General features: G+C 46.8%; 4 protein-coding genes across 9 annotated transcripts; 2 read left to right on the top strand and 2 right to left on the bottom strand.

Moving 5' to 3' along the window:
• Positions 1 to 18,581: 18,581 nt before the first annotated feature.
• LOC119970344 (aminopeptidase O (putative)) lies at positions 18,582 to 354,123 on the bottom strand. 6 transcript variants are annotated; one of them, XM_038804803.1, is made up of 17 exons: positions 353,883 to 354,120; positions 351,043 to 352,032; positions 325,059 to 325,222; positions 296,490 to 296,646; positions 292,526 to 292,774; positions 240,346 to 240,535; positions 221,287 to 221,393; positions 204,134 to 204,236; positions 202,297 to 202,404; positions 200,236 to 200,279; positions 191,575 to 191,635; positions 180,864 to 180,926; positions 180,427 to 180,522; positions 86,505 to 86,621; positions 58,772 to 58,858; positions 27,890 to 28,049; positions 18,582 to 18,943 (listed from the first exon to the last, which is right to left on the bottom strand). In XM_038804803.1, the coding sequence occupies exons 2-16, from the start codon at positions 351,858 to 351,860 to the stop codon at positions 27,909 to 27,911; spliced, it is 2,505 nt and encodes an 834-aa protein (XP_038660731.1). In that variant the 5' UTR covers positions 351,861 to 352,032; positions 353,883 to 354,120; the 3' UTR covers positions 18,582 to 18,943; positions 27,890 to 27,908. The 6 variants fall into 6 exon arrangements, 5 of the variants coding, with proteins under 5 accessions (XP_038660731.1, XP_038660730.1, XP_038660732.1 ...); XM_038804802.1 differs by having other exon boundaries at positions 18,582 to 18,946; positions 353,883 to 354,119; XM_038804804.1 differs by lacking the exon at positions 58,772 to 58,858 and having other exon boundaries at positions 18,582 to 18,946; positions 353,883 to 354,121.
• An 83,692-nt stretch (positions 354,124 to 437,815) lies between these two features.
• Positions 437,816 to 468,524, top strand: LOC119970345 (fructose-1,6-bisphosphatase 1-like). The gene is made up of 8 exons (XM_038804808.1): positions 437,816 to 437,834; positions 438,102 to 438,295; positions 448,490 to 448,655; positions 448,807 to 448,899; positions 453,516 to 453,656; positions 458,086 to 458,223; positions 458,309 to 458,428; positions 468,064 to 468,524. The coding sequence occupies exons 2-8, from the start codon at positions 438,126 to 438,128 to the stop codon at positions 468,253 to 468,255; spliced, it is 1,020 nt and encodes a 339-aa protein (XP_038660736.1). The 5' UTR covers positions 437,816 to 437,834; positions 438,102 to 438,125; the 3' UTR covers positions 468,256 to 468,524.
• A 30,760-nt stretch (positions 468,525 to 499,284) lies between these two features.
• Positions 499,285 to 568,608, top strand: LOC119970346 (fructose-1,6-bisphosphatase isozyme 2-like). Its single transcript, XM_038804809.1, has 7 exons — positions 499,285 to 499,554; positions 502,245 to 502,407; positions 506,653 to 506,745; positions 538,119 to 538,259; positions 545,371 to 545,508; positions 565,669 to 565,788; positions 568,105 to 568,608. The coding sequence occupies exons 1-7, from the start codon at positions 499,385 to 499,387 to the stop codon at positions 568,297 to 568,299; spliced, it is 1,020 nt and encodes a 339-aa protein (XP_038660737.1). The 5' UTR covers positions 499,285 to 499,384; the 3' UTR covers positions 568,300 to 568,608.
• Positions 568,609 to 570,184: 1,576 nt separating this feature from the next.
• On the bottom strand, positions 570,185 to 573,151 carry LOC119970347 (procathepsin L-like; the record flags this gene model as incomplete). The annotated part of the gene is made up of 3 exons (XM_038804810.1): positions 570,185 to 570,839; positions 570,924 to 571,041; positions 572,839 to 573,151. Coding segments are annotated over 3 exons (531 nt in total), but the record flags the coding sequence as incomplete, so codon positions are not given.
• Positions 573,152 to 576,716: the final 3,565 nt, after the last annotated feature.

Genomic DNA, 576,716 nt, shown 5'->3' on the forward strand with positions numbered 1-576,716 from the left:
TCTGACAATTTTGCTACAGCTAACGTTAAGAGGATTAAGACAGGGACTGATGACAGCAAATGATATAAAAACTATAGCTGGACAATGTAAGGTGTGTGTAAAAAAAAAAAAAAAAAAAATTCACCCAAAGGGGATAGTGCCATAGTCAACAAGGGGTGAGATAACATAAAAGTGCTAAGATTAGCGTATATCCCAAAGGAAAAGATGAACAGCAAACAAAGACAAAAAGAAACACTTAAAAAATGAAACATAACCTTGAGGGATATTGAGATTAATACAGTTTTTACAATTATTAAGAAAAAGGTATGGGGCCCCTTTAAAATGGATGCAGATGATATTGCAAATGAGAAACTTGTTGAATAATTATTTTGTTTTGATCTCCACAGCCGAGGAAGAGGATATTACCCAGACTAATTAATACACTACAGTTAAGCAAAGCAAGAAACCAATGGCCAACTTTTAGCGGCGGTACGACCTGCACTGCTCCGGGTCCTTATCCTTTTTAAGAAAAAGGGAAATAGATGCCTACAACAAAGTAGTGGGGAAATCCCCCCCCCCCCCCCCCCCCCCCCATTATACACCCTCACCAGCATTGGCTCCAGCTCCGCCCCAGACTCAGTGCCATCCATCACCTCCCGCAGCCCAATCCGAGCATCCAGGTCCTGCACCCTCCTCTCCTCCAAATTGGGAAAATCAAACCGTCTGATCCTCCCCATGATCGGGGGCTCTGACTCATAAAGCCTCCTGTGGAAGGCCTCAAATTCCCCATTCATCCACTCCGGATCCATCACCACCTTATCCCCTCATCCCTCACTCTACCAATCACCCTAGCTGCTGCCTGCTTCCTCAACTGATGGGCCAGCATCCTGCTTGCCTTTTCCCCATATTCATACACTGCCACTCTGCAATTGCCCCATTGCCTTCCCCGTCGACACAAACCCAAACTCCATCTGGAGCCTCTGCCTCCCCTTAAATAACCCCTCCTCTGGAGCCACCGTGTACCTCCTATCCACCCTCAAGATCTCCTCGACCAGCCATGCCCTCTCTTCGGGTCGGAATCAAAATCCTCCCTCTAACCTTGGGTGCCTCCCACAATGAGGGGGCTGCAACCTCTGCCCTATCAGTCACCTCTACATAACCCTGAATGGCTGCCCTCACCCGCCAACAGTCCCATATCCAACCTCCACCGTGGCTGTTGGGCCTCTCCCTGAACCACCCGCAAATCCACCCAGTGCGGCGCGTGGTCAGAGACCCGGTACACATGTGAGAAGTACGAAAACCCCTTTACCCTCAGCCTCCCAAATCTCCACAGGTCCACCACCCCCATGCGTTCCATGAACCCTCTCTGCCACTGCCAACCTCAAAAGATTTTGGGCTAGGGCAGCACGGTGGTGCAGTAGGTTAGCCCTGCTGCCTCATGGCGCCGAGGTCCCAGGTTCGATCCCGGCTCTGGCTCACTGTCCATGGAGTTTGCACACTCTCCCTGTGTTTGCGTGGGTTTCACCCCCACAACCCAAAGATGTGCAGGATAGGTGGATTGGCCATGTTAAATTGCCCCTTAATTGGGAAAAAAAAATGAATTAGGTACTCTAAATTTATTTTTAAAAAGACTTTGGGCTTGACTGATCAAAGCTTGGGTCAAAGACCGTATTAAAATCCCCCCATAATCAACTGGTGCGTATCTAAATCCGGAATCTTCCCCAACACCCAGCTCCCCGCCCCCCCTCCCCCTCCCCCTCCGGTCAGCCATACCCCTTCCTGGGCCAGCATCCAGCCCGTGTCATGCGCCCCTCCAGGCCCATCCTTGGATGGGCGCCGCCATCTCACCCTTTCCAACTGCGTCACACCCATATCAGCAACGCACCCTTCCCTCCTCCCCTCGCCCCAAAACAAAGAACCCCCACCTCACTTCCATTAACTAGCCCTCCCAGTTAGCATGGTGGTCCCGCCAAGGCCTGCAACCTCTCCATCCCCCTCCATTCCACGCTCCCCAGCCACCAACAAATAAAGAACAAAAGACACATCATTGCTACTTCCCCATCGAAACACACCCACAATACCCAGCCAAACATTTCACCACAAACCCAAAGCTCCTCTCCAAAGTTCAGTGTCCTCACACATCTCCCAGTCCATGGTCACTCAAAGTCCACCATCTCCTCCAGCGAGTCAAAATAAAACTCCTCCTTCTGATAAGTCACCCACAGATGGACCGGGTACGTGCTCCCCCACCGGCTCCTCCAACTTCTGTATTGCCAGGCCCTGGGCCTCCAGCCTCTGCCCCACTTTCTCAATCGCCGCCCTGAGCGGCTCCACCACCTTAACCAGGTCCTCCGAGGCCTCCTTCCTCTGCTGCTGGAACTTCTTATGAGGATTCTCCATCGACCACTGGGCGGGCAACTCTGCCCCCTTGCCCTCTTCCATAATGTTAGAAATGGCCTTGGAACGCCAGCATCTGCAGGTTCACCTCCAAGTCACAAATTATCCTGATTTGGAAGTATATCGCATGTCCTTCATCGTTGTTGGGTCAACATTCTGAAACTCCTCAGCTAAAATGCAGATGGTGGCTTGTCGTCACCATCTCAAAGGCAATTAGAGATGGGCAATAAATGCAGGTGATGTCAGTGACACTCATGTCCCATGAATGAAGTTTTAAAAAATGTCCTTGCTTAAAATAAGTTGCCAGTGTGAAACATCGGTTAACCAACCATACATTGCTAGTACGTTAATTAGCCAACTATTGCACAGCCAACTCTTGGCTAATAAACACATTTGGAATAGAAAAATCATTATGAATTCAGTAATGTTTCTTTTCTTGTACAGTATTTGAGTGGTTGCCCACTTTCATTTCGTATTTTATTCAGATCTCCAGTATATATTTTTTCCTTCAATTATAACCTGAGGAAGGTTGTACACTCACGGCAGCTTAGCAGGAAAAGAACTTGGGGGTTATAGTTCATAAGTCAGTGAAGATCAATGATTGCTATCAGATGACTGCTGTAAATTTACAATCGGAAATAGAGTTTGAAGGTGCATTTTCACAACAATTAGATTCAGCACATTTATGCTGCAGCCTGACTTCCTGTACTGTGAAAAACACTTTCTAACCAAGGTTACAAAATGAGGCACTACATTTCCAGAGATACCACAGTAGTTGAGATTGTTGCTGTGAATAAAGACCATAAATTGTTTTGATTCAGTGATCTATTCCCATTGATGCAGCAGACGCTATTGTCTCTTTATTACACATTCACTTATGAATGATGTAACATTGTGTCATTTAATTATTTTAACTGTAGCATAATCCTTCCATTTTTCTACCACTCAACTAGTCCCTAGCACCCAAAGTGTTGGTTCCCAGCTGTGACAATCATCTGTCTTCTTTATTGCAACAAAAAAAGCAGTGATTAAAAGAAGCAATTAAAGATCTTTTACTCCTGAAAGCCAACCATTTGTTCCCCTGCCCAGCCAGAAACTAATCATTCATATCAACTTGCAAGTTAAACAGTAGAAAATTAACACTCTTGATTAAACATTGAACAAAGTTCAGTTTGTGAGAGCTATAAACATTCAAGTTATTTTTGATGTCTACCAGTAGCACCAGTTCAAAAACTCCAACTGTATTTAGCAACAATATAGCTACTTTCTAACTATTTTTCAGTAAGTAGTTACAAAAGCAGCCCCACCACTATTCACGTTATTTTATTTGAGGGAATAAATTGAGTTTCAATTTCAATGCCATTGACAAACAGGAAGCTCCCACTTGTGCAAAATGGTGAGAGATTGGGAACTGTTGATGTTTAAAGGGACCTTGTTCTGAGTCAGTGGAAGTTCACATGCAGACTCAGCAAGCAATTAGAAAGACAAATGGTGTGCTGGCCTTTATAGAAAGAGAATTTGAGTACAGGAGTAAAGATGTCTTGTGTGGTATAGAACCTTGGTGAGGTCACACACAAAGTATTGTGTACAGTGTCGGTCTCCTTATGGGAGGATGCACTTGCCATAGAGTCAGTACAACAAAAGTCCAGCAGACTTAGGACCACAGAACTATAAAAAAAGCTACTGTGCAGAAAGGGGCCATTCAGCCCATTGTATCTGCACTGGCCAAAAAAGAAACGAGCCACTCATTTTAATCCCATTTTCCAGCACCTGGTTCGTAGCCTTGCAGGTCACAGCACTTTAACGATCCAGGTACTTTCAGCACTTCAACCTCAACCACTAGCTTAGGCAGTAAGTTCAAGATGCCCACCACCCTTTGGGTGAAAAGGCTTTTCATGTACCTTGATTCCTCGGATGGTAGGATTGTCCTATGAGGAGAGATTGAGGTGACTGGGCATATATTCTCTAGATAATAATGAGATGATCTAATTGAAACATATAACATTTTACAGGGCTCAACAGAGTAGATGCGGGAAACATGTTTCCTCTAGCTGGGCAGGGGTCTAGACCAGGGGACGGTCTCAGAATAAGGGATAGGCCATATAGAACCGAAGTGAGGAGGAAGTTCTCTAGCCTAGAGTGCTGTGGAGCTCAGTTATTGGGGATTGATTTCTAGATATTAAAGACATCAAGAGATATGGGGATAGCGGGAAAAATTACACTGAAGTAGAGCAGTATCTTCATTTCTCTTTTGCATTGGATTATACAAAGGCCAAATATTTCAATAGTAGTACTGCAGTTTTACTGTCTTCTCCTTGAGAAGAACACAAGTGAATGGTAAAGCTACACAGCTGTGAATCACAAGCTCTCAGATGCAATCAGGTAAGAGGACACTCAGAGGTATTTTACCAAATGACAACTTCAAGTATATAGTTAAGGTAGTCTTTCCAAGTGTATTTAATGTTTTTGAAACAGCGAATACGATGTGGAACAGAAAATGTACAAAATTTCAAAACACAAAAACTAAGAATTTAGATTTTGAAAACAATTCAGTTACCTCCACTGCCATCGTCCTCATTCATCAGAGTTGTAATGTTCCAAATAAATACAAAGAGGGAAGTTTATTACATCACCACTGTAGAAACAGGGACTAGCTTAAACAAAATCTTAGCCACAGGACTCAGCATGAATCACAAATAGACCGAGGTTGATATTTTCTCTTTTCTTTCTTGTACTATGATTTCCTTCAATGCATTTAATCCTTCTGAACGGCGTAGCTTAAGGGCCCAACTCCTGTTCCTGCTGAACTGAGCCAGTATGTAATATAGTAACTGATATCAGTTCAGTAGGCACAAGAGATCAGGTCCGCATCCTGGCTGGGTTCGACAAAGAAAGATAACGGGAAACAATAACAACTGTTAGAATCGCAGTATAGCTATTGTGGGGAGAATAAAACTCCCAATTATTTTAAATTCATTTCATAGAATAGTAGAATTTACAGTGCCGAAGGAGACCATTCAGCCCATCGAGTCTGCACCGGCTCTTGGAAAGAGCACCCTACTTAAGCCCCAGGCCCCCACCCTATCTCCTTTATCCCCGTAATTCCACCTAACCTTTTTGGACACAAAGGCCAATTTAGAATGGCCTATCCACCTAACCTGCACATCTTTGGACTGTGGGAAGAAACCGGAGCACCCGGAGGAAACCCACGCACACACGGGGAGAACGTGCAGACTCCACACAGACAGTACCCCAAGCCCGGAATCGTACCTGGGACCCTGGAGTTGTGAAGCAACTGTGCTAACCATTATGCTACCATGCTGCACTCACCTTTAATCCCTTTGGCCCTGCTTTCATCTTGACTTCATACCCCAGCCAAGAAAATAGGAACAGACAGTACATACAGGGCTGTGAATGTTAGGTTACATGACGTAACAAGTAAATAAATAAATAAATGTAAATGTTGCCACAGTCCCAGAGGACCATAGGCTGCTCTCCACTTTTGAGAGAGCTGACTGGTGGTTATTTAACTTGAGGGTCACCATAACTCAGGTGAAAGGCGAGGTTGAGAAGGTGGGGCTTTATATGAATAACCTAAAGCGGGACAAGAATTGAACCCGCAGTATTGACAATGCTCCACATCACAAACCAGTTGGCCGTCCAACCAACTGAGCTAACCAAAATTTGGATTTGTGGGTTCAAATTATGAGTTAATTATCTCATTCAGTTCACCAGAGAGGAAAGTGCTACAGAATGTGAGACATACCGCTCTGATATTAACTTGGAGACATATTGAGATAGAACGTACAGCACAGGAACAGGCCCTTTGCCCCCCTGCCCCCCCCCTCCCCCCCAAAGCCTGAACCAGTCATGATACCACCCTTGTCCAAAATCCTCAGCACTTCCTTGCACCGTTTGCCTCTACACCCATCCTATTCATGTATTTGTCAAGATGCCTTTTGAATACTGTTAATGGTCCGATGTCATGTGGGAAACCTAAAGTTCAGTAGTGTTAGTGGCTTTTTAAACTTAGCTTTAGTGCTGGGTTTAGCATCTGATGCAGGGAAGTCATGAAGGACAATATCAAGGTGGAATTTGTAGAGTTGGAAACAGAAGACCAGGTGTGACAATGGATTCCAGATGGGAAACAGCTGAGCTGCTGTCCAATGACACCTCACTTTATGCGCTTCTGAAGTCATGTCTTAGTTTCAACAATGAGTGCAATGCGATATCCTTCATAATGATCAGTTGTAACATTTGCACCTCGTTAGTAATAATACCCGTTATCTCCAAAAGGATTTTCCTATGTACAATAGATGCCAGTGGATGTCATAGAGGACAATTCCTCAGAGGGACTGAATTTTTGATAGCAAACAATCACAGGACTCGAGTATCTTACCACAGAGTTGTGTTTTGACTTGGGGATTTGTGCGTCACAAGTGACCAAGACAGAGGGCCAAGGCAGAGACAAAAGTGTAGAGCCTGCATCAGAGGGCACAGCCCTCTCCACACTACTCAACTGAACAACCATACTGTACCTTGGGGGCCATGATGACTGGATTTACTTTATATTTTATTAAAGAGAAAACCCACTGATCATCAAGCTCATCTATATGTTCATGTTCCAATTTAGCATTATGAACATCAAGCTCCACTGAACTCAATTCACATTGTCTTGGTTTCAACAATGAGTGAAATGTTATCTCCTTAATAATGATCAGTTACAACACTTGCGACTCGTCATTTAATCCCATGAGTGGGAAAACAAAATTGGAAAAAGTTCACCCCCAACACCAAAGATGATCCAAGCAAGCACATCACCCAACATCTCACCTACTGTATTTATGCAGTGTTAACAGCTTCAGCCAGAAACACAGCCAGTCTCCTTCTGCAGTGAAGCAGCACACAGCCAGCAGTATGATCCAAAGGTGAATAATCCTCTATGAAAGGATAAACATGATATTTCAAATCCCACGGCATACAAGGGTATGGACCATGTGCTGGAAAATGGGATTAGAATGGTTAGGTGGTTGTTTTCAACCGGCATAGACTGTTCTGCGCTGTATGATTCTGTGGCTCTATTTAAATAAGCTATATACTGCAGATGCTGGAATTCAAAACAAGAACAGAGAATGGTGGAAAATCCCAGAAGGATCCATATGGAGACAAAACAGAGCCAACATTTTGAGTTGTCAGACTCGTCATCAGAACCTGATGTTTAAGGAACATTGGACATAGGAATTAAGAGCAGAAGGAGGAAATTCAGCCCTTCGAGCCTACTCTGCTATTCAATTAGATCATGACTGATCTCTTCCTGTCTCAAAGACATCTCCCTATCTGTTCCCCATATCCTTTTAACCCGTTTATAAAATCAGAAATATATCTACCCCCTCTTGAAATCATTTAATGATTCGGGTTCCACTGCACTATGGGGCAGCGAGTTCCACAAATTCACCACCCTCTGGGAGAAGTAATGCCTCCTCAGCTCAGTTTTAAATCTACCGCCTCTCAACCTATGTCTGTGACCTCTTGTTCAAGTTTGCCCCACAAGGGGGAACATTTGGTCTACGTTTACTTTATCAATCCCTTTTAGTATTTTATATACCTTGATCAGATCCCCTCTCATCCTTCTAAACTCTAGCAAGGATAAGCTCAAACTGTTAAATCTATCCTCATACGTCAGTCAACCCCATCATCCCTGGAAACTATCTGGTGAACCTCCTCTGAACTGCACCCAATGCCACATCCTTCCTCAAGTAAGGAGATCAAAACTGGACACAATACCGTGTCTCATAATAATGTGGTCTCACCAACACCATACAAAATTATAATACTTCTCTACTTTTATACTCCAGTCCTTTTGCAATAAACGCTAACATTCCATTTTCCTTTCTTATTACATTTTGTACCTGCACACAGACATTCTGTGATTCATGAACAAAGACACCTAGATCCCTCTGCCCAGACACACTTTGAATCTGCTTTCCATTTAGGTAATAATTTGCCTTACTATTTTTTCGGCTAAAGCGGATAACTTTGTTCTATGCTTAGGAAGTTTTATATATGTCACTTGGTACTCCCCAAGCCATCCATTTCAAATAGTTGACCCAGAGGCACAAACTAGTCCCTTCATTATTATATAGGCTGGAATTAAATCTCCCTGATGCAGGGTAAAAAGATCCAGCTCTCCAGCCTTGCTTTCTTGCAAACCAGCTAATGGTGCTCTTTTCCAGAGCCTCGATATCTCCCACCATGTGAAAGTACAAAACTGACCAACGTTTTGTACAAGGACATGATGGTATTTTGTGTTCAGATACATTCCAATTGTGCCATTTTTAAAAAAAATTTGTTCATGGGAAATGGACGTTGCAGGGTGTGCCAGCATTTATTGCACAGCCCTAACTGCCCTCAAGGGGGCAGTTAAGAGTCAAACTCTGGAATCACATGTCAGCCAGACCAGGTAAGGATGGCAGATTTCCTTCCCAAAAGGACACCAGTGAACCAGATGGTTTCAAAGTCATCATTAGGCTTTGTCATTGTTCGACTTTAATTCCAGATTTTTATTGAATTTTAATTTCACCATCTGCAGTGGCGGGCTTTGAACCTGGATCCCCAGAGCATTACTCTGGTCTCTGGTTTACTAGTCCAGTGACAATACCTCTATGCCACCACCTCCCCATATGGAAACTAGAGTTTCACAGCACTGGCCATGAACCTTCAGAAATTAATTTACTCTAATGTCGTGGTCTTTTTGTGATAACAATGATCTATGTGATGGAGTTCTTTCAGGGGGTAGCAGATGAGTGAGAGAGGTGTGGGCAGGGGGCCAGCGAATCACGCACACATGTTTTGGGGGTTGCGAAAGATTGTGAAGATTCTGGGCGGGAGTGTTTGCGGTCTTAGCCAGGATAGTGGAGGAGGAGGTGGACCCGGACCTTTTGGTGGCGATATTTTGGTTTTCAGAGAAGCCTGAGCTCATGGAGAGGAGGAAGCCTATCGCGGCCTTCGCCTCTCTGATTGCACGGCACCAAATTCTGCTGGAGTGGTGGTCGGCTTTGCCACCAGGGGGTAGCAACATGGTTGGGTGACCTGTACGACTTCCTGCGGTTAGAGAAGATAAAGTATGAGTTATGGGGCTCAGTAGAGGAGTTTGAGAAAAGGTGGAGGGTGTTGGTGACCGTGTTTCAGGAGCTATTCGTCGCAGGAGGTGCAGCCTCCGACGCCGTCGTGAAACACTCCGGGTTTCACGACGGCATCGGCCTTTGCGGAGAATTCCGCCCAGCATGTCTTGATCAGAAAACTCTTCCGTAATGATGCTACACTAATCATTCACATGAAACCTCAGCACCAAACACTTATGGATTTTCTCTCCCATGGCTGCAACTTATTTTCCCTGATTATAAGCATCAAGAAAACCATAATCATGGGACAAGATGTCACATCTCCACCTGCGATTGCACTAAACAGCCCACTTTAAGTGGTGAGTGAATTCTGCTATCTTAGGTCCAGGGTGACAGGCATTCTACCTCTTGATATAGAATGTGATATACACATAGAGAATGCAGCACTTTGGCCAGTATGGAACAACATCAAGCTGACTCTTTAAACCAAAATGCAGGCTTATGCCAATGTGTTCTCAGCACCATGTCATATGGCTGTGAAACAAGAATTACTTATAGCTATCAAGAAAGGAAACTCAACAATTTTCACCTTTGTTTTTTACGGTGCATTCGGTTTATAATAAAAACAAACAAAATGCCACTTAAAGGCAGACCTTCCAAGTATGTTGGCATGCATCAAATGGAGACAATTTATTTGGTTTTGGGCACATTAACAGGATGGAAGACAGTCACATACCTAAGCATTTTCGGTATGGCGAAATAGCCAGACGACCTGTAACAAGACCAAAGCTCCACTTCAAGGATGCTTGCAAATGTGGCATGAAGGCCTTAAACATTGATTCTCGCACCTGAGGGACTCAAGGTGACGATAGAGGAAATGGCAACATATTGTCGATCAGTGGCTACAGCAGCTTGATAGCAGACACAAAAACAGAAACCAACAATCCATAATGACATCTGCACCAGGTGAAGCTACCACATTTCCAATGGATTTGATTTGCTGAAAGTCTATCATCTTACGTTGATGGAATGATGCCAACGGCAATGATTTCCATTCAAAGGTCTTTATTTTGAGAAAACCCTGCATGGCATGGCAAAGAAAGGCTAAAAACGGAGGAGGGACAAATTAGAGTATGAGAAAAAGCTAGCTAGAAATATAGTGAACAAGTACCAAAGAAGTAACATGGATTCTCTAAAATGAGCCTGGGGAATTAATAGTAGGTGGGGTTGATATTCCTGGATTTTTGTTAGAAAGAGTATGATCTGGACCCAATTTTAATCAGGAGGGGCTAGGTTTCTCTTCCTGAACATTATTCAGTAGCGCTCCCTGGAGGTAAACATGTGTGAGGACTTAATAGACAAAACCTGGTTGTTTTGCCACCATCACAGTCTTATTATTGAAGCTCACATGTGGAGAATGACCATGCTGACAATATAGAGATGGGCTGACAATATAGAGATGGGTGACTATCAGCTTTCCACAGGGTTCTCTCTTTTCCTTTCAGAAGGGGGAGACAAAATATGCAGAAAAGCAAAGGGGAATAAAAAAAGTTTATTACCGTCTGTTTTCTTAAGACCACAGAACTTGAAAAAGTTATGCATATAAAATTATCAGGACAGAGTATTTGCTCCATACTATAATTCATGGCCGATTTCATTGACATATTCCACAATTTCTACAGCCCTGATCATCATTCCCTCTCGTTGGTGCAGAACTTAGCCACTGTGAACAAAGCAAAAATGATCACTGTTCACCAATCAGCTAAGCTCTGCACCTTACCAGAAAGGTCATATTCGATGGATGGATTAATCTGTAGGCAGACATTTTGACAAAGATATATTTCTTCCTTCTTTTGTTTGCAAACAAACACCTTTAGGTCCTGTCAGCTTTTAGTTCATGTTTCATTCACTTCCTGTGATTTCCAGAACAGCAGTCAAGGCAGTGACTATGTGGTAATCCCTGGCAATGTGATTTTTATCTTATGTCACAAATCAGTATGCCAGGAACCCACTCAGCCACAACATGAAAGGAAATTTTCAGATTCTCTCTTGGGCAACACTCCAACTTCCTCCCATGTAAGTGTATTGTACATGTACAAAGGAATCCTCTTGTAATAAAAAAAATTCATGTTTTTGGAAACCATATGCTTACAAATATATTGCATGACTTTGGAAACAGTTGATAAAACATTCGATTAACAAATAATATTCAGCTAAAATTTATCAACAGTATCAGAATAATTTTGCAAGTAATTTATTAGAATTGCAATACAGATTGCACTCAAATTTTAAACTAGGAAAGAAACCTGTTTTTGAACTGTTCAACAGATTTAGATTTAAAGCACAAACTTGAAGTTCAAAAAACATTTCAAGTTTACAAAGCAAATGTTGAATTAAAACTCTCATATTCCATGTTATAAAAGTTTATAGATACAAAAAAAACATACATCCTTAAAAAAATGATAGCAAATGCCCAATGAAAATTTCCATTTATTGCTGATCTAAAGTCAGATTCTGCAGTAAGTACAGAGAACCACTCACTTCAGACAATGAATAATTGTCTTAAATGGACGTGACTTTCTGCAGATTTGAGCACAACAGATCAAGGCCCCCCTCGTCATCTTAAAATAGCAGTTTGGAACAAATATAACAGTACAATGCAACTTCATTTTACTGCAATCCAAAAAGTAACCTTTATTGAAAGAAAATGAAAATTTAGTGTTATTGAATCCAAATGGTTACTGATATGATGTCTTAATCTACAATGAAAATGTCCTTCAATGCAGCAGTTTCCCTTAATTACAACTGCTCAACCACAAAGAGTTAATGGGCAGCTACAATCCAACAATTAGAATCAATTATATTCCATATTAAATGAACATAAAGATATATAAAATATATTTTCTAGGTTTACCATTCAGCTACTTTGAACTTCCTCGTCAGAATTTAGTTTGGAAAAGGCCTAAATTTTGGATTCTCCACTTTCACTTGAATGAAGAGCATAATCTGGAAATAAAATATTTTAAGTTGTGCTGGAAACTCAAAATGACACTAAGTAGAAAGAATAGCAAAGTAGGTTAAAAAAAAACATCATGGGACAAAATGTGACAGATAAGTTGAGAAATCTGTTAAAAAATTCAGAGATTTAGTGAGTCATTGAGGCACAAAGGAGGCTATTTGTCCCAAAGTCCATACTGGCTCTTTGTAGAGAAACCCACTGATCTCATTCCACTGCTCTATCCTCGTAGCCCTGCCAAGTGCATTTCCCTCAAGTGCCCATCCAATTTTCTTCAGAATTCATTGATTGTTTTGCCCCATACAAGGAACCAACCCCATAGGCAGAATCACAGATCATTACCACTTGCTGTTTTAAAAAAGCTCTTCCTCACATTCTCCCCCCCCCCCCCCCCCCCCCCCCCCTTTATTGCTTGCCCAAAACTTTAATCTGTGCCTCCTAATGTTTAGATGGTCAGCTAATGAGGAAATCTTTTCTAAAAACAATGTTGAAAACACAAAAAGACACTCAACTTTTGAGGTAAAAGCAATAACTTTGAGCAAACATCAAGTGATCAAGCCTTACATGATTGAACATCACGGAAAATGTCCAACCAGTTGACAATTTTAGCAGAAGAATGCAGAATTAGGGTGGCCATGAAGGGATTTAAAGATATGGATCAGGATTTTTAATGTAATGCTTGAGAGACAAGGAGCCATTGTAGGTGTGCAATGAGGACGAGGGGCTGAGGGGAGGAGAGGGCCAGCAGGAGGTAATATCATAATAATAATACTCGCTTATTGCCACAAGTAGGCTTCAATTAAGTTCCTGTGAAAAGCCCCTAGTCGCCATATTCCGGCACCTGTTCAGGGAGGCTGGTAGGGGGAGGCTGTGCAGCAAAGATTTGCATAAGTTGCAATTCATGAAAGATAGGAAGGAAACAAGAAACTATTTGCAGTAGTTGAATCGGGAGGTAACAAGGGCACATAAAAATGTATCAGCAACATAACAATAAGGTAGAAATGAAGGCAAGCAATATTGTGAAGGTACAAAGAAACAGTTTTAGCAATGGATATGATGTGGAGTTTAAAGTTCAAATAAGGGTCAAAGATATTGCCAAGATTAAAAATGGTTTTGCTCAACCTGAGTATGCACCCTGGAATGGGAAGAACAGTGGGACTAAGTGGAGCTGTGGTGGCGGACAAAGGGACAGTGGCATTAGTCTTTCTAATATTGATCTCAAGGAAGATGTGATTCATCAAGACTTTATGATGGGCATGCATATGTCAAATTTACAGATGCCAAATAATCTTAAAATGCTGCATGTTTCTGAAGTTCTGATGGAACTAGATGTGTACATTATAACTGGCAAAAATGCCTAAACAAATATCAATTAAATTCCTCGTGATCTCATGTCTCATTTACTTATGGCAGTGAATCTTTTTGGTCTTAAAGGGGCAGGCAGGTTTCCATACAGCACCAGTTTAATTATTCACTGCGAGAAACAGAATGAAAAATCTAATGGCAATGATGAGGCTTTTTATAATATCACTTGTACACTAATTTCTGAAACATTACTTGCGTAACAATATTCTAATCCGAATGATCAAGAGAGACATTTTGTTTAAACAGCTAGCGATGTTGGATTAATACTGAATTTATTTTCGTTAGTGCACAATCTTTCTTTTAAGTTTAATTTCTGTCCACTTACAGGATCAGAATTGGTACATGAATTTGATCATCGATGCCCAAAGCCTCTGCAATTGTGAATTTTGGACCACTGTTAGAAGGTAGATCATCATTGATCATCGTAGAATTTACAGTGCAGAAGGAGGCCATTCGGCCCATGGAGTCTGCACCGACTCGGGGAAAGAGCACCCCACTTAAGCCCACACCTCCACCCTATCCCCGTATACCAGTAACCCCACCTAACCCAAGGACAATTTGACATGGCCAATCCACCTAACCTGCACATCTTTGGACTGTGGGAGGAAACCGAAGCACCCGGAGGAAACCCACGCAGACACAGGGAGAACGTGCAGACTCCGCACAGACAGTGACCCAAGCCGGGAATCAAACCTGGGACCCTGGAGCTGTGAAGCAACTGTGCTAACCACTGTGCTACCGTGCCGCCCCCAGTACACAAGAGCAGCCAAGTAATAATTCACCTGGTGACTTTATCTACCCAACTGAAATTAGAGGCTCGGCATGGTGGAAGAATCAAAACTAAACCTTCCTATTTAGCCATATTTTAAATTGCATTAATGCCACTGATAAATAGCTAATATTTGGGATACTAAAGCAGGTAAACCTGCGTGGGTTTCCTTCGGGTTCTCCGGTTTCCTCCCACAGTTAGCTGGATGGCAGTGGTGATGTAGCTTTTGCTCAATCTTCCTACCTGGCAGAAGCTCTTAAGGTTATTTATCCTGACAAATAACTGCACTGAGTTGAATTCAACACGGTAGAACAGTAGACATTAAGGAAATCACAGTTCTGAATATTCTCACATACACAATTATCAAAATGAAACAATTTTGTTAAGCATGTGCAATTAAGTTGGTATCCAATTCTGCGGTCACTAACCAGAGACTGGTAAATTAGAGTGTACAGCCCTGGAAAGGCATGACACATGGACCAAGCCTAAGGAATGTACAAGCATTTTTCGAGATGTTAAGCTGCCCTTTTATTTTATGTTAAAAAGTTACCCATTCAGAGTAATTCAACATGGCATTATAAAGTTAATGAAACTCTTAAACAACATTTATGCTCTAACTGTAACATTGCTTCAAAGATAAAACACTTGTTTCAAAACATTCCATTTATAAGATTGTTATGTTTTGGAACGGTGTCTTTAATTTAGGATAAAATGAAGCAGGTCATGTAACCTATTCTGAAGTCTGCTTGACAACAGGCCTCGGTGATGTGGCTGTTAAAGATTAAAGGGGGGCACTGGTTGTTCACTAGAAAGCAGGTATAAGATATTTACACTTGGTGGGCAGCACGGTAGCACAAGTGATTAGCATTGTGGCTTCACAGCACCAGGGTCCCAGGTTCGATTCCCGACTTGGGTCACTGTCTGTGCGAGTCTGCACATTCTCCCCGTGTCTGCGTGGGTTTCCTCCGGGTACTCCGGTTTCCTCCCACAGTCCAAAGACGTGCAGGTTAGGTGGATTAAGCCATGATAAATTGCTCTTAATGACCAAAAAAGGTTAGGTGGGGTTATTGGGTTACGGGGATAGGGTGGAAGTGAGGGCAGATTCGTTCGGCCGAATGGCCTCCATCTGCACTGTAAGTTCTATGTTCTACGACAATTGTAGCAGCATCAGTGTTTACAGTGGTTAGACTGCTGGTCTCCAGGACAGCATCATAGAACCCCTACAATGCAGAAGGAGGCCATTTGGCACATCAAGTCTACACTGACCCTCCAACCTTAACTAGGACCACTCCACCACCCTTTCCCTGTAACCCCATTAACTCACCTAACCTTTGGACACAAAGGAACAATTTAGAACGGCCAATTCAATTAACCTGCATGTCTTTGGACTGTGGGAGGAAACCGGAGCACCTGGAGGAAACCCACACAGACACAGGGAGAACGTGAAAACTCGACACAGTCACCCAAGATTGGAATTGAATCCAGTCCATGGTGCTGAGGCAGCAGTGCTAAACACTGTGCCACCGTGCCTCCCTCAATTGTTAAGAATGTTGGGTTCAAATTGTTATGCTTTAAACTGCCTATTTACATCTAAAATAAAGAGACTTATGGTCTTGAGCATAACTGATCAGCATTTCTACCTGGATACAAAGCCTATGTGATTCATACTGCCACAGAGATGGGCTTTGAGGGGAAAGGGTTTATAAGATAGCCCTGAAAATTCACAGACACAGGCAGTCTGCCAGGATCTAGGAGAATGAAAGCAGCTAGAGGCCAAGTCTCTTTCGTTCACCATACAAGAATGTTGATGGAACTCACGCTCAGACTGAAAAGACCAAATTCATGCGGATTTAAGGTAGGCTGGAAGATTCACCTAGCTTGCACTAGATGGAGAATCACCAGTGAAAACCCTCACTGTGAATGACAAGTTCTGGGGGCAAAGGTTATCAGGTAGGGAATAGAAAGGTATGGAAGTAAACCCTCAAAAGCGAAGAATCACTTTGGACTGGGTCAGAGTAAATAAATGGCTACTTCAGGGACAGTGTAAAATATACCTGTGAAAGGGTTACAAAGTTGTGTTAAAAGTAGAAGGGAGGAAACTTCTGTATGTGGTTTAAAGTATAAGCAACCTACAGCAATAATTAGCCAATAGTGCTTTTTTCTTTGTTACAGTAAAAGCCTTAAAACCTGATATCTTATCATTTCATCCTTTTTGCTATTAACCTGAAGTTCAAATGTATTTTTAAAAGTTACTGATCACTACGGGATTGTAACAAACTGTAGTGTGAATCTGGAATTAGGACCCAATCTGATACTAGAACAAGGCAGAGTATCACTATGGTCAGAGGTGGGTCAGTCTGATTTTCGATTTACACTAAACCTTTATAAATTAGTGTGAAGTAAAACTATGTCACATCAACTCTACCAATGTACTATAATTGTAGCACCAGAATAACAGGTCTTTGTAAATTCCAGTCACTCTCAACATTGTAAATGTATTGGGCCATATTTTGCCACAAGAGCAATGCTGAGGCCAGCATTGTTCACCATTACAGTGGGGTAAATTGGATAGCAACCTCTTGCATTCATACATGCACAGTTAAACATGTGTATTTGCGATTAGAGATACCCTGCTCCTCCACAAGGTGCACTGTTGCAGTCCTCACCGATAGACTTGGAATGGCACCTGTGCTCACTGTTTTTTTCCCCATTTCTTATTCCCAATTCCCTACTATATAATACAATGACATAAACATTTAAATGCTGAAACTCATTGGTAACTCAGCAAAGCATTGGAATTTCTATGTATTTTGAACAGCAAATCTCAAAATCAGCAAGAAAAATGGAAAGGTGACACTATTGTTTATCTGGAACTTATGATATCTAAAACAAAATCAGCGTTTCCTGCTACCTGCCTCTCCCTCCTTTTGGATAATAATGCAGCAATTCATAAGCCTAGTAAAAAAAATGGCAGCTGTTGATTAAGATCATTTTCTTTTTGCCTACAGAAAGAGGAATCTTGACTTGCTGAAGGTCATTCACTGGTGCTTTAGCTTCACTTTCTTTTTAAAAATGTTTCCAGTTAAGGGGCAAATTAGCACAGCCAATCCACCTACCCTGCACATTTTTAGGTTGTGGGGGTGGCACCTACGCAGACATGGGAGAATGTGCAAACTCCTCATGGACAGTGACCCGGGGCCGGGATCGAACTTGGGTCCTCGGCGCCATGAGACAGCAGGGCTAACCACTGCACCACCATGCCGTCGTTTAACATCACTTTCAACTTTCCAGCTACAGGATGTGTCAGAATCTGTTAGTCATATTATTATGATCTTTATTTTTTTTAAATGGCCAATATATAGAATGGATTCAAAGTATATACGCAATCAGATTTTTAAAAATCAATACAATTACCATATACCTGATTTAGATCTAATGTAAAACATATGTACTATAAAATTTGTAGGATGAAATACTTGAGCTACAGAGCACAAATTAGGGGACTTATATTAAAATACTTAAGCGTTCAATGAAGTTCCGTATATTTTGCATACTACTAAACAATCCAGCACATTTTAGCTTTGTATTTTCAGCTGCAGCCTGTTTTATCTAAATTGGTACTGGGTTATGAATAAACAGTGACAATACAGAGATACTATCCATTCTGCATAACACATTACTCAAATTGATGGAACATACCATGGCAGCACGGTAGCATTGTGGATAGCACAATCGCTTCACAGCTCCAGGGTCCCAGGTTCAATTCCAGCTTGGGTCACTGTCTGTGCGGAGTCTGCACATCCTCGGTTTCCTCCGGGTGCTCCGGTTTCCTCCCACAGTCCAAAGATGTGCAGGTTAGGTGGATTGGCAATGATAAATTGCCCTTAGTGTCCAAAATTGCCCTTAGTGTTGGGTGGGGTTACTGGGTTATGGGGATAGGGTGGAGTTGTTGACCTTGGGTAGGGTGCTCTTTCCCAAGAGCCGGTGCAGACTCGATGGGCTGAATGGCCTCCTTCTGCACTGTAAATTCTATGATTCTATAATTTAAGTGTAGATTAGGAAATTTCAAAACTATGACTGTGAGGAAACTGCATTAACAATTCAATTTTAAATTTCTAGAAATGCACAAAATACATACAGTCCAAGAGCAGTGTCTTCAACTGCAACCCATTCGGGGGAAAAAATGAAGATCTTCTCACATTGACAGCTGTGAAGGTTTGCGATAGAAGAGAGTTCTCGCAGCAGTTGCCAGTATTTAAAGAGTCCTGCACTGATAATTTTCAGTCCTGCATAATCCTGCTTGAAAGTGTAAAGAACAGAATTATTAACTGGTTGTATTTGCATAACAAGAAGTTAGATTAGCCTTTGAAGGTAAACGATAAAGGATCATTTCTGGCACTGAGTCACAAGTAGATCACATACTTCATTGGGGTAATTGCAACAGTTTAATGGAGGAGTATACGTCGTATGATACCTTTCCCAAAAGATATCCAAGTCCATTGGTAAATCAATGTTTTGCTCATTTTTTTCAATAAAGGGGTTAAAAAATTACAAATCATTAAGAAAAAATAAAGAGCTCAAGTTTTACATACTGATTGCCTGTCTCAGCCTGTTTCATCTGCCCAAATTCATAATTGCGGGACAACACTACTGGGTGACACAGTGTTTGCACATGCAGCTTTCGCCTCTGGAATTTGTTATCTCTCCCAACCTTTTGGAATGTACCTGTTGTCAACAGGCAGTAACTTAATTATGTGAACTGCACAAATCTAACATGATACTGTACATCATCGCATTAGTGTTATTGTGTGAAGGATTTAAACTACTATCACAGTTTCTGTTCCAAGTTATAATATTTTTAAGACTGACAACTGGCAACTGGAATAAAATTTTAAGAATTTCTATAAAATTTTGATTAAATACATGATTGTAAGAGATTTTTGATGAGTACCCCATGCAAATTACATTTACGAACATACGAATTAGGAGGAGTAGGCCATTTGGCCTCTCAAACCTGCTCCACCATTCAATAAGAATGTGGTTGATCTGATCGTGGCCCAAACTCTAACCCTACCCAGATTGACTCCCTTGTTAGTCAAGAATCTAAGACTATCTACCTCTGTTGGATGCCACCAAATCATCTTCTTTCTATAATAGTCGTATGTCCTTCTCAAGGACTCCATGAATTCTAGCACAGCTCCAGACTTCCTCTCTAGGCATCTTCACTAGAACAGTGAATACAATCTTCATGTTATATTTGCCTTCCAAATATTTTTCTATCACTGGCTGAAACAAAAATGGTAGCGCTTCTCGACATGAATCTGAATTGATCTTCATGGATTTTCTCTGACGTCACCAACAAACAAATATTAACTGATCATCAATCTGATTATTGTTTATAGGACCTTACTGTGCATAAAATAACTACGGCATTGAGATAATTAGAAATTGGAACTAAACTTCAGATTAATTCATTTTAAAGTGTTTTGAGATGACCGGAGAAACCTACCTTTCTTTTCTTTGCCTCACTACTTTCTGTAATTAATTATGCAAAAGCAAATCTTAAATCTTTATAGTTAAAAAATAGTGTACGGATTTCATTAATGATCTGGAAGAAGGAACTGAGAGTATTGCTGCTATGTTTGCAGATGATACGTAGTTATGTAGAGGGACAGGTAGTATTGAGGAAGCAGGAAGGCTGCAGAAGGGCTTGGACAGGCTAGGAGAGGGGCAAAGAAGTGGCAGATGGAATACAATGTGGAAAAAGTGTGAAGTTATGCACTTTGGTTGGAAGAATAGAGGCACAGAATATTTTCTAAATGGGAAAAGGCTTCAGAAATCAGAAGCGCAAAGGGACTTAGGAGTTTAAGTTCAGGATTCTCTTAAGGTTAACGTGCAGGTTCTGTTGGTAGTTAGGAAGGCAAATGCAAATTGAAACAATTAATTGAAAATTGTCACAGGTCACAAAGCTATCATTAAATTTACAGGTCTTTAAAATGAACTTCAAGGATCTGTAAACTATTACCCCTGGTCAGGGAAACCTGAACAAGAGGAACAATCGTAAAATTAAAGCTAAGCTATTTAGGAGAGAAATCAGCAAGCGGGGTAGTGAAAATCTAGAATCCTCTCCTCTGACAGGCTGTGAATACTGGGACAGTTGTAATTCTCACCACTGAGATTGGTAGTTTGTGTAGGTAAGAGTATCAAGGGATATTGTTGGTGTGTAAATGGAGTTGAGGTACAGATTAGCTGTGATCGAAATGACTGGTGGAGCAGGCTCAAGGGGCTACATGTTCCCACTTACTGCACCTACTTCTGCAAACAGAAATTTCAGAGCAGAATACAGAATCATTTTACTGAAACCATTAAGCAAATGTTGGACTCATTTAAATTAGGAACCTCCACTTCAAAATGTTAATCCTATGTTTAAAACATATCTATTTATTTTACAAGTGCACATCTCCAGTCAGGCTTTGCAATCTTATTAGTAAACAATCTCCATCTTACAATTTGATGAACCTTCTATAAACAGAAGTGCTCCATTTACTATACACAAAAATACAGCAGAGGATACAATAAACTCCTGTTTCTTGAATTCACTTTTTCATCCGTACAAAAATAATTCTGAACCTTCTTACCAAAATGAAAACATTTGCACACTATCACTATCTGTTCAGAAAGTAATTCTGCTGTAATTCACAAGTTATAACACAATAACTACAGTAACGAAGCAGTGAGTTATTTAAAATTTCTCAACTACGTTAATCGGAGCAAGAGATTACAACTTCAATGAAGCTCCTACCAACTTACCTATCAGACAATAACCCATTGGCCTTTCTAAAATATACACACCAGAAGATTTTTCTAATCCTGTCTCTTAACAGAGTAAAATTTAAAATTATCTGTCAGGCTGATCAGATATAGACATACAGGGCCATGTCTTCTAGTCTCCAGACTATCAGAGGCCGGGCGGACAACCAAAGATGCGCTTAGAGACCCTGTGGAAGTCCTGACATGTGGACCTATGTGGAAATTGCCTGGGAGGTTTCAACTTCTAATGAGCAATTTCCCCATTTCCTGGGACCCTCCGCAAAAATCACTGACTTTGAGTTAGAGTTAGAGACTTCTGAAAGTTCCACAGTACTTTACAGATTTAAACTTAAATCCAGGAAACTATACAACTGCGCCCCCTCTCCACCAACCCCAACCCTTCCCCGACCTGACCAAACTAACCTCATGACCTGACCACCCTCACGACCTGATCACCCTCCCAATCACTCAACTACCCTCACATCCATCCCCCTCGTCCACCCAACTACCCCTTCACTGGTGCCACTCACCCACCTATCTACATCACCCACCTAACCCCCTACTCGACTTTTGAACTTACGATACAGCAGCTAGGGCCATAAAAAGGGGACAAGTCCTGAAAAAACACATTTTTGTGCATTTTGTTATCATATTAAGTGTTTTTTACACCAGAAGTTGTAGATGCACAGTCAGTGAATAATGTTATTATACAAGAAAAAAACTGCCCACTCAGCTCAAAGCTCATTGAAGCATCATGATTACAACCAAGGCCTCACTATCATTTCTAAAGCTCAAAGTAGGAATATGCTTCACATATCCGACAAATATTTCCTTACTTCCCCATTAATCAACATAGGCTTAACATCACCCACATTGGCATCAAAGTCCCGGTGATTCCGTTGAGACAAGTCCTACAGTGAAATCTAGCGAAAGTTGTCGAGGACTGTTGGAGGGAAGTCACGGAAAAAGTGGTGATCCAAACCTGCCAGGACACAGGAATACTATCAGCAGTGCATTGGCCTTGTTACTACCAATGCCAAGAAGAGCAACTCATAGGGCCTAGAGGACGAATACAGTCCCTGTTGAACAAGAAAGACCCAGGATCTATTCTAGCTGTACAAATTGTCAGGCCGTCTACAGAGTGCAAAGGACCTTCGAAACTCTGGACGCAGCCAGACACTAGCAGTGAATTTAATGTGTTGAAGATCTGGTTTTCACTTCATTAGGATGGTGTGGGAAAACTGGATCGCGTGGGGTAATGTCTATTTAATTGTTATTGTATATTCTCTTTTTGCACTATGTTAATGTTCACTCTAGTTTGTTTTGTTATTCTGGTTACTAGTTTTATTATGAAAAATTCTGCAAAACCTTAATAAAAATACTTTTTTTTAAAAATCTGGTCTTCACACGCCTCGTGTGATACCAGGCCTCGGCGGCCTTAAAGCCAGTGGAATGCCAAACTTCAGAAGTTCGACACAACTTTATAGCCTCCAAGAGTGGGAAAAGCACAAAAGAATCGCTTGAGAAAAACGTCAGGAGTGCGATCCATCATCAATCACACAAGAAAATGCCTCCAAAAAATCAGATGGGGGGATTAACCGAAATTAAGAAAGGGATGCTGACTGTGTAGATGATTTTTCTACAGAATTTCTTCTTCAACTGGGTCCCAAGGGACTCCAATGGTTGATGAACTGGTGTATTAATACCATGGAATTTGGATGCATCCCAAAAGTATGGGCAGGAGGCAAAAGCCATTTCTATACTCAAGCCAAACCAACAACTTCAGAAGTTAAGATTCAGCCAGGATTACTTGGCTACAGACCTCCTTACCTTGGTCCAAATACAGACAAAAAGAGCCCAATTCCAGAGCTGATGCAAAAGTGACTGCACTTGATATTAAGACAGCATTTGATCCAGTGTAGGAACAAAGAAACCGGAGAAAAACAGAATTCTAGTCTATCACAAGCAGTGACATGAAAGATCCAATATTTTCCAAAGCAAAAGCAATACAGAAGAGCACAATCCAAAATGGTTTAGACTATAATCCCATATGTTGGCCTTTCACTTGTCAAAGTTTCTTGTTCCACTCAAAAGTCAATGACTTTTAAGCGGAACAAAGCAACCACAAAGAGAATACTAGTTTTTGCTGTAGAAGGGCAATTAGGCAAAGAGAAGGAAAAAGTTGAAAGTAGATGTATTTGATCTGTCACACTGGGAAAGCAGCTAAATGAAAACTCAGGAATTATCTAGAAACTGGCAAGTTTGCAACATGTTCTACCACTGACTGATCGCTTTCTATTTAAAGAGCAAACTTTTTTTGCTTGACAGATTTTTCTGAAATGATCTCAAACGTTAAAACACAATTTTATGAAACTGTGAAGTTGCATTGAAGACATTATTTTCTAAAGACAACTGAAAGAAGGGTTGCCATTCTAAGTGTGCTGTGCAAAAATATTTCAGCAAGGCATTTCTCCTCATTTATTAGTATTTAACAGCATGGAGGCAATGGTCTTGAATTAATTTTCATCAGAAACAAAAAAAATATTAGAACCTTTCCCTGCCCGATACATGGACACTAGGTTACCCGTCTGGGTTTGGGCTCAATGAAAGGCGACAACACCAACTGAAATGGCATAGTTCAATTTGAGTTTTTCAAAATGTGATTAAGGGGTAATCATACGGATTTGATAGAAGATTGGCTGAAGTGGAACAGAAGCAGAGAGTTGGCATAAATGGATCTTTTTTCAGGTTAGCAAGATGTAATGAGTGGTGTGCCACAGGGATCAGTACTGGACCTCAACTATTTACAATTTATATCAATGACTTGGATGAAGGGATGGTTGTCAAATTTTCTGTTGATACAAAGATAGGTAGGAAAGTATGTTGTGAAGAGGACATAAGGGGGTGGCACGGTAACACAGAGCGTAGCACTGTTGCCTCACAGCACCAGGGACCCGGGTTCAAGTCCGGCCTTGTGTGGAGTTTGCACGTTCTCTCAATATTTGCATGGGTTTCCTCCAGGTGCTCTGGTTTCTTCCTACAATCCTGGTCAGTTGGATTGGTCGTGGTAAATTGCCCCTTAGTGTCTGGGGATGTGTAGGTTACATCAAGGGGTTATTGGGATAGGGCAAGATTGTGGATTTGGGTGGGGTGCTCTTTCAGAGGGTGGGGCAGACTAGGTGGGCCAAATGGCCGTCTTTGGCATTGTAGGTACTCTATGAAGCTACAAAAAAAATAGATAGGCTAAGTGAGTGTGCATGTCTGGCAAATGGCATATCATGTGGGAATATGTAGGAATTTGACTTATCCATTTTGACAGGAAGAAGAGGAGCGTTTTATCTAAATGGTAAGAGATTACAGAGCTCGGAGATGTAGAGGGATCTGGGTGGCTTAGCAACAGGCTAGAATTAAGTACAGTAATTAGGAAAGCTAATAGAATGTTATCACCTATTGTGAGGGGAATTGATTTCAACTGTGGGGAGGTTTCGCTTCAGTTATAAAGAGCACATCAATACTGCATACAGTATTGTTCACCTTGTTTAAGAAAGGATATAAATGCATTGGAAGCAGTTCAGAGAAGGTTTACCAGATGAATACCTAGAATGTGTGGGTTGTCTTATGAGGAAAGGTCAGACAGGCTAGGCTTGTAACTGCTAGATTTTCAAAGAGTGAGTGATGACTTGATTGCAACATAGAAGATCCTGAGGGACCTTTACTGGGTAGATGTGGAGAGTGTTTTCTCTTGTGGGAGAATCGAGAACTAGGGGACTAGGTTTCAAAATAAGGGTTTGTCCATTTTAAATGGAGGTGAGGCAAAAAAAATTATCTCAGAGAGTCGTGTGTCTTTGGAACTCTTCCTGAGAAAGGAGGTGGAAGTAGAGTCTGCGAATATTTTTAAGGCAGAGGTTGATAGATTCTTGATAAGCAAAGCAGTAGTGGGTCATCGATCGTAGATGGAATGCAAATTTGGGGTTACGAACAGATCAGCTATGATCTTATTAAATAGCGGAGCAGCCTCAAGGAGCTGAATGACCAACTCCGTGTTTGGATGTACATTTATGACAAAGTAATTTTTCAGTGCAGTTTGCTCATTTTCAATCTATTACATTATTGCAGTCCCGGGTCAGACCCGAACAGAGGTTAGGATTCTGGACCAATATTTTAAATTTATTTTAAGACTGTGCAGAAAGAATGATTCGCTCCAGGAGTGATCTTATGCAAAAATAGGGCTTTAGTATTCCTAAAACAAAACTTTATTATGAATACAATATTACACTTTTTTAAAAACATATTTTTATTCGCCTACTTTTTCACATTTTCTCCCAAATTTGCACCCACCAACAATAAACAATAAGCAGTAATGAATATATTGTCAATCCTCATATCAACAACAACAATCCCATCCTCCCACCACCCCCCAAGCAACTGCCCGCATGTTAACACAAACAAATGACAAAAAGGAATCAGGAATCACCCATAGGGGCAGCACAGTGGTGCAGTGGGTTAGCCCTGCTGTCTCACGGCGCCGAGGTCCCAGGTTCGATCACGGCTCTGGGTCACTGACCGTGTGGAGTTTGCACATTCTCCCCGTGTTTGTGTGGGTTTCACCCCCACAACCCAAAAGATGTGCAGGCTAAGTGGATTGGCCATGCTAAATTGCCCCTTAATTGGAAAAAATGAATTGGGTACTCTAAATTTATAAAAAAGGAATCACCCATAGAATCAGGAATCACCATTAACACATACAGTCCTCCTCCACCAATCCTCCCAAATTCCCACCCCCAACTAATGTTCAATGTTATCCAATTCTTGAAAATGCATAATGAATAACGCCCATGAATTGCAGAACCCCGCCATCCTTCCCCTCAGTTCAAACTTAACCTTCTCAAGAGTCAAGAATTCCAACAGGTCCCCCCGCCACACCAGGACACAGGGTGGAGAGGCTGCTCTCCATCCCAACAGGATCGAGCGATCAACGAGGCGAAGGCTACAACATCTGCCTCCGCACCCGTTTCCAACACCGGCTGGTCCAACACCCTGAATATGGCCTCCTGAGGGCCCGGGTCCAGTTTCACGTGCACCACTTTAGAGATTACCCTAAAAACCCCCTTCTAGTAATCCTCCAGCTTTGGACAGGACCAAAATTTATGAATGTGGTTTGCGGTCACCCCCCCCTCGCAACGTTCACACACATATTTTACCTCCTCAAAGAATCGGCTCATCTTCGTGAGGTGTGCTCTGTATACCACCTTCAGCTGTATCAGCTACAACCTCGTGCATGAGGTGGAGGTGTTCACTCTCCGGAGCACCTCACACCAGAACCCCTCCTCCAGACCCTCACAACTCTTCCTCCCATCTTGCTTTGATCTCTTCCAGTGATGCCTTTTCCTCTTCCAAACCACCGACACTACCCCATTCTCTAGTCCCCCTGTCGTCAGCACCTCCTCCAGCAATGGAGGCCTACTCCACTGGGAAGTTCTGTAGCTCCTTCCTGGCAAAATCTCGACCCTGCATGTATCTAAACATTTCCCCCTGTTCCAGCCCATACTTTGCTACAATATTAAACTTTAAACTTCACACCTGAAAAGAACATCTTATAATTACCCCTTAACACAACTGTACAATTTCGCATTAAACAGTAAGAAAAGAAACATACAGCTCTTAATCCAGCTTAAAATCACCAGGGCATAGAGTAATACATGTGGTACAGAACAGATTCTGTCTCTGGTTAGACCCCCTTCAGACTCTGGCTGAATATCTTCAAATAGCTGCTTCAACTGGGTTGTTTCAGTCTCTTCCTCGTCTCCAGACAAGACTGCTCTGCTTTTAAAATACTCTTTTTTTCCCTATCCCACTGGGAAAGAAAACTGCCTTTATCTGTGGTCTAAAAACACAAGGGTTGCCAGATCACTTCCAAAAGCCTTGCCCCCCCCAAAACTCTGACTCTTTCCACACTTCTTTAAATGTCTCTCTGCATTCCTTGGCTCCACTCAGTAATGACTTCATCTCCCCAAACTCTGCAGGCTGCAGAAGCACGTTAACGCCCCAGGGACCTCCCCAGTCAAACCACAATCCATTAGCCTAGACTGATAAAAACATTCCTGTGTCAATTTCATTTACTGGCTACTAACACCAGCCAGGCTGTGCAAACAGAATTCTTTTTAAAAACAAACACTTTCTAACTCATGCTTTTAACACTTAAATTGTCCAATACATTTATAATCCAATTTTCCTAAAATGTTCCATAATGTCACTTCATTTTGGTTTGAAAAAGACATTGAAATGACAAATGCTATCAATTCAATTCCAGATGATTTACAGTAAAATGACAAATTATAGATCCTTAATTCTGTACAATAGAACTAGCATATTTCCTTTACCTTTAAATCTCTCCAAACAAAAGAATAATTTAGATTGCCTTTGTAAAGTTACCTGTTTGGTTTTCACTTGGCTAGAGTATCATTTCAGCCACCACCTTCTGTAAGGATGGGTCCATCTCTTCTTGAAGCTTGGTGAAGCACCTGTGAACCAGCTGTTGCTGCTTAGCATCTTCATTAACCATCAACTCTCCATAGAGATAGACTCCCATTGCCTAACATAAATAAAATGTAGCTTTACAAAAGTAACCTCCATACTTATGTATAATTTTCCAGAAATTAAATCACAAATCTCTGGCTTTATAAAAAATGTTCTCTCTTTTGCTTACAATTTAAGCACAGTTTCTTTTAAAATTAGCATTGGTTAGCTGTGTTATCTGTGTAATTACTGATTTAGTATAGTACTGGACATGTCTGAACTCTTGCACTAAGAGTTCTGTTTTCCTTTTGATGCCCAGAATGATTAAAATCACATTGCACAACTCTTTCAAGAGTTTTTGATCTGATATAAAACACAGACATGTTTTCAGTACGATTTCCTTCACTCATTGCTGATTAAAGCTTTAGGAATGCAGTGGTATAGTTTCCTTTTTGGAACTGGACATTAAAACTGTCAAAAGCCAACATATCAAATAAACTCTTTGATTTATTGCTACTTTTTTTTTGCAAATTCAGAATTGACAAAATGAAACTTACACAAAAGGTCTACAGATTCTTATACTTTTAACCTTTAAACCCAGGAACACTGAATTATTTAATCACAGGTCACATTGAAATATTTAAACCAGAAATAAACATACAGCTACCTATACAACAACTTGTATACATGTGTCCATGCACATTTCCATTTATCACTTACCGCAAACTTGTTTGTCATATCTTTCTGTCACAATCAAATTTTTTTGGTAATTGTTTTCTGCCTTATTTTTCTATTGATTGTATCTACCTCGGATTAGGTCCTACATACTTTGCCCGTAGTGTCCTAATAAAAAGTAAGGTTAAGGGGGGTTGTTGGGTTACGGGTATAGGGTGGATACGTAGGTTTGAGTGGGGTGATCATGGCTCGGCACAACATTGAGGGCCGAAGGGCCTGTTCTGTGCTGTACTGTTCTATGTTCTGTTCTATATGCAGCCTTGAAGCTGTTATGTATCTTGTAGACTTAGACTTGCCAGGTGTAGCCTGGGTGTCATTGTAGTGTCATACTTCAGACAACTTTTAATTACTTTTTCCTATTTGTTTACATGCTCTTCCTGCAATTTGCATCAATTTATGGGCCTCTGCCTTTCTCCTCCCTTAGCCACTGTTCCTAAACATTTCCCAACCATTCTAGGTCCCCCTCTTTTTTTCAAAAATAAACATTTTATTGAGGTATTTTTGGTATTGTAAGAACAAAATAAACAATGTACATGAAACTATAAACATAGTGCAAAAGCCATCTCCTTTCCTTACAGGTCCCACCTTTATTAACCTCCTACTCTAAGCTAAACTAACACCCTCCCCCCTTCTGCTGACGATTAATTTTCCGCGAAGAAGTCGATGAACGGTTGCCATCTCCGGGTGAACCCTATCAGTGACCCTCTCAAAGTGAACTTGATTTTCTCCAAGCAGAGAAAGCTAGCCATGTCCGATAGCCAGGTCTCCGACTTCGGGGGCTTTGAGTCCCTCCAAGCTAATAGTATCCGTCTCCGGGCTACCAGGGAAGCAAAGGCCAGAACGTCTGCCTCTTTCTCCTCCTGGATTCCCGGGTCTTCCGACACCCTGAAAATCGCCATCTCTGGACTCAGTGCCACCCTTGTTTTTAACACAGTGGACATGACATCTGCAAACCCCTGCCAAAATCCCCCAAGCTTCGGACATGTCCAGAACATGTGAACAAGGTTCGCTGGTCCTCCCGCACATTTTGCAAATCTGTCTTCCACCCCAAAGAATCTGCTCATCCGGGCCACTGTCACGTGAGTCCGATGAACGACCTTGAATTGTATCAGGCTGAGCCTGGCACATGTTGCGGACAAGTTGAATCTACTCAACACGTCCGCCGATAGACCATCCTCTATCTCTCCTCCCAGCTCCTCCTCCCACTTGCGCTTCAGCTCCTCGGTCTGCATCTCCTCTGACCCCATAAGTTCCTTGTAAATGTCACAGATGCTCCCTTCTCCTACCCACCCTCTGGAAACTACCCTGTCCTGAATCCCCCTTAGCAGTAGGAGCGGGAAGGTTGACACCTGTTTACGTAGGAAGTCCCGCACCTGCAGATACCTAAATTTGTTTCCCCTCTAGGTCCCCCTCTTACAGGTCTTTCTCCACAATGTCTCAGCTGCATACATGGCCCATTTCAAGCCCTGTTATCCCTATACCTCTCAAGTGCCCTACCCCACCATCCATCCAAGGTCTTCTCCTGCAAACCTGTCTCTTTTTATTAAGAGAAGCTGTTGAATGCAGCACAGGGACAGGAGGGTAGAGTAAAGAGTTATCAGGAACACCAGATAATGATGTAACTATGATGCAATGTCACAAACATACCAGTTAGGAGGAGTAGACCCCTCGAGTCTGCTCCGCCATGCAACAAGACTATTGCCGATCTAATTTTTACCTCAACTTCACATTCCTGCCTACCTTTTTTAAAAAATAATTTTTATTGAAAAATTTTGTATTTATATAACAACGAACCGCAATAAAATACCAACAATAACAATAATGATAGCTGTCATAAACATTCGCCCATCCTCAATGAACAACAAAACATATTAACAACTTAAATTAACACAATGTTAAGTTACATAACCATAGAAAATTAGAAATAATAATAAAGAACACCCCTCTCCTCTCTCCCTCCCCCCTCTCCCTCCCCCCCCCTCCCCCCCGCTACTAAGGACACAAAGGCCAGGACACCGGCCTCTTTCGCCTCCTGCACTCCCGGCTCTGCCGCAACTCCAAAAATCGCGAGTCCCCACCCTGGTTTGACCCTGGATCCAACCGTCCCCGCCACCCCCTTCCAGAATTCTTCCAGTGCCGGGCATGCCCAAAACATATGGGCATGATTCGCTGGACTCCCCAAACACCTGGTGCACCTGTCCTCACCCCCAAAGAACCTACTCATCCTAGTCCCGGACATGTGGGCCCGGTGCAGCACCTTGAATTGGATGAGACTAAGCCTCGCACATGAAGAGGAAGAGTTGACTCTCTCCAAGACATCCGCCCAAGTCCCGTCCTCTATCTGCTCCCCTAGTTCCCCCTCCCATTTAGCCTTCAGCTCCTCCACTAACGACTCCTCCACCTCCTGCATTACCTTATAAATGTCAGACACCTTCCCCTCTCCGACCCACATCCCCGAAAGCACTCTGTCCATCGCCCCCCGCGAGGGCAGCAAAGGGAATTCCTCTACCTGTCGCCTAGCAAACGCCTTTACCTGCAAGTTTCTGAACATGTTCCCTTGGTGGAGCCCAAATTTATCTTCCAGTTCCCCCAGGCCCACAAACCTCCCGCCAATAAACAGGTCCCTCAGTTTACTGATGCCCACCCTATGCCACCCCCTAAATCCCCCATCAGTGTTCCCCGGGATGAACCGATGATTTCCACCTAATGGAGCCTCCATCGAGCCCCCTGTTTCCCCCCTATGCCGTCTCCACTGTCCCCAGATTCTGAGGGTCGCCGCCACCACCGGGCTCGTGATATACCTCTTAGGAGAGAGCGGCAACGGCGCCGTTACCAAGGCACCCAGGCTCTTACCTCTGCAAGACGCCATTTCCATTCTTTTCCACGCCACGCCCCCCCCCCCCCCCCCCCCCTCCATCACCCATTTACACACCATTGACATATTGGCCGCCCAATAGTACCCCAAAAGGTTGGGCAGCGCCAGCCCGCCTCTATCCCTCCCTCGCTCCAGGAAAACCCTCTTCACTCTTGGAGTCCCATGTGCCCACACAAAGCTCAAAATACTGCTAGTCACCCTCCTAAAGAAGGCCCTGGGGATGAAGATGGGCAGGCACTGAAAGAGGAACAAGAACCTCGGAAGCACCGTCATTTTGACGGACTGCACCCTCCCCGCCAACCACAATGGCAGCATGTCCCACCTCTTGAACTCCTCCTCCATCTGATCCACAAGCCTGGTGAAATTATGCTTGTGAAGAGTCCTACTACAGTCCCTGGCCACCTGCACCCCCAAGTACCTAAAACTCTCCCCTGCCCTCCTAAGCGGGAGCCTACCAATTCCCTCCTCCTGGTCCCCAGGGTGCACCACAAACACCTCACTCTTGCCTAGATTTAGTTTATAGCCTGAAAAAGTCCCAAACTCACCTAGCAGCTCCATCACCCCCGGCATCCCTCCCACCGGGTCCGCCACATACAGTAGCAGGTCTTCGGCATACAACAACACCCTATGTTCCTTCCCACCCCAAACCCCTCCATCTCCCTGAATCCCTCAAAGCCATCGCCAACGGCTCGATTGCCAATGCAAACAACAAGGGTGACAGGGGGCAACCCTGCCTGGTCCCTCGGTAAAGCCGCAAGTACTCCGAGCTCCTCCCATCCGTGGCCACACACGCCATCGGGGCCTCATATAGCAGCCTCACCCATCTAATAAACCCTTCACCAAATCCAAACCTCCCATAAGTACCCCCACTCCACTCTATCGAAGGCCTTCTCTGCATCCAGCGCCACCACTATCTCAGCCTCCCCCTCAATCGCCGGCATCATGATGACATTCAACAACCTCCGCACATTCGTGTTCAGCTGCCTTCCCTTAACAAAACCTGTCTGGTCCTCGTGTACAACCCCTGGCACACAGTCCTCTATCCTGGTGGCCAGGATCTTTGCCAGCACCTTGGCATCCACATTAAGGAGAGATATGGGCCTGTATGAACCACACTGCTGGGGGTCCTTGTCCCTCTTGAAGATTAAAGACTAGGTCCACAAACTTTTTATAAAACTCCACCGGGAACCCATCCGGCCCCGGCGCCTTCCCTGACTGCATCTGCCCGATCCCCTTAACCAGCTCAATCGGCGCCCCCAACCCCTCCACCTGCTCCTCCTGCACCTTCGGGAAAGATAGCCCGTCGAGAAACCTCTCCATTCCCCTCCTCTCCACCGTTGGCTCCGACCGGTACAGTTCCCCGTAAAAGTCCTTGAAGACCTCATTCACCTCTACCCCCTTCCGCACCACATTCCCACTCTTATCTCTCACTCCAGCAATTTCCCTAGCCGCATCCCGCTTGCGGAACTGATGAGCCAGCATCCTACTCGCCTTTTCACCATGTTCATACACTGCCCCTTGTGCCTTCCTCCACTGTGCCTCCGCCTTTCTAGTGGTCAGCAAATCAAATTTAGCCTGTAGGCTGAGCCTCTCCCCCAACAATCCCTCCTCTGGTGCCTCCGCGTACCTCCTATCTACCTCCAGCATCTTCCCCACCAGTCCTTCCCTCTCACTCCTCTCCCTGTGTGCCCGGATGGATATCAGCTCCCCACGAATCACTGCCTTCAAGGCTTCCCAGACCATCCCCACCCGGACCTCCCCCGTATCATTCACATCGAGGTACCCCTCAATACTTGCCAGGACCCTCCTGCACACCTCCTCCTCCGCCAACAACCCCACATTCAACCGCCACAACGGGCGCTGGTCCCGCACCTCCCCCATCTCCAACTCCATCCAATGCGGAGCGTGGTCGGAGATTGCAATGGCCGAATATTCGGCCTCCTCCACTCTCGGAATCAGTCCCCTACTCACCACGAAGAAGTCAATCCGGAATAAACCCTATGTACATGGGAGAAGAAAGTGTACTCCCGTGCCCTCGGCCTCACAAACCTCCATGGGTCCACCCCTCCCATCTGGTCCATAAACCCTCTCAGTACCTTGGCCGCCGCCGGCCTCCTACCCGTCCTTGAACTGGACCGATCCAGTGAAGGATCCAACACCGTATTGAAGTCCCCCCCCCCCACCATAATCAGATCTCCCGCCTCTAGATCCGGGACCCGTCCCAGCATACGCCTCATAAAGCGCGCATCATCACAATTTGGGGCATACACACTAGCAAGTACCACCTTCTCTCCCTGTAGCCTGCCCCTAACCATAACATACCTACCCCCCTTATCCGCCACCACCTCAGATGCCTCAAACGACACATTTTTCCCCACCAGAATCGCCACTCCCCGGTTCTTCACATCCAAACCCGAGTGGAAAACCTGCCCCACCCACCCCTTCCTCAGACGGACCTGGTCCGCCACCTTCAGGTGGGTCTCCTGAAGCATTACCACATCTGCCTTTAGCCCCCTCAGATGAGCAAGTACCCTAGACCGCTTCACCGGCCCATTCAATCCTCTCGCATTCCAGGTGACCAACCGGATCAGAGGGCGTCCCCCCCCCCCCCCCCCCCCCCCCCCCCCCGTCGACTAGCCATAGCCCGTCGACTGCCCGCCCCAGGCCAGCACCCCCTGCCCGACCCAGTCCCCACAGCGACAACACCTCACCTCTGTCCCCCCGTCCCACACCAGCTCCTTGCTGACCCTGCCAGCAGCAACCCGGTATTCCCCTTCCCCCCCCCCCCCCCCCCCCTCCCTCCCCACCCAGGCTAGGAACCGTACTAGCCGCGAACCGTCCTCCATTGTACTTCCGTGGGTCAGCTAACTTCTGCTGACCCCGGAAACTCCCGCCAAAAACCCGACCCCTCCCAAAGTGGGATCATCCCCCATCCTGTCCCTCCTCAAGGCACCGCTCCAGCGCGGGGAGGAACCAGTTAAGGCCCCGCCCCCCCGTCATCATCTCCACCCCCCAGCCCTGCAACGCGGGAAACCAGAGGAAAGCCCGCGCTTTCGCACTGCCCCACCACACCCTTCTGACGCAGCTCCCAAATACCAGCCCCACTCCATACCCCAACCCTATACAGAATACAACAAACCACCCCCAAGATACAAAACCCAACCAATGCCCCCCAACAAAAAACAGAATAACACCCCAATAAATAACCATATCAAAATTACAGAAGTACAGAAAAAAAAACACAGCAGCAGCAGAAACCAGCAATAAAGCAGTACAACCGACCCCGCAACCCCCAACCCCTAGTTCGAGTCCAGCTTCTCCGTCCGCACGAAGGCCCACGCCTCCTCCAGGGAATCAAAATAATAATGCCGATCCAAATAAGTTACCCACAAGCATGCAGGCTGCAACAGTCCAAACTTTATCTCCTTCTTATAGAGCACCTCCTTTGTCCGATTAAACCTGGACCACCGCTTAGCCACCTCCGCACTCCAATCCTGGTAGATCCGTACTACCCCATTCTCCCAATTGCTGCTCTTCACCTTCTTGGCCCAGCGCAGCACACATTCCCAATCACTGAACCGGTGGAACCTCACCAGCACTGCACGCGGGGGTTCGTTCTCCTTAGGCCTCCTGGCCAGTACTCTGTGGGCTCCCTCCAGCTCCAGGGGCAGGGAGAAAGAACCTGCCCCCACTAACGAGTTCAGCATCATGGCCACGTAGGTTGTCAGATCCGACCCCTCCAGCCTCTCCGCAAGGCCCAAGATCCTCAAATTCGTCCGCCTCATGCGGTGATCAAGCTCCTCGAAGCGGTCTTGCCACTTCTTGTGGAGTGCCTCGTGCCCCTCCACCTTACTCACGAGGACCACGGCCAGCGCCGGCCCTAGGGTTGCTGGCGCCCCGGGCAAGCTGAACTTCGGCGCCCTTGGGGGGGGGGGCGGACCCGAGGGGGGGGCGGACCCGAGGGGGGGGCGGGCCCGAGGGGGGGGCGGGCCCGAGGGGGGGCGGACCCGAGGGGGGGGCGGACCCGCGGGGGGGGGGGGGCGGACCGAGCGGGGGGGGAGGGGGGGGGCCGCCCTGGGGGGGGGGGCGGGGCCGCCCTGGGGGAGGGCGGCCGCCGCGCATGCGCTGGTTGGCACCAGCCCAACTGCGCATGCGCGGGACCCGAGTCTGGCGCCCCCTAGCACATGGCGCCCCGGGCGACTGCCCGAGTTGCCGGTGCCTTGAGCCGGCCCTGACCACGGCCTCCTCCTCTCGTTCAGTGGCCTGCGCCTGCAACGCCTGGATGGCAGCACCCTGGATCGTCTGAATCTCCGAGAGCTTTTTATTCATTTCCTGCAGAGAGCTCAGCACCTCAGCCTTAAAGTCTGCAAAACAGCGCAGGAGAGCAGCTTGCTGCTCCTGGGCCCACAGCCTCCACTCCTCTGGTGCTCCGCCGGCCGCCATCTTGGAATCCTGCCCCTATTTTTTCTGGGGAGCTGCTGCCGTTTTTTCCTCCTTTCCACTCAGAGTTCGAGTCATGAAATGTGGAGAAAGTCGATCAGCACACCTTCTCCCACTGGAAGACGTCGAAAAAAATTCCGTTTTGGGCTCTAAAAAGAGCCGAAAAGTCCGTTTTAGAATCGGGAGCTCCCAAATGTGCGGCTTCCTACGTCATCGCCGCCACCGGAAGTCCATTCCTGCCTACCCTGATAACATTTTACCCCTTGCTCATCTGGAATATATCTACTTGTGCCTTAAAGAAATTCCTGTAGAGCACTGAGATGTATGTAGGTCTGTAAATAAACAAGAATGGTTTTTTAAAAAACAACCAATGGTCGCATTCTTAGGGTAACAGGCAAATCCTAAAGAAACCTCATTTAGACACTGAACCCAAGATGAAACAAAGTGCCCCACCCATTATCCTTTTTTATTGGATTACTTTTTGCCGGTCACAGCATAATATTAGATGTTTCCCCAAGTTACACAAATATATGTTATACAAGATTTTCTTAACATCCAAGATTTATTTTCTGTTGTGGCAATGTGTGATAAACTCCAAAAAGACAAATAGTTTTGTGATTGGCCGCTGGGACTTACTATTTTTACCTAATTGGTGGACAGGAACATGGAAGTAAAATGGCAATAGTATTAAATAATTACTTTATCTCAATATTTACTTCACATTTTTTAAAAACACCAAACAATTATTCCAGTTCCTTATCTCAGAACCCTACCTCGATCTTTATAGTTGATCATGTTTTCAATTTGGGCTCTGCCAGGGCCAATCAGCTCCTGACCTCATTACATATTTGGTCCAAACATTAACAAAAGAGCTGCACTCAAGAGAAGAGGTGCAAACGACAGCCTCTGACATCAAGATAGCATTTGTGGCATCAAGGAACCCCAGCAAAACGGGAGTCAAGGGGAATCGGGGTGAAAAATCTCCACTAGTTGGAATCATATCAAGCGCAAGGGATGATGGTTGTGGTTGCTGGAAGTCAATTAACTCAGTCTCAGAACATCACAACATAGTTCCCCATGATCGTGTCCTTGGCCCAACCACCTTACATTGCTTTATTAATGACCTTCCTTCCATCACAAGATCATACAAATGGGGATATTCACAACCTTAAATATTTAGCCCACTCTGCATCTGCTCAACTCCTGTGCCTTCTGTTATTATCTATCCAAGGTTTTATATACAAGTTTTACCTCTGTGTTTGAGTTCTATCCTTCATGCAATAAACCCCAGCATTCGTTTACTTTTTAAGGCCTTCTTACCCTGCTTTGCTACTTTTTTTAGTTTATGCATCTGCATCCCTGGATCCCTCCACTTTATTCTAGACACATATTTTACAAGGGTTGTGTGGCCTCCTTGTTCTTTCCACCAACATGGATCACCTCACAATTTATGTTTAAGCTTATTTGCACACTCTGAAAATGTATTATGTCTTTGTTTTTTCACAGTCTCGTAGTAACTGCACTCCTGATTTTGAACTTGTAATTATGAATCCATGGCCAAAATTGCTTATGCAAATAGTGAACAGTGATCCCAGCACTGATCGATGTGAAATACCATATTACTTTGCCTTTTTTTGCAGTTCATATTTGCCATTCAGGGCGCAATTTAACAGACACATTTCTAAGTGTCATTTGTGGCATGGGCAGCACGGTGGCGCAGTGGTTAGCACTGCTGCCTCACGGCGCCGAGGACCAGGGTTCGATCCCGGCCCAGGGTCAGTGTGGAGGTTGCACATTCTCCCCATGTCTGCGTGGGTCTCACCCCCACAACCCCTCTTGAGGAAGCAAGAGGGGTGCAGGATTTGGGCAAGCTAGCAGAATGGGCAATGAAGTCGCAAATGAAATACAATGTGGAAAAGTGCGAGGTTATGCACTTTGGAAGGAGGAATTTAGGCATTGACTATTTTCTAAATGTGGAAATGCTTTGGAAATCAGAAGCACAAAGGGACTTGTGAGTCCTTGTTCGTGATTCTCTTAAGGTTAATGTGCATGTTCAGTTGCCAATTAAGAAGGCAAATGCAATGTTAGCATTCATGTCGAGAGGGCTACAATACAAGACCAGGGATGAACGTCTGAGGCTATATAAGGCTCTGGTCAGACCCGATTTGGAGTATTGTGAGCACTTTTGGGCCCCATATCTAAGAAAGGATGTGCTGACCTTGGAAAAGGTATAAAGAAGGTTCACAAGAATAATCCCTAGAATGAAGAATTTCTCATATGAGGAACGATTGAGAACTCTGGGTCTGTACTCGTTGGAGTTCAGAAGGATGAAGGAGGATCTTATTGAAACTTACAGGATACTGCGAGGCCTGGATAGAGTGGACGTGGAGAGGATGTTTCCACCTGTAGGGAAAACTAGAACCAGAGGACACCATCTCAGACTAAAGGGACGATCCTTTAAAACAGATGAGGAGGAATTTCTTCAGTCAGAGGGTAGTGAATCTGTGGAACTCTTTACTGTAGAAGACTGTGGAGGCCAAATCACTGAGTATCTTTAAGACAGAGAAAGATAGGTTCTTGATTAATAAGGGGATCAGGGATTATGGGGAGAAGGCAGGAGAATGGGGATGAGAGAATATCAGCCATGATTGAATGGAGGAGCAGACACGTTGGGACGAGCGGCCTAATTCTGCTCCTATGTCTTACGGTCTAACCCAAAGATGTGCAGAGTAGATGGACTGGCCATGCTAAATTGCCCCTTAATTGGACAAAAATAATTGGGTACTCTAAATTAATTTTTTTTAGAAGTCATTTGTGATGGGCTTTGCTGGGAGTTGCTCACCGGCTCTGCCGGCAAGTTCCACACTGCTATCGAACGACATTTAGGGCATGATTTAATAGCCGCGATGTGCTTAAACAAGGGCACGACAATGCAATCAGATCGCAGGAGAGGCCAAAAACAAGAACCGTGCCAGGCACCTAATCGGTTTGCGATCTAACTGGCCCTCTCCCGTTGGCAAAATAAGGAACCCGTCGTAGTGTGGCGAGACATCAATAATCACCACTTCTGGCCAATCCCCATACAATTAAGGAGAGCGACTCCCGATGTAACGGCCTTCAGTGATCTAACTGCCTCCCCATCAAGTGATCATGTGGGTGCCGATTAATACACCTTCTTAAAAACGTTAAGCTGGCGGAAGGGCTGCTGTGGGGAATCGAGCAGCTTAGTAGCCATCTTCGCTCCTGAGCAATGACCCTGGGAGCACTGTGCTTGATACCTAGGTGCTTGGAGGGGGGATGGAGGAGCCTTCAGGATACCGGTCTCAGTCGGGGTGGCCTGCCATCAGTGGTGATGGTGAGGGGTGGGGGGAGATGGATGTCCTAGCATCCGCACTACGGGCCACCATGCCAGCCCCAGATCGTGTGTTCCCGTTCCGTGGGCAACCCCAAACATTGCCTGTCTGCCCCACTGACCACCCATAACTTCCACTGACTGGGGTTGCCCCGAGCTGCATGGCTGAACGCTATCACTAATTGGGAATTGGCAATCATAGTTAAGTGAGCAGTTCACAGACCCCAAGTGGCTTCCTGCAGGTAGGCTTGCTATGTAGCATGTGGGAGTCATTGCCTAGCGTCCCAATCAGACCATGCTGCCTGGACTCTGTGCCTGAATACTGCAGGAGGCAACACCATGAAAGCAGCAGCCAAAATAGATAGATAGAGAAATACAGCACAGAACAGGCCCTTCGGCCCACGATGTTGCGCCGAACTTTTGTCCTAGGTTAATCATAGAATTTTGGACAATTTTTCATGGCCAATCCACCCAACCTGCACATCTTTGGACTGTGGGAGGAAACCGGAGTACCCGGAGGAAACCCACTCAGTCACGGGGAGGATGTGCAGACTCCACACAGACAGCGACCCAAGTCGAAATCGAACTTGGGACCCTGGAGCTGTGAAGCAATTGTGCTATCCACAATGCTACCGTGCTGCCCTTAAGAAGTTAACCTACACTCCATTATTCTACCCTAATCCATGTACCTATCCAATAGCCGCTTGAAGATCCCTAACGTTTCCGACTCAACTACTTCCACAGGCAGTGCATTCCATGCCCCCACTACTCTCTGGGTAAAGAACCTACCTCTGACATCCCCTCTATATCTTCCACCATTTATCTTAAATTTATGTCCCCTTGTAATGGTGTGTTCCACCCGGGGAAAAAGTCTCTGACTGTCTACTCTATCTATTCCCCTGATCATCTTATAAACCTCTATCACGTCGCCCCTCATCCTTCTCCGTTCTAATGAGAAAAGGCCTAGCACCCTCAACCTTTCCTCGTATGACCTACTCTCCATTCCAGGCAACATCCTGGTAAATCTCCTTTACACCTTTTCCAAAGCTTCCACATCCTTCCTAAAATGAGGTGACCAGAACTGCACACAGTACTCCAAATGTGGCCTGACCAAGGTTTTGTACAGCTGCATCATCACCTCACGGCTCTTAAATTCAATCCCACTGCTAATGAACGCTAGCACACCATAGGCCTTCTTCACAGCTCTATCCACTTGAGTGGCAACTTTCAAAGATCTATGAACATAGACCCCAAGATCTCTCTGCTCCTCCACATTGCCAAGAACCCTACCATTAACCCTGTATTCCGCATTCAGATTTGTCCTTCCAAAATGGACAACCTCACACTTGTCAAGGTTAAACTCCATCTGCCACTTCTCAGCCCAGCTCTGCATTCTATCTATGTCTCTTTGAACCGACAACAGCCCTCCTCACTATCCACAACTCCACCAATCTTCGTAACATCTGCAAATTTACTGACCCACCCTTCAACTCCCTCATCCAAGTCGTTAATGAAAATCACAAACAGCAGAGGACCCAGAACTGATCCCTGCAGTACGCCACTGATAACTGGGCTCCAGGCTGAATATTTGCCATCCACCACCACTCTCTGTCTTCTATCGGTTAGCCAGTTTGTTATCCAACTGGCCAAATTTCCCACTATCCCATGCCTCCTTACTTTCTGCATAAGCCTACCATGGGGAACCTTATCATATGCCTTACTAAAATCCATGTACACTACATCCACTGCTTTACCTTCATCCACATGCTTGGTCACCTCCTCAAAGAAGTCAATAAGACTTGTAAGGCAAGACCTACCCCTCACAAATCCGTGCTGACTATCCCTAATCAAGCAATGCCTTACCAGATGCTCAGAAATCCTATCCCTCAGTGCCCTTTCCATTACTTTGCCTACCACTGAAGTAAGACTAACTGGCCTGTAATTACCAGGGTTATCCCTATTCCCTTTTTTGAACAGGGGCACGACATTCGCCACTCTCCAATCCTCTGGTACCACCCCTGTTGACAGCGAGGACGAAAAGATCATTGCCAACGGCTCTGCAATTTCATTTCTTGCTTCCCATAGAATCCTTGGATATATTCCGTCAGGCCCGGGGGACTTGTCTATCCTCAAGTTTTTCAAAACGCGCAACACATCTTCCTTCCTGACAAGTATCTCCTCAAGCTTATCAGTCTGCTTCACGCTGTCCTCTCCAACAATATGGCCCCTCTCATTTGTAAATACTGAAGAAAAATACTTGTTCAAGACCTCTCCTATCTCTTCAGATTCAATACACAATCTCCCTCTACTGTCCTTAATCGCACCTACCCCGGCTCTAGTCATTCTCATATTTCTCACATATGTGTAAAAGGCCTTGGGGTTTTCCTTGATCCTACCCGCCAAAGATTTTTCATGCCCTCTCTTAGCTCTCCTAATCCCTTTCTTCAGTTCCCTCCTGGCTATCTTGTATCCCTCCAGCGCCCTGTCTGAACCTTGTTTCTTCAGCCTTACATAAGTCTCCTTCTTCCTCTTAACAAGACATTCAACCTCCCTTGTCAACCATGGTTCCCTCACTCGACCATCTCTTCCCTGCCTGACAGGGACATACATATCAAAGACACGCAGTACCTGTTCCTTGAACAAGTTCCACATTTCACTTGTGTCCTTCCCTGAAAGCCTATGTTCCCAACTTCTGCACTTCAATTCTTGTCTGACAGCATCGTATTTACCCTTCCCCCAATTATAAACCTTGCCCTGTTGCACGCACCTATCCCTCTCCATAACTAAAGTGAAAGTCACAGAATTGTGGTCACTACCTCCAAAATGCTCCCCCACTAACAAATCTATCACCTGCCCTGGTTCATTACCAAGTACTAAATCCAATATGGCCTCCTCTCTGGTCGGACAATCTACATACTGTGTTAGAAAAGCTTCCTGGACACATTGCACAAACACTACCCCATCTAAACTATTTGATCTAAAGAGTTTCCACTCAATGTTTGGGAAGTTGAAGTCACCCATGACTACTACCCTGTGACTTCTGCACCTTTCCAAAATCTGTTTCCCAATCTGTTCCTCCACATCTCTGCTGCTATTGGGGGGCCTATAGAAAACTCCCAACAAGGTGACTCTCCTTTCCTATTTCTGACTTCAACCTATATTACCTCAGTAGGCAGATCCCCCTCGAACTGTCTTTCTGCAGCTGTTATACTATCTCTAATTAACAATGCCACCCCCCCACCTCTTTTACCATCCTCCCTAATCTTGTTGAAACATCTATAACCAGGGACCTCCAACAACCATTTCTGCCCCTCTTCTATCCAAGTTTCCGTGATGGCCACCACATCGTAGTCCCAATTACCGATCCATGCCTTAAGTTCACCCACCTTATTCCTGATGCTTCTTGCATTAAAGTATACACATTTCAACCCATCTCCTTGCCTGCAAGTACTCTCCTTTGTCATTGTTACCTTCCCCACTGCATCACTACGTGCTTTGGCGTCCTGACTATCGTCTTCCTTAGTTGCTGGACTACAGATCCGGTTCCCATTCCCCTGCCAAATTAGTTTAAACCCTCCCGAAGACTACTAGAAAACCTCCCCCCAATCCGAACACATAGGGGCTGAGCCCCAGCACCGGGGACATTTCAGCGACCAGAGGGAGGGTTTGCACACCAGGGAGGGGACTAGCGCCCGGTCCAGGTAACATTACGTGTGGGTGTCTGGGGTACAGGGTCTTGGGTTTGGTGACCAGGGCCCTCACTGCGGTCGGGGGCACATGGACAAAGCTTGTCGGATGGCAGGGAATGTGTGTCTGTTGAGGGGGGTGTGGAGGGGAAGACAGCACAGGGGGAATGCAGGGTCCTGGGGTGGAAACACCGCTGGTTGCCTGCTTCACACCCTCTCCAAATTCTTACAAATATTACATGGAATGGATGATATCTTGGAGCTCATGGAAATTGCCCTTGTGGTGCTGCTGCAGGCCAGGCAGCCAAACTGCCGAAGAAGGCGGCGAGAAGGCAGCGGCAAGAATATCGACAGAGGCTTGAGGCAGCGGCCCATGTGCAGGGCCCTGCCCCACAACCCGAGGTCCCTGCTGCCCATGAGGCCAAGGTGGGATTCAGAGGGGGAGACCGGCGATGGCCCAAGGTGTACAGGTGTCGTTGGTCTTCCGAGCAATTGACAGACAAAGTATGCCACAGGAGGATCCGCCTCAACAGGAAAAGGTGCAGCACCTATCCTCGCGGATTGGCATCATGTGGAGCAGGAGGATACCTGCTCCTGGTAGCCGTAAAGGCCACTGCAGCCCTGAACATCTACGTCACAGGATCATTCCAGGGCTCGAACGGAGACTTGTGTGACATCTCACAAGCTACAGCTCCCAAGTGCATTAGTGAGGTCATGGATGCTCTGTTTGCCCTGGCAGTGGCCCATATAAACTTTGACATAGGCAGGGCCCAACAGGATATCTGGGCAGCAGGGTTATCCGCTTTCTCCGGGAGGTCCCAGGTCCAGGGCCATCTGGGAGTGCCCTACATCAACAGGACGGCGTTCCACTCCCTTAACATCCAGCTTGTGTGCGACGGCCACATGAAGATCATGCACATGTGTGCATGCTTCCCAGGGTGTGTGCACAACAGCTACATCCTGGGGTAGTCGGACATCCCTGGTCTCTTCGAGGACCATCCCAGAATGGCTGGTGGCTCTTGAGGGATAGGGAGTACCCACTGAGGACCTAGCTAACGAGGCCATTGTTAATGCGAGACCCGATGCAATGAGGCCCATGTGCCCAAATGGGCTGTCATTGAGCAGTGTATCGGACTCAAGAGGATGCTTCAACCACACTGGTGGCGCAATGCAGCACACCTCCTAGAGGGATGCCCATTTTATGGTGGTCTGCTGTGCACTCCATAACCTGGCACAGCAGTGGGACGATGTGCTGGAGGTGGAGGAACATGTGGCCACTTCTGAGGAGCAGAACGACGAGGAGGAGGTGCCATACCATAAGGTGTTGGAGGACGAGCCCGGGGAGGACCTGCAGAGCCTGTTGGAAGATGGAAGACAAGCGACAAGGGTCCGACAAGCCCAGAGGTCCTTATCCTTGCCTGCTTCACATAGGACATGGCCGCGCGTCTGTCATTCCCCCTTTCCTCCCCTCTTTCCCCTCCCCAGCCCCTCGTCCCCACACCCTTGAGCCTTCCCCCTCCCCTGAGCCTTTCCCCTCCCCCATTCTGGTCCACCCTCCCAGGATCTCCCAGGATTAGTGTAACATCACTCCAGGTCAATGGCACTGTGTCGGGGCATTCAGAGCATCGCTGTCGAGAGCAGAGGGGTGATTAGAACCTGTTGAGAGCTGAACACAGGTGCTCCTCAATTTTTGCTATAGTCTGACTCCTGCCTATGTGCTGAGTGCTCGCTCATACCTGTCACCTGCGCGTGATGTTCCTGGGTGTAGGGGAGAAGAGACATCCAGGACTTCCCCGAAGCAAGTGTCAGGGGTATCATATGTCTTGTGTGCAACGCATTGAAATGTTGTACATATCTGTCCCCAACGGTGGTGCCATCCCACCTTCGCCAGCCCTCCCAACTCCCCCCCCCCCCCCCCCCCCCATGCCATTGTGATCCTCAACCTGCTTAGCCTTCCGTGCTCTACCGCTGCATCTCGGTGGTGTCCCCTGGATGCACATTAGAGGTGGAGGCAGCCTGCTGCCTATCGCGTCCCATGGCCTTTGATACAACTGGTGGGCATCCTCTGGGGCCGGAAGAAACTGGTCAACCTGCCGCCGGCATAAGCCTTGCGTGCCACCCCGTTCCGGCTGCTGACTATGAGACGCACAGTCATCAGGTGGGGTGGGTCTCAGGTGAGCTGATGGCCACCATCGTCACTCCAGTTCACCTCAGGGAGGAGGGCAGCTGGATCCAGCCCCTGCGTCACCGGGCTCTGCCAGCCCTGGTGGTTCCCCAATGTCTGCACACGCTGTTGATGCCTTCTGCAGTGCTCCTCAGTGCGACATGCTCTGGCGTGCCCACCTATGTGCACCTGAGACTGGGACACCACCCCCAACGACCGAGTCATGCTCTGGGAGGATTCTTCATAGCCACCTGACACTGGAACATGCTCCTCAGAAACTCATCAAGGTTCACCTGCGACTGGGACATGCTATCGAGGCCCTCAGCCATGGCCATCACAGACTGAGCCATGTTTTGGATACCTCCACTCATGGTGCTGACGTTGTGCGCTAGGCTCTCCACTGCGGCCGCCACCGTAGCTCAGTTAGCCTAGGTGCCACGCATTGCCAGTGCCATCTCCTGCACCCGTAGCCTCTGGGACTCCTCCAATCGGCTATGGACCTGCTGGAGTGTCGCTAAATCCTCCTCTGAATCTCATGGCCGCACCCTAGAATCTGCATCAGCTCCAGGTAAACCTGGTCCAGAGGCACAGCTTCTGACTGGGGACTCAGTTGGGTCCTGGGATCCAGCAGGGACCTGGGATGCAGCAGATCTCCGACTGCTGTCTTGCATGGGTGTTCCTGCCTCTACCTGATATGCATCAGCAACTGTGTGGTGCTCACCAGAATGTGCCCCAGAAGCCTGTCCACTGCTGCTGCCCACCAAGGTGTGTCTCTCTGTGCTGATGGAGGGTGGGGATGACAGCTGTGCACAAATGCGGTGGTCTCAGGGATGCTGTTCCTCTTAGTGGCACTCCTCAAGCTGATGGCCGCTGCCACTTCCTCCCAGGGGCACTGGCTGTCCTGTGGCTGAACCTTCGATACCGCCGGGGGATCAGAACGTCCTGCCTGATTTAGAGGCGGGGCTGGACACCATCGGATGAGGGTCATGTGGGAGAATGGACATGTGGTCAGTGGGAGGGATATGTCAATGTGTATGGCATTAACAAGTCACATGTAACAGGTCATCTTGGTGGGGACCGGTGGAACCTCACCTCTGCGTCATAAGCCAACCTCTAAGTCGGGGACAGATCTGTCCTCGGCCACCTCCATGGCTTCCAGGGCCCATTCCTCAAGGGGGTAAGGACTGTGATGTCCAGCACCCCGCTGCCTTCTGTTGTGGGCCAACTTCTCTGGGGAAACAGAGTTGGCATCATGGGCTGTTCGCATTGTTTACCACAGCGGTGGGGAAAATTGGGCGGGTGGGGAGTATTGGGGGGGCGCAGCTTGAGCGACACTGCTGAACGTGGTGGGTTAGGGTACAGAATGGTGCGAGGCGGGGCGGTGCCAGACGAATGCTCTTTTGGGGGGCAGTCGTAAGTGACTGGGGCAGTGCCAGGGGGCCGGTGCAAACCCACCCATGTGGCCCGGTGGAGGTCGTTGATCTTCTTATGGCACGGGGTGCTGTTCCTCCTCGTGACGCTCTTTAAGCTGACGGCTGCTGCTACTTCCTCCCAGGCGGCACTGGCTACCCTGTGACTGAACCTTCGCTACCGTCGGGGGAACAGCACATCCTGTCAGATTTTGACCACGTCCAACAGTCTGGCCAGGTCGACATCCCCAAATAATGGGGCTGGTTTCCCTAGTGGCATGGCTGTGAGCTGTGTGAGGTTGGCTGTGCAGGTTCGGTTTTCGTGCTGCTCTCCTTTGTTAGTGGGGGGCTAGTGAGCGCGGTCCCGGCGAATCAGCCGGCGGGACAGACATTTGCAGTGTGAATCCTGTGGGGCCTCATTAATTGGGGCTTCCAATTAACTTTTTGTAGTGGTGATGGCCTCGCCAGGCTGAGCGCCAGGAAGCTCGTGACAGTTTCCGCTCACTACCACACTTAGGAAATTTTCCATTAAATTGCACCCTTCGTGGGTGGCCAGTTGTGGGCCCTGGGGAGTTTCTCACCAGTTTGGCCCACACTTAGAACTGCAGAGATGAACTTAAGAGACCAGGCCGCCATTTTGAAAGGGTGCCTGATCTCTAAATGAGGTTGTGGCTCCCCCACATCCCCATCCATGGATAATGGCACTCCCCCACACACATGGGCATTACCCCACATGCCTTCAAGTGAGGACAACCCGCTATGAAATCCCTGGGGACCTCCGACACCACCTTACAGGTAATCCGCTTCCAAGCCCCCCACCCGCCACCACCCAACCTCATACCATCGCGGCACCCTCCTTTCATGGGCATGGTCCACCTCGGGCTCTGATCCTTGGCAGTGCCACCCTGGCACTCTTGTATTTCCACCCTGCCAGTATTCCTGCCAGCCTGGCAGTGCCACATGGGCTTTATGTAGGGAAAAGTGTGTTGTTCCCAGTGAGCCCTCACGGATAGGGAAGAGGTCTGGAGAAATTGCCGTTTCAGCTGGCGAAGTCGAGCTTCAGGGATTGGGAATACAGGTGGCCCACAACTGGGCATTGTTGCCCAAGTTGAATTTGGCCAGTCTGGTAGAAGGAATGAAGGGAAATTGGATTTGTTTATTGGCATGTGTACCGAGGTACAGTGAAAAGTGTTTTTCTGCGAGCAGCTGAACAGATCATTAAGCACATGGGAAGAAAAGAAAATACATAATAGGGAAACAGAAGATAGACAATGTAACTACACAAACACCAGCATTGGATGAAGCATAAAGGGTGTAGTGTCAATGAGGTCAGTTCATAAGAGGGTAATTTAGGAGTCTGGTAACAGCTTTTGAGTCTGCTCGTGCGTGTTCTCAGACTTCTGTATCTCCTGCCCGATGGAAGAGGTTGGAAGAGTGAGTAAGCCGGGTGGGAGGAGTCTTTGATTATGCTGCCTGCTTTCCCCAGGCAGCGGGAGGTGTAGATGGAGTCAATGGATGGGAGGAAGGTTCGTGTGATGGACTGGGCGGTGTTCACGACTCTCTGAAGTTTCTTGCGGTCCTGGGCCGAGCAGTTGCCATACCAGGCTGTGATGCAGCCAGATAGGATGCTTTCTATGGTGCATCTGTAAAAGTTCATAAAGGTTAATGTGGGCATGCCAAATTTCCTTAGTTTCCTGAGGAAGTATAGGCGTTGTTGTGCTTTCTTGGTGGTAGCATCGACGTAGGTGGACCAGGACAGATTTTTGGAGATGTGCACCCCTAGGAATTTGAAACTGCTAACCATCTCCACCTCAGCCCCGTTGATGCTGACAGGGGTGTGCACAGTACTTTGCTTCCTGAAGTCAATGACCAGTTCTTTAGTTTTGCTGACATTGAGGGAGAGATTGTTGTCGCTGCACCACTCCACTAGGTTCTCAATCTCCCTCCTGCATTCTGACAAGTCGTTATTCGAGATCCGGCCCACTATGGCTGCATCGTCATCTTTGATATAGAACATAGAACGATACAGCGCAGTACAGGCCCTTCGGCCCACGATGTTGCACCGACATGGGAAGTCAAAAACTAAAGGCCATCTAACCTACACTATGCCATTATCATCCATATGCTTATCCAATAAACTTTTAAATACCCTCAATGTTGGCGAGTTCACTAGTGTTGCAGGTAGGGCATTTCACGGCCTCACCACTCTTTGCGTAAAAAACCCACCTCTGACCTCTGTCCTATATCTATTACCCATCAATTTATGGCTATGACCCCTCGTGCTAGCCACCTCCATCCGCAGGAGAAGGCTCTCACTGTCCACCCTATCTAACCCTCTGATCATTTTGTATGCCTCTATTAAGTCACCTCTTAACCTTCTTCTCTCTAACGAAAACAACCTCAAGTCCATCAGCCTTTCCTCATAAGATTTTTCCTCCATACCAGGCAACATCCTGGTAAATCTCCTCTGCACCCGTTCCAAAGCTTCCACGTCCTTCCTATAATGAGGCGACCAGAACTGTACGCAATACTCCAAATGCGGCCATACCAGAGTTTTGTACAGCTGCAACATGACCTCATGGCTCCGGAACTCAATCCCTCTACCAATAAAGGCCAACACACCATAGGCCTTCTTCACAACCTTATCAACCTGGGTGGAAACTTTCAGGGATCTATGTACATGGACACCGAGATCCCTCTGCTCATCCACACTACCAAGAATTTTACCATTAGCCAAATATTCCGCATTCCTGTTATTCTTTCCAAAGTGAATCACCTCACACTTCTCTACATTAAACTCCATTTGCCACCTCTCAGCCCAGCTTTGCAGCTTATCTATGTCCCTCTGTAACCTGCAACATCCTTCCACACTGTCTACAACTCCACCGACTTTAGTGTCGTCTGCAAATTTACTCACCCAACCTTCTGTGCCCTCCTCTAGGTCATTTATAAAAATGACAAACAGCAACGGCCCCAGAACAGATCCTTGTGGTACGCCACTCGTAACTGAACCCCATTCTGAACATTTGCCATCAACCACCACTCTCTGTCTTCTTTCAACTAGCCAATTTCTGATCCACATCTCTAAATCACCCTCAATCCCCAGCCTCCGTATTTTCTGCAATAGCCGACCGTGGGGAACCTTATCAAACGCTTTACTGAAATCCATATACACCACATCAACTGCTCTACCCTCGTCTACCTGTTCAGTCACCTTCTCAAAGAACTCGATAAGGTTTGTGAGGCATGACCTACCCTTCACAAAACCATGCTGACTATCCCTAATCATATTATTCCTATCTAGATGATTATAAATCGTATCTCTTATAATCCTCTCCAAGACTTTACCCACAACAGACGTGAGGCTCACCGGCCTTTAGTTACCGGAGTTATCGCTACTCCCCTTCTTTAACAAAGGGACCACATTTGCTACCCTCCAGTCCTCTGGCACTATTCCTGTAGCCAATGATGACATAAAAATCAAAGCCAAAGGCTCAGCAATCTCTTCCCTGGCTTCCCAGAGAATCCTAGGATAAATCCCATCAGGCCCCGGGGACTTATCTATTTTCACCTTGTCCAGAATTGCCAACACTTCTTCCCTACGCACCTCAATGCCATCTATTCTAATAGCCTGGGTCTCAGCATTCTCCTCCACAACATTATCTTTTTCCTGAGTGAATACTGACGAAAAGTATTCATTTAGTATCTCGCTTATCTCCTCAGCCTCCACACACAACTTCCCACCACTGTCCTTGACTGGCCCTACTCTTACCCTAGTCATTCTTTTATTCCTGACATACCTATAGAAAGCTTTTGGGTTTTCCTTGATCCTACCTGCCAAAGACTTCTCATGTCCCCTCCTTGCTCGTCTCAGCTCTCTCTTTAGATCCTTCCTCGCTTCCTTGTAACTATCAAGCGCCCCAACTGAAACTTCACGCCTCATCTTCACATAGGCCTCCTTCTTCCTCTTAACAAGAGATTCCACTTCTTTGGTAAACCACGGTTCCCTCGCTCGACCCCTTCCTCCCTGCCTGACTGGTATGTACTTATCAAGAACATGCAATAGCTGTTCCTTGAACAAACTCCACATATCCAATGTGCCCAACCCTTGCAGCCTACTTCTCCAACCTACACATCCTAAGTCATGTCTAATGGCATCATAATTGCCCTTCCCCCAGCTATAACTCTTGCCCTGCGGGGTATACTTATCCCTTTCCATCACTAACGTAAAGGTCACCGAATTGTGGTCACTGTTTCCAAAGTGCTCACCTACCTCCAGATCTAACACCTGGCCTGGTTCATTACCCAAAACCAAATCCAATGTGGCCTCGCCTCTTGTTGGCCTGTCAACATATTGTGTCAGGAAACCCTCCTGCACACATTGTACAAAGAACGACCCATCTAATGTACTCGAACTATATCTTTTCCAGTCAATATTTGGAAAGTTAAAGTCTCCCATAACAACTACCCTGTTACTTTCACTCTTTTCCAGAATCATCTTCGCCATCCTTTCCTCTACATCCCTAGAACTATTAGGTGGCCTATAGAAAACTCCCAACAGGGTGACCTCTCCTTTCCTGTTTCTAACCTCAGCCCATACTACCATACTATGAGCTTGACTGGGATTATGGTGTTGAAGGCAGATCTGCAGTCAATAAATAGGAGTCTGATGTAGGAGTCCTTGTTGTCGAGATGCTCTAGGGATGAGTGTAGGGCCAGGGAAATGGCGTCTGCTGTGGGCCGGTTGCGACGGTATGCAAACTGCAGTGGATCAAGGCTCTCTGGGAGCATGGAGATGCTGCGCTTTATGATCAACCTCTCGAAGCACTTCATTACGACTGAAGTCAGGGCCATCGGACGGTAGTCATTGAGGCATGTTGCCTGGTTCTTCTTTGGCACCGGTATGATGGTGGTCTTCTTGAAGAAGGTGAGTACCTCGGAGTGGAATAGGGACAGGTTAAAGATGTCTGCAGGCTCTGAGTGCATGACCAGGGATCCTGTCCGGTTTGAAGAGGTGGGATGCTCTGTCGCTACCGTTGGCAGGGCAGGTTCATACTGTGAAAATGACGGTCCTCCCAAAATTCTTATCTTCCAGAGGCTCCCGGTCTTTTTACCCAAATCCTTCTTTGGGAAGATTAATAAGCTGATTTCAGCCTTTGTTTGGGCAGTCAAGCCACCTCGATCACTGTTTGGAGAGCCTTTTTGCACAGGGATTGGCAATCAAGGGGGTTAGCATTGCCGAATTTGATGAACTACTACTGGGCGGAAAATGTTGAGAAGGTTCAGATATGGAACAAGGAGGAAGGTTCGGTGTGGGGGCAGAAAGAAGAAGCTTCCTGTATCGGGTCATGCTTGAGGGTATTGGTGACACCTCCTCTTCCGTTCTCTCCGGCCAGGTACTCCATGAGTCCGGTGTTGGTAGCCTCGGTAAGAGTCTGAAACCAGTTTAGGCAACGTTTTAAGCTACAGGCAATGTTGTTCAGGCTGCTGATATGTGAGAACCACAGATTTATGCCGGCGGGATTGGACTCAACATACAGGGTCTGGGAAGGGGAAGCGGGAGAGAGGTTTAGGGATTTGTTTGTGGTGGGTAGATTTGTGGGGTTGGAAATATTTCAGCTCCCAGGTGGGAATTGGATTCAGATATTTACAGTTTAGGAAGTTTATGCAGAAGCAGCTGGCTCCGTTTCCTCAGTTGCCACACCCCTCATTGATGGACAAGGTAGTGTCTGAGGATGAGTTGGGAGAGGGGACGATTTTGGATATCTATGAGCAATTGATGAAGAGGGAGGGGGCCTTGCTGGAGGAAGAGTTGCGTGGTGCATTTGAAGTGGGGTCTGGACTGAGGCTTTTGTAGCCACCGAAGCTGGCCACTTCCCGACATAAAATGGAACATTGAGTTGCATGCAGGGAAAATTGGACAATGACAGAGAGGCAAGCAGGTTGCAGAACCTCTCTGTGGATTCTGTCTGTGAAGAAACCAGACAGCACAGAAACTAACAAGCTGCGCATATTAATTGAGCGATTCCCGGTGATTCCCAGGCACAATGGACACAACAATTAGAAGAGATTGAAACATTCTATAGCAGGTCAGACATCCCAGCACCAGTGGAGTCTGAAACAAAAGGACACGAATAAGGTGGAAAGAACCCACCCAGCGATCGAGGAACAGCCCCATTATTGGGGAAATTCAAATCAATCGATTGGGAAGAGACCCAATCGATTGCAAGTTTATAGAGGGACGGCCAGTTGGGCGCGAAACCCAAAACATTATAAGACAGAGACCCCGACCCCAGCTCTCTCTCTTAGCCAGACTCTCTTAGCCAGCCCTCCGCTCTATTAGCCGGCCCTCCCAGCAGAACACCTTTGCAGCAGCTCTCCAGGAATGTGAACGTGAGAGGCCTGGCCAATTGCTACACCGACAAGTGTCATACAATGCACGCTACGAGAGTAGACATTCCTGACCCCTTTAGTCCACACCAACTGGAAGCCTGCGGATCCAGGACAAAGCAAGAGGCCATTGTTCCCTGATCCGGCAGTTCCCTTATTTCAGATAAGTATTGGCCTAAGTAGTGGTAGGAACAGTTTAGTCTTAGTTTATATGCATGAGTAGCAAATAACTGTGTAATAATAAACGTGTCTTGTTTGAACTTACTAACTGGTGTATTGAGTCATTGATCTGAACTTGAACTTGAATCTTGTGGCAGTATCATAAGGATACCTGGCGACTCTAGAGCTAAGGAATAAAACAGAGCCAATTGAGTGTAAAGCACACTCACCCAGAACGAGCAAAACTTTACGTAAGTGTCGTATTCAATATTTTCCCCGCTTCGGGACTGTGATAGAGAAATTCAAACAGCATCCATTAAATGGTGAGCTCAGACAATGGACTACATTTTGTAGCTCGGATCAATACTGAATTGTGCAAAGCCCTTGTAATTAAACAGCAACTGCACTGCGCGTATCACCCACAGGCAGTAGGAATTCTGGAAAGATCCAACGGGACTTTAAAAGAAAAATTATCTAAATTAACTGAAGAAACTGGGTTAAATTGGCTAAAAGTATACCCTTGGCACTGTTTCACATGCGAGTGACTCCCCATTCACGGACCGGACTGTCAGCTGCAGAGATAGTCTATGGTCGGCCAATGAGGACTCCCTGGGATGCCCATGAAAAACCCCTAGAGGGAGTAGACCTCCATGTGATGGGGGAACAAATGCAGAACTATTTGAAGCAATTAACACTTCCTTTGAAGTTTCTTCACTCACAGGTAAAACAGGCACATCTCCCAGTAATGACAGGGACAGCCGTCCCTCGATATCCAGTGATCAAACCCGGAGACCACGTGTTGGTGAAAAACTGGGACAGAAAGAAACTAGAACAACGCTGAAGCGGACCCTTCCTCGTACTACTGACGACGCCAACTTCGGTCAAACTTGAAGGACGTGCCAGTTGGATACATCTATCCGATTGCAAGAAGATAGTCTCCAACCCAGACGAGAACACAGGATGAAGATCTTCAGTATAATTTTTGGACTTTCTGGACTACTTAGACTAATGGCCACTCAGTAGTAAAAAAAACGAACTAAATGAGACCTGCCTTCCAATACCTATTTACATATGTCATATCTTTACCCTGAAAAATTGAATATTAGTAAGTGTTGGGTTTGTACCCACAACCCCGTCCATTCGAGGGAAGGAATATCTCTCCAATCCCTCCCCTTTCATACCGCAGAGACAGTTGAATGGATTTTACGACAAAATCAAACAGGGATCAGGGGAGATAGGGGGAATATGAAAATATGGAGATCTGCTGGCTATGACATGACTAAATTTTCAGCTTCATATCAACCTACCTATAATCATGCCCTGACTCCACCCTCCCTCACTGTCCACTCGTATAATGTTCAAGGTTCCATATGTTTTAATAAATCAGGGAAAGGAAAGTTAATGGGGCAAAGTAGGTGCAACCTACCAATACAATCCCCTGGATGACATCAGCTGATGATTTTGCGGCCTACAATGGAACCAATTTTATATGCGGCACTAAAGCATATCCGTGGCTCCCCATTGATTGGACAGGATCCTGCTTTTTGGGATATGTCGTACCCCAAATGCGTCACCTACCCACCCTTATGCACTCCCCCTCGCGAGCAAAAAGAACAATTTCTAAAATGGAACGGGCAAGGCATCCAACAAACTGATCTACATGGCCTCAGCATTGGAACATCTGGCAAACGTAACGGCAACAGAAGCCAGGGACACTGGACAGGCACTGGCCGAGGTCTCAGCTGAGCTAGTGGCTGTCCGGACCGTGGCATTACAAAATCGACTGTCTTTGGATTATCTGTTAGCCTCGCAGGGAGGAACGTGCGCTATCGTAGGCCAAGAGTGCTGTACTTACATTCCAGATGGCTCTGAAAATATCACTAACCTGGCCGACCATATTAAGAAACAGGCTGCTCAAATTCAAGAAATTGGCAGTGAATTTCACGACTATAACCCGCCGGGTTGGCTAGGGTGGTTGGGTCATGGATTATTTGATTGGATCTTTAAGGCCTTTATTCTACTACTACTAATGCTACTAGGGATAGGATTGCTTGCCTGCTTGTGTAAATGCATTTTCAAACGAATCATGGATATACCTATTTAGCTAGTTGTCATGATATGACAAAAGGGGGGAGTGCGGTATTGTGTGAAGCAAATAATGGCATGATGGGAAAACTAGTCAAGTCTTCTTGGTACAATTGAATTTAAACTGATTTCACATAACCTAAGGCACAGATACAAAATACACAGATACAAACAGCCAAGGTCAACTTGACCTGAGAACTGGGTGACTCTGTGTATTTTGTATCTGTGCCTTAGGTTATGTGAAATCAGTTTAAATTCAATTGTACCAAGAAGACTTGACTAGTTTTCCCATCATGCCATTATCTGCTTCACACAATACCGCATAGGATAAACTCTATCTCCTCGTGTGCGAGACCGCATGAGTGGGTTCTTTCCAATGGTAGAGAACAGATGCGACTGGTGTTCAAGGGGGCCGGCCAACCACATACACATGCGCTGGTCCTGTCAGAAATTGGGGAAGTTCTGGGAGTCGTTTTTCAAGATAATGTGAGAGATTTTAGGGGCAAGGGTGTCTCCAGGTCTGTGGATGGTTATATTTGGGATATCGAATAAGCCAGGAGTACAGGAGGGGAGAAAGGCTGGTGTATTGGCCTCTGCCTCCCTGATAGCTCGGAGGAGGATTTTGCTAGGGTGGAAGGCTCCGGAGCCGCCAAATGTGAAATCGTGGGTGGGAGATCTGCTGGGAGTTCCTGCATCTGGAGAAAATTAAGTATGCCATTAGGGGGTCGGAGAAGGGGTTCAACTTGAGGTGGAGGCTGTTTATCTCCTTCTTCAATGATTGGTAGTCATCAGCAAATAGAGTGGGGGTACAGGTGGGATGGGGCTTGAAAAAAATAAAACGGGCACACAGGGTGGGTTGTTTATTATGAAAATTGTATAAAGTTGATTGAGTGTTGTGTACATTGTAAAATGGAAAATGTCCTGAATAAAAATATAATTTTAAAAAGGCTAATGGAATGTTATTTTTTGTTATGAGAGGAATTGAACATAAAAGCAAGGATGCTATGCTTCAGTTACAGGGCATTGGTGAGGCTACATCACGAATGTCGCGTGCAGTTTTAGTCTCCTCTGTGTATGGAAGCATGTAAATGAAGTAGAGTTGTTCAAGGAGGTTTAACGCGATTAATACCTGGAATAATTGGGTTGTCCTATGAAGATAAATTGGAAAGGTTGGGCTTGTTTCCACAAAAGTTAGAAGAGTGAGGGATGACTTGATTGAAATCTGTAAGATCCTGAATGATGAAGTGGAAAAGGTGGCCCCCCTTGTGGGCGAGTCCAGACTAGGGGGCACTGTTTTAAAATTAGGGGTCACCCTTATAGGACAGAGATTAGGAGAATTTGTTTCTCAGAGGGACGTATGGCTCCAGACTCACAGCAATGCGGCTCAGTCTTAAATGCTCTCGCAAGTCACACAGTTGTATCAAACGGCTGTGCTACTGGATTAGTGATCTGGAGACATGGGTTCATATGCCACCATGACAGCTGGGCAGTTAGATTAATTTTGAAAAATGAAATAAATAATTAACTATTGAACTGAATATAAAACCATGTGATTCAACGACTTTCTTTAGAGACTCAAATCTGCCATCCTTACTCAGCCTGGGTTGTATCTGCAATTCCACACCAACAGAAAATGTAATTCACCCCCAACTACCTTATGTAAATGGCATATCAAGCCACTCAGTTATATAGAAGATGATATCTCACTACCACCTTCTCAAGGACAATTAGGGACAAGCTTGTAAACGTCACCATCCCATGTCTGAACAAATAAAAATGGTGCAACCTAGATAGAAGTAAATTAATATCACTTATATGTGAGGACAGCCTTTATAATACCAAAAGATATCCAAACAAACAAAATAAAAAATACTGCAGATGTTGGAAAACTGAAACAAAAAACAGAAAATGTTGAAAACTTTCAGTAGGTCATGCGGTATCTGTGGTGAGAATAGGAAAGTGAGTGTTTTAGATGCAGGTCCTTCTTCAAAGAGGATCTGCTCCCACAAAGTTAAATGGTCTATTGTTTCTCTATAAATGCTGATATGCTGTGTTTTCCAGTATTTTCTGTTTTAGCATTGAAGAGCTGCTGTCAAGTACATTAATGGAATTCAAAAAGGTAACCTATTGTTTGGCACTGTGGTCAAAGAAAATATACCTTTTTTAGTGCGCCCATCAACCTTCAACGGTACAAAGTGTAGCAATTGATCTAATAATCCCATCGTGGTTCCAAACTTACTGTGAAGTTTAAATGTGGGAAATAAACTCCTTATTGTGTTATATTCAAATATGGTTTAATAACAACAACTTCCATTTATCTACTTCTTTTTATATAACAAAATGGGCCAAATCTCCTCCACGGAATCAAACATAATTTGATACTGAAGGCGCAAAGATAATATCAGGACAAAAGGTCAAAAACTGGCTTGGAGGTAGGTTTTAAGGAGCAACTTAAAGGAGGAGAAGAAGCAGACTGGTTTAGAGAGGGAATTCCAAGACTAAGGTTGCGGCAGCTGAAGACATCACCAATGGTAGAACCATTAAAATCATGCATACGTGAGACTTCAGAATTAGTGGGTTGTGGGGCTGAGTAAGGTGTACTTTTAGGCAAGTAGAGGTCAATGGGCAGCACGGTAGCATAGTGGTTAGCACAATTGCTTCACAGCTCCAGGGTCCCAGGTTCGATTCCCGGTTTGGGTCACTGTCTGTGTGGAGTCTGCACGTTCTCCCCGTGTGTGCGTGGGTTTCCTCAGGGGGCTCCGATTTCCTCCCACAGTCCAAAGATGTGCAGGTTAGGTGGATTGGCCATGCTAAATTGCCATTAGTGTCCAAAGATTGCCCTTAGTATTGGGTGGGGTTGCTGGATTATGGGGAAAGGGTGGAGGTGTGGGCTTGGATAGGGTGCTCTTTCCAAGAGCCGGTGCAGACTCGATGTGTCGAATGGCCTCTTCTGCACTGTAAATTCTATGATTCTATGAACCATTCCAACATGGGTCCCATCTCCAAATGGACATCGTGTATTGAAAGAGGACGAAAACTGGTAAACAAAATCCTCCGAGTTTACAAGATGACACTGACTGGTTAGAATAGGGTACATTAGTTACCTTTAAGAAAAGGTCAAATTACAATCTGAAAAACAAATGTTAAAAGGAGAAATAGAAAATGGACAGGAAGATAAAATGGAAGAAATGGAAGACAGGATGAACAGAATTGGTCACTGTTTTTAAATTTGATTGTTTTCCAAATGTAATATAGTAGTAGGTAACAAATATAGTTATAAAGATAGCCTTGACATCCAATTATCTTTAATGCAGCATTGATTGTGCTTGTTTGAGTACCGTAGTATGTGAGGTGGAAAAGCTTTGAAAACAAAATCCCAGAGGGAGGGCTACATCCTTAAAACTGCTGGCTGTTTTATGAAATTAATAATTCAGCAAGATATTTATCTTCTAGAAGATTTATTTTTTCAGGATTTCTTATTTAAAGACATATTCAAACAGTACCTGATCCTGTTCCAAAAAAATTATTAAGTCCCCGTATGCCACTGTGTGTTTATGTTTAATGACCAGCTCACACCAGCGATGGCGCACCTGTAAAATATTCCAAGATTTTATATAACTTAGGTGAGGCTCAAAGATTTATAAAAAAACATACATAATTAGTATTTTACAAGCCACAAGTTGACATTTGACTTCAGAGTTAAAAGCAATGGTCACACAACACTTGACTACAAGATGTTCATTTCAGCCTCAATTTTATCCTTTGCTAAAATTCTGAACAGGTTTTACGACTGAACAGAAGTTTTGCATTGCTGTTGTTCAGCATTGCTACATTATTTTGTACTGCACTGCAGATATAGACAACTAGCGAATACTCATTAGCTCCTTTAGAAAAGAAAATTTTGGAAAAGCAAGCAGCTCACAACTGGCAAGAAGTTAAATATCTGCACTAAAGTAGCCAGAGTCCGATTATTAAAGACTTCACTGAAGACTGTGTTCATTTAACAAATTGTTGCAATATGTTTATACATAATCAGCAAATAATCTGTTTCAGCTATCCAACACTCCAGTCATAGATTTTGAACTTAACTTACATGTGTTCCTATATTAGATTATTTTAGCTACCGTTTAATTGGATTCCAGTCAATGGGAAAGATTTTATAAATCAAAAATTACAGAGAAAAAGCCTAATATTTAGTGTCTTTTTTTCAAGATTATCTTTTTTAAACAGTCTAATTTTTATTTCCCATTGGACTTCCAGTGGTGACATGTAGGTCTGTTGGTTGGCTCCCGCCAGAGTTCTCGTATTTGGCACTTTCCACCCAGTTTTGGGGGGAACCTTCATGTGAACTGTCTCAGATAAAGTCGTGGGTATTAGAGAATGTCAAAATCCCAACGAACTATAGCACAAAAAGGAGTGAGTGCTTGTCCGCCAGCGGGTCCGAGCATGGTGCGGAGTTCTGTGGGAGGAAAGATGGCGGGAGCCATCTGCACCCATTACGGTGAATACTCTGGCCGAGGTATTATCGGTGGAGTTTGAGCGGCAGTTTGTTAAGCATTTTGAGCGGCACGGGAAGGAGATAATGGGAACTCTCAATCATTTGTGGAAGATGCGCTGTCCCTGAGATGTCGGATACGGTGAGGGAGCATAGTGAGGTGTTGAAAGGGGTGGAGGAGGCACTGTTGCGGCATAGCGACCAGTTTGCCTTGCTGAAAGAGGAGCTGTTGAAGGTGGAGGACAGTAGTAAAGGGCTGAGAGCCAAGGTGGAAGACCTGGAGAACAGGTCACGGCAGCAGAATCTTCTGACATTGGGGCTGCCTGAGGGCCCAAGGCCGACGGAATACTTTTCAGGGATGTTCGCGAAACTGCTGGGGGAGGTGGACAATGCCTCCTCCTTTGGGATGGATCGGGCTCATCGGTCACTCCGGCCAAAGCTAAGGACAAATAATCCACCAAGAGCTGGGATTATCAGGAGAAGGTCTTGTGATTGGCCAAGCAGAATCGGGAGATGAGGTGGGAAGGCAGTGGTATTCGAACACGCACTTACAGATTTTAAAACAGCTTCTTCCTTGCTGTTACCAGACTCCTGAATGGCCCTCCTAAGAACTAAACTGATCTCCTACGCATCTTTGTCACTGTTATAGCACTGTACTCCAAATGCTTCACCCAATGTCGATGTATTTACATTGTGTATTGATCTTATGGCCTATGTTTTTCATGTATGGAACGATCTGCCTCGACTGTATGCAGAACAATAACTTTCACTGTACCTCGGTACATGTGACAGTAAATCTAAATCTTTAAATATACTAGGACGCCACAGTGGAGCTGACGAGAAGGCTTGTGGCCTTTAACAGAGTGAAGGCAGCGCTTTACAAGAGTGGTGTGTGGTTCAGGATGGTCTACCTGGCGAAGCTGAAGGTTACGCACAACTTCAAGGACCATTTCTTTGAAACGGCAGAGGAGGTGAAGGCATTCGTGAAGGCTGAAGGACTAAACTGTGTTGGAATCTGATCTCTTATCTTATGGTTGTGAGGGGATGGTTTGGGGAGAGTGGGGCAATGTGTTGGGTTTTTCCCTTTTGTTTTGTGTTGAACATGTTTGGGTGTCTAGAGTTGAATTCGGGGTGGGGGGGGGGATCTGTTGGCTTTTGTTTTAGGTTTGTGGGGGGAGAGGGCTCTGGCAGGGGCCACCTTGCGAACAAACTTGAGTTGACTTGTGAACGGGAGCGAGGTGGGGGAAGGGACTGCGGCCAGCCGAGCCTATGTGGACAGGTTTCGACTAGCCTAGGAAGTGTGACTTGTGGGGGGGGGGGGGTATATCCTGCGGGTTGGTCATGGCTGATAGGAGGAAGGGGGAGTGAGAGACACCCAGTCCAAATTGTAATGTGTGGGAGTTGAATGGACCGGTGAAGCAGGCGAGTGTCTTTTCGCATTTGAGAACCGATGTGGTGCTGCCGCAGGAGACCCATCAGAGGTTGAAAGACTAGATAAGGCTTCGGAAGAGTTGAGTAAGCCAGGTGTTTCACTTGGGCTTCTGTGGTGGTGGCCGCACTGAAGATATGGAGACAATTTCGGCAGCATTTTAAGGCAGCATTCTTCACTTAGGGGCAGGGTTGAAGTTGATGGCGATCTGAGAGAATCAGTTGTTTGAGCCGGCGAGATTGAATGCAAGGTGCTGGGAGGAGAGTGGGGGGGGGGGGGGGGGGGGGGGGGGCATTTTTGGGTGGATGGTGAGCCTAAGAAGGTGGCAGGGGGACAAGTATATCCTGCGGGTTGGTCATGGCTGATAGGAGGAAGGGGGAGTGAGAGACACCCAGTCCAAATTGTAATGTGTGGGAGTTGAATGGACCGGTGAAGCAGGCGAGTGTCTTTTCGCATTTGAGAGTTTGAGAACCGATGTGGTGCTGCCGCAGGAGACCCATCAGAGGTTGAAAGACTAGATAAGGCTTCGGAAGAGTTGAGTAAGCCAGGTGTTTCACTTGGGCTTCTGTGGTGGTGGCCGCACTGAAGATATGGAGACAATTTCGGCAGCATTTTAAGGCAGCATTCTTCACTTAGGGGCAGGGTTGAAGTTGATGGCGATCTGAGAGAATCAGTTGTTTGAGCCGGCGAGATTGAATGCAAGGTGCTGGGAGGAGAGTGGGGGGGGGGGGGGGGGGGGGGGGGGGGGGGGGGGTGGAAATTTAGAACTATTTCTGGAAGGACAGTTTGAGAGCTTGGAGGAGTAGTTTGGGATTCCACAGAAGGAAGCCTTTAGGTGTCTGCAGGTATGGGATTTTGCAAGGAAGGTTTACGCAACGTTTTCGGTGGCACCGCCTTATGTATTGTTGGAGGGGGTGTTGTCAGTGATGGGATGGGGGGGGGGGGGGGGTCATTTCACCGATTTATAGGAAGGTTCTGGAGGTGGGTATGATGTCTTTGGAGGGGTTAAGGCAAAGTGGGAGAAGGAGCTGGGGGTGACGCTGGAGAAGGGGTTGTGCTTTGAGGTGGACGCCTCAACCTCGTGGGCAGGATTGGGTTAATACAATTAAAGGTGGTGCATTGGGCACACCTAACGAGGTCAAGGTTGAGCCAGCTCTTTGAGGGGGTGGAGGACCCTTGCGAGCGGTGTGGAAGGGGCCCGGCCAACCATGCACATATATTCTGGTCTTTCCGAACTTGAAGCTTTGGGGTACTTTCTTCAGCACCACCTCGGCGATCTTCATAGAATTTACAGAGCAGAAGGAGGCCATTTGGCCCATTGGGTCTGCACTGGCCCTTGGAAAGAGCACCCTACCCATGCCTCCACCATATCCCCGTAACCCAGTAACACCACCAAACCCTTTGGACACTAAGGGGCAATTTAGCATGGCCAATCCACCTCACCTGCACATCTTTGGACAGTGGGAGGAACCGGAGCACCAGGAGGAAATCCACGCACATACGGGGCAAACTCCACACAGTCACCTGAGGCCAGAATTGAACCTGGGACCCTGGAGCTATGAGGTAGCAGTACGAACCACTGTGCCACCATTCCACCCCTTGCATTTGGACTTGGAGCCCAGTACCGTAGGGGCCTTACTTGGGGTGTTGTACCTTCTGGAGCTGCAGATGGGGGTGGGGGTGGATGTATTAGCCTTCGAATCGCTGATTGTTCGCAGGTGGAGGTCAGCTTCTGTCGGGTGGCGGTCAGCTTCTCCACCCTGAGCCTCAGTGTGGCTGGGGGACCTGATGGATATCCTGCATCTTGAGAAGCTTATGTTCACCTTGAGGGGGGCTTTTGAGGGGTTCTATAAGAGATGGAGTCTGTTTATTCTTCACTTTAAAGAGTTGGTCACCATCAGCTGCTAAAGGGGGTTCGGGGGTTTATTTTTCCTATCATACATGTATTTGTTGGTGGTGGTGGGGGAGGGGGTTCTATTATCTTTTCTACTTTGTGTTTTTTGTTTTATGTATAAAATGTTAAAAACCGAATGAGAATATATTTTTAAAAAATAATTAGCTCCCTCTTTTCTCATTTTCTTAAATTATTTTTCCAAGCCAGAGAATAGAAGGTTTTACAAGTTGAATTTTAAACTTGTACCAGCCAGTTACAGACTGAGATAAGTATGCCATTTAGTTACATCCTCACTTTCACCTGGGTTGCTTCGGTCTTTATTAAAACAAATCACACTCTCTCACCCTGACCATTATCCCAGGGCCATCCGAGAATAGCAAAGATACTCTCTGGCTTATCTTCTCCACTACAAACTGTCTCCTTAAACGTCACTCCCAAACCTCCTCCACATACAATAAATCCACGAGTTTCATTGTCACCAAAATTGGGATTATTCATTTAACTGTCTCTTCTGCTTCTATCCATTCCCCTAGTCCACCTAGTTAAACTTCCCCTGAGGCAGACAAGGCAAAGGAAATTAAACATCTCACTGACATGAATAATATCCATGGGTTCTTCACTACCAAGAAGACTATTTAAGCCCAAGTACTCAATGACCAGCTTCTCCAAGGATGAGGAAGATCAGATCAAGTAAAGGGAAGTTGTCAATGTCTGTTGGAAAGATCATTTTGAAGCAGATCAAGGAAAGGGAAGCTGTCAATGTCTGTTGGAAGAATCATTTTGAAGCAGATCAAGGAAAGGGAAGCTGTCAATGTGTTGCAAGGATCATTTTGAAGAGCTTTTCAATCAAGAATCAATTGTTTACCAAGTGTTTTTGACTCCAGTCCATAACACCCAGTTAGAAATGAGCTTGGAACTCCGCCAACACCTATGGAGGTGATAAAAACCATCATCAAATGAAGAACAAAGCAGCAGGAAGTAATGGAATTCCTGCTGAAATCGTAAGTACAGAGGAGAGGAACTAACGTTACAGTTCCATACCCTTATCACACAGGTCTGGAATGATTTAAGGCTACTTGATTGTGGCAATCACAAGAAAGCAGGTAAATCCAATTGTGGAATTTACAGAGGCATCTCCCTGCTTTCCACCACAGCAAAAATCATGACAAGAACCCTTCTGTATCAACTTCTTACACTTGCTTATCTCCCTGAATCTCAATGTTGGTTTATCCCATCAAGATGCACTGCCGACATGCTATTTACCGCTCTTTGACTACAAGTGTTGCAAAGAACATCAATCATGAGACTCGCCTCCTGCTCCCTCAAACCTATTTCTTCTAAAGCGTTGACCACTCAACTTTCCCTTCTGACCCCCATTTAATGGTTCCCATCAGATATTGTCCATCCCCCCTTCATCTCAGTCATCATCAAGCCTCTCTTCAAAAAAAACCCAAGACCACCTCCCCACTCCACCATCTTTCTTAACCATCATCCCATCTCCAACCTCCCTTTCCTTTCCAAAGTCTTTGAATGAGTATCACCTTCCAAACCCATACCTATCTTTCCTGGAACTCCATGTTGAATCCCTCCCTTGCCACATGATAGACAACACCCGTTGACAGATTTGTGGAATTAATAAGGCTCAAGTTATCAAACTCTGGTGTAAATAAACTTAATGGTGAAAAGTCTTTATTTCTATGTATTATTGGGATAATTCATAAATTTTGAGATTATGTTGTTATAAAGTTTTAATGCTGGCATCCCTTTAAGTGTCAAATACTGTGATATAGCTTTCAGAAAAAAATAGGGTCAGAACCAAGTGTTCTAGTTTTTCCTGGCAAAAGTGGGCAGCACGATAGAATAGTGGTTAGCACAGTTGCTTCACAGCTCCAGGGTCCCAGATTCGATTCCTGGCTTGGGTCACTGTCTGTGTGGAGACTGCACGTTCTCCCCGTGTGTGCGTGGGTTTCCTCTGGGTGCTCCGGTTTTCTCCCACAGTCCAAAGATGTGCGGGTTAGGTGGATTGGCCATGCTAAATTGCCCTTAGTGTCCAAAAAGGGTGGAGGGGTGGGCTTGGGTAGGATGCTCTTTCCAAGGGCTGGTGCAGATTCGATGGGCCGAAAGGCCTCTTTCATCACTGTAAATTCTATGAAAGGAAAGTTATAGCGAGCAGTTAAAAAAGACCAATGTCACAAAGCTGATTGGCTCAATTTGTTGTGCAGAAGCACTCCTTTAAACCTACTTCTTCAACCAAGCTTTTTATCATTTGTCCTAATATACTTTGTGCCCTGATGCCAATATTGTTTGACAGTGCTCCTATGAAATGCTTTGGGACATTTTACTACTTTAAGGGCACTGTTTTAAGCTGCTGTTGCCGATTATAAAAATTGTCTGAATTTGGGCCGTGAGTGTTAAACCAGTCAGCTCAGGTGACCACTCAAAGTGATTTAATCTGGAGTTGATAATCCAAGTGGAATAGATAATCCCATTGTTGATGGGTCCATGTATCCCTCACCTCTGTGCTTGGTGACCTACAGTGATTTCTGGTCCATTGGTCAACAGTTACAAATGTTTAATTAGAAGTTGTTAGTTGTGTTGACAGTGGTATCTGCAAAAATCCAGTATTAGGACCAATGGTAATTGTTTTATGAGAAAGTGAATAGTCTTTGTTAGGAAGCTGCTTTCAGCTTCAGGGAGACAGTGTGTTGAACTTGTGTTTCGTGCCATGCCTCGACTAATGGAATGTTAGGTATCAATCTTTGTTCAATAAACTTTGATAGTTAGCATTTTAAATTAGTGATTGCCTTTTTGCCAATAAGATTATTCCTCAACAAGAATTTGTTTTCTCTGGAGTTTTGTAAAGAATCCAAATCCCAATACACAGTGCCAAAGCAGTTCTTATCAAAATCACAAGTGAAATATATGTGACTTTGACAAAGGTAAACTAACCCTCCTCATCCTTCAGAACCACGTTTTCATATTTTGACACGGATGATCGATCCATCCTCCTCCTGACAGCTCTCCTCCATCATCCAGCTGAGTAGGACTGCCCTTGACTGGTTATATTTTTATCTATCCAATCATAACCAGAAATGATCTGCAGTGGCTTCTCTTCCCGCCCCCACTTGGTAATCACTAGCGTTCCACCAAGGACCTATCCTGCTGCTTGTCCCTTAATTTGTACCAAGTCCCATTCACCTGTCACCTCTTGTATATGTTGACCCACACCAATTTAAATTAACATTTAAATATGCCGGGACAGTTTGAAGCCCGATTCTCTCACCCGCCAGCACAACATGAAGCCAGCGCGAATCACTACTGGTCTCAGCCACCGAGATGACCACTCCGGGGTGCTCTGAGGACATTGTAGCCTCCTGGTGGTTGGGGACAAGGCAAAGCAGAATCAACCTGCCAGGTGCCGGAGCAGTGTCGTGTAGTGACTGCCAAGGAGCAGAACCCACAAAGGAGGGGAGCCTGGAAGGAGGATAGGCTGGACAGGGGTGCGGTTTGAAAGGGGGAGGAGCCGGAAGCGGCCATGAAGTGGGGAGGCATGGGTGGGGGAGGGCATGGGTGAGGGAGGCATAAACGAACACTATAAGTGAGGTGAACTCGTGATTTGGGGGGGGGCCCAGGAGATACATTTGGAAGGCCCCGATGCCAGCGGTCCTGGGGGGTGATGCCAGTGAGGGTGGTTTTGGGAGGGGGGGGGGGGGGGGGGGGGCGATGCCAGTGAGGATGGTGGTGCGGGGCGGAATGGGGGACACTGAAGCCCTGATTTGCAGGGGGTGGGGGGGGGGGGGGGGTCCTTTACTGTCACTTTGAGATTGGAGTGCCCTTTAAACATAGCACATAGCATCTCGATCTCTGTAAAGCCGGGCTTGCCAGTGTTTCGGTCCCATCCCTCTCAGTGCCGGTGCAAAGCTATTCCCTCCTCAAAAATAGTTTCTGATTGTGGGTGGATTGCAATCTGGATCACACCCATCCAACCGGCGGGAATCATACCGCTTTTCAAACTGGAGACCATACTTTGGGAAAATTGCACTCAAAGTTTTAATTTGTTCAAAGAATGGGTAACCAATGCTGTTATATGGTCAACTAGCTAACGGGTATACTCTTAAGAGTAATCTCACCAATTTGCAGTGATCTCAGGCGCTGATCTCAACCATAAATTAATATTCTGCAAATTAATTAATGTTGAATTGAAGTGCTACACTTGACTGCCTCCACAAACAAGTTACTCAGTTTGCAAGGAACTGTTTAATAATCATGTCATCCAAATTGCTGGCAAAGTCAATATTTATGTATATTAATTGTAGCTTTTTCTGTTTTTAAGTTTAAATAGATATAATTATACGATTCACTGATACATGGTTTTTTTTGTCTGACATTTTTTGATGATCTGGCAAGAAAAAATTAATTTGTTCTTGTGGTTAATCCTAATTGTGGGTTGGTTAGTGAAATTCATGTTTAATCTGAATAATGTAAGATAGTTTGGTGAGCCAAACCTAGACAGTCACTTCAAGGCACAAGCTGGGTGCTAAATCCAGATATAAAAACAGAAAATGCTGGATAAACTCAGCAGATCTAGCAGCATTTGTTGGGGAGGCAGTGGCATAGTGGTACTGTCACCGGACTAGTAATTCAGAGACCTAGGGTAATGCTTTGGGGTCCTGGGTTCAAATCCCACCATGGCAGATGGTGGAAATTGAATCCAATAAATATCTGGAATTAAAAGTTGACCATGAAACCATTGCCAATTGTTGTAAAAAAAAACAGCTGTCTCACGAATGTCTTTCAGGAAAGCAAATCTGCCATCCTTACCCGGTCTGGCCTACATGTGACTCCAGACGCATACAATCGCAATGTGGTTGACTCTTAACTGCCCCCCACTGAAATGGTCCAGCAAGCCACTCAGTTCAAGGGAAATTAGGGATGGCCAACAAATGCTGGCCCAGCCAGCGATGCCCGCATTCCAAGAATGAATTTTTAAAAAGTTACAACTTTTTGAGTCCATACGTCTTCTTTAGAGCTACATTAGGGTCAGAAAATATCCATTAAGATATGGAAATATCCATATCAATTTTAAGCTAACAGATTGATAATACTAGATTAATACTAGATTATAAGGTACAAAAGGCAGGACTTTGATCACACATAAAATACTGCAGTTAGTTTTGGTCACCAAAGCATAAACAACATTATCTAATTTCTCTTTATTTTCCCAACAAATTATATTTATAAAACAACTTAACACAGAAAAGAGCAATGGGACTAATTCCAAAGTGTATAATGAATTAGCTCTGATAAAAGATTACAGGCTGAACTTTAAGGGGAGACCTCTATCAAGAATGTAAAATTGTATCAGTGATGTAAATGTAGGCCATTACTTCAAGTGCACCCAGAAAATAGGCCTAGGAGGCATCTACAAATATGTAGATATGTAAAAAGAAACTTGAAACTTCAGGACAAACTAATATATGTTTGATAAAGTCCATCAAGAAAGGCAACAGATCCAAAAATGTTGTGCTTATTTAAAACACAATTAGATGGTATGGAGGGAGAACTGATATATAAAGGGGAGAACAGACCAGCCTTCTCATATCTCTAACCTTCTGTATAGCACATTTGAAGTTTATTGACATTAAATCATCATGTACCACCTTATTAACCAACAGGCAACAATATTTCATAGATAAATAACAGAAAACTCAGCCAATGATGGAAATCAAAACAATGAAACTACAATTACACACAATAAGTTGATCGGCAGAAAAATGGTCTTTGAATATGTATTTTCCCCTTCCTTTTTTGTATTAATTTTTATTCTCTTCCCAAAATCTGTACTGAGAGCAACAGAAAATGTCACATCTCGGGAGGCAGTCGAAAGCTGAAGAGCTCAACATTTACTTTGAGCTTTTCACCGCCACTTTCTCAAGTACAATTAGGGATGGGCAATAAATGCTGGCATTGCCAGTTTCACATGCATGAATAAAAAAAACTTTTTCAATATATCCACGTGCAGGCTGCTGGCACTCAGCTTGCAGCAGGGTGTTTGTGAAAAACTCATCAGACTGAGTGAACTGAATGGTTGATCAAAAGGATTATTTTAGAATTTTGAGGCAAGGGGAATTGGGGGGGCCACTGGTGGGGAAGTTGTTGAAAAGGCTGCAAGTCAGAACGTGAAGCAAGACGGGAATTAATATTGATAAACATGCATATTATATGAATAGTGTTGAAATAGATAAAGGTGAAGCTGAAGCAGACCTAAGATTCTGACTAGACTTGATGCTAAACATGAACAGCAACAATCAACAAACCCAAAAGAATGTAAAGGTACATATAGAGGTAGGTGCTGATGTAAATGCAGAAAAATCTTAATTTGTTATGAAATGCAAGTATACAAATTCATTAGGTTCAAATCTTTTCGTTCTGAGATATTTGATTTTCCTCAGTGAATTGATGTATCTAAATGTCCTGAATATCTAATTTAATTATAATCTGAAGATTAATGGTCTTTGATCCAGTATTTTAAAGAAAGTTTGTAAGCATAGCATAGATCAAATTAAATTCAGTAAAATTACTGTAGGTGGGATTTGTAAACTTTCCTAGGATGGCATTTTTGTGAAGATAGGACAAATTTGGTCCACCTTCTGTAATGTGCACAAATGTGGCCCGTGTATAGAATACAACGTTAGATAATTAAACTAAAAGTTCTTGTAAAAACTTGACTCTTTAAAATATTTTGGATGCTCTTCGAACATTAGAACTGGAAATTGCAGATGAGATCAACGGATAGAATATCATGGAAACGTTACCACGATTTGCCAAAATGTACTAGGGCCTGATATTCTCAACTAAGTATCAATTAACTGCCTCAACTGAAAAAAATACCCTTCCTCTGTCAAAATAATAAAAGATGTTGCTCAAGTCCCCAAAGACTTCTGCAACCTGTCAGTTCCAAATGATCCAGATTGCTCAACTGGTTTAAGTGCAAAAACAATTCCCCTCCATGTCCTCACTCCATTACTCTTGGGTGTAACCCTGACAGAAAATTTGATAAGCAGAAGGAATACCAATTACAATTTTGGCATGGAAGCAGGAGTATGTGGTTCAGCTCTGTGAGCCTGTTCGACTATTCGATTAGATCAGAGCTGATCTGTACCTCAGCTCCATCTGCAAATCTTTGATCAATATACGTTGATACCCTTACCTAATAAAAATCTGTTGACTCTTGAGAATTCCAATTGACCAAGTATCCACAATGCTTTGGGAGATTTCTAGATTCCTACTACCCAATGTGTGAAAAGCTGCTCATGATTTCATTCCTGGGTTACCGAGCCCTTATTTGAAGATGGCACCCTCTTATTCTGGATTACCCATGAAATTAAATATATTCTAAGAGTATGTGGAAGGAGGGAAACTCCTGCAGAAGGATAAATACAAGACCTGAACTACATTTGAATATTGCAGTTCCTATCATTTCCTCTATTTCCATTCCCAAAAGGTACGATACTGTAGTTGTTGTTGCTGGGCAGTAATCCAGTGGCTTTGAATACAAATTCGGGCAGCACGGTAGCATTGTGGTTAGCACAATTGCTTCACAGCTCCAGGGTCCCAGGTTCGATTCCCGGCTTGGGTCACTGTCTGTGCGGAGTCTGCATGTTCTCCCCGTGTGTGCGTGGGTTTCTTCCGGGTGCTCCGGTTTCCTCCCACAGTCCAAAGATGTGCAGGTTAGGTGGATTGGCCATGCTAAATTGCCCTTAGTGTCCAAAATTGCCCTTAGTGTTGATGGAGTAGCAACCCACTCAATCGTATCAAAAGGGTTATAAATGTCATCCTTACATCCCAAGAATGAAAAAGAGAATGGGTGGAATTCTCTGTCGGCGACCGGACATTCCCACCCCATGGACCTTTACATGATCCCCGTTCCGCCAGTGGCGATCTTGCGGTGGGCATGGCCGAAGAGTCCAGCCCAATGTCTTTCAGAACTAGCTTATTTCCAAATTTGCTGACAATATCTGTTAAGAGTGGCCTGGAATTTCATACGTGGGCCCTCATCTAGCCATCGGATTGAAATCCGGCAAAGGAACCTGGAAATGCAAGTGGTAGGATCCCAAGGGAGATTTTTGAGGAGGCGACCATTAAAGAAATTGCCTCTGGGAGTACAATCCAATTAAGAAACGTGGTCAGGCTCCACAGCCAGGAGTCAATTGTGCAGCCAAGTGCTCCAGCACCCACCAGAAGAGGTGGGCGCTGCCGATGTAAATGGGAGAACAAGAAAGCGTCAGAAGATGGAGACAACCTCTAAGGACTTTAGGAAGTTTAAAAATGAAAGTGGCCACAGCTGCCAGACCACCTTTGCGGAGGGGAAACTCCTCCATAGGACACTGTGGCTGCAGCTGTGTCCCCAGTTGTGGCTTTGAGGCGGAGGTGGGGTTGATGCCAAAAGGAAGCATTGCTGGCCACAAGAAATATTATAAAACCCACTGCACTTGAAAACCCATCAACAAGGTTTGCGTGAGATGCGTCACTGAACACAATCAATTTTATATTCTTTGCAGCATCCGAAGTTGGAAACTTGAGTACATGTTTCATCACCTTTAATTTTTTTTTAATGTCTCGTTCTGCCATATGATACCCTGAACCTTGGGATGCATCATTATAGTAATCAGTTCAAGATCATCAAACCTTGCATTCCCGCCCACCCCGGTTTGAGTGCTCAGCAAGTTTAATTGCCCAACCAGACTTTCCAGCTGCTCCGTCTCATCCTTGGAAGCATCTTTTTGCAAAGACCAAGCCCGACTGACTGCAATAGTGATAACAGTTTCTCAATGCGATTGCTGGTGCAAAGTTACCTCAGATCGAAACTGTTTAATTTCTAATCCAATATATTTAGCGGTCTCATTAGCCTGACTCCAAATCTTAAAGTCAGTCCAAATCCCATCTGTAACTCTGTTTTGAAACTCACTAGTTCCACCCCATAGGATGTTGTCAATGTGCATCAAGATGCCTGCCAATTTCTTGCTATGGTACCAGTAAGGTATGGCAGAACCTGAGACAACCCAACTTTAACAACACTGACCAAACTGAAAAGTACCACACTCTAGAAGCACAGTTTAAACCATACACACTATTCAACTTCCAAAGTTTTCTCCCCATCTCTTGCGCCTCCTAATAAGGTTGGAGAAACACTTTCTTCTGGAGGTGATGCCTCTGCAGAAATGCAGCTTTTATATCGATCAACTTACATTCCCATGAAAATGTTGCCAAAAGGGCCAAGAAAAATTTCCAAATTACCTTCCAGCTGTGGGTGAGTCCACACTGATTTGTTTATCAGCTACACATTCTTCAAATCCCTATGTCGTCTAGTCACACTGCAACCCCTACTTTCCTGCTTCAGTCTATCTTGGCTCCTACTGTCAGATCCTTTACTTTCCCCGTCAGAGGCCCTATCCACCATGCATGAGCAAACATTTCCTCACCCGGGATTCAGCACTTGACTCATTGCTGTAACTAGGGTTATGCTTCCTTATTTTCTAATCTCGTACTCCACTTTCCTAGTCCATGGCCTTCATTGCTTGCCCATCATCCTGGACATTCAGCCAATTCTTAGATTTTCCAGTAGATTTTCCAGGCGATCCCAGGATTGTTGCATCACTCCAGTAATCTGATCCTTCTGGAACCCACTTTGGGCAGCTCACCTGTTGGCAAAACAGCCCCCTCCTGTATATCGCAGTCATATTTTCTACTGGCATCTGACTCCAGATCCATTATATCTTGCCTCTCTGGCTTTGCCACAAAAAATATGAGAATGTGATTCACATGGTCCTTCACCATCTTCTTTCACATTGTCAATATTCACAAATTTATAATTCATTCCAATAACATGTGAAGAATAAGAGTTTTATTGTTTGGTTCATACGTTGAATAATCACAATTTTCCCTTCATACTCTATAACTTTCCCTCGGACTTTCTATTCCCTGTACCCCTCTTTCTTGTAACAAACCTGAACTAAATTCTACCGGAGACGGTTTTATGAGGTATCGCAATGCTCTCCTAATTCTTTCTGAAACCTCCACTTTGATAAAAGATTTCCTGCCTGCATGCAAGGCATTCAAGTGAGCAAAAAACAAGGCTAATGGTAGTTCCTTCAAGAGCAGATTATTACCATACCAGACCAGACCCTAGCAGTTGCTAGGATCCCGGACAGAAACCCATATATTTTATTTTAAGACTGTGAGGACAGGATACTTCGCTCCAGGAGCGACTCCATGCACAAATAGGGATATGGTATATTAAAACAAACTTTATTAGTAACAAAGGAGTAAACTAACTTTATCATATAAGAAATAGCTTTCGATTACCAGTTACACAATGCTGAAACACTTTAACTCCTGACTGCTTTCTTTTTATCTACAATCAAGAAAAACCCATCTCAGATTAAACCCAACTTTTAAATACAGTTAGCAAACCCAGGGATATTTGCTGTATAGAGATGTCTTGAAAAAGCTGCTCCGAGACAGACAGATCATTCAGGAAACAGTCTGCAGATTCTTGCCTGTGTCAAACTACTATTTAACTTCCCAGTGTTGAGAAAATAATTCCTATTCTGTTCACAAGTTCTCAACTGAAAAACTCAACATCTGACTGCTTCAGTCCCTGGCTCCTCCCATTAACTACATCATATCGATCCCACTAACTAGGTTATGACCATCTTACTAATGCTAAACACAATGTTTCTAGTTATCTACTCCCCAGGGAACCCACTATCTATAAACAAAATTACATAACCCTATTCATGTAAACAATACACATGGTTGGAATGAATTATGATCTTTTTTTTTTACAATGCCTTGATTATCTCTTCAGTAGCTCCAGTATCTGTTTGTCTTTTAAACCAGGATTTTCAAAAACATTATTGCAGCAGTCACATACATACCCTATCCCAGGCTTATAACCATTACTGCACCAGCTACATATAATGCAATATATATATCTCAAATTCCTACATTCATCACAAGGCGAAAGTTCCAACAGTACTGAAGGCTTCCATATACTAACTGGTACAGACTATTTCCCTTCATTATCAGTCAGGAATTTCATTGGTGTGCCTAATCTGGTACCCAGCCATTTCTCCGTGACCTTATCAATAACGGTCTATTTGTCGTTACATTTATTACCCGAGATATGCTCTATCCAATCGCCATATCTACCAAGTGTAGCAAAAAAAAACCCTGATCTTTGTCCCATACCTTTAAGTCCATTCCCACTACATCATTAAATTCCCTAACCAGTGGCAGACTCACCTGTTCCCGTAGCTGCCCCCCACCGAACAGGCGGCGGAATGTGGTGACTAGGGGCTTTTCGCAGTAACTTCATTGAAGCCTACTTGAAAGTGAAATGAAACGAAAATCGCTTATTGTCACGAGTAGGCTTCAATGAAGTTACTGTGAAAAGCCCCTAGTCGCCACATTCCGGCACCTGTCCGGGGAGGCTGATACGGGAATCGAACCGTGCTGCTGTCCTGCTTGGTCTTCTTTAAAAGCCAGCGATTTAGCCCAGTGAGCTAAATCATTTTCATAACTTGAGCATAACTTGCGACAATAGCAATTATTATTATTACTACAGTAGGTGATTTCGCAATAAGACTTATGTCCTTTATTAACCATGTCAATCCCATAATAGAGCTTTCAAAATTTGTGACACTGATGGGTAATTTGTCCATGCAACTTCCAAATAATCTTCTTGTCCACCAAACTTTGATCTCCACAAGTTAACAAGACTGCTTGAACTCTTTGACGAAAAATACCTGCCTTCCTTAATGGCAGGCAGTAATGACCTGACTGAGTAACATGTAGATCCACAGCTTTTCAGAACATGGATCGGTCAACACAATTTCTTCACCTGCATCATTCCCGGCATCGCAATTATCGGTTTTCATGTGTTATTTCAAAAACACAATACTTTCATTGTGATAATTCATTGTGTGGTAGTGTTGGTAAATGTGTACGCCCCAAATTGGGATGATGCTGGTTTCATGAGGGGTATGTTGGGCCGCATTCCTGGCCTGGAGGTGGAGGGCTTGATCATGGGGGGGGGACTTCAATACGGTGCTGTATCCCCTACTGGATCGTTCTAGTTCAAGGACAGGCACGAGGCCGGCGGCGGCCAAGGTGTTGAGAGGGTTTATGGACCAGATGGGAGGAGTGGATCCCTGGAGGTTTGGGAGTCCGAGGGCTCGAGGGGACTCTTTTTTCTCCCATGTGCACAGGGTTTATTCCCGCACTGATTTCTTTGTTTTGAGTAGGGGACTGGTCCCGAGGGTGGAGGAGGCCGAGTATTCGGCTATTACAATTTCGGACCATGCTCCGCATTGGGTGGATCTGGAGATGGGGGAGGTGCGGGACCAGCGCCCGCTTTGGCGTCTGGACGTGGGGTTGTTGGCTGATGAGGAGGTGTGTAGGAGGGTTCGGAGATGTATCGAGAGCTACCTCGAGGTCAATGATACCGGGGAGGTCCAGGTGGGGATGGTGTGGGAGGCTCTGAAGGCAGTGATTAGGGGAGAGCTGATCTCCATCTGAGCCCATAGGGAGAGGGGGGAGAGGGAGAGACTGGTAGGGGAGCTGTTGAGTGTGGATAGGAGGTACGCGGAGGCCCCGGAGGAGGGATTGCCGGGGGAGCGGCGTAGCTTGCAGGCCAAGTTTGATTTATTGACCACCAGAAAGGCGGAGACACAGTGGAGGAAGGCGCAGGGAGCAGTCTATGAGTATGGAGAGAAGGCGAGCAGGATGCTGGCGCATTCGTAAGCGGGACGCGGCTAGGGAGATTGGTGTAGTGAAGGATAGGGGTGGGAATGTGGTGCGGCAGTGGGCAGAGGTCAATGAGGTCTTTAGGGACTTTGCTAGGGAACTGTACCGGTCGGAGCCGCCGGCGGTGGGAGGGGGAATGGAGAGTTTTTTGGACAGGCTCCGATTTCCAAGGGTGCAGGAGGAGCAGGTGGAGGGACTGGGGGCGCCGATCGAGTTGGAGGAGCTGGTCAGTGGGATTGGCCACATGCAGTAGGGGAAGGCGCCAGGACCGGATGGGTTCCCGGTTGAATTTTATAATACGCGGACCTGCTGGGCTCCCTGTTGGTTAGGACCTTCAACGAGGCATGGGAGGGGGGTGTTTTGCCCCCGACGATGTCTTGGGCGCTAATTTCCCTGATCCTGAAGCGTGATAAGGACCCCTTGCAGTGCGGATCATACAGGCCAATTTCACTGCTGAATGTAGACACCAAGTTGCTGGCGAAGATCTTGGCCACTAGAATAGAGGACTGGGTGCCGGGGGTGGTACATGAAGATCAGACGGGTTTTGTGAAGGGGAGGCAGCTGAACACTAATGTGCGAAGGCTGCTAAATGTGATAATGATGCCGGCAGCAGGAGGCAGAGATTGTGGTGGCATTGGATGCGGAGAAGGCCTTTGACAGGGTTGAGTGGGGGTACTTGTGGGAGGTGTTGGAGAGGTTCGGGTTTGGGGTGGGGTTTATTAAATGGGTGAGGTTGCTGTATGAGGCCCCGATGGCGAGTGTAGTGACAAATGGGAGGAGGTCCGAGTACTTCAGGCTCCACCGTGGGACGAGGCAGGGGTGCCCCCTGTCCCCCTTGCTTTTTGCGTTGGCAATTGAGCCTCTTGCCATGGCTCTCAGAGAGTCGAGGAGGTGGAGGGGTTTGGTGCGAGGTGGGGAGGAGCACCGAGTGTCGCTGTATGCAGACGACTTGCTGCTGTATGTAGCAGACCTGGTGGTGATGGAGATTCTTGCTGCGTTCGGGAGTTTTTCGGGATATAAATTGAACCTGGGCAAGAGTGAGCTGTTTGTCGTACACCCGGGATATCAGGAGGAGGGGATTGGTAGGCTCCCGCTAAAGAGGGCAGTGAGGAGTTTTAGGTACCTGGGGGTTCAGGTGGCTAGGGGCTGGGGGACTCTGCACAAGCTCAATTTTACTAGGTTGGTGGAGCAGATGGAGGAGGAATTTAAAAGGTAGGACATGCTGCCGTTGTCGTTGGCGGGTAGAGTACAGTCCGTTAAAATGACGGTGCTCCCGAGGTTTTTGTTTTTGTTTCAGTGCCTCCCCATTTTCGTTCCGAGGGCCTTTTTTAGGAGGGTGAACAGCAGCATTCTGGGATTTGTTTGGGCGCACGGGACTCCGAGGGTAAGGAGGGTCTTTTTGGAGCAGGGCAGGGATAGAGGGGGGCTGGCTCTGCCCAACCTCTCTGGGTACTATTGGGCGGCTAACGTCTCGATGGTACGTAAGTGGGTAATGGATGGGGAGGGCGCACCATGGAAACGGATGGAGATGGCGTCCTGTGGAGGCACGAGCCTGAAGGCACTGGTAATGGCGCCGCTGCCGCTCCCTCCAACGAGGTACACTACGAGCCCGGTGGTGGCGGCTACCCTCAAAATATGGGGGCAGTGGAGGCGACACAGGGGGGCAGTGGGGGGCTTGGTGGAGGCCCCGCTGGGGGGAACCACCGGTTTGTCCCAGGGAACATGGATGGCGGGTTCCTGGGGTGGCACAGGGCGGGCATTAGGAAGTTGGGAGACCTGTTTATTGACGGAAGGTTCGCGAGCCTCGGTAAACTGGAGGAGAAGTTTGAGCTCCCCCCGGGGAATATGTTCAGGTACCTCCAGGTAAAGGCGTTTGCTAGGCGACAGGTGGAGGGGTTCCCTTTGCTGCCCCCGTGGGGGGTAAGGGATAGGGTGCTTTCGGGGGTGTGGGTCGGGGATGGGAAGGTGTCTGACATCTACCAGGTAATGCAGGAGGTGGGGGAGGCGTCGGTAGAGGAGCTGAAGGCTAAGTGGGAGGTGGAGCTGGGGGAGCAGATTGAGGAGGGGACATGGGCCCTGGAGAGGGTGAACTCCTCCTCTTCATGTGCGAGGCTTAGTCTCATCCAGTTCAAGGTGCTGCACCGGGCCCACATGTCCGGATCTAGGATGAGCAGGTTCTTTGGGGGCGAAGACAGGTGCGTCAGGTGTTCAGGGAGTTCAGCGAACCATGCCCAGGGCCGGCTCAAGGTACCGGCAACTCGGGCAGTCGCCCGGGGCGCCATGTGCTAGGGGGCGCCATCAAGGAGTGCGTGACCGGCGTCAGAGACCCGGCGCCGCGTAAAAGACTCGGGTCCCGCACATGCGCAGTTGGGCCGGTGCCAACCAGCGCATGCGCGGTGGCCGCCCTACCCGGGCCGCCCCGCACAAACATGGCGGATGGATCCAGGCTCGCCGGTGGAAGAAAGGAGGCCTGCCGACAGAGAGACCGGCCCGCCGATCGGTGGGTCCCGATCATGTACCAGGTCACTCTGCCCCCACCCCCCCCCCCCCCGGGTCCCCGCCCCCCGCCGGGGACTCGCGATATTTGGGGTTGGGGTGGAGCCGGGAATGCAGGAGGCGAAAGAGGCCGATGTCTTGGCCTTTGCGTCCCTAGTAGCCAGGCGGGGGATCTTGCTGCAGTGGAAAGATGCAAGACCTCAGAGCGTGGAGACCTGGATTAATGACATGGCGGGATTCATTCAGCTGGAGAGGGTCAAATTCGCCCTGAGGGGGTCGGTACAAGGGTTCTTTAGGAGGTGGCAGCCTTTCCTCGACTTTCTGGCTCAACAATAAGGTACTAGGTCAGCAGCAGCAACCCGGGGGGGATAGTGTTTAAGTTAATTTGCTTATTGTTAATTTATTTTGTTGTTTATTGGGTTTGGGGGGGGGGGGGTTGGGTTGGTATATGCGTTGTTACGGGTGCCGGGGGGTGTTTATTATTATTGTTCTGTTGATATATATTTTTCAAAAAATTCCAATAAGAATTATTTTTAATAAAAGATAATTCATTGTGTAACAATACTCAGAATCACACCAACAACATCAATTAACCATTCCCTGTGTGTTTCTCGGATTCAAGTGCACAGTCGCCATCCCAGACCTGCTTTTTGTCTTGGCTCTCAAATTGGCTAAAAGTGTGACCATCTTCAGACTACCTATCAGCAATTCCGTCATTGTACTGTAATTGGAGTTTAATATTTTGGATTATCTCTTAATTCGGCCACCATGGAAACCTCCACCTTTGTTTGATCTCGAGAGTCACCTGTATTGATAGGAAAGAAGCTGAAAAGGACTGTGTTCACAAAACCGTTTTTTAGGGAAGCAACCATTTGGTCCAGGAGAGTGTCTTTCCCATGGAATTGAAATCTTGTCAATATGAATAATGCATGCACAATGGAGTAACTTAAAGGGCAACAGAGACTCCAGGATCTCACGGTTAAACTTTTTCAGCCTCTTATATCATTTACCCAAGTTAATTTTACATTCCTCCATGGACTGTTTCCTTAAATCTTATCAAAGGTTGACCATGCTTCATATGCTTTCAAGAAATCATCCTTGTAAAACTTATGCAAAAACTGTAATAGAAGGATTAATCCATTTTCGGTATCCAAGTCATCTACATCCAGTTCTGAAAATTCTTTACTCCTAATCTTACTTTTTGTTGGTAATTACAAAGCCTAAACCAAGCCTAGTTTCTTTTGGGGCAACAAAATAACTCGCTTATACATCTCAACTTAATTTTCCTTTGCTGATACGGTTCCGCCTCCAAAGACAAATATCGGTGGATAGTCAAAGCCTGAGATCTTGCATCCTGCTTCCGACAGCGTGAGTATTCGTCATTTCAGAAGATAGAGACAAAAGCTTCTTATTCAACAACCAATGTTCATCCTCTGTTACCATGTTAATTCCAAAAATTATAAGTTAAGGAAGAATGAGTTTGAAGCTAGCCTGTACCTTAAAACAGGCTGGTTTCCAAGACAGCAAAGTAAACTCACAGACTATACCAGTTCATCCCAGGCACCCAGGATGAACTGGTTTATATACTCTTGCGATAATTCCCCAATCCTTTTCCAACTGGGGACAGCTGTACTTATTAATTACCAACATAAAGTATGTATTCTATTGCAGCACTACTTCAATATTAACACACACTCGTTGCTAAATATAGTTGTTATATCCAAATATAATATATCCAAATATAGTCAGGATTCACCTGAGGAAGGAGCAGTGCTCTGAAAGCTAGTGTTTGAAACAAACCGGTTGGACTTTAACCTGGTGGTGTTGTAAGACTTCTTACTGTGCTCACCCCAGTCCAACGCTGGCATCTCCACATCATAGTTGAGGAGGATAGTGTACTTCTAAAAGTTACAAAGGAATTATTCGTAAATCACGTGATTGACTTGTCTCGGTGCAGATCTGGTGAAGAAGGAGTTTCTTCCATTTGAAGTAAATCTAGGTGAATTCAATAACCAAAGTTGCGTATCAAAGTCATTGCAGGAATCCCTCACAGGTGGATTTTGCATCAGGTCATCAAGTTAGTTGCTCACAGTCTCATTACTAGGGGGTCAGTTTTCAGTACTTGAAAAAGAACAGGCTTGGAGATCTTAAAATGTTGCAGTCTTCAGACTTAAGGCATAGATGTTGCTGTCATTGCTGCTGCTTCTGTTTTTTTGCTGTGTTGTCTGCAGTCTACCTTTTGTTGCACTTGGAGTAAGTAAAACTAATTGTCTGATGACTGTTTTTTAACAGGTGACCAAATGATCAATACTTTTATTGTCTACCCATAATGGTTTACAGTTCAAAGCCACTGCTACAAAATATGAGATGGATGGCAGCCATTCATGCCTACTTATGATTTAATGGATTGCTCCACAGGTCTCTCCGTTAAGTGTCAAGTTCAGAGACAGTGAGTTGAGAAGTCCAATTAAGATAGGCACCCTATACCAGATGAACTGGTATAGTCAGTGAGTTTACTTTGCTGTCTTGGAAACCAGCCTGTTTTAAAGGTACAGGCTAGCTTCAAACTCATTCTTCCTTAACTTATAATTTTTGGAATTAACATGGTAACAGAGGATGAACATTGGTTGTTGAATAAGAAGCTTTTGTCTCTATCTTCTGAATTATGAATTTTAGTTAAGTCCACAAACATGGGGGAGAGAGGGGCAATGGAGGGGTACACAGGGGTATCCCCGAAAGGGATAGAGCGGGGGGGGGGGGCACCCGGGGGGCGAGAGACCAGGGAGGGGAAACGCAGGGACGAAGGGACAAAAGAGGCCAGTAAGGGAATAGGGCCACAAAGTGCCACAGACAAGGGCTCGAAACAGGGAACTGCTGCAAGCACCCACCCAGTACGGTCTGTGGGTGAAGGGGCCCCCCGGAGTGCAGGGGACTACCCGCGTGGCGGACACAAAGTGGACGGCCATGGCGGGTGTCCCCGGGACAAGGGGGAACCCCGGAGCGCAGGGACCCGACCGCATGGGGAGAGCAGTGATAGTGGACATCCTGGACGGCCCCCTAACATAGGGAAACCCCAGAGGGCAGGGGCGCGACAACCGGACAAATATGGTTAACCCCACAGGAGCAAGGGGGCAGAAGCCCCCCACCAGAATAGTCACCTGGAACGTAAGGGGACTTAACGGCCCAGTGAAGAGATCTAGAGTCCTCACCCACCTTAGAAACATGAGGGCCGACATAGTCTTCCTCCAAGAGACGCACTTGAGGGAGCAGGACCAACTGCGGGTAAGAAAGGGCTGGGTGGGACAAACCTATCATTCCTGTTATGGGGCAAGGGCCAGGGGGGTGGCGATCCTGATTCGCAAGAGGACAATGTTTAGGGCGACAAAGACGGTTACGGACCCAGGGGGACGGTATGTCATGGTCAGCGGGGCCCTGGATGGGGCGCCGGTAGTTCTAGTTAACGTGTACGCGCCCAACTGGGACGACACGAGCTTCATCCAAAAGACCATGGCAGAAATCCCGGACATAGCGACGCACCGACTAATCATGGGGGGGGACTTCAACTGTGTACAGGACCCAACGACGGACAGATCAAACCCCAGAACGGGGAAAACCTCAAACATGGCAAGGGAACTCAGCCACTATATGGAGCAGATGGGAGCAGTAGACCCCTGGAGATTCGCCCACCCGGGGGAGAAAGAATTCTCTTTCTTCTCCCCAGTACACAACGTGTACACCAGAATTGACTTCTTTGTGGTGGGGAAAACGGTGCTTCCAGAGATAGACAAGGTGGAATACTCCGCAATTGTGATATCAGACCACGCTCCACACTACATGGATGTGCGGCTAGAGACGGGAAGGGCCCAGCGCCCCAAATGGAGGTTGGACGGTGCCTTACTAGCTGACAAGGCCTTCAGCGAAAGGATAGCGCAGGCCATAGCGGAGTACACTGAGATCAACCAAAACGGGGAGGTCTCACCCTCCACGTTCTGGGAAGCGCTTAAGGCCGTACTAAGAGGGGAAATCATAGCCTACAAAGCGCAAAGAGATAGGGAGGAAAGGGTGGCTAGGCAGAAGCTGGTCGACTCCATACTGGAGGTAGACCATAAATACTCCGAGGCCCCGACTGTAGAACTCCTGGCGGAGAGAAAAGAATTACAAAGGAACTTTGACCTGCTCTCCACCAGGAAAGCAGTACACCAACTCCGCCAGGCACGCGGGGCCCTATACGAACACGGAGACAAAGCCAGCCGCCTGTTGGCCCACCAGCTGAGAAAGCAGGCAGCCAGCAGAGAAATTGCGCAAATCAGAGATACCAGAGGCACGTTGGAAACAGAACCAGAGAAGATTAACAAAACCTTCAAGGCCTTCTACCAAGAGCTGTACACCTCAGAGCCCCCAACGGGGAAGGCTGGGATGAACCGGTTTCTTGACGGACTGAACATACCAGTTGTGGGAGAGGGCAGAAAACGGGATCTGGAAGCACCACTAGCACTGGGAGAGATCATGGAGAGCATTAGCTCCATGCAGGCGGGGAAGGCGCCGGGACCGGACGGATTCCCGGCGGACTTCTACAAAAAATTTGCGACAGCGCTGGCCCCGCACATGCGGGAGATGTTCACAGACTCGCTAGCTAGGGGCACGTTGCCACCCACGTTAGCACAGGCCTCAATCTCGCTGATACCTAAGAAAGACAAAGACCCAACGGAATGTGGGTCATACAGACCCATATCTCTGCTGAATGCAGACGCCAAAATACTGGCCAAAATCCTAGCCAAAAGGCTAGAAGACTGTGTACCTGAGGTGGTCACAGAGGACCAGACGGGCTTTGTCAAAGGTAGACAGCTGACCGCGAACATCAGGCGCCTGCTGAACGTGATAATGACCCCCTCCGGGGAGAGAACACAAGAGGTGATCGTCTCCCTGGACGCAGAAAAGGCCTTCGACAGAGTCGAATGGATATACCTCATAGAGGTACTGGAGCGGTTCGGGCTTGGAACAGGGTTCACAGCTTGGGTAAAGCTCCTGTACAACGCTCCCATGGCGAGTGTACAGACCAACAATACCAACTCCCAATACTTCCAGCTGCACAGGGGCACCAGACAAGGATGCCCACTGTCCCCGCTGCTGTTCGCACTAGCAATCGAACCGCTAGCAATCGCGCTCAGGGCAGCAAAAAATTGGAGGGGGATCCGAAGGGGAGGTAGAGAGCACAGAGTCTCACTCTATGCGGATGATCTGCTCCTCTATATCTCGGACCCACAAAGCAGCATGGACGGAATCATCGCGCTCCTGAAAGAGTTTGGAGCCTTCTCGGGCTACAAACTCAACATGAGCAAAAGTGAGATCTTCCCATTACACCCGCAAGGGGGGGGGGGGGCAGCACTAAAGGGGCTGCCGTTCAAACAAGCCCGACATAAATTCCGCTACCTGGGGATCCAAATAGCCCATGACTGGAAAGGGATCCACAAATGGAACCTCACCAGCCTGACGGAGGAAGTTAAAAAGGACCTGCAAAGATGGAACACACTCCCGCTCTCCCTCGCGGGGAGAGTTCAGACGATCAAAATGAACGTACTGCCCAGGTTCCTCTTCCTGTTTAGATCCATTCCGATCTACATCCCCAAGGCCTTTTTCAAAGCGCTGGACAAACTCATCATGGCGTTCGTATGGGGGGGTAAAAATGCTAGGATCCCAAAGAAGGTCTTACAAAAAACAAAAACCAGGGGAGGGTTAGCCCTCCCGAATCTACAATTCTACCACTGGGCAGCAACAGCCGAGCGAGTAAGGGGATGGATCCAGGAGCCAGAAGCTGAGTGGGTGCGTGCGGAGGAGGCCTCCTGCATGGGAACCTCCCTCCGGGCCCTCGCCACGGCAGCACTCCCATCCCCACCCAAAAAACACTCCAGCAGCCCAGTGGTGACAGCCACCCTCCAATCCTGGAACCAACTGCGGCAGCAACTTGGCCTGACCAAAATGTCGAACAGGGCTCCCATCTGCAACAACCATAGGTTCAAACCAGCACTGACCGACGCCACCTTCAAAAGGTGGAGGCAGGACGGGGGGACACTGACAGTCAGGGACCTATACACGGACGACAGGATCGCAACACTGGACGAACTGACAGAGAAATTTCAGCTAGCTGGGGGGAACGAGCTACGGTACCTGCAGCTCAAAAACTTCCTACGAAAGGAGACAAGGACGTACCCACAACCGCCACGACAGACACTACTGGAAGACCTACTGGACGCAAGTATCCTAGAGAAAGGGAACTGTAGTGACATGTATGACCGACTGGTAGATAGGGACGACACCGTACTGGACGCAACAAGGAGGAAATGGGAGGACGACCTGGGGATGGAGATCGGGTGGGGACTCTGGAGCGAAGCACTGCATAGGGTCAACTCCACCTCCACGTGCGCAAGGCTCAGCCTGACGCAACTAAAAGTGGTACATAGAGCCCACTTAACAAGAACCCGTATGAGTAGGTTCTTCCCGGAGGTGGAAGACAGATGTGAACGGTGCCAAAGAGGCCCGGCCAACCACGCCCACATGTTCTGGTCCTGCCCCAGACTCGTGGAGTACTGGACAGCCTTCTTCGAGGTAATGTCCAAAGTGGTGGGAGTGAGGGTGGAGCCATGCCCGATAGTGGCGGTCTTCGGGGTTTCAGAACAGCCAGATCTATTCCTGGGGAGGAGGGCGGATGCCCTTGCCTTTGCCTCCCTGATCGCCCGCCGTAGAATCCTGTTTGGCTGGCGGTCAGCAGCACCGCCCAGAGCTGCGGACTGGCTGTCCGACCTCTCGGAATCTCTCCAAATGGAGAAAATCAAATTTGCCATCCGAGGGTCGGACGACGGCTTCCACAGAACGTGGGAGCCATTCATGCAACTGTTCCGGGACCTATTTGTGGCCAATGTACAAGAGGAAGAATAGTCGGGGGAAGGTAGCGGGAGGGGGGGGGGGGGGCTACAGGTTCGTTACGGGGGTTCGATGGCTAGCTAAGGCCCAAAACCAAGCTAAATAAACATGTTGAGGGGGGGAGGGGGGGGGGGGGGCGCAGTTACTACTACGAAGATGCTTACCTGTAAATATGTATGTTAATTTTTGCGTGTTTGTTTTTGTTTGTTTTTTTTTCTCTCTCCTAACAATTTGTAATTTGTTCAATATAAAATACGAAAACTGAATAAAAACATTTATAAAAAAAAAGTCCACAAACAATAGGAGGTGTGAATTCCACAAACGATTTCATATTCGGGGCTGGTTTAGCACGGGGCTAAATAGCTGGCTTTTAAAGCAGACCAAGGCAGGCCAACAGCACAGGTTCAATTCCCGTACCAGTCTCCCCGAACATGCGCCGGTATGTGGCGACTAGGGGCTTTTCACAGTAACTTAATTTGAAGCCTACATGTGACAATAAGCAATTTTCATTTCATTTCATTTAATCTTGGTATGTGCATTGAAAGGAGGCATTTTACCCATGGTCATTTTAATCTAAAATTTCCGGAAACTTGAGATATTTCTGAGTCAATGCAGAAATTGCAAAAGTAACTTGACCCTCAGCAATCATCTTATCAACCTTTAATGTCCATTTATACAAAGAAAAGGCAGTTTCAGAAAATTATATACTGAACACCATCCATGTTTAAAGTAACAAATATGTACGCCTTTACTGGGCATTATAATTTAGTAATCAATAACTGATCTGATCTGCTTTTGAAAAAAAATGGGTTTTATTCCCCAAATGAAAGATAACACAGTGAACTACCTGCACACTGAAAACAAGGTTGCTGCATGAACATTTGTAAATGGTTTTAAGTGGACCATAACTCATGAAGCACCACTAGAAACATAAGTTTTCAAACTATATCAAATAAAGCTTTTGCACAAGTCAGATAGAAATTTATTTCCCCCGCCAACAAAATTGTGGACTTCAAACTTTCTTCTCCATTAGGTTAAAAAAACAGGAGAGTTGATTACTTGCAGTGCATTTTGATTGTTCTGGCTTAAATGAATATATAGCTGCTGTTTTAAGCATTCTAACTGCATATTTTCCCTCTGGCATAGTTTATCAAGTGTTGACAAAACAGTTCAGTGGACCAGCAAATGAATTACCTCTGCATCCTGCTCCCTGAGGCAATAATGCTTCTGTAACCACTGTAGTGTTCGGGAAGACAAGGACTTCACTGCAAACAGCAATTCCAGGAGCAAAACCAACTGGTCTGGCAGGAGCTGAAATTAGTAAAGTACAATGAGAGAACAGCTATTTCTAAAGAAAAGGGCAATGTCTGTTCACATATGATGTATAAATATGATGTGCATTGTAATTTCTAAGTAATATAAAACAAACATACCGTTCAGCCATTTATATTTTACAAATTTCACATTTCAAATTTACTATAAGTAAACTTTAAATTTGTTTCTGATGAGCATTTCCATTTCTGTGTCCAATATATACATTGAATTTCGATGCAAATATGTCCTCAGAAATAATAGTTTCATTGCGAAAATCTAACTTTTCGTTGCAAGATTCCTTGCATATACAGCAAAATTATTTTTCAACAACACCCTGTTACATTGCCTTCATCCCAATTCAAGGCACATTTGTTTATACCATAATCTAAAGACAGGAACAGGTGCCCTTGGTACAGCTACAAAGTGCTAGCTTTGCACGCTACACTCAACATAATGTACCCAGGAACAGGCCAACTATGAAGCAGTACTTTTTTTGTGTACCTATATATGGGGATTCAGCATCACTTATGCTAGTGCTGTTGCCAGAGGTATTATTTAACATGACTGACACAGTTATCCTTTTAAGGTACTTCAAAGAGGAACCACCACTCTAAACTTAACCCGTCCTCCTGCACACCAGCAACTCACCAGTAAATCCCACACTATCGTTTCAATCCTAATGGGGAAAGGATACTCCGCAAGTTGTAACTGGACTCGCTTTTTATTGCTCGTCTTTTATTATGGTGCATAGCAATAAAATTTGCAGACTCAACATTCCAAATTCTAAAGAATCTACTTTCCAGACATTTTTCCATCACTTCACATTTCACTGTACATGAAATGAAAATGAAATGAAAATCGCTTATTGTCACAAGAAGGCTTCAAATGAAGTTACTGTGAAAAGCCTCTAGTTGCCACATTAGGCGCCTGTTCGGGGAGGGAATTGAAATGCGCTGCTGGCCTGCCTTGGTCTGCTTTAAAAGCCAGCTCTTTAGCCCTGTGCTAAACCAGCCCCTCATGGTACTCTTCCACACGGGTTGCTTAATAGGTTTTTCTCGTACACAGTCCAGACACAAAATAAATTAGATCATTAATAAATCTTTGTAAAGTTGTTTGTGTGTGTGTTGTGAAGGTTGTGGTCAAGGTTGATTGTGCATACTTGCACTCATCTTGCAATGAGGTTTTAAAGAGTACGAGCATTCAATTTCCAAAACCTATATGTGTTACAACAGAAGCACTGAATGTTCACATGACCTGCACCAACTTGTGACGAATTCCCTTATCTCAATACCAGTAGGAAAATGTTAAGAGGAAGAGTAAAAAAATACAATCTCATTTTTTGAAAAAATATGCATTATGCCACTGAAAATGATCCCATCTAATAGACAGAATTATCTGAAATATTACACTGTTATTCATTTATTGTTTACATGGAGGCAACATTACCAACCCATAACAAACTAACAAGTAGAAAAGAAGAGTAGAAGAGGTGTCAGAATTTGCACTTGCACTGAGCAAACAAAAATTCCAAATAATTATAACTTTCTCCCTCGGCAAAGTAGTTGGTAAATACATACATAAATTTTAATTTCACATGAATTTCACTAACTTCTCATCAGAAGCTATTTCCTAAGCCAAGTGTAAGAAACATGTATAGATTCCAAAAGTAAATATAAATTTACTCCAATTCCAAGTAACATAAAATATTTATGAATAATTGCAGCAATAAATGTTTAAATTAAGCCTCCCCTTTCATACCTCAGAAACTTCTCAGAAATTAGCTCACAATTAAAATATCAATTTTATTCCCTGGCTGAGCAGTGCAAAATATTTAGTACATTTCTGAAATCAACAACTGGCTTCTACAACAAATATTTGCCAATGCAGTTACAGATATCAACGGTAAACCTGATTCAACCCTGGGACACCATTTTTCCTTCCAATCATCCTTGTTCCATATTAACACAAAAGCTATAACAAGGAAAACAAGAATGCTTAAAAGCTTATGTTTGAACCAACTCTATCCCCAACTCTTCCTGCATCCCCCCCCCCCCCCCCCCCCCCCCCGCCCCGAGCCCGACCCATCTCTTCCTTTTTTGGTTACCATGTCACTTTATCCTCTGTAAAGCTGCCATCCAACAAAGCATCTGCCATTGAAACAGAATTATATTTTTTTTTGGAAGCGAAGGCTCAGAAGATCAAAATATTGAGGTGAGCTTGGAGACTCTTGTCATTTTGTCCAATGGGTCCAACTCAAATGTAATACAAGGAAATAAATTGTATTAAGTGGATTTACTAATATGTTCAGCAAATTAACTGGGGGAATGGGGTTTGTTCCAATACAAAGCGTAGATTTATGTTCTAAACACATAATTAAAATTGTGAATGCAACAAAACTATAATAAAGGCAAAATACTGCAGATTATGGAAACCTGAAATAAAAACACAAAAGGCGAGATAAACTCAGCAGGTCTGGCAGCATTTGTGGAGGGAGAAACAGAGTTAACATTTCAAGTCCGTTTGACTCTTCTTTAGAGCTGACCTATCCCTGACCTTCTATTGTGCTCCACCCCCTCCACACCCGTCTCCAACTATATAATCCATCACATTTCTACCACTCTTCAGATTTAATGAAGTCATGCGGTGTCAAAATGTTAACTTTGTTTCTCTCTCCACAGTTGCCACCAAGCCTGCTGAGCTAATCCAGCACTTCGTTTTACAACAAAACTATATTTTTCTTTGATAGGTGGCAGTTTAAATGCTAACATTGCCATTTTTCAAGGTAAGTGAAATTCAGATACTATTTTTGAGAAACAAATAACGTTGTTCAAAGCACCATACAAGGCAACATGGTTCTATCACCAGAATTCAAATTCACTGACTTTGAATCAGTTGAAGAAATTCACAGCTGTCATTAACTGGTATATTTTCTTCCAGGAATTAAGATAAGTTAGAAAAAAATTGTGGCTGCAAGTAAAAAACAGGTAAACTGTTTACTAATCTCCAATTTTTCTTTAATATTACCAACTGGGAAAATAGCAACCTCATTTGATTTAAAAAAGTAAAAAACAGCTGGTGAATGAATGAAAATTAAATACATTCATGAATTTAGCTATTTCCACATTGAAAACTCTATCAGTGCAAGTATAGGTACAGTACTTCAAATCTGGCAGCCTTGAGTTCCTTCGAAACTCATCTCCAAACTCCGTGGCCTGGGCCTTGCCTCCTCCCTCTGTGACTGGATCCTGAACTTCCTAACCCACAGGCCACAATCAGGAAGGATATGCAACAACACCTCCTCCACGATGATCCTCAACACCAGTGCCCCACAAGGCTGTGTCCTCAGCCCCCTACTATATTCCTTAAAAACCTATGACTGTGCGGTTAAATTCACCTCCAACTCGATTTTCAAATTTGCTGATGACACCACAGTAGTGGGTCGGATGTCAAACAATGACAAGACAGAGTACAGGAATGAGATAGAGAATCTGGTGAACTGGTGCAACAATAATAATCTCTCCCTCAATGTCAACAAAACAAAGGAGATTGTCATTGACTTCAGGAAGCATAGAGGAAAACATGCCCCTGTCTACATCAATGGGAATGAAGTAGAAAGGGTTGAGAGATTTAAGTTTTTAGGTGTACAGATCACCAACAACCTGTCCTGGTCCCCCAATGCCAACACTATAGTTAAGAAAGCCCACCAACGACTCTACTTTCTCAGAAGACTAAGGAAATTTGGCATGTCAGCTACGGCCCTCATCAATTTTTACAGATGCACCATAAAAAGCATTCTTTCTGGTTGTATCCAGCTTGGTATGGTTCCTGCTCTGCCCAAGACCGCAGGAAACTATAAAAGGTCGTGAATGTAGCCCAGTCCATCAAGCAAACCAGCCTCCCATCCATTGACTCTGGCCAAAATTCCAGCGCTCCCTCAGAAAGGCAGCCAGCATAATAAGGACCCCACACACCACGGACGGACTCTCTTCCACCTTCTTCCGTTAGGAAAAAGATACAAAAATTTGAGGTCACATACCAACCGACTCAAGAACAGCTTCTTCCCTGCTGCCATCAGACTTTTGAATGGACCAACCTCGTATTAGATTGATCTTTTCTCTACATGTAACTATGACTGTAACATTACATTCTTTAGTCTCTCCTTCCTTCCCTATGTACGGTATGCGCTGTCTGCACAGCATGCAAGAAACAATACTTTGCACTGTATACTAATACATGTGACAATATTAAATCAAGTCAAAAAAGGAAGTGCTTATCTGTGTGACTGGAGGGAAACAATGGGGTACAGAAGAGGTAACTTCAAAGTGGAGAGATAGGGCAATTGACACATATATGCTAAAAGCCGAATCCGCAGAGTGGATAACATCAAAGGGAACAAATGATATACAGTAGTCCCCCGTTATACCGCGGGTGTTGGGGTCCAAGACAGCCACCCGCATTGCATCCGAGCCGCGGATAGCCTACGAAAATTTTGAAAGAGCAACACATGGCCAGATAATGTTCTGCTGCGGGAAAGAATAATTACAAGTGAACCTATCAGGGTAGTTTCAGGTATTGTGGATGTAATAGCCTTACAATGTAAGAATGGAAGGGCGTTTTAAATAAAAAGCATCAAAGTTCTTTCAAGTTTTAAATTTATTAAAAAATACCACTCAAAAATATATACAATAATACATAAAATAGCACTTACAAGCATATTTTAAAAATCATTTAAATCACATGAAAAAGTCTGTGAGTTTCTTCTGGCACATCCCCTTCCTCATCTTGACTTGTGCTTGCCTCTGGAGGTTCTTCAGATGTAGTATGTATATGGGGTCGAAGTCCTGTTGCTCTGTGTATTCTATGAGCCACTCCAGGTGGCTGATGGCATCCGAGTGGCAGATGGTAACTGCACCTATCACATGTCTTTTCTGGAACCGATGGAGCCAACCCTTGCTGGCTATGAAATTGGTGTCCTCTGGGTGGAGCTGGTGATGGAACTTCTCAGCCTGAGTCCTGATGATAGGTCCAGATAGGGGGGTGCCACCAGACTGTTCCTGGACAAACCAGGCGAACACAGCCTTCTCCAAGTTAATGTCACTAGCGGTCCTTGCCTTTTTCCTGGCAAGCCCTTCACTCTCAGAAACTGTCTCAACATAAGTTCTCAAACTCTCCTCATCTTTCTCCCACCCACGGAGGGTTGACTCTGGCACACCAGTCTCTCTGGATAATTTTGCCTTTGTTTCGCCGTTTCTAATACGGTCTATCAAATACGGTCTTTACTGTGTAAGACTTGTGCTTAGGCATTTTGTATTTATACGCTTTAATTACAAATCATCGCGGCTATTTATCGCGGCTAATCATCGCGGCTAATCGGAATGACAAACAAGTTCACCGGCTTAAAAAGGTGTTGTTTCAAAAAGAGTGAAAAAAGTTGGGGTCCATAAGCACCCCCGCCGTATTTCGCGAACCGCGGTATTGCGGGGCGCGGTATAACGGGGGACTACTGTATTCGAAACGAAAGGGAAAATGCTGGAAAATCTCAGCAAGTCTGGCAGCATCCGTAGGGAGAGAAAAGAGCTAACGTTTAGAGTCCGATGACTCTTTGTCAAAGTTAACAAATAGAGAGAGTGAGAATGAAAGATGAGTCATAGCCACAGAAACCCAGGGAAACCGGGTGCTAATGGTCACAGATACCAAGGGGAAAGAGTGCTAATGGCAGTCCCCAGAGAGGACAAAAGATGTGAAAGGTCAAACAGCAGGGAAACTAACATCAGAGGATGAACTGTAGGTGTGGGGGGAGGGGAAGGGGGAAGCAAAGAGGAGAAAGGTGCAGGAAAAGTGCAGGAAAGAAAGAAATGGTAAAAGACAGTTAAAATGAAATGAAAACAAATGGGTCGAGGTGGGGCTGATCATCTGAAGTTGTTGAATTCGATGCTCAGGCAGGAAGGCTGTAGTGTGCCTAACCGGAAGATGAGGTGTTGCTCCTCCAGTTTGCGTTGCACTTCACTGGAACATTGCAGCAGGCCAAGAACAGACATATGGGCATGGGAGCAGGGTCTTTTGTTAAAATGGCAAGCAACAGGAAGGTCAGGATCCTGAATGCGCACAGACCGAAGATGCTCAGCAAAGCGATCACCCAGTCTGCGTTTGGTCTCTCCGATATAGAGGAGACCACTATAGAGGAGAATAAATGATATATTCGTACCACAATGACTGAGAAAAGGGCTCAGTTAGAATCACAGTCACACCCAACTGCAGAAACAGTCTCAAAAAGTAGCAATGTTGCCTTTTCTTAAACTGAAGACAGTCTCCAAAATGTGGCCACATGATCTATGTTGGATGTTGTTTATACTATATTATGGATTTGGCTCATAAGAGTTATATATTGGATGCTGTTTGGGAACAAAGGGTCATCACAGAGTTCAGGGAACACAGGTACTTGGGAACAAAGGGATAAATGAATCTTCCTGCTTGGGTCACTGTCTGTGCGGAATCTGCACGTTCTCCCCGTGTCTCTGTGTGGGTTTCCTCTGGATGCTCTGGTTTCCTCCCACAAGTCCCAAAAGACGTGCTTTGTTAGGTGAATTGGACATTCTGAATTCTCCCTGTGTACCCGAATAGGCGCCGGAGTGTGGCGACTCGGGGCTTTTCACAGTAACTTCATTGCAGTGCTAATGTAAGCCTACTTGTGACACTAATAAAGATTTTTTTTTTAAATCAATACGTGTGTTTGTAGTCACCAGTGTAATTAAGTGTTGTAGGGTATTATAGTCCTTCTTGTGTGTGTTTTCTCTTTTAAGTTAATAAAGTTTCTTTATTAATTGTTCATACAATGACTGGACTATTCCTATCAGGCTCACATATTTTTCTCAAATTATACAAAATTGAAAATATACATCACTTAGAAACGGTGTTCCAAGTTACCCTTCTGGGTTTTGGGATACTCTCACATTTAACATGGGGTGGGGGTCCAGAGTCACTTGGAGCACAGGATAGAACAGTGCACAAAGCCAGTGTGGAGCCACTCAGCACCAATGTAGTGCCTAGTCGAATTATTGAGGTGAGTTTTCTTTTAGAAATTTTACTCATTTAAATTGATGTATGGAATATTAAGAAAGAGTCTGGTTTTCTGACAACTCAAATTTTTGGACAGCTGGGTTGTAGAAACTGTACCTGCAGTAAACAGGAAAGGATTTTCCACTAATAAACTAACCTGGAGATCATGGGCTGGATTTTTAATGCCCACTGGGAGCAAGCGTGGAGGCGGGCATGTGCAGAAATTCAGGCCAGGGCCATTTTCTCAAAGATACGAAATGGGGTGGCAGGTCTACCTGCTTGTAAGTGGTGGGTAACCAATTAAGGTGTTTAAAGGTCCATTAAGGCCTATTGACAAAAGCCGACTAGAATTTTCCAGTTAGCCTCCCCAGGGTATTGGGAACAAGGACAGCGGTCAGGAGAACTCGGAGCCTGGTATTTCCGGCAGGCTTTTTGTTCCTCTTCCAACTTATCTGATTTCAACTGCAGCCACAGGCCACCCTATCTTCCACAATCCTGGAGCAGCAGCTGCTGAGTACTTTTTTGTTTAAAAGTTTAAAGATTTGGAGGGGGATCATTTCTCCATCTTGAAGTGCTTCTCTCTCACTTGAAGAGGCAGCCTGCTGCTGCTTCCTCGAAGCTGGAGAGCTACCGACAGGCCCTCCAGCTTCATGAGTCCATCTGCTGTTGTGAGCTTGCACCCTCACTACTAATTGGCTATTGGGGAAAAAGCTAAGGACCGCCCAAAAGAACACGGAACCCCCAAAGGATAAAAAGAGACACTGCCATGTGTTCAGTCTCTTTTGGTCCCGGCACCGGCACTCTCTTGGCCCGGACTACGCCTAATTGCAGAACCACGACCAGAAGCAAGTTCAAGACCAACGATCGCTACCAGACAGATGAGCCCAGCAGAAACAAAGTCACTTCTCCAGACCCAGCCACGCAAGATCCGAACAAAGACCTTGCTCCTCTGCATAAAGTCAGGTGCCTGAAGTTAAGTACAGGTTGTTGTAGTGTTAGGTGTAATTTAGCTTGTAGTGTTTTGTGTTGCATGTCGAAGTAATTCTTGTGTGTACATAAATTATCATTGAACTTGAACTAACTAACTGGTTCTTGGGTCTTTGATCAATATCCGGTTAAACCTTATGGTGGTATCATCTGATACCTGGCGACTCTGAAAGCAATATCATCATTAATAACTGTCATATCAGTGTCCAGTTAAAAAGAGCAACATTATTAGTGTCTCCGGTGCAAATTGGCAACAACATGGTAGCTCAATTTGCTGCTGACACCAAAATAGATAGAAAAGCAAGTTATCAAGAGGGAGTAGAGAGTCTACAAATGAAATAGACAGGTTAAGTGAGATGGCAAAAAAATGGCAGATGAATATAATGTGGGAAAATGTGAACTTGTCCACTTTGGTAGAAAAAAACAGAAAAGCAGCATATTTAAATGGGGAGAGATTGCAGAACTCAAGTGGTACAGAAGGATCTGGGTGTCCTAATGCATAAATCACAAAACCGTTAGTCCACAGGTACAAGTGATTATGAAGGCAAATTGAATGTTGCCATTTATTACAAGGGGAATGGAATATAAAAGTAGGGCGGTTTTACTGCAGCTATACAGTGTCTTGGTGACACTGCATTTGGAATACTGTAACCATTTAGCCTCCTCATCTGAAAAAAGGGATAACTGTATTAGATGTAGCACAAGGACATTCACTTGACTCATTTCTGGGAAGAAGGGCTTATCTTTTCAGAAAGATTGAGCAGTTGGGCCTATATGCTTGCAGTTTGGATGGATGAGAGATGATTTTATTGAAATATACAAGATCCTGCGAGGATTTGATAGGCTAGATACCATGAGAAATTTTACATTTGTCGGAGAGATCAGAGCGAAGGAACAAAGTTTAAGAATAAGAAGTTTACCATTTAAAATGGAGATTCGAAGAATTTCAACGGGTCGTTGCTTTTTGGAGTATGTTTTCACTCCCAGAAAGCAGTGGAGGCTGGGTCACTGAATTTATTCAAGGTCACGTTTGACAGATTTTCGATAAACAAGGGAGTCATGGGTTATTGGTGGGGGTGCAGATAGCAGAGTGGATTTGAGACGACAAACAGATCAGCCATGGTCTTATTGAATGGCAGAGCAGGCTTGAAGGGATAATAGCCTATTCCCGCTCCTAGTCTTATGTTCCCACATACCCATCCACTTTCTTACTCGCTATACTCCCAAGTCAATTCACTATTTCTCCTTCATGTGGATTACCCACTGAAATTGGTCTGATCGCACAGTTTATGAAACTACCTAATTGTTTCACCTCAGAACCGAACTGCAAAATGGTTGCCACCTCTCATAAAATTTACAATGTCAAGACTTTTGTGTTTGGAAGATTCATCATTATAATATAAAAGTGCCTGCAAAACATAATTCTAGTTTGCAGCTCTGGATGCTTTTGAATTGGCAGAAGCAGGTTTGGCAGGCCAAATGGCCTACTCCTACTGACAAAATGTATAGACTATACTGGTAACCACTAAAGTACTAATATGAGAGGTGTAGCTATTTCAGCCCTAAACAAGAAAATTGTGATTTCTAATTCTATTAGAAACATACTACTGAACATCCCCATTCAATATCATCCCTCAAATAAACATTCCCAGTAACAACCAAAGCCATTCCTTGGCCATGCCATCTATCATGACCTCAATATTGCGTCAGTCTTGATCACAAAAGAGGCGATCCCTGACCACCTCTTGCCATTGGTGATTTGCCCTTACTTCTACCGTTAATTCCCTCACAATATCCCTTTTTGTTTCTTTAAGTAAAGGGCCAAAACTCAAATGTACCTACTACAATAACTGGTCCAGTTATTCTTCATCAAACTGCCTTTACCATGGAAAGCACTATCATGCTTTTTCAGCCAATTCATCTTACCACTCCAGGCAGGCAGCACGGTAGCACAGTGGTTAGCACCGTTACTTCAGAGCGCCAGGGTCCCAGGTTCGATTCCTGGCCTGGGTCACTATCTGTGCGGAGTCTGCACGTTCTCCCCTTGTCTGCGTAGGTTTCCTCCGAGTGCTCTGGTTTCCTCCCACAAGTCCCGAAAGATGTGCTGTTAGGTGAATTGGACATTCTGAATTCTCCCTCTGTGTACCCGAGCAGTTGCCAGAGTATGGCAACTACGGGTTTTTCACAGTAACTTCATTGCAGTGTTAATGTAAGCTTACTTGTGACATTAATAAAGATTATTATTATACTTGACCACTGTAATATCCCAAATTTGGTCTTTGGCTACACGAAGCGTAGCGTCCTTTTCAGGAGACAATATGTTACCTAAATGTGGCCCTTTTGAGAAATCTTAAAGGTTCTTACTTGGGGAATTGATGTACCCTTTGCAGCCACAAATTTAACATTTTCAAGACATACGTATGTTATCCTTTTAGCTAGTTCTGTGGCATTCTAGAACTAGTTCAGAAATGTATTTATCCCTCTAGGGATTAATACAGCCAGTAGACAAATTATGATTCCTCTGTTGGATTTATTTAACTCTGATGCTACTTTCTCTCCATTTACTAATATTTTTCTTTAGAATATTTAGAAATGTTATTTTATTCAACATGACCTACTTATGGGCGGCATGGTAGCACAGTGGTTAGCACTGTTGCTTCACAGCGCAAGGAACCCGGTTTCAATTTTCGACTTGGGTCACTGGCTGTGCGGAGTCTGTATGTTCTCCCCGCCTCTGCATGGGTTTCTTTCTGGTGCTCCGGTTTCCTCCCATAAGTCCCGAAAGACGTGCTTGTTAGGTGAATTGGACATTCTGAATTCTCCCTCAATGTACCCAAACAGGCGTTGTAGTGTGGTGACTGGGGGATTTTCACAGTAATTTCATTGCAGTGTTAATGTCAGCCTACTTGTGACACAAATGAAGATAATATTATTAATGTTCTCACGTATTTGGAAAATGACAAAAGAACCATTTTCTTCTTTCAGTAGCGATTTCTCTTCAATTACCTTGATGCATATGGATAAAATGACAGTTATAGATGAATTACACACCTGCAAAAATTAGGGAAACCCTAGGGAGCAACTACTGCTTATTAAATAAATAAATCAAGGTCTTTCTTATAGACTATGAAAAACTATATTCCTTAAACATCCATCGACAAAAGCTATTTGTATGAAATCAAAATATACCAGCTGTTTGTATACATTAAGATTCCCAAGACGTTTATTATATAAGTGACACATGTTTGAAGACTAATAATTATAGAGCACCAACAATTCCTGGCAGAAAGTTGCTTTTCACAGCTTCGTTTCTAGCTATACATTCCATTTAAATAACAAACCATTTTGTCACACCACTCAGGCTCAGTTCTGGACATGTGCTGCATTAGTCAGGGTATGCAAATTTTATTTTGTGTTTAACTTGTACCACAATTGAACCAAGATTGGTTAAGGCTAGAAAATGAGAGTTCTATGTTTTCCTCAGCCAATGTAAATGAGCAGAAACACTAGTTTAATTTAAAAACAAAAAATTACTGGACAATCACAGGAGGTCTGACAGCATCTGTGAAGAGAGAAGGAAGCCAACGTTTTGAGTCTGGATGACTCTTTGTCAAAGTCATCCAGACTCAAAACGTTAGTTTCCTTCCACAGGCACGGTCTTCACCACCTGTACAATCTGCTCAACTCTGTCTGGAACTAATACACTCATCAATGTTATCTTACATTAACAGAAATAGCTGCAACAACTTATTCTCAGTTTCTGGATTTGGATTCTGCCTTCCTCCAACTTGTCAGTTCTGCAACACTGGACTCAACAACTGCTACTGACCAGATTGGACTGATCTGTGTCCTTATATATCTTTAAACCAGGGTCAGTTTGCTCAGAAGGTTTGGTTTCCAAAGCTCAGTTCTGAAGAATATTAGATTCAAAACATTAACTCTGTTTCTCTTGCTGAACCGCTGGGTTTTTCCAACATTTTATGTTTGGTTTTGTTCCCTTTGAAACTGGGCCAAATACATTTTGATATTTACCTGTTCTGTTTCCCTTTCCAGTTCCGTTTCTGTTTTAATTGGTGTCGGACTCAAAAAATACAAATTAAATTTTAAGTAATTTGCTCTCACTCTTACATTTTCTGTACGTCATCGGGTCTACCTTGGGTGGTGTCAGTCTAAGATGAAGAAGATTGGCTTGTAGTTCAGGGTTCATTCATCCCTAATTTGCCTATCAAAGCACTATTTCTCATCAGACATGCTTTCCTCCAAACTGCAATTCCTTGCCAGCCAGAGTTGGAGGCATGCCTTACGAACCAAACCGAACACTGAGTAGTACCCTTTGCATTAGAAAAATTGAACTTAAACATTCTTACTTGTAAGATAGTCTTTCAGCAAATTCAATGATTAAATTAATCTCAGAAGTTCATCATAGAAAGATTATCATGATTTTAAATGGCCTGCATCATTGGAAGATAGACATTGGGATTTTGGCCTGCAGGATGAAGCCACGGCAGACATATAAAAAAAAATAGAAGGTGGAGTTGATCAAAGAGATTATACATATTAAATATGTGCCTCTTGGAGTCAAAGGTGAAAATCGAACAAATCACAATGGTTATGATGATGGCACAGGTAACTTTCTAAAACTTAGTCAACATTTCAAAAATGTTTTGAACTTTTGAAAAACGTTTGAAGACTATAAGAACTATAACCACATGACAATTGTAAAATATAGCAAAAACATTAAACCCAGACTTTATCCATTAATATAGAATGATTGCTGAGAACAATAAGAAAAGCGGCCCAGTTTAGAGTGAAGTTTCATATATAGCAAAGGTACATGACCACACGAATAAAATAGCATCGCATTGAAAAGAACATTTTTGAGGCAATGTTGTTTCTTGTTCTATTTTTTCCCCTATGGATGATGGTGGTCCAAGATTGAGTAGAGATTAAGACAAGTATGGAAAACTACCAGGATCTTACGCAAACTGAATATCAAAGTTATCAAGGAAGTCTGGATTTAGATTTAAAATAATCTCACTCAAAAATATACAAGCAAGTCTATCCAAACTGATTATTTAGCAAGCATACATTCCACTGAAAATGAATCAATATTCAGATGCATTAAACCATCATAACTATGGTGCCAGTAAAGTGCTAATCAACTCCCTGTGCACTCACAATACATCCTTTAGTCAGATTACATTTTTAATCAATATACATGTCAACTGCCCAACTAATACATTTAAACAAAAAATGATGTTTGTGTTTATGACAGCTTCAGTAAATAGAGAGCCTAATAAAACAAACACTGTTCTGATAACATATCTTTCTCTAGATTCCCAAAAACAGCAGGCATTAAGATACTTCTTAAAGTTCCCTTTAAATAAATTGCAATGTCTCGATAAAATGTTTGCATAGTTTGCATCAACAAATATTTAATTTTTACTTAAATATATGTTTGCATTCCATGGATTAATGATTCCTAAAATGAAATTGCTGGTAATTTCAATACCAGCAATGCTTCAAAATTGTTACGATTCAAAACATTAAAGAAAATAAAGGGACAGCATTAACGAGCAGCTACTCGACAATGCATTTAGAGGAAAGCTCCATTACCTCCTTGATAAATGCAACGTAATTCAGTCACGCCCTGTTTTATACAACGTACAAATTTGACATCAAGACAACAAAGTTTCATATCCAAAAATTTCAAATATTTATTCTGTTCAAAGAATGGTAATAAATAGAATGATCTTTACAGTGCTTTGTTCTTACTCACCATTGAAAATTCAGATTAATAGCTTTTACTAATGAAATGATTGCCAGGAGAAAAAAAACACAGCCTGCTCCAAACTTCAAAGAACATTCAAATAAGATTACCTCTGATTATGATACAATGAAGCTATATCTAAAACATCAACTGCATAATGGAAGAACTGATGAGTTAAATTACACTCCAGTCCTGGGGCTGTGCATAGCACTGTGATGCATAAAACTCTCCTTCAGTTCTCACACATTTGAAGCTTCACTGCAGCTGCTACAAGGACAGGCTTGAGCAATCATGACTTTAATATCCTGAAACAAGAACAGTGTAAGACTATTCATCAATTCTAACATCAGATTTATCACAGCAAACCAGATCGACTGTTTACACCGACAAATGTTACTTAAGGAGTTGGCTACTGACCTTTTTCTGCCAGAAAACATGATAGATATGCATTTGAGCATCTCTAACTGCACCATCAGTACTGCACCTAAAATCAAGAGACAAATCACTGAACTACGGTAGTACAGCTGGTATGCCGAACATCCAGTTTGCTTGAACCCACGCTTCAATGAAGGCATTGAAAGCCATCTCTGAACAGAAATATGTTTAAACTGGTGCAGTAGGAACTGACTGACTACAGGGCAATTTCTATTATTACTCCACTATCACACTGGGATCTCTGCCTAAATGATGCATACTTCCTCCCTGATGACATTTCCTTTTATCCTCACGGTTTAAAATCAGATCAATGGTGGGAATATATACAATGTCATTCCAAATTACAACTTTATCCGTTCTTTCTCATGCACAAAATGGGACTCTTTTCAAAACAATCAAATCCTTTTCATATGAATAGATCATTCTGAATTACGTGCAATAGTTGAAATTGTATGTATTACATGTTAATAAAGTTATTAAATAATCGAATCTTGATACGGAGGCTGAAGCTGGCAGCACTTCAATACAATATAAGCAGAAACTGAAAAAGTAATCTGACCTTTTCAAATTGCAGAAGTCATTGAAATGATATCCCACAATGCAATTCAACATTTTGCTGGCAAAATGTCACTCACAAAGCTACAATATTTCCTTTCATCTGCTATTCATAAGATTGTTGCTTTAGCAAACTAGAACCCTTTACTCAACAGACAGTCTTAGTTGTGCATGCTTCTGGGTCATAAGCTTTCTTTAAAACACATAAGAAAGCATCATCATGATTCAACTGAACAGATTTATGGATCTTACCATTTTTTTCAACTGATTTCTAAAAGGAAAGGAATTTCAAGCTGTGAACTTGCTCAATGGTCAACTTCACTCTATATATTTATCATGTTTGGAACAAAATCAAGTCTTTTATATTTTTTTCAACAAAAATGATTTACACATTAATTTGATGAAATATGTAAAATGCTTACAAATATGTTTGTAAATGGCTGCTTCTAAAATATTTTCTGCACTTTTTACTTTGTCGCCATGGCAGATTAGGAAACTCCTGTGACAATTCTATCCCTTATCTGATGTTTAAATAATTAAATGAATTTACAAACATACTACACCAAGAAAATACATTTATTTATTCATTCACTATTCAGATATAGACATTGTTAGAAAGGTTGGCCTTCTTTACTGCATGGTGATGATACACCAACAATATTGTTAGATATGGAGCTCCAAGATTCTAACTCAATGTCTATGAAGCAATAGCAATATAAGACCAAGTCAGGAAGTTGGGTGAGGAAAGGGAACATGCCTCTACATGGAGGTCATGGGTTTGGATGTGCTGTCAAAGAACTCTTGAAGTAATACTGCATTGTATCCTGTACATTGCAACAATGGTCAACCAAGGTGGAGAAAGTGGATGGGATACCAAACATGCAAACTAAAGGAATGGTCAGTGTTTCAGCTGGTGCTTGTATGGCGAGTTGCTAGGAAAACATGCAAGATCAAGCTCTGGTGTATTCAATGATTCAATTCAATTATTTAGCTAAATTTTAAATAATTTGAAGACAATCTAGATTATTTTTCGTCATAGCCTTCTTCACTCCTGTGGAAATAGTCTCATATCTCAAGTTTATCGTCTCTGATAACAGACTGGTGGATTTACATTACAAACTCTCTATGGATTTAATGTCATTTTTATAATGGGGCACTCAAAACTGCTTTGCTCCAGTGCAATTTAATTAGACAATTGAATCTAGAAACTAATCACAAGCAGGAATTCTGGCCATTTGGTTGCAGAATAACCTGTGGAAACTGATTAGCCTACAAACTAGGAGCAAAGAAAAAATAGTTAAACTGCTAGCTGCTACGGGAGCAGTTGAAACTCAGGGGCTGAATTGCCCATGTAGGAAAGAAGTACTACTGCCAGGCTCAAAAGTGGGAGCAGAAGCCATTCCAATGGGTGGCACAGCCCAGAGGTGACATCTTACAGGTGACAGAGAATTAAGAGGCCAGTGCCAGGATGGCCACCCAATTGAGGTAAGCAGCCTGCTTCCCAAAGTTGCTGGCCCTATCACTGTTACAGGTGTCCAGTGCTGAGACAGCATGAAGGAGAAGTGGGCGCCTCAATGCAAAGACACCCTCGAAGAGTAAAGTTTCCTTTAACATTGCCTGGTCAGGCATGTCTTAGTGATCAGTGGGGAAGGCTCACTGTTTCATTTGTGGTGCCAGGGCCAAGGGTGTGATCTCTTCCCACCATTCTACGCCATGGAGTGGCTATAAAGGATTCACTTTTCCCTCCCACCAGACTCTGGAACTAGAGCAAGGGATGAAAACTGTGCCCATCCATCCTTAATGTTCTAATGCCCAATATTGCAGACCATGCCAAGATTCTATAAATTTGAGATACAACACATATAAAGGAGATTTTAGACTGTGATCATTTTAACATTTCTTCCATCATGACACTGCATCTTCTGAAATTAAAAAACATCAAAACAATAGTTGCTGCTGGAGCACATTTCTGAGAAGTTGCCATATATTATTTTCTACCATTTCTAACTTTATTATGGCTGCAAAATTATAAACCAGCTGTCCAACATGTTTATGACAAGGGAGAACAATTTAGCAGTGTCAACAATGAAAGGTGGTGGGTGCCTGGAATGTGCTGCCAGAGGATGTGGTGGAAGCAGGCACATTAGCAACATTTCAGACGCATCTGGATGGAGACATGAATAGGGAGGAAATAGAGGGATACGGACCAAGGAAGGGCAGAAAGTTTTTTTTAAAGTCAGGGCATCATGATTGCCACAGGTTTGGAGGGCCGAAGGGCCTGTTCCTGTGCTGTACTTTTCTTTGTTCTTTGAGATTAATAGATGCAGATAAAAACTCAAGAACACATCCACAGTCCATATGTGTTAACAAAGGGATTGGGAGAAAGGAGCTCCTTTTACAGCCAATGAAGTGCTTTTTCAGATGTAGTCACTGTTGAAGCAAAACAGAGCAACCCAATGTACGCACAGTAAGTGCCCATAAACAGCAATGAGATATGTAACAAGATAATCTGTCTGTTTTAGTTCTTTAGCTGAAGACTAAATATTGGGCAGGTCATCAAACTCTAGTTTGAACAGTGCCATAGCATCCTTTACTAGAGTTGCCAACTCTGGCTGGGCATATACCGAGAGGTGTCATAAAACCATAGAACCCCTGCAGAATGTTTGAGGTGAGGGACGCCGTCAGTGTCCCTGCTGATTTCATCTGTGGGAAGTGCATCTAACTCCAGCTCCTCAAAAACCGTGTTAGGGAACTGGAGCTGGATGAACTTCGGATCATTCGGGAGGCAGAGGTGGTCATAGATAGAAGCTTCAGGGAGGTAGTTACGCCAAAGAATAAAGATAGATGGGTGACGGTGAGAGGGGCTGGGGGGGGGAAGCAGTCAGTGCAGGGATCCCCTGTGGTCGTTCCCCTTAGTAACAGGTATACCGCTTTGGATACTGTTGGGGGGGGGGGGGGGGGAGGAGGAACGACTTACCAGGGTTCAGCCATGGGGTACAGGTCTCTGGCACAGAGTCTGTCCCTGTTGCTCAGAAGGGAAGGTGGGAGAGGAAAAGAACATTAGTCATTGGAGACTCCATAGTTAGGGGGATAGATAGGAGATTCTGTGGGAACAAGAGAGACTCGCGGTTGGTGTGTTGCCTCCCAGGTGCCAGGGTCCGCGATATCTCGGATCGTGTTTTCAGGATCCTTAAGGGAGAGGGGGAGCAGCCCCAAGTCGTGGTCCACATAGGTACCAACGACATAGGTAGAATAAGGGATAGGGATGTAAGGTAGGAATTCAGGGAGCAAGGGTGGAAACTTAGATCCAGGACAAACAGAGTTATTATCTCTGGGTTGCTACCCGTGCCACGTGCTAGCGAGTCGAGGAATAGGGAGAGAGAGCAGTTGAATACGTGGCTGCAGGGATGGTGCAGGAGGGAGGGTTTCAGATTCCTGGATAATTGGGGCTCATTCTGGGGTAGGTGGGACCTTTACAAATGGGATGGTCTACACCTGGACCAGAGGAGTGCTAATATCCGGGGGGGATAAGTTTGCTAATGCTCTTCGGGAGGGTTTAAACTAGTTCAGCAGGGGATTGGGAACCTGAATTGTAGCTCCAGTACACAAGAGGTTGAGAGTAGTGAGGTCATGAGTAAGGTTTCAAAGCTGCAGGAGTGTACCGGCAGGAAGGAAGGTGGTTTAAAGTGCGTCTACTTCAATGTCAGGAGCATCCGGAATAAGGTGGTTGAGCTTGCGGCATGGGTTGGTACCTGGGACTTCGACGTTGTGGCCATTTCGGAGACATGGATAGAGCAGGGAGAGGAATGGTTGTTGCAGGTGGCGGGGTATAGATATTTCAGTAAGCTCAGGGAAGGTGGTAGGAGAGGGGGACGGGTGGCATTGTTAGTCAAGGACAGTATTACGGTGGCTGAAAGGACGTTTGATGAGGACTCGACTACTGAGGTAGTATGGGCTGAGTTTAGAAACAGGAAAGGAGAGGTCACCCTGTAAGGGGCTTTCTATAGGCCTCCGAAAAGTTCCAGAGATGTAGAGGATAGGATTGCAAAGATGATTCTGGATAGGAGCGAAAGTAACAGGGTAGTTGTTATGGGGGACTTTAACTTTCCAAATATTGACTGGAAAAGCTATAGATCGAGTACTTTAGATGGGTCCATTTTTGTCCAATGTGTGCAGGAGGGTTTCCTGATGCAGTATCTAGATAGGCCAACGAAGGCGAGGCCATATTGGATTTGGTACTGGGTAATGAACCAAGACAGGTGTTAGATTTGGAGGTAGGTGAACACTTTGGTGATAGTGACCACAAATCGATTACGTTTACTTTAGTGATGGAAAGGGATAGGTATATAGTGCAATGCAAGAGTCATATCTGGGGGAAAGGCAATTATGATGCGCTGAGGCAAGACTTAAGATGCATCGGCTGGGGAGGAAAACTGCAGGGGATGGGCACAATGGAAATGTGGAGCATGTTCAAGGAACAGCTACTGCGTGTCCTTGAGAAGTATGTACCTGTCAGGCAGGGAAGAAGTGGTTGAGCGAGCGAACCATGGTTTACTAAACATAGAACATAGAACAGTACAGCACAGAACAGGCCCTTCGGCCCTCGATATTGTGCCGAGCAATGATCACCCTACTCAAACCCACGTATCCACCCTATACCCGTAACCCAACAACCCCCCCCCCCCCCCCAACCTTACTTTTTAGGACACTACGGGCAATTTAGCATGGCCAATCCACCTAACCCGCACATCTTTGGACTGTGGGAGGAAACCGGAGCACCCGGAGGAAACCCACGCACACAAGGGGAGGACGTGCAGACTCCGCACAGACAGTGACCCAGCCGGGAATCGAACCTGGGACCCTGGAGCAGTTGAAATACTTGTCAAGAGGAAGAAGGAGGCTTATGTAATGATGCGATGTGATGGTTCAGTTAGGGCGCTTGAGAGTTACAAGTTAGCTAGGAAGGATCTAAAGAGAGAGCTAAGAAGATCCAGGAGGGGACATGAGAAGTCTTTGGCAGGTAGGATCAAGGATAACCCTAAAGCTTTCTATAGATATGTCAGGAATAAAAGAATGACTAGGGTAAGAGTAGGGCCAGTCAAGGACAGTAGTGGGAAGTTGTGCATGGCCTCCGAGGAGATAGGAGAGGTGCTAAATGAGTATTTTTCGTCCGTATTCACACAGGGAAAAGACAATGTTGTCGAGGAGAATACTGAGATACAGGCTACCAGACTAGAAGGGCTTGAGGTACATAAGGAGGAGGTGTTAGCAATTCTGGAAAGTATTAAAATAGATAAGTCCCCTGGGCCAGATGGGATTTATCCTAAGATTCTCAGGGAAGCTAGGCAGGAGATTGCTAAGCCTTTGGCTTTGATCTTTAAGTCATCCTTGTCTTCAGGAATAGTGCCAGAAGACTGGAGGATAGCAAATGTTGTCCCCTTGTTCAAGAAGGGGAATAGAGACAATGCCGGTAACTATATACCAGTGAGCCTTACTTCTGTTGTGGGCAAAGTCTTGGAAACGTTTAGAAGAGATAGGATGTATAATCATCTGGAAAGGAATAATTTGCTTAGAGATAGTCAACATGGTTTTGTGAAGGGTAGGTCGTGCCTCACAAACCTTATTGAGTTCTTTAAGAAGGTGACCAAACAGGTGGAGTGTAAAGCAGTTGATATAGTGTATATGGATTTCAGTAAAGCGTTTGATAAGATTCCCCACGGTAGGCTATTGCAGAAAATACGGAGGCATGGGATTCAGGGTGATTTAGCAGTTTGGATAAGAAATTGGCTAGCTGGAAGACAAAGAGTGGTGGTTGATGGGAAATGTTCAGACTGGTGTCCAGTTACTAGTGGTGTACCACAAGGATCTGTTTTGGGGCCATTGCTTTTTGTTATTTTTATAAATGACCTGGAGGAGGGCGTAGAAGGATGGGTGAATAAATTTGCAGATGACACTAAAGTCGGTGGAGTTGTGGACAGTTTAGAAGGATGTTACAAGTTACAGAGGGACATAGATAAGCTGCAGAGCTGGGCTGACAGGTGGCAAATGGAGTTTAATGCAGAAAAGTGTGAGGTGATTCATTTTGGAAGGAATAACAGGAAGACGGAGTACTGGACTAATGGTAAGATTCTTGGTCGTGTGGATGAGCAGAGAGATCTCGGTGTCCATATACATAGATCCCTGAAAGTTGCCACCCAGGTTGAAAGGGTGGTTAAGAAGGCTTACGGTGTGTTAGCTTTTATTGGTAGAGGAATTGAGCTTCGGAGCCATGAGGTCATGTTGCAGTTGTACATAACTCTGGTGCGGCCGTATTTGGGTTATTGTGTGCAGTTCTGGTCGCCGCATTATAGGAAGGATGTGGAAGCATTGGAAAGGGTGCAGAGGAGATTTATCAGGATGTTGCCTGGTATGGAGGGAAGATCTTATGAGGAAAGGCTGAGGGACTTGAGGCTGTTTTGGTTAGAGAGAAGAAGGTTAAGAGGTGACTTAACTGAGGCATACAAGATGATCAGAGGATTAGATAGGGTGGACAGTGAGAGCCTTTTTCCTCTGATGGTGATGTCTAGAACGAGGGGACATAGCTTTAAATTGAGGGGAGATAGATATAGGACAGATGTCAGAGGCAGATTCTTTATTCAGAGAGTAGTAACTGCGTGGAATGCCCTGCCTGCAACAGTAGTGGACTCGCCAACACTAAACGCATTCAAATGGTCATTGGATAGGCATATGGACGATAAGGGAATAGTGTAGATGGGCTTTAGAGGGGTTTCACAGGTCAGCGCAACATCGAGGGCCGAAGGGCCTGTACTGCGCTGTAATGTTCTATAGCAAAGTTATGATGCAGAAAGAGGCCATTCAGCTCATTTTGTGCTGGTCAAAAAAAAAAGAGGAAATAAAAGGAGTCACTAATTTCAATACCACTCTACCAAATCTGATCTGCAACCTGGCAGGTTATAGCACTTCAGATGCAAATCACATGACCTCCTATAAATATAACCTCTTCTCAAGACTCTTGCTATTGATTACCCAGCATGCCAATCATCACAAGAGCTTTTCTTCCCAAGCTACTTCAATGTGAAGAGGATAGGTTGGCTTTGACTTTTCAAGATCTTGTCACCCTAAACCTTGGCCAAAAGCTCTGAGCAGTAGGCAGCATTATCTCAACTCTGAATCGAAATGATGTCAGCCAGGTTGAGAGCAATGGAGCCCAGGCTGTCCCACTGCCCAAGGCCCAGGCACTCTCTATATTTCAAGCTGAGCTCCAGGTCTGCTTCACACCCCACCCAGGAATGGGTAACCTTTCAGCTAGAACTAACCCCACAATGTCCCCTACCTACATTCCCTTTGTTGCAGAAGTGTTGCTGCTAGCAAGGAGACCTAAATCAACTCCCAGGTTCCAGAGAGAACAGTGGCCTCAACCCGGCTCTGGAGACCATCACCTTTACCAGTAGGAGAACCAGAGCTCCGCAAACGTCCAACTGTCATCAGCACACCCTGGAAATCAAAAGTTCCAGCTGTCTGTCAACTCCATCCCCTCTATATCTATTAACATTTTGCCTATCCTATTAACCTCTCCTGGATTACTTTCAATAATGACTGGAAATAGATGCAGATTCCCATAGATTCCGAGCCAATCCTGGAAGGTGGACAACCCTATCCTTTACATCAACCTGGGCAGTTTTCATCAGAAAGATAATACCTCCAACAGTGCAACGCTTCTCCAGTAGTGCAGTGAAGTGTTAGCCTAGATTTTTGTTACCAACTGAACCATGCATTCCAGTTTATTCTCTAATCGTTGGTACAGTATCAACATTATGGATTTCAGAATTTCATACTGCATTTACATTGTCAATTTATTTCTGATAGCAAATAGCAATTTCCCCATTGGCAACAAGTCATCAGTCTAAATAAACTGGCACTGCATGTGATGCATACATTAAAAGAGAGAGCTTCAGCTATGGCCTCTAGCATCACCACCACATCTGGTGGCAAACACAAGAGGGGTTTTGATCAGAGGCAATATTTTACAATCAACAGCAGCTCAAGAAGCCAAACTTTCCTGCTGTCTGTGTCAATGCGTGCCACAAAGGTAATTACATACGATGGCTCTAAAATAACTGCAGTTGTGCACGAACTGATTACTTTAAATTGCAACCAGCTGTTGTAAAGCTAGCACCAAAATATAAACATGACAATGTTAATCACACTAGAAACAGAATGTTTAAGATGTTAATGAGGGAAAAAGACGACCCTGAAGCCGGAAGTACGAGATTTTGTGTTCATCCTTCACAATTGTGCCCCACTTTCTCAGGCTTGCCAAGCATTGGCTGCATGCCACAACCATTTAAATTATCAGGCTGCATGAATTTGCATGCTGCCTGCTTCGGACGCAGTGGGTATGGGTTAATACTACATCACAAGCCCTGTACCCATTTTCAGAAGCTTTCACATTTTCTGGACCTATAATTTGTTTTACCGAAATGATCTGTTTGAAAATAGCAGAGAAAATACACAAAACCTCACTTGAAATGTTACTTGAAACTAGCACAATCAACCTGGCATATAAGACAACCCAATTTTTTCAGCACCAAATGCGTGTTTAAACCTAGACTTGGTTCATAGGTCGCCTCACCGTTTCCTGCTAATAAAATTCCTCAATCTATCTGGGTTATACCAGTTTTGAAAGCATCAATTTTTTAAAATGTTGAAATGGAGTATGAAATATGAATTGAATCATACCATGAGGAACCATCATGGAATTCTATAGTTCGATGATTTACAATTTTAAAAGAAATCATTTATTGAAGCCATGTTGAGTGTTTACAACAAAATCTGTTAAATTTTTCATCCTGGTTATTGACATTTTTCTTACATGGACAAAGCTCCATGGGTGGTGTGTGCACATTTTATCATATTGGCTCTGGGTGTTGCCATAACCTTCTGCAGTTTTATGGGCATCTTGTTATTCACTGTAACTTGAGGCAGGTTCATCGATGGACAGTAACAGCACCTCAAAGGCAAATGGAGTTGGAAAAGAGTTGGATTGTTAATAAATGAACGTTCACTATTTCAATTGATTTGAAAGCAGGAACAGGAGTTTTTTTTTAGAACTATATGTGCATCAATTAGTCAAATACAGATCGACAGTCCCTGATGCTTTTATATTTGTAGATTACAATAGAGGCGGAGGGAAAAGCTTGAATTTTGCCCTGAATTTAAAATATGTTCAGTGCATCTCTTTTCTTTTGCTGGGTGCAGCTAGACAGGCAAAAAGTGATTTATTTCAGCACAAATGTCTATTGCAAGGCACCAGAACAAACTGGATTTATCAAATTAAATATTCCTCCTCACCAAAAACAGTGGAGTTTGGCATTGCCACCTTCCCCCGTAAGTGGTATGCAGGTTTTTAGTCCCTCCCAATGGAGGCGAGCCTGAGTATTTACTTTCTCATTTGCTGCTTGACTTAATACACTTATACATGTATAATCCGATGCTCATTTTTGTGAGGATTTTTGAAGCTACAACGGTTGATCGATCTGCTGCGATCTACAATGTATAATTTTCTAAATAATCCATTACACAAGTGCCATTAATTGAAAAATCACTTAATACTGCATTAATAATCTCATGTTTTTTGATCTATTCCTTGTTGAAAATGCTTTCTTCAAGTACTGATTTAAAGTGGGTCAGAAGTTGTGGACATGGATGGATACATTAGGCATTGTACAAATTACAACAAGAATTTCTACACCTAAACAAGTCAGTGGCCGGCTGACACACTAGAAATGAGTTGAATAGAAAATTTGATCGTGCGTTAAAGGGTCAGCGATCAATCTCAAATATTGTAATCTCCTGTCAGTTTTATGAAAGACATTTACAGTGGAATATCCTTCACATACACAATAGTATGTACCAATTTTCTAAATTTAAAATAACTCCGTCACTCACATTTCACCTGCATCAGATATCAACCGTATAGCAGGCTACTTGGGATAACTGAAAAGCCACTTTTATTTGTAATGCAGAACGAATATGAAAACTACCTAACCATTTACCGAAATATCTACACCACATTCTCAGCAGATCCTAAAACTTATTTTTAAATAATTCTGAAAACATAGGTTATGTTTCAGTAACAGAGGTGATTGTTTAGTGCCTTTTTTGTTCCAAATAGATTCATATTTGCCAAAAGTAAACAGTGTATTAAGTCACTTCATACATCTGATTATGTAACTGCACCAACATAGAATCATGGAAACTTACAGCACAGAAGGACATTTAGTCCAATGTGCTCTTTGAAAGATCTGCTATGCTCAGTCTGTAAGGATACTTTCCTTATCCTAAAGTAGTTGTCAAACTTCCTTTTAAAGTTATTAATGGAATCTGCTTCCAACATTCCAGCACCCGACAACTCTCTGAATTTAAAACTGTCTAATTTCTCCTTTTTTAAAAAATCTGTTTACTTTTTAAATTTGTTCTTGGGATGTGGGCGTCGCTAGCTGGGTCAGTATTTGGAGTCCATCCCTAAATGCCTTTGAACTGAGTGGCTTGCTCAGCCATTTCAGAGGGGCAGTTAAGAGTCAACCACATTGCTGTGTGGGTCGGGGGTCACATGGCCAGCCCGGGTAAGGACAGCAGATTTAGTTCCCTGAAGGACATTAGTGAACCAGGTGCGTTTTTACGATAATCGGCAATGGTTTCATGGTCAGATTTTCTTTTTATTGAATTCAAATTTCACCATCTGCCATGGTGGGATTCAAACCTGGGACCACAGAACATTACCCTGGGTTACTAGTCCAGTGAAAATACCACGACGCCACCGCCTCCCCCAATGAACTGTGGACTGGAAAAGCCAGCATTTGATGCCCATCCCTAATTGCCCTTGAACTGAGTGGCTTTCGAGCCATTTCAGAGGGCATTTAAGAGTCAACCAGATTGTAGTCGGTTTGGAGTCACATGTAGGCCTGACCAGGTAAGGTCAGCAGATTTCCTTCACCTCTAAAGAACATTAGGGAACCAGATGGGTATGACAACAATCGACAATGGTTTCATGGGCAGCATGAGACTTATAATTGCAGATTTTTACTGAATTCGAATTCCACCATCTGTCATGGTCCTCAGAGCATCACCCTGAGTCTCTGGATTACTAGTCCAGTGGCGACACCACTGCCTCTAACTCCTTTGCCAATGATTTTGAATCTCTGATCTCTAGCGATTGATCCATCCTGGAGGGAACAGTGTTTCTCGGTCTGCTCTATCAAACCTCTCATTGTCCTGAAAACGTGTATAGGTCGCCTCTTAACCATCTCAATTCCAAAACAGCACATCCTAAGTTTTCCAATCTCTATTCATACCTGACGTTCGTCACTCCAGTAAAGCTCCTCATACAATTTGTATTTTGCTTGAAGTGTGGTGTTCCAAATTGTCCACAACATTTCGGCTGAAACCAAATCAGTGATTCTGAAGTTCTGGCATGGTCGCTTTATATTCCCCTGCTGCATTTACAAGCCCAGGTAACTTGAATGCTATTTTAACCATCTAATCAATGTGTCCACCTTTAAGGATTTGTATATCTTGACACCAAGATAACCCTGCTCATTAACACTTTCAAAGTCATTCCATTTATAACATACAGGCCGCAATCTACCAGCTGTGTCATGCCCGACTCAGGATGCGACGAGGCCAGTAAATCACACGAGAGGCCTCTCGTGAAATTTTCCAGCCTCATCACACAATCCCACGAGGTGTCGCAATCTGAATCACACCCACCTAAATTTGCATATTCAAGTGTGCAGTCAGGCTCACTTGAATATGCTCTCACCGGAATTACCCAAGGTGCGGGATCTAACCTCTGCGTCTCGGAGACCCCGAGCGAGCGCCGTTTAGCACTGGTCTCCACCAATGTGGGCCAGGCGTACCAGCACTTGGGAGGGGGGGTTTCCCAGGCAATTGGGAGCCCTGGGTGATCGGGCTCTGGGCAGGCTGGTACCCTGGCAACCCGATGCCACCCAGGCACTGCCAGCCTGGGCATCATGAAAGTGCACGTTGGTGCCACCCTGGTAGCCTGGCAATGCCAAGGTGCCCTGGTATTATTTTACCCACACCACTGATTGGGTCTGTGGGTTCCCTGCCCTTATGAGGTGGGGTGTAGGGGGCTCAATGTTTTCCTTATAGGCGAGTTGGGGGGGGGGGGGGGGGGGGGGGGGGGGGGGGGGGGGGGGGGGGGGGGGTCCAGAGGCTGCAGTGGGTGGCCTAGAGTTTGGGGCGCCAGCGCAGGAAATGCGATTAAGTGTGGCATTAGCGAGAAACACCCAGATAAAACATGCTCGACACGGGACTCTTTCATTTGCATTTAATTGCACCCATTGTCTTTGCACATTAGGCAAAACACTTTCACAGATTTTCTTAACAGTTAGTGTGTACAGTGGCATAATGGGTAATGTTATTCTAACTTTTAAACTCAAATAGAGTTGAGCACAATAAGCATAACATTTTGGTTCTTTCTTACTTGTACTTTCTTATTTATCAAGTTCCCCTTCCTTCATTCTCTTTCAAAATGGATTTTCTGTCAGACACAGCAGATTGCCCAAATCAGTGCTCTGAGTAAACAAAAAAACTAATAAAATATGATGAACAGCATCTCCCTTACTTCTGCTGTGGAATTGTCGTTTTTGAGGCAGTTGAATAGGAAGATGGGATGCGGATAAAAATGTATGAATGCTTTCAAACCATAAAACAAAACACTTTTCCAATGCTAACAATTCCCAACTTTGGACTTTAACATTACAAAATAAGGCAGGCTTTGGTCACACAACATACAGATTGTACATTATTTTATCTAGAAAATAAAGGCTTGATTTTGATAACATCTTTCACAACCTCACTGTCACAAAACACTTGTAAGCCAATGCGAGTATTTTGAAATGTAGTCACCAATTTTCTATAAAATTTTGGCAGCACATTTACACACAGCAAGATCCCACAAAAGTAAGGAGATAATTACCAGATAATCTGTTATTTATTTATTTATTGAGTACACCCAATTAAGTTTTTCCAATTAAGGGGCAATTTAGCGTGCTCAACCCACCTAGCTTGCACATCTTTGGGTTGTGGGGGCGAAACTCACGCAAATACGAGTAGAATGTGCAAACTCCATACGGACAGTGACCCAGAGTCGGGATTGAACCTGGGACCTCGGCGTCGTGAAGCTACAGGGCTAACCCACTTGCTGCCCTATAATCTGTTATAATGGAATTGTTTGAGGGATAAATATTGGCCAGGCTACTGGCTCTGCTTTTTGAAATAGCGCCACGGCATCTTTAACATTAGCCTGAGAGGACAGACAACTCGGTTTAATGTTTCATCCAAAAGAGGGCACTTCTGAGCGTGTAGCACTTCTCCATTGTTGCACGAGAATGCCATCCTCTGTTATGTGCTCAAGACAATGAGAGTTCTGACTCAAAGGCACAAATGCCTCTGGCAAATCCAGCAAGAGCCAAAGTCAAAGCTCCTCTCTCACCCAATACGCATAGGGATTAGTTTTAAAATTGGCAACAATCAAATTCAAACATTGTTCGAAAGTAATTCTCTGCATAGTTTAATATGAATGCTAATTTTCAGTTCAAGAAATAAATGACAGGAACAGATATTTATCCAAGGCGACTACAACAAGCTTAGGACACAAATATTAGCTGTAGAGCCCTGTTTAATAGATCAAACCGTCTACGTACAAATCTGCAATAGAAGAAAAAAGCTGCCAAGATGGGCCAGCAACTGGAAAGATGACTCCCGAGCTGAAGTTTAAATGAAAAAAGTGTGAACATGTGAATTTCTGGACATGATATACTTCAGAATTTCATGTCCTGACAGGACCAAATTTTATATTCATAAATTAATAAAATGGTAAAGAATGTATTATTCAGAAGATAGGAAAGTTGCTTGAAATCAATTAACGAGAAGCTACTGATGAGGATCTGACAACCAAGGAAAATCTATAAATAAGAGGTGCTGAAGCTCCCAAAGATTTGTGAAATTGGCTTGAGCCCCCATCCTGAATTCCCTAATCCTGAGTATTTTCCAAAGTGATGTTGCCCTTCCATGGATTACCATTCACCACATTCTAACTTCCTCTACTCCCAGCCATTGACTTACACAAAATCACTCCCACCCTCTTGAAGTTCCCCTTGGCCAGCTACATTGATTGCTCTCTCATCCCTCCCCAAGTCTTTTACAATAATCCCAAAAGACGTGGGGCGGGATTCTGTGATCCTGAGGATAAGTGTTGACGCCGTCGGAAACACCGTCGTGTTTCTCGGCGGCGTAAACATGGCCTCAGGATCAACAATTCTGGCCCCTACAGGGGACCAGCACGGCACTGGAGTGGTTCACGCCGCTGCAGATCCCGGTGGCAAATGGGCACCGCGGGATCCGCGCATGCACAGTGGCACCGGCACCAACGTGCACATGCGCAGTGGCACTGGCGCCAACGCGCACATGCGCAGTGGCTTCCTTCAACACGCCGGACTACAGGGGCCGGTGTGGAAGAAAGGAGGCCTCCATCCAGAGAGGCCGGCCCGCCGATTGGTGGGCCCCGATCGTGGGCCAGGCCACATCGGAGCCCCCCCCCGGGGTCGGGCGCCCCCGATCCTTCCACGCCGAGTTCCCACCGGCTGAGAGCAGGTGTGGACAGCACCGACGGGACTCGGCGTTTTTACGACGGCCGCTGGGCCCATCTCGGGCCGAGAATCGGCCGGCCGGCCGCGTAGAGTGGCCCCCAACCGGCGCTGCACCAACCACGCCATCGTCAATCCTCCGCTCTGCGGAGAATCGCGTGCCGGCGTCAGGGCAATTTGGCGCAATTCACACCAGTCGCGTGGATTCTCCGGCCAGGCCCCAGGCTGAGAGAATCCCGTCCGCGATGTTAGGTAATTTAGACATTCTGAATTCTCTCTCTCTGTGTACCTGAACAGGCGCCAGAATGTGGCGACTAGGGGCTTTTCACAGTAACTACATTGCAGTGTTAATGTAAGCCTACTTGTGACAATAAAGATTATTATTAGTAGTAGTATTTTTTAAATCCAGGATTTCAATTTTTTTTCCACCAAAGACTTTCACAAAATCAAAACTTCTCATTCTGGAAAAAGCTGCACAATACTGTCCATGTGAAAAAACAAGCCTATTTTTTTTTTTGAAAAAGGAATATAAATACAAATGCTGGCATGAATCTAGCCTTCAGACTTGTTTATAGTCATAGAATATGAAAGTCTAATTGGGAACTGCTTTCACCGGAGTTGAAAAGGCAAGTTTATATCTGACGGGTTCAATATTATCAGAGGAATAAACGCTCAATTTTCTTGAAATCTGTCAGTTAAAATTTCAGCATCTATCCTTGAAGAAAAACATCTTCTTAACTACCTTTCTTGTTCCATGACAAGGTCTTTATTTAGGATTCAGGTTTCATAGCAACATTATAACTGCTCTTACCATGAGATTGTGTTTGTGCAGTGGCACACCCACTGAGTTAGACTGTGTAGAAACTCTAGAGGGCATAAACAATTGTAATCTTCATCATCTATAGAATCAACACTGATGTAGTCTTTTAATTGTTTCTAAAGATTTTTCATTCAAAACTGGTGAATCTTGGTTTTTAGCATAAAAATTCACTTTCAAATATTAGGCTGTATCAAATAATCATCCTCACTATTTTCCATACTTAATCAAATCCATCACCTAACCCACCCTCCCATAAATTTCACCTTTTCATCACAGAAACAATCTCTCAATGCAGGGTAACTTTGTTGTTGCTTTCCTCTTTACATTTCTCTATTTTTGTTCTCCATCAATCCTCCCAAATGGTTGGCAACCACACATGCATCATGTGCTCTTCTTCTATATGCACCAGGTGCCTCCATGAGCACCAGGCACTACCCAGCAAATTACCCCACCAATGAACATGTCCCTTAACTGATCAATCAAAACAGTCCAGGCAGACAAAAACTGATTATTATTTTGGATGCATATTGAAATGGGTGTTTATAAATGGGTGTTTATAAATGGGTGTGTATATAAATATCTGTAGCGAGAGTACCTTTAAGAAATGGGTGTTTACCACTGGTGATGTCAGAGAGTGGGTGGAGCTGGGCTGTCTGTCAGCTTTTTACTTTCATTTTTGAGCAGGCTGCAGGGTGTGTTTTAGTTTCGTTTTCAGTGTTGGAGCTGAAGCCAGACCAAGCAGGTGTGCTGCTGTTCTCTCTGCCATCAAAAGACTATCTCTTGATCATTTGGTGAATTCAGAATTATAAATGTTTTCAGTAGTGACTTTAACCTGATGTGCTTCTGATAAAGGTTTTATTTTTAAGTTGTATGGATGTTAAAAAGGAAAGCTTAAATGATAACTTAGTATTGTACTCTTTGGGGTTGTATTTGAATTGATGGTTGCTAAGATGTTCACTGTATGTTTTAAAAAGGTTAACAGAGTTCATAGAATAAACATTGTTTTGCTTTAAAAAATACTTTTCCATTTCTGCTGTACCACACCTGTAGAGTAGGCTGTGTGCTCCCCATACCACAATCTATTAAAAGTTGTGGGTCAGATGAACTCCATGATACACTTTGGGGTTCTCTAAACCTGGCCCAGAACAATATAAATGAACATAATAACCAAGACCACTGATTCACAGAGAACAGAGTTGCAAAATTCAATCTTCAAAACACCAAACAAATTACCAGAATGTCATATGAGAAAATTGGAATTCAACTTGCCTTAAAGCAGTGGTACTGATAATACATTGCGCAATAAATGGTATAGAATGATTTTTGTTATAAAACAGGAAATTCTTCAACTTGGAAGAGATTATCACTGAGATATTATACCATCTTCAAGTGTCCAGCACGCACTTTGTTTGTCACATTTACAATTTTATCATGCCACAAGTGTTATGCTTTGTTTTAGCTTTGTTTTAATTCTTTTACAGGATATGAGCATTGTAAGGCCAGCATTTGTTGCTCTTCCCCAATTGCCCTTGAAAAGATGATGGTGAGCCGACTGAACTGATGCAGTCCAAATGATGTAGTACACTTTCAGCGCTATTAGAAAGGGAGTTCCTTCGCTATCAGTCATAGATCATAGAATTTACATTGCAGGAGGCCATTTGGCCCATCAAGTCTGCACCGGCCCATGGAAAGATCACGCTGCCTTAGCCCACACCTCCACCCTATCCCTGTAACCCAGTAACCCCATCTAACCTTTTTGGACACTAAGGGCAATTTAGCATGACCAATCCACCTAACCTGCACATCTTTGGACTGTGGGAGGAAATCGCAGCACCCAGAGAAAACCCACGCAGACATGGGGAGAACATGCAGACTCCACAGAGTGGGACCCTGGGACCTGGGACCCTGGAGCTGTGAAGCAACTGTGCTAACCACTGTGCTACCGTGCCGCCCAATGTTTCTCAATGCTAAGCAATACTGTTACTTCTTCAGCTCAATTCTTTTTGGTGGCATTGAAATAGAATTTACATTCATATACTTAATTTCTATACCTTCCAAGTTAGCTTTTCTTTCAACATTTTAATTTAATTTATTTTGAGGTGAAAGTGACTGCCCTTGACATCAAGACAACGTTTGACCGCGTATGGTGTTAAGGAGCAGAGTTGAAGTCAATGGTAATCTGGGGAAAACACTCCACTGGTTAGAGTCAGACGTAGCACAAAGGAAGACAGTTGTAGTTGTCGGAGGTCAATTATCTCTGTTGCAAAATATTGCTGGAGGAGCTTGCCAGCGTAAAGTGCTTGGTCCAATGATCTTCATCTGGTTTGGTAATGATCTTCCCCATATCAGAAGGTTAGAAGTGGGGATGTTTGCTGACAATTGCAAAATATTCAGTGCCATTCAACTCCTCAGGTACTGAAGCAATCCATGTCCATAGGCAGCAGGACCTGAGCTAATATCCAGGCTTGGGTTGATACGTGGCAAGTAACATTTGTGTCACACAATTGCCAGGCAATTACCACGTCTAATGCAAGTGTAGCACAGTGGTTAGCACTGGTCCCAAGTTTAATTCCCGGCTTGGGTCACTGTCTGTGAGGAGTCTGCACGTTCTCCCTGTGTCTGCGTGGGTTTCCTCCAGTTTCCTCCCACAGCCCAAAGACGCGCAGGTTAGATGGATTGCTCATGCTAAATTGCCTTGGTGTCCAAGGTGGGGTTCCTGGGATTGGTGTGGGCTCAGGTAGGGTGCACTTTCCAAGGGGCGGTGCAGGCTCAATGGGCCAAATGATCTCCTTCTGCACTGTAAATTCTATGATAAAAAAGAGAATCTAATAATCACCCTTGGTATTCAACAGCATTACCATTGCAAAACTTCCTCTATCAGCATCCTGGGGGAGACATTGACCAAGAGTTGAACTGGACCAGAGATATATACACGGTGGCTACATAAGCAGGTCAGGGGCAGGGAATTCTGTGGTGAGTAACTCGCCTCCTATCTCCCAAAAGCCTTTTCACCACCTATAAAACTCAAATGAGGATTATGATGGACTACTCTCCACTTGCTTGGGTGAGTGCAACTCCAACCACACAAGAAGCTTGACATCATCCAGGACAAAACAGCCCACTTGAGTGACACCCCATCCACCAGCTTAAAAATTCACTCCCTCCACCACCAATGCACAACAGCGGTGTGCACCATGCACAAGATGCACTGCAACAACTTGCCAAGCCTCCTTTGACAGTACCTTCCATGCCGAAGACATTTACAACCCAGAGGGGCAAGGGTAGCAGACGCACAGGAACACCATGCCTCCACCAATACCACCTTCTCCAGGGCAATTAGGGATGGGCCCAAATGGTGGCTTTGCCAATGATGCTCACATACAGTTCCCTTGTTGTTGCTTCCATAGTGTTCTTACATTCCTAGGTATTACTCTTCTCTGGGCATGTTTTCAGAGAGATTCTTGCATCTTGCCACCTTTCCTCCACATTGGCAATATTCACCTGCCAATCACCCATTCACTTGGGCGTGTTTGCCCTCGGGCTGTTCAACTGCTCTTGCTCTCTGATAAACCCGGTCCTGTTTGGGTACAACTTTGAGATGCATCGTTCAGGAAATAGTGCTTGGAAACATGTTAAGAGAGAGCATGTGTTCTGACATAATAAACACTTTAAAAGCAAATTGTGTCCTGTTTTAAAAATGTTTTGCCACAGTGGTGCAAAGGGAATAGGGATGGTCAGATGAGGCTTGGTGCAATGAGAGTTGAATAGGCCATTGAAAGGTTGAAGCACATGGAGAGGGAACAGACATAATAGGAGGGTGAAAGTAGATAGAGCTGGGGCATCTGGCTTGCGGTCCTCAGGGAATTAGTATGCAACTAGAATTGAGACATATGGGGTGAACAGGAGAGAGAATAAGGGAGTGAAAGGAGATGAGATGTTCTATATCTTAGATTAGGATAAGTGGTCGGCATAACATCGTGGGCTGAAGGGTCTGAAATGTGCTGTACTGTTCTATGAGAGGATAGGGAATGAGGAATAACAAAAAGAGGAAGGGTTAGCATAACTACTGAGTGAGAGGCTGATGCAATGAAGAGGTAGTGGAAAGCCAAATTAGTAAAGAATGCAGGGGATAATGAGAGGTAAGTAGCAGCTGACAAGGGCTGCAAGCTGCGTTTTTCTGCGACCATCACTACAAAATTCAGTCTGCAGTCCTTGGCAGCTACTTTGCCTGCCACCCCACGCAACGCCTCCCACTCAGAACTAAACAGTGAGAGTGTGTGCGACAAAGTGAAGAAAAGCAGAAAAGAGATACAACACAAGCCTGACTGCCTTGTGGGAGAGACTGTGTGCTCCAAATCCGAAGGTAGGACACCAGGAGATACTTACAAATTGAATTAGAAACCAATTCCTGAAGGTAGGTCAATGAAACAGTTTTGTAGTCATTTTACAGAGGACAGGTGTAGGAAGAAGCAGATTGAAACCCATGAAACTCAGCACAGGATCATGAACATAGAGCTCAAAAGCCTTAAATGTCACTTATGCTAGTCAGCAGAGCAGCTAATGTCTTCACCCGTCAATCCTCACAAAGCTAATCCACAAAAATACGAACTGCTTCCAATATTATGAGGATGCTCTATTTATTCACATTCACTTATTTTTGCATGGTGTTTATTTACCTACCTGCAATGCAATTAAGGAATCAAAAGACAGTTCATCATCTAAGGAGGCCTTTTTTATGTTACCTCCCTCATTTCCATACAAAGCATTTCCACTCCTTTGTGGCAATACCATGGGAAACCGGATAATATGCATTGAAGATTTTATCTTGACTTAGAATTTCAGAAACCCGTACAATATTAGCAAAGTATATTAAAAAAAAGCAAGTTCTGCTGCACAGCTTATCAAAAATCTTCCCAAAATAATTAACTCAATAGTTAACGGAGCATGCCATCAAATGAGTGATTAATTTAGTAACTGCATAAATATTTGTGATCTGGTGACAAAAGATTACAATTTTAATTGGTTATTAATTTTTGCAACTTCCAATATACAAGTTAACAGATTACCAAGACATAGCACAGTGGAGCTCCAGTTGCATATCAAAAACATATTGTTGGACCCGAGTGCTATTTCTGAACAAAGTCAAGGGAAAGGAAGATGAGTAAACCAAATTTTTTTAAAAAACATACTACATGCTGACTTCATGGATCAAAAATGCTACTGCTTTCACAGAGCTTGGGGTGAATTTTATGGACCCTCGTTGGTGTATTTGAAGGCGTAATAGGAAGGGGTATCATAAATAGATTGGGGGGCTAGCCCACTGGGGGGAGGGGGAGTAGAGGGGAGGGGGAGGGGGTGTGGAGGGGAGGGGGTGTGGAGGGGAGGGGGAGGGGGTGTGGAGGGGAGGGGGAGGGGAGGGGGTGTGGAGGGGAGGGGGAGGGGGTGTGGAGGGGAGGGGGAGGGGTGTGGAGGGGAGGGGGGGAGGGGTGTGGAGGGGAGGGGGAGGGGAGGGATGGGTACCACCTTTTTTGGGACGGTCCCCTGTGTCCATCGGGGGCAGCCCCCAAAACAGTACAGCCCCCTTTATCCATTCCCTCTGAGGTCTAATTCCCCACTCTCATCAACCCTCTTCCCCTTGGTATGGGCCAGGGTTTAGAAAACACCAAAGTATATTAAACCTATAACTGTTTATTGATTTGGGTTACGATGAGCACAAGAACCTTCCTTTCAGGTGTCATTCAACAGAGCTCTTAGGTGCTTTTAATCAAAAACAAGCTTTATTCTAAGAATTCAGCTAACATTTTTATAAACAGACACAGTAAAATTTTTCATCAACTGTAAACATAAAGACCCCACACAGCTACAGTAATCTATGTATAACCCTTAATGAATTCCCCCTTAACTGTTCCAATTCAATACAAAATCCAAGTAAAAGCAGAAACCCCTTTTAACGGTGTGGCCCAGTACACGGTACTCTTACTGGTATAAGATTTGTTAGTGATACTCTGTTCCCCCTTCTAAACAGCAGGTTTGAATTCCTTCCAGAAAGCCATTATCTATTTTAAATTATCAAATCGTCTGGAAACAGCTTTTAAGATGAAAATAAACACTTCTTTCAACCTGTGAGTTCAAAACCAGTCCAAAATAAAACCGGTGAAAGCCACAAACCAGCACCAAACTCAAAGCAAAAGTAAAACTCAGATCCACAGCCCAGCTCCATCCATACAGTGACATCACTGAAGCCATGTGATAAGACAAAAACATTTCTTGAAGGGACACTCCCATGACACCCTTCTCACTGGGGTCTAGCAGGCAGGTACCACCAAACATTCCCGACTCACCTGAAGTTGTGGATGCATTGCTCCTCTAATTCCTGGTCTGCTTGTATTCCCAGCAGTGACTTATTTCTGGTGCTGATGAGATTATAGAGTTACCAACCAATCAGAAATGCTGATACAGAACAATTCCAGCTACTGCCACCCCATAATATCACTGTCGCACAGCTGGGTTTCTGGTCGGCATTGTGCCAACAGATTTTGAGGTCATGTGGTGTGGGCAATCTTTCCCCACGTGAAATCCACCTCCACGTTATCTTATAGGTCCACTCTCAAACTCAGACACCTGCTTGCAGCACATATAAAATGTTTGTGTGTGAACTTCATACATTATCATGCAATTGAATAGCACTTATCAAAAAAAATAACAAATCCCCAGTGGACTGCACTGGTCAATGTCAAAATATAAAGATGATCAGTGAGATATTGGGGACAATAAACCTTAGGCTGGTACCTAATATGATATGCATCAGATGCTGGCTCGATGTACTATAAGAAAAGGTGATTCCAGATCTTTCATATGGCAAATATGCACAACACACTCTATTGTGCATGTATGTTGGAAGTGTGAGCAAAAGTACACATGTGGCTCATTCAGGTCACACGTGATACATTGCATTATAAGTAAGCCCCAAATTTAAAAAAGTGCCTGAACAGCACTTCAGGAGCTAATGACAATTTGAGGCCTGAGGTAAGGGGTGTGGAAATATTCACGCCAGACGACCCACAGGGTCACATAATATCACAATGGTTTTCAGCCAAATCAAAGTAAAAGACCAGGGACAACTGCAGCAGAAAAATAAAATTAAAACACTTTGATATTTAGACTCTCAAGCCCTGAGTCACTCTCAGGCTACCCGTTATGAGTGCCACTAAAATATTTAAATAAGCTGATGACACATTCATTCATTCAGGTACAATTGCCATTTCACAGCCAGGATTATCTTGGTTCTCTCAGTGGAAAAGAACAATTGCATCAAGCAATGAAATTATACGTTCGTACACAATACACTGTGCTATTTAAAGGTGTACATATACATAATAGTGTTTGAAAAAGGCACTGCATATTTCATGCACACTATTAGTGTGCTTTATAGACAGGTACAGGATTATAGAAAGGCGTCTCTGAAAACTGTTGCCACTGCGTTGAAGTGGAGTGAAATTTTCCGAGGAAACAGAGATTTCCACAACAGTCTTAACATATCATAAATTAAATAATACAATGTCAGCTTTCACATCCTATCTGTTAAAATTAGAATTATACCCATCTGTAATAACCTCTGTATACTGCACCTCCTAATAGTAAAGAATTTATTTCCAAGCTGAAAATTAAAGCAGGTACAATCTGAAGGATGAATCTTTAAGTCAAGTCTTTCAATCAAGCATGCTGCCATTGATATTCTAGCAGAGTCCAATACCAGCATTAGTCATAGTTCCACATCTTTGAGACATTACCTAAATTTTAGTAGGGATTTTGCAACTTTTAAAAAAAATGAACACGAATAAAAAGTACCAGAGTTCTCCCACAACATGATGTTCACAATATAAAATTAATAATCTTTATTGTCACAAGTAGGCTTCCATTAACACTGCAATGAAGTTACTGTGAAAAACCCCATGTCGTCACATTCCGGCGTCTGTTCGGGTACACTGAAGGAGAATTCAGAATGTCCCAATTACCTAACAGCACGTCTTTCGGGACTTACGGGAGGAAACTGTAGCATCTGGAGGAAACCCACGCAGACATGGGAAGAACATGCAGACTCTGCAAAGACAGTGACCCAAGCCGGGAATTGAACATGGTACCCTGGCGTTGTGAAGCAATAGTGTAACCACTGTGCTATTAGTTAACATACTACAGGATTGCAACCAAGTTTAAACACAAAGCACTCATCCGCTCATAAAATAGAAGTACCAGGCATATAATTATGGCAATGCACACTGCTGCACAAGTTAGAGCATGAGGCATCAAGTGTTGTCACTTAAGTCAATGTCTATGAGAATGTGTGTGGAAGAAAAATCAGGTCAGTTCCTTTACAGACATGCACACTGGCCTGTTGTATTTTTGATATTCAGTGCAGCCTTGTGATCCATTGCACCTGGATACAGAGCCAAGAAAATTCCCCCTGTAAAATGCAACAGCTGAACGCTTTTTACCAGAATACTATTATGATCTTTTAAACCACATAAAAGAACACACATCTGACCATAATTTGAAGCTTTAAAAAAATAATTCACCAGATGTATTATCACTGGCAAGACCAGCATTTATTGCCTACCATTAGTTGCCTTTGAGGGGGGTGCAGCTTTCCTGAAACGCTGGAGTTGATGTGATAATATCAGTGCTTAGGGAATGAGTTCCAGGATTTTGACCCAGTGACAGAGAAGAAATGGCAATATATTTCCAAGTGATGATGGTATGAGACTTGGAGAAGAACTTGGAGGCGATGCTGTTCCCATGTATCTGCTGCATTTGTTCTTTAATGTGGAGATGCCGGCGTTGGACTGGGGTGAGCACAGTAAGAAGTCTTACAACACCAGGTTAAAGTCCAACAGGTTTGTTTCAAACACGAGCTTTCGGAGCACGGCTCCTTCTTCAGGTGAATGGAAAGGCTTGTTCCAGAAATGTTTATATAGACACAGTCAGAGATGCCCCGGAATGCGAGCACCTGCAGGCAATCAAATCATCAAAGATGCAGAGAGAGAGGTAACTCCAGGTTAAAGAGGTGTGAATTGTCCCAAGCCAGTTCAGTCGGTAGGCCTCTGCAAGTCCAGGCTTGTTGGTGGGGGCCGAATGTAATGCGACATGAATCCCAGATCCCGGTTGAGTCCGCATTCATGCGTGCGGAACTTAGCTATAAGTTTTTGCTCAGCAATTTTGCGTTGTCGCGTCTCCTGAAGGCCTCCTTGTAGAGTGCTGACCCGGAGATCAGAGGCTGAATGTCCTTGACTGCTGAAGTGTTCCCCAACTGGAAGGGAACAGTCCTGCCTGTTGATAGTCGCACGATGCCCGTTTATTCGTTGTCGCAGTGTCTGCATGGTCTCGCCAATGTACCACGCTTCGGGACATCCTTTCCTGCAGCGTATGAGGTAGACTACATTGGTCGAGTCGCACGAGTATGCGCCGCGTACCTGGTGGGTGGTGTTTCCACGTGTAATGGTGGTGTCCATGTCGATGATCTGGCATGTCTTGCAGAGATTACCCTGGCAGGGTTTTGTGGTGTTGTGGTTGCTGTTCTGAAGGCTGGGTAATTTGCTGCAAACAATGGTTTGTTTGAGGTTGCGCGGTTGTTTGAAGGCCAGTAGTGGGGGGGTGGGGATGACCTTGGCAAGATGTCCATCCTCGCTGATGATGTGTTGGAGGCTGCGAAGAAGATGTCGTAGTTTCTCCGCCCCAGGAAAGTACTGGACGACGAAGGGTACTCTGTCAGTGGTGTCCCGTGTTTGTCTTCTGAGGAGGTCGGTGCGGTTTTTTGCAGTGGCGCGGTGGAACTGTCGATCAATGAGTCGAGCGCCATATCCCGTTCGTACGAGGGCATCTTTCAGCATCTGTAGGTGTCTGTTGCGCTCCTCCTTGTCTGAGCAGATCCTGTGTATACGGAGGGCTTGTCCATAGGGGATGGCTTCTTTAATGTGTTTCGGGTGAAAGCTGGAGAAGTGGAGCATCGTGAGATTATCTGTGGGCTTGCGGTAAAGCGAGGTGCTGAGGTGACCGTCCTTGATGGAGACGAGTGTGTCCAAGAATGGAACTGAATTTGGAGAATAGTCCATGGTGAGTTTGATGGTGGGATGGAACTTATTGATGTCATCGTGTAGTCGTTTCAGTGATGTCTCGCCGTGGGTCCAAAGGAAAAAAATGTCATCGATGTATCTGGTGTATAGCATCGGTTGAAAGTCCTGTGTGGTGAGGAAGTCCTGTTCAAACTTGTGCATGAAGATGTTGGCATATTGAGGTGCAAATTTGGTCCCCATGGCTGTTCCGTGCGTCTGGATGAAGAATTTGTTGTCGAAGGTGAAGACGTTGTGGTCTAGAATGAAACGGATGAGTTGCAGAATTGCGTCTGGAGATTGGCAGTTGTCGGTGTTGAGGACTGAGGCTGTTGCAGCAATGCCGTCGTCATGGGGGATGCTGGTGTAGAGTGCCGAGACATCCATTGTGACGAGGAATGTTCCTGGTTCAACTGGTCCATGGGTGCTGAGTTTCTGTAGGAAGTCCGTCGTGTCACGACAGAAGCTGGGTGTACCTTGTACGAGCCACTTTGGTATGCGAGTAAAACATTGACATTTATGGTGCAACCTGTGGGGTAGTGGGGCTAAAGAAACAGCTCATTCCTCCCATCATGGTCATAACAAGAATATGACTGGAATGACTTTGGTTGAGGTTCAGTGAGTTCAGACACTGTCTCAGTTTGAACCAGACTTTTTGCAACTTTTGTACGATACTTAACTTTGAGCTGACTTTCTGGCCCTATATGTTCTCCATCACAAAAGCTGCTTAGTTCCACATCAGTAAATTCACTTGCTTGCACCGTTACATCATCCCACACGTCGTCATTCATGTCACTACCAACTGCAGACCCCACAACACGCTCAAGTCAGCCTCTCATCTTCTGCCTTCTGCAGGCTTTACTTTATCAAAAAGCTGTTGTCTGTGTCCTATACTGCACTTAACCCGCCCACTCATCATCATTGTACTTTGGTTTCCAATTCCCCCCAACATCCGGTGGGGGTGTAATACAGCTTCAGCAGAATGATACCAGGGTTAAACAGTTAAGAGGATATGCTGAAAGGCTTCCATTTCCTGGAGTCTATTGAATTAAATTGTTCAAGATGATCAAAGGAGTTGATGGGCGAGAGAGAAACTACTTCCTTTGGTGGGTAATCTAGGTCACAAGGTCATAATCTGAAATTTTTTATTCATTCAAGGAATGTGGACTTTGCTGGCTAGGCCATTCCTAATTGCCCTTGAGAAGGTGGCGGTGAGTTTCTTTTTGAACCACTGCAGTCTATGTGGAATAGGTATATCCAGTGCTGTTAGGGAGGGAATTCCAGAATTTTGACCTAATGACAGTGAAGGAACAGGAATATATTTCCAAATCAGGATGACGAGTGGCTTGGAGGGGAACTTCCAGGTAGTAGTGTTCCCAGGTATCTGATGCTTAGAGCTAAACTGTTCAGGGCTGATGTCAAGAAGGAGCTTATCATACGAAAGGCAATAGGAATGTGGAAAGCTCTCCCTCAAAATCAAATAAAAAATTCAAAACCGAGATTGATGGATTTTTGTAAGGTAACAGATATGGTAGGTAAATGGGGTGCAGGTCATCCATGATCTAATTTAATAGCAGAGCACAGCATTCAGCAAGGGGCTGAATAGTCTACTCTAGTTTCTATATTTCATATTTAAAATTGTGATGCAAGTATTTATATCCCTTGATATATTTATATCCCTTGAAATATTTATATCACCACGCCCCATCTTTTTAAACTTCTCTGGCATTCCAACCCAATCTCTCCAGTTTTGATTCCAGGCTGGTATTCATCCACCTAATTCACCAGTGCGCTGGTGTCTCTGTCCCTTAAGCTGCCCAGGCCTATGTTCTGGATTTCCTTTCCAAGCACCTCTGCGTTTTCTCCATCCTTTCCTTCTTCAAAACCCATTTCATTGAATAATTATTTTCAAATCCCGCTAAAAGACATCGTCATTTTAGTCATTAAATGAAATGTACACCCACAACTGTAACATTTACTCAGGGACATCCATAAATTAAAAAGCAATTGCATTTTCTAATACCTTTCACTGACCTTAAATTTACCTTCATCCGTATCTTAGTGAAGTACTCCACCCAACCCCTTTATGTGTATGTTTAAAAATACAAACACATACATAATTAATTATATTTGCATTGTAAAATAGATATACAATAATTTACCTCCAATATTCTGCAGCTATTGGAAATTATATTCATTAAAAGATAATCTATTGTTCAGAATATAATCTCAGTGCATGCAATCCAAAAAATGTAAATTATGGTTCACAGTGTGTAATTTAAAAATGCGCCTGCGGATTTTCCAACAACACGAGATGGCCACAATGGGAAACCCAATTGGCCGGCTGCCGGAACGGAGGATCCGTAAATGGGGGGGGGGGCAGATAACGGGGCTGGCGGGGCAGAGTATTTTGCCCCTAATATCTCAGTTTCCCCTGTACTGTTGAAAACAGCACCTTTCATTGTATGAAGGTACTGATAACTGAAAAGGCAGGAATAGCAGTGTGCCAATTATGTTTATTATAGAGATACTTCAAATTAAAACACTGGTACAATGTTAGAATGGCGAGGATAATAATTAAAGTTGATAGCCCTGTAGAGTAAACTTCTACTTGAAGATCAACCCAAAATGATGAAAATCAAACTCATTTTAAAAAAGTAGTAATTATGGGAATAACGAGAATACTGTTAATTCTCCAGCAGATACCCAACCAGCTAACATCCAGTAGAATTCCTATAAATGATCCCTCTGGTTGTTGATATTGCAAGTATCTGTGTATCAATGCAGCTAAAAGTTAACTGCTTTGAGGACTAAACTACATTCCACCTACATTTATTCTGTTAAATCACCATATCTGAGACCATTACTAAGATGGAGATGAAAGTCTTTGTTCTATTAGAATGACAAATGAAGTCTGTAACAACTATATTTATTCGATGCACAAAAAATGTTAACATCAATTCCATGGAAAGTAACCTAAAAAGCTGCATTTAATGATTTGTCCATATTTAAACATTTCTGTCTCTTGGCCTTACACAAATGATATGTATATTTTAGTTTATGATTGCTTTACTTCTGATTTTTTTTCTCTCAAAACATGAGATGGCAACTCACACCACAGTCATGCAGTCACAAGTTGCAAAGTGTTAGCTGTAACTGAAGTTGGTACTTTCTGAAAATAATAGTAACACAGGGGCCTTTATTCTGACTATTTTGCCATAAGAAATCTCATGCATTCATTTTTTTAAAAACTCCTGGAAATAAATGACTGCTGCACAAACTTCAAAACAGTTCTAATTACTGTTTAAAAGAATGCAAGGCACATCCAGCTGCCAGCCACAAATTCTAATAACCATTAAGCTTTTAGGAGACAGGTGTTGGCACTGTTTTCAACAAGTCACTGGCAAGAATTTCTTTCTGCAGCTGGTCTAAATAAATCATGCTGTGCATTTACAAATTTTCAGCACAACAAAGTTATTTAAAATGAGCTCTCTGTTTCCTTGAGAGTTCAGCATTTTTATCCAGTCACCAACAAACCAGGAAGGTGCCACTTTCCATCCATATTCTATATTGAGTAATATAATCTCCACTGGAACTGCTGGAATAATATAAATGCCTACGGCCCTCTTACATTCACAAAATTGATTATTGCACACACTTTGATCATGAGCCAAATGCTCCCAATGGAAATGTTAATGAAGACAGCGAGTTAAGATTTGGTAATGGTCCCTGCAGCCAAACAGCTTGTCAACATTTGCTGTCAAGTTCATAAAAGCGAAACATGTTAAGGGCTCATCACCTTGAGAATTGGGTGGGAGGGTAAAAGGAAAGCTTGAAAACTCCACATAAACTGAAACATTCTTCCTTATTTATTAAAAAAATCTAATTAAAATATGATTATCATGCAAATTACATCATCAAACAATATTTTACAGTCCCACAATGCAAAGTTAAATTCAGTAAAGCTTGTAACCTGTGGTCTAGCAGTGGGAAAGCAATGACCATGAAAGCTGCCAGGTCGTTAGAAGAACCTATTGTAACCTGCACGGAGGTCACGGGGTGTGGACAATCACGCTCCCCGTGACCTCGGCAAAATATGACCTTCCCTGTTAAAGGGGCAGGGCTTCCCCTTAAACAAGATCAGCCTGACCGGTATAAAAATACCTGCCTGGATGTGGGCCGGGGCGGGAGTATCCTTCAGGGAGTGGAGGTCACTTAAAGCTTCTGTTTTGCCTCCAAACATTTGTTCTTTGTCGTCACTCTGCTCAGATCCAACAGAACCCAAGTGTTTCAGTAGTACCATAAAAAAGGGAACCTGACACACACCACACCCAGTCCCACGCCACCAAGGGAATTTTCTGCCCCCATTTTTGGCAGGCAGGAATGTCAGAGGGGGCGGAGAATCAAGGAGGAGGCCCAAAATGGCTTTCACGCTGGCGGATTTGCCCATTCGATTGTCTCCATGCCCCACCAGTGGGATAACGGGGTTCATGCCATGCAGTGATGGGAAGCCCATAATAATACATTTAAATCTCGAATGGGCAGGACCTGGTGGTAGTGGTAAGGGGGAATGGGGTGAGAGGTCCCTGTTCAGAATTGTGAGGTGGAACATGTGAGGGTTGGGGGGACCGGTGAAGACAGCGAGAGTTTTCTTGCACTTGAAGAGCTTAAAAGCTAATGAGGTGACGCTACAGGAGACCCATCCGAGGGCGATGGGCCAGATGAGGCTCAGGAAGGGGTGGGTGAGTCAGGTTTGATAGTAGGGCACGGGGGGTTGGCAACTTTGGTGGGCAAGCGGTTGAGTTCCAGATGTAGATGGTGGGGCAAGTCGGGGGAGTAGGTACATGATTGTAACGGGTGTGTTGGAGGGAAGGTTGGTGGTGTTGATTAGCATATATGCCCCCAATTGGGATGGGTGTGGGGTTCGTGAAGAAAAGCTGGCTACCATTCCGAATCTGGATACCCATGAGCTGATTTTGGGGGGTGGACTGGAATAGTGTTGGAACCAAGGATGGACAGGTCCCAGCTGCGCTCGCTGACCCCAGCAGGGAGGAAGCAGATGTTGGTGGGGTTTATGAGGGAGATGGGGGTGGGGAGCTGACCGGTGGAGATTCTTTGCACCTGAGGGATCGGGAGTATCTTTTTTTAGCTGGTGCATAAGATGTTCTCGAGGATTGATTTCTTTGTGATGGGAAAGGGCTGTTAGCAGGGGCTAAGAAGGCAGAGTATTCGGAAATTGTGATTTAGGATACTTCATATTGGATGGTATGGTCCTGGAGAAGGGGTTAGCTCAGAAGCCAGGGTGGAGGCTGGATGTGGGATTGTAGCAGAGTTTCTGTGTGAGAATGGGAAGGGTGATAATAATAAGTGTCCGAAGGTTGGTGAAGTGGAAAGGGTGGGGGAAGAGAAGTCGGTGGGGGTCGAAGAAGTGAAGGTGGTGATTCGGATGAAGCAGACAGGGAAGGCGGTGGGGCCGGAAGGTTTCCTGGTAGAAATCTATTAGATATTTAAGGCTAAGCAGCCGCCGTAGTTGGTGGAAATGTTCGAGGATGCGATTATCAGGGGGGTTTTGCAGAAAATAATGGGACAGGCTTCCATTTTGTTACTGCTAAAAGGATAAGGACCCGTTTGAGTTTAGGTTGTACAGGCCCATATCTCCACTGAATGTAGATGCTAAAATATTGGCAAGGGTGCTGGCTCTTAAGGCTGCAGGTGTGCCTACCAAGTGTGATTGGGGGGGGATCAGATGAGGTTCGTTAAGGGCAGACAGCTGTCGTCAAATGTGCAGCAGCTGAACGTGATGTTTTCCCCGACAGAAGGGAGTTGGAGATGGTGATGGCATTAGATGGGGAGAAGACGTTTGATCGGGTGGAGTCTAGCTATCTGATGACAGTGTTGGAGAAGTTTGGGATTGGGCCTACGTTTGTGGCATGGGTGAAATTGCTGTATAAGGATCCAGTGGATTGTGTGAGGACGAATGACATGATATCAATGTATTTTATGTTGCATCAGGGAACAAGGCAGGGATGCCCCGGGGGAGAGCCTCCAGGGACAGGGCTTGGGGTAGGGCATTTGACATACCAAGTGGCAGCTTCTCATTTTATGTATCTGGGGGTGCAGGTGGCCCAAGATTGGGCAGGTCTTCGGCAAGGTGGAGAGGGTGAAAGCGGATTTTTGAGGTCGGATAGTCCCCCCCCCCCCCCCCCCCCCCCCGTCGTTAGCAGGTCAGGTGCAGGCAGTTAAGATGAACATTTTGCCACGGTTTTTGTTTTAATTCCAGTTTCTGCTGGTCTTTTTGTCCAAGGCATTGTTCAAGGGGGCGGATAGGTTGGTTTCTTTGTTCGTTTGGGCTGGGAAGGTGGCCAGGATAAGGAAGGAGGTACTTCAGATGGACAGCAACAGAGGGTGTTAGACCTCCCAAATCTGTATTATGTATCTCATGTATTTGTGACTGGGCGGTGAATGCGGAGAAGGTGCAGGGTTGGAATAGGGAGGTGAAGGTTTTGTGGCTAAGGGTGGAGGTAGGCTCGAGAAGGGGGTCGGGGTTGCGGGCGCTGGAGATGGCGTCGCTCCCATTGGCTCCAGGGAAGTATTCGGGAAGTGCTGTGGTGGTGGCCACATTGAAGATTTGGAGATAATTTCGGCAGCACTTTAGGTTGTGAGTGGGGTCGAGGCTGATGCCGATCAGGGGGATTCACGATGTCAAGCCGGGAGGGTGGTTGCGAGATTCCAGGGATGGGAGGATGTTTCAGGGAGCTGAAGGATCTATTTCTGGGAGGGCGGTTTGTGAGCTTGGAGGAGTTGAATGAGAAGTTTGGACTGGCGCCGGAGAAGAGCCTTCGGTATATGCAGGTGCGGGACTTTGCAAAGGTCTTTCCAACCTTTCCGATAGTGCCCGCTTCTTCATTGTTAGAGGAGGTGCTGTCAGTGGGGGGCTGAAAGGGGGTGGTCGTCTCGGCGATTTATGGGAGGATGCTGTAGGAGGATAAGGTGACCATGAGGATTAAGGCCAAGTGGGAAGAGGAGTAGGGGATGGTATTAGAGGAGGGATTGGGTATGAGGTGATGCAGGGGGTGAATACCTCAACCTTGTGTGCAAGGTTGGGGTTGATGCAACTGAAGGGGATGCAGAGGATGCATCGGACAAAGTCAAGGATGAGCTGCTTGTTTGAGGGGAGGAATCTGTGAGCAGTATAGGAGGGGCCCTGCTCACCTTGTACATATTTTCTGGTCTTGCCCAAGCTGAAAAAGTTTTAGATGTCATTTTTTTAGCACCATGTCGGTGGTCTTTCGTGTAGATATGGAGCCCGGTCCCCTGGGATCCATGTTCGATGTGTCGGACTTGCCGGAGTTGCAGATGAGTGCGGGGGCAGATGCTTTCGCCTTTGTCTCGCTGATTGCTCACAGGAGGGTCCTGTTAGGGGGGAGGTCAGCTCCTCCACCCTGTGCCTCGGCAAGGCTGGGAGACCTAATGGAGTTCTTACCTCAAGAGTTGGGGTTTGTTTATTTTGCATTTTGGAGAGCTGGTTATCGTTGACAGTTAAAGGGGAGGCGGGGTCTTCTTGAGTTGGGGGTTGATGTACCATCAATTGGACACGAGTCGAGATGAAGATCCAAACATTAGGCTTTAATCGACTAGTTGTGTGCCCGGCAGTCGACTTACAGAGAAAGGCCGACTGCCGGGTCCTACGGGTTCTTATACCCCGCCTCCCGACCAATCGGTGAGCAGTCACGTGACTAGTCTCAACCAACCAGCTGAGAGGCACATGACCGGCCTGAGCCAATGGGCAGCGAGTGTTCTGCACCAATGGCAGATAGGTACCGTAAACCTCCCAAATATCACCACATTCACTCCTTGTGGAGAAAGAAGCCCGGGGGGGGGGGGGGCTGTAGGACTGTGATATGACTAGAGCTTGTGAGGTGTACCAAGGTAATTGGTGGCTGCCCACTGGCTCGCGACGATTGTGCAAAACAATGAACAGTATACAAGTAAAATGAGAGAAAAAAATATGCAACATGTACACTGGAACTCTGAATGACACGAGGAGTCCGATAGAAGTCCAGTGGAAACATCAGATTGACACGATCAGTCTGTTGGGCGCCCTTGATGTTCTGCTGGACCGTCGCAGCGGTGCCTGTGACGTCGGGCCGGTGGCCGTCCGTGACTTCGGGAGCGGCGGTTGTGATCCTGTGTCCGTACCCCTGGTCGGTGCCAGTGAAACTCTGGCTGGGGGAGTGGGTTCCTGTGCGCTGGGTTGCGGGGGCGCCGGGGGAATAGGGACTGGGAGGAGGGTGTTGGTGTGGGAGGTTGAGGCCGCACGCCGGCGGGTGCCATATCTCAAAGGGAGACCGCGTCCTGCCGACCGTCGGGATACTCCACATACGCGTACTGCGGGTTAGCGTGGAGTAACTGGACTCGTTCAACCAACGGGTCAGACTTGTGCACCCGCACATGCTTCCGGAGCAGGATGGGCCAGGGGGCGGCCAGCCAGGTTGGCAGTGGGGATCCTGCGGACAACTTCCTGGGGAAAACAAGACAACGTTTGTGAAGTGTTTGGTTTGTGGTAGTGCAGAGGAGAGACCGAATTGAATGGAGGGGGTTTGGGCTGACTTCTTGCCAGTGGGCGATAAGGAGATCTCTGGACCGTAGGGCCAGTAGGACGGTCTTCCAGACTGTGCCATTCTGCCGCTCGACCTGCCCGTTACCCCGAGGGTTAGAACTGGTCGCCCTGCTAGAGGCGATGCCCCTGCTGAGCAGGAATTGATGCAGTTCGTCGCTCATAAAAGAGGACCCCCGGTCGCTGTGGATGTACGCGGGGTAACCGAACAAGGAGGACCTTGATGACGGTTGTTGTGGTCACGTCAGGGCAAGGGATGGCAAAAGGGAAGCGGGAGTACTCATCAATCATGCTTAAGTAGTAAGTGTTGCGATTGTTGGAGGGGAGGGGACCCTTGAAGTCCATACTAAGGCGTTCAAAAGGGCGAGATGCCTTTACTAAATGCGCTTGCTTGGGGCGGTAAAAGTGAGGTTTGCACTCTGCGCAAATGTGGCAGTCTGTGGTCACGGTCCTGACCTCCTCGATGGAGTAGGGCAGGTTGCAGGTCTTGATAAAGAGGTAGAGGCGGGTATCCCCTCGATGGCAGAGGTCCGCATGGAGGGCGGAGGCGGTCAATCTGCGCGCTGACGCAGGTACCGCGGGACAGGGCATCAGGAGGCTCGTTGAGCTTCCCAGGACGATACAAGATATCTTAGTTGTACGTGGACAACTCAATCCGCCACCGCAGTATCTTGTCGTTCTTGATCTTGCCCCTCTGTGCATTATCAAACATAAAGGCCACTGGCCGCTGGTCTGTGAGGAGGGTGAACCTTCTGCCGGCCAGATAGTGCCTCCAGTATCGCACAGCTTCAACTATGGCCTGTGCCTCCTTTTCCACCGAGGAATGGTGGAGTTCGGAAGCGTGGAGGGTCCGGGAGCAGAAGGCCACGGGTCTGCCCGCTTGGTTCAGGGTGGCCGCCAGAGCTACATCAGACGCGTCGCTCTTGACCTGGAATGGGAGGGACTCATCGATAGCATGCATTGTGGCCTTTGCGATATCTGCTTTCATGCAGCTAAAGGCCTGGCGGGCCTCCATCGACAGTGGAAAAGTATTTGATTGGATGAGGGGGCAGGCTTTGTCACCGTAATTCGGGACCCACTGGGCGTAATAGGAAAAGAAGCCCAGACAGTGTTTGAGGGATTTGAGGGAGTTGGGGAGAGGGAGTTCCATCAGGGGGCGCATGCGTTCGGGATCGGGGCCTATCACTCCGTTACGCACTACGTAGCCGAGGATGGCTAGACGGTCGGTGCTAAACACGCACTTATCCTTATTGTAAGTGAGGTTAAGGAGTTTTGCGGTACGGAGGAATTTTTGGAGGTTGGTGTCGTGACCCTGCTGGTCGTGGCCGCAGATGTTGACATTATCAAGATACGTAAATGTCGCCCGTAAGTCGTATTGGTCAACTATTCGGTCCATCTCCCGTTGGAAGACCGAGACTCCATTTGTGACACCGAATGGAACCCTAAGAAAATGATAGAGGCGCCCATCTGCCTCGAACGCGGGGTACTTGCGGTCACTCGCGCGGTTGGGAAGCTGGTGATAGGTGGACTTAAGATCCACCGTGGAGAAGACTTTGTACTTCGCGATCCTGTTAACCAGGTCGGAGATACGGGGCAGAGGATACGCGTCCAGCTGCGTAAACCTGTTGATGGTCTGACTGTAGTCAATGACCATTCGGTTTTTCTCCCCAGTCCGAACTACCAGCACTTGGGCTCGCCAGGGACTGTTGCTGGCCTCGATGACTCCTTCCTTCAATAGCCTCTGGACCTCGGACCTGATGAAGGTCCGGTCCTGGGCACTGTATCGTCTGCTCCTAGAACATAGAACAGTACAGCACAGAACAGGCCCTTCGGCCCTCGATGTTGTGCCGAGCCATGATCACCCTACTCAAACCCACGTATCCACCCTATACCCATAACCCAACAACCCCCCCCCCCCCAACCTTACTTTTTTTTAGGACACTACGGGCAATTTAGCATGGCCAATCCACCTAACCCGCACATCTTTGGACTGTGGGAGGAAACCGGAGCATCCGGAGGAAACCCACGCACACACGGGGAGGACGTGCAGACTCCGCACAGACAGTGACCCAGCCGGGAATCGAACCTGGGACCCTGGAGCTGTGAAGCATTTATGCTAACCACCATGCTACCGTGCTGCCCCTAGTGGCGACTGGTTTGCAATCCGGGGTGAGGTTCGCAAATAAGGAAGGGGGGTCCACTTTGAGGGATGCGAGGCTGCAGACAGTAACGGGGGGAATAGGGCCTCCAAATCTCTGACTATCCTGACTTGAAACTATGTTGTTGTTCCTGCATTGTCATTCGGTCAACAACCTGAAACTCCCTTCCAAACAACACTGAGTACGTACACAGATGATCTACAGTGGTTCAGAAAGCAAATCTTCATCACTTTCTTAACGGCAATTAGGAATGGGCAGCAAATGCTGCCGTTCAAATCAAATTAATTAGATGTGCAACATCTTGTGAATATGATTCTGCCATCTATAAATAGAAGTTCTTACTTCCTGATCAAGCATTAACAACTTGGATCACATATAATTTTTCATAGATTTCAACGTATGGAGACCAACAGGATGAAAGGTTTATGATTGAATAAAGGAACAAGAAAGAAACTGACAAACAGATCTTAAAATTTCTCCTTAGGAATGGTTTTCGGGGGGCACGGTGGAGCTGTGGTTAGCACTGCTGTCTCATGGCGCCGAGGACCCGGGTTCGATCCCAGCCCCAGATTGCTGTCCGTATGGAGTTTACACATTCTCCCCGTGTCTGTGTGGGTCTCACCCCACAACCCAAAGATGTGCAGGGTCGGTAGATTGACAATTCTAAATTGTCCCTTAATTGAAAAAAAATAATTGGGTACTCTAAATTTATAAACAAAAGGAATGGTCTTCATCATTCTTTGATTGTAGTTAAAATTCCACAAACAAACAGGTCATTGTCCAAACAGAGAAAAGAAAATTGTAATTTTTAAAGTTTTGTGCCAAATGGTAGCCATTTAGAAACCGGAAAAAGCTTGCCCAGAACTGTCAGCTCGATGTTAGCAAAATTAACCCCACCACTTTGTCTGCTCCCTAAACACAGGCATCTTCCTCTGCTTCAAATGTTCTCCCAAATATCCTTTAAAGGGTGCTGTGGTCTCTGCCTCAACCACTACGAATAACATTTTCCCTATTCCTTCTATTTTTTTATACATATAAATATAATATACATACATGCACATATATATGTATAATATTTATAGATAACATACATGTATGTGCATTCATGTTGTTCTTTGAAAGGATTCAGCAACACAGAGCAATCAAAGTTGAAAGCATGCTTTGTGTAATTTCAGACATATCACGTATGGAATGCAGCGAAGAAGCATTGTATACAATGATCAACCTAGGTCTGTAACTTTATTTTTCAATGTCTAATACAAATGAAATAATTACACTAAAGTAATACAGTTTAGTGTTGAAACAACCTTGGAACAATTCATCCAGTGCAAGAAATCAAGACAGTATTAACAAACAGAAAATATGCAATGGCAGGTTAACATTTTAGTGCTGTAATTTCCACAATTTAATGGCAATTTCCATGGTAAATATTTGATATGGTCATACTCCAGTTTAGGCAAATGGCAACGTATCTCACGGACCTCTCACTATGGATGAAGTACAATTACCTTGAAAACTAATGTAAAAGCAAGCAGTGCAACATATCTAAAAATCAAAACAAATATAGCCCAACTGTTCAATGGGACTGAGGATCAAAACCAAACTTGAGTTTACTACAGTGAAACTGATGACTCTCCCACCTGTATTTGGAAAGGTAAGCAGCCTAACTTGCACTGTTCCGGTCAGAACCTAAATTTACCATTTTCTGGAATTCTGTATATGACGGTGCATTCACCACTCCTGGTTCGTAATTTGAAAAGGTAAATCAGCTGCAGGAAAATATATGAACAGCTGCAGTACAAGGAAGATAGTGTAGCACTTCTCATCTGAGCATATTAAAAGCATCTTGGTGTACAAAACATTTTACCGTCTCAGATTAATGACCATGCTTGAAAGTTAACTGTTTCTCTCTCCGCAGATGCTGCCAGACCTGCTTTGTATTTACAGGATGTTCTGTTTTTATTTTGGACTTCTTGCATCAGCAGTATTTTGTTTCTGTATTTTAACTTGTTATTTTTCAAAACATAAGCCATACTGATTGTTCATGTATTGAATTTCCTACCTTAGTCCAGTGACAGATGGAAATCACTGTCACATGCACGTTGAATAAGTTAAATAATAAATAAATAGTTGTCTGGACGGGTAAAGTGTCTCAAACGTTTAAACAACAGATGAAGCTAGCCGTTACATGCTGCTACTATGAGCAGCACATGAGTGGTGTTTTCCACTAACAGGGTGCTGCTGTTAAGCCAAAAGGACATTCTGTCCAATACCCAAATGAGAACTGTGGAAAATGAATTTCAGTGCTGGGTGCGATGCCAGCCATACATCCCAATGGCCGGTGGGGCACATCAAACAGCACATCCACTTGGCTGTTTGTAATAGGCAGAGTTCTGACTGTACTCAACCATCATGCGTTTGCAAAACGTCTTGATCAGAGCCGACTTGTCAGCCAATTGGCACCTCTTTTCTCATGCAGTTTGATCATTTGTAGTACAGAACTTGAGCATTGCTTAAAAAAAAAGTTGTCAAAGCTTTTTGTCTTGCACTCATCAAGACAATTCGCAAGAATACCAAAGGTAAAGGGAACCATTTATACTTCATGAGAGTGCTGATTATTTGGTAAGTGGACTATTGGTATAGTAGAGCTGCTGCCATGGAGAATGCAGTTAACTTATGGCTGACAGTTGACTGCCAAGCTTTGATTAAATTTAACCCAGGCAGGTTAACTCTGATTGGTTAAAGCATTGCCCTGGGGAACGAACCAGAGAATGGCTGTCATCTATTATGTTTAATTGAAACCGGCACATTGAGTGCAAATGTTCTTCCTGTCTACAAAAAACAGGGCCCTGTGTATAGAGTCTAACACACGTAACTACGCTACACTGCACAGGGACATGTTGCTTGATATGATGTGCCAGTCTTTGGGATATACAGCCTACATACATAGCATCACACTGGCACTGAAATTCATATATCACATTACTCATTTGTGTGAGAGGCAGAAGATCCTTTTGACTTGACAGCAGTATCCTTTTAGTGGCAAACATCCTTTTAGTGACAAACATCACTCATACTGCTATTGCTTAGTAGCAGTGTGAAACAGCTAGCTTCACCTGTTGCTCAAGTGTTTCAGATTACATACCCTTCCAGGATAATCGGAGGTAGACTGGGCACATTTCAAGTGATGACTTTGGGCCCATTCATGGGATCGTGAGATAAAAAGCGACCATTGATCTGATCAGGGCAGCCATTATCACACAGGATGGCTTTGATGTTGTGATTAATGTTACAAAATTGTGTTTAAATTGTATTTTATATCTATTGCAGTAATAGTATTAAAATCCTGGATCAAGGTATTTATGTGTTACAGTAATATTATTAAAGAGCCGAGATTATTGTATCCAAAACAGTATGTCTGTTAAAGCTGCAATTAAGGTGCCATAAGAGTGAAGTAATCATTCATTCTAACCACTTACTTGGTTACAGATAAAGGGCTAATGGAAGAATGATTATATTTTGGATGGTTCCCTAAGGGTATAGATAATTTGAAGGATTATGTTTAATCCTAGCTAAGCAGGCCATGTAGCATTTTACTTGGATACAGATGATGTAATTAATGGAAGGAGCCAGGTCTGATTGTAGTTTACAGTTTTGCCAAATGCTGTTACGTTGAGCAGAAGGGTATGACAACACAGAAGTGTACAGGATCTGCTCTTGAAAGGGTCTCTCTCCAAAAGGTTTACACAGATAAGCAAGTAAACCTGTTCCATTAACATTATTTATAAGTGTCATTTGAACTGTATTGGGTTGCTTGGTTGGAAAATTTATAGTGAAGGTGTAGGCCACAAGTTAAGTTTTTCCTTTTACTTAAGAACTATTTACCTGTGAATTGTAGAATTTCAAGGTTTCAATTAAGCTATTTGTGTGATGTTAATGTGGTTAATACTGTGTTAAAAATAATATTTGATTTAACCTAAAAGTTCCCTAAATCACTCCTGGGGTGAAGTATCCTTTCCTCATAGTTTTACAAACTGCAAATTATTGGGATTCCTTATCCCGAATCCTAACATAAATTGGGGTCTAGTCCGGTATACTAACAACGTGTCATATTTCAGCATCAAGCTTGTATGGTGAGAAAATGGCTTGTGCCTTATTTATGAGGTTGCTGATAAGGCCAATCTTATAATTCATGGAATTATACGAATAATAATGCATATATAGACCAGTGAAGGTAGGCTTGCAGTAGAGGTAGTAGAGAATCCCCTGGCAGGTTTCTCAACTAACACATCAAGGAAAGGGAGCTTATTTGACTGATCCACTTAAAAGTGAATTTGAGCAATGAATGGAGCATATTAAGGTGTATAAGGAAATTCTTCCATGAGCTGCAGATTCAAATATAGCAAATGCATCATCTACGTATAGGAAGTATGCAAAGGATAGGAGGTAGTGTATCATTCCATCAAATAAATTTGTGTCTTGGAACCCAACAAAGATATTTGTGAGAGCTGGGGCTAGAGGGGATTCCCTGGCAATATCATCTATTTGGGCACACATGGTGACGTTAAAACTGAATTCAACTGTGTGAGTTGCTGAGTTCTTAAGTTCAATGAATACTGATTCACATAATGGCAGCAGATCTAGATGACCATGATATAGCAACGTTAGATGAACACATAGACATGGCATCGCTATTGAAATGCAAGTTGGCCATCTATTTGGCCAATTCATGTTATGTAGAACTGGTCATAGATAAGATAAGCATAAAGGGATATCTGGTTCATTCCCCTGGGCAATGCCTTGACCAATCAGAGCCAACATGCCTGATTTCAACGTAATCAAAGCTTATCAGTTAATTGTCAGTCATCAGTTAACTGGTACATTCTACATGGCAACACGTCTACCAACCAGAGTCCATTTACCAACTATTCAGCTCTTCTCAAAAAGTACAAATTGTTGTTCCCTTTACATTTGGTATTCTAGTGAATTGTCCTGATGAACAAGATGAAAAGCTTCAACAACATGGGTCTTTTTTCAGCATTATGCAGTTAAATCATCGTGTTCTTTGAAATCTGGCATTCATGTGACTATCCTGATGAATGCAAGATGAGAAGCTTCAACACCATGTCTCTTTTTTTTTAGTAAGAGTAAATGCTAAAAAGCGAAGAAGTCAAAAGTTGTGGCACTGCAGAGATGTGTTCAATATAGGCTACCAATGGAAAACCATTTCCATTTGGTGCAAATGTTCTTTTCCATAATGATTATAATAGACAGAAGAAATTCTCTCTAAAATAAAGCCAACCAAATAAAGGAGCTCTTTTATCCAGAATAACAGCATCATTTGTTAGGGTTTGTGTCACCACCACACCAATCTGCACCACTAACTCAATGATTTCCTGTTGAGACCTTTAATAAACTTCAAGAACTGTGATTGTTATCTGCAGTGCACCAAGTCATCCAACTTTTCAAGTTATTTATCTGGACATAGAGATTCTAACATAGAGGGGTGATATGGCATATTTCATCCATAAAAAAGCAACTACTCCATTCAGCTGATCCCATTCAGACATGGTGCAACTCTACATGCGCATCATAAAACCACCCTCACCCCGTTGCTATGTAATCTCCTGGGAGAGGCAAAAATACAGAAAAGTAGCAATGGACCAATTTCTGGAAAATAAATCTTGGAAATTTCTCTCCAAACTCCAGATGATACTTAAGCAAGTTCTAGAGATTGCTGTAATAATGGGTAATGTTAGCCACTTCTAAACTCAGACAACTTCTAGAACTCCACATGTCTTCTACTCAATGGAGTCATAGAATCATAGACTCAACATAGAACTCCTACAGTGCAGAAAGAGGCCTTTTGGCTCATCGAGTCTGCACCAACCTTTAGAGCAGCCTACTAAGGCCCACTCCCCTGACCTATCCCTGTAACCCCACCTAACCTACACATCCTACACTAACAGGTAATTTTTAGCATGACCAATCCACCTAACCTGCACATCTTTGGAATTCACCCAGCTCCCTTTGCAAGGCCTGTAGTTAATTCTGACCAACGAGTCTCTCTGAAAGTTCATAGATCCTGGAAACTTAAGTCTATGCTTTTGTTTTCAAATTGTGTACTTCTATATTGCCCTTTCTTCATCTAGCTACAATAGCCCAATAATCTACTCTCTTAAAAACATCAATTATATCCTCTCCCTATAAAGTCTACATTTAGATTGTGGAAAAACAACCCTGTACCCAGACTCTGTCCATAGCCATGTCCTAAATGTTGTTCAGTGTATCAATATTTTGTACCATTTGAAACACGAGGAATTGGGAGCAGTATTCACATTTGGACTATACCCGTATTTTATAAAAGGTAGCACTATATTTTGATCTTGTATTTTATTGCTGTAGCTGTATTTCCTTACATTCTACTTACCAACTCTACAGCATTGACACACTGGTCATGGCCATTTAGTATACCAAAAATCATTCGAATGTTTGAAAAGTCCATCAAACCTGTCCTAAACAGTCATGATGTAACTAAGCATGATAACCAGATTACCCTTCACTTATAGTTTTAATAGTAATAATCATTTGTAGTAAAGAACTTGAATATTGCTGAAAAAATACGTTTTGTCAAAGATTTTCATCTTGCAATCATCAGGGCAATCACAAGAATACCAATGTCAGGGAAACAACAACTACCGACAACTCATAGTATAAAGTTGCTGTTGACATTGGTATTCTTGTGATTTGCCTGATGTGTGCAAGATGAAAAGCTTCAACAAAATGTCTTTTTTCAGCAATACTGAAGTTGTAATATTCCTGGAGAGGCTAAAAAAAATAAAAAACACATCAATTTTTATAGAATTTACAGTGCAGGAGACGGCCATTCGGCCCACTGAGTATGCACCGGCCCTTGGAAAGAGCACCCTACTTAAGCCCACACATCCACCCTATCCCCGTACCCCGGTAACCCCACCTAATCTTTTGGACACTAAGGGCAATTTAGCATGGCCAATCCACCCAACCTACACATCTTTGGACTGTGGGAGGAAAGCCATGCAGACACAGGGAAAAAGTACAAACTCAACACAGACAGTCACCAGAGGCCGTAATTGAACCCGGGACCCTGGAGCCATGAGGCAGCAGTGCTAACCACCCGTGCCGCCCGTTTAATCAATTTCAATGAATGGAAGATAAATTTCTCTCCTCTCCAGAAGGTGCTCGGAAAGAGTTGTAAAATACGGCAATAACCAACAGGTACAAACAAAATGTCTTAACCTACCTTTTGTACACAGTGATACTGGCTACTGCAAGAACCCATCCAATCAGCAAACCTACACATCACGAGCTAACTTGTTACAAGAGTCAATAACCTTCTGCATTAAAGGAAAACCTCCAAACATCCAACTTAATCCCAAGTTTGCACAGCTTTTATAAATGATATTTCCAAAAATATTTATTTCAAATAGTCAAATTGTCCACACCAACATAATCTATTACTTTCATAATTTAATCGAACACTTCAATTTAACTCCCCAAAGCTTATGATTTTCTACAATAAGAATACCTATTCCTGAGACTAAAGGCTTTTAAACTGGACACCATTCCAGGAGCCCTCCTTTGAATCATATCCAAAGCCTCTGTATCATCCACCGCACTAGGGAACCAAAACAAACATGGTGCCCCATATAAGGCCTCACTAAAGTCTTTTTGAATGGCACTAACATTCTTTTAGTTTAGTCTGGATTTGTTCTTATTATATACTCTAAACCTCTATTAATAATCTTCTAATTAGCCTCATGGCACTAGTTGTGTACATTCAGGGACTCGTACTGTCATAGCCAGACACATTTACCTCTAAAGAGACATCAATTCTGAAGCAAATATTGCAAATACGTTTTTAGCATTAGCTTTGCCCACATGTAGCACTACATTTATCTACATTAAATTATATCTGCCAGGTGTCGGTTCATCATACCTGGATCAAATTGTATCCTTTCTTCTCTTCTTAAGCTGCAAATATTAGAACAGAGCTTCAGACCGTCATGAACTTGTAGACAGTAACACAAGGCATCATCAGCTAAATGATTAATATACAGTATGAAAAGCAGCAGTTCCAACTGCAGAACCCCAGTGGTAACCAGCTTTCACTTCTATTAATAGCATCAATTAATTCCCTCTGCCTGCACGAACAAACCAATCCCTATCCAATACAGGATCACGCTCTTCTATCCCACAGGACTCTGTCCTATAAAGTATCCTAATTGTACTGCCCTTGTCAAAAGCTTTCTGAGTGCCCAAGTACCTTCATCTATTAACCTATTTGTCACCTTGAGACTTGATTTTCTTTACGAGAAGCCATGTTGGAGACTTGATTTTCTTTACTAGAAGTCATGTTGCGAGTCACAATTCCAGGCGTCATCCACAGTATTTCTAACGATCCCTTCCAGCAACTTTCCAACAATTGAAGTTAAGCTAACAGTTCTACTTAAAGGCAACTTGTAGAATTTGATGTCGCTGTCCGAGCCATCTGTTTATGCCACTGAAATCCACATGGTGAAGGTGTTATTGTTAGGCAGTGTTTCAGGACACCGATGGAATGGCAATATTTTCCCAAATCAGAATGGTGTATGAGTTGGAGGGGAACTTAAGAGGTGGTGGTGTTCCAATGAACCTGCTTACCTTGTCCTTCTATGTATCAACGGTTGCAGATTAGGAAAGTGCAATCAAAGAAACCTCAGCAAGTTGCTGCAGTGTATCTCAATAGTGACACTGCACCCGCGGTGCTCCAGTGGTAAAGTGAATGATGTGACTGCCGATCAAGTGAACTACTACGTCCTGGATGATGTCAGGATTTTTGAGTATTGCTGCAGGTGCACCCATGCAGCTAAGTGAAAAGTATTACTGTCAGGACACCCTGGGTTAGTGCGCGGTCCTTTCCAGCCCCACTTGACCCAGAGTTGCAACACAAGTGAAATTAGATGTTATTTTAAAATACCTGAGGTTCTTGGCTATGCTCAATAAACTGCAGTCACCAGATTTGCAACCTAACACAAGTAACCTTTTATTATGTACAGTGCTTTAATTAAACTGACAGAAAAATGTAATTGACTATCTAATACCCTTTTCCCAACACCCCCCTTTCAAACTCTATCTCTCTCTATACACATACACACAAGCAACACAGAAGGGGAAAAAGTGATTAAGAGGTAAGGAAAATATTAATAAAAATATACGGATAAATGATCTTAGATGCACTAGAATGGCTTCCAGTTAATGTCTTTCTGGAGTTAAAGTTTTTATGTCATTACTTCTTCCTTCTAGGCTGGAGATGGTTCTCTCTGGCAAAGTTATCTACTTTCTCAGAGAGGGAGACGGTCCTTTTCACTTCCAAGGTCTAAACGTCTGCCCAGTTCTCTCACAAGGTATCACGCAGGAACCAATCACTGACTGTCGTCAGGCAGAACACTGTCCCTGACCAACCCACAGGTTGCCAGCCAACCACTTGAACCAACTTCCTCCAAAGCTGGTTCCTAAGATTCCCTCAGCGCCAACGAGTCGGTTTCTCCTCTCCAAAATACAAAACCTAGGAACACTATGTTCTGACAAGCAGGGGGCTTCAGCTTGAGTGCTCCGCTTATAGGTACATTCTGAATATGGGTGCACAGACCAAAAATAATTTAAAAAATTAAAAGAGAACGAAGGAAATAAATAGGAAGAACCCTTACATATTACACTCCTGATTTGTATCTATAGGTGTTGGGAGAGGTTTTGGGATGTGAAGTGAGTCGCTTGCTGCAGAATACTCAGCCTCCAACCTCCTCTAGTAACCATGGCATTTGCAAGGCTGGTAGGTGTAGCTTCCTGCTTCTGACTTGCTGTCCTCTTGAAAGTCTCCTTCCAATTTATGAGAACAATCCATTCTCCAATGAGTTTTAAAATATATACTGGGACTTATCTGAAACATTCCCCCATTTTGAGCACTCTTGGATGAATGTCATCAAGCTCAGAAGCCCTATCAAATTTGAAACTCCATATTCTTGCTTTGATATTCACCATTTTAGCATTACCAATATATAATTTAGTTGGCCTATCCTCTACACTGGATGATTAATCAGTAGGTCAATGAATACTAATGAAATTCAAATCCCCATAATAAAAATTTTAACCTTTGTAATTTGTGCCAAAGTCTCCTTGTTCGCGAAAGGCTCCTTGTTCTAGAGGACAATAGCAGATGCCAGAGTTTATTTTGGAACTTCTGGCTTGAACTAACAATAGCAATCCCACTCTTACTCTTTAGAGGCTAACCTCATATTGTATACACATGCCTGAAATGAATGACCCAAATGTATCACACAGCATTTATCAACATTGAGGCATGTGCCATACAGTCCCTAATTTATCTGAATTAATCTACAATCTATTTATTTCATGTGTAGTCCTAACTCATATTTGTAACATCAGCAAATCTATGAATTGTACTACTAATGCCATCATAAAAAGAATTGCTAGAGATAGAGAAAAGCCATGATTGAATGGTGGAGCAGACTCGATGGGCCGAGTGGCCTAACTCTGCTCCTATGACTTATGGAAATCCATCAGCAACTACTTCAATGCAGGGTTGCCCACCATTAACAAATACGTTCTGATCATTTGAATGATAAAATTGCAAATCAAATTGTGACATTGTGATGGAGGCAGAACAGAGAGTGACGTAGCTATGGAGACAGGACGGAGAGCAGCATAGTTGTGGAGGCAGGACGGAGAGTAGCGTAGCTGTGGAGGCAGATCGGAGAGCAGCGTAGCTGTGGAGGCAGGACGGAGAGTAGCGTAGCTGTGGAGGCAGGACGGAGAGTAGCGTAGCTGTGGAGGCAGATCGGAGAGCAGCGTAGCTGTGGAGGCAGGACGGAGAGCAGCGTAGCTGTGGAGGCAGGACGGAGAGTAGCGTAGCTGTGGAGGCAGATCGGAGAGCAGCGTAGCTGTGGAGGCAGGACGGAGAGCAGCGTAGCTGTGGAGGCAGGACGGAGAGCAGCGTAGCTGTGGAGGCAGGACGGAGAGCAGCTTGGCTGTGGAGACAGGACGGAGAGCAGCGTAGCTGTGGAGGCAGGACGGAGAGCAGCGTAGCTGTGGAGGCAGGACGGAGAGCAGCGTAGCTGTGGAGGCAGGACGGAGAGCAGCGTAGCTATGGAGGCAGGACGGAGAGCAGCGTAGCTGTAGAGGCAGGACGGAGAGCAGCGTAGCTGTGGAGGCAGGACGGAGAGCAGCGTAGCTATGGAGGCAGGACGGAGAGCAGCGTAGCTGTGGAGGCAGGACGGAGAGCAGCGTAGCTATGGAGGCAGGACGGAGAGCAGCGTAGCTGTAGAGGCAGGACGGAGAGCAGCGTAGCTGTGGAGGCAGGACGGAGAGCAGCGTAGCTGTAGAGGCAGGACGGAGAGCAGCGTAGTTGTGGAGGCAGGACGGAGAGCAGCGTAGCTGTGGAGGCAGGACGGAGAGCAGCATAGTTGTGGAGGCGGGATGGGGAGCAGCTTAGCTGTGGAGGCAGGACGGAGAGCAGCGTAGCTGTGGAGGCAGGACGGAGAGCAGCGTAGCTGTGGAGGCGGGATGGAGAGCAGCTTAGCTGTGGAGGCAGGACGGAGAGCAGCATAGCTGTGGAGGCACGACGGAGAGCAGCTTAGCTGTGGCGATAGGACAGAGAGCAGTGTGAGGAGTACGGAGAGCGGCATCACTGGAGGCAGGATGGAGAGCGGTGTAGCTGTAGAGGCAGAACGGAGAGCAGCGTAGCTGTGGAGGTAGGATGGAGAGTGGCATAGCTGTGGAGGCAGGACAGAGAGCAGCGTGCAGAGCAACGTAGCTGTGGAGGGAGGACGGAGAGAAGCGTACTGTGGAGGCAGGATGGAGAGTGGCGTAGCTGTGGAGACAGGACGGAGAGCAGCATAGCTGTGGAGGTAGGATGGAGAGCCGTGTAGCTTTGGAGGCAAGATGGAGAGCAGCGTACTGTGGAGGCAGGATGGAGAGTGGCGTAGCTGTGGAGACAGGACGGAGAGCAGCGTACTGTGGAGGTTGGATGGGGAGCCGTGTAGCTTTGGAGGCAAGATAGAGAGCAGCGTACTGTGGAGGCAGGACAGAGAGCAGCGTACTGTGGAGGCAGGATAGAGAGCAGCATTGCAGTGCTGGCACACTCTGTTGCAGTGGAGGTAGGGTCAGAGAGCATTGTGGAGGAGGCAGTGTGGAGAGCAACATCAGGTGGTGGCAGGACAGAGAGCACGCTGCAGTACAGGCAGGACGGAGAGCATGGCTCGATAGAGGTAGGATGGAAAACAAAGTCACGGTACCGGCAAGTTGGAGAGCAAACGTCAGGAGGCAAAGGCAACAAAGGGGGGCAGTGGGAAGAGAGGAACTGAGTGTGACAGTGTAAGAGCTGCAAGAAAGTGTGTGTGAATGGGCAAGCCGAAGAAAAGCAAGTCTGTGGCAAAACCTTCAAAGTGAAACAGTCAATGTTAAATCGATATACTGACACTACTTTATTAACGATATTAAACTGAAACAGCATTAAGTGAGCATTTTATCAAATGTTTTTTTCGGGGGAAATTCAGGTGGACAATACTACTTTCTCAGTGCACCTTATTCAAGCCCTCCTGAAATCTAGCCCTAACAATTAATTTATCTGCAGCAGTGATTTCGCTAGTCAAGTTAAATTTGATAATGCTATGATTGCTATCACCAGAGTATTCTCCAACATGGAGTTTTAACTCCACTTCCAGATCTTTGCTCAGATGAAGTCTAGTAACCTATTTCCCTTAGTATTCTCTCCAGCATGCTTTTCCAAAAACATTATTCAACAATATCAGCTCTGCCCCCTTCAATACTTGCTCTCTCTATCTAATAAATTAAGTAATTAAGATTCGCCATTGTACATACACTATCACACAATGCAACCCTCTTCATGTCTGAACAAAATATCTTGCCCTGATCACCCCCTGATGTGCAGGTGGATGATCCAACTAGGGCCAGCTATTTGACCAATGCAACTAAATTGCTTCATCTTTTCCCTGCAGACAAGTATCATCTCTCTCGGTAACAATTAAATCCTCCTTACCAAATAGAGCTACATTCTACTCTGTCCTTTCGTATCTTTCTGTATTCTGGAAACTTTTAATTAAAAAGTAATAATTTTTATTTCACAACTTCTTGATCAAAGTTAGCAATGCAAGAATTCTTAAAACTATTCAAGCGGAAGGGAGATTTTGTTGTGGCAAACTTTGTGCCAGCATGAGAACATTTATTAAATATAAGCAGTGACCAGATGTGTGTCCTAAAGTAGCTGGAGGGAATGTGTGCAAAGCTTCTCCTTCATTTAGGACACTTTAGAAGTTCAGCTGCTGCAGATTCAGCAAGGAGGGTAGTCATCCTTGAAACAGAAGGACAAATGCTTCAATGTCCTTATTTTAGGTCAAATGACAATAATTCAAAAACAGGACCTTGGAATGTTTTTAGCACTTAGTGTCTTTTGCTTTCATATTGGAGCTGAGGTTCTGTGGCTTAATCCAGAGAATACCATGAAAATCACAGATCCTCATCTCTATGCTTCTGACATGATACAAAAGGTAATTATAGTAATGATGTCCCTTTGCACAATTTTTGTGAATGTTCTCTGTTTCACCTGAAGCTCTCCTCTGACAACTTGAAACTGTATCTTTTGTTGTCCACCAAGATATGACAATTTAATATGTAGATATTCCTAATTAAATTTGCACTCATAATGAGACATGTAGTTCAACCTGATCCAGTGTACTTTTGGAAATCCCAGTCTTAGACCATCTTCCAGAGAGAATGGCTTACCTGGCTCTATGTTAGAGTCCACAGAGCACCATACTGCCAAAGAGGTGGTACCGTATTCCAGGGGTGAAAGCCAAGTGACCTCGTAATTCAATCCCAGCTGAAAGTCTTCTTTCTCTCTGGAGCTGTGTGTCAACACAGAGGCAATGGCAGAATCTTCAGCACTTCTGAAGCTGCAGCGTACTGTAAAGCAATCTTGTCTCATAATTAATTGTCTACAGGAAATCTGGCCCATAACAGAAGAAGGTGCTGTCTTGTCTCCATATCCTTAGCAACTCTTACAGCAACTGTAACCAATCACTGTTTTGTCGATGTTCCATTTTTGTCAATGTTCCCTGTTGATTATTCTTGTGCCTACTATGTACGTACTATGTACGTTCCTCGGCCACAGAAAAATACTTTTCACTGTACTTCGGTACATGTGACAATAAATCAAATCAAAATCTTTCCATTGCCCAGAGTGGACTAGTCTCAGAGAGAAATGTGGCTCTCTTCACATCGCCTACAGAAAGTATCAGGGAATCATCTCTTCTTTTTCTGGTTCACATGAATTTTGTTGTTTTTATTCTTCGTAGTTTGCATTAATTGAAATCTCAAATCTTCAGCTGTTTCTGTAGTGTAGTGGTGAAAGGTCCCCTGTTCGTAACCGGGCAGAAACATCAAATGCTTCTCATTAGGGCAGCACGGTAGCACAGTTCCTAGCACTGCTGCTTCACAGTGCCAGGGTCCCAGGTTCGATTCTCGGCTTGGGTCACTGTCTGTGTGGAGTCTGCTCGTTCTCCCAGTGTCTACGAGGGATTCCTCCGGGTGCTCCGTTTCCTCCCACAAATGCCGAAAGATGTGCTGTTAGGTAATTTGGGCATTCTGAATTCTCCCTCTGTGTATCCAAACAGGCACCGGAGTGTGGCAACCAGGAGATTTCCACAGTAACTTCACTGCAGTGTTAATGTAAGCCTACTTGCGACAATAAAGATTATCAATACCATTTCAGTCTTCCATACAGTAGTGAATAAGATGCCTGGAGTTCAAAATTGTTCCTCTTCTGAAAGTCTTTCCCGGTGTGCATCAAGGGAGCAACAAGTTCCTCACAATCCTAAATTCTCTCTTTAAGTCCCAGAGTCCAACGGTTGATGCTTTTCAGTATTCTCTCTTGGATCAGTCTTCTGTTGAATAAGACTCATTGCCCATGCAGTTCAGTTCTCCTGAAAGCTAATCTCTGCTTATCAGCAGTACTGCCAAATTACTTTCCCATTCTGTTGATGATGTTCTCCACAGCAAAGAAGAAGTCACTCATGTCTCCAAGATGTCTTCGCTAAGAGCCGAGAATACTGTGGGAGACTGAATCCTTCAGGACTGTGACGTGGGGAGGGGCAAGAGCAGGAACTGGAATTGGGTAGAAGCTGTAGTTGTAAAAAGGGAGTTACAGAAATACTATGCAAATAGCTAAAGAAATAGCTTCATATGGTTGTTAAAATGTAGATAGTATTCTTGGAGGGCGGTGCAGTACAAAGGATTAACAGATGGGATGTGCTAATGAATGGTGTAGATGATGTATCACTGGCATTAGTCAGTCACGTGTTAAGACAAGACAAGACGACAGTCAGAAAGTGAGAGAGAGAGAGAGAGAGTGAGAGAGATTGGAACAACATGCTCAGGAAGAACATGTCTGCTCCAACACAACTTCCATGCACTCGCAGGAGGTGTAACACTAGCCTGTAACAATGGCACTGTAGTTTCTCCACCATTGTGATACTGTACAAGTATATTTTAATTTGGCAGTATTGTAAAACTGCAGAAGGGTATGGTCCTTTGAATATGTCTTACTTTCAACTCTATTCCCTGAATAAACTTGGTGGAATTGTATTTCAGAGGTGGAAGTATTGCATTGCATCCTATGGCATGTTTATGCTGCAACTCGACAGCGATAAAGCAATTTACTGCACACCACTTTCCATGCCAGTACAAATCTAGCGACTAAATACTCCTCCCAAGTGAAGCAGTACTTCCACTACTTTCAATTTAGTCTATTGTATCCACTGTTCACAACGTGCTCCCCTCTACAATGTCCTAGTGAAGGTCAATGCAAGCTGCAGTAACAGCACCTCATCTTCCAATTAGGACCTTTTCTGGACCCAATATTGAGTACAAAAACTCCAGACCATGAACTCTGTCCAAATTTAGAATTGTGTTTCCGCAAGTGCAAGTCTGTATCTTACTCCTGTGTTTAGGTTTCAGACAGCACTGCCCCTTTCCCTGCTACTAACATATTCTACAATTTTGCTTTCAGACAGTGCTGACCTTTATTCTGCTACTAACACTTACTGTGGACTAAAACATTAGCCCTTAATGCTATCATTACCACTCCCTTCGTCTTGTGTTCCATGACATTTTTGTTGCTTAATCTCGCTTGTCCAGTAACCTATTCCTGACATTCTATTTTGTTCCACCTGCCCCAGTGGAGGGGGTCGTTTTTTAGCATCGCTAGACTGCAGATAGTGAGTGGAGGTAGGGGTCCGCCGAAGCTGAGTGTGAGGCTTTTGAGGTTAGACTGGAAGTCGAGTCCCAGTAAGAGTAGGGCGCAGAGTTCGGGGAATACGTACAGCTGGAAGTTCGGGTAGCTGGCGCCCTGAATCGTTAGGGTTGCGACGGTGCGCCCTTGGATGTGAACAGAGCGTGAGCCCGAGGCGAGGGAGAGAGTTTGCTGTGCAGGGAAGATAGGGAGCGAACAGCGTCTTACCAGTTCTGGGTGTACGAAGCTCTCGGTACTCCTGGAGTCGAAGAGGCACGGTGTCCTGTACCCGTTGATTTTAACGGTCATCATAGAGTTCCGGAGGTGTTTCGGACGTGACTGGTCCAACGTGACCGCGCTGAGTTGCGGGTAGTCGGCGGCTCGATCAGCTGTACTGGAGTGTCCCCATGACGACTGTCTGCTGAGGTCGTAGCCTTCGAGATGAGTTTCAGAGGTTGAAGAGGATGGAGCCCAAGATGGCCGCCCCCGTGGATCGCACGTGGCGGATGGCGAGGAAGATGGTGTCCAAGATGGCGGCCTCCATGAGTCGCACGTGGCCGGCCGCGTGGAGGAGGGTTGCCAAGATGGCGGCCCCCATGAGTCGCACATGTCGGGTGGGGGCGGAGTCGGCATACAGGCTGCAGCATTACGGGGCCTGCGGGCCTGTGAGCTTGGGAAGCGAGTGCTCTGGGCTGCGGGAGAGTTTGGAGTAGGAGTTTTCTTCGCTAGGCATACCCGGGCATAGTGTTCTTTGCGACCACAGCGTTGCGGGCTGGGCAGTGCTGCAGTGGGTGCTGGGGCTGCCCACAAAAATGGCACGCTGGTGCTGCATAGTGGGTGGGTGGCCGCGCGGCGCAGGCCTGGGGCAGTCGCTGATCGGGGGCCCATGATGGGGTCACTTGGTCCGCGGGGAACGAGGTGAGGCTGCGGAACGAGAGCTCCATAGTTGTAGCTAACTCTACAGTGTCTTCCAAATTCTGGGCCCCTTTCTCAAGCAACCGTTGGCGCACATAGTTGGACCTGAGCCCTGCCACGTATACATCACGGACAGCGAGTTCCATATGTTGAGCGGCTGTTACAGCCTGATAATTGCAGTCCCGAGCTAGGGGTTTTAAATCGCACAAAAAGTCTTCCAGCGACTCCACGGGCGCTGGCGGCAGGTTGTAAAAATGTGGCGCACGTAGATCTCGTTGATGGGCCGCACGTACATTCGGTCGAGCATGGCCAGAGCCTCCGTATACGAGGTAGTAGTTAAGTTGTGTAGAGGTACGATGGCTCACCCTTGCGTGCAGTAGGCTGAGTTTCTGCTCCTCCGTAGTTTCTGAAGTGCTTGATTCAGCCAGGTAGGCCTTGAAACATCTGAGCCAGTGTAGAAAGATTTATTTCGCCTCTGCAGCCTGCGGGTCGAGTTCTAGTCAGTCAGGTTTGAGGGCTGATTCCATAGTAGTTTTCTTCAAGTTTTCTAAGACTATTAAATTGATGAGACCATCAATTCACAAGACATGCGATTGGAAGTGAACAGTGGTTTTAATAGTCTTACAACTGAGCCTGCCTGCGACGAGATGAACTGAGAGCAGGCTTACGACTGCAGTGCTTTATACTTCCGGTTAGTGGGAGGAGCCATGGGCGGAGCCAAAGGTGGAGTCCAGTAAAAACTCCTCATCTCCCCCTATGGGCAGAGCCGCGCAACAGCTCGTATACTTAGCCCACGAGGACACAATACATGTAATACAACACAGTGTGAATTACTAGGTATACAATTCACCACAACTGGGCCATTCAGACATCGAATATTCCAAGTTACAAAACAAAGTGGAGGTCCCCCACTGCCTCTCACACCAGATTTAGCCATTTCCAAGGAGGATTACCAAGCATGGAATCCCGGAAAGATAAAGTAAGGAGACCCAACCAAGATGGCCACCAAGCCAAATCATACGTCGCGACAGAAAAGGATTCAGACATCGCCAGCCAACATTAAAACGCTTCTCCCCCCTTTCCCTCCCTACCCCAAAAACGTCCCTTATTAACACTAACAAACAATACCAAGTCTCTAAATAACAAAACCCTACTAAATGTACAGTCTAAGCTCATCTCATCAGTCTAAGTTTAACTTGAATAGTGATATCTACAGCAACAGCTGAGAACAAGTCATGGAAGCACTTTCTTCATAATTACAGAGCATCTCCTCCTTTGAGCTCTGGAACAAACTCCAACCAGTCTCACCGTTGCCTATCCTATGCGCATACGTTTCCTGAACTGTCTCATGGAGTTAATGCATGTGTACGCAATCAAGAACTTACGGATACAATGAAAGTAAATACAGATGGAAGCATGAAATTCAGAGCTACGCTAAAGTACCTGTGAAACGTGATGATCATTTGGAAAGCAATCAACTATCTATGACATACAGCCATTTGGTGTGAATATCACAAAAGGATCAATGATTACTGCTGGTTCACAACTCATCACACAAAGCACATAATTCTTCAAAGCATTGAAAAATCCATTTGTAAGTATTGAATTTGATTCCAACATTGACACCTCAAATGAAGAACTAGAGTTACATGAGACTAACTTGTTGATAGAGAATGTCCTATTCATGAGAGAAAATGTCCAGCATATTTTAGTGACCATGTTACAGAGTGAACTATTTTCACTAGGAATGGATGGGACTCCACAGGTTTAAAATCTAGTGACAGTGATCACCATTTCTTCAATTTTTAGTCCTTGATCAGCCTCCCCAGTGGAAGTGAGCAACATGCTGGAGCTGTTTTGAGTCACTGATAGGAATCGACTATTTCCTGATAGATCTGATCGGTAAAAGAAGGCTATTTAGTGTAAATATTAAGCCCCAGTTTTAATACCCATTTTAAATTGAGGATTTCAGCACTCATAACCTCAGGTCATGATAAAACACACAGCTTCCACAGAGACACAAAAAGCCTGACACATACATAAACTAATTGGAGATTAAAACAACATTTTTTCTAAGCAAAGATGAAAAAGCTATTGTTCTAACAAACATATTTTCAAAGGCAGTTTGACATTAAGAAATGAGCTGTACCAGTTATCAGATCAAGGACGAAGCAGGCACCATAGCAACATGAAGGCACTATTGTTGATAATGTGGATAAAGCGAAGTCAGCAGAAAACCAGTAGAAACTAGTCTTGATAATAGCACAGAATCGCATTCCATAACATACACAAATATTCAAAAATGATAATAGTCTTGATACTATTGAAACTATGATACTACTGATACTATGATACTAGTCTTGATATTAGCACAGAATCGCATTCCATAACATACACAAATATTCAAACGTGAAATATTCAGAAGTTATGTTGCACATTAAGGTTTGACAGCTAACCGTCGAATCAAGTACATTTGATTCCAACCCAAACCAATTAGGACGACATAAGTTACTTCTCTGGATAGATGGCTCAAGACAGATAAGATTTCCTATAAACATAATGGTCCGTACGGCCATTTTATTCTGGGATCATCCTATACTTTGACCTAACTATTCGCTATCTCTATTTTTCATATTTTCACTTTTCCACTCTAACTCCTGAAGTAAATGCAAGCTGTTTTGCCATAAGCAAGAAACGATTTCTGTATTAGTTTGAAAGTTAAATTGTTTATAAGTCACTTCTCTTTCAAGTCCTTTTGCTAGCTGGACTTTATTGAGAATAGATTTAAGTTTCTCCTAATTGTAATCAAACAGAGGCAATAAAGATTCTTGTTTGCATCCAAGAAGTTTAACTCAAATTTCTACTAAGTTTTAGTGTCGCAAGACCTCACTAGTTCCGCATGGTAGATCTCATCAGTTACGTTTTGTAATTAGCATCTTCTTATTCCTTACAATAACAAATATCAAATAATAAGACTAACACAGAGCTGGAAAACAACACAATCCGTATTTTTCATTTAAAATTTAGAAGGCAATTGCATTAGTTGGACAATTGGATGTTTTTTAAAAGTCACAAGTTTACATCGGACTATCGATGCTCGTTTGGCTTGTCTCGGAAATTACATATAGCTGATCAATACAGCTCTTGAACTACATTTTAATTGTTGGGGGAAAAACTGGTTTAAAGTCAAAGGCCTGGTGGTTTACTGGAAATAATAATTTTTATTATTGTCACAAGTAGACTTGCATTAACACTGCAATGAAGTTACTGTGAAAAGTCCCTAGTCGCCACATTCCGGATATCCTGTTCGGATACACAGAGGGAGAATTCAGAATGTCCAATTCACCCAACAAGCACATCTTTCGGGACTTGTGGGAGGAAAACAAAGCACTCCGAGGAAACCCACGCAGACACAGGGAGAATGTGCCACGGTAGCACCTGACAAAGGAGCTTTAAGTGTTGTACTTATTGTTTTTGAATTCAGATTGGGGAATAGGCGGAAAAGGAAGGCTGCCCTAACTCATGCTCTCCCACGCTTGCCTGAAATTCTATGTGCTGTTATCAACATGGAGCCGGAGAATCCTCACCCGAGTATAAATTGTCTACAATTGGAAACCTGCTGAGAGAAGAAGAATTGATCTACCTCTATATTCTCCCAAATGTCGAAGATCTGTTGGTGAAAACCTCCAGACGTCCACTGGGACCAACTCTTCACATGAGGGAGCTCCAGACTGACGGCATCGAAACTCTGCAAACTGTATCCTTTAAGTTATTAAAGCCTATCCTCCAAAACCCATATCTGCAGAGGCCCTTTGTTTGTGTGTGCCTGTGCACGCGTGCATACGCTCTGGCGGTTCATTTGAAAAGGGGTAAATATTTATACTATTAGAGTACAATTGTGTTTACATCAGTTCTTGCAGCTTCTTTTAAAAAGGCTTCTTTTGAATTTATTGAAAGATGTCTAGTTAAAGTCTCTTTTATTATGGGTTAAACAGTATCAATTGTAAATAATTGGCCATTTTGGTGCGTGAATGAAACTTTTAAATTAATGGTGTAACCTGTGGAATAGTAGGGCTAAATAAATTGTGCACTCCTGCCGCCCCAGTCATCAGAATTTCTGTATTTCAGGAAATTATCAGCTAGTGCTGGTTTGTGAGATAAAGCTTTTTATTCCAAGCAAAAAAGCACAATGCGCTGAGGCTACACTTTCCCCCCACCACCCCAGTCAAATCGCAACACATTAAGGAGGAATCATATTGAACAAAATTAGACTGGGGAGAGAGTAAAGAAAGGAGCTGCCATAATTCATACAACTAGTGACTTGGAGTTGTGTGGAGGGCACTGTGAGGCAGCGGCAGCAGACGGAGACAATTGTTCATGAAATGGTTTCAATATAGTATTTCCACCTGTTTGCTCTCTTAATCCCACCCTGAGAGTAAGGGGAGAGGAGGAGAAAGGGACTCCTCTTAGGCCAGTTGGAATCACATGACAGAACATCTGGGAGGACTTGCATCTTCCCCGTCACCCATTTTACCCAATCTTCACCCGAGACCTTGAATAAAATTTAGAAAGCAGCCCCCTTTCCGCAGTCCTCCTCCACCCTCTTATTTAAAATGCAGCAAATGCCTTTTGGCAATATCACAGATTCAGTTTTTTGCTTTATAGAGAGTCAGCAAGGACTCAATGGGCCAACTGCTCTCCTTCTACACCGTAATGATTCACTGACTTTATTACTTTTGCATGCAGTGTAGCCATATGCTTTAGCAGCTTTAATACAGTAACTTGTGTCTTGGGCACTAAAGCGGCACTACAATCAGAAAAATGATGTGATGGTTAGGATAGGAATTGGAAAAATGTCTAACTGTAGATGGTTCTGATCTGAGGCTGAGCTTATAAGAACATAAGAACATAAGAACTAGGAGCAGGAGTAGGCCATCTGGCCCCTCGAGCCTGCTCCGCCATTCAATTAGATCATGGCTGATCTTTTGTGGACTCAGCTCCACTTTCCGGCCCGAACACCATAACCCTTAATCCCTTTATTCTTCAAAAAACTATCTATCTTTACCTTAAAAACATGTAATCAAGGAGCCTCAACTGCTTCACTGGGCAAGGAATTCCATAGATTCACAACCCTTTGGGTGAAGAAGTTCCTGCTCAACTCAGTCCTAAATCTACTTCCCCTTATTTTGAGGCTATGTCCCCCAGTTCTGCTGTCACCCGCCAGTGGAAACAACCTGCCCGCATCTATCCTATCTATTCCCTTCATAATTTTAAATGTTTCTATAAGATCCCCCCTCATCCTTCTAAATTCCAACGAGTACAGTCCCAGTCTACTCAACCTCCCCTCATAATCCAACCCCTTCAGCTCTGGGATTAACCTAGTGAATCTCCTCTGCACACCCTCCAGCGCCAGTACGTCCTTTCTCAAGTAAGGAGACCAAAACTGAACACAATACTCCAGGTGTGGCCGCACTAACACCTTATACAATTGCAACATAACCTCCCTAGTCTTAAACTCCATCCCTCTAGCTTGAGGTGTACTGGTGGAGCAAAGTAGAATAATCTTTACTCTGCACCTAACCATCAATTTCCTGAATAATAAATGCTTGCACCTTGGTGTATACATACCCAATATCAGAGAAAAAACTCTTGTTAATTGATTGGAGGAATGCCAGGAATATAATTGCTTTTTACTGTTACTTCTCCGCAGATGATCTTTGAGCAACCTACTCAAAATTTAACAATGCAGAATAAATATTAGATACATTGGCATACTCTATTTCAAAGCTGGTAGTTTATTTAATATTTAGTTGTTCATCTGCTCTCCATTAACTTCCAAGAACATTTCAAATTCTACGCACCAGAGGGGTGAAACACTCAGTTAAAGTAGTCTTCATTTGATTTCTGTGGCACTGTAAATTAGTCTAACCTTCTAATTTGTGTTGCAAAAACAATTTCATATCATAATAAAAACAAATGCAAAAGTGAAAATCTTAGTTATATTTCTTAACAATTTGCAAATAAAGCTTTACACTGAAAGCAGTACAGAAAACAAACCTCAATGAGATGATACCTGGAGGACTGTACACAATTTTGGTCATCTTACCCAAGAAAAGACATAGCTGCCTTAGAGGAAGTGTAACAAAGGATCACTGACTGGATCTTAGGTTGAGGGAGGTATCCTTTAAAAGTGCTACCTTTAAATACAAAATCCAAGTAACTAACACTGCAAAGATAAAAATCATACTTGGACGGATGTGTTTGCACATGATTTTAGTGAGACCATTAACTTTGGTGAGGAATAATAGGTGTGTTTTGTTGTAAATGTGGATTTTCTCAGACTAGTTTAAATTGAAGTTGAGATGTTCACAGATTTCGACCACTAAACCACACATCTATTACTTCTTATTCTCTTAAAGGAACTATTAATGGGTTCATTATTTAGCTAATAAGTAATGAAGTGAAATTTTAGATGAAAATTCATCAAAGCTGCTCCTAAGTGCTGTTTACATTAACCATTAATTATTGTCTGCTTGACACCAGAAAAATCCAAAAGCTACTTCATATGTTAATTTGATTGCCAAGAAACTACACATTTAAGATATGCCTGGGTGGATAATTCAGGCATCCTACCAGATTATATCTGCAAGGTTTTTGATAACTGTATTTCATTCTGTTTTAGAGCAACTGCCTAATACACCGCCTGAAATAATAGCTTTTTAGGTAAAATTACTAAAAGTCAGGAAGGAAAACCAAAGACTGACTGAGGGTACCCCCCAGAGTCCAGAATAATCATACTGCAGAAGGAGATACATGTTTTGAGTCTGAATTAGACTGCAAACTCAATAAAATGTATTTTTATTTTATATTGGTGTTATTCATTGACAAATATAAGGAATGCAGACTTCCGGTGGTGGGGGGTATGCTGGGAAGTCGCACATCAGGTCCCTCTCCTCCCCTGAACCTGAAAAATAGGCTCTTTTCGCCCGGAAAAGCCCATTGGCACTATAAAAAAACATCCCCGCACCACTACCAACTAGATGACGAGAGGATAATGCCAAATAGCAGTCATTCCAGAGGACATGTGGAAATCAGGAACGGAAAAAGCCTGGACAAACTAACGACTGAGCCTGCCGACGCATGAGGCAGAAAAACCCGGGACTCGCCAGGGCGAGAAGGACCGGCCCGCGACACAAGAAGCCCCTCCCCCCACACACCAGGGGATGGTTGGAGGATGTTTCTCTCAAGAGAATTCAGAGAATATCAAGACACAAAATCAGGCATCCGAGCTGTGGATAATTGCCGAAGCTCTGCCGACCATGCAGGTGGCCCTAGATAAGGCGGAGAGACAACTGGAAGCCCAGGAGAATACAATCAAAGAACTGGAAAAAGCTGCAACAGATCAGGGTTACCAGATTGTTGGCCTGGAGAGAGGTGGGAAGGCTGGTCGTGATGCAGGGGAATTTGAAGGGGAAAATCGACGACCAGAAGAACCGGTCGAGGCGTCAAAACCAATGGACCGTGTGCCTGCCGGAGGGGATCAAAGGTAGGAACCCCAAGGACTATGTGGCCCAAATGCTGGGTAACCGATGTCAAGGAATAGATTCCCCAACTCACTAGATATCGATAGAGCACACCAGTTGCTTTGCCCAAAGCTCAAAGCCGGGGAACAGCCAAGGGTGATAATTGCCAAAATGCACCAGTACCAGGACCAGGATGAATCCTGCGCTGGGCGAGGAAAACTGAAAACTGTAACTAGGAAGGCCACCGGATTCGGATACATCAAGACATTGGAGCTGACCTAGCCAAGTGCCGGGCAGAATTTAATAAGGCAAAGGCGTTAAATTTGGGGTGCTGTTCCCAGCCAAGCTCTCGGCCATGTTCCACAGCAGGGAGCACTTCTTTACAGCCTCTTGGATGCGGAAAAGTTCATCTCGGAAAACGGAAACAGCAGCAGGGGCAGCGATGAAGAGCTCATAGGAAGAGACTCTTATCGTCTATTATCTACTTTCTGAATTGCCATCTGTGAACCACCATGTCAATCACTTTGCGCGGGATTATACTGCCTCATGCTGGGGATGAGGGAGGAAAGAGAGGAAGGTAGGAACGAGGGCAGCAAAGCGTAGAAGAGGATGAGGGGGATGGCAGACAAGCTCAGAAAAAAGGGCGAAGGCAGGATGCACAACTAGCCCCGGCAGGGCCACCACACTAGCGGGGTAGCTAGCACCAGGAAGGAGAGAGACCACAGGGCTTCTCCCGCAAGAGGGGCTAGTAGACATCGGTAACAGAGGGACCGGGGGGGGGGGGGGGGAGGTCGACGAAAACACCACAAGGGAAATACGGGTAGGAAAGGAGTAAGGGCATCAGGCTGGCTCCAACAGGCCCCACGTGGCGGCTTGGAACAAAATGGTGTTGCAAGCAACATCTTTTGGAGGGTTCCTGAACAAAGGGAAACACCGGAATGCAGAGGCTCACTCACATGGCAAACTCACAGTCGGCATCCATGTTGGGTGACCCCTGGACAAGGGGAAACCCCGGAGCGCAGGGACCCAACCTCATGGGGAGAACAGCGACCATGACCATCTTGGACGGCCCCCTAACAAACAGAAACCCCAGAGTGCAGGGGCGCATCCTCCGACACCGGCAGTAGGTGTACGTGTATGCTCCCAACTTGGACGACAAGGAATTTATAAAGAAGACCATGGCGGAAATCCCCGACATAGACACACACCTACTGATCATGGTGGGAGACTATAACTGTGTACAGGACACACTGACAGACAGATCGAATCTCAAAACAAGGAAGCCCTCCAACATGGCGAAATAACTCAGCACATTCATGAAACAGATGGGGGCAGTAGACCAATGGCAGTTCACCCATCCAGGGAAGAAGGAGTTCTCCTTCCCTTCTTCTCCCAAGTCCACAAGGTATATTCCACGTATCGACTTCTTTGTACTGCGGAAATCGGTGCTTCCAGTGCTAATAAGAGCGGAATATTCTGCGATCGTAATCTCCGACCACGCTCCACACCACACGAACGTGAGGTTGGAGTCAGGCCATGCCCAACGCTGCCCTCCAGGCTGATAAGGCTTTCTGTGAGAAAATATTACAGGCCATACATGAGTATATTACCAAAAACCAGAATGAATAGGTCGCACCCTCCACGTTCTGGGAGGCGCTGAAGGCTGTGATCAGAGGAGAAATTATGAATAAAGCACGGTGCAATAGGGAAGAGAGGTACTGGAAGTAGACCGACGATACTCCGAGGCCCTGACCACAGAGCACCTGGCGGAAAGGAAAAAGCTACAGATGGACTTGGACCTGCTCACCATGAGGAAAGCAGTGCATCAACTCAGCCAGGCACGGGGGGCCCTGTGCGAGCACGGAGACGAAGCCAGCCGCCTACTGGCTCACCAGCTGAGAAAGAAGGCTGCCACGAGGGAAATAGCCCAGATTAGGGACAGCAAAGGCAACTTAGTAGCAGAGCCGGAAAAGGTCAACGAGGCATTAAAGACCTTCGACCAAGGGTTGGACACCACGAAGCCCCGAGCAGGGGACTTGAGGATGAAGCAGTTCCTCGATGGACTGGAAATGCCACTCGTGGTGGAGGATAGGAGATGGCGACTGGAAGCACTGCTAGAACTTGGAGAAGTCATGGAGAGTATTAGTTCCATGCAGGCGGGGAGCGCTGGGACCAGATGGTTTCTCGCTGACTGCTAAAAAGATTCACAATGGCACTGGCCCCGCATCTGCGGGAGATGTTCACAGATTCACTGGTGAGGGGCACCCTGCCGCCTACACTAGCACAAGCCTTAATCCCGCTGATACCTAAAAAAGACAAGGACCCAACAGAACGCAGTCCCGACAGACCCATTTCACTGCTAAACACAGACGCGAAAATACTGACCAAGATCCTAGCCAAGAGCCTGGAGGACTGAGTACCAGAGCTGGCAGCAGAAGACCAGTCAGACTTTGTCAAGGGTAGACAGTTGACATTGAATATCAGCCCCCTGCTGAATGTGATCATGACCCCATCTGGGGAGAGAACACCAGACATGATCATCTCCCTGGACATAGAAAAGGCCTCATTAGAGATACTGGAGCAGTTCAGGCTTGGAACAGGGTTCACTGACCGGGTGAAACCCTGTACAATGCTCCCACAGCGAGTGTACGGACAAATACCAACAGTCTCAACTACTTCCAGCTGCATAGAGGCACGAGGCAGGGATGCCCATTATCCCCATTGCTGTTTGCCCTAGCGATCAAACCACTGCTGATCGTGCTTAGGGCGGCAAAGAATTGGAAGGGGATCTGGAGAGGAGATAGAGAGCACAGAATCTCGCTCTATGCGGATGACCTACTCCTCTTCATCTCGGACCTGCGAAGCAGCATGGAAGCAATCATGGCACTCTTGAAAGAGTTCAGAGCCCGGAACACCCCGACGGGGCCGGAGGGGATGAGGCACTTCTTGGAGGGGCTGAATTTTCCAACAGTGGACGGGGAGCGGGTAGAAGGGCTGGGGGCCCCAATTGGGCTGGAAGATATAGTGGAGGGCTTGAAGGCCATGCAGGCGGGTAAGGCCCTGGATCCGGACGGGTACCCAGTGGAGTGTTATAAAATGTTCTCTGGGATATTGGGGCTGGTGTTGTTGAGGATGTTCAATGAGGCAAGGGAAAGAGGGGTGCTGCCCCCGACTATGTCACAGGCAACGATTTTGCTGATTCTTAAGCGGGACAAGAAACCGGAGCTGTGTGGGTCCAACAGGCCGATCTCCCTGTTGAACGTGGATGCCAAGTTGCTGGCCAAAATCTTGAGGATTGCATTCCGGATGTTTTTGGGGAGGACCAGGCTTGGTTTGTTAAGGGTAGGCAGTTGGTGGCCAATGTAAGGCTGTTAAATGTGATCATGATGTCCCCGGAAGATAGGGAGGTGAAGGTAGTGATCGCAATGGATGCAGAAAAGGCTTTTGATCGGGTAGAATGGGATTATCTGTGGGAAGTACTTGGACGGGCCGAATTCGGGCGGGGCTTTATTGCCTGTGTCAGGTTACTGTATCAGGCTCCAGTGGCAAGCGTACGGACGAATAGGGCAACTTCGGACTATTTTAGACTGCACCAGGGGACGAGATAGGGATGCTCCCTCTCCCCATTGTTCTTTGCGCTGGCTATAGAGTCGTTGGCAATTGCTCTGAGAGACTCGAGGGGCTGGAAGGGGACTGGTCCGGGGGTGGGGTAGAGCACAGGTTTTCTCTATATGCGGATGATCTGTTTCTGTACGTTTCAGACCCAGTAGAGGGGATGGAAGAAATTATGAAGATTTTTGGGGAATTCGGCCGGTTTTCGATATTAGCTAAATATGGAAAAGAGTGAGATGTTTGTGGTTCAGGCTAGGGGACAGGAGGGGCGTCTGGGAGAGCTGCCATTTAGGTCAGTATGGGGTAGTTTTAGGTACCTGGCATCCAAGTGGCGTGGGAATAGGACCGACTGCATAAATTGAATCTGGCCAAATAAAAGACGATTTTTGGAGATGGGACGCGCTTCCATTGTCTCTGGTCGGAAGGGTCCAGACGGTGAAAATGACGGTCGCCCCGAGATTCCTATTTGTATTTCAGTGTCTCCCCCATCTTTATTCTGCGGTACTTTTTTAAGCGGGTCAACAGAGTGATCACGGGCTTCGTCTGGGCGGGCAAGACCCCATGGGTAAGGAAGGTAATGCTTGAGCGGAGTCGGGGAGAGGACGGGCTGGCGCTGCCAAATTTTAGCAATTATTACTGGGTGGCTAACATAGCCATGATCAGCATGGGTACGTATGGAGGCAGCTTCTTGTAAGGGCACCAGTTTTGGGGCATTGGTAACTGTGCCTCTGCTGTTCCCGCCGGCGCGGTACTCCACCAGCCCTCTAGTGGTGGCGGTCCTGAGAGTTTGGGGCCAGTGGAGGCGGCATGTGGTATCAGTAGGAGCATCGGTCTGGGCCCCAATTTGTGATAATCACCAGTTTACCCCGGGGAGTATGGATGGGGGGGTTCTGGTTATGACGGAGAGCCGGGATTGAGGATGGGCGATGTGTTCATAGAGGGGAGCTTTCAGAACATGAGGGCTTTGGAGGAAAAGTTTGGGTTTGCGAGGGAAACGAATTCAGGTATCTGCATGTGCGACACTTCCTTCGTGAAGAGGTGTCAACCTTCCCGCTCCTACCGCTGAGGGGGATTCAGGACAGGGTAGTTTCCAGGGGGTGGGTAGGGGAGGGAAGCGTCTCGGACATCTATAAAGGAGCTTATGGGGTCAGAGGAGACGCAGACCGAGGAGCTGATGCGCAAGTGGGAGGAGGAGCTGGGAGGTGAGATAGAGGATGGTCTATGGGCAGACGCATTGAGTAGAGTCAACGCGTCTGCAACATGTGCCAGGCTCAGCCTGATATAATTTAAGGTTGTTCACCGAGCTCACATGACAGTGGCCCGGATGAGCAGATTCTTTGGGGTGGAGGACTGGTGCACAAAATGCGCGGGAAGACCAGAGAACCATGTCCATATGTTTGGGACATGTCCAAAGCTTAGGGGATTTTGGCTGGGGTTTGCGGATGCAATGTCCAAGGTTTTAAAAAGAAGGGTGGCGCTGAGTCTAGAGGTGGCTAATTTCAGGGTGTCGGAAGATCCGGGAATCCAAGAGGAGAAAGAGGCAGATGCTCTGGCCTTTGCTTCCCTGGTAGCCCGGAGACGGATACTATTGTCATGGAGGGAATCAAAGCCCCTGAAGTTGGAGACCTGGCTATCGGACATAGCTAGCTTTCTCAGTATGGAGAAAATTAAGTTCGCCGTGAGAGGTTCACTGTTGGGGTTCACCCGGAAGTGGCAACCGTTCGTCGACTTCTTTGCGGAAAAATAATCGTTAGCTGACCGGTTGGGGGGGGGGGGGGGGGGGGAGCAGTTTAGGTTAGAGTGGGGGGATAATAAGGATTGGACATGTATGAGAGGTAAACGGCTTTTGCACTATGTTTATAGTTTCATGGATATTATTTATTTTGTTGTTACTATACCAAAAATATCTCAATAAAATGTTTATTAAAAAAAAAATTAAGAACTCAGAGCATTCTCGGACTACAAACGTAATCTGAGCAAAAGCGAGATCTTCCCGATGAACCCGCAAGAGGGAGGGGCAGAGCTGAAGGGCTTGCCATTTAAACAAGCCCAACACAATTTCCGCTACCTGGGGATCCAAATCGCTCATGACTGGTCAGGCATTCGCAAATGAAACCTGACCAGACTGATGGAAGAAGAAAAAAAGTACCTGCAAAGATGGAACACACTCCCACTCTCCCTGGGAGAGTGCAGACGACCAAGAAGGAACCTAGTCAAGAGCCCAGGTTCCTCTTCCTGTTTAAATCCATACCGATCTACAACCACCACAACAATCAGTGCTAGAGAACCTACTGGATATGGACATCCTAGATAAAGAGAACTGTGGTGAAATGTATGGGCGACTACTAACGAGGGCGAACAGTCAACTGGACCAGACAAGGAAGAAGTGGGAGGAGGATTTGGGGTATGAAATAGGGTGAGGACTCTGGAGCAAAGCACTGCACAGGGTCAACACCACTCCCACATGCGCAAAGCTAAGCCTAATAATGCAGCTAAAAGTGGCACATGGAGCACACATCACCAGAACCCGAATGAGCAGGTTCTTCCCAGAGGTGGAGGAAAAATGTGAACGCTACCAAGGAGGCCCAGCCAACACACCAACATGTTCTGGTCTTGCCCCAGACTTGCCGGTTTTTGGACAGCCTTCTTTGAGGCAATGTCCAAGGTGGTGGGGATTAAAGTCTTTGGGTCTCAGAACAGCAAAATCTATTCATGGAGAGGAGGGCCGATGCTCTTGCCTTTGCCTCCCTAAATGCCTGCCGGAGAATCCTGCTCAGCTGGCAGTCAGCAGCACCCCCCAAATCTGCAGACTGGCTGTCCGACCTATCGGAATTTCTTCAAATGGAGAAAATCAAATTTGGCATCCGAGGGTCGGAGGAGGGCTTCCACAAAACTTGGGAGCCGTTCACTCGGCTGTTCCAAGACCTGTTCGTAGCTAACAGCCAATAAGCCAAAGAACAGGAGGGTAGTCACGATAAAGCAAGCAGGAAGGGCAGCGGGGACAGGGAGACATGGAACTCAACCATGAACACAAAAAGAAACATGAGACACAGCATCACACCAACGTAACTGGAGCAGGGTACAAGAACCAATGAGGGAAGTAGGCATGCTAGACAGCCCGGGGTGGGGGAAGAAGGAATGTGGGAAGGGGAACAGGGGAACCAGCCCGAATCGTAAAACTACTGGAGAACGACAAAACAGGAAACCCTAACCATTATTGTAAATAATGCAAGACGACTGATGTAAATTATAGAAACAGACCAATGTGTAAATATTTTACTTTATCTTATTCTTGTTTTGTACACTACAAAAATCTCAATAAAAACATTTATTTTTAAAAATAAGGAATGCGTAAATTCAACTTGTTACTTTACAACGTCAGCTGATAAACATTAGCCTTATCTAGTAGTCATCCACACAATGATACATTAATGTTTATGTTAAACTGAACCCACCTAATATGTGATACTGTACTGTAATTCTAAATGAAGTAGATTTTGTCAATACAATTCCAAAACCAGTTATTAGCTATTTGCGACGTTTACATGGGCAATCAGGCTATCTGTAACTGACTTGCTGAAATTGAAATTTCTTCACATTGTTTCATTTCATCTTTCTTGGCGTTTGGATATCTGGTGGTGATTTCTTACGTTCCAGTCAGACTTAAAAAACATATCCCACGCTATAAATGTTTAATTTGATGGAATAATAATAATCTTATTATTCTGTAAAATAATATAGAAGTAATTGCCTTAATTCAGGAGGTTATGACTTTTATCCATGTAGACACACAAAACCTGGAACTGGCTCCAACAAACTCATCACACATCAATAATTCATTCTAAATTACTGAGCCCAGACTAGTAAAACAGTTTTACGATGATTGCCAAGATCTGTACTTTCAAAGGTAAGCTGTAAATCGTGAAATTTCTTGTCTTAACTTGCATTTTTATAGAGGGTTGTTTTTTGTCCCAAAACACAATACCAAAGATCCTTGTTCAGATTGCACACACATGACAAATGGTACTGGAATTCTAGAGAGTGCTTGTGCATTAAAACTGAAAGTAAACCCTTTTCCCCTTATGAGCAGAATTCAATTCACAGGTGTGAAAATTAATCATCAAGTGGATATTAACAAGTTGACACATTCAGGTCCAATTTGAATCCAAAGTCCATTCACCTATGCAGAGTTAAAATTGGGCCCAATGTTTACAAAGTGGCCTGGACATAATGACCAAGTGATTTCTCCCAGTTGCGCCTAAAGCTATAAGTAAAACTTAGAGAAGTTCATTTGAGTGTTAATAATGATTATCACCAAAAAACAGTAGTGTACAAAACATCAAACTGATTCATACAAATATATGCGCCCATATGTTAACCAATTCTTTTCCCAAGAGGGACTTGTGCTTTAAAATATTTTGTTCATCCAGCTCTACAGAAAGAAACAGCAGTTGGTCGAAAATTATCTATAATTATCTACATATTAAATGGAAATATCAAACTGGTAGGCACAGAGACAGAAGTACCCAAGTTATCCATTATCTCTTGATTTCTCAGCTCATTGAGAAGCTTGATAGGGAAACAAAATTTTCAGGCAATGAAAACCTAAAATCTCTCCAAAATACTTGTACTGATGCACCTCAGATAAATTAAACAAACAGGACTGGAGGCACACTGGCAAACAAATAGAAAAACTGAAGTAAATATGCCTTTTTGACGGAAGAAACAGAGGGCATTATTTCTACCATGGAATAGATAGATCTGGTTAGGGTGACAAGTTAAAATGTATTAAATCTCAGGGCTGACACAGTCTACCTTCAGCCCACTCACTTCCAGAATGAGTGTAGACGACACAAAGGACATACAACAACCGTGTGCCACAGGTAGCTAAAATATTATAATGAGACAGTATGGCTCAGATTTTATCTGGATTCCACCTTTAACAGAAACTTGCTGGGTTTCCTCAAGAAATCCAGAACCTAACGGGAAGCAAGGACTGCTGCATGGGACGGCTAAGTTCTTTACTGGCACTTCTTGTGGATTAAGAGGACTGCTTCCCCCAGCAAATCTGTAAATCTCCCCTACAACAGCCCAACCGATCCTCCCTTCCTTTTGAATTCAGATCTCTCTTTTCAATCTCGAGGTAATTTCTCCACCCAAAACACTGAGCCCCTGGCAATTTTTAACAACGGTCGCAGTAAATCTACCTGCCCCAGGCTGAGGCCTCTCCTGCGGTATTCTCTGCCTGACCATCAGGCACTTCCACACAGGCAATTTGTTAAAAAGGAATGCATGCTGTGGAGTTAACACACCACGGCGTTTAGAAAACTTAGACTTCCAGATTTCCCGTCAAGAGGTCCATACCCCTGCTTAGAAACCCTGCCGCAGTAATTATCAGGCCATAGTTCTAGGGTTTAATTCAACTAGAAATAAAGGTATTCTCAAGTGATTAGGGCAAAAAGGCTCACGTAAAATGACAAGTTATAAAATATTCATCCTTTTAATTATGTGGAAATTTCTCCAAAACTCAGCTATGCCTATCCTAATTCACACCAAGCCCCATTTATCAATGATCCCTATGCGACAACACTTTCATTTTAAATTTCTCACACTTCTTTTCAAATTCCTGCTTTGCCTCACTCCTCCTATCACTAACTTTCCCCAGCCCTAGGATCTTCTGAGATGTCTGTGCTCCTCCAAATCTGGTCTCTCGTGCATCCCTGGTTTTAGTAATTCCACCGATGGTGGCTGTGCCTGCAGATGCCAGTTCCTCGAAGTTCTGGAATGCCTTCCCTAAACCTTTTTACCTCGCTATCTTCCTCTGAGAGGTTCCTTAAACAATTCCTTCACTCAGGTTTTGGTCATGTGTCTTAATAACCTATGTACTTGGTATAAAAATCTGTTTGATAACGTTCCTGTAAAGCACCTTGGGATGCCTCACTACATTAAACATAGCATATAACAAGAACTTATATTTATGTAACACCTCTAATGGAATAAAGCTTTCTAAGGCACTGCACAGGAGCAATAAAAGACAAAATATGACACCGTGCCACATAAGATATCAAAAGTATGATCAAAGATGTAAGTGTTAAGAAGTGTTTTGAGGGCGGCACGGTGGTTAGCACTGCTGCCTACGGCGCGGAGGACTCTGGTTCGAATCCCAGCCCTGGGTCATTGTCCGTGTGGAGTTTGCACATTTTCCCATGTCTGCGTGGGTTTCACCCCCACAACCCAAGGATGTGCCGGGTAGGTGGATTGGGAACGCTAAATTGCCCCTGAATTAGAAATAAATAATTGGGTACTCTAAAAATTTATGGGGGGAAATAAATAAATAAATAACAAGAAGTGTTTTTTTGAAAGAAAGCAAGTACAGGGGCAGAAAGGGAAACCGCTGCATGTGACATTAAATAGATAAGAATTGAACCAGGCGAGGGCAGTCTCACCAGCTGGAAGACAGTGGATAAGAAACTTTCACAGTTTCTAGTGGTAGATTTCTGAACATTCGGCGGATGCTTTTTCTCCCCCAGCTAGTATCACTAGCACAGTGGTTAGTACTGCTGCCGCACAGTGCCAGGGACCCGAGTTCAATTTAGGCCTCTGGTGACTGTGTGGAGTTTGCACTTTCTCCCTATGTCTGTGAGGGTTTCCTCCGGGTGCTCTGGTTTCCTCCCACAGTCCAAAGATGTGCACGTTAGGTGGATTGGCCGTGCTAAATTGTCCCTCAGTGTCCAAAGATGTGTAGGTTAGGTTATGGGGTTGCACGAATAGGATGGAGGAGTGGCCCTCGGTGGGATGCTCTTTTGGAGGGTCGGTGCAGAGTCGATGGGCCAAATGGCCTCCTTCTGCACTGTAGGGATTCTATGATCTCTCCCTGAGATACCCAAACGCACTATTACTTCAACTGCAGAGCAAACACATGCAATCCCTAAATTCAGACCCCCAGCAACCTTGCAGTATTTCTTATCAGACACCTTAGAACTCCATCTTCCCTCTCTGAAATATACACTTTGAAGTTTATTTCTGCCTTTCCTTGTGTATCACTGGACCCTTCTCGTGAAGGAGCAGATTTTTTTTCTACTGTGTTTGTGTTCCCAAAATCACTAAACTACTAACCCCTTTGAAAACCATCAAGGTTTGTAAAACCTCATTTATTTTGCACATGTACAAACAAATACAGAAAACCTAACCTTTTTGTTAGGAGGCTTCCCAAGCTCACAAAACAAAACTAAATTAAACTGAAATCATGTTCCACCTTCTTAATGCACAAATATACATATAGAAACATAGAAACAGGCCCTTCGAGCCTGCTCCACCATTTATTATGATCATGGCTGATCATCAAGTTCAATAACCTGATCCCGCCTTCCCCACCATATCCCTTGATCCCTTTAGCCCCATGAGCTATATCGAATTCCATCTTGAAATTACACAATGTTTTGGCCTCATCTACTTTGTGTGGTAGCGAATTCCACAGATTCTCCACTCTCTGGGTGAAGAAATTTCTCCTCACCTCAGTCCTAAAAGGTTCACCCCTTATCCTCAAACTATGATCCCTAGCTCTGGATTCCCCCATTATCGGGAACATTCTTTCTGAATCTACCCTGTCTAATCCTGTTAGAATTTTGTAAGTTTCTATCAGATCCCCCTCACTCTCTAAACCCCAATGAATATACTCCTAACTGATTTAGTCTCTCCGCTCATGGCCCTCCATAGCAAGAACATCCTTCCTCAGATATGGACACCAAAATGGCACGCAATCCTCCAGATGTGGCCTCACCAATGGCCTGTAAAATTGCAGTAAGTCATATGCTTTAATCCTCTCACAATGAAGGCCAACATATCATTTGCCTTCTTTACTGCCTGCTGTACCGGAGCAACAGATGCACGAGCACTGGTCTTGCTAAGTATCTACCTCTCTCAATTTACACCCATTCAAATAATAATCTGCCTTCCTATTTTTGTTACTGAAATAGATAACCTCACATTTATCCACATTATACTTCATCTGCCATGCAAGCACAGTGGTTAGCACTGTTGCTTCACAGGTTTGATTCCCAGCTTAGGTCACTGTCTGTGCAGAGTCTGCATATTCTCCCCGTGGCTGCGTGGGTTTCCTCTGAGTGCTCTGGTTTCCTCCCACAAATCCCAAAGGATGTACTTATTAGATGAATTGGACATTCTGAATTCTCCCTCAGTGTACCCGAACAGGCGCCAAAGTGTGGCAACTAGCGGATTTTCACAGTTACTTCACTGCAGTGTTAATGTAAGCCTACTTGTGACAACAATAGATTACTATTATGTGCCTACACTCAGCCTGTCCAAATCCCACTGAAGCATCTCTGCCTCCTCCTCACAGTTTACCCTCCCACTCAACTTTGTATCATCTGAAAATTTGAAGATAATACATTTAGTTTCCTCGTCCAAATCATTAATATAAAATGTGAATCGTTGGCGTTCTAGGACAGATCCCCCACTGGTCACTGCCTGCCAATCAGAAAAATACCCATTTAATCCAACAATTTGCTTCCTGTCTGCAAACCAGCTTTATATCCATCTCAAAACCGAACCTGTAATCCCATGAGCTTTAACTTTACATATTAATCTGCTGTGTGAGACCTTGGCGAAAGCCTTCTTAAAGTCTAAATAAACCACATGCTCCGGTTCTCCCTGGTCAACTCTGCTAGTTACATCTTCAAAGAATTCTAGATTTGTCAAGCATGATTTTCCTTTCGTAAATCCATGCTGACTTTGTCTGATTACACCACTGCCTTCCAAATGCTGTGCTATGAAATCCTTAACTCCAGCAACTTCCCTTTTTGAATAGCAGGGTTACATTCACCACCCTCCAATCTATAGGAGCCATTCCAGAGTCCAAAGAATTTTGGAAAATTGCTACCAATGAATCTACTATTTCTACAGCCACTTCCTTAAATACTCTGGGGTAAAGATTATCAGACACTGGAGATTCGTCCACCTCCAATCTCATCAATTTCCGCAGAACCATTTATTTACTAATACAAATTTTCTTCAACTCCTCACTAAAACTATGTATCAGAACTTCTGGTACATTATTTAGGTCTTCCTTTGTGAAGTTAGCACAAAAGTACGAATTTAGTTCCTCAGCCATTTCTTCTTTGATGCCTGTTATGAATTCCCCCGTTTCTGACTGTAAACATTAGTTTTTATTAACCTTTTTCTCTTTACATACCGACAGAAACTTTCACAATCAGTTTTTATATCCCCCGCTAGTAGTTATACATTATTCCTAACACTATTCTAATGATATCTGCTGTGCAACTGCTTGCACTCTGAATCAAATCCTTAACAAAGACATTACTAAGTTGACAAACGAGAGTCATGAATCTGTGAAGACAGCATAGACAGTATTCAAAGGGCCTTAAGTGGTATTCGTCTCTCCCGGTAACGAGTTTCGAACGATGGTTTAGATAAAAGTGTTTATAGCTTACGGAGGATAACAGATTATAGATGATCGGGAAGGTCACACAGGAATACAGGCACGGAAGTTCATGATGGCAGACAGCCAAATACACAGAAGGCAGAATCAAAGAACAACAAAGGTATAATTGACCAGTCCCCGAGAAGGAAGGAAGGCAGTTACCCTCTAACAGTCTCAGAAAGTGGACAGGCCAGTTTCTAACCACCAAGCCTGAAGGTTTACAGCAAACACGCTTTTACTTCTGACAGCCAAGGCAGTGCAGAAAACCTCTGTAACTGCAGTTTTAAAATATCTTCCCTGGACCAGGAACAGATGGTTCCCAGATTTGAGTATCATCCCTGCATTGTGCGGTAACTAAAGCTGGTTATTCAATTTGGATGTTGTTTGAAGAACATGGGAAGTCGTACAGAGTTCAGGTATCATGGATATATTTTTTAACCCGGGGTATGTTCTGTAGAAACTGTGTGTGTCTAATAATCCATACATATTAACTGCACGAGAGCAGAGTAGTCAGGTTTATGTGTATTTGTCTTTTCTTTTCTTTAATGGGCTGGATTTTCCAGTTCCCCAGCCACGTGTTTCTCGACGGTGCGTCGTTCGTTGGCAGTGGGAAGCTATCTTCCCGCCACTTGTCAATAGATTTCCCATTGAAGCCACCACACGCTGCCAGGAAACCCACAGGCGGAGGTGCACTGACAGCAAGAAAAGAGAATCCCACCCAACAGAGAATTCCAGCCAATAAATAGTCTTGAATAACTGTTACCTGACAACTCGGCTATTTAGTCTCCTCGCACAAACAAACTAAAACAATACACCCCCGTGAATAAGTGTTCCCAGTTAGGATACCCTCCAAAATAACATAAGCTTGCTTTGTGACATAACAGCACATGGTGTTTCACATTGACCCCTTCAAAAACCACATCCAGCAAATTCCACCTCCGCATTGCCAGTGCCAAAAAGAATTCCATACCTACATGGATGGCCAGAGACTAAAGCATGATCCCAATCCAACATACTTGGGAATGACTCTAGATAGGACTCTATCATTCCAAGAACAATTGAAGAAAATCGTCAAAACCAAGTTTGCTGACGATACGGTCATAATGGGCCGGATCTCGAATAACGACGAGTCAGAATACAGAAGGGAGATAGAGAACCTAGTGGAGTGGTGCAGTGACAACAATCTCTCCCTCAATGCCAGCAAAACTAAAGAGCTGGTCATTGACTTCAGGAAGCAAGTACTGTACACACCCCTGTCAGCAACAACGGTGCCGAGGTGGAGATGGTTAGCTGTTTCAAATTCCTTGGGGTACACATCACCAAAAATCTGTCCTGGCCCAACAATGTCAACGCTACCACAACTCTTCACAACTTTTCTCAGATTGTATCAAATTGCAAAAAAATACTCGTAGGATCCAGCATTCCAAGTTCCCCTTCTGGAATTGACCATTAGATCCATACACTTAGCACAGGGCTAAAGAGCTGGCTTTGAAAGCAGATCGAGGCAGGCCAGCAGCACGGTTCAATTCCCGTACCAGCCTCCCCAAACAGACGCCGGACTGTGGCGACTAGGGGCTTTTCACAGTAACTTTATTTGAAGCCTTGTGACAATAAGCGATTTTCATTTCATTTCATTTTCATTTGTTAAATTTTGTATGACTGATACACAGCTATCGCAAAAATAGATTAAGTTATAAAAATAACAAGAAAATCTGTTTCCTAGCATTCAGTTCCTTATGGGCATGGACCCACCCACAATGGAGCCCTAATTTCTCACCATCACTGATTGAGAGCATAAGGTTTACCAATATGGGAAGAAGGAGGGGATAAAATGACACTGGCCCAGTAGTAAAAACTCTTCCAGGGGCTTGGAGTCCAGGAAAGCTGCTGCGGAAGAGTAGGAGTAGCTTTGCTTAGCCAGCAATGTTATGCTTTACCTAGGCATGCGCGACACCGACAATAGTTCCATTCCCTAGCACTGACTGCCTTCAATATGCATATTATCAAAACTAAATATTTAAAAATAAAATTACTATTAATTCAAGTTGAAACCAAAATATCATAGGCAATGAGCCTATTTATTAAAAGAAATCTAGTAACAGTTCATACTCCAAGCGTTGGTGACATTTTCATAGCAGTACTAATGCAGAATTCTGAATGCTACTCCGATTATTCTCAAGCTGGAAAAGTCAGAGTTGCGTGTACAGATATTTAATCACAAATGGTATACAGTTTACCACCTAATGATCACCAGTGCAATTTTAAACAACTTTCATATATTTAGGGTATTGAATAAAACAAAGCATCACCAAGTGCCTCTCAAAGGAATTGTATAAACAAAATATGACATCAGGTCACATAATGAGCAATTTTGGAAGGTGATCAAAAGGGTGGTAAAATAGGTAGATTTTAAGGAGCATCTTAAGGGCAAACAGTGAGGTAGAGAGGCAGAGAGTTTTAGAGAGGGAATTCCTGGGCATAGGACCTAAGCAGCTGAAGTTACAGTCATCATGGTGGAAGGATTAAAATCCCTTATACTCAAAAAGCTAGATTTAGAGGAGCTCATACTTAGTAGAGGCCATAGAGGAACAAGAGAGCAGGGATGGGAATTTTAAAATCGAGCCATTGCTTACGCAAGAACCAGTCAAGGTCAGCAAACATGGGGGTGATGGGTAAACAGGATTTTTGCAAGTTAGACTAGAGGCAGCAAAGTTTTGGATCACCTCAAATTACCAAAGGTGCGATGGAGTGAACACTGAAGACAATGGTTTCAGTCTTCCCAACACAACTGAAGAAATTTCTACTCATCCAGTACTTATGTCAGATAAGCAGTACGACAATTTAGTGGAGGGATTGAGATAGTGGTACGGTAGAGGTGACTGTCGTGAAAATGCGTGTTTTTGGATGATGTTATGGCGGTTGAAAAGACCGATCAGATAGTTTATTTCAGTCATTAAAAAGTAAATGACAGTGGTGCAACTTTTTTTTAAACTTTAAGTATGTACTTTATTAGCAGGCTGTTAAACCAGATGCTTTCATTTTGCAGTCGATGAGTGAGTCCATTATTTCCAAGTGGTCTTGCTCTTTGTGCACTTGCTTGTTGTACACAATATGAGTGGCACTTCTTTAAAATTCATTCTTCAGAAATGAATGTTAGGGCAGGCCAGCCTTTATTACCTTATCCCTTGTTGTCCTGATTTGGCGATAGCCGGCATTTTTCTCAAGAACATCTTGAAACAGCTCCCGCATTTGCCTTAAACCACTTTTAGCTACTTAGCTCACTATTTTGATTTAACTAAATTTATTTCTAGGTTTACTATTTCTAAACCAGTAACTAGCATATATATGCCTGTCATCATGCCTCCAATTAGTTACATCATTCACAGTTGAAGAATCCCATTTTTTCCAGTCCTATAATTCAGTCCCCTGGCACAAGGAATGATCCATGTGGCCCTTTCCTACACCATCTCCATGGCCTGAGTACCTATTTGTTTCTTGGGACCACAGGAGCTACAGTACTCAGGTTGAGATCTGACCAAAGGACTGCAATATAGCTCAGTGCTCTAATTACTTTGTTAAATGCCACTTGATCACCAAAGATTCAACACCAAGCTGACCAATCATCATTACTGGAAAATGCATCTGTACCTATATTGGATGAAAACAAGATTAAGCCTTGTTACAATGGCTTTCTGTGGTCAAACAGCCTCACACCACTCATTGCCTAGATTTAGAAATTAAGAGTAGCCACTTGGGAGAAAGACACCAAAACTGATGGGAACTACGAAACCTTATCTAAAGATAAGGAAATAAATAGTGCAGAATAATTGTAGGAAAATACTGCATTGATTTAAAAATGGGTATGATTAGACATTAACTCCACAGCATATTTTAAATCTGTCTCTTTGCCTTTAGTTCCCTTTTATGGTGAACAAACATTTAATTGGAACTGCTTATTTCCCGAAATGCCATAGTCCCATAAAAAAGTATATATCAGACAAGTTTACCGAACAAATTATAAGCAACAATTTACTAGCTACTGTTGGCCACATGGAAACTCAGATGAAAGAAACTCCAGGACTGTTTCCCTCATGCCTGTAACTTGTTCTCCCTGACAATGAGCATCTAGAAAACCATAAATATTAGACAAGAGTGTCATGTGTGTGTCTGGTCACACTAAACAAAAGGACAAGATCCTGAATGCAGCAGTCCTCTCAAGCATATTGACACACAACAAGCAGAATCAGCTTTGTTGGCTTGTGCATGTTCACAGGATTGAAGATGGTCACATACCCAAGGATCTTATGTGTGGCAAGGTAGCTAGAGGCAGAGGATCAGTGCGACACCCACAACTCGGTTTCAAAAATGTTTGCACACATGACCCAAACATCGATTCTCACATTTTGAAGATACTAGCAGAAGAAAGTGGTGACATCATCATACGACACTGTGATGGTCACTGGTTGCAGTATCTTGACAATAGGCACCAACACCGAAAACAATAGCCCACAACATCATATGTATGAATCTGTCTCTCACGGTTTGGTCTCTTCAGCCATCAGCAAAAGTACCTCATCTTACACAGCTGAAAAAGATCCACTGACAAAGTACAAGCTACAATCGCATTTTAAAATTCCTGTTATCTTATGCTTTGCTCCCACCTTCAAGCACATTTTCAGCCTACGAAAAATCCTTTGGAAATAAGCATGAGTGTTTAAACAGAAGTTATGAAGGAAGCTTAAGAATATTTTCCAGTAAGCTTTGCATACATACTTCTTTGAAAGTCACCACGTCCTTACAGCTGCGCTTCCTTTTACAGGTGCGTGTGCGTTTTCGGTTCTTTTTATTGAACTCGACCCATTTGACGACCTAATGTTAATAATCGTAGTTACTGAAGTAAAACAACACACTTTATCGCATACATATTTTACTATTAAGGCAATATGTTCTTCAGGCTTCCCATGATACTAAATATTCATAACTAATAATTTTAAGACCATGTGAAATGAACTTAGTCCAAAAGTGCAGAATAGCAACTTGTCGAGTGTGTGTCGCATTTCCCCTCGTTATTAGCATCTTCCGAAGCGTTGGTGTATTTTTAAAATAAAAATAGGAGCTAAAACACGGTGTTTGAGATGCATTAAAAGAACTTGTCAAATCTCCAAGTTACAATTTGACAGCCACTCGCGCGGAACATCACCATCCCTCACCTCATCCTGCACTTCACGAACCAGTCGATTCTCTGTCCATTTCAGAGTGCCATCCAAAAGGGGCTAAAAAAGGGTGAAAAATAAATCTGGAATTTCACATTTTCAAACTTCAAGGAACAGGAATTTTAGTTTAGGTCAAAATTTAATCTGCTCACGTCCCTTTTTGATTGCGTTCCACAGGCAGCGAGTACCAGAACCGGTTTGTAACAGCGCCATCATCTTGCTCTGCCCATCATGTTGCTCTCAGTCTTCACAACCACCTTCTTCTCTCTCCCTCTCCCCTCCAGCCCACACCCAACTAGCTCCCTCCCCTTCCCCTCCCAAGGCAAATTACCGAGGAACCAACTCGGGGTCGCCTCCAACTGGAACATCGGGAGGTTTACAGCAGCTGCCGTAGCTAATGATGACCATGTTTTTTTCTCTCTCTCTCTACCCCCCCCCCCCCCCCCCCCCCCCCTCTTTAATAAAAGTTCACATTGTTGCTTCCTTCCCATCAGTGGCTGGCGGCTTCTTCCTGGACAGGATGTGTACGGACTAGTGCTGCACGTGGCCGCTGCCCGTGCCGCTCGCGCTCTGTGCGGGGGCGCGAGGGCTCTCCTCCCGCTGACACAACGTTCCAGCCGTGCGAGCGGGAGCAGCGCTCATCCCACTGCCAGTCCCCGGGCCACTGTCTAACTCCCTCGGAGCCTACTGGAGGCGGAGTTCCAAACGCCCATTCAAAAATAAAGCAGAGTCGCTCGGGTGGGGACGAAATTACAGCTTCTTACCACCCCCGCCCACCGTTGTTTCGTGTGGCACCGCCCCGTGTGTAGGTGGGCGGTGAGTGGGAGCTGGAATGTTGAACTTGATCCAACATTGATCATTCAGCCAGCAAAAGCCTCATTGTCCTTCGGATACCAAACATAACTTACGTACTGCCCCAGCTAACCGCTGTCAGGCTACACAATAACAGAACACTTGTATTCAGCGCTGCCAACATGGCAAGTTAACACAAATACATTAAATACTTTTCCGACTTTGCATTCAAGCGACGAAGGTTAATATTCAATAAAGCGTCCAAACACACTGTGCCCACTGAAACGCTAAAAAAAAGCATTCTACTCACTTTAATATACCATTTTGGTTCCGATTAATTTCGCCCTGATCGCATACTTTACTGTGAAATTCCGTAGCTTTATGTATATCACCCGTGCTAATCTCTTTGATGAAATATGTTAATAGCTGCTACGTGAAAGTTAAATCAATATATAAACAATATGTATATTTATTAACAATAGAGTAAATTGAATCTAATTTATTGTGCTGCAGTTTCTCCAACAACAGATTTTGGCAGGGAATTCCAGAGCTTGGCAGTTGAAAGCACACGGGCCAACAGTATTTAAAGTTTGCAGTTATCCTGAACAGCCAGACTATCTAGAATAATCTGTTATAAAATCAAAGTAAATGCACTTTACCACTCAGTTCATTCCATTTTTTTTGCACTATATTGTATTATGCATATTTGAAATCAAGTCTATCTACAACAATCCTTCCCTGCCCATGGGCAAAGTTTTACGGCCCTGTCGTGGCAGGCGTGAGGATGGAAAAAGTGGCAGGCCGCATAAAAGTCCATTGACTTCAGTGGGCCCAAATAATTCCACCAACAGAAGGGGCCATGAAATTTCACCCCATGATTCTCTGAGCCATGAGAATCAGACCTGCACAAATTATGCTTTGGCACAACTGGTAGATATTGAGAGCTGAACTGTATTGTGTCTCACGATGGGCTATAACTTCCTTGGGAATGGCAATCAGCATCGGGCTGTCACTCCGTATCCACTTACCAGATCCAGATTTTGTCTATCACACTGAAAATAACATGCCAGTGAGAAGGTAAATGTTCATGGTATAAGGGTCCTTCCTGTTGATTCCCTTACTTCCCCTTTATTTTGTGCCATTATCATTTTGATCCATGGATGTTTAATGGGCATGTATCTTTAAGTCAAGCAGCAGAGAGAATGAGGAATTGAAGAAGTTTCAACATAGTATATGGTGCTAGATTTTGAGCAGCAAAACTCCGACTTTGTGGCACCCAAGAGATGAGGTCAGATTTGATTAGATTGGTTGTTTGCCCAAAAACAGGTGGTGATTGGATTCTGCCTGAGTGGGGTGATTCCAGAAACCTAAGGAAAGCAGAGTTGGGTCCCTGGACACTCATGGGAAGTGACCTGCTCTCTTTCTCTCTCTGTTTCTCTCTTGGATTTTTTCCAGAAAAGCTGCTGTGTTCCTGAAACTGCAGAGACCTGAATGAACCTACAGTGAAACCATTACAGACTGGAAAACAGAAATCTCAACCTAAAAGCCTAGTTTGAAGGAAAGTGTGTTAGAAACAACTATCTGAAATAAAGACTCTCAGCTTTTACTTATCATTATTTTACCCCCTCTTCCCTCTGTACTTGTGTGCCTTGTGTGTGTAGAAGGTGGGGTGACTTTAAGTGCGGGGGGGGGGGTTAACAATTAGATAACAGTTCACCTGTTTTATTGCTGCATATTTAGTTATTGTTATTAATTAACTTAATTATGTTTAAATTTACAAACCTGTTGACTATAATTATTGGGCAAAGACTTTGGGTATTTTTCTAAGAATTATTGGTTAATCCAATTGTATCGTACCCAGGTGAATGGGAAGCTTGAATTGACTGCACCCTAGTCTAGGATGTCATATCAAAGGTAAGTGGATGGGATTTTGGAGGTTGGTGGGGGAGATGTCCATCTGTGATACGTGTGGGTCGGGTTTGGGTAGGGAACACTGTGGAGGGGGGCGTGGGGGGTGGGTGGGAGTGTTGCTGGGGGCGGTGAAGGGGATGCTTGGGGCGGGGTGGCTGGTGGGGAGTCGTCTGTAGGGCCGCGAGTGTGGCGGGAGTCCCATGTGGGTCTGAATATATAAAATAGTTACACAGAAGTTAGAAGTGGTTTTATTTCTTCTAAAATTTTCTGAGTAACTATTAGCATAACCCTGGCAGAGCTAACCAAAGGTAATGATTTAAATAATTTTGTCGGATGGTTCCCAGCACAGTGCAATTGTTCAAGACGTTAGCACTTCTGGACAATTGTGGTGCAAATGCTTATTTGGGAACTTCTGAGAGAATTCCCCAGCACATCTTTGGCGTACCCCCCCAAAATCTAACACTGGGAAGACGGGATGTTACTATGTTTTATGAATGCTGCATCACAGAGTAATTGGATGTGCAGCTTCACACAATGTGAGCTCCTGATTTGAATTAGGGGGTTGCTAAGTAAAAGTCAGATAAACAGAACTGCTATAGTTCTGTTCAATAATTCTATTTTAATAGTCATTTAATTTACTGGACAGAAGCTGGGATACAGTAATCATAGCATTTTCTGCCTTTTTTAAAAAAGGACTGCAATAAAGGAACAACAGCATCAAATATAACTTGGTGAACATCGGATAGACAGTGAAGCCTGGAGGCACCAATTTCTAGCAAGGACTAGAAATAAATGAGAAGTAGGGCTAAGCAGACACCAGTTGAATTATCAGTAGCAATGCACTAACAATATCACATTGCATGGGACAATAAAAACACTCCACTCATCCTGCTTCATTTTATATCAGCTGGGTTAAACTACAGAACAAATGCTCATTGGTGTTCACGGTAATTTTTCTCTTCTTACCAACACCACTAACAATTTGAGGAATACTGACAGAGGCATTGATCTCGTTGTGTTACAGGGCTAATTTTGAACATAACCGTCCTTTATTAGGCACTAAGTCATGGATAGCGAGGTTTTCTTTCATCCACAGCTATGTATTTAATCACAATATTCTGCTTTGAACATATTGTTATTGGAATAAACAGACTATATTACACTATGTTCTGGAGTTCCAAATAAAGGAAACTATTTTGATAAATGCTGCCAACAGAACAGGCCACACTACTATCTATGGACTGTTCAATGGAAAATACCAATTTCTCAACAAATGTAAAGCCCAAAAAAGTGTGAAATCAATATGCCTGTGTGTACCAGATGCAATGGTAATTGCATCTATTACTTCAGTTTCAATAGAGCTGGTTGTAAGTCTCAGGCCAACAGGATTCCATTGAATGAATAAGATGCAACACAACATTATGCTTTTGGCTTGTGAAAGATAACTAACAAGATATTAATCTTTTCTTAAATCAGATGGTCAGCAAACATCAGGATCAACATGGCCAAATGAGATGAAGTCTCAAAGCATGCCCCAAACAAATCTAGCAAAAGTCAGTATGCGCTGTCTCAATGCATATTTTTCAACAACATATGTCTTGAGAAATGTCTGGTTGTGCAATCTGACAGTGAATCGCTTCACGCCTCTTGATCCTTATCATATAGAAAAGCTGTATGGTTATGAAGCCCAGATAAGAATTATATTACATTGCGCCATGAAGATTATTAAGCCAAGATGGTTGCTAGATTAATGTAAACTAGTCATCTATATAAGAGTTTGTTAGTTCGTTAGAACCACCCGTGGCATGGGTAACCTTCAAAGTTTTTACGTTTTAACTTTCTTACTTTTATTTGCATCTTTTCTTTCCTCCTATTCCACTGTCTTTCTTTCTTTCTGTTTCTAATATGAGGAATTCACCTCATTTCTTTCTCTGTCGCATGCAATATCTAGAGATCTTAATGTAGTGCCTTAGTCAGATCTTGAGTACTGCATCCAGTTCTGCTTACTAAGATAAAATGAAGGTACTCATGCACTGAGTGCATTTAAGCACAGAACAGCCACAAGGCTGATATTTAGTAGCAACGGTCTGAGTTATCAGTAAATGCTGGTGAAATTTAAACTTTTCAGCTTTGAAAGGAGGCACCTGGGTAATGCCCTTAAAGAACTTTATTAAACAAAATGGAAAACGTAATCCAGAAAATTCTTTGACTTTAAATTGTGAAATTCATTCAATAAACCATACATCCTAGCTAATGAAAGGAAAATGTGGGATGGATAATCAGAAAACTTTCCATGACACAAAGAATGACCAACACATGCAATGTTCCCCTAGATACAGTAATGGAGATAAAAACCCTAATCATTTAACAACCACTTGGAAGTTGTAATGGTGCACTGAGAATTATCCTAGAATAGATAAACTAAGATCAGTCAGAATGCCTTCCTCGCCTGTAATTGTGGGATGGCAATAGAGATGCCACAAAACTGAGGAGAAAATTGACTTCTATTTCCACTTGTGATTATCATCCAATATAACTAACACAGATGGACAACAGGATGCAAGAATAGGATTTGGCTTGGTAGAATTGAGGGAATAAAGCTCTCCAGATCATCCTTCCCATACTTTACAGTACTGTTATACAATCAACAAATTCCAACATCCTCACTGAAGTCAATTCCTCCAGCATTGCAACCACGATCATTCAAATTCAGCTCCATTGACCTGGACACTGCATCTGTAGGTTGTCATGTGAGAATACCTTTAAGAAATGGGTGTTTTTTATAGAATAGCAGTAGTGGGTGTCCCTTTCAGAAATGGTGTTTATTACTGCAGTGATGTCAGAGTGTGGGTTGAGCTGGGCTGTCTGTCAACTTTTAGTTTCACTTTGGGCTTGCAGCTACAGGGTGTGTTTAGTTTTGGAGAAGCTGCGATCATAGCAGGATGTGTATGAATCTCTGCAAGTTTATGGATGTCCATTTGGTGATTTCAACTGTTCTCAGTAGTGAAATTAAACCTGATGTCTTTCTGTACAAAGGGTTCTTTTTGTCTTTTGGATGTTAAAAGGAAAGTTTAAGGATTACTTAAGAGTGCTATATTCTTTGGAGGTTGTATTTAAATTGATGGTTGCTAAGATGTTCACGGTATGTTTTAAAAAGGTTAACTGAGTTCATAGAATAAACATTGTTTTGCTTTAAAAAATACTTTTAGATTTCTGCTGTACCACATCTGTAGAGTGGGCTATATGCTCCCCATAACCACAATCTATTAAAAGTTGTGGGTCAGGTGAACTCCATGATACACTTTGGGGTACTCTAAACCTTGGTCCATAACAAGGCCAAGTAATCAATTTCCGAAGCAGATCCTCTTTTTACTTTAGGATGGTACCCGCTCTCAAGGAGGACTGTGAAAACCTTTTAAGGCCACTCTGAAGGCTTTATTGAAAAGCGAAAAAATGTACATTTGTACATGGGAGGAGCTTGCCACAAACGGTGTGCCATGAGGCAATGCTTCCTCCAGAAAGCCTCAAAACAGTTGTAAACTGATTGCATAGACTCTGCTGAGGAGTAGCAACAGAAGTGGAAGGGGAGACAGAGAACCTTGGCTTAAGAACCCCCCTTTCCCAGGGCAACTCTTAATAATAATATTTATTAGTGTCACAAGTGGGCATACAATAACACTGCAATGAAGTTACTGTGAAAATCCTTAGTCGCCACACTACGGTGCCTGTTCGGGTACACTGAGGGAGAATTCAGAATGTCCAATTCACCTAACAAGCACTTCTTTTGGGACTTGTGGGAGGAAACCGGAGCACCTAGAGGAAAACCACACAAACACTGGAAGATCATGCAGACTCCGCACAGACAGTGACCCAAGCCAGGAATCGAACCCGGGTCCCTGGCACTACAGTGCTAACCACTGTTCTGCCATGCCACCCTTGTCCTCTCTGGGCAAAGACCTGCGGTTCCACGATTGGCTTGCTGAGTAATCCGAGGAGACACAAATCATGAAGTCTGTCAGACACCATTCTTGTTTCGAGAGATTGATGACAGCGCTGATAATCTTGTATGCGGTAGGGGTGTACCTTTGATTGCTTTCATCCCTTAATTCTTCAAAATTGCACTACTGTGAGGAGATAATTTGCTGAGGATAAGGGTTACTTCGCAATTTATTTTCAACCTTGCTGACTTCTGCTGAAATATGTTTCAGGGTTGTTTGTCAGTAATTCAATTAGCCATTATATCATATGGGGCTCTTGGATTAGGAATAGGAAAGCATTTCTTCACAACTGAGCACCCTCTCCAGGATGCACTCTTCATCCCACATGGGGAAAGAGCTAGAAAAGTTGCCCTAAAAATAGTTTGTTCCATCGCTGGCTGGAAAAACGCTCATTTACCTGCAGCCCGAAAATCAAAGTTAAACTCAATTTTGGAACCTGGGATATATGAACCCTCATGGATAACAAGCAAAACAATTGACCGGATTGGAGAACTGCCTTTGTTGTCCATGAACTCAGGCACTCCAACATTGATGTCGCTGCCCTGCAAAAGACCCGAAGAGCATGCAAAGGGCAGCTGAAGGAATCTGGTGGTGGTTACACCTTCTCCTGGAGATGAAAGCCCTAGGATCAGCCCAGGACACATGGAATTGGATTTGCCTTCACGAACAAACTCATCCACCGACTCTCAGAGCTCTCTGTCGGCATCAATGACCGTCTCATGACTCTCCATCTACAACTTGTCAAGAACCAGCTGGTAATGGTCATGAGTGCCGATGCCCTAATCCCTGATGCCAATGAGGGGCTATTTAGCACAGGGCTAAATCGCTGGCTTTGAAAGCAGACCAAGCAGCCAGCAGCAAGGTTCGATTCCTGTAACAGCCTCCCCGAACAGGCGCCGGAATGTGGCGACTAGGGGCTTTTCACAGTAACTTCATTTGAAGCCTACTCGTGACAATAAGCAATTTTCATTTCATTTCATTCATGATGAGCGCAAAGAAAGCTTCTGCTCCACCCTGGACACCATACCCTCCGTAAGAAGTCCTACAACATCAGGTTAAGGTCCAACAGGTTTGTTTCAAATCACTAGCTTTCAGAGCACTGCTCCTTTCTCAGGTGAAGGAGCAGTGCTCCGAAAGCTAGTGATCGAAACAAACCTGTTGGACTTTAATCTGGCGTTTGTTGTAAGACTTCTTACTGTGCTCACCCCAGTCCAATGCCCGCATCTCCACATCACGGCTACCATACTCTCCAACATTTTTAAAGATGATCAGATCATCCTCCTTGGGGACTCTAATGCCAGGGTTGGAATGGACTATCAACTCTGGGAAGGAGCCAAATTGACTTCCGGTGGCAGCCATGGAGTGAGTGGTCGCACACAGGGCAGCTCCGGCTCAAAGGTATTGATTTGAGCTCTTTTTACCCGAAAGCGGGGTAACTGCGACAGGAAAGTGTAGCTGAAGGTGTGAAGGAGAAGTACCCCGAGCAGTGGCATGTCTGCTGGTTACCAGACCCGACAGAAAAGGTTAAAACCCTGGCCAAGGAACTGGAGGAGACCTGTGGCGCAGTAGCAATTGGGAAGATGGTGGAGGGGGAGAAGGGTTTTGCAAGTTGGAAAACCCCAGATGGAACAGTTGATGCCGTTTATTAGAGAGATGTTCCACCAGCAGTGAAAGGAGATGCATGCGGATCAGTCGAAGGCCATCGAGGAAGCGGTAGCACCCTTGAAAGGATTGATGGAGAGAGTCGAGAAGTGTCTGGAGGCACGGGGGTCGCAGATCCGGGAGATGGAGAAGGTGATGTCCGATCATAGTGATCGGGTGGTGGTGTTGGAGGCACAGTCATCGGGTGATGGCGTTGGAGGCTGAGTTCCTGGGGGACCATTACAAGTCGCTAAGGGCAAAGATAGAGTAGGACAACCGATCCAGAAGGCAGAACCTGCGTATCATTGGCTTACCTGAAGTGTGGAAGGCACGAGTTCCATGAGATACGTCTCAAGTATGCTGGCGGGGCCAGTGACGGAGGGGGTATTGGACAGGACCGTGGAGCTGGATACCACGCAATGGTTCCTGGCAGAAACCGAAAGCGGAGGAGCTGCCATAGGCGATATTGTGAGGGTCCATAGATTTGTAGAGAAGGAGAAGATCATGAGGTGGGCCAGGGAGAAGAGGAACTGTGAATGGGAGAGGAATAGGGTCCGAATCCATCAGGACATTGGAGCAGAGCTGACGTAAGGCACGCCGGGTTCAACAATACCAAAGATAGATCTGATTTGGGGTATTGTACCCAACAAAACTGAGGGTGGCTTTTGAAGGCCAGAAGTACTATTTGGAAACCTCAGAGAAGGCCAATGACTTCATCAAGACCATAAACAGGGACGAACTGAACGTTGATGGGAGATGGAGGAGCATGATGAGAGCATGACAAGAGATGGGAAGATGTGGTTATTGTGGAGGGTGGGGGAGCGTTTTCTCGGGTGGGGTAATTTTGCCATTGTGATTGTTTGTTCAGGGGCAAATGCCCCCAAACCCTCCCGCCACTTGAATGAAACACATCTGATTGCTGTGATTGTCGGGCAAGGAAAAATAAACACTGCTCAAGATTTCCACTTTGAATTCTCACAAAATCAATATTGCAGGAAACTGAATAAATCAACCATGTTTTTGAAATGCACTGTTTAATCTCTTTTTTCTGTCAGATTTTGCTCAAATTTAATCGCAAATTGCATTTTACTTTCAAAGATTAAAAGGTGTTTTGCTCAATCTAAAATAATAACATTAAAAACCCCAAGATAATTGTCATCACGAAATAGGCACATTCTACACTTGCATTCAATCCTTCCTGGTTTAGCTCACTGAGCTAAATCGCTGGCTTTTAAAGCAGACGAGCAGGCCAGCAGCACGGTTCGATTCCCGTACCAGCCTCCCCGGACAGGCGCCGGAATGTGGCGACTAGGGGCATTTCACAGTAACTTCATTGAAGCCTACTCGTGACAATAAGCGATTTTCATTTTTTTTTTCATTTCCTTTTCTGGTTGTTTTTCCACAGTATTATTACTGAACGCTATTGAACAGAATTACACAGAATACATAGCATATAAAATGACTATTCGGCCAACTGGACCATGCCAGTTTTTAAACCAAGAGTAAGCCCACTCGAACTACCTCTTCTTAGCCCACCTCATTTCCATTGTTTCCCTTCTCCTTCAGATAGGCATCAAGCCTATCTGCCTCAGCTACTGGCAGCAAGCTCCACATTCTCATCACTTCCTATGTGAAGAGATTCCTCCTTTGTTATTTATTTATGTTAGTGGTTATTTTATATTTATACTCCCCTGTTCTGGTCTCAGGTACAAGTTGACATAGTTTCCCCCATATCCAACCTGCCAAACTCCTTCATTATTTTAAAGACCTCCATGAAATGAAATGAAAAAATGAAAATCGCTTATTGTCACGAGTAGGCTTCAATGAAGTTACTGTGAAAAGCCCCTAGTCGCCACATTCCGGCGCCTGTCCGGGGAGGCTGGTACGGGAATCGAACCGTGCTGCTGGCCCGCTTGGTCTGCTTTAAAAGCCAGCAATTTAGCCAAGTGAGCTAAACCAGCCCCTAAACCATCAGGCGTCCTCTAAAGTTTTTTCCCCCAAAGGGTTTCATCCTCTTCCCTTTTTCCTAATGCTTGCAATCTCTCTAGTCTGGTAACATTTTAATAACCTTTCCTGCACTGCTTCAATACTTTTTGTGGTCTATGAAATTTACCATTGCCTTTCACCTTTTCCGTAATTATTCATTAATTTGTATAACAGATAGATTTCTTTTGTAAAGTCCTTAATAAATACTAAATTAACTTGTATGTTGCTTTTGAATTTTCATTCCACAGAATATATTTTCAATTAATTGATTTGCACTCAATCTTTGGTAAATGCCAAAATAGAATAGGTATAAACACAGCATTTATCAATCTAAATACAAGCAGTTTGGTTACTACTAATCGGTACAAAACAGAAATTACCTTTGGTATTCCTGCTACATCCAGCCAGTTTTGATAAATAGCTTCCATGGACAGTCCTGGACTATGGTGAATGAAGCAAAAGGAGAAATCTTAGTAAAATGTCAACTGATATGAATTTTTTTTAAAGAGTGGGAGAAATTCCTGAATTTTTACTGGGGAACTTGCTTGATCAGTGATTTTCAGCCCAATGTGGAAGGAAGCTGTGCTGGATCCAGTTCTGGGGAATGGGTGGCCAAGTGGAACATTTTCCAGTTCTGAAGAAGAGTTTTTCCTGCACTTTCTGTTTATATTTATGTTTCCGGGGGAACATTTGGGAAACAGTTATCACAATATTACATTTAGAATGTGTCTAGAACAGGATTTTTAAAAAAATCAAATGTGAAAGTACAGAACTGGAGATGGGGGAACTTATTGATTTGAAAGAGTACCTCGCCTGGTGGACTGGCATCAGAGATGGCAGATAAAACTGTAAAGGAGCAATGCAAGGTCTTCTAAACAATACCAGTTCAGGTACAGACTAGTCATATTCCCACAATGGGTAAAAGAATGGCATCCAAAACCTGCGCTCTCTGGATGATTAAGATATAGAGCTGGATTTACCAACCACCCCGCCGTGTGCTTTATGGCGGGGAGACGGCCCGCCAGCGGGATCCAACGGTCCCGCAGTTGTTAACAGGATTTCCTGTAGACAGTACCCCTTGTCACCGGGAAATCCATGCACAAATGTGGGCGGAATTTCCCGCCGGCATGAACAGCCGGTAAATCACACCCATAGGTGTTGTAAGACTTCTTACTTTAAAAAATAAAGCAGTTATATGATAAATGTCAGGTTCATAATTCTGCAGAGAACATTGTCAGCTTTCACAGCGCAGCTCCTTCCTCAGGTGAATTTGAAACAAACTGGTTGGACTTTAACCTTGTGTTATAAGACTTCTTACTATAAAAGGGTAGCAAGAGAAAAGGTGGGCCCAAAAGGGAGACCTTCTTGTCGATGCAGAAGCCATGGGTGAGGTATTAAATGTGTATTCTGTATTTGTCTACCCAAAGAAGGGGACTCCTGTGATGTCACAGTAATAGAGCTAGTAGAGAAATTGGATAGGATAAAAATAAAGAGGAACTTAAAAATTTGGCAACACTCAAAATAGAAAAGTCATAGGGCAGCACGGTGGCCTAGTGGTTAGCACAACCGCCTCACGGCGCTGAGGTCCCAGGTTCGATCCCGGCTCTGGGTCACTGTCCGTGTGGAGTTTGCACATTCTCCCCGTGTCTGCGTGGGTTTCGCCCCCACAACCCAAAAATGTGCAGAGTAGGTGGATTGGCCACGCTAAATTGCCCCTTAATTGGAAAAAATAATTGGGTAATCTAAATTTATTTAAAAAAAATAGAAAAGTCACCTGATCTTGATGGGATGCATTCCAATAGGAAGCAAGGGTGGAAATTGCAGAGGACTTGGCCATAATCTTCCAATCCTTCTTAACTATGACAGTGATGCCAGAAAACTATTATTGTGTTGTTGGGTTGGAGTTGTTTCAATAAATTATTTGAGACTGTTAGCTCCAAAATACTCTCAACTTATTGTAACTTATTTCCAGTTATGAGATCAGCCTAATCTAACTCTGAACATGTTTACTTTCCTCAAGTCCCAGATCACATGAGTGTATGTCACTTCTTTCCATGGCATTGATCGGGTGGTAAATAAGTGGTAAATAGTGAGTGAGATAGCCTTTGATTAATGGAGGATATAGACAGGCTGGTCAGATGGGCTGATAAGTGGCAAATAGAATTCAATCCCGATAAGTATGAGGTGATGCACTTGGGCAGGACAAAGAAGGCAAGGGAATATATGATAAACGGCAGGACCCTGGGAAGCACCGAGGATCAGAGGGACCTTGGTGTGCATGTACATTGGTCCCTTAAGATAGTAGAGCAGGTGGATACAGTGGTTAAGAAGGCATTTCGTATAATTGCCTTTAAGGTAAGGGCAGGAGGTTCAGAGGGCATGTGAGGAATAAAATTTTACCCAGAGGGGGGTGAGAGTTTGGCTGCCTGAAAGGGTGGTGGAGGCAGAGATCCTCATAGCATTTAAGAAGTATTTAGATATGCACTTGCAATTCCAAATGCTGGAAAATGGGATTAGAATAGTTAGGTGGTTGTTTTTGGTTGGCACAGATGCAATAGACCTAAGGGCCTTTTCTGTGCTGTATGACTATGACATCACAGACTGCTAAAGGTAACCCTTAGTGGGACCTGGTCTAACATGCTCCATGACGCTACAAGGACAGAAGGATTTCAAATGTTACACCCCCATTCAAAAAAAAAAGGGAACGATAAATCCAACAACTGCTGGCTACTCAGCCAAACATCATTGTTGGGAAATTTTGAGGGACAACAATCTCGGGAAAATAAATTGCTACTTGGTTAAATATGGGTTAATAAACAAAAGTCATATTTGTTAAAGACAAATCATATTAGATTAACATGATTGAGTATTTTGATGAAATTATGGAATGGGTGATTAGAGTATTGTTGTGAATATGCTGTTTGAATATGTTATTGATAATTTATATCAACAAACTTGAAAGCAAAATTGAAGCCCATGAGGTTTAAAGGAACAGTGGTTGCATGTATTCAAAATGTGCTAAGGGACAGAAAACAAAGAGAGGTGGTGAATGGTTACTCATCAGTGTAGAGAGAAATATACAGTTCCGTCCCTCAGAGATTAATATTGGGACCATTTCATTGGCCCCCGAAAATGTACAGCGATGCGGCTACTCTAAAAGATCCAGTTCAAGCGATTCACAAGTGGGTCCTTTTAAAATATTAAGTGTGTGCGACTGGACTTCCGGTAGCGGCATGTAGGGAGAGGTCTTGAATGAGATAGATCCCGACAGGGTTCCTGATTTTCAGCCTTTTTTGTCCTGTTTCTGGGGTTATTTTTTTTTTCAAAATTCCTATCTACTAGATAACATAAGATTCCCACATTAAAAAGATGTCAAGAATGGCCAGGGGAAAGAAACCTACAAATAGAACTTCGGCGACGGATTCGGCGACTTCACAAAGCTCCTCAGTGGAGCACACAGAGCTTCTGTGACTCCAACCACTCCGATTACAGCCAACATGCTTGCTGGTGTACGAGCGACGGAATTCAAGTAACAGTTCGGGAAGCAGTGGAGAGTTGTGTGGGGATCTTCGGAAGTCGATCGAGGTGGCTGTGGGTCCCATAAGGTTGAAGCTGGAGAAAGCCTCCAAGAAGGTAAAGGAGCATGGTACAGTGCTGAAGGGCATGGAAACAGCTTTGTCACAGCATGACACGAAAATTGCCTCGTCGGAGGCTCAGATCTCTCTGGTGGCCGACAAGACTAAGATGCTGAGGGCTAAGGTTGACAATCTCGAAAACCGCTCAAGGACGCAGTACCTCAGAATCGTGGGGTTGACAAAGTGGGTGGAAGGCCCGACTTCCACTGCGTACTTTTCGAAGATGTTTGGGAAGATGATGGGGAGGGTGTACTCATGTCCAAGGCCAAAGCCACCCTCTATAAGCTTGGAGTTCAGTTTGGGGTGGAGTACCCGGTGAGGCTTCAAGTAACTTACATATCGAAGGACTATTATTTTGATGCACGGAGGAGGCGGATGCCTTTGTTAAAAAACATGGGCTTGGTTTGAGTTAACCGAGTGTTTTTGTGAGTTTTTTTTTATTGTAGAGGGTGGAGAGGTATTGGGATGTCTTGTTCATATGTGTAGGTATTTCTTTGTTCTTGGGTGGGATGATTTTTCACATCTTGGATGTTGGTGGGGGGGGGGGGTTAATGTTACGAGGGGTGTTGTTTCAGGAAATATATGGCTCCGAGTGGGAATATGATTTTCGAGGGGTTTTGTTTTGCTCTGTATCCTTGGAGCGGGCAGCAGTTTTTTCCCTTGTATTTACCCTGGTCGAGGGCTGTCTTGCTATCAGCAAAGTCAGCTAGTCAACGGGAGAAAGGTGGGGGGAGTAACTATTATAGTTTAGTGTTTTTCTATTATTGGGGATATTGGAAGAGTATCGTTCGTTTTCATGATACCGACATAAATATCTGGGAGGGGTATTGGTTGAGGTGGGGAGGTTTACTAATGGTGACCAGAAATTTTTCTTTGTTTTGTCTTGCTGGTGGATTTGGCGGCCATCAGTCTGGCGCTTGGACAGGTCTGCCCAATGTCCTGATAGATCTGGATCTTGTGACCTTCCCAGCTGCAGTTTTTGGACTGGCCCAACACCGGATTCTTTCCCGGTCCGAGTACCGGTGCATCTTTGCAATTATCGCCCTCAGCTTTTCCCTGTCAATTTCTGGTGGGTTGGGGAATTCGTCCCTTCCCACCAGGTTACTCAGCTCAGCATTTGCGCCACATAATCTGTGGGGTTACTACCTTTGATCCCCTCCGGTATACCCACGATCCACAGATTGTGGCACCTCGACTGGTTCGCCTGATCCTGAACCTTTCCTCTCATGTTGCCTTGTGTCACTACCAGCCTTGCCACCTCCTTTCCAGAGCGTCGATCCGATCACTCTGGTCAGTTGCAGCCCTCTCCAGATCTTTAATTCTTGCCTCCTGAGCCTCCAGTCGCTTTTCGGCTTTGTCCGCCTGCATGTTCACCAGAGCTTCGGCCACCGCGCCCTTCCTCTCGGTGTCCCCTCAACTCTCTTGAGAGGAACATCCTCCATCCATCCCCTGGTGTGGGGGGCTTCTCGTGCGGCGGGTCGGTTCCTCTCGCTCTGGTGAAATACGGGTTTCTTCACACTCCTGGTCTCCACACATCCTCTGGACTGGCTGCTGTTTGGCATCCTTACTTCTTTTTTTGTTTCGTTAGTGGTGTGGGGTTGATTTGCTTCGTTTGCAGCCGTTTTTCAGGCAAAAAGTGCCTATTTTTTGAGGTTCGCGAGAGGAGAGCCACCTGGTGTGCGACTTCTCAGCACATCACGGTCACCGGAAGATGGGTTGTGGGATTCTACCTGAGATGGGAGGCATTCATTTTCCTTTTTAAAGGTTAGTTACCGTCAGATATTGGGGAGGGAGGCTGCGGGGTTAGTTTAAGGTTGGGAGGGTGGATTTTTGGATATGATTTATACTGTTGGTGGTGTTTCTTTTTTTTTCAAATTCCAATTAAGGGGCAATTTAGCTTGGCCTACCCTGCACAGCTTTGGGTTGTGAGGTTGAGACCCACGCAAACATGGGGAGAATGTGCAAACTCCACACAGACAGTGACCCAGGGCCGGAATTGAACCCGGGTCCTCGGCGTCGTGAGGCAGCAGTACTGACCACTGCACCACCGTGCCGCCCATAACATACTTTTGTATATGGTTATATAGCTATCCTTAAAAATGAAAAATCTTCAATAATTCTTATTTAAAAGCGTGTGTGCCATACAAAAAAAGAGAAAGGGACAGGTGCCATGCACTTAAACAAACCATTTGTGCTCTTGAAGTAAAATCGAAGGTGCATTGGACCACAGTTCTATATATTATATATATATAAAAATGGCCTAGGTTTGGGAATACATGATGAAATTTCAAAGTTAGCAAATGCCATATAACTCAGAAATATAGTAGTCAATGAGACGGATAATAACAGACTTAAAGAAGACACAGACTGTGGAATATGCCAATGAAATTTAAGACAGAGAGGGGTGGCACGGTGTGTAGCACTGCTGCCTCATGGCACCGAGGACCCTGGTTTGATCCCGGACCCGGGTCACTGTCCGTGTGGAGTTTTCACATTCTTCCAGTGTTTGCGTGGGTCTCACCCCCACAACCCAAAGATGGCCACGCTAAATTTCTTTTCTGAATGGAAGGCTGTGACTAGCAGCATTCCACAGGAATCCGGGGCGAAATTCTCCGACCCCACGCAGGGTCGGAGAATAGGCGGGAAGCGGCGTTATTTCCGCTCCCGCAGGTTTTTCAATTCTCCCGCCGGTCATAAACCGGCGTTGTGCAAATCCCGCCGGCAGCCTGTGAAAACAGCTGGCGCCAGCGGGATTTCATTTTTTAAAAACTTACCTCAAATCTCCGGCCCGGATGGGCCGAAGTCCCGCCGCTGGGAGGCCTTCTCCCGCCGCCGAGGTTTAAACCACCTCTGGAACGGCAGGCTCAGCGGCGCGAGCGGGCCCCCGGGGTCCTGGGGGGGCGGAGGGGCGATCGGACCCGGGGGGGTGCCCCCACGGAGGCCTGGCCCGCGATCGGGGACCCCGCTCACTCTGCGGGGCAGTGCCGTGGGGGCACTCTTTCTCCTTCCGCTCCGCCACGGCCTCCGCCATGGCGGACGCGGAGGAGAACCCCGCATCGCGCATGCGCCGGCAGTGACGTCAGCGGCAGCTGGCCGCTGACGTCACTGCCGGCGCATGCGCCGACCGCCGAAAGCCTTTCGGCCAGCCCCGCTTCCGACGGCGCCGGGTGTTTGCGCCAGTGTTCTGGTGCAAACTGCTCCGGCGCGGGGCTGGCCCCCAAAGGTGGGGAGAATTCCCCACCTTTGGGGAGGCGCGACCCCTGAGTGGTTGGCACCAGTCCCCTACGCCGGCACCCTCCGTCACGCCGGGTAAGGGAGAATCCAGCCCCAGTTCTGGGGCCTATGTTCTTCGCAATGTATATAAAAGATTTGGAAGAAAATGTAGCTGGTCTGATTAGCAAGTTTGCAGACGACACAAAAATTGGTGGAGTTGTGGATAGTGATGAGGATTGGCAGAGGGTACAGCACGATATAAACTGGTTGGAGTCTTGGGTGGACAAGTGTGAGGTAATGCACTTTGGGACGTCCAATGCATGTAGGAATTACACAATAAATGGTACAACTCTTGCGCATACTGACAGGCAGAGAGATCTCGGCATGCATGTGCACCGATCACTGAAAGTGGCAAAGCATGTGCATAAGGTGGTCAAGAAGGCATGTGGCATGCTGGCCTTCATCGGTCGGAGCATTGAATATAAAAACTGGCAAGTTATGTTGCAGCTGTACAGGATCTTAGTTAGGCCTCATTTGGAATATTGTGTACAATTCTGGCTGCCACTCTACCAGAAGGATGTGGATGCTTTGGAGAGGAGTCAGAAGCGGTTTACTAGGATGTTGCCTGGTATGGAGGGCATTAGCTATGAGGAGAGGTTAGATAAACTCGATCTGTTCTCACTGGAACAACAGAGGTTGAGAGGTGACAGAGGTCTACACGATTATGAGTGGCATGGACAGAGTGGATAGTCAGATGCTCTCTCCTAGGGTAGGAGAGTCAAGTACTAGGGGACATAGGTTTCAAGTGCGTGGGGAAAAGATTAGAACAGATGTGCGAGGCAAGGTTTTTACACAGAGGGTGGTATATATACGGAACGCACTGCCTGGGGAGGTGGTGTGAGCAGATACGATAATGGCATTTAATGGACATCTAGACAAATATATGAATAAGGTTGGAATGGAAGGATACGGACTATGTAAGTATAGATGGTTTTAGTTTAGGCAGGTACCATGATCGGCGCAGGCTTGGAGGGCCGAAGGACCTGTTCCTGTCTGTATTGTTCTTTGTTAATTGGAAAAAATAAATAATTGGGTACTCTAAATTTAAAACAAGAAGAAAATAAATTTAGTGCAGAGAAATGTAAAGTGGTTACTTCCGGTAGGAAGGAGATGAAGCAATATAAACTAAATAGTACAATATAAAGTGGGTGCAGAAAGAGAGAGACCTTAATCTATGTACACATGTCTTTGAAAGTGACAGGAAGGCTGTTCAAAGGCACACACAGGACTTTTAGCTTTATAAATGAAGGCAGAGTATACAAAAGCAAGAAATTTGAAAGAACCTGTATAAAACACTGTTCAGCCTGTAGTATTGTGGCCAATTCGAGGAAATTAGGAAGGGACAACTGGAGTATTGTGGCCAATTCTAGGAAAGACAGAGGTTTAAAGTGTGTGGGGGAAAGTTTAGAACAGATGTGCGAGGCAAGTTTTTTTACACAGAAGGTGGTAAATATATGGAACGTGCTGCCTGGGGAGGTGGTGGGAGCAGGTACGAAAGTTTATCTAATCTCGGAGAGGGTAAAGGGGAGATTTACTGGAACGGTATCAGTGCTCAAAGATTTGTTATGAGGGCAGATTCGAGAAACTGGGGTTTTGATAGAATAAACATCGAGAAACAATATCCAACAACAGAAGGACTGGTAACCAAAGGACTCAGATCTAAAAGTTAATTGGTAAAATAAACTAAGGCAACATGAGAAGATGTTTTACACTGCAAATTATGATGATCTGAAACTCACTGCCAGCAAGGTCCTGGAAAAACTCAACGTTCAAAAGGAAATTAGATACATGCTTGAAGGGAAAAATTGCAGGGCTATAGGGAGTAGTAGCAGAGAGAGACTAATTAGATTATTTCTTTCAAATCGCTGGGAGAGGACATGCAGCCTCCTTCTGTGCTGTATCATTCTATGGATTTATGGCAATATAAATAAATCAAAACAAGTATCACCAAAATTATTTTATCATTAGAGAAGATTAATTTGTTTGCTAAACAATAAGCGAACATTAACAAAAAGGCATTACAATGATTGTACAGACATCTTTCTTTCATTTATGTATGATTTTGCCCCTTCCCAACACCCTGCCTGAACCCCATGTTTTTACTGTGCAAAGAAAAGTATTTTTTTTACATACCTTTTTAGTTCTGAAAAATGTTCCATAAACATGTACAGAAAATCCTAATTTTGAAATAATAACAACTGTGACAAACAGGAATTACAATCCAACAACTCATACTACAAGGAAACAAACTACTTTTTAAAATTAATATTAACATGTTTAGATACGTGTTCATAAGAACATAAGAACTAGGAGCAGGAGTAGGCCATCTGGCCCCTCGAGCCTGCTCCACCATTCAATGAGATCATGGCTGATCTTTTGTGGACTCAGCTCCACTTTCCGGCCCGAACACCATAACCCTTAATCCCTTTATTCTTCAAAAAACTATTTACCTTTACCTTAAAAACATTTAATGAAGGAGCCTCAACTGCTTCACTGGGCAAGGAATTCCATAGATTCACAATCCTTTGGGTGAAGAAGTTCCTCCTAAACTCAGTCCTAAATCTACTTCCCCTTATTTTGAGGCTATGTCCCCTAGTTCTGCTGTCACCCGCCAGTGGAAACAACCTGCCCGCATCTATCCTATCTATTCCCTTCATAATTTTAAATGTTTCTATAAGATCCCCCCTCATCCTTCCAAATTCCAACAAGTACAGTCCCAGTCTACTCAACCTCTCCTCAAAATCCAACCCCTTCAGCTCTGGGATTAACCTAGTGAATCTCCTCTGCACACCCTCCAGTGCCAGCAGGTCCTTTCTCAAGTAAGGAGACCAAAACTGAACACAATACTCCAGGTGTGGCCTCACTAACACCTTATACAATTGCAACATAACCTCCCTAGTCTTAAACTCCATCCCTCTAGCAATAAAGGACAAAATTCCATTTGCCTTCTTAATCACCTGTTGCACCTGTAAACCAACTTTCTGTGACTCATGCACTAGCACACCCAGGTGTCTCTGCACAGCGGTATGCTTTAATATTTTATCGTTTAGATAATAATCCCGTTTGCTGTCATTCCTACCAAAATGGATAACCTCACATTTGCCAACATTGTATTCCATCTGCCAGACCCTAGCCCATTCACTTAACCTATCCAAATCCCTCTGCAGACTTCCAGTATCCTCTGCACTTTTCGCTTTACCACTCATCTTAGTGTCATCTGCAAACTTGAACACATTGCCCTTGGTCCCCAACTCCAAATCATCTATTTAAATTGTGAACAATTGTGGGCCCAACACGGATCCCTGATGGACACCACTAGCTACTGATTGCCAACCAGAGAAACCCACATTAATCCCCACTCTTTGCTTTCTATTAATTAACCAATCCTCTATCCATGCTACTACTTTACCCTTAATGCCATGCATCTTTATCTTATGCAGCAACCTTTTGTGTCGCACCTTGTCAAACGCTTTCTGGAAATCCAGATATACCACATCCATTGGCTCCCCGTTATTTACTGCACTGGTAATGTCCTCAAAAAATTCCACTAAATTAGTTAGGCACGACCTGCCCTTTATGAACCCATGCTGCGTCTGCCCAATGGGACAATTTCTATTCAGATGCCTCGCTAATTCTTCCTTGATAGATTCCAGCATCTTCCCTACTACCAAAGTTAAGCTCACTGGCCTATAATTTCCTGCTCTCTGCCTACCTCCTTTTTGGACTTCACACTTCATATGAGCACTGAAGTATTTGATGTACTAATAACGGATGGCTTACTCCTGCTCCTATATGATGTTATGATGTGGAGATGCCGATGTTGGACTTGGGTGGGCACAGTAAGAAGTCTTACAACACCAGGTTAAAGTCCAACAGGTTTGTTTGGAATCACTAGCTTTCGGAGCATAGCTCCTTCCTCAGGTGAGTGTATGGTTTTATGCTCTTTGTGTATGAAAGAAAAAGAGGTAAGGCTCTCCACCCAACACCACAGAGTTCTCAATGTTGATTAAAGCATCATGAAAAATAGATTAAGAACAGGCTGGACACTTTTCTATGGGTAAAACACAAAAGCTATTTGTGTTTATTTATGTTATTTATGTGCTTTAGGGATTAGTCACTGCAGGTCTCCCGCTTACAGTATTGGACTGCAACAAAGGACATCTATAAACAAAGAATTCTCACAAAATAACACACCTGAGAAAGTATCAGTTGTCCATGAAATCTCTCCACAAATAGCCTGAAAAACTTCAGAAATGGTTTTTGTCCAACTCTGTTCTCAAGATAATGAAGCAAAAAATAACCCTGTGAACAAAAATGATCAGAAGATGAAATAAAATCTTAGTCGTGACATCTAGAAGAACAAAGAACAAAGAAAATTACAGCACAGGAACAGGCCCTTCGGCCCTCCCAGCCTGCGCCGATCCAGACCCTTTATCTAAATCTGTCGCCTATTTTCCAAGGATCTACTTCCCTCTGTTCCCCGCCCGTTCATATATCTGTCTAGATGCATCTTAAATTATGCTATCGTACCCGCCTCTACCACCTCCGCTGGAAAAGCATTCCAGGCACCCACCACCCTCTGCGTAAAAAACTTTCCACGCACATCTCCCTTAAACTTTCCCCCTCTCACCTTGAAATCATGACCCCTTGTAATTGACACCCCCACTCTTGGAAAAAACTTGTTGCTATCCACCCTGTCCATACCTCTCAATTTTGTAGACTCAATTTTGTAGATCTAAATAAAAGGTAATAACTACATTACATGCAGCATATATATAAAAATATATATATATATCTATTACAAAAGTATTAGATAAAATTTCAACACATCAAACAGAGTTCCTACTATGGTTTTAATTCTTACTATCTTCCCATATATAGTTCCACTCAAAGGACTGAACAATTATTTTTTTCTTTTGGCAACTGTTTAAAAATATAATTAGCACTTACTTAGCATTGTGCCTTTGATGCAACAAACAAACCTTGCATCTGCTCTAATCCAGTTTATTTCTCCCGAGTCCTGATACTATTAAATTTATAAATTCTACATTTCACTAAATCCAGCATTTAGAAGCTACAACTTGTGAGAAAATTCACAACAGAAATCATTCTGAGGAACATCTAAGGATTTACCAAGAGCCTTTACAGTGCCACGTGACAACTATCAAATAACGCTGTGCTACATACATGCTGAAGTAATGTAATTAGTTCAATGGATATGCTGATGCAAATACGGGGTTTAATAAAAGCGGAGTTCTTCAAGTGGCACAAAATAATAAATCAGATGCCAGATTCATTGATGAGAACCAATTAGACTATAATATTTCAGTTTAATAATGGCAGCCCCTTCTTACAATAAAAAAGTCCACGAAGTAGCAAATAGACAGGTCAGAATGATAAGCAAATGCAACAAAATATTGATCAAAGATGACAGAATTGTGCCAAACGCTTCAGTGATATGTGAACGGGCATTAATTTCTGCTTGCTAATAATTAGATCAAAATTTTTCTCAGGCTGAAATGCAACAGAACACGTACTCAAATAGAAGGCAAAACAATTGTAGGTTCATTCCAAAATACCTAATGTATGAGCAGCATAAACACATGTGTGATGGTTATAAAAGGAGGGTGCTAAAATAGTCATGATTTCCACTTCCATTTAGCTCTCAAGCTTGATCTACTGTTCCATAGGATTTTGGCCGATCTGCACTTCAATTCCGCCTAGTGTAATTTTGCCATATCCCTTGATACCCTCGTATAACAAAGTCCATCGATAGTAATCTTGAAAATTTCAATTGATCCAACAACCACAGCCTTTTGGGGGCCCGAGTTTGACAATCCAATAAGTTCAGAAGTGAATTTACATGATTGTCCGGACAGAAAGACCTTCATGTGATTGTCTCCATTTTGATCCTTACCCAAAGGATGAACACTGGTGTGAGTTATTGCAATCAATGCCAATTGAATATATCAAAGTCAGCACCTTTAGGATCGTTGGGCAGAATTATATTGATAGAAAATAAAGTTCTTACCTTTAGATAATGGACTTGCATAAAGATCTTTCCTGGATTTAGACCATGTTTGACATTTGTTGCCCCAGAGTCACTCACTTCACCTGTACTCTGTTTGTTAGGCCTGCAAAATTAAAGCAGACCCACAAAAAGATCACAAAATATAGTAAGCTATCAATGCACTATCAGAAATCTACAAGCCGTCAGAAAGTTTTCATGTGTTCACAGTGATTTTGGGAGCTTCAGGAGGTAGATTCTCCTGAACTCCAGAAGAAAATAGTCATAGAGTCATAGAATTTACAATGCAGAAGGAGGCCATTCGGCCCATCGAGTCTGCACCGGCTCTTGGAAAGAGCACCCTACCCAAGGTCAACACCTCCACCCTATCCCCATAGCCCAGTAACCCCACCCAACACTAAGGGCAATTTTGGACACTAAGGGCAATTTATCATGGCCAATCCACCTAACCTGCACATCTTTGGACAAGCAACAAATAACTAGACGCTAATGTAAAGCTATAGCAGCTTTCTGGGATGACCGCATTAGAATCATGGAATAGTACAGCACAAGAGGCTATCATTCAGCCCATCGATTCTGTGTTAGTTCTTATAAGGAAAAATCCAGTTAGGCCCACTCCCATGCTCTTTCCCCAAGTTCCTGCAATTTGTTTATTAATCAAGTGTATATCCAATTCCCTTTTGAAGGCTGCCATTGAATCTGTATCCACCATCCTACCAGGCAATGCATTCAAAACCCAAATTGCATTCAGCATGAAAAAGATTTTCATGTTGCCTCTTTTGGCGATCACTTTAAATCTATGCCCTCTGGAAATCGACTCTACTATTGGAAACTTGCTCTTCATTTACTCTCTCCAAACTATTCATGACTTTACACATCTCCTGTCAAATCTCCTCTGAGCTTTCTCTGTTCCAAGGAGAAGAAATGCAGCTTCTCCATTCTATCCGAGTAACTGCAATCTCTGAACCCTGGGACCATTCTCAAGTGTCTTCTGGAGTCACTCCTTAGCCATCCTGACGTTCGGTGCTCAAAACTGGGCACAATACGCCAGTTGTGGCCAAACTAACATTTTATATAAATTTAGCACAACTTGCTGTTTTTTGTAACCTGAGCTATCAACCACCTTTCTCTCTCCTAAGGAGGAATAATGGAATTCTAGCCAGAAACTGATTATTAAGCCTCAATAATCTATTAATGGGCCATGTTACATGACCCAAGTCTCTAGCCTTCTGCTAACTTTTAACAGTACACCTTCGGCCTCACGGGCAGCCTGCTGCATAACATCCAACTGGTGAAGCTCTCTCCCCTACCCCTCTTCCCCAAGAAGCAGAACTCCAGGCAGAACAACAGCCTGCTCCTCAAAACGTCATCTCCTCTGGAAGATTTTCCCCCACTGCCTGCAGAACTAACCCAGTCTTTGTGTACCTACTTCATTTTGAAATATCACGCCAACTGTGAAGCAAACTCTACAATTCTAGTCTTCAGCCAAATGAACTTGAGCTGCTATGTGAAAGAATTGGTCTCTGACTCTGTAAGACATGTGAACTGATATTCATTTCTGTGGTTCTTGTACTGTTACACCACATTGTTGTGAAACTCTCTTTGCTATCCCTACCTTTCTGTGAGTATGTGCAGTGGAGTGGGAAGTTAGGAGTATCTCACCAGGTTTTGAATGTGACAACAGCTGACCTTCCGTTAACCATAATACAAGTTTATTGGATCATACAGGTAGAGGGCTTGGGAAAATACACCACTGCATACTTCTTTTAAAAATTCAGATTTCTGGTGGCGGGTATATGCTGGGTGGGCGCATGAAAGGTGGCTCTCCTCCTAAGAACCCAAAATTAGGTTCTTTTACTGAAAATAGCCCACTAAAACGCAAAAAGTATCCCCTCACCGTACCTAACAACGACACAATTGAGACGATGTCGAGCAACAGTAGCTACAGAGGACACAAAGAAAGAAAAAACAGCAGAAGCCAGGAGACACAAGCAGTTGAGACGACGGATGCATGAGGTGACAAAGTGCCAACTGCACGAGAACGAGGGAGACCGGCAAATCGCACATAGGGCTCCCCTTTACCACAGGGTGGATGGAAAAAGTTCCTCACTAGAGAGCTAAGGGAGCTCACGGAGGAAATCAAGACCAACATTAAGGCAGTGATCAAGGTGGCAGTCACGGAGCTCTGGCCACCATTAAAATGGTCATGGACAAGGCAGAGAGACAACTGGAGGCCCAGGGGAACACCCATCAAAGAATTGGAAAAAGCCTCAATGGATCGGAGTAACTGGATCGCTGCCCTAGAGACAGAGATAGCGAGGTTGGTGATGACGCAGGGAAGTCTAAAGAGGAAAATAGTGGATCAGGAGAACAGTGCCAGAACTTAAGGATAGTGGGCCTGCCGGAGGGAACCAAAGCAGGGACCACACGGATTATGTGGCCAAAATGTTTGAAGTTAAAACTCACCACTATTCTTAGAATTCCCCCTATACCAAAAAAAAAGGTTGATATTCTAAATGGTGAACAGGGATTCTCACTCCCTGACTCCAATGCAGGCTTCTGTGGGTGCTATTCAGGTCAAACTATCTTTTCAAGTTATCCCCCGGTATAACCCATACCTTCACCGAAGAATTTTACCTACTTACCCCTTAATAGCATTGATGTCCTGGGTCCTGCGTTATTAAGGAAGTGAAGTAAGCTAATAACCACTTTTTCAGGTTAAGTTAAGTTATTTTATTATTATAATTTTTTTCTTTTAAAAGCTGCAAACACTTTCTTTACAGAAAGGTAAAAAGATCTTGCTTCTGGATGCTGCTGCTGGATGCTTCAAGCCCACCTTGGCAATCAATCTTCTTAAAATCTGGTCTTCTTGAGTTGTATTCGCTGGTGAACTCGGTTGCTGTGTCCTGTTCTTCCCATGCACCGAGCTGTGAGAGCTGGCTCTGCTAGCTATTCTAAGGTGACTCTGACTCCTGTTTAAATTCTAGTCTTCCTTAGATGTATAACTGTTTAAACTCGGCTGCTTGCCTTGTCTTTCCCATGACCAAGCTCTCTCTCTCTCTGAGTTCTCCTCCCCTTCTCTCCTGTTGCTGGTTTCCTCTGTCCTCTGTCCTTGTTGCTGCTGCTCCCTGGGTTTATATTCTCTTTCTGAGAGTTATTAAGTTTTAACGACTTTATTGTAAATGGGCTTGTTTCACTTTGATAGTTTAAAAGTATCTTTGATGTAAACATCTTACTACAACTAATTATTCATTTTGGGCATATCGTCTCCTCTCAGATCTGATTAAAAAATGCTTTGGTTTCAATAGTTAACTTTTATTTCTGTGATTTCGAATCGTTTAATTTTCCAATTGTCCCCAGCTCATAACTTTGCCTTTGATTTTGACTTAAATGATGTTTCTCGTAGACAGGTCGTCTCCAATTTTCTTTTAATTGACTTGATGGTCATAGAATTTTACACTTTAAAATTGACACCAAATTCGACTGGGTATCTTCCATCCTTTCCAGCTGTTTACTAAGAGAGTTTATTTCAATTAAGGTGTGAAACTTTGCTTTTAGCTGTATGCTAAAATTTAACTTGGTTATGACTTGAAAGACTTGCCTGTTTTAAACATTCGTCACTTAATGCAACTGAAACTCTCATCCATGCTTTTTCAGATGCTTCCTGAGATAGTTACATTCCATGAAGGTGTGAGCCATTGTTTTAGCTTACCACATGAAACCTATGTGTTTGCTAAGCCTGTTTGTGAGCAAGAATCTGCATTTTACAACCCTGCTCTTTGCAGCTGCTATTAACCTTTTGTGGGATCTTTCTCTGTACCCTCTCAAACCAGATATTGCCAGACTTCCATGTTTCAAATGACACATTTTTCTGTATTTTCAAGAACACCCTGTCTTGACATTTGAAACATAACTATATAATTTGGTTAATTGTCCCCCCATCCAATTGTACTAACATATATCCCCGATCTTTGTCATTTGTATGCATGTGTTGGAATTTCAAATTGTGCACCAAAATCAACACGTAAATGCATCCATATCTCAGACCAGTGTCGATAAGAGTCTTTTCTTTTCCTCAAGTCCAATTACCGTGAACCATAGCCGTTGTTGCTCAGGAAGGTAACATAATCGCTTTCCGTGTGTTCCACTACCTCCAAAGCATTTTACTTCCTTGGGATAGCAGCACCGTAGAAGTTTCCTCATGTCCCTTAGAAACAGCACACAACTCAGTCCATCAGTAACCACAAAGGTCTTTTGTCCATCACTGGCTGTTACGTGTCTCATTCTTCCGTCATCCAAATTGCTTTTCCATTTCTGATTGGAATGGTAAATTATGATATCATGTACCACCCATTGATTCCCTTGTTTCATTAATTTAAAAGGTTCAATTGATCCTGCTTGTATTCCTAACTTCCCCATTAATGTCTAACCTTGTCGTGAACCATGTATGTCTGCCAACCCCTGGTTTACATGAGAGAATATCTTTCTGACAAATTTCCTTCAAATCCCTTTCATCTGTCATCGTTTCCCTTACAACATGAAAGTGTATATTTTCCATTACAGCATTTGTAAAACCACATTGAACTGTCACTTTTCCAAATAAATTCTCCCTATTGTTAAATACATAGTAAAAAAAATTTCAAGAACATGTTGGAAACCTGGTGGGAAGGGACAGCTTCCCCAAAGCACCAGAAATAGACAGAGCCCACCGGTCAGTCAGGCCGAAACCCAAGGCCGGAGAACAGCTGAAGGCAATTATCGTCAAAATGCACTGGTACCAGGACGAGGAAAGAATCCTGCGCTGGGCCAGGCAAACAAACACCTGCAACTGGGAAGGACACCAGATCAGGATTTATCAGGGCATTGGGGCAGACCTGGCCACGCATCGGGAAGGGGGTCAATAGAGTGAAGGCAGCTCTGTACGAGAGCAAAAGTTTGGGATGCTGTACCCGACCAAACTTTGGGTCACGTTCCAGGGCAGGGAGCACTTTATCACAACCTCTGCGGACACGGACAAATTCATCCAGGAGAACGAGCTGGGGAAAACAGCAAATGAGACAGGGGTGAAAAGGTCACCCGAAGGGACTTAAATGATCTGAGAAAAACTTTGAACGGGACTGTATTGCATCGCTCTGAATCTGCAGCCAAAACGTAGGAAAGAAGGGGCAAGGGCAGCAAAGCACAGAAGAGGGTGAAGGGGATGAAAAGAGGGGAAACCATAGAGTGGGAAAAGACTAGGCTAGTAACCAACCTCAGGAGCGGGGCCACCTGACTAGCGGGAAAGCTAGCGCCAGGAGGTACAAGTGAGGGGGGGGGGGGGGGGCACTACGCATCTCCCGCAGAGAAGGGAACGCCTGCCGACGGGTTGAGGTGCACACCACCAGCGGGGGGATAGCTAGGGTGTAAATGGGGGAGAGGAAGTATGGAGATGGGACAACAATTAGACGGGGGGGTGTGGGGGGGGGGGGGGGGGGGGAGGAGAGAAGACAGATTGGAAAACAGAATCATAAAGGAAACAAAGGGACAAGGAGGGGAAAGGCTCTAGGCTGGTTACAACAGGCCACACGAGGCGACATGGAACAAAATGGCACCTCAAGCAGCCACTTGGGAAGGTCCCCAAACAATAGGAATCCCCGGAGTGTAGGAGCTCACCCGCACGGCCTACACACAGTAGGGAAACCCCGGAGCACAGTTTCATGGAGAATACGGTGACTGCAGCCATCCAGGATTGGCCCCCTACCAAAGGGAAACCGTGGAGTGCAGGGGCGAATCCACAAGGTAAACATGATTGATCCTGCAAGGAGGGGGGGGGGACAACAGCACTCATACTTCCTCAGGAAACTAAGGAAATTCGACATGTCCACATTGACTCTTACAAAATTTTGGAGAAGCACGATAGAAAGCATCATATCTGGCTGCATCACATTTTGGTATGGCAACTGCTCAGCCCAAGACCATAAAAAAAACTAGAGTCACAAACACAGCCTAATACATCATGTAAACCCGCCTCCCATCCATTGACCCTGTCTATATCTCCCACTGCCTCAGCAAAGCAGGCAGCATAATCAAAGTCCCCTCCCATCCGGGGTACTCTTTCTTCCAACCTCTTCAATAGGTTCAAAAACAATTTCTTCGGGGCAGCACGGTGGCGCAGTGATTAGCACTGCTGCCTCATGGTGCCGAGGTCCCAGGTTCGATCCTGGCTCTGGGTCACTGTCCATGTGGAGTTTGCACATTCTCCCCGTGTTTGCGTGGGTTTCGTCCCCACAACCCAGAGATGTGCAGGCTGGGTGGATTTGACACACTAAATTGCCCCTTAAATGGAAAAAATGAATTGGGTACTCTAAATTTATTTTTTTTTTTAAAGAAAAAAAAACTTCTTCCCTGCTGACCAGACTCCTGAATGGCCCTCTCATGGACTGAACTGATCTTTCCACGCATCTTCTCTACCATGTAGAACTACACTCCGTGTGCTTCATCCTATGTCTATGTATTTACATTGTGTATCTATCGTATGTCCGATATTTTTCATGTATAGTACGATCTGACTGGACTATACGCAGAACAATACTTTTCACTGTACCTTGCTACACGTGACAATAAATCTAAAAATCTTAAATTTAAACTAATTGCCCACGACTGCACACAGATCCACAAATGGAACCTGACTAGTGGTGGAGGAGGAAATGAAGGATCTGCAGAGGTGGAACACACTCCCACTATCCCTGATGGGGAGGGTACAGACGATCAAGATGAACATACTGCCCAGGTTCCTGTTTCTGTTCAGATCCATATCTATCTACATCCCCAGGGCCTTTTTTACCACAGTAGACAAAATTACTCCCATCCCGCCAGCCAAGCACTCTACAAGCCCAGTAGCAGCAACCACACTCCAGTCATGGAACCAGCTAAGGCAGCACTTCGGCCTGACCGAATAGTCAACCATGGCCCCCATCTGCAACAATCACAGGTTCACGCCAGCCACAATGGATACCACATTTAAGAGGTGGAGGCAGGATGGGGCGGGGGGGGGGGGGGGGGGGGGGGGGGTCATTAACAGTTAGGACTTATACACATTCGACAGGCTAGCGACATTAGAGGAACTGACGGAAAAGTTGCAACTGCCCAATGGGAACAAACTACGGCATTTACAAATAAAAAACTTCCTCCGCAAGGATCAACAAAATACCCACGGACACCAAGACACTCAATGATAGAGGAACTGCTGGACGCTGGCGACTTAGGTGATGGGAACTGCAGGACATGTATGGACGACTGTTAGAAGAGGCACGTTCTCCGCTAGACAAGACACTGGAAAAATGGGAGGAAGAACTAGGGATATAAATAGAGTGGGGACTCCGGAGTGAAACAGTGAACAGGGCAAACTCCACCTCCACATGCACAAGGCTAAGCCTAATGTAGTTGAAAGTGGTACACAGAGTGCACCTTATCAGAACCTGAATAAGCAGGTTCTTCTCAGAGGTGGAGGACAAATGTGGCCTGCCAGAGAGGCATGGCCAACCACATCCACGTGTACTGGGAATGTCCCAGATTTGCAGAATTCTGTACAGCCTTCTCTGAGCCAATGTCCACGGTTGTGGAGGTGACAGTGGAGTCAAGCCCAAAAGTAGCAGTCTGTGGGGTATCAGACCAACCAGAAATATTCATGGGGAGGGGGGCCGACACACTTGCCTTTGCCTCTAATCACCTGCCAAAGAATGCTGCTCGGTTAGCAAACAGCAGTACTAAACAGCATACCCAAAGCTGCAAACTGGCTGTCCGACTTGTCGGAATTTCTCCAATTAGAAAAAAATCACATTCACCATCCGGAAGTTGGGAGATAGGTCTTATGATGGGTTCCACAAGACGTAGAAGCCATTCACCAACTTGTTCCAGGACCTGATTGTAGTCAACAGCGAATAGAGAGGGGTTTGGGGTGTTTTGCGGGGGGGGGGGGGGGGGGGGGGGGGGGGGGGGGGAGAGAGAGAGAACAGACGAGCCATGGCTGGCAAAAAGGAAGAGGGGCTGGAGGGAGATTTTTTTAAAAACCACAATCAGACTGGGAGATGAAAGGGGCACAGAAGCAAGGGAATAAACCCAAGGGCAAAAGGAAGATTAGTGGGCATAATAACAAATGATAAAGCACAAGCCAGGGCCAGCAACAGGCAACGCAGCAGAGGCTGACTGGCCAAATAAAGCACGCAGCTACCAAAGAAACACGAAGTAGGCAACTGTAAATATGAACAGTGAACCTAGTCTGTTCATACTCGGGTGACCTTGTTTGATTTTCTTCTTTTTCTCGCTTTATTATTATTGTTAAATCTCTTTGTTTTCTTGTAACATGTATCTCTTTTGGTTTTTTTCCCCTTCTTGTATAAAATAGAACCACACCCAGATTACTTTCTGTAAAATACTACTCACAGGTACGACACCTGTAACTTAACATTCAATCTTGAAATACGTAATATAAAACAAACTGTCAAATATATAATGTGAAAATCCAATAAAAACATTTTTTTTAAACAATTCAAAACACCTGCTTATGGACAGGTGGCGAGAGTAAATAAGTAGATTGTCTGCCTCTCTCCATTATTATCAATGGATTCCTCATTCTTCCGGTCAAAATGTATCAACTCAAACCTTTGTGTTGAATTTCACCTGTCATGTGTCCACCTGTTCTAGCAGCTAGTTTACATCTTCTTGAATTCTTTTATTATCATCCTCCGTGTTGACTCCACTTCCAACTTTTCTGTCAACTGCAAATTCCAAAATTGTACCCCCAACAGCCATTCACAACTCTTTCTAGTCCTTAGCCTAAGCTACTACTTCCACTTTTGGGCCAGGATATTCAATTTTGCTAACCAGTCTAATAAGGTGGGACTCCACCAAGCACCTTTTGAAAGTCCATGTACACAACATCAACTAAATTGCCCTCATGCACCCTCTCGGTTACCTCATCAAAAAACATAATCAAGTTAATTAAACATGATTAACTCATGATGGCTCGCCTGAAGTAGTCCATTCCTGTCCAAGTGTCTGATTTTTCTCCGCATTATTGTTTCCAAAAGCTTTTCCCATCAACAATGTTAAATGGACTAATTTGTCAGGATTATCCTTCTCCGCTTTGTGATCCTCCAGATCTTTGGCATCACTTTTTATCTGAAGATTGGGAACTTGTAGCCAGCACCTCCGCTACCCTTTGACCCATACTTCTCTCAGCAACCCAGGATACAGCTGTAATAAGTCCACGGAAGCAGAAGTCCCGTCACCAGATGTCCTTTTATTTACAAACCCACAGCTGAACAACCATGACCATTCAGTCTGCTGTCTACACCGGGAGTGCAGAGGGTCTGACACTCCCTGCTATATATACACAGAAAGGGATTCCCTGATTGGGCCACTAATCAGTAAACTTGTATTCTAATTGGCCAATCTCAAAGGCCTGGCCTAAGTCATTACACCCCTCCCCCGCAAAGTCCGAGGAGCCCCCATGGTCCTCGTGACTCATGGGTCTCCTGCTTCGTTTTTGCGGTGGGTGTGATTCCTCCACTTCGGCCTCCAATGTAGGGGGGGTAATAATTGCTGGGCACCCGTCTTTTCTGATGGGAGCACCTGAAGGGCGGTTTGCCCCTTTCCTCCGGCGGCAGGTGTACAGCTGCGGCATCATCCACGGTGTCTATATCCGAGTCCGATGTCCTCACCAGTGGTGTCGGAGGGGCAAGAATAGTTTGTCGGGGAGGACTCTCGACGGTCCTTGGTATGCGTCAGCTCCGGAGGAGGAAACAGATCAGAGGCCCGCACCTGGTCCAGGTGTTTCTTTATTACATGTTTTCCCACACGCATCTCATACGACACAGGTCCTATCCTGGCCATGACTGTTCCTGCTACCCACGTGGGGCCATTCGCATAATTTCTGACCCATACATTTTCAGCCATGTTGAACTGCCTTTCTCAGCATTGGGCCTCTTGGTGTAGCTCTATTCTGCCACCTAAATTCGGAAATAGTAAACTCACCGGGTTCGGAGTCGTCTGCCCATGAGGTGCTCCGCCGGTGCTATTCCCGTTGTGGCATGTGGGGTTGTTCTGTAGTCAAATAGCCAGAGCCAGCACGACAGTTTGGTGTCCAATGAAGCTGCTAACTGTTTCTTCAACCTGCCTTTTAATGTCTGAATGGCTCTCTCCGCCAAACCATTCGATGCCGGGTGGTATGGTGCCATCCTTATGTGCCGAATGCCATTCGACTTCATAAATTTTGTGAAGTCCTGGCTGGTGAAAACCAATCCATTATCCGAAACTAACACCTCCGGGATACCATGAGTTGCGAACGAGGTGCGGAGATTTTCAATGGTAGTTGTTGAATTTGCAGAGTTCATTTTGTAGACGTCCAGCCATTTGGAATGGGCGTCTATTATTATAAAAAACATTGAACCCATAAACGGGCCTGCAAAATCAACATGAAATCGCGACCATGGTCTCCCTGGCCATTCCCATGGGTGCAGCGGGGCTGCCGGTGGCACCTTCTGCCCTTGTTGGTATTCTTGACCAATGCCGCTATCTGTGTCCAGGCCCGGCCACCAAACATAGCTCCTGACCAGCATCTTCATTTTTGAGACTCCAGGATGCCCATGATGTAGTTCAGCCAGTTAGGCTCGACGGCCTTGACTTGGAACTTTAACTCGAGCCCCCCATAGCAGGATCCCGTCTTCCACGGTGATCTGCTCTCTTCTGCTCCAGTAAGAGTGGAATTCCGCTTGGACTGGTCTTTCCATCTCCCCCGTTTTGCCCTGTGTGCCAAAACTGCACCAATGCCATATGGAGACGCGTCGCACATGAGCACCAACTCTTTCCTGGGTCGTAGTGTGCCAAAGACATTCTCTGAGAAAAGCTGTTCTTTAATCTTCTTGAAAGCCCTGTCTTAGCGGGTGGACCACTCCCAGGCTTGCCCCTTTTTTAGTAATTGGTGTAGGGGGTCCAAGATGGAAGCTCTGTTTCTGTATGAACTTCCCATAATATGTCACCAGTCCTAAAACAGACCTTAACTCCTGGATTGTGGTGGGGGCCGGGGCATCTTTAATCGCCCTCACCCGATCCTCCAAAGGGTGTAGTCTTGATTTGTCAACCTTGTATCCCAGATAGGTTACTTGAGGTGCTAGGAAAACACATTTTTCTCTCTTTAGACGCATGCCTGCTGCTGAAAACCTCCTAAGAACTTCCTCTAGGTTTTGCAGGTGTTCTGCCTTTGTTTTTCCTGTAATGAGGACATCGTCCAGTCAAATAGCGACTTGTGGTAGCCCTTGCAATATATTCTCCATTGTCCTCTGAAATATCACACAAGCTGACGATACCCCAAAGGGTAATCTTGAATACTGAAAAAGGCCCTTCAAGGTGTTTATCGTTGAGAATTTTTGGGATTCTTCGTCCAGCTTCAGCTAGATATGCGTGACTCATATCCAGCTTTGAGACTAGGAGTCCTCCAGCCAGCTTTGCATACAAATCCTCAATCCGGGGAATTGGGTATTTGTCCAGTTGTGAGTAGCGATTAATCGTTTGTTTGAAATCTCCACAAAGGCGGGTCCAGCCGTCCGACTTAAGGATAGGCACCACGGATGCCGTCCACTCTGCAAACTGGACCGGTTTTATTCTTCCCTCATGCTCTAAATGATTTATTTCCATATCGACTTTCTGCCTCAATGCGAAGAGTACTGGTCGGGCCTTGTAGAATTTTGGGACTGCCTCTGGATCTACATGCAATGTTGCCTTTGCTCCCTTTATTGTTCCGGGCCCTTCTCGGAAAACCTCTGGGTATTTGCACAGGAGTTCGCTCAGGCGGCCATTTTCCAGCTGGAAAATGTTTACCCAATCCAGCTGGATCTCTTTTAGCCAGTTTCATCCCAATAAGCTTGACCCCACACCTTTCACTATCATTAAAGGCAGCCTAACCAGTTGCTCTCCAGAAGCCACAGTTACATGCGTTGTGCCCAACACTCCCGGTGTTGCCCTCAGTTTTGCCAAGGTCCTAGTTAAGAATAAGGGTTGGAGTCCAGTGCGAATTTTATTGAATACTGTTTCCCCTCTCACTGATATGGCTGCTCCAGTGTCGACTTCCATCAGTGTGGGATGTCCATTCAACCTTATGGATAATTTAATGGGTTTTGATTTCACCATCGTTACACAATTTAGTTGTTCCTCGTCGGATAGGTGGGGCTTCTAGGGTATGCATTCTCCTGTGCCCCGGCCTACGTGACCTTCTCCAAGATTTTGGTTTTGGGCTTCTATTTCTCCTTTCTGGCTCCAATCTCTCTCTGACAACAACTACAATATTTTGCTGGGCGAAAGGCTACAGGGCTGCCGTCTGTCTGGACCTAATTTTCCCTTGCTTGGAAAGGCTTCTGCGAGTGGGCCTGGTTAATTTAGTATCCAAGTCATTCCTGAGGGTGGCTATGCAGTTGCCTATCCCCCAGCGGTAGTCTCTTAACTCAGTTTCACTGGTATGGGCGTCTATCTCCATCGGAGTACCCGGTAACTCATGAGCTCCGTTTGCCGTTTCTTCTAAGGACAAAGCCAGCTGCAATGTTTGTTTGCAATCCAGCTCAGCCTCTGCTAACAGACGTTTCTGTATTGCTAAATTATTTATTCCACATTGTAGCCACTGTAGCCACCTAAAATGGACACTGAACTAAACAAAATGGAGAATTGCTAAGACTGCAGGGAAAAACAGTTTAGCCAAGGCAGCAGCCTGCAAACACTCATTAGCATTTTGCAAGCAGCAAAACTAGTTTCTGGCCAGGTGGAAGATCTCAAACCAAAGGTGATAATGGCAGAACGCTTTACATACTAATGAGGCAGTCCAGATCTAGGCACACACAATGGCAACATTTGGGTTTGAATAAGATACTTTAAGTGGATGTCCAGACAGAGCGGCACCAGAAGTATCCACTATAGAAACCGCCCCCGCCATTAAGAGAGACCCTCACATTGGAGGAATTCAAAAGATATCGATTGGGAGCGATCCAATCGATACCTGAAGGTAAAGCCCGCCCAGGAAAAGGCAAGGACATTGGGGACCCCTATAAAAGATAGACCCCCACCCATGGTCCTGTCTGTTGTTTCGTGCTCCGGCTTTGACCAAGAACTTCGAATTGTATCCTGACTCCAGCCGTTGAGCACCAGCCGCCGAACCGTAAGTGCCAATACGACGCTCGCTACGCGAACCAGGCCCTCTAGACCCCCAGTGACCAGCACGCTTTCTGAAGGTTGCAGACCAAGACCGAAACGAAGGCCTCGCTCCCTGACCTTGCCTGTTCCTGTTTAGTTAAGTATTCTGATTGCTTAGTTTAGTCATAGCTTAGTCCCTTAGCGTGTGCATGCGTATTTATTATAATTGTATAATAAATATTGATCGTTTGGAACTTACTAATCGGTGTATCGTTTTATTACTTTGAACCTGACCTTGGAATATTTGTGAGGTGTCTATACGGCATCTGGCGACTCCTGAGCTGAAAATACATACACAGAGCCTAGTAGTGTTAAGCACACGGCCTTTAAACGGAGGCGTGTTAATACACTCCAATAAACGCGTTTTACACCCATAGCAAAACGTGCAACAACATACCAAACGGTCTCGGAGGATCTCATTTAGCACCAGGCCAAATTCGCAAGCCTCTACTAATCGCCTTAATCGTGATAAAAAGTTTGTAACTGACTCTCCAGTGTCTCGGAATGCTGAGTAAAACCGGAACCTTCGCAGGATCAGAGGTGGCTTAGGGTCATAGCACTCTTTTATTACGTCCGTCAATTCCTGGAAAGTTTTCGTGTCTGGTGCCTCAGGAAAAGTGAGACTGCACATAATGGCAAAGGCTGCTGGCCCACATGCGGTCAGCAGAATGACCCGTTGCTTTTCATCCGGAATTATATTGTTTGCTCTAAAGAAGTACTTTATCCGCTCCACATATTGGGCCCAGTCTTCCACTGCAGGGTCAAAAGAGTCCAATTTTCCCAATAAAGGCATTTTGCCTGTCAGTAGCTTACTCTCAATATGGAGCAGCTGCTGACGAGCAGGTTTCTTCGGGTCGTTCCGTTTCCCTCGTCGACACTGTAATAAGTCCACAGAGGCAGAAGTCCCGTCACCAGAATTCCTTTTATTTACAAACCCAACAGCTGAACAACCATAGCCATTCAGTCTGCTGTCTACACCGGGAGTGCAGAGGATCTGACACTCCCTGTTATATACACAGAATACACTTATTCTAATTGGCCAATCTCAAAGGCCTGGCCTAAGTCATTACGTGATTCACCTGAGGAAGAAGCAGTGCTCTGAAAGCTAGTGTTTGAAACAAACATGTTGGACTTTAACCTGGTGTTGTAAGACTTCTTACTAAGTCATTACAACAGCCCATCCTGGCTTAGTGATTCATCTGCTTTAATTACTGCCAGCGTTTCTAGAGCCCCTTCTTTTTTTAAATCGTATCCAGTATCCCGGTAACCTCCTCATTTACCATAATTTTAGCACGGTACTCTTCCACCGTAAACACCAGTGCAAAGTACTCATTCAGTATTTCAGCCATGCCTTCTTTTTACACCAATAGACTCCATTTTGCTCCCCAATCAGTCTCATCATTCTTCTGACAACCCTTTTACTGTTAATATGTCGATGGAAACATTCGGTTCCCTTCTGTGTTAGCCATCAACTTATTCACCTACTGTCTCTTCAGCCTTAGTTTCTTTTCCATTTCCTCCTATATTGTTTTATATACAGTTTGATTCTCCCTTATATTATCGAGTTTATATCAGTTACATATCCCTCCTTCTGCTTCACCTTACTCCTTTATCATACAAGGATGTCAAGCTGCATTGTCTTTACTTTCCCTCGTCTTCTGGGAATTTACCTAGGCTGTACCCAAAACATCTCCTTTTTAAAGGGTGCACGTTATGCCATTATTTTGGCATGGAGACCTTTGACTCCAATATACCTGGGTCAGATCCCTCCTCAATTTGCTGAAACCAGCCTTCTTCCAATTAAGTATTTTTCCTCTAGATTGCTCCCTGACCTTCTCCATGACTAATCTAAACTTTATGATACGCTGATCGTTATTGCCAAGGTGCTTGACTGTCATATTTTCCACATTGCCTACTTCATTCCTCAGAACCTAATCCAGCAATGCCTACTTCCTCATTGAACAGGACACATTGATCAAGAAAATTCTCCTGAACACACTTCAGAGATTCCTCTGTCTCTGCACTTGACACAATCACTCAATGTCGCGACAGTTAAAGTTTCTTATTACTGTATCACTATTCTATGGTTCTTGCACCTTCAGTAGTTTCTTTCAAATCTGCTCCTCTATCTTCTCCCACTATTCCACAGCCTTTAAACTATACTAAATAGTATAATAGCTCCTTTATTACTTCTCATCTCCAACCAAATAGATTTTGTTTCTGATCCACCAAGGATATTTTTTCTTTCTGGCACTGCAATAATTTCATGCATCATGACACTGCTACCCTCATCCTTTTGTCCTTTCCCAGCTTTGCCGAATACCTTGCACCCCAGGAATTTGAAGCAATCAACCTCCCCTCTCCAAAAACCAAGGTCTGAGCTATCACTACTACATCATATTCCCACATGACTATTTGCACCTTCAGCTCAACAACTTTATTAACCACACTGTGTGCATTTATACACATAGAAACATAGAAAATTGAAGCAGGAGGAGGCCATTCAACCCTTTGAGCCCACTCCACCATTGATTACGCTCATGAATGATCATCAAGTTCAATACCCTGATCCAGCCTTCCACCCATATCCCTTCATCCCTTTAGCCCCAAGAGCTATATCTAATTCCTTCTTGAAATTACACGTTTTGGCCTCACTACTTTCTGTGGTAGCAAATTCCGCAGATTCACCACACTCTGGATGAAGAAATTTCTCCTTATCTTTACCCCTTATCCTCAAACTATGGCCTCTAGCTCTGGACTTCTCCACCATTGAGAACATTCTTTCTGAATCTACCCTGTCTAATCCTGTTAGAATTTTGTAAGTTTCTATGAGATCCCCTCTCATTCGTCTAAACTCCAATGAATATAATCCTAACCATTTTAGTCTCCTCATATGACAGTCCCGCCATCCCGGAATCAGCCTGGTAAACCTTTGCTGCACTCACTCCATTGCAAGAACCAAAACTACACACAATCCAGGTGTAGCCTCACCAATGCCCTATACCATTCCAGTAAAACATCTCTAATTCCTATACTCAAATACTCTTGTTATGAAGGCCAACATATCATTTGCCTTCTTTCCTGCCTGCTGTACCTGCACGTTTACTTTCAGCGACTGATGCACGAGGACACCAACGTCTCGCTGAGTATCCACCTCTCTTAATTTTCACCCATTCAAATAATAATCTGCCTTCCTATTTTTGCTACAGAAGCGGATAACCTCACACTTATCCACATTCTACTGCACCTGCCATGCATATGCCCACTCACTCAGCCCTTCCAAATCCCACAGATACTGAAAATGAGGTGATGATGCAGGACTGTAAGGAGAGCATGCAACAGTGGGTTTAAGTTTGGATTGATTTAGCAAAGAACTGGCATGGACACAATGGTCTGAATGACTTCCTTGTATTGTAAATACTCTACACTCCTATGGACAATTAAACATTTCACGAAACAGTGATGGGGGCGGGGGGTGGAATTAAAATGGACTTATCGTGCAAAAAGGCAAAATTGTTCAAGCAAGAAAGACATAAACTTTAGCAACCAAATGCAACTAAAAGTTGACAATATATGCTCTGAGTTTCCTTAGGGCTTAAACCTTAGAGCAAGAGTTTTTTTTAAAATTTGGGTTGCAAAGAGAGTTGGACCCAACCAAACTGGAAAGCACATACTCCAGGAACATGTGTATAAATGGAGCAGACACTTATTCATCCAGTTCCTGAAAAAAGTTCAACTTAAAATTGAAAATGATACATTTCATAATAGGCACCTAAATAATGACGGCACACTTGAAATCAGTTTAGTTCAAATGTCTGCGGAGGCCTCAGTCTGTCGGATTTAATTGGATGCTTTCCATTGTTATTTTATAAATTAAAATCATTTTCAAAGACAGCAAAATGCCCGACTATTTGACACCATCACTGACATGATGTGCTCACCTCAACACTTGCAATTCTTCTTCAGAGTTCTGAAGTTCGTCTTGAAGCCTTCGCCATCGCAACAGGGACCTTAGTTGCTGCTGCTCTTTAGCTGCTTCCTCTGAGAGCTAGAAAAATACATTTCAGTGAACATGTGCTTTCTAACTCAAAGCAGAAGAATACATTATTACCGCATCAAAATTCAAAATAAATGAAATATTCAACATTCTTTTCAACATTAAACCTGTTATATAGGCCACATTTTGAAAAATACTCAAACCTGCTCTGGCCTTACCTCCTTCTATTAACCTTAAACTGGTAAAATTCGTAGAAAACATTCCTTCCATCATTACTGCTATTATAAAGTTTTGCTTTCATGCCAAAATTTATTTACGAAATTTGTATCCGTAAAAGTTATGCAGATGTATTCAGATGTCAAAATATATGAAAATTGAATTAATTGCTCTTTTGGGACCTGCTATATTTAGAGATAGCTATACAAAGCAAGGACAAGGTTTCAGACTTTCAACATGGCATTGATAGAACCAACAGCAAGCAGATTTTGTAAACCACAACCTCCTTCAACTTTTGAATCCAACCCTAACTTGACTCCGGTGAGAAATCCCAAACCCAACTCTGATTGGCAGTCCTGATCCAACCTGACTCACTTTGAAACTGAAATGCTTCAGGTATGTAATTACCTACCTGCTCCACATGCACTATCACTGTTGGATCCACTTGCACAGATGAATAAGTTAGGGCAATTTATGCAAATATTGCAACTTCTACTTTATTAATGTATTAGTGAGAAACAAAAATTCCAACAAAATATAGAAAGCTTCCACCTCTTCAAGACTAGTGAATACCGACATGTCAGCCATCAGCTGCTAATCATTTCAATCCTGAGCATAAAAATGCTTGAAACTTGGAACAGACTATGATTATCACAGTAATTGGTTTTATATAGTATAGTAATTTTCTGTCAAGTTCAACAAGGTACAAAGAAATTCCGTTTCTCTTCTGCTTATTCATTCTCTTTGAGTGACATCTGCTCTGTGCTTTATATTCCACTTTCTCTCTTTCATGTCACAGACGATTCCCACTATAATGTTGATACCTTTCTGTTTATGTCTGAGTACTTTTCTCACTCTATTTCTAACACAATTTGTAAAACTTGTTCCCCATCTCGTCTCCTTTCTGTATGGCTCTCCACATCTTTGTCTGGCTGCCACACACATTCCTTCATGAATATACTTAATAGGGTAAATTCTAAGAGGCCCCAGGAAACCAGAGGTTATAAAATCAGACATGCGATTGTTGCATGCCTGATTTTACAAGGTGCAATTTAGCAGTGAATAATAATGTCCAAATCCCGCAGCCCAGCTCTAAATAATAAAATAGAGTAGCTAAAGTTAGCCCTGCGGATTTAGCACCTCAAAAAGCGCGAGCTTCAGTCATCACAACTAGGGCGTGGAAGTCCCTGGTGCTCACCTGCTGAAATAGGGAAGAAAGGTGTTTGGGTGGGAGGTTGCTTGTTGCAGTTTGCTCCGTAAACTCAAGTGGTTTTGTTGGGTAGTTTTTTTTTTGCACTTTGTTTTTTATTCCTAACAAGACTTTTTTCATTATTCTTCACTACTGCTGGTTTTGACTGTTACACCTTATGAAGGAATAAGGAAGAGCTTTTCTTTGGGGCTCCATTCAGATAAGAAAGAGGGATTTGTGGGGGACAAACATATCCAGGTAACACATTCCTGGAGATATTTTGGCCAAGACCTCTACTTGGACATGTCAGAGAGTGTTTACTGCCTCCAGTTTAAAAGATAGGATCCCACAAAGCTGTGCAATCACCCTCTCACATTTCGTTTAGGTGGCTGCTAACACGTACCAGGTCAGAGCTGGATGAGGTAGTCACAGCGTGAGCACTCAGTTCAAGGGAGCAAGAATGGAACAAGAAGCCATGACATAGTCTATGTATGGCTAGGACGGATTGTGTGCATAAGTAGCCTGTTAAAGTATTATACTGTTGCATAATAACTGCTGTAAATTTTAATCCAGGGTTTTTTTTTAAGTGGAAGTCTGACTTCTGGTGGCAGCATGTAGAGGGGAAGTCGCATGTTGGGTGGCTCCTGCTCGAGGCGTGTTTTTAGGAGTCCAGTCCTGGGGGCAATTTGTGAATGACTGGGTGTAGGAAGGTATAAAGAAGGCAAAGAATGTCAAAGAGTCAAAGGAAAACAGCCCGTGAAGGAAAGAGGGAGTTAGGGTTCACCGTTGAGTGAGAGGGCCAGCCCAAGAGCTGGCAAGATGGCGGAGGCAGTGCTGCTGGGTGGGGCCACACTGCTTACAGCAGAGAAGATGACTGCGGTGATGTCCTTGGAGTTGGAGAAGCAATTGGCGAAGCATATGGAGGTTCTGAGAAAGGAGATGGCGGTGGCATTGAAGACGTTGGTAGAGGAGGCAATTGCCCCGGTGAGGGTGGCTGTGGTGAAGACATCAGCCCAGGTGAGGGAGCAGGGTGAGAAGATGAAGGGAGTTGACAAGGCCATGTCGCAGCACAGCGATCAGCTCACCTCGATGGGGAATGAGCTGCAGAGGGTAGTTGAGGCCAACAACGGGCTGCAAGCTAAGTTGGATGACTTGAAGAGCCGCTCGAGTTGGCAATATCTGAAGATTGTGGGCCTGCCCGAGGGGGTGGAGGGCTCGAGCACAACGGAATACTTTGCCAAGATGTTGGTGGAACTGTTGGGGGGGGCGGAACCCTCTCGTATGAACTGGACCAGGCTCATTGGTTGCTGAGGCATAAGCCGAAGTTGAACGAGCCGCCAAGGGCAGTCGTCATCTGTTTTCACAGGTACTAGACGAAGGACAAGCTCTTGAACTGGGCAAAGCAGAAGTGGGAGTTGCAGTGGGCTGGTGCGGGTGTTCGCATTTACTATGATTTGGTATTGGAACTGGCACGGTGGCGAGCGACTTTTGGCTGAGCGAAAACGGCATTGTACAACTGTGGGGTGTGGTTTGGAGTGGTGTATCCAGCAAAGCTGAGGGGGAACTCCAACTCCAGAGACTTCTATTTTGAGACGGTGGAGGCATTTTTGAAGACAGAAGCTTGGGGCAGAAGCGAAGAATGGGACTGAAGAGGTGTTGTGAACTGCGGAAGGGGAGTTGGGACAGTGTATATATGCAGTTTTGAGTCATGTTTTTACTTCATGCTGTTATAGAGGTTAAGTATTTTATTGTTGTTCTTTGTAGCGACATTTTTTTCTGGGATGTGCATGTTTGATTGTTTTTCCTGGGACTGGGCAGGAGGGGAGGGAAGGCCTGGGCAGGGGCCTCACACTAGCCAGCTTTAGTTGGTTAGTGAACGGAGATGTGGTGGGGGGAGGGGCTGCGAACATTGGAGCCTGACGAGCAGCTTTCAATGGACCTAAGAGGTGTGAAGTTGGGGGGGGGGGGGGAATCGATACTGGGTGAGGCTTTTTCGAAGGGACGTGTGGGGGGGGTGGGGGGATTCTGAGAAGGGGGGATGGGGTTCGATGTTAACAATGTATAGGGGAGGGCAGCACGGTGGTGCAGTGGGTTAGCACTGCGGCCTCACGGCGCTGAGGTCCCAGGTTCGATCCCGGCTCTGGGTCACTGTCCGTGTGGAGTTTGCACATTCTCCCCGTGTTGGCGTGGGTTTCGCCCCCACGACCCAAAAATGTGCAGGCTAGGTGGATTGGCCACTCCAAATTGCCCCTTAATTGGAAAAATGATTGGGTACACCAAATTTTTTTTTTAAAACAATGTCTAGGGGTAGGTCAGGCCCAGTTAGACCATAAGACATAGGAGCAGAATTAGGCCACTTGGCCCGCCATTCAATCATAGCTGATATTTTTCTCATCCCCATTCTCCTACCTTCTCCCCATAACCCCTGATCCCCTTATTAATCAAGAACCTATCTATCGCTGTCTTAAAGACACTCAGTGATTTGGCCTCCACAGCTTTATGCGGCAAAGAGTTCCACAGATTCACCACCCTCTGGCTGAAGAAATTCCTCATCATCTCTGTTTTAAAGTATCGTCCATTTAGTCTGAGATTGTGTCCTCTGCTTCTAGTTCTTCGTACAAACAGAAACATCCTCTCAACGTCCACTCGATCCAGGCCTCGCAGTATCATGTAAGTTTCAATAAGATTCCCCCTTATCTTTCTGAACTCCAACGAGTACAGACCCACAGTCCTCAACCGTTCCTCATACGACAAGCTCTTCATTCCAGGAATCATTCTTTTGAACCTCCTCTGGACCCTTTCGAAGGCCAGCACATCCTTCCTTAGATACGGGGCACAAAACTGAAAATGAAAATCTGCTCACAATACTCCAAATGGAGTCTGACCAGAGCCATATGTACCCTCAGTGGATATATATATATATATATCTCTGGTCTTGTATTCCCAACAGCCGACTGAACCTGAACCTTAACCTTAAGAGAATCGTGAACAAGGACTCCCAAGTCCCTTGTGCTTCTGATTTCCAAAGCATCTCCCCATTTAGAAAATAGTCTATTGCCTCTATTTCTCCTTCCAAAGTGCATAACCTCACACTTTCCCACATTCCATTCCATCTGCCACTTCTTTGTCCACTCTCCTAGCCTGTCCAAGTCCTTCCACAGCCCGCCTGCTTCCTCAATACTACCTGTCCCTCTACAGATCTTTGTATCATCTGCAAACTTAGCAACAATGCCTTCAGTTCCTTCTTCCAGATCATTAATGTATATTGTGAAAAGTTGTGGTCCCAGCACCGACCCCTGTGGCACGCCAGTTAGGATAGTTACGTGGAGCGTGTGGGGGTTGGGAGGCCCAGTGTAGAGGTCAAGGGTGCTCGTGCACCTGAAAAGTTTGAAGGCTGATGTGGCGATGCTGCTGGAAACCCACTTGAGGGTGAAGGATCACGTGAGGCTTAGGAAGGGCTGGGTTAGTCAGGTGTTTCACTTGGGTTTTGATGGCAGGGTGCAGGGGGTTGCGGTCCTGGTAAGTAAAAGAGTGAGGTTCAAAATGGAGAAAGTGGTGGCGGATCAGGGAGGTAGGTATGTGATAGTGACAGTGGCATTGGAGGGGAGGTTGGTGGCTCTGATAAGCATGTATGGTCCAACTGGGGTGATGTAGGGTTTGTAAAGGTTTGTGGGGCCATCCCCGACTTGGATTCACATGAATTGATCGTGGGTGGAAACTGGAACATGGGGCAGGAGCAAGACTGGACAGGTCGCGTCCGCATACCCAGTCCAGGGGGAGAGGGGGGGCACGGCGAAGGCGTTGGCTGGACTTATGATGGAAATGGGAGGAGTGGACCTGTGGAGGTTTTTGCACCCGGGGGAGCGGGAATATTCGATTTTTCCTTCGGTTCATAAGGCCTATTCGCAGATATATATTTTTGTGGTGGGGAAGTGCTGTTGGCCGGGATCAAGGGATCTGAGTTTTCAGCAATTGCAATATCGGATCATGGGCTGCATTGCGTAGATATGGTGCTGGAGAAGGGGGCAGTGCAGAGGCCGGGGTGGAGATTAGATGTGGGGCTGTTGGGGAACCGAGAGTTTTGTGATAAGATTGGGAAAGTGATTGAGGAATACGTGAGGTTTAATTGTACAGGGGAGGTTTCGCAGGCAGTGGTATGGGAAGCTTTGAAGGTGGTGATGAGGGGGGAGGTGGTAACTTGTAAGGCAAAAGTGGACAAGGAGGAGAGGGTGGAGCGCCAAAGGTTAATAGATGAGCTATTGGAGGTAGACAGGAGGTATGCAGAGGATGTAGATCCAACACTGTTGGAAAAGAGGAAGGAGTTGCAGGTGAGCTTTGATCGCTGTCTACAAGGAAGGTGGTGTGCCAGTTGAGGCGGGTGAGGAGAGCAATCTAAGAGTATGGGGAGAAGGCAGCGCACATAAAAGATGCGACTGGGAGAATACAGTCAGGGAAGGTAGCAGGGCCAGATCGGTTTCCAGTGGTGTATTACAAGAAATTTAAAGATAGGTTGGTGCCGCTGATGGTGGGGATATTTGAGGAGGCGACAGGGAAGGGGGTGTTGCCACAGACTTTGGGGCAGACATCGATCTCCTTGTTGCTCTAGAAGGATAAGGATCCGACAGACTGTGGGTCGTTTAGGCTTATATCACTCTTGAATGTGGATGCAAAGGTGTTGGCGAAGGTATTGGCGAGTAGGTTGGAGGAGTGCCTGACGAGGGGAAGATCAGACTGTGTTTGTGAAAGGGAGGCAGCTCTTTTCGAACATTAGGAGGGTATTGAATGTAGTTATGGCACCGCCGGAGGGGAGGGCGACAGAGGCAGTGGTGACATTGAACATCGAAAAGGCGTTTGACCGGGTAGAATGGGAATATTTGATGGCGGTTTTGGAGCAGTTTGGGATTGGGCCTCAACTTGTAGAGTGGGTAAGATTACTATACAGGGAGCCGAGGGCGAGTGCCGGCACGAATAGTATGAATTTGGGGTATTTTGCTCTGCACTGAGGGACCAGGCAGGGTGTCCTATGTCCCCCCTGTTGTTGCGCTTGCGATTGAGCCTTTGGCGTTGAGGGGTTCAGGGATGTGGAGGGAGGGTGGTGCATAGGGTGTCTTTGTACATAAGACGATTTGCTATTGCATGTGTCATAGTCGAGTCGTCAAGGGGTGATATACTGGAGCTGCTTCAAGTGTTTGGGTCTTTTTTGAGATGTTAGCTAAATTTGGACAAACGCGAATATTTTGTGGTGTCCCAACCGGAGGTGAGAGGGAGGAAGTGGAAAAGCTGATTACCGTTTATTGGTGGGTGTGGGGGGGGGGGGGGGGGGGGGGGGGGCTAGGATTAGGAAGGTGCTGTTGCAGACAGCACAGCAGTCAGGGAGTTGGGTCTCCCGACTTTACTGTATTATTACTGGGCAGCGAATGCTGAGAACTGTGGGAAGAAACCAGAGCACCCGGAGGAAACCCATGCAGGCACTGGGAGAAAGTGCAAACTCTGCACAGACAGTGACCCAAGCCGGGAATTGAACCCGAGACCCTGGAGCTGTGAATCAACTATGCTAACCACTGTGCTACCGAGCTGCCCACGGTTAGAGGGGGGGGGACTCCCAGTGGGTTAGAATGAAGGAGAGTCTGTGCAGGGGGTCGGGGTTGCAGGCATTGGCAACAGCACCACTCCCGATGGCCCCGGGGAAATATTCGGGTAGTCCGGTGGTGGCGGCGGCGTTGAAGATCTGGAGGCAGTTGCACCAGCACTTTAAGCTGGGGGTGGGATCAAGGGAAATGCCGATTCAGGGGAACCATCGGTTTGAGCCAGGGAAGTGGGATAGGAGTCTTCGGAGATGGGAGGAGAGGGGAGTTAGGGTATTAAAGGATTTGTTTCTGGGGAGCCGGTTTGCGAGGCGGGAGGAGCTGGGAGAGAAATATGGGTTGGGGTAGGGGGAGATGTTTAGATATATGCAGGTCCAATATTTTGTTAGGAAGGAGGTACAGAGCTTTCCAGTGGCGCCGACCCCCACGCTGTTGGAAGAGGTACTGACAACAGGGGGAATGGAGAAGGGGGTGGTGTCGGGGATTTATGGGGTGATTCTGGGGGAGGATAAGGTATCAATGGAGAGGATTAAGGCGAAGTGGGAGGAAGAGTGGGGGAGGGTATGGAGGAGGCGTTTCCGAGTTTCTCTGTCTGTTAGCTTTGACAAAGAGTCATCGGACTCGAAACGTTAGCTCTTTTCGCTCCCTACAGATGCTGCCAGGCTTGCTGAGATTTTCCAGCATTTTCTCTTTTGTTTCAGATTCCAGCACCTGCAATAATTTGCTTGTATGGAGGAGGGGTTGTGGTGTGAGGAGGGGTTGTGGTGTGAGGTGCTCCGGAGGGTGAATGCCTCAACTTCGTGCGCGAGGTTGGGGCTGATACAGCTGAAGGTGGGGTATAGGGCGCACCTCACAAAAGGAGAGGATGAGCCGACTCTTTGAGGGGGTAGATCAGGTATTGTCAAACTCGGGGCGCAACCCGCCGGTGGGTCGCGGGCGGGTGTCGGGAGGGTCGCGGAGCAGTCTGTCGCGGCGCTCCCGATCGTGCAAATCTGCGCGCAACAGCCAGATGTTAATAACACCGGCTGCAAGCAGCCTTCAAAATGCCCACGATCATGTAAAAAAAACTGCGGCCGCACTGTGCATGTGTGCCAGATCATCGGCGCGCATGCGCAAAACTATGCGCTTGCGCGCCGACGATCGGGCACACATGCGCAGTGCGGTCACTTTTTTTTTAAAACAGTCGCAGCTTTTTGTTTTACAAGTTCGGGGGGGTTTTATGCATTTATTTTCTTCATTTACTTAATTCATTTTATTTATATTTATTTTTTACAAGTTGTATTTGATGATATTTTACAGGAAAAAATGCAGAACTTTGGACAGATGAAGACTCCATACTTTCTGACACCGGAAGGCTTCATCTTAATCCAACAGGTTCCATTGGAGTAGTGTGTGCGAGGGCCAAAGGGACCCAAAATCATTTCCTCCATTTTTGTCAGCAGCAAACAAGGCAAGAGAAAATGGTGGGTCGCGAAGGTCGGCCTGCGAGGGTCGCGAAGGTCGGCCTGCGTGGGTCGCGAAGATCGGCCGGGTTGGGTCCCGAAGGTTGGCCAGTTGGTAAAAATGGGTCCCCGTTAAAAAAAGTTTGAAGAACACTGGGGTAGATGATGTTTGTGAACGTTGTGGGGAGGGGACCCGCAAATCACATTCATATGTTTTGCCCTGTCCAAAACTGGAGGGGTATTGGAGGGAGGTCTTCAGGGTACCAGGTCCCCTAGGAACCATATTCAGGGTGTCGGATCAGCCGTGGTTGGAAGCGGGAGCGGAGGCAGATGTCTTAGCCTTCGCCTTGCTGATCGCCCAAGGCAGGTCCTGTTGGGATGGAGGTCAGCTTCTCTGCACTGTGCCTCGGCGTGGCGGGGGGATCTGCTGGAGTTCTTAACATTCGAGAAAGTGAAGTTTGAGCTGATGGAAAGGATAGAAGGGTTATAGAAGGACAGGGGGGAGTGGGTTTTGGAATGTATAGGTTATTGCCGATTATGTAATAGTTCATGGTGGATTCCTGATTCTTTTTCCTTTGTGTTTTGTATTTAAAAAGTTGGGGGCTGTTTAGGGGTGGGTGGGATAAAGAGATTGTTGGCCAGGGGATTGCCATTGTATTTGTTGTTGTTGATTATTTGTTGATGGGTGTAAATTTGATGCAAATGTGAAAAAGGAGAATAGAAATATTTTTTTTAAAGGCGTAGCGGTCTAACTCATGTATTAAAAGTCTGGAGACAGAGTGGAAGGTAAGTCAAAGCCTGAGAAAACTAGGCCATAATTATTACTCAAAGACCTCTCTGTAATCTCATTTCCTGTTTATTTCAAGGTCTGGTTTTAAATTAAGAGCCTAATAAATTACTGGAGAGGTTGATTTGCAACCTGTATTTCGATTAATTTGTGTCTTCGATACTGCTGTGTGCCAGCTTTGCCTCAGCAATGACACTTTCACCTTTGAATCAGAAGGTCATGTGTTCAAGACCAAATCTAGAGATTTGAGCACATAATCTAGACATTCCTGAAGCAATGCTGTACAATTGAGAGTGCTGTCCTGATGAAATGTTGAAGCAAGGTCCCAATTACTGTCTCAGACAGACATGAAAGATCCAACAAAAAAGAGCAGAGATGTTCTCATGGTGTCCTGGCCAACATTTACTCCTCGGTCAGCAAGTAAAATAGATTACCTAGTCATGTATTTCATTGCTATTTGATAATCTAGTCACGTATGTTGTTGTTATTTGTGCGATCTTGTACATGCAAGTTGGCTTCTGCGTTTCTTGCATTACAACAAACGGTACAGTTCAAAAATACTTTGTTGAGTATATGACTTTGTTAACTCTAGACTTGACTATTCCAATGCATTCCTGGTCAGTCTCCCGTTTCTACCCTCTGCATCCCCGTCCAAAACTCTGCTGTCAGTGTCCTAAATTGCACCAATTCCTATTCACCCATCACCCTTGTGTCCACTGGCCTACATTGGCTCCCAGCTAAGCAACATCTTCATTTAAAAAATAGTTTCCTTGTTTTCAAATTCATTTACGGGATTTGGGCATCGCTGGCTAAGCCAGCATTTATTTCCCATCCCTAGTTGCCCTTCAGAAGGTGGTGATGAGTTGCCTTCTTGAACCGCTGCAGTCTTTGAGGTATAGGTACATCCACTGTGCTGTTAGGGAGGGAGTTCCAGGATGTTGCCCCAGCGACAGTGAAGGAACAGCGATATATTTCCAAGTCAAGGTGGTGAGTGACTAGGAGGGGAACCTTCAGGTGGTGGGGTTCCCAGGTATATGCTGCCCTTGTCTTCCTAGATGGTACTGGTCATGGGTTTGGAAGGTGTTGTCTCAGGAACTTTGGTGAGTTAGTGCAGTGCATTTTGTAGATGGTACACACGGCTGCCACTGTTCCGTCGGTGGTGGAGGGTTTGAATGCTTGTGGAAGGGTAAGGAATCAAGCAGGCTGCTTTGTCCTGGATGGTGTTGAGCTTCTTCAGTGTTGTTGGAGCTGCACTCATCTTGGCAAGTGGAGAGCATTCCATTATACTCCTGACTTGTGCCTTGTGGATGGTGGACAGGGTTTGTGGGGTCAGGAGGTGAGTTACTCACCGTAGGATTCCTAGCCTTTGACCTGCCCTGGTAGCCACAGTATTAATGTGGCTAGTCCAGTTCAGTTTCTGATCAATGGTAACCCCCAGGATGTTGATTGCAGGGGGTTCAGCGATGGTACTGCTATTGAATGTCAAGGAGCAGTGGCTATATCCTCTCTTGTAGAAGATGGTCATTGCCTGGCACTTGTGTGGCGCAAATGTAACTTGCCACTTGTCAGCCCAAGCCTGGATATCATTCAGGTCTTGCTGCATTTGGACAAAAACTGTTTTATTATCTGAGGAGTCACGAATGGTTTTGAATATTGTGCAATCATCCACAAACATCCCGACTTCTGACATTATGATGGAAGGGAGTTCGTTGATGAAGTAACTGAAGATGGTTGACACTACCCTGAGGAACTCCTGCAGTAATGTCCTGAAGTTGAGATGATTGACCTCCAACCACCACCATCATCAGCTGATGGTGGCCGGTACATGGTAATCAGCAGGAGGTTTCCTTGCCCATGTTTAACCTGAAGCCATGAGACTTCATGGGATCCAGAGTCGATGTTGAGGACTCCCAGGGCAACTCCCTCCTGACTGTATACTACTGTGCCGCCACCTCTGCTGGGTCTGTCCTGCCAGTGAGATAGGACACACCCAGGAATGGTGATAGTGGTGTCTGGGACATTGTCTGTAATGTATGATTCTGTTAGTATGATTATGTCAGTCTGTGTGACAGTCTATGAGACAGCTCTCCCAACTTTGGCACAAGTCCCCAGATGTTAGTAAGGAGGACTTTGCAAAGTCAGCAGGGCTGGGTTTGCCGTTGTGGTTTCTGGTGTCTGGCTTGATGCCAGGTGGTCCGTCCGGTTTCATTCCTTTTTGGTGCTTTCATAGTGGCTGAATACAACTGAGTGGCTTGCTAGGCCATTTAAGAGTCAATCACATTGCTGTAGGTCTGGAGTCACACGTAGGCTAGACCAGGTAAGGATGGCAGATTTCCTTCCCGAAAGGACATTAGTGAACCAGATGGGTTTTTACAACACTCGACAATGGTTTCATGGCCATCTTTTAATTCCAGAGACTTTTAATTCCAGATATTTTATTGAGTTTAAATTCCATCACCTGCCCTGGTGGGTTTCAAACCTGGGTGCCCAGATCATTATCCTGGGTCTCTGGATTACTAGTCCAGCGACAATACCACTATGCCACCACTTCCCCTCAAGGATTGGGCCCCTCCCATAGAGTTAAAAATTGCACAATCACTCCTCATCCATCCTGGTCAGGTTTGGATCCCATCCTTGGGACTGTGGTACTGAATCCTTCTCTGATGTGCTCTGTGCCTGACTGCCCATCAATCAGGCTGACTTCTGGGCGGGAACCTCTCAATGACAAAAGCTACACACTGTGTGCAACATGCGTCAAAATGTAAAAACCTTCTCCCCAACCTTTATTTCTCTTTCTGTACCTAATGTGACAATGAATTCACTCATTCTAATTCACTCTCCAATACGCTGTCCTTCTGTCTATTTTTGCTTGCTTAAATCCCATTGGTTAAGGAGACACACTGTTGGTCCCATCATTCACTGCAGACCCTGGTGCCTGTTGTACTCACTGCAGAATTAGAAACTTACATTTTCAGCAACAAAATTTGACACATAAATTGAGCCCAATGTTCATGAAAATGTTTAACTAAGGGCAGGTTGCTTCAGAAATTCAAGCCCATCAGACTTGAAAGCTACACTGTTTCAAATAAGAGCATACAGAGGTAATAAATATATGTTAATATGCAACAAACAGAAGACAACAAAGGACATTAGAATTACACAGCAGATTGGAAAGCCTGCTCATCTACATTTACCTTGAATAGCTGCACCCACCCAGATAAGTAGACAATATTCAACCATACACCTAATTTATGCTTTGTCGGTGTTAGGTGGTTAAATGTGAGGTTATTCACTTCGGTAGAAAAAATAGGAAGGCAGATTATTATTTGACTTGGTGCAAATTGAGAGAGGTGGATACTCAGTGGGATCTGGGTGTCCTCGTGCATCAGTCGCTAAAGGTAAGCGTGCAAGAAAGAAGGCAAATGGTATGTTGGCCTTCATAATGAGAGGATTTGAGTATAGGAATAGGGATGTTTTACTCCAATTCTATGGGGCATTGGTGAGGCCACGCCTGGAGTATTGTGTGCAGTTTTGGTGTCCTTATCTGAGGAAGGATGTTCTTGCTGTGGAGGAAGTGCAGCAAAGGTTCACCAAGCTGATTCCTGTGATAGTGGGGCGGTCATAAGAGGAGAGACAAAGTTGGTTAGGATTATATTCATTGGAGTTTAGAAGGGTGAGGGGTGGGGTGGGGGGCACAGTGGGCAGTGGTTGGCACTGCTGCCTCACGGTGCCGAGGACCCATATTTGATCCCGGCCCCGGGACACTGTCCGTGTGGAGTTTGCACATTCGCTCCGTGTCTGCATGGGTCCCACCCAAAAAGATGTGCAGGGTAAGATGTGATGGCCATGCTAAATTGCCCCTTAATTGAAAAAAAAAAGAATTGGGTGCTCTAAATTTATTTCAGAAGTGAGAGGGGTTCTCATAGAAACTTATAAAATTCTAACAGGATTAGACAGGGTGGATTCGGAAAGAATGTTCCCAATGATGGGAGAGTCCAGAACTAGGGGTCATAGTTTGAGGATCAGGGGCAATTTTTTAGGACTGAGGTGAGGAGAAATTTCTTCACCCAGTGATTGGTGAATTTGTGGAATTCGCTACTGCAGAAAGTAGTTGAGGTCAAAACGTTATGTAATTTCAAAAAGGAGTTAAGAGGCTCAAGGGATATGGTAGGGGGGGGGGGGGTGGAAGGCGGGATCAGGGTATTGAACTTGGATGATCAGCCATGATCTTAATAAATGCGGATTAGGCTTGAAGGGCCGAATAGCCTCCTCCTGCTCCTATTTTCTATATATGTTAGAGAGGCTTTAGGATGAAGTGAGCCACAGGCCACAAATGGGGGCTGTTCTGGGGGCCTTTCAGCTGTTCTCGTAGACCCAGCATTTATGTGACTGATCCAAATCAATTTTGGATTAATCGGCTCACTCGGAATGTTGGTGTTGCGGATTTCAACAAATGGAATTCCATTGACTAACATGGGGAGTTGGTTTGTCTTTCTCTCGTTAAAGATGTAAATTGCTTGGCACTTGTGTGGCATGAATGTTACTTACCATTTGGCAACCCAAGCTATTTCTGCTGCATCGTTTGAAGAACAGTGAAAGAAGCTGAACATTGAAGTAATTGGAGAACAGCCCCATTTCAAACCCTGTGATGAAAGGAAGGTCAGTGATCAAGGAGCTGAAGATGGTTGGGCTCAGAATGCTACCCTGAGAGGGCAGCACGGTGGCACAGTGGGTTAACCCTGCTGCCTCACGGCGCCGAGGTCCCAGGTTCGATCCCAGCTCTGGGTCACTGTCTGTGTGGAGTTTGCACATTCTCCCCATGTTTGCATGGGTTTCGCACCCAAAGATGTGCAGGCTAGGTGGATTGGCCATGCTAAATTGAATGAAATGAAAATCGCTTATTGTCACAAGTAGGCTTCAAATGAAGTGACTGTGAAAAGCCCCTAGTCGCCACATTCCGGCACCTGTTCAGGGAGGCTGGTACGGGAATTGAACTGTGCTGCTGGACTGCCTTGGTCTGCTTTCAAAGCAAGCTCTTTAGCCCTGTGCTAAACCTGCCCCTTAATTGGAAAAAATGAAATGGGCACTCTAAATTTAAAACACCAACAAGGCCAACCATGCCAAGCGGCAGCAATTCCAGAGGTTGAAAGACAGCAGAGGCAACAAACGTTGGGGTAGGAAAGAGGGGACGACGAGCACGAGAAACAATGGTGCCCCAACTACACCGGAGCGAAGCAACCCGCCAGGCCATACGCAGCACTCCCTCCTCTGACCAGCAATGGAGGGAATTCCTCACTCAGGAGCTCCAAGAACTTAAGGAGGCCATTATGGTTGACATGAGGGCAACAGTGAAGGTGGCTGTGGCGAGGGCACTGATCACCCTACAGGTGGCCCTAGAAAAGGAGGAGAGGCAGCTGGCGACACAGGACGCCACAAGCTAGGATCTAGAGAAGCCTCGACTATCAGAGCGACTGGATCAACGCTTCAGAAACAGAAGTAGCAAGGTTGGCAGGACAAAGGACACTAAAGCAGAAGGTCAAGGACCAGGAAAATCGGTCACAACGCCAGAACCTCTGCAGAGTGGGCCTACTGAGGGGACCGACGGCAAGAGCCCCACGGTGTATGTGGCCCAAATGCTGGGTAACCTGGTGTGTCGAGTCAGCTTCCCAAAACCCCCAGAAATAGCCAACCGAGGGTCAACATTGCAAAACTACACCAGCACCAGGACCAGGAAAAAATCATAAACTGGGCCAGGCAGACAAAACCCTGCAACCGGGAGAGACACCCAATCCGAGTGTACCAAGACATTGGGACAGACCTGGTCAAGTGCCGGGCAGAGTTCAATGGGGCCAAGGCAGCCCTTTATAAGAACAGTATAAAATTTGGAATGCTAAACCCAGCCAAGCTCTGGGTGACCTTCGAGGGCAGGGACACGATTTCACTACACCGGCGGATGCAGGCGAATTTGTCCATAAACAAATACGAAAGGTGCCAGAGAGGCCCGGCCTACCACACCCACATGAAAGCTAAGGATCTGCAACTTCATACTAACAAGCATGACACCCAGGGCTGCTTCAGAGCCAGCAAGGCAATACATTGACCCAATATCCTAGGCCTCAAACCAGTGCGGAGGAAGGACAGATCCATCTTAAGAGACAGAGAAAACATTGTCATTCGACAGAAAGAACACTTCAAGGAACATTTACAATCATAAATGAGGACCTGTTTGAGGAAATCCCCCAACTCCACATCAAAGATGATCTTGGACTTCCAACAAGCATGGACGAAGCCAAAGCTGCCATTAAACACAGAAAGAATGGAAAAGCTGCAGCAGTGTATGGGATCCAGTGAGATTTTTAAACTTGAGGGAGAACACCTGCCATCTCCATCTGCTGTTGCTAAAAATCTGGGACAGCAAAAAAGTTCGTACCAGCCTCAGGGATGCTGTCATCACCACCATCTTCAAGAAAGAGACAAAGCAGACTATGAGAACTATCGCGAATCACCCTACTCTCCATCGCCAGGAAAATCATAGGCCAAATCCTCACTAGCCGCCTTCATACAGTATCTGAAGAAATCCTTCCAGAAATCCAGTGTGGTTTCCGACCAAACCGTTGAATAATGGAAATGATTTTCACTGCTCGGCAACTTCAGAAGAAATGCCAGGAGCAACATCAACCACTCTACATGGCCTTCATTGATCTGACCTTCGAGGTCAAGACTGAAGTCAAGCAGGGATATGTCACCCTTTTCTCAATCTTCATCGCCACTGTCATTCACCTTGTCAAGAGCAAGCTTCCCAGTGGAGTAGATATCGTCTACAGGATGGGCGGAAATCATTTCAACCTCAACCAGTTGTAATCCAGGAAGAAAACAATCCTAACACCATTGTGGAGCTTCAGTATACGGATGGCATCGCCATCTCCACTCTCTCAGAACAGAATCTCATGCTTGACACTTTCACGGAAACATACCAAAGAATCAGTCTCAGCCTCAAGAAGACTTAAGTCCTTTATCAACCTGCCTCAGGGCAAGATTCGGTCTCTCACTCCATCACGATCAACGGAGAACCCCTCCCCCAACTGGAGAGCCAACTCTCCTCTACGCCTGACATTGTTCCAACATCGTATCCAATCTGCAAGCACCGCCTTCGGGCGCCCAAGGGCGAGAGTCTTTGATGACTACAACATCTGTGCTGAGATCAAGGCAGTTGTACTTCCAACTCTTCGATATGGTTCAGAAACTTGGACTACGTACATATACCACCTCAAGGCCTTGCAAAAGTACCATCAACGCTGTATGAGACAAATTCTGTGCATCAGCTAGGAGGGCAGGAGTGCTAACACAGTGTCCCTGAAGGAGCCAAGAGAGCCAGCAACGAGGCCATGATCATCCAAAACATGCAAGTTGCTAATGATCTGGAATGCACTGCCTGAAAAGATGGGGGAAGCAGATTGAATAATAACTTTCAACAGGATATTAGATTAGTTGAAGGGGATAAATTTATAGGGCACTGGGACAAAGGCAGGAAAATGGAAATCATTGGTTCTTTCAAAGAGCCGGCATGACTAACAATGAGGCGAGTGTTCTCCTTCTGTGCTGTATGATTCTAAGATGCACGAATACAATAAGAGGATAGTTTTCTGGAAAATATTTCAATTTCCACCCTCTCCATCCCATGGTTGTCTTGTGAAAGTTATGACTGTCTTGTGTAAGTTATAAGTTTGCAGTTATAGTGCTTTTTTCACCCTGAGGAAGTCAAAAAGTGTCTCCCAACCAATTAATAATTTTTGAAATACAGTTACTGTTGTCATTGTAGGCAAACACAACACCCAATTTGCACACAGCGAGGCTCCATAAATGGCAAATGGAATGTCTGACCAGTTAATCAGTTTTTAATCTCTTGATTAGTGAAAGAATGTTGTCCATGACACCATGATTAAACTTTGCTTTTCTTCAAATAGCTCCATAAACCTTTCACACTCCCCTGAATAAGCACAAGGGCATCCACTTAATATTTCATCCAAACAGTGACACTTTTGACAATGTAACTGCAGCTCAGTGCAACATTAGTATGAGTCAAGATTGTGTGCTCAAATTCTGCAATGCTATAAATCAGAGGCAAGATTGGTACCAACTCAGTCAACCTTAAAATTAGCCATTAAAACTAAAAAACTTCCATTTATATGTTTCTCGCCACCCCACAATATCGCAAAGTACTTTAAAGACAGAAAAGTACTTTTGAAGTGCAGAAAAATTGTGACTTTAGAAACATGGCAGCTAATCCTATGTACGGTAAGCTCCTACAAACGGCAATGTGATAATGATCAGATAATTTGTTTTTGTGGTATTGACTGAAGGTTAATATTGGCCTGGACATCGGGAATAACTCCCCTGCTCTTCAATATAGTGCAATGACACTTTATGTCCACCTTAGAAAGCAAACAGGACCTTGGTTTAATATCTGAAAAGTAGCATCTTTGACAGAGCAGCACTCCTTCAATTCTGCACCATGTGCAATGTCTGCCTAAATTTCAATTAGTGCTCCTAGGTCATGAGGCTTCCTGCTAGCAGCACGATTGGAAAATTACCGTTTATATCACTTTGCTGAAAATATTATAAACAAAGAAGCAATCAAAACTCACACTAAGAGCTTGGGAGAGAAGATTTCCTTTGTGCAATGTTGAATAAAATCTTGCACTTTTAATAACTTAATATCACAAAACACCTGGAGAACATCATTTCCATCTGGGGTTGATAAAATTGTAGAATTGCTCTGCTTCAAGCTCCCCTTCAGTTTCCCGCACAACAGACACTGAGGTTCAGGATTTTGTAAGCACCCAGATCTTGACCTGGACCATGGTGCATTTCAAGCCTCTGACTCCAAAAAGAAATTGGGTAAAGAGTCTACTGAATAAAAAATATATTTTGAGTTGAAAGGACATTAGAAGGTCCATGAAAAAGCATACTACGATAGGGCAGACCTAAAGTAGAAAAGGACTCAGAAAATGCAATCTCTCAACTCTTTGGGCAGCACAAGTGGATAGCACAGTGGTTTCACAGCGCCAGGGTCCCATGTTTGATTCCCCGCTGGGTCACTGTCTGTGCGGAGTCTGCACATTCGCCCCGTGTCTGCGTGGGTTTCCTCTGTGTGCTCCAGTTTCCTCCCACAGTCCAAAGATGTGCAAGTTAGGTGGATTGGCCATGATAAATTGCCCTTGGTGACCAAAAAGGTTAGGAGGGGTCATTGGGTTGCAGGGATAGGGTGGAAGTGAGGGCTTAAGTGGGTCGGTGCAGACTCGATGAGCCAAATGGCCTCCTTCTGCACTGTATGTTCTATGTACTATGTTCTTGTGGAATAGGCCGTCCCAGACGTTTCTGCATACAAAAACACGTTGGGAATAGGGGGAAGTAAATTTCAAGGTGTCTCTCAATTTCAAGGATAACACCATTGTTATGTTTTGTTTTCCTTCACAATCTCGGTCACACGTATAAACAGAAAATCAAACAAACAGATACATAAACAAGTGATTATGCTACTGGATTGACAACCCAGAGTTAACACACATTTGACATTAGGCACAGCATTGGCATCAGGACCCAGTAATCTCAGATACAGAGCAATATATTTGCCTGAAACTTCCTTCTGCAGCTCTTTCAGCAGAAGAACGAATTAATTAATTTTAAATACACTTCTTATCACCACAATAATAAAATCAATTTCAGAAAAACACACAAAGCACTGTATAGGAGTCTGCCAACACAGGAAAAAATAAAAATGTACCTTTTGTGCATTTTCCCAAAACACATCCTCCAAATAAGTAGCAAAGCCTTCACTTATCCACTCTTCAGTCCAATCACGAGCGCCAATAGCCAATCCAAACCAGGCATGAGCTATTTCATGACACAATCGTACTCCACAGAGATGGTTTTTTCCGGACAATACAGACTGCGATAGGAAGATGATGTGTGGACTTAAAGAAAAAAAAGTGCAATTAAAAACCTGTTACATGAAATCTGTTATTTCTATATATATATAATATATATGTATATATATACATATATAATGTACTAGCTTTTCCTCTGAAATATCAATATTGTACTGCATAAAATAGTAATTTGAGGACTACATCATGCAAAGTTGCACCTCAAAATAGCTCATTGATAAACCAGCAGTAAACTCAATTGAGTGAGGGAAGATTACTGTTTTTAATATTTTTTACCCAATAATACAAAAGACAGGACTGCTCTTATCAATTGAAATTCAACCCCACTCTAGTCTATCATGTGATACACAATCAGGCACTGAAACCTTCTCACAATGATTAGGTGAGCAAGTATTTCACTCGGGATTGGATTGTAAAACAAAGGGGTTGGCGATTTTGACCAATAAGCGGGTTGCGTTTTAAGTGGGAAGTTTGGTGGCAGATTCTGGGGGAAGGTAAGTTATGGTGAGTGGTAAATTGGAGTGGATGCCGGTGGTATTAGTGAACATCTATGCCCCAAACTGGAACAACGCCGAATTTATAAGGCGGGTGCTGGGAAGGATCCCCAAGCTGGACTCACATCGGTTAATTATTGGGGGGGGGGGGGGCATTAATACGCTTCTAGATCTGAGACTGGACCAGTTGAGCTCGAGGTCGGGCAGGGTGTCGGCGATAGCAAAGGAGCTAAGGTGGTTCATGGAGCACATAGAGTGGGTGGATCCGTGGAGATTTGAGAGACTGCGGATGAAAGAATTTTCATTCTTCTCCTCCTGTGCACAAGGTGTAAGACGTTACTGGCGGGGGTGGTGGATGTTGAGTACTTGGCAATAGTGGTGTCGGACCATGCCCGCACTGGGTGGACCTGCTGGTGAGCAAAGGGGGCCCAGGGCCTGCAATGAACGCCGGACTTGAGGCTGCTGGCGGAGGAAGAGGTGTGTGAGCGGTTGAGGAAGGCCATCTGGGGATATGTGGAGGTTAATGATCCAGGGGCGGTCTCGGCAGGTACGGTAATGGGAAGCACTAAAGGCAGTGGTGGTGGGGGGAAGGGGGGGGGGGGGGGGGGAATCGCAGCCCCCAGCCGGGATGGAGGGCTTTTTGGAGAGTTTAAAGTTCCCGAAGGTGGATGAGGAATTGGTGGAGGGTGTGGAGGCCCCAAATGGGCTGGTAGAAGTGATAGAGGAGCTGAAGGCGATACAATAGGGCAAGGCCCCAGGATCAGACGTGTACCCGGTGGAATTTTGCAAGAAGTTCTCGAGGGTATTGGGACCGCTGCTGGTAAGGGCTTTTAACGAGGGAAGGGAGCTGGGAGTGCTCCCCCTGACGCTGTTGCAGGCTTCAATCACCCTCATTTTAAAGCGGGAAAAAGACCCAGAACAATGTGGGTCATGTAGATCGATTTCCCTGCTAAATGTAGATGCCAAACTATTGGCTAAGATCTTGGCCTTGAGAGTAGAGGATTGTGTGCCACGGTGATAGCGAAGAACCAGACGGGGTTCGTGAAGGGGAGGCATCTGGCAGCCGACATCAGGAGGTTACTTAATGTAATCATGATGCCTCCGGAGGTAGAAGTGTTGATTGCCATGGATACAAAGACCTTTGATCGGGTGGAATGGGAATATATATGGGAGGTCCAGGGGCGGTTTGGGTTTGGGCAGGGTTTTGTGGACTGGGTCCGGTTGTTATATCAGACACCGGTTGAGAGTGTGCGGACAAATCGGGTGAGTTCAGACTATTTTAGGCTGCACCGGGGGACAAGGCAGGGGTGCTCACTTTCCCCACTGCTGTTTGCCCTGGCTTTAGAGGCGTGGGCAATGGCACTGAGAACAGCGGGGATCTGGCAGGGGATAGTGTGGGGGGGCGGAGCACAGGGTCTCATTACACACAATTGATTTACTTCTATACATTTCAGACCTGCTGGGGGAGATTGGAGGAATAATGGGGATTTTAGAGGAATTTGGGCCGTTTCCGGGGTATAGATTGAATGTGGGCAAGAGCGAGGTCTTTGCAATTCAGGCGAGGAGAAAGGAGAATAGATTGGGGGAGATGCCGCTCAAGATAGTAGGGGGGAGGGGGGGCTTTCATTATTGGGATATCCAGGTGGCGCAGCAGTGAGAGCAGCTGCACAAGTTGAATCTGGGTAGGTTGGTAGAATGGATGAGGGGAGGACTTGCAGAGGTGGGATGTGCTCCCGCTGTCAATGGCGGGGAGGGTGCAGACAGTGAAGATGACAGTCCTCCCGATGTTCCTGTTCGTCTTTCAGAGCGTTCCAATTTTTATCCGCAAGGCGTTCTTTAAAAAAGTAAATGCGCCGATCTCGGATTTGTTTGGGCGGGTAAAACCCATGAGTGAAGAAGGTGCTGCTGGAGCGGGGCGTGGGGCCCTTCCAAATTTTATAAATTATTATTGGGCGGCAAATATAGCAATGGTCAGGAAGTGGGTAGTGGGGGAGGGGTCAGTTTGGGAGTAGATTGAGGCGGCCTCATATAACAAAGAAACAGAATTATATCATGCTAAAACCTAATGTGGATCATAAACGCAATTTATATTTTACAAGATAAGAATCTATTCTACCATATGATTTTATGCCAAACAAACTCCCAATGCACTGAAACATATGGTTAATACATTTTCTTGTTGACTATCTCCTAATTATTAGTTCCCTCATGTCATCACGAGGTACACTGTGCACTTGTATCCAGAAAGAATAATTTCTGCTAGAAATATGCCAGCTTTTCAAGGTCAAATGAAGTATAGAGTGACCTTGGGTACAAAACTAAGTTATCAAAAGTTTTATGTAAAGAAACTGAGTGAAACAAAAAGTTTCACTCACATTTTATAGCCCACAACTCGGGGCATGCCCGGAGTCAGAGAGAATAACCACAGGAATCCAACAAGTAAATAGGATTCCAGACATATGACAGGATGTGTATACATACCCTTGGGTCAATTTACTAGGTTAAAAGCTCAGAATAATACATTAGAACGACAATATCACATGTACCTTTACAATGTGTCTTATATATCTCAATGTAATCAATTCCTATTAAGCAAGTAAGCTGTCTCTATTTGCTGATCAAATATCTGCACTTTTAAAAATTTGCATAATTTTTCCCAGATTGACAGTGGTATTTAAGGATAAATGAAAAACCTATTTCAATCTATTAATTCTTTTTCAGCACATTTCAGGTTTATATACATGTGCTAACATATATAGGACAATAATATAGAAATAACTCTGTTGTTCACTGAAGCAGAATTCAAACCATGGGGCGGACTCTTTCAAAGAAAATGGCAAGTGACAGGTTCTGACTGAAATCCGGGGGTGTGTGTTTCTCTCCAGTAATGCAGCCGAGTTTCTGATCAGGTCCTCTGGCATTCAGTCCAAAGAAACAGGGACTCTGGCTGGGCCTGATAGAATTGGGGCTCCATTTAAAAGGGCGCCATGATTTGCGAAAAAATTAAACTCCTTCCCAGCCCTCCATGGGGGAACCCTATCTTCCACAAGTTTCAGGGTGACCCCCCTCCCCTCTCCTCCCCACCACAGAGATATCGGGGCACTCTTCCCCCCCCCCCCCCCCCCCCCCCCCCCCCCAGGGAAACACCCAACCCTCAACGGAGATGGGTTAACCTCCTGACTGTGTCCGTCTCAGTGCCCATGCAGGGGGTACTGCCAGGGGCCCAGCTTCAGCCCTCATCCCCAGAGCCTTCAGGCACCTCTGCACCCTGGCGTGGTCATCATAGCTGATTTTCACTTTCAAAAACCAGTAGTGATTCGTGCCAGCATGGTATCATGTCACTGGAGAGGGCATTCTATGGGGCCCGAAGCTCCAGCATAAAGCCATTTAATTACAATCAAATTGATTTCAATTCATGCAAATCAGGTTCACATCCTTTCTGGTGTGAACCTGATCATGTCATCAGTCAGGGACGGGGAAGATCTCAAACCAAGATCTTGCAAATCCGGTTATGGCACTCTCGCAAGAACCAGAAGCCATAAAAAGATTTGCGCCCATGGATAACGGATCCACAAAACCACGCCGTGGTCTCAGAGAACAAACATAAGAAATAGGTGCTGGAGTTGGCCATATGGCCCCTCACATCTGCTTTGTCATTCATAGTTAAACTTCTACATCAACTCCACTTACCACACAACCTCCACCACCTCAACCCAATATCCACCACACCCGAATTACTGTATCTTTTGATTCATTTACTGCCCAAAATTCTGTCAATCTCAATATTATATTTACTCATTTTCTGAACAATTACAGTCCTCCAGAGTAGAAAATTCCAAAGATTCACAAACTCTGGATAAAGAAACTTCACATCTCAGTCTGAAATGGCTGACCACTATCTTAAGACTATCCCTGGTTTTAGCCAGAGAAAAATGCCTGTCAGCACCTACCCCTGTCAAGTCCTCTTAGAAACGTTACAAATTTCAATGAGATTATCTCTCTTTCTTCTGAACTCCAGAGAGCACAGGCCTACTCTACTCCATCTCTCCTCAAAGGACACCTCTGATCCTGAGCATAAATCTGGCGAACATGTTTTGTAGCCTCTTTAAGACAAAGTTACAATTAGGTGAGATGGGGATAGCTCAATTGATTGGACTTAAAGCATTTCCATTGGAACTTGATGAGCCCCTCTCAGCTGTGGTCAAACTGTCCAATGGTTCATCTCCACCAGTTAAAACGGTGGAGTTTCACGACAGCGTCAACAGGCCTCCAGGTGGAACTATTCAAGGCCCACAAGGGGCCAGCACATGCAGAACGTGACGCCTCCAAGGAGCCGCGGCTGCTCATAACCATTCTTCCCCCTCACACACAGTGTCGCAGGCCAGAAGAGCAGCTCCGCAATTTAGGGACGGCGAGTTGGAGACCCTCCTTGACTCCATGGGGGAGAGGAGGCTCAAAGTATACCCCAGGCAGGGGCGGAGGTCGGCAGGCTCCGTTGTTCGGCGTGCCTGAGCGGAGGTCGCAGCAGCCGTCAGCGACGGCGGGGCGGGGGCCCGGACTACAGACCAGTGCCGAAAGAAGCTGCACGACCTGCTCAGGGCAGCCAGGGTGAGTACCCAGCACTCTGCCCCTGGCACCAAGCACCCTATCCCCCACACAGATGTGACCCAGAACCCTCCCCCACACCAATCTACATGGCTGCACCCACCCATGCAATGGCCGTGTACCTGGTGCACTAATGCCATCAGAGACCCAACACCTGGGCTGCATGTGTCGGACCATCTAACACAGTTGCTAATTGTGTTTGTCCCCCAACCCCAAGAAAGTTCCGTGCATAACCGCCGGGAACGGGAGAAGATCGAAGGAGCACCACCAGAACTGTGTCATCTCACCATGCCCGAGCAGAGGGCACTGGACATTGTTGGCTGGCCAGAGGAGGGGAGGTCACTGATGCAGAGGTCGGAGGCGAGTCACCAAGTGAGACCCTCCTGCCTGCACGCAGCTCCTCACGACAAATGTGACTGCTTCTCCAACAGCCTCCACCATCTCAGAGACTATCATCTCGGTTGGGCTCTTTTGTGAAGAGCCTTCTCGGACACTAACTGGCGCACACCACACAGCCGCTCTGGTACAGCAGGTGGAGGTAGGATCAGCTGAGGGGCCTGACGGTTGGAGGGCAGCCCGGCCCAGACAGGTCCCGGGTTCCTGGAATATTCACTCCCACCCATAGTTCAGGTACAGTCAGAGACCCAAGGACTAGAGGAGGGGATGATAGACGGCTTCCAGCACCTGCAGACGCAGGTGGAGGAGTCCAATTGCCTGCAGGAGTGAGGTGTGGTGCTGGTCATGTGTGCCACCCAGGCCGAAATCGTACGGTTGGCGTCCGCGGTGGAGGCAATGGGGGCGACGGTGTCGGTCATGGGTCAGGTTATGCAAGGCCTGGGGCTATCTGTGCAGACGGCGACCGTGGCCCAGGACAGAGCTGCCTACTCACAGGCAGCCATGTGCCAGAGCCAGCTGCAGATTGCAGCAATGCTCCTCAGTGTGGCCCAGTCTCAGCAGGCCATGGCTCAGAGCATCAGTGCCAGTCCAGGTGCTGACCGGCGTCGCACAGACCCAGAGGGAGGTGGCACAGTACCAGACAGGGATCAGCCACTCCATGGCCACAAGCGTTGAGACCTGGTTGATATCAGAGCGGGCATCCAGGACTGGCAGCACAGGGAGGCCTTGGGGGATGGCTCCACTCGCACCCCTGTCCCATGGAGAAGCCTGGGGGCCATCGGGCACCCCGAGGGAGGAGGTGGTAATGGAGCCCGTGCCGGAGACTCTTGGAGGGGAGGTGCCGGAACAGCGCAGCACCTCATGCCATTTCCCCCCCCCCCCCAACCCGGGTGCATCTGGTGGGCACGGGCAGAACAGAGCGGCACCATGCCAGCCGGGACGCCCGAGTCTCAGCAGTCCACCTCCACTCCTCCTGGGGAACCACCTAGGCATAGTGTTAAGGCCCATAAGGGCAGAAAGTTAGACACCAGTTAAGTGGGCATGGGTGCAGGGTATAGTTTAGCTAAAGGGGCTTGGGAACAGACTGTATATGCTGGGAGGAAGCAGTCAGTATATACCGGTATATACAGTCTGTGCCCAAGCTACCACTGTGCTCTCTCTGATGGGTGCGAGGGTGGGGTGGTAAGTGATGGCCACTGTGGATGAGGGATGGTGGACGAGTGAGGCTCAGTGGGTGGACCGTGTCTCTCCCCCCCCCCCCCCCCCCACCCCCCCACCCCCAGCAACTCGACAGGACCGTGTGATGGACTGACCAGCCCGCATGCAATGATCACACATCATTGTGATGTGGTAGCAGCGAGAGCAGTAACCAGGGGTCTGTCGGGGAGGTAAGTTTCCCGCTTTAAAACTTTTTTTTGTTTCAGAGCAGCAGGAAACCGGAAGTCGGCCGTGGGGATTTCTGGGAAGGTGTGTAGTACCTGTATACAGGTTGGGTGGTTGCTAAACCCGAGACACTACACTTGTAGTGTCCCCCACCCTTCCACCTCCTCTAACCTAAGGGGTTGAGTGAATATCAGGTATGCTCTTTCTTTCTTTTTCTTGTTTTATCGAGAGGGGATGGCTGGGAAAGCACTGCAATGTTCCTCCTGCAGAATGTTTGAGGTGAGGAACGCCGTCAGTGTCCCTGCTGATTTCATCTGTGGGAAGTGCACCCATCTCTAGCTCGTCAGAAACCGTGTTAGGGAACTGGAGCTGGAGTTGGATGAACTTCGGATCATTCGGGAGGCAGAGGTGGTCATAGATAGAAGCTTCAGAGATGTAGTTACTCCGAAGAATGAAGATAGATGGGTGACGGTGAGAGGTGCTGGGAGGAAGCAGTCAGTACAGGGATCCCCAGTGGTCGTTCCCCTTAGTAACAAGTATACCGCTTAGGATACTGGTGGGGGGGGGGGGACAACTTACCAGGGGTCAGCCATGGGGTACAGGTCTCTGGCACAGAGTCTGTCCCTGTTGCTCAGAAGAGAAAGGGGGGAAGAGGAGTAGAGCATTAGTAATTGGAGACTCCATAGTTAGGGGGATAGATATGAGATTCTGTGGGAACGAGAGAGACTCGCGGTTGGTGTGTTGCCTCCCAGGTGCCAGGGTCCGCGATGTCGCGGATCGTGTTTTCGGGATCCTTAAGGGGGAGGGGGAGCAGCCCCAAGTCATGATCCACATCGGCACCAACGATATAGGTAGGAAAAGGGATAGGGATGTAAGGCAGGAATTCAGGGAGCTAGGGTGGAAACTTAAGAGCTAGAACAGTGTTATTATCTCTGGGTTGTTACCCGTGCCACGTGCTAGCGAGACGAGGAAAAGAGAGAGCAGTTGAACACGTGGCTGCAGGGATGGTGCAGGAGAGAGTATTTCAGATACCTGGATAATTGGGGCTCATCCCCTCATTTAAACTAATTCAGCAGGGGGATGGGAACCTAAATTGTAGTCCCAGTGTACAGGATGTTGAGAGTAGTGAGGTCAGGGATAGGGTTAAAAGTTCGAAAGAGGGCACCGGCAAGCAGGACGCTGGTTTGAAGTGTGTCTACTTCAACGCCAGGAGCATCCGGAATAAGGTGGGTGAGCTTGTAGCATGGGTTGGTACCTGGGATCTCGATGTTGTGGCGATTTCGGAGACATGGGTAGAGCAGGGACAGGAATGGTTGTTGCAGGTTCCAGGATTTAGATGTTTCTGTAAGAACAGAGAAGATGGTAAAAGAGGGGGGGGGTGTGGCATTGTTAATCAAGGAAAGTATTACGGCGGTAGAAAGGACGCTTGAGGACTCGTCTACTGAGGCAGTATGGGCCGAGGTTAGGAACAGTAGAGGAGAGGTCACCCTGTTGGGAGTTGTCTATAGACCACCGAATAGTCCCAGAGATGTCGAGGAAAGGATTGCAAAGATGATTCTTGACAGGAGCGAGAGTAACAGGGTAGTTGTTATGGGGGACTTTAACTTTCCAAATATTGACTGGAAATACTATAGTTCGAGTACTATAGATGGGTCAGTTTTTGTGCAGTGTGTGCAGGAGGGTTTTCTGACACAGTATGTAGACAGACCAACAAGGGGCGAGGCCACATTGCATTTGGTACTGGGTAATGAACCCGGCCAGGTGTTAGATTTAGATGTAGGTGAGCACTTTGGTGATAGTGATCACAACTCGGTTATGTTTACTTTAGCAATGGGCAGGGATAGGTATATACCGCAAGGCAAGAATTATAGCTGGGGGAAAGGCAATTATGATGCTATTCGGCAAGATTTAGGAGGTATAGGATGGGGAAGGAAACTGCAGGGGATGGGTACAATCGAAATGTGGAGCTTTTTCAAGGAACAGCTACTGCGTGTCCTTGATAAGTATGTACCTGTCAGGCAGGGAGGAAGTTGTCGAGCAAGGGAGCCGTGGTTTACTAAGGAAGTTGAAGCACTTGTCAAGAGGAAGAAGAAGGCTTATGTTAGGATGAGACATGAAGGCTCAGTTAGGGCACTTGAGAGTTACAAGTTAGCCAGGAAGGACCTAAAGGGAGAGTTAAGAAGAGCGAGGAGAGGACACGAAAAGTCGTTGGCGGATAGGATCAAGGAAAACCCTAAGGCTTTCTATAGGTATATCAGGAAAAAAAGAATGACTCGAGTAAGATTAGGGTCAATCAAGGATAGTAGTGGAAAGTTGTGTGTGGAATCAGAGGAGATAGGGGAAGCATTAAATGGATATTTTTCGTCAGTGTTTACACTGGAGAAAGACAATGTTGTCGAGGAGAACACTCAGGTTCAGTCAACCAGGCTAGATGGAATTGAGGTTCAAAAGGAGGAGGTGTTAGCAATTTTAGAAAATGTCAAAATAGTTAAGTCCCCTGGGCCAGATGGGATTTATCCTAGGATTCTCTGGGAAGCCAGGGAGGAGATTGCAGAGCCTTTGTCCTTGATATTTATGTCGTCTTTGTCGACAGGAATAATGCCGGAAGACTGGAGGATAGCAAATGTTGTCCCCTTGTTCAAGAAGGGGAGTAGAGACAACCCTGGTAATTATAGACCTGTGAGCCTTACTTCGGTTGTGGGTAAAATGTTGGAAAAGGTTATAAGAGATAGGGTTTATAATCATCTTGAAAAGAAGAAGTTGATTAGCGATACTCAACACGGTTTTGTGAAGGGTAGGTCATGTCTCACAAACCTTATTGAGTTTTTTGAGAAGGTGACCAAACAGGTAGATCAGGGTAAAGCTGTTGATGTGGTGTATATGGATTTCAGTAAGGCGTTTGATAAGGTTCCCCACGGTAGGCTATTGCAGAAAATAAGGAAGTATGGAATTGAAGGTGATTTAGCGGTTTGGATCAGTAATTGGCTAGCTGAAAGAAGACAGAGGGTGGTGGTTGATGGCAAATGTTCATCCTGGAGTTCAGTTACTAGTGGTGTACCGCAAGGATCTGTTTTGGGGCCACTGCTGTTTGTCATTTTTATAAATGACCTGGAAGAGGGTGTAGAAGGATGGGTTAGTAAATTTGCAGATGACACGAAGGTCGGTGGAGTTGTGGATAGTGCTGAAGGATGTTATAGGATACAGAGGGACATAGATAAGCTGCAGAGCTGGGCTGAGAGGTGGCAGATGGAGTTTAATGCGGAAAAGTGTGAGGTGGTTCACTTTGGAAGGAGTAACAGGAATGCAGAGTACTGGGCTAATGGCAAGATTCTTGGTAGTGTAAATGAACAGAGAGATCTCGGCATCCAGGTACATAAATCCTTGAAAGTTGCCACCCAGGTTAATAGGGCTGTTAAGAAGGCATATGGTGTGCTAGCCTTTATAAGCAGGGGGATTGAGTTTCGGAACCACAGGGTCATGCTGCAGCTGTAAATAACTCTGGTGCGGCCACACCTGGAGTACTGCGTGCAGTTCTGGTCACCACATTATAGGAAGGATGTGGAAGCTTTGGAAAGGGTTCAGAGGAGATTTACTAGGATGTTGCCTGGTATGGAGGGAAGGTCTTACGAGGAAAGGCTCAGGGAATTGAGGTTGTTTTTGTTAGAGAGGAGAAGGCTGAGAGGTGACTTAATAGAGACATATAAGATAGTCAGAGGGTTAGATAGGGTGGACAGTGAGAGTCTTTTTCCTCGGATGGTGATGACCAACACGAGGGGACATAGCTTTAAATTGAGGGGTGAGAGATATAGGACAGATGTCAGAGGCAGTTTCTTTACTCAGAGAGTAGTAGGGGTGTGGAACGCCCTGCCTGCAACAGTAGTAGACTCGCCAACTTTAAGGGCATTTAAGTGGTCACTGGATAGACATATGGATGAAAATGGAATAGTGTAGGTCAGATAGGCTTCAGATGGTTTCACAGGTCGGCGCAACATCGAGGGCCAAAGGGCCCGTACTGCGCTGTAGTGTTCTATGTTCTATGTTCTATTCTGAGGTAGGTGGGACCTCTACAAACAGGATGGTCTACACCTGGACCAGAGGGGTACCAATATCCTGGGGGGGGGGGGGGGGGGGGGGGGGGGGGGGAAATTTACTCATGCTCTTCGGGAGGGTTTAAACTAATTCAGCAGGGGGTTGGGAACCTGAATTGTAGCTCCAGTATTCAGGAGGTTGAGAGTAAGGTCATGAGTAAGGGTTCAAGGTTGGAGGAGTGTACCGGCAGGCAGGAAGGTGGTTTGAAGTGTGTCTACTTCAACGCCAGGAGCATCCGGAATAAGGTGGGTGAACTTGCAGCATGGGTTGGTACCTGGCACTTCGATGTTGCGGCCATTTCGGAGACATGGATAGAGCAGGGACATGAATGGTTGTTGCAGATTCCAGGGTTTAGATATTTCACAAGCTTAGGGAAGTTGGCAAAAAAGGGGGAGAGGTGGCATTGTTAGTCAAGGACAGTATTACGGTGGCAGAGAGGACGCTTGGTGAGGACTCGTCTACTGAGGTAGTATGGACTGAGATTACAAACAGGAAAGGAGAGGTCAACCTGTTGGGAGTTTTCTACAGGCCTCCGAAAAGTTCCAGAGACGTGGAGGAAAGGTAACCCTAACCCTAACCCAAATTTAAGGGCATTTAAGTGGTCACTGGATAGACATATGGATGAAAATGGAATAGCGTAGGTCAGATAGGCTTCAGATGGTTTCACGGGTCGGCGCAACATCGAGGGCCGAAGGGCCCGTACTGCGCTGTAATGTTCTATGATTCTGGATAGGAGCGAAAGTAACAGGGTAGTTGTTATGGGGGACTTTAACTTTCCAAATATTGACTGGAAACGCTATAGATAGAGTACTTTAGATGGGTCTGTTTTTGTCCAATGTGTGCAGGAGGGTTTCCTGACACAGTATGTAGATAGGCCAACAAAAGGCGAGGCCACATTGGATTTGGTACTGGTAAATGAACTAGGACAGGTGCTAGATTTGGAGGTAGGTGAGCACTTTGGTGATAGTGAGCACAATTCAGTTACGTTTACTTTAGTGATGGAAAGGGATAGGTATATACCGCAGGGCAAGAGTTATAGCTGGGGGAAAGGCAATTATGATGCAATGAGGCAAAACTTAGGATGCATAGGATGGGGAAGGAAACTGCAGGGGATGGGCACAATTAAAATATGGAGCTCGTTCAAGGAACAGCTACTGCGTGTCCTTGATAAGTATGTACCTGTCAGGCAGGGAGGAAGTGGTCAAGCGAGGGAACCGTGGTTTACTAAAGTAGTTGAATCGCTTGTCAAGAGGAAGAAGGAGGCTTTATATAAAGATGAGACATGAAGGTTCAGTTAGGGTGCTCGAGAGTTACAAGTTAGCTAGGAAGGACCTAAAGAGAGAGCTAAGAAGAGCCAGGAGGGGACATGAAAAGTCTTTGGCAGGTAGGATCAAGGATAACTCTAAAGCGTTCTATAGGTATGTCAGGAATAAAAGAATGGCCAGGGTAAGAGTAGGGCCAGTCAAGAACAGTAGTGGGAAGTTGTGCGTGGAGTCCGAGGAGATAGGAGAGGTGCTAAATGAATATTTTTCATCAGTATTCACGCAGGAAAAAGACAATGTTGTCGAGGAGAATACTGAGATACAGGCTACTAGACTAGTAGGGCTTGAGGTTCATAAGGAGGAGGTGTTAGCAAAGTGTGAAAATAGATGTCCCCTGGGCCGGATGGGATTTATCCTAGGATTCTCTGGGAAGCTAGGGAGGAGATTGCTGAGCCTTTGGCTTTGATCTTTATGTTGTCATTGTCTACAGGAATAATGCCAGAAGACTGGAGGATAGCAAATGTTGTCCCCTTGTTCAAGAAGGGGAGTAGAGACAACCCCGGTAACTATAGACCAGTGAGCCTTACTTCTGTTGTGGGAAAAGTCTTGGAAAGGTTTATAAGAGATAGGATTTATAATTATCCAGAAATAATTTGATTAGGGATAGTCAACACGGTTTTGTTAAGGGTAAGTCATGCCTCACAAACCTTATTGAGTTCTTTGAGAAGGTGACCAAACAGCTGGATGAGGGTAAAGCAGTTGATGTGGTGTATATGGATTTCAGTAAAGTGTTTGATAAGGTTCCCCACGGTAGGCTATTGCAGAAAATACGGAGGCATGGGATTCAGGGTGATTTAGCAGTTTGGATCAGAAATTGGCTCACTGTAAGACGACAGAGGGTGGTGGTTGATGGGAAATGTTCAGCCTGGAGTTCAGTTACTAGTGGTGTACCACAAAGATCTGTTTTGGGGCCACTGCTTTTTGTCATTTTTATAAGTGACCTGGAGGAGGGCACAGAAGGATGGGTGAGTAAATTTGCAGATGGCACTAAAGTCGGTGGAGTTGTGGACACTGCGGAAGGATGTTGCAGGTTACAGAGGGACATAGATAAGCTGCAGAGCTGGGCTGAGAGGTGGCAAATGGAGTTTAATGCAGAAAAGTGAGGTGATTCATTTTGGAAGGAGTAACAGGAAGACAGAGTACTGGGCTAATGGTAAGATTCTTGATAGTGTGGATGAACAGAGAGATCTTAGTGTCCATGTAGTACAAGAACAAAGAACAAAGAAAAGTACAGCACAGGAACAGGCCCTTCGACCCTTCAAGCCCGTGCCGACCATGCTGCCTGACTAAACTACAATCTTCTACACTTTCTGGGTCCGTATCCCTCTATTCCCATCCTATTCATGTATTTATCAAGATGCCCCTTAAATGTCACTATCGTCCCCGCTTCCACCACCTCCTCTGGCAGCGAGTTCCAGGCACCCACTACCCTCTGTGTAAACTTGCCTCGTACATCTACTCTAAACCTTGCCCCTTGCACCTTAAACCTATGCCCCCTAGTAATTGACTCCTCTACCCTGGGGAAAAGCCTCTGACAATCCACTCTGTCTCTGCCCCTCATAATTTTGTAGACCTCTATCAGGTCACCCCTCAACCTCCGTCGTTCCAGTCAGAACAAACCAAGTTTATTCAACCTCTCCACATAGCTAATGCCCTCCATACCAGGCAACATCCTTGTAAATCTCTTCTGCACCCTCTCTAAATCCTCCACATCCTTCTGGTAGTGTGGCGACCAGAATTGAACACTATATTGAACACCAAAGATGTGCGGGATAGGTGGATTGGCCATGCTAAATTGCCCGTAGTGTCCTAATTAAAGTAAGGTTAAGGGGGGGGTTGTTGGGTTACGGGTATGGGGTGGATGCGTGGGTTTGAGTAGGGTGATCATGGCTCGGCACAACATTGAGGGCCGAAGGGCCTGTTCTGTGCTGTACTGTTCTATGTTCTATGTTCTATGTGGCCTAACTAAGGTTCTATACAGCTGCAACATGACTTGCCAATTCTTGTACTCAATGCCCCGGCAATGAAGGCAAGTATGCCTATGCCTTCTTGACTACCTTCTCCACCTGTGTTGCCCCTTTCAGTGACCTGCGGACCTGTACACCTAGATCTCTCTGACATTCAATACTCTTGAGGGTTCTACCATTCACTGTATATTCCCTATCTGCATTAGACCTTCCAAAATGCATTACCTCACATTTGTCCGGATTAAACTCCATCTGCCATCTCTCCGCCCAAGTCTCCAAAGGATCTAAATGCTGCTGTATCCTCTGACAGCCCTCATCGCTATCCGCAATTCCACCAACCTTTGTGTCGTACATAGATCCCTGAAAGTTGCACCCAGGTTGATAGGGTTGTTACGAAGGCGTACGGTGTGTTAGCTTTTATTGGTAGAGGGATTGAGTTTTGGAGCCATGAGGTCATGTTGCAGCTGTACAAAACTCTGGTGCGGCCGCATTTGGAGTATTGTGTGCAGTTCTTGTCGCCGCATTATAGGAAGGATGTGGAAACATTGGAACGGGTGCAGAGGAGATTTACCAGGATGTTGCCTGATATGAAGGGAAGATCTTATGAGGGAAGGCTGAGGGACTTAAGGCTGTTTTCGTTAGAGAGAAGGTTAAGATGTGACTTAATTGAGGCATACAAGATGATCAGAGGATTAGATAGGATGGACAAGGGGACATACCTTTAAATTGAGGGGAGATAGATATAGGACAGATGTCAGAGGTAGGTTCTTTACTCAGAGAGTAGTTAGGGCGTGGAATGCCCGGCCTGCAACAGTAGTGGACTTGCCAACATTAAGGGCATTTAAATGGTCATTGGATAAACATATGGATGATAAGGGACTAGTGTGGATGGGCTTTAGAGTGGTTTCACAGGTCGGCGCAACATCGAGGGCCAAAGGGCCTGTACTGCGCTGTAATGTTCTATGTACTGTGGGCATGAGTCAGACAAATGATGTGGAGCACGGAGCTCATCGCAGAGTGGGCTGTCATCATCCTCCCATGGACCAGACCCGCTGTCACTGGCAACCCAGTGCCCCCAGCTTATTGTACCTCAGGTGTGTATATATAACAGAGGGGTGGTGTGCATGCGTGTGGTCCGGTGATGGGGGAGGTGAGGATGCTCGGTGGTGGGGGAGGGGAGTGTGTTCGGTGGTAGGGGAGGTGAGTGTATTCGGTGGTGGAGGAGGCGAGTGTGCTCGGTGGTGGGTGAGGTGAGTGTACTCAGTGGTGTGGGGGGAGAGGGTTTTCAGTATTGTATTCAGTATTCGGTATTGTGATATCCAATCCCCCTACCCAGCAACCCACCACTCCCCGTCCAGTTGGTGAAACGTGCGTCGATCAAAGCGTCCCGTGCTCGCTGGCCCTACCTACGGCGTAGCGCAACCTCCCGGGAATGGCCAGCCCCCACGTCCTGCCCATTGTCCCTCTCCCCCTCATCCTCCTCATCTGACGAGGCCTGCCGTCGCCCCTCATCCTCCTCCAGCACATCACCCCTCTGCTGCGCGATATTGTGGAGGATGCAACAGACCACAAATATGTGGCCGACCCTCCTTGACTCGTACTGGAAGGCCCCTCCAGAACGGTCCAGGCACCTGAAGCGCATCTTCAGCACCCCAAAGCACCTCTCCACCACAATCCTGGTCGCACAATCGACCTCATTGTAGCATTTCTCCACGTTGCTCTGTGTCCTCCATACAGGCGTCATCAGCCACGACCGCAACGGGTAACCCCTGTCGCCCAGCAACAAGCCCCGCAGCCAAAACAAAAGAGTCATACACACTGCCCGAGTGCCGGGTGCAGACATGCAGGATCCTCATCTGCTGGTCACAGTCCACCTGAACGTTCATGGAGTGATACCCCTTCCTGTTCGTGAACATTGGCATTTCATCCGCTGGTGGCCGCAGGGCGACATGCACCCCTGGACCCAGGACCTCCCAGCGACGGTAATGAACCCCGCTGCCCGGGCATACTAGTGGGCACGGTCCACTGGGTACTAGATGCACAGATCCGCATGGACATACAGTATGTCAGTGACGGCACAGATGCACCTGTGCGACGATGCCTGGGAGACTGGGCAACTTGAACGACCCTGTGGCGTAGAACTTCAACACTACCATCACCTTGAAGGCCACCGGTAGCGAGTGTCCTCCTCCAGTGCCACGCGGTGCCAGGTGTGCCATCATGTGACAGATGTGTCCCAGAGTTGCTCGAAGGACATGCGGCGCCAGTACACGCGGGGCCTCATCCGGCGCCTCCTTGGCACCACCACCTCATCCTTGGCATGTCGGGCAGGCAGCCCTCCAGCCTGAGCGGCTGCCACCTGCCCCCCTGCAACCTGCTCCTCTGCTGCAGACTTCGCCTCCTCTATGAGCCACCTGCAATAACGCTGCCAGAGGGCTGCATGCCGCCTGCCACTGTGGCCAACATTGCTGGTTGGCTCCCAAACATTATGATCTACAGGGGGTGAGGGGAGAAAATGTTACCATGGCATATACAGCCGTGCATAGACAGGGGCCATGGGCTACATGGTCGCCTCAGTTGGCACCGAGCGCCCCAGCCACGCATGTCACCCAACCCCGCCCCATCAGTGCCCCTGTTCCTGGCAGCCGTCCCTACTGCCAGATCCACCATTTGATGGCACTGCCTCACTGGGGGCTGCCGTCGGTGTGTCCCTGGGTCTTCCCCACGGTGGATGTCGCCAGTTCATTCGGGGGCACCCACCCATATGGCTGTTAACCCTGCGTTCACTCAGGGGCCGGGGTGGGTAGCCAAGAAAATGGCTGCCGTAATGGCACGCGCTGCGTGGGCACCGCCCTGTCATGTCAGGGGCTCCCCGACTGCCCGGCCTTTCTCTCCTCTCTCCTCTCCTCTCCCCCCCCCCTCCCCCCCCCCCCCCCCCCCCCCCCCCCCCCCCCCACCCCTGCAGAGAGCACAGCCAGTGTCCATTACGGGAGCCCACAATCCCCCCAGACCAACTCCTACCTCCTCCCGACACTGCATCAGCCAGCATGCCGATACCACGATTTTGTATAGGTGGTTAGAACCACACTGTCGGGAACACATCCCATCCAGGCCGCAGAATCGCTCAGGCCCCGGAGAATAGGTCGTCGGGGCACCTAATGCGATTCTCCGGGCCGCGTGGCTAGTGCCACTATTCCGTCGGGTAGGGGAGTCCGAAGAATCGGGAAACCGCACGAAACCGCGTCAAAGCAGCTTTCGGTATCAGAGCTGATTCTCCGGCTGGTCGTGTTTCGAGATTTTGGCACGTGTCTGCGGAGAATGTCTACATCTCAATGGGGTGGAATGTGGAAGGTGCAGTAATGCAAATTCGGTAGTCAGCTTTGGTAGCACTTGTTCTACAATAATGACTACAGCAGACAAGGTAATCAATTTCATCTGGAAAACGCAACGAGCAGCACTTTAAGAATTGGGTTTGCCAAGCAGAAGGCGATGAATCTGGAGAAGTTGCTAATCGAGCAGTATGGAGTCTCTCTCTCGCTCTCTTAATTAAAGCCCTATTGCTGTAGTCTAAAACGCCATCACAAGAGATTGTGAAACCATCAGAGACTTTGAAAAATACTTCAACAGAGAAACAAGCTGAAGCAATATATCCCTCCATAGCTCTCTCCCTGAGAATAAGCGGAACAACCGGCTCAAGAAATCAACATACTCAAGATCTATCAATGAACCAAAATCTTAAAAGAATTATAAAACCATCTATGCCTAAAGACAAGCAAAGGACTTGTAACCATATATTCTTTTAACTTTCATTTGCACTCTAATTTTCTTTAGTTCTGATACGGAATCATGTTTACAGATGATTTCAATAATTTTAACCTTTTATATTATTTCTTGATGAGGCCTTAGTTGTTAATGCTGTTATCTAATCCTTCCTGGCATATTTTGCTTGATTTTACCCAAACTGCGACTCTATTCTACAGACTTGACTGTTCTCATTAAAATTTTAAATAATCTGAACCTTCCCTCCCCCATATTAGTTCAACGCCTTATCTATCATCCTAGTTATTTGATTTTCAGGATAGTGGTTTCCCCCGATTTATGTGGGGTCCATCTCAATGGAACACTTCCCTTTGCTCACAGTACTGGTGCCACTGTTCCATGAACTGAAACCATTACTTCCCACTCACTTTCAGACACCCGGACAGGCGCCAGAATGTGGCGACTAGGGGCTTTTCACAGTAACTTAATTGAAGCCTACTCGTGACAATAAGCGATTTTCATTTTCATGTATTTAATCGATTTGTCCCTATGCCCATCTTCATATGGCATAGGTAGTAACCCTGACTGAGATTACTACTTTCAAGATTTGCTTTTTAATTTGTAGCCTAGCCCCTCACGCTCCCTCAGCAGAATCTCCTTCCTAGTTCTACCTATGTTATTGGTGCCTACATGGATCACAACTTCCTTCTTCAAGTTCTTTTTTGGCTTCCAGTAATTATTCAATATTAATCACTTAAGAGAGATTCAGGCCTCTGCAGTGAAAATGTCTTCCATGAATTTCCAACATTAAATCATCCATATCCAGCTATAGTGGAGTGTGTGGACCAGCCAGTAGTGTCGCACTGGCTGGATCTGAGGCAGAGGCAGAGCCATCTCAGGAATCTGGACATAGAGATACAGGCCTGCCAAAATCCCTAGTAGCTGCCACTAAAACATTCAGTCCAACCAGAATACTTACCCTTCCACTCGTAAATTATTTAGGGGTTGTCAGAGGTTAGGGATTACAAGTTGCATACAATAGAGCAGCATTGAAGGAAGCACGGTGGGGTAAATACAAATTAGATAGGGTACGATCATTGCTTGCATTCTTTTTGATCAACATGTGCTTTTTATTCTGTCTCCAATGGCAGCAACACTGAAAACATTGAACATTCTTGTTTGTTAAGGCAATAAAAGGTCAGTGCTGCAAAGGAACTTAGAGCAGTTTTATTGATGTCATGTTGGCATGAGGTTTCCTTAGGTATAGCGGCTGAGGTGCTTCACTAAATGCATCTTGGGATGAATACTCAGCACTGCAGTCTTGATGTAAGCTTATCATGATCAGTATCTGTATCCTTCTGTCTTTGATAACAATCTAACCTTCTTCATGGTTAGTTTATTTTGGGTTTCAAAACTGTGGGATGCAGCAGATTTTGATTGTCAGATTTGACAGGCTGTCCCAATCTGTTGCAATCTTTCAAGATTCCAATAATATGCTCTGTAAGTGATACCACTAACTGCATTGCTCCTTTTGTACGTGTTCTCGGTTTTCTTTGTGGCTGCCGCAAAAGTATAATGCGCCACGACTCACAAGAGTCATTTTGATCTCATAGGAATTATCCTTACAGGCTGACTTTGTCTCAAACATACCCATTACAGCTCATTCTCTTTGATGAAAGCACCACAGCTACTGCCAGAAAAGCCAGCACTGGTTTACATAATATGATGTTAATCGTCATTGATTGGCTATTCATTGGTGGAGCAGAAAAATTGTTCCGTTCATTTAAGCTACTGTATTGTGCCAAGAGGTTTGATGGCCATTTAGCTGCCATCGATTTGGGAAATGCAGCATGACAATACTAGTGGCCAGCCTTGTCATGCTGCTAATCAGTGCAAGTGGCAAGAAAGATGTTCACAGTATCCTCATCATCACAAAGGCTCTGTCTTCATAATTTACCTCATCTGCTGCTAAAGTCCTCATTCATGTCTTAATCACCTTCAAGCTCAGTTGCTGCTTCTGGTGGTCCTCCCATCGTCCACTGACAAACTTCAGCTCATCCAAATTTCTGCCGCCCATTTTCTAATTTGCACAAAGTTGAACTGAAGCATCATCCCAGTCTTTACTAGTCGACACTGGCTCACAGTCCCCATAAATTTTAAATTCTCATTCTCATGTTTAAATTAACATCCCTACCCATCTCTATAACCCACCCACCCCCATAATCCCAATTCTGTTCCTACTCTTATGTACTAAACCCCTTCCCATGCCTACTATTGCCAATCATGCCATCAACTGTACAGGCCCCACAATTTGAAATTACCCATCTAAACTCAACCACTCCTCCTGTAAGACCCACAAAGCACATTTATTTGACTAAATCTTTCATCACCCCTCCTGTATCTTTCTTTAGTTCAGTAAGAAGTCTTACAACACCAGGTTAAAGTCCAACAGGTTTGTTTCAAACACGAGCTTTCGGAGCACGGCTCCTTCTTCAGGTGAAGACATTTCCTTTTCCGTCATACATATCTAAACTCCGAGGCATGTTTTCCAACCTTAAAGGTGTCGTACGAATGCAAGTTGGTGTTGAATGTTGAACCAGCTTTTGGGTTGAATTCAACATCTAATTGGATCCCATTATGCAGTCCAAAGTATGTTGCATAACTCAGATGCAAAGGCAACTGAATTGGCAATGATTGGCATTTTGGCAAAGGTTGTGGGAGCACCTCATACAGATGGGTCTTGCATCACTCTAAATTAAGGTCATTTTAATACAAGCAAAATTTCAAAAATATACCAAGTGGGAACTTTTAAAACTTCATTCATATCCTTTTCCATGTTCTTAATTGCCTGACAATCCCACTGGCACCTCACTAACATGTAAATCTGATCAGCACCAGAACATGGTCGGGTTATGTTTTATGCATACATGCTCGGTACATGCAGAGCTTCAGTTTTCTAAGAGAAAACAAAACCAGCAGTTTGACCTGATCTGCATCATGCTAAGTTGATATTGTTTCACATCAGCAGATGTAATATAATTGCATCAGTGCACAATTAAAAAGATGTCAGTAGTCTTTATTTGCACTTCATAGCATTCACTCATGTGACTTGCATGGATTTCCAACTGATAATACATTTTTTTCAAACTAAATAATACAGGGCAAAATCACCATGTTGAGTTTTGTTCTTTACAAATATAAAATATCAAGCAAAACATATTTTTAAACCGAATTTCAGGTGAAACAAAATTTGAGACTGCTCAGAAAATTAAAAACAAAAGGGCAATTTTGCTCATTCACTTTCATAACAGTCCTGCAACAATAAACCACGGGGAATTTTCTGAGGAGTCTCTCCACAAATATCAAGGATGCCAAACACCAGAGGCACAGAATAAAAAGAATACTTCTTTAAATCTCTTTAAAAAATAATTGGTTTTAGGCAACAACATTATTTTAAACATAGTAGTCTATTTTAGGTTTCAGAATCAAACAAAGCCATCTCTTGTCGTTTGTTAGCAACAAAAGTAACAATACTCACTTTGTGAATTCTCAATTTTGAGCACAAAGTGACCTAATTTTTTTTAAAAGACCAGCACTGTCAACTTCAATTTGAAGGAAAGTGGTAGCTCAATAACATTAGGTTTAATCTAGATGTTCATATATCTTTTGAGCCATCAATGATAAAGGATAAAACGGGCGTGTTTTAATAGTAAACAAGAGTCCCAGCTTTGACAAAGAGTCATCTGACATCAAAACATTAGCTCTCTTCTCTCCCTACACATGCTGCCAGACTTGCTGAGATTTTCCAGCATTTTTCCTTTCGTTTCAGATTCCAGTAATTCCGCAGTAATTTGCTTTTATCCAGAGTCCCATTATTTTGGGTGTTTCCCAGCGCTTACATAGATACATAGAAGATAGAAGCAGGAGGAGGCCTTTTGGCCCCTCGAGCCTGCGCCGCCATTCATCACGATCATGGCTGATCATCCAACTCTTGAAGCGCCATCAAGAACCAGTTTTTAAACAGGACTCTTTGTTTTTCGGGTCGCGGTGAGCAAAAATGGTACCCTGATCCCTCGACGACAAACCCCCCACACACAGTCCACCCCCCCCCCCCCCCCCCCCCCGCGCACGCCAACCACTCCACGTCCATTAGCGAACTCTACAGTTAGCTCCTGAGCTCCCCGCTCAGAGTAAAAGCAGAACAAATAACCATAACACCAACTAGTCCCCCACATACGTCCAACTTTAATAGTCAAAGGGACAACATGCAGTTTGTGAATGGGTTGCTGGGAACGATTCTGGTCCTGGACATCAGTTGATTTGGGGGGGGGGGAGAGATGATTATAATTACGTGATAGAACCGAGGGTGGACAGGCTGAGTCCCAGGTCAATGGAAAGATTAAGGATGGCGAAGGAGGCGGGAGGGTTTATGAAAAGGATGGGAACGATGGATCCGTGGAGGTTTAGGAACCCAGGAAAGAGGGAGTGCTCCTTCTTTTGCACGTGAGCAAGGTAATAATAATAATCGCTTATTGTCACGAGTAGGCTTCAATGAAGTACTGTGAAAAGCCCCTAGTCGCCACATTCCGGCGCCTGTTCAGGGAGGCTGGAACGGGAATTGAACCCGCGTTGCTGGTCTTGTTTTGCATTACAAGCCAGCTGTCTTAGCCCACTGTGCTAAGCCAGCCCCTATATACTCCAGAATTTACGTTTTTGTGGTGAGTCGAGCGGTGCTGGTGGGGGTTGTGGAGCGGAGTATGCGGGAATCGTGATCTAAGACCACGCGTCGCACTGGCTGGAGGTCAGACTTAGTTCGAGGCAGGAGCAAAGGCCAGGAGGGAGGTTAGATTTAGGGCTTTTCATCGTATCATAGAATTTACAGTGCAGAAGGAGGCCATTTCGGCCCATCGAGTCTGCACCAGCCCTTGGAAAGAGAACCCCACTCAAGCACACACCTCCTCCACCCCATCCCCTTTACCCAGTAACGCCAATTAACCTTTTTGGACACTAAGGGCAATTTAGCATGGCCAATCCACCTAACGCGCACATCTTTGGACTGTGGGAGGAAACCGGAGCACCTGGAGGAAACCCACGCAGACACGGGGAGAACGTGCAGATGCCACACAGACAGTGACCCAAGCCGGACCCCCCCCCCCCCCCCCCCATAATCAACTGATGCTGTTTTGCCGGACAAGAGGTTCTGTGAGGAGATGCGGTCAGTGATTAAAGGCTATGTGAAGTTGAATCAGAATGAGGAGGTATCGGCAGCCACATTTTGGGAGGCGTTGAAGGCAGCGGTTTGGGGAGCACAGATATAGGGGGAATAGGAATGTGTATGGATAGTTGCTGGATGAGATAGTCGAGGTGAATAGGAAATATTTGAGTTTGTGTGCCCCCACCAAGGAGAGGTTGCCAGAGAGAAAGAAGTTACATAGGCAGTACAATAGCTTGACGATGGGGATGCCATTGGTGCAGCTATGGAGGGGGAGGTTTGTGCAGTATTAATATGGAGAGCCGCATGCTAGCCCATCAGCTACAGAGGTAGGCCGCGTCTATGAAATTCTGAGGATACAGACAGGGAAGGGAGAGATAGTGTCGGAGATTACGAAGCGTTCAGGGAGTATTATGAGAAGTTATATAGGGCCGATCCGGGTGTTGAAGAAGGGGACATGGGGCGGTTTTTGGATGAGTTGGAATTCCCACGGCTGGATGAGGAAAGGAGACAGGCTCTGGAGGAGCTGCTAGGGCTGAGAGAGGTGATGTATGAAAAGGATGAAGTCGGGGAAGGCCCTGGGGCCAGATGGTTACCCGACGGAGTTCTATAAGGAGTTTGCGAGGGAGTTGGCACCAGATGTACGGGGAATGTTTAGCGAGGCACTGGAGAACGGGGTGCTACCGGACACCTGACCCAGGCGTCAGTCACGGTAATCCCGATAAGGGGAAGGACCCATTGTAGTGTGGGTCATATCAATGTTGAACATGGATGTGGAAGTGTTGGCTAGGTTAGTGGTTGGGAGGATGGAAGGATGCGTTCCGGAGATGGTTGCAGAGGACCAAACGGGTTTTGGGAAGGGCAGGCAGCTTCTCAGTAACATTAGGTGGTTATTAAACATGATCATGACCCTGTCGAAGGAACAGGTACCGGAAGTAGTGGTCTCTATGGGTGCACAGAAGGCTTTCAACCGAGTGGAGTAGTGGTACCTATTTGAGGTTTTGGGAAGGTTTGGGTTCAGACCGAAGTTTGTGGCCTGTGTGCGTCTGTTGTATGAGGCCTCGATGGTAAGCGTACGGACAAATGAGATGAGTTCACGGAGCTTCGGGTAGCACAGTGGAAAGAGGCAGGGGTGTTTGCCGTCACTGCTGGTGTTCGCGCTGGTGATAGAGCCCTTGGTGATGGCCCTTATGGGGTCAATAGAATGGCAGGGGACTGTGAGGAGGAGTAGGAACACTCAGTATCGCTGTACACAGACAACCTGCTGCTGTTCGTGTCGGACCCTTTGGAGAGTACGAGGAGAATTATGGACATACTGGAGAAGTTCGGGCCTTCTCAGGCTATAAGCTGAGTGTTGGAATTAGTGAGCTGTTTCCGGTGAATGTGGCGGGTCGGGGAACCAATCTTAGGGTGTTGCCGTTTAGGGTTTTCAGGGACAGGTTTAGGTATTTGGGGGATCAGATGGCAGGGGAGCAGACGATGATGCACAAATAGAACCTGACGATGTTGGTGGAGGAGGTTAGGGTGGACTTTAGGATATGGGATACGTTACACTTTCCATTGGAGGGGAGGGTCCAGGTGGTAAAAATGAATGTTCTGCCAAGGTTCCTGTTTGTATTCCAGACCCTCCCGATCTTCATTCCGAAGGCCTTTTTCCAGAAACTGGATGCAGCAATTTTGGAGTTTATATGGACGGGAAAGGTACCTATGGTGAAGAGGACCCTGCTACAGAGGCAGAGAGCAGGGTTGGCATTACCAAATCTGTTGCATTACTACTGGACGGCAAAGGAAGAGAAGGTGAGGTGCTGGTGGGAAGGAGAGTTTAGAGTGGGTTAGGATGGAGAAGGAATCCTATAGGGGGTCCAGCCTGAGGAGGTGCAAGGTGAGCCCGTGGCACAGTCCACGATTAGGATGTGGAACCAGTTGAGAAGGCACTTTAGGATGGAGGGGATGTCAGTGCTAACACCGCTGTGTGGGAACCATGGGTTCAAGCCGGGGAGACAGATGGTTATGTATAGGAGATGGAGAGAGATAGGGCTGGTGAGGGATTTATATCTGGAGGCGAGGTTTGCAAGTTTGGAAGCGCTGCGGGAGAGGGTGGAGCTGCCGAAGGGAAGGAAATTCAGGTAGATGCAGGTGAGGGACTTTTCACGGATGGAATGGAGAGGGATTCCCAAGCTGCCAGAGTATACCCTGTTGGAGCGGTTGCTGCTTCTGGATGTGGAAGGGGAGGGTAGGATTGGGGATATATCCTATTGACTAGGGAAGCAGTGGGGAGTGCAGGCGGTGAGCATTACGGAGAAATGAGAGGAGGAGCTGGGGTTGGGAGATGGGGAATAGGACGGGGAATGTGGAGTGAGGCCTTTCGCAGCATGAATTCAACCTCCTCGTGTGCGAGGATGAATTTGATTCAATTTAAGGTAGTGCATATGACTCGGGCAAGGATGAGTCAATTCTTCCAGGGGGTTGCAGATGAGTGTGAGAAAAGTGTGGGTGAGGAGCAGCAAATCACGCACATATGTTCTGGGGCTGTGAGAAGTTGGAGAAACACTGGGAGGGGGTGTTTGGGACTTTACCAAAGGTTGTGGGGTAGAGGCCAACCAGACCTTATGGTGGCAATTTTTGAGGTGTCGGAAATTACCGGGGGTGGGGGGGGGGGGGGGGAGGTTTATATTTTTTAAAAGATTGATTTGAGGGGATCAGCGGAGACCTTTGAGATATGGTGGGGACTATTCATGACCATATTTAAGGAAGTGTTCGTCGTGGGAAGGTGAGGCGTGAAATGGGGGAAAACTTGCACAAACTGTGAACTGTGAGGTGTGGAGAATGTCTTCTGATTTATTTATGTTTTTGTACTTTTGAATATGTTTAGAATAAAATACATTTTTTAAAACTTTAATAGTCAGCAGGGTAGCATGGTGGTTAGCATAAATGCTTCACAGCTCCAGGGTCCCAGGTTCGATTCCCGGCTGGGTCACTGTCTGTGTGGAGTCTGCACATCCTCCCCCTGTGTGCGTGGGTTTCCTCCGGGTGCTCCGGTTTCCTCCCACAGTCCAAAGATGTGCGGGTTAGGTGGATTGGCCATGCTAAATTGCCCGTAGTGTCCTAAAAAAAAAAGTAAGGTTAATGGGGGGGTTGTTGGGTTACGGGTATATGGTGGATACGTGTGTTTGAGTACGGTGATCATGGCTTGGCACAACATTGAGGGCCGAAGGGCCTGTTCTGTGCTGTACTGTTCTATGAAAGAAAAACAACACCCATAAACCAACAAGAAAAAGTACAAATACAAATTCCAAACTAGCCCAGAGAAAACCCCAGCAAATCCCTAAAATCAGATTCCCCCCCCCCCCCCTCCCCGCCCCCCATACAGAGATCTCACAATAAATACAATTAACTTGTTCCCAATTCCATGCTTCCTCACAAACGCATCTGCCTCCTCCAGCGCATCAAAATAATAGTCTCTCGAGTCGTAAGGTACTCGAAGACATGCAGGGTATACCACTCCAAATCAAACCTTGGCTTTGTTGAATGCCTCACTCGATTTTGCCAGTTCCGCTCTTACATCCTGGTAGAGCCTAATGACATGACCCTCCCACTTATAGTCTCAATGGTCCTTCGCTCACCACAGTACCCGTTCCTTCTCCGAGTAGCTATGGAGCAATACAATGAGCACCCGCGGTGGTTCACCAGAACGGGGCTTTTGCCGGAGTGAGCCATGGGCCCAATCCAGCTTGGGAGGGGATGGCATTCCACCCTCCCCACCATCTTCCCAAACATCTGCGACATGTATCCCAGAGGACTCAGGCCCTCTAGATCCTCTGGAAGCCCCATGATTCTCAGGTTCCGCCTTCTCGAGCAATTCTACAAATCATCCAACTTGGCCCTAAGCACCTTATTATCCTCAGCCACCCATACCATCTCCACTTTCAGGGAAGCGATCTGATTACTCTGCCTTAAGAGGGCCACTTCCACACCCGGTATCATAGCACCATGTGCCTTTACGTTCTTATCCAAGGCCGTATTAATGGGGACCGGGCCCCCTTCCATTGCTGTCGAGGTCCTCAGAGACTGCCTGCTGCAACTTCCCAAGTTCTACTGCCAATATGCCTGTGAGCGGAGTGGCCAAAGTCGCAGGAGCAGCCTTCACTATTTTCTCAGAAGGTGAGGCTCAAGAGGCTTCAGAGTCTAACGATGATTCTTTGCTTGCCTGCTGCATTGTCTTGTACTTATTGGGCATTCCTTTTACGTGGGAACTCTATCCCATTGAACTAATAAAGTTCCACATAACTCACCCCCATAAACCAGGCAAAAAGGGGCAAAATCAAAGTACTCTGGCAGGAAGCACCTCATGTTTGACTGCTCTCTACATTCTGCCACCGGAAGTCCCCAACATTATCCACCAAATGGCTTCATGAGTTGCGACTGATGGTCTCAATTAAGGTATTAACTATTTCACCATCTATATACCATGCAATTTTCAAAAACAAAGACATCTTACCAACTATGGAAAATGGATTGTTTTATTATACAAAGCGCATGTATTACAAAATGTTTGTACAACCAATGAAGCATCTGCTAAAATTGTTAGAAAGGTTGTCCTCACACCACAGGCTCCTCTGACTGCAATCTCCACTAAGTGTAAACATTGGGTACAAAGATCAAAAGAATATATCAGCATATTTCATTACTCAAGATGTTAGGTTTCAAAATTAATATTAAGCAAAGAGGTGTTATATAAAGCCAAATTACAGTAGCCTCTATTCCCCAAAGCAAATCCTCCTTGCTTATGATTTGCACCTAAGATAAAGTTATGTTTTCAGTTCAGCTAAATGTGTGTTTGGAAGACAAATTATGTATTGCTGTCTAATATAGTGTGCCACAGAGTAATCAGATGTTAATTCATATCCCATCCACAATTCTCCACATAGGAATTCTGCATCTCAGTTGGACTCCCTGTTGGAAGTATTATTTAAAAGTTCTATGCCAATCTGTCTTCTGACAAGCAATGATGTAGATCCTGAAGAAGAGCGACAACAACTAAACAGCCTGTAAAATTAAAAAGATTGATCTCCATTCAGTGCCTCCAATATCAACGTGGTATATGAGGAATCAAAGAGATAATGCCACATCCCATTACCAAGTAGCAATTAGTAATTTTTTTTTTTTAAATAATCTTTATTGTCACAAGTAGGATCACTACAATGAAGTTACTGTGAAAAGCCCCTAGTCGCCACATTCCAGCACCTTATCGGATGTACAGAAGGAGAATTCAGAATGCCAAATTACCTAACAGCACTTCTTTCAGGACTTGTGGGAGGAAAACGGAGCACCCGGAGGAAACCCACGCAGACACAGGGAGAACGTGCAGACTCCACACAGACAGTGACCCAAGCCGGGAATCGAACCTGGGACCCTGGAGCTTTGAAGCATCAGTGCTACCCACTGTGCTTCCGTGCTGCCCATTAAGCAATCAAAATTAGAGAAGATAGTAGAGACTGAACACTGCGTTTGCAAGGCACACTATAAAGAAAAATTAAGAAAGACTATATTAAAAGATATATAACCCAATTTTAATTCTCAATCTTTTATTCTTCGCATATGGAGGAAGAGAGAATTATACACAGTGGGCATTGTTATAAGAATCAGACTTCCCATGGAGGAATTCAAGTGCACAGTGTTGGCAAATTAAAGAGGGAACTGAATAGATCTTTGGCCGAGGTCACCAGTCTAATGGACCATATTAATGGATCTGTAATGAATCTCTCTTATGATCATATGCATTTCTTCCAAATTCTGTCCACAATCCACAGGCACAATCCCTTGAAGCAGCAACAAGTGGAAGGAGATGCAAGTATGGCTAAGAATGTTGAATTGGCTACTTGGTAGCGCAGGGAGCCGACAAGGGTCTGCAAAGACCAGCTTGATCAGCAGGACTCAGTATGGAACACAAACCAAGTGGAATGAGGAAAAAGGAGACAGGAAATGCTGTGGAAATGGAAGTACATAGCCCAGTTAATGGATTATCCAAGGAGCTTGACGTCCATCTTAGTATTATACTGGGCCAAGTTACTCAAGAATTATGGTTCATTGTGAGTGAATAGATGGGGAGAGGAATGGCATTGGGAACAAAGGATGTGGTGTTTTTGTTAAGTGCTGAATAGGACATGGCCCTTTTGTTAGTGCTGAATAAGACAGTCTTAGCTTTCTAGTATTCAGTTACATGTGCAAATCCTGGACAGATAATTGACAACCTGCTAACCTAGAGATGGTGCTCTGCCATCTGCGCCAACCTGACACTATGTTTTCTTTCCTCCAGAGGCATGCACCAATTGCACAATTAGACAGAATATCAAACTTGTAATGGTGAGCTCCAGAATTTCATTTATACAAAAACTATCAACAAGGATAGATAAGTTATGGGTTTACATATTAATATAACTAACTGTCAGTGGCAGGATCTATATACTGACAAAATTAACCGCAACTTGATGTAATTACAATGGCAAATTTAACGTAGCACCATAATCAAAACAAAAACATCTTACCCTCTCCCTTAAAATAAATGATTTTATGTTCACTTTGTTATTTGTCCAACCATTGGGAGGACTGAATAAGCAGCTCTAACTTTTGGCACAAAGCTACAAACATATGTTAGCATTTATAGGCCATGGTTGTTTTATAGGATGAACATATAAAAGATCCATATATATAAATGTTTCATTAAAGGGCATGCAGAAATGTGTCTGATAAACAGAAATAGTTTCCTTCCTGTTTATATATTTATGACCAAGAACATGCAATGTTCTGTGCTAACATTTCACCTATCATCAATCTGAACTACTTCAAATATACTTAACTGTCACCTCTCACACAGGCAAGTGTAATTTCTTACTTTGTTTACAGTACTGTAAGTGCAAAAGGTTTCTGCAAGTCTGATGCTTTTGTTCTAATTTTTAATACCTGGCAATGCAAATATACAGACAATTAGTTTAGGTGTTTGAGATGCTTTGCAGCTTTCAATGTCAGCTCATTTCCAGTTAATGGTTAATAAGCTTTACCTAAGTTGGCTGAAAGCCTGGACACACAATTCCACAACAGATGCCACGGAATATTTAGAATTCCGGTAACATAAATCTTGGTACAAGACCTTCTGAAACTGCACATACTGCCAAGTTTGGTACAATAGTGAAACTCGCTGCGCACATTGAAATTGGCCGGAACGATGTTGTGGGCATCACAGAGACATGGCTGCAAGGGGGTCAGGGCTGGGATCTAAATATACAAAGATATGCGTCCTATCGAAAGGACAGGCAGATGGGCAAAGTGGGCTTGGTTGCATTGTGAGTACGGAATGAAGTTAAATCGATAGCAAGGAGCGATATAGGATCAGAAGGCATAGAATCTCTGTGGATAGAGTTGAGGAATTACAAAGGTAAAAAAGACCCTGATGGGAGTTATATACAGGCCCCCTAGCAGTGGTCAGGATGTGGGGCAGAAAATAAATCAGGAAATAAAGAAAGCATGTAAAAAATACAATATCATAATAATCATGGGGGACTTCAATATGCAGGTGGACTGGGAAAATCAGGTTGGTAGCGGATCCCAAGAAAAGGAATTTGTGGAATGTCTAAGAGATTTTTTTTTTAGCAGCTTTGACAGAGCCTACTAGGGAACAGGCAATTCTGGATTTGGTGATGTGTAATGAGGCAGACTTGATTCGGAACTTAACGTGAAGGAACCCTAAGGGAGTAGTGACCATAATAGGATAGAATTTACCCTGCAGTTTGAGAGGGAGAAGCTGGAATCAGATGTAACAATATGACAATTAAAAAAGGATAACTACAAAGATATGAGGGAGGAGCTGGCCAGAGTTGATTAGAAAAGGAGCCTAGCAGGGAAGACAGTGGAACAGCAATGGCAGGAGTATTTTGGAGTTATTCGGGAGGCACACCAGAAATTCATCCCAAGGAGGAGGAAGCATGCTAGAGGAGGTCAAGGCACCCACGGCTGACGAGAGAAGTCAAAGGCAGCGTTAAAAACAAAAGGAAAAGCATACAAAGTGGCGAGGATTAGTGGGAAGCCAGAGGATTGTGAAGCCTTTAAAAGCGATGATGTGGAGATGCCGGCGTTGGACTGGGGTGAGCACAGTAAGAAGTCTTACAACACCAGGTTAAAGTCCAACAGGTTTGTTTCAAACACGAGCTTTCGGAGCACTGCTCCTTCCTCAGGTGAATGGGACCTATAAAAGCGAGCAGAGGACAACTAAAAAGGCAATAAGGGGGGAGAAGATGAAATATGAGTGCAAGCTAGCTAGAAATATACAAGAAAATAGGAAGTTTTTTACAATATATAAAAAGGTAAGAAAGAGGCAAAAATAGACATTGGACCACTGGAAAATGTGCCTGGAGAAGTAATAATAGGAAACAAAGAAATGGCAGAGGAACTGAGTAGTTACTTTGCATCAGTCTTCACGGTGGAAGACATTAGTGGGATGCCAGAGCCCCAGGAGAATCAGCGGGCAGAAGTGAGTGCAGTGGCCATCACTAAGGAGAAGTTTTTAGGGAAACTAGGTGGATAAATCACCTGGACTGGACGCACTACACCCCAGGGTTCTCAAAGAGATAGGTGAGGAGATTGTGGAGACATTGGTGATGATCTTTCACTGGAGGCAGGAAGGGTCCCAGAGGACTGGAAGGTGGCTAATGTAACACCGCTGTTTAAGAAGGGAGGGAGGCAGAAAATTATAGGCCGGTTAGCCTGACGTTGGTCAATGGTAAGATTTTAGAGTCGATTATTAAAGATGAGACCGCAGAGTACTTGGAAGTGCATGATAAAATAGGACTGAGACAGCACGGCTTTGTCAAAGGGAGGTAATGTCTGACAAATTTGCTAGAGTTCTTTGAGGAGGTAACAAGGAGTCAGACAAAGGAGAACCAGTGGATGTGATTTATTTAGATTTCCAGAAGGCCTTTGACAAGGTGCCACAAAGATCGTTAAATACGTTAAGAGCCCATGGTGTTACGTGTAAGATCCTGGCATGGATAGAGGATTGGCTGACTGGCAGAAGGCAGAGCGTGGGGTTAAAGGGGTCTTTTCCAGGATGGCCGCCGATGACTAGTGATGTGCCTCAGGGGTCTGTGCTGGGACCACAACTTTTTACAATATACGTTAATGATCTGGAAGAAGGAACTGAAGGCACTGTTGCTAAGTTTTCAGATGATACAAAGATCTGTAGAGGGACAGGTAGTATTGTGGAAGCAAGAGGGCTGCAGAAGGACTTGGACAAGCTAGGAGAGTGGGCAATGAAGTGGTAAATGAAATACAATGTGGAAAAGTGTTAGGTTATGCACTCAATTCTGCCACAGTCCTTCTGTCTTCGCAAACTCCTCCGCCACTTCGCCCTCCCAAAATAAAAGTCCTTGGATTTGTAGGCCACCCTCAACTTAGCTGGGTATACTATGCCGCACTGCACCTTGTTGATGTACAGTGCCTTCTTCACGCGGCTGAAGGCAGCCCGCCTCCTCGCCAGCTCCACCGTAAAGTCCTGGTAGATGGGTATACCAGCTCCAGTCCACTGCCCCACCTGCTTCTGCTTTGCCCAGCACAGGACCCTCTTCTTCACGCTATACCTACAGAAACACACAGTTACTACTCTTGGCGGCTCACTCGCCTTTGGTATAGGCCTCCACGACAGATGAGCCCAATCCAGTTCATATCGAGGGATCGTCCCCCTCCCCCAATAGCTTCGCCAACATCTTGGCAAAATACTCCGTCGGCCTTGGGCCTCCACCCATTCGGGCAGACCCACGATCCTGAGATTCTGCCGCCTGGATCTGTTTTCCAGGTCTTCCATTTTGGCTCACAGACCCTTGTTGGTCTCTATCACCCTCCCAACTCCTTCCCCATCGAGGTGAGTTGATCACTGTGCTGAGATAATGCCTCTCCACTTCCTTCAGTGTCTCACCTTGCTCCCGCACCTCCGCCGCTGCGTGTGATACCGCCGCCCTCACCGGCGCAATCGCCTCCTCCACCAGCACTTTGAATACCGCCCCCATCTCCTTCATCGCTTCCATGTGCTTTGTGAGCTGTTTTTCAAGTTCCACAGCCATGACTTTGGTCATTTCTTCTGCTGTGAGCAATGCAGCCTCCCCTGGTGCTCCAGCCTCCGCTTTCCTTACAGTTCCTGCGCTGACTTTTCCACTCACCAGCGGACTTTCATTAACCTCCTTTTTCAAAACCCCCATTTTGTTCCCAAACTTGGACATTTCTCCTCCCACTGCCTTCTTACAGCTTTCTCAGCCTCCGTTGCCCCCGGGACTGGGCATTAATACCCCAAAATGTCTATTCCGAGCAGGAGCCCTCCAGTGTGCCGTCACCTGAAGCCCTTCGATTCTCTTAAAGTTAATGTGCAGGTTCAGTCAGCAGTTAGGAAAGCAAATACAATGTTAGCATTCATGTCGCGAGGGCTAGAATACAAGAACAGGGATGTACTTCTGAGGCTGTATAAGGCTCTGGTCAGATCCCATTCGCTGTATTATCAGCAGTTTTGGGCCCCGTATCTCAGGAAGGATGTGCTGGCCTTGGAAAGGGTCCAGAGGAGGTTCACAAGAATGATCCCTGGAATGAAGAACTTGTCGTACAAGAAATGGTTGAGGGCTCTGGGTCTGTACTTGTTGGAGTTTAGAAGGATGAGGGGGAATCTTATTGAAACTTACAGGATACTGCAAGGCCTCGATAGAGTGGATGTGGATATGATGTTTCCACTTGTAGGAAAAACTAGAACCAGAGGACACAATCTAAGACTAAAGGGGACGCTCCATAAAACAGAGATGAGGAGAATTTCTTCAGCCAGAGGGTGGTGACTCTGTGGAACTCTTTGTCGCATAAGGCTGTGGAGGCCAAATCACTGAGTGTCTTTAAGACAGCGATAGATAGGTTCTTGATTAATAAGGGGATCAGGGGTGATGGGGAGAAGGCAGGAGAATGGGGATGAGAAAAATATAAGCCATGACTGAATGGCAGAGCAAACTCGATGGGCCGAGTGGCCTAATTCTGCCCCTATTTCTTATAGTCTTATGGAAACAAGGCAGATGTGACTTCAGTACCAAGTTTATATAAATTGCTTTGTAAACCGCATAGTCTGGATCATTTGGTGAAGCATAACCTGATCAGAAATAGGAATAAATTATCCACAGATCTCTGAAGGCAGGAGGGCAGGTTAATAGGGTGGTGAAAAAGGCATATGGGACACTCGCCTTCATCAATCGAGGCACAGATTGCAAAAGCAGGGAGTCATGATGGAGTTGTATAGAACTTTGGTGAGGCTACAGCTGGAGCACTGTGCGCAATTCTGGTCACCACATTATAGGAAGGTTATGATTGCACTGAAGGGGGTGCAGAGGTGATTCACCAGGATGTTGCCTGGGATGGAACTTTTAAGTTATGAAGAGAGATTGGATAGGCTTGGGTTGTTATCACTGGAACAGAGAAGACTGAGGACAACCTGATCGAGGTGCAGAAGATTAAGGGGCAAGGACAAGGTAGATTAGGAGCAGCTCTTCCCCTTAAATTGTTACGAGGGAACACAAGTTCAAGGTGCGGGGCAAGAGGTTTAGGGGGATTTGAGGAAAAACACTTTTACCCAGAGGGTAGTGGCAGTATGGAATGCATTGCCTGGGATGGTGATAGAGTTCAGTTTCCTCAAATCCTTTTAAATTTATCTGGATGAGTACTTGGCACGTCATAACATTCAAGGCTATGAGCCAAGTGCGCATACTTTAAAAATGGATCAAAAATATTAATAGCAAAATAAAAGAAAGGCGAAATAAAGGAATAAACAGGAAAGACCCTTAGGTCTCTTATCCCGACCGCATTCTCTTCTCCACCCACTTTAATGTCATTCTTCACCATGGTGACATGATCAGTCCACTCATCCACCTTGCACTCCTTCTCATCCACACAGGTATCAAGAACCTCATATCTGATCAATAAAATCAGGGTCTCAGGTTCCTCCATCACTGCATGCTGGTTTCCCATACCTGCCTGACTCCCAGTCATACCGTCCAGTTCCTGACAACTGACCAACTCTAAAATGTTGCCTAATGTAGAGGGTGTGACTACGTCCTGGAATAAAATGCTCAGGTAACTGCCCCCTTCCTCTTGGTCTGCAATGTCCACAATTCAGACTCCAACTCAGCAATTCTAAGCCCAAGTTGCCTAAGCTGCAGATACTTTCTGCAGTTATGGTTGTCCAGAACTGCTGTGCATTCCACAGATTCCCACATGCTGAGTACACTGCTAACCCTGTCATTTCTGTATTAATTATTTAGTCAAAATTTGCCAATACGACTTGTCTACATGAAGATTAAAGTTGTCCGCAATTATTATGTTGCCTGTACAAGCTCCAATTATTTCTTGCATAGCTCATGGTGGTGGTGGTGCTATAAACTTCTCTCACCAGAATTTTCTGATATTTGCTATTTCTAATCTCCACCCATACTGAATCTATTTCCCAATCATCTGAGTCAAGCGTCTTCCACACTAGTACTGAAATATTTATTCCTCAGCCTTCACCTTGTAACCATGTCGTTATAACGGCAATTAGATCTAAATCATTTATCTCTATTTGTGCTACGAGTTCATCTATCCTCTTCCGAATGCATTGTGCATTCAGATAAAAGTTTGACATTATTTTTGCATACAGTCTCTTTGTGGACACAGCACGTTGGATGCAGTGGCATGCAAAATATGGTAAAAAGGCCATAAAGAATCTGTACCAAAGACCAGACACAAATTTCCAAATATATCCCCATGAAGTTGTGAAAAGCATTAAATGTAATTTTGGGGGGCAAAAAATTGCCAGACAGGTGATTTATTTTGAGTTGACCAGCATAATGAATGAAATAGTGGCTGAGGCACAATTCTTCATTTATATTTTCCCCTCCTTATAATGGTACATCCAAGACTGTTTAGCTCAGTTGGCTAGACAGCTGGTTCATGATGCAGAGCGAGGCCAGCAGCAGGTATTCAATTCCATCCGTACTAGCTGAGGTTATTCATGAAGACCCCTCGCCTGAAGTGTGGTGATCGTCAGATTCACTCTCCCCCTCAAAGGGGAAAGGAGCCTATGGTCATCTGGGACTATGGCAATTTTACATCTTACATCTAAGACTTGTAACCAGTCATGATAGTGGGACAAGATATTCAACCAGTCCCAGCTAAAGTGCTTCCAATATTAAGTTAGCATAGAATGCACAGACCTTCACAATGCATAGTAAAAAAGAACAGCGTGACAAGATTTGTCACTAGGTTCCACATTTCCATATTCATTGGGAAGGCTTCATTTTAATTGCACCTCACAAACCAATTGTGTTGGTTCGCTGATATTGTATTTCAGCTCACCCCAGTCATAATTATTTCACTCTGCCCTCTAGAAATATGGTGTTTCTCACCCCTTTGACCCAGCATAAAAATATTATTTATAAAAGAGTCAGAATGCATGCGTGCAGATAAGAGAAAATTTCGGTTGTCTGCAAGTGCTGTAGTGAGCTCAATTCATGGAATGTAAATGGAGTGCATAAAATTCAACTTTGACAGGTGCTCAAAATATGCAGTAGCTCACTCGATGCCTGTTACGCACATGGCTCAACGTGGTACATTTTCAGCATCTTCTGCTTTTATTTCAGAAACACAGAAAGATTGCATAGAATTCACTGTTGATTCAGAACACATTAAAAAGTAGATACATGCCTCATTCAAACTTTTTTCAGTCACCAAAAACAGTGTACAGACAAACCAGAGAGGAAATGGAACTTAGCCCACTAGTTACAAAAACCAAAATATTTTTTAAAACATATACAGTGAATCAAGTAATAGATTTACCACATTTGCTTCAAGGCCTAGCTATTCCCAAAGAGAAGGACCTCCAGTAAGCAAGCAGAACAATAATCAGTGTCAACAAAATACTACACTAAAGAGAATTATCTTGATAACATGAGAATTTGTAACCAAATAGTTCAAATGCATTTATGGCAAAGGACCAGAATTTGCTGGCACACAGCATCCCATAACATGCCCTATTAGTTAGACTTGTTTATGCACCCTCTAGGTCATAGATGTTTTGCGCACAAAGTTACCAAGTGCAAGTGAATAATGGTACAGCAAGAGCAACAGAGTATCTGAGGCCTCGGTGAACACCAGGACAGACTGTGTTCCTCTTTAACCAAAGGCAGACTTACAATGAAACACACTGTGGGCCCCAACCAATGGGCAAGGTTTTTTTTTAAATATAATTTTTATTGGAATTTTTTACAGAAAATATAAAACATAACGACAAACAATGAAATGCAACAAAATAACCCATAATAACCGTACCACCCCCAGACCGTATCGACGCATGTATCACATCCCCCCCACCCCAATGAACAACAAAAGAACTTCAAAATAAATTTAAATTAAATAAACAAACATAGTCATCGTCCGCCCCCCCCCCCCCACCTTTTCCCTCCCCCTTCCCCCCCTCCCCCGGGTTGCTGCTGCTACTGTCCCCGTACCCTATCGTTGAGCCAGAAAGTCGAGAAAAGGTTGCCATAGCCTAAAGAACCCTTGTACCGACCCTCTCAGGGCGAATTTGACCTTCTCTAGCTTAATGAAACCCGCCATGTCATTGATCCAGGTCTCCACGCTTGGGGGCCTCGCATCCTTCCATTGTAGCAAGATCCTTCGCCGGGCTACTAGGGATGCAAAGGCCAGCACACCGGCCTCTTTCGCCTCCTGCACTCCCGGCTCCACAACGACCCCAAAAATCGCAAGTCCCCATCCTGGCTTGACCCTGGATCCCACCACCCTCGACACTGTCTTTGCCACCCCCTTCCAGAACTCCTCCAGCGCCGGGCATGCCCAGAACATATGGGCATGGTTCGCTGGACTCCCCGAGCACCTGACACACCTGTCTTCACCCCCAAAGAACCTACTCATCCTTGTCCCAGTCATGTGGGCCCGGTGCAGCACCTTGAATTGGATGAGGCTAAGCCGCGCACACGAGGAGGAAGAATTAACCTTCTCCAGGGCATCAGCCCATGTCCCGTCTTCGATCTGTTCTCCCAGTTCCCCCTCCCACTTAGCTTTCAGCTCCTCTACTGACGCCTCCTCCGCCTCCTGCATAACCTTGCAGATATCAGATATCTTCCCCTCTCCGACCCAGACCCCCGAAAGCACCCTGTCGCTCACCCCCCTCGCGGGAAGCGAAGGGAATCCCTCCACCTGCCGCCTAGCAAATGCCTTTACCTGCAGATACCTGAACATGTTCCCCGGGGGAGCCCAAATTTCTCCTCCAACTCCCCCAGGCTCGCAAACCTCCCATCAATAAACAGGTCCCTCAGCTGTCTGATACCCGCTCTGTACCAACCCTGAAATCCCCCATCAATGTTCCCGGGGACGAATCTATGGTTCCCCCTTAACGGAGCCTCCATCGAGCCCCCCACTTCTCCCCTATGTCGCCTCCACTGCCCCCAAATCTTGAGGGTAGCCGCCACCACCGGACTCGTGGTATACCTTGTAGGAGGGAGCGGCCACGGCGCCGTTACCAGGGCCCCCAGGCTTGTATCTCCACAGGACGCCCTCTCCATCCGTTTCCATGCTGCCCCCTCCCCCTCCATTACCCACTTGCGCACCATCGACACATTGGCCGCCCAATAATACCCCGAGAGATTGGGTAACGCCAGCCCCCCCCCCCCCCCCCCCCCCCCCCCATCTCTACCCCGCTCCAAGAAGACCCTCTTCACCCTCGGGGTCCCATGCGCCCAAACAAAGCTCATGATGCTGCTCGTAACCCTTCTAAAAAAGGCCCTAGGGAGAAAGATGGGCAAACACTGAAAAAGGAACAAGAACCTCGGGAGAACCGTCATTTTGACGGACTGCACTCTACCCGCCAATGATAGCGGCACCATGTCCCACCTTTTAAATTCCTCTTCCATCTGCTCCACCAGCCTGGTAAAATTAAGCTTATGGACAGTCCCCGAACTCCTGGCCACCTGCACCCCCAGGTATCTGAAACTCTTCACTGCCCTCTTAAATGGGAGTCTCCCAATTCCCTCCTCCTGATCACACGGGTGTACTACAAATACCTCACTCTTGCCTAAATTTAACTTATAGCCCGAGAAGCCCCCAAATTCCGCTAACAGCTCCATCACCCCCGGCATTCCCCCTTCTGGATCCGCCACATACAACAGCAGGTCGTCCGCATACAGCGATACACGATGTTCCTCCCCACCCCGCACCAGACCCCTCCATCTCCCTGACTCCCTCAACGCCATAGCCAAAGGTTCAATCGCCAGTGCAAAGAGCAAGGGGGACAGGGGGCACCCCTGCCTGGTCCCACGGTAGAGCAATTAATTACACTCGCCATCGGAGCCGCGTAGAGCAGCCTCACCCATTTGATGAATCCCTCCCCGAATCCGAACCGCTCCAGCACCTCCCACAGGTACCCCCACTCAACTCTATCAAACGCTTTCTCCGCATCCAGCGCCACCACTATCTCCGCCTCCCCCTCCACTGCCGGCATCATAATAACATTTAGCAGACTCCGCACATTCGTGTTGAGCTGCCGTCCCTTGACAAATCCTGTCTGATCCTCATGTATCACCCCTGGCACACAGTCCTCTATCCTGGTGGCCAGGATCTTCGCCAGCAACTTAGCATCAACATTGAGGAGCGAGATAGGCCTGTATGATCCACACTGCAGGGGGTCCTTATCCCGCTTTAGGATCAGAGAGATCAGTGCCCGCGACATCGTCGGGGGCAAAGCCCCCCCCTCCCATGCCTCATTGAAAGCTCGCACCAACAGGGGGCCCACCAGATCCGCATACTTTTTATAAAATTCCACCGGGAACCCGTCCGGCCCCGGCGCCTTACCTGACTGCATTTGTCCAATCCCCCTGACTAGCTCCTCCAACTCTATCGGCGCCCCCAGCCCCTCTACCAGCTCCTCTTGAACCCTTGGGAACCGTAGCCTGTTCATGAAGCTCTCCATCCCCCCTCTCCCCATCGGAAGTTCTGACCGGTACAGTTCCTCGTAGAAGTCCCTAAAGACCCCATTTACTTCTGTCCCCTTCTGCACTACATTCCCACCCCTATCCATCACTCCACCAATTTCCCTAGCCGCATCTCGCCTGCGGAGCTGATGCGCCAACATTCTGCTCGCCTTCTCCCCATACTCATATACCATGCCCTGCGACCTCCTCCACTGTGTCTCCGCCTTTCTGGTGGTCAACAAGTCAAATTTGGCCTGCAAACTGTGCCGTTCCCCCAGCAACCCCTCCTCCGGTGCCTCCGCGTATCTCCTGTCCACATCCAGGAGCTCTCCCACCAGTCTCTCCCTCTCCTTCCTCTCCCTCCTTTCCCTATGGGCCCGGATGGAGATCAGCTCTCCCGGATCACTGCTTTCAGAGCCTCCCAGACCATCCCCACCCGGACCTCCCCCGTATCATTGGTATCAAGATACCCCTCAATACTTCCCCGGACCCTCCTACACACCTCCTCATCACCCAGCAGCCCCACATCCAGGCACCAGAGCGGGCGCTGGTCCCGCGCCTCCCCCATCTCCAGATCAACCCAGTGCGGAGCATGGTCTGAGATCGCTATGGCCGAATACTCTGCATCCTGCACCTTCGGGATCAATCCCCTGCTCAGGATGAAAAAATCTATTCGGGAATAGACCCTATGGACATGGGAGAAAAAGGAATACTCCCGCGCTCTCGGCCTCCCAAACCTCCAGGGATCCACCCCTCCCATCTGGTCCATAAACCCCCTCAGCACTCTGGCCGCCGCCGGTCTCCTACCCGTCCTTGAACTGGACCGGTCCAGTGGGGGATCCAGCACTGTGTTAAAGTCTCCCCCCATGAACTAAAGAAGAAAAAAAGAAATATATACACATTGGTCGCCTTTCATTATTTACATCAGTTGACTTTTGTTATTTACGATGGTTATGGCTTCTTGTTTTACTTTCTCCACTAAGCATTCATTTCTAGCTGGGTCCCTCTTTTCCTCCTGTGGCCCCCCTCCCCTTCTGGTCTTCTGACTCTTCCCTCATCAGTTTTTATGTCCTGTTTCTGTTTCGTTGGCATGATGCTGTGTGTTATGTTGTTTTCTGGGCATGGTCGGGCTCCATGACTCTTTATTTCCCCCCCCCCCCTCTCTTTCATTTGCGTTTGTTGTTGTACCGTGACTTCCCTGTCTTTTCCTCTGGCTTATTCGTTGTTGGCTACAAACAAGTCTCGGAACAACTGGGTGAATGGCCCCCATGTTTTGTGGATGCTTTCATCCGACCCCCAGATGGCAAATTAATTTTCTCCATCTGGAGAAATTCCAATAGGTCGGCCAGCCAGTCTGCAGCTTTGGGTGGTGCTGCTGACTGCCAGCCGAGCAGGATCCCCCAGTGGAAAATTAGGGGGCAACAGCAAGGGCATCAGCCCTCCTCCCCATTAAGAGATCTGGCTGGTCTGATACCCCGAAGACTGCCACTTTTGGGCAAGGCTCCCCCCTCATCCCCACCATCTTGTGCATTGCCACGAAGAAGACTATCCAGAACTCGACAAGTCTGGGGCAAGACCAGAACATGTGGGCATAGTTCACCAGGCCACCTTGACACCGTTCACATTTATCCTGCACTTCCAGGGAGAACCTGCTCATTTGGGTTCTGGTTAAGTGTGCTCCATGTACCACTTTCAGCTCCATTAGGCTTAGCCTTGCATATTTGGAGGTGGAGTTGACCCTGTACAGTGCTTCACTCCGAGGCCTTCCTCTCACTTTTCCCTTGTCTTGTCCAGTGGTGTGCCTGCCATGTCTATTAGTCGCCCACACAGGTCGCCACAGTTTCCTCTCCCTAGTATGTCCTCATCAAATTGGTCCTCGAACAGCGATCGCTGTGGCAGTAATGGGTACGTTCTTGTTTCCATATGCAGGAGATTTTGACCTGCATGTATCTTCGCTCGGTTCCACTCCGTCAGCTGGAACTTCTGCTAGTTTCTCAAACCTGGTCAGTCTGTTATCTGTGTAGAAATCCCTAACTGTCAACGTCCCTCCATTCTGTCTCCACCTTTTGAAGGTGGAGTTTATTATGGCTGGTGCAAAGCTGTGGTTGCTACAGGTCGGGTCTTTAATGGACAGTTCAGTTAATCCGAAGTGCTGTTGCAGTTGCAATCACCACTGGGCTTGTTGAGTGTTTGTTCAGTGGGGATGGGAGTGTAGCCATGGCCAGGGCCCAAAGGGAGGTCCCCATGCAGGAGTCGGCCTCCATTCACAACCACTTGGCTTCTGGCTCCTTTATCTACCCCTTTACCCTTTCCGCAGTTGCAGACCAGTGGTAATACTGCAAGTTTCCGAGGGCTAGGCCCCCCATGATTTGTGTTCTATGCAGTAACTTTTTGGGGAACCCGGGTTCTCTGCCACTGCCCTCCCACCCACCCCACACACGCAAATGTCATGATCAGTTTTGAGTTAAAGAAGGCCTTGGGGATGTAGATTGGTATGGATCTGAACAGGAAGAGGAACCTGGGCAGTATGTTCATCTTGGTCGGCTACACGCTCCCTGCCAAGGAGAGTGGGAGTGAGTCCTACCTCTGCAGGTCCTTTTTTACTTTCTTCATCAGATTGGTCAGGTTCCATTTGTGAATCCGTATCCAGTCATGGGCGATTTGGATCCCCAGGTAGCAGAATCTGTGTTGAGCTTGTTTAAATGGCAGCCCCTCCAGCTCTGCCCCTCCCCTTTGCAGGTTCACCAGGAAGATCTCACTTTTGCTCAAGTTAAGTTCATAGCCCGAGAAAGCTCCAAGCTCTTCCAAGACCTCCATGCTGCTTTGTGGGTCTGCGACGTAGAGGAGCAGGTCATCCGCATACAGCGAGACTCTGTGCTCTGTCTTCTCTCCGGATTTCCTTCCAATTCTGCTCGAAGCGCGATCGACAGTGGTTCGATCGCTTGGGCGAACAGCAGCGGGGACAGCCGGCATCCCTGCCTTGTGCCCCTGTGCAGCTGTAAGTATTTCGAGCTGGTGGCATTTGTCTGTATGTTCGCCGTGGGACCACTGTCCAGGAGTTTCACCCAGGCAGTGAACCCTGCTCCAAGCCCGAACTGCTCCAGTACCTCTATGAGGTGCTTCCATCCGACTCTGTCAAAGGCTTTTTCTGCATTCAGGGAGATTATCACCTCAGGTGTTCTCTCCCCCGATGGGATCATTATCACCTTCAGCAGGTACCTGCTGTTCGATATCGCTGTCTATCTTTGACAAAGCCTGTTTGGTCCTCTGCGACCACCTCTGGTACACTGTCCTCCAGTCGCCAGGATCATGACCAGTATTTTCACATCTACGTTTCGCAGTGAAATGGGTCTGGAGGACTCGCATTCTGTTGGGTCTTTGTCTTTATTGGGTATCAGTGAGATTGAGGAAAGTGCACACTGGCTGCAACAGGTGTTGGAGCAGGTTCTCTTGAGGGGGAAAAAAACAGGAATGGAAATGATGCAACAGAACATACCGAAGGTTCTCCAATGGCGGTCTTGGTTCAGGACTTCAAAGGATCAAGAGACCCTCCAGATATTATAAAGGAGGAAGGAGCAGATGGTCATCTCGGTCATAGTATTCCTACAGTGCAGAATGAGGCCATTCGGCCCACCAAATCTGCACCACCTTCTGAAAGAGCACTCTACCTCGGCCCTCTACTATAGACAACTCAGATGAAGACAGTGATGAGGTGGCATACAGAAAAGGTCTGATGGAAATGGATGCAGAAATGCTTGGTGTGTTAGTAGGCCTGCCATAAAGCTTACCATACTATCAAGGAGCACAAAGGGGGCTGATACTAACTTGGCAGATGGCTTTGAACGGAGCTGGAGACCATTCTTCCCATTGTGGAAATGATGGCTGACTCCATGAGAACAGTTACAGGCTGAACATGATGCAGCATCTGATACCTGATATCGGAGCTTCCATTGCAGCAAATGCAGAATTCATCCAAATCCCGAGTCCTACAATGGAAGCTCAAACTGAAGCTGTGAAATTTGTTTTGTGCCATGCAGCCTCAGATTGCTAACATCACAGTTGCGGATACCAGTGCTCAAATGGGGTTGGAAGGTCTGACAATTGCCCAGCGATTAATGCTCCAGCAGATTATCAGATTTACTGAAGGACCGTCTAAGGAGACTGTCAGTGACACCATGGAGCTATCCGATCTCAGGATGACAGTTTCCGTATTCCTACCACGGACATGAAACCAGTGCTTACCCTTGTTGTTGCCTGTCAGACAGCCTGTCTAGGTGGTGCAGTCCAAAACTGGGCTTTCTAGAGCCAAGGCTGCTAGTGGATGTTCTGTGAGGTCATCTGCAGTCACACTCACTGAAAATCAGCAGCCGTCCACAAGTCATGCTGTAGCCACTGGAATAGCACTGAGTCGACGATCGAAGGCACCCACAAAACTGGCTATGCAAGGGTGATTAGTTGACTTTTACATGGAACATTGTATAGGATATACAGCACAGAAACAGGCCATTCGGCCCAACCAGTCCATGCCTGTGTTTATGCTTTCCTCCAATGTTTTTCAAACTTTTTTCCCCCAGCATACACTGCCAACTGGCTGAACTTCGTCAACCCACGGCACATTTGCTTACCTTTAATGCGAAAGGGAAGCCCGCTTGGGCCTCATGATCTCGCTCAAGTCAGGTTCACAGCAGGAGAGGGCAATGCATATATCAGTTGCAGACCTCAGCCAGTTCCTTTGTGCCGTCTTCATCTTTGTGAGAACGGAAAAGCCAACCTTACACATGTAGAATGTCATGAAGGGCAAGAGCAACAAAATGCATGTTTTACTCAGCACTGGATACTCCTGGAGATACTACTCCAGAATTCTGACAGCTTCATGGGCTTTAGGCATGTTTTTAATATGCTGTTACAGACGAGGTACAGCTGTGTAGTCTTTTCATTTGGAGTCAGCTGCAAGTTAATAACTGACTCTGGGGTCTCAACCTCAAAAGGAATTTTTCACCAACCACTTCTCTTTCAAAATTTGTATCTTCTCTTCTCATTTGCCAGTACTTCACGGCAAATAACACAAATTGTCTTTGCATCCTTATTTGCATTGGCACAACGGACGAAACCATACCTCAAGAAAGCGTCTTTATACTGCTTTGTTCCGGAGTTAGGTTTCTTCTTTGTAGGCTGTTAACCAAAGGCTCTGGATCTCTATACAGATCTAACACTAGCACTGCTCTGTCCTGTCCTGGACTCTCCTGAGCAGCTCTCTCTTTTGATTCTGTTGTGAGATGCTAGTCAGTGGGTGCACTGTTTATTTGTGTATCTGGTCATCTCTTTCTAGTAAGAAAATGATTCATTTTCACAGTGCTCTTGCCTTGCTTGTTTGCAGCTAGATAATAGAAGAAGCTCTCCTCCAAGATCTAGCACTAAAAGTTCATATATACAGGGTGCTTGACTTCAAGTGTATGTGCAGGGTGCATGACCTGCTCACTGCTGCCACTTATGGCTGGAAGATTGCACATAGCCCCCTTTCCTTCTCATTTAAAAGGCGCGGAGATGCCGGCGTTGGACTGGGGTGAGCACAGTAAGAAGTCTCACAACACCAGGTTAAAGTCCAACAGGTTTGTTTCAAATCTAGCTTTCGGAGCACTGCTCCTTTCTCAGGTGAATGGAGAGATAGGTTCTAGAAACATTTATATAGACAAAGTCAAAGATGCAAGGCAATACTTTGAATGTGAGCATTTGCAGATAATTAAGTCTTTACAGAGCCAGAGAGAGACGTGACCCCAGGTCTATCGCAGCTATTGTCATTGTCAACCCCTTGAAATGAGGATGATGCCTCAGATGTGTCCACGGGTGACTCAGCTGGTAAATCCTGGAGCCACAGATCTTTGGGAGGCAAGGACAAGAGTTGCTGAGGAAGGAGGGTGGGTTCTCAAGCCAGGGTTCTGCTCTCTCTCTTCCAGCTTTCATTGCTTCTCTGCAGCAGAGTTTATGCGGTCAGTTTTCAACTGCGTTGCAGCCTCTTGGACAAGATGCAGCACATGGTACAGTTTGTGGCAAGCATCTATACTATTCACTTCAACCGCTCCCTATGAGTAAGTTCCAGATTCTCATCACTTTTTGTGTGAATAGGTTTCTTCTGAATTCCCTATTGGATTTCTTGTGACTGTCTTACATTGATGGCCTCCAGTTATGTTCTTCCCCACTCTCTCCACGTCTATCTTTCAAAACCTTTCATAATTTTAAACACCCTTATTGGGTTCCTTCAGTCATTGGGTTCCTTCAGTCATCCTTTTTCAAGAAAAAAAAAAGAGACCCAGTCTGTCAATCATTTCCTGACTGATCTACACATTTCTGGTACCAGCCTTGTAAATTTACTCTGCTTACTAAATTTTATATAATATTCCAACCAGAACTCTATCCAGTATTCTAAGAGTGTTCATTCCAAGGCACAAGACTGGTTTAGCCAAGTTCCTTACTTTTCAATTATTTCCCTCTGGAAATAAAACCTAGTGCTTGGTTTGCTTTTTTATGGACCTGCTAACCTGTGGGGTAACTTTGACTGAGTTGTAGTCTGAGATCACATTGCTCCTATACCCCACTTAGGCTTACACCTTCTAAATAATAAGCAACCACCATATTCTTCCTATCAAAATGTACTCAATCACATTTATCAGTGTCGAATTTAATTTGCCAATCATTTGTCCATTCTAGAAGTTTATTAACGTTGCTCCTAGTTTGGCGTCATCCACAAATGTAGAAATTGTGTTTTGGATTCCAACGCCCAAATTGTAAATGTAAACTGTGAGCAGCAGTGGTCCCAGCAGTGATCCCCGTGGAACACCACTTCCAACCCTCTGCCACTCGAAATGACAACCCTTTACTCCTATTCTCTGCTTTGTCTTGAAGCCAGCTCGCGGGAAATCTGCCCCATGTCCACATTCTCTGACCTTATTCATCACTGTATTGTGGGGCATCTTCTCAGAGCCCTTTTGAAAATCCAGATAAAGTATATCTACTGTAGTATCATTGTTTAATCTCTCTGATTGATTAAGTTGGTTTGGAATGGCAATTTTGTGATGACTTTAATTTCAGCATTATGACCAAATTAAAATTGTAAAATTATTTATGCAAGCTTTTCTAGATAAAAAAAATACGGGTGCATAAAAGATGCACAATGTGTTTGTCATATATAGAGGAAACTGACATTGCAAAATAAAACTAGAAACAGATGCATTACTACCTGCCATCAACATTTTGTGAATCTGTTGGGAGCAAATGCTGATTTAAATTATCAGCTAAAATATATTCATAACTCTGCAAAGCATCTTCAATGTATAAGGATTCAAGGAAAAAAATGGACCAATTGTGGAAAAATTACTATTCCAAACACGATTTGTTAACAAAACATTTTATTTAATGTTTCTTTCTCAAAATTATGCCCAAATCAATGCAGTGACAGATACCTACATTGGCAGAATCTGCCAGAAGGAACATCTTCAAAGTCATTGGTTTTCCTGACTAACAGATGGAATCTTAGATGCAACTCCCAAAACACAACTAGAATTCCAGTTTATATCATTACGATTTGATTAATTCTGTACCTATGAACAAGCATCCCTGAATAAGTGGAACAGCAACAGCTTTGCATGTTAAAAGGTAAAGCTACTTTTCATTACAATGGAAAATGAACAGAATCAATGTAATTAGGGGTCAAAATAATTGTTTCCCCTTCCCCCCACTCATCTGCAAGGGCTCGTCTTAAGATTTCTCAAGGCTTACGTTTTGGTTTTCTCACTAACTCCTTTATTAGGTAATGCAGCGATATAGTAACATTACCTTCTGTATTTGTGTTGACATGTGGACAATTTGGACTTGCACAGAAGCAGACTGTGGGAACGGTGGCATTTTACACCAGAAAAACTGGCGCGAAATGACCACCGATTCCCTGTTTTGCTGGGGGGGCTAGCAGGACGGCAATGTAAAGTACCAGGCTCTAGATGCCGATGCAACCTGGAGAATTGCCGGGTCCATGGCCGCATATACGCACGGCGGCGGCCTGCAGCGGCCACGCGGTGTTACATATCGGCAGGAGCTCGCGGACCCAGCCCGCATGTGGCGACTAGGGGCTTTTCACAGTAACTTCATTGAAGCCTACTCTTGACAATAGGCGATTTTCATTACATTTCATTTCAAACCTCTGTGAGCTGGGCCCATTCGTGACTACACATGCCACTGGAGCTGTATACAACAACCGCATTCCACACCATGAACTTCGGTCCAAACCCAAACCTATCCAATCCCCCACTCCACCCGATCAAAAGCCTTGTCTGCATCCATGGAGTGGAGATGCCGTCGTTGGACTGGGTTGCACAGTTGCTTCCCAGCTCAAGGGTCCCAGGTTCGATTCTCCGATGGGTCACTGTCTGTGCGGAGTCTGCACATTCTCCCTGTGTCAGCGTGGGTTTCCTCCGGGTGCTCCAGTTTCCTCCCACAGTCCATCTTTGTGCAGGTTAGGTGGATTGGCCATGATAAATTCCCCTTAGTGACCCAAAAGGTTGGGATGGGTTACGGGGGTGGGGTGGAGGCGTGGCCTGAAGGAGCAGTGCTCCGAAAGCTAGTGATTTGAAACAAACCCGTTGAACTTTAACCTGGTGTTGTAAGACTTCTTACTGTGCATCCATGGAGACCACTACCTCTGGGGCCCGCCCCTCGACAGCATAATTATTACATTAACAGTCTCCTGATGTTACTGGAGAGTTGCCTGCCCTTTACAAAACCTATTTGATCCTCCGCCATCACCCTGGCACACATCCCTCCATCCTTCGCCTCACCAACTTAGACAGCACCTTCAACGTCAGTGTTCAAAAATGAAATGGGCCTCTGTGACACTCACTCCAGCAGATCCTTCCCCTTTTTCAGGATTAACGTAATCGACGCCTGCATCAGTGTATCCGGCAGCTCCCCCTTCCCCAGTGCCTCATTAAACATCCCCAACAAGAGCATTGCCAATTCCGTTCCAAACACCTTATAAAACGCCACCGGAAAGCCATCCGGCCCCGGAGACTTCATCACCCTAATACTATTGATCACCTCTCTTGGGCCTCGTAGCTCCTCCAATGCTTGCCTCTTCTCTTCCTCCAACCTTGGAAACTCCAAGCGGTCCAGAACTGTCCCATGTCCCGTTCCTCTCCACCTGGCTCCACCCTATATAACTTCTCATAGTACCCCCGGAACGCCCCATTTATCTCCCCCGACTCTAACGCTACATCCCCCCTCTCCATTCTTACCTCTCCATTCTTACCTTTAAAATTTCCCCGGATACAGCTTGCCTCCTCAGCTGATGGGCCAGCAGCCGTCTCCCCATGTTCAGATTGAACCCCCCTCCCTCGCCTACCTTAACTGCCCGGCACATATGGCTAAAGATTGTTGCAAATGCTTCAGCCATGTCTTGCTGGTCTCCCTCATTATTAAGGATGGGGATATATGTGGAGCCTTCTCTTCCAGTTACTTGTTTAATCATCCAACACCATTCACGAATGATGAGACAGGGCTGCAGAGCTTAGGCCTGATCCGTGGGTTGTGGGATCACATAGTTCTGCATACCGCATGATTCTTTCATTGTCTGAGTTGCAAGTACTGGGTTGTAGTTTCACCAGGTTGAAACTTAATATTTAGATATGCCTGGCACTGCTCCTAGCATGCCCTCTTGTACTCTTCATTGAAATAGGATTGATTCCTCAGCTTGATGGTAATGGTAGAGTGAGGGATATGCATGGCCCTGAGGTTACATATTATGGTTGGGGTCCAATTCTGCTGCTGCTGATGAACCACAGAACATCCTGGATTCCCAGTTCTGAGGTGCTAAATCTGTTCAGAATCTGATCCATTTATCATAGTGGTAGTGTCAGCCAACACGATGGAAGGTATTGTCAATGTGGAGATTAAATTTTGTCTCCACAAGGACTGTGTGGGGGTCACTACCAATACTGTCATTGCCATGATGCATCTGTGACACTGTGGGGGATATTGGGGGGCGCTGGTTTTTCTTGCTCATGTTTGGCCTGATGCCATGAGACTTCATGAGGTCCGGGTTAATGCTGGGAACTCCCAGGGCAACCCCCCTCGCAACTATATACCATTTTGCCACCACCTCTGGTGAGTATGTCCTGACAGTGGGGCAGGACATACCCAGGGATGGTGATGTCTGGGACATTGTCTATACGGTATGATTCCGTGACTATGGCTATGTCAGGCTGTTGCTGTCTGTGGGCCAGCCCTCCCAATTTTAGCACAAACCTCCAGAGATGTTAGTAAGGAGACTCTGCAGGGACGACAGGGCTGGGGTTTGGCTGTTGTCGTTTCCAGTGCCTAGGTTAATGCCAGGTGATACATCAACTTTCATCCCTTCTTGTAGACTTTGTAGTGGTTTCATACAACTGAGTGGCTTGCTTGACCAATGTCAACCACATTGCTGTGGGTCTGGAGTCATATGTAGGCCAGAACAGGTTTTGTAACAGCCACGAGACTGAGAGAGAAGACCCAATTGTGGACCTCATGGAATACAAGCTCCCCCGTTGAGGAACGGAGGCCCAACAGTAGGGCTCATCAATTTTGCCCAATAAAATCTGCCCAGAAGGGAACCAGCATTTTTAGAAGGTCCCAGCTGGGACTAGTTGTGCTTTTCGCCCATGTAAGGCTTAACTTGGTCCCAGAATTGAAACTTCTTGGACTAACCTTTTCGAGACTCCTCGTGACTACTATACCAGATAAGGACGGCAGATTTCCTTCCCTGAAGAACATTAGCAAACCATATGGGTTTTTAATGACAATGAATAATGGTTTCATGGTCACTAGGACTAGGACTAGATTTTAATTCTGCAGAATATTAACCTGGGCCTCTAGCTTGCTGATCTGCCGACATTACCACTATACCACCACCTTCTCCCTCCACTATTGAAAAGAAGTAACTGTAGGAATTTAGGGCTGCATTCTGAGGAAGAGCTCATACCATTCTTTTCAATTTTCAGGCATGACTTTGGATGTATGTTGCTGTTCAAGTTAATCATCGATTTTTAAAATAATTTTGTAGAATACAAAACTCTAAAAACAGCTGTAGCAAATGGTATAAGCTATAATTATTCTACACAAAGAAAATCCTGTCTTGTTTGCAGTAGCTTTTCACTTCCATTTTTCACTCAATCTAAAGGATTCTCCATATTCAATACTTTAAGCCCCAGTAGGTCAACTGTAAATTATAAATAAGTAGGCATCAATGAATAATTTATAGACATGAATACAATTTAGCATTTTATTATCACTGTTATGTTGCTGAGTAGGAAATACATAGCAGCATAGGTCCAGTCCATGTGGTCTCAAGAACATAAAACTTTATTTTAAATGTGTTTATTGCTGGAACTCACCAACCTCTATTGAATAGCTTGTGGGACATCATTAGGAATCTTTCCCCAATACACAATTAAAACAGATATGACGGGAGCTCAAAGAAATTCCTTTCCCCAACAATCTATTTGCCATGTTCAAAACAATTTTATGAATTTAACAAAATAAATAAATCAATTGCTGATCTGATAATTGGTTGGGAGAAGAGGCTCACTATACAAAAATGTTAAATCAATTCTCAAGATGTTTTCTAGGATATGTTTTACAAGCCAAAGAGCAACTTCCTTACAAAAAAACTTTTTGATGTTGATAAACAAAGTGCCAATAACTTGCATGTCAATAGCATTATGAAAGCAACAAACTTACCTGGCCATTCCCAGACTCGGAAAACTAGCCGAGACAATCAGCACATCAACTCTGGAGAAAGGATGAGTACCGAGGACACAATGAGCTGCTGAAAGGCATCGAGCCACCAGTGGAAACAGAACCTCTTGGCTCCTTAATTTCAGACAATCAGGCGCAAAGACACGGTAAGGAATACAATCCTGGGCTTGAGCAACAGGGTTGTGCAAACGGCAAGGATAGGCTGAATGGCCACAGGATGGCAGGGAAGTACTAGTACAAAGGATGCAAAACCATAGATTACAAAAAACAAAACGCAGAAACATTGTTACTGACTAATTAGTTTTAAATGGTTTAAAAGCAAAATAATAGCACAGCGTTGATACTTAATTTCATCAGCCACATTATTCACAAAACCACTGTTAGAAACAACTTATAGTACAGGTCTTGCGTCCACAAATCATACAGGGTCAATTATCCAAATAGCAATATTCTGAGGTTTATGATTTTGCAATTTGTTTCATACCTGCAGGTTATTGATCTATGATTCCCTGATTGAAGTAACTTATGCCAGGAATATAGGTATAATGGGGTCTGATTATAATATTGGATTTAAGTTGTTCCAATAAATTTTAAAGTTTTAATTAAAATAAATTTGGCTTGTTTTGCCAATATCTCATAGGTAAGCAATAACCTAATTCACGCCTGAAATTTTATCTATGCTTGTCAGACATCTCAAGTCCAATTTCGTACAGCAACCTTTTCTTTACAATCAGCTCTTTCATAAGCATGATCACTGGCCGGAAAAGGGCAAGTTATACTCAAATCTAAGGGTTTCTCAGTTGTGTCCATCTAATGAGACTCCAAATGGAAGCTTATTTGCTCTAAGCAAAGGAATAGAATTCTACGAATTAACAGCAACATGCCTTTAACATGAAAATGCATTACAAGGTATTTCATAGAGAAGGAAAACAAACAGAAGAGTATAATTGAAGCATGTTACCAAAGACTGAGTCAAACAGATGAGTTTAGAGAAGTAGTTTAAAGATGGGAACATAGAATGCAAAATGGAAGGAAAGAAGATGAGGATGGAGCCAAGAAAGCTGCTAGTGGAATGACGTTGTTGGGGGAGGGGAGTGGCAATGCATAGGTTAGAGTTGAGGAGTGAATTGCGTGAATTTGATTTAATATGGAAGCTATCAATCAGATAGGGTGGGACAAGGTCATCAAACAATTTGTAGACAACAATGAGGATTTTTAAATTCATGTATTTATGCAGCAGGGAGGGCGGCACGGTGGCACAGTGGTTAGCATTGCTGCCTACGGTGCTGAGGACCTGGGTTTGAATCCCGGCCCTGGGTCACTGTTCATGTGGAGTTTGCACATTCTCCCCATGTCTGCGTGGGTTTCACCCCCATAACCCAAAGATGTGCAGGATAGGTAGATGGGCCACTCTAAATTGCCCCATTAATTGGAAAAAATAATTGGGTACTCTAAAAAAAAAATGTTTTAATTTTTTAAATTTATGCAGCAGGGGACAGTATGGATCAGTAATTACTGATGTAATGGGCAGCCAGGAAGTAGCGTGGAGCAAAGTTGTTGGACAGGACTTTTGAAGTTTGTGAAAAATTGAACTTTGCCAACAAGGAAATATCCGAGAAATCAAATCTGAAGACAACAAAACAGTGGTAAAGAAATTTTGTTGCGATAGGGTAAAGGAGACAGCCAAAGATGATATTCCAGCGGTTTAAATAAAGATATGGAGTTTAAGGGTAAGCTCTGGTTAAGCATGACACCAAGGCTACATACGGCCCTGGGCAGCTTCAGCAAGCCATAGGTATGGGGTAGGAAACATGGTGAGACTCAAATGCAATTCCCTTAACTTCACAATGTTCCATTCTGATATTTGGCAGATATGGAAAATCACTGCATGCCTATGGATCATGACACTGAGGACATATATATGATTTATATAGAATATACATATATGGGTAGAAGGAAGGAACCAAGGTTGAAAACTTTGGAGTACATATATATGTAAATAAAAATAGGTCAGATGCTGGAATTCTACAGTAACTTATCTCCTGACTCGTCAAAGTCTGTCCACCATATACACAGCACAAATCAGGAGTGATGGAATACTCTCCAATTGCCTTGATGAATGTAGCTCCAGCTACACTCAGGAGCTCAATACCATTCAATGCAAAGCAAACCACTTGATCAGCACACTAGTCACCATCTTAAACATCCAGTTCCTCCACCACTGGTGCACCATGCCCACAGTATGTACCAAATACAAGATGCACTGCAGCAATCCGCCAGGCATCTTTTGCCTGCATCTTCCAAACCCATGGTCTCTCCCACATGGAAGAACAAGGGTACCAGATGCATGGAATACCAATCCTGGTTAGCCACGCATCATCTGACTTGGACTATATCACTGTCCCTTCACTGTCATTGGGTCAAAATTCGGAACTTCTTTTGTTATGAACTGGATATACTTTTAAGTAAATTATATTTGTATTTTGTGGCTGTCAGGAACAAGATAAAGCTTCAGGTTTAATTAATATATTCATATATGTTTTTTTCTTTTAAGTTTGATACTATCTTTAACTGTTTTTATATTAACCACAGATGTCGGGTCTATCCCTTAGAATTTTCTTCTTAGAATATTGCTGTTGACTTGCAAGAAAAATTATAACTCATAGAATAAAAGGGACAGTAACAATATTGATATAAATTTGCTGAGCAATAGGAACAGAGAACAATGGTCAATGGATATTTTTCAGGACAGTTTGTAGCTTGTTTTTTTAAATTTAGAGTACCCAATTATTTTTTCCAATTTAGGGGCAAGTTAGCGTGGCCAATCCACCTAACCTGCACATCTTTGGGTTGTGGGGGCGAAACCCACACAGACACAGGGATAATGTGCAAACTCCACATGGACAGTGACCCAGGGCTGGGATTCGAACCCAGGTCCTCAGCGCCGTAGGCAGCAATGCTAACCACTGTGCCACCGTGCTGCCCGACAGTTTGTAGTTGAGGTCCCCAGGGGTCAGTATTGGGACCCTTGCTTTTCCTGATATGTATCTAGATCTTGGTGCGCAGGGGACAATTTAAAAGTTTGCTGATGATACAAAACTTGGAGGAGGACAATGTAGAACTTCAAATAGACATAGAAACGTTGGTGGAGTGGGCAGAAAGATGGCAGATGAAGTTCAATATGGAGAAATGTGAGGAGTTGCATTTTAGTCAGAAGAGCATGGGCATACGGTATTAAATAAGGGGTCCAATTCTTAAGGGGGTGAAGGAGCAGAGGGACCTCGGTATATATGTAAAACTCAATCTTTTTATGACAGTTGTTAGCTAGGGCACCTTCACTAGGAAGTCATCAAGCTTAATACAAGCTTGTACAATACTACATCTAGTATGACCTGCACTCTGGCTGGCACCAGAATGTGCTACTCTAAGAAACTATCCCGAAAACATTCTATGAACTCAGTAGCTACCTTTGCCCATATGGGACAAAATTCTCCCAACGGGAGACTAAGTGCCGACACCGGAGTGAAAACTGGAGTGTTTCACTCCGGCGTCGGAGGCCGCTCCTCGCCCTCTATTCTCCCACCCCCGGGGGGCTAGGAGCGGCGCCGCGTCAATTATGCACGCTGGGCCTTGGCGCCGCGTCAAAGCAGCTCTAGTTTATCTGATGGAATGGCATTACTTTTCAAATATGTATATTTTCCTAACAGTATTTAGACAATCCACATCAGTTTTTAAGATTTCTTCATGGGCATAGAAAGAGAGAAATCAGTGGATTACTGTTCCATCCACAAACAATGTCGCATTTCCAATTAGGTATCCTACAATATGCATAAATTAGTGGGTTAATAATGTCTGAGCAACAGCTCATTAATGAATAAAGAGTTTAAAGCATGCTTCCATTACAGAATTCTGAATGTACTTTCATTTTGAGAAACACAATGCAAACCTGCTCTTTGTTATACTGGTTGAGAATGAAGATGATGGACCAAGTATCTCAGATATAAAGGTGCATTCAGGTTGAACTTCAACCCAGTATCCAACTGCAATGGTAAAGGTCGATGCTGGCATAAGCATGGTCACATAATAAAACCAATTTGAGAGAGCTGGAATGAAAGAAATATATTTTTTAATACAGGACAATTTCTACAAAATTGAAATCTCCATATTTTGCTTCTCGAAACAAGTTGGAAAAATGGCATTGCCTTTGTAAACACTGTTATTAATATAGCTTTGTTAACGTCACAAATTAGTTAAATTTTATCTTCTACCAACTAGCGTAATAGTAGTATAGTATAGTTAGGGAAATTGATACTGTTCTCTGCAGCCACAATAAAGAGCTCCAAAGGTATGTTACCTACCAGGTTCCAGGGGTTAAGGACAGTTTCTTGTAGCTCGAGGTGAACTTGGAGTACAATGTGTGAGGATCCAGTTGTCGTGGTCCATGTAGGAACCGATAACATAGTTGGGCTAGGAAAGATATTCTGCTGAGCCTGGGGAGTTTGACTCCAAATTCAGAATCATAGAATTTACAGTACAGGAGGCCACTCGGTCCATCGAGGCTGCACCGGTCCTTGGAAAGAGCACCCCACTTGAGCCTACGCCACCACCCTATGCCTGTAACCCAATAACCCAACCTAACCTTTTGAACACTATGGGGCAATTTAGCATGGCCAATCCAACTTATCTGCAAACTAGAGCACCCGGAGGAAACCGACACAGACAAGGGAACAACGTGCAAACTCCACACAGATAATCACCCAAGACCAGAATTGAATCCGGGTCCCTGGAGCTATGAGGCAGCACTGCTAACCATTGTGCCACCGTGTTGGCCTTAAAAGAAAAAATCAAAACATAGAACCTGAAAGGTAATCATCTTTGCATTGTTACTTGAGTCATGTGCGAAGTGGCATAGGGTCAAGCAGATTAGTAATTGAAACTCACGACTCAAAGAGCAGTACATTAAGGGGTTTTGATTTGTGGGGCACTGGTATGAATACTGAGTAAAAAGGGAGCTGATCCATTTGGATGGGCTAAACTGAGTTTGTATTAGTGTCCTGTGGCAAAACGTATCACTGGGGTTCTAGATATGGCTTTAAATTAACAAGGAGGTGGGGGATGTTTTTTAGATGAAGCTCGATTTAGCAATCCAAAGAGAAAAGTTGAAACAACAGAATGGTGCAGCGAAAGAGAAAATGCAGGAAAATCTCAGGAGGTCTGGCAGCAACTGTAGGGAGAGAAAAGAGCTAATGTTTCGAGTCCTGATGACCCTTTGTCAAACTTAAAGAGAAAGCAGGAAATATTTATACTGTGGAGTGAGAATGAAAGATGAGTCATAGCCATAGAAACCAATGGAACAGGGTGCAAATAGCCACAGAAACCAAGGGGAAAGAGCGCTATTGGCAGTCCCCAGAGAGAACACAAGGTGTGAAAGGCCAAACAGCAGAGAAACTAATATCAGAGGGTAAATTGTGACAGATGTAGATGTGGGGGGTGGGGGGGAAGCAAAGTGAAGAAAAGGTAAGGAAAGGTGAATAAGGTGGGGGAGCGGGTAAATATATATAAAAGACAAGAAAGAAAGAAATGGTAAAAGACAGTTAAAATGAAATAGAATGAAAACAAATGGGTCGAGGTCAACCGTGTTCGAGGTTCTTCCTCAACTGTGATTTCCCACTTGTTTGTTGACAGGGCTCTCAACAGAGTGCTGTCCATCTCCTGCGCCACTACTTTTGCCTCCTCCCCTTCATTCTAACATTTCACCCCACCAGCCTCCATATGCAAAGCATAATCCTCCGCCATTTTCGCCAACTCCAGCGTGATGCCACCACCAAACACATCTTCCCTTCACTCCCTCTGTCAGAATTCCGCAGAAACCGTTCCCTCCGGGATAATCTAGTCCACTCCTCCACCATACCCAACACCTCTCTCATCACCCATGGCACCTTCCCGTGCAATCGCAGAAGGTGTGTCACCTGCCCCTTTACCTCTTCCATGCTTAACATCCCAAGCACTCGTTCCAGGTTAAGCAGCGTTTCACTTGTACTTCTTTCAATTTGGTCTATTGCATTTGCTGCTCCCAATGTGGTCTCCACTATATTGGAGAGACCAAACGCAGACTGGGTGATCGCTTTGCTGAGGTTCGCATTCAGGACCCTGACCTTCCTCTTGCTTGCCATTTTAACACAAGACCTTGCTTCCATGCCCACATGTCTGTCCTTGCCCTGCTGCAATGTTACAGTGAAGCTCAACGCAAACTGGAGGAACAACATCTCATTTCCTGGTTAGGCACGTTACAGCCTTCTGGTCTCAATATCGAATTCAACAACTTCAGATCATTAGCTCTACCCCACCTCGACCCATTTGTTTTCATCCCATTTCATTTTAACTGTCTTTTACCATTTCTTTATTTCTTTATGTATATTTATCCCCCCCTATCTTATCCACCTTTCTATACCTATTCTCCCCTTTCCTTCCCCCCCCCCCCCCCAAACATCTGTCAGTTTACCCTCTGATGTTAGTTCTTCTGCTGTTTGGCCTTTCACACCTTTTGTTCTCTCTGCGGACTGCCATTAGCACTCTTTGCCCTTGGTTTCTGTGGCTGTGACTCATCTTTCATTCTCACTCCACAGTATAAATATTTCCTGCTTTCTCTGTCTTTTAGCTTTGACAAAGGGTCACCTGGACTCGAAACGTTAGCTCTTTTCTCTCCTTACAGATGATGCCAGGCATGCTGAGATTTTCCTGCATTTTCTCTTTGGTTTCAGATTCCAGCATCTGCAGTAATTTGCTTTTATCCATTATGAATGGTGCAACGATGTGGGTAAACATAAACAGAGTAGATAGGAAGAGACATAGCGTTTAACAGTAATTGCACATTAGCAAATATGGTCCAGGCAGAGAACAGTGGCAAAAGGTTAAAATTAAAGGCTCTATGCGGATGGTGGTGCAGTGGTTAGCACTGCTGCCTCACGGCGCTGAGGACCCAGGTTCTATCCCGTCGCGGGTCACTGTTTATGCAGAGTTTGCACATTCTCTCAGTGTCTGCATGAGTCTCACCCCCACAACCCGAAGATGTGCAAGGTAGGTCGATTGGCCATGTTAAATTGCCCCTTAATTGGAAACATTAAAAAAATTAAATCCTCTTTCCCTGAATGTGTGAGGAATCTGCAAGAAGATAGAGAAACTAGTGGTACAAAGAAACATGATTACAAGATGTCCAAGGTTGGGAAATAAATATTCCAGAGGACACAACATTCCAAAAAGACAGACCAAAAATGGAGATGGAGTAGCCCGAACAGTAAAGGATGGAAGAACATAAGTGAGAAAGGATCTTGCCACAGAAGGTCAGGATATAGAATGAGATTTGCAAGGATCAGAAAACAATGAGGGTAATTTTGAGGCCCTACGAATACCAATGGACAGAGCATCAAACAAGAAATTATTGGACCTTATAACAAAGACAATGGAATAATTTGACAGTGGACATTTTTCGATCTTCATACAGACTGAACAAGTCAATATTAGCAAATGTGGTCCGGACGGTGAGTTTATAGAATGCTTTTGCGGCAGTTTCCTGGAGCAATAAATTGAATAACCAACTATCTAAAGCTATTTTAGATCCTGTATAGTCTAATGAGGCAGCTAAATTAGTAATCATCTGATAAAAGATTTGCTAGGAAAGAAATCATAATACAATGAAATTCCGCATTAAGTTTAAAAGCTACATAGTCCAATCACAAACAAGAAACTTAAACAAAGCCAATTACGTAGATCTGCAGAGCTGGCTATGGTTGATTGGGTAAACAGACTAAAAGATATGGTTTTTAAAAAATTTATTCATGGGTCGTGGGCGTTGCAGGATGGGCCAACATTTATTGCCCATCCCTAATTGAGGAGACAATCAAGAGTCAACCACTTTGCTGTGGATCTGGTGTCACATTTAAGCCAGACCAGGTAAGGACAGCAGATTTCCTTCCCTACAGGACATTAGTGAACCGGATGGGTTTTTACGACAATCGGCAGTGGTTTCATGGTCATTAGACTTTTAAATCCAGATTTTTATAAAATTCAAATGTCACCCTCTGCAGTGGTGGGATTTGATCCCGAGTTCCCAGAGCATTATCTTGGGTCTCTGGTTTATTAGTCCATTGACAATTCCACTTTGCCACCATTTCCCCCAAAGGGTGATAAGTGAACAGTGGGAAACATTTAAAGAAACAATTGAAAATGTATTCCTCAATAAAACAAAAAAATCAGCAAGAAGGATTCATCCATGACTTACTATGGATGGAGGTTAAGGATATAGTTAGATCAAAAGAAGAAGCTCATAATGTTGTAAAGAATGCTGAGGATTTAAAGCATTTTAGAAACTCACAAAAAGCTACCAGAAATAGATAAAAATGATGGGGGTGGGGAATGGAAAAAAACCCATAACATAAAATAGGCTTGATGTGGAGATGCCGGCGTTGGACTGGGGTGAGCACAGTAAGAAGTCTTACAACACCAGGTTAAAGTCCAACAGGTTTGTTTCAAACACGAGCTTTCGGAGCACGGCTCCTTCTTCAGGTGAATGAAATAGGCAATAAAATAGGCTGTAAGAGCATCTTTAAAAAGAAAGAAAGCAGCTGAAGTAAACAGTAATCCCTTAGAAGCAGAGGCAGAAGAAATTATTGTGGGGAAGAGGAAATGGCACAGAAATTAAACAAATATTTTGTGCCCGTCTTCACAGTGGAAGACACAAGTTTCGTACCAGGAATAGACGGTAACGTAGTGGTCAAAAAATGTGTGGAAATTAAGAGAATTATCAGGAGGGCAAAGAGTTAGAGAAACTTAAGGGACTAAATTCTGACAAAGACCCAGGGCAAGATGGTCTACATCCTAGAGTTCTAAAAAAAGGTAGCTGCAGAGATGGTGAATGCATTAGCTATGCTTTATGCAATTCTCTAGATTCTAAAACTATGCCAGCAAACTGGAAGCCAGCAGCTGTAACACTGCTGATTAGGAAAGGAGGGAAAGAGAAAACAGGCCAGGTGGCATGGATCCAGTCATTGGAAAAGTGCTGGAATCTACTATTAACAACACAATAAGAAAATTACAATATGATCAGGCAATCTAATATTATAAAAGCCACAACCACTACCATCTAGAAGGACAAGGGCAGCAGATACATGGGAACACCACCACTTAAGAGGTTCCCCTCCAAGTCGCTCATCATCCTGACTTGAAAATATATCATCGCTCCTCCACTGTCACTGGGTCAAAATCCTGGAATTCCTTCCCTAACAGCAATGTGGATGTAGCTACACCGCATGGACTGCAGCGGTTCAAGAAGGCAGTTCACCACCACCTTGTCTAGGTAGTTAGGGATGGGCAACAAATCCTGGCTTAGCCGGCGAAGCCGACATCCCGTAAAAATGAATTTAAAAACTTTACAAAAGGAAAATCATGTTTGACAAATTTATTTCGGTTTTTTTAAGCTACAACTAGGGGGGTAGATAAAGGGAAACCAGCGGTATACTTGGATTTCCAAAAGGCAGACAACAAGGTGCCAAAGAGTTTTTTCAAAATATTTTATTAAGGCATTTATATAAACAACAAACATAACAGATAAGAGTAGAAGCAAAATTGTACAACATCATAAATAACAAGCACCCACATCCCTCCCTGCCCTTCCCCACCTCCCATCCTGTCTTCCCATTTTAACCCCCCCCCCCAATTCCCCTTTGCTGACACCTCAATCCTCCTTACAGAAGTCAATGAAAGGCTTCCACCTCCAGCTGAACCCATCAACCAACCCTCTCAAGACGAACTGATATTTTCGAAACTCAGGAATTCCGCCGGTCACTAATCCACACCCCTGCTTTCGGCGGCTCCGAGTCCCTCCAGGCAAGCAAAATCCGTCGCCGGACTATCAGGGAGGCAAAGGACAAAACATCGGCCTCTCACGCCCCCTGAACTCCCTGGTCTTCCGACGCTCTAAATATTGCTACCTCTGTGCTCGGGGTCACCTTTACCCCCAACACCCTGGACATTACGTCTGCAAACTCCTGCCAGAATCCCCTCAGTTTCGGACACACCCAAACATGTGGACATGGTTTGAGAGCCTCCCCGCGCACCATCCACACCTATCCTCTACTCACTTACTGAGACAGCATACTAAAGAAAATCTAGTTCAAGACCAATGAAATTTATTATTGTATAACAAACCGTGAGTTGGAAACTAATGCTAACAAACTGAAACTAACTAACTGAAACACAACTAGCCACGGTGAATTCACCTTCAGATTCCCCCTAGGTTATAGTGTCACGTGCTATTACTTGCCTGACACCTAGTGGTCGGAGGCTAAACATATTTAAATATACACTTGCTTATGTATATCACTACACTCCTTTCTTTGAGATTTTGAAGAAAACATATAATACCGTATTTCAATAAATATTACATATGATATGCATAACAATGTATTTTACATCATGTACAGTTATGTTGTCCATTCACAGATCCAACCATTCTGGTTTATTTCCGTATCTCGTTGATTGTGTCAACTTTGGTAAATCTGGTGAATCGGTGTGATAGTTCTAAAGTTCTGTAGATACATTTGCTATGCCCGTATCATTGTTCTGAACATTAGTCTATAGAATGACATTTGATTCGTTCACTGGTTGTGTTGATTTTGATTAATGAAAGCTTTCATATACATCCTCACCTTGCAGTTCAGCCATAGGTTGTTTCACTTTTAGGAGTGTTCATCTGTTCCACCCTTTTGCAAGGAACTGACACAATTTCACCTATTTCCACCTTGTCGATATTGATATCGTTGACAAGTTGTACACTTTTCCACCATGTTCTGTATGTCTTTATTTATTCCCAGCCAATATACAGTATCCCGTACTCTTGGCTTGTATTTCTCAATTCCATGGTGACCCTCATGAATCTTTTGCAGTATTTCCTTGCGCAGGGACTGTGGAATTACCATCCTCTCTTGCCTCAGTAACAAACCATTTGCTCCACTTAGCTCTGATCACATGTGATAATACTTAGGACATGAACATTTCGGCCATCCATTGTTGAGATTGTGCATCACTATTTGTAATACTTCATCTTTCTGTTTCTTCAGCAATCAGTTTTGACTTTACATCCGACACTGGTAATGTTTCCACAATCATATCTACATGAACCTGCACATCCTCTTCCATGGAATTGTCATCTTGTGATGTTGTAGCTCTGGACAACCCATCCGCGACTACACTGTGCCTGCCCGGTGTATAGATTAATTCAAAGTCATAACTCTGAAGTTTCATCATTAGACGTTGACTACGAGATGACACCTCACTGAGATTCTTCTCGACTCTTGCAACCAACGATCTATGATCTGTCTCGACAATGAATGTAGGTAGATCATACATGTAGCTATGGAATTTCTCAAACCCATTTACTAGCCCTAAACAGACTTTCCATTTGTGCATAACGACATTCAGATTCAGTCATAAACCTTGAAGCATATGCTACTGGTTTCCAATCACTACCATTTTCATGTTGCAGCAAAACTGCACCTAGACCATCTTTCTATGCATCTGTTGAAATCTCGGTATTTTTTGTTGGATCATAAAATGTTAATATGGTGTTGTCATGAGAGCTTTTTTTTTTAATATAAATTTAGAGTACCAACTATTTTTTTCCAATTAAGAGGAAATCTAGTGTGGCCAATCCACCTAACTTGCACATCTTTGGGTTGTGGGGGTGAAACCCACGCAGACACGGGGAGAATGTGCAAACTCCACACAGACAGTGACCCAGAGCCGGGATCGAATCCAGGTCCTCAGCACCACAGGCAGCAGTGCTAACCACTGCACCACCGTGCCACCCAGAGCTTTCTTCAGAGTTATCCACTCTTGTTCATACTGTTCAGTCCAAGTGAAGTTATTCACTTTCTTCAAGACATCTCCAAGACGTGGGTGGCATATTGAGTGCCTTCAACAATATGTCTCATCGTTCTGTGGAACACTTCTGACGCTGAGATTATGCCAAAGGGCATGAAGAAAGCAATATCTACCAAACGGAGTGTTGAACATACAATATTTGGTACTTTATTCATCCAGCTTGAGCTGCCAGAATCCTTGCGAAGCATCACGTTTGCTGCAATATTTCACACCACACATCTCACTTGTGATCTCTCTTTTAGCTATCGGATAGCGTTCCCTTTTTACATTTGCAATTAAATCCATGCATATTCAAAGATCATTGTTTCTTTTTTTTTAACACACACCGAATTGACCCAATCTGTCAGCTCTTCGATCTTGTTTAACCAGACCATTCGACCCCCTCACGCTGCACGTGATCAGTCTGGTCGGGTGGGGTTCCCCATCCCCCTCCCCTGCCGATGAACCATATCCTTTTTTTGGGCTGCCCCGGCCCATGTCACACGACCCTCCATGCCCACCCTCAGATGTCCACCGTCACCACTGTCTGGATCAATCGAGAAGCCCTGCAATATATGACAGAGCATATAGCAAGTTCCATTGTGGCCTGTTGAATGATGCCCAACCTCACCATCAAAGGGCACAGCCATTGCCACCAGCTATGCAGCCACCATCTGAGTAGGAGGAAGAGGCAGGGAGGAAGCAACCAACACATCCCCTTTCTGGCCGGACTGTCAGTAACCAACACATTGGGTCACAATACCAATAAACACTATCCCCACATCTCCAATTCCCCATTCACCAATAGTCCCACACCTTACCTCCCCTGATACTGACCATTAAAACATCCACTTTGCCACAATGTTCAAATAAAAGCCACCAGAAAATAATTGTTCCGTACAAAATTAATAAATCAAACCATGCCACATTGCTTAGAAACATCAGCAATACGCTCTTATCCTTCCCCTCATGTCTGTCTTTAATGTATATTTGCCTGCTTCATGTGTCCACGTGACCTTAGTCTATAGATGGTCTTGGTGGGTTCTCAGGATGGAGAGCATATTGATGGATCTCTCGGGCTTTCTCTTCCCACCATTTGTCTTTTATCTTCCAGATTTGCCTGTAGGTGTCAGCCTGGAGCAGTTGGAATGCTGCCTTCTTGCCTTGCTACCTTGAATTGTTCTGCCAGGCATGAAGGCTGCTCGTTTTCTTTCCAGATCATATATTTTAGCATTGTTTCAATCGAACCAGTACTGGTATTGATGATGCTCGAGGCTAGTATAGCTGATTTTATTTGACCCCACAGTTCTGAAATTCAGTTGGATGTGTGAAGATTTTCTAGATTGGTTGTACGCTGCACTTGGAATTCCTCTCTTTGGTCAGGCTGCTTTAGGGCTGAGTCATTGATCTTGGGCTTTTGGATCTTGCAATGTCTTGATGCAAGGTTGTTCATCATCAATTGAACCAAGTCAATGTCGCGAGGTGAATGTCCATCAGGCATCAGTTCACTTCATAGATCTGGTGACTGCTGTAGTAGTCTAAGAATGCAGCTGAACACCACAGTCTCAAGGGCAATTAGAGATACACAATATGTTGGTCATGCCAGTTATGCCCATATTTCATGAACAAAAAAGCATACCATCACCTTTCATGGTTTCAACCATGCCGCTGGCTACAGCCTCAGTCATGGCTGCTACAATGATGGCCGCCATGATCTTCTCCCTGAAGGTAAAGACAGGAAATTATGCCTGCCCTCTGCCAGTTAGGCACTACTGTCTCTGGTTATGAATCATCTTGTTCTATAAGAGAGAAGGAAATGTATCAGTGAGTGCAGCGGAATGTGGCTGTCATGGTTGAGTGTCTGGCAATGTGTACAAGCTGAAAGATATGGGTGTGCGGCTGCAAAGTACACAAGCTGGAAGTGAAGCTATGAATTTATGATTGATAGAAATTGTTGGTGATTAATAGGGATGTGCTGCAGTGAGCAGTGTGAGACCAGTTGAGCAATTAGTGGGCTTTGAAGATGAATTTGCTGACCTTGACCGCTTGTATGAGGCCGCTGTGCTTCATAGGCCACGACATCCAGGTCCTCAGGGCTAGACTCCTGGCCTTGACCACCACAGCTATTTGGTCCCATTGCCTTCACAAAAGCTTTCCCCTGTGATTAGATCATACTCTCCTCCTCTCCATCTCCTTCAACAAGGTCTCCAATGCAGCATCAAAAAATTAAGAGTCTTCTTGCTACTATTTTATGCCATTATGGAGCATTTCCCACATTAAAATCAACTTTATAATGACCTCCAGCTCCAGCCAAAATGTATCTCCCCTTTAAAAGTTGCAGGCTGTTTTTAAGTAGCATGGGCTAGCTTGAACTTATTATAGCTTGTCACAATTCAAGACCCCTACTCAGGCATGCATTCTCTCAACAGCGTGCTTAGTATTGGCTGCATGCTGTAATCAATTAAATTAGCAGGCTGCACAAAGTTTTCCTACATCCTGCATTGCAATGCCAATATCTGTTTTCAGGCCCGACCCAATGTATATCAGTGGAGCCCCCTACAGTCAAGATGTTGCTGTAATTGCAGTGTTTCTTTTTCTCTCCTTCTCTCCCTCCCCAACTCCCACCAATCCCCTTCGATCACAAATAGTTAATTCTCCATTGCTGCTTTTCCAGAATTTGCTCTGTGCCTTCGTGAAGGTACCATTTGGCTCCATATTGAGGAACTGTCAATGGACTTGATTGTAATACTCTTCATTTTCTGTCAAGGGAGGGAAGTGAATATCCTCAAGTTCTTCCCATCTTGTATGTCTTATTTTCCTCTTTGTGTTTGCTTCAGTTCACGCACAGCAGTCGGATGTTGCCAGTGCAGGAGGTCTGATCTCACTCAGTCAAGGGGCAGAAAGAAAGAGATTGAGTTGTTTCACGATGGCACAAAATGAAAAGGTATCTTACTTCTGCTCTTTTACTTTTAACAATGATGAGTGGCTCTTTATAACGTTCTGTTCCCCTCCCCATTGGAGAGACACTATACAGCAGCACTGTGGTCATAAATGAGTCGTTCTTTTACTCCAAGTAGCTCTTGCACAAAGATAGTTTGAAGTTTCCAAAGAGATACTTTTCATTCACAATGCAATGTTAAAAAAAGACTTATGAAAAGTACAAATTAGATCGAATGGATCTGCATCGCACTACTTGAAAAAGCTTTCAAATCAAATTTGACACGGCAATTTTCTCAACATAGAAACTGCATCATTGGTGATAAAGATTAGATTGAGTGCACTCAGGATTATAGTTCATGTATTGTTTAAATTCAGATAAATGCCTTATGTTAAGAAATAGCAAGTCAAAGGATATTGATCCAAAGTTAATGGAAAGCTCAAAATCAATTAAGATTCAGCTATTTTCACCATAACTTCATTGCAGTGTTAATGAAAGCATACTTATGATAATAAAAGATTATTATTTTACAACCCCTTCAATTCTCAGTGAGCAAGCAAAAGTCAAAATTATAAGTCAAAATGAATATCGGAAATAAGTGTACAATAGATTCTTCTGTTGTAAGTTACATATCAACAAAAGGTAAATAGTAGTTAAAGCTGCACCACGTTAGTCTTCAAATATCGCACCACAAAATGTAGTGATGTATGTAATGTATTGGGATTCCTTGCACAGCAAGTTCTTGATGTATGCTGTTGCCAATCAGAGGCCAGGCAACTAATTCTGCACAAGTGTGCAATGCTATGTGAGTCACCACCACCACTCTTGTGGGCCACTATTTTCTGGTATTAAATATAGACCCCTGCCAAAGGCAGTGTCATTCAACTATGGGGGAGGGTGAACAGCCAGTGGTCGTGGTACACATCAGTACAAAGGACATAGGTTTTTTTTTAAAGGGGTGAGGTCCTATAAAAGCAGAATACAGGGAGTTAGAAAGCAAGTTAAAAAGTAGGACCACAGGAGAGGCTAGAGTCTCGGAAGGAGAGGGTAGAGTCTCAGATATTTACAAGGTGCTCATGAAGGGGGAAGAGTCCCAGACGGAGGAACTGAAATTCAAATGGGAGGAGGAGCTTGGTGGGGAGATGGAGGACAGGCTGTGGGCGGAAGCCCTGAGTAGGGTAAACTCAACTGCAACATGTGCCAGGCTCGGCCTGATTCAATTTAAGGTCGTTCACCGGGCCCGCATGACGGTAGCTCGGATGAGCAAATTCTTTGGGGCAGAGGATAAGTGCGGGAGGACCAGCGAACCACGTTCACATGTTTTGGGCATGTCCTAAGCTTAGGGGGTGCTGGGAGGGATTTGCGGGGATCATGTCCCGGGTGCTAAAAACAAGGGTGGTGATGAGTCCAGGGGTGGCAAATTTCAGGGTTTCGGAAGACCCGGGAGTCCAGGGGGAGAAAGAGGCCGATGTTTTGGCCTTTGCTTCCCTGATAGCCTGGCGGCGAATACTGTTGGCATGGAGGGACTCAAAACCTCCGAAGACCGAACTATGGCTTTCGGACATGTCAGGTTCTCTGGGCAAGGAAAAAATTAAGTTCGCCTTGAGGGGATCTGAACTGGGGTTCGTCCGAAGGTGGCAACCATTCATCGACTTCTTCGCGGGAGAGTGAGCGTCAGCAGGGGGGGGGGGGATTAGAGTAGAGTAGGAGGGATAGATAGGCGGGTAGTGTCTATGGGAGAGGAGCAGGCTTGTGCAGTATGGTTTGATTGAAGTATTGATTTTACGTTGATGTTTGCACATTTTTGCTTTTTTTTTTATCTGTAACTGTTTACAATGCCGAAAAATACCTCAATAAAATTGTTTGTTAAAAAAAAGTAGGACCACAAAAGTAGCAAGCTCAGGGTTACTACCAATGGATCTCCGGTGGCGGCCATGGAGTGAGTGATTGCATATTTGGCAGCTCCCACTCATGGTGGTCTTTTTGTGGCCTTTACGCCGGTTTGTCGCAGGGATTTTGTAGGAAAAACGTTCAGAAGTGAGAGCAGAAGAGAGTGACCTCTAGTTTATGGAGCTGCGGTCCAGAAGTGCCCAGAAAAGAGCGAAACAGTTGGTTGAGGTGAGTGAGGAGTGGACAACGCATGTGGAGATGGCGAATGGGCAGGGTCTGGCCCTGCCGGCTCAGTTGTCGATGGACCAGTTGGTGAGCTTTCTGAATGCGAAGTTCACCCAACAGTAGAAGAAAAAGGCGGAGGACCTGACCAGGGCTGTGGACTCGATTAAGGCGGTGGTTGACCACATGGAGACAAGACTGGCGGCCAGGGTCAGGCGATCCAGAGGCTGGAGGAGCTGCCGGTGGAGCAGGAGGACCAGTCCACCTTGCTGGAAGCAGAGATTGGGCTGATGCGTGGCCAGCAGAAGCGACAGCTGGAGAAAGTAGAGGACCTGGAGAACTGTTCTCGGAGGCAGAACAACCGGATCATGGGTCTGCCTGAGGGAATCGAAGGATCGGATGCAGGGTGTGATGCTCGATCAATGACTCCAGAAGCAAGATTGGACGACAATTGAAGGCTTTATTGTACTAGATGTTTCCCCCAGCAGCGCAGGTACAGAATGCAGCTGCTAGGGAGACATGGGCTCTTATACTCCGCCTTACTGGGCGGAACCAGCAGGCAGGCTTCACCAATGATATAGCAGTCTCAGGTACCTCCCACACCAATGGTCTTACAGCATTGTCCAGGGTACCATAATACCCCTAATACCGACTACCACATTCACCCCCTGTTAAAAAAAAAGAGTCCGGCGGGGTGGTGGTCTCGCGTTATACAGTGGTAGAGGTTGAGGTTATGGTGGTACCCGGTATACATTAGCACAGTGTTTTGCCTCGTTACAAGTCACAACTATTTACAGTATTTATTTACAATCATAATGAAGCAATTAGTCGATCGGGGTCCCTGGTCATCCTCTGCGATCGTCGTAGCTTCGGCGGTGATGCAGGTGCCGACTCGGGCATGCGTGGCTCCGGGAGCGTGGCTTCAGCTTCTTCGGCAGCTTCATCACCCCCGGATGGGACCGGTGGGAGGACCGATCCACCTGGGAAGGGGGCGGCTGTGGGGTGCGCCAGTGGGAGGGAGGGGGATGGTGGTGGTGGGGTTGTGGGTGGGGATCCAGTGGGCGCCAGGTTCCAAAGGGAGACCGTATCCTGTCGGCCATCGGGGTCCGACGACGTAGGCGTACTGAGGGTTAGCGTGAAGAAGATGGACCCTCTCGACCAATGGGTCCGACTTGTGCGCCCGCACGTGTTTGCGGAGCAGGATGGGTCCAGGAGCAGCCAGCCAGGTTGGGAGCGAGGTCCCGGAGGAGGACTTCCTAGGGAAGACAAGGAGACGATCATGAGGTGTTTGGTTGGTCATGGTACACAGCAGTGATCGAATGGAGTGGAGAGCATCAGGCAGGACCACCTGCCAGCGGGAGAATGGGAGATTCATGGACCGTAGGGCCAGTAGGACGGTCTTCCAGACCGTTCCGTTCTCCCTCTCTACCTGTCCGTTTCCCCGGGGTTGTAACTGGTCATCCTGCTCAAGGCAATGCCCTTGCTGAGCAGGAATTGACGCAGTTCGTCGCTCATAAAGGAGGACCCCCTATCGCTGTGTATGTAGGCGGAGAAACCGAACAGTGTAAAAATACTGTGGAGGGCTTTTATGACGGTGGCTGCAGTCATGTTGGGGCAGGGGATGGCGAATGGGAACCGGGAGTACTCGTTAATCACATTCAGGAAGTACGTGTTGCCGTCAGTGGAGGGTGGGAGCCCTTTGAAGTCCATACTGAGGCGTTCAAAGGGGCGGGAAGCCTTTATCAGGTGCGCTTTCTCTGGCCTGTAGAAGTGCGGCTTGCACTCCGCGCAGATTTGGCAGTTCCTGGTGGAGGTCCTGACCTCCTCGATGGAGTAGGGCAGGTTGTGGGTCTTGATGAAATGGAAGAATCGAGTGACCCCTGGGTGGCAGAGGTCATCGTGGAGGGCCCGGAGTCGGTCCACTTGTGCGTTGGCACATGTGCCGCGGGATAGGGCATCAGGAGGCTCGTTTAGCTTCCCGGGACGATACAAGATCTCAAAGTTGTAGGTGGAGAGCTCGATCCTCCACCGTAAGATCTTATCGTTCTTTATCTTGCCCCGCTGTGCATTATCGAACATGAAAGCGACCGACTGTTGGTCAGTGAGGAGAGTGAATCTCCTGCCGGCCAGGTAATGCCTCCAGTGCCGCACAGCTTCCACTATGGCATGGGCCTCCTTTTCAATTGAGTAATGGCGGATTTCTGAAGCGTGGAGGGTGCGTGAGAAGAAGGCCACGGGTCTGCCCGCTTGGTTGAGGGTGGCTGCCAGAGCTACGTCGGACGCATCGCTCTCGAATTGGAAGGGAAGGGATACATCGATTGCATGCATCGTGGCCTTTGCAATGTCCGCTTTGATGCGGCTGAAGGCCTGGCGGGCCTCTGCCGGCAGGGGAAAAACCGTGGATTGGATTAGTGGGTGGGCTTTGTCCGCATAATTGGCGACCCACAGGGCATAATATGAAAAAAATCCCAGGCAGCGTTTCAGGGCCTTGGAGCAGTGTGGGAGGGGAAACTCCATGAGGGGGCGCATGCATTCGGGATCTGGGCCTATAACTCCATCATGCACTACGTATCCGAGGATGGCTAGATGGTTGGTGCTGAACACGCATTTGTCCTTGTTGTAAGTTAGGTTAAGGATTTTTGCGGTATGGAGGAATTTACGGAGGTTGGTGTCGTGGTCCTGCTGGTCATGGCCGCAGATGGTGACGTTATAGAGGTACGGAAACGTGGCCCACATATCGTACCGGTCAACCATTCGGTCCATCTCTCGTTGGAAGACCGAGACCCCATTCGTGACACCGAAGGGAACCCTTAGGAAGTGGTAGAGCCGCCCATCTGCTTCGAATGCAGTGTATTTGCAGTCGCTAGGGCGGATGGGGAGCTGGTGGTAGGCAGACTTGAGATCCACCGTGGAAAAGACCTTGTATTGTGCAATCTGGTTGACCAAATCAGATATGTGGGGGAGAGGGTACCCGTCGAGCTGCGTATACCTGTTGATGGTCTGACTATAATCGATGACCATCCTATGCTTCTCCCCGGTCTTTACAACCACTACTTGAGCTCTCCAGGGGCTGTTGCTGGCCTCAATAATACCTTCCTTCAGTAACCGCTGGACTTCCAACCTAATGAAGGTCAGGTCCTGGGCACTGTACCATCTGCTCCTGGTGGCAACTGGTTTGCAATCCGGGGTGAGGTTCGCAAAAAGGGAAGGCGGCTCGACCTTGAGGATCACGAGGCTGCAGACAGTGAGGGGGGGTATAGGGCCGCCGAATTTAAAAGTTAAACTTTGGAGGTTACATTGGAAGTCTAACCCTCGGAGTGTGGCCGCGCAGAGGTGAGTGAGGACGTAGAGGCGGAAATGTTTTAATTCCCCTCCCTGGACCGTGAGGTTAGCTACGCAGAACCCTTTGATCTCTACAGAGTGAGACCCGGAGGCCAGGGAGATTTTTTGATTAAATGGGTGGATGGGAAGAAAACAGCGCCTTACCGTGTTGGGGTGTATGAAGCTCTCTGTGCTCCCGGAGTCGATCAGGCAGGATGATTTATGCCCATTGATGAGCACGGTCGTCGTCGCGGTCGCGACTTTCGGGGCCGAGACTGGTCCAGGGTCACCCAGGCGAGTCGTGGCAAAAAGCTGGAAATTATCTTCGGACGATGAGTGGTCATCCACATCGGGTTCCTGAGACTCCAGCCAAGATGGCGGCACCCACTGGTCGCACATGGCTGGGGGTGTGCAAGATGGCAGCGCCCATCCGTTGCACGTGGTCCCTGGGGAGCAAGGTGGCGGCGCCCGGGACCCACACGTGGCTCTGGGAAAGGAAGATGGCGGCGCCCGCTGGACACACGTGGCTCGTGGAAGAGGTTGGGGTGGCGTTCTCATTTCGCCCCCGAAGACCGCCCGGGACTGGCATACCGCCACAAAATGGCCCTTTTTGCCCCACCCTTTGCAGGTGGAGGAGCGGGCCGGGCAGAGCCACCGGGGGTGCTTGGCTTGCCTGCAAAAATAGCAGCGAGGCCCTACCCAGGGTTACCTGGTAGTCGTGCCGCACAAGCTTGCGGGGGGATCGGATGCATCGGAGTCAGCCGCGGGGGAGGTTCCACGCTGCCCAAGGGGCTGCCTCGCGGTTGGGGCCGTACGCTTGGGCGTTTCGGGAGACAACATCCAGGGAGCTAGCAAGGGCCCGTGCCTCCTTGAGGTCTAATGTCTCTTTTTCTAGCAGCCGCTGGCGGATGTGGGAGGACAGCATACCTGCAACGAATGCGTCCCGGATTAAAAGTTCTGTGTGGTCGCTGGTTGAAACTTGTGGGCAGTCACAGTTCCTACCTAACACCAGGAGCGCACGGTAGAAGTCCTCCAGTGATTCCCCGGAGATTTGCCACCTCGTCGCTAGCAGATGTCACGCGTAGACCTGATTCACTGGGCGAATATAGTGTCCTTTCAACAGGGCCATCGAGGCCTCGAAATCGTCCGAATCCACGAAGAGCGCGTAGATCTCTGGGCTCACCCTCGAGTGAACAACCTGCATCTTCTGGTCCTCCGTGGGTGTAGCTGTGGCCGTCCTGAGGTACCCGTTGAAGGTCGCCAGTGTTTGAAGGTTGCTGCTGCGTTTGCCGCATTGGGGCTGATTTGCAGACACTCCGGCTTGATTCAAAGCTCCATTCTTTAAAATCTAGTACAATAAATTGATGCTCGATCAATGACTCCAGAAGCGAGATTGGATGACAATTGAAGGCTTTATTGTACTAGACGTTTCCCCCAGCAGCGCAGGTACAGAATGCAGCTGCTGGGGAGACATGGGCTCTTATACTCCGCCTTACTGGGCAGAACCAGCAGCCAGGCTTCACCAATGATATAGCAGTCTCAGGTACCTCCCACACCAATGGTCTTACAGCATTGTCCAGGGTACCTTAATACCCCTAATACCGACTACCACAGGGTGCATCTTGGGAAGATGCTGGAGAAGCTGCTTGGAGACAGTGTGTTTGAACGGCCGTTGGAGGTGGATCAGCCCACAGAGCACTAATGCGCAAACCCCAGGAGGATGAGCCGCCGAGGGCGATGGTGGTACAATTACATCGTTTCCTGGTCAAGGGACACATCATGACATGTGCCAGGCAGACGAGGCGATGACGAGGCGAGGCCCTGTCCAAGAAGGGCGTAAAGTTCAAACTATTGTACCCGCTCGCCTACGAGTGACCTATAGGGGCCGGGAATTGTACTTTGGCTCAGCGGAGGACACAGTGGACTTTATGAAGGAGAATGGACTGGCAGGGGAAGGAGGACCTTGAACTTGGATTCATAGAATTTACAGTGCAGAAGGAGGCCATTCGGCCCATCGAGTCTGCACCGACTCTTGGAAAGAGCACCCCACTTAAGACCACACCTCCACCCTATCCCGTAACCCAGTAACCCCACCTAATCTAAGGGCAATTGAGCATGGCCAATCCACCTAACTCTGCACATCTTTGGACTGCGGGAGGAAACCAGAGCACCCGGAGGAAACCCACACAGACACGGGGAGAACGTGTCGACTCTGCACAGACAGTGACCCAAGCCTGGAATCGAACCTGGGACCCTGTAGCTGTGCAGCAACTGTGCTAACCATTGTGCTACCGTGCTGCCCCAAACATATTTTCCATTCAAAGAACCATGGACCATGTCATTTACAGTGCAGAAGGAGGCCAATCAGCCCATCAAGTCTGCACCAGCCCTTGGAAAGAGCACCCCACTTAAGCCCACACCTCCAACCTATCCCCTAACCCAGTAACCCCTCCTAACCTTTTTTTGGATGCTGAGGGCAATTTAGCATGACCAATCCACCTAACCTGCACATCTTTGGACTGTGGAAGGAAATCGGAGCACTCGGAGGAAACCCACGCAGACACGGGGAGAACATGCAGACTCCGCACAGACAGTGACCCGAGCCCGGAATCGAACCTTGGACCCTGGAGCTGGCAAGCAACTGTGCTAACCACTGTGCTACCATGCTGCCCCAATTTGAGGAGAACTGAACTATGCTGTGAAAAATTTTGGGTTTATGTTGTTTGGGTTTCTTTCGTTTTTTCCGTTCTTCGGTTCTGGTTGGGATTAGGATTAGGTCGGTTTACAGTGCTATGTTCAGGGAGAAGGGGTGGGTCTGTGTGTTCGGACCTTGGGAGGGATTGTTTGGTTGTTTTTCTTCTTGCCTTTGATTCGACTGCACTAAGCGCGGGGAGTGGGGAATCAGGTGGGGGGAGGGGGTAGGATGCCAGCCTCCATGGGGAGGGGCTGCCAGGCTAGCTGGGCAGGCTAGTTCATGGAAGCAACGTGGGGGGGGGGGGGGGGGGGGGGGTGAGGAGGTGAGCTGAAGATCGATGTGGGGGGGTGGGAGGGGGAGGGGGGTGGGAGGGGGAGGGGGGTGTTGGGCGGGGGGATTATACTGCTGACGGGGAGGAGACTTTCAAAGTGGAGGAGGAGAAGAGATGATGACGGTAGTTGCCCGAGGGTGGGCCCGGGGAGGTGCGGGACATGGGCCGTAGACTGGCCTAGGAGAGGTTATGGTTGATCGGCAGGGGAGGGGCGCGGGGTATCCCCTAACCAGGGCTGATCATGTGGAACGTTCGGGGACTGAATGCAAGTCAAAAGGGCCCATGTGTTCGCGCACTTGAGGAAACTGAAGACGAACGTGGCCATGTTGCAGGAGACACATCTGAAGGTGGGAGACCAGATTAGGTTAAGGAAGTGATGGGTTGTGCAGGTGTTCCATTTGGGATTAGACTTTAAAACGAGGGGGGGTGGCGATCCTGGTTAATAAGTGGGTGGCATTTTAAGTGGGGAATATAGAAGCGGACCTGGAGGCAGATAGGTTATGGTTGGTGGGAAGCTGGAGGGAATAGCCGTGGTATTGGTAAATATATATGCCCCAAACTGGGATGATGTTGAGTTCATTAGACGGGTTCTGGGGAAGATCCCGGGCCCAGATTCACATTGACTAATTATGGGGGGAGATTTCAATACGGTCCTGGATCCAAGGCTGGACCGGTCGAGTTCTAGGTCTGGGAAGGTATCAGCTATGGCAAAGAAGCTTTGGGGGTTCATGGAGCGTATGGGAGGGTTTGACCACAGAGATTTGGAGGCAGAGGAGTAAAGAGTTTTGATTTTACTCCCATGTGCATAATGTGTATTCCCAGATAAACTTCATTGTGATGGACAAAACGCTGCTGGCTGAAGTGAGAGATGCTGAATATTCAGCAATAGTGGTGTCAAACCACGCCCCGCACTGGGTAGACTTGCAATTTAGCAAAGGAAAGGCCCAGTGGCTGCAATGGAGGTTGGATGTGGGGCTGTTAGCGGAGGAGGAGGCGTGTGAGCGGATGAGGGAGGCCATTCGGGGATATATAAAGATCAATGACACGGGTGAGGTTTCGGCGGGGGTGGTTTGGGAGACACTGAAGATGGTTATTGGGGGGGAGGGGGGGTCATCTCAATTCAGGCCCATAAGGAGAAGGCGAAGTGGGTGGAATTGGACAGACTGATAGGCAAAATTTTACAGGTGGACAGGAGGTACGCGGAGACTCCGGATGACGGGTTTTTGAAGGAGCGTCAGAGACTGCAGCTGGAATTTGGGCTCCTGTCCACAGGTAAGGCGGAGGGACAGCAGAGGAGGGTAAGGGGGCGGTGTATGAATATGGGGCGCATCAGCTGAGAAAACAGGAGGCGAACATGAGGGAAACAGGGTGGATCCGGCAGGGGTGAATGATGTGTTTCGGGAGTTTTATAGTAAATTGTAAAAATCGGAACCCCAGCCAGGTAGGAGGGTACGAAACAATTTCTGGAGGGCGGGGGGGCTGGAGTTTCCAAGGATAGATGAGGAGTTGGTGGAGGATTTGGGAGCCCCAATTGGGCTTGGGGAGGTTATAGACGGGCTGGGGGCGATGCAATAGGGTAAAGCCCCAGGACCAGACGGATACCCGGTTACGTTTTATGAACATTTTCCAGGCAGTTGTATCCGCTCCTGGCAAAGGCTTTTAATGAGTCATAGGAGCTGGAAGTGCTTCCCCCAACGTTATGGCAGGCATCGGTATCCCTTATTGTGAAGTGGGATAAGGATCCGGAGAGCTGTGGTGCGTATCGGCCAATCTCCCTGCTAAATGTGGATACAAAATTGCTGGCAAAGATTTTGGCCACACATATAGAGGATTGTGTTCTGGGGGTAATACGTGAGGACCAGACGAGATTTGTAATAATGATGCCTGTAGAGGAGCACAAGGTCGAGGTGGTGGTGGCCATGGATGCAGAAAAGGCCTTTGATCAGGTGGAGTGGAAGTATTTGTGGGATATTCTGGGAAGGTTTGGGTTCAGGCAGGGATTCGTGGATTGGGACCGGCTGCTATATCAGGCACCGGTGGCGAATGTAAGGACCAACCGGGTCCGGTCAAAGTATTTTAGTCTGTGTTGGGGGACAAGACAGGGGTGTCCACTCTCCCACTACTGTTTGCCCTAGCCATAGAGCCTTTGGCAATGGCGCTGAGGACATCTAACATTTGGCGGGGATAGTGAGAGGGGAAGTTGGAACATCGGGTCTCGCTCTATGCAGACAATTTTCTCCTTTATATAACAGACCCATTGGGGGGAATTGCAGGAATTATGGGGATACTAGAGGAATTTGGTCGGTTCTCATGGTACAAACTGAATATAGGCAAGAGTGAGGTTTTTGCGATCCAGGCAGGGATTTTCAGATGTCATGTGGCAGGGATTTTCAGATGTCATGAAAAATGAAAATCGCTTATTGTCACAAGTAGGCTTCAGTGAACTTACTGTGAAAAGCCCCTAGTCGCCACATTCCGGCGCCTGCTCGGGGAGGCTGGTACGGGAATTGAACCGTGCTGCTGGCCTGCCTTGGTCTGCTTTCAAAGCCAGCTCTTTAGCCCTGTGCTAAACCAGCCCCCTGACATGTCATGTCAGAGGTTCTGAAAGGGAGGGTAACTCCGAGTTCAGAGGTGGCAATATTTGTAGTGTTGGCAGATCCGGGAGCCCGGCGGGGGAAGAGGCCGACGTTTTGGCCTTTGCTTCCCTGGTGGCCCGGAGACGGATTTTGCTGAGATGGAGGGACTCGGAGCCTCCAACATCGGGGGTCTGGGTCAGTGGCATGGCAGGGTTTCTTAGGCTAGAGAAGATTAAGTTTGCCTTAAGGGTTCATTACAGGGGTTTGATCGGAGATGGCACCCGTAATCGACTTCTTCAAGGAAAATTGAGGGGGGGTGGGCATGGAAGTGACGAATAAGGGCAGGGAATCTAATGTATGGATAATTAGTGTTTAGGGCTGGGGGGAGCTGGGTGTGGTGATCTGCATCACTGTAAATACACAACGGGTAATGTAAATACACTTAGACTAGACAGAGGGAGCACCAGAGACATGACACACAGACGTTCAACCAATAGGTTAGTAAGATAGGACACAACCAATGGGCATTCACGGCACACACAGAGGTGACACTACCACAGGAGGGCATTACACCAACCCATATAAAAGGACACAAAACACATGATCTTCCTCTTTCCAGTGGAGACTCTCAGTGAGTACAGACAGGGTTGATTTGAAACACATCACACCCACCACGTGGATTGTAGCAGACTGGTTCGTCAGTCTGAGTAGCTATAGCAGGATTAACAGGACAGTCGAATCTAAGTAGGAGAATTGTTAACAGTTTAATAAATGTGTTAAAGCTATCTCCAAGTCCTCCAAGTCTGAACCTTCCTTTGTCAGAGTGCACATCAAGGAAGCAGCTTATGCCACGTCAAGAGCATAACAAAACACTGGGTATGTTATTATGGGTTTTTTGCGTGTGTTGGATCTCTCTTGTTTAAAATGTGAAAATATTAAAATTAATAAAATATTTAATAAAATATTTTCTTTTAAAAATAACAAAATAAATAAAATATTTTCTTTAAAAAAGGATTACTACCAGTGCCACATGCTAGTCAGAGTAGAAATAGCAAAATATATTGGATGAATTAGTGGTTGAAGAAATGGTGTGAGTGGGAGGGTTTTTGATTTCTGGGACCAGTTCTGGGTGAAGTAGGACATCTGCAAACTGGTCAGGTTACACCTGGGCAGGACTGGGACTGTTGTCCTCTGGGGGAACATTTGCTTGAGTGGTTGGGGAGGATTTAAACTAATAAATGTAAACAGGTATGATATAGTCGGAATTATGGAGACATGGCTGCAGGGTGACCAGGGATAGGAACTGAACACCTTGGTGTATTCAGTATTTAGGAAGAACAGACAAAAAGGAAAAGGCGATGGAGTTAAGTGGAAATTCCGCAACGGTGAGGACAAATATTAGCTCCCGGTGCGGATTCTGTATGGGAAGAGCTGAGAAACAATAAGGGGTAAAAAAAACATTAATGGGGGTTGTAAAAAGGCCCCCCTCCCCCAAACTGTGGTGATGTTAGGAATGGCATTAAACTGGAAATTAGAGATGGATGCAATAAAGGAACATCTGTAATTATTGGTGACTTTAATCTGCATGTAGACGGAGCAAATCAAATACCATCGAGGAGGAATTCCTGGAGTGTATATGGGATGGTTTTCTGGACCAATACGTTGAGGAACCAACTAGGGAACGGGCCATTCTAGACTGGGTATTGTGTAATGAGAAAGGAATAATTGGCAATCTAGTTGCGTGAGGCCCCTTGGGAATGAGCATCTATAATACGATTCTTCATCAAGGTGGAGAGTGACATAGTTGATTCTGAGACTAGGGTCGTGATTCTTAATAAAGGAAACTATGATCGTATGAGGTGAAAATCGGCTATGACGGATTGGGGAACGTTACTTAAAGGGATGATGATGGATAAACAATGGCAAACATTCAAAGAGCGCATGGGTGAACTGTAACAATTGTTTCTTCCTGTCTGGAACAAAAGTAAAACGGGAAAGGTGGCCAAACCATGGTTTACAAGAGAAATTAGAGACAGTATTAGATCCAAGGAAGAGGCATACAAATTGGCCAGGAAAATACACAGACCTGAGGATTGAGAACAGTTTGGAATTCAGCAAAGGAGGGCAAAGGAATTGATTAAGGGTACAAGAGTAAGCTTGTGGGGAACATATAAACTGACTCTAAAAGTTTCTATTGATATGTGAAGAGAAAGATTGGTGAAGACAAATGTGAAGATCTTACAGTCAGAAACAGAGGGATTTATAATGGGAAACAAAGAAGTGGCTGACCAACTAAATATATACTTTGGTTCTGTCTTCACAAAGGAGAACACATATAAGGGAATAGGGATAACCCTGGGAATTACAGGCCAGTTAGTCTTACTTCGGTGGTAGGCAAAGTAATGGAAAGGGTACTGAGGGATAGGATTTCTGAGCATCTGGAAAGGCATTGCTTGATTAGGGATAGTCAGCACGGATTTGTGAGGGGTAGGTCTTGCCTTACAAGTCTTATTGAATTCTTTGAGGAGGTGACCAAGCATGTGGATGAAGGTAAAGCAGTGGATGTAGTGTACATGGATTTTAGTAAGGCATTTGATAAGGTTCCCCATGGTAGGCTTATGCAGAAAGTAAGGAGGCATGGGATAGTGGGAAATTTGGCCAGTTGGATAACAAACTGGCTAACCGATAGAAGACAGAGAGTTGTGGTGGATGGCAAATATTCAGCCTGGAGCCCAGTTATCAGTGGCGTACCGCAGGGATCAGTTCTGGGTCCTCTGCTGTTTGTGATTTTCATTAACGACTTGGATGAGGGAGTTGAAGGGTGGGTCAGTAAATTTGCAGATGATACGAAGATTGGTGGAGTTGTGGATAGTGAGGAGGGCTGTTGTCGGCTTCAAAGAGACATAGATAGAATGCAGAGCTGGGCTGAGAAGTGGCAGATGGAGTTTAACCCTAACAAGTGTGAGGTTGTCCATTTTGGAAGGACAAATCTGAATGCGGAATACAGGGTTAATGGTAGGGTTCTTGGCAATGTGGAGGAGCAGAGAGATCTTGGGGTCTATGTTCATTGTTCTTTGAAAGTTGCCACTCAAGTGGATAGAGCTGTGAAGAAGGCCTATGGTGTGCTAGCGTTCATTAGCAGAGGGATTGAATTTAAGAGCCGTGAGGTGATGATGCAGCTGTACAAAACCTTGGTCAGGCCACATTTGGAGTACTGTGTGCAGTTCTGGTCACCTCATTTTAGGAAGGATGTGGAAGCTTTGGAAAAGGTGCAGAGGAGATTTACCAGGATGTTGCCTGGAATGGAGAGTAGGTCATACGAGGAAAGATTGAGGGTGCTGGGCCTTTTCTCATTGGAACGGAGAAGGATGAGGGGCGACTTGATAGAGGTTTATAAGATGATCAGGGGAATAGATAGAGTAGATAGTCAGAGACTTTTTCCCCGGGTGGAACACACCATTACAAGGGGACATAAATTTAAGATAAATGGTGGAAGATATAGAGGGGATGTCAGAGGTAGGTTCTTTACCCAGAGAGTAGTGGGGGCATGGAATGCACTGCCTGTGGTAGTAGTTGAGTCGGAAAATTTATGGACCTTCAAACGGCTATTGGATAGGTACTTGGATTAGGGTAGAATAAGGGAGTGTAGGTTAACTTCTTAAGGGCAGCACGGTAGCATTGTGGAAAGCACAATTGCTTCACAGCTCCAGGGTCCCAAGTTCGATTTCGACTTGGGTCACTGTCTGTGTGGAGTCTGCACATCCTCCCCGTGACTGCGTGGGTTTCCTCCGGGTACTCCGGTTTCCTCCCACAGTCCAAAGATGTGCAGGTTGGGTGGATTGGCCATGACAAATTGTCCAAAATTCTATGATTAACCTAGGACAAAAGTTCGGCGCAACATCGTGGGCCGAAGGGCCTGTTCTGTGCTGTATTTCTCTATCTTTATCTATAACATAACAGAAATGTTGGGGAACACAGGGTTTCGTGAGAGGGAGGAAGTGACTGGTTGGTGGACAGCAAATAAAAAGTAGGAATAAACAGGAATATTCCCAAATGGCAGCAATGACCAGTGGGGTACAACAGGGGTCGGTGCTGGGTCCCCAGCTATTCACAATATAGATATCTCCAAATTTTCAGATGACACAAAGTTGGGTGGGAGGGTGAGCTGAGGAGGATGCAGAGATGCTTCAGTGTGTTTTGGACAAGCAAATGAATGGCAAATGAATGGCAGATGCAGTGGGATGTGGATAAATGTGAGGTTATCCACTTTGTAGCAAAAACAGGAAGGCAGATTATTATCCGAATTGCTATAAATTGAGGGGGGGAATGTACAACGAGATCTGGGTGCCCTCATACACCAGTCATTGAAGGTAGGCATGCAGGTGCAGCAGGTGGTAAAGAAAACAAATGGTATGTTGGCCTTTCTAGCGAGAGGATTAGGGTACAGAAGCAGGGATTGTCTTGATGCAATTATATAGATTGAGTTAGGTTTATATTTGCTGGAGTTCAGAAAAATGAGGGAGGATCTCATAGAAACCTATAAAGTTTTAACAGAGTAGACAGGGTAGATGCAGGAAGGATATTCCCAATGGTGGGGGAGTCCAAAGCCAAGGGTCAGTCTGAGGATATGGGGTAGACTATTTAGGACTAAGATGAGGAGAAATTCTGTCACCCAGAGAGTTATGAGCTTGTGGAATTCATACCACAGAAAGTAGTTAAGGCCGAAACAGTGTATGTTTTCAAGACGGAGTTAGATATAGCTCTTGGGGCGAATGGTATAAAATGATATGGGGAATGGGGGCAGAGAAGAGATGGGAACAGGCTATCGAGTTGCTTGATCAGCCATGGCAGAGCAGGTTCAAAGGGCTAAATGGCTGAATGGCCATGGAGGGATATGAAAATATGGATAAGAATTTTAAAATCAAGACATCGATCAAAAGGGAGTCAACGTAGGCTAGTGAGCACAGAGATGAGAGGGAAACGGGCCTTGCTGCGAGTAAATACATGGGTAGCAATGTTTGGATGCCTCAAGTTTAAGGGAAGTAGAATATGAGAAGATTTGGAGTGCTTTCAAATAGTCACGTCTGGAGGAAACAAGCTGTGGATTTCAGCAGCTAAGACAGGGACAAAGAAGAGTGATGTAAGGAAAGTGGAAATAGGTGGCATTAACATAACGTGAATACGAGGTCAGAAGCTCATCTCATGATATCTGATTCAAACTGTGTTATGATCTCAAGGGAGATAATTAACTTTTAAAAATAAATTCAAACTCAATTTATTAACTGAAAGAAATTATGCCACAAGATTTCACATTTTAAACAAAAATAATTTACTGTACAAGAGTTAAACAAAGCAAGTACCAAGTTAGCACTATATTTTGTAAACACTTATAAAGTCTCAACAGGACACGCCACCCTCTTTTTATTGCCACCTGTGAGTTCCCCTGTACATTACAGGATCTTGAGGGCTCCATCGCGTCTGTTCGGAGCAAACTAAGGTGTGCTCTCAGAAATTCATTTTCATTCTCCTTGGCATACATGGGATATTCCAGATAGAAATTTAAACCAATTAATTCAAATTTTAATCCAGCCCTTTGATCTGAAAAGTACATGAATCCTTTAAGACCTTTCTTTTTATACTTGCCGTTGTTTTGGAACCTATTTTTGATCTGGGACCCATATAAATAATTAAATTCCTTGCAAAGTTGACTGCAGACATCTCATCTCTACCAAGAACCCCAGAAAGGGGTCACCCATTGCTTAGTGTTTTCGCATTCCCAACTGTGACCGTAAATAAACACAGGCCCTCCTTTGAATTGCAAATAATTTAGATCCGTTTACCAGCCTCTTCTCAGGTGTTTCAACTCTCTTAGATTTAACAGTTTCAGTCCCAAAACTAAAAGATAACTCCTAAAATATATGAATCATAAAATTGGACATTTCCATATCATCAGGAATGTTCAACAGGCCAGAGTTTGACGAGTGCAGGTTTCTGGAGAGTTGGAGGACCAGAGGAGATTACAGTGATAGGAAGGAGAAAAGCCATGGAGGAATTTGAAAACAATGATACGGATTTTATATTTGAACTACTTTCAGATTGGAAACCAGTGTAGGTCAGTGAGCAGAGGTGATAGCCTAGTGGGAATTTGGTGCACGTTCAGAGATGAGCAGCTGAAATTTGAATGTTGGCAGAGTATGGAAGACGACTAGTCCAGTCTTCAGGTAAAAAAAGACATGGGTGAGGTTTTCAAGGCAGATGAACTGAAGCAGGGTCGCTGCAGGACAATGTTAAGGAGGTGGAAGTAAATGGTCTTAATGACGAACTGCATGTGGTCAGATGTTCATCGCGGGGTCAAATATAACACAAAGGTTGCAAACTGCCTGGCTTAGCTTCAAGCATTTGCCAGAGATTGGGAAGAGAATAGTGGTCAGTTAGAAATTTGCTGTCTTAGTGAACCTCTGGCTTCAATCCTTTAACTATTTCAAAGTTTATTTATTTTAAACTTTGCTAATTTAATAACTTTCATCTTAAAATAATTATTTGCTTACAACAATCTTTCTTTTACATTCTCTCATTTACAGTACATGCTGCTTACATAATGCAATAATACAAGTTTTCCTTTTTACCTCCATTATGAGTGGGTTCAGCAGAATTTTCACCACTCATGAGAACCAAAGACCCTTTTGGCGCCCAAACTGAAGCCTGCCAGGTTGCCATAGCTTCTGGTGGCTCCTGACATGGAAATAGTGCTCTGTTGTTTATAGGAGATCCTGCTGTATACACGCATGGCCTGAAATATATTAAAAAGTTAATTAATACTATTTTTTTTTAAAAGGCACATTGGTGCTACTAACAAATCACTTATTTAGCTTGGTAAATCTAATGGAAATCATGAGACTCTCGGTTATATTAGGGTCCCAGACCTCAACAGTGACTAGGATACTGGGCCGAAATGTATATTTTAGTTTATTTATAAGACTGTGTGGAAAGAATTATTCGCACCAGCAGTGATTGTATGAAGAAATAGGGATTTTGTCTTTAAAATAAAGCGTTATTATGAATAAAATATTCAACTCTGTAACTTCACACCTGAAAAGAACAGCTTACAATTACGCCGTAAACACTAGTGCTCAATTTCCCATTTAAGAACAAGAAAAATGCAGCTTTCAACCTATCTTAAAATCAGTGGGGCATAGAGCAGTATTTGCTTTCTAAAACAGATTTGGTTCCTGTTAGAACCCCTTCCGGCTCTGGATGAATATCTTCAAAAATCTGGTCCACCTGGCGTGTTTCAGCTTCTTCCTTGCCCCCAGACAAGACTGCTCTGCTTTAAATAGTATTTACACTTTTATAACTATCCTCCTGTGAGAGAATTTTGGACTCGGTGTCAGACGTCCCCTCTTCTCTCTCACTCCAAAACCTTCTCCAAAACCGTCTCTCCAGCTTTTCAAAATGTCTCTCTGCATCCCTTGGCTCCACCCAGCAATGGCATCATCTCCACAAACTGAAAAACAAATGAGCTCTGCAGACTGAAAGTACATTACATCCCAAGGGACCTACCTCCTCAAACCACAGTGCATTAGCCCAGACTGAAAAATCACATTCCTTTGGTCAATTTCACTTGCTGGCTTCTCGATGCTCCGAGGCATTCACAAAGAAAAATCCTTTTTAAAAACATGACCACTGCAGCCCAACACACTATAACCCCAGGCTTTTAACCTTTAAATTGTCCCAATATCTAGAAGTCAATATTCCTAAAATCTTCTATTCGTCTGTGTATTTTTAAATGTATTTTATTCCAAACATGTTCAAAAATACAACACAAATCAATAGCATTCTCAACACCCCACATTCAGTTTGTACAATCTTTTCCCCTATTCATCACCTCCCCTCGCTCTCCCCCCCCCCCCCCCCCAACCCCTGCGACAAACAATTCCTCAAACATTGTCATGAAAGTCCCCACCATGTCACAAAGCCCTTCGCTGATCCCCTCAACTCGAACTTGATATTTTCCAGCCAAAGGAAGACATACAGATCCCCAGCCAGGCCGCCATCCCCGGCGGTGCTGCCGATCGCCAATCCAGCAATACCCTTCGCTGGGCAATTAGAGAGGCGAAGGCCACGACATTGGTCCTCTTCCTCTCCATCAGCTCCAGCATTTCCGATACCCCAAAGATCGTCATCATTGGGTCCGGCCCGGCCTTTACCCCAACAATCTTCGATAGTGTCCCAAACACCTCCTCTCCCAGTATCTCTCCCAACTTCTCACAGCCCCAGAGGATGTACGCATGATTTGTTGGCCCTCGCCCACACGTCTCACAGTCATCTGCCACCTCCTGGAAGAATCCACTCATCCTTCTCCAGGTCATATGCACCCTGTGCACCACCTTGAATTGAATTGAATCAAGCCCATCCTCGCGCACGAGGTCGAATTTTCCTTACGCATTGCCTCACTCCACACTCCCCATCCTATCTTTCCCCAACACCTCCTCCCATTTATTCTTCATCCTCACCACTTGCGCTTACCCTTGCTCCCCCAGCCAACCATACATATCGCCAATCCTGGCCATCCGGGAACGGCAACCACTCCAACAAGGTATACTCCGGCAGCTTGGGAAACTCTCTCCATTCCTTCCACGCAAAATGCCTCACTTGCATAAACCTGAATTAACTTCCCTTCGGCACCTCAAACCTCTCCCGCAGCGCTTCCAGGCCTCCAACTTTTCTTCCATGTACAAATCCCTTGCCTTCACCAGCCCCACATCCCTTCACGTCCTATACATGCTATCCATCTACCCCGGCTTAAACCGGTGATTTCCATACAACCGTGTCAGCATCGACACCCATTCCGTCCTAAATTGTCTCCTCAGCTGGTTCCACACCCAGATCGTAGGCTGCACCATCGGGCTCACCGTCTACCTCCCCGGTACCAGCAGAAGTGGCGTTGTCACAATGGCCCTCATGCCGGACCTCCTCCAGGACTCTTCCTCCATCCTAACCCCTCCCCTCCCACCACCATCTCACTTCTCCACATTCACCACCCAGTAGTAATGTAGCGGTTTTGGGATGCCAGCCTGCCTTTCTGCCTCTGTAACAGGGCCCTCTTTACCCTTGATACCTTCCCCGCCCATACAAACTGAGTTCACAGCCTCCAATTTCCGGAAAAAAGCCTTGGGGATTAAGCTCGGGAGGATCTGGAATACAAACAGGAACCTTGGCAGCACATTCTTCTTAACCACCTGGACCCTCCCCTGTCATAGAACATAGAACAGTACAGCACAGAACAGGCCATTCGGCCCTCGATGCTGTGCCGAGCAATGATCACCCTACTCAAACCCACGTATCCACCCTATACCCGTAACCAACAACCCCCCCCCCCCCCCAACCAACCTTACTTTTTTAGGACACTACGGGCAATTTAGCATGGCCAATCCACCTAACCCGAACATCTTTGGACTGTGGGAGGAAACCGGAGCACCCGGAGGAAACCCACGCACACACGGGGAGGACGTGCAGACTCCGCACACAGTGACCCAGCCGGGAATCGAACCTGGGACCCTGGAGCTGTGAAGCATTTATGCTAACCACCATGCTACCGTGCTGCCCCTAATGCTGCACCTGTCAATGTCAGGTGCAGCATATCCCACCTCCTAAAATCCCCAACCTCTTCCATCAACATTGCCAGATTCCACTTGTGCATCGTCGCACACTCTCCCGTACCTGGACCTTCAAAAAGCTAAACCTATCCCTGGCTACCCTAAACGACAAGGCCCCCAGGCCCCCAACTCTCCAGTACACCTATAATTCTCTCCATATTCTCCAGTTTGTCCGACACAAACAGCAGCAGGTCGTCTGCGGAGAGAGACACTTGGTGTTCCCTACTATCCCTCACAATCTCCTGCCACTCTACTGACACCCTAAGGGCCATCACCAAAGGCTCTATTGCCAGTACAAACAGCAGTGGTGACAGCTGACACCCTTGCCTCGTTCCTCTATGCAACCCAAAGCTCTGTGAATTTGTCTGTACACTCGCCACCAGGGCCGCATTTAACAGACGTACCCATGCCACAAAAGTCGAGCCAAATCCAAACCTTCCTACGGTCTCGAGCAGGTACCTCCATGCCACCCAATCGAAAGCCTTCTCTGCATCCATGGAGACCACTACCTCCGGTACAAGCCCCGTTGATGGGGTCATAATCACTTTTAACAGCCTCCTGATGTTACTAGAGAGCTACCTGACCTTTACGAACCCAGTTTGGTCCTCAGCGACCACTCCTGGTACACACCCCTCCATCCTCCCCGCCACTAACTTGGCCAACACTTTCACATCCGTGTTTAATACTTAAATGGACCGATATGAACGACACTCCAGCAGGTCCTTCCCCTTCTTCGGGATTAGTGTAATCGATGCCTCTGTCAATGTCTCCGGTAGCCCCCCCCCCCCTTTCCAGGGCTTCGCTAAACATCCCCTGCAAACGCAGTGCCAACTCCATCACAAACCCTTTCTAGAACTCCGCCGGGTAGTCCTCTGGCCTCGAGGCCTTCCCCGAATTCATCCCCCCTATGCTATCCATCACCTCCCACAGGCCTAACAGCTCTTCCAGCGCCTGCCTCCTCTCTTCATCCAGCCCGTATAAAAACAACCCTATATCTCCCTCCTCACCACCCTGCTTGGCCCTGTACAGCTTCTTAGTTAGGCCACAATTGGAGTATAGTGTTCAATTCTGGTCGTCACACTACCAGAAGGATGTGGAGGCTTTAGAGAATGTGCAGAAGAGATTTACCAGGATGTTGCCTGGTATGGAGGGCATTAGCCTGATAGAGCTCTACAAAATTATGAGGGGCATAGACAGGGTGGATAGTCAGAGACTTTTTCCTAGGGTAGAGGGGTCAATTACTCGGAGGCATAGGTTTAAGGTGCGAGGGGCAAGGTTTAGAGATGTACGAGGCAAGTTTTTTAGACTGAGGGTAGTGGGTGCCTGGAACTCGCTGCCGGAGGAGGTGGTGGAAGCAGGGACAATAGTGACATTTAAAGGGCATCTTGACAAATACATGAATAGGATGGGAATAGAGGGATACGCACTCCGGAAGTGTAGAAGATTTTAGTTTCGACGGGCAGCATGGTCGGCACAGGTTTGGAGGGCCGAAGGGCCTGTTCCTGTGCTGTAATTTTCTTTGTTCTTTGTTCTCATAATACTTCCCAAATGCTTAGTTTATCCTCCCCAGCTCCTACAGTACGTCCCCCTTCCCTGTCCACACCCTCCAAATTTCCCGAAATGCGGCCTGCCTCCTTAGCTGGTGGGCCAGCATACAGCTCGCCTTCTCTCCATATTCATATTGCACCACTCTCGCTCTCCGCAACTGCCCCACTGCCTTCCCCGCCGTCAGCCTGTCAAACTACCCCTGTAACCTCTTTCTCTCCGCCAACCCCTCCTTGGTGGGGGCTCTCGAATATTTCCTGCCAATTCGACTATCTCGTCCAATAGCCATCTATACTCCTCCCTCCTCCTCCTGTGCGGTGCATGATCTGAGATCAGATTCCCGCATGCTCCACCTCCACCGCCCCCACCAACTCTCCTCGACTCACCACAAAAAAATCAATTCTGGAGTATACCTTGTACACGTGTGAGGAGGAGGAATACTCTCTCCCCCAGGGTTCCTAAACCTGCACGGGTTCACCATTCCCATGCGTTCCATAAACCCTCCTTCGCGATTCTCAATCTTCCCATTGACTTAAGGCTCGACCTGTCCATCCTTGGTTCCAACACACAGTTGAAATCACCCCCCATTATCAACTGGTGCGTCTCTAGGTCCAGGATCACTCCCACCAATCCTGTCATAAGCCCCACATCGTCCCAATGCAGTGCATATACATTTACTAGCACCATCGACGCCCCACCAGCACCCACTCACTATTACGTATCCCCATGTCCCACACTTCTATGGTCCTTACAAACCTCTTTTGTTCATCGTGATAGCCAACCCCCGTGACTTTGAGTCAAACCCCGTGGGAAATACCTGTCCTACCCATCCCTTTCTCAACCTGACCTGATCCTTCACCTGGAGATGCGTCTCCTGCAGAAAGACTACCCCCGCCTTCAGACTCAGATGCACGAAGACCCGAGACCTCTTAACCGGCCCATTCATCCCCGGACATTCCATGTTACGAATCTTACTGGGGGCTTTTATGCCTCCACTCCCCTCTACTGTCCACCATCCTCCCCTTCCTATTCGTACCCCTTTAACTATGACCTAAACCGGGCCCATCCAAGATGGTCCCCTTCTCCGCCATGACCACGCTCAGTCTCCAAATCTATGACATTGCATACCCACCACTCCCCCCCCCCCCCCCCCCCCCCCTCCAAACCTGGCCATCCCCCGCGGCCACCTCCTCCACCTCAGTTCCGCTCATCAGCATTACCTGCCAGCATGGCAGCTCCTGCCCGAAGACCACTCCTACCTACACCTCCACGCTTCCCCCCACCTTTCCCTCCTTGGTCTGTGGAAACGGCTCCCTGTGGATCCCACCCTCCCCCACAAAAACAAAGACACATCCAAAACCTCAGGTCAGCCCCTCCAAAAGAAAAATGGCAGGGAGGGGTCTTGCCCCCTTACACACTTATAGCGCCCTGAAAAAAGACAAAACCACACAACCCAAAAAAAAAAGCCACCCTCCAGCCTCCACAATACCCTCATCATCCAACCTCTGCTGTTCCAGCTCCTCCATCTCTCATTAAAATTCAGTTCTTCCCCCCAATTTATGGGCTCTTACGAAGTCACTAGCCTCTTCTGGCGTTTGAAAATAGTACTCCCACCATCGAAAGTTACCCACAGTTTCACTGGGTACAGTACCCTGAACCGAATCTGCCTTTGATATAACTCCATCATGTCCTGGTTAAATCCACACGCCTCTTGGCCAGCTCCGTGCCAATATCTTGGTAAATTTGGACCCGGTTCGCCTCCCATTCGCAGTTCTGCTTCTCCCTGTCCCACAGCGGGGTTTTTCCTTCGCCACAAATGGTGGAGCCTCACAATTACCGCCCATGGCGACTCCCCCACTCTCGGCGTTTGCGTTAGGGACTTGTGCACTCTGTCCACCTCTGGGGCCTTGTCCAGCACCCCTCCTCCTTCAGAATTCTCAAAACATATTTTGTGGCATTTGTACCTTCCACACTCTCCAGAAGGTCGACGATTCTGCATCGTGGACTTGTTCCACTACTCTATCTTTGCCCTCAGCGACTTGCAAAGGTCTCCAGGATCCCAACTCCACCTACAACGACACTACACGATCACTATGATCGGACACCACCCTCTCCATCTCCCTTATCTGCGACCCCTGTGCTTCAAGGCTTTTCTCCATTCGCTCCAACAATCCTTTCAGGGCTGCTACTGCTCCCTCAATGGCGTTCAACCAGTCCTCGTGTATCTCCTTTTTTTGCTGGCGGAACTCTTTAATGCCATCAACTGCTCCATCTGGGGCTTTCCCACTTGTGACGAACCTTCCCCCTCCATCATCTTCACAACTGCTGCAGCGCCACAGGTCTCCTCCAGTTCCTTGACCAGGTCCTTAACTGTTTTTTGCCAGGTGTAGTAAGCAGTAGACATGCCATTCATATTGGGGGGGGGGGGCTACTCTTTCCTGTCGAAACTACCCCACTTTCGGGTAAAAACAGCTCAAGCCAACGCCTTCGAGCCTGAGCTGCCCTGTGTGCGACCACTCACTCCATGGCCATTCATCACACTTAGCGGTCCAAAATCAACTTCCAACTACAATGGACTCCATTTTCTTCTTTTTATATATAATTTTTATTGGAATTTTTTACAGAAAATATAAAACATAACGACAAACAATGAAATGCAACAAAATAACCCATAATAACTGTAACACCCCCAGACCGTATCGACGCATGTATCCCATCCCCCACCCCCCCCAACCCCAATGAACAAAAGAACTTAAAAATAAATTTAAATTCAATAAACAAACATAGTCATCGTCCGCCCACCCCCTCACCTTTTCCCTCCCCTTTTCCCTCCCCCTGCCCCCCCCTCCCCCCCGGGTTGCTGTTGCTACTGTCCCCGTACCCTATCGTTGAGCCAGAAAGTCGAGAAAAGGTTGCCACCGCCTAAAGAACCCTTGTACCAACCCTCTCAGGGCGAATTTGACCTTCTCTAGCTTAATGAAACCCGCCATGTCATTGATCCAGGTCTCCACGCTTGGGGGCCTCACATCCTTCCATTGTAGCAAGATCCTTCGCCGGGCTACTAGGGAATGGACTCCATTTTCATCAGTAAGTTTTGTATGTTCACAGCGGGGGAGGAAAATAGTGCATACAGAAAGAGCAGGAGGAGAGAGGCCAGACAGACGGGAGAGAAAGGGATGCAATTTCTTGCATGGAACAGAACACCAACATTATGCCCATAGCAGGACCTGAGCCCACGCACGGTCTCAATGCAGCCACCAAGCCACTTACATAAGGCGGCCTCCTAATCTGCCACCTCCACATCTGCCTTCCAGCGCAGGAGGCCCACTAAACGGCCTGCAATGCTGGATGGGCTCTCCACAAGAATGGGCCTTGCTACTGTAATTTTAGCCTTGCTCTGTCATTGAGTGTTTTAGATGCATCTCCAATGGCCCTCTAACCTTCCACTGGGATGCATCCTCTGAGCAGTTCACAGTCTGCAGACTCAGCAGGAGGCTAGTGGAATGCCTGCTGATTCCCTGATAGTTCACCCCTTGGAAAGTTGACCAGACATGAGACAGCATTGTCAAAATGTTGCAATGGTGTTTCCCACTACTTTTCCACACCTCTGCCCAAAATTGAAATTACTAAATAACTAGGGAAACATAAACTAATTAGGAACAGACAACATGGATTTCAGAAAGCAAGCTTGTGCTTGGTAAACCTGATGATCGTTTTTCAGGAGGTGATGGAGATGGTGGATGGGAAAAATGTAAAGGGTTGGTATCGATCAGGGGTGGGCAAACTACGGCCCGCCAAAGGTTTTTATGTGGCCCACCAAGATCAAGTCATTAAAAAAAAAAAAATTTTTTTTAAATAAGGTTAATTTGGGGGGGGCTGTTGGGTTACTGGTATAGGGTGGATACGTTGACTTGAGTAGGGTGATCATTGCTCGGCACAACATCGAGGGCCGAAGGGCCTGTTCTGTGCTGTACTGTTCTATATGAGGCGCCCAGAATCATAATCGGGTGAAGCGCCATTTTTGAAAAGTAGAGAAGAGGGCTAAAGGCAGGATGCCGCCAGGGGAAGCGCTGAGGTATATGCCGCACGCTAATTGGTTACAACCGGGACTATTAATTAATATACTATGCGGCCCTTTAAAATTGTGAATTTCTGAATGTGGCCCTTGCACAGAAAAGTTTGCCCACCCCTGGTATAGATGGACTTGCAGAAAACCTTTGGCATGTACCACAGCAGGAGACTTTTGGCGAACTTAAAATCTATGGAATTTGGGGAACGGTAGCAAACTGGCTAGAAGGAGAAAAGCAAGGAGGAGTATGGGGCAATTTGTCTGAGTGGGGGGGCAGGATCTGCTCTTGGATCACATGGTCTCACATGAAGAGGGTTGGAGGGACTCCAAATTTGCCTACAATAGTAAAATAGGAGGCATGGTAAACAATTCTGAAGACTGAAGGAAGCCTCAAGGACATTATTGGTAAAATAGTGGAAACCCAAAGAGGAGCAGCTGGAATTGAATGTCAGTAAGCATGGTGCACTTAAAAAATATAAAATACATTAAAATGTTGAATTGGGAGATGCTGAATTAATGTGGAAAAGCAGAAGGATTTGTGGGCACAGTACAAGATATAGAATATATGAGAATATAAAATATAAATTTGTGTAAACGCTTAGGGATATCAACTTGCATTTGTATAGCGCCTTTAATGACCACCAGACATCTCAAAGCACTTTACAGCCAATGAAATACATTTGAAATATATTCACCATTCCAACATAAAAAACATTGGCAACCAATCTTGCGCACAATAAGTTCCCACAAACAGCAGTGATAATGACTGGATAATTGTTTCTTTATTGTGACAGGAAACAGGGGATAACGCTCTCTTTGTGACGGAGTGGTTTTTCTTTACACCCATTCTGTGGAATTCTATTCTGCAGTCACTAAGCTGTTAACTCCAAAGGAGAAATGTTACATTTTGTCTTCCCAATGGACTTTGAAAATAGTTGTAAACATTTTAATGCCCTGGCCAGGCAAGCAAGCTACTTCCAACCATGGACAGTTTTGTATATATTTGCGGACAAGGAAGAAGGTCACCTGACCCCTTGACTCCATCTTCTTACAGGGCAAAGTGTTCATTCTCCAAGTTGTTTTAAGTGCTAATTTTTCATTCATTCGCAGGTACACCTGCATGGGCGTTACAAACCCACACAGTAATTTTAATAAGTAGATTGTGTAACCATGGTGAAGGATCAGGAAACAGTGTGAAGGTGAACACAGCAAACTGAAGACAGAGACAATTGTGTACTGAATTCCCACATCAGTGCATGGATAGAAGGACTAGAAGAGCTCATAAAGGCAGAAACAGAAAGACAGAGCAGGCTTGAGCTGAAGCTGCAGCGGTCTACAGAGCAGCTGATGCAAGTTATTCAGGAAGGCTTTGCTAAGCAGAAACAGGACTGCTTGGACCCGATAAAAGAGTCGATTGAGCGGCTAGAGCTTAGATTGGACACCCAAGATCTGCCGATCCAGAAAGTGGAGAAGGCGCTGGCTGAGCAGGAGGAACAACTAACTGCGGTAGAGAATAGGTCCCGCCGGCAGAACTTGAGAATCGTTGGGCTCCCGGAGGGGTCCGAAGGAGCGGACGCTGGGGCATACATCGCAGATATGTTTGAGAAGCTGCTGGGGGATGGGGCATTCTCCCGACCCTTGAAATGGACAGGGCTCACAGAGCCGCGAACAGGAGAACCCCCCGCGGGCAATGGTGGTGAGATTCCACAGGTACTTGGATAAGGAGCGCATTCTACAGTGGGCCAAGCAGACACGGAGCAGTAAGTGGGACAATAGTATCCTGCGGGTCTGCCAAGACCCGAGTCTGGAGGTGGCCAGGAGAAGAGCAGGCTTGAACCAGATTAGGTCGATCCTTTTTAAGAAAAAGGTGAAGTTCGGACTGTTGTATCCGGCCCGTCCCTGGATCACGTACGAGGAACAGCACTTTTATTTTGAGTCGCCCGAGGACGCGCTGGACTTCGTGAAAAGGAACGGACTGGTGGTGGACTGAGAAGTTTTGAACTTTGCTGCAATGTTCATTTTTTTTTTTCTCTGTTCTTTAAAAAAAACAAGTTTCTTGTTTTCCGTTTTGTGGAAGCTTTTTGTAATGCCTTCTGTATTGATTTGGGACCAGTGGCAGAGTTGAGTGAATTAAGGTTTTCATTTGCACTGTTGGGGGGATGGAGGTGTGCTTGTTTAGATTTTGGTGTTTTTCTGTCGGGCAATTGTGTGGGGATTGTTTGATGCTGGAGTATGTTTGTATGAGCGGGGGAGGGTGGGGAGGGAACAATAGGTGGGAGACTATCCGGCACCAGGGATGGGGGCCACCAAGCTAGCTGGGCAGGCTAGCTCAAGGAAGCAAAGTGGGGGGGGTGCACATGTTTGGTTTATCAAAGGGGATGGGTTCCAGAGTGTTGTTATTGGGGGGGGAGGGGGTGGGGGGGGAAGAATGTTCTGCTGACGAGGGAAGGACTTGGGCCAACGGGCAGTGAGGAGGTTGGGGGCGGAGGCTGCCTGGGGGCGGGCCGGTGGAGGCGCGGAGAATGGGCTAGAGGCGGGCCGTTTTTCAGGGTATAAGCTAAATATGGGGAAAAGTGAGATGTTTGAGGTCCAGGCGAGGCGATTGGGAGAGCTGCCTTTTAGATTAGTAGGGGGGAGCTTTAGGTACCCAGGCATTCAAGTGGCACGGGAAAAGGACCAGCTACATAAATTAAATCTGGCCCGGCTAGCAGACCAAATGAAGGACAATTTTCAGAGATGGGACGCGCTCCCGTTGTCATTAGCTGGGAGGGTGCAGGCTGTTAAGATGACGGTCCTCCCGAGATTCCTGTTCATGTTTCATGGTTTCCCCATCTTTATTCCATGGTCCTTTTTTAAATGTGTTAACAAAGCGATCTCTGGCTTTGTTTGGGCAGGCAAGACCCCGCGGGTAAGGAAGGTAATGCTTGAGCGGAGTTGAGAAGAGGGCGGGCTGGCGCTGCCAAATTTTAGGAACTATTACTAGGCGCCGAATATAGCCATGATCAGGAAGTGGGTGGTGGGGAAGGGGTCGGCATGGGTGCGTATGGAGGCGGCTTCATGTAAGGGCACCAGTTTGGGGGCGTTGGTAACTGCGCCTCTGCCGTTCACACCGGCACGGTACTCCACCAGCCCTGTGGTTGTGGTGGCCCTGAGAGTCTGGGGGCAATGGAGGAGACATGTGGGAGCAGAGGGAGCATCGATCTAGTCCCCAATCTGTAATAATCACCAGTTTGCCCCGGGAAGTATGGATGGGGATTTCCGGATATGACGGAGTGCAGGGATTGAGAGGATGAGGGATATATTTATCGGGGGTAGCTTTCCAAGTATGAGGGTGCTGAAGGAGAAGTTTGGGTTGGCGAGGGGGAACAAATTCAGGTATCTGCAGATGCGGGACTTCCTACATAAACAGGTGTCAACCTTCCCGCTCCTACCGCTAAGGAGGATTCAGGACAGGGTAGTTTCCAGAGGGTGGGTAGGAGAAGGGAGCGTCTCAGACATTTACAAGGAACTTATGGAGTCAGAGGAAACACAGACCGAAGAGCTGACGTGCAAGTGGGAGGAGGAGCTGGGAAGAGAGATAGAGGATGGTCTATGGGCAGACGCATTGAGTAGAGTCAACGTGTCCGCAACATGTGCCAGGCTCAGCCTGATACAATTCAAGGTCGTTCATTGGGCTCATATGACAGTGGCCCGAATGAGCAGATGCTTTGGGGTGGAAGACAGATTTGCAAAATATGCGGGAGGACCAGCGAGCCATGTCCACATGTTCTGGGCATGTCCGAAGCTTAGGGGATTTTGCCAGGGACTTGCAGATGTCATGTCCACTGTGTTAAAAACAAGGGTGGCACTGAGTCCAGAGGTGGCGATTTTCAGGGTGTCGGAAGACCCGGGAATCCAGGAGGAGAAAGAGGCAGACATTCTAGCCTTTGCTTCTCTGGTAGCCCGGAGACGGATACTATTAGCTTGGAGGGGCTCAAAGCCCCCGAAGTCGGAGACCTGGCTATCGGACATGGCTAGCCTTCTCTGTTTGGAGAAAATCAAGTTCGTCTTGAGAGGGTCAATGTTAGGGTTCGTCCGGAGATGGCAACCGTTCATCGACTTCTTCGCGGAAAATGAATCGTCAGCAGAGGGGGGGGGGGGGGGGGGGGGGAGTTAGTTTAGCTTAGAGTAGGGGGTTAATAAAGGTGGGACCTGTAAGGGAGGGAGACGGCTTTTGCACCGTTTATAGTTTCATGTACATTGTTTATTGTGTTGTTATAATACCAAAAAATACCTCAATAAAATGTTTATTAAAAAAAAAGTTGAACATAGCAAAACAGAGCGAGGTAAATTGTGAGGTCATGTGCACGCTTAGATTTTAAAATGAAGATTGTAAAATGAAGGAAAGACATAGGGAGCAAAAGAATTCCAGTTTTGCAATCCGCCAAATATTTAAAACTAGCGTTTAGATGAAGAACGTGAATGCATGGAAAGCCAATGTTAAAATATTCACAACTTAGCTCTTTCCCAGCCCACGCGCTCAACCACCCACCCTGGAAGAGAGAAATGTGGGACTTGGAAATGATTGCATGTGGATTAAATTAGTTTTCAGAAACCAGGCATGAAAATGGAGCATAAAGACAAGAACTAAAAAACCCACAGAAAAATAACATTTATTATAAAGAAATATCATCGGCTTTCAAAGTTAAGTTTATTGCCAATTACCCAAACATTGGGATCCTAGAGTTTTAAAAATCTGATTATTACAAAGAACAATGACTATGTTAAAGTACCCGTGTACTGAAGTGTGACTTTGGAGTGCTGCTCATTCTTTAAGCATTACCAACGAAAACATTCTTCGTGCGCAAGACTAAGTAGTGAGTGTCAGCAGGATGTGTAACCACACAAGAGATGGCCAATACAATCTAGGAAAGTCCTGTCGCCACCCAACAATAAAGTAAAAATTTCAAACAAGAATCACTGAATAGCATCAGGAGCTGGTTCACCCTCTCTCTCTCCTGCCCCACCCCACTCCATCTCCAAAATCAACAACAAACAAGCTTCAACCAACTGCAATGCTCCCACCACTGTTCTGGCTAATAACAGTGCAAATCAGATATTTAATTTTGAGACCTACCAGCTTGGCTAAGATAACCGTTATCTGTCTGGAGTAACTCAACTGACTCTTTAAAATTAGTGGTAGAAATTTCAGTGGCTCATTTTGAGAAATGAACTGTGTTTTAATGTCTTGGGATGGGGGTGTTCACTTTCTGAACTTCCATATCACAGACAATACCAGCTTTGCGTATTCCCGCAGGGTTTATATCACTATCAAAGTTCCATATTTTAAAGCGATGGTAATCCTGGACTTTGCTCGTTGAACAGTTTTTGTGTCTCTGCATGTCAGGAACATTTCATTTACAGTAGCCCATTAATCCATTAATCTTGCACAGACTTTGTCTGTACCAGGCTTTCTGCCCACCGACTGCAAGCAGTCCCAGGAGTTACAGTCTCACTGATTATTTCTATTTACAATGCAATGTGCAGAGTGAAAGCACAGAAAGTTCAGACGTTGCATTTAAAGTTGATTTATTTTACGCATTTGAGTTAGACAGCAATGGTTTCCAGTCTAAGTCCAGGGCTTGAGCACATAACCAAAGCTGACTTTGAGTGCAGCATGCAGTGAAAGCTGCATTGTCATTCCATTGAGATATTAACCAGAAGTCCTGCTTCCAGAGGTCCTGTTTCCTTGTTCAGGTGGATGCAATGATGCACCACATTATTCTCCAGGAACCTGTTACTAATATTTACCTTTTAACCAACAGTATGAAAACAGATTACTTGACAGAACTTAGCTGTTGTGTTCGCCTAGAAAAGAATAGTGACTATATTTAATTAACACTGATGTGCTTTAGAACACGAAAAGACGTGAAAGGCATCATTTAAATGCAAGTTTGTTCTTCCTTTTCATTCTTCCGTATCTGGAAGGCTCAATTCCACATTGGCTAATGCAATAGCCAAAAGAGCTCCTGATTATTTTGGTTAATTAGAAAGTAAGTGAATATTTATTTAGCCTGTAGATCTGAAGAACGTGAATAAATCTACAAATTTAAATTAATAACCCCTTGACATGATCAGCACGCAGTGACTTAAAAAGTTTACAAACCAACAATAATTATCATTTGATTCTAAAGTGAAACAGAATACTTAAATATTTGCCACTATATTCAATTTTGCTACAAATCCAACTGTTAATACTGAACAGAGTGAAATCTAGCTTGATAGTTCCTTACTTTTCTTTGTAGAAACCTTGGAGGAAAGCTACTGAACAAATTCACAGGAGTCTGCTGATAAACGTTGAGCACAAAGAATAAAATACTTATTAAAACAAGAAAAAATAATTATATTACGCCAGTAAAAAAGATCAGAAAGATCGCAATACGAACATAAGATGATGATTCAATTTCCCGATATTCCTTTACCCAGCAATATCTTTACAGACACATAAACCAATGAAGAATTACGGATAGCTTGATACAAAGACTCCTTGCTTGAGACTGAAATGCATGTAAATAACTTTCTTCCAGTGGACTCTTCAGCATTCACTTGATGCTTCTCACCCAACTCGTATCTCTCCCTGAGACACCTAAAACCATACTTTTAATTTACTATTGCTTCAACTACAGAGCAAACACGAGCCCCCTAAACTTGGTCTCCTGTAGCCTTGTAATATTTCTAATCATAGTGAGCTGAAAAGCCCTGTCTTCACTCTGACATGATGTGGAGATGCCGGCGTTGGACTGGGGTGAGCACAGTAAGAAGTCTTACAACACCAGGTTAAAGTCCAACAGGTTTGTTTCAAACACGAGCTTTCGGAGCACGGCTTCTTCAGGTGAAGAAGCCGTGCTCCGAAAGCTCGTGTTTGAAACAAACCTGTTGGACTTTAACCTGGTGTTGTAAGACTTCTTACTGTGTTCACTCTGACACACACTGAAGTCTCCAGTCTTTTTCAGAGTCTCTGTTTCACTTGACCACTGTCACTAGGCAACAGCCCAGTTTATTTGACAGTTTTTCTGCAACTTCACTGAACTTCGAACCCCTTTTTAACTCATCTCCAACTTCAGAGGCTATAAAAGCTCTCTCTCTATATGTATAATATATATAACAAACTCAAAAGACTGACCTTTCAGCTGTACACTTCTAGGCACCAAAGTTCATACTAGGCACCAAAGTTCATACTAGGCACCAAAGTTCATACTAGGCACCAAAGTTCATAAGAAACCTAAGTGCGGCTGGAATTACTCTATCTTCCTTAACACAAAAATATCTACATATAAAAATTAAACTGAAAAAGTATACACTGTCCATCTCTATAAATAAAATGCCCAATATGATATGACTTTCTCATATCAGTGGCTGTGGAAAGAACACTCGCCCTTATTATTGATCCTCTGCATTCATTATTTCGAGGATTCTATGATATACTTAGGAACCTAAGAACTAGGAGCACGAGTAGGCAATTGAGCCGCTCCGAGCATTATTCAATACAATCATGGCTGATCTCATCTCGGCTTCATGAGTTAAATCAGCATACAGTACTTGCAATAACTGAAGTACCTTCATCCTCCTTTTGTCCAAGTTCTAACAATCGCTGATCCCAGAGGGACAGAAAATAGGTCCGAGTGGTTGTTAAAATTGTTATGTATCTAGGAATACATTCTTTCAGGTTCTTCGCATGTGATGTGTAGTGACATCATCAGTGTGTTTGCAGGGTCTTTGAGCAGTTCACCAGCTGGATTTTATGAGCACTACCCTTAATAAACCTCTTATCGTGTTTTACAAGAATCCAGAGTGTGGGCACCTCCACACCTTTTCTCTTTGGGGCAAAAAAGAAATATAACAAGCGAGAAAACTGGCAATGAGGATTGAGGCTACAGAATCTTGTTCACCCAGAAAAACCAAAAAACAAGTTAATTAATTAAAATTTTAGAGGGACATTTCTCTCCTCAACCATTATTAATTGCAGAAAGGTTCAGATTCCATGCCATAGTCAGGAAGAATGTGAAATAATTTTATAGTTTATAGCACCTTTAAGAAAATTAGCTCGATATTGTGAATTTGGTACAACACCTGATGATATTAGAATACCTACAGTGCAGAAGGAGGCCATTTGGCCCATTGAGTCTGTACCAACACTCCTAAAGAACACCTCACCTAGACCCCACCCAATCTCCATAACTTAACCTACACATCTCTGGAAACTAAGGGGCATTTTAGCATGACCAATCCACCTATTCATGACCAATCCATCTATTCTTCGAGATAGGTTTGTGCAGTACGCAGTAAAACAATTCAGAAGAAGCTGCTTACTGTAAATTATTTAACTCTAAAAGCTGTTTGGAAGATGCAACATCTATGGAGCTTCCTTCGCCTGCCATCTGTGGATGTGAGAATCTGGTCCCAAGAATCTTCCATTGCTGCCACTGCCGTCTCACAATTGGTCGACGTTCATCTTCTTTTGAGCGATTTTTCTGCCTCAGTGCTCGTCGCTAGTTTTCTTTCCCGATATAGTGTGGCGTATGGAGCTGGAGCAAAGATTCACAAAATGGATACCTTAAGGAACAAGACCGCAAAGGTGGAACACCTTGTCATCGTTATTCACATTGGACACTTCAAAACGCAGCCTGTGCAGCTTTGCCACGTGCCTGGACTCTGTAGCCCAGACCCCACTCACTTCAACACAAGCAAGTCTTCCCTGACTGCCGGTCTTCCTACTCACAATTGCTGTCAAAAACTTTTGTGAAACGTTCACATTGGTGGCAATGCTTCACCCGACATCTGTGGGTGCAAGTCTGGTGCCAAGAATCTTCCATTGCTGCCAATGCCGTCGCACAATTAATCAACAAATATCTTCTTTCCAGTGATTTTTCTGCTTCAATCCTCGTAGCCAGTTTTATCTCCTGTTATATTTCTTTGTTGCCACAAACAGAAACAGTATGGCATACGGGGTTGGCGCGAAGCTAGAGCAAAAATCCACAAAATGGATACCTCAAGGAACAAGGCCGAAAAGGTGCAATCATTTTGGCGTTTTACACAGATTGGACATTTAGCGCGGGAATGCGTGAGTAAATTGAATCCATGCAAGAACTATGATAAAAAAGTCCACATTGCCAAAGCATGTTGGGCTCATAAAACTTCTTCTACACCAAAGAAGTGCAAGAAGAACAATACAAGTAAACAATTTAGTTGTGTCTACAAATTAGTGGATGAAGCTCAAAATCACTCAAAAGACAGCAAAACCCAGATATAGCACGGTGTCACATCAATGCAGGGAGGTCAACAATGTTTTTGGGCATTTACAAAATTTGAAAATTGCGAAATCAAAATGGAAGTGGCTACAAGCGCAGCAGTATTGTTAATACCAGTAACAATTTATCAAAATCTGACCCAACTTCCTTTAAAATCATCAAATGTGACTAATGATGTATGTTGAAGATGTCATACCATTAAAAGGATGCATTAATGTGAAAGTAGAAGGAAATGGGCAGACAGTAAAGTTGCCTCTTCATGATCTCTGTGGAACCCTTCCTGCTCTATTTGACAGAGCATGGTTGGCTAAGATTAAGCTTAACTGGGAAACAGTTAATCAATTAGTTCAAAGAGCAATATGCAAAACTTCTGAAGAAGTATGAGAAGTGTTTGAAGATTCACTAGACTCTATGAATGGAGTTGAGCTACATCTAAATATCAAGCCAGACAGCACACCCAAACGTATCAAAGCTAAAACCATACCATATAACATCAAGCTTAAAGTTGAAGAACTGGACAGATTAGTATGGACAGGAGTCATTGAATCTATTGCTACAAGTTATTGGGTGACATCAATGATTCCTGCATTAAACGGGATGGCTCAGTGAGAATTTGATGAGATTTTAAAACTACTATTAACCCAGTTTCGTGCACAGATCAGTATCCACTGCCACTGATAGACCTGTTTGCTGGACTGTCTGGATGACATAAATTCAGTAAAACTGATTCACAGAGACATCTGCAGATGAATATGACTGCCAAATCACAGCCACTACTCACCAGAGTAATGCACAACGGTCAGTTTTGATACAGAAGACTTCCTTTTGGAATAACATCTGTGCTTGCTCTTTTTCAAAGATCCATGGATCAAATTCTAAGTGAATCGAATGGAGTACAATGTTATATGGATTACATAATCATCACCGGTTCAAGTGAACAGGAACACTTGGAAAATTTGGAAGCTACCCTGAAAAGGTTACAGAGCCACAACCTGAGAGTTAAAAAGGTAAAGTGTGACTTTTTTCCAAGTCATCCATAAATTGGTCATATTATCGACAAGGATCATTTACACAAAGAATCGAAGAAAATATCAGCAATCTTAGAAGCATCACAACCTCAAAACGTGATACAATTGTGGTCGTTTTTAGAATAATAGAATTTACAGTGCAGAAGGATGCCATTCGGCCCATCGAGTCTGCACCGGCCCTTGGAAAGAGCACTACTAAGCCCACGTCTTGACTCCATCCCCGTAACCCAGTAAGCCCACTTAAACCTTTTTGGACACTAAGGGCAATTTATCATGGCCAATCCACCTAACCTGCACATCTTTGGACTGTGGGATGAAACCGGAGCACCCGGAGGAAACCCACGCAGACACAGGGAGAACGTGCAGACTCTGCACAGACAGTGACCCAAGTCGGGAATCGAAACTGGGACCCTGGAGCTGTGAAGCAACTATGTTAACCACTGTGTTACTGTACTGCCCTAGGATTGATCAATTATTATGGTAAATTTGTGCTGAATTTAGCACACAATTGAATCCTTTACACACATTGCTCTGTGTCAAATAGGCATGGCACTGGTCAGAAGAATGTGAAAATACATACAATGAAGTGAGAGACACTTTCCTGAAGTCAAAGCTGTTGGTTCATTATAATCCAAAAACTAAGTTACAATTAGCTTGCAATGCCTCACCCTATGGGGTGGGTGCAGTCCTCTCGCATATTATGTCTTCAGGAGAGGAAAACCCAAAGCATTTGCTTCATGCACTCTTACAAGCACAGAAATAAATTACGCTCATCTAGAAAAAGAAGCTTTGAGCATCATTTTCGGTGTCCTTTATGGGCGTCATTTCACCCTTTTGATGGACTACAATCTTTGGGCTGTGCAAGGGTACACCTTATTTGGCAGCTAATAGATTGCAAAGATGGTTAGTGATATTGTCGGCACATACTTACGATATCCAGTGTCACAAGTCTGAGCAGCATTCAAATGCTGATGCGTTATCACAATTGCAGTTACAAGTCAAGTATGACCAAGAAGAACATTTCATCAGTATTTTGTATTTCTCGCTCATGGATAGTGTACCTGTGACTTCAACTCAAGTTCAAAGATATACAAGAACTGATCCAGTGATGAGGAAGGTGATGGATGGACTTGTTCAAAAAGGAACGTTGTCAGATGTTCATAAGAAAACTCCAGACCTCAAACCTTACATCACACAAAGGCTTGTGTTGACAGAACAGAATGGTGTTCTATTGTGGGAAATCTATGTGATTATTTTTCCATGCTTACGTAGTGCAGTCCTTGTCCAACTACATGAGGGGCATCCTGGTATGGTGAGGATGAAGGAATTAGCCCGCAGTTATTTTTGATGGCCATGACTGTACGCTTAAATTGAAGAGAACGTTGGGCAATGCCAATCTTGTGCAAAACCAAAGAACACTCCATCATTACAAACATTATATCAGTGGGAATAGCCGACTCAGCCATGGCAGAGAATACACAATGATTATGCTGGTCCACTGGAGGGTCACATGTTCTTAGTGACCATGGACATGCACTGGAAATTACCAGAAGTCGCGATAATTAACTCAATGACGACTGAGCAGACCATTGAAAAACTATTGGAAGATTCGGAACACCGGAGCAGATTGTCAGTGATAGTGATACTCAGTTTACTTCTAAGGAACTTGAGGACTACCTGAAAGAGAATGGTATACACCATATCAAGTCAGCTCCATATCATCCAGCAATGAATGGATAGGCTGAACATTTTGTGTAATCATTAAAGCATTCTACCAATGCAGTGAAGGACCAGGGGGCTCAAGAAGAGTAAACAAATTTCTAGTATCGTATCCGAACACTGTGCATGCTGCCATGCAAAGTTCACCAGCAATGCTGCTGTTTAAGAGAAAACTACGAACACAATTTGATTTGTTAACTCCACCTGAAACTTCAGAGATGGTCAAACGGGGAAAGAGTGGAGGCATGGGCCTAGGTAGGGCGCTCCTTCGGAGGGTCGGTGCAGTCTCGATGGGCTGAATTTCCTCCTTCTGCACTGTAGGAATTCTATGATTCTATGAAATAGTTAACATATTTGCCATGGTTGGATACTGCAATAAGTTAGATATTGGACTTTCACCTCTGGAGCGGAGGATGAAGACATTATTTTGCTGCCAGGTGGAGGAACCATATGTGAAATGTGTGTCAACAATCCCATGGCAATTTCTGATAGGCATTCAGCCACAGCACAAAACCATCCCATAATTCACTTCACTTAGGCTTAAGATACATTTGAGGAGTTTCATTCTGCTTCTGACCATGCTAACACTATTTCACTTTCTATCATTGACATCCCTCACTTTGATAAACATAACTTACAACTGGAAGTTTTTTGTCCATTTTATTAGAAAAATATGCTATTCAGACTCCCAAAATGGAGTGCAATCATAGTTGAGGACTATGCCAAGATTTTAAATAGGCTTTGTTAATTGTTTTGTGGACTTTTTAACTTGGTGTCCGGGATTCTGGTCATCAAAACCGGCCCACCGTATGGGATAAGGAATTTGTCAGCGAACATATGTCGAAATCTATGAAGAAGTGGTAAAAAGATTACCGGGGGTAATTGACAGAAAATATAACAACAAACAATGAAAAGCAACAATAAAACACCATAGTAACTGCAACACCCCCGAGACCGCATCCACGCATGTATCTCACCCCACCCCCCCCCCAAACCCAGTAAACAACAAGAGAACTTAAAAATAAATTATGCTGAGCCAGAAAGTCGAGGAAAGGTTGCCACCGCCTAAAGAACCCTTGTACCGATCCTCTCAGGGCAAATTTGACCTTCTCCAGCTTGATAAATCCCACCATGTCATTGATCCAGGTCTCCACGCTTGGGGGTCTCGCATCCTTCCACTGTAGCAAGATCCTCCGCCGGGCTACTAGGGACGCAAAGGCCAGCACACCGGCCTCTTTCGCCTCCTGCACTCCCGATACCACCCCAACCCCAAAAACCGCAAGTCCCCAGCCTGGCTTGACCCTGGATCCTACCACCCTCGACACCGTCCTCGCCACCCCCTTCCAGAACTCCTCCAGTGCCGGGCATGCCCAGAACATATGGGCATGGTTCGCTGGACTCCCCGAACACCTGACACACCTGTCTTCGCCCCCAAAGAACCTACTCATCCTAGACCCGGACATGTGGGCCCAGTGCAGCAACTTGAATTGGATGAGGCTAAGCCGCGCACATGAGGAGGAAGAGTTAACCCTCTCCAGGGCATCAGCCCATGTCCCATCTTCGATCAGTTCCCCCAGTTCCCCCTCCCACTTCGCCTTTAGCTCCTCTACTGATGCCTCCTCCACCTCCTGCATTACCTTGTAGCTATCAGATATCTTCCCATCCCCGACCCAGACCCCCGAAAGCACCCTGTCACTAGCCCCCCTCCGGGAAGCAAAGGGAATCCCTCCACCTGCCGCCTAACAAACGCCTTTACCTGCAGATACCTGAACATGTTCCCCAAGGGGAGCCCAAATTTCTCCTCCAACTCCCCCAGGCTCGCAAACCTCCCATCAATGAACAGGTCCCTCAGCTATCTGATGCCCGCTCTGTGCCAACCCAGGAACCCCCCATCAATGTTCCCCGGGACGAACCGATGGTTCCCCCTTAACGGAGCCTCCATCGAGCCCCCCACTTCCCCCCTATGTCGCCTCCACTGCCCCCAAATCTTGAGGGTAGCCGCCACCACCGGACACGTGGTATACCTCATAGAAGGGAGCAGCCACAGCGCCGTTACCAGGGCCCCCAGGCTTGTGCCTCCACAGGACACCATCTCCAACCGTTTCCATGCTGCCCCCTCCATCACCCACTTGCGCACCATCAACACATTGGCCGCCCAATAATACCCCGAGAGATCGGGTAACACCAGCCCCCCACCATCTCTACCCCGCTCCAGGAAGACCCTCTTCACCCTCGGGGTCCCATGCGCCCAAAGCTCAAAAAGGAACAAGAACCTCGGGAGAACCGTCATTTTGACGGACTGCACTCTACCCGCCAACGATAGCGGTACCATGTCCCACCTTTTGAATTCCTCCTCCATCTGCTCCACAAGCCTGGTAAAATTAAGCTTATGGAGAGTCCCCCAACTCCTGGCCACCTGCACCCCCAGGTATCTGAAACTCTTCACTGCCCTCTTAAACAGGAGCCTCCCAACACCCTCCTCCTGATCACCCGGGTGCACTACAAATACCTCGCTCTTGCCCAGATTCAACTTATAGCCCGAGAAGCTCCCAAACTCAGCCAACAGCTCGATCAGCCCCGACATTCCCCCCTCTGGGTCCGCCACATACAACAGCAGGTCGTCCGCATACAGCGATACCCTATGTTCCTCCCCACCAGGCCCCTCCACCTCCCCGACTCCCTCAGCGCCAAAGCCAGAGGTTCTATCGCCAGTGCAAAAAGCAAGGGGGACAGGGGGCACCCCTGCCTGGTCCCACGGTAGAGCCTGAAGTACTCTGATCTCCTTCCATTGGTAACTACACTCGCCATCGGGGCCTCGTAGAGCAACCTCACCCATTTGATGAACCCCTCCCCGAATCCAAACCGCTCCAGCACCTCCCACAGGTACCCCCACTCAACTCTATCAAACGCCTTCTCTGCATCCAGCGCCACCACTATCTCCGCCTCCCCCTCCACCGCCAGCATCATAATAACATTTAACAATCTCCGCACCTTCGTGTTAAGCTGTCTTCCCTTGACAAATCCTGTCTGATCCTCGTGTATCACCCCTGGCACACAGTCCTCTATCCTGGTGGCCAGGATCTTCGCCAGCAACTTAGCATCCACATTGAGGAGCGAGATTGGCCTGTATGATCCACACTGCAAGGGGTCCTTATCCCGCTTCAGGATCAGAGAGATCAGCGCCCGTGACATCGTCGGGGGCAAAGCCCCCCCCCTCCCATGCCTCATTGAAGGCTCGCACCAACAGGGGGGCCCACCAGATCCGCATACTTTTCATAAAATTCCACCGGGAACCCATCCGGCCCCGGCGCCTTACCTGACTGCATTTGACCAATCCCCCTAACTAGCTCCTCCAACTCTATCGGCGCCCCCAGCCCCTCCACCAGCTCCTCCTGCACCTTTTGGAAGCGGAGCCTGTTCATGAAGCAGCCTTGTCACGGCATGGTGATCGAACCGACTCATTGGAAGCTGAGATGTTGCCGCGGAGGAGAGGAACAAGGCTCTGAGGGCAAAGATGAATGCCTTGGAGAAGAGGTCGAGGAGACAGAGCCACAGAATCGTGGGGTTACCCGAGGGGGTTGGAGGGCCCAAAGCCGACTGAGTACTTTTCTCAGATGTTTGTCAAGCCCTTGGGGGGTTGGGACGGGCGGCTGTCCCCTCCAGAGTTGGGTCAGGCCCACTGAGTACTCCAGCGTACGCCTCGGGCAAATGAGCCACCACGGGCGGTGATTAATGGATTCCACAGCTTCCAGGAGTAGTAACGGATTCTGCAATGGCCAATGAATAGGGACTTGAGGTGGGAAGGAAGCATCATTAGGATATACCAAGATGTCCAAGTGGACTGCAGCTTTTAATAAGGCAAAATCAGCGCTATTCAGGAGTGAAGTCAGGTTTGGAGTGGTGTACCCGGCGAGGCTGATAATTTTTTCAATACATCGGAGGAGGCAGAGGCTTTTGTCAAGGAGCATGGACTTGATTGAATGGGTTTGATTGGGACGGTTGGGAGGGGTTAGTTTGAGATGTTTTCTAGCTTGTATCTAGTGTATTTTTGGGATTGAGAGGGCTATGGTTGTCGGGGATGGGGGGGGGGGGGGGGGGGGGGGTAGTAGTAGCTAGGTAACAGTTTGGGGAATATATGGCCCTCGGGGGAGTTTAACGGCGTTAAGCTTTTATTCTTCTTCTGCAGCCGAAACGGGTTGGAGTGTCGTTTTTCCTTTGCTCTTTGAACATGTAACCCCGGGTTACCTTTGCTAGCTGCAAAGCTTCAGCTAGTAAATCGGGAGTGAGGTGGGAGGAGGGACTGTTGCTTGTTGGTCCTGCTTACCAAGGCTCAGTGGGGAGCACGGTAGCACATTGGTTAGCACAATTGTTTCACAGCTCCAGGGTCCCAGGTTCGATTCCCGGCTTGGGTCACTGTCTGTGCGGAGTTTGCACTTTCTCCCCGTGTCTGCGTGGGTTCTCTCCGGGTGCTCCGGTTTCCTCCAGCAGTCCAAAGATGTGCAGCTTAGGTGGATTGACCATGGTAAATTGCCCTTAGTGTCCAAAAAGCTTAAGTGGGGTTACTGGGTTGTGGGGATAGGGTGTAGATGTTGGCTTTGGAATGGTGCTCTTTACAGGGACCGATATGGACTCGATAAAGTTGAATGACCTCCTTCTGCACTGTAAATTCTATGATTCTATGATGAAGTAGTGTCTGAATCATTGTAAGCTGAAACACATCAGCTTTATAGAAACACAGAGTAGGTGGATTGGTCATGCTAAATTTCACCTTAATTGGGAAAAATGAATTGGGTACTCTAAATTTTAAAAACAGCTTTATAGAAACACTCAAAGCAAAATATGGAATATTTTAACCCATCTGCAATCCAAAGCAGCTTCTATTAATGGTACTAATATTTTAAGGAATTTGTGCCAACATTACATGCTTTAATTGTCAATGAAACCAGTACTTGCTGATGACTGTTACATAAAATGCCCCATATCCAAACCTACTGATTGTCATTGTAACCAAAGAGGTTAACCTGGCTATCAAATTTTGAAGGCACCCCCATAAAGATAGGCTCCAAAGAAAAATAGGAACCATATTCTCAAAGTTGTTTGAGGAAATTACAAACCGATGAGTGGAAAATAAATGCTTCATTTCATTTTGAAAACTGCCATTCACACATCATCTTCCATACATTATTTACAAAACAAACAGCTTGCAACCTGCATCATTAACTGATCGACAACTGCATCCGACAGCTCCATATGTCACAGAATAATACCCAATTCCAACAAAAACATTGTACTTGAAAGTAACCAACCTGCCACTTTGATCCTTAGTCCACCTCACCGAACCACCCTCCGGCTTTGTTTCATAACAGATCCTCAATACACGCGGGAAGTCTTTTGGAGTTTGGATTCCTAGTTTCTTTATTTTCAGGCTCCACATGTCAGTCTGGAACTGGAGTTCTCCGCAGCCAGGAGCTTGACTGCACTTGAGGTAATAATAATGCTGTTTCTGCCAGCATTCTGCTGCTAAACCTAAAATATCATCCACAATGCTTCTCTGGACATCATTCTGCAGTCTCTGAGAGTAAGTGCCATTTTCTGGCTTGGGCATGTCCATCCTCATCAGTTTCTCAATGCCAGCTGAAGCAATGACATTTACCTCTTCTACCTTATGCACCAGCAGATCACAACAATCCAGCACAAGCACAAAATCCTCCCCATCACTGCAGTGTTCCCTTGTACCAGAAATACCACTAGCCCACTCTTTGTTGCTATGGTTACAACTATTAACATTGGCAACTCTGTCACCACTATACTCAGATAGATTGCATATCTTATCCACAGATGAACAAGCAGCAGCTCTTGCAGTGGGATCGCATGAAAGACCAGGTTGCTCAGTTTCAAATAATGCCCTTGAGTAAGGACAGCAACCTGTTCCCACAGAGTCAGAGGCTTTTTTATATGCTTGGTTGGCTTCTAGGAAGAGGACAATGGTACTGTTGATGACTTTCTTGTCGAAGTTCACTGCCAGATCTATCACATAGTGTCGGACTAGCATGCAACCAGCATTGGCCATGAGAGGAAGGTCATCTTCATTGGGGTCGAAAGCTGACCCTGTGTTTTCATTCATAGCTAAGACAAGGAAGTAGTTGTCCAACAATACCCAAAATCATAAATGTAAATACCATTGGTGTTCCAGTATTTTAAGCATGCCTTGAATACTGCTTTATTGTTTAAAAACACCCATGACTTCTGTAACCTGTCTTCTATCTTTGTAGCTGTTTGTCTTTTTCTGTAAAAACCTGTATACAAAAAAAAAGAGAATTACTAATTATGCAAATAATCTAACAGTCATCTCTGAAAGTGCCCTTTGCTGGAATAAAGTTTTGCAATAAGCAGTGAATTCTACTTTTAGGTTTTCCTGCATTACAATGTTTATACAGAGTCTCAGTGCTTTTACAAGGGCTCATCGGTTAAATCTACAATGTTGGATTGTATGGAATCATGCTGTTTATGTTGCTGACTCTCTGCTGGATTCTTCTAAAAAGACACATTTGTTTTGGAAGAAGGGGGTGGGAAATCACATCTTGAACACATTAAAATATAAAGGCTGCTGTGAAGGCTAATTTGACAGCAAAGCCCCTGAGAGTTCACACTTTATAACCTCAGAGTTGGTACTGGCATGAGATCTACCTCAAGAGGTAGGTTGATGTCATGCTGAGATTCAGGCTGCAGAAATATGCACATTTATATTTTCCAGTAGATTTCATGTTAAGGCAAAAAATTTGTTCTGCTCTAGCCTGTCAGAATAAACAGTTGATAAGTGACTGAATGTTATATCGGACAATATGGAATACAAGAAATTTGAGTAATAATAGAAAATAACTACTATGAATCAAGTAATAATTCAGTGGAAAGTTTTATTAACATAATAAAGCTAGAACTACACCCTTCAAAGGATCACTTTATATTTTATAGAATTCCGGGCTGAAATACAGATAATGGAAAGCCAAAAGCCAGTTCAAAGAGGATGGAAATAAACACTAAAAACAAAAAATAAGGAAACAAAATGAAACAGAATAAAGCAGCATCATGTTTTATATGTTGCACAGTCTTTACATGTACTATAAAACGAACATTTAAAAAAAATGGGGGAAAAATAACTACTGTAAAAATCTGAAACACTGTAATAACGGAAATAGTTTTAAGATCACTGTTTTAATGCCATAAAACTATATTTAGTTGGAAAAGAGGGCATGTAATTTAAAACATTATTAATTGAAAACATTTGAGAATATTTAATGGCATCTTTAAAATAATAGTTTCAATGACCTTTAAAATCTTTTTGTACCTGTCATAAACTGATTTGATTTAACCTGAAGGTTGATTAATTACTATACAAAATATCAAATAAAATGGCTAATTAAAATTGCAAGCATAATAAGAAGCATTTTGTACAATACACAATGGTTGTACTTCATGTTTCTGCTGCTTGGTGCAACACCTGCATTAAATTAAAAATGTGCAGAAATTTCTGTTTTATATATAGAAGAACTTCCTTCACTTCATCTTGGATCAAGGAAACAGCCTGCAACTTTAAACATAACTGATTTGGCCCATTCAGTATTGAGGTCAGCTAACGAAAACGTTCCAATAATTGCATTTGGTTTTAAATCCGGGCAGCCCTTCGACAAGTTAATTGTTTTCACAACCTTTCAATGAAAATAATGAACTTGTCTAAGATGACAATCCCCGTCTCCGGATGTAAACTTGCATTGAAGACCGAACAAGAGTCAACAAAAGGCAGCGCCACAATGTGGTGATAAGTGGGCCAACGCAAACTTCCAGGCGCAGGAATTTTGGTCACATTCCAGAAGACTTTTAGATACAAACATACGTAAAAAAAACATGTTTTCATATTTTCGTTTAAAACACACAGCAGTGTGATGATATACTAAGAATCTGATGCAGCGGGAAACTAAAACGTATCTCTGACAATACAACCCTAATTGAGTGGTGAATTTGGAGCATCTGTTCATATTTTATTCTTAATTTTAATGCAGTGATGGGGATGAAAGTCTTATTGCTGATCACTGGAGGACGGTTGAGCCTCTGAACAGCATTGCAAACTGGCGGCAACTCGGCCACTGACCTTATTCAACTGCTACTGTCTGCAGCTTCTGGGAACTGAGCCTAATGTCAACACTCTGCACTCCACAGTCGCCAGCAAAGAGGTCAGTCCCGCCACCTTCTGTTCCCTCTTCACATTCTCATTGCACTGCTCGCGGGCGCGCTCCGTCCGCGTCATCACTCCGCGCCTGCCTCTCCCGGGAAACACGAGCGGTTGTTTGCCCCAGCAGAGGGCGCGAGCAGGGAGCGGCGGTTAGTCAGGAGCTGCTGTTGCCAAGGCCAATGTGGCGGTGGTGGCGGCGGCACGTTGTTTCCCCTCTCCTGTGTCCTCGAAAGACCCATTGACGTTATACAGCCAATGTTGTGGGTGTGCGAAAACCCGGGAGATGTTATTTTCCACCTGTCAGCCGTAGCTGAGTGGGCAACGCCCCTCCTCACCTCTTGAGTTTGGAGGCAGGTCCGGTCTGGGGCGCAGAAGACAGAGCTGACTCCCCCACTGCAGCACCGATCGAGGGAGCATTTCACTGCCGGAGCTGCCGTCTTTCAGATGGGAAGTGGAACTGAGGCCCCCATTTGCCTACCCAGGTGGAGCTAACATGGCATTATATCATAGGAGAGCCCAGGAGGAATATAGGGACGTAGGAGCAGTAGACCAGTCGGCCCGCCGAGCCTTTTCTGGCATTCAATTAGTTTGTGTCTGATCATCTACTTCAACAACACTTTCCCATATCCCTTGGTGTCAGTATCCAGTAATTGTGCTCTCTCTGGTTGGAAGTAGATTCAAAGATTCACCAACATCTGAGTGGGGAAATTCCTCCTGATTACATTCTTAAATGGCCAGCTCCTATTCTGAGACTGTGCCCCCTGCTTCCACTCATCAGCCAGTGAAAACATCCTAGCTACATCTACCCTGTCATGTAGTGTAAGAATTTTGTAGTTTTCAATGAGATCACTTCATTCTTCCAAATTTGAAACAATACAGACCCAGTTTCCTTAATCTCTCCTCATAAAACAATCTCACCTGTCTGGTGAACCTCTGGTACTCCCTCAATGGCAAGTATATCCTTCCTTTGATGAGGAGACCAAAACTGTACACAATACCCCTGGTGCAGTCTCACTACGACTGTCCAACTGCAGAAAAACATCTTGGGTCAGATTCTCAGTTATAGAGGCTAAGTGGGGAGGATCTGTGGCGTTTTACGTGGAGAAAAATCGGCGGCGCCCCCTCTCCAATCCTGCGACCTTGAGGGGAAAAGGACAGGCAAGCCTAGGGAACTGGGAGCATTCATGGAACAGATGGGGGCAGTGGACCCATGACGGTTTCTATACACCGGTGAGAAGGAATTCTCGTTCTTTTCGTTGGGGCGCAAAGCATACTGACGGATAGATTTCTTTGCAGTGGGGAAATCACTGCTTCTAGGAAAAGTAAGGACAGAATACTCCACATTAGTCATCTCCAACCATGCTCTACGTTACATCGATGTGATGTTGAAAACGTGCCGTGCCCAACACCACACCTGGAGGCCGATAAGGCTTTCACCAGAAAACATCACAGGCCATAGGCGAGTACATTACTAATAACCAAAACGGGGAAGACACTGACAGCTGTGATTAGGAGAGAGATTATAGCCTACAAGGCATGTAGAGACAGGAAAGAGAGGACGGTCAGGCAACAACTGATCGACTTCATTCTGGAGGTCGACTGAAAGTACTCCGAGCCACTAACCATAGAGCTTCTGGCGGAAAGGAAAAAGCTACAAATGGACTTTAACCAGGAAAGCAGTGCACCAATTCCGCCAGAAAAGGGGGACCTTCTATGAACATGGAGAAAAGGTTGGCCATCTAATGGACACCAGCTGAAAAAGCAGGCAGCCACAAGGGAGATGGCCCAGGTGAAGAATAGCAGAGGCAGACTGGTAACCAAACAAAAAGGTCAACCAAGCATTTGAGACCTTCTACTGGGGACAGTACACCATACCCCCCTCCCTCGATGGGGACACGGGGATGAAACGATTCCTCGATGCACTGGACATGCCAGTCGTAGGGGACAACAGGTGGGAGGAGCTGGAAGCACCAATAGAACTGGGAGAGATCATGGAGAACATCAGCTCCATGCAGGCGGGGAAGGTGCCGGGCCCGATGGGTTCCGGCAGACTTCTATAAAAAAATTTGTACCGGCCCAGGCCCACATCGACGGAACATATTTAGAGATTCGCTAGAAAGGGGCATCCTGCCTCCAACACAGGCTACGTCATCGCTGATATCCAAAAAAATACAATGCCCGACGGAACGCGGACTAGACAGACCCAATTCGCTGCTCAATTTGGGCGCAAAGATACTCGCAAAAGTCCTGGCCAAGAGACTGGAGAATGGCGTACCGGAGGTGGTCGCAGAGGACCAGACGGGCTTCGTTAAGAGTAAGCAGCTAACTGCGAACATCAGGCGGCTGCTTAATGTAAAAATGGCCCCAACCAGGAAAGGAACACATGTAAAAAATCTCTGTAAATAAGAAGCGACTCTATATATAAATACCAGGTGCACCATAGATTAAGCTGTTACTCTGTAAAAACTGAAAAATGGCAATAAAAATATTTTTAAAAATAGATATTTTTCAGGTTCGAGGAAGATTTGTAATGGTGTTCCCCAAGGGTCAGCATTTGCTTTTCCTGATATATATGAATTATCTGGATCTTGGTGTGAAGAGGACAGTTTCAAAGTTTGCAGATGACTCAAAACTTGCAAGTATTGTAAACTGTCGAACTTCAAAAGGACAGAGACAAGTTGGTGGAGTGGTCAGATGGGTGGCAGATGACGTTCAATGTAGAGAAGTGTGAGGTTATGCATTTTGCTAACAGGAACATGAACAGACAGTATAAACTAAGGAGTAAAAAGGGATGCAGGAACAGAGGGACATGGGTGTATATATGCATAAGTCATTACAGGTGGGAGTTAAGGTGAAATGAGAGCAACCTAAAGATGTGCAGGTGAGGTGGATTGGCCAATCTAAATTGCCCTTTAGTGTCCAAAGATCTGGTAGGTTACGTTAGTTGGGATAGGGCAGGGACGTGGGCTTGGGTGAAGTGTTCTTTCAAAGGGTTGATGCAGACTTGATTGGCTGAATGGCCTTCTGCACTGCGGGGATTCTATGATTTGATAAAGCATATTGTATTCTGAACTTTATTAATAGGGGCATTGAGTACAGGAGCAAGGAGGTTTTGCTGAACATACATAAGATATTAGTTAGGCCTCAGCTGGAATATTGTGTACAGTTCTGGGAACCACACTAGGAAAGATGTGAATGCACCGGAGAGAGTACAGAAGAGGTTTACAAGAATGGTTCCAGGATGAGAAACTTCAGTTCTGAAATTGGGATTTTTCTTCTTGGAGAGAAGAAAGTTACGAGGAGATTTGATAGAGATGTTCAAAATCACGAGTGGACTGGATAGTGGAGGCAGGGAGAAACTATTCCTGCTCGTAAAAGGATCAAGAACGAAATGGCACAGATTTAAAGTGATTTGCAAAAGAAGCAACTGTGATGTGAGGAAAAAACTTTTTCACAACGAGTGGTTCTGGCCTGAAATATACTGCCTGGAAGTGTGGTGGAGGCAGGTTTAATGGAGGCATTCAAGAGGACAACCAATTGGCTGGACAGCTGGTTTGTGATGCAGAGTGAGGCCAACAGCGCTGTACCAACTTAAGGGTTATTCATGAAGGCCCTGCCTGCTCAACCTTGCCCCTCGCCTGAGGTGTTGTGATCCTCAGGTTAAATCACCTGAGGATTTAACTCAGGTTAAATCACCAGTCAACTCTCCCTGTCAAAGAGCAAAACAGCCTATGGTCATCTTGGACAATGGCGACTTTTCTTTTACTTTAAACTGATTATTTGAATAGAGAGAGGGTTCGGGGAAAATGCAGGGGAATGGCACTAAGTCATGATGCTCATTTGGAGAGTTGGTGCAGACACAATGAGCCAAATGATGACCTCCTGCGCCACAAGATTTCTGTGATAATTATCGTTCATAATAGATTCTAGCATTTCCTCTACCACTCATGTAAAACTAACATGTTTGTAGTTCTCCACCTTCTCTATCCCTTCCTTATTAAATAGTGGGGTTACATTTGCTACTTTCTAGTCTGGAGGAACCTTTCCAGAATCTGTAGAATTTTGAAGGATAACTACTGATGCATCCATTATCTCTATAACCACCTTCAATTTTTCAACTTTCAGTTCAATTAATTTTTTGAGTCGTATCTCTTTATGAATCATAATTTCTTTCAGTTCCTCACTTTCACAAGCCCATTGGTTCCTTAGTATTGTTGTGAGATTTTCTTTATCTTCCTCCATGAAGGCAGACAACGGTAATTGTTTAGTTTATCTGCTATTTCCGTCTAATGGATCCACATTTGTCTTTGCTAATCATTTCCTTGCCACACACCTTAAGAAGCTTTTTAAGTCAGCCTTTAAGGGCGCGATTCTCCGCTCCCCACGCCGGGTGGGAGAACCGTGGGAGGGCCGGGTGACTCACGACACGCCCCCCGCGATTCTCCCACCCCCCGCCTGGAAGAATTGCCGTTCGCCATTTTTCACGGCGACCGGCGATTCTCCGGCCCGGATGGGCTGAGCGGCCTGCCGTTCGCGACCGGTTCACAACGGTGGCAACCACACCTGGTCGCTGCCATCATGAACATGGGCGCCAAATGCTCGTTTGAAGCTTGTGGGGGGCGGAGAGGGGAGTGAGCACCACGGCCGTGCTCGGGAGGGGACTGGCCCGCGATCGGTGCCCACCGATCGTCGGGCTGGCGTCTCAAAGCGACGCACTCTTTCCCCTCCGCCGCCCCGCAAGATCAAGCTGCCACGTCTTGCAGGGCAGTGGAGGGGAAGACGGCAACCGTGCATGCGAGAGTTTGAGCCGTCGTGACATCAGCTACACATGCGCGGGTTGGAGCCGGCCAACCTGCGCATGCGTGGCTGATGTCACTTAGGCGCCACCGTCGCGTCATTCTCGGCACGCCACCTTGACGCAAGCGTCAAGGCCTGGCGGCCGAGAGTTACGGAGCGCCGCTCCTAGCCCCCCGGGTGGGGGTGAATAAGGTGAGAGGAGCGGCCTCCGAGGCCGTCATGAAACTCGGCCGAGTTCATGACGGCCTTCCCGATTTTTCGCGGGAGCGGAGAATTCCGCCCTATGTTTTTCGCTAGCTTGCATTTGTATTGTCTTGTCCTTGTTGCTGGAATCTAAATTATGACCCCTTGTGTCCGGGCCAGTATTTATCCCTCAAACAACATCACAAAAACAAATTATTTGATCATTTGTTTGCGGGTGTTTGCTATGTGCATTTTGGCTACTACATGTCCTACGATGTCAGTGACTATGGATGTAATTTAGCAGACAAATAAGTCTGCTTTTGGGCGCATTTATCAGGCTGTTTCTCGGCGGTTGCAGGGCTGAGATACAGCATGCTATTGAACAGCACTTTGCCTTTTTTTTGCCACGCAGAGTTTATAACAATAATCTTTATTAAGTGTCACAAGTAGGCTTACATTAACACTGCAATGAAGTTACTGTGAAAATCCCCAAGTCGCCACACTACAATGCCTGTTCAGGTACACTGAAGGAGAATTCAGAATGTCCAATTCACCTAACAAGCACATCTTTCGGGACTTGTGAGAGGAAACCGGAGCACCCGGAGGAAACCCACGCAGACACGGGGTGAATGTGCAGACTCCACACAGGCAGTGACCCAAGCTGGGAATCGAACCAGGGTGTTTGGTGCTGTGAAGCAACAGTGCTAACCACTGTGCTACCATGCCGCTTATAGTTGCTCCCCGCTGAGGCTGCAATTTGAGGGATTTCCTGCTGGCAAACTAATCTCGCAAGTAGGAACGGCTGTTCACAGATCAGGGTGCTATTTTGATTGGCAGCCCCAATCTCCCTTGTCCTTTCGGGTCCCACCACCTGCTTTATCAATTATCGCAACCTTGTAGAGGCCCATTGGAACCCCCCTCACACTCCCTCCTAAAACCAGGGCCCCCCTGGGTCCGCCCTGGCAGTGCCAACCTGGCACCCTGGAATGCCAGAATGCCACCCTACCCTGTGCCAGACAACCCAGGGCTCTCTAATGGCCTGGGAGACGCTCCGAGGTGTCATTATGCCTGGTACACATGTATGTGAACCAGTACTAAATGGCGCCCTGGTTAGGGCTCACAGAAGTGGCCATTGTTCCTTGGGCGCCAGGTGAATCCAGCATCCGGGTATTTAAATGAGCCACAAGGTTAATTTAAATATGCAGATCTGGATCTCGCCGGGCGGAGCAAGTCAGGTGACTTGCGATCAGCCCGGCACAGTGCCCAATTTTGGGCTCTTGCGCGATTCACCCGTTGCGTCCGAAAACAGGGTTGCTGAATTGCGGCATATATTATCAAAGTATTTCACTGGCTTTAAAGAGCTTTGAGACATTTGGTGGTCATGAAAAGCACTACATAAATGCAAGGCTTTTTTACCTGCTGGGAGATTTCCTCTGCCATTACTCAAGATGAATCTGCAAATTCAGCAAGGTGTGACGCTGACAGGAAATACTTGAAATATATTCATCAGCAATTTCTGCAGGCAGGTCTTGTGATTCCGAGGTTAGCTTCCTTTCCTCTGAACCAGAATTTCCAGTTTGAATCCAGGTGTGTTCATAATGTGGCTGAACAGATTGATTGTTGAATAAGACCATGGGGAGTCCACACCAAATAAGAATAAAGAACTTTGGTTTATTTAGTTAGGATAGATACAACTCCTGCTAGATGCTAGATACCTGCCGGGCCTCTCCACAGCCAGTGCCTTACTGACCAACCTTTTATATATAGCTGAATGAGTTCCCCCACTCCGCAGCGGGGAGCTTGTACTCTGCGAGAATCATGGGGGAGATAATCATTACCACCCCATAAATCCTGTGCGGGATATGACAGATTGCTAATCAGAAAACCCTTCCAATACACGTATGGCAGGTAATTAGAGCAGGAGGATAGACTCCTGGTCAGCAGGGCTTGATGCAAAAAAAGTCATTCCCCTCAAATACTGGCTTCTGGCTAATGACCTGTGCCAGAAAAAAACAAGCTATTAAAACAGATGTAAGCATGTGCTTTGTTTGTCTCATGCATCTCTAGACGTAGGAAGTTTGACTTTCCGCAGGTGTTGTCCAAATGTAGCTTCAACAGAAAGCTTAGAAGATGTATTGTGCTGGATTCTCCATTCTGGAGACTAAGTGCCCCCACCATCAGAGACTCGCTACTGATCCCCGCTGGCGTGAGGAGCAGCACCCAGTTGTGATTATCTCCCCTTTACCATGCTAATTTATGCATGGAGGAAAGCCTGGCAGATTCCATTGGAATCCCAGTATCGTGTTGCCATTTTGAGCGTACAGTTTGATACCGGTGTCCGGCTGCAGCCCCCCCCCCCCCTCCCCCGCCCCGCACCTGGAGGAGGCTCCACAAATGGAACCTCTCCAGCTGGTGGAGGAGATGAAGAGGGATCTGCAAAGATGAGACTCACTCCCTCTTTCGCTGGCTGTACTGATGATCAAAATGAACGTGCTGCCTAGGCTCCTCTATTTTTAGATCCCTCCTGATCATCATCCCCAAATATTTCTCCAAGGTTGACAAACTAATCATGGCCTCCATCTGGGGGGAAGAGTACCTAGAATAGGGAAGTCCATTTTACAAAGAGGATGGCACGTGGGGACCTGGCCCTTCCAAATCTTTCGCTCTACCGCTGGAGAGGGTGAGGAGGTGGCTAGGGGAGCCAGAGGTGATTAGCACAGGGACCTGTCTCTGTGCGGTGGCCACTGCTCCACCCCGGTCCCCCCGACACACATTCTCCAGCATCCCGGTGGTAGTAGCCACCCTTAGGATGTGGAACCAGTTTAGGCACCATTTTGAAATGAGCAAGATGTCCACAGGTCTGCAAAAACCCCAAGTTCGCACCGGCAGAGATTGACGCTACCTTTGGGACGTGGGGAAAAGACGGAGGAGTGCTGACGGTAGAGGACATGTATGTGGACGACAGACTGACGACCCTGGGGGAACTCACTGAGAAGCTGCAACTCCCAAAAGGGAACAAGCTCAGATATCTGCAGCTCCGTAACTTTCACCACAAGGAAGCAAAAGAGTTCCCCAAAGACCCATGCGCACACTCCTGGACACGATGGTGGGGCTGGACTGGTTAGAGAATGACAAGTGCAGTGACATATAGAGGTTGCGTATGGAAAAGGTTAGAACTCCACTGGACAAGACCAGACAAAAGTGGGGAGAGGAATTGGGCACGGAGATAGTGGGAGGACTCTGGATTCAGGCACTGCACACAGTCAACTCCACCACCTGATGCAGCTCAAGGTGCTGCATAGAGCACACCTCACCAAGACATGTATGAGCGGGATCTTCCCAGAGGTGGAGAACAAGTACAAAAGGTGCCGGGGGAGGAAGGAATCTGGCCAACCACACCCACACGTTCTGGTCGCACCTCAGTCTCTGCACGGCCTTCTTTGAGGCTATGTCAAAGGTGGCGGGGTCAAGATGAGGCAATGCCTGTCTGTGGTGGTCTTCGGGGTATCAGAGCACCCAGCGTTCTGGACAGAGAAAGCAGCGGATGCCTTGGCCTTCGCCTCACTGATCACCAGGCAGCAATTCTGACTAGGATGAAAGTTGACAGCACCGCCCCGGGCCTCAGAATGGCTTGCAGACCTGGCCGAAATCATGAGGCTGGAAAAAAATCCGAACAGAGGTTCCACACCAGCAAATTCCCAAACTTATTCAGAGACCTGTTTGCAACCAGCAGCCAGTCAAACTAGCTGGGGGGGGGGGGGGGGGGGTTGTGAAGGGAGGAATAGATATGGATGGGATAGGGATAGACACCCAGTGAGAGGAGAGCTAGAGAAGAATAGGGAAGGAGGCAGGCCATCTATTGGAGGGAGCACATGGGGAGAAACAGGTAACGAGCAGACCCACCTTCTGAAGGCCTAATGACCAAGGAGGGAGAGGGACATTGTTCTCCCCCCACCCCCCCCCCCCCCACCCCCACAAACGGAATGAAGGCTATAAACAAATGAGGGGGGAGACTCCAAACCTACTAGGATACAGAAGGAGGTGACTTCTACCAGAGAGCTACAGAGACCCTGGTGAAACCCAAGAGACTTCTGAAAAATCGAACATTGTTCTTTTTTAACAAACACTTTTATTGAGGTAGTTTTTGGCTTTGTAAACAGTTACAGACATCAACAGAAAGAAAGCAAACAAGGCAGAAATGTGCAAACATCCATGTACTTTCAATACTTCAATCGTAACATACTGCACAAGCCCGCTCCTCTCCCACCGGTACTACCCGCCATTTTATCCCTCCTACTCTACTCTACTCTACCCCCCCCCCCCCCCCCCCCCCCCACCTCCTGCTGACGCTCACTCTCCCGCAAAGAAGTCAATAAATGGTTGCCACCTCCGGGCGAACCCCTGTACAGATCCCCTCAAGGCGAACTTAATTTTTTCCATACCCAGGAAACTCGACATGTCCGCAAGCCATAACTCAGTCTTCGGGGGCTTTGAGTCCCTCCACACCAATAGTATTCGTCGCCGGGCTATCAGGGAAGCAAAGGCCAAAACATCGCCCTCTTTCTCCCCCTGGACTCCCGGGTCTTCCGAAACCCCAAAAATTGCCTCCCCTGGACCCAACGCCACCCTTGTTTTTAGCACCCGGGACATGATGTCCGTAATTCCCTCCCAGTACCCCCTCAGCTTAGGGCATGCCCAAAATATGTGAACGTGGTTCGCTGGTCCTCCCGCGCACCTAGCGCATTTGTCCTCTATCCCAAAGAATTTGTTTATCCGAGCCACCATCATATGGGCCCGGTGAACGACCTTAAATTGAATCAGCCCGAGCCTGGCACATGTCGCGGTCGAATTTACCCTATTCAGGGCCTCTGCCCACAGCGCGTCCTCCATTTCCCCGCCTAGCTCCTCCTCCCATTTAAGTTTTAGTTCCTCCGTCTGGGACCCTTCCTCCCTCATGAGCACCTTATAAATACCCAAGACTCTACCCTCCCCTTCTTCCCCCCTAGAGACTATTCTGTCTAGGATCTCCATTGGCGGGAGGCGTGGGAAAGATGGGACCTGTCTACGAACAAAGTCCCGCAACAGTAGGTACCTAAAATCATTTCCTCTTACCAGCCCAAATGTCTCCTCCAAGCTCCTCAAACTCGCAACGCTCCCTTCCAGGAACATATCGCCCACCCTTCCCACCCCCGCCCGCCACCATACTCGAAACCCCCCATCCATACTCCCGGGGGCAAACCGATGGTTGTCGCAGATTGGCGCCCAAACCGACGCTCCCGTCTCCCCTACATGCCTCCTCCACTGGCCCCATATCCGCAGGGTCGCCACCACTACCGGGCTGGTGGAGTACTTGGCCGGCGGCAGCGGTAGAGGAGCCGTGACCAGGGCTGCCAAGCTGGAGCCCCTGCACGAAGCCGCCTCCACCCGCTCCCAGATAGACCCCGTACCCACCATCCACTTCCTTATCATAGCGATGTTGGCCGCCCAGTAATAATTAATCAGACTCGGCAAAGCCAGCCCTCCCTCGCTGCGGTTCCTCTCCAACATCGCCTTCTTCACCTGCGGGGATTTTCCCGCCCAGACAAAGCTCATGATCATCCTGTTAACTCTTTTGAAGAAGGACTGTGGAACAAAGATCGGGATGCACTGAAAAACAAACAGAAATCTAGGGAGGATTGTCATCTTTACAGCCTGCACCCTCCCTGCCAACGACAGCGGAAGTGCATCCCATCTCCGAAACTCTCCCTTCATTTGCTCCACCACCCTGGCCAAATTTAACTTGTGCAGACTGCCCCAGTCTTGTGCCACCTGGATTCCCAAATACCGGAAATTTTCCTCAACCAGCCTAAACGGTAGCCCTCTCAATCTGTTCTCTTGGCCCCTTGCCTGTACCACAAACATTTCACTCTTGGCCATATTTAATTTGTATCCTGAAAACTGGCCGAACTTCCTCAACATTCCCAGTATACTTCCCATCCCGGCCACTGGGTCCGACATGTACAGGAACAGGTCATCTGCGTAAAGAGAGACCCTATGTTCTACCCCGCCCCTCACCATCCCCTCCCATCCCTCTGCGGCTCTCAGCGCAATCGCCAGCGGCTCTATGGCCAGCGCAAACAGCAGCGGGGAGAGTGGGCAGCCCTGTCTGGTCCCTCGGTACAACCTAAAGTACTCCGACACTTCTCTGTTAGTCCTGACGCTGGCCCTCAGGGCCTGACATAATAATTTGATCCAATCCACCAGTCCCTCCCCGAACCCAACCCGTCCAAGCACCTCCCATAGATAGTCCCACTCCACCCGGTCAAAGGCCTTCTCGGCGTCCATTGCCACCACTACCTCCACCTCCCTGCCCGCCGGGGGCATCATTATCACATTAAGTAATCTTCTCAGGTTGGCCGCCAGCTGCCTACCTTTCACGAACCCAGTTTGGTCCTCCCCAATCGCCTCCTGTACGCAGTCCTCCATTCTAACCGCCAGTACCTTTGCCAGGAGCTTGGCGTCAACATTAATCAGGGAGATTGGCCTGTAGGACCCGCACGCCTCCGGGTCTTTACCCCGTTTCAATATCAGTGATATAGTGTCTTGCGACATTGTCGGCGGCAGGGTCCCTCTGTCCCTTGCCTCATTGAAAACCCTCGCCAAGACCGGGCCCACCAGCTCAGAAAACTTCCTATAGATCTCTACTGGGTATCCATCCGGCCCCGGGGCTTTCTCCGACTGCATGGCCTTTAGGCCCCCCAATACCTCCTCCACTCTAATCGGGGCCCCAAGCTCATCCGCTAGCCCCCCACCTACTGTTGGGAAGGTTAACCCGTCAAGAAACCTTTTCATCTCCTCCGGTTCTTCCGGCGGCTCCGAAGTATACAGCTTGCGATAGAAGTCCCGGAATACCTTATTCAATCCTGCCGGGTCCTCCACTTTGCGCCCCTCCCCATCCCTCACTCTACCTATTTCCCTGGCCGCCTCCCTCCTCCTGAGTTGCTGCGCTAACAGTCTGCTAGCCTTTTCCCCATGCTCGTACACCACTCCCCTCGCCTTCCTAAGCTGTTCCACGGCCCTACTCGTGGATAGTGCCCCCAGTTCCGCCTGTAGTCTCTGCCTCTCCCTGAGTAAAACCTCCCCCGGGGACTTCGCGTGCTCTTCATCTATCCGACCCATTTCCCTGACCAATCTATCCATCTCTGCCCTGTCTGCCTTGGCTCTGTGGGCCCCAATTGAAATCAGCTCCCCCCGCACTACTGCCTTTAGCGCCTCCCACAGGGTCGCCGCTGAGACCTCCCCAGTGTCATTCACCTGCAGGTAATTTTGCATACACCTCCGAAGCCTCTCACAGATCCCCTCCTCCGACAGCAGTCCCACGTCTAGCCTCCACTGCGGGCGTTGGTAGCTCGCTCCCCCGATCTGCAGGTCTACCCAGTGCGGGGCATGGTCTGAGATAGTAATTGCCGAATATTCCGTGTTCTTTACCTCCCCTATACAATCCCTGCTTAGTACGAAGAAATCTATCCTAGAATATACCTTATGGACGTGCGAGTAAAACGAGTAGCCCCTTCCTGTCGGCTGTCTATCTCTCCAGGGGTCCACTGCCCCCATTTGCTCCATAAACCCTTTCAGCTCCCTTGCCATTGCTGGGAGTCTACCCGTTCTGGGACATGACCAGGTCCGGGATCTTCCCCAGCACTCTTTTTTTTTTCTTTTTTTTAAATTTAGATTACCCAATTATTTTTTCCAATTAAGGGGCAATTTAGCATGGCCAATCCACCTACTCTGCACATTTTTGGGTTGTGGGGGCGAAACCCATGCAGACACGGGGAGAATGTGCAAACTCCACACGGACAGTGACCCAGAGCCGGGATCGAACCTGGGACCTCAGCGCCGTGAGGCGGTTGTGCTAACCACTAGGCCACCGTGCTGCCCTCCCCAGCACTCTTTTAATGAAGTCCCACATCATCCCAGTTCGGGGCATATATATTCACCAGCACCACTCTTCTCCCCTCCAGTCTGCCCCGTACCATCAGGTATCTGCCCCCCCTGTCTGCCCTCCGCCTCAAATTGCACCTGCTTGTTGATCATGATTGCCACCCCCCTGGACTTCGAGTCCAAGTCCGAGTGGAAGACCTGGCTAATCCAGCCCTTCCTTAGCCTGGTCTGGTCAGACACTTTCAGATGTGTCTCCTGCAACATAATTACGACCGCCCTCAGAGCCCGCAAGGGCGCGAACACCCGCGCCCTCTTAATCGGCCCATTCAGTCCCTTGACGTTCCAGGTGATCAGCCTGGTCGGGGGGCACAACCCACCCCCCCCCCAGCCTGGTCGGGGGGCACAACCCACCCACCCCCCCCCCCCCCCCCCCCCACCACGCCGGTCACCCATAGCCTTTCTCGGGCCGGCCCCCGGCCCGTCTGTCGCGCCATTCCTGGCCCACCCGTTGGCTGCCTCCACCCTCGACCTCCTTTCCAGTGCCTAATTCAAGTCCCTCCCACATCAGCAGAACAACCCCCCCCCCCAACCACATCCCCCGATACCCCCACCCCTGCCATCCACTGGCTGTGATCTCCCCCCCACCTGACTCCCTTGACTAGCCAATCTGCTAGCCCAGTGATTCAACACTCCGGCGCCTTCCTGTCTCATTCCCATTGTTTCCCCGTCCTCCTCCCCACTCCCCGGCGACCCATCCCCCTCTCCAACCCACTGGAGCAAGCCGGCTCCAGTGTCCTCCGCAAGCTGCACAAAAAGTACAAATCCGCCCAAAAAGGAAAAAACAGACAAAAGAGGAAAAAACAAAAACATGAGAAAAACAAAAAAAACCCCAAACCAATGTCCATGAACAAAGGAAAGAGTCCCAAATGTTCTGCTTGGCACCTTTGACCCAGCAAACCATTGAACAGCAGTCCAGGCCCATTTGGCGTACCTTCCCACGGTAATCCTCGGGCCCTAATTCGCGTCCGTGGGGCCTCTTTTCGGGACCAGCCCCTGATCCCTCGCAAAATCCATCGCTTCTTCAGGCTCGGAGAAGTAGTGGTGTTGACCCTGGTGCGTGACCCATAGGCGAGCCGGGAACAGCAGACCAAACTTCACGTGCTTCTTGAACAGCACCTCCTTGACATTCTTAAAGGCTGCTCGCCACCGAGCCACCTCCTGGCTTAGGTCCTGGTAAATGCGGAGAACACTGTTGTTCCACGTGCTGCTCCTGGCGCTCTTTGCCCACCGCAGCACCCGCTCCTTGTCCACGAACCTGTGGAACATAATCACCATCGGGCGGGGGGGGGTCCGCCCGGCCGCCCCTGCGTCGCCTGCACTCTGTGTGCCCCCTCCAGCTCCGGCGGTCGCGGAAAGGCTTCGGCCCCCATCAGCTGCATCAATAGGTCTGCTACAAACGCTGCGGCATCAGCTCCCTCAGCCCTCTCCGGGAGGCCGACCATCCTCAGGTTGTTCCTGCGGACTCTATTCTCCAGCTCCTCCACTCTGTCCAGCAGTCTTCTCTGCCGCTCCTTCAGCCCATCAACTTCTAGCGCCGCAACCGTCTGCGCATCCGCCTGCTCCTCCACCGCCTCTCCCAGCTCCTTAACTTTAACATCTTGCGCATCCAGCCTCTGGTTCAGCTGATCCACCGCTTTCTGGATTGGGTCCAAGCTGTCCCGCTTCAGCGCTTCAAAACTGGACTTCATTACCTGGAGCATGTTATCCAGCGCCTGCTGGATTGCTGAGTCCAGGGTCCGTGTGTCCGCCATCTTAGGTCCCAGGTAAGTTTCTTCAGGTCCTTGCCTCTGTCCCTTTTTCTCTTTTTTCTTCTGCCTTCTGGACTCCCGCTGTTCCATGTGCCACAGCCCGCTCCTCAGCACTTTCGCTGCCGCCTTCCTTCTCCCAGCTCCTTAACTTTTACCTCTTGAGCCTCTGATTCAGCTGATCCACTGCCTTCTGAAGTGGGTCCAAGTTGTCCCGCTTCATCAACTCAAAACTGTTTTTCATCTCCTGGAGCATGAAAGGTCCGTGTGTCCGCCATCTTAAGTTCCAGGTCAGCTTCCTCTGCTCCTTGCCTCTGTCCCTTTCTCTCTCTCTTCCTCTGCTTCCTGGACTCCCACAGTTCCATAGATTGCAGCCCGCTCTCCAGCACTTTCGCGGCCGCCTTTTTGCCGCTCCGTGGTCCCGCTATCGCGGGGAATCAGCCCTAAAGCCCCACTGGAGTGAGAGCCCGCCGAATGTGCGGCTCACTCAAACATCGCCACCACCGGAAGTCAAAATCGAACATTGTTGTACAAATGTAAATACTATCCAGCATTAGAGCCCCAGTCACGGATAAGGTGACAAGGAGGGCCCCGAGGCTGGCCATTCAAGCCTATTATTGTACGATACTTTGTGTGAAAACCAGTTTTTTATTCTTTCCTCTTTTCTTGTTTGCTCTGTAACTTTTATTTGAAGTACCAATAAAAGTATTTTCAAAAAAAAGTAGTTACCCCCAACCACGGGAATAATGGGTCTGCCTCCCCCCCCCCCCCTCAACACTCACATGAGGCTGATCCGACCCCTCATCAGTACTGCCCACAGACTCCTCCATTGGACCCTCCCCAACAGAGACCTCCCATCAGAGACCCTTGCCTGAAAGCTGAAGAGCAATAGAGTGACAAATCACTGCATTTTCACTTAATCTTCCCTCACATATGCTGCCTTGGGCAAAAGTGTTTAAAGCAGCAGCTGTTACAAGTGTCAGAAGCTTCCTCGAAAGCCAAATATACTTCAAAGGGCTACAAATCCTTTGACAGCCTTTGAAATGCAAATCTTCCATTCAATTCCATGCAACAATGCATTGCAATAGCCAGTGATTGACAGTTTTACTTTTCCTGAGGGAGCTGCTTGGTGGATTGTTGATCTGTCTTTCCCTTAAAGCTTGAATGCATCTCAAGTAACCTGCTTTGATGTTAACCGCGATGTTTATAAACACTCTTCCTATGATTGACAGCTCCTCATTACATCAGAAGCTTTTTCTGCTGTGAAAAGAGTGTGAGGGTTTTGTACTGCTTTCCTATTCTATTATGTTTCATTATTTTAAGCACCAAAGCAAAAGCACACAGATATCAGCTACAACAATCAGAGAATCAGATCTTTAATGAGCTCATGTAACACAATCCAACCTGAGAACTCAGGCAAATCAAACTTCACAATTACATATGATTACCAAATGTTTTATTATTGAGCCCATGATTCACTACATGAACTAAGGTACATCACATTCCATAATCCAGCATGGCTACAGTATTCAATCTGTATTCAACACACAAGACAGCCCTGGTTTCTGCCCCAGCTCCCATCTGTAAATAGAAAGATGGTTTTGATTTGATTCCCCCTTTATAAGCAGTGGCATACTTCCCAGCCCCTTAGTTTTGGTGTGATCCAATTCTCTATTAATAATCCCACAGTAAATTGCAGATAGGATGAACTAAAAGGACTAGTTTATTTGCACACACTCAAATGTGAGAGGAGGGTAGCAACGTGGCCTCCTTTTCAATCATACAATAAAGGTGGGATACAAAAAGAAAGAGTTTGCAGGGAAAAGACCAAAAATAAATAAATTATTGTTTCACGGGAGTAAAAAGTCCAGAATCAACATCCAATGATGAGGACAGTTGCTGGAGAATTCACTTTTCCAATAGAGGTGACTTTCACGATGGGATAGGCATGTAAGGGTGAATTAATCTTGTAGGTGATAATACAGAAGTTCCAGTAGAAACAGTGTAAATGGGGGTCAGGCATTCACCTGGACTGAGCCCTTGTTCAGAGCTGCTGTTTGCAAGATGGAAGATGGTAGTCTGGCAGTACAGCAAGGCAGTTTAACTGGTTCCCCCAGCTAGCAGGGGTTATGTGACTTGACACCCAGCTGTACACTTTGGCTTTGATAAAGGATGTATATTTCTCTGTCTGGATTCTTGAGATTGTTAATGTTCAACTATTAAGAATTTGAAAAGAAAGGTACATGGCCCTTTGTCCATAATTTTGGTGTCTTCTGAAATGTAGATGGCTTTATAGAATTCCCTTTGAATTTGATCTCTGTAGCCACAGTACTCCTTAGCATCTCCAGATGTAATGAGGTATCAACTTCTCTGGTATTGCTAGAAAGTTCCTTTTGTTCATGATTACAGGTAGACATGCAGTAAACCAATGAGTTTTGGACGTTTAAATATTCCCTCTCTTCTACATATCTCCCCCGACCAATTCCTTTCATCTTCCAATCCTCCTATTCTCTCACCTCTAAAAAAGAGCTTAGCTGGCTAATCACCTATTTGCTGATGGTGGAATTTTAGGCATAGGTTATTTGACATGTTTCTTACACAGTGGCAACTATTTGTCACAAATAATTAATTTATTATAAAACATTTGAGTCATCTTGAGGATATTATTATAAATTCAAGTTCTTTCCTTTATCACATCTAGAATCAAATATCCTTAATTCCATGCAATGTTATGCTATAGAAGGGGGTCTTGTTGCATAGTGGGTAGCATTCCTACCTCTGAGCCAGGAGCTCTAGGTTCAAGTCCCACTCCAAGACTTGATGACCAATGGTCATAACATGGTCAAACAGATTGAGTATCAACTTGTAAATTATTCCAACATATGTCAGTGGCAGGTGGTATGAGGATGGAAGAGATTCTTGGTCAACCATGTGATGGCAAGAAATTGGAGCCTCAATCATCACTATCCATAGCTCCAGACCACAGGAACTTGGACTCCCTTGGGGGTTTGGTTGGCTCAGTTGGCTGGACAGCTGATGTGGATCAGATTGGTACCAATAGCATGGTCCGCATTCTGATCTGGGATGCATTCAGGACCTGCCTCCTTGCACTACCCAGTCATGGTGCTATGAATCGCACCTGCCTTCGGGCAGAGAACTGAAGAAGATTAGGCTATAATAATACAACTCACATGAAATAATTTTTTTATTTTACAATGTTATAGGTGAGTGGAATTATCATCTAATTCAGGATATTTAAATCTAGAGATGGGCTACGTTCATAGGTAACATTGTAGGTACTATTAGGGATGGGCTAATCTTGAGAAAACTAGTTATTTAGGTCATGTCGCTCTTAATTTTTTCTGAGATGTGGCTTGTACTGTTTCTGAATCCAGGAAGTTTTGCTTTTCTTTTCGCTTGCTTAGGAGCAGGCACCTTTTCTACATGGTTGCCAACAGAGACAGTCATGACTGTCAATTAATTGTTTTTCCTGCTATAGCTATACTCAATCCTTTCTCCCTGGCTCAGGTTATTTCACAGCTGTAGTTCTTTCTTTATTCACAGCCTCCTTCCCCAACCTGGAAGCATAGCTTCATAGTGTGATTGTAAATTAGACAAGTCGGATTTAATGGATTGCAAAATGTGACTCCAGGTTCACAGCAAAATGGTTGACTCTTAAAAACCCTCTGAAATGGCCTAGAAAGCCACTCGGTTGTATAAAGTGCTAGAATATCAAGCAAGAATGAAACCGGATGGGTCACCCAGCATCGACCTGGGCACCCGAAACAAAAACGGTAAACTCAGCCCTGTCAACCCTACAAAATCCTCCTTACTAACATCTGGGGGCGTGTACCAAAATTGGGAGAGGTGATTCACAGACTCGTCAAGCAGTAGCCTGACAAAGTCATACTCACAAGATCATACCTTAGAGAGAATGTCCCATACACCACCATCCCTCTGTATGTCCTGTCCCACCAGCAGGACAGACCCAGCAGAAGTGGCAGTACAGAAGTGGTATACAGTCAGGAGGGAGATGCTCTTGGAGTTCTCAGTGTCGACTCCGGAATCCACAAAGTCTCATGGCATCTGGTCAAACATTCAAACATTGGCAAGGAGACCTTTTGCTGATTACCATGTAATTCCCTGGTTCAATGAAGAGTGCGGTAGGCCATGCCAGGAGCAGCACCAGGCATACCTAAAAAAGGAGCTGTCAACCTACTGAAGCCACAACACAGGACTACTAAAAATGAGGTGTCAACCTTTTGAAGCCAAAAGACATGACTGCTTGTGTGCCAAACAGCATAAGCAGCAAGCAATAAATAGGGCTAAACAATTCCACAACCAACAAATCAGATCTAATCTCTGCAGTCCTGCCACATCCAGCCATGAATGGTGGTGGATAATTAAACAACTCTCCCTTGGAGGAGGCTTCACAAATATCTCCATCCTCAATCATGGAGGAGCCCAGCACATATGTGCAAAGGAGTAGACTGAAGCATTTGCAACAATCTTAAGCCAGAAGTGCCAAGTGGATTATCTATCTTGGCTCCTCCAAAGATCCCCGCATCACCAATGCCAGTTGTACTGAACTCCAATTGGCTTTATTGGTTGGCCAATTGGAATATGAGCTCCCTCAGTGATAGCTCATTGAGGGGGCCCATATAATCACCTGTGTAGGCTTTGTGAGCCAGTCTTAAGTTGACTGGAATGCTAGAAGCACTGTTTGTAGCTGCTCCTGTAATATCGTTATTGTAAATAAATATTGGTGTGGTGACGGAACTCCTGCCTCCCGTGGATTACTACACCAGTCTTCAGCCAATTTGATTCACTCCACAATATTCCAACTATAGTACTGAAGACTTGTGTTCCAGAACCTGCCACAACCCTTGCCAAGCTGGTCCAGTACAGCTTCAATACTAGCATTTACCCAACAATGTGGAAGATTGCCTAGGTGTGTCCTGTACACAAAAAACAGGAAAAATGCAACCCAGCCAATTACTGCCCCATCAGTCTACTCTCGATCAACAGTAAAGTGATAAAGAGGTCATCAACATTGCTATCAAGCAGCACTTGCTTAGCAATACCCGGCTCCCTGACATTCATTTTGGGTTCTGCTGGGGTCATTCAGCTCTTGATCTCATTACCACCTTGGTTCAAACATGGACAAAAGAGCTGAACACCAGAGGTGAGGTAAGAGTGACTGCCCTTGACATTGCAGCAGAATTTGAATAAGTGTGGCATCAAGGAGCCTGAGCAAAACTGGATCAGTGGAAATCAGGAGAAAATTCTCTGTTTGTTGGAATCATATCTGCACAAAGGAAGATGGTTGTTGTTGGAGTCAATCATCTCAGTCCAGGACATCACTGCAGAAGCTCCTCAGGGTAGTGTCCTAGGCCCAACTATCTTCAGCTGCTTCATCAATGATCTTCCTTCCATCATAAGGTCAGAAGTGGGAATGTTCACTGATGAATGCACAATGCTTAGCACCATTTGCGACTCCTCAGATACTGAAGCCATCCATGTTCACATGCAGCAAGACCTTGAGGCTTGGGCTAAGTGCCAAGTAACATTCGTGGCATACAAATGTCAGGCAATGACCATCTCCAACAAGCGAGACTCTAACCATTGGCCTTTGACATTCAATGGCATTACTATTGCTAAATCCCTCACAATCAACAACCTGTGGATTACCATTGACCAGAAACTGAACTGGACTCGGCATATAAACACTGTGGCTACAAGAGCAGGTCACAGGTTTGGGATTATGTAGCGATTAACTCAGATCCTGACTCCCAAATGCTGTGCACCATCAAAAAAACACAATTCAGGAGTGTTATGCAATGCCATTCATTTGGCTGGATGAGTGCAGCTCCAACAACACTCAAGAAGCTTAACACAATCCAGGATAAAGCAGTCCGCTTGATTGGCACCCCATCCACAAACATTCACTCTCTCCACCACCAGCGCACAGTAGCAGCAGTATGTACTATCTACAAAATGCACTGCAGGATTTTACCAAAGCTCCTTAGGCAGCACATTCCAAACCTATGACTGCTACCATCTGGAAGGACAAGAGCAGAAGACACATGGGAACACCACCACCTAGAGCAGGGTTTTTCAAATTCTGGGTCACGACCCGCGGGTGGGTCATGGGCACAAGTTGGGAGGGTCGCGGAGCGATCAGTAGTTCCATTCCCAATCGCGGGAGAAGCAGCCAACGGCACGACCGTCTTTTCAGTTGAGAATGCCAGCCGTGACCAGCATTTAAATGCGAATGACGGCAGAGGGCAGGTCTTGCACCCAGCACGTACACTGACATTACGCGCCCTGTAGGTCCGTGCTTTAGGCACGAATTCAAGGAGCAGAGATTCTTCCATTTTGCAACTAAAGAACACAGAAAAGTACAGCACAGGAACAGGCCCTTCGGCTCTCCAAGCCTGTACCGACCATGCTGCCCGTCTAAACTAAAATCTTCTACACTTTCAGAGTCTGTATCCCTCTATTCCCATCCTATTCATGTATTTGTCAAGATGCTCCTTAAACGTCCCCATCGTCCCAGCTTCCACCACCTCCTCCAGCAGCGGGTTCCAGGCATCCACTACCCTCTGTGTAAAATACTTGCCTCGTTAGCCCTGTTACCTCACGGCGCCGAGGTCCCAGGTTTGATCCCGGCTCTGGGTCACTGTCCGTGTGGAGTTTGCACATTCTCCCTGTGTTTGCGTGGGTTTAACCCCCACAACCCAAATATGTGCATGGTAGGTGGATTGAACATGCTAAATTGCCCCTTAATTGGAAAAAAAATGAATTGGGTGCACCAAATTTATAAAAAACAAAACAAAACATCTCTAAACCTTGCCCCTCACACCTTAAACCTATTCCCCCTAGTAATTGACCCAACTACCCTGGGAAGAAGTGTCTGACTATTCACTGTCTATGCCCCTCATAATTTTGTAGACCTCTATCAGGTCTCCCCCCCCCCCCCCCCCCCCCCCCACCCCCTCAACCTCCTTTGTTCCAGTGAGAACAGAGTTTATTCACCCTTTCCTCATAGCTAGCTAATGCCCTCCATACCAGGCAACATCCTGGTAAATCTCTTCTGCACCCTCACTAAAGCCTCCACATCCTTCTGATAGTGTGGCAACCAGAATTGAACATTATACTCCAAGTGTGGCCTAACTATGGTGCTATACAGCTGCGACATGACTTGCCAATTTTTATACTCAATGCCCTGGCCAATGAAGGCAAGCATGCAGTATGCCTTCTTGACTACCTTCTCCACCTGTGTTGCCCCTTCCAGTGACCTGTGGACCTGTACACCTAGATCTCTCTGACTGTCAATACTCTTGAGGGTTCTACCATTCACTGTATATTCGCTACCTGTATTAGATATTCCAAAATGCATTACCTCACATTTCTCCAGATTCAACTCCATCTGCCATCTCTCCACCCAAGTATCCAAACGATCTAAATCCTGCTGTATCCTCTAAGTCCTCATCGCTATCCGTAATTCCACCAACCTTTGTGTCGTCTGCAAACTTACTAATAAGACTAGTTACATTTTCCTCCAAATCATTTATATAGACTACAAACAGAAAAGGTCCCAGCACTGATCCCTGCGGAACACCACTAGTCACATCTCTCCAATCAAAAAAGCACCCTTCCATTGCTACTCTCTGCCTTCTATGACCTAGCCAGTTCTGTATCCATCTTGCCAGCTCACCCCTGATCCCATGTGACTTCACCTTTTGTACCAGTCTGCCATGAGGACCTTATCAAAGGCTTTACTGAAGTACATATAGACAACATCCACTGCCCTACCTGCATCAATCATCTTTGTGACCTCCTCGAAAAACTCTATCAAGTTAATGAGACACAACCACCCTTTCACAAAACCATGCTGCCTCTGACTAATACAGCCACTTGCTTCCAAATGGGAGTAGATCCTGTCTCAAATAATTCTCTCCAGTAATTTCCCTACCACTGACGTAAGGCTCACCGGCCTGTAGTTCCCTGGATTATCCTTGCTACCCTTCTTAAACAAAGGAACAACATTGGCTATTCTCCAGTCCTCCGGGACTTCACCTGAAGACAGTGAGGATCCAAAGATTTCTGTCAAGGCCTCGGCAATTTCCACTCTTGCCTCCTTCAATATTCTGGGGTAGATCCCATCAGGCCCTGGGGACTTATCCACCTTAATATTTTTCAAGACGCCCAACACCTCGTTCTTTTGAATCTCAATGTGACCCAGGCTATCTACACACCCTTCTCCAGACTCAACATCCACCAATTCCTTCTCTTTGGTGAATACTGATGCAAATATTAATTTAGTACCTCGCCCAGTTCCTCTGGCTCCACACATAGATTCCCTCCCCGGGTCTTTCAGTGGGCCAATCCTTTCCCTGGCTACCCTCTTGCTTTTTATGTACGTGTAAAAAGCCTTGGGTTTTTCCTTAACCCTATTTGCCAATTACTTTTCGTGACCCCCTTTAGCCCGCCTGACTCCCTGCTTAACTTCCTTCCTACTTTCCTTTCATTCCACACAGGCTTTGGCTGTTCCCATCCTTATAGACCTGACAAATGCCTCCTTTTGCTTTTTGACGAGACCAACAATATCTCTCGTTATCCAAGGTTCCCAAAATTTGCCATATTTATCCTTCTTCCTCACAGGAACATGCCGGTCCTGAATTCCTTTCAACTGACATGTGAAAGCTCCACGTGTCAGATGTTGATTTACCCTCAGACATCCGCCCCCAATCTAGGTTCTTCAGTTCCCGCCTAATATTGTTATAATTAGCCTTCCCCCAATTTAGCACATTCACCCTAGTCCACTCTTATCCTTGTCCATCGGCACTTTAAAACTTACTGAATTGTGGTCACTGTTCCCGAAATGCTCCTCTTCTGACACTTCTACCACCTAGCCGGGCCCATTCCCTAATACCAGGTCCAGTATAGCCCCTTCCCTAATTGTTTAAATTACTCTGCCATGTCTAAGCCCCGAGCACGATGCGAGTCCCTGTCAATATTGGGGAAGTTAAAGTCTCCCATCACAACAACCTTGTTGCTTTTACTCCTTTCCAAAATCTGTCTACATGTCTGCTCCTCTATCTCCCGCTGGCTGTTGGGAGGCCTGTAGTAAGCCCCCCAACATTGTGACTGCACCCTTCTTATTCCTGATATCTACCCATATAGCCTTGCTGTCCTCCGAGGTGTCCTCCCGCAATACAGCAGTGATGCTCTCCCAAACCAGTAGCGCAACTCCTCCACTCCTTCTGCCAGCAAGCAAGCAGCAGGACTCTGTGAAGAATTGAAGATGGATCATTTTGTAATAAGGAAGAGAGGGCCAGAGACACAGGTCAGGATCTCACAATTGAATCTGCTGGAGAGAACTTCTTGGGAGAGACCATTGCTGGACAAAGCAGTGCTGGTGTGAGCTGTATTCAGAGATCCAGCCAATTACCGCCCAATCAGTCTACTCTCGATTATCAATAAAAGCTGGTTTAGCGCAGGGCTAAATAGGGCAGGTTTAGCACAGCACTAAATAGCTGGCTTTTAAAGCAGACCATGGCAGACCAGCAGTGCGGGTTCAATTCCCGTACCAGCCTCCCCGAAAGGCGCCGGAATGTGGCGACTAGGGGCTTTTCACAGTAACTTCATTTGAAGCCTACTTGTGACAATAAGCGATTTTCATTTCAAGTCATGAAGAGGTCATCAACATTGCTATCAAGGAGCACTTGCTTAGCAAAACCCGGCTCCCTGAAGTTCATTTTAGGTTCTGCCGGGGTCATTCAGCTCTTGATGTCATTACCACCTTGGTTCAAACATGGACAAAAGAGCTGAACACCAGATGTGAGGTAAAAGTGACTGCCCTTGACATTAAGGCCGAATATGAATAAGTGTGACATCAAGGAGCCCTAGCAAAACAGCTCATTAAGAAAGGGCAGTGTGGTGGTGCAGTGGTTAGCACTGCTGTCTCACGGCGCCAAGGTCCCAGATTCGATCCTGGCTCTGGGTCACTGTCCATGTGGAGTTTGCACATTCTCCCCGTGTTTGCGTGGGTTTTGCCCCTACAACCCAAAAGATGTTTAGGGTAGGTGGATTGGCCATGCTAAATTGCCCCTTAATTGGAAAAAATGAATTAGGTACTCTAAATTTTTTTTTTAATGCACTGTTGCTTCACAGCGCCAGTGATCCAGGTTCCATCCCTGGCTTGGGCCACTGTCTGTGCGGAGTCTGCACGTTCTCCCCGTGTCTGTGTGGGTTCCCTCCAAATGCTCCAGTTTCCTCCCACAATTTCTGAAAGATGTAATTGTTAGGTAAACTGGACATTCTGAATACTCCCTCAGTGTACCCAAAGAGGCGCCGCAGTGTGGCAACGAGGGGATTTTCACAGTAACACCATTGCAGTGTTAATGTAAGCCTACTTGTGACACTAATAAATATTATTATTTTATATGCAGAGGGCAGCACGGTGGCGCAGTGGTTGGCACAGCTGCCTCACGGTGTGAGGTCCCAGGTTCAATCCCGGCTCTGGGTCAATGTCTGTGTGGAGTTTGCACATTCTCCCCATTTTGTGTGGGTTTCGCCCCCACAACCTAAAAATGTGCAAGGTAGATGGATTGGCCACACTAAATTGCCCTTTAATTGGAAAAAATGAATTGAGTACTCTAAATTGTAAAATAGAAATTATTATTATATGGAGGGATGTACTGGCAAATGAAAGTTTAAAACCCTCAAAACTTCAAAAGCATTTGAAGACTAAATACCCAATTCATTTTTTTCCAATTATAGGACAATTTAGCGATGCCAATCCATCTACCCTTCATATCTTTGGGTTGTGGGAGCTGTCATGATTTATCTCTTAATTATTTACAGGTCTTTTTTATAGTTACATACCATTCACTACAATTTGTCATGATCAATGAGGTTTTTGCTCTCTCGTTCAAAAACGGTGTGCAGAATAACCACCTTTGTTTTAACCTGTATCAACATTTTACTGGGAGGAGACCCTGTCATTGTCTTTCCAAATCGACCATCTTTTCTTACATCCTGCTATAATTCTTGTAATTCACTTTCAGAATATGTTTCTGCAAGTTTTTCAACTGGTCTCCATTTTGGAAGCATGCCTGTGTTGATTTGAATATATTAAACAGGCTTCACTGATAAACAGATTCTGTACTGTTCTCAGCTCTCATTTTTTAAGTATCACAGGCTGGCAATATGAAGCATTGAACTGGAAAGTACAAAGTAACAGTTCAGCACTAACTCAGCTTATTGACTCTAAATAGCTTTACACCACATAAATCTGGAAAAAGGGCCCAAATTGTTTTCAGTACCACTTTATCATCTGCTAATAAGAAGTGCATTAATACAGTTCAGAGTTCATGTAGTGGCCTCGATTGTGAAACTCAGTTTGCAGTCCAGATACTCAGCAGTTGTGTATCTTTCAATTGCTCAACAGCAAATAAATTGAATAACCCACCCAGTGTTAATGGTAAATTAGAATTACAAAATGACCTGGTTAAGTCATACAAAATAAAATAAATAGTGGGAGCAACCAGAAAGCCAATGAGGATGGAAGGCATAATTTCTCTCAACCTCCACTTCAATGAGATAAAAAAAATCACACAGCAGCAACTACTGTACACCAGGGTGATTCTGATTTAAGAAGACATTGCACAGACATCAATCAGGCAGACAACCAGGTGGTCCAAACAAGTGTGAAGGGGAGGATGCAGAACTGTTTGACTGGAGGATTACCTGTGCAGAATTCATGCTGGGCCCACAAATATCTATTTTTTAAAAAAACAATGACTTAGTTGTTTCCAGAGTGCCTTGCTGTAATTCTTTTACGGACTGCTAGTTCGGCCACTTAACACCTGATATCAATGTGCAGAACATGCACTGTGCTCACTCTGCCCATTTCTGTCCCAAAATTGCCTCAAAGCCCTACAATTGACATAGAACACCAATTTGCATGTTAGAAATAAACTTGCAGATAAAGCAGGTGGTGCTTTGGCCACTCATTTTCACAATGAACTCGAAATGGTATCAGCCGCATCGAGAGGTGGAGCAAGGTGCTCAGTGCCATTTTCAGCACATGGTAATCACATTCCTAGAGGTCCAAAACCATGAACATAGGCTTGGTTGAAAAATAGCAGGTGATCTCCTAGTTTCTGCCAGTCTTTCTTGCATTGTTCTTAGGATATATATTGGGCTGAATTTTACCGATTCGGTAGATGGCCCGACATCAGGGGGAAGTGCATGTCACTGTCACACGGGTGGCAACTGATTAAGTGGCTGCCACCAGGATTGCCATCCTATTCAGGATGGCAGCCCGCTCCTGAGAGTTGCCAGGCCAATCAGAGGGGTGGCAACCTCAGCAGCACCACTAGAAGCAATATCTAGTGCTGAGGCAAGCAGGTAGGATTGAAAAATCTTTTAAATATTGAAGGGACAAGTGCTGAAGGGGAAATCCCTTCGGGGATATCGTTGGGCCACGGGTGCTTCCACCCCGTAGCCCGGTTTTCCCTCTAGAAAGCTTGGCTGTTGGTGGGAAGCCACTTCCACTTAGTTTGTGGCCTCCCCACATGGCGGAGACACGGGGGAGAGGGGTGCTGGCAGTTTCACCGCTGTTGCACGTGTAAGGACAGCAATCTTCATTAGTGTGTTTCTGTGGGAGGCTTTTATTAAACCGACCTTAAGGCTTGAGGGGCTGAATTGCCTACTCCTGTTCCTTGTTCTTATGTTGCAAGGTCACATAATATGGAATGCCTGAGGCAGGCTTGTACAATGTGCAGCCCAAGGGCCAAATGTGGCCCTCAAAGCCCTATTTATGTAGCCCCTGGAGCCAGTTTTCAAAGTGCCAGTCAAACAGGTAATCTTGAATAGAAAAATCTGCATGAGGTTGGACAAGCTAAGGTGTAAATCAGACTGGATACATTTCAAAACCAACATTGCCCCCTTTCATATTGCACTAAAAATACAAATATCCCCTTTTTCCCAGCAAACAAAAGATGCATTTGCATGCATGATCGTGCTACCCACTGGACTCATGCATGAACAATTGTTTGGTAAACTATTCAGTCTCTGCACATGCATTGCACATGTAGCCCTGAATTTTTAGGATGGCAGAAGGTGGAGAACACATCCCCATCCTCACTTGGATGGAATTCAACCTTGGAGAGTTGCCAACCTGTCAGATTAGTCACCAGTTCTCTAGTCCCTCTAGCACAGTGCTGAAGAGGCACTTCAGCCACATACAGGGGACTAAGTGTCAGGACATGGAGGCCAAGTAGGTGGCAAGTGTGCCATGGAGGGGACTGTAGGTGACTCCTGGAGGGATTTCCAAGGAGGACGATTGGAGCATCGAGGGATAGACAGGGCTATGGGGAGGGAGCTCCAGTGGTATCCAGTCCTTTAGGGGAGGGCATTCCCCCAGTCAGAAGGGGGCTTCGAACAACCACCATCAAAATACCAATGGCCTAGCAAAATGGCCATATTAGGGCCATTAAATTGGCTGTCCACCTCCTTGTGGCAGGTCCACCCTTGATAAATGTTCAACCATGGCTCCACATACTTTTACCACGCCTCTCCACCTCTATTCCCACTTCTTGGGTGGGGGTGGTAAAATTCTGCCCATTATGTTTGCCATAGGCCACCACAATCAAAAGTAAGTCTATTTTGGTAAAGCAACAGTCATCACAGTTTTGCAAATAAAGGCGTGCTTCCATCATGAAATAGTTGTACCGCACTTCAGAATTGTGTGACCATTTTTCTGCAGAAAAGATTTGGAGAAAGAAAAGTTCATGGCAATGCTGAGTTTTAAGACAACTCCAAACCAATATTTACATAATTGTGGGATGGATTGCTCCTCCTTGTTCAAACTTTGCATGAAGCCAAGTTCAATAATGGAGGCATGATAGCAGGTGTGATGAACAGCTCTTCTGATTAAGCCGCCTGACATGAATCTGATTATAGCTGTTGCTCTGTATGTTCACTCACATTTAGCCCGACTTTATCAATTTGATAAGTTAACCTTCAGAGAGATTGAAAGGCACAAATATCTTGTTCAGGTTTTATTATTGTTACACCCCGCTGGATTCCTCCATCATACCAATGGTTATAGGTCAGTGTGAATCAACTGCCATATTATAAGAAACAATAGGACCGATTCATAGAATTGCTGAACGCGAGTACTTTAGGCAGATCTGAATTAGTAACAGCACACAAAGCACTGTAGCCGTAATTTTCAGGGCCCTTTGGGAACAGACTCTGAGGCAGTGGGGGGAGTGGTGGTGTGAAGAGGGATTGAGGGGTTAGGCGGCGCGGAGGGAAGATATCAGACCAGAAGCTAATATGTCAGAGAGAACGCAACTGAAATAGCCCTCGGATTTCCAAAAGTAATTAAAATAGAAAATGCTGGAAAGACTCAGAGAAGAAAAAGTTAACTCTTCAGGTTAATATCTTTTCAATGGAACTGGAAAGAATCAGACACAAAACAGATCTTAAGCAAATACAGAGACCGACCTTCCCGGTCTTCCTGTCCTTCCCAATCACCGCTATCCTTCCCGATCTCCCCAGTCCTTCCCGGTCTCCCTTATCCCACCCGGTCTCCCCTGTCTACCCAGTCGCCTCTGTCCCACCCAGCCTCTGTGTCTTTCCCGTACCTATTGTACCCGGTCTCCCCTGCCCTTCCCGGTCTCCCCTGTCCTTTCCAGTCTCCCCTGGTCTTTCCAGTCTCCCCTGGTCTTTCCAGTCTCCCCTGGTCTTTCCAGTCTCCCCTGGTCTTTCCAGTCTCCCCTGGTCTTCTCAGTCTCCCCTGGTCTTCTCAGTCTTGTGGCGTATCACAAGGATCTGTTCTGGGGCCGTTGCTGTTTGTCATTTTTATAAATGACCTAGAGGAGGGCGCAGAAGGATGGGTGAGTAAATTTGCAGACGACACTAAAGTCGGTGGAGTTGTAGACAGTGCGGAAGGATGTTGCAGGTTACAGAGGGACATAGATAAGCTGCAGAGCTGGGCTGAGAGGTGGCAAATGGAGTTTAATGTGGAGAAGTGTGAGATGATTCACTTTGGAAAGAATAACAGGAATGCGGAATATTTGGCTAATGGTAAAATTCTTGGTAGTGTGGATGAGCAGAGGGATCTCGGTGTCCATGTACATAGATCCCTGAAAGTTGCCACCCAGGTTGATAGGGTTGTGAAGAAGGCCTATGGTGTGTTGGCCTTTATTGGTAGAGGGATTGAGTTCCGGAGCCATGAGGTCATGTTGCAGTTGTACAAAACTCTAGTACGGCCGCATTTGGAGTATTGCGTACAGTTCTGGTCGCCTCATTATAGGAAGGACGTGGAAGCTTTGGAACGGGTGCAGAGGAGATTTACCAGGATGTTGCCTGGTATGGAGGGAAAACCTTATGAGGAAAGGCTGATGGACTTGAGGTTGTTTTCGTTAGAGAGAAGAAGGTTAAGAGGTGACTTAATAGAGGCATACAAAATGATCAGAGGGTTAGATAGGGTGGACAGCGAGAGCCTTCTCCCGCGGATGGGGGTGGCTAGCACGAGGGGACATAGCCTTAAATTGAGGGGTAATAGATATAGGACAGAGGTCAGAGGTGGGTTTTTTACGCAAAGAGTGGTGAGGCCGTGGAATGCCCTACCTGCAACAGTAGTGAACTCGCCAACATTGAGGGCATTTAAAAGTTTATTGGATAAGCATATGGATGATAAGGGCATAGTGTAGGTTAGATGGCCTTTAGTTTTTTTTTCCATATCGGTGCAACATCGAGGGCCGAAGGGCCTGTACTGCGCTGTATCGTTCTATGTTCTATGTTCTATGTTCCCCTGGTCTTCTCAGTCTCCCCGATGTGTCAAAAGAGCCAGACCTGTCAGGTCCATGAATGACTTTGAGTCTGGGGTGGCGGGGTATGTCAAGTTCTTCATCACACTAAAAGTGGGAGCACCACAAGCTGTTAAAAGGATCACTGTCTGCCGTTCATCCCCACCAATTGCATTGTCCCAAAAGAAATAACGCATTCGACTTCCGGTGGTGGCGATGACGTAGGAAGCCGCACATTTGGGAACTCCCGTTTTAAACTGACTTTTCGGCTTTTTTAGAGCCCAAAATGGAAATTTTTTTACGTCTCCCGGTGGGAGAAGGTGTGCTGATCGACTTTCCCCGCAGTCCATGACTCGAACTCGGAGTGGAAAGGGGGAAAAAACAGCAGCAGCTCCCCAGAAAAAACGGGGGAAGGAATCCAAGATGGCGGCCGGCAGAGCTCCAGAGGAGTGGAAGCAGTGGGCCCTGGAGCAACAAGCTGCTCTCCTGCGCTGTTTTGCAGACTTCAAGGCTGAGGTACTGAGCTCTCTGCAGGAAACGAACAGAAGGCTCTCGGAGATTCAGACGACCCAGGGTGCTGCCATCAAGGAGTTGCAGACGCAGGCCACTGAACGAGAGGAGGAGGCCGGGATCCTCGTGAGTAAGGTGGAGGGACATGAGGCACTCCACAAGAAGTGGCAGGAACGCTTCGAGGAGCTTGATCACCGCATGAGGTGGAAAAATCTGTGGATTTTGGGCCTTGCGGAGGGGCTGGAGGGGTCGGACCTGACAACCTACGTGGCTACGATGCTGAACTCGCTAGTGGGGGCCGGGTCTTTCCATCTGCCCTTGGAGCTGGAGGGAGCACACAGAGTACTGGCCAGGAGGCCTAAGGAGAATGAACCCCCGCGTGCGGTGCTGGTGAGGTTCCACCGGTTCAGTGATCGGGAGTGCGTGCTGCGCTGGGCCAAGAAGGTGAAGAGCAGCAATTGGGAGAATGGGGTATTATGGATCTACCAGGATTGGAGTGCGGAGGTGGCTAAGCGGCGGTCCGGATTTAATCGGACGAAAGAGGTGCTTTACAGGAAAAAGATAAAGTTCGGAATGTTGCAGCCCGCGCGCCTGTGGGTAACTTATTCGGACCGGCATTATTATTTTGATTCCTCGGAGGAGGCATGGGCCTTCGTGCGGACGGAGAAACTGGACTTGAACTAGGGGTTGGGGGTTGCGGGGTCGGTTGTAATACTTTATTGCTGGATTCTGCTGTTGCTGTGTTCTCCTTTTTTTTTGTACTTTTGCAATTTTGATATGGTTATTTATGGGGGTGTTGTTCTGTTATGTATTTTTTTGCTGTGGGGCATTGTTTGAGTTTTGCATCTTGCGGGGAGGGTTGGGGGGGTCTGTTGTATTCTATGTCGGGTTGGGGGTATGGAGTGGGGCTGGTATTTGGGAGCTGCGTCAGAAGGGTGTGGTGGGGCAATGCGAAAGCGCGGGCTTTCCTCCGGTTTCCCGTGCTGCGGGGCTGGGGGGTGGAGACGATGACGGGGGGAGGCGGGGCCTTAACTGGTTCTTCCCCTTGCTGGAGCGGTGCCTGGAGGACAGATAGATTGGGGGATGATCCCACTTTGGGAGGGGTCGGGTTATTGGTGGGAGTTTCCGGGGTCAGCAGAAGTTAGCTGACCCACGGAAGTACAATGGAGGACGATTCGCGGCTAGGAGGGTTCCTAGCCTGGGGGGGAAGGGAGGGGGGGAAAGGGGAATACCGGGTTGCTGCTGGTAGGGTCAGGAAGGAGCTGGTGTGGGCTGGGGGGACAGAGGTGAGGTGTTGTCGCTGTGGGGACTGGGTCGGGCAGGGGGTGCTGGCCTGGGGCGGGCAGTCGACGGGCTATGGCTAGTCGACGGGGGAGGGGGGGCGGGACGCCCTCTGATTCGGTTGGTCACCTGGAATGCGAGAGGATTGAATGGGCCGGTGAAGTGGTCGAGGGTACTTGCTTATCTGAAGGGGCTAAAGGCAGATGTGGCAATGCTTCAGGAGACCCACCTGAAGGTGGCGGACCAGGTCCGTCTGAGGAAGGGATGGGTGGGGCAGGTTTTCCACTCTGGGTTGGATGTGAAGAACCGGGGTGTGGCGATTCTGGTGGGGAAAAATGTGTCGTTTGAGGCATCGGAGGTGGTGGCGGATAAGGGGGGTAGGTATGTTATGGTTAGGGGCAGGCTAGAAGGAGAGAAGGTGGTACTTGCTAGTGTGTATGCCCCAAATTGGGGCGATGTGGGCTTTATGAGACGTATGTTGGGAAGGGTCCCGGATCTGGAGGCGGGAGGTCTGATCATAGGGGGGGGACTTCAATACGGTGTTGGATCCTTCACTGGATTGGTCCAGCTCTAGGACGGGTAGGAGGCCGGCGGCAGCCAAGGTACTGAGAGGGTTTATGGACCAGATGGGTGGGGTGGATCCATGGAGGTTTGTGAGGCCGAGGGCACGTGAGTACTCTTTCTTCTCCCATGTACATAGGGTATACTCTCGGATATACTTCTTCGTGGTGAGTAGGGGACTGATTCCGAGAGTGGAGGAGGCCGAGTATTCGGCCATTGCAATCTCCGACCACGCTCCGCATTGGATAGAGTTGGAGATGGGGGAGGTACGGGACCAGCGCCCGTTGTGGCGGTTGGATGTGGGGTTGTTGGCGGAGGAGGAGGTGTGTAGGAGGGTCCGGGCAAGTTTTGAGGGGTACCTCGAGGTGAATGATACGGGCGAGGTTCAGGTGGGGGTGGTCTGGGAAGCCCTGAAGGCAGTGATTCGTGGGGAGCTGATATCCATCCGGGCACACAGGGAGAGGAGCGAGAGGAGTGAGAGGGATAGACTGGTGGGAAAGATGCTGGAGGTAGACAGGAGGTACGCAGAGGCACCAGAGGAGGGACTGTTGGGGAAGAGGCACAGCCTGCAGGCTAAATTTGATTTGCTGACCACTAGAAAGGCGGAGGCACAGTGGAGGAAGGCACAAGGGGCAGTGTACGAACATGGTGAAAAGGCGAGTAGGATGCTGGCTCATCAGCTCCACAAGCGGGATGCGGCTAAGGAAATTGCTGGAGTGAGAGACAAGAGTGGGAATGTGGTGTGGAAGGGGGTAGAGGTGAATGAGGTCTTCAAGGACTTTTACGGGGAACTGTACCGGTCGGAGCCAACGGAGGAGAGGAGGGAAATGGAGAGGTTCCTCGACGGGCTTTCTTTCCCGAAGGTGCAGGAGGAGAAGGTGGAGGGGTTGGGTGCGCCGATTGAGCTGGAGGAGCTAGTTAAGGGGATCGGGCAGATGCAGTCAGGGAAGGCACCGGGGCCGGATGGGTTCCCGGTGGAGTTTTATAAAAAGTTTGTGGACCTAGTGGGCCCCTTGCTGGTGCGGACACTTAATGAAGCATGGGAAGGGGGGACTTTGCCCCCGACGATATCACGGGCGCTGATCTCGTAAATTTTAAAGAGGGACAAGGACCCCCAGCAGTGTGGTTCATACAGGCCCATATCTCTCCTCAACGTAGATGCCAAGGTGCTGGCAAAAATCCTGGCCACCAGGATAGAGGACTGCGTGCCAGGGGTTGTGCACGAGGACCAGACAGGTTTTGTGAAGGGAAGGCAGCTGAACACGAATGTGCGGAGATTGTTGAATGTCATCATGATGCCGGCGATTGAGGGGGAGGCAGAGATAGTGGTGGCGCTGGATGCGGAGAAGGCCTTCGGTAGAGTGGAGTGGGGATACTTATGGGAGGTGTTGGGGAGGTTTGGATTTGGTGAAGGGTTCATTAGATGGGTAAGGCTGCTATATGAGACCCCGATGGCGTGCGTGGCCACGAATGGGAGGAGGTCGGAGTACTTCCGGCTTTACCGAGGGACCAGGCAGGGTTCCCCCTGTCCCCCTTGTTGTTTGCACTGGCAATCGAGCCGCTGGCGATGGCGTTGAAGGATTCAGAGAGGTGGAGAGGTTTGGTGCGAGGTGGGGAGGAACATAGGGTGTCGTTGTATGCCGATGACCTGTTACTGTATGTGGCGGACCCGGTGGGAGGAATGCCAGGAGTGATGGAGCTGTTAGCTGAGTTTGGGGCCTTTTCAGGTTATAAATTAAATTTAGGCAAGAGTGAGGTGTTTGTGGTGCACCCTGGAGACCAGGAGGAAGGAATTGGAAGGCTCCCGCTTAGGCGGGCAGGGGAGAGCTTTAGGTACCTGGGGGTGCAGGTGGCCAGGGACTGGGGGACTCTTCACAAACATAATTTCACCAGACTTGTAGATCAGATGGAGGAGGAGTTCAAGAGGTGGGACATGCTGCCATTGTCATTGGCGGGGAGGGTGCAGTCCGTCAAAATGACGGGTGCTTCCGAGGTTCTTGTTCCTCTTTCAGTGCCTGCCCATCTTTATCCCCAGGGCCTTCTTTAGGAGAGTGACTAGCAGTATTTTGAGCTTTGTGTGGGCACATGGGACTCCGAGAGTGAAGAGGGTGTTCCTGGAGCGAGGGAGGGATAGAGGCGGGCTGGCGCTGCCCAACCTTCTGGGGTACTATTGGGCGGCCAATGTGTCAATAGTGCGTAAATGGGCGATGGAGGGGGGAGGGGTGGCGTGGAAAAGAATGGAGATGGCGTCATGTAGAGGTACGAGCCTGGGTGCCATGGTAACGGCGCCGTTGCCGCTCTCCCCTAAGAGGTTTACCACGAGCCAGGTGGTGGCGGCAACCCTAAGAATCTGGGGACAGTGGAGACGGCATAGGGGGGGAAATAGGGGGCTCGATGGAGGCTCCATTGGGTGGCAATCATCGGTTCATCCCAGGGAACAGGGATGGGGGATTTAGGGGGTGGCAAAGTGTGGGCATCAGTAAATTGAGGGACCTGTTTATTGGCAGGAGGTTTGCGGGCCTGGGGAACTGGAAGATAAATTTGGGCTTCCCCAAGGGAACATGTTCAGATACTTGCAGGTAAAGGCGTTTGCTAGGCGACAGGTAGAGAGATTCCCTTTGCTGCCCTCACGGGGGACAATGGACAGAGTGCTTTCGGGGGTGTGGGTCGGAGAGGGGAAGGTGTCTGACATCTATAAGGTAATGCAGGAGGTGGAGTAGTTGTCAGTGGAGGAGCTGAAGGCTAAATGGGAGGAGGAACTCGGGGAGCAGATAGAGGACGGAACTTGGGCGGATGCCTTAGAGAGAGTCAACTCTTCCTCCTCATGTGCGAGGCTTAGTCTCATCCAATTTAAGGTGCTGCACCGGGCCCACATGTCCGGGACTAGGATGAGTAGGTTCTTTGGGGGTGAGGACAGGTGCACCAGATGTTCGAGGAGTCCAGCGAACCACGCCCATATGTTCTGGGCATGCCCAGCACTGGAAGAATTCTGGAAGGGGGTGGCGGGGACGGTGTCGAGGGTGGTTGGATCCAGGGTCAAACCAGGGTGGGGACTCGCGATCTTTGGAGTTGCGGTACAGCCGGGAGTGCAGGAGGCGAAAGAGGCCGGTGTACTGGCCTTTGCGTCCCTAGAAGCCCGACGAAGGATCTTGCTACAGTGGAAGGATGCGAGGCCCCCAAGTCTGGAGACCTGGATCAGTGACATGGCGGGATTTATAAAATTGGAAAGAGTCAAATTTGCCCTGAGAGGATCAATACAAGGGTTCTATAAACGATGGCAGCCTTTTCTGGACTTCCTAGCTCAAAGATAGGTATCTTGGTCAATAGCAGCAGCAACCCGGGCAGGGGAGGTGAGGGGGGGGGGGGGGGGGGGGGGGGGTGTTCCTTATTGTACTTTCTTTTCTGTTACATAATATTGTGTTAATTTGCGTTGTTGTTAAAATACTGTGTTGTTCATGGAGGTGGGGCGAATGTATATGATTGCTAATATTACTGTTATTTTTGGTATTTTATTATGGTTCGTTGTTGTTGTATAAATTCAAAATTTTTCAATAAAAATTATTTAAAAAAAAAGAAATAACACATTCACTCAACGTACTGCGACCAGGTTTCAGCACCTGCAAAATGCAGTATTTCTGTGGCAGACAAAAATACCTCCAGAGGCCTTCGGAGAATTGGCCGAGCACAGTGAAAATGGCGCCGTCTGCAGCTCCACTTGATCCTCATCGCCAGTGTTGAGTTCGAGGAAGCAACCAAACAGGAGTGCAAGGAAACAAAAGGTTTATTGACATAGAATGAAGACTCTATGTACACTGGTCCCAGACGGGACTACCTCGGGCCAGGTTTTTTTAATGTCCTAATTAGCTCCCCTGCTGATGAGAAAGCTCCCGCGGGGATGCTTGTACCCCACGAGACTCATGGGGAGCCAAATCTGCTGGGTCCCATGGGTCTCGTGTAGGTTACAACAATAGGGAACCATTCAGGTAAACCTGCAACGCAACCACTTAGATGATGGAAGATATGCCAAAAGAGCCAGACCTGCCAACCTGACCCCATTTAAAGGAGGCAAGCTGGGTAACTGGTGAGCAAAGAGGATTGGCAGTTTGGGAGGAGGAGGAAAATTCTAGTGCTATTTTAGACCAATAGCTTTGATAAAATATGCTTTACTCCTCCATTTTATTTTTACAACACCATGGGAATTAGGCAGTAAAAATCCAGTCTTCAATGTTTCAACTACCCAGTAAGAGCCCATGTAGGAGTAATTTTGAATTCCCTGCCTGGGTAGTGGAATATCAGAGTGCATCACCCATCAAGTGTACAACCTTCCAGCTTTTTGTTCCATTGAAATTAGATGATAAAAAAGGGTGGCACGGTGGTGCAGTGGTTAGCACTGCAGCCTACGGCACTGAGGACCCGGGTTCAATCCCGGCCCCGGGTCACTGTCTGTTTGGAGTTTACACATGTCCCAGTGTCTGCGTGCATTTCACCCCCACAACCCAAAGATGTGCAGGTGAGGTGGATTGGCCACACTAAATTTTCCCTTAATTGGAAAAAAAATAATTTGGTACTAAAAATTTGAGAAATGAGATGATAAACAGAGAAAAGCAGCAATAAAATTATATTGCATTAATCAGATTTAAATGCAATATTGAACTGATCCCCAATTTGACAAAACTTGCAACTTAACTGAAGAATAACCGGTTTTATGTTGTCAAGTTATGTTCATTACTGCTAATGGTAAGGAATAGTAAAGTTGTTATAATTAAGCTTAGCAATTACATTTTGTTTTTAAGGATATGAAAAAATGAAAAATCGCTTATTGTCATAAGTAGGCTTCAATGAAGTTACTGTGAAAAGCCCCTAGTCGCCACATTCCGGCGCCTGTCCGGGGAGGCTGGTACGGGAATCGAACTGTGCTGCTGGCCTGCTTGGTCTGCTTTAAAAGCCAGCGATTTAGCTCAGTGAGCTAAACCAGCCCCTGTGATATCTTCACATCCACTTTTACTTTTACCCCTTGGGGAAGTGGTGGAAGGATTCCTGAGTTGAATATCAGCCTGTTGAATGCTCCTTCTGTGGCCACCAAATCGTGGCATTGGAAGATTGGAGCGATACGGTAGAACAGTGGTTAGCATTGCTGCCTCACAGCACCAGAAAGTTGGGTTCAATTCTGGTCTTTGGGCGACTGGAGTTTGCACTTTCTCCCCGTGTCTGTGAGGGTTTCCTCCGAGTGCTCCTACAGTCCAAAGATGTGCAGGTTAGGTGGATTGGTTATGCTAAATTTCCCTTAGTGTATGTGCAGGTTAGGTGGAGTAAGGGGATGCGGCAGGGGAGTGGGCCTCTTTCAGAGGGCCAGTGCAGACTCGATGGGCTGAACGGCCTCCTTCTGCACTGTCGGATTCTAGAATTCTATGGAGCTTCTGGTCCAGGGGTAGGGCCACTACCACTGCACCACAAGGCCTCCTACATCACATAATCAGTGATAATTCTTAAACCATTTTTTAAAAAACAACCTCCCTTCATTACTACTGAAAAACATTTTCCAAAATTGAATGTCAAGTACAATTTTTCATTTCATTTCAGAGTGAATTGAGTTCAGATTTAATTGCAGAGCGAATTGCAATCTATATGCTATGTTTTATCAATCCATTCTTCTCGAAATTCAGCTGCAGGTTTTCTTTCATCTTTAACTGCATTTGTAAAGAAGGGCAAACATAGCCCATGTTATGCCTTTAACCTTCTGCTTGTCACCAAGCAACAGGATATCTTAGTGTCTAGCACAGGGGTGGGAAAACTACGGCCCGCGGGCCGCATGCGGCCCACCAAAGGTATTTCTGCGGCCCACCAAGTCATTTTAGAAAATAAAATTTTTTTTTTTTTTTTTTTTTTTTTTAAATTTTTTTTTAAGGTTAATTGGGGGGGGGGGGGGGGGGCTGTTGGGTTACTTACTGGTATAGGGTGGATACGTTGACTTGAGTAGGGTGATCATTGCTCGGCACAACATCGAGGGCCGAAGGGCCTGTTCTGTGCTGTACTGTTCTATGTTCTATATGAGGCGCCCAGAATCATAACCGGGTGAAGTCATTATTTTACTTAATATACTATGCGGCCCTTTGTGAATTGTGAATTTCTGAATGTGGCCCTTGCACGGAAAAGTTTGCCCACCCCTGACTTAGAACATAGAACAGTACAGCACAGAACAGGCCCTTCGGCCCTCAATGTTGTGCCGAGCAATGATCACCCTACTCAAACCCACGTATCCACCCTATACCTGTAACCCAACAACCCCCCCACTCCCTTAAACCTTACTTTTTAGGATACTACGGGCAATTTTAGCATGGCCAATCCACCTAACCCGCACATCTTTGGACTGTGGGAGGAAACCGGAGCACCCGGAGGAAACCCACGCACACACGGGGAGGACGTGCAGACTCCGCACAGACAGTGACCCAGCCGGGAATCGAACCTGGGACCCTGGAGCTGTGAAGCATTTATGCTAACCACCATGCTACCATGCTGCTCCTTGTCTGTAGATAACTTGATAACGGGGTTGTAGTTTCAAATATATACAAGTAAGTAAATGCTGTCAATATGGTTTCAAACTTTAGAAGACTTTGAAGTAAAACATTTGCTTCACGTTTTGTTTTTGCATCAAACCTTTCTGAATCTTGTATCATTGATAAGCATGCCAATAGATTTACGAAAGTACTGGCAGCGGCATCATCAAAACGTCCAAATATAGTTGTTGCTGCATTGGATTTTCCTGACCATCTGGTCTCACCAATTAGCTTTAATTGTTTCATTTTTTCTTGTCCTAGATGTTTTCCAACAACTTCTATCCATACAGCCATTCTCTTGTATGATGCTTTCACAAAAGTTGCTATATTCTGGAGCAAATTGAAAAAAGAAACTGCAGGCACACAACATTTTGTTGTTTCAGTTATCACCAAATTCAAGACATGGGCATAGCACCATATATGAACATGTTGATCAGCCACATCAGCAATTTTACTTTGTAAACCATTATACTGGCCATGGTAGCTTGCAGCGCCATCTGTGCTATCAGATAAACATTTTGGGGGGGTCAATTTTAAGATGCTGTAATGTTTCAATAAATAGATCAAAAAGTCCCTGTCCTGTACCATCATTACTTGGCACAACTGAAAGTAGTCGCTCACAGATAATACCTTTAAGCACATACCGAATAATAATGCTAAACTGATCGATGGATGAATTATCTTGTGTTGAATCAACTTGAATAGAATAATATTTTGCTTGAGAAACTTCATGACTAATTCTTTCTTGTATCATATTCTTCATAATTTTGATTAACATGTTTATAGTTGTTTTACTCAGGTGTGCAACAAGTCCACCACGGCCTTTACTTTGAGCCTTTCCTTGTTGCTCTAATCGTTTGATTCTTTGTTTAGACTTGTTTTGCACTGCAGAAACGTGAGCTGCCATAATGGGGTCATATTTTGCCATCAACTGCACTGTAGCTAAAAAATTGCCATGATTCAGAACCTCATTATCTAGAGTGTAGGCTGATTCATTTCTGTGACCTCGAAAAGGAAGTGCTTGCTTGCCTAACATCTTTATGATGTCTATAATCCTCATGACAATACTTCTGCTTCAATACTTCTTCTTTCCTTTTAATTAGTGATGCTGCAAAAAATTTATCTAAGGTGCCATCTTTAACCACACTGATATATTGCTGAGCATTTCTGACATGTGTTGTCGATTCATGTAAAGTCAAGCTCTGGTTAATACTCCTGTAGTCACTAAAGCCACGTACAAAGGGTGATGGATTACAAGTGTTGGGAAACTCAAAGGCTAAGCAGTATGAACAATATAAGCATCTATTTTCTTTGTTATATGTTAGCCATTTTCTTGGGACTGAGTCATTCATAATTTTCCTCTCATACAAACGAGCATGAAATGGCAGATCATCAAGTGGCTGAAGTGGATGTTCAGCAAAAAACTGTTTTAGCTTTGCTCATGATGGATATTGGAAGATTCCAGTAATTGAGCTTTCATTTTCTTGCGTAGGTTCATTTACAGGATGTGTTTCAGAAACCAAGTCATTTATACTTGAAGGAATATCTGATTCCCTGTCACTAGTTGAAGCTCTGTGTTCAGATGTTGCAACTACAGGCAGTACAGATACCGGAACAAGGAAGCCAGAGGAAATATTGGGCCTGGGTTGATTAGTAATGGATGCACTTGTATTTGTCTCTACATTCAAAGTAGCTCTTCTCTGTTCTTGTAACTCGCATGTCATTGTATCATCACCATGAGCATTGTTTCTTGCAGAACTGGATATTGATGTGGATTGTGCTTGTGGTATTATAAACTCTGTAATAGGCCTGCATCGCTTGGCTGATTCCTTCCTTTCTGCTTCTTTTTGTTCTTTGCGTTTTAGTGACCCAGATTTATGCTTTTTCTTTTCCATGCTGGTAGGGGTAATATTCCTGAAATATAAACTTAATTAAAAATAGCCCACATTGGGAAAAATGAATATTGATGATTGCAAGAATAACTTGAAGGAACGCCAGATAAACCCCTACTTGATAAAAAATATAAAATAACTTACTTACACTTCAATAGGCTATGTTCATTAGTCAATACTACTGTGGCCTGTGCAGCTTCAGAAGAGGAGACAATCCACTGTCCAGTGTTCACACCAGCAAGCAACTGAGACAACTGTTGAAACTTAGAAGTTTGGTCTGACTATAGTAAGACATTAAGAATGGTCCCACGACCAAAGTTAACATGTCCAGTTTGATACCAGTGTAGTGTTACAAGTCGCAACCCTTTGAGTTTACCGATCATGGCTTATCACTTCAATATCTTTGACCTCATGATTCACAGTCAAAGGTACCGCTTCTCCTTTTCGGTGACCTCACGACCCTATGTACTGCTTGATATCCTTTCAAGTTGCCGACCATCTCAAATCACAAACTGTAACTTTATCTTTAAATTCACACACTCTTGCTGAAAACGTGGATTTCCAACTATGTCCGACCCGGGTGAACCAGCCCCCCCCTTCACATCCGTTTAACACTGCTTCGTTCCTTCATACAATGAGTGATTATTTGTTTGTTTCTTTATTGCATTTTTATTTGGTATTGCTCTTTTTAAAAACAATTATATTTTATTAAGTTAGAATACAAATCTCAGGAAAGAAGTTGGAGATTTATTTATCTAATTAATTATAATTTTTAAGGGCCCATCAGAGATTCACGGGCCCCGGACCGATGTACCGGCTGTACCAAGACTACTGCTTAATATCCTTTGAAGTTGCCGACCATCTCAAATCACGAATTGTAACTTTATCTTTAAATTCACACACTTGCTGAAAACATGGAATTTCCTTAATTATGCCTGACCCGGGCCCCCCTATTCCACATCCTTCCACTACCTCCCCTGCTTCGTTCCTTTTCATGCACTGCTTATTTGTGTCCTGTTCTGTTTTTTTTCTTATTCCTTTTTATTACTAAAGCAGTTGTCTGTGTTTGTTTCTTTATTGCATTTTTATTTGATATAGGGGGCCCACTTCATCAGGGGCCCACTTGCCATCGGGCAAGCTGACACCCTGGCCAGTCCGCCACTGCCTGTGTGACTTCTGTGTCTGTGCAATGCATTCAAGGTCTGCTTACCTTTAGTACTTCCTTAACTTCAGTAGACATCAAAGGTGCATCACATTTTTTTTTAAACAAACAATTTTATTGAGGTATTTTAGGCATATAAAAAAGTGACATTGTACAGTACAAAAAAAAAGTCAAGACACAAGTTAAACATAGCACAAACCACAGCACTGTTCACGCACAGACCTGCCTCAATATCCCCCTACTCTACCCTAGCCCCCCCCAACTCCCTGCTGAAGCTTACTCCTCTATAAAGAAGTCAATAAATGGCTGCCACCTTCGGGCAAACCCTAATAGCGAACCTCAAGGCAAACTTGACTTTCTCCAGGCCAAGAAAGCTCGCCATGTCCGATAGCCATACCTCAGCCCTTGGGGGGCTTAGAGTCCCTCCATGCTAACAATATTCGTCACCGGGCTACCAGGGAAGCAAAGGCCAGAACGCGGCCCTTCTCTCTTCCCGGACTCCCAGATCCTCCGAAACCCCAAAGATTGCAACCTCAGGGCTCATTACCACCCCAGTTTTCTATACCCTGGACATGACATCTGCGAATCCCTGCCAATACCCCCTGAGTTCAGGGCACGACCAGAACATGTGTACATGGCTAGCTGGCCCACCAGCGCATCTAGAACACTTGTCCTCCAGCCCGAAGAATCTGCTCATCCGGGCCACCGTCATGTGGGCCCGGTGCACGACCTTAAACTGGATCAGGCTGAGCCTGGCGCATGTTGCGGTCGTGTTCACTCTGCTCAGGGCTTCTGCCCAGATACCATCCTCTATCTCCCCCCTGAGCTCCTCTTCCCACTTAAGCTTCAGGTCCTCGGTCTGCATATCCTCAGCTCCCATTAGTTCCTTGTAGACATCTGAGACTCTATCCTCTCCCACAGAAACTACCCTGTCCTGCCTCCCCTTCGGCAGGAGACGTGGGAAGGACGGCACCAGTCTGCGTACAAAATCCAGCACCTGTAAGTATCTAAAGTCGTTCCCTCTCACCAGCCCAAACTTCTCCTCCAGCGCCCTCATGCTTGAAAAGCCCCTTTCCAGGAACAGAACCCCCATCCTCACAATCCCCGCCCTCCTCCACAGTCAATCGTCCATGTTCCCCGGGGAAAATCAGTGGTTGCTGCAGATTGGGGTCCACACCGATGCTCTTACCTCCCCTACATGCCTCCTCCACTGGCCCCAGATCCAAAGAGCCACCACCACTATCGGGCTGGTGGAGTACCGTGCTGGCGGGAGCAGCAGAGGCACCGTGACCAGGGCTGCTAAGCTAGTGCCCCTGCACGAAGCAGCCTCCATCCGCTCCCAAACCAACCCCGCACCCACCATCCATTTCCTTATCATCGCTTTGTTGGCCGCCCAGTAATAGTTGCTGAAGTTTGGCAATGCCAGCCCCGCTTCTTCTCTGTTCCTTTCAAGCATCACCCTCTTCACCCGCGGGGACTTCCATGCCCATACAAATCCCAGAATAAATTTTATTCAAACTCTTAAAGAAGGACCGCGGGATAAAGATGGGGAAACACTGAAAAACAAACAAGAACCGCGGGAGAATCATCATCTTAACAGTCTGCACCCTCCCCGCCAATGACAGCGGGAGTGCACCCAACCTCCGGACCTCCTCCCTCACTCGTTCCACCAGTCGGGACAGGTTGAGCTTATGCAATTTGCCCCAGTTCCGTGCCGCCTGAATCCCCAAATATCGGAAACTCTCCCCCACTAGCCTGAACGGCAACTCCTTCAGCCTACTCTCCTGCCCCCTCACCTGAATTACAAACATCTCGCTCTTAGCCATGTTCAATTTATATCCTGAGAACCAAAGGTGGATCACATGTTGAGCTGCACCATTAGCCTGCAGCTACAACCTGTATTTAGGGTTTCCTTTCATCTAATTTTTCCCGTCTCTTCCTAACCTTAGTTCCCTGCATCTCCAGCCTCACCAAAATATTCAAATATTCTCACAAGAGGAAACATTTTATTCTATCAAGACCCCTCAGGATCTTAAAGTTTTCAATCAAGTTTCCTCTTACACTTCTAAATTCTAGTGGCTAACAATATTAGTCTATCCAACATTTCCTCATAAGACAACCCGCATATTCTTGGCATTGGTCAAAGAAACGTTTCCAATGCCTTCACATCCTTCAGAAGACCAATGCTGTATGCAGTACTCCAGATGTGGTCTCACCAGTTCCCTGCATAACGGACGCATGCCCTCCTGACTGTTGTATTCAGTTCCCCTCGCAATAAAAAAAATAGCATTCTATTGGCTTTCCTAATTGATGTACCTGCTGCATGCTAGCCTATTGTGATTCATGCACCCAGATCTCTCGGAATATCAGAGCTGTCCAATCTGCAATCATTTAGATAATAGGTTTATTTTTTATTCTTCCTGCCAAAATGGTTAATTTCACATTTGCCTCCATTTGACAGATCTTTGCACACTCACTTAACCACTTATCTTCCTTTGCAGCCTCCATATGTCCTCTTTGCAACTTACTTTCCTACCTCTGTGACTGGGTACTTCTGAGGAAGCAGCCAACATTTTAGTTGTCAAGCCTCTGGATTTAAATTTGAATCGACAACCCCTGACTCTAAAAAGTGACTTTCTGAAGTGAGAGTGCTACTACAAATCCAAGGCTGACACATTGTTAGTGCAACAGATGATACAAATGCATAATTGGATCATATTATATAAGGAAGTACATCAAGAGAAAAAAATAATTTCAAAGGTTACAGCTAAATCATTTAAACATTTGAAAATTCAATAATTTACATGCACATTCTCCCCACATGCTCTCAACTGCCAGCGACCCCCCTTCTCAGGAGTGTAATGACTAGCTAATTCTACATGTAACTCTTGTTAGAAGCATCATTTCTTTCAAAATAAACATTTAGCTGACATAACAATTTCTTGCAAAATTACTTCAGTACCTGTATTAACTGCACAAATGTCTCAGAATGGGTCCCCACATTTATCTATATTTTTGGAGTCCAATGACTTGTTTTGTGGGTAGTGTTATTTTGACACAAACTAATCCAACACAATTTGTGAACAACAATGAAAACAAAGATATTTGAAATCTTTGTAACCCTGTCTGATATCTTCGTAAGGACTAGAAGAGGGGCTACAACTTCCAACATTTAAGTTTAAAATAGTTACCCAGCATATCAGAAACTGGGTGCGGCTCATTAATATTTTAACGTGTGATACAGTTTCTGGCATTCATTCAGCTCGAAATTTTTCAAATCAATTAGAGTATAGTGTTGATTTTATACTTTTCTGCACTTACACCTCATTCAGACAATGTCAACAAACCTTGTTTGGTGTTCACATGGTTACTCACAAGATTTTGTGAGGTTTGTTTATATTAAAAGAATCATTAAACATTCCCATTGTGGATCGGGCATTTCATTGGGAACATACAGGGTCACAGAGACTGGGGTAGGAGTAACATAATTTCTTCTTAGTGGTAGATAACTTGAGTTGGGAAATTACCCAGCTCGGCTCTCCAATCTTGGGAAAAAGTGCCCCAAATGGCACGATTTTCATTCCAGGGTAGGAGGACTGTGTAGGTGCAAGATATAGTCGGGCACACTGTCTCCAGACACAGGTCAGATATGGCTGCCGAGTTTGAGGTGGGCAGTTAAAAGGCCCACATCGCTTCCAGAACTTCATCCCAATAGTTTTGTTAAACATTAGGCTCATTAGCTCTCATTCCTCATACCCCATCAACCCTTCCACCCATTCCCCATGCTCAATTCATGCTAACTGATGCCTCTAGTGACCCCCATTATCCTTCATAACGCCCATGCCCCCCAACCACTCCCTATAGCCCATTATACCCTCCATGTTAATGCATACCACTTACCTGCCTATCCACGCAGTATACACTCTGTATAGAACTAATGAATGCTATAGGAACAATGGCACCAGGAAAAGTTTTTAAAGGCTGCCATTCAAAGCATTGCAATTGGTGCAAGGTAGGCAGCTCTTTCCACTTGGAGGTGCTCAGCACCTCCAGCTGAGTGCCGAGCTCATCATCGGCAGATGATCAACTATCCAGTATTTTCAGGGATTGTCCATTATATTGACTCTTTATTCTGCATTCCTTATGGAATGCGTCTTGTCCCATATTTATAGCATGCCTGTGGGAGACTAAGCCTGCAAGTCTCAGTTGAATGTGTGGAGAAATATATTTCCCCAATATCATGGTGAAACAGGCTGTGGACTATTTGTGTGTGTGTGTGTGTCAGTCTGGTTGTGACTAATTTAATCAAACTGAAGACAGACTGCAAGATGTAGTAATCAAAATGGGGTTTAAGCAAAGTAAGCATTTGAAGTGGAGATGAGCAGAGCTAAAATGGAATACCAATGGCATGAATAAAGATTTGCATTAAGAAATATGGGGTGAGTTTAAGTTTCTGTTGTATTTCAAAAGGAAAATGTACAACTGATAAAAATCATAAATAAATAAAGCAAATGTATTTTGTTTATTTTTACCCAAAAGTAGTAGCCATAAAAATAACATGAAAGATTTTTATATCCTGGGAAACGTACCTTCCACATAAAGATAACAACAATGGGTTTAAAGATGGAAGGGAAAAAACATATTAAAGGCGATGAAAAGCTGAGCGAGTAGAGAGTGGTCATGTGTTGTCCTGAAGAATGCACTGTGTGTAGGACATCTGTGAAAGAAGCAAAGTGAGCTTTCACCATGCTCTGAAAAGAGTTTGTCTTCGGGAAAGCAAAGGGTGTGGTTTCCAGGCTCTTCCCACCAGCAGCATCTACCAGTCCTGCCGAAGCTGACCCCCATGCCGGGTTCCCTGATGGTGCAGCCGGCAAGCCCCCACACAATATTGTAGACATCAGTGGGACTGGAAGCTGCCTCTGCAGCCAGAAAACACTCCACGTGGGGAGCTGGAAAATTCCACCTAAAGTTTTATTACAAATCTTGGAGTTCCTTTAATGAGTAGGAGAGGGAGAAGCCTTGCGAATTTTTGCTCTACAGCAACTGCGGATGTCCTGGAATATTAAAAGATCAAAAATCTACAGGGACTGTTGCCTGAAAAGGGTGTTTGGTTGTGAGGTTTATTAAGCAGAAACCTTTTGAGAAATGTTTGAAGAACTACTTTTAGCTATGCAAGCCGTTTACATTTTCTTTCCTTTTTATTAAAAATGTTTTGATGTAATATTTGAAATCTCCAAGAGTGGTACTGAAATGCTTACCCCCACACTTAAGTGCACATACTTCTCGTAATAAAATGCAAATTATTGTGATAGCTTGATCAAGTTTCCCTTGGGATTTGGTCTGCCGAGCAATTACCACCTGCCATATAATAGCAAGATTGAGGGCTCATTGTGGGTTTTAAAATAACTCTTTCACAGCTTGGAGTTGGTGAATCCAAACGGCTATGAGTGCGAGAGGAACATTGAAATCAACAATTGGTGTTGTAGGATTTTAAAGTGGTTAGACTGCAATATGGCTTTGACAATTGCTGACTTTTCTGGGAGTGGAAGATGTAACACTGACTGGTTTACAAAAAGTAACCATGGCTCCACAACAGATATGTTACAGTTAGGATTAGCCGCAAAGGCGAGGAAAGCAGACATAAAAGTGCAGCATTTGAAATTAGAAGGGATATCAGAGCGATCAAGTTCTCCAAAGGGCAAGTCAATTAAATGGGCCACAATTCAGTTACAAATGAAACAACTTGATGTAGGTAGAGATAGAGAAAGGCAAATAATTGAATTGACAGTAAAAGGAAAAGAAAGAACATTTCAAAGGGAGAAAACAGAAAGGCAAGAAAGGGAAAAGGAGAGAGAAATAACACAGAAAAGGGAATTGGAAATGGAGAAGTTAGCGAAGCCTTCAAATGTCACTTCCACCCTCAGTAAAGTAGTAAGAGAAGTAATTCGTTTGGAGAAATTTAAAGATTCACTTCCTCTGGCATTAGAACTCATATGAAATAACAGAAGGTTAAAACGGCTGGGCAAACAGCAGATATAGTTGATAATTATGTATTGGTCCATCGATCAAAATCTTTTATTTCACTTCCACCCTCAGTAAGATAGAGATAACATATACAGCTCTCAGAGAAGTAATTATTTTCGAGGAATTGAAAAATTGACTTCCTTTGGTACTAGAGCCCATGTGAGGTATCAGAAGGTTAAAATGGCCAGGCAAGCAGCAAAGATAGCTGATAATTATGAGCTGGTCCATAGATCAAAATCTTTTAGCATCACCCTATTAAATCCAAAAAGTATAGAAGTTAGGGAGGTGAAAGGAAGGTTGGGCACACAAAATCAATGTGATGGCGGTTACACAGAAAATCTTTTCCAATAATCGGGACTCAGAAAAGTTCTGAGTGTATGAGAGTAAAGGTGTGGTCGTCTCTGAGACTTTGGGATAAGAGAAATCAATAGCTTTTATGCAAGTTAAAAAAGGAACATTTAATAGCTAAAGTGGGAATGTCGAACACCAGGTTGCAGAGATGTTTAAAGATTTTATATGCAAAGAGAAAGTCTATCCATCTGTGCAGGTTGAGCTGAAAAATATATCAAAATTTTAATGGCCACAGGAATTAATCAGTCTTTAATGTTGTGGGGCATGCTATCTGTTGTCCAGAGAGTGTTTTGCATGAAAGAGTATTAACCAGTGGAATCCATGGAGAAACTAAACATATTCCATTGTATAAGGTACATTTAAAAAGTAGTTTGAGATTAGGCGAGCTGATTGTATTATAGAAATTGCCCATTGAAGGAGTTCAATTAATCCTGGGTAATGATGTAGCTTGGTCACAGATTTTGGTGATGCCTACTATAGTCAAGCAGCCTGTTGAGATGCAATCAACAGAGGTGCTGCAGACAGAGCATTTTAGATTGTTTCCAGATTTTTAATAATGAGATCACAGACTCACAAGTTGAAATAGGAAGAGGAGGCATGTAAAACATAGGGAAAGGATGCTGAAAATTCAGTTAGCTGAATCTCTCAAACTTTTAATGGCCACAGGAGCTAGTCAATCCTTAACATTATGGGATAATGCTATCTGTTGTCCAGAGAGGATATTGCATGAAAGAGTATTAACAAGTGGAATTCATGGAGATACTAAACATATTCCATAGTATAAGGTAAATTTGAAAAGTAGTTTGAGAACAGGCGAGCTGATTGTATTGTAGAAATTGCCCATTGCAGGAGTTCAATTTATCCTCGGTAATGATGTAGATGGGTCACAGATTTCAGTAGTTGATGGGGTAGTGACAGACGTGCCAAGGGGAACGGCACCTCAGTGGGGTCTCACTTGCTGATCTCCCTCTCCCTGGGCCCACCAATCAGGTCCAGTGGCCACTGCTCTGCTGTGGTGAGGGGCCACAGGTCCATCAGTCTCCTCCAGTCTTTTCCCTCTCACGGCGATTGTGGGGCAACTTCTCCTGATTTTGGGGGGAGGGGGGGGAGGCAGAAAATAAAGTTTTCGACTGTTGGACATATGCAGCACATGCGGTGGGTAGCTAGTGGCCTTGTGGCCAGGGCACCCAGCCATGGTGGACAGTATGGGTGCTGGCAAGTGGTGCAGGATGGGGGTTCAATCATCCTCAGGGGGTTGGCAGGGGAGGGGTGGGATTACAGGTGTGTGTATCCAGGGTTAGTGCCAAGTGCATAGTGCTGCCTACTCACCTTGGCTGCCCTGAGGAGGTTGTGCAGTTTCTTCGTGCACTACTGGCCAGTCCAGGTGGTGTTGCCCACGACACTCAAGGCCTTTCCCACCTGCACCCAAGCCTGGTGCACCTGTGATGGGTGGCAGCAACCTCCTCCCCACCCTGGGGTACACAGTGGCCTGCCTCTCCTCCACGGCATCCAACAGTGTCTCCAGTCCCGTGTCACAGAAATGGAGTGCCACTCTCCCTGCTGTCATCTTGTTGGCTGGGGTGGTGTATGTGGGGAGTGAACTGCTTATGTACAGCTGCAGCTTGTCAGCCTCTGGAGTGTCAATCCCAACTCCAGCGAATCAGCTACCACTTTTAATTGGAATTTGTCAGGTGCCAGGTGGCACCAGTGCTAGCTCATTAACGGTTGCTGAATTGCTCTGGGAACGGTGCCAATTTTCCTGTTCTGGAACACCACCAATTCAGTCCCGCTATCAACACATCGGGCTGGATTCCCCGATTTTGAGACTAAGTGCCGACGCCGGCGTGGGAACAGTGGCGTTTTACGACCAAAAAAACGGCGCAACAGCTGCACTACATCAGCTATTTTAAATGGGCTGGCACCATCGCCACGTGGAACGCAATCAATTCCATTGGAAACAGTTACAAATCGCCGGGTCGTGATTGGCTCACATGAGGTTCACACGGCGCAGCTGCACTTAAACGATTCATCTCCCCCCACACACCGTCCCAGTCAACAAGATGGCTGGAAGGAGAGCAGCTCCACAGTTCAGGGGCGCTGAGTTGGACACTCTCCTGGACATCGTAGAGGAGAGAAGGATGTCCCTGTACCCTGGCCCAGGAGGAAGGCCGCCAGGTGCCGCTGTTCGCCGTGCCTGGGCGCAGCTGGCAGAGGCAATCTGTGCTGTGGGCAACATCGTCCGGACTGGCATGCAGTACCGGAATAAACTCCATGATCTCCTCAGGGTGGCCAGGATGAGCCAGCTGCTCCATGCCCACAAATCCCCCCCCCCCCCACCCGTAGCCCGGTCCCTCCCCCTCGGGGGATGACCGAACCCCCACCCTGCCCCCATGCTAGCACTCATGCCGGCCGCCATGGCGGGGTGCCCTGGCCACTGAGGCCACCATCTACCCAACCCCTGGGCTGCATGCGTCGGACTGTCTCACAATGTCGACGTTTGTGCCCCCCCCCCCCCCCCGCAGGGGAAGGCCGCGCACAATCACCGGCAACGGGAGAAGACCGGAGGGAAACCAACAGACCTGCAGTCCCTCACCATGCCCAAGCAGAGGGCACTGGTTGTGGTCGGCAGCCCGGAGGAATGGGAGATCACTGAGGTGGAGTTTGGCGGTGGGCGAGGAAGTGAGACCCTGCTTAGTTGTGAATCCCATGACACATGTGTGGACAGCCCGTCTACATCCCCCTCACTCACCTCAACTCGCACTCCACTCAGCCCACCCCCCCCCCCACCCTCCTCAGCCCACAACCCCTTCACCTCTCATCCCCCTCAACCCCCCCCTCCCCCATGCTCCCCCGGCTCGCTGATCATACATGTCATCTTGTGACTTACAGAACCTGCCGGAGATGGGGCCGGTCGATCCGGTGTCCCCAGCCCCCAGCCAGTGCAAGAGGTGGTGCCCCCCTGAAGAGGCTCCTGGGACACTATCTGGTGCGCACCGCACGCAGGCCAGCCCCAGGAACCACTTCCGTCCAGACGGGTCCCAGGCTTTTGGAACACCTAGTCCCAGCCACAGTGCAGATACAGTCAGAGAGCCAGGGACTACAAGAGGGGATGACGGCCGGCATCCAGCAACTGTGGGTGCAGGTGGAGGGGTCCATCCGCGTGCAAGAGCAGTAGGTGGTACCGGTCATGCGTGCCACCCAGGCCGACACAGCACGGGTACCCCGGAGTCAAAGAGGCATGGCGTGCTGTACCCGTTGATCTGGACCTCCGCCATCAAACTTCGTAGGTGCTTGGGGCGGGATTGATCCAGGGTGACTGCGCTGAGTTGCGGGTAGTCGGCGGCTTGATCAGCTGAGCTGGAGTGGCCCTGTGATGACTGCCCTCTGAGTTCGTAGTCGTCGAGGTGAGTTTCAGAGTTTGAAGGGTTGGATCCCAAAATGGCCGACCCCATGAGTCGCACATGGCCGGCCGCATGGAGGAGGATTGCCAAGATGGCTGCCCCCATGAGTCGCACATGGCCGGCCGCATGGAGGAGGATTGCCAAGGTGGCCGCCCCCATGAGTCGCACATGTCGGGTGGGGGCGGAGTTGGCATACAGGCTGCAGCATTTCGGTCCCTGCAGGCCTGTGAATTCAGGGAACGGGTGCTTTGAGCCATGGGAGGGTTAGAGGCTGGGGCTTTCTTCGCCAGACACACTCTGGCATAGTGTCCTTTTCGCCCGCAGCTGCTGCAGGTCACGTTACGGGCCAGGCAGTGCTGCCGTGGGTGCTAGCTTTGGCCACAGAAATGGCAGGCTGGAGCAGCAGAGTAACTGGCTGGGGCAGCAGAGTAACTGGCTTTGGCAGCGCGGTAGCTGGGGGGCCGTGCGGCACAGGCTTGGGGGGACTGTTGGTCGGGGGTCCACGATGAGGTCGCGGGGCCCGCGGGAAACGCGGTGAGGCTGCGGAAGGAAACTTACATAGTGGTAGCAGCCTCCACAATAGTGTCTAAGTCCTGGGCCCCCTTTTCCAGCAGTCTTTGGCGCACATAGTTAGACCTAAGGCCCGCCACAAAAACGTCCCGCACAGCAAGCTCCCTATGTTCCGCCGCGGTAACGGCTTGATAATTACAGTCATTGGAAAGATTGTTCAATTCCCGTACAAACTCGGTTAGCGTTTCTGTAGGCCGCTGACGGCGGGTCGTAAACACGTGGCGTGCATAAACCTCGTTAATGGGCCTAACGTACATTTTGTCCAATATTGCCAGCGCTGCGGTGTAAGAACCGGCCGGATTTAGCTGTGTGGATATTCTGTGGCTTTTCCTCGCGTGCAGTACGCTGAGTTTTTGTTCCTCCGTTGTTCCGGCGGTGCTGGCTTCTGTTAGGTAGGCTTTAAAACATCTCAACCAGTGAGAAAAAATTTCATTAGCCTCTGCATCCTCTGGGTCGAGTTCTAGGCGTCCGGGCTTGAGGGCTGCTTCCATAATTTCTTTGACTGTTTCCTGAGTATATTAAATTGTTGGAACCAACAATTCTACGGACACGTGCTTGTAGGATTAGAATAGCGGTTTTAATATACTCACAACAGAGCCAGCCGGTTAGCCATTGAACTTTCGGTGAACTGGCCGGCTGACCATGTGGCACTGAGCTTTTATACAGGAGCTTCCGGGGGAGGAGTCCTGAGCAGAGCCAAGGGGGGAGCCCCATACAACTCGAGCATTCCCAGAGCTACTTCCCCTGGAGGACAGGTAGTGCAACTGCACTTACAATACAGACACATGTATATACAGATTACAATCCGGTGTGAATCACATTCACCACAATGGTGGCAGCTGTGAGCGCCGGTTGTGTGACCAAGAAGACTGGCCTCCAGCGCAAGAAAAGGTCAATGACCTCCACTGGGCAGCACGAGTGAGTAGTCACCAACGCCCCCCCCCTCCACACACCTGAGACCTTTCCGCACCCACGGAGCGTCCACCTCCCCTTCCCCTTCAACCCCCGCAACCCTTCCTCCACCCCCTTTGCCTTCAACCCCCTACCCTTCCTTCGCACCCCCTGTGAACCACGCATGTGGCCTCCTCTGTGTCTCCTCAGGAAAAGCTCTCCCATGATCGCTGGGAGAGGGCCCAGACTGGCGGTGGTGTGCTGGACTTAAAAATCCTCACCACTTTCAAAGAGTGTGCTCTGGAGGTGACCGGCATGGCCGACGACAGGGCGGTCACCCACGCAGAGGCTGGAGGGTGCCGCAGATTGGAGGAACCACCAGGCTCCACCCGGGGGACATGTCAAACATGAGTTGTTATTGCCTTACTGACTGACCAATCCCTCCCACTGACCACATGTCCATTCTTCCACAGGTGATCCAGCCGAGGGCGCCGGCCCATCCCGGGTAGCCCCCTTTCCAGCCTCCCATGAGACCACCTCGGAGGAGAGCTCTGCGAATGCCACTGTATTAGCCGTGTCACAGCTGTCATCCCCACCCCCCACCAGCGCAGAGACACATACCTCATTGGGAAATGTTAGTGAACAGGCTTCGGGGGCACAATCTGGTGAACTCTATACTGCTGCTGATGTACATCAGGCGGAGGCAGGAACCCCCCCAGGGTAGATAGTAGTCATAGGCCTGCTGGATCTCAGGACCCAGCTGAGTCCCAGCCTGATCTGAGCCTGTGGAAGAGGTCATCACCGAGCTGATGGAGATGTTAGGATGCAGACGGGATATTCAAAGGGAGATGTCAGCGCCATTCCAGCAGATCCGTAGCCACTTGCAGGAGTCCCAGAGGCTACGGGTTCAGGAGATGTTGCCAGCAATGTGTGACACTGAGGCCAACACTGTTAGGGTGGTGACCACAGTGGAGAGCCTGGTGCACAACATCGGCACCATTAGTGAAGAGTCCAAGGGCTTGCGCAATCGGTGCCGACCATGGCTGAGGATTTCGGCAGAATGTCCACCTCGCTGGGGGAATGTCACCCAGTATCAGGCCGATCTTGATGAGGTGCTGCGGGACATGTCCTGCTTTCAGATGGGAATGGCAGAGGCGCTGCGGAGCTTGTCCTAGTTGCAGGTGGGCACAGCCGAGGCTCTGCAGAGCATGGCCCAATCACAGAGGAGCATTGCCGAGAGTGTTGATACGATGGTGCAGACCATGGGGTAACGCCAGGGCTGGCAGAGTGAGATGATGCAGGGGCAGCTGGGGCTCAAACCAACTGCCCCTCTGTCCCAAGGTATACCCAAGGGCCTTGTGGGCACCGAGCGGGAGGAAGGGGCAGGAGTGGCAACCCGAGCCCGTCCCATGGACTGGCGACGGTGGCCACCAGCTCCTCAAGTTCCACCCCTCTGATGAGGCCGCAGACACATCGGGGTCAGCACACAGGACAGGGCAGCACAGCTGTGCATGTGCCACCGACAAGTGAGCCAGGGCCCTCCAGCCCCAGAGGCCCCAGAGGACACGCGCCAAGGGCATCGAAGGCCGCGGGATGAGGTAAGCAGCTGGCGCCTCCACCTCAGATGTACATTCTGGGGACAAACCTAGATGTAGTGGTAGAGCAAGGAGGGCAAAGAACATCGAGGATCACTGAGTGATCCGGGAGAGGGGAGGAGGGGTTGTGGAGGTAGATAAGGGATGAGGAGGCTGGGGGTGAGGAAGGGGCAGCACTATCGGGAGGGTGGGAAATTGCAAAACACAATAAACACCTTTATGCACAACTAGTATGATGCCTCTGTCACTTTCTTCCGCAATGCAGACTGACCTCCAAACCCTTGTCCCATCTCTCCAGGCACTCACCCATCCTCTGGCCGTGGATATGTCCCCATCCCCTGGGTGTTTGGATGTTGGCTGTTCTGTATGTGGTGTTGCCTCCTGCAGTGTTCAAGCACTGTGTCCAGGCATCAATATGTGATTGGGATGCTAGACAATAACTCCCACATGTTACATGGCCCACCCACCCACAGGAATCCACTTGGCATCTGTGAACTGCTCAGTTAATCACGATTGCCAATTCCCAATGAGGCCTTCAGCCACAAAGCTTGAGGCATCAGCAGTTGGTGGGGGCTATGGGTGATTGGTGGGCCAGATAGGCAGAGACAAGGGTTGCTCCAGGAATGGATACACACGATGCAGGGGTTGACATGGTGGTGCCACGCACAGTCGCCCCCTCCCAGCGTTTCCCCCCCACCCCCCCTCCCCGGGCTCTCTGCCTGTGAGTAAAGGTGGCTACTCACCTCCTCGGCTCCCCACAGAAGCCCTTCCACCATGATCACGTTTTTCAAAAGGACACTAATCCATGCCAGTGTGAACACTTGCTGGGGAGGCCGCTGAGTGACAGGAGGCCATTGGATATGGGGTCGCTCTCGATAAGTTTATGGAAATAGGGCTCAAGTGGTGATAATTGGTTTCTCACCATGCTATGGCGAGATCCCAATTTTGCCTATGGGGGCGGGCTGATTGCATCGCAAACTGTTAGGCTCTTGGCGCGGTTCTCATTTTCTGCCTCTCACGCTATTCACCAGCCTCGATTTGCTTGAGCGAGAGCGCAATGAGGCCGGAGAATCGCTCTCATAGTCAAATTATGTTGAACATGTCACATCTGCCTGATGATAGGAAAACCTCAAGCAGCAATTGAACCTGCACCTTTAATTCCAATTCCCTCATTTGATGAACCTTTTGTTAGGGTCCCTTTCTCAGACGTAAAGTGGACACTTCTACTTGCTGACAATAGTGGATCCGTCCCCTAGATTCCTGCAAATGATACCTTTAAGAGGGTGGTAGAAGAATTGAGCAAATTCTTTGCAAGATACGCTTTACCAAAGGAAATGCAGTCAGATCAAGATTCTAATTTCATATCACAGCTGTTTAAGGAAGTCATGAATTGCCTGAGGTAAAGGCAGCTTAATTCATCAGTTTAGCTGGAGAATCCGACGGGTGAGAAAACAGGAAAGCACAGTAGGGTAGAAATGAACACTATAGCATACACTATAGCATACACTATGGCATACACTATAGCATACACTATAGCATACACTATGGAATACACTATAGCATACACTATGGAATACACTATAGCATACACTATGGCATACACTATAGCATACACTATAGCATACACTATGGCATACACTATAGCATACACTATAGCATACACTATAGCATACACTATAGCATACACTATGGCATACACTATAGCATACACTATAGCATACACTATGGCATACACTATAGCATACACTATAGCATACACTATGGAATACACTATGGAATACACGATGGAATACACTATAGCATACACTATGGCATACACTATGGAATACACAATGGCATACACGATGGCATACACTATAGCATACACTATAGCATACACTATAGCATACACTATAGCATACACTATGGCATACACTATAGCACACACTATGGCATACACTATAGCATACACTATAGCATACACTATAGCATACACTATGGCATACACTATAGCACACACTATGGCATACACTATAGCACACACTATGGCATACACTATAGCATACACTATAGCATACACTATGGCATACACTATGGAATACACTATGGCATACACTATGGAATACACTATGGCATACACTATGGCATACACTATAGCATACACTATGGAATACACTATAGCATACACTATGGAATACACTATAGCATACACTATGGCATACACTATGGAATACACTATAGCATACACTATGGCATACACTATGGCATACACTATGGCATACACTATGGCATACACTATGGCATAAACTATAGCATACACTATAGCATACACTATGGAATACACTATAGCATACACTATGGAATACACTATAGCATACACTATGGCATACACTATGGAATACACTATAGCATACACTATGGCATACACTATAGCATACACTATAGCATACACTATGGCATACACTATGGCATAAACTATAGCATACACTATAGCATACACTATAGCATACACAATAGCATACACTATAGCATACACTATAGCATACACTATAGCATACACTATGGCATACACTGTGGCATACACTATGGCATACACTATAGCATACACTATAGCATACACTATAGCATACACTATGGCATACACTATGGAATACACTATAGCATACACTATAGCATACACTATGGCATACACTATGGAATACACAATGGCATACACGATGGCATACACGATGGCATACATGATGGCATACACGATGGCATACACTATGGAATACACTATAGCATACACGATGGCATACACGATGGCATACACGATGGCATACACAAACAACAAAACTACAACTCCTCTCACTGACCTACACCCAGTCAGGGTTTTTATACTGAGTGGTTGCCCCTTGTTCGGAGGAAACCCCACCCCCAATTACCAGGGAGTTCATACTCAGCTGTGTAAAGGGGGAATCGTAGTGAGCACATTCCATGGCCCCCCAAAGAGGTCAGAACATTATCATCCTGTATCACAAGGTGCTTTAGAAAGATGCCATCAAACTCTAAAGGCTCTGAGTGGCACAGTGGTTGGCACTGCTGCCTCCCAGCACCAGGGATCCGGGTTGAATTTCAACCTTGGACGACTGTGGAGTTTGCACGTTCCCTGGCACAGCTACCTGGCATTACCCTATGCCGCTGCCCCTGGTAAGGAGGGAACTCAAAGGCGCAGACGTCAGCTGTGACAAATGGAGGATTTTAGAGATATTGGCTTCTAAATAGTGGGACAATTTAGAATAGAATTCCTACAGTGCAGAAGGAGGCCATTCGGCCCATTGGTCTGCACCAACTCTCTGAAACATTGCCCTACCTAGGCCCACGCCTAACCCGTAACCCAACGCATCCACCAAACCTACATATCTTTGTACAGTAAGGGGCAATTTAGCATGGCCAACCCACCAAATTTGAACTTCTTTGGCCTGTGGGAGGAAACCTGAGCACCCAGAGGAAATCCATGCAGACACGGGGAGAGAGTGCAAGCTTCACACAGGCAGTCACTCAAGGCCGGAATTGAACCCGGATCTCTGGCGCTATGAGGCAGCAGTGATACCACTGTGCCACCGTACCGCCCTCTGTGATCATGTTTTTAGAAAAGGATTTTGTTTTGAAGGCCTGGGAGCTTCGAGGAGCCAGAAGGTGAAATTGACCAATGGAATGTGGTTTTCAGTCTGGGCTAATGCACTGTGGTTTGACCGGGGAAAGTCTCTGTGGAATTAAGGTACTTACATTCTGCAAAGGTAATTTGTTCTTCAGCTTGAGGAGATTATGTCATTGAATTGGATTGGTTTATTGTCACGTGTACCAGGGGACAGTGAAAAGTATTGTTCCACGTACATTTCAGACTGATCGTTCCGTACATGAAAAGAAAATACAAAGGGGAAACATAAAATACACAATGTAAATACATAGACACAGGCATCAGGTGAAGCATACAGGAGTGTAGTACTACTCAGTAGAGAAGATGTGGAACGAGATCAGATCAGTCCATTAGAGGGTCATTTAGGAGTCTGGTAACAGCGGGAAGAAGCTGTTTTTGAATCTGTTGTGCGTGTTCTCAGACATTTCTATCTCCTGTCGATGGCAGAAGTTGGAAGAGTGAGTAAGCCGGGTGGGAGGGGTCTTTGATTATTCTGTCTGCTTTCCCAAGGCAGCGGGAGGCGTAGACATAGTCAATGGATGGGAGGCAGGTTCATGTGATGGACTTCATTGCTGCGTGGAGCCAAGGAATGCAAAGAGTTTTGGAGAAGGCTTTGGAGAGAGAAGGGATGAAGTATGATCTGTCTGATACTGCGTCCACAATTATCTCATAATAGGATAGTTATAAAAGAAGAAGAATATTTAAAGCAGAGCAGTCTTGTCTGGGGACAAGGGAGAAATTAAAATACGCCAGGTGAACCTGAAAATATTCAGCCATGAGTTTAAAGGGTTCTAACAGGAGCCAAATCAGTTTTGTCAAGCAAATATTAACCTATTCCATGCTGATTTTAAGAAAGATTGAGAGCTTTATGTTTCTTTTCTTGTTGTTCAATGGGAAATTGAGTAGTAGTGGTTAAGGGGTAATTGTAAGCTGTTCTTTATGGGTGTTAGGTTAAAAAGTTTAATATTGTATTCATAATAAAGTTTTTTTTAAATACCAAAGCCATATTTCTTCATGCCATTACTCCTGGAGTAAATCATTTTTTCTGCACTGTCTTACAAATAAACTAAAATATTGGAGTTTTGGTCTAGTATCCTAGCCACTGTTGGGTTCTGGTCTAGTATTGTAATACAGCCAAGTGTCTACCATACTCACCAGCGGAAGGCAGTAGTAGCCAGGCTCATGGCACCGTGGCTGACTCTGCTGCACAGTAGGGCGGGAAAAAGACTGGCAGGGCTATAGTCATAGGGGATTCAATTGTAAGGGGAGTCGACAGGCGTTTCTGTGGTCAAAAAAGAGACTCCCGAATGGTATGTTGCCTCCCGGGTGCTCGGGTCAGGGATGTCTCCGATCGGCTGCAGGACATACTAAAGGGGGAGGGTGAACAGCCAGTTGTCGTGGTGCATATAGGTACCAACGATATAGGTTTTAAAAAAGGATGAGGTCCTACAATCATAATTTAGGGAGTTAGGAGATAAGTTAAAAAGTAGGACCTCAAAGGTAGTAATCTCAGGATTGCTACCAGTGCCACAGGACAGTCAGAGTAGAAATGCAAGAATAGTCAGTATGAATACGTGGCTTGAGAGATGGTGCAGGAGGGAGGGGTTCAGATTTTTGGGACATTGGAACCGGTTCTGGGGGCGGTGGGATCATTACAAACCGGATGGTCTACATCTGGGCAGGACTGGAACCAATGTCCTAGGGGGTGCTTTTGCTAACACTGTTGGGGAGGTTTTAAACTAATGTGGCAGGGGGATGGGAACCAGATTAGGAAGTTAGAGGTCAGTAAAGAAGCAGCAACTAAAGCCGGTAAGGTACGAGATAATAAACTCCATGTGACTAAGGGGCAGAGTCAACAGGGAAGAGATGATGAACGCAAAGGGATAGGTGGTCTGTCGTGCATTTGTTTTAATGTGAGAAGTGTAGCAGGTAAGGCAGATGAATGTAGGGCTTGGATCAGTACCTGGGAATATGATGTTATTGGTATTACTGAGACTTGGTTGAGGGGAGGTCAGGACTGGCAACTGAATATCCCAGGGTATAGATATTTCAGGAGGGATAGAGAGGGAGGTAGAAGGGTGGAGGAGTTGCATTACTCGTTAGAGATGATATCACAGCTGTGATTAAGGAGGGCACGATAGAGGATTCGAGCACTGAGGCAATATGGGTGGAGCTAAGAAATAGGAAGGGTGCAGTAACATTGTTGGGACTTTACTACAGGCCTCCCAAAAATGAGCATGAAGTAGAGGTACAAATATGCAGACAGATTATAGAAAAATGTAGGAGCAATAGGGTGGTTGTGATGGGAGATTTTAACTTCCCCAACATCGAATGGGATTCGTGTAGTGTTGGAGGCGTAGATGGAGCAGAGTTTGTAAGGAGCATCCAGGAGAGTTTATTAGAGCAGTATGTAAATAGTCCAACTCGGGAAGGGGCCATACTGGACCTGGTATTGGGGAATGATCCCGGCCAGGTGGTTGATGTTTCAGTCGGTGATTACTTTGGGAATAGCGATCACAATTCCATAAGTTTTAGAATACTCATGGACAAGGACAAGAGTGGTCCGAAAGGAAGAGTGCTAAATTGGGGAAAGGCAGAGTATAACAAAATTCGGCAGGAGCGAGGGAATGTGGATTGGGAGCAGCTGTTTAAGGGTAAATCCACATTTGAAATGTGGGAGTCTTTTAATGAAAGGTTGATTAGAGTGCAGGGCAGACCTGTTCCTGTGAAAATGAGAGATAGAAATGGCAAGATTAGGGAACCATGGATGACGGGTGAAATTGTGAGACTAGCTAAGATGAAAAAGGAAGCATATGTAAGGTCGAGGCGACTCAAAACTGATGAAGCTTTGGAGGAATATCGGGAAAGTAGGACGAATCTCAAACGCGCAATAAAAAGGGCTAAAAGGGGTCATGAAATATCTTTGGCTAACAGGGTTAAGGAAAATCCCAAAGCCTTTTATTCGTATGTAAGGAGCAAGAGGGCAACTAGGGAAAGGATTGGCCCACTCAAAGACAAGAGAGGGAATTGATGCGTGGACTCGGAGGAAATGGGTGAGATTCTTAATGAGTACTTTGCATCAGTATTCACAAAGGAGAGGGACAAGACGGATGTTGAGGCTAGGGATGGATGTTTAAATACTCTAGGTCAAGTTGTCATACGGAAAGGGGAAGTTTTGGGTATTCTAAAAGACATTAAGACCATAAGACCATAAGACATAGGAGTGGAAGTAAGGCCATTCGGCCCATCGAGTCCACTCCACCATTCAATCATGGTTGATTTCAACTCCATTTACCCGCTCTCTCACCATAGCCCTTAATTCCTCGAGAAATCAAGAATTTATCAATTTCTGTCTTAAAGACACTCAATGTCCCGGCCTCCACCGCCCTCTGTGGCAATGAATTCCACAGACCTACCACTCTCTGGCTGAAGAAATTTCTCCTCATCTCTGTTCTAAAGTGACTCCCTTTTATTCTAAGGCTGTGCCCCCACGTCCTAGTCTCCCCTGCTAATGGAAACAACTTCTCTACGTCCATCCTATCCAAGCCATTCATTATCTTGTACGTTTCTATTAGATCTCCCCTCAACCTCCTAAACTCCAATGAATATAATCCCACGATCCTCAGACGTTCATCTTATGTTAGGCCTACCATTCCTGGGATCATCCGTGTGAATCTCCGCTGGACCCGCTCCAGTGCCAGTATGTCCTTCCTGAGGTATGGGGCCCAAAATTGCTCACAGTATTCTAAATGGGGCCTAACTAGTGCTTTATAAAGCCTCAGAAGTACATCCCTGCTTTTATATTCCAAGCCTCTTGAGATAAATGACAACATTACATTTGCTTTCTTAATTACGGACTCAACCTGCAAGTTTACCTTTAGAGAATCCTGGACTAGGACTCCCAAGTCCCTTTGCACTTTAGCATTATGAATTTTGTCACCGTTTAGAAAATAGTCCATGCCTCTATTCTTTTTTCCAAAGTGCAAGACCTCGCACTTGCCCACGTTGAATTTCATCAGCCACTTCTTGGACCATTCTCCTAAACTGTCTAAATCTTTCTGCAGCCTCCCCACCTCCTCAATACTACCTGCCCCTCCACCTATCTTTGTATCATCGGCAAACTTGGCCAGAATGCCCCCAGTCCCGTCATCTAGATCGTTAATATATAAAGAGAACAGCTGTGGCCCTAACACTGAACCCTGCGGGACACCACTTGTCACCGGTTGCCATTCCGAAAAAGAACCTTTTATCCCAACTCTCTGCCTTCTCTCTGACAGCCAATCGTCAATCCATGTTAGTACCTTGCCTCGAATACCATGGGCCCTTATTTTACTCAGCAGTCTCCCGTGAGGCACCTTGTCAAAGGCCTTTTGGAAGTCAAGATAGATAACATCCATTGGCTCTCCTTGGTCTAACCTATTTGTTATCTCTTCAAAGAACTCTAACAGGTTTGTCAGGCACGACCTCCCCTTACTAAATCCATGCTGACTTGTCCTAATCCGACCCTGCACTTCCAAGAATTTAGAAATCTCATCCTTAACGATGGATTCTAGAATTTTGCCAACAACCGAGGTTAGGCTAATTGGCCTATAATTTTCCATCTTTTTTCTTGTTCCCTTCTTGAACAGGGGGGTTACAACAGCGATTTTCCAATCCTCTGGGACTTTCCCTGATTCCAGTGACTTTTGAAAGATCATAACTAACGCCTCCACTATTTCTTCAGCTATCTCCTTTAGAACTCTAGGATGTAGCCCATCTAGGCCCGGAGATTTATCAATTTTCAGACCTTTTAGTTTCTCTAGCACCTTCTCCTTTGTGATGGCAACCATATTCAACTCTGCCCCCTGACTTTCCTGAATTGTTGGGATATTACTCATGTCTTCTACTGTGAAGACTGACGCAAAGTACTTAATAAGTTCCTCAGCTATTTCCTTGTCTCCCATCACTAGATTACCAGCGTCATTTTGGAGCGGCCCAATGTCTACTTTTGCCTCTCGTTTGTTTTTAATGTATTTAAAGAAACTTTTACTATCATTAAGGTGGACAAGTCCCCAGGACCGGATGGGATCTATCCCAGGTTACTGAGGGGAGCGAGGGTCGAAATAGCTGGGGCCTTAACAGATATCTTTGCAGCATCCTTGAGCACGGGTGAGGTCCCGGAGGACTGGAGAATTGCTAATGTTGTCCCTTTGTTTAAGAAGGGTAGCAGGGATAATCCAGGGAATTACAGACTTGTGAGCTTGACGTGAGTGGTAGGCAAACTGTTGGAGAAGATACTGAGGGATAGGATCTATTCACATCTGGAAGAAAATAGACTTATCAGTGATAGGCAGCATGGTTTTGTGCAAGAAAGGTCATGTCTTACAACCCTAATAGAATTCTTTGAGGAAGTGACAAAGTAAATTGATGAGGGAAGGGCTGTAGATGTCATATACATGGACTTCAGTAAGGCGTTTGATAAGGTTTCCCATGGCAGGTTGATGGCAAAAGTGAAGTCGTATGGGGTTCAGGGTGTACTAGCTCGATGGATAAAGAACCTGCTGGGCAACAGGAGACAGAGAGTAGTGGTGGAAAGGAGTGTCTCAAAATGGAGAAGGGTGACTAGTGGTGTTCCACAGGGATCCGTGCTCGGACCACTGTTGTTTGTGATCTACATAAATGACCTGGAGGAAGGTATAGGTGGTCTGATTAGCAAGTTTGCAGATGATACTAAGATTGGTGGAGTTGCAGATAGCAAGGAGGACTGTCAGAGAATACAACAAAATATAGATAGAATGGAGAGTTGGGCAGAGAAATGGCAGATGGAGTTCAATCCAGGCAAATGCGAGGTGATGCATTTTGGAAGATCAAATTCAAGAGCGGACTATATGGTCAATGGAAGGGTCCTGGGGAAAATTGATGTACAGAGAGATCTGGGAGTTCAGGTCCATTGTACCCTGAAGGTGGCAACACAGGTTGATAGAGTGGTCAAGAAGGCATACAGCATGCTTGCCTTCATCGGACGGGGTATTGAGTACAAGAGTAGGCAGGTCATGTTACAGTTGTATAGGACTTTGGTTAGGCCACATTTGGAATACTGCGTGCAGTTCTGGTCGCCACATTACCAGAAGGAATGTGGATGCTTTGGAGAGGGTGCAGAGGAGGTTCACCAGGATGTTGCCTGGTATGGAGGGTGCTAGCTATGAAGAAAGGTTGAGTAGATTAGGATTGTTTTCGTTGGAAAGACGGAGGTTGAGGGGGGACCTGATTGAGGGATACAAAATTATGAGAGGTATGGACAGGGTGGATAGCAACAAGCTTTTTCCAAGAGTGGGGTGTCAGTTACAAGGGGTCACGATCTCAAGGTGAGAGGGGGAAAGTTTAAGGGAGATGTGCGTGGAAAGTTTTTTACGCAGAGGGTGGTGGTTGCCTGGAACGCTTTACCAGCGGAGGTGGTAGAGGCGGGCACGATAGCATCATTTAAGAGGCATCTAGACAGGTATATGAACGGGCGGCAACAGAGGGAAGTAGACCTTGGAAAATAGGAGACAGGTTTAGATAAAGGATCTGGATCGGCGCAGGCTGGGAGGGCCGAAGGGCCTGTTCCTGTGCTGTAATTTTCTTTGTTCTTTGTTCTTTGTACTCAACTCTTCTTCTTGGAGCTCATGGCAGCATCTGCTGCCAGAGACCCCAACTTACTCAGGAGATGTTGAGGCACCTTTGCCATGTCCTTGCAAACTTGGCGTAATGTAGCGCATGAGGGTACCCAATGCCTGTGGTCGTGCTGGTCGTTGCAGCTCTGAATTTTTATGTGCCTGGATCCTTCCTGTGCTCCTTTATGGGATTTCACAGGCATCCGCTCATAAGGGCATCCATGAGGTGACGGATGCGTTCTTTGCCACGGCGAGGGCCATAGTCATTTTGGCCTGGACCAGGCCAGCCCAAATGAGACTTCCAGGCATTTCAGGCAGATAGTTGGTTTGCTACAGGTGCAGGTTGCAATTGATTGCACCATGTACCTCTGCAATATTGCAACAGGCAGTCCCCTTCATCAACAGAAAAGGATACAATGTGCAGTTGGTGTGCAACTGCACGATGCACATCATGCAGATGTGTGCCCGTTTCCTGGAGATCGTCCATGACAGCATCATCCTTGGGCAGTCCCAGATGCCTGAACTTTTCAAGGGACACCCAAGGCCATAGGTATGACTTCTCAAGGACAAGAGTAATCGCCTCAGGCATAGTGCCAAGATGGAAGCTACAGACTGCAGCAGAGATCTGGTACAGTGAAGACCACACTGTGACTTGTACAGTCATTGAGGGACATCAGCCTCCTGAAGAAGAGTTTCCGCTGCCTGGATAGATCTGGTGGCGCCCTACAATATAGCTCCCAGATGGTCTCCAGCATTGTGGTGGTTTGCTGTACTCTCTTCAACCTGGCTCTGCAACGCGTTGAGGAGCTGTCAAAGACTACGATCTACAGGAACGGCATAACTCCTTGGATGAGGAGGATGTGCAGGAGGGTACTGAGGGGGAGCCTGCACAGGAGGCGGACAGGCAGAATCAAGGATGTGTTTTGGAAAGAGGGCTTTGTGAAGCTCCTCCCTAAAGCAACAGTGGATGGTAACGTTACTAGAATTTTAATAGACTAAAACTCTACAGGAACTATTGCCTGAAAAGGGGTGTTTGGTTGTGAAGTTAACTAAGCAGAAATCCTTTGGGAATTCTTTGTAGGACTACTTTTAGCATAGTAGGTGTAATATTGTGTATTTAAGTTTTCTTTTCCTTTTTGTTAATAAAAGTTTTAGTTTAATATCTACAAGACTGTTATTGGAATTCTTACCCCTGACTTTAATGCATACTCCACAAAATAAAATACAAATTGCAAATCGTTATGATAGCTTGACCTTTGGGATTTGGTCAGCCCAGCAATTACTACCTGCCATATCATAACAATTGACTTGACGAGGACCTGTGAGTTGGCCAGTAGTGAGATGATCATGTTTTGTCTGATTCCGCAATGTAAGTTGTAAACTTTGGTTGCTTTAAATTCACTCTTATGGTAACCAGCAACTAATCCCCTTCTCCCCTCCCTCTTCCTCTCCACCCGCCATGGTCCAAGTGTTCCTTATTTTATTTCATAGACTTTGTTCACCCTGATTCCTGGCCAGTTAAATAATTTGGATTTAAAATTAGCATTGTGAGAGTAACACAGCACAGGCCTGGTGTCAGGACCTGGAATTAATCTGGGTTTTGGCTGGTAGGTATGCAGGCAAGAGATAAATCATTTAGTCTTCATGTATCTCCTCGCCAAGGACATGTCTGAGGTTTGCCATGAGATCTATGCATATAAGTGAACAATGCTCCTTTTTGGTTCCATGAACTTATACCTATATCTATCAGTGGCTGAGTGAATGAGTTAACTTTTTCTTGTCAATTCATCAAACATATCAGATAGCAGTCTTACGTCAACAATTGTTTCTCAACTTCAAAATAATGATTAACAATACATAAACACAATGACTGGGATTTTCTTTTTTAATGTGTTGATTAAGGCATCTGTATATATAAATCAAACACAACCAAAAAGAGAGCAAACAGGAATTCACATAGCAAATAAATATCTAACATTCCTCTGCTCACCCTCCCTGTCGTTACCATCCATCTACCCTACTTCCTTTTCTTTTACCCCCCTTTCCGGCTGACTTCTTAATTATTCCTGAAGTAGTCGATAAATGGTTTCCATCTCTGGACAAACCCCTCCACATTCCCTCTCAAGGCGAACATGATCTTTTCCAATATCGTGAGGTCACTCACCCACACCCCAGGTTTCAGAGCCCCCGAGTGCCTCCATTCCAGTAAGATCCATCTCCGGCCTACCAGGGAGGCAAAGGCCAGCACGTTGGCCTCTCTCACCCCCTGGACTTCCAGGTCTTCCGGCACTCCAAAGATTGCTACTTCTGGACCTGAGACCACCTTCATCCTCAACACCTCAGACATAATGTCAGCAAACCCCCGCCAGAATCCCTCCAGCTTCGGACACGCCCAAAACATGCGAACTTGGTTCGCGGGCCCACCCGTGGACCGCCCACACCTATCCTCCACCCCTACAAAAAACCTACTCATCCTGGCCACCATCATATGTGACCACCTTCATCCTCAACACCTCAGACATAATGTCAGCAAACCCCCGCCAGAATCCCTCCAGCTTCGGACACGCCCAAAACATGCGAACTTGGTTCGCGGGCCCACCCGTGGACCGCCCACACCTATCCTCCACCCCTACAAAAAACCTACTCATCCTGGCCACCATCATATGTACCCTGTCGACTACCTTGAATTGAATAAGGCAGGCTAAGCCTCGCACACGAAGTGGATACGTTCACTCTCCTGAGAGCCTCCCCACAAAGCCCACACTCCAACTCCCTCCGCAGCTCTTCCTACCACTTGTGCTTGACGTCTTCTATCGAATCGCCCTCACAGTCCATTAGTTCTTTGTAAATCTCCGACACTCTGCCCTCGCTAATCCCTGTTTTCGACATCACCTTGTCCTGCAATCCAGGGGGCGGCAAGTCGGGAAAGGACGCCACCTGCTTCCTCACATAGTCCTGCACCTGCAAGTACCAGAACCCATTCCCACTGGGCAGCTCATATTTCTCTACCAGCCCCTCCAAACTCGAAAAGCTGCCCTCAACGTATGTCTCGAAAACGCTCAATCCCATCCACCGCCACCCTCAGAACCCAGTGCCTAGCCCACCCAGAGTGAACCTATGATTCCCACAAATCGGTGCCCAGACTGAGGCACCCTCCAGCCTCAGGTGCTGCCGCCACTGGTCCCACACCCTCTGAGCCGCCACAACCAGCGGGCTTGTGGAGTACCTGGCCAGCGAGAACGGCAGAGGCGCTGTCAACAGTGCCTTCAAGTACGAGTCTTTACAAGAGGCTGCCTCCATCCGCTCCCATACCGACCCCTCCCCCACTACCCACCTCCTTACCATGGCTATACTTGCTGCCCAGTAATAGTTCATCAAATTTGACAGGGTCAGCCCTTATCCCCCATGTCCCTGTTTTAGCAGCACCTTCTTCACCAGTGGGGCTTTACCCATCCACACAAACCCCGGGATCAGTGCATTAACCTTCCTTAAAAAAAGCCTTTGCAATATAAATCAGGAGGTTCTGGAATACAAATAAAAATCTCGGGAGAACCGTCAACTTCACAGACTGCATTTTCCCCGCCAACGACAGTGGGAGCACGTCCCACCTCTTAAAATCCCCGTTCATTTGCTCCACCTGTCATTTATGTAGCTGCTCCCATCCCTACGCCACTGGGATGCCAAGATACCTGAAACACAGCCCCACTATCTTGAACAGCAGCTCACCCAGCCTTCTCTCCTGCCCCCTCCCCTGGATCGTGGAGACCTCACTCTTCCCCATGTTTAACTTATACCCAGTGAACCGGCTGAATTCCTCCAATATGCCCATGATCCCCCAATACCTTCCAGTGGGTTTGAAATATAAAGCAATAAATCGTCCGCATAGAGTGAGACGCTATGCTCCATCCCCTTCCCCCACACTATCCCCTGCCAACCCTTTGACGCTCTAAGCACCACTGCCAACGGTTCCATCGCCAAGGCAAAAAGCAGTGCGGAGAGTGGGCATCGCTGCCTCGTTCCACGATGCACCCTAAAATATCCCAAACTCACCCGGTTCGTCCGTACACTCTACCGGCGCCTGGTACAACAACGGACTCAATCCACAAACCCCTACCCAAACCCAAACTGCCCCAGCACCTCCCACAAATTGGGATGATGTGGAATTCATAAAGAGGATGCTGGGGGAGATACCGGACCTGGACTCGCACAGGTTGCTCATGGGAGGGGACTTCAACACAGTTATGGACCCTGGCTTAGACCAGTCAAGCTCGAAAACGGGCAGGGTGCCAGCAATGGTAAAGGAACTAAGAGGGTTCATGGAGCAGATGGGGGGGGGGGGGGGGGGGGGGGTTGGATCCATGGAGATTTGGGCAGCCGAGGGTGAAGGAGTTCTCCTTCTACTCACACGTGCATAAAGTGTATTGCCGGATTTGATTTCTTCATTTTGAGCAGGGCCTTGCTGGCTGGGGTGGTGGACACGGTGGTGGACACGCGATTACAATCTCAAACCATGCTCCGCACTGGATTGACCTGCAGGTTAGTAAAGACAGTAATCAGCGCCCATACTGGAGGTTGGATGTGGGACTTTTGGCAGATGAAGGGGTGTGCGAGCAGCTGAGGAAATGTATTCAGAGCTACCAGCAGGTCAATGACACTGGGGGATTTTCAGCAGCGGTGGTGTGGGAAGCATTGAAGACAGTTGTCAGGAGGGAGCTGATCTCAATCCGGGCCCATAGGGAGAAGATAGACAGGGTGGAGACGGACCAACTGGTAAAGGAGATACTACAGATTGATAGCAGGTATGCGGAGACCCAGAGGCAGGGCTTTTAAGGGAACGGTGGAGGTTACAGACGGAGTTTAGCTTGCTGACCACAGGGAGGGAGGTGGAGCAGTTGAGAAAGGCGAGGGGGGCAATCTATGAACATGGACAGAAGGCCAGCAGAATGCTTGCACAGCAGCTTAGAAAGAGGGAGGCAGCTAAGGAGGTAGGGAAAGTAAAAGATGGAGATGGGAACCTGGTTGGTGATTCAGCAGGGGTGAATAAGGCGTTTAGAGATTTCTACAGCAGGCTGTACAGGTTCGGGGCCGGAGGGGATGAGGCGCTTCTTGGAGGGGCAGAATTTCCCAAAGGTGGACAGGGAGTGGGTAGAAGGGCTGGGGAACCTAATCGGGCTGGGGGAGATAGTGGGGGGCTTGAAGGTCATGCAGGTGGGTAAGGCCTCGGGTCCGGACGGGTACCCAGTGGAATTTTATGAAACGTTCTCGGGGATATTAGCGGTTTGGATCAGTAATTGGCTAGCTGAAAGAAGACAGAGGGTGGAGGTTGATGGCAAATGTTCATCCTGGAGTTCAGTTACTAGTGGTGTACCGCAAGGATCTGTTTTGGGGCCACTGCTGTTTGTCATTTATATGATGTTATAGGATACAGAGGGACATAGATAAGCTGCAGAGCTGGGCTGAGAGGTGGCAGATGGAGTTTAATGCGGAAAAGTGTGAGGTGGTTCACTTTGGAAGGAGTAACAGGAATGCAGAGTACTGGGCTAATGGCAAGATTCTTGGTAGTGTAGATGAACAGAGAGATCTCGGCATCCAGGTACATAAATCCCTGAAAGTTGCCACCCAGGTTAATAGGGCTGTTAAGAAGGCATATGGTGTGCTAGCCTTTATAAGCAGGGGGATTGAGTTTCGGAGCCACAAGGTCATGCTGCAGCTGTACATAACTCTGGTGCAGCCGCACCTGGAGTACTGCGTGCAGTTCTGGTCATCACATTATAGGAAGGATGTGGAAGCTTTGGAAAGGGTTCAGAGGAGATTTACTAGGATGTTGCCTGGTATGGAGGGAAGGTCTTACGAGGAAAGGCTCAGGGAATTGAGGTTGTTTTCGTTAGAGAGGAGAAGGCTGAGAGGTGACTTAATAGAGACATATAAGATAGTCAGAGGGTTAGATAGGGTGGACAGTGAGAGTCTTTTTCCTCAGATGGTGATGACCAACACGAGGGGACATAGCTTTAAATTGAGGGGTGGTAGATATAGGACAGATGTCAGAGGCAGTTTCTTTACTCAGAGAGTAGTAGGGGTATGGAACGCCCCGCCAACTTTAAGGGCATTTAAGTGGTCACTGGATAGACATATGGAAATGGAATAGTGTAGGTCAGATAGGCTTCAGATGGTTTCACAGGTCGGCTCAACATCGAGGGCCGAAGGGCCCGTACTGCGCTGTAGTGTTCTATGTTCTATGTTCTATATTGGTGCTGGTGTTGTTGAGGATGTTCAATGAGGCAAGGGAAAGAAAGGTGTTGCCCCCCGACGATGTCACAGGCAACAATTTCGTTGATTCTTAAGTGGGACAAGAACCCGGAGCTGTGTGGGTCCTACAGGCCAATCACTGTGTTGAATGTAGATGCCAAGTTGCTGGCCAAAATCTTGTCCTCCAGGACGAGGATTGTGTGCCACACGTTTTGGGGAGGACCAGACGGGGTTTGTTAAGGGCAGGCAGTTGGTGGCCAATGTAAGACGGCTGTTAAATGTGATCATGATGCCCCCGGAAGGTAGGGAGGTGGAGGTAGTGATCGCAATGGATGCAGAAAAGGTTTTTGATAGGTAGAATGGGATTATCTGTGGGAAGTACTGGGATGGTTCGGATTTGGGCGCGGCTTTATTGACTGTGTCAGGTTGTTGTATCAGGCTCCTGTGGCAAGTGTACGGATGAATAGGACAGCATCGAATTATTTTAGACTGCGCCGGGGAACGAGACTGGGATGCCCGCTCCCTCCACTGTTGTTTGCATTGGCTATGGAACCATTGACAATTGCTCTGAGAACCTCGTGTGGCTGGAGGGGACTTCTCGGGGGGGGGGGGGGGGGGGGGGGGTTGGTTTGGAGCACAGGGTTTTGCATTGTGTGGATGACCTGTTTCTGTACGTTTTGGACTGAATAGAGGGGATGGAAGAAATCATGGGGATTCTAGGAAACTTTGGCCGGTTTTCGGGGTATAAGCTTAATATGGGAAAGAGTGAGATGTTTGTGGTCCAGGCGAGGGGACAGGAGAGGCGACTGGGAGAGCTGCCGTTTAGGTTAGTAAAGGGAAGCTTTAGGTACCTAAGCATCGAAGTGGCGCGGGAGTGGGACCAGCTGCATAAATTGAATCTGGGCCGGCTGGTGGACCAAATGAAGGATGATTTTCGGAGATGGGACGCGCTCCCGTTGTCTCTGGCTGGGAGGGTGCAAACGGTGAAGATGACGGTCCTCTCGAGATTCCTATTTGTATTCCAATGTCTCCCCATCTTTATCCCACGGTCCTTTTTTAAGCGGGTGAACAGAGTGATTCCCGGGGAAATGCTTCGTCTGGGCGGGCAAGGCCCTGCGAGTAAGGAAGGTAATGCTTGAGCGGAGTCGGGGAAATGGCTGGCTGGCGCTGCCAAATTTTAGCAACTATTACTGGGGGCGAATATAGCCATGATCAGGAAGTGGGTGGTGGGGAAGGGGTCGGCATGGGTGCGTATGGAGGCGGCTTCATGTAAGGGCACCAGTTTGGGAGTGTTGGTAACTGCGCCTCTGCCATTCTCGCCAGCGCGGTACTCCACCAGTCCAGTGGTGGTGGTGGCCCTGAGAGTTTGGGGCCAGTGGAGGTGGCATGTGAGAGCAGAGGGAGCATTGGTCTGGGCCCCAATCTGTGATAATAACCTGTTTGCCCCGGGGAGTATGGACAGGGCGTTCAGGTTATGGCGGAGAGCGGCGATTGAGAGGATGGGGGATATGTTCATAGAGGGCAGCTTTCCGAGTATGAAGGCATTGGAGGAAAATTTTGGGTTGGCGAGGGAAACAAATTCAGGTATCTGCAGGTGTGGGACTTCCTTCGTTAAACAGGTATCACCTTCCCGCTCGTACCTCTGAGGGGGATTCAGGACAGGGCAGTTTCCAGAGGGTGGGTAGGAGAAGGGAGTGCCTCGGACATTTATAAGGAGCTTATGGGGTCGGAGGAGACACAGACCGAGAAGCTGAAGCGCAAGTGGGAGGAGGAGCTGGGAGGTGAGATAGAGAATGGTCTAGGGGCAGACGCGTTGAGTTGAGTCAACGCGTCTGCAACACATGCCAGGCTCCGCCTGATACAATTCAAGGTTGTTCACCGGACTCACATGACAGTGGCCCGGATAAGCAGATTCTTTGGGGTGGAAGACAGGTGCGCAAAATGTGCGGGAGGACCGGCAAACCATGTCCACATGTTTTGGACATGTCCAATGCTTCGGGGAATATTGCAGGGGTTTGCAGAAGTCATGTCCACGGTGTTAAAAACAAGGGTGGCGCTGAGTCCAGAGGTGGCGATTTTTGGGGTGTCAGAAGACCCGGGAATCCAGGAGGAGAAAGAGGCAGATGTTCTGGCCTTTGCTTCCCTGGTAGCCCGGAGACGGATACTATTAGCTAGGAGGGACTCAAAGCCTCTGAAGCCGGAGACCCGGCTATCGGACATGGCTAGCTTTCTCTGTTTGGAGAAAATCAAGTTCGCCTTGAGAGGGTCACTGTTCAGGTTCACCCAGAGGTGGCAACTGTTTGTCGACTTCTTTGCGGGAAATTAATCGTCAGCAGATGGTGGGGGGGGGGGGGGGGGGAGTAGTTTAGATTAGAGTAGGGGGGTCAATAAGGGTGGGACCTGTACGAGAGGTAAATGGCTTTTGCACTATGTTTATGGTTTCATATATATTGTTTCTTGTGTTGTTGTCACTATACCGCAAATACCTCAATAAAATGTTTATTAAAAAAAAAGTCTAACATAGAGTGGAAATATACCGTAAATGGCAAAATCTTAGGAATATAGAAAGTCAGAGAGATCTGGGAGTGCAGGTCCACAGATCTTTGAAGGTGGCAACACAAGTGGACAAGGTAGTCAAGCAAGCATATGGAATTCTGCCCCCACAACCCAAAGATGTGCTGGGTAGGTGGATTGGCCACACTTAATTGGAAAAAATTAATTGGGTACTCTAAATTTATATTTTAAAAAAGGGGGAAAAAAGAAAGCATACGGAATGCTTGCCTTGATTGGACGGGGCATCGAGTATATAAACTGGGCAGTCATGCTGCAGTTGTATAGAATCTAGATAAGGCTACACTTGGAATATTGCACACAATTCTGGTCACCACACTACCAGAAGGATGTGGAGGCTTTGGAGAGAGTGCAGAGGAGGTTGACCAGGATGTTGCCTGGTCTGAAGGGTGTTAGCTATGTGGAGAGACTGAATAGACTCGGACTGTTTCCATTAGGACGTTGAGGGGTGACCTGATAGAGGTGTACATGATTATGAGGGGCATGGATAGAGTGGATGGGCAGGCACTCTTTCCCAGGGTGGAGGGGTCAGTGGATTTAAGGGGGCATGGTTTTAAGGTCGGTGGGGCAAAGTTTAGAGGAGATATGCAAGGCAGTTCTTTTAAGCAGAGGGTGAGGAGTGCCTGGAACACGTTGCCACGGGAGGTTGTGGAACCAGATACATTAATGGCGTTCAAAAGGCATCTTGACAAATACATGGATAGGATGGGTATGGAGGGATATGGCACAGGGAAGTGCTGAGGGTTTTGGCAAAGATTGGTGTCATGACCAGTACAGGCTTGGAGGGCCGAAGGACATGTTCCTGTGCTGTATTGTTCTTTGTTCTTTGTTATTAGGGGTAACTTATTAGCTGACAGACAGAGTCAGAGAGTCGGGATAAATGTGTCTTTTTATGGATGGCAAGATGTAACTGTACTGCATTGTAAATTCTATGATGTAACCCGTGGGATGCCACAGGGTTCGGTCCTTGGGCTACTTACAATCTATATTAACGACTTGGATACAGGGATAGAAGATTCTACAGCCAGATTTGCAGATGACACAAAATAGGTGGGACAGTAAGTTGCAATGAGGAAATAACCTTACAAATGCATATAGATAGTTTAGGAGAGTGGGTAGATGGAGTTTAACGTGGGTAGGTGTGAGGTCATACATTTTGGTTGAAAAAATTCAAAGGCAACTTATTATCTAAATGGGGAGAGACTTCGGGGTGCTCCGGTGCAGAGGGATCTGGTTGTCTTTGTGCATGAGTCACAGAAAATGAGCAAGCAGGTGCAGCAGATAATAAGAAAAGCAAATAGAATGTTGGCATTTATAGCAAAAGGAATTGAGTATAAAGGTAAGGAAGTGTTGTTGCAACTATACAAAGTATTGGTAAGACCGCACCTGGAGTATTGTGCACAGTTTTAGTCCCCTTATTTGAGGAAAGATGTAGTGGCATTGGAGACTGTTCAGAGGAGGTTCACTAGACTGATTCAGAGATGAGGGGCGGAATTCCCCGCTCCCCATGCGGCGTGGGAGAATCGAGGGAGGGCCCCCCGACATTTTTCACGCCCCCCTGGCACCCCCTGCGATTCTCCCCCCCCCCCCCCCCCCCCACCCCCGCTCGGAAAAATCGCCGCTCCCCATTTTTCACGGCGACCGGCGATTCTCCGAGCCCGATGGGCCGCGTGGCCGGCCCTTCACGTCCCGTTTCAACACGGCAGCAACCACACCTGGTCGCTGCATTCGTGAAACGGGCGCCAGATGCCCGTTTGGGGCATCTAGGGGCCCGATTGGGACGGGAGCACCACGACTGTGCTCGGGAGGGGACAGGCCCGAGATCGGTGCCCACCGATCGTCGGGCCTGCGTCCAAAACAGACGCACTCTTTCCCCTCCGCAGCCTGGCAAGATCAAGCCGCCACATCTTGCCGGGCGGCTGAGGAGAAAGACGGCCACCGCGCATGCGCGGGTTCGTGCCGTCTGCACGATGAAGTCATCCGCGCATGCGCGGGTTGGAACCGGCAACCCGCGCATGCGCGGGTGACTTCACAAATGCGCCGGACGCACGTCATTCTCGGCGCGACGAGGTCGCTGCCGAGAAAGACGGAGGCCCGCTCCTAGCCCCCGGGTGGGGGTGAACTATGTGCGGGGAGTGGGCTCCGAGGCCGTTGTGAACCTCGGCTGAGTTCACAACGGCCTTCACGAATTCGGCCCCCTGTGGAGAATTCCGTCCGAGGGATTTGTCATATGAAGAGAGATTGAGCAGTTTATGCCTATACTCTCTATAGTTTAGACAAATGAGGGGAGAACTAATTGAGGTAAACAAGATGCTAAAAGGTATGGATAAAGTAGCTGTGGAGCTGATGCTTCCTCTTGTGGGGCACTCTAAAACAAGAGGTAATAATCTTAGAATAAGTGGTAGCAAATTCAAATAGATTTGAGGAAAAATTACTTCTCCCTAAGGGTTGTGATCTGTGAAATTCACTACCCCAGAGTGCGGTGGATGCAGGGACAGTGAGTAAATTTAAGGAGGAGGTGTGGTGAATGTATAACTGGTAATTCACACTGTACCTTACTGTTGTCCCTGTGGGCCCATCTGTGAGCCACTGTGCGGCTCTGCCCATAGGGGGAGATGAGGAGCATGTACAGGGCCCCGCCCTAGGCTCCGCCCCCTTTAGGGAGTATAAGTGCTGCGGTCCTGCGAGACCGCCCTCAGTATCGTGCAGTCGCAGGCAGGCTCAGTTGTAAGCCGATTAAAGCCACAGTTTACTCCAACTCGTGTCTCAGAGTGAATTGATGGTCGCATCAGGAGTTAGACAGATTTTTAATTGGTAATGGATTGAAGGGTTATGGGGAACAGATAGGAAGATGAGGTTGAGGCCAGGATGCGATTAGGGGATCAGCCATGATCACATTGAGGGTGTTAGCCTCGGGAGGCTAAATTGCCGACTCCCACACCTAGGTCATGTGTTCTAGGGAGGAGATGCTCTGACTTATTTTGCAATCCAGTTCTTGGTCTTTAACATAGCAGGTAGCAGATGAGGAACATATCAGCCATGATAGAATGGCGAAGCAGATCCAATGGGCTGAATGGCCTGATTCTGCTCCTATATCTTATGAACTTGCAAACAATGTGAAGCACAACTGGTCTCAGACGGCATGCAGCTCGTGAGCAGACTCACAGGGGAGCTCAGAGGTGAGTGTAGCACTCAGGTGGGAGAGGGTCATGCCAGGATACTGCCAGGGGATGCACCTGGATGAAGGTTGTTTCCGGGTTTGCTAGCAATGCACTGGGACTGCCTTTAATAACATCAGAGAAGGGAAGGTCAGAGGGTGTTGTGAATACAATACACCGCAGGGGCTGGGATTAGAAAAAGGGGTGGGGTCAGAGCTGGGGGAAGGGATAGAGGGTCCCAGATGGGCATTGGTCAATAAATTGGAGGTTGTGTTCCTTAATATCTAAAAGAAAGAGAAAATTTTATTCTTAAGGCGTCAGATGAGACGAAGAATAAAATGAAACTGGGGACAGGAATGGCTTTGAGAGAGGGTGAGTCGGTGAAGCTGGAGTGAGAGGTCGAGTGTGTACATGTGGTGATGCACGGTACGGATGGTGGATCTCAGGATAACGAAGAATAACAGTCTGAGGAACATTGTATGTCCCAGAGATACCTGTAATCCTGGGTGGATTCAATACATTCTGAGAGTTGGAACTTCAGTTGGAATCCATATGGGGTAAGTCAGAGATGGAGACTGTAGTTGAGGAAGGAAATGTGGTTGTGAAAGTGAGTTTTGGTAAACACCTTGTCAAACACCAAGGAGGAAATGGAATGCAACTAAGGCGATCATGCTGAAGGAGATAAACAGAAATCTCATTGGGAGAGAATAGCAGAACGTCTTCAAGGTAGGCAGTGAATTAAACACTAAAACAAAAGCAAAATACTGTGGATATTGGAAATCTGAAATAAAAACAAAGTGCTAGAAATACTCAGCAGGTCTGACAGCATCTATGGAGTCCCTATGACTCTTCTTTAGATGTCGCCAAATGCCAGGCCAGCCTGTCCCACAGCGGTTTTCCGCACGTTAATAAATGCACTTGATGATGTCACCATCAATTCACTAGACGCACGATTGGAAGTAAACTGTGGTTTTAAACAACTAAGCCAGCCTGCGCCCAGAGGAACTGAGGGCAGGCTTACGGCTGCAGTACTTTATACTTCCGGTTAGTGGGAGGAGCCATGGGTGGAGCCCAGTACAAACTCCTCATCTCCCCCTATGGGTAGAGCCGCGCAACGGCTCACGTACAGAGCCCACAAGGACACAATACAACGCAATGCAATACAGTGTGAATTACAATGCAGTATAATTCACCACATTCACCCCCTGTAAAAAAAGGTCTACAAATTGAGTCGGTCTGGTGGCCGAGTCGTCCTTTGGGATCGGCGGAGCACCGGGGTTGCAGCCTGTTCGGGTGGCTGAGAGGTGGCGGCCGGTGAGGGTACAATGGTGGACTCTGGGAGTGATTCGGTCCGAGCTTCATACCTGACCGGTGCAATGGGCAACGGGGGGCGCAGGAAACCTATAGGCGAGGGGGCGTGGAGCATGGGCAAGGAACCTATAGGCGCGGGGGCGCAGGGAGTGGGGGGTTGGGTGGGGTGTAGTGTGAGGGGTACCTCGGCGGTGGTGGTGGTGGAGTTGGATCCTGCAGGCGCCAGGTCCCGGAGGGAAACGGTGTCCTGAAGGCCGTCGGGGTATTCAATGAAGGCGTATTGGGGGTTCGAATGGAGTAGTGGCACTCTCTCTACGAGCGGATCTGTTTTGTGTGCCCGGAGGTGCTTCCGGAGGAGAACCAGGCCCGGTGTCCTCAACCAGGATGGGAGCGAAACCCCCGTGGTAGTGCCCCTAGAGAAAACAAATAGGACCTCCTGCCAATGGGAGGTCGGGAGATTCCTGGACCGGAGGGTCAGTAAGACGGTCTTCCAGACCGTCGCATTCTCCCTCTGCACCTGCCTGTTCCCCCTGGGGTTGTAGCTGGTAGTCCTGCTCGAGGCGATGCCCTTGTCGAGCAGGTACTGACGCAGCTCGTTGCTCATAAAGGACAAACCCCTGTTGCTGTGTACGTAGCTGGGGAAACCGAACAGGGTGAAGACACTGTGCAGGGCTCTGATGACTGTGTGGGAGGTCATATCGGGACACGGGATGGCAAACGAGAAGCGGGAGAACTCATCAATGACGTTCAGAAAGTACACATTTCGATTGGTCGAGGGGAGTGGCCCTTTGAAATCGATGCTCAGGTGTTCAAAGGGCCGGGATGCCTTTGCCAGGTGGGCCTTGTCTGGTCTATAGAAGTACGGTTTGCACTCCGCGCAGATCGGGCAATCCCTGGTGATGGCTTTTACCTCCTCGGTGGAGAAAGGCAGATTTTGTGCTTTGACGTAGTGGGCGAGCCGGGTGACCCCCGGGTGGCAGAGGTCATTGTGGATAGCTTTCAGGCGGTCGTCTTGCGCGCTGGCGCACGTGCCGTGGGACAGGGCATCTGGGGGCTCGTTGAGCTTCCCCGGTCGATACATAATATCGTAATTGTACGTGGAGAGCTCGATCCTCCACCGCAGGATTTATCATTTTTAATTTTGCCCCTTTGCGGAGTTGTCAAACATGAAGGCAACCGATCTTTGGTCGGTGATGAGGGTAAACCTCCTACCTGTGAGGGTAGTGCCTCCAGTGCCGTATGTTTTCCACAATGGCTTGAGCTTCCTTTTCGACTGAAGAGTGTCGAAGTTCCGAAGCGGAGAGGGTTCGGGAGAAGAAGGAGACTGGTCTCCCTGCCTGGTTCAGAGTGGCGGCGGAGAGCGACCGCTGAGGCATCGCTTTCCACCTGGTAGGGGACGGATTCATCCACCGCCCACATGGCAGCTTTGGCGATGTCCTCCTTGATGCAGTTGAAGGCCTGGCGGGCCTCAGCTGACAGAGGAAAGAGTGTGGCCTTAAATAGTGGGCGGGCTTTGTCCACATACTGAGGAACCCACTGGGCATAATAAGACAAAACTCCCAGGCACCTCTTGAGGGCCCTGGGACAATGAGGGAGAGGGAGTTGTAAGAGTCGCATACGGTCCGGGTCTGGGCCCAGGACTCCGTTTTCCACGACATAGCCGAGGATGTCTAGTCTGGTCGTGCGGAAAACGTATTTCTCCATATTATAAGTGAGATTAAGTTTCTGGGCAGTTTGGAGAAATCGGTGGAGGTTGGCGTCGTGGTCCTGCTGATCATGGCCGCAGATGGTGACGTTATCCAAGTACGGAAACGTGGCCCGCAGCCCGTACTGGTCCACCATTCGGTCCATTGCTCGTTGGAACACGGAGACCCCATTCGTGATGCCAAAGGGGGACCCAGAGGAAATGGAAGAGGCGGCCATCTGCCTCGAATGATGTGTACTGGCTGTCCTCCGGGCGGATTGGGAGCTGGTGGTATGCAGACTTCAGATCCACCGTGAGAATATGCGGGTACTGGGCGATCTGATTAACCATGTCTGCAATCCTGGGGAGGGGGTACACATTGAGGGCGTGAACCGGTAATGGTTTCGCTACTAGTCCACTACCATTCTGAACTTTTCTCCGGTCTTGACGACCACCACCTGAGCTCTCCAGGGGCTGTTACTGGCCTCTATGACTCCCTCACGTAGGAAGCCTCTGGACCCGGTTCTGATAACACCCTGTCCTGCAGGCTATACCGCCTGCTACGAGTGGCTACGGGTTTGCAGTTCGGAGTGAGGTTAGCAAAGAGTGGAGGGGGGTCTATTTTTAGCGTCGCTAGACTGCAGATGGTGAATGGAAGTAGGGGTCCACCGAAGCTGAGTGTGAGGCTCTTGAGATTACATTGGAAGTCGAGTCCAAGTAAGAATGGGCCACAGAGTTCGGGGAGTACGTACAGCTGGAAATTAGAGTAGCTGCGCCCTGAATCGTTATGGGTCGCGATGTGCACCTTGTATGTGGACAGAGTGTGAGCCCGAGGTGAGGTAGATCGTTTGCTCTGCAGGGAAGACAGGGAGCGAACAGCGTCTTACCAGGTCAGGGTGTATGAAGCTCTTGGTGCTCCCGGAGTCGAAGAGGCACGGTGTCCTGTACCCGTTGATTTTAATGGACATCATCGAGTTCTGGAGATGTTTCGGACGCGACTGGTCCAACGTGACTGCGTTGAGTTGCGGGTAGTCAGCGGCTCAATCAGCTGTGTTGGAGTGGCTCCGTGATGACTGTCCGCTGAGGTTGTAGTCGTCGAGATGAGATTCGGAGGCTGAAGAGGACGGAGCCCAAGATGGCCGCCCCCGTGGACCGCACGTGGCGGGCAGCGAGGAAGATGGCGTCCAAGATGGTGGCCCCCATGAGTCGCACGTGGCTGCCGCTTGGAGGAGGGTTGCCAAGATGGTGGCCCCCATGAGTCGCACATGTTGGGTGGGGGCAGAGACGGCAGACACGCTGCAGCATTACGGGGCCTGCGGGCCTGTGAGTTTGGGAGGCGAGTGCTCTGGACTGCGGGTAGTTTGGAGTTTTCGACTGTGCCAGGCATACTCGGGCATAGTGTCCTTTGCGACCGCAGCTGCTGCAGGGCGCGTTGCGGGCTGGGCAGTGCTGCCGTGGGTGTTGGGGCTGTCCACAAAAATGGCACGCTGGTGCTGCATAGTGGGTGGGTGGCCGCGCGGTGCAGGCCTGGGGCAGTCACTGGTCGGGGGCCCACGATGGGTCGCCTGGTCTGCGGGGAATGAGTTCAAACTGTGGAACGAGAGCTCCATAGTTGTAACTAACTCTACAGTGTCCTCCAAGTTCTGGGCCCCTTTTTCAAGCAATCGCTGGCGCACATAGTTGGACCTGAGCCCTGCAATGTATACATCACGGACAGCGAGTTCCATATGCTGGGCGGCTGTTACAGCCTGAAAATTGCAGTCCTGAGCAAGGGCTTTTAAATCGCGCAGAAAGTCTTCCAGCGACTCCGCGGGGCGCTGGCGGCGGGTCGTGAAAACGTGCCACGCGTAGACCTCGTTGATGGGCCGCACGTACATTCGGTCGAGCATGGCCAGGGCCTCATTATATGAGGTAGTACTGTTAAGTTGCGTAGAGATACGATGGCGCACCCTTGTGTGCAGTAGGCTGAGTTTCTGCTCCTCTGTAGTCTCGGATGTGCTTGATTCAGCCAGGTAGGCCTTGAAACATCGGAGCCAGTGTAGGAAGATTTCCTTTGCCTCTGCAGCCTGCGGGTCGAGTTCTAGTCGGTCAGGTTTGAGAGCTGATTCCATAGTAGTTTTCTTCAAGTTTTCTTGGACTATTAAATTGATGTGACCATCAATTCACTAGACGCACGATTGGAAGTAAACTGTGGTTTTAATAGTCTAACAACTAAGTCAGAGGAACTGAAAGCAGGCTTACGGCTGCAGCACTTTATACTTCCGGTAGTGGGAGGGGCCATGGGCGGAGCCATGGGCGGAGCCAAGAGTGGTGCCCAGTGCAAACTCCTCATCTCCCCCTATGGGCAGAGCCGCGCAACGGCTCACATACAGAGCCCACAAGGACACGATACAACGCAGATGCAATACAGTGTGAATTACAATGCAGTATAATTCACCACACTTGAGTTGAATGTAGAAGGCAGTTAGGTTTCTGCCGGCTGCTTGACACGCAGCCTCTTCCCCCCCCCCCCCCTCTTAACACCAGGGTCCCAGGTTGGATTCCCGGCTTGGTCACTGTCTGTACCGGGTCTGCACGTTCTCCTCGTGTCTGCATGGGTTTCCTCCGGGTGCTCCGGATTCCTCTCACAAGTGCCGAAAGACGTGCTTGTTAGGTAGTTTGGACATTCTTATTTCTACCTCTGTGTACCGGAACAGGAGGAGTTTGGCGACTATGGGATTTTCACAGTAACTTCATTGTAATGTCAAAGTAAGCCTACTTGTGACAATCAAGATTATTATTATTATTAGCGCAGCTTTAACATGTCTTTCAGGGCTAACGTCACTTAAGTAAAATATAACTGCCAAATCCAATTTGCAGCTCCACACTAATCACATTCCATAAACAGTTTTAAAGGTAATTTCAAGATAATACATTTGTCATTTGAAGAAAGGAACTAAAAAGTGGGAGTTTTGAAAGGGGTTTGCAAGGATGCCACAGAAACACTGAGATCTCACAATCTGATAAAATGAGCTCCTCACAGTTGGCCTGGGCACGTGTCTTGCGACTCCCTGAAATTTAAAATAAACTGACAGCAGTTCCACACTCCAACACATTGGGTACAATCACTATGTTAACTTTATCATTCAAATATAATCACACAGATGGTATCGCAAAAGGAGACTGTATATTAGGCGCCGTATGTAATCATAATACATCATTGCAGTAATCCAATAAAAGTATGGATAGCTGTGTTTTAAATGTGCAAATGAGCAGAACAACAAAAATATGTTTTAAAAAACGTGAGTGTATCAGATGCAGTTCCACTTGTTTAATTGCCATTTCTCGTGAACGTTGCCCAGATTCAGTGACAGATTTTCCACTCAGTTTGATTTGGTTTGCTGTGTGAAGGAGCCCCTCCTCTTTCCTGGGCTGGATCTTCGCACGATTGGTTTAAAAGTAGTGACCTGGAAGGTGCCTCCTTCCTGAAGTTTATGGTGTGGCTTTTCAATTCAGCTCGCTGGTTCACTTTTCTCCCCCTGCCTCAACTGTGCATTTCTTCCTTGCAGGGTTTCAGCGAGTAGCCGGAAAGCATGTCAGACCAATCTACTTTCGATACTAATCTTGTCACGGTCACCCGCTTCATGCTGGAGGAGGGAAGGAAGGCGAAAGGCACCGGGGAATTGAATCAACTTCTCAGCTCCCTTTACACCGCTGTCAAAGCCATCTCCTCGGCCGTCAGGAAGGCTGGCATCGCGAACCTGTAGGTATCCTCTCCTGCAAGCCTTAACCCAAGGGTGCCTTGTGAGATGTCTCGGGTCAGATTGTTATTCCAACTCCTGAATGTTTTAATACTTGGAGTGGTTGCACAGTTTTAGGAAACGGGTAGTTTGTGTTCACGCTGTTTTTGACACCCGCCCTTCAAATGAAATGTTCTTCAATTTTTAATGAGTTGCAGCTTGATTTTGACCCACCGTTTAAGATACAGATGTGCGTAGCTCTACAACAGCTGCTCCCTGGGGGAATTAAATCTGCGATAACATTTTAAGAGCTTCCCAAAACATGCCTTGAATATTGCAATAACTTAACCACGTCACATGTTGATTGCTTGCTTATAGTTTAATTCTGAATGATATAGTTTTTGACGAGCGAGGTGGAAACATTTTCATGTACCATCTTTTCATGTTTTTGACTCAATGCAAGTGTCCTTTTAAAGAAAACTTTGTTTCGGAGTTAAATCCAGCCTTTTTTAGCGTTTTGAAAAGTTGGGAGGTGTGTCCTGCGGATCTTCCAATCAGAGAGCACAATTTGTTCAAAGTGCTGCCTCATGCTTGCATTGCAGTAATATTCCTTTATCTATTAGAACCATAGAATCCCTATAGTGCAGAAGGAGGCCATTCGGCCCATCAAGTCTGCACCGACCCTCTGAAAGATTTTGATTTGATTTATTGTCACATGTATTTGTATACAGTGAAAAGTATTGTTTCTTGCATGCTGTACGAACAATGCATACCGTACATAGGGAAGGAAGGAGAGACTGCAGAATATAATGTTACAGTTATAGCAAGGTGTAGAGAAAAGATCAACTTAATACGAGGTAGGTAAGTAATTGAATAAGAACATTGTTAGAGAGTTTAAAAGAGTCAGAATGAAGTTTTAAAAGCATAGAACGAGAGTAAAAGATAGAATTAGAGGGTATGCTGGGCACAGCTTGCAAGAAGTCGCCTCGCTCCAGCACCATCTTTCTTTCGTAAGCACTCTACTTAGGTGCCATTCCCTTGCCTTATCTCCATAACCCCACTTAATCTGCACATCTTTGGACTGGTGGGAGGAACTGGAGCATCCAGAGGAAACCAACGCAGACATGGGGAGAAGGTGCAGACTCTGCAAAATCGCCCAAGGCTGGAATTGAACTTGGGCCCCTGATACTGTGAGGCAGTAACCACTGTGCCACCGTGCTGTCCATTTAAATAGTTATCTCTAAACAACACCTACATGCCTTCTCTCTAATATCACCTGCTCACTTAAAGATCTATGTAATTTCAGGTTGGCAAGTGCCACTCTCTATTTGTCACTGTACATCAGTCTAATAACAGCTCCCTTTGTGAGCTTACATTTCCTGTGTCATTTTTCACTCTATCATCAGTTTGATATTGAAATTCTACCAACAATTAAAAAGGTGTGGTTATTTTAATAGGATCTGATCAAGTTTCATTGAAACATTTTTGAATGCTTTCCAAAAAAAATCTGGTCACAAGAGAATCTTAACTTTCAAAATTGAATTATCCCCACACTGATGTCGAAACAGGAAGTGTTGGAAGTACTCAGCAGGTCTGGCAGCATATTTGGAGAAAGAAACAGAGTTAGCAATTCTGGTGTGCACCTTTGGTATCCCCACTGACCTATTTTTCAACAAAGGTTGAACAATACTAAAGCTGTTCCGACAGTAATTCTTAGCTGTTATGGGACATGTAACTCATGGGACTGTAAAAGATAAAATCCCAGAAATTCCATGAGAAATTATTTGAAAAATGTCCACAAATATCATTCCCTGGCCCTGCTTTCTTAAGCTCTGTTTTGTTTGTATTTCCTGGTAAGCTCAGTGTACCTTGACACACATCTTTAAATTCTAATCCATTGTAAACCACATATTAATGGGCAATATTTTTCTAAATGGTTGCACTTCACATAAAAGGCACTGACCTCGCCATTTCAAATGGAGGCGTGAAGATGTTTCAGGTTCTTGCCTGTCAGGAAGGGATCTCTTCAAATAATTTTTCATCTATTAACATTAATACTAAAGGATTTCTATGTCTCATTAGACTTAATGGTAAAGCCTGAAAAGGAACAAAGCTACACGGGAGGTGGGATGGCCATTATTCCACCAAAGGTATCTACATGGTTCAGGTTAGATAGGGAAGCAACTACAGTGCTGTGCCATTTGCATCTAAGAAATCAAAAGCCAAATCTCCACTATAGGGAGAGCACTACTGGTAACAGTCAAGCACCCATGGCCTCCATGATCATGCCTCTGGTTCCTTCCAAGAAACATTTGCTGTATCTATAAATTAGCTGACTGCATATGTATCAAATGGGTAACACTTTCACCTCAGCACAAATCCATTGCTGAATTTCCAAAAGTATTTGCCGTCTTTGATACCCACAAAACTATCTGAACAGCTGGGCAAACACATTGGCCTGTCTGAGCAGAAGGAATTTTCCCCGAACATGTTCTGTGACTTCCAACAACGCATTCTGCTGCTTAATGCCTATATAACATGCAGCAGTCACAATACTTTCATCCAAAGGCAATCATCTATATTGGGCATCTTGAAAGTGATGGGTCATTGGAAGGATGACCTGGATGGGGAGTCTCCATGCTCCAGTAATTTGTGAATGCTAATCCCTACTCCTGTCTTGTTGACAATGAAGCCATTTAAATAGATACATAAATTCTGGTCAACTGTGTTCCATGTTCAAGCACTCCTTCAAGCAACTAATTCCGAGTGCTTTCTTGGGCAATGAGCAGGTAATTTATCCCAATCCCAAATATGAGGAGGAAATGGCTGTGCAAGTGAACTTGTGTAACACACACTTCCTCCTGATTCAGCTATAATTGGGATTTCATTACCTTAAAGCGTAAATACCTTTTAATAAGGGTAGCATGGTGGTTGGCATAAATGCTTCACAGCTCCAGGGTCCCAGGTTCGGTTCCCGGCTGGGTCACTGTCTGTGCGGAGTCTGCACGTCCTCCCCGTGTGTGCGTGGGTTTCCACCGGGTGCTCCGGTTTCCTCCCACAGTCCAAAGATGTGCGGTTAGGTGGATTGGCCATGCTAAATTGCCCGTAGTGTCTTAAAAAGTAAGGTTGGGGGCGGGGGGGGGGGTTGTTGGGTTACGGGTATAGGGTGGATACGTGGGTTTGAATAGTGTGGTCATTGCTCGGCACAACATCGAGGGCCGAAGGGCCTGTTCTGTGCTGTACTGTTCTATGTTCTAATAAGGTTGTCTAATAATTGTACTTCCTCCTGATTCAGCTGTAATTGGGATTTCATTACCTTAAAGCGTACATACCTTTTAATAAGGTTGTCTAATAATTGTACTTCCTCCTGATTCAGCTGTAATTGGGATTTCATTACCTTAAAGCGTACATACCTTTTAATAAGGTTGTCTAATAATTGTAAAATCCAGTGTGTGTATCTGGGAATGCTGTCTAGACTAATTCACCATGCTGTTACATCATTCAGTAAAGAAAATCCAATTTTATTTTGCATAAAGTAGAACCTCAAATTTCCAAATGTACTTTTAATGGGTGGCTTTAAATCTATGTTTGTCTGAAAGGGCATCAGTGTAGATGATTGTGCGGTTAGCTTGCAGCTATCCTTTCTTTAGAGACAGAGAATTGTAGTTTAGTTCTGTGCACCGCCCTGTCTTGAATGACTAATGAGACCTGGGTTGTGGCAGACTACGGTTTGTGTCCTGGTGTGGCGACATTCCTGCTGGCTTGCAAAGTTACAACACAGTTTTTAAAAAATTCTTCATGATATTGTGTTTAATGCTGGAGTATTTTTTGCCTAGCTTGGTCAAAAGTTCAGTATTTTGTAACAATGGGGCTTTTAAAATGCTGCAATGAGGATAGAAAATATTTGCACAGCAATTAATTATTAGCTTGTTTCAAAGTCCTAACAGATTGTGCCTCTGAAAACTGCTGCTTTTATATAACATTAACAAAACATAATTTAAGCATTTTGAACAAAGAAATTCAGTTATGCAATGTACTTTGCCATTTTGGACGTTTGCAAGGATTTCATGTTCTGAATAAAATATGGAGAATAAATATTCCTTTGACTGTCATAAAGAACAGTACAAAGTGAAGGCATTGAACATATTTTACCTGCATAATTCTCTCTCTTTTCACCCTCATCTTTATACTTCATCTTTCCTACTTCTGCAAGGTATGTGGTATTGGTATTTAAGAATGCAAGATCTAAAAGTGTAATTTTTGTCTGAAGTAAAAATCATACACATAGAATTTACTGTGAAATGTCTCGTTATTAGTGTAGCTTGTTCCTTTATTGGTATAATACTTTCTTCTCGTACTTTTTAAAAAAATTCAAATTATGTTTGAAGAGGACTGTTGTGAAATTTATAATAGACTAATACAGACCTGACAAATGTCTAACTTCCTGCGGGTAATGTAACATAAAACAAACCAGAACAGGGACCAAAAATCAACTCCTACTTGTTGAGTCTAAAAGATTCTTTCTTTGCTGACCAAAGAAGGGTATCACCTAATTCACAATGTGCCCGAGTTGAAAGAATGATATAAAAACAGAAAATACTGGACAATCTCAGCATTTGTGGAGAGAAAAGGGAGCTAAAGTTTTGAGTCTGGATGACTTTAACAAAGAGTCATCTTTGCTTTTATGAAAGAATTATATGTTGTGCTCACAACAGAAAGTCAATAGATGTAAAATATTTACTGGGTTTATATTTATTGAGCTTCCTTAGATTAATTCCTATTAATATAATGACTTTTTAATCTGCACACTTTTGTTAGTCACATATAGTTTAGTTTTTTGTTGGCTTGAGTGTTATGCAATTTGTATAGTTTAACATAACAACAGGCAGTAGGATTCTGGAATAAAAGACTTGACTTTATATAGCGACTTTCATCACCACCACACATTATAAAGCACTTCATAGCTTTTGAAGTATTGTCACTGCTGTAACAAAGGGAATGCAGACACCAATTGTACACACAACAAACTCCCTCAAATAATAATGTAATAACAACTAAATAATCTGTTTATTCAAATGTTGATTGATTGAAGGATAAATATTGGCCAGGACACTGGGATCACTTTTTTGAAATAGTGCTTATGAGATGTTTACAGTCATATGGGGCTCCAGTTTATCTTCATGCCTGAAAGACAGCACCTTCCACCATGCAGCACTCCTTCAGTATTACACTGGTGGTTGTGAGTCATATCAATAGCTGACACAGTCTAGTAACATAGCGGAGTACACTGCCTCTTCAGCAACCTGAAAGCTATTTTTCATTTATTATATTCCACTGTGGGATTGAAATTTTAATTTCAATTTAATAGGGTTCATTTTTGTAATGTTATAATTTTGTGGTGTAGTTTGCCTGCCTCAATTACGTAAGAACATAATAAGAACTAGGAGCAGGAGTAGGTCATCTGGCCCCTCGAGCCTGCTCCGCCATTCAATTAGATCATGGCTGATCTTTTGTGGACTCAGCTCCACTTTCCGTCCCGAACACCATAACCCTTAATCCCTTTATTCTTCAAAAAATGATCTATCTTTACCTTAAAAACATGTAATGAAGGAGCCTCAACAGCTTCACTGGGCAAGGAATTCCATAGAATTCCTTTGGGTGAAGAGGTTCCTCCTAAACTCAGTCCTAAATCTACTTCCCCTTATTTTGAGGCTATGTCCCCTAGTTCTGCTTTCACCCGCCAGTGGAAACAACCTGCCTGCATCTATCCTATCTATTCCCTTCATAATTTTAAATGTTTCTATAAGATCCCCCCTCATCCTTCTAAATTCCAACGAGTTCAGTCCCAGTCTACTCAACCTCTCCTCATAATCCAACCCCTTCAGCTCTGGGATTAACCTAGTGAATCTCCTCTGCACACCCTCCAGTGCCAGTATGTCCTTTCTCAAGTAAGGAGACCAAAACTGAACACAATACTCCAGGTGTGGCCTCACTAACACCTTATACAATTGCAACATAACCTCCCTAGTCTTAAACTCCACCCCTCTAGCAATGAAGGACAAAATTTCATTTGCCTCCTTAATCACCTGTTGCACCTGTAAACCAACTTTCTGTGCCTCATGCACTAGCACACCCAGGTCTCTCTGCACAGTGGCATGCTTTAATATTTTATTGTTTAAATAATAATCCTGTTTGCTGTTATTCCTACCAAAATGGATAACCTCCCATTTGTCAATATTGTATTCCATCTGCCAGACCCTAGCCCATTCACTTAACCTATCCAAATCCCTCTGCAGACTTCCAGTACCCTCTGCACTTTTGCTTTACCACTCATCTTAGTGTCATCTGCAGACTTAGACACATTGCCCTTGGTCCCCAACTCCAAATCATCTATGTAAATTGTGAACGGTTGTGGGCCCAACACGGATCCCTGAGGGACACCACTAGCTACTGATTGCCAACCAGAGAAACACCCATTAATCCCCACTCTTTGCTTTCTATTAATTAACCAATCCTCTATCCATGCTACTACTTTACCCTTAATGCCATGCATCTTTATCTTATGCAGCAACCTTTTGTGTGGCACCTTGTCAAAGGCTTTCTGGAAATCCAGGTATACCACATCCATTGGCTCCCCGTTATCTACTGCGCTGGTAATGCCCTCAAAAAATTCCACTAAATTAGTTAGGCACGACCTGCCCTTTATGAACCCATGCTGCGTCTGCCCAATGGGACAATTTCTATCCAGATGCCTCGCTATTTCTTCCTTGATGATAGATTCCAGCATCTTCCCTACTACCGAAGTTAAGCTCACTGGCCTATAATTTCCTGCTCTCTGCCTCCCTCCTTTTTTAAACAGTGGTGTCACGTTTGCTAATTTCCAATCCACCCGAGTCTAGTGAATTTTGGTAAATCATAATTCATAAATCATAATTCTAACATAGCTATTGAATGCCTTAAGTCTCTTGATATGACAGCAACTCCCAGCTCAGTTTTTCTGCTGTTATCTGCAGGGATGTCTCCCATAGTCAACATAACTCCAGAGGAAGATCTACTGCCATCTTTGGCTATGACCCTGTGGTAGTGTGCCCCTTTTTAAGGGGGTGAGTTCTCGGAGGGCCAATCATGAAAGAGCATGCAAATCCTGGGGCTGAGCATGGGTTTTACTGTTAGCTAGGAGTTTGGAGTTGTGGAGTACAGCAGCCTTCATCTCACTCTCTGTAAATATTTATTTAACTTAATAAACAGTTTATACGTTAATCTATAGTGGTTGTCAATCTTTCAAGATATTACATTTGGCAATAAAGATCAGAGTGCCCTCCTACTGCTACAGAAATGGGGAGAGCAGACCTCGTGTGGAAGCTTTTTCTTTGAAGTAAACATAAATGTCCTTTTTTGGAAAGCATGAGCCATGCAATGGGGATGGGGGGAGAGAAAGAGATGCAGCGGGTAATCCTATTAACCGCCTGTAGAGCCTGACCTATAACCTGATTAGGAGTTTGATTTCTCCAGATGCTCCAATTCCAAAACGTTTGAGGAGCTTGTGGAATTAGTTGAGGGACATTATTATTCCATGCCTTCGGTGATAATGCAAAGATACAAATTTAATCTGACAAGAGTCCCAGGGTAGAGAATAGCGCCGTTAATGGTGTGCCTAAAACAAATGGCTGAGCATTGCGTATTCGGGACTGCACCCAAAGACATGTTGAGAGTTAGGCTAGTCCATGCTGTTAACAACACGGCCATACAAAAATAAATTGTTAGCAATGGCAATGATTACCTTTTTAAAGAAGACATTAGAGGTCGTGCTATGGAAGCATTGAAAGGGGGTGGGGGGTGGTGAGGGGATTGTGTGGAACTGCAGAGCGCTCAAGAAGACTATGTCCACCAGGTTCCATGGGAACCTGCTGGCAGTTGTGGCGCCAGGGCTGAAGGAGTAGAAAGTAATGGACAAAGAGGTTTGGAGCAAATTACAGTGCAGAGATATAGGGAATTTGGTCCACTGATCAGGAGCTATGATGAATGCTAATGGTGTGGGGGAGACTACCCCCCAGGAGAGAAGTGTTATGCCTGCAATAGGAGGGGCACATTAGGAGCAAGTGCACGGCTAGGCAGAGCCTACAGGGCATCGACAAAAATAAAATTATGACTCCAGTACACAAGTGTTGAGAATAATGCTGAAAACGGATCTACAGTATACAGCTTGAACAATATTTAAGGTGGGCAAGAAAGCCCCAGTCACAATTGTGTTAATGGTCAACCGTCAACCACCTGGAATGGGCCTGAAAATAAAGCTGTACATGGATCCTGAGGCCACCCCAAGTTTAGCAGAGATCCTCTATGCCTGAGAAGGTTAAGTCTGAACTTAAGGGCTAGAAGAATTAGGCATCACCAAGCCTTTCTTTTAAAGTATGTTTATTGAAGTTTTACATAATAAAATAACTACCAAATAACCGACAAGAGCGCAAGAGTACAAAAACAAAAGTTACAAGCAAATATCAAAAACACATACTGTAACTAAACCCCCTTACTGCTGACGGTGTCTAGATCCTTAAAAAAGGGAATAAATGGTTGCCTTCTCAGGTAGAATCTCTCCACTGACCCCTTGTTTTTTTTTTAAGAGTACCCAATTCATTTTTTTCCAATTAAGAGGCAATTTGGAGTGGCCAATCCACTTACCCTGCACATCTTTGGGTTGTGGGGGCGAACCCCACGCAAACACGGGGAGAATGTGCAAACTCCACATGGACATTGACCTCGGGCTGGGATCGAACCTGTCACCTCACTGCCGCGAGGCAGCAATGCTAACCGCTGCGCCTCCGTGCTGCCCCACTGACCCCCGCTTGATGAATTAAATTTTTTCCATAGAAATGACATTAAATTGCCCAACCTAGCAGAAGCACTCAAAGGAATGGGAGACCTCCAACTAAGCAATATTCGTCTCCAGGTTATGAGTGAGGCAAAACCGACAACATCTGCCCTTTACCCCAGAATGAAAAGCCTGAGAATCCAAAACCACAATTTTAAAAATATATATTTTTATTAAAGTTTACATTTTTACACTGTACATGAGGATAGATGATATGATTACAGTTTACATGTTGTTCCTTTTCGGCATCCCTTTGTTCGCTGTTTCCAGGTCTTATCCTAGGTCCTTTACTTCACCGTGGGTGGTTGTTTGATGTTTGTCTGTGGGCTGTACCCTCCTTCTCCCTTTCCTGCAGATACCTACCATTACACGTGGTAACACCACCCACCAGGTACGCGGTACATACTCGTGCAACACGGCCAATGCTGTCTACCTCATACGCTCCAGGAAAGGATGTCCTGAAGTGTGGTACATTGGCGAGGCCATGCAGACGGTACCTGGTCTTGCCTACATGTAGCAATAATAATAATCGCTTACTGTCACAAGTAGGCTTCAATAAAGTTACTGTGAAAAACCCTTAGTCGCCACATTCCGGCACCTGTTCGGGGAGGCCAGTACGGGAATTGAACCCGTGTTACTGGCATTACAAGCCAGCTGTTTAGCCCACTGTGCTAAACCAGCCCCTAACTCCAGTAATGTAACTCCAGACCCACAGCAATGTGGTTGCCTCTTAAATGGCCTAGCAAGCCACTCTGTCCAAGGCTTAATAAATGCTGGCCCAGCTAGTGATACCCACATCCCATGTAAAAATAATTAAAAAAGAAATCCCCAGTCTTATTCATCTGACAGCTCTTCAGCCTCCTTTTGTACCTAAAATGTTGAAATTAAACTAAATAATAAAACTATTGTTGCAGCAACCTGCTTAAAGTAAAGTTTTTGAGATACACAAAATACTCTGGTCTTAATGACAATTTTCATTTGTTTGTGAGGAGACAGGGACAAACTCTAGGCAAGTCACTGTAGCATTGCTCACTAATGCACAATATGATCGCAACAGAAATTAAATTCAGCTACAAAGGTTCTTCTCCCTTCTCCCTTCTTTCTGTTTATTAAGGAAGGACCTTTCCAATTCTGAAGACTCTTTTTAAACCACTAATATACATCAATCCCAGATTCAAAGGTATAAATAGGGATATTGATGATGGAAAGGAGTTGCGACTTCAGTAAAATGTTACAAAGAGCAATACTACAAGGAGTAACATATAATTTCTTAAACATTGCATTCTAGCATATATGACTGTGCATACTCTATTTGAATAATGATGCTAACATTCAAATTGTTTTCTAGTTATGGGCTTTCTGGAAGCAGAGTCAATGTGACAGGGGATGAGGTGAAGAAGCTCGATGTACTTTCCAATGACATGGTAATCAACATGTTAAAATCCTCCTTCAGTACATGTGTTCTTGTGTCTGAAGAAGAACAAAATGCCATCATTGTGGACCCAGACCAACAGGTCAGTTGCTAGGCTACGGCACCTTTTGTAAAATTGGAATTAATGTATACATGAGTAAGTACTACTGTAATATATAGTACATGATTAGCAATGCATAGGGTGGAAGAGGAATCAATTCTGCTGTATTGACAATCCTATCATTAATTTTCAGGGGAAGTATATTGTCTGCTTTGATCCACTAGATGGCTCTTCCAATATTGATTGTCTTGTTTCCATTGGAACCATTTTTGCCATCTATAAAAAGGTAACATTTTACTTATGGTAGAATTCTTTACCATTCTTTTTTTTTGAAAAAAGAAAAAGATCAAGTATAACTGGGAATTCTGTTTTATTTTTGTACGGATAAACTTTTAAGTAAAGCAGGTGAGGCTACCTTGTTAAATGTTTTTAAGGCAAAGGTAGATCGATTTTTGAACAGTTAAAGGAATAAAAGGTTACGGTGAGCAGGCAGGTAAGTGGAGCTGAGTCCACAAAAAGATCAGCCATGATCCTATTGAATTGCTGAACAGGCTCGAGGGGCTATATGGCCTACTCCTGCTCATTCTTATGTTCTTTTTCTCTGGACTGGGTCGATTTATTGCAGTTGTGCGAGGTGGAGGTTAGGGGGGTGGGTTCACGCCTTCAAACTCGCAAAACCAGAGTAGTGGTGAGCCTAGGAAAACAATTGATCAACTGGATACACAATATCAAGTGTAATTATTGACCAGAATAATTTCCACCTTTCTTGTTTTTGCATTCATCAGCCACATCATTCTAGCCATGGGCAATCTGTTATTGATGTTATTTACTGCTACTACTTTTAATGGTAAAATTTAAGTCACGGTAATGGGATTAGAAAAGCACCCAGAGGAATGCAATGTGAGCCTATTAATGTTCAAACATGGGGCGGAATTCTCCACGTCGGAAGCCTCTCCCGGCCCCCTATTCTCCCCTACCCGGTGGATAGGCGGGCCGTACCAAGAAACTCGGCGGCCGGGCCTTGTCCCTGGCTTCAAGGCCCGGCGCGCCAAGAATGACGGCGTGGCGGCGCCTAATGATGACAGCCGCGCATGCACGAGTTGGACAGCTCAAACCCGCGCATGCGCGGTTGCCGTCTTTCCCCTCAGCCGCCCCGCAAGACGTGGCGACTTGATCTTGCGGGGCGGTGGAGGGGAAAGAGTACGTCCCCTTGAGATGCCGGCCCGACGATCGGTGGGCACCGATCACGGGCCAGTCCCCTCCCGAGCACGGTCGTGGTGCTCGATCCCCGATCCGCCCCCCCCGAGGCCCACACTTACCCAGCGGGCCATGTTCACGACGGCAGTGACCAGGTGTGGTTGCCGCCGTCGTGAACAGGTCGGGAACGGCAGGCTGCTCGGCCCATCCGGGTCGGAGAATCGCAGGCCGCCGTGAAAAACGGCGGCCCGCGTTTCTCCGAGCGGCGTGTCGGAAAACCGGACACACCATTTTGGGGTGGGTGGGAGAACCCATCGTGGTTGCGGAGAATCGCGGCCATGGTCTTTGCTGATTAGAATTATGGGTCATTTTCTACCAACTACCAATATCAGGGTCAGTCTCTTTGACTCAAAAGGTTTTTAAATTGGGGATTATTTCATGTTGTGTTATTTGTATTTCTCAAATCCAATCTTTTGGCTCCTTTAATAATTGATCCTATTCAAGTGCGTTATCATAGAATTTACAGCGCAGAAGGAGGCCATTCGGCCCATCGAGTCTGCACCGGCTCTTGGAAAGAGCACCCTACCCCCTACCCAAGGTCAACACCTCCAGCCTATCCCCATAACTCAGTAACCCCACCCAACACTAAGGGCAATTTTGGACACTGAGGGCAATTTTATCATGGCCAATCCACCTAACCCGCACATCTTTGGACTGTGGGAGGACACCGGAGCACCCGGAGGAAACCCACGCAGACACGGGGAGGATGTGTAGACTCCGCACAGGCAGTGACCCAAGCCGGAATCGAACCTGGGACCCTGGAGCTGTGATGCAATTGTGCTATCCATAATGCTACCGTGCTGCCCCCTTAATGTACTGCAGGCGATATAAATTCTCAGGAAATGTTGTTCAGTCAGTCTTCTGTTTTATTTCATTCTTCATATTTTAATCAATATGACAAAGGCCCTTCTTGCTTTCTTATGCTCTTGTGGATGATATATTTCATTTTTCATTTTGCCAAACAACTAGCTCTGCAATATTCAAAACTCATTGTGAGTTCTCCTGATGACCTAGTGCAGGCTTCTCCAACCTTTTAACTCAGGGGGCCACATTTGCATAAATAGGGGCTGGTTTAGCACAGTGGGCTAAACAGCTGACTTGTAAGGCAGAACAAGGCAAGCAGCTCGGGTTCAATTCCCCCAACCAGCCTCCGAAAGGCGCTGGAATGTGACTAGGGGCTTTTCACAGTAACGTCATTGAAGCCTACTTGTGACAATAAGCTGCTATTGTTGTTGTTGTTATTATTATTATTATTATCACTCGAGAGCCAATTTACAAATTTCACAAAAATAAGGTTTGCCCAAATAATAAACTGATATTCAAAAAAGAAATTGGGGTTTTAAGGAACTAAATTTTTTCTGAGCAAAAGTAAGGCGATGCAAAGTTTAAGAAAAAGTCTAAATAATAAAAGTGTATGTGGTCGGGGAAGTGTGTATGCGTTGGGGTGTTTGGGATTGAGAGTGAGTGAGCAACCTGACATTTGACATAAGGCACACTAACACTCACCATCACAAGCTCAAGAGTCTCACTCTCACCACTCGGTCTGATCCTCAACCCCACATACACACACTCTCACTCTCACTCACACTCTCACTCATATTCACTCTCTCACCACATCCACACCCTCTCACACCACATCCACTCTCTCTCATACCACATCCATCCTCTCTCACACCACATCCATCCACTCTCTCTCTCCCACCACATCCATCCACTCTTCTCACTCACACATACATCCACACTCTCTCACACACTCGCACTTTTCTCACTGCCCTCAACACACGCTCCGTCAACTTCTCTCTCAGTCTCCCCAACATATGCTCACTCACACCACACTTGATCTTCTCACACATACATCCACACTCTCACTCTCTCTCTCTCTCTCTCTCTCTCTCTCTCTCTCTCTCTCTCTCACATATCCTCTCTCGCTCTCTCTCTCTCTCTCTCTCTCTCTCTCTCTCTCTCTCTCTCTCTCTCTCTCTCTCTCTCTCTCTCTCTCTCTCTCTCTCTCTCTCTCATACATACATCCACACTCACTCTCTCACACACATCTTCACTCTCTTTTTTTTTACTCACTGCCCTCAACATACTCTCCCTCAACTTCTCTCTCAGTCTTCACAACACACTCGATCTTCCACAGATGGCAGTAAGCATGTCCAACTACCATTGTTTGTGGATGACTGCACAAGTTCAGCACCATTCGCAACTTCTCAGATAATAAAGTGCCCCCCCCCCCCAAAAAAAAGCGCCTGTCCACCATCTACAGGGCACAAGTCAGGAGTGTAATGGAATATTCTACACTTGCCTGGACGGATGCAGCTCCAACAACACTCGAGAAGCTCAACACCATCCGCCCACTTGATTGCTCCTCCTACCACAAACATTCAAACCCTCCACTACCGACGAACAGTGGCAGCCATGAGTAACATCCACAAGACTCACTGCAGTAACACACCGAGGTTCCTTAGATAGCAGCTTCCAATCCCACAACCACTACCATTTATAAGGAAAAGAGCGGCAGATACCTGGGAACCCCACCACCTGGAGGTTCCGCTCTAAGTCACTCACCATCCTGACTTGGAAATATATCGCTGTTCCTTCACTGTTGCTGGGGCAACATCTTGGAACTCCCTCCCTAACAGCACAGTGGTTGCACCTACACCTCAAGGGCTGCAGCAGTTCAAGAAGGCAACTCACCACCACCTTCTGAAGGGCAACTAGGGGTGAGCAATAAATGCTGACCTAACCAGCGAAGCATACATCCCTAAATTAATAAATAAAATAAAAAATTTCACCCAACCTAAGGCTCCACAACATCTAATACTGGCCTCGCAGACAGCATCTCCTCAAAGTGGCCTCTTGCACGCCTGCTCTCCTGCAGGCTGTTTTCCCCCCGCAGGCTGTTTCTACAGCCCGCTCCCTTGTACGCTGTCTCGCAGGATCCCGCCATCCAGCACTCGTGATAGTGCCCCTCCACTATGCACGGTAGCATAGTGATTAGCACAATTGCTTCACAGCTCCAGGGTCCCAGGTTCGATTCCCGGCTTGGGTCACTGTCTGTGCGGAGTCTGCACGTTCTCCCCGTGTGTGCGTGGGTTTCCTCCGGGTGCTCCGGTTTCCTCCCATAGTCCAAAGATGTGCAGGTTAGGTGGATTGGCCATGCTAAATTGCCCGTAGTGTCCTAAATTGCCCTTAGTGTCGGATGGGGATTAGTGTCGGATTAGTGTCGCCACATGTCACCCATGGTTGGTACATTTAACCACACTCCACAAGTATAAAATTAAATTTTCAGTGCCAGTTTAGTTGTCCAGCAGCAGTTATTACTTAGATCACCATTTTAAAAACCCATTTACACCTCATTAAACAAAGCTTAACTTTTTACGAGGTTTTTTAACCGTGATATGAGAACAGAAAAGGCATTCTTTTCAGATCAATTGTTTGCAGCCTCTGGCATTTGGGCTCCACAGCCTGTGGCAGAGCAGTGAATGACAGACCACAACTTCCTCATCACTGCCAACAGTTTGCTGTTAAAAACACTGCAAATTCCAAACCAACATAAATTATCACCCATGCAATGCTTATATTGTAACTTGTAGCGTTTTGTAACCATTCAATCTGATAACCACCATTATTTTCTATATTAAGTCTTCCAGTGGCCCGCCAAATGAAAAGGATGCTTTGCAGTCAGGCCGTAACATCGTAGCAGCTGGTTATGCTTTGTACGGCAGTGCCACAATGTTGGTATTATCCACAGGAAATGGAGTGAACTGCTTCATGCTGGATCCAGTAAGATATCATAATGTTCATTTTTATTGTCAATAGCCACAGTGTTTATGAATGAATTTTGACAGTGACTGTTAAATTTTCTTGTGATTCGTAAACTAGCAAAACTCTTATGCTGAATTGTGTTTTTCCCCCTCCAATTCATTCAATCGCATTTAGTCCATAATGTTTTCATATTCCAACAAGGAGAAGTAAAGATTGGTTTGTAATCACTGACCAATTGCCATTCTTCTGTGAGGTTTTACAGAATCCTAAATCAGTACAAACAAAGGTTTTCGAACTACAAGGGAAGTTTTAATTTTCATATTGATATTCGGGAAGTTCTATAAAGATCATTTATTGCTGAGCCCCCAGTCTGCCTGCAGCCAGAAAACCACGGCCAGGATTCTCCGAGCCCGCGATGGGTCGGAGAATCGCCAGGGGGACACGAGAATCCTGCCACGTCGCTCTTCGCCGGGCCACCGATTCTCCGGTGACCGGAGAATCAGCATCAATCGCACCCACAGCGATTCTCCGCGCTCGACGGGCCGTGTTCCGCCTAGTCCTGCGGCATGGTTTACGTATGGTCCCACCGGGCGGGACCTCGGCGTTCTGGCCACGAGGGCCGTCCTGGTGAGGGGTCGAGGGGATCCGACTCCGGGGAGCCTCCACAATGGCCCGACCCGACCCGCGATCGGGGGCTACCGATTGGCAGGCACGCTCATTCCGGGGGAGGCCTATATTCCTCCACGCCGAGTCCCTGTAGGGCTCCGGCATGTTGCCCGGGGGCCGGCGCAGAGATGGCTATGGCACACATATGCAGACCCGTGGCGCGCATGCGCAGACCCGTGACGGCCGTGGCGCGCATGCGCGGACCCGTCCCGGCCATGTAGGGCCGGCTTTCGATGCCGGAGCAGCACACAGCACTCTGGCGCCGTTCTAGCCCCAAAAGAAAAGGAGAATTAGTGGGCCTGAAGGCCCATTGATGCCGACGTCCCTTGCACCGGTTTTGACGCTGGTGTCAACATTTGGTCGCACATGTTTTTGGAGGCAGCCATTGAGGTTTACTGGTGATAGTCTCAATACTCCGCCGGCAAGCCTAAGGAGGAAAAACTGCCTTGTGGCTCTCTCCATTTTATTCATGTCATAACACTGGTTTCCAGTTCATGATATATGCATGTTATTTATAAATGAAAAGTTTAAATTTGAAAAAAAGTATACATTTTAAACAATTATATTCTCATTTACATATATGCTATCTTTAAAAGCACAATTTTTGTTATGAAAGCCTGAATATTTATCTCCAAGAAATTCGATATGGGAGCTGATTGTTGCCCTGTCACTGTTCTCAAGCAGCACTGGGATGAACTGTAGAGCCCAGATTTTCAGAGCCATAGAGACACCAGGGACCTTCTAAAATGGCAGACAGTCTTGGATCAAGAAGTACCACTCCCATTTCAGACAGATCCCATTTTTGTCAATAGGGGAAAGGGAAAGGGATGTGACTCAGCAAGTTCAAACAGATCCAATTTTCACTACAGCAAGGGTCTATGGGAGTTATGAATCCTTAGAGAAGTCTTAAATGTTCTTGAAGAGCAGATGAGGTCTGCTGAACTCTTAAGCTCTGGATTTATTTAAATGCCTAGCCCTTTCAAAAATTGATCAAACTGCTGGTGTGTTATAGTTGAAAAAGATTGTTCTGGTCGTTTCAAAAGCTGTTTGTTGATATGACCCTTGTGCTATCATTGTAACATTATTTTTTTTAAAATAAATTTAGAGTGCCCAATTCATTTTTTCCAATTAAGGAGCAATTTATGGTGTCTAATCCACCTAACCTGCACATCTTTTGGGTTGTGGGGGCGAAACCCACGCAAACACGGGGAGAATGTGCAAACTCCACACAGACAGTGACCCAGAGCCGGGATCGAACCTGGGACCTCGGCGCCGTGAGGCTGCAGGGCTAACCCACTGCACCACCGTGCTGCCCTTCATTATAACATTATTAATACTTAGCTGCTTTCCATGACCTATCGTTATCCGAAGATCACAGTTGAATTGACAGCTCAATAGGTTATTCACGGATTAGCGGTCTCTGATTTGGGGTTATGAATATAACTGCTTGTTTTTAGAAGAGATTAAGTACTTGAGGGAATGTAAATCTATTGAATTTGATTTCATGATTTTTTTTACACAATAAAGCTAATAATAGATATTCAGAACTTTATTTTATTTCATCTTAACATGGCGCCTTAAGTCTGAGTGTGGTGGATACTGGGTGGGTTGGTAAAGGGTAGTGTAGTGATCCTCGCCTGAGTGTGTACAGAAGGGGCTGATGGGAAATGGAAGTACCACCAGGGGGCAGCATGGGGACATATAAGAGGGACGCCGAAGGCCCGCCCTCGCCCACTTGGACCGGAGGGTTAAGGAGGCAGGACGTGGAAGTTGAGCTCAGGGCTGCAAGTCTTTTGGGCCTAGTTGCAGAACATTGAAGAGCAGTATATTCTCAAGTGCAATTCTGTAACTTATTGTGGAGCACAATAAACCATCCTTTAACTTAAAGACGACTTCGAGCATTCTTTCAAGAAGAATAACATGGTACAGGAGTGGCTTCTCTGAACAGAAGGAACCAGCGCTACCAGCAAAAGCAACAGCAACAGGCAGGCCACCAGACTTTGCAGCCTCTCGACTCCAGACGACCTTCTGAAACAATGGAACACACGCTACTTCCAGGGCCAATGAGAAATACAGGTAATTTAAATTACAACTGGAAAATGTTTAAACAACAGTTTGAGATGTATTTATCAGCTCAGGACTTGCATGCAGCCACCGATGACAGAAAAATTGGACTTTTACTCAGATCAGCAGGCGGTAGACATCTATAACTCTTTCACATATGCTGATACTGAAGATAAAACCAAGTATCACGTGATAGTCGCGAAATTTGATGAACACTGTAAATCTCAATCCAATGAGATCATTGAAAGATTCACCCTGCGTCACAGAATCCAAAAGAACGGGGAGACTATCTCCCACTTTGTGACAGATCTACGCTTGCTAGCACAAGGCTGCAACTTCGGTGATTTAACAAACTCACTCATCAGAGATCAGCTGATCTATGGTCTTGCCGACGGAAATCTAAGAGAATCACTAATACTGCAAAATGATTTAACACTTAAAACCACCATAGATAAATACTTACTACAGGAGCAGAAAAAGCAGCAGGTACTGGAGCTATTTGAAAGACATTCATTGCAAAACACTCACCACGAGGCAGATATAAAGATGGTGACCTCTCCTCACAGGCCGTCTCTTCCGTTCTCCGACCCGTCTGCGCATGCGCATCATCCCGAAAGACACGATCCCGGAAGTGATCGGTACGCGCATGCGCACTTCTCGCAATACCGGCCCCGGACTGAAAACCGCACTGCGCATGCGCGAACGCAACACATGCATGATGTCATGACGTGTCATTATTGTGGCTCCTCCCATTTAAAAGGGCAATGTCCTGCTCAAGGAAAAAGATGCAGAAAGTGTACAAAAATGAATCACTTCGCCTCCCAATGTCAGTCCACAGCCAAATATCACTCAACAATGCAACGGCACGGAAACCTGAAGGTCCGCACAGTTGATGTAATGAACACTCCGGCACCCGAAGACAATTTTTCCGACCACGAAGAATTCAACTCCTGGGAGAACACGTACAGCATTGGAATTATAAACGCCACAGCGGAACCACAGGAGCTGACGACAATACCTCGACACGTACATGCCATCAACTCCGCAAACGAATGGACTGCGTAGTAAGTGGAGGATGTGGGTTTGCATGAATTAGCATGCATGGACAGTGGATGGGATGGTGGTGAGAGAGTGTGTGAGGGGTGAGAGCTAGAGGATCTAATGTTGAAGAAAACAACTGAAACAAAGTCCCAGAGAATCGAGATGGGCCTTTTAAACAGTCTGTCTCATCACTCAGCAGTCCCTGTGGCCACTTCTGTTCTGCATTCTGGGGCTCTCTATCCCGCATCCTCCTCCACCCCCAAGCTGTCCCACACCCCACCCCAAAATATCCACCATTTGAGGCAGAGAGCAGGGAAATTCCTGAATCCCTCTACCCAATGCGGGAGCAAAAATCCACAGGCTGAGATGTTATGATTGTCTCCTCTGCCATTCTGTGATGTGCAGACAAACTAATTGTTTAGGTTTAGCCTACCTTGAAAACTCCAGGACATGACGCCAAAAATTCTGTGAACAAAATATATAAATCCAAATCTGCCATCTGTCATTGTCAGCTGTCGGAATTAAAATGTTGTCAAAGTCCAGCATAATTTCGCGAATAATGTGGAGTATAAAGGATTTGCAATGAAGTATTTCTAAATTTTAAAGTGTCAGTACATCCTTAGCTTTGAAATGTTTGTTTATCACTTGTACTGACTTCAATAATTTGTGTCATTAGGCTATTGGGGAATTTGTTTTGGTGAACAGGAATGTGACAATGAAAAAGAAGGGGAATATTTACAGTATTAATGAAGGCTATGCAAAGTTCTTTGACACTCCAGTCGCAGAGTACCTGGCGAAGAAGAAATACCCTGAGGTATGGTCAAGAATATCACCTTCATTTACAGAAACTCAACAGACTCATTGTTCAAGAAATCACTTTATCTGTCTTTAACCCATAGGATGGTAGCTCTCCCTATGGTGCGAGATATATTGGTTCTATGGTTGCGGATGTGCACAGGACTCTGATGTATGGAGGAATCTTCCTGTACCCAGCAAATTCAAAAAGTCCTAAAGGAAAGGTAAGAAAAAAAAACAAAATTATCCTACAGAATGCTGAAGGCCCACTTGCAAACGATGAATCATTACCACCTTCTGTACAAGTCTGCTTGCGATCTAAGAAGTTAATTGTCGGGTGCGATTCTCCCAAAAAGTGATTTGTCATTTTATATGGGCTTCGCAGGGTGATTCGCGCTGAGTTTTTGGGAAGTCAGATCCAGATCGCTATTCACCCACATTTAGTAATCTCTTTGGGGGGATTCTCAATGAATAATCCAACACTTCACAAGTTTGGGGAGTGGAGAACTAAAGACGTCAGCAAGACCAGCACCTTGGAGATCGGATCGCCCTTTTTATACTGTGCCCAGATCACAAACTTAAATTGAGGGTTCCCCCACTCACCCACAGACATCATGGCCGCCCCCCCGTCCGTAGACATGGGCAACACCCTTGACACTAAATGTCCCAGCCCACAATATTCAGGCATTGGGGTGACCCAGCCTTACCCCCATCCATCCATTGCTGAGCCTCAGCTGAATGAGAAATAGTGGGGGGATGGGTTCTGTTGCATGGAGAATTAGAAAATACAAGGAAAAGGAGAAGGTAGAACGGCAGGTTAATGACGAGGACTTTAAATTGTTAAAGGGCCGAGAGCTCAGGAGAGATTAGTAAAGTTTCCAGAACACGTAATACAAGAGAGTAGAGAATGTGGCAGGAATCTAACTTCAGGCAGAGCAAAAAAGGGGACAAATATGAGATGGTGGGGGTGATCATTGCAGGACTGAGGGTGTTGTACCTAAATGTGCACAGTATATGGAACAAGGTAAACGAGCTCGTTGCACACATTGAAATTAACCGGTACGGTGTTGGCATCACAGAGATGTGGCTGCAAGGGGATCAGGGCTGGGATCTAAATATCCAAGGATAGGAGGTCTATCGGAAGGACAGGCAGATGGGCGGGGGGGGGGCGGGGTTTGCATTGTTAGTAAGGAACAAAATCTAATCGATAGCAAGAACTGATTTAGGATCGGAAGACATAGAGTCTGTGTGGGTAGAGTTGAGGAATTGCAAAGAAAAAAGACCCTGATGGGAGTTATGTACAGGCCCCCTCGCAGTAGGCAGGATGTGGGCCAGAAAATAAATCGGGAGATAGAAAAGGCATATAAGAAAGGTAATACAATAATCATAGGGGACTTCATATGCAGGTGGACTTGGAAAATCAGGTTGGTAGCGGATCCCAAGAAAAGGAATTTGTGGAATGTCTAAGAGATGTTTTTTTGAGCAGCTTGTGGTAGAGTCCACTAGGGAACAAGCAATTCTGGTTTTGGTGATGATAAATGAGGCAGACCTGATTAGGAAACTTTTTAAAAATAAATTTACAGTGTCCAATTCATTTTTTTCCAATTAAAGGGCAATTTAGTGCGGCCAGTCCACCTACCCTGCATAACTTTGGGTTATGGGATCGAAATCCACGCAAACACGGGGAGAATGTGCAAACTCCACACGAACAGTGACCCAAAGCTGGGATTGAACCTGGGACCTCGGCGCCGTGAGGCAGCAGTGCTACCCACAGCGCCACCGTGCTGCCCTGATTAGGGAACTTGAGGTGAAGGAACCATAGGGGATAGCGACCGCAATATGATAGAATTTACCCTGCTGTTTGAGAGGGAGAAGCTGGAATTGGATGTAACAGTATTACAATTGAATAAAGGTAACTACAAAGACATGAGGGAGGAGCTGGCCAGAGTTGATTGGAAAGAGAGCCTAGCAGGGAAGACAGTGAAACAGCAATGGCAGGAGTTTTGGGGGGGCTATTCGGGAGGCACAACAGAAATTCATCCCAAGAAGGAGGAAACATGCTAAGGGGCGGACGAGGCAACCATGGCTGACAAGGGAAGTCAAGGACAGCATAAAAGCAAAAGAAAAAAGCATACAAGGTGGCGAGGGTTAGTGGGCAACCAGAGGATTGGGAAGCCTTTAAAAGCAAGCAGAAGACGACTAAATAAACAAAAGGTGGAGAAGATCAAATATGAGTGTTTGCTACCTTGTAATATGAAAGAAGATGGCAAGAGTTTTTTTTCAATATATATGTGGTGAATGTAATATATATACTTTGTAAGCGCAGTAGCGCTATCCTACCACTAGGGGAAGTAGCTCTGGGAGTACTCAGGAACCTGTACTGGGCTCCACCCTTGGCTCCGCCCACGACTCCTCCCCCTAGTGCTGCTGTATAAATACCCTTGTCCAGAGTCAGCCTGAGTTCACTAAGAGTTCATCACCGGGTAACAGGCTGGCTCTGAAGTAAGTCGATTAAAGCCTAGATTCATATCGGAAACACGAGTCTGGTGAATTGATGGTTCCATCAATTTAATCGACTTAAGAACAGTAAAGATCGATTATGGAATTGGCCCTCAAGCCTGGACGCCTGGAACTCGACCCGCAGGATGCAGAGGCTAAAGAAATCTTCTCCCACTGGATGCGGTGCTTCAAGGCCTACCTGGCAGAAGCGAGCACAGCCGAAACGATAGAGGATCAGAAGCTAAGTCTACTGCACGCGAGGGTGAGCCACAGAATCTCTACGCAACTAGACTCGGCCAGTTAATATACTGCGGCGCTAGCAGTTCTCGATAAAAATTTATGTAAGGCGTATTAATGAAGTTTACGCTCGCCATGTGTTCCCGACTCGCCGCCAGCGGCCTTCAGAATCACTCGCCGAATTTCTAAGGGAACTCAATAATTTGTCCAATGACTAATTATCAAGCGGTTACCGCGGCTGAACACAGGGAACTTGCTGTCACGATGTTTTTGTAGCGGGCCTCAGGTCGAACTATGTGCGCCAACGACTGCTGGAAAAGGGGGCCCAGGACTTAGAAACGACTGTGGAAGCTGCTACCACGATGGAGGTCTCCTTCCACAGCCTTAACTCGTTCCCCGCGGACCCCGCAACCCAATCATGGGCCCCCGACCAGCGACTCCCCCAGGCCTATGCTATGCGGCCGCCCAGCCACTATGCTGCTCCAGCCAGCCACTATGCTGCTCCAGCCAGCCACTATGCTGCTCCAGCCTGCCATTTCTGCGGCCAGAACCAGCATCTGCGGCAGCACTGCCCGGCCCGCAACGCGACCTGCAGCAGCTGCGGGCAAAAAGGCCATTACGCAAGAGTGTGCCTCGCTAAAAGGGCCCCTGCTTCCAACTCCCCAGCTACTCGAAGTAATCGCTCCCCTCACTCGCAGGCCCGCGGGGCCTGAAACGCTGTGGCCTATGCCCCGACTCCGCCCACTCCAGCCACGTGCGATCCATGGGGGCCGCCATCTTGGAAAACCTCCACCACGCAGCCTGCCACGTGCGACTCATGGGGGCCGCCATCTTCCTCGCCGCCCGCCACGTGCGGTCCACGGGCCCGATCGGCATCTCCGCGCTCGGACAACTCAGCGGAAGAATACGAATATGAACTCGGAGGGCAGTCATCACGGGGCCAACCCAGCACAGCTGATTGAGCCGCCGATTACCCACAACTCAGCGCGGTCACCCTGGACCAATCACGACCAAAGAATCTACGAAACTCAATGGCAGAGGTCCATATCAACGGGTACAGAACGCCATGCCTCTTCGACTCCAGGAGCACGGAGAGCTTCATACATCCAGACCTGGTAAGACGCTGTTCGCTGCCCGTTTTCCCTGTGCAGCAAACTATCTCGCTCGCTTCAGGCTCCCATTCGGTCCAGTTCCAGGGGCGCACCGCCGCGACACTCACAATCCGAGGCGCTAGCTACTCAAAATTCAAACTCTACGTTTTGCCCGAACTCTGCATGCCACTCTTATTAGGTCTAGACTTCCAATGTAACCTCAAGAGCCTCACCCTCAGCTTCGGAGGGCCCCTGCCCCCACTCACGATCTGCAGCCTCACTGCGCTGCGAATCCCCCCCCCTCCTCTCTTTGCCAATCTCACTAAGGACTGTAAACCCATAGCCACTCGTAGCAGGCGGTATAGCCTGCAGGATAGGGTATTTGTCAGAGGAGAGGTCCGAAGGCTACTCAGTGAGGGGATTATAGAGGCCAGCAATAGTCCCTGGAGAGCTCAGGTGGTGGTCGTTAAGACCGGGGGGAAATTCCGTATTGTGGTCGACTACAGTCAGATCATAAATAGATTTACGCTCATCGACGCGTATCCCCTCCCCAGGATTGCAGACATGGTAAACCAGATCGCCCAGTACCGGCTCTTTTCCACGGTGGATCTGAAGTCTGCATACCACCAGCTCCCAATCCGCCTGGAGGACCGCCACTACACGGCATTCGAGGCCGATGGCCGCCTCTTCCATTTCCTCCGGGTTCCCTTCGGCGTCACTAATGGGGTCTCGGTGTTCCAACGAGCAATGGACCAAATGGTGGACCAGTACGGGCTGCGGGCAAGGAGAAATGCGTTTTCCGCACAACCAGACTAGCCATCCTCGGCTATGTCATGGAAAACTGAGTCCTGGGCCCAGACCAGGACCGTATGCGCCCCCTCTCCCATTGCCCCAAGGCCCTCAAACGGTGCTTGGGCTTCTTTTCCTACTACGCCCAGTGGGTCCCTCAATATGCGGACAAAGCCCGCCCACTCTTTAGGTCCACACGATTTCCCCTGTCGAGGCACGCCAGGCCTTCGACGGCATCAAGGAGGACTACGCCAAAACGGTCATGCGGGCGGTGGATGAATCCACTCCATTTCAGGTAGAGAGCGACGCCTCAGAGGTAGCTCTAGCAGCCACGTTAAATCAGGCAGGGCGACCAGTCGCATTTTTCTCCCGTACCCTCTCCGCTTCAGAACTTCGACACTCTTCAGTCGAGAAAGAAGCACAAGCCAGTGTGGAGGCTATCCGTCACTGGAGGCACTACCTCACAGGTAGGAGATTCACCCTCCTCACCAACCAAAGATCGGTTGCCTTCATGTTTGAGAACTCGCAAAGGGGCAAAATTTAAAAACGACAAAATTCTGAGGTGGAGGATCGAACTCTCCACCTACAATTAAAATATTAAATATCGACCCGGGAAGCTCAACGAGCCTCCGGATGCCCTATCCTGCGGGACATGCGCCAGTGCACAGCTCGACCGATTAAAAGTCATCCACAATGACCTCTGCCACCCAGGGGTCACCCGGCTTGCCCACTACATCAGGGCCCGAAACCTGCCTTTCTCCAACGAGGAGGTAAAAGCGGTCACCAGGGACTGCCCGATCTGTGCGGAGTGCAAACCGCACGTTTATAGACCAGACAGGGCCCACCTGGTCAAGGATTCTAGGCCCTTTGAACGCCTCGCGATTGATTTCAAAGGGCCACTCCCCTCAACTAACAAGAACGTTTACTTTTTAAACGCCGTAGACGAGTTCTCCCGTTTCCCATTCGCTATCCCGTGCCCAGACATGACCTCCCACACAGTCATTAGGGCCCTGCATAGCATCTTCACCCTGTTTGGTTTCCCCAGCTACGTACACAGTGACTGGGGTTCGTCCTTCATGAACGACGAGCTGCGTCAGTACCTACTTGACAAGGGCATCGCCTCGAGCAGGACTACCAGCTACAACCCCAGGGGAACGGGCAGGTGGAAAGGGAGAACGCGATGGTCTGGAAGACCGTCCTACTGACCATCCGGTCTAGAAAGCTCCAAGTCTCCCAGTGGCAGGAAGTCCTCCCAGACACGCTCCACGCTATTAGGTCCCTTTTTGTGCACTGCGACCAATCAGACCCTTCATGAGAGGCTCTTCATTTTCTCCAGGGGCACTACCACGGGGGTCTCACTTCCGGCATGGCTGAGGACGCCGGGCCCCGTACTTCTGAGGAAACACGTCAGGGCGCACAAAACTGACCCCCTTGTTGAAAAGGTGCGCCTGCTCCACTCCAACCCCCAGTACGCATTCGTCGAGTTCACTGACGGCCGTCAGGACACGGTATCCCTCCGGGATCTGGCACCCGCCGGATCCAGCGCCCCCTCTACCCCCACAGAAGGACCTCTCACCCTACACCCCATGCTGCCGGGGTTCTAAAGGAGATAGCTGAGGAGATTGTGGAGATATTGGTGGTGATCATTCCGGAATCACTGGAGCCAGGGAGGGTCCCAGAGGACTGGAAAATGGCTAATGTAACACCCCTGTTTAAGAAGGGAGGGAAGCAGAAGACGGGAAATTATAGGCCAGTTAGCCTGACTTTGGACATTGGTAGGATATTGGAGTCCAGTATTAAAGATGAGATTGGAGAGCACTGGGAAGTGAATGATAAAATAGGATTGAGTCAGCATGGCTTTGTCAAGGGGATGTCTGACAAATCTGTTAGAGTTCTTTGAGGAGCTAACAAGGAAGTTAGACAAAGGAAAACCAGTGGACGTGATCTGTTTAGATTTCCAGAAGGCCTTTGACAAGGTGCCATATACGAGGATGTTAAATAAGCCAAGAGACACTGGTGTTGAGGGCAAGATACTGGCATGGGGAGAGAGTGGGGATAGAGACGTCTTTTTCAGAACGGTAGTTGGTGACTGGTGGTGTTCCTCAGGGATTGGTGTTGGGACCACAACTTTTCACAAGTTATACATTAACAATCTGGAAGTAGGAACTGAGGGCACTGTTGCTAAATTTGCAGATGATACAAATATACAAAGAGTGATGGGTAGTACAGTATTGAAGAAGCGGGGCTGCAGAAGGACTTGGGCAGTCTAGGAGAGTGGGCAAAGAAGTGGCAGTTGGAATAAAATTTGGAAAACTGTGAGGTTATGCACTTTGGTAGGAAGAATGGAGGCATAGACTATTTTCTAAATGGGCAATGGCTTAGGAAATCAGAAGTGCAAAGGGACTTATGAGTCCTAGTTCAAGATTTTCTTAAGCTTAATGTGCAAGTTCAGTCGGCAGTTAGGAAGGCAAATGCAACGTTAGTATTCAAGTCGAGAGGGCTAGAACACAAGACCACGGATGTACTTCTGAGGCTGTATATGGTCTGGTTTAGCTCAGTGAGCTAGACAGCTGGTTTGTGATGCAGAACACGGCCAGCAGCGCGGATTCAATTCCCGTATGAGCTTACCTGAACAGACACCAGAATGTGGCGACTCGGGGCTTTTCACAGTAACTTCTTACTTGTGTCAATAAAAGATCATTATTATTATTATTATTATTAGTAGTAGTATAAGGCTCTGGTCAGACTGCATTTGGAGTATCGTGAACAGTTTTGGGCCCCATATCTGCTGGCCTTGGAAAGGGTCCAGAGGACATTCACAAGAATGATCCCTGGAATGAAGAGCGCTTGTCATATGAGGAGCGGTTCATTGACCGGCCGGCGTAAGGAGCATCCCGCCTGCGTACTGAAATAGAAATGTGGTGCAGCGGGATGGAGAATCCAGCCCCTGATCTTTATGTTCTGAACATCATACCTAGATTGCTTGGGGCTGTAGCAGAATTGTTATGCTATTGGAATAGTAATTTGGAGGCCTGGATAATGAACTGGAGCCATATGGGGAAATCCCACCATGGTAACTGAGGAGTTAAAATTTAGTTAATTAAATAAATCTAGCATTAAAACTAGTATTGATAATGGTGATTATAGGGCAGCATGGTGGCGCAGTGGGTTAGCCCTGCAGCCTCACGGCGCCGAGGTCCCAGGTTCGATCCCGGCTCTGGGTCACTGTCCGTGTGGAGTTTGCACATTCTCCCCGTGTTTGCGTGGGTTTCGCCCCCACAACCCAAAGATGGGTAGGGTAGGTGGATTGGCCACGCTAAATTGCCCCTTAATTGGGAAAAACGAATTGGGTACTCTAAATTTTAAAAAAAAGATAATGGTGATTGTGTAACTACCGGATTGACATTAAAAACCCATCTCGTTCACTAATGTCCTTTTAGGTAAGGAAAACTACCAGCCTGATAGTCTGCGATGTATGTGATTCCACACCCTCAGCAATATGCTTGACTTTAACTGCCCTCTGAAGTAAGCTACTTAGTTGTTAAATAGGTAGTTCACCACTATCTTCTCAATGGCAATTAGGGATGGGTAATAAATATTGACCTTCCAGTGATGTCTGTATCTTAGTTTCTGTTTTAAAATAATATGTGAATGGAAAATATCAATGCTTTCATTCTACTCAAATTTCTATGGGACCAGAATTTACTGTCAAAATAACCATGAGGCTGATGATGTTCATCATTATTTATGCAGCAAATTCAGGTGAAAGCTGATATAAAGTTGTGAGATCGCTGCCCAAGTTGTGACATTCAACTGTTAGCATCTTAAATTGACCCCTTGACTGCCTCACAAAAACATTCAACGACATGAAGTTCTTGAACTTGGGTTATGTACATGATGCAAAGTCCCACAATCTTGGTGTTTATCTAATTCAGTCTAGAGACGGTTTTTTCTTATAAATTTAGAGTACCCAATTTTTTTTTCCAATTTAAGGGGCAATTTAGTGTGACCAATCCACCTAACCTGCACATTTTTGGGTTGTGGGGGTGAAACCCACGCAGACACGGGGAGAATGTGCAAACTCCACACGGACAGTGACCCAGGGCCGGGATTCAAACCCGGGTCCTCCGAACCATAGGCAGCAGTGCTCACCACTGCGCCGGGTGCTGCCCCGAGACACTTTTTAACAGCATTCTAAATCTTAATTATTGTGAAACAACTTGCCTGGAACAGAAAATTAGCTTTTACACGTGGAATTTTATTTCTCCAGGTTTCAATTGTTGGAGTTTAAAAAGCATTTTTTTGTTTTTCGGAACATAGAAATCAGAGCAAGAGTAGACCATTCAGCCCTTTTGAGCCTGCTCTGCCATTCACTATGATCATGGCTGACCCTCTATCTCCACGTCACCCTCTCTCACTCTCCCCATACCTCTTGACACATTTTAAGAGTCTAGAAATCTATTTCTTTCTTAAATATATTCAGTGACTTTGCCTCCACAGCCTTCTGTGGTAGAGAATGCCACAGGCCCACCACCCTCAGTGAAGCAATTTCTCCTCCTCTCAGTCCTAAATGGCCTACCCCGTATCCTGAGACCATTACCTTATTTTCTAGACCCCTACCTCCCCCCTAGCCAAAAGAAACAACATCCCTGTATCCAAGCTGTCCAGCCTGTCAGAAATGTATACGTGATCCCTTCTTATTCCTCTACACTCCAGTGAATGCAGACCCAGTCAGCCTAATCTCTCCTGCCATGCCAGGAACCAGTCTGGTGAACCTGCGCTGCACTCCGTAATGGCAAGTATATCCTTTCCTATATAAGACCAAATCTGCACACAGTACTCCAGATGTGGTCTCACCAAGGCCCTGTCCAGCTGCAGTGCTTTTAGCCTTTTCCCTCATTCCAATTTTTTTCTTCTATACATTTGGAGTGCATTTTCTTTATGATGTAGCAAGGGTCAGGTTTCTCCTTTTCTGAGCTTTGCTGTGTTAACTGGTCTCAGATCCAGCAGCGACGAGACACAGGACTAGGGAGGGGATGAATCAGCTGGAAATTTTAGATCACCACTCAACAGCGACCTCTATTGGAAATAGGTTTGTATGTTTACTGTGTGATCACCAATGCCTGCTGTGCTCATTAAGCTGTATGGGTGGGATTTCTGATGATGCAAGGAGAGTAAATAGAGCAAACATATATTGGAAGTTTTTACAAGTCAAAATAAACTGCTGAATGTTCTCTTTATAGCTTCGACTGGTGTATGAATGCAACCCAATGGCTTACATTATAGAACAAGCAGGAGGCATGGCTACAACGGGTATGGAGACAATACTAGACATGAAACCAGAATCCATTCATCAGCGGGCACCAATTGTAATGGGATCCAAAGATGATGTTCAAGAATACATTGACATTGTACATAAATACAATTGCAAGTAACTAGAGCAACGTAATGATGGAATGTCAGTGACCAACTATGACCAAATACATGGACCAAATCTTTTTTTTTCAGTGCAATGTAACATTTCAACTTGATAATCCAAATCATACTGATGATGATAATGTAATTATAATTACTAAGCTCTTGATGAAGTGTGTCTGGGATCAACATTTTTGTTTGTCTTTATGTAACTATCTGTGCCCAAATTCAGTACAACTTGCATTCATGAAGCAGTCTAAATAAATACTTGGATCAGTTACTCTTTCAATCCAGCTTTTACTTTGTGACTTTGTTCCATGTTTGTATAGATCAGGTGAAAATATCTATTTTGTTCTTTCTAAAACTTAAAAATTATTCATAAAATAATTAACAGTAAGATGATTTGGCTGCAGTGACATTTTAATATTCTAGTGGAAAAGGATGCATGTTAACTTTTGAGATACAAGCTATGGGCTGAATTTCCCAGCTAGTGGAGGCAGCTTTGGAGGTGGGAATGACAGGAAAATCGGGGAAAAATGCCCAACATGTTCCCTTTTCCTAGAACTGGTTTTGCAGTGGTAATGACAACTCATTCAGTTGAGTAACCTGGCTTAATAGATCCTAACTTTTTTTGTTTAGAGATGTGGATGAACTGAGTCACAGGACAGCCAACAAACCTTTAACAGAACAAAACATTTTTGTAACAAGAAAAGATTAAAAATAACACACTACCCTTTCACCCCAGCTATAAGGGGTGTCGCGTGAATCGCGCCACGCCGCCCAACCCCCGCACGCGATTCTCCCCCCCCCCCCCCAAAAAACAGCGCCGCGCGAATCTCCTTCCACGGCCGGCCAGAACACCGGCGCCATGTTGGTGAGGGGCCAGCGCGCGTAAGAAGTTCCCCGCGCATGCGCAGGATTGAGCTGTCACAACTTTGCATGCGTGGGTTGGCGCGGCGGCCATTTGGCACCGCGTAGGAATGCTGGAATGGCATGAACCACTCCAGTGCCGTGCTGGCCCCCTGTGGGGGCCAGAATAGGTCATGCCCGGGACCTGTTCGCACTGTCGTGAAACGTGACGGCGTTCACGATGGCGCGGGCACTTAGTCCCGGGAGTGTAGAATACCGCCCCTCATATTCCTCAATCACTTTTCCAACCTTATCACAAAGCTCTCGGTCCTCCAACAGCTCCACATCCAATCTCCATCCGGCCTCTGCACTATCCCCTTCTCCAACACCATGTCCACCCAATGTGGCCCATGATCCGATGTTGCAATTGCCGAATATTCCGACCCCTTGACCCCGGCCAACAGCGACTTCCCCACCACAAAAAAATCTAGCCGCGAATAGGCTTTTATTAACTGAAGAGAAGAAAGAATACTCCCGCTCCCCTGGGTGCAGAAACCTCCAAGGATCCACTCCTCCCATTTCCACCATTAACCCCGCCAATGCCTTCGCTCCCCCTGACTGGGTAAGCGATCGCGGTCATGACCTGTTCAATTTTGGCTCCTGCATCATATTCCAGTCTCCACGCACTATCAATTCATGTGAATCCAAGTTGGGGATGGTGTGGTGAACGTATTGCATTACCATTCACCATGTATGTCACTGTCTCACGCTGTGGGCTCCACCTATGGACCATTGTACGATATTACATGGAATGTATCAGGTTGGTGCCCTTTGTAGGCTCCGCCCCCTGGCTCCGCCCCTTGAGGGGAGGTATAAAGAGCAGCTGTCCTGCAGGTGGCTCTGACTAGCAGAGCAATCGCAGGCAGGCACTGTTCTAGTCGATTAAAGCCACAGTTTACATCCACTCTCTGTTTCGCATAAATTGATGGTCACATCAATTTAATTGACTGCAACACCACAATGGAATCGGCCCTCAAACCTGACCGACTGGAACTCGACCCACAGGCTGTGGAGGCGAAAGGGATTTTTTTTTGCACTGGCTTCGCTGTTTCAAGGCCTACCTCGCTGCCTCCTCCTCGCCTTCCCTCTCCGACGACCAGAAGCTGAGCCTCCTCCACGCCCGGGTGAGCCATCGAATCTCTGTACAACTTGAGGAAACCTCCACCTACGCAGACGCCCTCGCGATGCTGAAGTGCCTATACGTAAGGCCAGTGAACGAGGTGTACGTGCGGCATCTCCTCACTGCCAATGCCCCAGGGAATCGCTGGAGGAGTACCTACGCACACAAAATGAAGTTGAGCGAACTAGCTCTGAGGAAATCGTACAGGATGACAACAATGAGCACGGTAGCCATGCTATAGAAGATGGCGATACTCCTCTCGAGCTGACTCTACCAGGTACTTGACCTTTATCTTTTACAGAGTATATATGGAAGAAATATAATTAGTAAAAGATAAAGGTCAAGTACCTGGTAGAGTCAGCTCGAGAGGAGTATCGCCATCTTCTATAGCATGGCTACCGTCCTTGCGCGAAGTTGCAACCACCAGGCTGTTACGGCCGCTCAACATATGGACCTCGCCGTCCGGGACACCTACGTGGCTGGAGTCAGGTCCAACTACGTGAGACAGCGCCTACTCGAGAAAGGTGCCCTCGACCTGGAAGAGACGGTAAAGCTAGCCTCCTCCCTCGAAATAGCGTTCCAAAGCCTCAACGCTTTCCCATCTGATACGCAACCCCCTCGTGGACCCCGACCAGAGAGTACCTCAGGCCCGTGCCGTGCAGCTGGCGCCCAACACGGGGGGGCTACCCTGCTATTTCTGCACCCCAGGCAGCGCTGCCCGCTCGGAACGCAAACTGCGGTAAGAAGGGACATTTCACTAAAGTTTGCCTGGCCAGGTCCAAATCCTCAAAATCGCAGGCCCGACTCTCAGACTCACAGGCCCGCAGACCCCGCAGTGTGGCAATTTGGCTGCCAGTTCCCCCCCCCCCCCCCCGCCCGCCCCCAGACGCGTCATCGGCCTCGTGTTGTCCGTGGGGGCAGCCACCTTCAAGCCCGCACAACGTGTGCAACTCACGGAGGCTGCCATCTTGGCCATCCTCGCCCACGCGGCTAGCCACGTGCGTCTCATGGGGGCCGCCACCTTGGACGTCATCTTCCTCACCACCCGACACCACCCCAGCACCTCCGACCACGCCGGCTACCCGCAACTCTGCGCGGTCACCCTGGACCAGTCGCGACCCAAACACCTCCGGAGGTCCATGATGACTGGCCGGGTAAATGGACACAAAATGCCTTGCCTGTTCGACTCCGGGAGCACGGAGAGCTTCAATCATCCAGACATGGTAAGGCGCTGGTCGCTCCAAATCTTCCCTGCACATCAAACCATCTCCCTCGCTTCCAGGTCACACTCGGTGCAGATCCGGGGGTGCACTACCGCAACTCTCGCAATACTGGCCGCCGAGTACGCTGATTTAAGTTATATGTACCTCCCGATCTCTGCGTTCCTATCCTGTTGGGACTGGACTTCCAGTGTAACCTCATGAGCCTAACTCTGAAGTTCGGCGGGCCCCTACCCCCTCTCACCGTATGTAGCCTCGCGACCCTGAAGGTCGACCCTCCCCCGCTCTTCGCAAATCTCACCGCCGACTGTAAGCCAGTCGTCACCAGAAGCAGGCGGTACAGTATCCAGGACAGGACTTTCATCCGGTCCGAGGTCTGGCGACTCTCGCAGGAGGGGATCATCGAGACCAGCAATAGCTCCTGGAGAGCTCAGGTGGTGGTCGTCAGGACCGGGGAAAAGAACCGGATGGTTGTAGACTACAGCCAGACCATAAATCGATACACGCACCTCGATGCGTATCCCCTTCCCCGGATCGCAGACATGGTTAACCAGATCGCACACTACCGGGTTTTCTCTCACGGTGGATCTGAAGTCTGCGCACCACCAGCTCCCAATCTGCCCGGAGGACCGCTACAACACGGCCTTTGAGGCAGACGGCTGTCTCTTCCACTTCCTCCTGGTCCCCTTCGGCGTCACAAACAGGGTATCGGTCTTCCAAAGGACGATGGACCGAATGGTGGACCAGTACAGGCTGCGGGCCACATTTCCGTACTTGAACAATGTCACCATATGCGGCCATGATCAGCAGGACCACAACGCCAACCTCCAGATATTTCTCCAAACCGACAAACCCTTAACCTCATTTATAACAAGGAGAAATGCGTTTTCCGCACAACCAGACTAGCCATCCTCGGCTACGTTGTGGAAAACAGAGTTCTAGGACCCGACCCCGACCGTATGCGCCCCCTCCTGCAACTCCCCCTCCCCCACTGCCCCAAGGCCCTGAAAATGTGCCTCGGATTCTTTTCCTATTATGCCCAGTGGGTCCCCAACTACGCGGACAAAACCCGCCAACTAATCAAGGCCACCATCTTCCCACTGGTGGCCGAGGCCCACCTGGCCTTCAGCTGCTTCAAGGCAGATATTGCCAAAGCCGCGATGCGCGCGGTGGATGAGTCTGTCCCCTTCCAGGTGGAGAGCGACACGTCAGAGGTTGCCCTCGCCGCTACCCTTAACCAGGCAGACAGGCCAGTAGAAATTTTTTCACGTACCCTCAACACCTCCGAAATTCGATACTCCTCGGTCAAAAAAGAAGCCCATGCCATCGTGGAAGCTGTGCGGCACTGGAGGCACTACCTCGCTGGTAGGAGGTTTACCTTCGTTACCGACCAACATTCGGTAGCCTTCATGTTTGATATTCGCAGCGGGGCAAGATCAAGAACGATAAGATCTTGAGGTGGAGGATCGAACTCTCCACCTATAATTACGATATAGTATATCGTCCTGGGAAGCTCAACGAGCCCCAAGATGCCTTGTCCACGGCACGTGCGCCAGCGCGCAAGATGACCAACTCCGGGTCATCCACGATGACCTCTGCCACCCGGGGGTCACCCAGCTTCTCCACTACATCAAGGTCCGCAACCTGCCCTACTCCACCGAGGAGGTCAGAGCCATGACCAGGGACTGCCAAATCTGCGCGGAGTGTAAGCCGCACTTCTATCGACTGGATAAGGCCCACCTGGTAAAGACATCCCGGCCTTTTGAGCGCCTCAGTATCGACTTCAAAGGGCCTCTCCCCTCCACCAACCGCAACACGTATTTCCTCAATGTCGTTGACGAGTTCTCCTGCTTCCCCTTTGCAATCCCTGCCCTGACATGACCGCGGCCACCGTCATTAAAGCCCTACATAGTGTCTTCACCCTGTTCGGTTTCCCAACATACGTTCACTGTGACTGGGGCTCGTCCATGAGCGACGAACTGCGTCAGTACCTGCTCGGTAAGGGCATCGCCTTGAACAGGACTACGAGTTATAACCCCCGGGGAAACGAGCAGGTGGAGATAGAGAACGCGACGGTCTGGAAGGCCATCCTCCTGGACCTACGGTCTAGGAATCTCCCAGTTTCCCACTGGCAGGAGGTCCTCCCAACGCGCTCCACTCCATTAGGTCCCTCCTCTGCATGGCCACAAATGAGACCCCTCATGACCGTCTGTTTGTTTTCCTTAGGAAATCCACCTTCGGGGTCTCGCTTCCGTCCTGGCTGAAGACACTGGGGCCCGTCCTACTCCGCAAACACGTCAGGGCCCACAAGTTCGACCCCCTGGTCGAGAGGGTTCAGCTGCTTCACACCAACCCCCAGTACGCATACATAGAATACCCCGACGGCCGACAGGATACTGTTTCCCTCCAGGACCTGGCACCCGCAGGTTCCACTAACACCGCCACCCCAACTTACCCCACCCAACCTACGCTGACCAGCGCCCCAGTCCTAAATGGCACCCGCACCCCCTGCCGCCCTCCATTCCCCATTCACTGATCCACAGGAACGAAGCTCCAGAAGACACACTCCCGGAGTCCACGTCTGTGCCCGCACCAGCAACTTCACTACCCATGCCCTCACGGATGAGTTCGACACCCGTGCCAGCTGCAATACCAGAGCTTCAGCAATCACAGCGCCCGATCTGGGTGCCGGACAGGCTGAACGTGTGAACGCTTCACCCCCGCCGGACTTCTATTTTGTTAACAGGGGGTGAATGTGGTGAACGTATTGCTTAACCATTCACCATGTATGTCACTGTTTCACGCTGTTTCCCATGTGGACTCCACCTATGGACCATTGTAAGATATTACATGGAATGTATCATGTTGGTGCCTTTGTGGGCTCCCCCCTGGCTCCGCCCCTTGAAGGGAGGTATAAAGAGCAGTAGCCCTGTAGGCGGCTCTCAGTAGCAGAACAGTCGTAGGCAGGCACTGTTCGAGTCGATTAAAGCCACAGTTTACATCCACTCTGTTTCGTGTGAATTGATGGTCGCATCAGATGGTCCCATACACCTTCTTTATAAACCCTGCATCATCCCAGATCTTACCAACGCCACCAACCTCCCTTCCAATGCCCTGTCACTATTACATACCTATCTCCCTGATCTGCCACAATTTCCGCGCCCTACTATCGAAGCTCGAGTGAAACACATGGCACCCTCTTTTTTTTTTTAAATAATTTTTATTCAAATTTTCACATGTTCACAAAAAAGAAAACAGTACCAGAAAATTCTAAGAACAAAAAGACCAACCCCCCCCCCCCCCCCCCCCCCCCCGTGTATACAAAAGAGAGAAATTAAATAAACGGCCATCGTAGGCAAAGATTTAACCCACACAAAAACAAAGAGTCAACCCCACCCCCCCGGGTTGCTGTTGCTGCTGACCTTTTGATTTTACCGTTCTGCCAGGAGATCTAGGAATGGTTGCCATCCCCTGAAAAACCCCTGCACTGACCCCCTGAGGGCAAATTTCACCCTCTCCAATTTAATAAACCCCGCCATATCGTTAACCCAGGCCTCCACGCTTGGGGGCCTCGCATCCTTCCACTGAAGAAGAATCCTCCGCCGGCCAGAACACCGACCTCTTTCGCCTCCTGCACTCCTGGCTCCACTGCAACCCCAAATATTGCAAGTCCCCAGCCTGGATTGACCCTGGATCCTACCACCCTCGATACCGTCTTTGCTACACCCTTCCAAAATTCCCCCAGTGCTGGGCATGCCCAGAACATGTGGACGTGGTTTGCTGGGCCCCAGAGCACCTAATGCACCTGTCCTCACTCCCAAAAAAAAGACTCATCCTTGTCCCGGTCATATGAGCCCTATGCAGTACCTTAAACTGTATGAGGCTAAGCCTCGCACAAGAAGAGGAGAAGTTCACCCTTTCTAGGGCATCCACCCACGTCCCCTCCTCAATCTCCTCACCCAGCTCCTCCTCCCATTTACCTTTCAGCTCCTCCACCGAGGCCTCGTCTACCTCCTGCATCACCTGGTATACTTCCGAGATCCTCCCCTCTCCAACCCATACCCCTGAGAGCACCCTGTCCTGGACCCTACGCGGCGGCAGCAGAGGGAACCCCGCCACCTGCCGCCTGACAAACACCCTTACTTGCATGTACCTAAAGGTGTTCCCCGGGGGGAGCCCGAACTTCCCTTCCAGCTCACCCAGTCTCGCGAACTTCCCATCTATTTTTTTTTTCTTTTTTTCTAAAATAAATTTAGAGTACCCAATTACTTTTCCAATTAAGGGGCAATTTAGCATGGCCAATCCACCTACCCTGCACATCTTTGGGTTGTGGGGGTGAAACCCACGCAAACACGGGGAGAATGTGCAAACTCCACACGGACAGTGACCCAGGGCCGGGATTCGAACCCAGGTCCTCCGCGCCGTAGGCAGCAATGCTAACCACTGTGCCACCGTGCTGCTGAACTTCCCATCTATGAACAGGTCCCCCAGCCTCCTGACACCTGCCCTGTGCCAACTCAGGAACCCGCCATCAATTCTCCCCGGAACAAACCGGTGGTTCCCCCGTATCGGGGACCCCATCGAGGCCCCCACCACCCCCCTGTGCTGCCTCCATTGCCCCCAAATCTTGAGGGTAGCTGCCACCACCGGGCTCGTGGTATACCTCGTTGGAGGGAGCGGCAGCGGCGCCGTTGCCAGCGCTTCCAGGCTCGTGCCCACACAGGATGCCATCTCCATCCTCTCCCATGCTGCCCCCTCCCCGTCCATTACCCACTTACGCACTATCGCTGCGTTGGCAGCCCAATAATACTCACAGAGGTTGGACAGCGCCCTGCCCTGCTCCAGAAACACCCTTCTCACCCTCGGGATCCGTGCGCCCACACAAATCCCGTAATGCTCCTGTTAACCCGCCTGAAAAAGGCCTTCGGGATAAGGATGGGGAGGCACTGGAACAGGAACAGAAACCTGCTGGAGACCCAGACAACCCAGGGTGCAGCGATACTCGAGTTGCAGCAGCAGGCCTCTGAGCACGAGGATGAGGTCTCGGCCCTCATGGGGAAGGTGGAGATGCACGAGGCGCTCCACAAAAAGTGGCAAGATCGTTTTGAGGAGATGGAGTTTCGGTCAAGGAGGAAGAACTTGCGGATCCTGGGCCTCGCGGAGGGGCTGGAGGGGTCGGACCTGCTGGCTTATGTGGCCGTGATGCTGAACTCGCTGGTGGGGACAGGATCTTTCCATCTGCCCCTGGAGCTGGAGGGGGCCCACAGAGTACTGGCTAGGAGGCCTAAGGCGAATGAACCCCCACAGGCAGTGCTGGTGCGGTTCCATCGGTTCAGTGACCGGGAGTGTGTTCTCTGATGGGCCAAGAAGGTGATGAGCAGCAAGTGGGAGAATTCGGTAGTGCGCATCTACCAGGACTGGAGTGCGGAGGTGGCTAAACGGAGGGCTGGATTCAACCGGACGAAGGCGGTTCTCCACAGCAGGCAGGTGAAATTCGGCATGCTGCCGCCTGCGCGCTTGTGGGTCACCTACAAGGACCGGCATCACTACTTTGAGTCCCCGGAGGAGGCGTGGGCCTTTGTGCAGGCTGAAAAGTTGGACTCGAACTAGGGATTGGGGACTGTGGGTTTTTTTTGTATCACTGTTTATGCTGTTGCTGGCTATTCTGGTTTTCTTTTCTGCTTTCGGATGGTGTTGGTTATGGTTTTGTGTTTTAAGGGGGGTGTTGGGGGTCTGTTTTTTTTGTACGGGGTTGGTGGATGGGTTGGGACTGCTATTTGGGAGCTGCGTTGAGGGGGTGGGGTGGGGCAGTGGGAAAGCGCGGACTTTCTTCTGGTTTCCCGTGCCGCGGGACGAGGGGGGGTGGAGCTGGAGGCAAGGGGCGTGGATATCAGATCCGTTTTCCCACGCTGGAGCGGTGCCAAGGAGCTGCTGCAATGGGGGGGGACCCCATATCGGGAGAGGTCGGAGTTAGGGCGGGAGCTGCCGGGGTCAGCAGAAGTCAGCTGGCTCACGGGAGTACTATGGAGGGAGTGTCGCGGCTAGGAAGGGTCCTGAAGCATGGCCACGAGGGGGTTGAATGGGCCGGTTAAGCGGGCCCGGGTGTTTTCACATCTGAAGGGGCTGAAGGCGGACGTGGCCATGCTTCAGGAGACTCACCTGAAGGTGGCGGACCAGGTTCGTCTGAGGAAGGGGTGGGTGGGGCAAGTTTTCCATTCAGGGCTCGACGCGAAGAACCGGGGGGTGGCGATCCTGGTGGGGAAGAGGGTGGCGTTTGAGGCGTCTGAGGTAGTGGCTGATAGTGGCGGCAGATATGTGATGGTGAGCGGTAAGCTGCAGGGGGAGAGGGTGGTGCTGGTAAATGTATATGCCCCAAATTGGGATGATGCTGGTTTCATGAGGTGTATGTTGGGCCGCATTCCTGGCCTGGAGGTGGGGGGCCTGATCATGGGGGGGGACTTCAATACGGTGCTGGATCCCCCACTGGATCGTTCTAGTTCTAGGACGGGCAGGAGACCGGCGGCGGCCAAGGTGCTGAGGGGGTTTATGGACCAGATGGGAGGGGTGGATCCTGGAGGTTTGGGAGGCCGAGGGCTCGGGAGTACTCTTTTTTCTCCCGCGTGCAGGGTTTATTCCCGTATTGATTTTTTTGTTATGAGTAGGGGCCTGGTCCCGAGGGTGGAGGATGCCGAATATTCGGCTATCGCGATTTCGGACCATGCTCCGCATTGGGTGGATCTGGAGATGGGGGAGATGCGGGACCAGCGCCTGCTTTGGCGTCTGGACGTGGGGTTGTTGGCTGATGAGGAGGTGTGTAGGAGGGTCCGGGGATGTATTGAGAGGTACCTCGAGGCCAATGATACTGGGGAGGTCCGAGTGGGGATGGTGTGGGAGGCTCTGAAGGCAGTGATTAGGGGGGAGCTGATTTCCATCCGAGTCCATAGGGAGAGGGGGGAGAGGAGGGAGAGGGAGAGACTGGTGGGGGAGCTGCTGAGTGTAGTTAGGAGGTATGTGGAGGCTCCGGAGGAGGGATTGTTGGGGGAGCAGCGTAGCCTGCAGGCTAAGTTTGATTTACTGACCACCAGAAAGGCGGAGACACAATGGAGGAAGGCGCAGGGAGCGGTCTACGAATATGGGGAGAAGGCGAGCAGGATGCTAGCGCCGGGACCGGATGGGTTCCCGGTTGAATTTTATAAAAAATATGCGGACCTGTTGGGCCCCCTGTTGGTTCGGACCTTTAACGAGGCATGGGAGGGGGGAGTTTTGCCCCCGACGGTGTCACGGGCGCTGATTTCCCTGATCCTGAAGCGAGATAAGGACCCCCTGCAGTGTGGATCATATAGGCCAATTTCACTGTTCAACGTGGACGCCAAGTTGCGGGCAAAGATCTTGGCCACTAGAGTAGAGGACTGTGTGCCGGGGGTGATACATGAAGATCAGACGGGTTTTGTGAAGGGGAGGCAGCTGAACACTAACGTGCGAAGGCTGCTAAATTTGATAATGATGCCGGCAGCAGAAGGAGAGGCGGAGATTGTGGTGGCATTAGATGCGGAGAAGGCCTTTGACAGGGTTGAGTGGGGGTACTTGTGGGAGGTGTTGGAGAGGTTCGGGTTTGGGGTGGGGTTTATTAAATGGGTGACGTTGCTGTACGAGGCCCCGATGGCGAGTGTAGCGACAAATGGGAGGAGGTCCGAGTACTTCAGGCTCTACCGTGGGACGAGGCAGGGGTGCCCCCTGTCCCCCTTCCTTTTTGCGTTGGCAATTGAGCCTCTGGCCATGGCGCTAAGGGAGTCGGGGAGGTGGCGGGGTCTGCTGCGGGGTGGGGAGGAGCACCGAGTCTCACTTTATGCAGATGACTTGTTGCTGTATGTAGCAGACCGGGTGGGGGGAATGCTGGAGGTGATGGAGATCTCTGCTGAGTTTGGGAGTTTCTCGGGCTACAAGTTGAACCTGGGCAAGAGCGAGCTGTTTGTCGTACACCCGGGTGATCAGGAGGAGGGGATTGGTAGGCTCCCACTAAAACGGGCAGTGAGGTGTTTTAGGTACCTGGGGGTTCAGGTGGCTAGGAGTTGGGAGATTTTGCATAAGCTTAATTTTACTAGGTTGGTGGAGCAGATGGAGGAGGAGTTCAAAAGGTGGGACACGCTGCCGTTGCCGTTGGCGGGTAGAGTACAGTCCGTTAAAATGACGGTGCTCCCGAGGTTTTTGTTTTTGTTCCAGTGCCTCCCCATCCTTATTCCGAGGGCCTTTTTTTGGAGGGTGAACAGCAGCATCACGGGATTTGTTTGGGCGCATGGGACTCCGAGGGTGAGGAGGGTCTTTTTGGAGCGGGGCAGGGATGGGGGGGGGCTGGCGCTGCCCAACCTCTCTGGGTACTACTGTATTGGGCGGCTAGTGTCTCGATGGTACGCAAGTGGGTAATGGATGGGGAGGGGGCAGCATGGAAAAGGATGGAGATGGCGTCCTGTGGAGGTACGAGCCTGAAGGCACTGGTAACGGCGCCGTTGCCGCTCCCTCCAACGAGGTACACCACGAGCCCAGTGGTGGCGGCTACCCTCAAGATTTGGGGGCAGTGGAGGCGACACAGGGCACAGGGGGGAAGTGCGGGGCTCGGTGGAGGCCCCGCTGTGGGGGAACCACCGATTTGTCCCAGGGAACATGGATGGTGGGTTCCTGGGGTGGCACAGGGCGGGCATAAGGAAGTTGGGAGACCTGTTCATTGACGGGAGGTTTGCGAGCCTGGGTGAGCTGGAGGAGAAGTTTGAGCTCCCCCCGGGGAATATGTTCAGGTACCTTCAGGTCAAGGCGTTTGCTAGGCGGCAGGTGGAGGGATTCCCTTTGCTGCCCCCGCAGGGGGGGTAAGGGATAGGGTGCTTTCGGGGGTGTGGGTCGGGGTTGGGAAGGTGTCTGACATCTACCAGGTGATGCAGGAGGTGGAGGAGGCGTCGGTAGAGGAGCTGAAGGCTAAGTGGGAAGTGGAGCTGGGGGAGCAGATTGAGGAGGGGACATAGGCGGACGCCCTGGAGAGAGTGAACTCCTCCTCTTCATGTGCGAGGCTTAGCCTCATCCAGTTCAAGGTACTGCACAGGGCTCATATGTCCGGGACGAGGATGAGCAGGTTTTTTGGGGGTGAGGACAGGTGCATTAGGTGTTCGGGGAGCCCAGCGAACCATGCCCATATGATTTGGGCATGCCCGGCACTGGGGGAATTCTGGCAGGGGGTGGCGAGGACGGTGTCGAGGGTGGTAGGGTCCAGGGTCAAGCCAGGCTGGGGACTTGCGATATTTGGGGTTGGGGTGGAGCCGGGATTGCAGGAGGCGAAAGAGGCCGGTGTTTTGGCCTTTGTGTCCCTAGTAGCCCGGCAGAGGATCTTGTTGCAATGGAAAGATGCGAGACCCCCAAGCGTGGAGACCTGGATCAATGACATGGCGAGATTCATTAAGCTGGAGAAGGTCAAGTTCGCCCTCAGGTGGTCGGTACAAGGGTTCTTTAGGCGGTGGCAGCCTTTCCTCGACTTTCTGGCTCAATGATAGGGAACTAGGTCAGCAGCAGCGGCAACCCGGGGGGGGAGGGGGGGGGGGGTTCAGGGGGGTATTGTTTATGTTAATTTAATTTATTTTAAATTTATTTTGTTGTTCATCGGGTTTGGGGGGGGAAGGGGGGGGGGAAGGGTGGGGGGGGGGCTCGTTATATGCGTTGTTACGGGTCCGGGAGGTGTTTATTATTGTTATTATTATTGTTTTGTTGTTATACATTTTTCAAAAATTTCAATAAAAATTATTTACAAAAAAAAAGAAACCTCGGGAGCACCGTCATCTTGACTGACTGCACCCTACCCGCCAGAGACAGCGGCAGCATGTCCCACCTCTTAAACTCCTCCTCCATTTGCTCCACCAGCCTTGTGAGGTTAAGCTTATGCAAGGCCCCCCAGCTCTTGGCCACCTGAACCCCCAAGTACCTGAAGTTCCGCCCTTTTCAGCGGGAGCCTCCCAATCCCCCCCTCCTGGACCCCCGGGTGTACCACAAACAGCTCGCTTTTCCCAAAGTTAACCTTATACCCTGAGAAATCCCCAAATTCCCGGAGACCTCTGGCACTGAGTCTGGCTCTGGGGTTCAGAAGGGAAGGGGGAAGCGTAGAAAAGAAATAGTAATAGGAGATTCAATGGTTAGGGGAATAGATAGGAGATTCTGTGGTCGCGAGCGAGCCTCCCGGAAGGTATGTTGCCTCCCGGGTGCCAGGGCCAGGGATGTCTCGGATCATGTCTTCAGGATCCTGAAGGGGGAGGGTGAGCAGCCAGAAGTCGTGGTGCACATTGGTACCAACGACGTAGGTAGGACAAGGGGTACGGAGGTAATAAACAAGTTTAGGAAGTTAGGCTGGAAGTTAAAGGTCAGGACAGACAGAGTTGTCATCTCTGGTTTGTTGCCGGTGCCACGTGATAGCGAGGCTAGGAATAGGGAGAGAGTGCAGTTGAACACGTGGCTGCAGGAATGGTGTAGGAGGGAGGGCTTCAGGTATGTGGATAATTGGAGCGCATTCTGGGGAAGGTGGGACCTGTACAAGCAGGACAGGTTGCATCTGAACCAGAGGGGCACCAATATCCTGGGGGGAGGTTTTCTAGTACTCTTCGAGAGGGTTTAAACTAATTTGGCAGGGGAATGGGAACCGGATTTGTAGTCCAGCAACTAAGGAAGCCGATATTCAGGACGCCAAAACACGTAGTGATGCAGTGGGGAAGGTAACACTGACAAAGGAGAGTACTTGCAGGCAAGGAGATGGGTTGAAGTGTGTATACTTCAATGCAAGAAGCATCAGGAATAAGGTGGGTGAACTTAAGGCATGGATCGGTACTTGGGACTATGATGTGGTGGCCATCACGGAAACTTGGATAGAAGAGGGGCAGAAATGGTTGTTGGAGGTCCCTGGTTATAGATGTTTCAACAAGATTAGGGAGGATGGTAAAAGAGGTGGGGGGTGGCATTGTTAATTAGAGATAGTATAAAAGCTGCAGAAAGGCAGTTCGAGGGGGATCTGCCTACTGAGGTAGTATGGGTTGAAGTCAGAAATAGGAAAGGAGCAGTCACCTTGTTAGGAGTTTTCTATAGGCCCTCCAATAGCAGCAGAGATGTGAAGGAACAGATTGGGAAACAGATTTTGGAAAGGTGCAGAAGTCACAGGGTAGTAGTCATGGGTGACTTCAACTTCCCAAACATTGAGTGGAAACTCTTTAGATCAAATCGTTTGGATGGGGTAGTGTTTGTGCAGTGTGTCCAGGAAGCTTTTCTAACACAGTATGTAGATTGTCCGACCAGAGGGGAGGCCATATTGGATTTGGTACTTGGTAATGAACCAGGGCAGGTGATAGATTTGTTAGTGGGGGAGCATTTTGGAGGTAGTGACCACAATTCTGTGACTTTCACTTTAGTAATGGAGAGGGATAGGTGCGTGCAACAGGGCAAGGTTAACAATTGGGGGAAGGGTAAATACAATGCTGTCAGACAAGAATTGAAGTGCATAAGCTGGGAACATAGGCTGTCAGGGAAAGACACAAGTGAAATGTGGAAATTGTTCAAGGAACAGGTACTGCGTGTTTTTGATATGTATGTCCCTGTCAGGCAGGGAAGAGATGGTCGAGTGAGGGAACCATGGTTGACAAGAGAGGTTGAATGTCTTGTTAAGAGGAAGAAGGAGACTTATGTAAGGCTGAGGAAACAAGGTTCAGACAGGGTGGTGGAGGGATACAAGATAGCCAGGAGAGAACTGAAGAAAGGGATTAGGAGAGCGAAGAGAGGGCATGAAAAATCTTTGGCGGATAGGATCAAGGAAAACCCCAAGGCCTTTTACACATATGTGAGAAATATGAGAATGACTAGAACGAGGGTAGGTCCGATCAAGGACAGTAGCGGGAGATTGTGTATTGAGTCTGAAGAGATAGGAGAGGTCTTGAACAAGTATTTTTCTTCAGTATTTACAAACGAGGGGGGCCATATTGTTGGAGAGGACAGTGTGAAACAGACTGGTAAGCTCGCGGAGATACTTGTTAGGAAGGAAGATGTGTTGGGCGTTTTGAAAAACTTGAGGATAGACAAGTCCCCCGGGCCTGACGGGATATATCCAAGGATTCAATGGGAAGCAAGAAATGAAATTGCAGAGCCGTTGGCAATGATCTTTTCGTCCTCACTGTCAACAGGGGTGGTACCAGAGGATTGGAGAGTGGCGAATGTCGTGCCCCTGTTCAAAAAAGGGAATAGGGACAACCCTGGGAACTATAGGCCAGTTAGTCTTACTTCGGTGGTAGGCAAAGTAATGGAAAGGGTACTGAGGGATAGGATTTCTGAGCATCTGGAAAGACACTGCTTGATTAGGGATAGTCAGCACGGATTTGTGAGGGGTCGATCTTGCCTTACAAGTCTTATTGACTTCTTTGAGGAGGTGACCAAGCATGTGGATTTTAGTAAGGCATTTGATAAGGCTCCCCATGATAGGCTTATGCAGAAAGTAAGGAGGTATGGGATAGTGGGAAATTTGGCCGGTTGGATAACAAACTGGCTAACCGATAGAAGACAGAGAGTGGTGGTGGATGGTAAATATTCAGCCTGGAGCCCAGTTACCAGTGGCGTACCGCAGGGATCAGTTCTGGGTCCTCTGCTGTTTGTAATTTTCATTAATGGCTTGGATGAGGGAGTTGAAGGGTGGGTCAGTAAATTTGCAGATGATACGAAGATTGGTGGAGTTGTGGATAGTGAGGAGGGCTGTTGTCGGCTTCAAAGAGACATATATAGGATGCAGAGCTGGGCTGAGAAGTGGCAGATGGAGTTTAACCCTGACAAGTGCGAGGTTGTCCATTTTGGAAGGACAAATCTGAATGCGGAATACAGGGTTAACGGTAGGGTTCTTGGCAATGTAGAAGAGCAGAGAGATCTTGGGGTCTATGTTCATAGATCTTTGAAAGTTGCCACTCAAGTGGATAGAGCTGTGAAGAAGGCCTATGGTGTGCTAGCGTTCATTAGCAGAGGGATTGAATTTAAGAGCCGTGAGGTGATGATGCAGCTGTACAAAACCTTGGTCAGGCCACATTTGGAGTACTGTGTCCAGTTCTGGTCACCTCATTTTAGGAAGGATGTGGAAGCTTTGGAAAAGGTGCAAAGGAGATTTACCAGGATGTTGCCTGGAATGGAGAGTAGGTCTTACGAGGAAAGGTTGAGGGTGCTAGGCCTTTTCTCATTAGAACGGAGAAGGATGAGGGGCGACTTGATAGAGGTTTATAAGATGATCAGGGGAATAGATAGAGTAGACAGTCAGAGACTTTTTCCCCGGGTGGAACAAACCATTACAAGGGGACATAAATTTAAGGTAAATGGTGGAAGATATAGGGGGATGTCAGAGGTAGGTTCTTTACCCAGAGAGTAGTGGGGGCATGGAATGCACTGCCTGTGGAAGTAGTTGAGTCGGAAACATTAGGGACCTTCAAGCGGCTATTGGATAGATACATGGATTAGGGTAGATTAGAATAATGGAGTGTAGATTAATTTCTTCTTAAGGGCAGCACGGTAGCATTGTGGATAGCACAATTGCTTCACAGCTCCAGGGTCCCAAGTTCGATTTCGACTTGGGTCACTGTCTGTGTGGACTCTGTACATCCTCCCCGTGTGTGCGTGGGTTTCCTCCGGGTACTCCGGTTTCCTCCCACAGTCCAAACATGTGCAGGTTGGGTGGATTGGTCATGATAAATTGCCCTTAGTGTCCAAAATTCTATGATTAACCTAGGACAAAAGTTCGGCACAACATCGTGGGCCGAAGGGCCTGTTCTGTGCTGTATTTCTCTATCTATCTATCTCTCACCACCGGCATTCCCTTCCGCGTAGAGCGACACTCGGTGCTCCTACCCACCCCAGACCAGCCCCCTCCAATCCCCTGACTCCCTCAGCGCCATAGCCAGGGGTTCAATTGCCAGCACAAAAAGTAGGGGGGGCAGGGGACACCCCTGCCTCGTCCCTCGGTATAGTCGAAAATACTCCGACCTCCTCTTATTCGTGGCCACACTCGCCATCGGGGCCTCATACAACAGCCTCGCCCAACTGACAAACCCCTCCCCAAACCCGAACCTTTCCAGCACCTCCCACAATTATCCCCACTCGACCCTATCAAAGCCCTTCTCCGCATCTAGCGCCACCACTATCTCCGCCTCCCCTTCTACCACCGGCATCATTATAACGTTCAAGAGCCTCCGTATATTAGTGTTCAGCTGCCTCCCCTTCACAAACCCCGTTTGATCCTCGTGAATAACCTGTGGCACACAGTCCTCAATCCTCGTGGCTAAGACCTTTTGTCAACAACTTGGCATCCACATTCAAAAGTGAGATCAGCCTGTATGACCCACACTGCAGAGGATCCTTGTCTCGCTTAAGAATCAAGGAAATCAGCGCCCGTGGCATAGTCGGGGGCAAAGCCCCCCCTCCCTCCCTTGCCTCATTAAAGGTCCTAACCAACAGGGGGCCCAGCAGGTCTCCAGACGTCTTGTAAAATTCAACCGGAAACCCATCCGGCCCCGGCGCCTTCCCCGACTGCATGCTACCTATGCCTTTAACCAGCTCCTCAAGCTCAACTGGCGCCCCCAGACCCTCCACCCGTCCCTCCTCCACCCTCGGAAATCTCAGCCAGTCTAAAAAGCGCCCCATCCCCCCCCCTCCTCCGCCGGAGGTTCGGACCGATATAGTCTCCCATAAAAGTCCCTGAAGACCCCATTAATGTCAATCCCCCTCCGCACCACATTTCCTCCCTGATCCTTAACACCACCAATCTCCCTGGCCGCATCCCGCTTACGGAGCTGGTGTGGCAGCATCCTGCTCGCCTTCTCCCCATACTCATACACCGCACACTGAGCCTTTCTCCACTGAGCTTCCGCCTTTCTGGTGGTCAAGAAGTCGAACTCAGCCCGAAGGCTGCGCCGCTCCCTCAGCAATCCCTCCTCCGGGGCCTCCGTGTACCTCCTGTCCACCCTCACCATCTCCCCCACCAATCTCTCCCTTTCTCTCTGCTCCCCTCTCTCCCTGTGGGCCTGAATGGAGATCAACTCCCCCCGAACCACCGCCTTCAGCGCCTCCCAGACCGTCCCCACTCGGACCTCCCCATTATCGTTGGCCTCTAGATACCTCTCGATACATCCTCGAACCCGCCCCCTCACATCCTCGTCCGCCAGCAACCCCACCTCCAAGCGTCACAACGGGCGCTGGTCCTTTTCCTCCCCCAGCTCGAGGTCCACCCAATGCGGGGCATGGTCCGAAATGGCTATCGCCGAGTACTCAGCGTCTACTACCCTCACAATCAGCGCCCTACTCAAAACTAAAAAATCGATCCGGGAGTAGGCCTTATGCATATGGGAGAAGTAAGGAAATTCCCTGGCCCTCGGCATCGCGAACCTCCAAGGATCCACCCCTCCCATCTGGTCCATAAAACCCCTCAGCACCTTAGCCGCCGCAGGCCTCCTACCCGTCCTGGAACTCGACCTATCCAGTGGCGGATCCAGCAGTGATGAAATCCCCCCCCCCATTACCGTGCCCCCCCGCCTCCAAATTTGGAATCCGGCCCAACATGCGCCGCATGAAACCCGCATCATCCCAATTCGGGGCATATACATTGACCAGCATCACCCGCTCCCCTTGTAGCGTACCTCCCGCCGCTGTCTGCCACCACACTCAACACCTCAAACGACACCCTCTTCCCCACCAGGATCGCCACCCCCCTTTTGTTTGCATCCAGCCCCGAATGAAACACTTGGCCCACCCACCCCATCCTCAACCTAACCTGATCCGCCATCTTCAGGTGCGTCTCCTGAAGCATAGCCACGTCCGCCTTCAGCCCCCTCAGGTGCGCGAACACGCGGGACCGTTTGACCGGCCCATTCAGTCCCTCACAGTCCAGGTGATCAGCCGGATCGGAGGGCCACCTGCCTCCTCCCCCGTCGACTAGCCATCGCCCTTCCGTAATCTGCACGTGCCCTCGGCCCCCGCTCAGCCCGTTCCCCACAGCGACAGACCACCATCCCGACCCCCTCTGCACGCTCCAGCTCCTTCTTGGCCATTCCAACAGCAACCCGGTATCCCCCCCTCTTCCCCCCCCCAAACCTCCCCACCCACCCCATGCTAGAGCCCCCCCTAGCTGCGTAACTCCAGTCATTGTACTTCCGTAAGTCAGCCGACTCCTGCTGACCCCAGCTGCTCCCGCCACCCCAATTACCCTCCCCAGTGACACACACCCATTCCCTCAATGCTGACCCCACCCCCTGCGTCTTCAGCGCGGGAGAAAAGTCCACGCCCCCATTCCAAGCCCCGCCCCAACCCAAAAAGTGGGAAGACAGGCACATGACCCAGCAGGGCCGCGAACCCCACCCAAACCCGCAACCAGTGAAATAATAAAAATCCCAACATGATATGATAAAACACCCAAGTAAACAGATAACTGTCCCGAAAAACAGACAAGAAAAAACAGAACAGCAAAAAAACATCGTCCAATAGAACCAAAAAGAAAAAAGCGAAAGGATATCAAACAGGACAAAGCCTCCGGGCTGTGTACAACGTTCCCCAGCCCCCAGTCTTCAGTTCAAGTCCAGCCTCTCTGCCTGGACAAAAGTCCAGGCCTCCTCCGGGGAGTCAAAGTAAAGTTGGCGGTCTTTATAAGTGAACCACAGGCGTGCCGGCTGTAACAGGCCAAACTTGACCCCCTTCTTGTGGAGCACTGCCTTCGCCCGGTTAAACCCAGCCCTTCTCTTTGCCACCTCTGCACTCCAGTCCTGGTAAATCCTGATCTCCGTATTCTCCCACTTACTACTCCTCTCCTTCTTCGCCCAACGAAGCACACACTCACGGTCGACCAAGCTTTGAAAGCGGACCAGCACCGCCTTGGGTGGCTCATTCGGCATGGGCTTCCACAGCATCACCCGATGGGCACTCTCCAGCTCCAGGGGTCCCCGGAACGACCCCGCGCCCATCAGCGAGTTCAGCATCAGGACCACGTAGGCCCCCAAATCCGAACCTTCCAGCCCCTCTGGGAGGCCCAAAATCCGCAGATTCTTCCGGCGGGAGCGATTCTCCATTTCCTCCATCCTTGCAAACCATTTATTGTGAAGTGCCTAGTGCAACTCCACCTTCACCGCCAGGCCCAGGAGTTTGTCCTCGTTCTCCGAAGCCTTCTGCTGCAGCTCCCAAATCTCCGCAGCCTGAGCCTGTCCAGCGATGCCCTCAACGGCTCCAGGATCGCAGCCTTTAGTTCCTGGAAGGAGCGCAGCAGCAGCTCCTGCTGCTCCCTCGCCCACTGCTGCCACGCTGCCGGTTCCCTGCCCGCCGCCATCTTGGCCTTTCTGCCTCGCACCTTCTTCTGCTGCAAAGTTGATTTTCTGGTCGCTCCACTTTTAGTCCAGCCCATCCACCGGCCGCCAAGCACAGAGGCTGCGTTCCCACTCGGGGAAAAGTCAAAACAGCGCCGTTGCGGGCCCTTAAAAGAGCCCGGAAGTCCAAAAGTAGCGGGAGCCACCGAACATGCGGCTTAGCACTGCATCGCCGCAACCGGAAGTCAACACTTGGCACCCTCAAGTGAGTCTCCTGCAGCATCATCAAGACATCTGCTTTCAGACTTTTCAAATGTGCAAGCATCCTCGACTTCTTCACTGGGCCTTCCAAACAGGGGGTCTTCTCCCCTCCCACCCCCTGCTTATCCACCATCATTATAATTTCCGGCCCTACCCATTGAACCTAACTTGTCCTTATCCATTGTTGACATCGAACCCCATCCCCCTTCCAGAATCCCCCCTGCATTCCCTCTCAAAGAAACCCACCCCATGTTGATCACCTCCCTTTTCTCCCCTCCTCGGTCCATTGCAACTTGCTCACAAGGCTCCAATATCCGCAGCCCCTCCCCCCACAGCACCTCCGCTCACTAGCTGACTTAAGTTAGCTAGTGCGGGTCCCTGCTCAGGCCTTTCCTCCCCTTCCACCCAGTCCCAGGAAAAAATAACTTTTCATAAAAAACCGTCGCTACAATGAACAGCAACAAAAATCTTTGACCTCAATAACAGCATGATGTAAGAATATTATTCAAAGCTATAAAGAACAACAACAAAAAACTTTAAAACTCTATAACAGTAATAAGTAGGAACATTATTCAAAGTTACATATATACATTCTCCCACTTTACTTCTGTCCCAAGCCTTCTGCGTTCATAAATGCTTCCGCCACCTCCACCGTCTCAAAATAAAAGTCTCTGGTGTTGTAGGTCACCCTTAGCTTTGCTGGATACACCACTCCTAACCACACTCCATTGTCGTACAGTGCCGCCTTCACACGACAGCGACAAGGCCCCACGGCCGTGTATCCCGGCATGGCCCTCCTAGCCCCCCGGCGGGGAGAGAATAGGGGGCCAGGAGAGGCCTCCGACGCCGTCGTGAACCTCTCCGGGTTTCACGACGGCGTCGGGCCTTTGGGAGAATTCCGCCCATGGTTTGCAGGGCTGCCCTTGCATCTCATACAACTGTCTTCTACCCCAAAAAACTTGCTCATTCTCGCTACCGTCATGTGTGTCCAGTGGACCACCTTAAATTGAATTAGACGGAGCCTGGCATATGATGAGGAGGAATTAACCCTGCCCAGGACCTCTGCCCACAGACCCGCTTCCAACTCCTCACCTAGCTCCTCCTCCCACTTGCCCTTGAGCTCCTCCATCGGGGTTTCCTCTGCCTTCTGTAGTTCCTGGTAGATATCCGACACCTTTCCCTCCCCCACCCAGGTACCGGAGACCACCCTGTCCTGTATCCTCAGTGGCGGCAGCGTCGGAAAGGCCACTACCTGTTTTTTCAGGAAGGCTCGTACTTGCAGATATTTAAAGGCGTTTCCTGGCGGCAGATTAAATTTGTCCTCTAGCGCCTTCAAACTGGGAAAGCTTCTGTCGATGAACAGATCTCCCATCCTTCTGATGCCTGCCCTCTGCCAGCTCTGGAACCCACCATCCATCCTACCCGGGACAAACCTGTGGCTGTTGCATATCCAGACGGACACTCCCTTCACCTTCTCGTACCTCCTCCACTGTCCCCAGATCCACAGTGTCGCCACCACCATTGGACTTGTGAAGTAGCAGGTCGGCGAGAACGGCAAAGGAGCCGTTATCAAAGCTCCCGGACTAGTACCTTTACATGACGCCGCCTCCATCTGCTCCCACGCACCCCCTCCCCCCCCCCCCCCCCACCCCACCCCCGCGCAATCGCCCACTTCCTAATCATGGCTATATTGGCCGCCTAGTAGTAGTTGCGAAAGTTCGGCAGTGCCAACCCCCCCCCCCCGCGGTCCAACAGCCATCTCCTTACTCGCGGGGTCATATTCGCCCACACAGAGCCCGTAATGATCCTACTCACCCGCTTAAAAAAAGGCCTTAGGGATGAAGATGGGGAGGCACTGAAAGACAAACAAAAGTCTGGGGAGGACAGTCACACTCCCTTCATCTTCTCACTCTGTTCCCTCACCTCAGCCGACGCCTTTGCAACAGCTACTTTCACCAAAGCCTTCAGTGCCACTGTCATCTTCTTTCTCATCATAATAATCATGCATTGTCACAAGTAGGCTTCAATGAAGTTACTGTGAAAAGCCCCTAGTCGCCACATTCCGGCACCTGTTCAGGGAGGCCGCTACGGGAATTGAACCCTCACTGCTGGTCTTGTTCTGCATTACGAACTAGCTGTTTAGCCCACTGTGATAAATCATCACCTCCATATGCTTTGCAAACTGCTTTTTGAGCTCTAGAGACACCACCTCAGCCATCTTCTCTGCTGTAAGCAGTGCGGTTCCACCAGTGGCCCAGCCTCTGCCCTCTTGTCAGCCCGAGGGCTGGTCCTCACGCTCGACGGCGAGCTCTCATTCTCTCCCCTCCTCGCTGCTGTCTTCCTCTGATTTTTGGCCATCTTTCTCCACTTGCCGGTTCTTAATCCTTCATGGATTGCCCCCAGGATCGGGCATTAAAAATTGCCTTAAAAAAACCATATAAGCCTCAAGCAGGAGCCAACCAACATGTAACGACCCCTCTACCTGCTGCTCCGGGTGCTTCGTGTTCTGGGCCCTGCCCCGCTGCTCCGGCTGCTTCAAGCACTGACCTCAGTCTCACTGCTCCTGCCACTCCACACTTTATCTTCAGCCCTGCCACTCCACACTTTATCTTCAGCCCTGCCACTCCACACTTTATCTTCAGCCCTGCCACTCCACACTTTATCTTCAGCCCTGCCACTCCACACTTTATCTTCAGCCCTGCCACTCCACACTTTATCTTCAGCCCTGCCACTCCACACTTTATCTTCAGCCCTGCCACTCCACACTTTATCTTCAGCCCTGCCACTCCACACTTTATCTTCAGTTCTGCTGCTTCAGCTGCCTCACCCTCTGCCACCGTTTCAGCTGCCTCACTCCTGGATTCTGGCATCTGTTTTCTTAACCATTACTCCATAGTATGGCTTTCTTCTCACACGGCTGAAAGAGATGTTCTCTCTTTATCCTCCTAAAACCAACTGCTTCTAGCAGAGCTGCCTTCTCTCTCACTACCTACCTCCAACTGCAATCGAATTAGCTAAACTAAAACTTCAATGCATCTCTACTTTACAAGGCCCCAGTTGCTAAGCAACCACTTCCGGTTTATTTGCTCATGCCTTGGCCCTCTCTAAGCACAATAGAATCACAGTTAGAATTGAAACCAACAACCCCCCCCCCCCCCCCAACACACACACACACACACACACACACAAACAAACACCTTTATCCAGCATGAATCCAACTATAGGTTTTTGGGTGGGATTCTCTGCCGTCTCATGCCGGAATTGGGAAACTCGATTGGGTGGAGAATGGCTGCAGAAATTGTGGCCGGTGCTGGGCGCAAAAACAGAATGCCGTGCTCCAGTACCTCAGCAGTAGCGTCAACAGTAGCGCTCTCGGGCAGCACGGTGGCCTAGTGGTTAGCATAACCGCCTTGCGGCGCTGAGGTCCCAGGTTCGATCCCGGCTCTGGGTCACTGTCCATGTGGAGTTTGCATATTCTCCCCGTGTCTGCGTGGGTTTCGCCCCCACAACCCAAAAATGTGCAGAGTAGGTGGATTGGCCAGGCTAAATTGCCCCTTAATTGGAAAAAATAATTGGCTAATCTAAATTTATAAAAAAAAACAGTAGCGCTCTCCCCTGCAGGTGCAGTAAACACTGTCGGCATATCATGAGCGGATCTGACCCGGTATTCACTGGAGCATCCGCGATGCCCCGCCTCCACCAGCTGGAATTACCGACGGCTAGTTTCACTTTTGGTTTTAAAAATTGGGGAACAGGCACCGTGGCTGTGAGGGAGAGAGGAGGTAGGACATGCAGAGGACACAACCGTGGGTTTGCCGGTCCTGCCACTGGCAGGGGAAGGTGGAGCTGGGGGGGGGGAGGGAGGGGCCGGGGTGATGGAGGGGCTAGGGGGAGGGGCAGGGGAGAGGGGCTAGGGACGGGAGGGGGGGGGGTTGGAGAAGGGCGCATCCCGGGGAGGAGGGGGTTGGAGAAGGGCGCATCCCGGGGAGGAGGGGGGGGGGGTTGGGGAGGGTGCGTGCCAGGGAGGAGGGGGATGGTTGGGGAGGGTGCTTGCCCGGGAGGAGGGGGGGGGGGGGGGTTGGGGAGGGTGCGTGCCGGGGAGGAGGGGGGGGGGGGGTTGGGGAGGGTGCGTGCCGGGGAGGAGGGGGGTTGGGGAGGGTGTGTGCCGGGGAGGGGGGGGTTGGGGAGGGTGCGTGCCGGGGAGGAGGGGGGTTGGGGAGGGTGTGTGCCAGGGACGGGGGGGACGGGGAGGGGGGGGGGGTTTAGGAGGGTGCGTGCCGGGGAGGAGGGGGGTTGGGGAGGGTGTGTGCCGGGGAGGGGGGGTTGGGGAGGGTGCGTGGCGGGTGGTTGGGGGGGGGGGGGGTGTTGGGGAGGGTGTGTGCCGGGGAGGAGGTGGGTTGGGGAGGGTGTGTGCCGGGTTGGGGGGGGGGGGTCAGGGAGGGGGTGTGCCGGGGGGGGGTGTTGGGGGGGGGGGTGCCGGAGAGGAGGGGGGGGTTGGGGAGGGTGTGTGCCGGGGAGGAGGGTGGGGGTTGGGGAGGGTGTGTGCCGGGGAGGAGGGGGGGCGGTGGGGAGGAGAGGGGGGGGGGGTTGAGGAGGGTGCGTGCCGGGGAGGAGGGGGGGTGGGGATGAGGGGGGGGTTTTGGGAGGGTGCGCTTCGGGGAGGAGGAGGGGGGCCGGGGAGGAGGGGGGGTGTTGGGGAGGGTCCGTGCCGGGGAGGGGGGGGTGTTGGAAAGGGTGCGTGCCGGGGAGGTGAGGGGCGGGGGGTTGGGGAGGGTGTGAGGCAGGGAGGGTGGGGCGGTTGGGGAGGGTCCGTGCCGGGGAGGGGGGGGTTGGGGAGGGTGTGTGCCGGGGAGAGGGGGGGGGGTTGGAGAGGGTGTGTGCCGGGGAAGGGGGGGGGGTTGGGGAGGGTGCGTGCCGGGGAGGAGGGGGGGAGGTTGGAGAGGGTGTGTGCCGGGAAAGGGGGGGGGGGGGTGGTTGGGGAGGGTGCGTGCCGGGGAGGAGGGGGGGAGGTTGGGGAGGGTGTGTGCCGGGGAAGGGGGGGGGGGGGGGTTGGGGAGGGTGCGTGCCGGGAAGTAGGGGGGCGGTTTGGGGAGGGTGCGTGCCGGGGAGGAAGTGGTGGGGGTGTTGGGGAGGGTATATGCCGGGGAGGAAGGGGGGAGGGGGAGGGGTGCTGTGCTGGGTGTGTGCTGGGGAGGGTGGGGGGGGGGGTTGGGGAGGGTGCGTGCCTGGGAGGGGGGGGGGGTTGGGGAGGGAGCGTGCCGGGGGGGGGGGGGGGGGGGGGGGGGGGGTTGGGGAGGGTGTGTGCTGGGGAAGGGGAGGTTGGGGAGGGTGCGTGCCGGGGAGGATGGGGGGGGGGGGGGGGGTTGGGGAGGGTGTGTGCTGGGGAAGGGGAGGTTGGGGAGGGTGCGTGCCGGGGAGGATGGGGGGGGGGGGGTTGAGGAGGGTGCGTGCCGGGGAAGGGGGGGGTTGGGGAGGATGCGTGCAAGGGAGGAGGGTGGGCGTTGGGGAGGGTGTGTGCCGGGGAAAGGGGGGGTTGGGTTGAAGAGGGTGCATCCCGGGGAGGAGGGGGGGAGGTTGGGGAGGGTGCGTGCCGGGGAGGAGGGGGGAGGTTTGGGAGGGTGTGTGCCGGGGAAAGGGGGGTTGGGGAGGGTGCGTGCCGGGGAGGAGGGGGGCGGTTTGGGGAGGGTGCGTGCCGGGGAGGTGGTGGGGGGGGGGGGTGGTGTTGGGGAGGGTGCGTGCCGGGGAGGAGAAGGGGGGGTTTGGGGAGGGTGTGTGCCGGGGAGGAAGGGGGGAGGGGGAGGGGTATTGTGCTGGGTGTGTGCCGGGGAGGGGGGGGGGGGTTGGGGAGGGTGCGTGCCGGGGAGGGGGGGGGGTTGGGGAGGGTGCGTGCCGGGGGGGGGGTTGAGGAGGGTGTGTGCCGGGGAGGGGGGGGGGGTTGGGGAGGGTTCGTGCCGGGGAGGGGGGGGGGGGGGTTGGGGAGGGTGCGTGCCGGGTAGGAGGGGGGGGGTTGGGGAGGGTGCGTGCCGGGGAAGGGGGGGGGGGGGGGTTGGGGAGGGTGCGTGCCGGGGAGGAAGTGGGGGGGGGGGGGGTTGTGTTGGGGAAGGTGTGTGCCGGGGAGGAGGGGGCGGGGGGTTTGGGGAGGGTATGTGCTGGGGAGAGGGTTGGAGGAGGGTGCATGCCAGGGGGGCTGGGGGTTTTGGGGACGGTGCGTGCCGGGGAGGGGGGATGGGGGGTGTCCACCTGGCCATGTGCCAGCTGGCAACAGTTGCGACCATGCAGCCTATGGCACCTGGCTGCGGGTGGGCAGTACGGGCAATGGTGACATGTCGTCTATCTCCCCCACCCCCACCCCCTGCAGGTCATTATGTTTGGTCATCACCCAGTGATGTTGGCCGCTGTTGCGGGAGCTGCATTTCTACATGTTGCCCTGGGGGAGCTGGAGCAGGAGCGTGCCAGGGAGGCGGCCGAGGCTGCCGCAGAGGAGTGTGCCGCAGGGAGGCGGGTGGCAGACGCCCAGGCTGGAGAGCCACCCGAACGACAGGACGAGGAGGAGGTGGTGGTGGTGCCACGGCGACAGAGACGCTCGATGAGGCCCCATGTGTACTGGCCCCACTCGTCGTACCAAGACCTCATGGACCGGAATGCAGGAGGAGACTCCGGGTGTGCCAGTTGTGGGCATCACAGAGACGTGGCTGCAAGTGGATCATGGCTGGGATCTAAATATACAAGGACACCGAAAAGACAGGCAGATGGGGAGAGGGGTGTGGTTGCATTGTTAGTAAGGAATTAAGTTAAATCAATAGCAAGAACTTCGTCATTTGCACAATCTCATCTATCTGTGCCCTAATTAGCACTATGATCGGTCTGAGATGTGTTTGTGTGGGAATTGGAAAATTTGTCAAAATAGTGTAGCAGGTAACACTCATTTGAGTTAGGTGCAACGGATTTCTGGCATAAAATCCAATGGAGCTTTATTCTGCATTTGGCTGTGTCATTCTAAAAAGTATTTGTACTAGGTTATTTCTGGTTTCAATGTACTATTTTTGAATAATATTGAGATAGCTGCGAAACTAGACAGGTTTGTTACTGAACTTGCTTAAGATACTACTGCAGATTTCTAAAATACTGATCATAATCTTGTTTTATGGAGTGGGCATAATCTATATGCTTTAGATTAGAATTCTGCATAAAGTTTCTTTATAATTAGTCTTTTGAGAACTATTAATGTAAACATGCAAATACTGGAAATATGAAAATTAAACAAAAAGTGCTGTAAATACTCAGGTTATGCAGCATCTGTGGAGAGGGAAGCAGAATTAAGGGTCAGAATCTGGTCCCACCATCATTGGGAAATGAGGCAAGCAAAGAAATTAATTGGTTGTGAGGCCAAAAATCAGTTTCCCGGTGGCAGGCATAACTGTCGAAATTTTGTTCTCGGGGCTTTAAAGGCGGGTCGAGCTTTCTGATGAGCAATGCCGGAAAACTTTTTTGCATGCGTAAACGGGCGTGATTATCCCAAAAGGGAACAAAGTCCCCTAGCAAGCGCATTTAGCTGCGTGCTTCCCGGCAATTTGCATTGAATAAAGGGCCTAAATGGGGAACACGTGGCTGAGACCGCACATGGCTCCCTTTTGTGTACACTGGGGAGCTCCGCTCGTCTGAACTCCCCAGTGTAGCAAAAATAAGGACGTTATTTTTAAATGGCGTCCTGATCTCCAAGGCCCTTGAAATGATCCCTGACCTTCCCTCTTCACCAAAGAACAAAGAACAAAGAAAAGTGCAGTACAGGAACAGGCCCTTCGGCCCTCCAAGCCTGCGCCGACCATGTCATCTAAATTAAAATCTTCTCCACTTCCGGGGTCCGTATCCCTCTATTCCCATCCTATTCATGTATTTGTCAAGATGCCCCTTAAACTTCACTATCATCCCTGCTTCCACCACCTCCTCCTACAGCGAGTTCCAGGCACCCACTACCCTCTGTGTAAAACAACTTGCCTCGTACATCTCCTCTAAACCTTGCCCCTCAGACCTTAAACCGATGCCCCCGAGTAATTGATCTCCCTTCCCTGAGAAAAAGCCCCTGACTATCCACTCTGTCTATGCCCCTCATAATTTTGTAGACCTCTATCAGGTTGCCCCTCAACCTCCTTCATTCCCGTGAGAACAAACCAAGATTATTCAACCTCTCCTCATAGCTAATGCCCTCCACACCAGGCAACATCCTGGTAAATCTCTTCTGCACCCTCTCTAAAGGCTCCACATCCTTCTGGTAGTGCGGCGACCAGAATTGAACACTATACCCCAAATGTGGCCTAACTCAGGTTCTATACCTTCAAAAATGCATTACCTCACCTCTGTCCGGATTAAACTCCATCCGCCATCTCTCCGCTCAAGTCACCTGATGGCACAGCTGGCACCGCGTGGCACTGGGGGAGGACAACATCTCCCCGTGGCCGTCTAGGTTACGGTGGCCTTGAACTTCTATGCCACAGGCTCTTTCCAGGCGCCGAGTGGGGGCCTGTCCGGCATCTCATAGGCATTGGTGCACCGGTGCATCCGGGCAGTGACAGACGCTCTACATGTCATTGCGGATCGCTACATCCAGTTCCCTGTGCACTGGGCCAACCAGGATGCCCGGGCAGCGGGTTTCTCTGCTGTGACCAGAATGCCGATGGTCCAGGGGGCGATCGATGGGATGCCGTGCGGCCACTGCGAATAACAGGGCCGTGTTCACCAATAGGAAGGGGACCTATTCCATGAACGTGCAGAGGGCTGTGACCACCGCATGGTGATCCTACACGTCTGTGCCCGGTACCCGGGCAGTGTACATGACTCATTCGTATTGGCGCAATCTTTCATCCCCGATATGTTCGACGGACGCCCACCGCCCAACCCCCACCCCGGCTAGTTTCTGGGCGACAGGGGTTACCTGTTGCAGTTGTGGCTGATGACGCCTATACGGAGGCCACAGACTGACGTGGAGAACCGCTACAATGATGCCCATGCAGCGACCGGGGGTGTGATAGAGAGGTGCTTTGTGCTGCTGAAGATGCGCGTCAGGTGCCTGGAACGCTCTGGAGGGGCGTGTAGCTGTACATCTACAATGTAAACGGTCATTGTTAAATCATGTAACCAGGAAGGCTGTGAACAAAAAAAAGTGCAAAACAAATAAAGCATAAAAGAGCAAAAGAAAGGATAAAAACTTTCAAGGAGATAAATGGCCCATTAATATCTGTTGAATATTCACTGCAGCCTATTTGTGTGATGGATCATTTCCAATTAAGGGGCAATTTAGCGTGGCCAATCCACCTAGCCTGCACATCTTTCGGTTGTGGGGGCGAAACCCACGCAAACACGGGGAGAATGGGCAAACTCCACACGGACAATGACCCAGGGCAGGGATCGAACCTGGGTCCTCGGCGCCATGAGGCAACAGGGCTAACCCACTGCGCCACCGTGCTGCCCGACAGTAGCTACCTTTTAACCACAAAAATACAGGCTTCAGTCTGGTGTCTGAAAATCTGTACCTAGGATTTGTCCAATATTGTAATGCTCTGATATTTGTGTATTTTACCCTCGGTGTAGGGAAATAAATTCAAATAAAGGACTATGCTTATGTGACATCACTGAGAAGGTTTTCTGGACTGCTGCATTGGAAGTAGAATACGAGATCAAATAATTTCAGGTTTTCCTTTGCATATCACTTCGTTGCTCCTGGTAATGTTTCCTTGCACATGGTACATATCACTCACCTAAATGTGATCCCCAGATTTAATTACAGTCTGTCACTGAACAACTCTGGTATTTTCAGCCAGGAGAAATTCCTTTTATATGCCACAGTTTTCTATTGCACCCATGACCTTGTAAAACAGCATAACATTACTAATTTCTGTGGTCTGTTTGCATATCTATTTGCACCTTTAATCTTTAAACCCAAAGCTGATATACAAGTCGGTTCACATTAACCCTTTCTGTGCCATGACGAAGTGCAATTTTTGCAGGCCGCAACTTGCATGTTTAAAATCTCCCTACCGGGCAGTGACAAATAGATTTCCATTAAGGATCCTGAATCAAAGTCTTATTTGACAAAATGTCATAAAACCTTCCTCTTTTACCAGTTGCTCGGGATGTCATGCCTGTTTAAATAATATGCATGCCCTGACCTCTCATAGACTTCAATCTTAGACATATAGTACATGCAGCTGTTGGATTTATTTGGCTCACCGACCTACACTTTAAATAGCTGGTCAGCTCAGGCTGCGTCCACTCACAACTTCACCACCTCTACTGTGAAAGAGAAAGAAATTCAGCCACAATGTCGGACCAAATGCCTTTCGATACCGATGTCCAAACAATGACCCGATTTGTCATGGAACAAGGAAGAAAAGCAAAAGGGACGGGGGAATTCACTCAGCTCCTAAATTCTCTGTTAACGGCAATCAAGGCCATCTCCTGCGCTGTGAGAAAAGCAGGCCTTGCCCATTTGTGAGTCCATGATATTTATTTATTTATTTATTATAAATTTAGAGTACCCAATCTTTTTATTCCAATTAAGGGGCAATTTAGCGTGGCTAATCAACCTATGCTGCACATCTCTGGGTTGTGGGGTGAGACCCTCGTAGACAGAGGGAGTGTGGTGAATGTGATTCACACTATATATAGTTGCCAATATCACTCCATGTATATATGTTCGTTATCTACCCGTTGTAAGATCAATGCTGTATATAGTTGCCAATATAACTCCGTGTATATATGTTCACAATCCACCATTGTAAGTGCAGTTGCACTATCCGACCACCAGGGGGAGTCGCTCTGGGAGTACGTGAGAGTTTGTGCTGGGCTCCTCCCTTGGCTCCGCCCAGGACTCCTCCCCCTGGGACCGATGTATAAAGATCAGTGCCTTAGAGCCAGCCTGCCAGTTCATGGAGTTCAACAACGAATAGGCTGGCTCTGTTGTAAGTGTATTAAAGCCTCTGTTCAGATCCAACTACACGTGTTCACTGAATTGATGGTTCCATCAGGGAGGATGTGCGACCTCCACACAGTGACCCGGGGCCGGGATTGAAACTGGGTCCTCAGCAGCGTGAGGCAGCAGTGCTAACCTCTGCACCACCATGCCACCCGAGTCCATAATATTTATTAGCTTCACAAATTTAGTGTGCCGCAAACCTAACGAGCACATGCAATTTGTTTTATGGAATATTGGTGAGTGTATATTCCTTTACACATATTTAAGAATTATTTTAACAGGTCTTCTAGCATTTCTTTAATAGGCATCACATGAGGGTTTATTTGAAATTCTCTTTGAAGTTTTTTGAGTTAAAATCCTTAACTATAAATCTCTGCTGGTTAATATGCTGTGTGGCTGTGCATCAAACTGAAAATTTTCATGCAGACCCCCAAAAAAATCAGCCTTTTAATTTACTGTGCTTGTGCATACATGCATAAAAGTTCAAAGGGCAGGCATACTTCAACAAATTACCCTGGGATGCCAAAAATAATTAGGGGGGGGTGTTGATATCATGCATGTTTCTATTGACTGCTGTAGTCCTACTAAAAATAGAAACTTTAAATATGAGCTTATTAGATAGATACAAGTCCAAACCACCCTCCTGCATAAACAGGAACCCAACTCAGAAGTGGAAACCTAGGGATATTTTCCCCTCTCTTCCCAAGGTTTTGCTGAGGTCAATTCATTCGATATTGCAATATGAAAATATGCAGCACCGTGACCTGCCTTCTAATTGTTTCCCAAAACTAGAACTAAAATTCAGCCACATGATAGCCGGGACAGACACAATGGGCGAAGGGCCTCTTTCTGTACTGCAATGCTCTATGACTCCATTAAGTCTATGACATCAGCTAGTTCATCCTTCATTTCTTTTTAAAACTTAGAGTACCCAATTCATATTTTTCCAATTAAGGGGCAATTTAGCGTGTCCAGGACGGCATGATGGTGCAGTGGTTAGCACTGCTGCCTCACGGCGCTGAGGACCCAGGTTCGATCCTGGCCTTGGGTCACTGTCTGTGTGGAATTTGCACATTCTCCCCTTTTCTGCGCGGGTCTCACCCCCACAAGCCAAAGATGTGCAGTGTAGGTGGATTGGCCACATTAAATTGCCCCTTCATAGGAATTTTTTTTTTAGCTTCCCAATTCACATACCCTGAACATCTTTTTGGGTTGTGGGGCTGAGACCCACACAGACTCAGGGAGAATATGCAAACTTGGACAGTGGCCCGGGGCTGGGATCGAACCTGGGTCCTCAGGTTCTTTTGCTAACCACTGCGTCACCGTGCTGCCCTGAGTCCATCTTTTAGTTAGGCGCTTTGCTGCCTTCTAAAGTTTTGGGATACCCCCCAAATCTGACACTGAGGAGCCAGGAAGTTATGAGTTTTGGTTTTAGTGCAAATACAATCACTGATTCAGCTCCCTGTCTTCTGAATGTTAAAGTATGTACACAGAGACAGCCAGTAGCAATAAGAGCATTAAAAAAAGTACTAAAGAAAAAAAGAAAAAAACCCAAATAAAATGGATAGCATTCAATTAAATGAACAATGTATGACAATAAAAGATAAATAGTGTATACGTGAAGCAAAAATGTGCCAATCAGAACATTTTCTTAGCCATCCAGCAGATGGCAGCAATGCCCAATGAAATTATTGAATTGTGTCAATTTGGCTTTGCCCCTCCCTATCTCTGAAATGAAATCTCATCCATCTTCCCATATAAACGTTCAAGATATCCATGTTTCTCTAACTTTGACCTGTTGTGCACTCCCAATCATTTATTTTTTTTCTTTAAATTTAGAGTGCCCAATTTTTTCCAATTAAGGGTCAATTTTGCATAGCCAATCCACCTATCCTGCACATCTTTTTGGGTTGTGGGGGTGAAACCCAGGGAGAATGTGCAAACTCCATACGGACAGTGACCCAGGGCCGGGATTCGAACCCGGGTCCTCAGCGCCGTAGGCAGCAATGCTAACCACTGTGCCACCATCCTGCCCCGTGCACTCCCAATCATAATTGCTCCACCAATACAGTCCATGCCTTCAGTTACCTTGGGCCAAGCTTTCGAATACTGTCCCTACCCTCTCTCTGCCCCTCCACTTCACTTTTGTTTAAGTTGATGTTGTGTGATAAATGCTCAGATGTACATCACATATTATTTTGTTCAGGTATGGAATTGCAGGGACTGTGAATGTGACTGGAGATGAAGTCAAGAAATTGGATGTCCTGTCTAATGACCTCGTCATTAACCTGCTGAAATCCTCCTACAGTACCTCCGTGCTAGTGACGGAGGAGAATGAAGATGCTATAATTGTGGAGCCCGATAAAAGGGTGAGTGTATAACAAATGTGGTCCATGAGCGGCTGCATAATTGCACTCGCTGTGGACCTGTGCTGATTTTTCATGTTCATGATGATGATATTTTACAAACATAAATTATGAATTGTGGGGTTAGTGTTAGTGGCTGAGTTACATCGCCAGTCATGAAAAGGTGGAAACTTACAATGTCCAGGGGCATGATATGCTGGACAAAACATAATTCAGCATCTATGAAATGATACATTGGGCCAATATTTTGGCTGTAACCCTCAAGGAAACACAAATTCCATTTGTATAGCTCTACCTGTGAAGCATTTTCTTTAAAAAGACAGATCCAGGAGGCAACAGATTGCATAACAACAAAATGAAAAGGATTTTAAATTAAATTAAACAGGTACTGTTGGAGCCGGACATTTTAGGAAGATAAGTGTTTAACCAAAAAAATCTTGAAATTAATTCTCCAATAAAGCTTTAAATTGAATGGAAGAGTGACTGTAATGCTTCAGTTAATAAGTGGACTTCCCAATGTGGTATGAGCCTGAAGTGTGATCCCTGGTGGGTGTGGTGGTGGGGGAAGTATTCAAATATTCAGTGTCCCCACTATTCTACATATTTATATTTATTGTTGTTAATTCATAATGGCAAACCCCACATTTATAATGTGTTCAGGACAGCCAGGCCATGATTAGTTTTATGGAGGGCTTGTTCATTAAACATGTAGTGAATATATATTTCCGTTACTTCAAAATAGCTGCCTCCAAGTTAAGGGACTAAATCATACCACACTGTATGTCTGGCTCAGACTGAAAATTGTCATGCAGCTCTCCAGTTGCACAGAAGAGTTTTCCCTCCACATTTTGAGCCTTTCTGAGAAAAACAAATGAGTGGGTGGGGTTTATGGCGTCACTCTGGTGGGGCAGGGCCTCATAGTGCCAGTCATCCGGCTCAACAGAGATCAGGCGCCATCTCTAAAGGGTGCTCTGATCAGTACTGAGGTTTAACAACCCCCCCCCCCCCCCCACCTCAGAGGTACTGGGGGCTCTCATCTCCAAGGTGAGGAGGGAGGCCTAGAGGTGAAGTGCAGTTGAAGCAAAACCACGGGAGGATTCAGCCTTTGGGAGACTGCAAATTTTTGCATGGCGAGGATTGTAAGAGATTCCCAAGGGAATCCCACTATCGTCACCATTTTGAGTGGCTGGGCCCCTTCCTCCAGCAAAGCGATCTCGGTGGGGTGGGGGGGGGGGGGGGGTCACTTTATTTACGGGGTCTCTGTGGGGAGGCCTCTTTATTTAGGGGATCTCTGGGTAGGGGACTGTGGGGGAGTGGGTATGGTGGAGGTCTTAATGACCCATTTGCATCCTCCCACTGGCTCAGGGTACAAACCTTGATCCAGACACCAACGGCGGGATGGAGCATCGGAAAAGAGTCTGTGCCCGGCACCAACCCCGCTTTCTCCCCAACGCTGGATTCTCTACTGGTGGGGCGAGGGAGAGAATCCAGCCTCATATCTTTGTTGTTGTCATGAACTGAAGTCGCACCCCTTAATATCTGCCTAAAATTCTGTCATTTCAAGTATTTTAAATATGATTTTTCATTAATTCTTCATTCTAGCTCGACACAAACATAATGCTGCTCACACCACTCCTGTCACCCCTCCCAATGCTGCCCACCCGCCCCAATCCCCACTCTTTGGTGGTACTCAGCCCTCCTCCTCCTTACCGCCCACCCCCCCCATCTCCTGGCTTACCAGCCCTCCCCCTCACCTCTCAGTCCCTCATCACCATTTGTCACTGGCGCTACTGGCCCTGGTCTGCTATTGGTAGAACTTGGGAGCCAAGATGCTAAGTAGGGGTGGAAGAGATAACATGGCAGTGTTGGGATGTGGTGTGGAGGGGGAGTTGGGAATGAGGGGTGGGTGTGGCCGTGCATGTGGTTGCAAGGGGAGATTGGGAGCCAATATGAGGGATCCACATTTTGGCCGATGGGAGTTGTGAAGACCCTCCTCGAGATTTAGTGGGCTCACTTCCTGGAGCAGTCTTTACGCCTGCTAGGAACAGTGCTAATGGCTCAAATCTTCTGATCAGAATTGGAACCCCAAGGGCAGCATGGTGAGCAGTGGGTTAGCACTCCCGTCTCATGGCGCCGAGGTCCCAAGTTCGATCCCGGCTCTGGGTCACTGTCTGAGTGGAGTTTGCACATTCTCCCCGTGTTTGCATGGGTTTCGTCCCCACAACCCAAGAGATGTGCAAGGTAGGTTGATTGGCCATGCTAAATTGCCCCTTAATTGGAACAAATAATTGGGTACCCTAAATTTTAAAAAAAGGATTGGAACCCTCTGGCCATGATCAGACAAACAAATACCCACTTCTTTATTTTGGGTCCGGTATGGGGGAGGATGCGGTGGAGCCTGGGCATGGGGGGAGTTAAGTAGTAAGGATAGGGAGGGAGTTGCGAGGCGTCAGTTGGGAGTCAGTCCATCGGGGGTGTAATCAGTTGGTCTTGGGGGAGAAAGTCAGGTGTTGAATCAGGTCAGATTTTGTCGAAAGGGGTGTTTGGGGTCATTGGAGACAGTCATGGCTGAGGGGTTGGGGGAATTAGTATAGTTAACCAAGAGTTAGACTAGGATTTTTCTGTCTAACATTTTCTGTGTGACTGCCCAGGAAAGTAAGTGTAACCAACTCTAACTTAAAAGTTGAAGACATTCTCGGAATGGTCTGGGGAGCAGGAGAATAGCTCATCGGAAGTTCAAAATTACAGGAAAATTCCCAAGGATTTGTTGTTTGGAACTTTGGAGCACCCCATAGTGCATCCGGGTTGATGTTGAGGGAGGGGGGCAGCATCCATTCGGAGACCAGAAAATCTTGCCTGTTAAATCAGAGTAGGTCAGTTCTGAGTAAATATGCTAAACCGACTCACTTCCTGATCTCAGGTGGGGACCATCGGTGTGCACTCCCACAGAGACATTTTAAAAAATATATATTTTAATTCTCCTCCTTTTTCACATTTTCTCCCAAATTTGCACGCACCAACAATAAACAATAAGCAGTAACGAATATAAAGTCATACTGTATCAACATTATATCATATCAACAACAACAATCCCATCCTCCCACCAATCCCCAAATAATCTACGCATGTTAACATAAACAAATAACAAAAGGAATGAGGAACCACCCATAGTCACCATTAACACATACAGTCCCCCTCCGCTCAACCCTCCCAACCCCCACCCCCCACTAATGTTCGATGTTATCCAATTCTTGAAAGTGCATAATGAATAATGCCCATGAATTGTAGGACCCCTCCACCTTCCCCTCAGTTCAAACTTAACCTTCTCAAGAGTCAAGAATTCCAACAGGTGCCCCCACAATGCCAGGGCACAGGATGGAGAGGTTACTCTCCATCCCAACAGGATCCGCCTTTGGGCAATCAATGAGACTAAGGCTACAACATCGGCCTCCGCACCCGTTTCCAATCCCGGCTGGCCCGACACCCTGAATATAGCCTCCCGGGGGCCTAAAAACCTTCCTCCAGTAATCCTCCACCTTTGGACAGGATTAAAACATATGAATGTGATTTGTGGGACCCCCCCTGCAACGTTCACACACATCTTCTACCCCCTCAAAGAGCCGGCTCATCCTTGCCCTTGTAAGGTGTGCTCTATACACCACCTTCAGCTGTATCAACCCCAACCTCGCGCACGAGGTGGAGGCGTTCACTCTCCGGTGCACCTCACACCAGAACCCCTCCTCTGTACCCTCTCCCAACTCTTCCTCCCACTTTGATTCCCACAGAAACATTTATGGGAAATCTGAAATTTGGGATTTCCAATCTAAGTCGGCTTCCCAGAACTTCTGATTCCATTGTGATTATCGTTAGCAGAAAATGCCTCAGCATTTGGTGCTATTGGGATGAAAAATCTGGTCCCATAATGATATAATTTTATACAGTCTAGACATTACTATGTAGAAGGAAAATTCCTCACACATATTTAGGATTTGGTTAATTAATCATTCATTTAATGTGAGGCAAATAGAACATTAGAATAGAGCAATAACTTACAATTTCTACTGAAGTTGAAATGCTCTGCTCAAGCGCTTTGCATTAGGAGAATAAAAACAGACACTGAGACCGAAGGGGGAAAGTGGAGAATATGGAGTGGAAATCCAAAGGCAAGGTTGAAAATAATTTTTTTTTAAATAAAAGCATTTTACATATAAATATTAGTCAGCCTAATTTATATTTGTTTTGTTGCAGGGTAAATATATAGTTTGTTTTGATCCATTGGACGGTTCATCTAACATCGATTGCTTGGTATCTATCGGAACTATTTTTGGCATTTTCAGAAATGTAAGTGTTTCTCTTTATTACAGGAAATTGATTTTGATTTGTTAGTGAATGCAGCTGGAACTGATAAAGTTTGTGATTTAATTACACTTGTTTTACTTTTCTTTAAAAACAGAGGGTCTGTATCTTCTCTCTATTCTCAACCCGCATCAATGACATTCACTAACACATGATTGGTCTGCATTGATTCTCTATTATCTTCTCTTACCCTATCCTCTGCGTAACATCACCATCTTGCTCTAACAGTGTCCAGATTTCTAACGTTTAGGAAATAAATAATAGTTGTTTGGCAGTACACAACTCGATTGCTGATATATTTGGTATGTTCATTTTATCCTCATCAGGACACTTCGCAAGAATATCAATATAAGGGGATAGCAACAATTTAGATTTTATGAGAAGAGAGTGCTGATTGGCTGGCAAGTGGACCCTGATTGGCATTTAGTGCAGTAAGAACTCTTACAACACCAGGTTAAAGTCCACCAGGTTTGTTTCACATCACTAGCTTTCGGAGCACTGCGCCTTCCTCAGGGGAATTCACCTGAGGAAGGAGCAGTGCTTCGAAAGCTAGTGATTCGAAACAAACCTGTTGGACTTTAACCTGGTGTTGTAAGACTTCTTACTGTGTTCACCCCAGTCCAATGCCGGCATCTCCACTTCATGGTATTTAGTGGGCTCACTTCCTGGAGCAGGCTTTACTCCTGCTAAGAACAGTGCTAATGGCTCAAATCTTCTTATCAGGATTGGAACCCCTATTTCTGACATTGCATGGAAAATGTACCAGTTGATGGTGACTAACAGTTAACTGGCAAGCATTGTTTGAAATTTCAACCAGGCAGCTTGACCCTAATTGGTCAAGATATTGCCTTGAGGAATGAACCAGCAAATGGCTGACACTTATTTTGTTTAGGTAAAATAAATGCAATGTGTGTATATGTTCTTTCTGTCTGTGAAGAATAGGGCCCTGTCTGTTAACTGTGTGTTGAGTGGGGTGGAGGACAGGTATGTGAGGTGCTCAGGGAGCCCAGCAAATCACGCCCATATGTTCTGGACATGCCCTGCACTGGAGGGGTTCTGGAGGGGCTTTGCGAGGACTATGTCCAAAGTGGTGAACACCCAGGTCAAGCCGAGCTGGGGGATAGCTTTATTCGGGGTATCGGACGAGCCGGGAGTGCAGGAGCCGAAAGATGCCGGTGTTCTGGCCTTTGTGTCCCTGGTAGCCCGGCGGAGGATCCTACTAATGTGGAGGGATGCAAAGCCCCCAAGCGTGGAAGCTTGGATTAACGATATGGTAGGGTACATCAAGCTGGAAAGGATAAAGTTGACCTTGTGAGGGTCTGTGCAGGGGTTCTCCAGGTGGTGGCAACCGTTCCTGGGGGGGGGGGGAGGAATCATGGAAATTTGAATAAATATATTTAATTAAAAGACTGTGTGTTGAGTGGGGGCGGCATGTGGCACAGTGGTTAGCACTGCAGCCTATAGCGCTGAGGACCCGGGTTCAAATCCAGGCCCCAGGTCACTGTCCATGTGGAGTTTGCACATTCTCCCTACGTCTGCATGGATTTCACCCCCACAACCCAAAGAGATGTGCAGAGTAGGTGGATTGGCCTCGCTAAATTGCACCTTAATTGGAAAAAAAAATCATTGGGTACTCTAAATTTATTTTTAATAAACTATGTTGACTGTATGTAGCTTCCATTCCAAACAAAGGTGCCACACCGTGAGCCTAACTGACAATATTATTATTTTTTTAATATAATATACCCAATTATTTTTTGCCAGTTAAGTGGCAATTTAGCGTGGCCAATCCACGTGGGGGTTGTGGGGGTGAAACCCACACAAACACGGGGAGAATGTGCAAACTCCATACGGACAGTGACGTAGAGCCGGGATCGAACCTGGGACCTCGGCACCATGAGACTGACAATATTAAAGTGGTTGCCAGCATAATTCTTAGCAAATTGAGGATTATTTAGCAAATGTTGTCAAATTGTGGAATCGCATTGAATGTTAGACAGTGTTTTGGGTTTTGCAAGCATGGGTTGGTTGGGTACAGTTTGTATCTTGCCCGTGTGAACAGTGGATGGAACAAGCTGTTTGATACGATCTGCCAGTCTTTGGGACATCTCGCTTACATACCTAGCATCGCACTGGCACAGATATTCATTCACCACAGTATTGGTGTGATAGGCAGAACATCTTTTTTGGCCTGGCGGCAGCATCCAGTTAGTTGCAAATTTCACTCGTGTTGCTATTGCATAGGAACTGTGTGAAATGACTAGCTTCACTAGTCACTCAAATATTAGTGAAGCCTTGCCCTTCCAGCATAATTGGAGGTATACTGGCCACTTGACAGGGCCGAGAGTGAGGGCCTTAAGCCCATTCATGAGCTTGCACGATATACAGCACAAGATGATCTGATCAGGGTAGCCGTTATTATGCGAGATGCCTTTGACGAGCCGTATTTCATGTTCGCAAAACATGGTTGGGGGTTAGCTCTAGTCCTCTCCTGTTCACTCAGCCTCATAGACCAGTCAAAATGCTCATGAAATTATACCTCAGTTTTTGGAAGTGAATTGTTAAGGACACTGGCACATTAACATTCATCTCACAGTGTCGAATCTGCACAGACCAACCGATGAAACTTGAATACAAACTCCTCTGATGGCTCACGGCTATGTATTACTGGCAGACAAGAGAGTTACAGATTTCATTCCTGGTTATATTCTTCGGTCCAGTTCACAGGCCACTTCTTTGATAATTGATTTAATTCTGAAAATAAATGTTATATGGTATAAAGTGTAGTTTATACTCATGTTACAAGGATCTTTTCAAAAACTAGTTCTGAAAATATCGGCAATTGAGATTCAAAGTTCACTCACATGCAGTGTGGGATGGATTCAGCGCATTTTATGAGTGATAATTCTACCAGGAACTTAGGGCGTGATTCTCCGCACCCGCGGAAAATCGCGAAGTTGGCCGTGAAAACGGCCGACTTTTGCGACGGTCCGACACGGCCCATTTCCCGAGGTATTCACGTCCGGGAAACGGGCTAGGATCGGGGCCACGTCAATCACGTGCGCGATGACGCCAGAACGCGGCGACGCTACGAACACGCCCACGTGACGCCGCCCGACGCTGTAAAAGGGCGCGGGCGAGCACAGAAACTAGGCCAGGATGTCGGAGCTCAGGAGAGCAGCCCCGTGATTCGTTGAGGCTGACGTGGAGACGCTGCTCGAATCAATCGAGCAGAGGAGGGGCATCATCTGCCCGTGTAGAGGGCATCGCCACCCTGCCAGCGCGGTGCGCCAGGCCTGGCGTGAGGTGGCTGCTGCCATCAGTGCTGTGGGGCAGACCCCTCACTCTGCAGACCAATGTCGGAAGAAGATGCACGACCTCACCAGGGCTGCCAGGGTAAGTGCCAAGAGGGTGCCCCCGGGTGACACCCATCCCTCCCCCCTTAACTTAATCACCCACCCCCCCCTCCCCCCCCTCCGGCACGGGGGGTGGAGGGGGATTGGGGCAGAGTGAGTTGAGGGTGGTTCACTAAGTAGTCACAGACCCAGCGCTCTGGCCCCCCTGGAGAGATGCAATGGTCTTATTACAACTTGACCCCCAAACTGTGCCAGTATCTGAACGGCCTGCTGATACCTGCCGTATTGTAATGATCTACCTATGCCCCCTCCCCCAACAGGACAAGACCGCTCACAACACCCGTGAGCGGAACAAGACTGGAGGGGGTTCACCCATCCTGTACCCCCTCACCACGTTTGAGCAGAGGGCACTGGACCTTGTTGGGGATCTGCCACACGGGAGTTCGCGCAATGCGAGGATGGCGGAGCTGCAACAAGTGAGACAACCCTGCATGACAAACAACCCCCCCCCCCTCCCCCATCCTCTGTCCCTTCACACTCTGCCCACTGGAACACCTCCCCCATCCTCTGTCCCTTCACACACCCTGCCCACTTGGACACCTCCCCCATCCTCTGCTCCCTTCACACCCTGCCCACTTGGATACCTCCCCCATCCTCTGTCCCTTCACACACCCTGCCCACTTGGACACCTCCCCCATCCTCTGTCCCTTCACACACCCTGCCCACTTTGACACCTTCCCCATCCTCTGTCCCTTCACACCCTGCCCACTGGGACCGTCCAGCGCCCGGCCGAGCGTCTCTAAATAACCCGTTTAATTCTCTTCCCTAGGACGTGATGCCGAACGACCAGGGCCATCTGCCTCCAGGCAGACACAGGCATCTGCCCCCACCTCACCCAGGGCCGCACAACAGAGGGTGCCCGATCAGCGGGGAGTCCCATCCTCCCCAACCGAATCTGTGGAGCAGGACGCCCAGAGGGCGGCGAGAGAGCAAGAGAGAGAAATAGCCCGCGAACGCCCTGCGGCCTCTCAGCGGGCCGATGACATAGAGGAGGCGTCCACCCAAGACGACCTCGAGCTTGCGGCACAGCTATCTCCCACACCATCCACCATCCCAGAGACACTCACCCCGGTTGGGCTATTTAGTGATGAGGCTCCTGGGTCACAGTCTGGGTCGCACATCACAGCTGAGCAGATACAGCAGGTGGAGGTCGGAGCAGCCAAGGGCCCGGACTGGCGGAGGCCAGGCCAGGCCCAGCATGCAGCTGGCTCCCAGACGTTTTCCGAGTTCCTGGACTTTCTCAACCCACCCGCACAGCCGATGCATCAAGAAACCCAGGGAAACAATGACGGGATGAGGGCTGTCTTCCAGACTCTGCAGACGCTGTTAGAGGAGTCGAACCGCGTCCACGAGCAGGGAGTGGTGCCGCTCATGGCAGCAATCCAGGCCGACACCGCACGGGTGGCATCTGCAGTGGAGGCAATGGGTCAGGTTATGCAAGGCGTTGGGCTTAATGTGCACGCGTCAACCTCGGCCCTGGACAGGGTTGCCCTCTCACAGGCAGCAATGCGCCAGAGCCAACACGACATTGCCAGCGCGCTGCGGGTCTTGGCCGAGTCTCAGCAGGTCATGGCCCAGTCGCAGCACGCCATGGCAGTCACAGCAGTCGATGGCACAGTCCCAGAAGTCGATGGCACAGTCCCAGCAGTCAGTCGTGGAGACCATCAACCGCCTGACACATGTGCTGGATGGTGTCATGCACTCACAGGTTGAGATCGCACAGTCCCTTGCGGGAATGTCTAACTCCCTGGACTCCATCTCTGCAAACCTTCGGATCCTGGTGGATACCGTTGCAGGCTTCCAGGACTGGCAGCGCCAGGTGTCGGTGGCGCGACGGGGCACCTCCCCGCTCGCACCTCTGTCCCAAAGTGATGCCCAGGGGCCACCGGGCTCCCCGAGGGAGGAGGAGGTTTCAGGGCCTGTCCCATCAACTCCATCACGGGACGTCCCGGAATTCTCGGCCCCCCCCCCGTCCCATCCCTGGTGCATTGGGTGGGCAGCAGGCAGAGCAGGGTGGCACAACGTCACCCGAGACGCCCGCAGAGCAGCCTGGCCCATCAAGGCCGGGTCGCCCCAGGAAACGCTTGCCGAAGGAGAAACTAGTCGAAGGGGGCGATTCGCAGCAGTCCTCCTCCACTCCTGCTGTATCATCTGGGGAATCACTTAGATGTAGTGGTAGGGCCCGTAAGGCAACAAAGAGAGACACTTAGTAAGTTGGCACGGGTGAAGGGCACAGTTTAGTTGTAGGGGCTAGGGCACCTGTAAATTATTGTTAACATTAAACGCACTGTTCCACCTTACTTGTAATACCGTGTGATTGTTCCACAGCCACAGGGATCGTGATGGTGACCGAGTGTCGCTGGGGTTGACGAGCGGTGAAACTTCGGTGCCGGGTGTGCAGTCCCTTCCCCCCCACCCCCTCCCACACCTAGCCCACGCGGGCACGTGATAGAGTGTCCGTGATGATCTCAACGGCCACCAAGGTGGATGGTTCAGCTATTGCCATGGGTCAGACTCTCTCTAACGATTCTGAGCTCACAGCTCTTCGCAGAGCGGCCTGTCATCATTCCACATGGCACTGATCACACCCGCTGACACAGCCATCAATGTTGTGCCATACCGTCTGGACCCAGAGGTAAGGGTGATGTCGAAGTGGAGCAGTGTACGCTGAGAGGGGGTGGGGGTGGGTGGGGGTGGGGGGGGGGGGGGGGTTGTGGTGGTGGCAGTTGTGTGGTGACCCTCTGCATGACTAGCGATGCAGGTGGTGGTTTGGTGTTCAGCGGGGACGTCGCATACGACGCGTGAACCGTGCTGCCACCAAGGCGTCGCGTGCCCGCCGTCCTCGCCGGGTCCGTCGTGCCGCCTCCTGGACATCACCAGCACCAGGGTCGTGTCTGCATGCTGCGCCCGCCACTCCGCCAGCCTCCTCCTCCTCCTCCTCCTCCCTCTCCTCCTCCTCCTCCTCTGTGCTGGCACCACTGCCACTGGCTTCTCCCTCCGCCTCCTGCAGCAGGTCATCTCCCCTCTGCATCGCGATGTTGTGCAGTGCACAGCAGACCACAACAATGCGAGCGACCCTGTCGGGTTGGTACTGCAGGGCCCCTCCGGAGCGGTCCAGGCACCTGAATCTCATCTTCAGGAGGCCAAGGCAGCGCTCCACCACACCCCTGGTGTCTGCATGGGCCTCGTTGCATCAGGTTTCTGCATTGGTCTGAGGCCTCCGTATAGGCGTCATCAGCCAAGGCCTCAGCGGATAACCCCTGTCGCCTAGCAAACAGCCCCTCAGCCGGGGGGGACGTCCCTCAAACATCGCAGGGATGAACGACTGCGCCAGTATGTAGGAGCCATGCACACTCCCTGGGAGCCTTGCACAGACGTTCATGATCCTCATGTGGGAGTCGCATACCACCTGGATATTCATGGATTATGTCCCCCTCCTGTTTGTGAACACAGTCCCTGTCCCCTGCAGGCGGGCGCATGGGGACGTGAACACAATCGATTGCCCCTTGCACCATCGGTATCCCGGCCACGCTGGCAAATCCACGAGCTCGTGAGTCTTGAGTTGCTCGGTCCTCGGGAAAGGTGATGTAGCGATCGGCGATGGCATAGAGGGCGTCGGTCACATCCTGGATACACCTGTGCACCGATGACTGGGAGATCCCGGAGAGGTCCCCGCTCGGAGACTGGAAGGAGCCGGTCGCATAGAAGTTAAGAGCGACCGTCACCTTGATGGCAACCGGGATCACGTGTCCTCCCCCCGTTCCACGTGGGGCGAGGTGCGCCACGAGGTGACAGATATGTATCACCGTCCGCCTACTCAGCCGGAGTCTCCTCCTGCAGGTGATGTCCGTCATTGTTAGGAAAGAGATCCGGGCACGGTACACCCTCGGCCTTGGTCGTCGCCTCTGGCGCCGTGGCTGCACCCTCACTCTCTCCTCCTCCCCCTCCTCCTCCTCCTCCCTCCCCATGCTGCTCAACGACTGGCAACTCCTCAGCCCTTCCCTCTGCTGCTGCAGCTGGCCTTGCATCCACTGCGGGTTGTGGCTGTGGATGCTGCTGCATCGCCAAATGCAGTGCAGCGGCCCCAACCACTGCGCAGAACATAGCCGGTCTGTTCGCAGACATTGTGCTAACCTACAGAAGAGTGGTGGGGGCAGAGAAACGGGACATGTTAGACGGACATGTTAGACGGAGGTTTGTCGACACCTCGGCAGCCGCCTGCCACGGGATACCTGTGTGTCCCGGTGGCCTGGTCGCGCTGCTGACACGCGGGCAGCCTAACCCCTGGTCACTTTCTGCATCCAACGGGCAGTTAACTACGTCCTCTTCACCGGTGCGTCAGTGGCCTGTGGCCGTAAGCCACTGGGGAACCAGCGGCCGTGTCGTCGTGACCGGCACGCCATGGCATGGTGGCAGACATTTTGTAACCGGGGTTGGACGGGTCACTCGCTCACTCTCTCCCTACCCCCCCCCACTCCCACTCCCCCCTCAGACTCCCCCCTCAGCCTCCCCCACTCCCCCTCCGTCTCCCCACTCCCCCCTCAGTCTCCCCCACTCCCCCCTCCGTCTCCCCCACTCCCCCCTCAGTCTCCCCCACTCCCCCCTCAGTCTCCCCCACTCCCCCCTCAGTCTCCCCCACTCCCCCCCTCCGTCTCCCCCACTCCACCCTCAGTCTCCCCCACTCCCCCCTCAGTCTCCCCCACTCCCCCCTCCGTCTCCCCACTCCCCCCTCAGTCTCCCCCACTCCCCCCTCCATCTCCCCCACTCCCCCCTCAGTCTCCCCCACTCCCCCCCCCGCTCTGGACCCCCCTCCCATTCTCGGGGATGCCTTCCCCGTTGTGGCCAGACTCCAGCAGTGCGCTGAGCGGTGCGCTGAGCGGTGCGCTCACCTACTCGAAGCTCTCGTCAGCCAGCACGACTGGTTGACGAACTTGAAAAGCAGGTGTGTTGGCCGGCGTGAAAACAGTGCGTGATTACGTCGGGACTTCAGCCCATCGGGGCAGGAGAATAGCGGGGGGCCAATAAGTAGCGATTCTGGTCGTGTCGGGGGCGCGTTCGAGGCCTTTGCCGGGAATCCCGACGTGTAGTGTGTGCGGGGTTCGGAGAATAGCGGGAGGGCGTCGAACCTGCGTCGCCGTGAAAATTTGCACGGCCCGCTATTCTCCGAACCGGCGTGAGTGCGGAGAATCGCGCCCTTATTTCTTTCATTGATTTGACTTATGTTTTGAAAGTTACACCTTCACCGCACACTGCTAAATTCATTGCATATTTTCTGGTATAACGTTCAACCTATGATTTAGCAAAGCGTTTGTGCTCTTGTTTCGTGTCTAATTCATCCATTTTATTAGGATGTATGAAGCTATGCTTCGCATCACCCATGAATATCAGTGGTCCCATAAAATGATTCAGCCATTGCCACATCAGCACAAATATCACTAAAGCTGGGATTTTCCAGTCCTGCCCACCACCGGGATTTTCCGGTCCCACTGAAAACCAATGGACTTTTGGCTGACCTGCCGCTGCATCCCTGGCAGTGGGTCCTGTCACAGTGTGACTGGAAAATCCTGGCTTAAGTGTCTGATAGTCACAGGACTGCTGATATCACAGGAGATATCAGGGTGAAAATGGTTTAATGCAGTCCTTGTGAAATAGAAAGGCTACTTCCCACACAGCAGAGGAACAAGCAAATTATTTTTTTAAAGGATAAAGCACAAAAGCTGTTTGGCACACATTTTTCTGTGAAAAGATGTTTTTTAAAATGAAACAACCACACACAGATCACAATTTGGAAAGTTTGACTAATTTTGTACAAAGGTGTTGTTAGTAAGTTGCATTTAACACAAGTGATGATGCTACCATTCCTGTGTGGCACCGTCAGGGTGCCCAGGTGCCAGGTTGTCACTGCCAGGTGTCAGGCCCAGGGGGAGCCTTGCCAGGTAGAGCAGGGGTGATGGGGGATTTCCCAGGGGCCTTTCCAAGGTTGGAGAGGTGAGGGGTGGATGTCAAAAGACCGGGGGAGGGGGAGAGCTGAAAGAGGCGTGGGGGTTGGTGGGAGTGGGGGTTGTGGGCTGCCGGACAAATGGTGCTCCGATCTGCAAGGAGCCTTTTCTGCTGGCAAGCTTCAGCACAGAAGTTGGAAATCTCTCTCTGTCCGGCCTCAGTGGGAAGAGGCCAAATAAATGGCAAAGTGCTGTTGAATAGAGGGATGTTTCTCGGCACTGATTCTTTTCCAAATATAGACAACACCCAGTAAACGAGGTTCTCTGCTGGGAACACAGTTTCAGAGCAGTGGGGCAGCAGGGTAGCATGGTGGTTAGCATAAATGCTTCACAGCTCCAGGGTCCCAGGTTCGATTCCCGGCTGGGTCACTGTCTGTGTGGAGTCTGCACGTCCTCCCCCTGTGTGCGTGGGTTTCCTCCGGGTGCTCCGGTTTCCTCCCACAGTCCAAAGATGTGCGGGTTAGGTGGATTGGCCATGCTAAATTGCCCGTAGTGTCCTAATAAAAAGTAAGGTTAAGGGGGGGGTTGTTGGGTTACGGGTATGGGTGGATGCGTAGGTTTGAGTAGGGTGATCATGGCTCGGCACAACATTGAGGGCCGAAGGGCCTGTTCTGTGCTGTACTGTTCTATGTTCTATACATGTAATTTATTGAAAAAGCGCTTTCTGCTGTGAAAAAGATGAAGTGAAAGCACTTAGCTGCTTTTGATGTGGTGAGGACCTGTCAATCATGGCAAGAGTGTTTATAAACATTAAGGTTGTCATCAAAGCAGGGTAATTGGGGATACATTCAAGCATGAAGGTAAAGATCAATGAATAATCCACCAAGCAGCTGTCTCTGGAGTAATATATTATCAATCACTGGCTAATACAACGTATTACTGTGTGAAATTGAATGGAAGATCTTCTTTTAAAAGACTTTCAAGGAATTTCAAGCCCTTTGAAGTGTACTGGGTTTTCGAGGAATCTCTGACACAGCTGCTGCTTTAATGGGGGGGTCTGATGCAGGGCCGTGGGGTGGTGACCCATAATTGGCATAGTTGTAGGGAGGGGGTGGGGCAGGATTTACATAGTTGGGGGGGGGGGGCGGGGAGCAAGGTCAGTTGCCAGACCTCGTTATCAGGCCGCCTGCTCAAAATGATGTCACGATACCGGGAGTCCAACGGAATCCCACGAGCTCCCTGCATGGAAATCTACATGGAAAGGGAGAAAGAATCACTACTGGATGGCACTCCTAGTGTCAGTGCAGACCAGGATCGATTCCACTCTGGCGGGAAAACAGTCTCCCGAACAGAGACTTTGCCCATTGGGTGAGATTCTCTGACCGCCCAGCCTCATGTTTCTCGGCAACTTGTCCATGTGGAGTTTGCACGTTCTCCCTGTGTTTGCGTGGGCTTTACCCCCACAACCCAAAAGGTGTGTAGGGTAGGTGAATTGGCCACTCTAAATTGCTCCTTAATTGGTAAGAATGAATTGGGTACTCTAAATTTAAAAAAAATGTTTCTCAGCAACGGGAGGCGGCGGGTCGTTGGCTGGCGGCGGAATACTCTGCCCCCACCCTCCCCCTCCCAGCTGTCAATGGAAATTCCCATTGAAGTGACCCACTCTGTCGGGAAGCTTGCCGATGGGAATGTGCTGGCAGCGGGACCAGAGAATCACACCGCCAGCGAACAGCCGGAGAATTCCGGCCAGTGTCAGCAAAATGCGCTGACAATAAGATGAACTGAGACAATTACTAAATTACTTGAAAGAGATTTGTTGCAAAAGTTTATTTTCCGCATTTATTTTTTCTTTATAAGCAAAGCCCTCTGGTGCTTGGGCCTCTTAGTTTATGAACAAAAGTCAACCCTGTTCTTTATAACTAGATTTAAATAAAGAGCTGTAACTTTTTTATATAAGTAGGAAATCTGTTTAGTCAGACAAGGCTTCCTTAGTGTCCTCCTTTCTTTCCTGCTTCTGTCACATTCTAAATGCATTATCAGGTGTGAAACTAATCTACATTAGCCCAGGAGGGTCCACAGTGTGCGCTGAGTTCACTTATTTTTATCTTTCTGCGCTGTTGTGTTAGTGCCACAATTTAAAACATCACATTTGGCGGCGTTTCAAAAATAAATCTTTTTATCTTGACCAGCCCAGCAGCCGTCCTCAGCATATTGAGTTTTTGGAGCTATTTTACTGTGGCATGCATCCTGTGCCATATATTTTTAGGCAGGCAAATTCAATTAAAGTTGTGCTTTGGCAATCTTCCAAAGGTCTGAGAGCCTTTTCCTCTTAAGCTGTTATGAACATGGGAAATAGCATTCACTTGTTCTGCCACTACAGTCCAGTCATTTTGGACACTAACCCTGACAGGAGGGGACGCATTAGCTTTGACCTCTTTTGCTGCAACTTCTGATGGGGGCCGGGATTCTCTCCTACCCAGCGGGGCGGGGGGTCCCAGTGTAGCGGAGTGGCGCCAACCACTCCGGCATCGGGCCTCCCCAAAGGTGTGGAGAATGCGGCTAAGCCGGAGTGTTTGGTGCCACGCTGACTGGCGCCAAAACCGGCGCCAATGGCCTTTGATGCCCGCCGCCCGGCGTCGGGGCTGGCCGAAAGGCCTTCGCCAGTTCACGCATGCGCCGGTGCGTCAGCGGCCACTGGCGTCACCACCGGCGCGTGCGCGGTGGAGGGGGTCTCTTCCGCCTCCGCCATGGTGGAGGCCGTGGCGGCGGCGGAAGAAAAAGAGTGCCCCAACAGCACTGGCCCGCCCGCCGATCGGTGGGCCCCAATCGCAGGTCAGGCCACCGTGGGGGCACACCCCAGGGTCCGATCGCCCCGCACCCCCCCCCCCCCCCAGGACCCCGGGGGCCCGCTCGCGCCAGCACCCGAGGTGCTCCAATTCCCGCCGGCGGGAGAGGCCTGTCAGCGGCGGGACTTTGGTCCATCGCGGACCGGAGAATCGCTGCGGGGAGCACGCCGATCGGCGTGGCGTGATTCCCACTCCCGCCGATTCCTGGGTGGTGGAGAATTCCGGCCTCGGCGGGGGCGGGATTTTCGCCGGCCCCGGGCGATTCTCCGACCCTGCGGGGTCCAACCCAAAGATGTGCAGGGTAGGTGGATTGGTCACGCTAAATTGCCCCTTGGGACTCTAAATTTATATTTTTAAAAATAGGCCGCTCTACACTAACCGAAGGGGGTACTACTCGATGAACATCCAGCTGGTCTATGACCATCAGCTACGCAGCATGCAGCTCTGCGCCCGATACCCGGGCAGTGTGCACGACTCCCTCATCATGGCACATTCGGTGATTCCTGATGTGTTCAAGGGCACCACCCCCGGCTAAGGGGTTGGCTCCTGGGTTACCTGCTGCAGCCGTGGCTGCTGACACCTATCCGGAGGCCACAGACCGACGCGGAGGCCCGATACAACGACGCCCATACAGCGACCAGGAGTGTGATCAAACGGTGCTTTGGCATCCTGAAGATGCGCTTCAGGTGTCCGGACCACTCTGGAGGGGCCCTCCAGTATAATACTGTGAGGGTTGCCCGCAAAGTCGTGGCCTGCTGCATGCTCCACAACATCGCACAGCAGAGGGGTGATGTGCTGGAGGAGGAGGATGAGGAGGAAGGGCAGACCTCATCTAATGAGGAGGATGCGGGGGAGGAGAACGATGAGCAGGACATGGGGCCCGGGCAGGCAGGGGAGGCTGCACGATGTTATCACCAGGACCAACGTGCATGGAACACTCTGATCACCTCTAGGTTCACTGACTAGGAGGGAGGAGGTGAAGGGAGGGATGCTGGCCAGGGGCACAGACACCACATCCCAAACCCACACCCCTCACTTCCCACACAGCCAAATCACCCGCTTGCACATCCCCTCCGCTTTACATGAATGAAATGAAAATGAATGAAAATCGCTTATTGTCACGAGTAGGCTTCAATGAAGTTACTGTGAAAAGCCCCTAGTCGCCACATTCCGGCGCCTGTTCGGGGAGGCTGGTACGGGAATCGAACCGTGCTGCTGGCCTGCTTTAAAAGCCAGCGATTTAGCCTTGTGCGCTAAACCAGCCCCTCAGCGGTGCTACAAGCTGGGGACCTGGGTTGGCAGTGACAGAGGGTCCGTTCCACGGGATGGAGGATGATGACAATGCGCTCTGCGCTGAGCTCTGGTGCTTAACATCGAATTATAACGGTGAATGGTGCCAGGGAGGCCCGGCCAACCACATCCAAATGTTCTGGGCATGCCCCAGACTCATCGGGTTCTGGGCAGCATTCTTCGAGGCAATGTCCAAGGTTGTGGGGGTGAGAGTGGAGCCGTGCCCGAGAGTGGCAGTCCTCGGGGTATCAGAACAGCCAGAGCTACACATAGGGAAATGGGCCGATGCCCTAGCTTTTGCTTCCCTAATTGCACGCTGGAGAATCCTGCACGGCTGGCAATCAGCACCACCATCCACAGCTGCAGACTGGCTGACAGACCTGACGGAATTCTTCCACCTGAAGAAGATTAAATACATCAGCCTAATCCAAGATGTGCTCGAGATTAATAGCGGATAGGAAGGGTGGGGGGGGGGGGGGCAGTGAGGGCAGACAGGACCACACGGAGAGGATAGGAACAAGGGAGGGACGAGGGGCAGCAGGTGCGGAACCCAGGGAAACATCAGGAGGGGACACAGGAAGAGGCTGAGGAGGGGGCCAGAGGCCCCCCCCCCCACCCCCCGCAACAAAACCATAGGGGCAACAGTTACAAAATTGTAGATAACCGTTTTGTTCACCTATTGTACAGTGTACAGATGTAGAAATACAACAAAATATTTTAAAATAAAATGAAAAGGACAGGGGGGGTCGGGGAGGGCATCGGGGTGGTAATGGGGATAGGATCTTCGGGGTTACCTCCAATGTTTGGCTTTTGTAAATCTACATAGACGTGTTTATTTTGTATTGTATAAAATGATAAACCTGAATAAAAACATGTTTAAAGGCTGGGTTAGCCAGGTGTTTCACTCGGGTTTTAATAGTAGGGGGGGGGTTGCGGTCCTGGTGAATAAAAGAGAAAGTTGCGGCAGATCAGGGAGGTTAGGTATGTAATAGTGACAAGAAGCTGGTGGAGTTGGTAAGCGTGTGTGGTCATAATTGGGATGATGCAGGATTTGTAACAAAAGTGTGCGGGACCATCCCTGACTTGGATTCACATGAATTGGTAGTGGGTGGAGACTGGAATATGGTGCAGGAACCAAAATTGGACAGGTCACGACCGCGATTACTTACCCAGTCAGTGGGGGTAGCAAAGGCGTTGGCTGGGCTAATGATGGAAATGGGAGGAGTGGATCCTTGGAGGTTCTTGCACCGGCCTAGTCGCGGATAGATCTTTTTGTGGTGGGGAAGTCGCAGTTGGTGAGGTGATATCGTTTAAGGCAAAGGTGGATAAGGAAGAGAGGGTGGAACGGCAAAGGTTAATAGATGAGATGTTGGGAGTGGACAGGAGGTGTTCAGAGAATGTGGATCCAGCACTGTTACAAAAGAGGGAGGAGCTACAGGCGAACTTTGATTGGCTATCCATGAGAAGGCGGTGCACCAATTGAGGCGGGCGAGGGGAAAGGTCTACGAATATGAAAAAAAAGACATGCTGGCAGGCCAACTTCAGAGGGAGGCAGCGGCGAGGGAAATTGTTCAGGTTCGGGATGGAACAGGGAAGTTGGTGGTGGCTCCAGATCATATTAATCGGGTTTTTGAAGAGTTCTATGAGAGGTAGTATAGGTCGGAATCACCAGGGGAGGATCAGGGAATGCAGGAATTCCTGGCTGGTTTAGCACACTGGGCTAAATCGCTGGTTATTAAAGCAGACCAAGCATGTCAACAGCACGGTTCAATTCCCGTACCAGCCTCCCCGAACAGGCGCCGGAATGTGGCGACTAGGGGCTTTTCACAGTAACTTCACTGAAGCCTACTTGTGACAATAAGCGATTTTGATTTTTCATTTTTTCAACATCCAAAGTTGGGGGAGGAGGATAGGACCATATTGGAGGGGGTGATAGGAGAGCAGGAAATAAAGAACGCAATTGGGAAGATGCAGTCAGGGAAGGTAGTAGGGCCGGATGGGTTTCCTGTGGAGTACTACAAAAACATTTTGGGATAAGTTAGCGCCGCTGATGGTGGGGATGTTTGAGGAGGTGATAGGGGAGGGGTTATTGCCGGCATCGATCTGCCTGTTGCTCGAGAAGGATAAGGATCTGACAGAGTGTGGGTCATATAGGCCCATATCACTCTTGAATGTGAATGCAAAGGTGTTGACGAAGATGTTAGCAGGTAGGTTAGAAAAGTGTCTCCCGATTCTTGTTTATCTGTCAAGCTCTCCCAATCTTTATATCAACGGCCATTTTTGGGAAAGTGGACACAATCATCTCGGACTTTGTATGGGTGGGGAAGGTGCCGAGGGCAGGGTCGACCCTGCTACAGAGGCAGAGGCTGCAGGGGGGGTTTGGCATTGCCGAACTTGCTTCATTATTATTGGGCGGCAAATGTGGACAAGGTGCGTCAGTGGTGGGAAGGAGAAGGGGTAGAGTGGGTTAGGATGGAGGAGGAATCTTGTAAGGGGTCTAGTTTGAGGGTTATGATGACGGCAACATTGTCAATGGCTCCGAGTAGGTATTCAAGGAGCCCAGTGGTGCAGTCCACAGTGAAGATATGGAATCTGTTGAGGAGGCATTTTAGGGTGGAAGGGATGTCGGTGCTAACGCTGCTGTGCAAAAATCATGAGTTTGAGCTGGGAGGGGGGTTGGATACTGTATACAGGAGGTGGAGGGAATTGGGGCTGGTCAAGGTGAGGGATTTGTATTTGGAGGAAGGGTTCACCAGTCTGGAGGAGCTCAGGAAGAGGGTAGAGCTGCCGAGGGGGAGTGAGTTCAGGTATCTGCAGGTTAGGGACTTTGTGTGAAAGGTCTGGAGGGTGTTCCCTCGGTTGTTGGGATACACCCTGCTGGAGTGACTGCTGCTCCCAAATGTGGAAAGGGAGGGAAGAATTGGGGATATATACAAGGAGCTGGGGGAACAGGGAGGCGAGCAGGTGGTGAAGATCAAAGAGAGAAATGGGAAGCGGAGTAGGGAATGGAGATCAATTGGGGAGCAGGGAGTGAGGCACTGCGTAGGGTAAATTGGACCTCCTCTTGTGCAAGGATGAGCCTGATACAGTTTAAGGTGGTGCACAGGGTGCATGTGACTTGGACGAAAATTAGTGGGTTCTTTCAGGGGGGTAGCAGATGAGTGTGTGAGGTGTGGGCGGGGGACAGCGAATCACGTGCACATGTTTTGGGGTTGCGAAGAATTGGGAAGATTCTCGGCGGGAGTGTTCGCAGTCTTAGCCAGGATAATGGAGGTGGAGGTGGACCAGGACCCTTTGGTGGCGATATTTGAGGTCTCAGAGATGCCGGAGCTCATGGAGAGGAGGAAGGCCGATGTCTTGGCCTTCGCCTCTCTGATTGCATGGCGGAGAATTTTGCTGGAGTGGCGGTCGGCATTGCCACCGGGGGTAGCGGCTTGGTTGGGTGACCTGTACGACTTCCTGTGATTAGAGAAGATAAAGTATGAGTTAAGGGGCTCTTCAAGGGGGTTTGAGGAAAGGTGGGGGATGTTTGTGACCGTGTTTGAGGTGCTGTTCGTCATGGGGGAGGGAGGGGGAATGAAAAAGGGGAAAAATCTGTACACACTATAGTTGATTGTAGGGAAGCATGTTTCCCGGGGTGTTTGTTCGCTGTAACCTGTTCTGATACATGTTTGTAATAAAATACATTTTCTTTTAAAAAGAGAAGTGTCTCCCGAAAGTAATAGGGGAAGATCAGACGGAGTTTGTAAGAGGGAGGCAGCTATTTTCAAACATTAGGAGGGTTCTGAATGTGGCTGGCACCGGCGGAGGGGTGGGGAAACAGAAGTAGTCGTGGCGCTGGATGCCAAGAAGGTATTTGACCGGATAAAGTGGGGATATTTGATGGTGGTTTTGGAGCGGTTTGGGATTGAGGCACAGTTTGTGGAGTGGGTAAAATTACTTTACAGGGAACCGAGGGCGAGTGTCTGCATGAATAGCATGAATTCTGGGTATTTTGCTCTACATCGAGGGACCAGGCATGGGTGTCCTATGTCCCCCCTGTTGTTCACACTTGCAATTGAGCCTTTGGCCATCACACTGAGAAATTAGGGGGTGTGGAGGGAGATTGTGCAGGGTGGGGGAGGGGGGGGGGGGTGTGGAGGTGGAGCATACAGTATCCTTGTACGCAACAACTTGCTATTGTATGTGCTGGAACCAAGCGCGTCGATGGGTGGTATACTAGAGCTACTTCTAATGCTTGGGTCTTTTTCGGGGTATAAAATAAATTTGGATAAAAGTGAATATTTAGTGGTGTCCCGGCCGGGGGTGGGAGCAGGGGAGGGGGAACTGCCATTCCGTAGGGTGGTCACCCATTTTAGATACTTGGTGGTGCAGGTGCCATGGGATTGGGAGGAGCTCCATAGATATAACATCACTAGTTTGGTGGGGAGGGTGAAAGCGGACTTGGCAAGATGGGATTGTCGTCCTCTTTCGCTGGCAGGTCAGGTGCAGGCAATTAAGATGAATGTATTGCCGCAGTTTTTGTTCATTTTTCAATGCTTGTCAATCTTTTTATCAAAGGCATTTTTTAAGGAAGTAGAGAAGATGATTAGCTCTTTCATTTGGGGGGAGGGAAGGTGGCTAGGATTAGGAAGGTGCTGTTGCAGAGAGGACGGCAGTCAGGGGGGTTAAGTCTCCCAAATGTATTTTTTTCTGGGGGCCAATTTGCTGGGGGAGAAATATGAGTTAGGGCAGGTGGAGATGTTTAGGTATATACAGGTCTTGAACTTTTGCCAGGAAGGGGGCAGCACGGTGGCTCAGAGGGTTTGCCCTGCTGCCTCATGGCACCAAGGTCCCAGGTTCGATTCTGGGTCACTGTCTGTGTGGAGTTTGCACATTCTCCCTATGTTTACATGGGTTTAGACCCCACAACCCAAAGATGTGCAGGCTAGGTGGATTGGCCACACTAAATTGGCCCTTAATTGGAAAAAAAATGATTTGAGTACTCTAAGTTTATTTTTTTTTAATGTTTTGCTAGGAAGGAGATACAGAGCTTTACGATGGCACTGGCTCCCAAACTGTTGGAAGAGATACTGACGGCAGGGGAATGGAGAAGGGGGTGGTGTTGGCAATTTATGGGGAGATTCTGGGGGAAGATAAGGTATCGCTAGAGAGGATTAAGGCAAAGTGGGAGGAAGAGTTGGGGGAGGGCATGGAGGAGGAGTTGTGTGAGATGCTCCGAAGGGTGAATGCATCAACTTTGGGCGTGTCAGGGCAGCACGGTGGTGCAGTGGTAGCTCTGCAGTCTCACGGCACCGAGGTCCCAGGTTCGATCCCGGCTCTGGGTCACTGTCCGTGTGGAGTTTGCACATTCTCCTCGTGTTTGCGTGGGTTTCACCCACACAACCAAAGATGTGCAAGGTAGGTGGATTGGCCACGCTAAATTGCCCCTTAATTAGAAAAAATTAATTGGGTACTCTAAATTTATAAACAAAAACTTTGTACATGTGGTTGGGGCTGATACTGTTGAAGGTGGTGTATAGGGCACACCTCACAAGGGCGAGGATGAGCCGACTTTTTGAGGGGGCGGAGGATGTTTGTGAACAGTGTGGGGGGTGGGGGCCACTAATCACGTTCATATGTTTTGGTCATGTCCAAAACTGGAGGTGTATTGGAGGGAGGTCTTCAGGGTAATCTCGTAAGTGGTGCATGTGAGACTCGAACTGGGTCCCCTCGAAGCCATATTAGGGGTGTGGGATCGGCCAGGGTTGGAAGCGGGTAAGGAGACAGATGTCTTGGTCTTCACCTCGCTAATCCGAAGGCGGATACTGTTGGGGTGGAGGTCGGCTTCTCCATCCTGTGCCTCGGCTGGCAGGGGGATCTGCTGGAGTTCTTAATGCTCGAGAAAGCGAAATTCAAGCTGAGGGAGAGGATGGAAAGATGAGAATGGGCCTTGTTCATCATGCATTTTCATGAATTGGATAACATCGAACATTAGGGGGGGGGGGGTCGGGGGGGGGGGTGTTTCGGAATATTATTGGAATATAAGTTATTGATGATTCGTTTTCATTGCTGCTTTGTATTCAAAATGTTGAGAGCAGTTTGAGGATGGGTGGGATGAGGGGATTGATGGGTGGGGATTGCAATTGTAGTTGTTGTTATTGTTGATTATTTGTGGTTGTAAAGTGTGATGAAAATGTGAAAAAGGAGAATAAAAATATTTATTAAAAAAACATGTATAAAAACAATTATGGCAGAAATCCCCGACCTAGACTTCCACCAACTACTGCCCATGTCAGCGTGGATTTCACCATTCACCAGTGGATGTGCAGGGTAGGTGGATCAGCCAAATGAAATTACCCCTTAATTGGAAAAATTTAAATTTTTAATAATAAAAAATAGACTCCCCCCAACTCATCATGGGGGGAGACTTCAACCATGTGCAGGACCCCAAAACAGACAAATCCAGCCCAGAATGGGGGCCAAATCAGGAACAGCAAGAGAACTCAGCGCCCCCATGGAGACTGGACACAGCTCTCCTCGCCGTCAAGGTGTTCTGAGAAATATTGTCACAACCCATCAATGGGTATGTAACCTGCAACCAAAATGGGGAGGCACAGAAGGCAGTGATCAGGTGAGAAACTAATCGTATACAGGGCTCTTAGAGACACAAAGAAAGAGCAGCCAGGCAGCAACTAATCAACTCCATATTTGAAGTGGGTCAGTGGTCCACCACAGCCCCACCCATGGAGCTGCTGGCGGGGAGAAAAAACTGCAGATGGAATCTGACCGGCTCTGCACTGGGAAAGCAGTGAACCAGCTCCAACAGACACAGAGATAAGACTTTCCTTTCATGAGCTTGGAAAGATAGCACAGGTCAGGGACGGGAAAGGTGGGGTAGTTACAGCTCCAGACGAGATCATCGGAGGCTTCACAACCTCTTACCGGGGACTGCACACCTCCGGGCCCCTGGAGGGGGACTTGAAGATTAAATAGTTCCTCGATGGGCTGCACATATTAGTTGTGGGAGAGGAGAAGAAACAGGAACTGGAAGCACTGCTAGGACTGGTTGAGATCATGGGATGCATTAATTCCATTAATTCCATGCAAGGTGGCACGGTGGCACAGTGGTTAGCACTGTTGCCTCATGGCGCTGGCCCCGGGTCACTGTCTGTGTTGAGTTTGCACATTCTCCCTGTGTCTGCGTGGGTCTCAAAGCCTGTGCCAATGTGGGTGGCAGCACCCTCCTCGACAGTGAGTCATTGAACATCTCCCGCAAGTGCGGGGGCAGTGCTGTTGCGCACTTCTTGTAGACGTCCAGCAGGAACCTTTCCCGTCCCGGTACCTTCCCTGATTGCATGGAATTTTAAAAAATAATAAATTTAGTTGCAAGGCGACTGGAGAGTTGCTTTCCAGAAGTAATTGTGTAATATCAGGCTGTGATGGTCAAAAGCAGACAGCTAACAACGAACATCAGACAATTGTAGAATGTGCTTATGACCCCACCCGGTGAGGGTTCGCCAGAAGGGATCATCTCCCTGGACGCTGAGAAGGCCTTTGATCAAATAGAATGAAGGTACCTCATGGAGGTGCTGGAATGATTTTGGTTTGGGCCAGTGTTCACCTCCTGGGTAAAACTACTATACAGGGATCCCATGGCGAGTGTATGGCACCAGTTCTGAATACTTTCAGCTACACACAGGCATGAGGCATGGATTCCCACTGTCCCTGCTGCTGTTCACTCTAGCAACTGAGCCACTGGTCATCACTCTTAGATCAGCAAAAGGGAGAACAGGTGTTCAAAGAAGACCTGCTGCTCTACGCCTCGATCCCCCTAGTCAGCATGGGCAAGGTAAATAATTTTTATTATTGTCACAAGTAGGCTTACATTAACACTGCAATGAAGTTTCTGTGAAAAGCCCCTAGTCGCCACATTCCAGCGCCTGTTCGGGTACACAGAGGGAGAATTCAGAATGTCCAATTCACCTAACAGCACGTCTTTCAGGACTTGTGGGAGGAAACCAGAGCACCCGGAGGAAACCCACGCAGACACAGGGAGAATGTGCAGACTCCGCACAGACAGCGGGAATCAAACCTGGGACCCTGGCACTGTGAAGCAACAATGCTACACACTGTGCTACCGTGTGGCCCAGGATTCTCCACCTTAAATGCAGTGTTTTATTAACATCGACCACTGTATCCACTGGAGTGTCAAAGAAGAAGAAGAAGTGACTCAATTGCGAAATATAAGATCCTGAGGAGTCTTGGCAGGGTGGATGCAGAGAGAATTTTCCCTCTTCTAGGAAAATCTAGAACTAAGGATTACTGTTTAAAAATAAGGAAACACGGGGGCAGCACGGTGGCGCAGTGGTTAGCACTGCGACCTCATGGCGCCGAGGTCACAGGTTCGATCCCGGCTCTGGGTCACTGTCCGTGTGGAGTTTGCACGTTCTCCCCGTGTCTGCGTAGGTTTCGCCCCCACAACCCAAAAATGTGCAGAGTAGGTGGATTGGCCACGCTAAATTGCCCCTTAATTGGAAAACAAAATTGAATTGGGTACTCTAAATTTAAAAAAAATAAATAAGGAATCGCTCATTTAAAACAGAGGTGAGGTGAAATTCTTTCAGAAGGTCACTGGAACTCTCTCCCTGGTGGTAGAAGTTGAGTCTTTAAATATTTTTGAGGCAGAAGTGGATAGATTCTTGGTAAACGAGGCAATGATAGGCCATTGTAGGTAGGCAGGGTGCAGATTTGAAGCTATGACCAGATTGGCTATGATCTTATCAAAGGCAGAGCAGTCTTGAGTGGCCGAATGGCCTACTCCTGATCCTTGTTTGTATGTGGTTAGGTACAGCCATAATGCTGTTAGGAAAGAAGTTCCAGGAGTTTTGACTCAGCTACTGTAAAGCAACGGCAAAATAGTTTCAAGTCAGGATGGTGTGTGGCTTGGAGGGGAACCTGCAGGTGGTGGTGTTCTCATCCACCTATTTCCCTTGCCCTTCTAGATGGTTGAAGTTGTGAGTTTGGAAGGTGTTGTCTAAGGAGCCTAATGAGTTGCGGCTGTGCATCGTGTAGATAGTAGACACTGCTGCCACTATGCATCACTGCTTAGGGAGTGAATGTTCATGGGGTGCCAATTAAGTGGGCTGCTTTGTCTTGGATGGTGTCAAGCCTCTTGAATTTTGTTGGAACTGCACTCATCCAGGCAAGGTGGATTGGTCCAGAAGTTGGATAAGTGTTCATAAAAAAGCCCAGATTTTGTGAAAGTGGTGAAGACAAAATTGTCATTCCTCCAATTAAACTGACACATGCTGAGATAAACACATAAATCCAGATGTTGTTGAAAGTGATTCTACACTTCTCCAGAGGGAGAGATGTTGAAGTACTCCTCTCCCCAGGTTGCAATCAATTCATTAGGAATTATATGACGGTGAGTACCATCGTTTCACTGTTGACTTCAAAACCTAGTTCAATGTCTGCCAACTCATATGTTTGCAACAAATAGCCACAAGGGTTCATCAACCTTACCCAGCAAGGAGCTCATCTTTAAAAGTTGGACAGGGATTTGCTTCAATCCCAGAGCTCAGCAGAGTTTGTTTATCTAACTATTTTTGGCATCAGCCCCTCTTGTTTCAGGAGGAGAAAAATAAATCATCCAGTGTTCCTGCTAACAATGACTAAAAACTCTGTTTTAGGGTGCATTGCTGTGAATTTTAGTGAGAATCAGATTGGCTGGTAAGTGTGATGATATGCATAAACAATCATGTATATGTGACATCATGCTGTCGCAAAGGTGGCAGTAGAGAACAACCACATGACACTGCTACCTCAGGGAGTCTGGGGATAGTCTTCGTCGTGGATAGTCACAATTTGTAGCAGCTGTTAGATACTTTATAGTAGTTAATGGATTTTGATAATTTTCTTATGGTTATCTAACCCACTAGTCAAGAACTAGACATTCTATAGTGCACTTATTCCAACCTGCCAAGCACCAGAACGTAACAGTATAAGTACCCTCACTACCTCAAATAGAGTACTGGCAAGGCTTGCATAAAAATAGCCTCATTTGGTGAAGGTGGTATTTGCAGAACTGTAATCAAGCAAATCATTGTCTTCAGGAGAGTGGTGAGCACATGACAGGAGGAGGAGCAATGATGAGGAAAGAGCTCTGAGTCAGCACAATCTGATGACAGGAAGTAGGAGTCAAGGTCATAACGACTGGGTTATTTCAACAAGGATAATCAGCAGTGTACTCTGGCTGAACATTTCTATCCCTTAATAATCATACAAGGGCTGATGCAAGCTATGCCATTAGAGGGAGGAAGCTTTCTGAAGTCAGGCACAGTTGATACGAGAACATGATAGGATCGGTGTTGCTTTATGCTACTTTTGCAAATCCCTTACCAGCTGATTGAAGAATGGCAACAGCAGAAGCCTGAAAGCTAATTTGCTGAGTGTCTTATCACCAGGGGAGAAACTGCATTGGAAATTGCATGACCCAAACAGGTAAAAAGCTTAAAGAAATGACAAATTATTATACAATCCAGAAGAATTAATTTGAGGGACCCCTGACCTTAGTGTCTTTCCCCCCCAAATGGGGCCTGATGGAAGATGCTGTAGTGGCCCTCAGTGAAATAGTTTTGGTTTCTGAAAGGGATGCAGAAATGTGCAGGACAACATGAAGTTTGGCTCAATGGCAAAGGCAACCTATTGTAAAAACATCAAGCCTCAACATAAATACTTGCAGCAAAATCAGCAAATCTATCATGAGAGCAGCAAAGACCTGAGAATGTAAAAGACTGCAGAGATCATAAAGGGGAGATTGCGTAAAGGGCAGGGACTAATCTCAGATTGAAGCAAGTGAACAAAAGTCAATTTCCAGTGGTTATTCAAAATAATAAAACATAATAAAGGAAATTATTTCCAACTTATTGAATGTAAATCATGTGGAGCTGTATGCGCTGGATTCTCCATTCAGGAGAATAAGTGTTCCTATCAGAGGAGAATCGCTGCTGGTCGCCGCTGGCACGAGGAACGGTGCCCAGGTAAGACTCCCTGTCCTTCACCATGCTAATTTATGCATGGGGATTAGATCATTCGATTCCATCAGAATCCCGGCATTTTGAACAGGCAGCCAATTCCGAGGTCCAGCAGCGGACCCCATTCCACTCACAGCAAAAATCCTGCCCGCCACACATGAGGGTGCCCGACACCACCATGACCCCCACAGTCCTCCCATCTGACATCTCCCATCCCCGCACCAGAGACCCCCCTACTAGGGACCCCGAATCAGAGGTCCCCTAACAGAGACTCCTACCACTCTATTGCCTGGACTGCTGTTCAGCTTTAAGGCAGAGTGACTGATAAGGGTCTCTGTTGGGGGCCTCTGATCGACATTCTGATGGGGGCTCTCTGATGGGGGTCTCTTATGGGTCTGTTGGGGGGGGTCAGATGGGGGTCTTTGATGGGAGTTTCTGTTGTGCGTCTCTACTGGGGGTCCCTGATGGGGGGGATCTGATGGGAAGGGGGATCTGATGGGAGGGTCTGATCGGGGCTGATTGTGTCAGTGGAGGGGGGGGGGGGGGTGTTCATGCTGTGGGGATGACCCATTATTCCCATGGTTGGGGGGAAGGATGCCACTAGTTGTCAGCGGAGAGGGGGGGGGGGGGTGACAGGATTTGCATTGTGGAAGTGGAAGGGGCCTTCTGATGGACTTTGAGAGACACCTCAGTTACGCACTGACCCCTTTAACACACCACATCGAGACCATGCTTGGACAAACACACCAAATCCCTCCCAGATCGTGCCAGCAGGGGATGGGAGTATCACAACGGGTGCCAATCCCGTTTGTCCCTTGATGCTCCATTCTTTACGCAATCGGGAGTCCTAATACTGGCTTCGAACAATGGAGAATCCACTCCTATGTTGGGATTCCTTCAATCAGGTTTTCTCATGTTCTGCAGTACCAGAACAGTTTTTATCAAAGTCACAGATGACTGGAATTTTTGAAAACCAGAAGCGATTTGTTCCAGCCTGATGTCACATCGATTGGGTGGGATGATGCTGAAAGTGCGGATGTAGCGGCGTTAGCCCCTATCATGAGATGGAAATTTATTGTAAAATACGCCAATCAGGCTGACATCCTACCTGGGCCTGAACCTGATTACATCATCAAAGTGGGGCGGGGCCAATCTGAAACAGAAATCTCGCCGGTGCAAATTCCATTTTAGTCCTCTATCAAGATTTAGCGGCCAGTATGGGATTTGCACCTGCAGTAACGGGACTGTTTGACCACGGCCAATAGTTACATTTCAACTCCTTAATTCCTCAAGGAGGTTCACAATGGATGAAAAAAACATTTCCTGAATCCTTTCCCTGTGCAACGTTCCTTTAAAATCCTTAAAAAGAAGGAAGATCGGGGGCAGCACTTGGCGCAGTTGTTAGCACTGGCCCTGTGGCGCTGAGAACCCGGGTTTGAATCCCGGCCCTGGGTCACTGTCCGTGTGGAGTTTGCACATTCTCCCCATGTCTGCGTGGGTTTCACCCCTGATGAGACCATCAATTCACTAGAGACACGATTGGAAGTAAACTGTGGTTTTAATAGTCTTACAACTGAGCCTGCCTGCGACCAGAAGAACTGAGGGCAGGCTCATGGCTGCAGCACTTTATACTTCCGGTAGTGGGAGGGGCCATGGGCGGAGCCATAGGCGGAGCCAAGGGTGGAGCCCAGTACGAGCTCAACGGCTCACATACAGAGCCCACAAGGACACAATACAACGCAATTCAATACAGTGTGAATTACAATACAGTATGAATTCACCACATTCACCCCCTGTAAAAAAAATCAAGTCCGGCGGGGGAGTCGGTCCGGTGGCCGAGTCGTCCTTTGGGATCGGTGGAGCACCAGGGTTGCAACCTCTTCGGGTGGCTGGGTGGTGACGATCGGTATGGGTATGAGGGTGGACTCCAGGGGTGTTTCGGCCCGAGCTTCATTCCTGACCGGTGCGACGGGCGCCGGGGGGGCGCAGGAAACCTATAGGCGTGGGGGCGCCGAGCGTGGACAGGGAACCTATAGGCGCAGGGGCGCAGGGCGTGGGGGGTTGGGTGGGGTGTAGTGTGAGGGGTACCTCGGTGGTGGTGGTGGTGGTGGATCCTGCAGGCGCCAGGTCCCGGAGGGAAACGGTGTCCTGACAGCCGTCGGGGTATTCATTAAAAGCGTATTGGGGGTTCGAATGAAGCAGCAGCACTCTCTCTACTAGCGGGTCTGTTTTGTGTGTCCGGACGTGCTTCCGGAGGAGAACCGGGCCCGGTGTCCTCAACCAGGATGGGAGCGAAGCCCCGTGGTAGTGCCCCTAGAGAAAGCAAATAGTCGTTCATGAGTGGTCTGGTTGGTGGCGGTGCATAAGAGGGACCTAATTGCATGGAACGCATCGGGGAGGATCTCCTGCCAATGGGTCGGGAGATTCCTGGACCGGAGGGTCAGTAGGACGGTCTTCCAGACCGTCGCGTTCTCCCTCTCCACCTGCCCGTTCCACCTGGGGTTGTAGCTGGTAGTCCTGCTCGAGGCGATGCCCTTGTCGAGCAGGTACTGACGCAGCTCGTCGCTCATGAAGGACGAACCCCTGTCGCTGTGTACGTAGCTGGGGAACCCGAACAGGGTGAAGACACTGTGCAGGGCTCTGGTGACTGTGTGGGAGGTCATTTCGGTGCACGGGATAGCAAAGGGGAAGTGGGTGAATTCGTCGATGACGTTAAGAAAGTACACATTTTGATTGGTCGAGGGGAGTGGCCCTTTGAAATTGATGCTCAAGCATTCAAAGGGCCGGGAAGCCTTTACCAGGTGGGCCCTGTCTGGTCTATAGAAGTGCAGTTTGCACTCGGCGCAGATCGGGCAATCCCTGGTGATGGCTTTTATCTCCTCGGTGGAGAAAGGCAGATTTTGGGCTTTGATGTAGTGGGCGAGCCGGGTGACCCCCGGGTGGCAGAGGTCATTATAGATAACTTTCAGGCGGTCGTCTTGTGTGCTGGCGCACGTACCGCGGGACAGGGCATCTGGGGGCTCGTTGAGCTTCCCCGGTCGATATATAATATCGTAATTATAGGTGGAGAGTTTGATCCTCCACCGCAGGATTTTATTATTTTTAATTTTGCCCCTTTGCGAGTTGTCGAACATGAAGGCAACCGATCTTTGATCGGTGATGAGGGTAAACCTCAGGTAGTACCTCCAGTGCCGTACGGCTTCCACAATGGCTTGAGCTTCCTTTTCGACTGAGGAGTGTCGAAGTTCCGAAGCGGAGAGGGTTCGGGAGAAGAAGGCGACTGGTCTCCTTGCCTGATTCAGAGTGGCTGCGAGAGCGACCGCTCAGGCATCGCTTTCCACCTGGAAGGGGACGGATTCATCCACCGCCCGCATGGTGGCTTTGGCGATGTCCTCCTTGATGCAGTTGAAGGCCTGGTGGGTCTCAGCTGACAGTGCGAAGAGTGTGGTCTTAAATAGTGGGCGGGCTTTGTCCGCATACTGGGGGACCCACTGGGCGTAATACGAGAAGAATCTAAGGCACCTCTTGAGGGCCCTGGGACAATGAGGGAGAGGGAGTTGTAAGAGGCGGCGCATACGGTCCGGGTCGGGGCCCAGGACTCCGTTCTCGGTGGAGGTTGGCGTCGTGGTCCTGCTGATCATGGCCGCAGATGGTGACATTGTCCAAGTACGGAAATGTGGCCCGCAGCCCGTACTGGTCCACCATTCGGTCCATTGTTTGTTGGAACACCGAGACCCCATTCGTGACGCTAAAGGGGACCCGGAGGAAGTGGAAGAAGCGGCCGTCTGCCTCGAACGCTGTGTAGTGGCGGTCCTCCGGACGGATTGGGAGCTGGTGGTAAGCAGACTTCAGATCCACCGTGGAGAATATGCGGTACTGGGCGATCTGATTGACCATGTCTGCAATCCTGGGGAGGGGGTACGCATCGAGGTGCGTGAACCGGTTAATGGTTTGGCTATAATCAACCACCATTCGGAACTTTTCCCCGGTCTTGACGACCACCACCTGAGCTCTCCAGGGGCTGTTATTGGCCTCTATGACTCCCTCACGTAGGAGCCACTGGACTTCGGCTCTGATGAATACTCTATCCTGCAGGCTGTACCGCCTGATGCGAGTTGGATTTGGACCGAGTGCGAGCCTGAGGCGAGGGAGATAGTTTGCCGTGCAGGGAAAATAGGGAGCGAACAGCGTCTTACCAGGTCAGGATGCACGAAGCTCTCGGTGCTCCCGGAGTCGAAGAGGCACGGTGTCCTGTACCCGTTGATTTTAACGGACATCATCGAGCTCTGGAGGTGCTTTGGATGCGACTGGTCCAGCGTGACCGCGTTGAGTTGGGGGTAGTCGGCGGCTCGATCAGCAGTGCTGGAGTGGCCCCGTGATGACTGTCCGCTGATGTCGTAGTCGTCGAGGTTCGGTTCAGTTGATGGCCAAGATGGGGGCCCCCGTTGATCGCACGTGGCGGGTGGCGAGGAATATGGCGTCCAAGATGGTAGCCCCCATGACTCGCACATGGCTGGCTGCATCGGGGATGATTGCCAAGATGGCGGCCCCCATGAATCGCACGTGTCAGGCGGAGGCGGAGTCGGCAGACACACTGCAGCATTACGGGGTCTGCGGGCCTGCAAGTTTGGGAGGCGAGTGCTATGGACTGCGGGGGAGTTAGAAAGTTTTGATTTTGCCAGGCAGACTTGGGCATAGTGACCTTTGCGACTGCAGCTGCTGCAGGTCGCGTTGCAGGCCGGGCAGTGCTGCCGTGGGTGTTGGGGCTGTCCACAAAAATGGCACGCTGGCGCTCTATAGTAGGTAGGTGACCGTGCGGCGCAGGCCTGGGGCAGTCGCTGGTCGGGGGCCTATGATGGGGTCGCTTGGTCCACGGGGAAGGAGTTCATACTGCGGAACGCGACCTCCATAGTCGTTGCCAACTCTACAGTGTCCTCCAAGTTCTGGGCCCCTTTTTCAAGTAGTCGCTGGCGCACATAGTTAGACCTGAGCCCTGCAACGTATACATCACGGACAGCGAGTTCCATATGTTGGGAGGCCGTTACAGCCTGAAAATTGCAGTCCCAAGCAAGGTCTTTTAAGTCGCGCAGGAAGTCTTCCAGCGACTCTGCAGGGCGCTGGCAGCGGGTCGTGAAAATGTGCCGCGCGTAGACCTCATTAATCGGCCGCACGTACAATTGGTCGAGCATAGCCAGTGCCTCCGTATATGAGGTGGTACAATTGAGTTGCGTAGAGATATGATGGCTCACCCGTGCATGCAGTAGGCTGAGTTTCTGCTCCTCTGTAGTCTCAGATGTGCTTGATTCAGCCAGGTAGGCCTTGAAACATCGTAGCCAGTGTAGGAAGATTTCCTTCGCCTCTGCAGCCTGCGGGTCGAGTTCTAGTCGGTCAGGTTTGAGGGCTGATTCCATAGTAGTTTTCTTCAAGTTTTCTAAGACTATTTAATTGATGTGACCATCAATTCACTAGAGACACGATTGGAAGTAAACTGTGGTTTTAATAGTTTTACAACTGAGCCTGCCTGCGACCAGAAGAACTGAAGGCAGCCTCACGGCTGCAGCACTTTATACTTCCGGTAGTGGGAGGGGCCATGGGCAGAGCCAATGACGGAGCCCAGTACAAGCTCCTCATCTCCCCCTATGGGCAGAGCTGCGCAACGGCTCACATACAGAGCCCACAAGGACATAATACAATGCAATGCAATACAGTGTGAATTACAATACAGTATGAATTCACCAAAACTCACACAACCCAAAGATGTGCAGGTTAGGTGGATTGGCCACGCTTAGTTACCCCTTAATTGGAAAAAGAAATTATAGGGTATTCTGAATTAATTTTTTAAAAAGGGAGATCTTGTGGTAGTGTTAGTGTGGGCTAGAAGCTTTGGGTTTGGGACCCATTCGATGAATTAATAGCCATGGAATGTTCATTCATAATGTGGCCAAACAGGTTGAAGGCCATGTTCACCAATGGCCTCTTAGGGCATGGTACCCAGAGGAGGACGAGAAAAAAGAAGAGAATCCATCAGAATCTGCAACTGTTTCAGCTCTTTCGGCACATGCATGGTACGTTGAATGACAACACTCAGGGAATCTCTTCAGGACATTTGAAGAACCAACACAAATTTCCTGTGTTCCATCAGCATGAAAACACAGCAAAACGGGTGAGTGGGGACTGAAGTTGGAGCAATCCCAATTATTCTGGGTATCTACTTATCAAAATTTCTATTTATTATGGGGTGGGATAGGATAGCAATATTCAAATAGAGGAAATACATCACTCTCCTGAACAACACTAGGGGAGAATAGCTGTTTATTTGACCATGGTTTCCATTGTTACTCAGATCCTTGGGTATGTAAAATGGTGAAGGATTTATTTTCCACAACAGTTGATTGAAAAGTGATTGATTGCACAACAGATCCTGGACTGTTAAAAAATGAGACGTATAAAATCTTAAGTTGGACAATGTACCCATTGGTATCGTGGGGAAGAGCCAGTGAGTTTTTCATTCCCACCTGAGCTTGATGTCCCTGCAGCACCCTCAGTGTCTGAACAATTTGGTCCCTGTAAGTGAGAACGGGCAACTTGTAAATGGATGAATATCCCATTTGCTACCCAGAGGAAAGATGAGTCCTGGAATTTAGGTTAGAATTCTGGAGCTCTTTATTAATACACTAACTTTATATGTTGGCATGGCACCCTGTTAAAATAAAAATGACACAACACACTAAGGCATATGATCCTCGTGTAGGAATTGTGAGTCACGATTATTCAATCACTGCACCTCATCCTTACTAAACTGTTTTTCTGGAAAATGATCACAATTTTCCATTGTTTTGCCTTTGACAGGATACTGACATGCAGGCTTCTGAAGAACTTGCTCTTCAACCAGGAAGAACCATGGTAGCTGCTGGGTATGCACTCTATGGCAGTGCTACCCTAGTGGCGCTCTCCACGGGACAAGGTGTCAACTTCTTCATGTTGGACCCAGTAAGTAGCTAATATTACTCAAGAATTATCATCATCTCTGATTTGGTGCACTACCTGTGAGTATTTGTGCTGTTGGAAAAAGCCAAAATAAATTATTGCACCATAATTGTCTTTGCATCAATCTGAGCATGTGGTTTGGGGGTAAGGAAATTGGAATACAATTTACTTATGAGGTTAAGATTTCAGTTCAGGTCCTAACAGAACATTAATAATGAACTTAGTGAAAGAAGATAGCCTTTTTTGCCGGGTGGGGTGCAGGTGGCATGGGGACATTGGAATCATGAAATAAATTTTTTTTTGTAAAATATTTTTATTCTCCATTTTCACATTTTCTTCAGAATTTACACCCCACCAACAAGCAGTAAACGGTAACAAATACAAAGTCAATCCCCTTATCAACAACAATGATCCCATCCTCCCACCACACCAAACAACAACCCACCTGACAATATAAGCATCAAATAAATCAAACCTTCCCACGGTGGGAAAAACAAAAGAAAAAAAAAGAAAAAGGAATCAGGAATCGCCTATGGTCACCATTGACCTATAGAGTCCATCCCCCCCCCCCCCCCCCCCCTAACATTCAATGCCATCCAATCCCCGAAAGAGTACCGTAAATGACACCCATGAATTGTTAACCCCCCTCCCTGACTCCTCCCCTCCACTTCCTCTTATAAAACTCCTCCCCCCAACCTCGGTCCCTTCCCCCCCAACTTTCCACCCCGGCTAGACTCATCAGAACCTGTTCTGCAAGCTCCGATGGCCGCAGCCCCCTCCCCCCACCTCACTCCCGTTCACTGGCTGGCTTAAACCGGCCAGCGTGGAGGCCCCCGCCCGGGTCTCTTTCCCCATTGCCTGGTTCCAGGAAAACCAAGAAATCCCCTTTAGCACACAAACCCCGCATACACACCCAAGTCCCAAAGAACCATCATTGCAAGTGAAAGTCCCATCTCTTCCCTTGTCCAAATATATACAACGTTAGCTCATTTAGCACATACACCAGCATGCAGTGAAAAAATACAGTTACATGAGGCTACATCGGTACACGACCATTTCTCAATTCAGCCTCCGCAAACTCCTCCGCTGCTTCTGCTGTCCCGAAATAAAAGTCCTTGGATTTGTAGGTCACCCTCAACTTAGCTGGGTATACTATGCCGCACTGCACCTTGCTGATGTACCGTGCCTTCTTCACCCGGCTGATGGCAGCCCGCCTCCTAGCCAGCTCCACCGTAAAGTCCTGATATATACGTATACCAGCTCCAGCCCACTGCACCACCCGCTTCTGCTTTGCCCAGCACAGGACCTTCTCATTCACACAGTACCTACACAGAGTCACTACTCTTGGCAGCTCACTCTCCTTTGGTACAGGCCTCCACGACGAATGAGCCCGATCCAGTTCATATCGGGAGGGATCTACCCCCTCCCCCAATAGCTTCGCTAACATCGTGGCAAAATACTCAGTTGACCTCGGGCCTTCCACTCCTTCGGGCAGACCCACAATCCTCAGATTCAGTCGCCTGGATCTGTTTTCCAAGTTGTCCATTTTGGCTCGCAGACCCTTGTTGATCTCTATCGCCTTCCGCATCTCCTTCCCCATCGAGGTAAGTTGATCACTGTGCTGCAATAATGTCTCTTCCACTTCCTTCAGCGCCTCGCCTTGCTCCCGCACCTCCGCCACTGCACTCAATACTGCCGCCCTCACCGGGGCAATCGCCTCCTCCACCAGCACTTTCAATACTGCCGCCATCTCCTTCCTCATCGCCTCCATGTGTTTTACGAACGGCCTTTCGAGTTCTGTGGCCATCACCTTAGTCATTTCTTCAGCCATGGGCAATGTGGCCTCCGCTGGTGCCCCAGCCTCCACTTTTCTTGCCATCCCCGTGGTGACCTTTCCACTCCCCGCCGAACTTTCAGCCGCTTTTTTCACGGCCTTTTTTAACTTACTTTTGACATTTCCCTTCACTGTGCCTTCTCCCTGCTTTTGCCGCCTCCGTTGCCCCTGGGACCGGGCTTTAAACCCAGAAAATGCCGTTCCCGAACGGGTGCCCTCCAATGTGTGGCTGCCTCCCGCCCACCGTCACCGGAAGTGCCATCATTAAATAAAATTTGAACTGAAAATCATCCATACAACCATTAATTGAAACAGGAACAACAAATAAGACATTCTTGGTTAAGTCACTTCAATCAGAAGGTTCCTCCAAATAGATCTTCTCTGAGCAAAGATCTTCCAGCCGTTGATGTCTATATTGCATTTTTTGAGGGAAGCCTTCAAGGTGTCTTTGATGAGCCTGCTTTGTCCTCCTCTAGTTCGGGTGCCTTCCTTGAACTGTACGAAGAAGATTTGCTTTGGCAATTGAGACTCTGGCATCCTAAGCACGTGACCAGTGGATGATCATGGCCTCGATGCTGGTGCTCTTGGCTCCTCCAGGGACACTAATGTCAGTACACCTGTCTTCCCAACTGATGCAGAGAATCCATCTCAGATGGCACTAATGGAACCTCTCCTGGGCTTTGAGGTGGTGTTCATATGTGGTCCAGATTTCTGAGCCACATAGAAGAGTTGCAAGGATGATTGCCTTGTACACAATAATCTTGGTATCAGCATGGATGTCGTGGTCGTCAAAGACGTCATCCTTAGGTGTCCGAAGGTGGCGTTCGTGGATTGGATACAATTTTGCATCTCTTCATCATTGTTAGCCATAGATGAGAGTTGGCTCCCCACATGGGCAACACAATGGCAAAGTGGTTAGCACTGCTGCCTCACAGTGCCAAGGACCTGGGTTCAATTCCAGCCTCAGATGATTGTCTATGTGGAGTTTGCACTTTCTCCCCATGTCTGCGTGGGTTTCCTACGGGTGCTCAATTTCCTCCCACAGTCCAAAGATGTGTGGGTTAGGTGGATTGGCCATGCTAAATTGTCCTTTAATGTCCAAAGGTTAGGTGGGGTACAGGGATAAGGTGGGAGACGGAGCCACGTAGGGTGCTCTTTTGGAGGGTTGGTGTAGACTTGATGGGCCGAATTGTCTCTTTCTGCACTGAAGAGATTCTATGATTCTATGGCGGAAATGTTTCACGTTTGGGAGGATTTCTCCAATGATCTTGATGGAGGGAGAGACCTGATCTTGCCTGAAGCGGGTTGGTAAAAGACTTGAGTTTTCTTCAGGTTGAGGCTGAGACCGATTCTTCGATATGCGTCCATGGAGTGTCAAACATGGCTTGGAGATTGTCTTCTGAGAGGTGCGGAGATGGCGTTGTCATCCGCAGATCAAAGTTTCACGAGCGACATCAGTATTGTTTTCTTAGGACAGCACGGTGGCGCAGTGGGTTAGCCCTGCTGCCTCACGGCGCCGAGGTCCCAGGTTCGATCCCGGCTCTGGGTCACTGTCCGTGTGGAGTTTGCACATTCTCCCCGTGTTTGCGTGGGTTTCGCCCCACAACCCAAAGATGTGCAGGCTAGGTGGATTGGCCATGCTAAATTGCCCCTTAATTGGAAAAAATGAATTGGGCACTCTAAATTTAAAAAAAAGTATTGTTTTCTTCTTGGATCTCAACCAGTTGAGGTTGAAAGGTTTTCAGTGCATCCTGTAGACAATGTCCACTCCATCGGGAAGCTTGTTCTTGACAAGATGAAGGATGGTGGCAATGAAGATGGAGAACAGAGTGGGGGCGATGACACATCCCTGCTTGGCTACAGTCTTGACCACAAAGGTTTTGGTCTTGTTCCATCGGTGAGGACTGCAGTCAACATCTTGCCTTAGAGGAGTCAGAGGAGGTTGATGAATTTCTCTGTTTATCCATCCTTTGATAGTGTCTTCCATAGCACTTCCCTATTGACTCAATCAAAAGCCTTGGTCAGATCGATGTTGGTATTGCTCCTGGCATTTCTCTTGAAGTTGTTGAGCAGTGAAAATCATGTCCATCGTTCCATGGTTTAGTTGAAAGCCACACTGGCTTTCCAGAAGGATTCCTTCAGAGACTGGGAGAAGGCAGCTAGTGAGGATTTGGGTGACGATCTTCCCAGTGATGGAGAATAGGGAGATTCCTCAGGAGTTCCCACAGTCTACTTTGTTCCCTTTCTTGAAGATGTGGTGATGACGGCATCGCTGAGGTCAGCAGGAATTTCTGTCCCAGATTTTCTGCAACAGCTGACGAAGATGATGGGTGATCTCTTCTCCTCCAAGTTTGAACATCTCTGCTGGAATCCCGTCCACTCCTGCGGCTTTTCCATTCTCCATCTGTTTAATGTCGGCTTTGACTTCATCCGCATTTTGTGGTCGTCTGAAATCGTCTTTGATGGGGAGTTGGGGGATTTCTTTGAACTTGTCCTCATCTATGTTCGTACCATGAATTAGGAATTCTTTGAAGTGTTCTCTCCATTGAAGGCTAATGTTTTTTCTGTGTCTCAAAAGGTCCTTACTCCATGCCAGTTTTCGGCCTTGGGTTTTGGGCCCTTATATTGTCTTGCTGGCATTGAAGAAGTCCCGGGTGTTGTGCTTGTCGGCGAGGAGTTGCTGCTCCTTAGCTTTCTCAATCCACCATTGGTTCTTGATTTCCCTAGTTCTTTTTGTACCTCCACCTTTACTGTTCAATGAGTTGTCCTCTTTGCCTTACTGGTGATGTTGTTTTGCCAGCTGTAAAGAGTTTTTCTCTTCTTGTCGATGAAGTGTTGGATGGTGTGGTTGTTCTCGTCGAACCAGTCTGGGTGATTCCTGGTCTTGTAGCTGATGGTTTCTTCGCAGCTTGAGATAAGGGCTGTCTTCAGCTCTTTCCAGTTTAGAATTAATACTTTGGAGATTTTGGAGAAGACATTGTTGGAAGTTCACTAGCATGCTTGGCTCTTGAAGCTGCTTAACGTTGATCTTTTTTCTGAGCTGTTTCTTCACCTTCACTGCTTCTGGTTAAGTTTGATATACACAGAGGAATGGATGAGCTGCTGATCTGTCCAACAGTCATCTGCACTGGTCATCGCTTTGGTGATGAGGGCTTCCTTTTGATTATGAAATCAGATGATGACGAAGTCGATCATGTGCCAGTGCTTTGATTGTGAATGTCTCCAGGAAGTCTTGAACTTTTCTTTTTTTGGCAGGACAGTGAATTAGTGATGAACAATCTGGTATTCCATACATTTGGTGTGAAGGAAAGCTCTGTTGAAGATGCAATTCCCAATTCCTTCCTTTCCAATGGTTCTTTTCCAGAGTTGGGAGTCCTTTACAACCCTGACATTGAAGTCACCCAGGAAGATTTTCTTATCATCTTTAGGAATGCTAGAGAGTAGAGGACGGCACGGTGGTGCAGTGGTTAGCACTGCTGCCTCACGGCGACGAGGACCCAGGGTCAATCCCTGTCCCAGGTCACTGTCTGTGTGGAATTTGCACATTCTCCCCATGTCTGCATAGATCTCATCCCCACAACCCAAAGTTGTGCAGGGTAGGTGAATTGGCCATCTTAAATTGGCCCTTAATTAGAAAAGTATTTTGAAAAAGGAATGTTAGAGAGTATGGTGTCCAGCATGGATTAGAAGCCATCTTTGGACTCATCATTGGCATCAAGAGTTGGAGTGTAGACACTCACAACCTTTGCCGGCTGGTTCTTGGCAAATTGTAGTTGAAGGGGTCATGAGGCACTCGTTGATGTTGACAGGGAGCTCCGAGAGTCGGTTGACGAGTTCATTCCTTTTTTTTTAAATTTAGAGTACCCAATTCACTTTTTTTCCAATTAAGGGGCAATCCAGCGAGGTCCAATCCACCCAGACTGCACATCCCTGGGCCGTGGGGGCGAAACCCACGCAAACACAGGGAAAACGCGCAAACTCCACACGGACAGCGACCCAGAGCCAGGACCGAAGCCGGGACTGCGGCGCCACGAGGCAGCAGGCCCAACCCACTGCGCCACCGTGCTGCCCTGACGAGTTCATTCCTGATGGTGAATCCAATTCCATGCATCCTGGGCTGATCCTCTGGTTTTCCTCTCCAGAAGAAGGTGTAACCACGACCATCATCCCTCAGCTGCCCTTCACCTGCTCTTCGGGTCTCTTTCAGGGCAGCGACATCAATGTTGAAGTGCCTGAGCTCACGGGCAATAAAGGCATTCCAGTTGCGTGTATTACTCATTAACCATGAGGGTTCGTACATTCTAGGTTCTGAAACTCAGTTTAACTTTGATTTTTGGGCTGCACGGTGGCGCAGTGGGTTAGCCCTGCTGCCTCACGGAGCTGAAGTCCCAGGTTCGATTCCGGCTCTGGGTCACTGTCCGTGTGGAGTTTGCACATTCTCCCCGTGTTTGCGTGGGTTTCGCCCCCGCAACACAAAGATGTGCAGGCTAGGTGAATTGGCCATGCTACATTGCATTGAGACATGGAATCACAACAAATCAACTCCTTTGGGAAAGAAAGAGGCAAATGGATGAGATAAAGAGAATTGCATTTTAATAATCACTTGGCTCACCATAAATTAGTGCTTTTCTTTGTCAGCTATAAGTGTGATTAGCAGAGACATTCTGACACCACGCCCTCATTATCATCTCTTATTCCTGATATTACATATATTTTAAAACTGAATCATAGCAATAATAGTTATTAAAATATAGAAAATCAATTAAAATTTGCTGAGTTGTGATAATTATTAGTTCTGTAAATCGAGGGCAGCATGGTGGCGCAGTGGGTTAGCCCTGCTGCCTTACGGCTCCGAGGTCCCAGGTTCGATCCCGGCTCTGGGTCACAGTCCATGTGGAGTTTGCACATTCTCCCCGCGTTTGCGTGAGTTTCGCTCCCACAACCCAAAGATGTGCAAGGTAGGTGCATTGAACACACTAAATTGCCCCTTAATTGGAAAAAAATGAATTGAGTACACTAATGTTTTTTTAAAAGGTCTGTAAATCGTAAAATTAATTTAACATAAACACTTTTCAGAATAATTGCAGTTATGCAAACCTTAATTCAGTCATCTGTCCTGCTGATATATCAGCACACTCACACTAGGTCATGTCACCTGCTCTAAGTGTAGAAAGGGAATCACCACCATAAACTTAATTGCAGCAAATACCATAAGATGGAATTCTAATAATCCAAACTTTTTATGCTTGACTACTGTTATAATTCTCTTTCCTTATTTAGGCTGTTGGTGAATTTATTCTTGTGGAAAGGAATGTGAAAATAAAGAAGAAGGGAAGTATATACAGCCTGAATGAGGGTTATGCCAAATACTTCGATCCTGCACTCACAGAATATCTCCAAAAGAAAAAATTCCCTGAGGTATGAAATTTGCATTAACAGTCATTGTCCTGGTCAAAGGACGTGTCTCATAAGCTCGAAAATAACTCCACTCGAGTCAGGTGTAACTTGGTTAGATTCAAGGGTTCCCTTTACTCTAAAGTGGAAGGTTGCCTTTCACCTTTAGTGTTCCCAAAAGATAGCTTGGCATGTCAGGAGAGCATATTGGGAACATGGATACACACCCCACCATTTTCTGTCATCATTGAGAAATCACAATCTGCACTGCCAGCATACAAAGCACTGTGTTGGGAGAGCTAAGGGGAAAATGTATACCCCTGGTGTCAAATCAAGGGCAGTAATATGACTGGCCTACAAAACACGTTTTATATGGATCGCTTAGTTGAAATAGGACCCAGGTTATGGAGACTAAAAACCAGGGCTAGATTTTCATGTAGTTGGGCCAACTCTAGAAATTGATGGCAGGGACTGGATAATGTAGTCTTGCCCCCATTCCTGGCAGATCCCATTCTTGCAAGCAGGAAGAAGGGGAAAGGGCATGAATCACACAGGCAGGAAACCCAAACTCTGCAGGGTTATTTGAAATGAGTGCTAGTTCAAAGATACCATATTTTTGCTGTTCCATTCACAGCGTATGAGTCATTAATTTATTGAGATGACTTAAAAGCTCTTAAACGGGGATAAGGTCTGTTTATGTGTCATGATCTGAAGTTATTTAAATCCGCAGCTCTTTAAAACATGAAAAAAGTGAAGTTGCAATGTGCAGTTAGAAGAAAGAAACAAACACCTGTGGTTAGAGTGCATTGATTGACAAGCTATCTGATGTAGCTCAGACAAAAATTATCATCTGTCCCGGCAGTCTCAATAGATTTTATTGCTGACATTTCCCAAGGGCTGTTGATGCTTGACTAAGTTTCAAGCTCCAAAACCACTTCTCTCTTCCAGAGGCTGAGTCCACATTTTGATTGACAGTTTTAAGAGGCTACTAAAAGATTATCTTTGATGTAGTTACTGAATAGAAGTTTGTTGCTTTGATAACAGATTGACTACTTGAGGGGAATTAAAATCTTTGAGTGCATTTCATGAATGATAGTTTTTTTCAGTGCTGAGTAAGAGCATTAGATTATTAGAAAGTTTTTTCATTTCCACGTGACTCCTGAGGTCTGCCAATAGTGGATACTGGGTGAGTAGCTGTGGATGTGGCATGGGTTGTATGAGGTTGCATGGGGGTAGGTGGGGGTGAGGGGTGAGCGCTAGAATGCTTAACAGTCTCTAATAAAACTAGACTGAAGCCTCAGAGAACTGAGGCAGGCTTTCCAAACAACCCACCTCGACACTCGCTCGCCTCCGTGGCTGCTTCTGAACTGCTTCCAGTGGAGGCAGATTCAATGTAATCACACCTCTGCTCCCGCCCTCCCAAAATGAATATCGTGCATGTGGACGTCACTTCCAGGGCAACCTATGAGGCAAGGCTAACAGCTGGCCTCTGGTATTGTTACAAATTAGGAGCAGGAATAAGCAACTCAGCCCCTTGAGCCTGTTCCGCTATTCAATAAGGTCATGGATGATCTGCTCGTAACTTCAACCCTACATTCCTTCCTGGGAGGTTTTGTGGTACAATGGGTGGTATTCCTGCCTCTGAGACAAAAGCTATGGGTTTGGATCCCACCTTACGTCTTGATAGCCCAGGAAGGTGTGTTTATAAAGCGGTCAAAACAGGTTGAATGTCAACCTGCAAAATCCTTCAATATTCCACTGGCGGTAAGAGTAGGCGAGACTTCTGGCCAACCACACTTGATGTGGAGTGGTGCCCCTCAAGCCATTAAGCCTCTGGTGTCAAACTAATGACTGTTCCGGGAATTACTCGCTATGGAAACAGATGAATGTCTGTCTTAGTGCACCACTCAGTCGGGGAAGAGAATTGGAACATTCCTGTGTACTTCTATAACCTTTCACCCCCTTGTTAGTCAAGAATCTATCGAGCTCTGCCTTAAAAATATTCAAGGATTCTTTTTCCGCTACCATTTAGGAAAGAGAATTCCAGAGACTCGCAACCCTCGGAGAGAAAAATTCTCCTCATCGCTGTCTTAAATGAGTGAACCCTTATTTTTAAATAGTGACCCATAGCTCTAGGTTATCCGACAAGAGGAAACAGCCTCTCCTCATCTATCATGTCAATACCCTTCAGGATCTTAAAAGTTTCGATCATGTCAGCTCTCACTCTTCTAAACTCCACTGGGTACAAAACTAACTTCTCCAACCTTTCCTCATAAGTCAACCTGCCCATTCCTGCTATTAGTCTTGCAAACCTTCTTGAACAGCTTCTAACACATTTATATATTTTCTTAAATAAGGAAACAAATGCTGTCCACAATACTCCAGATATGGTCTCACCAATGCCCTGTACAACTGAAGCGTAGCCTCTCTGCTTTTGTAATCAATTCCCTCATAGTGAACAAGAACATTCTATTAGCTTTCTGAATTACTTGCTGCACCTGTAGACCAACCTTTTGTGATTCATGCACCAGGATACCAAGATCCATCTACACCTTCCGGAGCTCTGCAATTTCTTGGAGTCTAGAATAGATAGAAAGCTTATTCTTATTCTTCCTGCCAAAATGGGCAATTTCACATTTGTCGACATTAGACTCCATTTGCCAGATCTTTGCCCACTTACTTAACCCATCTGTGTCTCTTTGTAGCCTCCTTCCATCCTCTTCACAATTTACATTCCTAGCTATCTTTGTGTCGTCGGCAAATTTGATAACCATAACTTTAGTCCGTTCGTCCAAGTCGTTTACATAAATTGTAAAAAGTTGCTGTCCAGCACTGATCCCTGTGGCAAACCACTCATCGCATAATTTCAAACCATAAAAAGACCCATTTATGCCAACTCTGTTTCCTGTTGACTAGCCAATCTTCAACCCACGCTAATATGTTACCCTGTAAACCGTGACTTTCTATTGTCTGCCAGAACCTTTGATGTAGCACCTTAGCAAATACCTTCTGAAAATCTAAGTACAATGCATGCTCTGATTCCCTTTTATCTGCAGCACATATGACTCCTTCAAATAACTCCAATACATTGGTTAAACATGATTTCCTTTTCACAAAACCATGTTGACTCTGCCTGATTACCTTGAACTTTTGCAAGTATAAAATATTTAATAATGACTTCTAACATTTCCCTATGGTAGATGTTAGGCTGATTGGCCTGTAGTTTCTTGTATTCTGTCTCCCTCCCTTTTTGAATAATGGAATTACTTTTGTACTCTGCAAATCTAATAGTACCTTCCCCAAAACTAGGGAATTTTAGAAAATTACAATCAATGCAACTCTCTCATCAGCCATGTCTTTCAAGACCTTAAGGTGAAGTCCATCTGGATCTGGGAATTTATCATCCTGCAGACCCAACAAATTCCTCAAAACCATTTCCCCGATGATTGCAATTTTCCTCAGTTCCTCCTTCCCTTCCATTTCCTGATTTACAGCTATTTCTGTGATGTTACTTGTCCCCTCTATAGTGAAGGCTGAAGCAAAATACCTGTTTAATTCATCTGGAATTTTCTTTTTCATTGGAATTTGTATTTTGGGTATTCTGAAATATCCCTTTAAATGTTTGCCAGTGAACCTTTAATTGGAAAAAATGAATCGTGTACTCTAAATTTATACAAAAAAACATTTGCCTGTTCACTTTAGCTCGCTCTGTTTTCATGCCCTCATAATTGTCCTTACTTAAATTTAAAATACTGCTCTTGGACACACTCTTCTCTCCCTCAAACTGAATGTCAAATTCAACCATATTATGATCATTGCGACCAAGGGGTGTCTTCATTATGACGTTATCAATTAATCCTATCTTATTGCGCAATACCAGATCTAGTATTGCCTGCTCTCTGGTTCGTTCCAAAACGTGCTGCTCTAAGAAACTATCGTTTCTAAATTTTTAATAAATCGCCCCGTGCTTGCATGGTTTTGCCCCCACAACCCAAAGATGTGTAGGGTAGGTGGATTGGCCAAGCTAAAATTGCCCCTTAATTGGAAAAAATGAATTGGGTACTCGAAATTGAAAAATAAATAAATAAATACATTTAAAAAAAATAAATAACGCAATAAAAATAAAAATTTTTCAATGCCAAACAGGTAAATATTAGAACAAACAAGACAGCATGATTTTAGAATAATAGACTTTATGAATTAGAGCCTCCAGTTTTAATACTGAATCAATCAGAAAAAAATAATTAGGTGGAGAAAAGGATAAGATCAGATAACATCATGGCCAGCACGGTAGCACAAGTGAATAGCACATGTGGCTTCACAGACTTCCGCTTGCGGCTATGCCTAGGTAGGTCGCAAGGTCGGCAGCTCCCGCCAATAACGGACTTTTGGGCCCTTTTACGGAGCTCCAGCGGCACTTGGATGACGATTCCCGGTGTGGGAAGGAAACAGTGAGGCCCCCCAGCGCTGTATGGAGTGGACCAGGAGTGGGGCGATCAAAAAAGCAGCTTTGGAGAAGAGAGGAGAACGGGCGCGAAAAAACAAGATGGCGGCCGGCGGGAATCAGGCAGTGTGGGCCCAGTGGTCACAGGGAGCAGCAGGAGTTCCTCAGAAGCTGCTTCGCCGAGTTAAATGCGGAGATGTTGGCTCCTATGAAGGCTTCTATTGAACGGTTGGTGGAGACCCAGAAGATGCAGGGGACGGCGATCAAGGAGGTGCAGCAGAAGGCCTCTGATAACGAGGATGAGAGTTTGGGCCTGGCAGTTAGAGTGGAGGCGCACGAGGCTTTGCACAAAAGATGGCAGGAGAGGCTGGAAGACCTTGAAAACAGGTCAAGGAGGCAGAACCTGCGGATTCTGGGTCTCCCTGAAGGCGTGGAGGGGTCGGATGCTGGTGCTTATGTGACCATGATGCTGGGAACGCTGATGGGCGCGGGGGCTTTCCCGCGACCCCTGGAGCTGGAGGGAGCGCACAGAGTCCTGGCAAGGAGGCCTAGGGTGAATGAGCCGCCAAGAGCTATGGTGGCAGATATGTGCGACCGTCTCTCTGCTGAACCAGAGTCTCCTCCTGCAGGTGATGTCCGGCACTGTCTCGAAAGAGATCCGGGCACGGTACACCCTAAGCCTTGATTGTCGCCTCTGGCGTCTTGGCTCCACCATCAGTGTCCCCCTCCTCCTCCCCCCCTCCCCCCCCCCCCCCCCCCCCGCCTCCCATGCTGCTCGACATCAATGCCCGCATCCTGTGCCGTCCTCAGCGTTTGGGGGTCAATGTTCCCCTCGGCATCCCCCTGGACATACCGGCCATGAGTGCCTGCGGCCTGTGTGGTGATGATGGGCCACTCCGCGGCCATTCCCTCAGCTGCTGCAGCTTCCCCTGCATTCACTGTGGGATGTCGCTGCTGGATGTCCAACTGCAGTGCAGCGGCCCCAACCACTGCGCTGAACATCGCCGTTCTGCTCAAATACATTATGGTCACCTACAGAAGGGTGGTGGGGGGCAGAGAAATGACATGTTAGACAGAGGTCATTCAACATCACGGCTGCCGCCTGCCACGGGATACCTTTGTGTCCCGGTGGCCTGGTCGCGCTGCTGACACGCGGCCAGCCTAACCCCTGGTCATTTCTGCGTCCAACAGTCAGTTAACAACATCCTCCTCACCGGTGCGTCAGTGGGCTGTGCCCATCAGCCACAGGGCAACCAGCGACTGTGTCCTCTTCACCGTCCTGCCCTGGCAGGGCGGCTGACACATTGCATCCGGGCGTGGACGACCCACTCCACCTACTCCCTCTCCCCCCCCACTACTCACTCTGTCCCTCCTCCCACTACTCGCTCTCTCCCCCCTCCCACTACTCGCTCTCTCCCCCCCACTTCTCCCTCTCTCCCCCCTCCCACTACTCGCTCTCTCTCTCCCCCTCCCTCTACTCGCTCTCTCCCCCCCTCCCACTACTCGCTCTCTCCCCCCACCTCCCACTACTCACTCTCTCCCCCCCCACTACTCGCTCTCTCCCCCCACCTCCCACTACTCGCTCTCTCCCCCCCACTACTCCTTCTCTCCCCCCTCCCACTACTCCCTCTCTCCCCTCCCACTACCTCCTCTCTCCCCCTCCCACTACTCCTTCCCTCCCCCCTCCCACGACTCCCTCTCTCCCCTCCACTTCTCCCTCTCTCCCCCCTCCCACTACTCCCTCTCTCCCCCTCCACTACTTCCCTCTCTCCCCCTCCCACTACTCCTCTCCCCCCCTCCCACTACTCCCTCTCTCCCCCCTCCCACTACTACCCTCTCCCCCCTCCACTACTCCCTCTCCCCCCTCCCACGACTCGCTCTCTCTCCCCCTCCCACTACTCCTTCTCTACCCCCTCCCACTACTCCCTCTCTCTCCCCCTCCCACTACTCGCTCTCTCTCCCCCTCCCTCTACTCGCTCTCCTCCCCCCCCTCTACTCGCTCTCTCCCCCCTCCCACAACTCCCTCTCCACACTCCACTACTCCCTCTCTCCCCCCTCCCACTACTCCCTCTCTCCCCTCCCACTACTCCCTCTCTTCCCCTCCCACTACTCGCTCTCTCCCCCCTCCCACTACTCGCTCTCCCCCCCCTCCCACTACTCGCTCTCTCCCCCCTCCCACTACTCGCTCTCTCCCCCCCACTACTCGCTCTCTCTCCCCCCCTCCCACTACTCCCTCTCTCCCCCCTCCCACTACTCCCTCTCTCCCCCCCACTACTCCCTCTCCCCCCCCACTACTCCCTCTCCCCCCTCCACTACTCCCTCTCTCCCCCTCCCACTACTCCCTCTCCCCCCTCCCACTACTCCCTCTCCTCCCCCCTCCCACTACTCCCTCTCCCCCTCCACTACTCCCCTCTCCCCCCTCCCACTACTCCCTCTCTCCCCCTCCCACTACTCCTCTCTCCCCCCTCCCATTACTCCCTCTCCCCCCACTACTCGCTCTCCCCCCCTCCCACTACTCCCTCTCTCCCCCTCCCACTACTCGCTCTCCCCCTCTGACTACTCCCTCTCCCCCCCACTACTCCCCCTCTCCCCCCTCCCACTACTCGCTCTCTCTCCCCCTCCCTCTACTCGCTCTCTCCTCCTCCCCCCCTCCCACTACTCGCTCTCCCCCCCCACTACTCCCTCTCTCCCCCCTCCCACTACTCGCTCTCTCTCCCCCTCCCACTACTCCCTCTCTCCCCCTCCCTCTACTCGCTCTCTCTCCCCCCTCCTCTAACCCCCCCCCTCGCTCTCTCCCCCCCCCTCCCACTACCCCTCTCTCCCCCCCCACTACCCCTCTCTCCCCCCCCCACTACTCCCTCTCCCCCCTCCCACTCTCCCTCTCTCCCCCTCCCACTACTCGCGCTCCCCCCCCCCCACTCTCACTCCCCTCCCCCCTCCCACTACTACTCGCTCTCCTCCCCCCCCCACTACTCCCGCTCTCCCCCCTCCACTACTCGCTCTCTCCCCCTCCCCCTACTCGCTCCCTCCCCCCTCCCACTACTCGCTCCTCCCCCCTCCCACTACTCGCTCTCTCCCCCCCACTACTCCCGCTCTCCCCCTCCCACTACTCGCTCTCTTCCCCCTCCCACTACTCGCTTTCTCCCCCTCCCACTACTCGCTCTCCCCCCTCTCACTACTCCCTCTCCCCCCACTACTCCCTCTCTCCCCCCTCCCCTACTCCCTCTCTCCCCCCTCCCACTACTCGCTCTCTCTCCCCCCCATCCCACTACTCGCTCTCTCCCCCCTCCCACTACTCGCTCTCTCTCCCCCCTCCCACTACTTGCTCTCCCCCCTCCCACTACTCGCTCTCCCCCCCAACTAACTTCGCTCCTCCCCCCCCCACTCTGCTCGCTCATCTCTCCTCCTCCCCCCCCACTACTCGCCTCTCTCCTCCCACCACTACTCGCTCTCTCCAATAAATCTGATCCCCCCCTCCCACTACTTCCCTCTCTCCCCCCTCCCAACAAACATACTTCCCTCTCCCCCCCACATAATCTCCTCTCTTCTCCCCCGCCACTACTCACCTCTTCCTCCCCTCCCACTACTTCCCTCTCCCCCTCCACTACTCCCCTCTCTCCCTCCTCCCCTCCCACTACGTCCCTCTTCCCCCCTCCACTACTCCCTCTCCCCCTCCACTACTCCCTCTCCGCCCCCTCCACTACTTACTTCCTCTCCCCCCTCCACTACTCCCTCTCTCCCCCTCCACTACTCCCTCTCTCCCCCCTCCCATTACTCCCTCTCCCCCCACTACTCGCTCCTCGTCCTCCCCCTCCCACTACGTCAATCTCTCATCTCTCCCCTCCCACGACTTCTCAGCTCTCCCCCTCTGACTACTCCCTCTCACCCCCCAACTAACTCCCCTCTCCCCCCTCCCACTACTCTCTCTCTCTCCCCCCTCCCTCTACTCGCTCTCTCCCCCCCTCCCCTACTCTCTCCTCCTCCCCCCCCCCACTACTACCATCTCTCCCCCCTCCCACTACTCGCTCTCTTCTCCCCCTCCCACTACTCCCTCGCTCTCTCTCCCCCCTCCCTCTACTCGCTCTCATCCCCTCCCCCCTCCCTCTACTCTCTCCTCCCCCTCCCACTACTCCCTCTCTCCCCCCCCCCCACTACTCCCTCTCTCCCCCCTCCCACTACTCCCTCTCTCCCCCTCCCACTACTCCCTCTCTCCCCCCTCCCACTACTCGCGCTCCCCCCCTCCCACTACTCCCTCTCCCCCCTCCCACTACTCGCTCTCTCCCCCCTCCCACTACTCCCGCTCTCCCCCCTCCCACTACTCGCTCTCTCCCCCTCCCCACTACTCGCTTTCTCCCCCCTCCCACTACTCGCTCTCCCCCCTCCCACTACTCGCTCTCTCCCCCCTCCACTACTCCCGCTCTCCCCCCTCCCACTACTCGCTCTCTCACCCTCCCACTACTCGCTTTCTCCCCCCTCCCACTACTCGCTCTCCCCCTCTCACTACTCCCTCTCCCCCCACTACTCCCTCTCTCCCCCCTCCCACTACTCCCTCTCTCCCCCCTCCCACTACTCGCTCTCTCTCCCCCCCCATCCCACTACTCGCTCTCCTCCCCCCCTCCCACTACTCGCTCTCTCTCCCCCTCCCACTACTTGCTCTCCCCCCTCCCACTACTCGCTCTCCCCCCCCACTACCCGCTCTCCCCCCCCCCACTGCTCGCTCTCTCTCCCCCCTCCCACTACTCGCTCTCTCCCTCCCCCACTACTCGCTCTCTCCCCCCTCCCACTACTCCCTCTCTCCCCCCTCCCACTACTCGCTCTCCCCCCTCCCACTACTCGCTCTCCCCCCCCACTGCTCGCTCTCTCCCCCCACTGGCCGCTGCGTTCTCGGGGATGCCTTCCCCAGTTTGTGAAGACTCCGGGACAGTCCGCTCACCTCCTCACTGCTCAGCGTCAGCCAGCACAACTGGCTGAAAGCAGGTGTGGACGGTGACGGCGTGAACCGGGGTCACGCCGTTGGGACTTCGGCCCATCCGGGCCGGAGATTAGCGGGGGTTCCGGAGAATCGCCATTTTGGGTGCATCGGGCGATTCTCCGGGTTTTGGCGCGCGGAACACGACGGAACAGATTTGGCTGTTTCGGAGAATAGAGGGAGCGCGTCGGACCGGCATCGCGTGAAAAACTGGCGCGGCCCGCTATTCTCCCAACCTGAGAAACATCGGAGAATCGCGCCCAGGATCTTTCTCCTTTTGATAGAATTCCCTGTACTTTCCAAGAACAAAGTTTTAAATTAGTTACTGCCATTGCATGGACCAACAGGAAAAAGTAGGATAGGATTTTCATGCCACATATCACCCCACCCTCACCTCAAGCAAAACTAAACACACCAGAATATACCTAATATGTTCTTCTCTTGGATAAAAGTCCTGTCTGTACTAGTGCAGGATATAACCAACAACACTGGTCCCTTAAGTTAGCACGGCAGGTGGATTCAGTGGTTAAGAAGACATATGTAGATCTGCCTTATCAGCAGAGGCATAGAGTTAAAGAGCAGGGAGGTTATGCTGGAACTGTATAAAATGTTGGTAAGGCCACAGCTAGAATATTGTGTGTAGATCTGGAATCCACATTGTCAGAGTGGTATGATAGCACTGGAAAGGATGCAAAGAAGATTTATCGGGAGGACACATATTTACATTTCGTTACAGCCCACAGTGCTGCACCCATCCAGATTGCATTGATGGTAAATGGACACCCCATTGACACGGAACTCGACACTGGAGCAGCAGTCTCAGTGATTGGCTGCCGGTCCAGCAGTGGGCATTTCTGAGCAGTATACACCGCCCAGGCACTCGGATCCTGCATGCCGACGCATTGAGCTGCCTGCCCCTCTCCACGAAGCCACTGGCACCCACCTCGGCTGCAGAAGTGATAGCGGCCCAGCACTGGTCACGGCAGCTCGCATCAAACAATGGACCCAAACATACCCACAGTTTTCCAGGGTCCGACACATAGAACATACAGTGCAGAAGGAGGCCATTCAGCCCATCGAATCTGCACCGACCCACTTAAGCCCGCACTTCCACCCTATCCCTGTAACCTGATAACCCCTCCTAACCTCTTTGGACACTAAGGGCAATTTAGCATGGCCAATCCACCTAACGTCACGTCTTTGGGCTGTGGGAGGAAATCGGAGCACCCGGACGAAACCCACACAGACACGGAGTGAACGTGCAAACTCCGCACAGACAGTGACCCTGCGGGGAATCGAACCTGGGACCCTGGCGCTGTGAAGCCACAGTGCTAGCCACTTGTGCTGCCCAAATGGTCTGGTACGGGGACCCACAGAGCCCTGCCAGACAATCTGCCTGTCTATACTATGGAGCTCCCAGAACTGAGCCTGGAGGACAATGTTTTATTGTGCGGGATATGGATGGTGGTCCCGGAACGTAGTTATGCGCCTTTACTACAAGATCTCCACAATGGACACCCGGGGGTATCCAAGATGAATATGCTTTCTCGCAGCTATATTTGGTGGCCCGGGATAGACTCGGACATCGAGAATGTGGCCCAGCACTGCGCCCCTTGCCAGGAAAACCAGAAGGCCCACCTGCTGCTCCGATGCACCCTTGGGTGTGGCCTGGAAAACATTCACCCTGCGTCCACATAGACTTTGCCGGCCCATTCCAGGGGGTGACGTTCCTCATCACGGTGGACATCCAAATGCAGCATGGTAGAGCACTGCTGCCTCACAGCGCCGAGGTCCCAGGTTCGATCCCGGCTCTGGGCCACTGTCCGTGTGGATTTTGCACATTCTCCCCGCGTTTGCATGGATTTCGCCCCCACAACCCAAAGATGTGCTGGGTCAGTGGATTGGCCACGCTAAATTGCTAAATTGGAAAAAATGAATTGGGTACTCTAAATTTTTTTTTTTTTTTTAATTTTAAAAAATAGTGGACATCCACTCAAAGTTGATCGAGGTCCACAAGGTGCAAACCGTGACCACTACGGTGACCGTAGACAGGCTGAGGCACTTATTCAGTATACATGGGATACCCAAAGTGTTGGTGTCTGATAATGGCATGGGAGTTCGAGTCGTTCTGGCCTTAAACGGAATCCCACACTGCGGACTGCCCCATATCACCTGTGTTAGGATAGGGAGATGTGAAAAATATAGGTTCAGAAATGGGCGTCCAAAAGTGAAGCAGACGATCTAAAGGTAAGCAGAATGGAAAATGCTTGCAGCAGGGGCACCCAGACCTAGCTGAGTCACAAGCACCCATTCAAACGTTTTTAAAAAAGTATTTTTATTCAGGATTTGCAGAATTTTTAAGGGCAGCACGGTGGCCTAGTGGTTAGCACAACCGCCTCACGGCGCTGAGGTCCCAGGTTCGATCCTGGCTCTGGGTCACTGTCCGTGTGAAGTTTGCACGTTCTCCCCGTGTCTGCGTGGGTTTCGCCCCCACAACCCAAAAATGTGCAGAGTAGGTGGATTGGCCACGTTAAATTGCCCCTTAATTGGAAAAAATAATTGGCTAATCTAAATTTAAAAAAAAAGGATTTGCAGAATTTTTCATAAAAGAACAATAATAATAACAAAACTAACTAGAGTGAATATTAACATAGTGTAAAAAGAGAATATAGAATAACAATTAAATAGACATTACCCCACGCGACCCAGTCTTCCTACACCCATTCAAACTTAACCTCGTTAGGGAATGCATAATGTGATTCAAAGACACATTGTTCATCTGGATATTCCTGCAGAACCAGACATCCTCCCATTAACAGAGTCTGAGGACCTAATGGTCTAGTAATGGAAATCAAGTTGCATATGAATCACCTACCTCTGGCCTTTTGTGTAGGTGGGAATGGGCTATCAGCCAAAGAATGAGAATTGATTCAGGTTTGACCACCTCAGGAGAGAATCTTTGTTTGGAGGGCTGGGCACAGCTTCGAGAGAGAGAGAGAGAGAGAGAGAGAGAGAAATCTTTTGGGGAACAAAGACAAGCAGAGAAGCAGGTGGGGATCCAGTGGAAGAGGTGATGACAAAGACCTACAGAAGGAAGTCATGAACATGCGGTTGTAAAACAGTGACAGAGAAGCATGTTTCCAGGCCAGAAGGCAAGCCAGTCTGGTCAGGAAACCTGCACGTTTAAAGATACAAGCAGCCCTGGAACAGATCATGGGACAAGCCAGAGAGAGAGAAAGCTTTGACAAAGGATTCTGAAAGAGATGTCCCTAACAGAATAAAAGCAAATTACTGCGGATACTGGAATCTGAAACAAAAAAAGAAAATGCTGGAAAATCTCAGCAAGTCTGGCAGCATCTGTAGGGAGAGAAAAGAGCTAACGTTTTGAGTCTGATGACTCTTTGTCAAAGCTAACAGACAGAGAAAGTGGGAAATATTTATACTGTGGAATGAGAATGAAAGGTGAGTCATGGCCACAGAAACCCAGGGAAACCGGGTGTTAATGGCCACAGAAACTAAGGGGAAAGAGCGCTATTGGCAGTCCCCAGAGAGTAACCTGCACATCTTTGGGCTGGGAGGAAACCGGAGCACCCGGAAGAAGTCCACGCAGATGCAGGGAGAACGTGCAGACTCTGCACAGACAGTGACTCAAGCCAGGAATCGAACCTGGGACCCTGGAGCTGTGAAGCAACTGTGCTAACCACTGTTCTACTTGCTGACTCGCCAAAGCCTGTTCCACCACCTACAAGGCACAATGAGGAATGTGATGGAATACTCTCCACTTGTCTGGAGGTGTGTGGAACCAACAACATTCAAGCTCAACACCATCCAGGGCAACCCACATGATTGGCACCCCATCTGTCACCTTAAATATTCATTCCCTCCACCACTGACACACAGTAGTAGCAGCATGTACCTTCCTCCCTTCGATGGCACCTTCCAAATTTGTGGCCTCTACCACTTAGATGAACAAGGGCAGCAGGTGCATGGGGACACCACCACCTTAACAGTCTGCTCCAAGCCACTCACCACCCTGACTTGGAACTATATCATCACTCCTTCAACATTGCTGGGTCAAAAATCATGGAACTCCCTTCCTAACAGCATTGTGGGGGTACCTATACCACATGGACTGCAGCAGTTCAAGAAGGCAGCTCTTTCGAGTGCATTTAGGAATGGGCAATAAATGCTGGGCTGATCAGCAATGCCCCCATCCCGTGAAAGAACAAAAAACATTCTCGACACGACACTTGAGGCAACATCTTAGAAAGGGTGCGGAGGGGATTTACTAGATCAGGCATAAAAGACTTCCGTTATGTAGACAGACGAAAGAAACTGGATGAAAGCAAATTACCCCAGATGCTGGAATCTGAAACAGAAACAGAAAATGCTGGACAATCTCAGTAGGTCTCACAGCATCTTTGGAGAGAGAGAACGGAACTAACGTTATACTATTGTGGGGGTGGGAAGGGGCCATGGAGCCATGAGGCTGAAAGAGGGCCAGTGATATGTGGAATTGACAAAGGTGTTGTGGACAAAAAGAGAAAGGGAATGGAAATGGTGGTGATCATGGCTAAGTAGGGTGCTTAAGGGCACATTAAGAGATAAAATTGTGTTAATAGCAGAACAAAGGTAAGCAGTGTGTCAAAGGACAACTGGGAACAGGGAACAGGTGGCCCTAATGGGGCGGGATGGGGAGGGGAGACAATGGTGAGGGAAGAAAGATTGGTGGAAGAAATGAGAGGAACTGGGAGTGTAAGGCAGATGCGATAGAGGGCTTTGATAGAGTAAATAAATGTGTGCGGTGGCAGAATGGGTAGTAACCAAACATAGAACATAGAACGATACAGCGCAGTACAGGCCCTTCGGCCCTTGATGTTGCACCGACATGGAAAAAAAACTAAAGGCCATCTAACCTACACTATGCCCTTATCATCCATATGCTTATCCAATAAATTTTTTAATGCCCTCAATGTTGGCGAGTTCACTACTGTTGCAGGTAGGGCATTCCACGGCCTCACCACTCTTTGCGTAAAAAACCCACCTCTGACCTCTGTCCTATATCTATTACCCCTCAATTTAAGGCTATGTCCCCTCGTGCTAGCCACCTCCATCCGCGGGAGAAGGCTCTCGCTGTCCACCCTATCTAACCCTCTGATCATTTTGTATGCCTCTATTAAGTCACCTCTTAACCTTCTTCTCTCTAACGAAAACAACCTCAAGTCCATCAGCCTTTCCTCATAAGATTTTCCCTCCATACCAGGCAACATCCTGGTAAATCTCCTCTGCACCCGTTCCAAAGCTTCCACGTCCTTCCTATAATGAGGCGACCAGAACTGTACGCAATACTCCAAATGCGGCCGTACTAGAGTTTTGTACAACTGCAACATGACCTCATGGCTCCGGAACTCAATCCCTCTGCCAATAAAGGCCAACACACCACAGGCCTTCTTCACAACCCTATCAACCTGGGTGGCAACTTTCAGGGATCTATGTACATGGACACCGAGATCCCTCTGCTCATCCACACTACCAAGAATTTTACCATTAGCCAAATATTCCGCATTCCTGTTATTCTTTCCAAAGTGAATCACCTCACACTTCTCCACATTAAACTCCATTTGCCACCTCTCAGCCCAGCTCTGCAGCTTATCTATGTCCCTCTGTAACCTGCAACATCCTTCCGCACTGTCTACAACTCCACCGACTTTAGTGTCGTCTGCAAATTTACTCACCCATCCTTCTGCGCCCTCCTCTAGGTCATTTATAAAAATGACAAACAGCAACGGCCCCAGAACAGATCCTTGTGGTACGCCACTCGTAACTGAACTCGATTCTGAACATTTCCCATCAACTACCACTCTCTGTCTTCTTTCAACTAGCCAATTTCTGATCCACATCTCTAAATCACCCTCAATCCCCAGCCTCCGTATTTTCTGCAATAGCCGACCGTGGGGAACCTTATCAAACGCTTTACTGAAACCAAAGATAGGGATTTATTGGCAAAAGAAATACATAGGATTGCATGTGATCTATGACACTGAAACTGGTCAATTGTCCCAACCAGCCTATGACAGTATTTAACCTCCCATCTCTTCTCATCTAAATCTATGATTGGAACTATCCATTCCATTTTCCCTCATATGCTTGTCTAGTTTCCCCTGAAATGCAAACTTTTCACTTCAAACACTCCCAGGTTGTGAATTCCTCATTCATAACACTCTGCATGAAGAGCTCAGCTCTAATTTTAAGATTGCTCCCTTTTTGTTCTGCATTAAAGGGAATGCAGTGTACCTATCTATATTATCAAAACTATTCATCATTTTCAATACCTCAAATGAAATCACTCTTTAATCTTCTAAACTCAAGAGATACAACCTGTATCATGGTGACCAAAGGAAAGAAAACATTTATGTTATGAGCATGATCAGGAATGCACTGCCTAACAGGGTACTGTAAGCAGATTCAGTAATAGCTTTCAAAAGGAATTGGATAAATGCTTGAAGTGAAAAATTCACAGGGCTATGGTGAAAGAGAAAGGGAGAGGAACTCTGGTTAAGCAACAAGCCAGTGGAGGCATGAGAGATGGAATGGCCGTCTGGTGTTCTATATAATACTATGGTTCTATAAAAGTTAAACATGCAACCCAAAAAAATGAGATTGAAAAACAATAAATGTATGAATGTCTCTATCTTCAATATGACATTCTAGAAGCCTTTTGAAATTAGGGAATGTATGGCTGGATATAATGGAGGCTGGGCGCAGATCCTGGTATAGATTCAAAAACAGCTTTGTCCCCGCCGTTACCAACTCCTAAACGACCCTCTTATGGACTGAGCTGATTAATACAACACTCCTGTATGCTTCACCTGATGCCGGTGTCTATGTATTTACATTGTGTATCTTGTGTTGCCCTATTATGTGTTTTCTTTTTATTTTCTTTCCTTTTCATGTACTGTTTGAGCTGCTCGTAGAAAAATACTTTTCACTGTACCTCGGTACACATGAAAATAAACAAGTCCATCCAAATGTCAGGCGTGTACCCACCTCTGCTGGGTGGGCTTAATTAATTATTAATCAAATGGCCAGCTGATGTTCAGGCCTAGTAGCGCCATTGGGAACGGTGATCAATGCTGAGACAGCATCCAGTCCCCAATAGGGATTGTCAGTGAAGCCGGATACAAAATTAAGCCATGTGGGGAGAGGGTGCAGGGTGGCTTGCTATCAGGCCTCGATGAGGGGGATGGATTGGTGGGAGGGTTAGGTTACAAAGTGAAGGGAGGGAAACGTGGGATTGGGAAGACCTTGCGGGAAACTTAGGATTTCCAATGGACACAGGGAGGCAGCTGCAAGCAGTGAAAGTTGCCAGATTGTAGACCTGGCACGATTCTTCTCTGCAAGTTAAACCCCAGTGGTAGTGGGGGTTGTCCCTGAAGTGACCATCAATTGGCCACTTAAGGGCCTCAATTGGTCCAAAGGTAAGTGGGTCCCCCATACCTACCTCTTCACTGGTAAAATGATGGGGGGGGGTTCTGTGGGTAGGTGGCGGGAATGGAGCCCAATGACATGGTGCCCAATTTTAAAGCTCCTCCCCCAAGCTGTCCCCAGGTGGCTATACACTCTAGTAAAGAGAAATATTGAAGTCATAGACAAAAACTTTTGTGCTTTCAGTGCTGTTATCAAATTAAGAAAAAGGGTGTTCTCCATCCTCTGTGTGGAATTCTAGGAATCTACTGAAAGTAAGAAACAGTTCAGAAAAATATTTTAAAAATCAGGGATGAATATTTTTGTCGCTGATTTTCATGCTGCTACCAGCCTAAGTCGGTGTTTCTCAGAAAGCCATTTCATGTCTTAATTCCATTAATATCAGAAAAAAATCAGTTCCATTTTATAAAATTGCCTCCAAAACGATTATAATTAAAAATAACAACTTCCAAGAAAGGTGTGTATAAAGTAAAACTATTCGGCATTCTTTGCATCTTCCTTCATGTTTATTTGTTGAGCATGATCATAAGATTGCTGACCTAGAGATTATTTTGACATGACCTAATTCTCCGTTTTTCACTCTAATCTGGAGGAAAGTAGTTAAAATTCAAAATTTGAAATTAGCTTATTCGCATTGCTCTAGTTTATTACATTAAAATGTAATCTACATACATTTAAATACTTCTGAAATGCAGTGGTGTACATTTTTTAAAATATAAAATTAGAGTACCCACTTATTTGTTTTCCAATTAAGGGGCAATTTAGCATGGCCAATCCACCTAACCCAGGGGTGGGCAAACTTTTCTGTGCAAGGGCCACATTCAGAAATTCACAATTTTAAAGGGCCGCATAGTATATTAAGTAAAAGAATTATTATTTAAAATAGCCAAAATAAAAGTTTTTAAAGAAAATTTTATTAATTAATATTTTAAAGTAGAAACTTTACATGAAACATATTTATTTGAAAAACAAAGTAACTCAGTTTAAAGAAAAAAAAGCAATTAATTTTTATTAATTAATATTTTAAAGTAGAAACTTCACATGAAACACATGTTGTGCCGAGCAATGATCACCCTACTCAAGTCAACGTATCCACCCTATACCAGTAACCCAACAGCCCCCCCCCCCCCCCCCCCCCCCCCCCCACATTAACCTTAATTAATTTTTTTTTTATGACTTGATATTGGTGGGCCGCATAAAGACCTTTGGCGGGCCGTAGTTTGCCCACCCCTGACCTAACCGGCATATCTTTGGGTTGTGGGGGTGAAACCCACGCAGACATGGGGTGAATGTGCAAACTCCATATGGACAGTGACCCAGGGACGGGATTCCAATCCGGATCCTCAGCGCTAAAGTCCCATTGCTAACCACTGTGCCAGATGCCGCCCTGTAGTTGTATACATAAATAGCAGAAGCCCTTCTGTACCACTAATACGTCCCAACATTTGCTTTAGCCACTGCATTGACCCTAACTCAATGCCAGATACTTTACTTACCTACTCTCTGCTCATCTCGATGAAAATGGTCACTAGTTAGCACCTCACCACGTCCCACCAATTAGTCAATTTTTTCAAAACTGTCATTGGAGTGCACTGGGCCACCAGGAGAACTTGCCAACTACAAGATCATCATGAAACATCATGGGCAGTGTTCTCCGTTGCCTGATGATGTAATCGGGAACGGCGATCGGGCAGAGAATAGCTCCAGACGGCGAAATCGCGGCAGCTACCGGTTTGGCGCCATATCACAATGCTCGATCCCTCCCAATCGGCGTCATTGTGATGTGTGCAGTTGCGACCGCGTCTCATAATCGGGCCCACCCACGATGCTCCGCCTCCAATTGGCCAGGTTCCAAATGGCGCAGGAACCTGGCGTAGTGGCCGCGGAGAGAGGGCATACGGACAGTGCATGGCAGGTTTAGGCTTTTTCCTTAAATTCGTAATTTCCACGAGTCATGTTTCATAAACTTTGATGACAAAAATCACTTTGAATCAAGGCTTTAAATGTGCTGCTGTCTCAGTGAAACACAGATTTGTCCCATTCCTGCTCAAGGTGATGCACACATCTGTGAAACTTTTCTTAGTGTATCTTGGTTCTTACGGTTGCTAATACGTATTAAAATAGACTGCAGAAGATGAGTGACTTCTTGATTGCTCCTATACTTATGACCTATAATCTGATAGAGGTGAACATAAAATAGGGTTTTGGTATGCCAAGCTTCTATAAAAATGAGAAACACTCTCGATTACAAAATGTTGGTATTGTATGTTGTTGGGCTATTTGCAGAAGAATGGTGATAATCAATGGCCTTTCACATATCCTGTTATCATCCAGTCACATAGAGTGTAAACCTGAAAGTGGTTGTTTGCATTCCATAGTTTAGGTGTCGAATACTGCTAACCACTCTTGATTATCAAGTTAGAATTATTCAGTCAATCAGAGCAAATACCTGCATAAAGAAAATACATTTAATTAGTTTCCATCAGGTTTTTGTAAGTATAGAGAGGAACTCCCCTTTTATGGTTTAGTTGCTTTTCATTCTGTGCTTTTAAACCATGTGGTTCAGAAAGGTCCCAGGAATTATCGGTGCTAAATTAACGCTAATTGAAGCACTCCAATTGGCCTGTACATCCACTGTTAGCTCGGGATAGAGTAGGCAAAGGTTTCCATTACTGACCACCAACCAATGGTCGCTGCATTTGCTTATTATTTTCTGTTGTGTGGAAATATTCGTTCAAGTTCCTCAAGTCAGCCTACCTGAAGATTTCTTTGCCATCATAATTCTGTCCAAGTGTAATAAAAATGCTGGGTTATTGGTAAGGTGAAGTAAGTGTGAAATAGACTATTTCTGTCTTACCTGCTTAACCCCCCATTTCTGACTGAAGAGCACAGGCTGAACATTACATCTAAGAGCCCGCACAGAAGTTTCCTGCCGGTCCAGCTACTTACATTGATTTTCTACCAGTTTTACACCAATATCAGAAAAACCTCGGATGCAAAGAAAATTTCTCTCCCTTCAGTGTTACCACACTTGTTTAAAAGTCCCATATAAATCACATTGAGGAAATTCCAGGTCTCAGTGTTTAGGTTTATAAATTAAGAATGGTCATTTGTATGAGGGACTGAAGAGAGTTCAGCACCTTTGAAACTGCTTCCTGAAAAGTTATTGCCTTCTGCTGAAAATTGGGAGAGATTTACAGGATGGGAACTTAAAGTGGAATTTATAGTCTATTTCACTGTTTTTTAGACTAGCTGCATTTATCTACATTATCTGTTCTCTATGCAGGATGGCACTGCTCCATACAGTTCAAGATATGTAGGCTCTATGGTAGCAGATGTTCACCGTACATTGAAGTATGGAGGAATCTTCATGTATCCTGCCAACAAGAAAAGCCCAAAAGGAAAAGTATGTTTTCACCTGCTGTAATTGCATGTTCTCATGTCTCTGCTTTATTTGACTTGTAAACACGTTGCAATTGTTGGATCATAAGTAAGCAGAAATCTGCTGTTTGTGTGGTAAAGGGCGTCGAGTTGATAAATGCAATGTGAGGTGTTACTGAGGCTCAGGAATTAGGAAGATCATTTCAATTATTGGTCTGTACTGAGTTATTTGACCGTAAGCAGGCCACCATCATCAAGTAAGCTATCAGCAGCAGGATTCCTGGCTGAAATTTCCCCTTTATCGCCAAGATAACTGTGCCAATTATACTAACCCTGCTGTTGCTGGTCAGGGATAAACCACCTCAGCACAGACCACGAACCAGCCTGTTTTCTGGTCTGTGTGGTTCCTTGCCGCACCAGATGGTGCGTTCGCTGGAGCAGCTGATGGTTTTGTCATGCTGTTATTGTTATAATTCTCATCACAGTAATTTATTCCAAACCTTATTCAAACTGCCAATGGCAACCCTGACTTTGTTGGCAGACTTTGCTCCAGCAATGGAGAACTACCTCTGGAAGCAGCAATGGAGGAAATATTGTGATTGCAACAGTCAGTTGTTACCATTGTTAATGCGGAGCCACTTCAACCTTTTTTAAAAATATACATTTAGAGTACCCAATTATTATCTTTTCACCCAATTAAGGGGCAATTTAGCGTGGGCAATCCACCTAACCTGCACATCTCTGGACTGTGGGGGTGAAACCCACGCAGACACGGCGAGAATGTGCAAACTCCACACAGAGTGACCCAGGGCCAGGATTCGAACCCGGGTCCTCAGAGCCGCAGTCCCAGTGCTATCCACTGTGCCACGTGCCACCCTGGAGCCACATTAACCTGCCACTTATAGTAGCTCTGGCCTTATCTTGCTGCTGTATTAAAAGTGAGGTGGATACACAACACAAGGAAGCCGGGCAGCACGGTGGCCTAGTGGTTAGCACAACCGCCTCACGGCGCTGAGGTCCCAGGTTCGATCCCAGCTCTGGGTCACTGTCCGTGTGGAGTTTGCACATTCTCCCCGTGTCTGCGTGGGTTTCGCCCCCACAACCCAAAAATGTGCAGAGTAGGTGGATTGGCCACACTAAATTGCCCCTTAATTGGAAAAAATAATTGGGTAATCTAAATTTATTTAAAAAAACGCAAGGAAACCAAGAACAACTAGAGAAGGTGGTTTTCCTGAGGTTTCTGTGGCGACAGCAGTACAAGAAAAACTACGTCAAGGTAGCACTTTCTGCTGCTGAAGTTACAAATTTGAATCAGTAATATTGTGGTGCCACTATCAAAGACAAAGGGTGCGATCTATCCGAATGGGACAGAGTCCCGTAGCGCGAGACTAGTCGGGTGTTTCCCAGCATTCGGAATGCCGAGAAACACCCAGCTACATAACTCCCACCCAGATAGATCGGGGGCCTCAGTAGGTAACTCCCCGACAAGGCCGCACTAGCCCATTTTGTGCACTGAGGAGCTCCACTCGCTGGAGGTCCTGTGTAGTGAGAGATCTCTCGAGCCCCAGGAACCCCCCCCCCCCCCCCCCACAAGTCCTGGGGCCCCCTTGCATACCCCTGCCCAATCACTGCTATGCAAAAAATGCCAGCCTGGAACTGCCAAGGTGCCCATGTTTCACTACCATGGGCATGGTCAGGTGCCCAGTTGACATTGTCAGCTGGCAGGGACACTGCCAGGGTATCATCCTGCCCAGAAGGCATGCTCTGGGGACCAGCACTGAATGGCGCTCATCCGAGGTCTCCAAGGCAAGGGAGCTCGATCCCACGCCTTGGGTACATCTCGGGAACGCATATAAGAGTGATGAGCTTCTCACTCTAATATGCAGATTTGCCAGGAAGTGATTCCGCTCACATTGGGCAATGTCTTGTGATATCTCATTAGAACTCGTGAGGCACGGCCAGCTGGGAAGATCCCGGAAGTGGGATCTCCCAGCATCTACAGATCGCGTTGCACCGCACTGCTTTTCAGGTGCAACACGACTGCACCCAAAGTGGCTATGTATTGTGATGTAAATATACATCGTTTTATTGTTAGGTAAAGGGTATCAAGAAATACTGAACCAAGATTAGTAAATGAAATTGATGTATAGACATGTCTTTTTCTAATTGAATGACAGAGTGGCATGCTACCACTTATCTGAAGTAACCGGTCCCTCATATTATCTACTGGTCAATCTGAATGACGTGCCTCCAGCTTGCAACTAGTTACCACAAATATTGGTGTCGGTGTTCTGGTAAATATTTTAATAATTATTTGAACTATATTATTTTTTAACCACAGCTTCGTCTTCTGTATGAGTGCAACCCAATGGCCTTCATAATGGAACAGGCTGGTGGAAAAGCCACTACAGGAACCCAGCCAATACTTGATGTGAAACCAGAATACATTCATCAACAGGTTCCACTCATTATGGGATCACCTGATGATGTTGAGGAATACCTTTCCTTTGTAAAGAAACATCAAGCTAGCGCATGAAGTTTTAAACACCCATAACTTGCCAAACTTGAAGCAATATCACTTGAAGCAATATTAACAGATAGGTGTATTAGATTTAAATAAAGAGGACTGTGTTCAGGACAAGATCGTAAACTATGAGAAACCCATTTGAAGTAGATATCAGTGCATATCACTATATTATCATTCTTGCTTGCTTGATTAGATTCTACATTTTGTTTTCTTAGTTCTCGGTTTGCTGAAATTGTTTTCTAGTGATTCATACGAGTTCTCTATTTTCTGAAATTGTTTTCTAGTGATTCATATGAAAATAGAAAATTAGAAAAATCAGGTATTTGCTTCTGAAGTTGTTTTACCATGCATGTGTTTAGTAAACACAGTTAAAATTACATTAATATCCTTTTTAACAAACTGGAGCTTGAAAGTGATCTCCAATAGTCAGGCAAAAGGGGCAAAACATGTTTACTTCAAAAGGAGAAAAATATCAGGGAGAATGTAAAGCCAGCTACCAATTCTATTTTGTGTTTATCAGAGACCAATTTCACCCTTGTAGTTATTCAAGCTAGAACTGTGGTCATTTATACAAAATCTTTACAAGTAACAGAGCAATTTACGAGTCTCTCCACACTTCACTTAAAACTATCCTCATAGTATTTTAAAAACACAAAAAAACATGGTGATTTGCATGAATAAATTGTCCCCTAAAATATTTAATAAAGGGGCAGCACAGTGGCCTAGTGGTTAGCACAACCGCCTCACGGTGCTGAGGTCCCAGGTTCGATCCCGGCTCTGGGTCACTGACCGTGTGGAGTTTGCACATTCTCCATGTGCCTGCATGCGTTTCACCCCCACAACCCAAAAATGTGCAGAGTAGGTGGATTGGCTGCGCTAAATTGCCCCTTAATTGGAAAATCTAAATTTATATAAAAATAATAGAAATATGAAACCAAGATCAGAAATGAAGGTTTTAAGGATTCTAGAAACAGCGGTAATTAAAACCTAGCCATAACATGTTAATGGCTTGCTGGGCTTCACCACAATTGTAAGGGGTACTGTAATTAAAACAAATGGCAATTAGAGTATAGAACTCAATTAGCATAACACACCAAGAAATGAAAGGGCTTTGATAAACGGATGAAATTCTAGAACAAAAGAACATCTCAAATTAGAAATAAACCCAAGTTCAGGGGGGGGGAAAAATCTTTGCAATGTGCAAGCTATGTTGCTGCCAGTGATCTAGCTCGGTGCAATTTGAAAAGGAATAATATTGGAAAGCAATGGGCAGCATGGTGGTGCAGTGGTTAGCATTGCTGCCTCACGGCACCAAGGTCCTAGGTTTGATCCCGGCTCGGAGTCACATGTTTGCGTGGAGTTTGCACATTCTTCCAGTGTTTGGGTGGGTTTCACCCCCACAACCCAAAGATGTGCCCGGTAGGTTGCCCTTTGTTTTCTTTTTTATATATTTAGTGTCCCCAATTTATTTTTTCCTATTAAGGGTAATTTAGCATGGCCAATCCACCTAGCCTGCACATCTTTGGGCTGTGGGGGGGTGAAACCCACGCAGACACGGAGAATGTGAAACTCCACACAGACAGTGACCCAGGGCTGGGATCAAACCTGGGATCTCGGCGCTGTGAGACAGCAGTGCTAACCACTGTGCCACCATCCTGCCCTAGTGTAGGTTGCCCTTAATTGGAAAAAAATGAATTGGGTACTCTAAATTTTTTTTTTTTTTTTAATATCGGAAAGCAAAAAGAGCTGTCATGGTGAACAACAGCATACACCACAATAGCACACACCATGTAGACAGCATGCTGTGCGACAAATCAGCTGATCTGTACTGTTGCAACAAGACAAGATGTAAAAAAACAATGATGGAGAGCAAAGATTTACAAGGCAGTCATAATAGTATGGAATGTTTGTTAAGGATCAAAAATCCCACTGGTTATATTTATTACTCCTTAAGCATGAACAATACATACGAGTCATGACAGTTACTCAAGGTATAGATTTGGAAGTATATGATAACAAGAGTAAACATAAGTGACAGTGTATTGCACAGCAATTACACAGTTTAAAACCAGTAAAGCAAAATACTTGTTAAGTGGAACCATTTCTTTTACTGTAGAAGAAATCAATTTGGCATCAAGTACTTCATAAAACAGCTCATTTAAAAAAAGTATTATAACATTAAAATACTAGTTCACAGCTAACAATATTTAATGTTGTTGCTGAGAACAACATCTATGTAGTTACAACCACTAGGCCATTCAAACTAGGTTTTAGATCAATTGTGATTTTGCTAGTTTGACAACAGAACCCAAACAGCAATACCAGAACAGCTTCTGATAAAAAGGAAAACTCAAGTCCTGCAGGGAACGACAGAACACCTCCATGTCCAGAGGGACCATGCAGGTCAGAATACCATGGCACACTTGTTTTGAATCAGGCAATTTAACCGTTATACTAGAGGGTAACTGGATGCTGTGGCAATCCCACAATTGTTGTGTCGATCTCTGGCCATCATTACAAATCCTTGGTCACCCCACTGGTCACTCCAGCTAAGAAAAAAAAAAGAAATAGTGCTGTAAAAAAATGTTCACACAAAAGAGAAGAGTTAAAATTGAAACTTATTGAATAAGTACCTGTTTTTAACAATCCAATATTTCTTTCCATCCACATCTTCCTTTTCAAAGCCATATCCTACTACTAGTACACCATGGTCCAGATCTGTGGAGCTACAGTCAGCTTCATAGTAGATACCTTTCGATAGAACAAAAATGGTTCAACATAATAGTTCACCATAAAACAAGCTATCACAATCATGGAAGACTAGTTTTCTGTTCAGTATCAGTTTCATTTCCAATGTCCATTTTGCCCAAAACCTGGTTTGTTTAAAAGCCAATTCAGCTGCCCCAAGGTACTGGCGAGACCACATCCGGAGTATTGTGTACAGTATTTGTCTCCTTATTAAAAGACACGTTAGAAACAGTTCACAGGTTTACCAGAAAAATACCAGGAACGGGTCAGCTTATGAGGGAAGGTTACAGAGGTTCAGTTTGTTTCACTAGAGTTTAGAACAGCAAGAGGTGAAATTATTTGAAACATTTAAAATCCTGAGGAGTATTGACAGGGTGGTTAAACTCTTCCTCAAAAAGGAAGCAGAATCTTGTGTATTTTTAATATTAAGAGCAAATTAACAAGGAGTGAAAGATTTTAAAAATCAGAGGTAGGCAGAAATGTGGGGCTGAGATTACAATCAGGTCAGCTATAACCTTATTGTATGACAGAGAAGGCTCAAGTGTCCCACACCTGCTCCTAGTTTGTATGTTGAATTCGAAAATGGTCAGTGCAGCACTTGGAACTGGTGTCAACACCTGGACCAAAAAGAAAGTTACTAGGCTTCCTCAGCAGCTACAATACACCTAACTACTCATCAGCCCCACAGAAAGGACAAGAGGAGAGGTGTGGGAATTACTTACCACTGCAGTTCTGGGCGTGTCTAAAACAAAATTCAAGCCATCCATATGGATGCAGCCAAGGCAAGTATTATTTCCACATAAAGGGAAACCCATTTCATTCCTGCCCATCAACTCGCATTGAATTCAAAAGCTAAAAAAATGAGAAAAATCTACTTCCTTTGAAAAACCTTCATTTCTGGGCATTCAAAAATTTAATCCAAGCATCAACCAACTAAGGTGGATGGCACGACAGCATAGTGATTTGCATTGCTGCCTCACAGCGCTAAAGATCCAGGTTTGATTCCGATCTCAGGTAACTGTGGAGTTTCCACATTCTCCAGTGTCTGCATGGGTATGCTCCAGCTTCCTCCCACAATCTAAAAGATTGCAGGTTCAGTGGACTGGCCGTGCTAATTTGCCCAGAGTGGGATTACGGGGATAGGGTGGGGGATTGGCCTAGGTAGGGGCCGAATGGCCTCTTACTGCACTATGATTCCATGAAAAACACCAGATTTTGTTGGAGTCCAAGTCAACCCAAGGGGAAAAAAAAACCATGCATCTTCTGCTCGTGTACGCTTGCTCGCTCCCCACTGTAAGCTACTTACAAATTGTAGAATACCCAAAGGTACAGATAGGCAGATACTGGTGAGAGAGTAGAGAGTGAGAGTCGCTCTCTCAGATGCTGCCAGACCTGCTGTGCATTTCCAGCATTGCTTTAATTTCAGATGGTTTTATTTTAAATTCTAGCATCTGTAGTATTGTTTTTTGTGGCAGATAAACCCTGATGCATATCATTTAGGTGATGTCTTTCAGCGGTCACAATCCAAATTTAAAAAAAATAAAAAAATTTAGAGTACCCAATTCATTTTTCCAATTAAGGGGCAATTTAGCATGGCCAATCCACCTCGCCTACACATCTTTGGGTTGTGGGGGCGAAACCCATGCAAACACAGGGAGAATGTGCAAACTCCACACGGACAGTGTCCCAGAGCTGGGATCGAACCTGGGACCTCAGCGTCGTGAGGCAGCAGGGCTAACCCACTGCGCCACCGTGCTGCCCTCACAATCCAAAAAGGACAAGTGCTCAACAGATCCTTACCAGATTCATAGAATTGGAATGTCTGGTGGCTCGCATCAATGGCTACAGAAACTGGTCCAACAGCAGCAACAGCTTTCATCATAGCTCTCTCTTTACCACTGGGAATATCTACAAACCCAGTATCATTAGCAGCATTGTACATGGGATCATAGTGACAAGGATGATCATCCTGGGATAGAAACAAAGTGGTATACAAATCAAATAAATTCAGTGATTCAAATGACAGTTGTTTACAATGAGAAAAACAACCTACAATAATAATGATACTCTTTATTAGTGTCACAAGTAGGCTTACATTAATACTGCAATGAAGTTACTGAAAATCCACTAGGCGCCATACTCCGGCACCTGTTCGGGTACACAGAGGGCGAATGTCCAAATTACCCAACAGCACATCTTTCAGGACTTGTGGGAGGAAACTGGAGCACCCGAAGAAACCTACGCAGATACAGGAAGAACTCCACACAGACAGTGACCCTGGTGCTGTGAAGCAACAATACTAATCACTGCGCTATCGAGCTGCCCAACCCAGCAAGGCAAAACCCCTTGGGAAATGTTCACCACCTCTTGTAAAAAGGACTATTATTTCACCATCATGCTGTCACAAAGCTGGAGATAGGGCTAGTCCCAGCAGTAGTGCAATTGAACAATTTCAGTTATCAGAGATAGGAAGGGAAGAAGCCAGTCAAGCAAGCCTCCCAGTATTGCCTGGAAAAGCATGGATACAAATCAGTTCAATAGTAGAGTTGCTATCAGGGCAAGAAAGAGAAGATTTTAGAATCCACTTGTGATACCCAACTACAATAGGGAATTGTGCCAAGAAAGTTAATCTTTTTCAACCACACACCTTTTTATCTTGCATTCATTAGAATTGTAAGAATACCAACATCAGGGGGAAGTTTGTTTCCCCTGACATTGACAATGTTGTAATGTCCTAAGTGCAAGGCAAATGACTTTAGACAAAATGTATTTTTCAGCAATACAAGTTCTGTACTGCCAAACGACCAAGTTCACCTTGGCAGCCGCCACAACTGAACGAGAGCACAGTTCGTTTTTGCAGTTCATTTTTATAGGTTGGGAACAGTGATTCACAACAATGTTAGGTCAAGTTGTCAGTAAGCAGAGGTACGTGGTATTTTTAGGATAGGCTTGCAGATCATGAAGGTACAAGAACTACTGGAAAGGTGTTTACTCAATAGGCTGTAAAAATGGACTGACTGACTGTTAGCCTGCCAATGTCATCATCAGTATATCACCTGATCGAACTTAAGTTACCTTTTTCCAACTAGGAACTAACCACTGTGCCACCATGCTGCCCTAGACTGTTACTCATAGCTAATATTCTGGAAAGCTACACAGGAATCCTGTTAAAAAGGTCACAACACAAAAACATCCATATTCATTTTAAAATGATGAAGCGCCAGCACTGGGAAACGAGGAAAAAAAGATTACATATATGGTAATTACTAGCAGAAGTCTCCTGCTAGTGAAAGCGATTAAAACAGGTATCCTTTGTCACATGTCATGTTGAGGAATTTCAACAAGAGTCAACAGCAAACCTCTCCATCACTATAGGGGCATTAATAAATACCATTTTAAGTGGAAGTGTTTCCCGGCTTAGTGATCATTCCGATGTTCACCAAGACTTTACAGTCAAGCACACCATTAGGAAGCCAGCTGAATGGTTACAGGACGCCCACACCATTCTCGGTTTATTCTCAAAATGAAAACAGAAAGAATTGTGGCAAGAGAATTTTTAAAAAAATCAATCAACTTCCACAAATCACAGGCAGCACGATGGCCTAGTGGTTAGCAAAGCTGCCTCACGGCGCTGAGGTCCCAGGTTCAATCCCGGCTCTGGGTCACTGTCCATGTGGAGTTTGCACATTCTCCCCGTGTCTGCGGGGATTTCGCCCCCACAACCCAAAAATGTGCAGATTAGGTGGATTGGCCATGCTAAATTGCCCCTTAATTGGAAAAAATAATTGGGTAATCTAAATTTTTTTTTAAACTTTTCACAAATCATTTTTTTCCCCAAATGATAGATGGCTACAGATGAATGAATTGAGAATGTCTGCATTTATTCAATTATCTCAAGTCATTTCACCTCAGATGCAAGAAGCATTTTTGGGAATGAATGAATGAATGTTTGTTTAAATACTACCTCATTGGGTTCTGGTACTTCCATTTGTTCGGCTAATCCGTTTAGATAACACCCCAAAATATTTTCTTTTAAAAAGATGTGCTGCATTGCCATGAATATTGCAATGAAGAATTAAGATATTTGGCAAGAATCATTAATTTGTATGAAAGTGGAAAATGATTAAATGAGTGGCTCGATACTTCCCAAATCCATGCCCAACCTTCCCAACAATCCATGTTCAAAACCACCCAAAAATCAGGTTTCCAGCTCTGCCACAACTCAATGACATTTATAAAAAAATAAAAATAAACTTGCCCTTCATCTATGGTTTGGGTCAAGCAACATCTTAATTTCAGAATTCATGGGTCTCACTCCTCCCATCTAGAGTGCCCTCTAGCCTCAGAACTATCCGAAATATTATAATCATGGCCTCTTATTCCTTAATTTGCTGGGACCCAAGCTCTGGAATACATTCTCTGCCTCCCTCCCCATCATCTTTTAAAACAGTCCTTAAACACCTCTGTTTGACCAAGTTTCTGGTTATCTGACAATATCTGCCGATGCAGCTGGTTACCATACGTGGTTCTGCAATGCTCCTTTGAAGCACCTTGGGATGTCTTAAATTAAATGAAGATAACACACCAGGGGACCTGCGATGTCATGGAAAAGCAAGTTGCATGAAATATCTTTTTTCCAGGGGTTGTGCATTTAAACCCAGCTGGTCAAACTGGGTAATTGTTAGTCGACAGAGCGATGTTGAAAGTCTCATCAAAAAAGTCCACAGGAAAGAAATCCCAGAATGGTAGTCCTGCGAGGGAATCTATGGGAGCGAAGATGGTGACGGTGACTGCGCCACTCAGTAGACACACTATGCCACAGGAGCTAGAGGTGTTCAGGAAGAAGATGGGCCGGACAGACAGTTAGATCAGCAAGGAAAAGTTGAAGGAGTCTTTCAAGGTCACCATTGGGCCCAATCCAAGAGCACTGGAAGCCATGGCCAAATGAGGGCAGTGATTATTGGCTTCCAGTTTTCAGGAGCAAGGAGCGGGTCCTGGAGAGGGCAAAGAACTGCAATATTAACTGGGAAGCAGACAAACAGTACGGATTTACCAAGGTATAGGGACCGGGCAGGCAAAGAAGCAGCCTTCAACAAGGAGAACACCAAGGACCTGGGGAAACTGTACACAGTTATAAACAATTACAAAACCCGGAGGCCTTGTTCATTGTGGCTGGATACTCAACAAGGTCAACCTCAGAGCGCACTGCCAAAATTCCACCAGCACATCCCGAGCCACCAGGGGCGACAACACTCTTGACCATTGTTACTCAAAAATCAAAGGGCGCCTACCATTTCCTCCTCCACCCCCACCCCCCGACTGCATTTGGAAAATCAGACCATAAGACGGTGCTTCTTCTCCCGGCATACAAGCAGAAACTCAGCTAAGGTGGTCATGAAGTGCTGGTCCGATGAAACAGAAGAGCTCCTGCGTGACTGCTTAGAGACAGTGGACTGGTCCATATTTAAGAACTCAGCGATCAACTTAAAATAGGTATGCCACCACCGTCACAGACTTCGTCAGCAAATGTGTGGTCGACTGTGTTGCAAAGAAAGTAGTACTTACATTCCCCAACCGGAAACCATGGCTCAAATCGAGAGATTGACTCCCTACTGAAGGGCAAGTCTGAGGCATTCAATTCAGCCGACAATAAATCCAGGTACAAACTCTGCAAAACC

The sequence above is a fragment of the Scyliorhinus canicula genome, chromosome 8 (assembly GCF_902713615.1).
Source record: "Scyliorhinus canicula chromosome 8, sScyCan1.1, whole genome shotgun sequence".
NCBI classification, from domain to species: Eukaryota; Metazoa; Chordata; class Chondrichthyes; order Carcharhiniformes; family Scyliorhinidae; genus Scyliorhinus; species Scyliorhinus canicula.

Coding starts and splice junctions, on each gene's coding strand:
- LOC119970344 (XM_038804803.1), bottom strand. CDS start 351,860: ATGAATGAAAACACAGGGTCAGCTTTCGACCCCAATGAAGATGACCTT. Junction 221,394..240,345: donor TTTGGGAAAATGCACAAAAG/GTACATTTTTAT, acceptor GTATTTTTCTAG/CTCTCAGAGGAAGCAGCTAA. Junction 204,237..221,286: donor GAAGAATTGCAAGTGTTGAG/GTGAGCACATCA, acceptor TTAATTTTGCAG/GCCTAACAAACAGAGTACAG.
- LOC119970345 (XM_038804808.1), top strand. CDS start 438,126: ATGTCAGACCAATCTACTTTCGATACTAATCTTGTCACGGTCACCCGC. Junction 448,656..448,806: donor TTGTGGACCCAGACCAACAG/GTCAGTTGCTAG, acceptor ATTAATTTTCAG/GGGAAGTATATTGTCTGCTT. Junction 453,657..458,085: donor ACTGCTTCATGCTGGATCCA/GTAAGATATCAT, acceptor TTGTGTCATTAG/GCTATTGGGGAATTTGTTTT.
- LOC119970346 (XM_038804809.1), top strand. CDS start 499,385: ATGTCGGACCAAATGCCTTTCGATACCGATGTCCAAACAATGACCCGA. Junction 499,555..502,244: donor AAAGCAGGCCTTGCCCATTT/GTGAGTCCATGA, acceptor TATTTTGTTCAG/GTATGGAATTGCAGGGACTG. Junction 506,746..538,118: donor TTTTTGGCATTTTCAGAAAT/GTAAGTGTTTCT, acceptor TGCCTTTGACAG/GATACTGACATGCAGGCTTC.